This window comes from Bactrocera oleae, chromosome 3, assembly GCF_042242935.1.
Source record: "Bactrocera oleae isolate idBacOlea1 chromosome 3, idBacOlea1, whole genome shotgun sequence".
In the NCBI taxonomy this organism is placed as follows: domain Eukaryota; kingdom Metazoa; phylum Arthropoda; class Insecta; order Diptera; family Tephritidae; genus Bactrocera; species Bactrocera oleae.
Window position 1 is genome coordinate 75269847 of NC_091537.1, and position 502654 is coordinate 75772500.

The following is a 502654-nucleotide window of genomic DNA, read 5'->3' on the forward strand; positions in this document are numbered from 1 at the left end:
TAAAACTTTTTATTATTTTTTCAAATTACAAAGTTATGTACCGTTTGACAACACCAATGACTGTGACGTTAGCCGAAGCATACAGAATATAAATTTCACATTTATTTACTGTAACAATTTGTTTGACAATGCAAAAACCCTTTATTTTAAGCGACTGAACTAAATATAACGAATACTCTAAACTAACACAATAATGCTTTTAAACCAACATCTGCTTATAAAGAGCTAACTCACAGACTAAAAATAGTCACACGTGACTTACAAACACTACGCAAAGATTATACAAATTTAAACCGATTTCTTGTAAATTGAGCATATTAACATAATTTGCTTGGTGATAAATTAAATTCTTCTAATAAAATCTAATATTATAAATTCTACTAAACAAACACGTCAGAGAATACAAAAAAATTTTTTTTTTTTTTTAAATAAATAAATCGCCTTAAAAACATGAGCCGTTCGAAAGCTGTATATTCATATAACTGCCAAAAGCCTTAACAAATATCTATCAGAAGTGAAAACTCAATTATATGGATTCATCTGAAAAACACGTAGTTCCGAAAATACTTTCAGACGAAATATTTCAATATTAGTTTTCAATACAATGTGGAGCAAATTCTGATTAAAATTCCCAACAACTTTGTTAGAGTTACCAACTCTTCGCAAAACGTTCATCACAATAACGCAAATACAAATTTGCCCAAAGTGAAAGTTTTTAAATAAAACAAAATTCCAAAAATATCAAAGTTATTTGCGCAGCGCGAATCTGTAAATCGAAATCGACGCAAATCGAGGTGATTTGTGTTACTCTTATTAAGGATTTGCTGGTTGCCGCAAATAAACAACTTTTGCACTGGCGCTACAAAAAGTCCTTGAGTTACATGTTTTCCCGCTGCATACCAAAAAACTTCGACAATTAGAACGCACACCTAACTGTGCTTTTGGACTAACCCCCGAAAAAATGTTTTGCCAAACAAATTAAATGAGCCTGAAATTGCCAAAAACAAAATCAAAACGGAAACTGGCAAAGTTTCTATATAAAATGCAAAATCGAGTGGCCAAAGTAGTGAGTAGTGAAATTAAACAAGCAACAAAAGATACTTAACATGCAGCTCAACCGAATGCTGAGCTACGAGTCGGACGTGTAGCCCAGGTTACCCGACGTCAGCTCCACACAGCGCTGCCTAATGCATACAGCTGACTGAGGTGGCATACAAACGAAAAGTTTCCTGCAATGAAATGGACGGGCTAAAACTCAATTAAAGTTTGGCCGCAAAAATAAATGCAATGATAAGCGGCCAGATGGAGGGCAGAAGGCAAAAGCAGAAGGATAACGGAAAATAGTGCTGTATTAATGCCTCAATTCACACTAAGCGCTTACATATGTGCCTGTGGGGTCATGTTGAGCACTCTGCGCTGAATCAAAAACGCAAAACTCAATGGTAAACAACAACAACATTTTAAATGCAACAACCATGCAGAGTAAGCATTATATTGTAAAAATAATTGCCTGGTAAATTTTGGTAGCTTTATACAACACATATTTCTTGCTTGCTGCCAACATATAGGCATTCGTCTATAAGCCGAAAAGTTCATGCCCCAGCAATTGTTTGGTGGTTGCAAGTGAAGTTCAACACACAGTTGGGTGCCTGCCCATTCAATTGAATTTCGGTTTACATTTAACTTTTATGAAGTCGATGAGCGATTAGGAATTTCGATTGCTTCAAATGAACTAACGGTGCAACTCCGGTGTATGCCAATAAACTATTTTTCTGCTTGCTTCCTGGATTAATAGGTTATGTTCAGTAGTTTGCTTCTTTGAGTGTACTTTCGGCTTAAGCTTCAATAAATTTATTTCAATTAAGTTTTACAAGCAATTTTCGCACTAAAAATTTTGTTTGTACATAAAAATATTGACAAAAAAGGAAGATATATACATATAAGCTCATTGAACCAACAACCGAAAAGATTATCGCTCAAATCCGACGTTAACATTATACTATATCTCAAGATTTGCGATATAAAACTTAGAATATAGGTCACAAAACAAAAGACGGCAATGTCTCGGATAATACGACAGATTTACGATTATGAGGTTTTAGAAAACTCATCGGGAACTCTCAATATTTGTCCTCAGAACTCCAATCGCGCCACTATCGCAAAAAAGAAATAAATAACATCTTATAGTACAATCTCGTAGACTGCTACTGCCAAAATTTCAGCCGAGTCACACTCGTAGTTTCGTTTTGAAGGTTTGTAGAAAAGAGCGTGTCTGCGGAGTTTAGAAAAATGGAAACTAGCAATATCGTTTGGTGATTCGATTTTTAAACGATATACGGCAACTCTTCGCATTCGATAGCAAGATTCACTATGGTCGCACGTCGGTTTCTGATCAGACATTCAGGTGCCTGGAAGAGGGCTACCACGGTGGTTAACATGATAAAAATTTACAATTTCGTATTCGTATACCATCGATTGAAGGTGCGCGAGATAACTGAAATGGTAGGCATTTCAAAAGATCATCCTGGTCACCATATCTTGCATGAAATATTAAGTATGAGAAACTTATCGGCGCGATGAATGCCAAGTTTTTTCACTGCAGACAACAAATATTTACAACCGCAAGACCACTTCACAGAAACGGTTGACGCTGTTTAAGCGCAATTCCAATTCAATTTATCGTGATCGCCGACGAAACATGTGCCCACTGATAAACACCCGAGATCAAGCAGTGGACCTCCAGGCGTACCTGCTCGGAAGAAGGCGAAGACTGTCTGCCCGCCAGAAAATTGAAGGTCGCCGTTTTCTGGAATTCACAAGATGGTCGAACTTCTGCCCCATCCCTCTACAGACATGTAGACGCGACTTCATGTTTCCAAACTTAATACATTAAGTTTGGTCGTAGGACAGATTTTTGAGTCAAATGAAGAGTTTATCGCTGCCACAAGAACCTACTTTACAGGCCTCGAGAAAAAATATATATCTCAGACGGATTGAAGAAGTTGGAGCAGTGTATAAAGCCTTTGTTGAGAAAAATTCGCAATTTTTCCAAAATTGTAGTTTTTCTTTTATAGGCTAAATATTTATCGGACCATCCTCGTGTAAAGAAAAGATTATGAACGCCAATCACCAAAACAAAAATATTAATAACCCATCTATGAGTATGCTCAAAAGATACTGTACAGAAAAACAAAAGTGTGTGGCTTATTTTGTGAATCGCAAACTAATTGAACCGCAGTATGAATTTAAGGCTGAGAAATTGCAATCAAACCGTACACTAATTAATGGATTTTAAAAGTGCTTTATTTGAATAATTTTACAAAACTTATACTTCGGTGTAAGAAAATATTGAACAAAACTGTCAGCTTTATTAATTAATTATGATGAATTTCATATCATTAAATAGATAATCAATGCGCCAAACTTGCTAAAGAGGTAATTTTGTTTCAGGCGACTGATTGTGAAATAATGTTTAACATCAAATAAGCAGGTGAACTTACTTATTGGAGTGTAGGTTACCGTTTATAGTCAAAATCAGTAAGTAGTAGACAATTTCCTCTCTCTTTTAACTTAAATATTGAAACTAACTAGATCTTCATTTCCATGGAAAACCATTGAGAAGTACAGCCCTTTTTTACCTAAAAACCTTTATCAGAAGGGTGGAGGAATATTTACTTGTATAACATCAGATAAGATGGCTGACGTGAGAAAAGTAATGAGGACGCGCTCCATACTTGAGTATTTAACAGAAGTAAGAAATGCTAATTTCAGTCGTAGCCGAAAATTATATAGTCTAGCTATCAGGTATTATCACAATGGGACTCCTAAAGACCTAGGTGGGTCGAAAGACAGCCACTTTACCTTTTATCAGGTGCATTAAAATATTCACTATAAGAAATATAAGATATGTGACTAATTTAATGTTGATCCGGCTAATGGTTAGATATAGAAACTATATATATACATATATATATTATAGATAGATATATTGGTCAGGAATAAGGTTTTTGATAACTAATTTCGATTTTTTGAGCCTCCATGAAATGTAAATATTTCACAAAAGAAAATTTTTAAAACGGAATTAATTAAGCTGTGTATGCGATTGATAGAGACAGGTCTGAACCGATATTATTATTTTTTTTTGCACCAACAATGCTTTGCTAAATAAAACACCAAAATGCCTCACATAGCGACAGAAGAACGAGAAAACATTTTACTTGCATTAGATATATAGCGCGTATAGTTTGGTAGTCACACTGTCACAATTTTAAATTCCATAAGATTGTCTCACTTTATAGTATATCAAGCAAACACCAATGAAGTTATTGGAATAAAACATTGCACAGGCAATTCATTTAAGGTATGTTAACCTAAGTCTAAAAATCAAAATCGGACCATAGCTTTCCCAGCCTCTTGGAATATGTGTATACCAGAAACCATTTTTAAATCTCATATGCCTCCCTATATTTTTTTCTTATTCAAATTTTTCCTCCTACCTGGAATTTATTGGCACATGCATATGTAATCATATAATATATTATATCAGGAGTATATTTATTTATTTGTATGTATCAATGCTTTATTAATCCTTTGCCAACGCTTCCATATGGCTAATAGACAATCATTCACAACATTAATTTGCGGTATAAAATTTCACAGATTTTGAAATATTACCATACAAACTAGCACTTAACTCATAATTTTTTAACTCACTGACTCCAATTTATGCGTTTAGTGAACTATAAGAGCTTACGCTATTACAATAACCATTAGTATACCGCTATTCCGAAGAGGCATTCATAGTTCATATTAAAATAACATACATACATACAAACGAGTATCATAAATACACACGCACAACGGCAAACGTTTGATTCGGCGAACAGAAGGTCTAACTGGAAGTCACTTAAAAATCATTTATCATATTTATTGGCTGCTGCCTTCAACATCATCGCACCAAAACACTTCATTTTATAGCCGCGTATTTGCACAGGCGGAAATTTAGTTAGTAGCATTTGTGGCTGTATGTGTACGTTTGTGTATGTGTTATTTTTTGTGTGTGCTTTAGGTGTTTTTGGATTAACTGCTGAAGTATGTATGCATAGAAATCTATAAATTTACTTTTCAACCTTTTAGGATAATTGCCTGCTGACGTGTTTGTGTATATTAGTGGATCCAACACACAGACACGCAAACTGTGCCGTTGTTCTGAACATATTGAGTTATATATTGTTTATACATTGCATATGCTAGTGTTATGCAGAATACTACAGAACATGTGCTCGAAACTTTATTTAAATATATTCTTAATCTCTAGTACAATTTTCTCTGAAATATGCTCACTGATAATTCTATGAAAGCTAAATTCTTAAGACGATGGCAATATACTTGTATTCATGGTATTCCTGAAATCTTACCAAGGTGAAATGTTAGGAATATTTTCAGATGTATTATATTCAAATTTACAATATTTCGTACAATAAGTATTATATCAAATGTAAGAGCTGCACAAGACCGTTCAGCTCCCTCAAGTGCTACTGGAAATAATAGATTTTAGAAGCACACCTTAGGTCTTGAAATACAACCCACACAGGTTGTACTAAGAAATTAATTTTGGGTAATGTATAGCCAAAATACTTTTACTTTTAGAAAAGAAGTTATGAAGTAGAATGATAGAGATTATCACAAGAAGCTTAGTCCTGAAAACTCACCTCGATGCATCCTGCATTGCTTGAAGGACGATGATATACTAGAACCTTTGTGAATGTCCAGTCTTCAGCCAGTTAAGTCGGAATATCTTCCACCGCCTTTAATGTCCCAATTTCTAACAACTTGGCCAGCTATCTTATCCACCGAGTTGCTAAATGGTGCTTAATTTGGTCGCACTTGGAAGTACAATAGATCTAACGATAGCTTAAGTGAGAACAGGCTTTCTTCCGAATACTCTCTCTTCAACCAAGCTACCAACCAATTATTTCTAAACTGATATGAATAGAATTAACCAAAATTGCAACATTTGTATTGTTCTTTTAGGAAGCCGACTAAAATATTCGTAATAAAAACTCAACAAACCTAAATTATTGTTTTCATAAATTTTGGACCATTCCCGTGATTACTTTTCCCTCAGTGAGATAGATTTTGAGCTAGGTTATTGTATCAGTAGTTAGCCGTGAAGACTGGTATGCAAATAATAACTTTTCAAATCTCGGTGGAGATCTTACTAGAAAATTCGTATTGATTATTTAATTCAACTGTAGAAATAAAAAAATAAGAACCTACCTCTCCTTTATTTTTACCGGAGTAAACAGCTGGAATCTAGTACAACAGACAACCTTACTTCGGGCGCCAGCGAAGCCGATTAGCCTCAACCTACCTTTTTCTATCAGCTACTGGTTGGGCTCGTGTTCGTTCCTCCGTTATCTCCGTTATCTGAAATCATTTATCACATATTATAATATTTTGTGAACCATCCATTGACAATTTAACCACTAAAATGAAGCAGAAGTGAACTACCTCGCCTAACTCAATTACTGAGTGTCGAAATGTTGGACTGAAGAATCTTACTCAGCGGATTAGGGTTCTATAACACCTCTGGTGCCAAAAGTGATTGTCGAAAAGAAATGTATTCGCCAAAACTTCTTTACTTCCGAGTCAGCTGCCAATTGTTTAACCAAAAAATAGTTCAAACAAAAAGCGTTTATTCCAATAGTCTAAGTTTCAAAGAGTTCACCCGGATACAAAGTCAAGTCATTTCGTTGTGGCTGAAAAATAATTTGCTGGCTTTGTATCTGTAATATAAGAGATAAGTGTATTTTAACCATTATCTAATATAGAAATAATAAATTATCACAATTAATTATGTCTTACAATAATTCATAACTAAAGAGCCCTTATCACCTTAACAAGTGTATTGCAGAAAAGTAGAGTAAAGTAAAGAGTACGGCCATAACAGTACCCTATGTCATGCAAGAAGGATATTGCGGTAAGCTTCCGGAGTTTCCGGCAACCCATTTATGACAGCGGCATGACAAGCCAATTTGTTTGCGTTGCTATTTGCCAACTTGAAATATGTGGCATGCCGCGCGGTAACCTATATCATTCGGCACACACACACGCATAGACCCACATAGACTTAGCCGTATTAAGATAATCTAAGGCATTCACACCAAAGAAAGCTATGAAAAGTGCCTCAATTGCAATTTGTGTGTGAAAAGTATATTGTTCTACATCTACCCTTACAAGCCTTCACCTCTACATACACACACACACACATATTACATGTATGTACATAGTAACATGCAAAGGCACTTCATGTTGTAATCTGGCTGAAGAAAGCTTGTGTAAGTTGAACTGTTTCAAGAGGTTAATAATTGTGGTCGAGTGCTGTGCAAGTTGAAGTGTTTTCTGCCGTTACATTATATATGTATGTATGTATGCCGTTACATTATATATGTATGTGTGTGGGTTTATTGTCCTTAGCAATTGAGGTGATAAGTTAAGTAAATACTCTAATGAGTATGGCAGTTAAGGTGAAACGTTTATAATAGCTAAGTGGATTAGGAGTATTTTTGGCATTGGATAAAGGTGAAAATTTGTTCTTGTTGCCATGAGCACAATTAATGATACTGAAGGCTGATAATAAGATAATTGAAATAACATGTGAGATTGTGGTGAGAGATATGCAGATAAGTCACATTTCTTCTTCTAATTAAGTGATAGAAGTATAATATGTAATGGTTTGTAAAGAATCGGAACCGGAACCCGGAGCAACTCTTGTGCCGCATTAACAGGGCTATGCTTTAAGCATTTGGGGACCCCGCGGTATGAGACACTGGAATAGGTATCGATAATGAGGCCACAGAGTCTGTTAAAAAAACCAGAGCAAGTAGCCTAGTAAATGAATCTAACCTAAAAAACTAAGAAAATAAATAACAATTAATATATAGGTAAATATATATAGGTAAATAATGGAAATATCTGAAAACAAAAGCAAGTAATAAACGGATAAGTTCGGGTGAAACAAAACCTTTTTTTTTCTCTTGCAACTTTCAAGGATCAGAGCCGGTGAAACACTTTCAGAACAGACGGACGGACAGACAAATACGCGGCTTTCCACTCGTCTCTTCATCAAGAACATTTCTATATACAATACAACCGTTAGGTAAACAAAACTGTTTTACTTTGTAGCAACATGTTGCATAAGTATAATTAAGGAAGTTTTAATTTTTATACTTTTGCCACTTGTTGCTACAGTCTGTGTAAGCTGTAACCTGAGTAAAAATTGAGATATCTTGATAAACTTTCTGAATATGTTTCTCGGCACCGTTAGACGGGTGGTATTACACATTAGCTTAATCGGACCACTTCCACGCCAACAAAACGACATTAATCGCCATATCTGGAATATCTGGGGATCGACTAAACAGAATTTAACCAGAATCTCTAAGTAATATTATTTTGATATTTGCATGTTACAAAGTTCGAAAATGGGCGAAATCGGCCATAACCACACCTACTTCCCATATAACAAAATTTTAAACTCCGTCTGATTCTTTAATTTTCCAGTTACATATCAAGCACCGATGAATATAATGAAATAAACTTTGCACAAATAGTGTCCTTGAAAATTCTCCAAATCGAAGTAAAACTATTCAAGCTCCTAGATACCGAATATATGTTTAAACGTTTCATCGAAAATATCGCGCAGTCTGCGAGATATATTATAGAAATTCAGAGAGAACCCTTTTCTGCTAACAGTATGCCTGTGTAAATCAAATCAATAATCCTGTAGTCCACATATACCTAATAGAAAAATGTTCGATCTTCCGGCTGACTTTATAACCCATATATCGGCCAATATAGGTATAAGTTATCTTTATTAAAATGTGTGAGCGTGATTTTCTCTTAACAGTGGTAAGTAAGTAGTAACACATCATTAAATAATATCGGGTGAAAACCGACACTAGCCCCCATATAACTTATATCAGAATTTTCAAACCTCGGGTTGACTTTACTCCTTATGTTATATATTGCTGATGGTATGTGAGGTAACTGAATGAAACTTAGAGGCCATCTTACTTGTAATACCTTGAACAGGGTATATTAAGTTTACCACGAAGTTTGTAACACCCAGAACGATTGGTCGGAGATTCTATAAAACCCACATAAAATATATATAAATGATCAGCATGATGAGCTGAACTCAGTTTTTAAGCTATCGAACTGACCTGTCCTTTTTTCACTAAGAAGCTGCTCATTTTTAAGAACGGCCGATATCGGACCACTATAACAGATAGCTGCCATATAAACTGAACAATCGGAATCAAGTACTTGTATGGGAAACTCTTTCATTTGACGAGGTATCTTCACGAAATTAGGCACGAGTTATTATTTAAGGTAACAATGAATTTTTGAAAAAAATTGTTTAGATCAGATCACTATATCATAAAGCTGTCATATAAATTGAACGATTGGAATCAAGTTCTTGGAAGCAGCTTTTGTATTTGTGAAGGGTATTCTAGATTTGGTGCAACCAAAGTTAACGTTTTTTCTGGTTTATTTTTCAAGTTTTACACAGAGTGTGATATTTTTTAAAATAGACCAATTGCACACTTTTTCTTTTATTGAAATGGCTGTAACTTTAACATCTATGTATAAAATTCGATTATATAAGGGACACCCTTTCTTTTATGTATATAAATTATCCAAATTGCTTTAAAATAATTTATTATATCATAATGCGCAGTTTTGTAATTTAAAATTTTGAATAACATTCCAATGGCCTCCTTAAATCACTGGAAAATTCAATCAATTTCCTGCGTTAAATCAAAGCACTGCAGAGCAGCAAACAAATCAAACGCGCAACGAGCGCGACATATGTTGCAAGTGGCCGCCATACATTACAACTCACACCATTTGGCAAAAAAGCAACGGTAAAGGTGAAGTTTGAATGCGTTTATCGTTCATTTTAACATTTTTGTCTTCTTCATTACCTCCGTTGCTGGTATTAACTTTTCCCAACGGCAACATTTGCTAGGTACTTTAGATTAACATCTTTATTTCTTATAGGTTCACACACACATCAACACATATAAGTGCATATTTATAAATAAATGCGTTTGTGTGTGTGTTTGTTCGGAGCGTCATGGCAATGCCAACGTCGTCACAGTTTCATAGCACACAGCAGAACATATGTTGCGTATACGCCCCGGCAAACTAACGAATGTTGAACCAAGGGTACAAGCGCACCTGCTCATAAAACATACCGCGGCAAACATGCATATGCATATGTGAGTGTTTGTTATTGTATTACATACAAACATTCGTCGAATGCGCGCGGCCTGCTTCGCATATTTTATAGTCTCCAGTTGGCAGATTGAATTTTCACGAGTGGCGGCAGGCGGCGAGTGTTGAATGTATTTAAGCTAAAAAGCTATTGAAACTTTGCCCATTAAGCGGCGAAAAAGCAACAAAATGTAAACAAAAAGTTGAAAAAGTGGAAAAAGTGGAAAATGTACAAAAAATGAAACAACAACAAGCACGTTAAATTGCTGAAATGTGCGTTCACGCTGAAAGGCGTTGCAGAAGCGTGTGTTTTTGTTTTTCGTTTTAAAATCGCCTACGAGAAGCGTCAATATTTGGCCTGTAGTACGGTGATTTGTGAATAGTGAGGTAAAAATTTACTAAACGATGGCAACAAAAACCTAAATTAAATTTAAATATTTATAGGGGCGTAGTGTACTGATTTCAACTTTCCACTTCCGAACGGTTGATTAGGTGCATGAGAAGTGCTTTTATGTCACAACAAGAAAACCGTAAGCCTTGGGTGGCGCCTTCACAAAAACAAAAGATTCCTTACAAAAACTTGATTTTGATTTGATTTTTCAGTTTATGTGGCAGTTATATGCTATAGTGATACGATCTAAACAATTTTTTCAGAGATTGCATTATTACCTTCATCCATTCCAATTATCGTGCTGTTCTGCGACAGCTGGTTACTGCGGTCTATGAGCGCCACGATCAGGTATCGTTTCGCAATTTCAATCGCCTTCGTGCAAATGAGGTTACGAGTAGCGAAGTGTGCCCATCCGTTTTTCATCTAAGAGAAGAAGTTCTTCTCTTTATCTATGTTTATTCTCACAACACTTTCTTGGTCCAAATCTTCGTTTACTGTGGCCCCGTTCTCTGTAAAGCTGTCTGGGCAGTAGTACTACAACCACCGCAATCTGCTTCCGTTGTAGTGGAGGTGTGGTCGCAGGCGACACAGCCTGAAATATTGCTGTGTTCGCCGATGGTAGCAAGCTCGTCTCCAACCGACATTTCGACCGATATTTCAGTGATTTGTGATTCGGTGGTCTTTACCATGTCATGACTCAGTTAGACCAGATGCAGCTTGAAATCATGGCATTGGAGTAGCTATCCCTAATGCCCAGTCGATACCCGCGTAGAGTATACAGCTAACAGAAATTTTTGCCGACCATACTACTATATAAGTACCGACTATATAAGTACATACTTGTAATTATTAATGATGTTTTGAATAAGCTTAACTTCGGGTAATCTATAGCTGAGAGTTTTATAGTGTTTTTACGCTACCATATGCCTTTAACAAGTTGTTATATACATAATTATGGTATATACCCATAAAGATTTAAGAATTATTTCAATCTGTTGCATTTTAACGAAATCTTTTTTATCCTTGTTCCTTTCAACAAACTCCACACGCAGACAAACATGCCAAGCTAACACTTCCTAAGTAAGTAAATTATACTCAAGCACAAAGCTAAGCATGTAATACAAAAAAAACCAGGCGTGCCCCTAGCAACGTGCTACAAAGAGTGTATACGTACAATGCCTGACGGCCAGTTTAATTCCATTTATTTACTCTTATACAAAATTTACGCTAAATTCATTTAATTATTATCACTTTGCTTGAGCAACTTACTTCATTAAATCTGAGCGCAAAACATTGTTGTAGCAGTTAACGCAAATGCCAATGAAAACAAAGGAGTCGGGCAAATGCGGCAATGCGCAAATATATATGTGTGCGAATAGGTGTGTGAGTGTGGCGTACACACATATTTTCAAAGCAAATGCTCGAGGTTGAAAAAGTAAAGTAAAGCATGTGTGTATGTATCTATGTATGTGTCATTTGGATGTATGTGTCATTTTATGTTTGTGTCTGTGTTTTCTTTACTGTGTGTGTGTCTGTAAAAAAAAAAGCCAGAAAATAACTGCAGCAAGTTGAAGTGTGCATAAAAGCGAGTTTACGTGTGCATGTGAGCAATTGTATATGTGTGTGTGTGTGTGCATGCATGTCGGTATGGTTGGAGTATGTTTGGGCAACGCGCTGACATTGTAAGCGGAATGTGTTCTGACTTTTGTTGCATGCAACAATTACATGGCATGACGTAAATTTAATTACAGCATCAGTGTTGTCACAACTGCCGCAACGCTGACGCTACCCGCTGTAAAGTGTGAAAAGGTGGTGCGCATGAAAGGGTCCATATGACAAGTTAACGTTGTATTCATAAAAAAAATAACATAAAACGTAATATTTTCATAAAAATAAAAAAACTAAGTGTGAGTCAATCGCACTGCAACCGCGGTGGCATAAACACTCCGACAAATTTTCGCCATCTTTACAAGCTATTCCCTTGAATTTACACACCTTTTTGCGCGGTTTTGGTTTCTTGTGTGCTTTTTCTCCTTTTTGCTATTGAAAATTGAATTAGATTCTATGCAATTTTTTACACTTAACTCACTCACCATTGTCGGCAACTCGTGTTGGCCTCGGCTGCTGTCCCCAGCTTTTAGTGGCACACGCTATAAATACTTTGTAGCAACATGCGCACACACGCTGCGGTATGTTAAGCGTTCTACAAGTACTTTGTTGTCTTCCTTCCAAATTCACTTAGATAAATCCTTTGGAAATTGTTGGCAGTCCTCCCCACCACTCACGTAAATGACCAGTGTTGTGAACGTGTTTTCCGGCACGTGGCGCGCGCATTTAAAGTGTTTTCCTTCCCCTAGTTTGCTGCATGCCACTCGCAATTGTCAGTTGTTAACAATGTTGCAGAGGCATGCACGGCGCTGAGAGGGTTCAATATATAATTGAGTCGATATTATTGCATGATTTTACACTACGCTAATTGCGTGCATTCAAACGTAACTGTCTCAGCACTGCTGGCCAAAAAGATAAGCTTAGTTTGTCGTTTTTATACTCTTGCAACATGTTGCTACAAAGTATAATAGTTTTGTTCACCTAACGGTTGGTATGTATCACTTCAAATTAATCGATTTAAATATAGTTTTATAAATATAAATGATCAGGATGATGTGATGAATTGACTGCTGTCTGTCCGCCTGTCCGTCTGTCCGTCTATCTGTCCGTTCGTCCGTCACTGCAAGCGATAACTTGAGCAGCAATTAAGATATCTTGATGAAGCTGTTTCTTGGAAAAAAAGTAAGGACAGGTTCGTAGATGTTTGTCATCGGACCACTGCCACGCCGCAAATTAAAATATAGAACGCGAATTTGGCGCAACAAATCACATTAAGAAGGAACACCTGCGTTTTTTAAACCTTTAAAAAGTGATCTATATCAACTCAATATATATTAAATATAGGCTCTTTGGTGGAGTTGAAAATATTAAAAATAAAAACAAACCAAAATATAGCTATAAAATTAAGTCTTCGTTAAAGGCCTTCCATTTAGATCAAGAAGATACCAACTTTGAATGTAATTTCTTCGCTGCTAAATTCTTTCGAAACAATTTTTTAGTTCAGTTATACCCATAATCTTTTTTTACTTGTTTCACTCTATATTTTACTTCGCCTGAGCTAAAATTATATTAAAATCATATTGAAGTGAGGTATACATACATGATGAAAACTTAACCGAGGAGGCTAAGATCAATATATTAAGAGTTAATGTGGAAAAAGTCAACCAGAGAATCTGAATTGATTATATTAGGGATATGAAGTTTGGACCAAGGTCTACACCAAATCCTTATATATTCCGCATAAATTGTAGGAAAACTTTTCAACTTAATTTCAATGAAATATCACACATTTTTACCAACCAACGGTTTAAAGTCAGCTGGAAAGTCGGAAATCGCTATACAGGGTATATTGGGGGCAGAGAAAAGTCTGAGTTTTTTTGCATTAACCTTCGGCATTGTCCAGGCTAAATCAATAGTTCAAATACGGACCAACATATTCGGCATAAAGTTTGTTAGAATAACGAAAATCATTATATGCAGTATAATATAATATCACATATTTTCGGCATTAAACTGAGTATGTCAAATAAATTGAACCTTTTCGATACATTTGTGCCAACACCTGAAGGAACTTAGCCGAGTTTGATCGTTGTACGTGGTTACAACCGAACATAGTCTTTCCTAACTTGTTTAAAACTTGTTTAAACCGAATTATAATATTATATATGAATATTTTTGAATTAAAAATGGCAAAATTCTTTCAATTGAAAAATTTTGAGCAGTTTATTTATCGGCGAGCGAATATTTGGCCTTACAAAAGGCTCTTATTTATCAACATAAAAGCAGTTGGGTTCTTAATGGAAAAAACAGAAATATAAACTCATAACGAGGGTGCATAGGAACTCATAACCAAGCGCCCAGAGTTTCTGGAGAGTCACTATCGATGTGTGACACATAGGAAAACCTTTCTGATTCTCAATAGTGGCTTGTCCACCGCGCTTTGCTGCCTCACCGCGATTCAACCACGAACATTTTTGCTTACGTTAAATATATAGGTTCAAAAGCGCTTTCGTGTCTTTGACATACAAATACTGTGAGGGAATCGACGAAATTTTAATTGCCATATATCAGAAAAACAATTGATAAATTTTCACTAGTTTTAATAGAAATGGAAATAATCAATTTCTTTCTACTATTTTCAAAAGAGGCTGTAAGTATTACTCCATTTACATATATTTGAACACAAAGCTTCAACCAAAATTGCTTTTGTACTAATTTGTATTAACTTCGAGTTTGATTTAAACACTTCTTTTTATTTATGTGGCTTTTAAACTATCTTGATCTATGAATGTACTATTTTATCTATCTATCCTAATTCGCGCAGTACCCACTTCTTTATATTATATAATTTTTGATCAGCTGCCCCTACTGCTACCTTGTGGTTTCCAATCAAGCGGCATCCTTGTGATGCTTTTCGTGGTTTCTCGTAGAGTATGCCCTATCAGTCTAATTTTCTATGCTTTATTTGCGTCAGCATGGATTCCTTTTTTGTTATTCTCCATAAATTCCTTGTGATTATTTAACTCCCATGACTGTCAATCCCACCATAGCAAGCCAGCTCGACTAGGTTATTGACCTGTTCTTGCATATCGAACAGTTTGTGTGATAAGATACAAATATTACCCGTAAAGACTAAATCTTAGAGTTGTCGTGTGAAATTCCGTGCGATGCTGGTTTTCTTCTTTAGGGTGAGCGTACTCATGGCTTCATCTAGAAAGACCATCGGTCATTAAGATACAAAACTGTAATTTGGTATAGTAGGAATGGACACTTTTGGGCTAAAAATTTTTTAAAAGTTGGCGCGCTCCACAAACATGCTGAGAAAAAGTCCTCCTAAGGCTGCTATATATACTTTGGGTATGAGTAAAATCAAATAGCAACCGAGCCCACTGCCTATATAACGCGATAACTCACTGAATAAATGCGCCACAAGCATTCAATTTCACAACTAAAGTAATAGGGAAGCGCTTTATAGCAGTAGGTATAAAAATGTATCAATGGGTGTGGCACCGCCCACCTATCACATCAAGCCGTGTCCTGTCCTTCCCGAAACTAATGAAAACGACGTACAATATTGAGTTCAACGGCATGTAAAACATGGTATCATTCCCAATAATAATCATTAGCAAAATTTCATTCTTTTTTAAAGTAGTATTAGTTATAAGACTCCAAACATATCCACGACAGCTATATACAAAGTGCAAAAAAATAAGTGAAATATTTCACAAAATAATTGTACATTTACCTCAATTTTTAAATTAACTACAAAATCGAACTTAACCTCAATTTGCTTTAAGTACTCTCTTTCAGTGGCTTCTGAATATACACAAAAAGAAATGCTGCAAAAAATAATGCTCACCCAGGCGTATACGCAACTTCCGCAGTCGAATAGCTTCTTGGCTCATCAGCAGCCATACTCTGCGTACTTATTACCGTAAAAATGCCATAAATTAAAAATAATTTCAATATTTATCCGCCTTATTGTATGTGGCGAGTCGAGCACTTTCATAACTTGGCTACTTTAGCGGCCAATTAGTTTCAACTGCCAGCGCAGTGGCACAGCCGTTGTTGCAGTCAGCAATTGGCCAATTTCTTGTAGTCGCCAACGATTGCATACGTCGAGTGCTCGGCTCGCTCGCTTGATTACGACTTTTTTGTTGGCGCATAAATAATGCAAATACGAAATGAGTGGAAGCAGCGAAATTGCGCTTAATCAAATGGAATTCAAAATCAATTTAGTGGTGGCGCAGAAAATGTGATTTATACAATTCTTTGCATTCTTCTGCATAATTCTTCCAATTCCGCAAAAATGCAGTAAGCACTGGAGCAATTTAGACTGTAAACGAAGCGCGGAAATTTTTGTATGCTTCTTTCTGTGCTCGAATTTTGCATAGAATCGCTGTTTTTCATGTCAATACTTATTACGTTTACTCGAATTTTATAATTGGACACCGAAATATTGGCAGAGTCATTCGTTCTCTGTTGCAAAAATGTAATGAAGCTAAATCAGTTGGTATGTGAGGAAGCATTTTGATTTGCCGGGGACTTTTTTGCTTCCAAATAATAAAGTTGTTGATGTTTGTCTTCTGTACATATTTGGCAGTTGCCATTTGTTCCTGCGAAAAATGTTAAAAACTTACCAAACAGAATTTTCGTATTGTTAAGTTTTTACATATTATATTCTTAAAATTTAAACGTTCTTTATATAAAAAAAATTACACATAAAATTGGCTTTGCCTTTTTGAATAAAAATAATCCAACATTTGCTAAGCGATTGAAGACATACCTACATAAGTATATTTTTAGGTGAAGATAAAACATTAATTTTTTAATCCAAAATAACTCTCCCCCATAAGTCGTTAAAGATGTTACATCAAAAGACAAATCGTAGCGGTTGGATCTGAAAACAATGTGTCTTTGCTAACATGCTGAGATGTCCAAACATCAACTAAACATTCACATTAGTTCCATATATTGCACAAATTTTCCGTTTAAATCGTGTTTGCTTATTTTTCAAATTTGATATTCAAAAGTGAATTGCAGCAACACATACGCTCAAATTATGGCTTTCAAAAAACCCTATAATCGATTTTTAAATTTGCGTCGAATTCATTAGTATCCAAAATCATATTGATATAATAAGCTATAATATAATATAATATATATAACGAGTGTTCCAAGTAGAGGTACATTTTTTAATAGCCTTTATTTGACAGATCGCGCATGAGTTGGGTCAAGCTGTCATATTATTTTTATTCAATATTGTTTGGCATTTCGTCATGAGAAGAACTTACGAACTTTATTCCAAATCTCTATTCTAAAAAAAAAATCTAAAATTCACGTTTTGTAATATATGAAGTTCAACAGTACAAATAGTTTTATGTGAGCAACTTCCGAGACGTCGTCCAAAAACCTTCGACCGATCGTTGCGATTATTTCCCTGTATACCATAGAGCCTTACATTTGCATATAATATGTTTTACAGTCTCCTCTTCTTCTACCTCCTGACAGCTTCGATAATAGTCATTGTGTGGTGCAGCTAGTCTGCTGACATATCTACCAATTAAACAGTGACCTGTTCGCACCCATACTAGAGTTGTTATGTCATTTCTCTTGAATTTTAATACTCGTAGTCAGCTTGTGCAGCCCATCTTCTATGCATGCCACGTTTGCCTGCTTGTTGAGCAAGTCAGAGATTGACTGCACCAAGACTCAGCTATGTTTATAATATTTTTGTCGATTAATTATCTACAAGTACTTTTTATCAGGGTCTGATTGTAGGGTCGTGCCTGCTCTGGTTAGTTCATCTGCTTCACAGTTCAAGAAATATGATTTTTGATCCACCAATAGATCATGCCATTCTTTCACTATCTTTCAAGAGACCCTAATAGAATTAGAGATTCGCTTAACTATCTGTATATATAAATGAATTTCTCGCTGTGAACACACTTTATGTCAAAACAAGAGGGCTTTCTTTAATTGCTCTGATCTCCGCTTGGAAGACACTGCTGTGATCAGGTAGTCGGAAGGCGTTTCTGGTATCTAATTTTGCTTAAAGGACACCAACTCCCACTCGATTATCTGGTTTGGATCCATTCGCATAGATACTCTACTCTACTATTTCTGTGTCCCTGTTCACCGCAGCCCAACCCCACTCTTCTCTGGGAGGGAAAGCAACATTGGGGACCGTTAAAAATAATACAGAGAATCTCGTGACCGTCTTCGATACATTTTGTAAAGGTCGTCTGAAATTTATTATATTTCCGGAATTTATAAACTTTTTTATTATACAGTATTGGTAAATTATTCGCTTTGAATATCACACAGTAAATAATGGTTAAAAGAAACTTCGTGTCGATTGCTAGAAGAAATATAGTTTTGTATAAATGCCTTCAATTTTCGCAAAATAACAATCGACTACTCAGCTAAACCTGGCAACAATTGTTCGATCCTTTTCGAGTCAATTAGTATATTTTAATACATAGAAGTCATATGACTCTAACATCATATTAATTTTAGGTTTCTGTAACAAATCTGTAACATTTTTTAATAACTTCAACATGTCATAAGTTTGTTTCATTATTTTATATTAATACTATCTTAACTTTTTTAGTTGTTGACTAACCGTTTAATTTTCTTCTTGTGTTTACCAGTATACTTTTTTCAAAGGTTATACCACATTGTATTATATATAGACCCACTCGCAAAACTTTTTAACACCTCACAGAGGTAATCAATACTTTGGTGGTGTGCAAAAAACTAGTCGTCACACTATAATACATACATACTTATGTTTATATTAATATTCCTTTGCGAAGTCGTGAAGTTTCCTGCTTTGTCTGCCGCCAACTCGCCAGCAATTATTTGCATTGATCGGTTTAGTCTTTTTCGACTATCAGCACGGATAAAAAATACCAACTCGCCTGTTTGAATTACTCTATATAACGCTCCTTTTATTTTAGTATTTCGTCTTTTTTTCTTGCGCTTATGAAGAATGAATTATTTGCGAAATTATTACAAAATTGGATGGCTGCCAAGTGGTCAAGGCAAGGGCAAATAATATTAAGTGGTGTAGAAGCAGCACTGCAAATATTGACGTATACGTAAATTTAGACATACATAAATATATTGTCTGCCGGTTGATATTCTCATTATACTAAGCTGCTTTTTCATAATGATTGCAAAATATAATATTTTTCCTTCCGACTATAACATATTCATACTTTTTAAATGTTCGTTTGGAGTATTAAATCTTCCTCAGTTCAAAATCAATTTTTAGTGTATTCGATCGAGCAGGAGAGCTTTCTAGGTGACAACATTCTATGGCATTCAAATAAATTATAGAAAGTAAATTCTTAAGTCTTACACAAGGCTTTTAGAGCATCATTTGAGGAGACGACCGCAAAAAAATGTGAACGCTCTAGGCTATTTTTTTTTAATTTTTTGTTATTTGGAGTCGCATGCATAGAGCCAATTTCACATTAGAAAGATTTACTAAGTAAGTCTTCCCGGCAGAGTTACGTTTAGCTCTTAATCTTATCTAAGTTCCCTAGCATAATAATGTACTTTTTCAATTAATAAACAAAAGTAAACAGAACCTTTTCCTTGAGTTAATTTTGCTGTCAAATCTTTCGTTATGCACGTACATACAAGTACGTATGTATGCTGCAACAATAGCGATTTCATTATACTCATCATGTCGAATCAAATGTAATCGAATTATAGATTCGAAAGTTGTTATCTATACTTCATGGGTTAAAAGCCTTTGGCTTTAAAACTTTGCGTTACATTCAATATAGCCAACCGATGCAGTAACGCACAATAATAGTATTTATTGATAGTGTTACCATATCCGATGTAGTTTATGAAAATAGTTCGCTTATGGCCGACTGCTTTGTGTTCGAGTGCTGTCGTTGAAAAAACCATTTAGTGGATTACCGAAATTTCGGTCTTTCCGCCTTATCAATCGCTGGAAATTCTAAAAACCTCAAGATATACTCAAATTTTACCAGGCATTAGATGAACAGATTTGCAGAAGCAGAGTAAAATTTAAAGTTGTCATGCGGGATTTTATTACATGCGAGTGTATATTAATGTTTCGGGAGCATATTAATGATATAATTGACGTGTTCGATTTGTAAGTGTTAGAGTGTACCGTATCAAAACAACTGTAGCAGTTCACAAAAACTGGCAGTCCTTGGCAGCATCCTCATGATCAGTATTTTGGTAAAAAGATTTAAAAAAAATTTCTTTCCTATAGTAGTTCAAACAAAACGAATATTTTTTTTCGCTTGGTACTCAGAAAAATAGGTTCTTAGACACCTCCTCTCTGCTCCTAGGCTCTCGCAGATACAATATTTTACGATTTTTATAATTAATATAATATTTACTTTATATTTATTTCCGATTTTGTTTAATTGTAACCAACAAAAGACAAATGGGATATTTTTCTAATGGCCTAACAAACCTGTGTGTAATTTTGAGGTACATCGGAGGCGAAACCTAAGCGGAAGTATAGGCAATGCCACTTTAATCATGTTTCTTTTATCAACTCTATACCTTTGTTGTTCTTTTCGCAGGTAAAATTTTGAACAAAAGAGCACCGCTCGAAGATAACGAGCAGTGAAATGAATGAAAAGGTTAAGGGGTTAAGTGGGTTTCAAAAGATTTAAAAGAAGGAAATTTCTGCTATATTTTTTTTTAATACATAGAAAAATATATTCAACATATTAAAGCTACATATTTCAACAGTATTTAACAGTATACAGAAATTTGTATTTAAAAATTACGACTTAGTCGTTGCTACCTCATTACCCTTGACCCCTCAAAAAAAATGCTATTGCTATGAACACCATAACTCATTATTTGTTGATTTAAAATACAAAGCCAAATATACTTCGTTTGGTATATGAATAAGTCTTGTAATTGGACGAAAGAAAAATAAAAAATTTTAATTTTAATGGTTGACCGACCTTCAACAAAAAAAACACAATATTTGTTAAAAATTTCGCCATGTATTGGTTGGAAAAAATTAGTTGTAATAAACCAAGCCTTCGTTCAATGATTAGATAACGTTATTTCCACGATGTATGCAAAATTGTAATAAAATAATTAAATTTTAATTAATCGCATAACTTTTCGCGAAATCGCGTCCACCAATTTAAAAAAAATTAAGTTTTGAGATAAACTTGTTTAACTGCGAAGCGCTGCACTAACGTGGGCTGATTGGATGAACCTCCGAAGGGTCTATTTCTTAGAATTTTACTCAGATGAATATAACATGAAATTTTGAGAGAATTTTTATTTATTTATATTTTACTATTTAATAAGACAAAAAAATCAATTATATTAATCAATAGTCGCCGCTCCAATGCATAGAAAATTCTTCAAACAACAGTAAATATTTAAAATAATTAATACTTATTTTAGGTAATGCATCAAGACATTATAAAGACTTAAATTAAAGTTTCTCCTAGAAGTTTAAGATAAAACATAAACTAACTAACCCATTTTAGCAACAAAAAGGAGCTATTCCGCTAACTTTCACTGCAACTACTAACTAACTATATTAACTGAATAAAGAAATCCACCGAGTAACCGAAGCTCACTTAGAACATCCTTAATTGCACACTTTCACTAAACCAGTGTTGTCTTAGGTAACTCATACGCCATGGCCTGCTGCCAGGTGTGTTGCTGTGCCAGTATGCCGCGAAAACAAATTAGTGTCGTTGCAACGACACTTCCTCTGCAAAGCAGTCACCAGCACAAGCAGGCGTCTTAAATTAACTTAATTTATATTATAAACACGCTAAATATACAAATCGTCAGCGAAGCAGTGTAAATTATAGTGAATAAAATTGCTGGAGACTCAACACAAACGAGCGAGCTATAGGCGCGCGTAAGTCAACAACTGTAGCAGTGGCACTTTGAAGGGTGTTGCATGCAACAAAATCACAGTGTGTTGTGTAGTGATGTGTCGTTGCCTTGTTAGCGCAGACTGAGACTTAGAAGTGCTAGCGCAAGCAAGAGATTGTTGCCACGAAGAAGAATATGCACTTCTTCGCTTTTGTTGCTGGCAATTTGTTTAGTTTACATTTTATATATTGCACTTGCAACTTTCAATTGCTTTTGTTTTAATACACTTGTCTTACCCCGCTCTCGGTTGTGTTTCGCTATCGTTCGACTTGTTTCTCTGCAGTTCAGGTCAAAGTGCATGATATTATCGTGCTTTGCCAGCACGGTTGCATGAGCACTACACATATACTATACACTCACTCACACCTTTGTAGAGTCACACGTATAGAAGAGGTGTAGTCGTGACCAGCTGGCAAGTTTTCGGATTCGCGTGTCACGCGCTGTTGCCACGCATTCCGCGTATTACTTAAATCCCTTCGAAAATAGGAAAAGTTTTTCGGCAAGCGTACCAAGTTTTTTCCAAAGTGTTTGCAGTGGAACGCTGATTTTGTCTTACTTTTCTCATGCTTGTTATTGTTATTGCAATTTGTTGTTGTCAGCTCGCATTTTGAGATTACTTGCGCAAAGAAATTAACGTGACCCGCATTTGAAGGGCGAAAAGCAGCTATGGCAGTGTTGCATCTTACAATGTACGTTTTTCAGCACTGCTGCTGCCTCTCATTACCCCCGTGCGTCTGACTTTGCTATCAGCAACACTTTCTTTCGCTCTTTTGTTTTTTTTTTCTTCACCCTGCCTTAGAGCCTACAACGCGGCAACTTCTTGGAAATTAACTTTTAAACAAGCTTGGCGCCTGCTAGTATGCAACGAAGTGTAACGCATTCATGGCACGCAGCCGCCAAAGTCAAGTGACAGTTACCCGTTGCACATTAAACTGCACTTAACCGTTTGCCGGCGAGCCATATGTTGCTAAAAGCTATTTGCTCTTTTCGGTTTCGGTTTCGGTATCGGTGTTGTAGAGCGTCACCTAGTGCCTGCAGCAGCTTTTGTGTTGCCGTGCATAACTTTGGGCGCATATGAGTGATGCACTCTCTGTGCTATGTTTGTGTTTTTAAACACGTTATGTTGCCATTCCGTGCAATTGGTATTGGAGCTCACGTTCGTGAAGATGTGTTGCGAATTGAGTGGCAGCGATTCTGCACGACCACAGATTTGGAATTTACTCTGGTTCTAGCATAGCTAGCGGTTAAATTATAAAATTATTATTTAATATTTTTTTTCTTTTTTTTTCAATTTCGTATTCGAAGTCTTTTAAATATACCGCGGAGGGTATGCAGGATTCGTATTATTCGAAAAAGTTACACCTCCTGCGTGAACTCGCTTTACGTACTAAGCCCTTAACTCCAACACTTTGCTTGCATTCGTCCCACAGAACTGCCGCTAGGTTATGATGCCCAGCTTAGCTATTCAGCCAAAAGCGACTTATCCTGCACTAGTTTCGATTCAATTATCAGCCGCACTATGTTATCCAATGTCACTCGATTCATTGTCAATTTCTTCTAATTTTCATACCTCGGACAGCAAAAAAATGTGCAACGCGTTCTCTCCGTTACTGCCGATGTTAGAGTGATGTCTTCAAGCTAATTGTAATTAGCACCACCGTTCAAGCTCAAGTTTTCTTGCCAAAGGTAATATTTTGATCCTTGAAGCCGTATAATTGCGGCGGTGTTTAAATTGGTCAAGTTCCTCTGTCACTACAGTAATGGCAATATCATCCGCGTAACCGATGATCTACACCTTCTTCGGGAGTGGGAGATAAAGCAGCCCGTCGTAGAGTACATTCCACAACAGTAGGCCAAGCATACCGGATATTTTCTTTGATCATTATCAGTGTCGTAACTCTGATAAGTTAGGTAGCTGGATCTAATCTTTACCAAATAAGCTGGTGTTTCCTTTCATTCCATAGCGCTTATTATATGAGGCCAGTATGCAGAGTTAAATGCATTTTAGACACCAACTACTATTACTTTTTCTACTGCGCAGTATTTATTTTATTGTACCATACATGCAGCTCGTTCCTTCTATTGCCTTCTTTGCGATATTGACGAGCTTCTTATTTGCATCATGGTTTGACGTCTTCTGCTTTAGCATAAACAAACCTCTTTGCCTTTGCTTGAAATACCTTCCCGTCGGTAACTTTTGTGGCGTCCATTTCAGCAGGTTCCTGTCATTTTCTTAAAATCAGCGAAGAGAACTGTGCTTTCATAGTTTCAAGTGTCAGATTTACAATATAATAGCCTGATGGTAACTGTACAATTTGGAGATCGAGTCGCCGGAAAACATCTAGTGTGAAGGAATTAGGTTGTTGATGGGTTAGCAACTGACACCGACATAAGTTCTAACTCTTTTAAGGTTTATCATTCCAAATGTACCTGGGAGCACCGGTTAAAATTATTAGGGGGGTATTTTAGTGTAGAATTTCAAACAAATTTTCGATTTTTTTTTCATATTTTCAAAGCCTAACTATTTAAGAACATATCTATATATAGACATTTTACTGACCCGACCTCCAAACTGGTTCGGCTGCGTCAAATAGAACAAAACTCTTTACGCTAAACGTTAAATGCGTTTTTCTCAGAAACTACTTTTTCAATACAATATCCACAATTTGTCGAGTTCTACTGGACCGATTCACTTATATTATATTCAGAGAATCTTCTCTATAGACCTCTTTACCCAAATTTCAATTTTGACTATTTTTAAAAACTACGAGAAAACAAAAAAAATTTAAAAAAAAGGTTTTTTTTAAGTCACCATTTTGTGAAAAAAAAATTGTAATTATCGATAGTTTATACAATTGCGACATCATTGCAGATTGATAATCTTTTTTTTCATTTCAGACGAGTAGGAGAGTTGAAATCATGAGTATGCTCTTGTGCCAATTTTTAGAGACCCCCCACTTCATCAGCTGCCAGTTTTTAAATAAAATTTTTATTTTTTTACTCTTATAACATTAATAAATAACTGATAAAAGACTCGATTCATATCTCTAGACTAGAATACCCCTTTAATATTCTTGACTATACTTTGTACAATATATTGACTGTTGGACACCATGTGATTAAAATTGTGATTTATTAGTCAATACCGTTCGTTAACCACTATTTTACACTGAAAAATTTGTATAGGTAGTTCACTGACAATAGTGGGCAACATTATTCGAGCCGAGCTGAGTTTTAAATATATCATCTAGTATATCCGTGGTACACTGCACTTCAATGAATACCGAAAACGTAGAGATTATATGTACAAGTATAAGCATCTAAATTATTAAAATCTAGTGTCTCCTCTGAAAACAGAGATTTTCAGAACATCTTTTAATCGTATTTTTCACAAATATTTACATTAACATAAGAAATAATTTAAATAGTTTTGAGTATAAGAAGCATTAATTGAAGAACCTAAAAACCGGACACATGAAACTTCAGCTCGTTGGTATGTTTCTAGAAGACAATCGAAGAAGTTCATGAAGCTTAAGGTTTACCTTTTTTCCAGTTAAATCACCAATCCTCAGTCATGCACTCATTTAGCACCAAGAGTATATTTGAAATAAAGGAGCGCAGAGTATATATTTTTATAACAATTATATTTTTTCAGAAGAAAGTTCAAAATGCCACAAAGCAAAAAATTCAGAAAGGATATGCCATAAAAAATTGTGTTCGTCAAGTAGTTCTCCATTTAACATATTTGGACTCTAGTTCATTATTATATCTGATAACTGTATTTTGTATGAGAGCAATACTGTTTGTGCTTTGCTCACCTAATATAAAGTATAATATAAAGCGATAATAACCTCGCTTATATGCTTGGATATATAAGTACAGATGGTTGCTGGCAGAATGCTTCAAATCTTTTCTGTAAACAAAAGTGTCTCCAAGTTGACACATCAGTTCATTATTTCTAATCCGCACATGATAATTATAAGAACAATCAGGCGAAGCAAACTATGATCATTATACCTTAAAAGTGGGTTTTGAACTTTTATCTTTTGCTATATATGTTTCACATGAATTTGATAACTATGTTTCATGTGTGAATATTTAAAAAAAATTCTTGTATAGAGAATATTGTATTGCACTTCGGCAGCAAAGGCTCGTGTCGCTCAAGGTAGTGGCACAAGTGGTATTTGGTAATTTTCGATCGATTTTCGAAATCGATTGTTTTGTTCACCATTAATTTTCTGAAAAATTGTTATGGGAATTTTTAAGGAACCTTACATAAGTATAATTTTTGTTATTAACTCAACTATAAACTAGCAGCTAAAGTAACTTTTTGGTGTGACGGAAAGACAATAACTCATTTAAACTCTATAAAAGTATTTAAAATATGTAAGAGTGCCCACTGCGGAAGAAAATATAGTGTCAACTCAATTAAATTTTGTTACAAAATATCAAAATAATTTCAGCATTATTTGAAATTTTTTAATAGCAAAGAAAGTTTGCTAGGTCTCGGCAGAGACAACTTTCATTCACAGTTAATTTATAACTGACCGTACTTGTGCTTTAGTACAACAAGGAATTTTCTTGGCTAACGTTACGCAAATTAATTCCCATTACATAAAATGTTCACTCAAGTTTTGTTTATTTAATTAATTACTTGATTATTATAATTCTTATCTCTATCATTACATCTTAAAACAAGAGTAACTCTTGAATCAAATCATCTTTTATTAGTACTTAATCAAGCGTGTGTATCGCTTACAAGAGCACTCAAATTAATATCTCATTGACCGCAGATTTTGTAAATAATCTGCAATATATGCACAAGAGTCTTAAGCTACATATGTATGTGTATATAAATATATATGTGTATACGTTTGCAAAGCCAAAGTGTGATAATTGCTTTGTCGAATTCTCAGCATGTCAATTTTACTAAGAAAATATTTACACCACAAAATGTTGGAAAATAAATATGTGTGTTTATATGCTTAACCACATATGTAGATATGTGTGCGTAAATAAAATAATAATCAATATACATAAATTATTTTCAGTTTTATGTACATTTAATGCAAGTATAATTGCTGTTTTTCTGCCACGCAGACACATAAGATAGCAATATGGGGAAGTCCAGACACATGCATGAGAGGCAGAAGCGCTCAACGATTCATTAATTCACTATATTTTATTTGATTATTATACAGAAATATCATTTGTTGTGCATAAAAACATAACAATTGACACAAAGTATATACGTATGATATTCTGATCTTAACTGGATGAAAAAGATCCCATATGCTGTGACGGCTGAATCGAGAACTTTATTAGAAGCAGAAATACACTTAGGGAAGTTTATAGTCGAGGAAAGCAAATTTACTTCATTTAAAAAGAAAAATATCAAAAACCCAGAAGAATAAATAATATAAAACAGCTTCAGCTACCCTGAAGCTAAAATACCGTCGATAGGTGCATTCCTTAACGCAAAAAAAACTATTAAACTCTGTAGCAACACGTTGCAAGAGTACAAAAAAAGGATGAAAAGTTTCTTGTCTTAATTTTGATCGGTTTGTATGGCAGCTATGGTATATGCTATAGTGTTCTGATGTGAAAAAATTGTGCGGAAATTGTAGCATTGCCATGGATAATAAATAGGTAGATGGGAGTGCAGCCTCGGGCTCAGTTATCGCGAGATACACAAATTTTGATCATTATAATCTTACTATCTCGTTTCATCATTGCGTACAAACTCTTTGGTGCCTTCTTTGAAACTGCTTATGTATATCCGTTATGCTTTTTGTAGACAGCTATAGGTTTGCTACCTGATGAATTCAAAGCGTTCTACGTCGGGTTTGTGATAGAGCTGGATACTCGCAGAGGAAGTGTAGAATCGTTTCCTTACTCCCTTCTAGCTTGCAGGTGCGGTAAATATTGTTTTAGGAGATTCCCGCATGTTATTCAAATTGTAGCAGTAAGTCGGTGTATACTTTTTCTGAACCTATTTAATAATTCCTTAGTTCTTGTTTTTTCATATTTGGGCCATATTGAACTCCCCCTTGATCATTACTAGCGCGCATGGTATTATCTCTGAATCAGGTTCGCCTATAGATGCTACTGACTTGGTCAACTTGTCCGCTTTTTTGTTGCCAAAAATTTTCCAGTCACCGAGAACCCACATTATGGACAAGTAAAGTTATTTTTGTCTTTGGCGACGACAAGCCCCAATAGAACTACACAGGCCTTCTCTATGCCTAGTACTTCTGCTTGAAAGATGCTAAGTTTTGTAAACAGATGGACGACGAGAAGTTTCAAGATCCTTGGAGTATACCCTCGTCCCAGGTCCGCAGTTCATTTAAGACCCATCGGTACAGATTGAAATAGTATGCCCCACCTCAACTAAATCTCATCTCCATTCACGTCTAGAGGGTATCCTCTTCTGGTAGCAACGAGAAATCCAACCATGGTAAGATATAGCGAGGTTTATTTAAATTTCTTTAGAGCTAGTTCCGGGTATCATTATGTCAGTTATGGACCAACTAACTTTTCCTTAATTCTTCTAGCAGAACAAGCTGCTTCTTTCGGAATGAAAACGTCGATAGAAGCGCATGAGTCGGATATAACTTAATAGCTCCGGTAATAGCTGCATAGGTTGCTCTCTGTATTTCATTTAATTATCTGATATTATATTGTTTCTTTAATACTGGCCACTAAACCGGCGCTCCATTTGTCAGAATTGGTGTAATGACGGCCGTATACAACCGAGGAACTATATTCGATTTAAAGCCGCAGCTCCTGCCAAGTATTCTCTTACAAGTGTAGTAGGCTATATAAACTACTTTAATTCGTTTTTTTATTTCAATATTTATTTTCCAGTTCAATTTGGTATAGATCTCCAAGCCCCAGATATTTAGCTGTGGGAGTCAGGAAAATTGTTGTACCGTTGAGTGTAGGGAAACTGGAATGGAGGTACTTTGGTTTTACTGGTAAATGCCTAGAACAATTATCCATGCCACATTTCGTGAAGATAATTTTTCAAATTAAGTGTTTTCTATGCAATAACTTGGTTTTGAACGGTCAGTTTGTGTGTCAAAGTGGCACGTGCAGTCAGTAACCTCAACAATCGACTATTATATAATATTATACTTGTAAATTGAAAATCTAAAAATATCGACAAAATATACCAAGAATGAAACTCATTATTGAAATCTTATAAAGGATGGAATATTTACCATAATACGATAAATCCATGTTTTCCGTTTCCAACCGCAAAAAAAATAATTACCTTGGCTTTATACTAGACACTATTGCCCAAACAAGGTGTTTGCGCCTATTTTCAAATACAACTGAGCATAAGAAAAAATTAAATTTGATAGTTTTAATCATATACATACAATAGCTGCTGAAATTACTTTTAGAGATTATTCACTTCCAAAAGCCGTGAGAGTGCTAACCGCTAGTTGTAAAGGATTTTAAAACACCCATTGAGATGTAGAATATTTGAAAAATGTTTGCTCAGATAATGTTTATAATACAACTGTAACCTTTCCTTCTTGGACTTGCCCACATAATGTATTGCATCATACTTATACATAGAAAATATTTGTCTTTAAAATTTATAACATAACAAGCGCCTACAAGTAAATATATCTCACTTCATTCTCTCGTGTGCTTGTGGTTGGCACTTTGACATGTTTGCACCAGTAAGCACAGTGCTATTGTGTTGCCACATGCCCGTAAATACAAACATTGTTGCAAATAAATTTTTGCCAAAATGCTTTCAAGAGTGTTATTTAGAACACACACACATACATATATACAAACAAATATTTGAACTACTAGTGATGGCGTGGCTGCAAGAAAACTGTTGCCTGAAACATGTATGTGTGTGTGCATTTCCACTCTCCAACTCGCATTGACCACACTTGAGCTTATTTGCATGTGTCAATGGTAATTTTCTCTTTTATAGGATATAAAACAAAGTGACAAGCGGTTGCTCTGCTGCGGCTCAATAGATATACCAAATATTATAAATTTTCTTTTCGCTCATCACTGCTGCCAGGCCAATTGTCTTGGGCACAATGCCACAAACGTGTGTTTGTGCATGTATGAATGCCATGTGTGTGTTAGTTTATTTAAAGCTTGCATGCATGCGGCAATAGCGTTAGTTGTCAACTGTCACCAGCAAACACCAGCCAACTGTAAGAGTCAGGCAGTGAGCATGTAAGAGCATAAGTGGATAATATACGATTATGTAGCATACTTTTGGGCACTCGGCTGGCCAATTGAATCGACAGCTACAACTCTTCAGTGACACAACGGAACATATCAATGTGTGCGTTTGTGAACGAAATTGTGTATGAATGTATGTGTATGTCACTTCCTTGTAAGAAATAATGAAAGATACTAGCCTGGAAACAGCTATTTCAAAATACCCGGATTTTAAAGTTCCAAACACGCCTAAGCCTTCATAAGTGCTTTACAATAATTTCGGCTTGGAAAACTGAATTGTAATTATTTAGTTTGAAGCAACCTTCTGTGTATAAATAGCTACAGAAGAAGTCTGCTCTTGTTCGTATTTCACCCTCCGATTGCGCCGTTAGCACTGTCGATCACAGTATCAGTAGTCTATTTTTGTCTAGAATAAAATTATTGTGGTAACCTCTCTCGAATCTCTTTTGCTCAATCACATTGTCAAACTAGCATCAGTTCAGTAAAAAGTTCGAGTATAACTAGTCTGAATCTAATGACCTAAAACCTTGAGCTGGCTGGCTTTAAGCATGCATCAAACTTTAATTGTGTTGTCCAAATATCGAGAATAATCTTCAGAGTCTTTGTTGAAGTTGTATTTATTGCACCCATAATTCCCAGAAAGTAGGTGTAATTGCGCCTGTTCGAAGGGTTTAATGTGGAACTTTTTAAGTTCCAAGTGTAGTCGTAGACCCAAATTTGTAGCAATGTCTTCTACAGGAGATCCAAAGTAAGTCGATTTTTTTTTTGCATATTTCTAATGTTGACATCACAAGTAACATGAACTATAAGGCATTTAAGTCGACTCGCGAAGGGATTGTTGCATTATAGGTATATATCTAAGTAATGAAATAAAAACAAGAAAAATTGTTAACTTTGGTTGAACCCAACAGATATCTGAAGATATCTCGTCAAATACAAAAGTTCAGTTTATATGATTCGATATCTCAAAAACTAAGGGACTAGTTTGCATATTTACAGTCAGATGGGTATAGCTGAATCATCTCAGCACATCATGCTCATTATTTATATACATATATGTTATAGTGTCTTCGACGTTTCGTTCGGGGTGTCACAAACTTCGTGGCAAACGAAACATACCCTTTTCACGGTACAAAAATGTAAATAAGTATAGTTTTATTTTTCAATTCATCGTGGAAAATAGTCCCGTAATTTGAGCGCGAAGATAGACGATTCCTATAAAAGCCATTGGGCAGCTGGTGGTGAACAAATAAATATTTCATTTAATCCCCTGAGTTGCTAGAAAAGCATAATGGGTTGCCACTTGAATATACCATTAGCTTAATAGGGGTCGCCTACGGCCTGGCACTTCTGCGGCCGCATTCTTACAAGTTTCCAACTTTTACGATGTCATAGAAATTGTCCGCTTGAAGACCCGCGAGAATATTTTAACCCTTTAACCTCCACTTTTCACTGATTTCCATTATAGTTGTATTGAGAAGGGTGCAAATAGAAAATATTTGAAAAAGAGTTAGTGAATTAAAATCTACTGTGGGGATCTGGAAGTAAAATCTTTGTCTAAAGTCGCATGATGGGTATTCTATGAATAATAACAAAAATCATCAAAATAAACTTGGGTTTTACGTAATATATTTTGGTTATACGAATAAAGGCAAATATATATGGGGAAGGATATTACAAATCGAAAATGTTTGCTTTTTAAGCAATTATCAGAATTTGACAATTCTGATTTATAGGTTTTTCATAATTTTCCTGTAACAAACACTAAAAAATGTCTTCGAGAAGCTGTAAGCGAGACGCTTCCAGGTTTTGCTATATTTGCGGTGAGTTTATTGAAATGAAATGAGAAATCTATGATTTAAGTAAAAATTTAAAGATAGGCGAAGCATATCAAGCTTACCTCCATCCACCTGTTTAAATTCAGGACAGAAAATGGGTTCCACATGTGTCATGTAGTCTTGCAGATATACTACAAGTATATGTGGTGAGTTTATTCCCTCTTTTTTTATAATATTTATTAACTATTTTGATAACATTAATTATATTATAGTGTTACGCCTTACTGTTGGCTGGTACCGAGGTAAAAAAAGAGAAATGAAATTTGCAGTGCCAAGAATTTGGAGGGAACAAGATGATCATCTTTCAAATCTTTGAAGAATTTTTGTCAAAGCTTTCAAAGGCGAAAATAAGAGATAGTAAATAAAAAAAAATACTGATTTTGATATTTTCCCAGAGTTACTTAGCAAAGAGGAGAAAAAAACCTGAAACAGTTTTCAGGCACAAGTGCATGGTTTCCTTGGAAACGACAGAGCTGACAATTATGATGAGCTGATCACTGACATGATTACGAATTTTATACATCATCTGATGTAAAATGTCTCTAAACACATATATTATGGTGGTGCGAAAAAAAATTTTTTTTTTTTTTGCTTAGTCTGAGGGTAAAATCTGTAGATTATAAACAAGGAAAATTTTTGGACAAAAAAAAATTTTTTTAAAACTTAGTTTTAAACTAAATTTTCGAGTTAAAATTTTTATTTCGATAAGTATTCTAGAAGCTGTGGAGAGTCCTCTTGCTGGCCAATTAAAGGTTATCAACTTAAAAAAATTGTTTGTGGTCATTATTTGAGTTTCAAAAAAAGTCTTAAATGACCACATGATTTCCTTAAGCGTTACAATAAATTTTAAGTCAAAAACCGTCACATTCGGTAATTTTTATATAAATGTAAAGAGCTTAAAATAAAAAATATTTTTTTGTCCAAAAAAAATTTTAAATAACTGGAAATTTCGCTCCACCCTAATATAGATTTGTCTGAAGAGCTTATTCGGAACAAATAGGAAAACGCTTCCATCAAGATATAATAGAATTTGGGAGACGTTACACAGGCCAGTAAACAATATTGTAGACTATAAGAGACAATTCTACGGAATATGACAGGAAAAGTAAAATTGTTCATTTTCAAATATTTGAAACTTATTTTAAAATGTCCATTGTAAATAATAATTAATTCTAAATGCATGATTGGTATCTTTTAATAAATTATTTAAATCTAAAATTTTTGTGTATTTTTATTAAGCTGAGTTTTTCCATTTTTATACATAATAGCAAGGGTACAACTTTTTGTATTCTTGTTTAGAGGTATAAAAGCAACAAAAATAAGGTTTGTATAATGCGTGTGCAAAAATGAATACCGGTTACCTAAGCTCTTTATTTTCTGTGTACATTTTTTTTTGGAAAATTATTGATCGGAAAAAAGAGATAAAACGGAGATATATAAACCAAAGCCAAATAACTTAAGGTAAGTAAAAAACTAAAAGACATCACTATTTTGAAAGAAATAGGTAGACCAAGTGGCCATGGGAGAGTTAAAATAAAAAATCTAAAGAAACAATATTATATATTATTTAAATATATTAAATAAGTATTCGCAATACCGCGAATATGAGTTAATAAAATTGTTAATTATAGCATTATGTATAATAATGTAATATCATCTTAAATATGATGAACAACTAAAAGTTTTATTAAGAAAAATTTGAGATTAATTTCAATTTTAAATTAATTATTCAAGTTCAAAGGCACTTGAATAAGTAGAACCATGATAACCCGAGTCAACAAAAAACAAATTGTTTAGACATCTTAAAGTTCTTACAGGGCTCTTCAACAAACGCATCTAGTTTACTTGCACTCACAGTCGCTAAGTGTATTTCAATTGTAGTCGTCGAAATTCCTTAAGATCTATCATGTCAACCGAAATAGCCAATTGTACTTAAAAAGGGTTGAGTAGCCTGCCACCTTCCTTATTTCTCTTCCTTCTCTTACACTGACTAAACTTATTGAAACTGACATATGTGATGTAGTAGTATGCATATGATCCCACTTGTATCCCGTCTATTGGTTTCTTGTATTGTTGTTGTAGATATTAAAATACTTGTTTCCGTCCGTTCACTTAGTGTTGTTACTTTTGTTACGGCAGTCTTGTTGCTGTCAAATTTGCGGCTTTCAGTTGACAAACTGAAGTACCATATCTCTAAGAATTATACAGCTAACTTAACCACTTTGTTATAATAAATTATTTCAAGAACATGCTCAAGCTTTTACAAGTATTTATTTAGATAACAATGCGAATATTTTATTTGCAATTTAATAGTTTTTGGTGAGCGAAAAGAATTATTTATGCTGCTGAGGGCTTATACAATTAGTGGATTCAGTGTGGTAGTATAACATGAATAAATGACAAATATAATGAATATAGTTGCATAATGAGTTTTCAGTATTGATAGTTGTCTCTTTCCCCAAGTTCAGGCAGCCTGAATGACTTTAAAAGTCTTGCCCGAGATGTGGTAATCAAGAAATGTGAAACCTTTTACTTACTATGGGTAATGAAGAAAGATCTCAATACTTTAATATAGTTTGAGGTGGGTTCAGTGAAGAATTTAGCAACTCTTCTCTAACAGGAAAGATTAAGAAGATAAAGTGACTAAATAGGCTTTAATCTTAATCGATCTTCAATCAACAACAGGTTACATGTAATCACTAAGAGTTCTGATAATAGTACAAACAAAGCAAAGACAGTTATTTCTTAATAGAATTAGAGTAAGACTACTTAATTGCATCTGAAATACCAAAATCCTAGGCATGGTTGGCATTCAGTGTCCTTAGTATCACTGTCGCTGAGTTAATGGAGATTGAAAGAGGTACAACGAGATATAAACGACTTTCAATCGGTGCAACCTAACGTATCTATAACTAGTCCCAAATGCTGCTTGAAAGCTTAAAAAATAAGAAATTTTTGCATCGAATTGTGTCTGGTGAAAAATGAATCCATTACAACAGCCCTAAACGCCAAATATTATATCAGATGGGCATGATGTATTATGAGCTTCTAAAACCGGGTGAGACCATTAATAGGGAAAGCAACCAACAAAAACTCATCAAATTGTAGCGAGCGATTGCCTTAAGACGCCCGGAACTCGAGACTAGACATGAGGCATTAATTTTCCATTACGACAACATTCGGTCTCATGTTGCAATACCGATTAAAAATTTTGGAAGTATCCCTCACCTGCTATATAACCCATACTTTGCACCTTCTGACTATCATTGGTTTCTGTCGAGGGTAGATCAAAAATTGCCTGTATTCATTCTTTTTTGAAATAAAATCCACAAGTTAGCTCCAAGTTGATTCGTGAGATAAAGCCTTTTGGAAGATATAAAAGTTTTATTCGAGCTACAACTACTACTACACCGTTTTCTTTCGGAGTCCAAATGATAGTATTTAGACCGAGTCCATAAGGTTGAAAGGCACAACAGTCTGTTGGCAAAGATTCAACGTCTATATTTTGGTATCAATTATCCATCGAAATTATTCCATATTTTCATCGAGATCTTGGTAATTTGAACTTAAAGAAGACAAAAGTGTAATTTTAACAGGAAAATATTGCTCTTTTATAATACAAAACCAGGAAATCGAAGACAAAATTGAATGAATTCGTCTTTCAACCTTACAATTATCTGATCTGAACATCTTCTTATTCTTGAGATTCGTTAGAATGCTCGCTGGAAAAAATTTGACCACAGATGATGAGATATTCGCCAGGACTTACTTTGGAGCAAAATAAACTCCTTATGCAATGACGGTGTAAAGGAGAAAGCTCGATAAAATAATTGTGTCGCCCCCGAAGAGAACTGCGGCGAATTATAACAACTAATTTTGCTAAAGAAATATATTTTTCTTTCAAAGGATACGAACTTTTTTAGAGCAATCGAAACTGAGCTTTTTAATTGAAACTAGAGGCTAATAATATTCATATATCATAACGCTTATATCTTGCTCGATTCATTTAGAATTGGATCTGCCTACTTCCATAGCAAAACCTATACGTATTCCACAATATTAATAACGAGTAATTATTAAATTTGTTTTTGCCATAATTACGTTACACTTATTTACTAACTCCCTATAATGAAAACTTATAAGTAGGCCTTAGACCTGAGGCCTATACACCCTCAACGTAATGCAAGCACGCTATATAAAGAAATATGTTAATTTTTGCAATTCATTTATGCGAGTATTTACCCGTCTTTATAGAAATGAGGCAAGGCAAACGCTACAAATCTCCATTCACAACACAAAGCTCTTTTAAAAGAATTCTCGAAGTAAACATGGTGGACTACAAAAGCAAAGCTTTGGAGTCAAATCCGCTTTTCACGCTTTTGCAAAACAAATATAAACACGCAAAAGAGAAGAGAAGGGAAAATGTAACAACAAAAAGAGAGGCAAAGGAAAGCCTGACCTACTACCCGCTTTTACTAGTAAATCTTCGTTTAAGTTATTTTGCATAACAAAAGGATTTGAAAACTTTGATTTGCATTGCAAACATTGCAAAAGTATGGTAAAAGTCGCCGACTTGAACACAACAGCTACAAAAGTAATAATAATGCGAATGAAAATCGGAAAAGCAACTGGCGATTTAACGGGAAGAAAGCTCTTGCAAATAGTTTGCAACAAAGTGGAATACATTTGAAGGGACAAAGCGCAAGAAAATCAAAAACAAAGCAATGGAAATATAATATTAATATTCTACACACAAACACACACAGTACGTATTGTGTGCAAGGTAGAAAATAATAACACTCGTAATAATAATAATAATATAATTTACGTTTGAGTGCAACTAGTTTGCATTTCTTTATAAGGCTGAAAGGCGGTTAGGTGAAAAATTGCAACAGAGAAAGTAACATTGAAATAATTTCATAAATAAGCTGCTAAACTGTGCGAGTGTGCTTGGTGTGAGTGAAAGCTGCAAAGAAATGGAGTGCAAAGGAGTCTTAGCTCATGTGCTAGCGCTGGAGCATTCCCTCAGACTTGAATATGGTTCAATATTGCTAAAGTAGCCTAGTTCCAAAAACAATATATAACACAGAGCTGTATAACTATAGCCCGAAAAGCAGCATTTCAGTTATTCGACGAAGTTTTTTAATAATAAAAAAACCGACTGTTAAGAAATTTTTGGTATCAACAAGCAAATACATTATTTACTATATATATATATATATTTATGTATAAGGTTGTCCGTTATTTCTCTTGGTGATTTTTTTTTCACACAATCGTTTTTGCTCTAAAAAAATATCTAACATGCAAATGCTCTTTATTTTCAATTTAAGCCCTGTCTAAATCATTTTCTTTTCCCATGCATTTTTGAACTTCAACATTAGCTTTTTTAACTCTAAAGCAAATCAATCAACAACCTTGAAAATATAATATATAATTACAAAATTTTCCGCTCTATGAAACAAAACTGAACGATTTTTTCATTATAACATTTATTTAAAAGTTATAGGTAATTAAAATTATGCATCTAATATACAGCATTCATATAGTACACCATGTCGTATGAGCAACACAGAATTTATAATACACTTGTATGCATGCTCAGGTCATTTGATAGATAACTTTTAAAGAAAAGTTTTTATGGAAGAATGTAATAATATCTTTTTGTAGAGCAACTAATTTTGTATATAAAAAAAAATAAAAAGCAGATCAATAGAAACAAATAGAATAGAGAAGAGTTTCTAAACTTAATAGACATCAACAAATAGTCAGGTGTTATTATACCTATTATAGTTCTGTTTACCTAACGATTGTTCGTATCACCTAACACTAATCTAGATAGCTACAAAGTTATAAATATATTATATACAATATATATAAATGATCGAGACGAGTAGAAATTCTAGTGACTGTCTGTCCGTCTGCTCGTGCAATCTTGGGTAACTTGGGTAAAAATTTAAATATCTTGATAAAACTTGGTACATATGTTCCTTGGCGGCCAAAGCGGGTTTGTATTGCAGATGGGCGGAATCGGATTACGCCACGGATTACGCCACGCCTGCAAAACGTCATTAACCGTAAACATATAAAGTGCCATAAAATAAAATGTGATCAAGTGACAGCGACAGTTCCACTTAAACTGTCCGCATAACCCGAGTATAAAAAAATTGATTTCACACTATTCTCACACTCAATCCATATCTCAATTAGTGTGTGGTTTTAGCAGCTATTTGCTTATGACGCTAACAGTTTGTCGAGCGATTTTTACGATGGAAAAAAGTTAAATAACGAGTTTGCTTGATTTTGCAAATTTTCGAAAAAGTTGAAGACACAGTACTTAAAAATTGTCGCGTTAGCAGCAAAGAGATAGTTGAGGATCTCAACATAACTTATTAGTCTACTCAACACACTTTGGTTAATGTTTTGGATATGAAGTGTTTCAATGCTAGACTCATACCAAAAAATCTGAGTCTTTTGCAAAAACGGCGTCAGGTAAAGGACATAAAAGATATGCTTGGCAACATAGCTGAGGATCCTACATTCATCAAATGCATTACTACTGATGACTAAACGTGGGTTTATGAGTATAAAGTCGAAACTGTGCAACAATTTAGCGAATGACGCTCTAAAAATTAGTGAGACGAAATAGAAAACACTCGGTCAAAATCGTTAAAAAATCAAGGTGATGCTCATCGTCTGCTTTGATAAGCATGGTGTGGTTCACCATGAATTTATTCTTTAGGGTCAAAAGGTCAATAACGAGTTATAATTGACCGTTTTGAGGGTTCTACGTGGAGCAATTCGTCGTAAACGGCTGAACTTGAGTCATCGCTCAGCTATCATATTCGCCAGATTTACCAACAAACTAAAAGCAGTTTATTGATTAAATGGCAATTAAGTGTGTGCTTATAATAAGTATCATATATTACAGAATACTTTTACAGTACTAAATTTCCATGGAAACAGCTATTTCAATATAAGAACAATTTGCTCTCTCCACTTAATAGTATCATAGGTTAACTGGCCCATATGTATCCAAAAAAAACGATGTTAGTAAGAAGTTCTTTATGTTATTCTCGTTATATTCGTGGCCAAGTAAGATTAAGTGCACTAGTGGATACAAATATTAGCCCAAAAGTAGGCAATGCCACGCCTTTTCCTAATAAACGTATTTCATGCAGGTGCAGCGAAAATTAAGGTGTTCTGCTTTAAATTTATTGTTACTAAAGACACTTTTACCGTTACCCCCGCTTGAAGTATACACATGTAAGACTCCTGTCTGGATATGTGCAATGATTCATACTCACTACTGATACGAAGCAACAACACATTTGCACACTTTACATGAATTATTATGATAATTTTTGGTCGACAGCTTTTCGTGTTTCTTCTGGTTTGCCACATTTTTGTTTAACAAATAATGTTCGCTACTTCTTGTGCTGCTGCCAGTGGCGCTACCGTTGCCATTGCCGCTGCCTGATAATGCTAATAGTTAGTAATAATAATACGCAGTGGCAATATGTTGCCGACCGCACACGCTCCCCACCGCCAACTAGTTATCTTCACATCAGATTGCACTCATAAATATGTAGGAGCAGCAAAGTAACAGCGATACATACATATATATAAGTGTATGTGTATGTGTGTGTGTATGTGTGTGTGTGGCTTGGCGCGCTGCCATCTTGTCCGCCCATCAATTATGCGCTCTTCCCGGTTTCTTCCATCCGGCCATATCGTCTCGACCCATATTTGCAGAGCCGCATGTACACACACATACTTATGCATGTATTTAAATGCACGACGTGTGTTTGCATGTGTGTGCGTGTGTATTGAATACTTGCTGGTTTATGCTTCGTTTTCCACTTGCTCGGCTCTTTTGTTGCATTTCTGGTTGCTACTGTTGTTGCTGTTTGTTTGTGTTCTGTCGCATTTTTTTGCAATTTTACGCCCCTCTGCGCTGCAACTCATCCGAGAACGCGCACAAAAGTATACTTGAATGTTTTGCCAGCTCTACCAATATTACGTACATTGCCATCAGTGGCAACACTGCCGCAGTTCAACTGGTTTTTCTGCTCGTTTTCACGCTCGACACTTGTAAGCCGCAAAGTGTGAAATTTATGCATCCACATTTCCGCTTTTCCATTTGCAGCGAGCAAAACTTTACGTTGACGACGACGGCGTCTGCCTCTTGCACCATGCACCATGCAGCGCCGCCCAGCGCCACGCCTCCCCATTGCATGGCATTGCAATGCAATCGTTCGCTGTAGTGGGCTTTTATTAGTTTTTATTGCCTCATTTTTTATTCAGCAGCGGCCGTAATCAGTGTGGTGACTCTTTTTGTGCTGTCGGCATAAAATATGCAGCAGAAAATGCGAATACTGTTAAAAAGTCAATCAGCAGGAAACTCATAATTTATCACACATTTAAATATTTATTAGTAGATATTAAATCAATTTAAATTATTAGGTTGTTTATCACAAACCACTGGCTATTTAATCATTATATGTTTGACATCCTAGGATATAGAGGGGCAAGGTGAAAACTTTTAGAGTGAAGATGTATATTCAGCACAACTAGAGGAAATTAACTTCTACAAAGTGGAATAAGAGACGAACACCCAAATAACTGTATCAGTGATGGCATTTACCTAAAAAAGTCCCTAAAGCCTAAGAAAGCAAAGTAAGCCAAATTTATATTTTAAGCAGAATTATATCCAGAGCACAAAAATAAAATATCGCCATTCTTTAATGTTTCTAAAAATCAAATAATTTGGTATATTTCAGGATAAAAATAATTATATGACGCCGAATTTTTAGCTACATGTTCCAATATATTCAAATTGAGAATATATACTATATTATTCAGATGTTTGCTGGCTGTTTGGTCTTCTCGCCGGTCGTCTTCCTATTAGTGCCGGCCAACGGTAAGTATCTCAGCTGGATGCTATTTAGATTGTCACTACTAAATAGCTCTCAACTTTTTCTATGACTTACCATATGTCGACGGTGATGTTGATGTATTTTGCAGATAATTTCGAAACCTATTCATCAAGAAAAAAAGTGTAATTTGTCCGTTATTTTAAAAAAGTAAATTTCGAAATTTTATGAGTAATTTCCGTAATCAGTATATATTTTTGTCTCTTCTCTTTGGAACATCTTACATCATCTCAACCCTTAAAGCAGCATCTACTAAATACTGACAGGCACCATGTCAATAGGATCCAAATAATTGCTCTGCTCTGAAAGTATCTACTGAGTACTAATATGTGGTGTGGTAACAGGTGCGAAGAGAGTGTTTGTCCAAGTTTAAAAGCTTACTATTAACTGCCGAGATTCTATCGCTATTAGAGCAGCAGATTTTATGTAGGGTAGAAAATGCACCAATTGTAACTAGCGTTAGTTTTAAAATTATATTAGGGCTAGTAAAAAAAATCTTTTATTTTTGCATTAAATTGAAGGTTTCACTAGAATAGTTATATATGTATATCCCATTTTGATGAAATATGCACCGTTTGTTTTTTTTTGATAATTTGTTGGCATTTGAAGATCATTTCATAACGCCACTTTGATAGTAACCCTCGTCCTTATTGGTACCAGATCCAAGTTGGATGCATAAGATTATTCGAACCAATCTCCCGGAGCTTCTGGCTAGTGCCGATGTAGTATGTGGTCTGACATTGTCCTCTTTTTGACCGAAACTGACCACATCTGTGCGATTGTTTACTCCAGACGTTATCAAAACTCTTCTGACCGTCAGTCTTGGCTTAGCCACCCGTGTAAACCCGACTCACCTACTCGTAAGTGACTCACTTTGCATCACCAGTAACCATTTGTTTCGGAAGTGGATCGATTTTGTTCCGAAGCAGCAGAGATCCGCAGATAAAACTTTTGTTCATGAGGATATTTACGTTAACTTATAACACCCATACAACGGTCTTCTTTTTATACCCTCAATATGGTATATTAAGTTTGCCACGAATTTTGTAACATCAAGAAGGAAGCGTCGGAGGTCCAATAAAATATATAAATAAAATATCAGCATGATGAGCTGAGTTGATTTAGACATGTCCGCCTGTCCGTCCGTCTGTATGTATGCAAACTAGTCTCTCAGTTTTTAAGCTATCGATCTGAAATTTTGCACCTGTCCTTTTCTCACCAAGAAGCTGCTCATTTTTCGCAGCGGCCAATATTGGACCACCATATAGCTGCCATATAAACTCAACAATCGGAAGCAAGTACATGTAAGCAGCCTTTGTATTTGTGAAGGGTATTATAGATTCGGTGCAACCGAAATTAACGTTTTTTCTTGTTATATCCAACGTTATTTAAAATTTACCCAGCGGGATTTTGCGCCAGTTTAGCTTCTAGGCAATCGAAATAGTGGTTTCATGACGATGGGATCGACATTTTCCTTTATTTTATCGATATTTTCGATAATTTATCTTCCAGAACTTGTTGCATCTTTGACATCAAAATTTTCAGAACGAAATCGACAAAACTGTAAAATATGGCGTATCTTTCTTTAACAAACCTGAACAGGGCGGTACAATTGTATAAGATTGTGAAAGCACGTAATGTATGGTCGGTTTATAAAATCAATTAGGTGCGCTTGTTAGGACAAGAGGTGCATATCTCCAAACCTGAAAGTATGCAATTTTTTCTATGTCGATCATAAAGAAGTATGTATGTATATGGTGTTTATACTATACTGGAAGTCATATTGAGGAAGTGCTATCTTGTGCATCTTGCCAACATAACCGACATACACGTCATTTTTACATCAAACCAGAAGCAGCATTTTCTACTGAAAATTTACAGCAATAAAAAGATACATTCATCGTCTTTTCTCACCTAACTTCATGCAAATCGGATGACAGATTTTAATAACATATAATAATAAATAAAAGTGAAAAGGATCGTACTTAAGTTTAATTGTGTTTTACAATGGCACCTATATTAAATAAATAATAACTTGCAAAGATAATATTGTATATTGTGTATTGTTTATTCTATATTCAAAAAGTTCGGTTAATGTAAATCAAATTTTTTATTCTCCTTTTGTAACTGAAATGTTGATAATTACAACACTGACCATGATTTAGAAAATGTGTTTGTTTATAAATTGCATTAAGCCAACTTATGTAACTAATGAAAATACTGGCAATATTCAAAGGCACAAAAACCACTCATATGACATCATTGTTGTTGTATCTAAAAATAAACATCAATTTACACTTTAATAATAATTTGTATAAATTTAAATACATTCTATATTTCTGACATCTGGATACCTCAATTACCAGCATATATAAATGATAATTGTGGCTTTTACCTCTTAATTTGCCAAAAAGCCTCGACACAGATAAATATTTGCTCAAATTAAAATTGATTATTTACTTAAATAAATATTTTAGCAAAACCATTATTACTCGCATTATCGCATAACAGCAGCGAGTGCAGGCGAATGGTGAAAGTGCTGAAAAAACACACGCACACAAATGTACATACGTAGAGATTTGCAAATATATGCAACACAATGTGGCATAGAATCGAAATAGTTGAAAGTAAAATAATTTATCTCTACAATGGCGCCAAATTAAGGTTGAAACTAAAGTATGTAATAATAACAACAACAACAAACAATTATTATTAACAATTAAAACTGTTATTACAATGTTTATTTGTGAAAACAAATTTGTGAACAAACACATGACACAGGCACACATATAATACATACTTACATATATATGTGTAATATTTGGTGTCACTGAATGTAAAATAACACAAATTCGTATGTAAACCACCGAATGAAAGTTAGATTTTGTGATTTTTGTTAGTTTAATCAAACTTAAATCTGTGAAATGCCTTAAAATCTGATAGTCATATATATCTTAATTACGTCAGATAGTAAGGGTGATTTATATGAAATTGATATAATGAGTAATAATCGAATACAACCTGCTGAAAAAATAACTAGCCATTAGCTACTTCACAACTAGTTCTGACAGCGTAACTTGATTATCTTTCCATTGTTCCAATTTTCCGAACAAGCGTTGGAAAGCTACTGTTCTTGTTCGTCTTTTTCAGTATATGCCATTCAGTTGAAGCGTAAACAACAATATATGTCTCGCTCAAATGTGCTGAACTTTATGCCTAAAAAAGGGTTTTTTTGCGTGGAGGTCTTCTTCATTACTTGAATATGAAGAAAGCCTCAAACGAAAATCATTACATTTTGGTGGAAATTTATGGTTAACATGCTCTAGCTAACTCTACAGGTGATTTTGGCTTTAGAGACTAAAAACGTCCAAGGGCCCAAACAATTACAGGGTGAGGAAGTGAAAGCATTATTCGATGCAGATTGTTGCCAAACACAAAAAAGAGCTCGCAGATTCTTTGGGAGCCAATCAAGCAGCAATTTTAAGATGTTTGAAATCATACTGGTATATCCAAAGGCAAAGAAATTGGATGCTACATGCACTATAGCCCAGAAACGTTGCCAGATGATTTTGCATATCAGAAATGCGGCTTGAAAACCCAAATATGTTTTGCATGAGCTTGTGTCTGGTGATGAAAAATGGTTACATTACGATAACCCTAAATGCAAAAAAATATATATGAAACCTAACCAACCAACCAAATATACGGCAATGCCAAATATCCAAGATGCCAAATTAATGCTCTGTACTTTTTTAGTATCAGAAAGGCGTGCTGTATTATGAGAAAACCGGGTTAAACAATTAATGAAGAACGCAATCGACAACAACTTATCACATGAAAAAATGCGACTGTCGGAAATCGTCCGGAATTCGTGACTCGTGACATGACAATAATATTCCATAATGACAGCGATCGGTTTCATGCAAGACTGGTCAAAAATCATTAAGAAAATAGCGGCTGAGAAGTTTTGCCGCACCCGCCTTATAGCCTATACCTTACTTCTTCTGACCATTATTTGTTTTGGTCTATGCAAAACTCCCTCACAGGAATACGGTTCACATCATAACAGTGTATCAAAAATTAGCTTGATTCATTCATGGCCGTAAAGATGTGGGACGGTTGTAGGTTCAGAGGGGCAATCTTTTGAATAGTACTATGGTATTGTACATGTTTCTAAGCACGAATATAGTTATAGACCCAATACTTCACAAGTAACGGGATACAAATTGGATTTTGCTCAAATCCTCTATGTACAATATATAATTTGAAAAAATACTGATTTGATTACAATCAAACAATTGATAAAAATCCGTTGCTTTTCTGGGTATTAATTTCGAAACATATATACTTACACTAGTAGTAGTTCTAAGTTAAAAAAAAAAAAATGTGCTAGTAGGTAGCACCGGAGCCAAGGCGAAAAGAACTATACTAGCAAAACAGCTGAATCGGATAAGTAGTAAAAGGGATTTTCCAGAAGTTAAACATTGCACAATAAATCGATAAATAAATAAAATTCGTTCAACTTAAGTGCACAGTAAGTCATAAGCTGTCGTCAATGTCATTAAACCATCGAAGACAATGCTTAGAAGCAATCGTAGGAGACTTTTTGGCAGTACTTCTTCTAACTGAGATATTTCTAACTCTCATCTAATATACATAGATCAATAGCGACTCTCTCGTCTGAAATGACTGCACAAAACAATTTGGTTCATAACTATATAACTATTTGAAATTTTTTCTGGAAATATCTAAGAGTAGAGATCCTTAAATAAAAAATATTTGCACAAGGGATCCAATGGCAAAAAGTTAGGTATGAAATTTAAATTAGAATTGTAAGTCGTCCTAGATTCTCATAAATGCAGTCCCATATCATTCAATTTGTGATTGAAAATGTATATAATGGTATTATCTATCTCTTCTTTACTTTTTTATGAAATACGAGTTTTTCCAATTCCGAACTTATCCTACTGAATATAAGAAATCAAGTCTAGCTCTTCTGTACAGAAATCATCGACTTTTTGGCCATTAGCACAGCCTTCGCCTCCTTTGCATTGCGCTTTATCAGCGTTAAACACTGCTATAAACAGAGTAAATCCAACATTTCATGCAGAATTTCAAATATCTCGCGGGATATGCCAATAAATGGTCTTGAATTTTGTCACGTTATCGTCACCATATTCATACTCATTAAATCAACCTTGCCGGAGGCCATCGAAAGAGAAGAGACGTATTCAAGCGTTCTTTAATTTTATAGCGCAATATTCCATTATTCCATCATAAGATTTCTTTAAATATTGAACTTATTTTAACAATTCATACGAATAAAAACATTTAAACATATCTTTGACAGATATCTTTCCTAAAACTGTACATGTTGCAATATTTCATGTATATTGAAATTTCAAAGATATGGCAACCTTTTATCGAATTTAGTTTTATTTGCAAACTTTCTTAGACCTCCTTAGTTTCATACACTTTCTATATTTTATTAGAATCTTTGTCAATACACTAACACTGGTAAACAAAATTAAACTTTTTCTTTTGTTTTATGAAGTTTCTAAACTGTTTCTTACCAACTTAACGACGCTGCTTTCAAAGTTTCTTTCTAACAGCTCTAGTTTTAATGACACAGATACTTCTTGAAATATCGTTGCTCGGCTTACTTGAATTAATTTTTAAGGAAAAAGGTTACTAATTTCATAATAAATCGCTATATCTACATTGAGAAGAACTTCTTAAAATAGTAAATTTTTGTTTAGGTCAACAAGGAGGATATACTAAATGCCCCTATTTCATGTGATTATGGGATGGCAAAGCGAAGACAAAATACTGGACTAAAAAAGTTTGACCTTTGAGAGTGAATTTAGTGTCGGGTAGTATGAATGTGATGAATGCCCCTCTGGTATCCAGAGACCGTATTATATAACCCACTCTTCATATAAAGTTAGGTCTGATAAAACAGTTGTTTGAAAGCTATAAACAAGAATGGGAAATATTTTAAATACAATATATCAGTAAAATATTTCCGAAATTTAGCACAGAAAATCTGCATGGGCTGAATTTATTTAAGTTCTAAAAAGTTTCTTAGGACATATAAGGCTCCAGACAACATTCAACACATTCAGCAATTCATGTTGCGCTTCCATGGGCATCAAGATGCACTTCCTCTTCAGCCATTTAGATCGCTACCCAGAAAATTTAGGCGACTTAAACGAAGAACAAGGAGAACACTTTCTCAAGATACTCGCGATATGGAAGAGCAATACCAGGGTCATTGGAATGCAAATATGATGGCTGATTACTGCTGGAGCACTCAAAACAAGTCATGCAAGAAAAGCATATAAAGGAAAGTATTTTTCATGTTAAGTAAGAGCAATATATTTTTATAATCTAATGAAATTTCGTACACGTTTTCCTTGGCAAAACAATGAGAAGAAGTTTTTAGGTGGGCGTTCGGTTTGGTGTTTCATAATGGATAGACTTACTTCGGAATAACGTTTGTAAATCATACCAATTTATTAGAAAAAAATAATGGTCGGTTCGCGCTCTTCGTCCAATATTCGGCCAACACAATCACCCAGGAGAGTCAGTAAATCGAGTAATCATGGATCGGTTTCGCATCACGTTTACTCTAGTGAATAATGCGCATCCTCAGAGATGCCGGAAAGTGCGCACCGCAAAGACGCTATTGCTGCTGTGGAGCAGAGTATTGAAGAAGACCCGAATGAGTCCATCCGGCATCGCGCACTTCACTATGCTACAGCCAATGAATACAAAGCTAAGATTAATGACTTTTAAGTGCCTGAATTGAATGATGTTGATGTGGACGATCTTTTGTTCCAACTAGACTTTGCTACACCCAGCGAAACAATCAATTTATTGAAGGTAACTTTTGGTGAGCTTATTTTCCCGCATCGTGAGCCTGTGGCGTGGCTTAAAAGATCGTGTGAGTTCACACCGCTGGTCCATTTTTTGTGGAGTTATGTGAAAGCGCTTGTCTACGTAGATAATGCCGAGAGACTGGCGCCTTGGTTCTTTTTAAAAACCGCATGTAAACAAAAACACCATTTATATATTTATATATCTATTTGTTTCTTGTTTTATGATATATGTAATTGAGTGAATTTTAGTGAACTCTGATATGGTCATGTCCAAGAAGTTTGAGGCATTCAAAACACATAATTGGTGAGTTTACCGAAAAGTCTTTATATCACCAAATATAAAAAACAATACTCATATTAATTATATTTTTTAAAAGAAAGTGCATTTTTTCAGCAAACAATTCAATAATATACCTAATGCTAGTTAATTGCAGATGTTAATATAATCCACCTGCTGCAATTCTAAAATGCATTAGAAGTAAATAGAGCATATTAATAATCTACATAAGATGCAACAAATAAATTATGCTAATATTAAACGCCTATACGCCCGATAAATATAGATAAAAGCCAGCCAACTTCTGCTCTGTTAAGCTCATCAACGCCAACTTTAAAAAACACGAGTCTATGAATGCAACTTTTCAAGCAAAAACTGCATTTTGTAACAGGATATGCGCGTATAAATAAAATCTGTTAACATTTAGCACTAATTGCATATTTATGTACAAGATGGTAACAACAACTATTTAGTACGGCACTGTAAATAAAGGCTTAAAAAAGATGCAAAATAATGCCACTAACGCACACACACACATGCGTTCACATGAGAAAAGTGATACTGCTGCAGGAATAGTCGAATAAAATGCTGCTACCACAAATTAAAAAAGTTTCCGCTCGAAGTGTAAATGTGTGGCAACATTGATAATTGTGTGACAGCAAAAAATACTATATAGTTGTATATACTCGTATGTCTCTTGGTATGAACTTACATAGGTGTAGTTAAAATGTTAGAAGGAGAAAGAGTATTTTGTGCATCCTTGAATATCGTTCACATTGAAAACAAGCTAAATGGATTTAACTTTTTTTCAAATTGTTTAATTTCTTATCCATTTTCCGATAACTCTTTCATAAAATCATACTTACAAAGTAGGCTACGTATTGTATATAACCACCATATATATTAGATATGGATACATAAAGCTACATGCTGAAATCATATGAATTATGTAAAAAAAAGTAAAATGTCATCTGAAATTATGTTCTTTCTACTATAAATTCAAGTTTTAAAATAAAAAATATTTCGTTTTATAAATATATTCGGGCGTAGTTCACTTTGTAGATATGTACTTTTTGTAGCACAAAGTATATATAAATAGCATTATAATATTTAGCCTCCCTTTACAAAAGCTTGAGGATCTGCGCACATACATATATATTTGAAAATATTCCTACACACAACGCAACGAAGCATATTTAGCATTGCTAAAGACCTTTTCGAAAAAATTCACACAGCAAGTAGATGTTCTTAACAAGGGCTCTGTAGGCGGCTGCACAGTGCTTTGATTTGGCAATACTTGCTTTCTGAGTAAGTAAAATTTTGGCAAGCTCAAAATGTATTTTAATAGTTGTGTGGGCTCTAAGTGTACCAAGAAAGGCTTGTAGCCACATTGCTTTATTACTAAGCAATTTTATCTCTTTGTGTGAACTAAGCGGCTGCATATTGGATTAAGCCCTTCTATGTTTTTCTAAACGGTAAATAGGAAAACCTAGAATTTATGTTCCTATTGAAATCAAGCGCAGCTGTTTTATTACGCAACTAATTTGCACGAACTTGGCTTCTTTAATGGAATCTCACGAGAGATAATGAGTCAGAAAGCATAGTCTGAATTAATAATAACGGTACTGAAGAATAATACTGCTGCTTCAATTAGTACACTATCGATTGAACTATTACAGATTAGAGCAAATATATACTTGTATTACAGGTCAACCACTCTACTAGACTCCTTATTGTCTCTCTCTATCCCTTCGTTCAGCCAAGTAAGGTCGAGGTACTAGGGATAAAGAAGGCTTTCAGAGTACAGAGTCAGCCTGATTGCATTAAATGTGCTTATAAGTGAAGTAATTACCAAACTGACAACCTTAGCGACGCCTGGGAATAGATTTCGTATCGTAAAGCAGTGCAAAACGAGGTTAGATAACTTTACGGAGTCAATGGCATGATCTCACGTTTAGGTTATCGGACACAGAAGGAATGAGAGAGTGGATAAATGGACACAAAAAGTTGTATCTCATGACGAGTCTGAAGCAGAAATACTCGGATGCTCACTAGGACAAAAAGTTAGATAAGTATATATGGATGCATGCAAGCTAGCTAAGTGTCTTTAGGACCGGTTTGGTTTATCAAAAATAGAAGGTTTATAGAGGACACAATCACTGGCCTACAGAAATAGATGAAGCATGGATTGGACACGCTTATAACAGAAAAGGTCGCAGCTGATTGAAAAATGACAGTGACGAAATGGTGAAGCACTGTCCCCGTATGGCGCTAATTGGGTCTTTTGTAGCATTCCAGTATCACGGTAAGCAACCAAACAATAAAGAATAGAAAGTGGTCCAAACGCTAAATTTGGAACATTGCTGAAATATGTACGTAAATTAGAACACCACCATGGCGGGATAAGTGCTTAGTCTATAAAAGAATAAATAATGTTCGGAAAAATGTATACTTTCTTCTTTTAACACACACTTGTCCCAACGATGCCCGATTTCCTTTAATCCGTCCGAAAAAAACGTTTCTGCACATAGGTCTGTAAAATAGAAAAAAGGGTAAGAGTAGGGCATAATCTGGAAAAAATAGTGGATAAGACAGCAGTTCGTAGCCTGATTGGGCCACACTAGCGGTGGCGGCGATAGAGGGTTGAGAGGTAGAATGCTAGAAAAGCACTTTACTCTTCGCTAACTACGGCGATTTTTTCAGAAAACAGTAGCCACCACCTCGTTGGTCATTATCATAGTCTTTGGCTCCTTCGGATTTCGCTTAACCACGGCTTAATATTGCTGCGAAGTCGTCTAACGGTTGCGCTTGTGATCCGGAGCGAACCCAATCAGACATAATCTGAACTTGCGTTCCGATCGGCTGTATATTTACACAAGATTATGAACATTTCTCATATTATCGTCACCATATTGACACTCGTTAAACCAATTTTGACGTTTGCCAACGAAGAAGAGTCCCTGTATACAGCATTCAAGCGTTCTTTAATTTTACAGCGCGATATTCCATCCAAAATCCGATCGCTTGACGGTTGCCGTCTACAAATTGTTATGAAGTAGGAAGATTAAACACTTATACTTGTAGGAAATGAAGTGGGCTGGGATATCAGCCCAAACATCGGTGGAAGACGAGGCTGTTACTATCGGCGTGACCAGCGATTTTTTAAACTGTATCGCCAGCGGCCACACCTCTATTGCAAAGGTAGTAGGTTGTGATGGTTATAGTACTACAGGGAAGTAATCTCTAAAGCGAACGACTGCCACAGTCCATGAAAACTCGGACCAAGAAAACGCTGTAAGCATTAACGAAGAAAGAAAGAAAAACTTCAGCGCTCTTTTGAGCAGGTGGCCATTGGTTCCAACACTGTCAACAAGAGAGTTCCCCGGAAGAAGGCAAGCAAGGAGGGACTGAAGACAAAACCGTGATACTAGGCGGCGATCCGGATATGTAACCGCCTGGAGGGCAAGTCCAAGACAAAGGAAGAGGTGGTGAAACGGTTGGCTTGGGGTAAAAATAAGATGAAAAATGGCCGTACACATTTCACCAAATGCAACTCGTGAGGGCCTTAGATACAGCAGTTGCGAATTGCATTGAGAAGCATATTGCTGGAAAGAGGCAGCGTCAGCACGACACATAGCTAACCTCTCCAAAAGCAACAGCGACAGCCAGTGAGATTGTGAGGCGGCATCGGATCGTAGCGCTCATCAATCGCTGTGACCCGCTGGGAGAAGTTTCACAGGAGCGGTGGAAAATAGTGGGGATAAAACTATTAAAAGCCCTCTTCGAGTGACAGATCGAGAAAACTGCAGGAAACGTCAAAATTCGCTTCAAGCGCAATCATCCTAAAGGACGACTGTTCCTCATGTACTACGTAACGGCGCTTCATCTGGTATCGCTAAGCACCAAAACTGTCTTTAAACTGCCCAACCAGACAATCCAACATGTTCCAAGAGATTTTCGAAAATTCTTCGAAACGTGCCACTGTGCACACATAACACTCGGTGGCACATACTTCATTGCGTTTGCATGTAAATTTTCGCATGAGTTGCATAAATAATAAACAGGGACACGTGTTTAGCTGCAACAACTACAATCACATACTACACATGCTTTTGAATGAAAAAACGCACAGCGATATATGCAGCGGCGCGTGCAACAAACTACAAGTCAGCTCAAAACTACACCAACGCTCTGTAACAACAAAAGCAGCCTGTTTTACAACAAGGTGTTGCATATCAGTCGACCTAACTCGACTAACTGCCTCAATATTGCCGCCACCATTGGATGCACACTTACTAAAACTAACGCCACCTGCTGGCTACATGCGGCATGTGCCACCTTGTCACTGCTGCTATTATTGTGCTGATGACTGACTCGTTTCCTGCCATGACTTACGGCCACAGCGACGCTGGCTGAGTGACTGGTCCATCACTAAGGCTGAAAAACAATAATAATGCACAGCCAGCAAAGGCTACAATTTGAAGGTGTCACCAACAGGCGAGGCTACTGCCATAATACACTCACAGTCATCATGTTGCACGTACAACGTTGTTGTTTTGCTGCATGGTTGCATGGTTATAGAAAAAAATTTGCTTAAAAAAAACTGCTTGTTGTCGCTAAATAAGAAAAGGTGGAGCGAGTGACGTCGGGTCCCCTAGTCGCCCACACGCTCGGCATATGTTCTACCTGCTGTTGCTTTTTTGCGTTTCGGTTTTATTTGTCAACATCGCAAAGGCAACATTTGCCTATTTTGCTCATAATTTTCTTTGAGCATTTTCATTTTTACATATTAAGTTATTCAGTGCAGAAACGCTGCTTTTCTACTCCACACTTTGCCGCCTTTCTACCGGCATACTAATAAACCCTTATGTAGATATGCATTTGAATGAGTATGCGCTTCAATGCATTGTTGTTGTGCGGTTGTGCGATGGAAAAAACTGAAAGCGTGTGGTAGAAATTTTTAAAATGCATACATAATTATAAGCAAGTACGCGCATTTTTAATTAAGTTTACTGGGCCAGTTGGATCCGCCCGTGCACACATTAGTATGTAGGTAACAGCACCGGTACACGTTTTAGCATATACAGCGCCGCCTGAGTGCCCAGAGGCTAACAACTTGAACGCTAGTTCTAAGCAGCAGCAGCAGCCACATAGGCAACCATGTACGATGCCCATACATTCATACAACCATACATATATGGTATATAGTATATATTTGTGTATATGTACCCATGAAATGCAACTAATATTACAATAACTGCCATATAACAAAGAAAGGCACGAAGTGCATGCATACAAGGTAGTTCTGAAGTGAATGTCTCAATAAAAAATAAACTGCTAAGTTTGCTATAACATTTTAAGATGTTTTGATATTAACTCGTCAAGCAATGTAATTATATTCAAAACTCATTTAAGATTTGAGCATTGCTCTTTTTCCAAAAGCTTTTTAAACGAAAATAACAACAATTCTATCCAATTGAAAAATTTGCAAAAAGTTGGCGAAAATTGGGCCTTTCGGCTGGAATTTATTCGAGCCAGCCGCGGCGGTCACTTTGCCGAAATAATTTTCAAGATATCTTATATATATAATAAAGCTAAGTTCTTGGCCAAAATATTTAATTATATGTGTTTTATTTCTTCTCGAAACCACGTTTCTAAAAAAACAGCATTAGAAAAAACACATATTAGGGTCGCCAGTGGTCGACCAATAGACAATGCGATTTATTAGCAATGTTAATAGAATTTTAATTTCATTGAACAATTTGAACCAAATTTTAAACAAAATAATATGTTCTGTTTCTGATTTGGCTTAATTCTTCCTTGAATGAACAATTGAATAAAATCGAACAATTTGAATTTGTCGTCATATGTGGCCACATAATAATAATAAATAATTAGTATAAAATAATGATGAATTGTCTAAATGAAATATCGATTAAGTCTCGAATTGATGCTTCATTTTGAAATATTTTCTACAAAGAAATTATATTATTATTTCCTATTTCGTTGTTGTTGTTGATATTGTCGATTCAACCAACTACATAAAATTGAGCTCGGAAAATTAAAAAAAAAAAAATAACTATCGCACAATGCACTTGAAATGAATCTAAAAATTTCAAACTCACAAAAATAAAACGAATGGTGTCAAAGGTTATTTCCACTTCAATGTGTTTTCTTCAACAAACTATACTTGAAATTTAATATGCGTTAAAAATAAGTAACAGAATTCAAAAAAACTGGCAACCAAAAATCTGGCGTAAACGATACACAAGTATCCGATATATGTATTTGCAACTTATACAGAACAGCGACAAAATGTACTTCTGTATACGACTGTGTTAAGTATGACGCGCAAAGGAGAAATAACATCGAATGGAAACGCGCCACCGCGCTCGTTGCTGTTGTAGTCGCTAAATTGGCGCCAACGCATTTTTAATTGTGTTCCCGTTGAAGCACATGCGAAAAAATAACTTTTTTGCACTTCTTCACGTCTTCTAATTTCCAATGGCAATACTGTCAAAAAGGGAACACAAACTTTTTTGTTAGCGTCATTATATATATATAATAGATTATGTGAGGCCTCCGACGCTTTTGGGTATTACAAACGTCATCAAACAACATAGCGTTTTGAATATTTAACAAGTTGGTACGCAAGTAGCTCATTTGTCAATGCTACTAAATGTGCTTTTACAATTTTTTTTTACAAATTTTTTAATTATGAATGGCTTAACATAGACCTTTTTTAATTGATTTTCATAACGTAACACTTAAATAAACCATAACTGTTTATAGAAAACATGGTATTATTACAATACCATTTCGAACATTCCAAATTAGCCAGATCTATACAGATAGCCATAACGTCAAGTATTTTCCATGCAAGATATTTATACACAAAAGGATATCAATTAATTATTGACTAATTTATTATTATTTACAGGTGTCTAAATATTGTTTTAAATTTTTTATAAAACATTATGAGTAAATATAATGTTTTGTAACACAACTTGGAATTAACTTGTATTCGTCCACGCATAATTTTTAACTTTACCAGAAAATCTAAGCAAGCCTTCACGGCATAAACCTGAAATTTATTCAAAATCCAAGGCGAAACATAGGACATGAAGCAGAATATTTGTGTCATAAGAAAAAGAGATAACAAAAATCTATACAATTATTTTATATATCATTAGGCTAGATCGTACTGCTGATAACACAGAAACCATGTGAACAGCTGTGAACACTGGTCATTTGTGATTTCCAAAGTTCCTAGATATGGGCTATCAGACCATTATAGATCGACGACGTTAAGACGGCTAATAGCAATCTCAGCCACTTCGCCAAGTTCGTCAAAAGTATAACTGCCAAGATGTTTCAATCTCAGTTTGGCAACAGCTGAAAAAAGTGTCTGGATGATTCCACCTCTTCTTCCTCCGTACAACTCTGGTAACTTGCTTCCGACGAGATATGTATATAACCTCATGGCGATGGAGTCTATTGGGCAGTGCCCAGTCAGATCACCTACCATGGCATTGAGTTGAACCTTGCTAAGAGCAAATAGTTCAGAGGAACTCTTGCATTCCTCTTTGGGTCAAAAAGATCATTTGAATTTATCAAATCATAAGGATCCATCGACATCAATGTGTGAAGTGATTCATGGTTGAACCTGAACTGGGGTTTCCTACACAAGCCAAAAAACATACAACCGGTTAGTAATTGTTAAATTATTATTTCACATTGAAATGAGAGATGGTGCACCCTGTACTATAAATAGTTTCTTTAACACCAACTTTTATTTTGCCTGTATAATACCACAATTTCTGCTGCTCGTCTAAGCAAGTCGCAATAAAAAATTACGAAAAATTAAAATAATTTAATACACTAAAGCGAAGAAACCATATTTTAAATGCGCATAACCTTACAGTTACTTATGTACATACCATATAAGCACACATAGAAAGGTACACATAAATATTTATATGAATGGAAAAACATACCTAACATATATATTTACCTGCATATGAATACTCAAATCAACATATTATGCAATTTCATATTCAACTAAGATTTCGCACGCCTGACATAATTTCGCGAAAACTAAACAAGATTTATTCCAACTCCTCTTTCGACAGACAACTCTTCACATAGTGAGGTGGGTGCTTACAAGCCATATATATATATGCATATGTACCATATAGAGGAGCACATAAATATTTATTTACAGTTTGCACTTAGTTTGCAAATTTTGCAATTTTTATTTGAAGTCATTTTCGTAATGAATGTGTCACCGAATACAAATGTGGTGGAAGCGGCTCAAGCGTTACAATTTTCTGATGTGAATATTACGAAATGCAGAAGAGGACCACATTACATATACATATGTACATGTATTTATGAGTATGCATTAACCATACAGAATAGTGCGAGAAGATAATATAAAAGTTGCCAATTAAAATTTACAGGTCAGAGACTTGATCAGAACGATTCAACGGTATTTTTAATACAATAATTTGGAAAATGTTTCATTGTATAAATTGCCTTATGTTTTCCAAATACCTCTTAACCCCGAATGATATTTGCTTTTAAAGTAGTTGTTATTTTAGTCTAATTTGTCCAGGGTAAAAATAAGATATCCTAATGAAACTTGGATCACAGAACAGCTGAGTGTACCTGGTTTCTGGGTGTGGCTCGGGCCATCAATTGACCATAATTAATGAATTATGAAATCTAACACAAAACAAAAAAACGTTAACTGCGGCTGCACCGATCTCTAATCGCGTTCACAGGTACATTTTGTATAGGATAATAGGGTATACCAAATTGTTGTCTTGATTTTGATCGACCAGAACATTATGTTAAGCGATTGTAGCGATAACTTGTTTAAAAATCTGTGAAAAATTCATCCATGAGTGATCTAATATCAGCGGTTTCGGCAACTTCTTGGGAAGAGAAGGGCTTGGGCAAAATTTCAGATAGTTGTCTCAAAAACCGAGGGACTAGTTCGCATATATACAAACGGACAGACAGACAGACATGGCTCATCAACACTTATAATTATTATGTATATGTTTTATAGAGTCTCCGATGTTTCCTTCTATGCGTTACAAACCTCCTGAAGAACTGAATATACGTACGGGTATACCTAAAACCTCAGTTGGCATGAAAATAAGTGAAACTAAGCAAAACTAATAAAAATGCGTTAACTCATCTGAAAACAAATACGCGATCTTGGAATTCTTACGAGCATTTACAAGATACATCGGAGCAGTAAGGAGAACCTGGAGATGAATGTAGTTCAACAGTTTGCTTAATGTTTCTTTTGGGGTGCACTATTTATTATTATATATATAATATATATATATATAAATTTTTTTGTAACAGCATTTCCAAAGACGGAGTAGCGTGCAAGAGTTCATTGAATGTTTTCGTCTAAAAATTCGATACAAAGCACCGTGAGCATATCGGAAAGCTCAACTTCCGCCATATGTTCTTTATATTTTAAAACAATAGTCGATCTCAGAAGGACCAAATATCTTTCGGCACAAATAAAAGTGAGTTATTGTTCAGCACTCAACATGCGGCAATATCAAGTTTAACATTTCTAACTTGGTATAGAAACATCTTTCAGGGAGTTTTTCGCTGTATCACACTCCATTATTTCTGATTGAGTCGATCAAAAATGTTCCTATTTCCTTTAAATGAGCAAGCAAGGTTTATCGAATTGATAAAATTATGTATATACGTTCTTGGAATTTCTATATTTTTTCAAATTTATAACATCGTATCGAAACTGTTGGTATCTTCTCCGAGCATTACTGTTCACTGCCGAACTTTTAAACTCCTTGCGTTTATAGCATCATCAAGTAACAAGTTGAAATACTAAATTGGTTTCTTCACCCAGTCAGCATCCTCTGTATATATTTGCCAGTCAACGTCTTGGACATCAAATGTTTTTATCTATTTTATGGTATTTTTCATTCGTAAAACTCTCTACATCTTAAGCGTTCTTCACAGCGACATTTTCTAATAATTCTAATTAATTTTCTTCAACTGCTAAAACTGTTGCTGTTGGTAATACACTGACGATAGTCCATTTCATCAGGATCGAAACATAGTTGCTTATTCCCTTGGTACTTGGCACTTGGCACAAGCGCCGCAAATTTTCGTGGAACTAGCCTATGTAGTTAATGGGCGATGTTTATAACTTTTACTTATACTTTATCTTTGTATCGTTTCTTAGATGAAAGTCTTACTATGAAAAAGAGTTTAAGAGCTTGGAAAGATGTCGACCATCTCATACCCATATTTTCGCCCAAATTAAAAACAAAAAGCCAACTGCACGATTTACGTCTACAGTTTTGAACAGTTAAAGGGTTATTTTATCGAAATGTGATTTTTATTAAATTCTATGGGAATCTTGCAAAGGAAATATCTATAAATACTTAAATCCTACAAAAACTTTTTGGAAAGTTGGCAAGTAAAATGAAAATTAAAAAACAATGCAATCAGGTATACATAGTACCCGATCTAGTAAAAGAGATTAAGTAGATTTTACGCCCAATCTCTGCAAGGATATAATTGCTATTAAGGGATATTCTACAAAATATGAATTTTAAAATTATTTATAAATATTATATAACTCCTTGCATTGTGTAAAACCTTTTTTGAATTCACTTTCACTATATAAATCCGATCAAAACAGCCTAAGCTGTTATGTCAGAATATAGTGCGTATATATAATTGACTAATAAATTTTTTTAGATACTTGATAAAGTACCTTTTTATATTTTAGTATGCCTTAAAACCGAATAATCAGGTGTCGTAAGTTCAGCTACATATCTCCCACAGAAGATGGATTTTTAGAAATCACTTGTTTGCTAGGATAAATGAATGGAAACTGTTCTTTTTGATAAAAATTAAAGCCATAACCGGTTGTCTGAAATAAGTAGTAATTTAAACGATCCGGTTAAGTATAATTTGAAGAAGAACCTTTTTTTTTGCACGGACTCTGAGATCAAACTCACTTCCTGTGTGGTGTGCATCTACACCCACTATACCATGAACATTAGAAGTCCACATACCAAATGCAGTTGAAGAAGTTGAAAAGCCTTCTAGTCTTAATCTCTAGTATTATCTCTGGCTTAACGGGTGCCTAAATAAGCAGAATTATTAAATTTGGAGTGGGCATAAGGCGCTCTCCAGGCTCCGTTGTAGTTATTGTGTGGTATGTTTTGCATGCCGGAGTTAATACAGGCTCAACATTTTTATAAACGAAAGATGGAGAAAACTTTACTGTGAATGAATGAGAACTACAGCCAAAGGTTTCCCTTTGTTGCATATTTAATACCCATCGTCCGAATGCTTAATGATTCCAGCTAGCCTTAGTAACGAGTCATGCATCTTGTTAACTATCACTTTATTGAAACGATTTTTGAAGAAAAAATCTTTAAACGTGAGCCTGTAATTTCGCCACCAAGATCATGTGATTTGACACTGTTGGTTTACTGTTTGTGTGGATAAGGCAAGTCAGTACTCTATGTGATGTTGGTACGGTATGCTGATCAACCAGCTACAACTGACCAGTTGGAAAGCAATATTCGATCACCACGGGAAAGAGGGGTTTAATTTTTTGCATATTAAATAAAGTAAAAGTTCTACAACTCTATAAAAGGCACCCTCTACTTGTACTCCAACACTTTGCATAGTATAGTTGTATATCAGAGATACACCTTATGAGACAGAGGTTATTTGAATTGTTAGCCAGCACTTCTACAAACAATATTATGAAAGTTTAACTAAAAAGCGAACTAAAGCCGCAGCTGCGCCGTTTCGTAGAAGCTAAAAGTATGGTGGAACTCCGCTGCTATAAGCAGCTTGTTTCTGTGTATTGAGCCTAAAGGATAATACTATGTTTGTGTGTGTGGACAATGCCGCGTTATATGGCATAGAGAAAATATAGATGAAGTGGCAGAACTCTAGTTGAGGAAATTTCAGACACACACACTCGCATATATGAACACATGCATAGATTAAAGTTGAGAAAACGGCCAACACTCACTTTGTTAGCGAACTCGACAATAGAAAAACAAGAAGTCGTCAAACAAGGCTATAATATTGCCGTTGGCGGCGCGGCGCAAATTCTGTGCACACCATTGTTGCAGCGCCACAGTTGAGCACACACACGACAGTGCAGATATGTATATATATACACAAATACATCCTCCATACTCATACACACATATTTGTCGGTCATATGCGCCTGTATGTGGCGAATACAATGCGCCGCATAGGAAAAATTCTCCTGAAAGCAATTTACAAAAGTTTTTCCATCAAAATCCGCTGTCAGGATAAATATCCTGAAAATAGCCGGGCGAATGTTAAGGCGGCGGCAGCAGCAGCAGCACGAACAACAACAACAACAACTACAATTGCAACAATCATCAGCTAAGGCAGCTAAAGCTCTGGAAATATGATTTATGAATGCCTGCCTGCAAGTATCCACCTGCATACACACACACACCTACTTACTTATACATATAATTGTACATGTATAGAGGAACACTCCATTTTGAGTACGACCATTGCAACTCATAAGCGCCACACACCAACGCATCCTTCGCCTGCACTGCTGTCGTCACTTGAGCGGCCTGGCTTCTATTGGTCCACTTGCCATTTTGGTGTGTACAAATTTCGTAAAAAATATAAATAAAAGACTTTGAAAAATGTTAAATAGCGCAAATGGCTGGTGCTCCTTAAAGTATGCCACATCCTCAACTTCATTTTATTTGCTCAACTCTCCACCCGCTAGAATTTGCGGTATGATGGAGCGCTCCGCACCACCTTGTCTCGTGGTGTTTGGCCGATTCCTTCATTTATCGTCATTGTTGCCATATTTTTTTTTCATAATTTCACCTTAATAGCGTAAACCATATTTTCTCCGTTAACTATGCCACAAAGCATCGACGCTTCAACATTTACCATCACCACCATGCCGCTCCATCCAAACTTAGTGAAATTATTTTTCTTCTTCTTATGTGTGTGTAAATCACTTCAAGTATTTTAAATTGCGCACATTTAACAAGCAACAATAAAAAAGCATAACAACAACAAAATGCGCTGTTCAAACACAAGACAATAAAGACAATGTGATATATGTTGAGGTAATAAATTGCTGGGTCATGGCGGACAAAACGGTGTACTTGTGGACAACAGCAGCGATCGTATGAGCCGTCACTTCGTGTATGTGTGTGTGTTGGAACGCGCAATAGGTGGTATCGGCAGTGATTGAATGGAAAACTAGGAGAGAAATATTTCACTTGTAGGAGAAAAAATAAATCAGTTGAATGGATCGCGGTATGGTCGTATTTATTTATCATTAGACGTATTAACATTTCAGAGTATACCTGTAATTGGATCGGAAAACAAATTATGTTCAAAATCGTTCTCAATTCTGTTTTTATTCTGAAATCTTGGTCAATGACACCATTTTATTGATTAAAACAAGACAAAAAACTTAAGTTCGGTTGCACCGAGGCTATCTCGATACATGTAAGACGATGTGCTTTTCCCGTAGATCTGTGCTTCTCTTTCCTTATGTAATAGGACACCATAATTTAGAGCAAGGTTTTAACTATGTTGATTTGGGATCCTAAGCTTAGTTTTAGACTTACAGATTATAATAGTTTTGTTTACCTAACGCTTCTTTGTATCATCAAAGGGGTTATATATATAAAAATGATCAGGATGACGAGACGAGTTGAAATCCGGATGTCTGTCTGTCCGTCCATCTGTCCAACTGCTTGTGCAAGCTGTAACTTGAGTAAAAATTACGATATCGTAATGAAACTTAGTACACATGTCTCTTGGCAAAAAAACATGAGCTTGTAGATGGGCGTTATTGGAACACTGCCAAGACCACATTAAACTAAAACCTATGAAGTGTCACTACTAAGTACTAAATAATATATAAAACCGTAATTTAACACAGGTGCAGTAGCAAAAGGCACCTATGAACTAAAAATTAAAAAAAAATAGGCGTGACATCGCCCTTGAAGAGCGCCATAAAAATTACCATATCTCCTAAACCAATTAGGATACAAAAACCAAATTAGCTCAGAGCAAATCCCGCTACCAACACTGTAAAAATGGATGAAGCCAGGTGATAACCCCGCTCACTACCCAAATAACGGTACTGCTAAAAACTACTAACAGTGCAATAAACGAATAAACAAATACGCCTAAGACATTAGATTTTACACCCGAGATGGTAGGAAAGGAATTTGTATGACCCGTGGTCGAATTAAGACGACGGGCGTGGCACAGTCCTCATTTAGGTGAAAACTCATATCTCAGAACCTACTCTACCGCAATCGACCAAATTTGGTACGTGCTATTATCTTGACATTCTTATGTTTCAAAACGAAAAAAATCAAAACTTTTTTACTTAAATATGATTCTTACACATTCCAGTATACAAATCAAGCGGATATAATATGTGGACCCCAGTTCCAACAACGAAAATTTTATCGAAAATCTCGCTTTGTACCTAATACAAAGATTTTCGAACTTCCGGTTTACTTTATAAAGCATATATCGACGACATAACAATCTATCTTTGTGCCTAAAATGGAAAAAATGGAGTAAAAACTTCCCCTAGCCTATATAACTATATAACTATATAACTGGCAACTTGGTTGAGGTTCTCCACATCAACTCAATATATTAAATTTAGCCTCTTCGGTTGAGTTTATATCAAATCCCATTTAACGATGATTATAATATATATTTTCCGTTGTCGCGATTAAAATATATTAATAAAACTTAGTAAGTACATGATTTTCAATATAAGTTAATGAGAAACCAAATTGCTATCCGTTCACGATTTCGTCACTTTTAGGTAAAAGGTTTTACCAACACCTATAAGTATTTCTTCGGTTTTGATCCTTGCAAAATGCAAGAGTAAAAAGTGTTCGGTTACACGCAAACTTAGCCTTTCTATACTTGTTATACTTGTGCGATATTCAGTAGGGTTAGTTTTTTATTAGTTCAGTAAGTATATGAAGTAGTGTGACTCCATAACCATCTCCAGTGCGATAGTTGAACTCGAAGCGTATGCCTCGAGTAACACATACACCTCCAAATTTTGAAGTTTGATTAACTGTTGCTCGACCATAGTGAGAAATACCTTGAATCTAATGGCATTGTAGTGTCAATAACTACAAATATGATGATAACGGCGTACATCCATCTTCAATTTTATATAATTTTCCTGCTAGATTTCTACACACCACCAATGCACTAGTCCTTAAATTTTAACATCCACGTTCTCTTTCAACGCCGTATTGAGCTCTTTTTTAAATTTGTAAAATATTGTTTGGGTTGGTTAAGTTTGAAAAGATTGTTTCGAAGAAAGTGTATTCGCTAATAACTATGCTTATACAAGTAACTCCCTCAAGTCATCCGTCAATAGTAGCAACTTAAGTTACATTATGGTAAAAGGCTTATAATGAAGAATAAAGATGAAGTAGCGAGTGATGTCTACATAGACATCTAAATTGAGCTTACTCTGTGTAATCACATTTATCGGGCTTTAAAATTGAAATTTCCAGAAAAATTATTATATGGTTATGGTTATACTTCGACATAGGCAGAAACAAATTTGCCACGAGTTTTCCAAAAACAATTGTTTTTAATAAAAGAACCAGTGATTTGACAAATAATAAATGTAAGTCTTACCTGTTTATTCTTGATATTGAAATTATAGATAAGAATATCTTATGGTGGTGACGATTATTTTAACCTAAAAATACTAAGCGATGATTTACGGCAAGCACTGACATTTGAGCTTAATGTTATAAACGGCCTCACAACGCAACAATTTGTTTCCAAAGTAACCATCCCTACATTGATATTGTTTTTTATTTCTTTTTTTTGAATTTTCGGTGCTTTAAACATTGTCAAATAATATTGGCTTTGAAAGTTCGGATGAAGAAGAAGTGCAAAACTAGAGTTTTCAAGCCTTAGGGGTTTATCTATTATATAGATAGTTCTATAAAACAGTATAGATAGTTCTATAAAACGTTGTGAGCCAAAATATGTGAAAATCATTCCCAATGATAAAGTTCTGCTTTCACTTTCGCAGTAGTTATTCGTTTTTATAGGGAGCAACTTGCGAATTTAGTTCGTCCTACCTGCCTTAACGGCTCATACCTCTACAAAAATCACACGATAACAGTAATTTAGCCTACAGAAAAGTTGTTACCATCGATTGACCAAAAAGGTGAAGTGACAGAGCCATATTTTTTCTCCTATTTTAACTGAAACATCGAAAAAATGGAGCTCAATGATCACATTGTTGCTACAATACCTTTTTATACCTTTAGGAAACGCCGTTACTTCGCTTAGGAAAGGAAGATTCGATCGTCAAATTCTACTCAAAGCGTAAATTACTCAGTATTATACGAAAACCCTCAATCATCACATGTTGCAGTTTACTGGATTTAAGATTGAATTCCTAATGCCATGTCAACTACTGCATTATGCTGCCCAAAAGCCAATATCAACTGATGAGCCCTACTTTATGCAAACACGTGCTTAGGTAAACTGAAAATGCAACACTTTGAACGAACTTAAACTTTGGTATTTGTTGCAGAGATAATACGAGCACTTAGATGCCACATGACGGACACATTACGATTGACGCTGGTTGCAACAATTTGAGGCAGCACCACATGGAGTGCACCAAAACAACTACGAGTATCTCCGGTCGCATTTGCAATTTGCAACGAATCCGAACGAAAACCAGCCTATGAATGCAATTTGCCATCGACGCATATACTTAAAAGCCAGGGGTCAGCCAAGGTGGCAGATTGCCATTAACCGCATCGTCGCACATTAACACTTGCCAAATGAGTTGACTTGTAGGAGTGCACTATTCTTTGGACTTAAATAGACACATTGGTCGCTTGCAAGTACATTTGAAACTGTGGCAGTGGAAATAAAGAGTGTTCGTGCACCTTGTCTACACAGCAGCTACACTATGAACGTGAGCTACACAACAACACGGCACACCGACAGAGTAGCAGGTTAAGGTAAACAGTGAAATATGCAATTCTTAGTTGGAAAAGTGTTGCAACCAGTTGAACAGTGCAGCTCATCACTCAGCTAAATGTCTGCAATTTGCTTTTGCCAAAGAGAGACGAGGGCTTCTAGTACTACGAAATCTATGTCTGTAAATAACAGACTTCGAATCTTGATAAACGTCCCAGCACCTGCTTACTCAATGCGCCATACATCCGTATGCAAATCTATCACCTAAAAGTGAGTGAATGGTAGTTGCAATGAGTGATTATCTCACAAAAGACGCGTTCTCCCTCAGCTAAATAGAAGGATGTGTGTATTCAATTAGAAGTTAATCCATATTTGTAAACATCAGTTTTAAGCTCTCGAGACCTTTAAACGGCGTTAGATTTTTCCATTTTCTACAACAATTATTAATTTCTCAACGTATGGTTAGGAGTATAAGTTATTTTATAATGTAATATACATCGAAAAGAACTTTCCAGATGGCAACCACTACATATTCAACCTAAATAAAGAAGAAAGAGTTATTCAGTCAATATAAATGTTAAATTTGGTCCAATATCTGGGTGAATATCTCTTTTACAACGATATATAGATATTAGAATAACACGCTCTTCCAATTTCATTGACATAACTGACACATTGGCCGATATATGGTATGTGATATAAGGTCAATTGGAGGTATATGGGGGCTAAAGGATATATTGATCTGATTCAACCATTCATTTTTGACACAAAAGTATATTATTATCAAAGACACGTTTTCCTCAAATTTCAATTATATATTATGTCTCACAAATTTACCGGTATTTTAGGCTAAAAGTCAGACATAGGTTCTGGGGTCCACATTCCCGATATCTGGGGGCTTGAATATTTATGGTCCGATTTTGACAATATTTATACCTGAGATGGCAACCCTAAAGGAAGGATCCGTGCAAAATTGTATCCCGATATTTTCATTTTTGATTGTTTTTTATACTGAAAACCGAAAAAATCAGATAGAATTTAAGGTTGTGCTATATGGGTAGTAGGCGTGGTTACTATCCGACTTCACCCATTTTCACACTGTTACATGGGAATGTCAGAGTAATCTTACTTATCAAATTCGTTTTGAAATTTTTGCTGTAGGTTCGGAAATATTTGATTTCATCTATACCTGATATACCTGCTCCAATAAAGCTTTCCTGTGCCATCCTCGGTGTAAAATTTAATGTCTCGGACAAATTTAGTGATTGGTTTATCGCACTTTTAGTAGTTTTTAACCAAACCGTTACAAGGGAAGTGGGCGGAGTTATCATCCGATCCGGAGTTGTTATCCTCTACAGTCCAGTACAGGTTTACGTCTTAATTTAGTGCTGAGTTATGGCACTTTATAAGTTTTCGATTATTGCTGTTTTATGGTGCTAAGGAACCTGTAACAAAGTTTTATCAAGATATCTTAATTTTTCTCAAGTTACAGCTTGCACAGACAGACGGACAGACAGTCACCCGAATTTCAACTCCTCTCGTCATCCTGATCACTTATATATACGCAATCCTATATCTATCTCGATTAGTTGCAAGATTATAAAAAGTGGAGAGAGCGAAGATCACATAAAATTATGAATCCACTTAAAAGGTCTCATCACTTAACAGAAGATTAGAAATATTTGAAATAAAGAAAGTATATAAAAGCTATAACATTATTATGTTGATCAATGTACGAAAAAACTAAACTATAATACCCTTCACATAAACAAAATCAAGAACTTTAATTTGAACGGCTAGTTTGTATGACAGCTCTTTCATTTCTTCTGAGATTATACGTGATTTCGTGAAGATAGCTCGTCAAATAAAAAATTTTGCATACAAGGACATGATTTAAATCGTTCTATTTGTATGACCTCCGTAAGCTTTAGTGGTTCCGGAAATGAGAAGCTTCTTGTAAAGAAAAGAACGTGTGCAAAGATTCGGTATCTCAACAACCGACGGACTAGTTTGCGTATATACGGACGCTTGGACAGACTCAGCTCATCATGCTGAACATTTATTAATATATATACTTTATGGAGTATTCGACGTTTCTTTGTGATAAATCCTCATCGTCATGATTTCTACTTTTGTTGTCATCCAAGAAATAAAACAATGACGTAGTATTGTTTGGATGAATGTCATTATCCTATGAACAAAAAACAAAACGGCAAAATATTAATCGAAAATATAATATATAAAGTCTTAATTTAAAGTTATATTTAGCATAGTTGGAATGATTCGATCCCGCACCGCTTTCTTCGTTAAGTTGTTGAAGACACTTTTAAAATACCACTCTCATAGGAACCCTTGTTCCTATTGACAAAAGACTGGAACAGTTGATTTTCATAAGCTTCGCTTGAAACAAATTTTTCATCAATAAAATCATTCGCCATAGACAGGAACAGGTAATAATCGCTTGGTTAAAGATACGCACCATAAGCTGGATGCATAAAGACATACAAATTAAGCTCCCAGAGGTTCTGGCGAGCTAACATCAATGTGTGTAGCCTGGCGTTGTTCTGACGGAACACAATTTCTTCAGATGGTCAAATTGTTGGCTATACAGGTTTGAATTAAGAGTTTCGGTGTGTAAAACTTCCTATCAAAACTTCCTTGTGGGGGGTTCCACCTTTGTAAGATAAAGCTGAGACACATCCGATCAGATGAACTGGTATAAAAATAAACCGGTTTTGTTATGAGTCGTGAGCAAAGCCAACTTCAGTAGATTGCTGGTTTCACAAAAAAAAAAGGAAGCATGGTCATGCTTACCTAAACGAACCTCTCTTTTGTAACACGTTATCTTAAGCACATATATTTCTGTTATTATTTTAACAGTTTGTTTTCTATATTTTATGTGAATAATAATAGCTTTGTAAATCGTTCTGCTAAGCTCAAACTTTATGTTGAAATGAAAGTCCGCCTCTTCAACTTTTTTAGTTAACCAAATGCTTAGTATGCACCCCTCTAAAAACTTTTCGTTGCTTCTACGGCATACAATGTACTTATATACGTATGTAAGTATTATGCTGTCCTAACCTGAAAATATATATGCATATGTATTCCCCAACTTCTAACACGTACTCCCACTAATCACAACGTTTATCATCATGCAACGCATGACATCATCTTCGCCAACTAGGTGGCACGTGTTGCCGATTTTATCCCGAGCTGACCTATAAGCGCAAGGCCCAAACCACATTCCCCAGAGCGACAGAGCTTTTGATTGTTGTGGCAACTTTTTCATTACGCTGTACTCTTACAGCTTACCGCCCTAATGTTAATTTCGCAAAATGTTATTACTTACAACAAAGCCGAGTGCAAAGTGGCAGAGATGAAGCGGGTGCGTAGCATATGAATTTGCTACTTAACACAGAAACAACTGTCACTGGAACATTATGTCTTCGTGCCGTGCGCCTCCTAGCCTCCTTGACATGTACTCATCAACACTGAGCACACTGAGTAGTTTCGATTATAGGAAAACTTTTCTGCTAATTTTATTGACCAATATAATCATTTGTTAACTTATTGGTCATGTAATCAGTGGAATAGGATAGAACCACGTAATGTCATACGAAAATGAAAATAAAGCGAATGCAGACAGAATGTCAAATAAACTGCTTCTTCGTGAGTTTTGTGGCGCTCATCATCGTTCCGTTTTGCCTGATTTGCTCTGCTTTTGACTGCTGTTGATCAAATCCTCATCAATGACCAACTGATGATTGGCCCCAAAGACTATGCCACAAAGTGATATTATCTTAACAACATTCAAATGGTATTGTGCTTTGCAGACACTGGTTGCCTCTGCTGGAGAAATAGAAAATCTTACTTTATTTATTTATTTTTTTATTTGTGTATTACTATGTATGTATTTGTGGCCGACTAACAAGAAATCGAGAATGCAATCAAATAAAATAATTAAATGTCAAAACAAATCTTGTTGTAACCAACTGAAGAGCATAGGTACTTACATGCACACACTTGTGAGCAAACATATGGAAGCACCGCAATTGAATTTCGTTGATATCTCTTAATAAACTAATACTTTTGCACACACAGAAATTTATAGTACATATATACAGGGTGCGTCTTCTTTTGCATCGATTCGAAAACATTGAGCAATTTCAAGAAAAAAAATGTGGAAAACGGTTGGCCTCAAGGGCCATCCCTGCAACTTCCCGCTAATTTCATACGCTTACGTTCAAATTTCGCTTTTTTCACTGCTTTTGAGCTCTTCGAAATTTTTCGTTTTCAATATCTCGCAAGTAAATCAACCGATTTTGACCCGGTTTGCGGCAAACGATGTGTTTTTTCAAGGTTTAGAACTGATTAGTTTTTGGTGTCGATCGGTCAAGTCGTTTGGAAGAATTATTTTTGAGATTTCTCAAAATCTACTGGTCCGATTGGGTCCAAACTCACACGAAATTCAAGTGCAATGAAACCCTTTGGAATGCCGTTTAGTTTATTTAAATCGGTTGAGCCGTTTAAAAGTTATAAGAGGGTCACATACATCCACACACACACACATACAAACAGACATACGGACATCATCGTAGAAATGTTCGGGGAAGCTTCCTCGACCCTCAAAACGTCGAGATCTGTTGAGAACTCGAGTTTTGCAAAATGGGGTGAAACCAATATCTTCCCGATTTTTAGAAAATTTTCAATTTTCTTAGCGGGAAGTTAAAAATAAAAAACAACCGCTATTTCTATAGTATTTCAGCGCTATTTCAGTTCTGTCAGCTCTTAGAGTCCCGGGTGAAGAACAATGGTTTTGGCGCGAAAGCTTGCAATTGCTATTTACCCACAAAAACGTCAACTCTGGAAATCTTGTTTGGTTAGGTTGATCGACGAATCGAACTTGGACTATTATATGCAGTCCTCTGTGAAGCCATAAAATATAGAATGCCTGTATCCGATCTCATAAGTCGGAAAAGCACCACTTTGACTGCCTGGGAATCTAACTCACTGTCATTGTAATCACTTTTTAATCATAGACTCCCAGGATTCTTCTCTGTTCTAGAAACAGAATAGTTTAGTTTTTCGCAGTGAGACACCGCACTCATCTTATAGAAAGTAGTAATAGGCAAGACCTATTTCAGCTATTATCGGGCAGAACCACTAAACCAATTCATCCATTGAAAACGAATTTCAGCGGCATTTTTCTAGGCAACAAAATTTATTTAAAAGTTGGTTTGTCGTAAACTCGAAGCTGAACACTCAATTTATGCAATAGCGTTTCATTATTGTCGAACACATTGCGGGAAAGATAACCCACCCTGTATATCCTATATGCATAAACATTTGACCACTTTTATTCTTGCTTTTGTATTTTTGTTTAATTTGTTTCCAAATTGCATGTAGAAAATTCATTTCCATGACAAGAGTGAACTGCCTTCATCTCTTCGGACGTAAACGTACCTGACATCGCATTTTACCAGGCAGTCAGACACAGTCACAGTCATTTGTTTGCTGACTGTCTACGTGACTTTTGTGATATTTTGCATGTAACTGAATATTTTAGAAGGTTTAATTGATGAGGTAAAAATTGCAGGACAATCTTATATACATATGTAACATACAAATACAAAGAAAATATTTTTTTGGACGAAATAGCATGTCAGCTGCCCCTATATTTAGTTTAGTCGTTGCAATGCTTTCAAACAATTATTTTGCATTTTGAGAGAAATAAAGTTAGCGATGTTGATTTTGTGTGTTCAAGTTATGTCCTTTTACAGACAGCTTAGCTTGTTTTGACGAATTATTAAATTATGAAACTTAGTAAAGATCGGTTCTTCCTTAGCAATAGTTTTACAACGAGCACTCAAGCATAATCTTTTTTGAAGGAATCGAAACTTTAACTCGATGAACATTGAGTATTTTTAAGCCTAGGTTATATAAACCCCGCTCGTTCCCATCGTGCTAGAGTTTGGGTAACGGTGCCTTTCCTTACAAGCTCATCAGTTTTACAGTTTCCGATCATTCCGCTGTGGCCAGGTTGGCTGATACTGCCAGTGCGGTAATGAACTCCATGTTTAGTTTTGAGCTCACTGTCGGCGCCTCTTCAACAGCGACTCCGCCTCAACCACACATCCCTCGGAGATATGTGCGCGCAGAAGATGCCATTAGGAGTAGGTTCGGCAACGAAATAGTCCATGTTATCAGGGATACAGTAGAAGTGAGAGAGGAATTTGAAATTTCCATCTCTGGAACTCTTTATGAGTCCGGTTTCCCAGAGTATGATAGCAACCGCTGCACTTGCCGGCAATGTCCACGGGTGCTATTTGTAGAATGGCATTAAATGTCATCATTGGTGTTGTACATAGTGCACCACTAATACCAATAAGAGCCGCTCGTTTAACACGTTTTAGCCGTTTAGCCAGTGTAGCTTTTCCGCGTGCCCTCCTCCAGACACTTAAACCATAGTACAGTATTGTTTTAACCACGATTTCGTGAAGCCAAGCACAACTTTTGGTGAGGATACCGCCGCTTCCCAAAAGCCCCTTAACATCAATATAAGGCAGCCTGTGCCTTCCTCACTTTCTTCTCTACATTGGGTTTCCATGATTGCTCGCTCGCAGAACTATTCAAGGCTCAAAAATATTATTTTATTTCCTTTGCGATGATGCGGGTGCTTTTTAAAGCCCAAATGATGGAGGTAAATAGAGTTTTTACGGCTCTCCATTCCGTATCTGTCTTTTAGTGGTGTCTAAGTGATAACTTTTTTACTTACCTAGTAAGTCACACCTTGTCGATCACAGAAAAGGATAACCCCACCTTTCTGGTAAAGAGAACAGCCATCACCTTCGGAGCAGGTTCGTCGGTAAATTGACTATTGCGATTATTCCTTGTTCCTCTGAAATGGTCTCACGATATGATCTTTTGTATGGAGTGAGCAAATTCATTGCGCCTAATATTTCATTATAGTCCATGCGGTCTTTTGATATGTCTACTTTCGGCGGTCTGGCAATACGAAATTGTGAAGTGTCACTTTTCCTCTGAGGTAAACGATTTCGCGCCTGAGCGACATTAATTTAAACCAAGTTTCAATCGCAATCGAAAAGAGAGGATAACTTAGCTATTTTATCCGACCGTTTCTGAGATTAATTGCAAAAAATATAAGTTCGTTCAAAACTTCCTTAGACGTGCATTATGCAGCAACTACCATTGTCACTTAAAAAATATCTCACTAATGAAATCAGCCTGCTGATGTTATTTTTCAATGTAAAGAAAACTTTTTTGTCTGATTTTACACAAATTGGCAACAATGGCGGTAACGCTGGTCACAACATTCCTGACACCATCATATACAAGTATTGTTCAAAATCTTTGTTTTTGGTGTTGTCAATAATAATCCTCTTAGATACCAAGCAGCAGGTTACACAGTTCATGCGCTGACCACACCGGCAATTTGAGGTGTCATGGTGCAAAAAACGTGACTCGAATACACTTTTAAACCGATTATTTGGTTCAAAAAGAAAAATCTACCAAAAAAAAAATATGTTCTAACTATGTTATTGTCTACAGAATGTAATAGTTTTTTTCACATAACGGTTGTTTGTATCACCCAAAAATAATCGAGATGCATATGGAGCTATATATATAATATATAAGCAACCAGGATGACGGGACGCGTTGAAATCCGGGTTTCTGTCTATCCGTTCGTTTTCCTAGCAAAACACTGAGGACGAGTTTGTAGGTGGGCATAATCGGACCACTATCACGCCCAAAAACGCCATTAAACGAAAACTTATAAAAAAAACTTAAACTTAAACGTGGGACCGTCCACATTTCGGTGATAACCCATACTTCAGGACCTACTCGACCGATATCAACCAAATTCGCTATATATAATATTATCTTGACATTCCTATATTTCATTGCGAAAACGGACCACAACCTCGCCTACTTCCCATGTAACACAACAAGTTCCATATTCTTTGAATTTCCAGTATGAATGTATCCACACCAATGAATGTATCGGAATAAAACTTTGCACGAATATTGCCTTTGCGGTACGCCACCTTACTACCAAAATTGTCCAAATCGAACTAAAACTAAACCCCAGATACCGAATATAAATAACCGACCCCAGTTCCTATAGCGAACATTTAATCGAAAATATCGGTCAATCGGTGAGATAAATTTTAGAAATTCGTAGAGAATTATTTTCTCAAAATAATATGCCTGTATGTCAAAAATGGGTTGCATTGGGTCAATAATTCCTTTTGCCCACATATACCTAATAGAAAGATTTTAAAGATATAAATAAGTAAGATACCTTAACAAAATTGACTAAACGTATAATATTGGATATATAATATTACCCAAACTACCATATACTACATACCATATATTGAATTTCGTTGTTCTAACAAATCTTATGCATCTGAAGGTATTTTCTTGGCTTTAACCCTTGCAAGTTGCAAGAGTATGAAAAGTTTGGTTACACCCAAACTTATCCGTTCCTTACATGTTTTGAAATACAGTTATATAATCCTTTTTTTTATGGCAGTAAGCAAATTGTAATTCATTTACGAGTACAATGAATGGAGAAATATATAGTTGATTTGTCTCAGATATACCTATGTCTTATTGAAAATTTTTCATCGAAAAATCATCTCTAAAATTAGTTTCCGCAGTTGTGGCCAAAAGTGCAACTTAGTGAATTCGAATTTACACAAAGCAAAGTCTAAAACGGTAAATAAATCTGTTATAGGGAGGTAATAACGAATTTCCCCTGTATTTTTGTGGCATGATGAAATTGCTCATACAATTTTTGGTCCTTCAGAACTTGTAGTATACACTGCATTACAAATAGAAGGAGAAACTGGACGTAATCTCAACAGATGTCAACTACATTGTCACATTTAGCAATATTTCGCAACCTGTTACCATTGAACCTCTGACACGTGCATTTAATAACAGTTAGAGTGCATTTCTTAAATTACAGTTCGCTATTCCACATAGCGAGCACCAAATTCAGTTCAGTTAGCGCATGGCAGCGAGTCACTTTGTGATAAGACTAGTATGGGTGCCAAGCCATAGCGGAATCGTAGGTAACGAGTTGGCAAGAAAGGGTACCCTAGCCCCGCTATCAGTAGAATGTAAACGGATCGGTGCTCCTCTCCTTTCGTGTGTTCTACTACTGTATAGCTGGGTTTCGGCGATCACGCCGTAAGATTGAGAATCTTACTGGACGCCAGCTGCAAAAGCTGATGAAGTCGAAGTCCCGCGTTTGCGAGATCAACGCTGAAACACTTTGGAGTTCACACACTTTCACATGTCTTACCGAACTGGTGGAAATAGAAATTAAACGCCTGAGTAAATTTTTATTTGCCACAGGAGTTCTATATTTATGGCAACCCAAAAGTTCCGCCTATAGTAGTCAAAGTGTTATCTTTGGATCAGCGATCAAACCTAACCTATGATCACTAACTGTAATCCCGTAAATATATATCTGCACTTCCAAATCGTCAATCATCTGCGAATATGATAACAGGATTATAGTCTTATTAGCGGCTGCTGAGTGGTTTTTGCCTTGCCTGCTGGTGCAAAACATTGCTGGAAGATCCAATGCTTTCTATCGAAGAGAGTATTGCTTAACTCCTTTACCACACCTTCTAAAATATTCTGCTGATACACTTTTGACCGCTTTCAACTACTTTTACACAGAAGTGCAGTTTCGAATAAGTGTTCTCATTGATATGGTTGATATATCCATTCCTCTTAAGATATGCGAATGCGTTCGCAAACAATTTTTATGGATGAAGTGGTTCAAATAACGCGAGGACAACCACATCTCTTTCTGGCGAAAGCAAACACTGAATTCATTTTTATATATTTATGAGTAGATATACAAGTATGTACATTTTTCTTCGTTGTATGCATTATAAACTTTATAACAGAGTTTAAGACTAAATATTTCACCATGTTTTTGTATAGTAAAAAGATACTGAAAAATTAACACTCAATTGACAATCTTGCATTCTAAAGTTGTTTAGAAGATATCAAAAAATAATCACCCATCAATTCTTCCTCGACTCAGCTTTTGAGATAAATTTTAGAGCTCTTTGGTACTCACTTTTATAGGCTTCAGGATAACTAATTAGTATCGATACTAATCTTCGTTGGTAAATTAAGGTTCTAATTACTAATTACTAAGAGACTAATTTTAAGGGCTTGGTAATAATTTCTAATCGAAATCAAAAGCCGCCTCTCAATTTGCCGTTCTAATCGTGCATTATAGGTATTAGAGTATACGGTTTTAATTAAGAGACTTAAAATAAATTAATTTTGGGTGCATAAAATAATGTTATCTACTTCAATTGCCAGTCAACCAATTTCAGCTAATCGTTAAATAGTTAACTGTGCATAAGTTACTTATATAATATATACCACAAATGTCACTTATTGCTTCATATTGCCTGTAGGCGCTTAAGGCAGCTTCCAACTGTACATAATCCTACTTTGTTGTTGCAGTTTATTAAATATTTGCTTTCAGCAGTCGTTGACTTACCAATTACACTCCTCCATGTGCGATGGAGTCAATAGTGGAACTCACTGAGCATATATGTGTTTGAATGCTTTTGTGCTGGTTTGAAAATCAATTGCTAAAAATATGTATTGATAAGCTGCTTTGTCACAGGATTAACCACCACAAGCTACGCTCAGCCCCCGGACCGAGCCACCACTCGAACTAACACCATTAATCGCTCACTTTTCGCTCTTTAATGCTTGTTACACACAGCACTCGCTTTGCTGGCCAAGAGCTACGAATACAAAAATAAACATTGGTGAATTTAAGAAAAGAAAAAATGACATTTTTGGAACCAAAAACTAAAGTACAGAGACCTTGCTACGAAGTTAAGAGATTAAAATTGTGGTTGCCAACGATGCACGACGAGCCGTGAAGGTGGCAATGGACAACGTGGTCTCTGACAACACACACATATGCTCATATGAAGACACAAAAACAAAAAACAAAAAAAAAAAAAAACAGCATCAGGAATGAAGTGAATATGGATTGGCCAGAGTTCGACAGTTGGGATCCTTGTTTACCTTGTGTTGTTTACACTGCTACTGAGGAAACAAAAACGATGCAAACAAGAAAATCAAAGCAAAATAAAGTTCTAACAAGCAATACACCGGACAATAAAGGACAAAAAGCATTTTAGGTAAATAAATGGCTTCATTACCAAACGTACGGGCAAAATGGACGTGTTGCACGACTCTGTATCTAAACATTTCGTCGACTTTAAACCATATGAAAGAAATAACTCCCAAAGAGCAACGACAAAAAAATATGTCACTTTAATCTGGCTGATACTCGGGCATTACAGCTGCAGTGTGCCATCTTACGTCACTGCTGGCTCGTAGCGCGTGTAGCAGGATGTATAACTCAATGTTACAGAGAGTATAGAGAACAACAACAAGCATATCATGTAACCTACAAAAACAACCGACAAAAATCCTAGAAAAATTACTTTTTCCACATTTTTTAGGACCTCGTTTGCTTCTACGTTTTTTTTTTTCATTCTAAGCCCTTAAACGCTTTTTTCACATTTCCTTTACTAATAAAAGTAGCAATTGCAGAGTATGATCTTTTTTAGTTACTTTCATCGACGTTTTTTGGCCATATAATTTTTGAAGCAACCGACCTATTTCATGTGATTCCCGCTCTTTGTTACATATGTAACTTTGTTTCATCTTTGTTACATATGAGCATGGAATGCTTTGATTTCTGTTGCGTATGCCATTTTTTTTTCTGTCCCTTACTTTTCACTTTCTTTCACCATATATGTAACACATGTCTTTTAGGCGGTTATCAATCCTTCTTGCAAAATATATGTGGCTTTAACCGCGCACTACAAGTTGCCGAACGTCATATAATAGAGGAAGGTAAGTAAAGCAGCTAGCAGATCGTCAACCCGATTATTACAATCGAAAGCATACAAAGTTGTATTCGTGGTTCGAGAGTGAAAAAGGCACCCGGTTACAGGAAGTACTCCCATAGCGAGTCCTTCCCTTTTTATTCGCTTTATTAAACCATATTAATTTTTAGATGTACTTACTAGATTCTTCTTTGGTGTTTATAGATACTTAGAAGTTGGGTTATAAAAGTTAGACATTGCCCCAGATTCAGCTCTCATTAAGATCTCGAGAGTACTCTAAAAATGCGAAATGTGTTCAGAAGCATCATTTTCTGTGATGGCTGCCTTGCCCAGCGCTATTTGTCAGCAGCAGTAGATAAACGACTACCGACTGTTTATTTATATATTTTTCTAAATTTTCTTAATAATATTTCTGTCATATTCCATCTAGCTGACATCAATTATTCATTGTGATTAAAATAAGGTCAGATACTTACGTTTTCCTTTAAAAGTATTTTTCTAAAAGCCTTAACAAGTTCTTGAAAAGCCTAAACAGTAATTTTCTTAAATGCCTATTATCAAACACTGCTAGTTTCGTTGATCTCTGATAATTAACTAGAGATGTAAAAAACAATATTTTCCATGTTTTCGACTTCTCCAGCAACCCAAACTACCCCAAGCTTTTAATTAGTGAAACCTTTCATGCGATTTTTCTTAACTCGTTTCCCAAACAATTTCAGATATGGTCTTCGTCACTTAGTCTGAATTGGCCACGGGTTGATTTAGAAAGGCGAAGAGAATATGGGCGCCTATGAAAATGTTCACTTTCGCTGATTGCTTCACACAACTTTTACGGTGCATATGTATATAAGCCCATCACTGCTATGCGTGCGTTGTTTTAGGCGCTTTGCTTCTGAGCATTTCCTTCACTTTGCGTATTTGAAATAGAAATTGTAATTGTTTCGAACTCCCCACATTTTGAGAATGGCAAGAAACAGCGAATTGAAAGACAGAAAGAACTTTGACGTGCATAAATAGCATAGGATATGAAAGATTCTTAAATCAACACCTAGATAGAGGATTCTTCTCATCAAAAGATATTCAAGCTGAAGGCTCAGTTGAATTGGAAATGAAAGACCTAAAAAACTAAAACTATACTAATTTTTGCCATTAAAAATTATAATTAATTTCAGTTTAAGTTGTAGAAAGGTTTATACCTAAAGAAGTAACGATTTCAACACTTGAAGTTTTTGGAATTTCCAAGCATCAAATAAGAAACGTGTTGTTCATTTTTGAACTCATTGCATTGTTGGTAAAGGGAAATGCTCTTCGACATATGCTCTGTGGATCTACCTAACAATTATTTATGTTGCAATGAAAAAATCTTTCATTTCTTTGACAATAACAACAACTTCTCCGTACCAAAAGCTCCATGAACAAGGTGCAACTAGCCTCAAATATTACACTCTCTTCTAAAGGATTTAGTGACAATTCTTGCAACAGAAAATTGCCAGTTACAAGTAAGTTCCTTCAAGGCCAGTTTTCTCTTCCCTGAAATAAAAAAAATTAGTGCTCAGTAAAAGAAACGTTTTGAAACTAGAAGTATCCTAAAGTTCTCAAATGGACTATTTAAAACGCTGCAAGGTATTTAAATACAGGTTGTACTTTTATGAAGAGGTGCTCGGATCATTATGAAGAAACTGGAATCATAGATGACAAACCAGGAAGAGGGAGGAATCACGTGATATTTAAAAGTGAGGACAAAGCTATTGTTCTCCTTTTTGAGCAGAAAACTCACTTACCGCTCAAGTTAAAAAAATTTTGTTAAAAACGGAATTAGATCCATCTCTAAATACAATACGGGTCAGACTTCGGAGATCTGACATCAAACACAGCAGTATTAGAATCAAACACCTACTTTACAAAAGACACGTTGAAAAAAGGTCACATTAGGCGCAGAGAAACAGCAACCGTGATTGGATATATTTAGAGATGAACCAACCTTTGCTTTGTTCAACCCCTTGAGACGTGTTTAGCTAAGATAAGGACAAACATTGATACAAAGAGGTGTTAGACCCCTCAAAAGGTATATGTTTATGGATGCTTCTATGCTAATGAATTTAAAGTTTTGACGTGCTTCACAGAAAACCTAAGCGCCGTTAGAACAATAAAATTGAATTGAAGTCAGCTAAAATACTTTAAGGCAAAAATAACCAAGATTCGAAACTGCCAGAAGACAATGATTCGAAACATAAGAGCAGACGCTGTACTCAATGGAAACAAGAAAGCTATATTATTACTTTAGATTGTTCATCACAGTCACTAGACGTCAATCCGGAGTGTTTGAGCTTTAATGAAAGCCAAATGTCAAGAAAACATTTAACTTCAACAAAAGATTTCGTTCGGCTACTCAAACATATCAGGTGTTTGCTTCCTGTGAAATATGCGGAAATTTTAATTGCAAGTTGCAATCAAAGATGTCAGGCTATAATAGAGAACACGGGAATAGGAGCAAAACATGAATAAATAACAGCTATAACATAACAATGTATTTTCCATAATGACAACATTTTGTCAATAAACACTACTTACGCTTTGCAATACTTTATTTTTTGAACGCACTGTAACTAAACATCTCTCATGCTCATTTTTAATCACTTCCTACCGAACTAAATAAGGTTTCTATCATCAAGTTTAGTAACGACTTCTACGTAAGATTTTTTAATAATTGTATCGTATAGTATTGTTAAATTAGCCAAAAATAGCACAAAGCTATGGATAACTAAAATTTTGAAAACCCAAACCAGCCACTTTTACTTTTGAGGTATTTAATACAACAAGTCACAGAGTGGTGCACATGTATTGTTACACAAAAAGACAATAGTAAAGCCCCACAATTGGCAGATGCAAAAGCTTACTATATTCCATATAGAATTTTATGCAATTTTATTCTACTTTTGTTGCAGTTTCGAAAAGGTAATAAAATATACCAGCTCCTGGGATTAATCAATGGTTGCTTTGATGCATGTAAGTTCCATAGGTATATCATTTACTTGCAACTCGTCGACATATGCTTGTTACTCATACTTTTAGTTATTTACTTGAAAGCAAAAGCAAAATCGTGAAGATTCATATAGGGTGTTTCTAGAGGTATATAATTTCATATAGAGATATTTGTTACAAAAGTTGTTAGAGAAAACACTAGTGTTTGATATTTCTGTTTAGTATAGTCAGGCAAACAACTATGTAAAAACTTAGATCGCCCCAGTGATTAATTTATTTCCGTACCAGCGTTGGCATTATGGCTAAAATTTCGTTAAATGTCATAACACCCTCCAATTGGTAAAATAACAGTATTGAGCGTTTACAAATTTCTCTGTGATTTGTTGAGCAAAAGCTTTTACATCTAACACCCACTCTTTTATATACTTATACATGTATTTGAACACTATACATTTAAAAACACATTAGATTTTTAAAAAATGTCATATGGTTACGTACATATAATATAAGCAGTGTTTAAAAAGTGTTGTGAGTTTTGGTTTTTTTTAACAAATTTCTTTTAATTCAATCATATTCTAAACAGCAATAAAATACATCATTCTCCAAATTTCTCTTTATTGGTGTAAAGATATTCTCAATTCTCATCTCATGACTGACTTCAGCTTAGGAAGCTGTGAAAAATCGTAAGCCGTTTAGTACCATCTCGGGTGAAAAATTGTATGTTTCTTGAGGATTTAGTTATAGATTTATCGCACTTTCAGTAGTTTTTAACAAAACCGGTATAGGAGAGATGTACATTAAACTTCATGGAGGGCCACGCCCACTTTTAAAAAGTTTTTTCAACCATAAATGCCCCTTGCTAATGTTCTAACAAGGAGTATGCTCACAAAAAGTAATATAGGCATATTTATATATACAGATAGCAAAGCGGATTTGAAACCACTAAAGTCTCATAGGGTTTCGTCAAATTTTGTGAAAGAATGCCTTGATTTCTTAGTGGATCTAACATCCTATTTCACAATAAACCTGCAATGGGATCAAGGATATAGTGATATCTCTGGTAACTGAAAAGGAGAGGAACTAGCCAGAAGCGACACATTCCAGAAAAGAGGGAACTTATATGCCTCTGGCTACTTGCAGATAGCTAATCGACAAATAAGTTATAAACATGGCTGAGTCTAGGAGGAATCAATACCTGACTTGCTCAACAAGCAGGCAAATGTAGCAAGAATGAAATATGGGCCACACATGCAGATTTTTAAAATTTAAAAGGATTGATATAAAAACTCTAGTAGGAGTCTAACATGTCACTGTCTGATTGGCAGACTTGCCAGTAGACTAGGCACGACATATAACGACTATTGTAGAAGCTGTCAGGAGGTAGAAAGAGGGGATTATAAAACATATTCTACAAGTATGCAAATGTAAGACAAGGAAAAGAATCGCAACTATTAGTCCAGGCTTTCTTGACGACGTCTCAGAGGTTACGCAGATGAAACTTTTCGTACTGATGAACTTTAATATAAGCACGGAGCAGATTTTAGTCCCGGTGGTATCACAATGGGCCTCCTCATTCCACCTATCTACCTACCTAGTAGGATTTTTAATTGATTTAAATTATTCTATTATTCAAAATTGGCCAAAATTGATAGTACGACAAACCATTTGCCACTCGCACACAAATTTAACCTGAAATAGATTGGATATGTCAAAAAAGAATGTTTACACTTTCAGCTCACAGTTCTCGGTTTGTTTTATTTGTTGCACATTAATCGTATTATAATCGCCCTCTCAACTTAGCACTCCGTAATTTTGCATACTCCCACACTTTGACCTTTCGCAACACTCATTGCACTGAATTGCAAAGTTTTGCCAACACGAAATGAGCGCACGAGCTACAATATTTAGAAATAATTGACAAAAACAAAGTTTTAATAGTGGTTCTCCCCTATTGCCCATTTAATGTGAGCCCCCTTCTGCTCGCCACTCGCCGTTTTGACAGATGCGCGGGGAAACCGCAACTGCGGCAGCTGGCAGCGGTTTGCCTTACATCTAGGTTGGTTAAGTTGCCGGTTTGTTTGGTTGTTTAGTTGGCTGAATGTTGAATGGTTTGTTGCCTGCCAGGTTGTTAGCGATTTAATGGTTTGTCAATAAATTTAGAGCAAAACGTAAAAGTTCTGATGAAAAATCACGGCACACCGCGAGACTTTGCCATTGTTTCTCTTATTTATATTTTGTATTGTGAATTTAGTTGGCGGTTTTTCACCGTAGGCGCAACTTGTGGGCCTTCAGTGGTGGAACATTGTGATCGCAGAATTACCAAACAGCAACAAATCTGTGATTAATTGGTTGTAATAAATTCGAATTGCACGCAACGAATTTTTGTTTTTGAAGCGTTCGCGGTCAACAAAGGCGTAGAGCAAATAAGGAAAGTAAGGTAAAATAAAGTTTAGAGGAATTTTAGTTAAAATAAAATATATGATATGTCGAGCGTCGCATATGGCTGACTACCACTCAATGGTAATGCGTTCGTATATAACTCAAAAAACTAAAATTTAAAACAAGGAATGCGCACTAACTTTTTATATTCTTGCAATTTGCAATTCAATGAAAGTCCGCTAAATACTTCCAGTTGCAATTTTTCTACGATATCTTCTTTTGTTCTTGATAAATGTATTGTAAAGAAAAAGAGACTGACGGAATTTAACGTTTTGTTATATAGAAGGTAGGCTTGAGTGTAGTCCGACTTCGATTTTTACACAGTGTCCTAAAATGGTACATAGAGAGTATATTTCTCTGATTTATATAGCTTTCGCACTTCGGACCTTTCAAAAGGCAGGGTTACGCCTACTTTTCTAGCTATAAATGTGGTTTTCCTTCCATCTTCTGCTTAAATCCTCTGTGCCGATTTCAAGTTTTCTAGCTGGTTATAGCGATTTGACCCGTCTGCAACACCATCCTCCTCAGATTAAAAAGGAACATGTGTACCAGATTTTTTGTATACGAGTATATCTAATTTTGTACGCAAGCTATCTTTTGCACGGGAAGATGTATAGGCAGACATCTGGAATTTAATATCGTCATCCTGATCATAAAGTTTGTAACACCGGAGACCCTATAAATTATATATATAAATGACATGCTGACTCGATTTAGCCATATTCTTCTGTCTGTTCTTCAGTCGGTCTGTATATACGCGAACTAGTCCCTCAGTTTTTGCTCAGTTTTGTCGAAACCGTCGATATCGGACCACTATAACATATAGCTGCCATACAAACTGATCGATCAAAATTCAAATTTCCTATACAAAACTTTTTTAGTTGACAAGAAATCTTCACAAAATTTGAGATGGATTATTTTCCAAGGCAACAGTACAACATCCGAAGAAATTGAGAGATAGAAAATGTATAGGCTGAATAAACAACTTTCGCATGATTCTAATGCAACAATTTTTGATTCTCACATATTACAGATATTATTTGTGATAAGTTCTGTTTCAATATATTCACAAATGTGGGAGTTATCTATTGCTAAGTAAAAATTCTGTGGTAATATTGGTAGTGGAAGCAGTGGCTGCAATCCGATAGTTCTCACATTCAAAATAAGCAGATCATCAAGTACCAAAGTTGAAATTGATCGAGTAGTTTGTGATATATAAAATTTCAACCATAAACTGAACGATGGATACAATGTAATATATTATATACTTGTATTGAAACATTAATTTCTGAAAAATTTAATAAATATTTTTGTTTCAGATCGCTCTCTTCCATTCCATACCTCAACTACAAATAACTGCTAATGTGTAATAAAACTATCTTAAAACATCATGTCATTAATTAATTTTTGACAGTTAGCAAAAATCGTTCAAATAAACTAATTTAAAACTATTTTTAGCAGCGCCACTGTCATTGCCTAATTTGGTCATAAATGGAAACAATTTTTTTTGTTCGCGGATTTTGGTAGATTTAGCTGCAAATTTGTCGCTGACTTTTCTCTCGTATTGCACATAAATCAGTTTGACACCACTTCTTGTGCTTTCAGTGCTGATTAATTGCGAATAATTTTATTTGTCAGATTTACGGCAATTTTTGGTTGAATAGTTGAGCACAAAAGTAGCGGAGGGCAATAACATTGAATTCGTAATTATTTGTCGGCAAAAAATTAAACTGAACTTTTTAACCGTTATTAGTTTTAAATTATAAAACATATTTAGTATGACAAATCTTCTTTTTACTATGAATTAACACTTTGTATAAAAAGTTCTTATTACTCAACCGACATTACCTATTTTCGGAAAAAATTGCGTTTAATTTACATATCTTACAGAATGCACGTTTAACCACAACGATATGAAAATTAAATAAAGTAGTGTTACAACTTCTTGTTCCTAGAGCGAAGAGACATGGGTACATCCATATGTTACTTATATAATATATTGATATATCGCTTTAAGTGAGTGTGGCCTCGCCATATATTAGGTTTACTTTACATATCTTATAAACTACTCACGAAAAGCGAACCAAACTTAATGAAAACACTACATTTCTGGTTACCGTTAAATCAAATATATTAATTATTATATAATAGATATTTTTATTAATGAAATTAATTGGCATATTTTCTTATAAATAATCACCGAAAATTATTAGGAGATACTATGCATAAAACACACTTACTTGCAGCTACTTAAAATACTCCACTTTTCTTCGGTGAACATGTCGCGAGATCAGGCCAAAAGTGGGTTCTTATAAAGCTTAATTAAAAGCAAAAGACGCTTCTGTAAACACTCAGTAACATAAATTTATAGATGTATACTTCCATAGCCCATAAATGGTTCGCTTATAAAGCCGCCCTGGCAAATTGTCATCAAGCAAGAAAGTTTTTTGGGAATTTGTCAAGGTTTTTACTTTTCAATTTGCCGGCAACAATGCCTCTTTAGTTTGCTGTGTAAAAATGGCGCCTTCGAATTTGTTTAAGTTCCGCTTTTACGCAGGACTCGTCGTTCATTTCAACAAGTTAGGCATGAACTTATCATATAATTTTTGAGTAGGTTGTTTCGTCAAAATATGTTGACTATCATTGCGATTTGGTGTTGTATCAACTTTGAAGGAACGTAATCCATTTTTTTGCGTACTTTCTATACATATAATGGTGACATTTGAATTTTAATGGATCACTGTATCTTTTAAGTATTAATGTCGGTGGATTTTCAAGTTTTTGCGCAAAACCAACTCGCGAACGTGTGTCTTCATTGCATTTACACTAATCATATTTCTGTGAAAATTATGATGCAATAGTGCGGAAAAAATAATAAGCTTTCTGCATAGATGTGAATTTTACATTTACCGTAAAAAAATTTCAAGCTACGCGAATTTTCGTGCGCATACTTTCAGTAATGTCTTGTTACGTCAAATATTTCATTCTCTTAATTCCATAACGCGTGTCAATATTTGCTCATAATACAGATACATTTGAAAAACGTTGATAGATGCGATCGAATGATTTTTATCTACTGTGGCCATTTTTAAAATATTTGGAGTGTTTTTGAAGACAACGTCTATCAAGTGGCCATTTTAATACTCGCGCAACATGTTGCTACAGATCATAATGCTTTGAAACACTTAAAACAAAACGAGATAGATATGGAGTTACATATACATATATAAATGATCAGAATGACGAGACAATTTGAAATCCGCACTTTCTGTCCGTCCATGTAAGCAACAACTTAAGTAAAACATTTACATATAGTGTTGAACCTATATCCTTGGCATGGGGTTATGATAAAAACTAATTTCACACCCGAGATGGTACATCCGATTTTTTTTATACCACAACTTGTAAGACAATGAATATGTCAGAATACTATGCATAAATAGTGCATTTAAGATATGTCACCTCATGAATAAAATTTGTCAAAATCGGACAACAACTATCCAAGCCTCAGTCGGCCAATATATGTGATATTTTAATGAAGTTAAGTGCTCACGTTTTCTTAAAAATTAGAATACGCTTTTTACTTTGCTTTTAAAATGAACTTGAAAAAGAAGTCAAGGAGTCAAATCTGGAGGTTTGGGTAGAAAAAAGGTATCGTTTTTTTTCGATATTAGACGTTCCATTAACTTTTACCACAGAAACTGATTAGTCTTAGTCGCAAAATGGCCCGTCTTGGAAGAATCAGTAACCGACGAAAAATTTTTCACGCAGAGACAGACATCCAGAACCAAAAACCAGCCATAGAAATCGATTTTCATCGACTCGATGTTCGATAAAAATTCAACCAAATTATGGTTTTGGTGCAAACGTGGATCCAAACGATCACTTTTTGGTCATACCTATAATGATAATTTTCACAGCCCTTCAACCAGTTAAATGAGCCAAATCGTCAATCTTTAATACAGGGCCTTCCATTTCGGCGGCTTTTTTCGTTGCACAATTATACATAATTGGAATTGTACTGAGGTTTGTTTAACTACCTCAATTGGTTAGTAACATTAACTCATAAAGTTATTTTGTTTATTTCTCTAAGATATGTTAGCAATTTTTGATATTTGCAAAACATCAACTGATCCCCATCTGCAAACACCTTATCGAAATACAAATAAAATAATAATAATATATATATATTTAATTTTTTTTTTTTATAAAAATTAAACTAGAAAATATCTAGACTTACAGTTTTGAAAATGTCCTGTTTTAGTCAATAAAACACTCGGTTTCGTGTCAAAAGTTATTTGCATGCTCTCAGAAATAACGATAGTGCTAGTGAATGGAAAGGTGAAACATCTACGAAAAATTTATTTTCCCAAAATGAACTCAGTGATTTAATACATTATCAAGTTATTAATGATAACGCATTTGTCAAAACGTTGGACTTGAAAGAATATTGTTTTAGTTACATTTGTAGAAAATTTCCGAAAATTAATATAGAAACGAAGGAAAGGTGGATTATTTGTTACAGAAATTGCTGAAAGATAGAGATTTCGTTAAAGTTATGACAGTTTCGGAAAGTGAATGTTGGAAAATTCGAGTTCGGAAATAGTCGAAAATCTCCCAGCGAACCAGAAAGCAAAATATGCTCACAAACTTTTAGACTATAGTAGCAAACATGAGTATTAAGTTAGATTGTCTCCGCTGTCATCTAGATCAATTTCTGATAATACAAGAAATTATAGTGAGGAACAACGAGAACGATTTCACCAGGATCTGAAAGTGATTCAGGAAGAGTACCTAAGTTAGTGTGATCGTCACAGGACGCAGATTACTGCTGCTCCTACTATAAAATTAGGTTTTGGACATTTTTCTCTATTTTCACTTCGATGTGTACCTATTTTTCAAAACATAATTGTTATGCCACGTGTTATTCATCCAGTATTACTTAATTTCATTTCGGTTGTAGTTGTCGTAAACACTCTTCTACATTACTCCTAACATAACTAACTACTTGCTCACTTAACATCGTGCTGCACAGCACACCTTCATTACTTTTATTAGCTTCAAACGTCCAATAAATTCATGCATTCAATTTCCCATAAATTTCCAATAAATAAACGCTGCAACTTATTGCTTTCCAAACTAAATCGTTTGAAAATAATTTCCGTAACAATTTGTGAATTTGCTGAATTATGTGCACAACTTAGCACATCCTTGTGGACGCACAAACACACAAGCCTCTGTACTTTTGGTGAAATAAAACAAGATAGCTCTTTGCAAGAGTAATGTGTCTAAATACAAGCTGTGGTTGTCTAAGCAGTTGGCAGCTGATTTTCATACGCAGAAATCGGCAACTTGACAAATGAAGCGTATAAATTCGCTTAAACAGAAACAACAAGTTTACAAACAAAACGCTAAACACGCTCTACGAAATATAACGGTATAAAAAACGGCAGATAGAAGATCTAAAACTCTGTGCAGCACTTAAACCAAAGCTAAATTGAGTCCGACCAAAAAGCGGAACTGAGCCAAGTGCTGTCGCCGCTCGTCGTCGTCGCTCGCTGCTCGTTCTTGTTGGGCATTTTTGTTGAAAGTGTTGGTTGATGGCACTGCTAACACCACAAGCACCGCAACAAAGTCACAACGTTACCACAACACCACACCGCCACTTGTACAGCGCTCCATAATCCATGCGCTCCATCATGCCTGCCATTGTACCTCGTACCACGGGCCACTTGCCGCAGTTCAAAGCTTTTGTTGGTTCTGTTGCAGCATTCTGCTCATGCGGTGTCACAGGTGGTAAAGTTTTGTCAACTATTTCATTCCCTGGCCCGCTTTTACTTTGCGCTGCATATACTTTGCGTCGTGGTTGCGCTTCTATTTTACATCCTTTTGCACGACACGCGCAACATCTGTTTTGTTGCATGTAACTGCTCGCAGTCGTAGCGAATCGATGAATTCTATGCCATCGATTCGATGGTTGGTGTAATTTTCAATCGTCTATCAAAACGTTTTCGGACGAGCATTATTGTGCTGCGGTCGCATGTCCGCATGTTTTACAGACTAACAACCCCATCGGCACTTACTCACTGCCTTACTTACCGTTACACTTGGGCGCGCGTACTACACATTCACAGAAAGGATAATAGTTTTTGGTTTTGAATTTTATGGATTTCGATTCGAAAGTTGATTGTTACATGGCGAGTCGTTTTTGTTTCCGTTTGCATACATTGCTGTAGCACTTGCGAGTGCTTTTTTCGTAGGTTTTCTAACGAAAATATTTTCATGCCACATTTCTGTGCGGTTAGTCGGAGTAAAAGTATTGCCTGTGAATCCAGAAAAAGTCTTTTGTATGTGCAGGTTTTTGTTAACCAGTGCTCATCCGATTTCGTTTGAATCTTTTATGCTCTTCTTTTGAATATCACATAACCACACATTCGAGTGAAAGTTAAGTTAGTTTTCATTGGTAAACTCACCGATGATGATACCACCGCGTCAAAGAGAAGAGTGGTGGAACTGTTGTTTTAGTTCTAAACAAAATAAATCATACATATGCAGTGATAAGTAAGTGGGTATTGCTACTCCACAAGATCAAGATTTCAACGCAGTTTTCTACTGATATTAAACGAAAAAAAGTTTATCACATAGGAACTCTACTTGCCTCGTAACATACAGTGCGTACGTACAGTGCGTTCTGAAGTGAATATGACGGACTTGTGATCGGCATCCGCGCTAACAAAAGAATTACAATGCGCTTTGGCAGATATTTGGAAACTTATTTTTATACCCTGAACAGGTTATATTGAGCTTGCCACTAAGTTTGTAACACACAGAAGAAAACGTCGGAGGCCCTATAAAATATACAGTTACTGCCAATAAAATAGTGTCAAAATTATATTCACAGCTATTTGAAGAAAAAGGTGTTACCACATGTCCTGGGAGGAAGCAACTATTATTTAAATATAATAAAATTTAATTTAAACATTTCAAAAGTAAAAATAACTTAATATAAAGAATTATCAGCAGTCAATTGTCAAAGGAACTGTCAGGAACTTCAATTCAACACTCGTAAATTGTAGACTTTTATAACTAAAAAATGCGCATACCATAGGTTAGAATTTTGTTGGAAAATCTTTATTTGATTGATTTTTTCATAGATTCCACTACATCTTCATCAAACTGAATTCAGTATTGAATACCGCGGCTCTTGGACTTTTTCCTATAATTCCTCCTTATTTTATATATAATATGATTTAAGTCCCAAGATTGCGCCGGTCAAGTTATAATATCGATTCCTCTATCATCTAGCCAAGTCTTGAACACACCCGAGCTAAGCTTCGGGTCATTGTCATGCTGAAACTGCCAAACTAAAGGTAGGTTCCATTGAGCATAGTAAGCATTACAAGTATTTCTTCTAAAATTCTAAGACAGTAATAATGATCTATTATTTCCCGAGTCTAAAACAGCTGTCCGACTCAGTACCACGACAACCTCCTCATATCATGATATTACGAGAGAACATTCACTGATATTACCACCTTCGTGTTTAAAAGTTTTGTCGTGTGCCGGGAATTCATTTCAGCATTCTTCGGGCGTCGAACTTAAACATTTCCTTCGCTACATATATAGTGATCCGAACTGAATAATTTCTTCAAATAATGCATTATTGCCTTAAATAATAATCCATGTCAAATTTTGGTGAAGACAACTCGTCAAATGAAAAATTTTCCATCCAAGCGCTATTTGGCTATATAAGCAATTTGTTGTCCACGAACTGTATAAATTATACTTGTTCAATCAATATTTACCACACATCAACAATATATTCAATTATCTATTTTTCGAAATTTTCTAAAATCGGACCAATTATTTGAAAAATAAAGCTTTAATGTTTTGTGTATATCCGACTTTGACGTCTTATAGCATCTGTCATATAAGCTAGACCGGTAAATGTTATACACCATTATAATATAAGTAGTAAGAGGAAAACGTGGATAGCACCCATTGTTATATGTTATGATATTTTTCATTACCTCAATTTCGAAATTCAGAGGCAATCGATTTTGGAAGCTAACTATGAAAAACGATGAAATTAGTTTTTTACTTGGGACTCAATCACTCGAAAAAATTTGCTTTGGTTCAATATCCTGCTAAGTGTTTTACAGTGTAAGTTGTACTCATGTCGGTACATGAATGAGAAGTAAACCTCCGTAATGAACCGACATGTTTTAGCAGAAAAAAACTTTATCTATATCAGCTCTTATTGAAGGCAATATTTGTTACAGAAAAGCTATCTCCACAAAACATTTGGAAACTATTTATAATGAAATAGTCAATGAAATTACAGACGAACTGAAGTTTATAAACCTATAACAGGTAAAATTTTAAAACTTGAAGACAAAGGAATATTTATAAATCAAGTTTATATGGCCTTCAAAGATATTAAGTCTACATTTAATTTTGCCTTTCAGGATATATTTATCCTAAAAGAGTATAACAAACAAAATATTAAAAATTCTGTAATTAGGCGAACAAATAATTGTTTAAGATCCATTCATTATGCGGCATATTTATTAGATCCAAGAACGCAAGGCATTGAATTAGAAGACGAACACGAAGTAGATGCCATGAAGTTTATACACGACGTGAGCCAATCGCTCGGTATTAACGTTGGTGTTGATTTAGCCAATTATAGAGCTAAACAGGGTTTATCGAGAAGACCATTTATATGGAAGAATGTCGCAGAAATGAACCCAGTAATTTGGGAGAGGACAGGTCCAAATTGCTGACTAGGGTTGCAGTACATATTCTCACTGCTCCCTGTACTTCAGCAATCACTTAACGATCTTTTAGCACGCATATACATAGTCACAAATAAAATAGATTGACTAAAGACAGGGCAGCAAAAATAGCTTTTACCATTGTATAATTGGAACCTGTTACACAAACATAAAGATGATGATAATGATGACGAGCCGTTATCTACACCCAGGCAATTGTCAAGCCCCCAATAAATGAAGAACGACCTTTCACATCTTGTGAAAATACACATGAAATAGAATTTTGCCCTAATAATAATATATTTAATGATCATCTATTTACCAACTTGTGCTATAAGAATTTTACTATTCATTTTTAACGCAATGTTAAGAATTGGTTACTCTCCACCATCTTGGAAGATTCCTACAATTGTTATGATTCCAAAGCCGGAAAAAGACGCTAGTCAAATTAGATCATATAGACCTATTAGCTTGCTAACAATATTACAATATCAAAAGTGCTCCAAAAAATTCTTCTCCAAAGTTTTTCCATGGGAAAAAACCTGGGTATATTCCCATTGGGTTTTTTCCCACTGTCCATTTCTATTCCCAATGCTTATAAAAATCACCCATCTTAATGTACACATACCAATTCGATAGCTGTTAAACTATAAAATACGGTTCATGCCCTAGCTATAAATTTTTCAGTTGGTGTCATTCACCACTACAGTGGCTTCACAACGACATTTAGTATGAGGATTTAAACGAAAAATGTAGTCAAACAAGTTTTGTCAGTATTTGCTGTAGGCATCAAATGATATTTAAACACACGCACACACAGCCAAATACACATACATACATACGTGCATCATCTGTCAATTAAATAGTGCGGAAACAACAACAAGGCAAGCAGTGGCAGCAATATTTAGTTGCTACTAACCAGTTTAGATGGCCAGGCAACATTTGCTGTATGTGTGTCTGTATTCTAGCGCTAATCCAATGTAGCCGCTACCTTGCCGCCTCGGAGGTGGGTGTTAGTATGACACATTGTGCCGCCGATCGGCCCACTGTGAAGTGACTGCGCCTGTCGCTGCTATTTCTGTGATAAATTATAGAATTGTAAGACAACCGAAACGTGTAGTATGCGTTGATTTATCGAACGGATTGGACGACGGCTGAGAAAAGGCAAAAGAAAATTCGCCGAAAGCATAGATACATATGTACGTGTTTGTGTGTGTGTGTGTTATACAATTGAACAGCATAAATAGGTGAAGTTCACAGTGGACATAAGCAAAAACATGCAGAATTAATTAAAAATGCTGTAAATAGTGTAACAACAACAACCACCTGGAAGCAACATAGCCGAAATTAGTTCAAAGTCAATTTGTGGTTTGTGCGCGTGTGCTGGTGCAACGGAAAATTTGTGCGTCGCGAAACCTGATTGATGAATTGCAAGTGAAAAGTGTAGACTTTTTAAAAGCATATACATACTTGTATGTTATATATAATTTACAACAGATGTACTAATACTATTCATATATACCTATATATATATATATATATATATTGTGTATATATTTTGAACATCTGTGTCTAATTGGAAAGCAGAAAATGCGAAATAAACCAATTTTTTTTTTGCTGTGATGAATTCTATTAGTGCACACAAATATGTATATAAGAATATACTCATACTTTGCCTGGCCAGAAATTACATTTAAAATATTTTTAAATAATTAAATAATTTGATCTAATATTCTAGCAAGTAGTGTTGTAATTTTTCAAATAATAATTAATATTCTTGCGCTTGTAAAATAATGTGCACCGAATAAACCGAAATTTCCATATTTGAATTACTTGATTTGGTGGCGTTGCCAGCTTAAAAGTGGTCAGAACATTATAACAAATTTAAAATGAAATAAGGTGCTCATAAATTTAAAGCAATATAAAATTTTTTAATATTATATTTCGAGAAAATGTTAAAGACATTGTTAAGATAAAAAGTGATTTTTGTGAATACAGAGGACTTTATAAAAATATGAAACTTTATATAAAATTTTAATGCTGAATCGTTATGTGTTGTTATAATTAGTGATTACAAAGATTCATACAAAATGCTGATTTATTCTTTTCAATTTTTATTTTTTTTTATATAATAAAATGTTTACACATACCTATACAGCTGTGTTCAGAATAATAGGAGCGCCTGTACCAAATATAGTTCGCAAGTAAACTTTTTTAAAAAGAAAATCTTCAAACCTGTAGCTGCAAACATGAAACATCTAGCTTAAATATAAAACGTTCCAAGAAGTTGATTTTTAGCTTCCGTTGTATAACTCGGCAAGTAGTTTTTCTCGATATAGTGGAAATAATTTTTCGTAATTTTTACATGACTACATTTTGCATGGTGCCGAACACCATAAATTTGCACACTGGCTAACTTAAGGGGTTAAGTCAGAGACATGAAAAAATAACAACTAAAAAAAATTTCTTTTTGCCAGTAAATTATTTTATTATATAGGTATATTGACTTCACAGAATTTGGAAAAAAAATTATAATTTTAAAAGTAATGGTTTTTTCTGTTGAACCAGTTTTAGCCGAAGCTCCTTGTAGTGACCATCACCAAACCTTCGAGATTTATTTAAAATGAAGAGGACGAAACAAATTTTTGTTTTATTATTTGATAATCTAGTGTCTGATCGAAACTTTTTCTTTATAAATTAACAAAATGGCCGCCTGAGAACAATATTGTTTCAGACTTTCGCGATGAAAGCAAAAGTTAATTGTTTATAACAAAAAGTCGAAATAAAAAAAATATATATACAAATTTCACATATTTCAATTTTATTGAATCTACAGTGCAGTTTTAGGGCTACAGTGGTTACCAGTTTTTGTTTTGAAAAAAAGTTTGAAGTTGTACACTCAATTTACGTAAAGTAATACGTATTATTTAATTACTTACACCGAGTCATCTATTGTTAGGCCATAGAATAGTATTTCAGCCGTTGGAGCAGATTCCAAAATATATATTTCGTGTTATATACATAACATAGCAATCTATATACCTTCTCGTATGTTGTCGTTAGCGCGCTTATCAGCCATTTTCACACCTGCAGTATCGGTTTTTTCGGCATACCGACTAAAATTAGGTCCACAATGTAGTCTCAGTGTACTCATTATGATCAATAATGATTTCGTGTATTCATTCAATATACCAGTATCTTTGTACATATGTAGCAATTTTTACGATAAACAAATAGTTTTTATCACTTTTGGGCATATTTTCTACACTATCTGGTTGAAGCTCTCATTATTATTCTGATCGAATCCACCTACATTTCTTGAAGTAAATCATCGTCTCTGAGATCTTCATAATTGGCTAGATTGGCTTCTAATAGCACAAACAGTCACCGACATTCCTCCCTTCCGTACTTATTTTAAGAATATTTCAAATATATTCAAGTTCATTTTTTAATTACTACAAAATATCGAGATTGACAATCCTGCGTTGCAAGAGATTTCTCTCTCACTCTCAGCTCACTCGTTTCTATGGGAAAAATCCAATTTTTGCGGATATTCTACCGTACGGTCTGTTGAGGCGGACGGTAGAAGCGATGGTGCCTTTTCATTTCCATTGCGCTCTCATAAGATAGGTCGTATTAGCTGATTCGGGACACGGTTTTGCGTCGGTAACTATTTGTGCCTTGAGAGAGATCCTGGAAAGGCGTTATAAAACTTTAATGCGTATGCATATACTCTTTTCTAACGGTAGTTGCGGTATTTTATTATGTCAAAAGGCCCCGATAGACAAACAGCTCAGTACCATCTGGGACAACGGTTTGATTAGTTTCAGCAGAGCTCTCGTTAAGGGCGAAATCTCGCAATTAATGTAATACTTCGCCCTGATGTTATTAATCACGGTATGTCTTTTTATAATTCATATCTATATACCTATACATTTGTATAAATGACAAGTGACATAATCAAGCACTCACACGAAATGATAATATAATGTTTTTTCTCTCTCTTAATTCTTTTTATGTTTGTAGTTACTAGGATTGGTTGAAAAACATTTTTTCCTTATTTTGTCTTACAATTTATCTTACAAACGCATATGGCCTCCATATATTTTGAACTATTCAATCCAATTCAATCTATTTTCGACATACAGGCATACTATTGTCAGGAAAGGATTCTTTCCGAATTTCTATATTATATCTCAGAGATTGTGGAAATGTTGTAATGAGAATCCCCATTTAAATTTCATAAAGTAAGAAAATAAAAACAGTAATTGTTTTGCACCGGATCTATTAGGTTTTATATAATAATTAGTGTTTTACTAGTTGTATATTGTTCTATATTTAATTAGCGAATTAGCGAGCAATTGAACTTCACACAAATATGCATATATATAAATAGATATGGATACATATATATAGGTATGTACATATCTATGTTGGATAATAATGTTGAATAAAAAAGATTATCTAGAAAGCTACTATATGGTATATCATTTATGATGTTTTACTTTAGCTAACTGCTATTATATTGATCGCAACTGTATGTATGTATATGTGAAAAATGTATAGGTATTTTATAATTTATTATATTGTAAATAATGTAAATTTTAATCAAAGAAATAAAAAGTGCGAACGTAATTGAAAAACAAAAAAATAAAATTACAAAAAAAAAACTTCAAAATCAAACACAAAAAGAGAGCGAAAACTCACTCAAAAAGTAAAAGTTCTCAAACAACAAACCAAAATACAGCACAACGACCACCAACGAAAATGAGTCAATCGTGTCTGCCAGTCAATGCCAAAATGTCGAAGGCGAAGAAAGTGTTGGATGAAGCGCGTGAAACGCAGAATCGTGAGCTCGATTTGGTTGACAAGGGCATTAGCTCCTTCGAGGAGCTACCGGGATTGTGTAAGTGCAAAACAAAAGAAGTGAATAACAATTGTACACAAACTACTAATAACAAAATGTTCGCAATGAATGTGATAAAATATCACGTATTGGCTTTCAAACTGTGGGAAACAATTGACTAAGCAATGACCCAAAGAATATTGTTTGGAATTTGTGTAAATAATGATTTCTAGTGATTTTATGATTAATTCAAAATATTGTAATATAATTTATGTGCCGTTATGTTATATATATAAAAATATCGTGTGATATTTAGCATACTCATACGGTTAGTGCTAACTTCAATATGCTTATGAGATCATCACGACAGCTGTGTGATATAGTAGGCGTTTCCATTGCGCTCAACTAAAGTAGTATGCAAAGGCAAATTTTAACCGTGCTAATAGGAGTCGAAGCAATATTTTGAAATATTAGAGTATCAAATTTACATGAATGCCCATATAAATTGCACAATATTATACCCGCTGTGTCATAAAAATAAAATTGTTTGTTCAAGAGTGCACATCAAATATCTCTATATACATTAAGGGTTGTTACTTGTTGCTTTTCACATGGCACTTTACGCAGAGGTGATATTTTTAGGTTGAGAAAATCATACAACATTTTGAGCATAATAAAGAATTTAAAAAATAATATAATTAAGAAATATTCTGAAAATTAGAATTTTCTAAAATTTTGCCAATTTACTGCAAGAAACTGACTAAAAAAAAATGGCTGTAAACCTTATTAATAAGTTATATGCTATGTAGGTTGTGTTACTTCGGCATCCTTTTACGAAACAAAAGCATCGTCCATAATGTCAAAAAAGCTTTTTTAATTTTTCTCAAGGTTTCTTGTTTATATTTTAATGACTTTTTGTGAATCAGAAGCCATTTTTATGAGATAACACTAAAAAAAAATATAGTTTTATTGATTGCAATCATGATTTAACTATATAAGGTTATGTCGATAGCTCACAAACAACAATTTGTCAAAATGGTTTTAATTTACAATGTTAAAATCAGCCATTTCGTTTTGTTTTTATGATTTAAAAATAAATCGAAATTAAGAGAGTAATAACTGAATACGAACAATGGTTGAAATCTTTTAAAAAATTATTTTTGAATCATAAAACCAAAAAACAAACGGCTGATTTTGACATTTGGAGTTAAAAGCATTTGACGCGTTTTTGTTGTAGGGCTATCAACACAATCTCATACAGTTTACTCGTGGTTTAACGTAATTCAACCACTATAGCGCTGAAATATGATATTCTTTCAATGTTTAACAAAATAACGAAAGCTAAAGTTAAGATTTTTAAACTTTCCAAATTAAATTGTATATACAATAAGTAAGGAAGGGCTTAGTTCGGGTGTAACCGAATATTTAATATTCTTGCAACTGGCAATGATCAAAGCAGGGCAAATACAATCAGGTGTTGGCAAAACTAAATTAGTTTTAAAACTATAATTTACTTTCAGCGGAAATTATATTAAAAGCATACTCTAATCAAATATACTTAACATAAACTTAACCGGAGAGGCAAAATTTAATAATTGATGTGCAATGTAAAACGTCAACCTGAGGATCGCAATTAACGAGATTAGGGATATGAGATTAAGGTTAAGGTCTAGACCAACTCTATTCTTGTTCAGCACTAAATCATTAAAATAATAAGGTTTGTTGGAATAACGGAAATTATTATATGTAGTACTATATAGTTTACATATTTTCAGCATTAAACTAAAGCATGTAAAATATTATACGTTTAGTTAATTTTGCTAAGATATCTTACATATTGACCGATATATGTGGTATAAAGTCAGCCGGTAGTTCGAAAAATTTCCTATTAGGTATATGATGACTAAGGGAATTCTTGATCCGATTTAATCCAATTTGGATACACAGGAACACTATTGAGCGATATTTTCGATAAACAGTCCACAATAAAGACTGGGGTCCACGTATTCGGTATTTCGAGGCTGGAATAATTTGGTTTGGAAATTAAAATTGTGTTGTGTTATATAGGAAGTAGGCGTGGTTGTGGTTCGATTTAGCCCATTTTCGCACTGTAAAATAAAAATATCAGAACAATGTTCCCTATCGAATTTAACTAAAATCAGTCGTTAGGTGCCGAGATATGAGATTTCACCTAAATGTGGGCAGTGCCACACCTAAAATCCAATTTTCACAGCGGCTTTAAGAAAGCCCGCCTGTGACACACCGGGTGTAAGATTTTATGCCTCTGCCGCATTTATTTAAAGATTAATCGCACTCTGTGGTAAGTAGTTAAAAAAAAACCGTTATATGGGGAGTGGGCGGGGTTATCATCCGATTTCATGCATTTTCATATTGTCGGTAGGGGTGCTAAAAATAGTATCCCTTTGTGAATTTGGTTATTATAGCTTTAGCTGTTTAGGAGATATGTACAATAAAACTGTTAAAGAGCGGACCACGCAAAAAAATTTTAACTGCAGATGCCCCTCTCTAATGCCAAACAACAGTCTCGTATCTTATTGTGGAGCTTAGTGAAGCTTGGCTATTAATTTGTTTTCGATTAATATCGTTTTATGGCATATTATGACAATGGTCCGAATACACCCATCTATAATACCAACTGCCAATTTTTACTCAAGTTACAGCTTGAACAGATGGATAGACGGAAGGACAGACAGTCCCCCGGATTTCAACTCGTCTCTTCATCCTGATCATTTATATATACATACATCTAACTCGATTAATTTAGGTGATATAACACAAATAACCGTTAGGGGAACAAATCTATTATCCTCACAAAACTTACGAAATTACCTTTCTTATTCAAAAAATAAATAATCTTGTTTTAAAATATTATCTATGTGTATTCTAAACTTAGTAATCCCTTAAACAATTACACATATTACTTATGCAATTGAAATCAGAAGTATAAGTTGAATTATATTATATAATATAATTATAATGGTAAGAAATTATTATGATAACAAGGCATACATATGTGTGTTCTTCCTCAACGTGGTATACATAAAACAAAATTTATTGTGAATTTTTTTTATTTTTACTACGTCCACTACGCTGTTGTAGTATATACTTGTGTACTTGTATACATATATACATAAGTAAATACAACTGATCAGCATTAACTCTAATTGATGATATCTGTCTACCTGAATAGATGCATTAATAATAGTTATAGCGCCATTCTTAGTACTTTTTAGTATGATCAAGAATTTTGTCTCCTTGACAACACTGGCTAGATTTCAGAATGAATTAAGTAATTAACATACATATCATTGTTTATGTCTGTACATACTTGTATGTATGTATAGTATCGAGCGCATAATGAAATGTACTTGTAGATATGGACATGTATCGCTTCGTGTGTACCATAAATATATTTTCTAAGAGTATAATTTGAGATACACTCGCATGAGTATCATTTGAGTGTTATTGACGGAAGCAGCCGCTCTCTGTTGACATTAGCTATGTAAATATTAGCTCTGCACATTGGAGTAGTTTGAAAGCCAGTGTATTTTCAATCTTTGTTTACCTTTGTTATTAATTTGATTAAGGGGAATGCTTCAAGGAAAACCACCACATATCTCAACATTTAAAATAAGTGAGATATTCGATTTGGTTGGGATTACTTCATTTATTCGTAATACTCTATCGATAAGTAGAAAAAATGCATAAATACCTATCTCATGCACTTTGGTCATTACTGCCGGCATTTTACTCTTTTAAAGCCAAGTGCATTAATGATTGCCTGTGTATTAATGGGCACATTTGCCTGTAACAGCCGCTTTTTTTGGAATTTAAAAGAAAAAGTAATGCATTAATTGTTTTAATATTTTAACGGTATATTTATATATTGTATATTTTAAGAATACACAGTAAATTTTTTGAAGGAAAAATTTAAATATTTTTCAATTTACACGCGGCCTCCTACTGCGCCAAAATAAAGGTCCTGCTGCAGTGAATCCGGCCTTCTCAGTGGATGAAACTTAAAAAACATTCTCGATTAGAAGATAGACGTCCGTCCGGTCGATAAAAAATGTCAAATGTCGTTTTGCAAAAAGTTAAATTTTACCCAAATTCTTTATCGTTTTTTGCCTAAAAAAACTTGATTTTTGATTAAATCATAATCCGCATTCAGGTGGGTCGGTCTTCGCCACAGCCGCCCACATGTTTAAGCTTTATTTCTCAATTAAGGCCAGAAACATATATAGGTATATTAAATACTGTTGTAGTACGTAGGACTAGTGATCTATACACTTGTCACCTTATAAAATCGAGGTGCTAGATGTGTTTATGAAGAGCACTTTCGTAATTAGAATATGCACCATAAAATGGTCTTATTTGTAATGCATAAAATAACCCACAACTACACGATATGTTTGAAAAAAATGTTGTGCAAAAATTTGGCATGGTTTACAAATTAGTATGAAGTCAGATGACCGATAAATTTTTGAAAAACAATTTTCATGTCAGAAATACAGCTCCTTCTTTATATACATTTTTTAAGAATCAGAGTAAAATACAACTGAAATCACTATCTCTAAATATCCGAAAGCTGCAGCAAATGTGTCATGCAATAAATATTATATAATATAATATAATATTTCTACACATCAGTTATGTAATTTGTTTATTTTCCTCTAATTTCAGTCAACATGTCCTACATTACGCGTCTCACACTAAGCCACAACAAGATCACCATGATCAGTCCGGGTATTGCCAACCTCCTCAACTTGGAGATATTGAATTTATCTAATAACGGTTTACGCGAGCTACCCGTATCGCTATCGTCAATGCCGAAATTGCGCATACTAAATGTTTCGCTGAATCGTCTCGACAGCCTGCCACGCGGTTTTGGCGCTTTCCCCGTGCTAGAGGTATTGGACCTCTCTTACAACAATCTCAATGAAAATGTGCTGCCGGGTAATTTCTTTATGATCGAAACACTTCGTGCACTCTACTTGGGTGACAACGATTTCGAGCACATTCCCAGGGAGTTGGGCAATTTGAAGAACCTGCAAATACTCGGCTTACGCGACAATGATCTGCTCGATTTGCCGCGTGAAATTGGCGAACTGACGCGTCTGCGCGAATTGCATATTCAAAATAATCGTCTGCAGGTGCTGCCACCCGAAGTGGGTAATCTCGATTTGTTGGGCAGCAAGTCGGTGATGAAGATGGAGGAGAATCCGTGGGTGGTGCCCATACAGGAGCAATACCTGCTCGGCATTAGTCACGTCATCGAATACATAAAAACGGAAACATACAAAATGTGAGTGGAATTCGGCGCTACGCTATATTGAGATAACAATTAATAATATAAAATTTTTTTTTGCAGTCTCTATAATCGGCACATAAAGAGCGATCGTGGCCCACCACCACCAAAGGCCGATAAGAGCAAGAAGGCGTCACGTGTACGCGCCTAAGCTGACTCAGTCGAGTTATCGCTGCAAAAATTTCGAATTTGCCAGACCGTTGTGCCTTTATGTGGAAAACAGAATGTTTAAAACTAATGTTTTTCAAGTGTATTAACCATAAATGTTTTATAATTATATTATATTTTCTGCCTGTACCAATGTGCATTCGCATATATGTATACTGATATAATTTTGTACTAATAATCTTAAGTAAATGTTAAATTATTTCAAAACCGTTAAGCATAGTCTTTTAAAAATTATAATTTTTTAAATAAAAGTCAGGTTCAAAGTAAGCAGAGACATGGGTTTCGTCAAGCAAAAAACGCCCTATTTTAAATAATATTATGTTCATATAAAAAATGAAAGATTTTACTCAAACTTTTTATTATTCGGAAGATACATACTTAATAAAGATTTTGTAAAATTTTCAAAGGAAAATATTCAAAACTCGGTCATTAGAACGTCATTTCCGGCAGTCCCTCGGAAAAAAGAAGCACCTTTGACAGCAGAACTTCTAACAGGATCATAAAAAGAAAAAAATACATGTATGAACGGAAAAAAAACAAATAAAGTGAAAATTGTATTTTTGGCAGACGTTAAAAAAAACGCAAATTGTAGTGAACATTTCTCGACTTTGTTTTTGTTTTAAATATTGTAATTGACAGAAGATAATTGTAATTAAATTCAAGAACTTGTTAAGTATAGCTTGAAGACCTGTATAAAATTTCATTAAGATCGGTGGAGTCGTTCGCGAGAAATCTTGACAACAGACTTTGGAAACACAGTTTCGAAAAAAACGCTTTTACAGTTTTAAGTGACTATAGAGCTGACCTCGCGCGCGCAACGGTTCAAAGCAGTAGCTCCAAAACTATTACTGTTATTATTTAGGACGATATTCTAGAGATAACTTTGTTGTTGCCCTTACATGTAAATATTTTGGCGAGAATGCTTAAAATATATGAACAGTATAATCCAGAATACAAGAGGATATTCGACGAACTTGACAAAGTTTCATAAATTTTTACCATCTTCTTTTCAAATTCGAAAAGTTTCCGAATGTGTGGCAAGGTTTTCGGTCAAGGCTCGGGGAATCGATTGCCAGGAATTATCCGTCAATAGTATTTTCAAGCTTTCTGATTATTGTAGCGTTTTTCAAACCCGAGGTCATGAAGGCTCTACTCCGATAATAGGGTGGAGATACTAGCCTTGAGATCATTAACCGTGTGCGCTGCAGGCTATTTAAGGAATGTCCAACCCACTATCAACGACATGCAGCTACTTCCTACTAAGACTCTGGTGGTGTCCGGATACAACGAAATCGCAAGTAACTTCATAGTTGATGAACTGACAAGAAAAGCCATATTAGCCCGCTCTCAGTAGATACGGAGCGGTTTGAGCTACACTGTGCTTTACTACTTCAGGTCCAAAGTACAAGTAAATAGCCAGAGATCTAGCGAGCTCTTCAACCTCAGCAGAGTTAGCCTAACTTTAATTTGGTTCTAACTCGTTAGAGTCCTATCGGTGTCAACATGGTAAGGTTACGTCGGATGACAGCTGTAGAACCTATTTTGAATTAGATGAGGTAGCAACAACTAAAAACTTCATTCTTACCGCTGCGTCATCAAAGTTCAAAAATCTCGGAACTCACTACTTCAAACATGCTGGTGAGTTAGTGTGTTTAGAAATTAAAAGCTTAGCAGAATTCTGATGCGTTCAAGACGCTTCGTCGATTCATGCGATCTAATTACAAGAGTTTGATTTCTGCCTTCAGATAGCAGTGCGATCCCCGTCTTGAATATGAGCCACAGAACGTAATCTGATCAAAATGGGTTGACTCTCTGATCGAACTGAAATACTTCTAACACTATTATGTATAAAGAATAAGCAGGCTGCGACAGCGTATGTAACCAAATACAGAGGTTTAGCGAAATTTATAGTGAAAAGCATTCTTACGATTGACAACTGTTTCAAAAATTTAAGTCTTGATGGGAATCAAACTAAAAAGGTTTACAGTTTCAGGATTTCTGTCGGGTAAATTTTAGAGAATAATGGTCAACTCTTTGAATTTTTAATTCAATTAAATGGTTCAAGTAAATTTAGTATGGCAATGTTATTATTAAGAAAACCTTGTATGCAATCAGAATTACTTTCAACGAGGTTAAATGGTAACCACAATAATAACCATTTTCAAGAAAACACATCATATTCATATTTTTCAATATTTATTTTTATAAAATAGTAGTTTTTATTGTTATCCATTTCATGTTTACGACAAGCTTTTGTTTTGTAATAATTTTGTCTTGATCTTTGTATGTACTCTAATTAATTAGTTTTTACATTGTAATTCTTCAATAGCTTAAACAAATATTACTTTAACTTGCTTTGTATTTAATACTAGTTTTGCTTTAAATTAATAGTATATTTCTTGTTGTTGCTATTTGAGAAATGAAAAACTAATATGTACCATAGTTAAATGTGCTTGCTTTTGTATTTGTAGTTTTCTTTTTATACATTTTTATCAACTCCTAACACACACATTCTCGTATTACTGCTTGTATGTATGTATGTAAGTATGTTTGCTTGTATGAATTGTTGCCAATAAATTGAAGTTTTGACTTTTACCTATGTATATCTTTGCGTACGCTTACACTTAATGAGAGTTATTATAAGTTGGTTCTATTTTATTTTTTTTTTTGTTCAATATTATTTTATTTAATAAGTTTCTTTAATTCGCACTTAGCGGCTAATATGCACTTACTTAGCTTTTATACGCATTAATATTTATTTGCATAATTATTTATATTCAAATATCGCTTTTGCTTTATTTATAGTAAACCTAATATATTTAGAGTTCAATATTTACAGTTGTTAGAATATTTTTGCATATATTTTTTTAAATTTATTTTTTCGCGTTTTGATTTTTTTCTTATTCTTTAATACTTTGTAACTTTAAGTTTCATATTTTTATACACTTCTTAAGAATTTCTTCACGCGTTTTGTATTTGTTTGTTTACTTTCGGTGCTAACCTTACTTTATTTGCTTTTTACATTTTTCTTTGAGCAGAGTAGTTCAATACATCCAGACAATCATTCATTCGTGTAGCAAAAATTTTACAGTTTATAATACTAGAAAGTTAGATGATACAAAAATGTTAAAAAACATGAGGAGAATGTGGAAGATTTTCAAAAACAAAATGAAGGGAAATAAAATTTTATAATATTAAAAAATAATATTTAAAGTAATTAAGTTTTTTTTTGAGTATGTGTAAAATAAAAACTAAAAAAATGTATAGTGACGAAATTTACTTAACGAAACACGATTTCATTAAAAAGTTAACAAAAACAAATTTCATTTAATGAAATAAGTTTGAGTTGAATTTAAGTTCAAAAGTATCAGATATATAATTATAAGTTTACGAATTTTTTTTTAAATTTTTAAATACTAAGAAGTATGCTATATATTAATCCAAATCCTACCAAGTCCCTCAGTTGTTAAACCTTAACAAACAATAATAAAATTTTAGTAAATTTTAAAAGTGTGAAACATTCTGAAAATTTAAATATTTCGTTTGTTTTTCACCTCTGTGACTTCTGAACATTACTTTAAAACAATTTTTATTGATTGAGTTTAAAAACTTGGCTGTAAATTATTTATGAAATATTTACATATTATGGGTTGATTATTCCGTCCGTTCATTATTACAGAAGCCGTAACTATTATTTTCTTAAACAGAAGCCAGAAAAAGCATTTCACGGACTTTTCTTTAGAATTGCAGTCTAAGAAACTCATTGAGGTCACTGTATGAGTATAAACCAAAAAAAAAAAAAAACATATATTTTCTTCAGGGTGGCATTCTATATTTCTCAACATAGTATAATGTTAGCACAATTCGATGATATATCTATGCCCCAATTACAGTTTTCAATACCGCCCACTTGAGTTGAATTTTTGCAATCGATAACAAATCAAGTTAGAACTAGATTCAGTCAGGTTGAGTTGTTAATACCTAGTAGTTAGTATTACCATTTACAACCCTTTGTTAGTACAGTTGTCGACACAATCAAACAGTTAATCATTATTAGCAGTTGTCAAAGAGTATGCTGACTGTAGTTTTTGAGAAAGTAGTACTAAAGAATCGAAAGCCAAATAAATTTGCTAAATTAATTTATAACAAATTTTCGTCAACAATATTGAAAATACAAATACATAGGAAACACAGCACTTCAACACCTTTGAAATTTGAAACACCAATTTAGAAATTTGCAGTAAGGTTTGTATGACAGTTTAATGTTAAATAAGGAGATGCGATAAAGGCAGACGATTTCAACAAACAAGGAACTGCTGTGGCTCTTAAATTATGGCTAAATACAAGTTTATTATCAGAAGATTTTTGAAACTTCGTGCCGACGTCGACATCACATTGGAACAGAATTGGTAGTTTGGTAGGTAGTTAGAAGGAATCCATTCTCTTTTAGTCGAGAGAAAATTAAGTTACTTAGACAATTTCAAATATTAGAGTTCAAGAAACGAACGGCAAAATTTCCATAATAATAAATTTCCTAAATAAAGTTTTTCGTTGAAGATGTCACAAAATGATGTTTTCCTTATCAAACACATTTAAAAGTAACGAGTCTTATGTCGGAAACAGTCACCGACGCAAAACCGTAGACCGAATTAGCTGATACGATCTATCTTATGAGAGCGCGATGTAAATGAACACACACCACCGCTTCTACCGATCGCAGCATCCGCAAAAATTGGGGTTTTTTTTTTACATAGAAACGAGTTGCTCTCACAAATTGACAGGGTTGACAGTCTCGATATTTTGTAGTAATTAAGAAAAAACACTTGAATATACAATATTTGAAATATTCCTAAACTATCTCAAAATCACAATCGAATACATTTATATATAAATAGGTAGACTATTTTTAATGGTTGAATTTTAGTTTTGAGCTTTTAAATTATGAAAAATTCTAACTGAAAAGCTAAATGTGTACAAAATCATGTATAGAAAATGAGCATTGGCAACATGGGTGAAACGAAAACATAAGGGAACAACTGATTTCTACGTTGCCACTACGGACATAACTTTTGACAAATTTTGTTTAATACCGGCGGTAAGTATGGAAGAGCGGAACGTCGGTGACTGTTTCCAACATTAAACTATATTTCCAAAATTTTGAGCCAATACCAAACATGCCTAAATAGTTATGTATGTATAAGCACTATGATAACACTGATTTTACGAAGGCACCTCCGCCGGATTCAGTTCGAACAGAAATACAAATGAAACGGTTTTGGTCACAACTAAGTTTTTTCAGTATCTAAATTGTCTAAGCAATATGTAACTAATGGTTAGAAAGTCGTGCAACTGACCCAAGATAACTGCTGAAACTTTGTCAAGTTTATAGAATTATCTGTTTTGGTATATGAAAAAAGTTGTCCAGAGTTGGCTTAAAATCTCTAAAATTCCTGCATTTGCCTGAGTAAAGAATTTAGGAATGAAAAATACAAATAATGACTAAAGTGTTTGGGGTCCATGTATCAAAAGTTTTATATATATTTATGACATGCTTTTAGGCCTGGGCTAATACCAATGAAATAAAAAAATTCGGTTTCATATATAACCTGCAAAATATAATATATAATAAAGTAGAAAAGATACCAAGCTGTAAAACACAAATAGAAATAAAATAGTTCAGTCAAATTAGACAGGAAACAAGAGTGAAGTTACATATTTATATACAGAATTACAACAAGTTTACAGTTAGTAAATATGTTCAAAGGTCAAAAAAAATTTTTTTTTTAGATTTTCAATGAAACTTTAATTTGTATCAAAAACTACCTTGGCGAAAAGTTTAAGACCATAAAATTAGCTGTAAAAGTGTATGAATACTTAGCTCCTAAGTGCTCCCGTTTCTGAGATACGAAGATGAAAAAAATTATTAAATTGGGTCTGTCCGCAAATTAAACCATGCTTCCATAAAGAATCAAATACAAAGTTGAATTTAATTTTTCTAAGCTGTAAATGTGTGTGTTTGTAGTGCAGAAAATTATTTTTCACAAATAATAAAAAATAAAAAAATATTATACATAATTTCTGGTTAAAAAACATATATATATACGTGTAGATTTTTAGTTAGTTTACTACAATTTTAATATGTCTTTTTTCAACACGGCGGTAAGCACTCGAGTACAATTAAGCATTGTCACTTATAAAGTAAATTGTAAAAAAATCCAAAAGAACACTTATAAATTTATAAAATAAAAGCATATTTATTTACTACAATATCGGACAGTGATAAGCTACATAATTTTCAAAATAAGCTAACACAATATGAAATATTTATTATAAAATACGAAATACAAAAACAAAGTTCTCCATAACTTCGCTGTTAGGTGGGTTTGAATACATTCATAAAATTTCAAATTATTTGCAAAGGGTAATACATTATTGAATTTTATTACAATTTCATATATAGCTCTTTGGAGCTCTTTAAATTTTCATATGTTTATAGCTAAAAAATACTAAAAGCACTTTTTTAATCATCAAAACTGGATTTACATAATAGCACTTACAATGCAAATGCGCCCACTTATCCTTCCTATTGACACTTAACTAATGCAAAGGGATAAGGCTAAAAAATCTATGAGGTAAACATAAACACACATATTTATACTTTTTTAGCATACAAACATAAATGAGTAAAAAGTTTACAATTTTGTTCGCAGTTCAGAAATTTTACTTTATAAAATAGATAAGTAAGGTATTTATATACAAATCGTTTGATTGCATAAATTATCTTAATTCTTGATGTAGAGTCGTACTTACTTGTAAAAACTTATTTATAAATAAATTTAAATTATATGTTAAATTTTTTTTTATAAAAATTATGAACGCATTAAAGCAAACATCTGTGGTATTTATGACTTTATATGCTTTAAAAAATATTTTTTTTTTATACATATACATATGTATATTATATAACATAAGGTAACCATTTAAAAGTAAACTAAAATATATTTAAAATAATGAGGCATTCACGAAGAAAATTTTAAGAAACAAGCTTATTTTAATTATGTCTATACAATGCAGCAATGTAGCGAATTCTATTGTATATCTTCGAATAATCAGAGCATGGAAGTGCCAGGGCAGCAGCCAAGATACGTATCAATAAAAAAGTATTGTAGATTTTTTGAAAATTTCTGATACTTTTTCTCATATACATATGTACATTTTAAAACTGTTTTTATAAAATATTTCATAAACTATTGAAATTGTCTCAAAAAATATTTTAAATTAATTTTCATGCTTACTATATATAGTTTTGTTTCTGTAGTGCTAGTAGCAGCTAGTCATCGGAAAACTTGCAGATATTAGCAAGAAAATATAAAAATGTTGTTATTTGAAATCACATCATATCAACGTTTGAAAATTAAACCTGCCAGCAGATATTTCACTGGCAGAAACTAGCAGCTCTCTCTCTGCTTTTTACGTTCTCTACTTGTGCTCTCTTTTGCTAGTTTCTTAGGTTATGCTTTTCCAGCAAATACTTGACTGGCTAGTGAAGTGATGGTTAGCACTAAAGAAACAAACCTGTTAAACATATATAAATTATTTTCATAATGCAAGATGTTTTTGAAGTATAATAAGATTGCTTCTAGTTTCGATTTCAATAAACTTCAAACTTAAGATTCCAATATCCATATAAGTTTTTGTAACAACTAGATTCTGGAAAAATTTAAAGAAAATCTTTCGAGCATTATTAATATTACAACAAACATCAATCAGTTTGCGCTCAATTTTCCTAAAAAAAAATGCTTTGAAAAACAATAGTTTTTCTCGCTTTCCCTCAGCATATAATTCAATAACAAATATTGAGGCATTATTATAAAAAGTATATATCTTGTATTTTTAATAAATTATAAGTAAATAATTTTTACCACATAATTAATAAATTTATTATAAAAGCTTTGTCAATATTCATTGTAGCACTTTTTTAAAATAATTTTTAAAAAATCTGAAAGGCTTTTGATAATTCATTGTAGCACTCTTTTCAAATATTTTTTTTATAAATAGTCTGGAAAACCTTTTTTAAAATTTATCCTAGCACTACATTTTGTAATACGTTTTTATGAAAAGTTTTATTTATTTAAATTTTTGAAATATTTAAATTTTTCATATTTTTGCAAATAGATAAAAATTCAATTGCTCTTGCATATAAGTTTAAAAATATAAATAGATAATTCTTCAATGAATTTTAAACCTAATAAAATAATGGAATTTTAAAGTAAACTCTAATCTTTAGAAATTTTTAAAATCTTTCAATTTACGATTTCGTGATTTAAGATATTGACAACACACTTTTATATAAATATATGAAAATTAAAAATTTGCAACTAAACAGTTTTGAATATTAAAATTTGATTCTTTAAAATATTTTACATTTATTAATTTTTGTAATAAAAACGATTATACATATATAAAATTACTTTCCTCTCTCTCTCTCTCTCTCTCTCCAACAAACTGTAGACCAAGGCTGCTTGCCCACATAGCGCCAATTTTCAAAAACAACAAAATTTAGTCATGTAAAAATAATGCATTCGAGTTAAATATTTCCACTCACTTTACGCTTTTCATAATGGCTTGCTACCAAAATCCTTTTTCAACATGAAAATATAAAAAATTCTAACTTTTTTGCTTTAATTATGCGTAATACGGCCACACAATCAAACACAACTACAATAAAAATTTGCAATTCATATACAACGGAGCTCACACCGAAGGTCCATAAAAGAGAAGATCACCACCACTCTAATGTTAAAATAAAATAATTGTTGTGCGACAGTCACGTTTCAGCAAGTCACGACTACCCGAAACTCAAATACAAATATTAAAATAATTTTCAGGAAAACCATGTATGTACACATATATTATATACGAGAAATGGTAAATTGTATATAAGCATTTACCCTAACTCTTCCCTTATACCTTATGAAATAAAAAATCGAGCTTCTTCTTTGAACTTATTATCGCTGCTTATGGTAAAATGGTTTCAGAAATAGTTTTCGTTCCCATGACAGTCGGGTCAACGTAACCGGAACGGACAAGGATTTTTATACGGCCAAGGACTGTCAACTCGGCGGAGTTCTGCCGCTACAACAACAACAACTTAAATAGTTTCAGGTAGTTTATGAGCAGCTTTACGAAAAGTGTACGTACAATTTGTAATCGAATTGAATTTATGGTAATACTACTACCCAATTTACATCGGTTATAGTTTCGTGTATATTGGGAGCATCTCCACAAAAAGTGTGCATGTAATTTTTGTTCAAACTAACCGCTGTATACGGTAGCTGCTTTCGGTATTTTATCGGTGAATCCACTATGAGCACGATATATATTATTTTATTTTAATGCTGAAAGTTAGTGGGAGAGGAATGATCGCTTACAGATACACAAGAATTTCGGCTGAAGCGCTGACTGTTCAAGATTATAATAGCACGAAAAAAATTGAAAAAGTAATAGCTATGTATCATGTTTAACAATCAGAATTTCAAAAAGGTTTAAATAATTCTTCAACTAAATAAATTTAGATCATCAATGAACATTATAAATGTTAATTTGCTTATAAAAAAATTATAAAAGACATTTTTCTTTTGCTAACCAGTGGCGCAATCTTGTGCTCTATGAACCTTGTTCCATGCCCTGCATTAGTAGTAGTATTGAACTTTACGTAACTATTTCTTTTATCAGTAATGTGTAATTAAATTTATGTCTACATTTTTTTTTTTATCAATATGCTTTATAGTCTTTTTGACGTGCTTGCGTTTGGTTTCTAGGCATTTCTTTCGACATTCACATTGCTTAATATGTTTCTTAACAGCTTACTTGTAATATTCTGCACAAAATATCAATTTTTTGTTTTTTTTTTTTTTAATTTACATTTTAAATTGTATTAACTATATATTTCAGTATTATGCCTTTTTCTTTTATCGCAATTTATTCAACTTCGAAATTCACATTTTACATATGTTTACACACTTTTTCACTATTTACTTTAGTTTTCTTACTTTTAATTAATTATTTTATATATTTTTTAATTTTTTGATTATTTTTATGTACTTTTTTGTGTATTTTGTATATCAATTAATTTAAAAAATATATATATATATATGTATTTTATTTACTTTTTGTTAATTTCTTTGTTGCCTTTGCATTTTTTTTTTTTGTTTTTGTTTGTTTTTTATTTAATCTTATATTTTTATATTTTGTGTTTACTTTATATAATAATAATTAGCGTAAAAAGTACATTTACATTTAATTTGAGTTCATTTGATTTTTGTGTTGTTTCTGCAGTGGTTTTTGTTGCTGTTGATTTTCGCTGTTGCTGCTGCTGCTGCTCTGCTGACTGCCGTTGCTGCTGTCAAACTTTGCTGTTGGGTGGGCGTGTGGTCGCCTCATACGCCCCCCGTCCCAGCGCGGCATAGGCATCCGCATACAGTTCAGGATTATGCAGCGATGGCGGCCGATTATAATTTGCTGGTTGCGGAGCGACGGCTGTGCATGTGTGTTGATGAGGAGAAAAAAGTAAAAAATATAGCATATTTATTAATAAATTTATTTGGTTGAAAATTTTAATCAAGCATTTTGTCAACTTAAATTTATAAAATATATAATTTCACATACATACATACATACATTGCTGTTAGTATAATAAATTGGTTGCTTCAAATGAATTGCTGGCACGCACGAAAGTTTTGTTATATCTTGCAGTGTTGCATTTTCAATGTTTTAGAATTAATTATTGTATTATGACACACCTTATTTAGTTGCCGAGAAAATAATATATATATCTGACTTAAAATAATGTTTAAAATTTCAGTATGATTTAGAGTAATAGAAAGGAGTTTTAATAAATAACCCCTACAGCGTGAATACATTTTTGTCTACCTATAATATATATATATATATAATCTTTGTACTACAAGTAAATATTTCAAAATTTTTTTTCCTTGTTTGATTTACTCACAAATATAACATAAGTTTTTCAAGCTTTCATAACTATTTTCCTGTAAACAAATGGCCTGAACTCAGCCTACATACTAAGTAAACCTAAGCCACAAACCGATTTAGAAACAGTTTTTAAAACAAATTCAGATAAAAACCCAAAACTCCTTATATCCGTTTTCAATAGATCAGTTTTCATAATTTTTTTTTAACCAATTCTAAACTGACTGAAATATGGGTGACAAGAAGCCCGGTTCAGGACTGCTATGCCAACAAAATTTTTAAGAGCGCTTACATGTGTATTTAAAGAGATCTAATAACAATAATAAAGCTTTCTGTGAAACACAGGCTTATAAGTTGAGGGAACGACAAGAGAGAATAGTTGAGATTAAATATTTATATACATATGTATGGTTAATATTTTAATTAATTGTTAGCATATGTAATGCTAATATTTAATTGTGAATTTTTACGACTTAAAACTTGATTTCCGACAAAACTACGCGGCCTATAAAAAAGTTAAATGTTAAAAGTTGTAAGTAATAAAAATATCTACAGCTTTTATAAATCCATGAAATTTAGGTTAAACTAACCCTTTTATGCCCCATATGGACTGCGATTTTTTTAATTTAAAATATTTACTTTTTTACCTTACTTTCACTTGATATCGGCAAATAAATCTAATTTTCAATAGAAAATTCTAACAGTCATCTGTTTTTGTATTTTAAAGTCGGCGAGCTTTTTCTTCGTTGAGCTTTCTACTTTCTGACGGTATAAAAAATACTATAGTAAGTTTCACAAAACGCAAAAAAACGACCTAACTAAACCCCAGCGAAGGTGAAACCACTACTACCTATTATGATATTTTTTTTGCTTTCAAAATTCATCGACCCTAGTCGAAAGAAATTCACAATGTGAGCAGTCAGAAAGTCTTTTAAAAGTGTGTTTTTCTAAAACTATTTTGAATTTGCTGTTGCTGTTTTAACCTTGAAACATAAAACTTAAAACACTTTAACAGAACAATTTAAAGATAAATCACTTTTATTCATTTTTACTTCGTTTTTGGTGTTGGCAGTAATCAAGGAAGAAGCAGGTAAGTTTTTCATATAATATATAATATTTTATGAATATGTAATTAAAAATTTTCTAATCATTTTGTTTTTTTTTTAAGAAATAATTTGTCTGCTGGCTCGAAATTTATCTAAAAATTATAACTGTCAATTAGTTAAAAACGAGAGAATGGAACGATCTGCAAATAACTGTATCTAGCAGTAACTTATGGCATAATTTCTTCGAGAATACTGAGAAAATAGTCGATAATATAATCAATGATTACTTTGAAAACAAAATTTCTTTCCTACAAAATTTTTACACTTTTAATCCTTGCCAATTATCAAATGTCACTTAACAGGGCAGGACAAACAATAAAACGTATCCACAGTCATTCGTTAAATCATAAGTAATAGGGAGTATGATAAATACATATATAATATGTACAAGTATATATATAAACTGATATCCATGCAATAAGTTGGTTAGTTGTGTTAGTACTTTTACTTTTTAATAAAAAAATTTCCAAAAATGTTAAGTGTTAATAAATCTCTAAATCTCTAAAAAATCAATAATCCATTTATTATTTTTTCATAGATGTATACAAAACCAAACGCTGGTACATGCTGAAACAAAACAACAACATTCAATAAAAAAGTACAAACAAACGACAACAACAAAATATTTGTTTGCAAAAAACTACACATTTCAATTTGTATTCTGCAGTGGCAGACTCAAATACAACAACGAAAAGAAAAAAAATTAACAAAAACAACAAAAAATTTAAATCGCTCATACGATTATTGAAGTTAATAAAAAGTGGCACAAATGCTAAAGAAGTGAAAGAGTTAATGAAAGTAGTTTGTAAGGGCTTTGGAAAAGTGTGTCATACCAATTTGGTGAGAGTGAGAACGTGGAAAAATATCTATATAGAGCACTTGTTGTGGTGTGGAGATCTGTGGGTACACGTATATAGATTCAGTAAACGACCTTGCGGGTTTTTTTTGCGACGGCCTGCTGTGCGCGCTGCGGCGACTCTTTGGAAGAGCGCCTGCCAGCGGCTGCCGAAGAGGTGTGTGCTGCTGGATTACGGGATTTATTTCGTTTGGCGGCCGGTGCTGTGTTTGATGATAAGCAATTTTTTTGTTTGTTTGGTATAGTGTTGAAAGAAAGAAAATTAAATTATTTAAATAAAATCAGGTAAATAAAGAAATAAAAAAAAAAAAGAAATTTAAGATATACTTGAATTTGTGCGCAAAAAATCAAAGGACATTTAAAACGCGCGCACGCAAAAACAATAAAAACGAATTAACAGAAAAGTATGCAAAAACTTGCACATTAACTAAAACTACGCGCGCCGCTTTTTTGGCGCGCTAGAGCGTTTTGCCTTTTGTGCCGCTGGCGGCGGAAACACACCTTTCGGCGGCGCATAATATGCTTGTGAGAGTGTTGCCTGCACTTGTTGTTGTTGCTGCAATTGTTGCGCTTGTACCGCGCCGGTTGGCGGCAGTGGCAGCGGCATTTGCTGACGTGCTATCACACCAGCGCTGGGTCCTCCACCAACGCCGCCGCCACTACCACCGCTAACTAACAGCGCGCCATTGGGCGCACCACTAACTCCAACACCACCACCACTACTAACGCCAGTGGCAACACCACCAACTACAAGACCAGGTGGCGGCACATCTGCATACCCGCCATGTGTTGTGCTGCGTGTACCGCTCGTGGGGCGTGTTGACGGCCGCGAGCCACGTCCATTAGCTGGCGCACGCCCACTTGCTGCTGCAGCTGTTGCGCCACTTGCCGCTGTACGCCCTGCAGCGTGATGGTGATTATGTTGTGGGCCGCCGGTAGGAAGCGGCACCACGGAATGACCACCCTGATGACGGTCCCAATGATGTGGATGCGCGCTGCGATGATGACTGCTGGCCGCAGCGCCGCCGCGTGGTTCGTGTGCAGGCGGTGGTATGCTGCGTGGCCCAGCACCACGCCCTTGATGATTACGCTGCTGTGAATTGAAGATTTTAATCAGTGACATAAGTAAAAAAATTAAAATATCACAAACTCACCATACGGCGTAGCGTATTCATAGGCGCTCGTAACGTTTCGCTAATGCGGCGCGCGCGTCGCTTCTTCGGATTCGAGCTGGGCGTGTGCACGGCGCAGCACTTAATGAAAATGCCCATCACAATTATAAAGCCTACGCCCATTATAACTACATAGTACCAATACTCGGTGACCCACTGTGCCACAGTCAGCAAAGTTTCGCGATTCAGCAATAAATTCTTCAGTCGCACTAGCGGTCCATCTGCGTCAACGGCGCGACATTTAAGAAATACATCACAATAGCCCTGGAAGTTGTCGCACGGTGAGCCAGGCCGCAGGTTAATGCCGCCCTCCGGTAGTCCAAATTGACGCGCAAATTCACTAGTGCTGCGACAAGTGGCAGTATCATTGCCATTCTGGCAGGCGAGTTCGCACAAGCGACGCTTGTCGACATGCGGCACCGCTTGCGAAGTGAGGAAACACTCGGTCATATTCCATAACAGACAAATGCTGCCAGAGCATTCACCGCGTATGCAGAGCGCAGTGCCGTTATTGCATTTTGTTTTATCATCACGCGGCTTTGGCTCCGGACACTCAGCAGTGGTGCCGTTGCATGTGCTCGACCAGGAACATTCCGTCTCCTCTTTGCATTTCTGGTGGTTGTTCGATGGCACAAACTGGCATGAGTTCGACAGACAGCAAGGACCCTGTGAAGGCGAGCATTCCGTTTTGGCGCGGCGCGTGCAACCCTTTGCGGAACTGTTCATCGACAGGTCGTATTCGCTGATGATGCGTGGATAGCAACAAATGTCCTTGCATTCCTCCTCGTTGAAACCACAATCGCACTCTTCGCCCGATTCGACGATCTTGTTGCCACAGAAAGCGCCCTCCGATACCTTGAAGCAGTCACGTTTCGTATTGCCGACCAAAACATCGAGTACATTGGAGATATTACGTATGGAACACGGTGAAAATTTGGAATTATTCGGCCTATCGCCAGAGGTCGCGCTAGCAAACATAATAAAGTTTCCAGTGAGACCACCAGGACGACACTCCAGCGGGTAGTCGTGCTGCAAATATATGAATAATTTTAAAAAATTGAGGTTTGAAAAAGAGCAAAAAAAAAACAATAAAAAATATATGTGACTGCAACTCACCGGTGATCCAAAATTGTGTCCGATCTCGTGCGCCAGCGTCAGTTGCGACACCTTCGGCGGCACACGACTATTATAGTTAACGAATGTTATGATACCCGTATTTAACGAGCGTTTTGTGCTTTGATATTGCCCACCGACCGTTTCGGTGTAAGTCTTGAATTTCTCACAAATGCCACCCGAAGCACCAGAAGCGCTGGCTACCCAAGCTAGGCCCAGCGTGCCGCCGGTAAAGTCTCTGCGCAAGCGTATTTTCACAATTATTGCTTATTCATTAAATATCGTACAGTGCTACTCACCTATAAGTGAACACATAGGCTAAACAAAAGTCTGAGTGATCCTCCAGCGAATGCAAATTCAAAAAGTTCGACACATCCATGTGCTCATTGCAAAAGGCATTGTGCGGACCATTGTATGAATTGCGACAAGCGGAGTCGTCATCGATTTTTATGCGTTGCACCTGTAAGTTGGGACCGGAAAAGTCAATAATTAATTATATTTAATTTTTTGGTTGGTGAATTTTTTTTTTAATTAACCTCAAATCGTATGTTGCGGTGCTCGCTACGTCCATCGAATTTCGTATTGCGATATATATAATTAACGGCAGTTACATGATGTGCGATTAATGAAGTGATCTCCTCACGCGTTTTTACGTCAACCTCATATTTGCGGCCACGATCATGCTGTAAGTTCAAGAAAATTCATATCGTCTTAGTGAAATCAATAATTTAGCTTTTATATATTAAAAAAACGAAAAAAGATTAAATTCAAAGAAAATAATTTTTATACAAAAACTATATTTTGATTGTTTAGGTTCTATGGCAGCTATATGCTATAATCGGAGGAGTCCCATATACAGACAGACGGACATGGCAAAATCAACTCAGCTCATAATGCTGATCATTTATGTATACATTTTATAAAGTCTCCGACACCTTCTGGTGAGTGTTACAAACTTCGTGGCAAACTCAATATACCCTGTTCAGAGTATAAAAAATCGAGGTCAAAAGTTTTGTGAGATTGCAAAATAATAGAAGCCCTTGCAAAGCCAGTAAATAAATAAGATGCAATACTTAGGTTATGGTCTTAGTTAAAACATGTATAATTTTCTTTTTATTTCGGATGAACCTGTAAGAAGTTCTGCTGTCAACGCGAAGGCATCTTTTTCCGAGGTGAGTTTTGAATATTTTAATTTGAAAATTTCACAAAATCTTTGTAAAATATATATCTTTAAATTATTAAAAAATTTGAATAAAATATTTCATTATTTATACGAAAAAAAAAAATTATTAAAAATATACCGTTTTTTGCTCGAGGAAACTCATGTAATCTCTTAATACGACGAGAAAATTATGAGCATCTTAGTTAGACGCAACCGAATCCATAAAGAGTTGGTTCCAAAAAATTAGTTCAGATACATTTTTAGCTTTTTATTTTACATATATGGGATGCTCACTGAAACTAACTGGTCGCATGTACTTCTTAAGGTTACTTCTCAGTGTGCGCTAACTAATATAAAACAAATTTAGAAACAATGGTCTGAAGTACAAGTATAAAGGAGAGGTAGATACATCATATTTTGTATGTAACAGTTGGGAATTAGCGAGGCGACCACTTCCTTGGTTTTAAATCCACATTCTCAAAAACAAAAACAAAAAAGAAAAGGTGTACCAAAATCAATATGGGGATGTTTTTCCATAGATAAATTTTAGTTTCTGTATAAAAAAAATGTTAAAGCCGAAGCATTAGCTACTTAGTCTAAAAACTTTTAAATCACATCGTTTTGAGGTTGCATTTTCCATAAAGCCAACTCTGCGCTGCCACCAAAATTTTTAAGCGTTCTCACATGCAAAGTCATGCAAGAAACGGCCTCTGCCATCATTCCTATATTAATACATGTCCATACATACTTTTGTATATACATATACATATTATACAAGTATATCCCTTTAAAACACAGTTAAATCATTCCGCAAACACAACGATTTTTTCTCTTTGCGCCACTTCTTTTACCCGCGTAGAGCTGTGCCATCTATATACTGTCAATCGCATGAGCTGAACAAATTTATGCAAAATCTGGCGTTGTCAAAAATAGTGTAGTAAACAAGCGAATATTTTGCAGTCAGCACAACAGGGATAAACATCTACAAAAACAAGGGTTTTAGACAAGAGAGGAAACAAACAATTTCTAGCTAAGAGGACCAAAAATGATAAAAGGATGAGAGTGTAAAATGTTTAACATAGTATCGTGTAAATGTAAGCAGTATTTATTGAGAACTAATTCAGAACTGGTACAATGACTACTTAGTTTTAAAGAAAGTATTTCTCAGAAGCATCGGTTCTCTCTTATAAAGCTGAAGGAGCGTCAAAGCATAAAAGCACACTGAGTATAGAAGAGTACACAGTTTTCAATATTGGTGTAGGCTCCAGGCCCTGGCACAGTACAATCTTAAAATATTTGTAACAGAAGTTACTATTCTTTACACAATATCAAAACTCCCGGTGCTACGATGAAAGCTCTAATAGTAATCCAGAAGCCGTTTTCGCCAGCTTGTTCATTCTATATTTATCGGTTACCAAAAAAACAAAGGAGAAGAAGAAAAGTGAGTGAAAAGAGCGTTCCGATCACCTATTGTACAGTTATTTTATAGCGGAGTAAAAGCTTTTCGAAAGTTATAAGACCGTTACGTTAGGGCCGTAAACTATATATATAAGTTACATTATAAGTAAATTCATCAAAAAACTTCCGAGTTTGAAAATAATATACGGTAAAACTTGATATATTTATCAAGTTACATATATGGAAAGATCACTGTAGTTTTGAGAAACTACGATATAAGTATATATGTTAAGGTACTTATTAATATTAAGTCAATTATATTCAATCCATAGAATAATTATTTAATATGTACATTTTGGAACAACAGTTTCTCATACGACATGTGAAATATTACATATGAACTAGTAACGATAGTTAAGCGGAAGTAGTGGATTTCCTAAAGGGTTGCGCCACCATAAATATGCACACACTTGGTGTCACTTATGCAAAGTAAGTATTTACGTCTATTTTATACTTACATCAGCAATTCCTTCGCGTATATGTCGCCAAATCAACGGATCCGTTTGTATGTACAGTGAACAGGTATTCTTGTTCTCGTTCGGATTAGCGGCGGTAGCGCGGCGCACACGTTCATGCACCTTCGCATGCCATTCGTCACGATCCATGCTTTGCGGCGTATACTTGCGCCCTGTTTCCGGGTCATAAAATGCGCCAGAGTAGCCGCTACCGCTGCCGCTTGGCAGGCCATAAATATCATCGGATTGTGCCTTCGGCGAAAATGGCCGCCACGCGTCACCGTCATCATCGAAGCGAAAATTTGCAGCTTTGGAGTATTTTTGATAAGGATATTTGAAGTCATCCTCGCCAATGCTGCTGCTGGCGGCATCCTTGGCTGTCCTTGAGTTACCGCTCGCTGTTAGTAATGACGACGTCGTTGAGGCTGCTGCTGTGGGACTTGAGTATTTTTTCGGTGGACGCTGTTGCGAGTTTATTCCGCCTGTTGCTGTTGCTGTTGCTGTTGATGATGCGGCAGTAGGCTTTTTATGCTTCTTGTTTGTCGGTTGTGCAGCATTATCTCCAACTTGTTCTGCTGCATCTTGCGTCTGTGTCATTCGCGCGCTATTCGGTTTGATTAATTTGTGCTGTTGCTTTTGCTGTCTAACATCGTCCTTCGACATCGGTTCCGGCAACTCTTCGACGGCAGAATTTTGTATGCTCTCCATCCATTGGGAAACTTCCTCGGTAATGCCACAACCACCAACATGCCCTGTTGATTACGAAATGAGAAAAGAAACAAGAAAAGAGAATGCATATTAGAACAGATGCGTTAGCTAGAATCAAGTGTGGAGAAATGGAAACAAAAATATTGCAAGCAAAGCGTTAAATTTTTACGAGCAGAATGAGATAAAGTTAACGTAAGTATACTCAGATGAGATTTAAATAGATAGGTTTATACACTCGTGCTAGTTCTCTAGCTTTCCAAGCCAACCGTTTAAAACTCAAAGGCAGCGTGACTTTCATTTTCCGATTTGTACTACCTTATTACTAAGATTCTATGCAGTGTTCTCTATTAAGCAATACCATTTTGAGAAATCTTAAGCTTCCCCTGCGATATCTGAAAATCATAGCCTCGTAGTGATTAGTCTTTCTTCATCAATCGATGTTGGACTTATTGGTTCGAAAGTGGGGTTATTTAGTCCAAATAAATCGAGATCAGCGTTCGAGAATTTATGTCAGATCTAGCTAATTTAAACCATATAACGCAATAATGATATAATGCAAGTCAATGTGTACAAAGAAGGGCTTTTGCGATTTCTCGCAGCTGTTTCATAAGAATATCAGATTTCGGAAGAGTGAAAAAGGTTACAATATTTCAGTATGGGATAAGTAGTTCAATAGATCACTTAAATCAAAAATCATTAAATTGTTTTATAAAAATTATTTGTTTCACAACAATTCTAGACTTTAGTGCAGAAGGAGTTTGAAACTCAAAACGGTAACTTCAACTGAATTCACAAATCAATAACAATAATAAAGATCATTAAGGAATTAAGGTATAATCGTTCTCATGTCTACGAAATCGGAACGGACCTGTAACAGATCTGAAATTCAGATTTTTACCAAGTACAGTCAAATCAGAACTATTTTGCAAAATTATTTCGGAAAAGTTTTTTGTCGCTATAAGAACGACTAAGGCATAATTTTCTATGAGAGTGAAGCAAATATACGATACTGAGAGTAGGTACCTGTCCGATTTGTACAACATATTATAGAAGATCAAACTCCCAAAACCAGAGTCCACATTTAAGAGCTGGATCTTTAGATAACCAAGGCTTGTTTTAGACCTCCTCTGCATATACCTCGATACCCATCATCGGGAAAAAGTCGAGTTTGAAATTAAAATTTGCAAAATTTCAGAACTCATGGCGTTTATTTTCAAATTGATAACACTCTTTGCTTTTGTTCAGCACTATGTAATATCGATTACTGAGTTTTTACGAAAAAATGCGTTATTTAGTAGAAAATGTTGGAAAAGAGTTTTATAAAAACGAAACATACCTTCTGCTCAACGCAAAACGAGACTTTATCCATAACTCGACAAGGACATGACATATGGCCATACTTTTTTTTGCTTAGGTTGGCAGGACTGTTATATGTTTACATGTCAAATTTGAGCGCGATCTGTCACATAGTTTTTTTTTTAAGGCACTATAAACAAGTCAACCTCGAGTGTGTTTTTCGAATTTTACTATGGAAATTAACGTTGAGCAAAAAGTGTTTGTTTGAAATTTTGTTATTCCAATGGAATAAATGCGACGGACGCAATGAAAATGTTGCAGAAGGCATATGGGGAGTCTTGCCTATCACGTGCACGTATTTTTGATTGGTATAAGTCGTTCAAGGACGGCCGTACATCGCTGGAGAGCTTGCCCCATGATCGTCGTCCAGCAACGTCAATAAACGAAGAAAACGTCGAAAAAGTAAAGAAAATTGTGTTGGAAAATCGTCGTGTGACTAAAAGAGAGATAGCTCATAGCATTATTCACGATGTTTTGGGCGTGTGTCTGCTCGACTTGTTCCAAAATCCAGCTCATACGTCTTGTCTTGTACGCGATTATTTGACCAAACACAACGTAAATATTGTTCCGCAAGTGAACATGTGTGACTTTTTTCTTTTCCCTAAACTCAAATTGCCGCTTCGTGGAAAGCATTTTCAGTCGATTGAAGTCATAAAAGAGAATTCGAAGAAGGAACTGAAAGCCATACCTAAAGCGGCCTACCAGAAGTGTTAGGAAGATTGGAAAAAAAGGTGGCATATGTGTATCGCCTCTAATGGTGACTATTTTGAAGGGGATAAAATAAATATTGAAGAATAATTAACCGTTTTTGTTGTTTGAGCCAGTCTCGTTTATATTTGAGCAGAAGGTATATCATACTATTTTTTTTTTTAATTTATGATTATAAAATGAATTGCAGTGGTTCTGTAGTAGTTTTCAATGAAATTTTTAAAAGCAGGGTCGTTATGGTATGGCGTGGCGTTTTTTTTTTATATTTGTAAATTTTTTCCTCTTCAGGTATATCACCACTTTATAGACAATTAAACGAAATGATATGACACGATCAATTTTTTATAAGATTAATAGTGTTATTCATAATTGAAAATGCAATAAATACCAATGAGTATGCAGTTTTACCGCAGCATTTAAATAACAAAATAAAAGAAAACCGTAAGCCGAAAGCTAAAAATCAGTATTCCCTCAATGGAGAGGGGCCACCATACACAGAAGTAAAAACCATTAAATACCACACATAGAAGTAAAACACATGGCAGCCGACCGAAAAACCTTCACCACTACATTTGCATGGATTAATATGTGTGTAAATACTTAATTAAGCATTTCATTAAACAACACCGTTAAGTTGGCTGGTTGGCAAGCTGCCGAGCTGGTGCTTCTTATGATTTTTAATGTACGACAATTATCCTTTCCAAACCGGAAGAACAACAACATGATACACTCTGCTATGCACCAGCACATGTGCATATACATATATAAACACTGGAGGGATTTTTTGGGTTTGTATATGTTTGTGTGTGTGAGGTGAGCAGGTGTATTGTAGTTAATGATAGCGCGCCGAATCTAGGCAGTAAACAAATAAGAGAAAAGAAAATTGCAAAAATGAGGAAAAATAGGTGAAAATAAAAGAAATTATGACAAGCCAACTGGAAGAAATAAAAATTAAGAGAAACAACCAACGAAATTCCCCCGGCAAATAAATAATCAAGGCGAAAGTGCTGAGCCGCATTGAAGTGAGCGGCTGAAGCTGCGCTGCACGGGCGATATTTATGGGCAAGGAGTGTTCTACAGCCAGCAGAAATTGCGCTAACACACATATAGTATATATATACATATATATATAGATATATATATATTTATATATAATACATACTTTAGTCTACATGTATTTGTTTTGAAGCTTGAATGTGTGTGAACTATATAAAAATGTGTAAATAAATGAAATTAAACCAAAAATGGGGAAAAGTCAGTGCCTTGCTGCTGCAGATATACACTATGCTAAACTATAAACATACATACATACGCAATAATATTTCCCACGTATATATGTGCCGTTGATAGGAAATAAGTTTTGACGCCGCTTTTATTTCATTTCAGCACTACGGCATTTCAGTGTGTCTTGGTTGACTGCCATTCAAAAAAACTACCAAACACACACATACACACTCCCACACACAAACAAACGAGCAAACAAGTGTTTAAAGGTAGGTTATGCGCGCGAAATACCCGTTGGTAATTGCAGCGGAAATGCGTCGACGGATTGTAGTTGCATGCATGAGAAAGGAAAATAACATTGCCAACTGTGGGTGGGTTTAATGTGGCATATTTGCATGCTCATGTGTGTGTGTGTGTTTGAATAATACATATAAATATGTATGTGTCGATATACATCGCTACAGCTTTTATTTTTGTCCAGAATGTATACAAACTTATATGTATCTATACATATACACATGCCTACATACTTAAACACATGCTCACATATCTGCCGCTTTTTGTGGGCTGATGTAATTTTTACATTACATATATGTACATATGTCCAAGTCTCCACGCATATGCGAGCAGTACACAGACGTACCTCTATACATACATATATATATAAATTTACAATGGGTACATATTTATTTGTTAATTAAAAATTTCACTCATTTCTTTCCAAAGGCTGTGTGGCAATGCCGAATTCTTTCATGAAATACACTATAATGTTTACAGCGGTGGTCAGAATAATAGGCGCAACTGACAGTAAAATTTATTCAATAGTTATAATATCGTAGCTAACAAATTTTACCTTCATTCTATGAATCGGAATCTCACAAATAGTAGATGTTTTGCTTAAAGATAGAAGAAAGATGGAACTGTGAGATATAGGAAATTTTAGAAATTAAATATGAGTCGTCTTGGATTCACCATTTCAGTTTTCGCTATTTTTGAGCGATGCTCTATTGTCAAAAGTTCTGCATATGAAAGCAATAACAAAGTGTCTTATACGCGCTAACTTCAATACTACCAAGTTTTGTTCTACTAATTTTAGACCAGTTTTACTATAAATGTAAATTAGCTTAAATGTTCACTAACTAAAATGAAAATACAACAGTTTTTATTGATATTAGAATATTTAACAATATTTATGAGCTTAGTACTTGAAGAAAGAGAGATGAATGCTACTCGAAATCAAAGTGTTACCAAAATCTTATACTTAGCACGCAAAGAAGCATTTTAGCACAAAATTGCCTGGATAAATCATATAGTTTGTTTGACTAGGTACTCTCTAATGCTTGTTGGATCGAAAGCAGCACAGGAAATGAAATTTTTCTTTAAACAAACACTTTATTTTTGGTTAATATTTTCGTGAGGAAAGCAGTGTATGCCTAAGGAACAGAGTATAATAATTACATTATGGTGATCGATTAAGTCTCTTATGATATTATTTAAATTCTTTACTATTTTGATCTAAAATATTTAACAATACCCAAATAGCCAAGTAATTAACCCAAAAGCATAAATCGGATGTTATTTTGTGTTAAAAGAAATTTTTGGGAGATATATGTATGTAGGTATTGGGGAATATCTCATTTTATTTTTAGGGTTGGTTCACACCTATTAATGTGACCGCAACTGTATGGAGGTATGCGCTTTGGCATGCATGTACTCGCATTTAATGTCGGCTTGAACGCAACAATGACGATTTTCTTTTCAAGCAACTTTTTGAGTATTCTTATAAAAATTTATATGATATATATATATATAGGTAACCATGCAAGTATACATGGGAGTACACCGCCATATACCACACATGCCATCATTGTATGCTATCACTAGCGCATTTCGGTGCCAACAACCACATGATCGTGTAAAAAGTGGGACAATACGCATCCGTATAAATAAATGCATAGCTGGCATTTTTTCACTTCGATTAAATGGTTGCATTTAAGGTGAATTTGCGGTTTCATTTTGCGCTTCGCATTCAGCTATTGTGTGCCGCGAAAGGGATTTGCTGGCGTGTATGCTATGTTAACGGGTGGAATTCGTTGAATGTTAAAGAATTTGAGATTTAAGTACAAAATCTGCAATGTTTTGTGAGCAGCATTTTCATTTCTACAGTTCTTCTGGGTGTGATAAAAGAGCGTCAACAAATAGCGAGCAACTACATGGCACGGTGCCGTTTGAAGGGGTCATAAGTTTTCATTACTATTCATTGAACTTTTTTTTGCAAGTGAGTTGAATTGGTTCGTAAAACACAAAGCCTTCATATAACGATGAGTTTATACTCGAATGTGAATTTATTATAGTTATACTCTTGCAACATAGGACTGTAACTCGGCACACGTGATCGCAGTAGCAAGAAGCACATGTGGGCTATAATATTCAAAAAAAAAAGGGCGTGGGCCCGTCCTCTAAAAGGTTTAATGTACATTAGGGTGGAACGAAAAAATTTTTTTTTGCTTAGCCTGAGGGTCAAATTTGTAGAATATAAAAATAGAAAAGTTTTGTAAAAACAATTTTTTTTAACATCTAGAGGCACTCACTTTTAAAGTAAACCTTCGAGTTTAAATTTTTATTTCGTAAAAAATTTTTGATAAGTGTTCTACAAGCTGTGGAGAGTCCTTTTGCTGGCCAATTAAAGGTTATCAACTTAATAAAATCTTTCGTGGTCATTATTGAGTTTTAAAAAAAAGTCTTAAATGACAACATGCTTAAAATAAATTTTGAGTCGAAAACCGTCAAATTCGGTAATTTTTATATAAATAAGAAAAGTTTAAAAAAAAAATTTTAACTCGAAATTTATTTTAAAAGTGATGTTACAAAAAATTTAATTAATTTTTTTTTTTCCAAAAAATTTTAAAAGTGATGTTCAAAAATTTTTTTTTCTCAAAAAATTTTTTTTTTTTTATAATCTACAAATTTTACCCTCAGACTAAGCAAAAACAATTTTTTTTCGCTGCATCCTAATGTACTATCTCCCAAACCATTCAAGATATAATAACCAAATTCTTACCTTACCGACACTGTAAAAATGGATGAAATCTGATGATAACCCCGCCCACTCTCCATTCAACGGTACTGTTAAAAACTACTAAAAGCGCGAGCCGCGGTCAAAATTTGACGATGGGCGTTGTAGGTAAGAACGGTTAAAAACAAGTTGAAAAATATCAGCTGTAATGATTTGCCTCACACGCTTTATAACCCATAACTTGTTCATTCTGACTACGCCTTCAATAACATAGGGTTCACATCAGAACAGAGTATCAAAAATTGGCTCTATATATTCTTTGCCGCCAAGCCGGCGCAGCTCTTTTGGGATGGAATGCACAAATTGGCATAAAGATAAAAAAATGTTATAGCTGCAGTAGACCGTGGTAGCAAATGTGAAGAAGTTTCATGCAGATTCTACTTAAATTAAGAATTTACGCATTAAGCGTAGTGAAGTTATTAGAGAGAGCTCTCGTATTTGTAGATACTGAGGACTCCTGCGGATCTATGCTGATAAAGCCTTAAATATATGAGTGATAATTTGTGATTTTACTCGCGGAAAGTGCGGAATGTGGTGGTCTGTGCTCAGGAAGCGAAAAAAATTGTTGAAGCTTGCTAATGAGCTCAGTCAGTTCCGGTAACATAGATCTTATTATCGCGAGCGAAGTGCTTCATTTCTTTCATATTTTTTTTCCTCTTTAGGTAATATTATACATTTTATTTACCAAAGATAATCATCTTTGAATCAAAATTCAGTTTTATATTGAAGCAACAGTCGTTGCTAAAGTAGACAGACTAAACGTAAACGTAAGGAGGAGGGGAAGAATATGCCAACATTGCACTCTCAACACAAATCGAATGTGACGCGTGCATTGAGTAAGATGCATCCCTACAAATTGGAAATCATTGAGACAAAAGTGGCAAATTTAATGCGGCAACTAGCAAAAACCAGGCGACAAGTGAGTTCAGTGTAAGTACATATACAGGAGTTTGAAGTTGAGCAAATGTTAGCCAAGGGTGGAAACATCATAGCCTTTGCAACGTTGCAACTTCGAGCGCAGATAAGACAAGTAAGTTAAGGGACGGCAATGTGAGGATGTGTTATTATTGAAAGGGCGATGAGGACTACATATATGCAGCTGTGGAGACGCCAAAGACGTGACTCAGCGACTGCAACATCCACACAACAATGAAGAAGCCAAAAAGTAAACGCGTAAAAGTGAAAAAAGTCAACTTGCCAGCTCCTAAAAGCAGACTATAAAACCGTAAAGATAACAATTGTGCGCTTCGGCTTTTGTGAAAGGGAATAAAGTGCTTGAAGTAAAATCGAAAATAGAGAAATATTATAAAGAAAATGCATATAATGAAATAAAAGGGGAGTAGCTGGAGTCAACAAAACAAAGCAATAACGAATCGATAAGCGCGCAGTTAAATGCTATTGTCAAAGCTTGGGAGGAAGGAAGTGCAGCGCTCGCGAGGCGGTTGACAACGAAAGCGCGCACTAAAACAGGTCATTGGTACAGAGTGAATATATAAAATGAAGAAGAAAGAAATAACGCATCAAAATAAGCAAATAAATAAAAAAATAAGTTCAAAAAAAGTATTTGCGCCAAAAAGTAGACTACGAAAAACAACAAAGGCGGCATACACAAGTCCCAGCACACAAAACGGATTGCACAAGTCGCTACGCAATCGAGACGGGAGGAAGACATATACAATCAAGAGGCAAAAAGTTAGACGCTCTAGCGGAGCGCTCAATTTATGCACTCGAGAGCAATGTCGTTAGAACACAATCGGAGTTGTAGTGGTGTGGCCTCTTGTGACCACAAAATTTTTGCGGTATTTGCTTTGTTGTTGTTTTGATTTTTTCTAACTCGTCCGATCACCAGCTGCATTGTTGCATACTTTGCAATACGAAACAAATTGTGCTTCAATGCGTTTGAAATTCAAATTAAAGAGTCTATGGAATCACGGCATAGCTTTACTAGACACGGCAGAAAGGATGAAGCAGTAAAACTAAGAAATGGCGGAGATAAAATGAGGCAGCTATAAACAAGTTTACCTAAAATCCATAATAATGGCTCAGGCTTAAGAAAAATATATTTCCAAATAAAAGTGACTTACGGTCAAATGGAACCACAGAGCTCTGGCAGCCATAGCATCTCAAAAATAAATCAAAAAAGTTGTGAGCAAGTGAAGAAGATAGTGTGAGAAAATGTTCGAACTTTAATTATACTTTTTCTTATTTGTTTAGAATGGTTCTTTTTTCTAATGCTTATTTAAGCCTTTTTCGATAAATAGCCTGGTTTCTAACGTAGGCTAGGTATTGTAAACGAAATCATCTAACAGGAAGCCTAGCGAATGAGCTGTGGCAACCGCGTTGGGCAATAGGTGAGTCGACAACCGAATGATGCGGGTACACATTGCATGCGAGCAAGTACGATGAAGCAGAAGCTATTTAGAATGCTTTTGTACGAGCACAATAAAAAAAGTCTCAACCGAAGAATAATGAACTGGGACTTGTAGTTCATAGGAATTCAAACTTTTCAATAGTAGAAGAGAGTACCTGAAGACCCTACAACGCTGGAAGAACTCAAAACTGTACCAAAAAAGGGCTTATCCTTTAAGAATCGGTAAATTTTTAAGTGTGTGTGTTACTCCAAGCCCAATCAATACTTTGAATGTATTTGTTGACACAAATGCCAAGACTCTTCACTATTTGAACACAATTGGTACATTATGAATTCAACATCTCTAGATATGGTGTACAAAAAATCTTATTTGTTCCAATGTTCCATATTAACTATTTAACTCTTTAACTCAATATACATGAGCTTGAGGGTCCAACTCCTAGGGTGCATGGGTAAAAAATATTGTCAGAAGATTCTTTTATAAGTCTTTCAACACTCTCTACCTCAAAAGTCAACCAAATCACCGAAACTTTGTCCATATAAATGAGGTGAGTATGAGTATATTTGCATAAACGTGCATTTTTAACTTAAAAAAACTACTCAATGCATAATAAACCCCGACAATTGCACACGTTTTTGAATCAGACGCAAAACATTTATGAAGTGGTAGCTACCTTGCTCTTCTTCGCTCCTACTACTTATATAAAAGCATAAGGTTTAGGATATACTATTTTTTACAGTTAAAAAATATCGGTAGTTTTCCAAAAGTGCATACAAAACATCCATTTGCAGCAAGCTTATTTGTTACCGCATACAACTCGCGCCTCCACGCAATCGCTTCATTTTCGTTATTCTTGCTGTGTCTGTCGCTCTTCTATCAATGCCGCCAAACGTTGCCAACTCGTATATTTTGCAGTCAGTATTTTTTCTAGCCACTTTTCTCCGCCTTCCCCAACATTTATTGTTTTCTTACTTTTTTTACACTCGCTTTTATGCGTGTTCTTTTATTTTGTGCGCAAACAATTCGCTTAATCCGTAAGGCAACATTAATATTTGCACAAGAAACAAACGAAAAATGCAAAATGCAACAGTTCATACACCAGCACCTGCCACCAGTCCACACCATGCACATCGTGCTGGCCATCACTCTGCCAGCGCTGAGGCAGGAAGCAGTGTAAAGGATGTGCATGAGAAGTGCTGCTGCAAATAGAATTTATACGCTCTTCAATGGCCAGCGTGCTACCTGAGCGCGCCTGAAGCACTACAACACTGCAGTTTGCCGTCGAGGAGAAATGAGATTGGTGTACGCTTATCCGCGCAGGTGGGTGAGTCCAGCATTCGCTGGCTGTAACAATGTAAATAACTCGCTGCCAAGTCTTCGCCAATCACTTTTACACATACATAGACCTACACACACACACACACGAAATAAAGAAATTCACGAAAGTAAATTTTTACGTTATTTACGAAAAAGTTTGCATATGTATGTATGCGTAAGTGCGAGTGTAACGGTAACTAACGCTGCAAAAGTAAACTATGCACAAAAGTTAAAAGCTACTTGGTATGTGAATAGCAGAAAAATGCCAAGAATTTAGTAGCTTTGCTTCAGTTTTTAGCTGAAAGAATAAAATTTTAAGTGCTGAAATATTTGTAAAAATGTAAATATGTATGTAATTTTGTACAGTTAAGCATAAAATTGGATTTGATGTCGAATGAAACATGAGAGCTACATATATTTATTCATGCGGATTGCAAGATGGTATGGACCTTTTTTTATGGGTCTAGTTTCAGAGAAATAACATAGCAGTAACTGACTGCTCTCTGCGAAAGTAGAGATTCGCGGATATCCAGTAGAAGCGGTGGTGACTGATCATTTACATTGCGCTCTCATAAGATCGTATCAGCTGATTCGGTCCACGGTTTGGCGTCGGTGACTGTTTGTGCCTTAAGAAATGAATCGGAGTTGATGAAAATGTTGCTCTTCTTATACAAGATTTGATATATTTAATGTAACACCACTTTCGAGTTTGGCTTGCTTTCTATTTTACTTTGTCTTTATGTCAGCCGTTAAATGGAGAATCGATTTCTTGAGGAACTTTATAATATCCTGCCACGGTAAACCCATTTGAAAAACTTTACCTATTGAGATTTTCTCACTTTCATATTGAGTGTTGCTCACTTGAGTTTGGGAACCAAGGCAGACTCACTTTGACCAACAACAACCTAATTAAGATGAAAAGGTTTCAGAAAGCATCATTAGCTTTTATTAGCTGTCTTATTGCAATATTGGTATAAAATGTAAAGTATTTAATAAATCTTAAAATATGTTAGACATTTTTTTTTTCAATATGATCAAGAATTTATATATATATCGTTAATTTTCTTTGTTGTTTGTAGATCTAATTTCAAATTTGTATACCCTGAACACCCAGAAGGAAACGTCGGATATGCTTAACGAATGAATATAAATGATCAGCGTGACGAGCTGAGTAAATTTAATCATTTCCGCCTATCTGTCCATTCGTCTATATAGACGCAAACTAGTGCCTCAGTTTTTGAGATATCGTTCTGAATCGTCGATATCGGCACACAATAACTTATAGCTGCCATACCAAGTTCTTGTATGGAAAACATTTTTAATTGACAAGATATCTTCACGAATATTAGCATACATATATTATTATTCAATGCAGCGCTACAATCTCTGAATAAATTGTTCAGATCGGACGACTTTAGCATACAACTGCTGATCGATCAAAATCATGAAACAGATTTTTTTAGCCAGCCGTAGATAAAGTCTTCTCCTTGTTTCTTTAAACTATGGCTTTTCAGAAACTATATCGAGAAAAAAGAGGTCAGTGCATCCCAAAAATAGTCTCTACTTAACATCAGTTTTCACAGTTTTTTATTTTTTGAGTTTTGAGTTGGAGCAATTTGTATGTAAATCCCTAAAGATCTGAAGAAAAGAAAGATCCAATATAGAAGTAGAAGTAATAATAGAAACGACAGATATCAAATAATTTGTTTTGAACTTGAGTTGACAAGATCGAATATCGGAATATTAAGATTTCAGTTCAGTGTGGTTTGAGCGGTGGTGTAAAGTTTTAGGGAGTGTTTCTCTATGGAAGTCGGAAATGTGGGACTTGTGATCCAAAGTTGTACTTTTAATCAAAAGATTAACGATTCACTATTTTAGTAATAGCCTATTGGGGAACAAAAGCAATTATGTAGCTGTAATAAGACTCTTCAACTTGATGGATGCATCGCAGTTGGGAAAATTCGAATAAAGCTGCAAAGGAAAACGTGGATACCCAAGCTATCAAATAGTACTGTTTGTCACTAAATGTCAAAAATTAGCTCTAACAAAAACTAAAAATGAGAAGTCAAAAAAAAGCATGAAATTATAGCGATCGCTAATGACTAACCAATAAAATAAGGTTATCAGACCAAACCCTAAGCCGGTTATCATAAAATTACTTTATATTCAGGACTAATATCGCAGAGCTGGCTGGGTTGTTTCATTGACTTTTGGGCTTACGTAACCAGATCAAACTCGTAAAATAACTTGTGTTATTTGCGGATTATGATTCTTTCCCCGGTATCATTGCGCAAAAATATTTGGGGTACAGTAGCTTTTACTATTACAACAACAACAACACCAAGATGTGGTTGAGGGTTATACTAATATTTTAACCAACAAATCAACCTACCCCAAGCTGGGTGAAATTGCTGACAGCTGAATCTACGATATGAGGCAAAACTAAAACAACAAAAGACGTGGCTTTAAATACATTTCTGAAAAGTTTAATGCTTTCCGCGAAATTCCCTCAACTCATATATATATATATATTTACAGCTCTGTAAATTCGCTATTGAATTTCGTGCTCCAGTTTTGTGCGATTATGATGCCTACAGATGCAACCCTACATTGCATACATTTTTCGCAGCCCGCATTTGGCTTTGAGCAAAGAAGTTCGCGAACACCAAATTCAATTGGGAAGAATTTCGCAGGAAAGAGGAACACACATATAGAGATCAATAAAAAGAGAGTGGGGAAAAAAAGGTGGTATGAAGAGCTCATAATGTTGGTGTAAACATGTTGTTGGTGGCAAGGATGCCCTCCTTTATGTATATAGAATGCAGCTGTTGCATATTCCAGAGGCGACAGAGATTTAACTTTTTATTTTATTTTCGTATTTTTTATTTTCTTCTTTTTTATTTCGCTTCATTGTTGTACTTTCTGGTTGTGGCAAAATGCAGGGTTGCGTCGGTTTAAATTCACTTACATGTGTGTGCTTGTTGGTTTCTGTGAGCTAAAAGGAAATTTTTTAAAAGCTGGAAAGCGTTGCGTGTGAGGTGAGTCGTATATTTTCTGTTTACACCAGCTTTTAATTTCGTAAAATGTAATAATCTCGTGTTATTGGAGCCATTGTGGCTAAGATGAGGATGAAAGTGGCTTTTGAGTTTAGCGGGCGGCTATTTCAAATTATTATTAGGGATGATCTCTCACATTATGCATGGAATAACATTTGTTTTAAATAATGTACACCCTTTAATTAAAGCTATATGTATGCATATCTTCATACATCCAAAGGACTTATCCCTAGAGAGCATAAAAAACTCTGACTGATATTTTCAACTGACTGTCACTATAGTATATAGCTGTCATACAAACTAACCGATCAAAATCAAGTTCTTGTAAGGAATATTTTGTATTTGTGAAAGATAATATAGCTTTGGTGAAACCGAAGTTAACGTTTTTTCTTTGTTTTATCTATCTCTCACCATAAGTTTCAACCACAACATGGGCGTTCTACAAGCCCAATACCTATTTGGCGACTAATTTATACCGGCTCTTTGAAATATTAATAAAGTGGAAATATTTTCTACAAAAGCTACTACTAATGACTAATAGAAGCTATGCAACATTTCTATATATAATATTCCTTATATGATATAGATATACCTACATACCATATATGGTATATTCAGTGTAGAAATGCATTGTTGTTGGTATTTTCCGTTTCGGAACTTTTCAATTATGAGCAGCTATTATTTCCACCAACCTACCTCACTAATAGAAAAGTAAGCGATGGTCGAAAGCTTATTATCTTCTATGCACATGCATACATACATACATACATACATATCATATATTAATTCTACAATCTTCCTTTTTCGAACTTTCGTTCGACGCAAATTGAATTCTGCGCCAGTCATTCTGATTTTAACTATTCGCACACTTCCCCGCATAATTACACACAATCACACACATACACAAAAATAGCAACGATAAGTTATGCTTATACAAATGTATCCACGTGACATCCCGCTCTCCACACCAGGCAAGCCACTGATTTCGCCACTAATTACGCATTCAATATGCGTGCCATGAAGCGTTGCGTGCCGGCAACATAATCATCAGGCAGTTTGTAATCGCCCGCTTCCTTTCTACGCTACTTACATACTTATGTACTTATACTTATGTGCGTCTGCATCTACTTAAGCTGATATGCCGCGCTGGACGTTGTCAGTTAGTCAGCCGATAAATATTTTCGCTGCGGGTGGATGACATTTCCAGTCTCCAGACGTCAGCGTCAGGCTAATTTGAAATATATATTTTTGTAAGGGCGAGTGTGTGTCCGTGTGGAAGTTCGCATGAGTGCGCATGCGCGTGTGTATACTTTGTTAAGCAAATGGCTTTTAGATGACGGCATCGAAAAAAAAATCATTATATACGCCGCGCACGTATAACTTTATGTACGCACAAACATATATCAGTTAATGCTGATAATTCTGATGGTTAGCTGCAATTTAGTCCGTTCTGCGACACGTGAGCATTCGTTCAATTTTGTTTTAATTTAATAAAGATTCCGAGTTCTACGAATGATCTGTATAAACACTTATTGCATGCTTAACATTTTCGCCTAGAAGGTTGCTGAAGTGATAACCGCTACAATATATTTTATAGGTTCCGCAAATGACTCCATTGGTAGGTAAAGAGTATAAAAGAAAATATTTAAGATCGAAAATTAGCATAAATACCAGGCAGGCTGAAAATTCGCAACGTTGTAAAAAATATTTTTTTTTGTGTCAAAATTCGACATAAAAAGTCGCTGATACAATCTTAGTGACGCATTATCCGAGAAGCGATAGCAACAATTTATCTGGTATACGTAAAACTCTTTCACTTTTTCGCCGCGTTAAACTCATTTTTCTTTTCTCTTTTTATACCCTGAAGCAAACTTCGGAGACCCTATAAAGTACGTATATACAATTAAAATTATCTGAAATTTTACGTACGTCCTTTTCGCACCAAGGAGCTGCTCATTTGTCGAAACCGCCGATATCAGACAACTATAGCATATAGCTGCCATACTAACTGAACGATCGGAATCAAGTGTTTCTATGGGAAACTTTTCCATCTGACAAGTTATCTTAACGAAATTTGGCAAGGAATTATTATCTAGAGCAATAATTTAATTTTCTGGCAGCAAATCGTTTGATAATATTATGGCGAAATCGGAAGTGGATTGTTATACTTAAAAATAATCCGAAAGTTTTGCTTGTTTTGTATTTTAAGCACAAAAATTTAGGTAAATTTAGTCCAATATATATATATATCTGTTCTTGTTTAAAAATTTTCAAATAGCACCAAAATCCAAGGAATATTATATTCAATATTAATATTTAAAAAATTTAGTAAGTGTGAAATTAAGGCAGCAACAAACAAATACCTAAAAATTTACTCCTTCGCTTTTCGTAATTTTGGATATAAAAAAACGAATTAACGACAGACGACTAAAATGGTACGAAAAGGCCCACAAAAACTGCGTTTAAAGGTTTCATCTTTAATCTGAAGTGAGAAGTAATTTGCGGTCAACAAACAAAAATACACATATGCTTGCAATGCAACCATGCAGCACGCAGACATACAACTGTAAGCCAGCACAGCACTCGGCTAAATATTGTGGCAGCATAGCGAGTATGGACACAAAAACCAGCTTAGATTTTGGAGAGGTAAACCATAAAAATCAAAATCGCATTCGAAAATGTGCTGTAGGCGAGCGGGAGGTGCCGCAGATGGATTGACTAAAAAGCAATCGAATGAATTTGCTGCTACTGGTTGCCAGCGGCTGGAGGAAAAAATATTAAACCGCAAGATAGGCAGGTAGGCAGCATTTGCGCACACACTGTGAGCAGATGCGAGCTATGCAAATTGTGGGGTGAGGGTCGCAAAACAGGGAGCTAGTACAGTAGTAAAAGTGTTGCATGCATAAAAGAGTGGTTAGCGGTGAGCACTCGGCAAATTGCATTTTTGAGAGTTTCGACAACGAAACGAAGGCTCATAACAGAAATAAAAGCAACAAGATGGCGACAAAGTCATGCCACATACAAACATACATACTCGTATGTGTTTATTAATGGAATGAGTTTGGACTGATTAGAATTTTGTTGCTATGAAAATGGCGCTACTTAAACCGGAAATTCTCGACGGCTGTCGGCAGAGCTGAGACACAATAAGGCAAGTGGATTATTGTATTGTATGAACATAACTTACAGGTAGGACTCTATAATTTATGTAAGTAAGTATTTATGTATATACTATCTATGTATATATGTGATAGCGGTGTATATATAGATCAGTTATACAGATCTTGGTTTGGCTGCAAAACAAGTTAAACATTGTGGTTAATGAAGAATGTTGGCTTACTCTTGATTTGTCCCTCGCACAGAGAGTAATTTCTGTATGTATGTATGTATGTATCGAGGTTTTATGTATATAAGCGTCCACTTGCTGTATATACTCAAAAATGCCTGTGTCAAATTGCAATTGTGAATTTCTGACACTTTTTTGAGAGCATTACTGCTTCTTCTGCACTCATTTTAAATCTAGCATGGAGTCGAAGTGATCACTTGAGCATAATTCTTTTAAGACTTGCAGGCTTCGGGTAAATAGCAATCTGCTATCGCACAGTTGGTGTAGGACTTTCAAAAACTCATTGGCTGCTTCATTCCCTTCATAATTACAGTTAAGTCATACGTGTATTTCCGAACAACAAGAATAATCGACTGACCGCTTGACCAAAATAGTAACTTTGTACCATATGATTTGCAAAGCAAAGGAAAAGTCAGCTATACCAAAAATATTCAAATTAAAGCTGTTTGTGCATATGTGTGTGACATTGCAAAAATCGCACTGAAATATAGCTTGTGAGTTGACTCATCGGTATGGGTGTGCACATGGACACATATGTATAGCACACTTACGTACAATGAACCATATTGTCATTGGTTCGGTCGTTTCTTGTTGCTTTCACTTTGTGTCAATAATTTCACACAGTGTCAATAATTGTTGATGGAGTTGATTGTAAGTATGTACAGGACAGAGAAATAAGAATATTTGAGTATGAGTTTCAGTCAAACTTACAACTACAATACCCTTCACAAATAAAACAAGAAAAAACGTTCACTTCGTTTGCATCTAAGCTATAATACCCCTCACAAATGCAAAAGGTTCCTTAGAAGAACTTGATTCCTATCGTTCAGTTTGTATGGCAGCTATATGCTACACTGGTCAGCTAGCGGCCATTCCAACAAATGAGCAGCTTCTTGTTGAGAAAAGGTGAAGTGCTAAATTTCAGATCGATATCTCAAAAACTGCGGGCCTAGATCGTATATATACAGACAGACAGACAGATAGACGGACATGGCTAAACCAACTCAGCTCGTCACGGGGTCAATTATATATATACTTTATAGGCTCTCCGTAACGTTTCCTTCTGGGTGTTACAAACTTCGTGGCAAACTTAATATATCCTGTTCAGGGTATAAAAAAAAAGTTTTCTATACAGTATTTTATATCTGTTATTGATCGTATGGCAGCTCTCTGCTATACTGGTCCGATATCGGGAGTTCCGACAAATGAGCAGCTTCTTATGAAGAAAACGATGTGTACAAAATTTCAGAACGATATCTCAAAAACTGATGGACTAGTTCCCGTAGCATACAAGTCACTGCCTTCATTACAATAACATGGTGCTTCTTGATATCTCATCTAGCATCTACGCAGAGACGTCTGCAGCTACTTATAAAGAAACAAATCGAACTCAACTCTAAGCAGCTTCCACGGTTTTTTCAGATACTATCCCTACAGACATTTGCTTGAAGCGGAAATGCTATTCAGGAACAACAAGTGATTATACCTGCAATACTTCAACGATCAAAATCATGTGACCATCCATATTTCGGACGCAACAACAACTAATAAAGTATTACATACTTTTTGACTCTCTTCTAATGAAAGGTACTCTCCAATAGCAGATGTTGAGCTCGACTTGTCTCGAGAAACCAGAGAGACCTTTCCGTAATCGACTTATTCAGACTTGATTCTGATATGCCCAATACGAGTATGTATCTAACACCACTTTTCATAAAGTTCTGGCATCCGGCGATAAACCTATGTTCATCTTAGCTTCTTTATTCCAAAGTATTCTGCTAACCCTTATTAATATACCTTGAATCGGTCAGTTTCCCAAAATATATGAATACTTTCCAGAGCATAATCATTTTCGAAATTCGATTAAATCATAACCGGTAAAAATTTGAAGTTTTGACGGACTTTTTTATTTGGGATCCAGCATTTTATAATATAGGTACAACTACAAATCTGAAGTGTAACGGCTGATTACAATGTGAATATATTTGTACGAGAAGGCCTTATTAGCTACCTGAACATATGATATCTGAAAGGGAAAAACCAAGTACGTAATTCGCATATGATAGAACGATTATAACAATAGCCGGTTCCAGTTCTATATTAAAGAACAAAATCCATATCAGAACAGATCATATTACTAGAACGGATCCAATTTTTCGAACCAGCAAAAAAAGTAATTTTTTTCAGCTAATGTTGTCAAAAATATACCAACCAGCTCTGGGAATGGTCAATAGAATAGGACTCGAGGTTCGACTTGTACAAAATTTTTTTAAAAATTTGTTGAAATACTAATGGAGGTAAATTATTTCATGGGCTCATTGCAAACGAGGTGTTTTGTGGGAGAACCTTCTATATAAATAGTAGGTACTAAAAATGAAATATTTTTGAGGCGTGTGTAATCCAGTAGAATTATTAGAAAGGGCGGTCTTGAAATACACCACAAAATAATATATCCAATTAAATCAAACTGAGTGAAATTAGTTATTAGAAGTAAGCAAGCGGAATTTGCGCGGATCGAAGCCGTTGAAACACTTTTTGGTATTGACAAAACTTTATATTAAACAAGTAAGGAAGCGCTAAGTTTGACTGTAACCGAACCGAATATACCAACATCCGAGATTCGGCTTGTCTCGTTATCCCGATCAATCATATATATGTACATATATAACTCTATATTTATCTCGATTTATTTTAGTTGTTACAAGCAACCGTTAGAAGAACAAAACTTGTATTATTCCCTGTTGCAACATGTTGCGAGATTATAAATATCAGCTTATTGTTATTAAACAGATCTGGCAACTACCCGCCATCCAAATTCAAATATCTACAACTATCAATGTCACATGGATTAAATTCCATCACACAGACGTTGTGTCTGCGGCAGCGCTGAGTGCAACGCCAAATGCATGTTAATGCGTTTTAGTTGAAAAACAACAACAACACAACAACAAAGGATGAGTGTCGCAATGCCATTTAATATGCCGACGAATGTTTATTAAAATTTAAAATCTCATTTGAATTTCACACCTGTTCGGATGGCGCAGCAACCATTGAAGGCACGGCTAATGTTGCACAGCCGCAGCTGCATCCGTATGTCATCAGCACAGTCACTGCTATTGTCGGCACCTAAAACGGTGATGTATGCGCTGTTTTAATGCCACCGAAAGTACAGCTGCATAAAAATAAATGGCAAACAATGTGCAAATGTGCGTTCACACACATTTTAATTACGCGCACACGAATTCGCCGCCACACGAGTTTTGTGTTCAAAGCGCAAAATTTGGATTCTACAAAAAACAATTCTCTCTTTCACTCATATTTGAATGGATCAGAGTTGAGCTGTTAGTGAGGTATGAGTATGTCATATAAATGGTGAATGGTTTGAGAATTTTAAATGAAAGAAACATATCTTGCTTGAGAGTTATGACGAGCACATTAAATATGGATTTTTTCACAGATATATGCGTTCATCTGCTCTGACAACCCTTAATCAGCAACTTCCGATACCGCAAAACTTTACCATTTGCCATAATTATTGATATATGATACGATAACTGATCTCTCATGCAATCGTTTTATTATTATGTTATCTATGCAGTTATGTACGTTAGATAGATTCGTCAGTCCACCGGCCGCGCTGACAATCGACCAAAACACAATGAATTGTTGATTCTGAGGCGTAATGGACACGAATTTTTAGGTTGACAAATGACATTGGTTGACACCTGGATTTCAATCCTTAAACCATTCGAGAGGGCTCTGAGTGAACTACAGGTTTGTTGAAAAGTGAGTAGTGCCCACCAAGAAATCGGACTGCTAACTGGAATTTTTTTTTCTCAAGTTGGTAAATCTGTCGTGAGAACACATGCAAAGTTACAAGTCATTTTGTCAATAAATTCTTTGTTTACAAGCCATTTGAAATTGACATGTCAGAAAACTTTTTTAATATAGAAAAAATTTAATATCGCGCAATCAAGTGCAGTGCATAGTGAGAAAAGAAAATCATTTTTCATGAAGACAATGCACCTGTTTACATAGGTGTTTTAACATTGTCAGATTTCCACGAATTAGAGTACGAATCGCTTGAGGATCCACTGTATTCAACAGATTTGGCTCCCAGCGACTACTACCTCTTCAGAAACCTGAAACAATTCCTTCATGGAACGCGTTTTTCGTTGAATGAAGAAGCTATTACGGCCGTAGATGGGTATTTTGCAGAGCTTCAGGAAATTCATTATAGGAATGGCATAAAATTATTGGAGGATCATTGGAATATTGAATTATTGGTGTATTGAAGTTAAGGTGGATTATATTGAATAAAAATATGTATTTCGTACCAAAAATAGTATTTTTTCACTTCGAGCGCAGAAACTTTTCAACCAACCTGTATATGGCATGGGCCGAAGCTAGAGAGTGAAAAAACACAACATTCAGCTCAAAAAGTTATAGAGACTACATTTTCCGCTCGTATGGAGTAGGTTTCATTAACTATCCAAAAAGGGAATGCCCATCAAAAGCGACTATTATATGGTTTGAGCACGAAATCTTAAACTACTATCGTCCACAGATATTTAATCTGCCTGGTGTCATGGTTGATATATCTTTTGTACAATAATTTCCTTAAATATAGTTGAAGACTCTCTAAACTTTCAGTAGGTACATATTTTGGTTATGATTTCTTCAATTTAACTTTGATTATTCGTTGTGAATTCAGACTCTACTCTCTAGATACACATCCTCTATTTTTCTTTTTATTTAACGGGGAGAAAGCTTGCTAACTTCATCAGATATACCTACATTTGTGTCTTAAACATATATAGGTACAGGCCAAATCTGGCGAATTTGGTGGTTGGATCAGATTAGAATTACCCTTTTAACATTATTAATTGACTGAAAAGGTAAAATTTTTTCAGTTCATATTTTCGTTCTTTCAAACCAATAAAAAATCGTACAAAAATTATTCAAAGAGAAGGCGCGAAAGGAATTTTGCATACTTAATACACATAAAAGGGAATTTTATATGATAGTTCTCTCTTTATTTGTCTTTACTAACTCTTTATTTCTTTTAGGTCATGGATTGAGCGGTAAATCCTGTGACTCTGAGCTATGTTATAGAATTCTAGCTCGCCCCGACAGTTGAGAAGCTTTTCATCCTCACTTTCCCAGGCTTAAATTTCTAAACCTTGAAAATTGTCCTCAGGGTTCTTGAAAGTCTAATTGATTAGTTTTAAAGGCCTTAATTATGTTTGGCACAACCTTGATATTGTGGAAGAGATTGCCTTAGATGCTTAAAGAAATGTGGAGTATTGTCCCAAGGTTTTTACCGCATACGTTATCACCATCACCACCTTATTTAATGTCCTAAGCTGCAGTGACTACGATATTTTATTCAAATGCTTGGGAGTTGCTAAAAACTGAAGTGAGATATTTTCATCGCAAAGTTCGTAATTAAATATATATCTTATGCTAATAATAAACTGCTTGACATATTGTCAAATTTTGATTAAAAAATACATATTTAAAAAATTAATATTTATGGCTATACTGTAGGCCGAAAATTCATGCATGTACTATTAGGATATACTACACATCGTATATTAGGGTGAGTCAAAAATCCGAATGTTGCTTTTTCGCTTGGCACTCTGAAAAGTTGGTTGGTGGACACCTCTAATAAAGCCTCCAAGTATGAACTCTTAATTGTAACGGGGAGGTCCTCCGCCTTACAGGAGTCTATTTTGTTCTTATTATCAGATAGAAAAATTCATATCTAGATTTCAAGAACTTGGAAATATATTTCGTTTTGTGGAGTTTGTATGAATTTGAATGAATGATTTTTTTTTTAATTTTCTGCTCTATAAAGGAAAGAGAATAACAACACAATACGGATATTAAATGGAACGCTTATGAAAACATTTATTTTAGGTATATTTATACCCTGTATTTAACCCTGTTAACTTTGCCACTTTGTTTATAAGACCTAGAGGAAAACGTCGGAGACACCAAAAAATTTATATGTATGATCAGCGTGACGAGCTGAGTCGCTTTAGACATGTCTGTCTGACTGTATATACGGAAACTTTTCCCTTAGAAGAATCGCTTTCCTTTTACCAGACCACTGCAGTGTCTTCCAAGCGAAGCTTACAGCAATTAAAGAAAGTCTTTTAGTTTTGACAAAAAGACAAAGAGTGTACTCACAACAAGAAATATATTTATGTATACAGCTAAGTGACTTTGAAATAACTAAAGTCACTTAGGGTTTCAGCAAAGATAGTGGAAAAATGCATTGATCTCTAACATTCAATTTCACGATAAACCTGCAGTCGGTTCCAGAGCATACTAGTATTCCTGGTAACTGTGAACCAAATGAAATAGCCAATTGCAATTAGACTCCGAAAAAGAGTGGACGTATATGCCTCTGGCTATTTGTAAATATTTAATCGACAAACAAGTTATAAATATAGCTGAGAATCAATACCTGGAGATTTCACAATGGGCCTCATAAAGCCCCAGGTGCTTCGTCAGACATCCACTTTACCTAGCTACCTATTGTCAAAACCAAAAGTACAAATGAATGGTTATATTTAGTCTTCTCGTAATTGAACAAATCCTTAAATGGTAATAATAACTGTAACTACTCCGCTGTCAATTTCGTTGAGTAGCATATTGAAAAAGGAAGGAAATAGAGGAATTATATCGACAGATTTCTATATGCGACCATCCTGAATAAATGCTGTTAAGGCAGAATTTTCTTAAGGGACTTAAAGCCACAAATTTGAATATTGCTGTATTTATGAAAACACTATTATGTACGCATATATACATACATACATATGTGTACATATATGCATATGCAAATTTATTAATGGCTGAGCATAAACATAACCAGGTGTTGTGAACGAAAACACACGAGCTTGACCAACTGATTAGACAACATACAAACAGCCATACACGTATATACACACTCTTTTATACATACATACATACATAAACCTTCATTTAGTTATATGAATGGAGGAAAATTGTGAAGTGTGAGGCGCCGTCATTACGCAGAGAATTAGTTTACCCTAATGGAGTAGGGACACGGTGGATCGAGGAGTTCATTTTCTACCGACAATACAGCAATAGTGTGTGTGTGTGTGTTGCATGCAACTATGAGGTATTGATTTGCATTCAGGCTGGGAGTGTGCGGTAACAACAGCAACTGCCGACGGCCGACAGCAGGCACCGCGTATAACCACAAATGTATGCAGCTCAATGAGCTTTGGGAGTCTCACCTGCTCCGTACAAAGCAAAAGCACTGCAAGCATCACAGAAATACATACACACCTATATATGTATTTGTGTGCGTGTGCATACTGCAATCAGCCGCCTAAGGGCTTGTCTTTAATGCTCACCAAAACCTCTAACAAACCACCTGTGCCTCAATCAACGTGTCCGACTTCATGCAAATTTTCACATCGCCAAGCCCGTTCGTCGGTATGAGTGTGTGAGTGTATGTGTGGTGCGGCGGACCTCACAATCACCATACTGCATGCACTTCAACATGTGGGTGTGTAATGTTGTTGTTGTGGATTTTAATGGCATATTCGAGTAATACAATATTATTGCGGCAATAATGGTATTTTGGTAAGTATCGCCAATGTTGGCCTGAGGCTATATTGAAACGTTATTGTTGTTGCTATATTTGTACTTGTTTTTGTTATATCTTCCTCGTTGTTGTCCGTAATTGTTGTTGGTCAGTGTGAGATAAATTTTAATGGGTAATCTAAGCAAGAGCAGCCATTAAAAGGGAGTTGATATGCCCGATGAAGGTCAATGACTTGCCTACACTGTGCGAAATAATCACGAGACACGGAAACTTACTCTCAATTTTGCTGTACTGATAATCAATTTTTAGTGCCAGTGCATCTACAGTTTGACTAACGACTTTTTAATACTCTTAAATTGTTTATAAATCGCAAACACTTTAAATATTAGCGATTTGCACTAGCAACAATTTTAGTCGGCCGAAGCAACAATTACAAGTATCTCGCGTTATTTATACATTGCGGTCTTACATTAGTTCTGATGCAGTATAAACTCCGAACAAAACGCTTCCTGGAATATCAAAGTCATGGTAAGGAACTGATCCTGCATAAATCTTTCAGGTAGCCAGGACTCTAACCTTTTCTCGGCTTGAAGAAGTCAATACACCTAGAGTCCCTAATACATATTTGGGAGCTTACAAGACTCACAAACAATTTTCAGGAGTTCTTAAGTCAGTGTAGTTGCCGACTTTTTGTTCGAAGAATACTATTTAGTACTTACGGCAACATTCTGCGGATGAATAGTAAATTATTTGATATTCACATCTTTGCTAGATGCAAGACGAGCTTATATATTTTATCGGATAAGTAGAGAAACCTAATAGTATAAAGAAGTCTCTTGATGTGTTTGATTCATCTATAATATCATTGATATGTAATCTTTCATATAAGAAGTCCACTCGATATTTTTATAGTGTCCATCAGGATATACCTATAATAGCCTATCGTCACATAAAATTTTATTTGAACTATTGAATAATTGATATTAAACTTGCTTGCCTTCTTCAAAATCTGGTCGTTTTGACCAGCCTAACAATAAGCTAGTGACGACACAGTTGGCGTTCAAAACTTCATTCTGAGAGAGTTATATCGTTCCAAAAGATATTTTGAAAGTCTCTGTTAACTCTTTGCTGTAAAGAAGTTCCTTTGTTGAGTTCATTTTTTTAAGATTAGCAATCCTACAGACATTAACAGTGGTGGAAAAACGATAAACCAAAACTGGAAAACTCGGTATATCGATAAGGTAGCCCATTCAAAAACGGTGTACATTTAGGATTTTCCAGGATCAGAATTTTATCAATATCAAAAAAGTCGGAGCACAAATTCAGGAGTTGATCTACCAAGAAAAAGTGTCCCATAAAATATATTTTGTTAGAAATCGACTAAAGACTTCGTGAAGATACTTTACAGACCTTTCTTCGTGAATTTTACATGGAAAAAACAACAAAGTGAGCAAATTTTTGAATTTGATGCCGAATCCAACTCGGATTGTTAAGCTGGGCGCGCAAACCGAATCGATACAACCTTTTTTATGTTGGTGTGTAGTTTGATCTCCATACGTCAATTAGTGTGTCTTTGGCAAATGTTAGTTTACGACGCGAAAAGTTTGTCTTACGATTTTTACAATGAAAAAAATATTGAATAAAGAGTTTACTTGAAATTTTTTGTTTCCAATGGAATCACGGCTACGGAATCGAAAATTTTGCAGAAGTGCTTGGTGGAGTCTACTTTATCACGAACACCAGTATTTGAATGGCACAAAGCTCTCAGTGAAGGTCGAGAAAGAAAACTTGCCTCATTCGAGACGACCATTCAGCTTTGTTAATGACGATAACATCAGAAAAGTTAAAGAAACAGTGCTTGAAAATAGTTGTGTTAGCATCAAAGAGATAGCAGATGGTCTTAACATCTATTGTGGATCGACTCAACACGATTTGGTTAATGTTTCGGATATGAAGCGTCTTAATGTGAGACTCGTACCACAAGACCTGCGCCGTATAGTAGAGGTCGCAAAAAGAAGCTTGACAACGTTACTCAGGACCTTAGATGCACCAAACGTAACATTACTGTTGACGGAACGTGGGTTTATGAACAGGACATCCAAACTGTCCAACAAAGGCCATGTTGTTGTTGTTGTAACGATTATACAGACTCTGTTTTGGTGCAGGACGAGCCGACGCTTATAACAAGTGTTGGATTAGGCGTTGGCGTACTTGCTTTGGCTCTGGAGCCTATTTTGAATTCGATAGAAAAGATTTGTGTTAGAATACGCGAAAATGTGTTTGTTTTTTGTCAAACAAGCCAAATTTGTTTAGCTGTAAGTCTGCGGATACCTTAAAGTAGCCTTCTGTAATGCTACCAAGTTGTGTACTACAAATTTTAGAAATGTTTTGCTGTTGTGAATAGCGCAAGCACAGAATTAATATATGGATATGTTTTTTGCTGGTCTAAGGAACTTAACCTTAAATAAATTATAATTGTTAATAGAAAACTGAAGGCATGAACGCTTTTTGAAACCAGTGGGTTACTAAAATGTTATTTAGTGCAAGAAACGCATCTCTCCAACAAAAACAGAAGCGCAACACATATGCGCTTGCGTCAGAAGACATGTTGGCACAAGACTGCTGCGCTATTGCTACAGTTTGTTTGGACAACTGCTGTAGTTTGTTCGATTCGCTACTCTCTAACGCTTGGCGATTAAAATACAGTTACATATTCAAGTAGTTGTCAAGCAGACATTAGTTGTATCATATTCACGCGAATAACAATAAGGTTGACCAAATATAGGAAAGTTTTACCAATTCCATTGAAAGGATAATGTCAATCGGACCTGTCCGGTGGAACAATCAACTGGTCCGCAATGTTGAAATATTATTTCTAATACTAAAACTGGATACCTTATTACGATATGATAACTGTAAATAACCAGGTACAATCCGTCCGTTATTCAGTGTTCTTAACAACTGATTAAATCAAAATTTATGATCTTGCTTCATTAAGCTTTATCATTGCCTTGCTTTAGTTGATTGCTTTTGAAAAGTGCTTTTCATATTTTTCTCATCTGTAATCCTTTCTACAAACGGTTGCCTCATCTCTTCAGTGTAGAAATCGTGCAATTTTCCTATCGATTTCGCAATACAAATGCATATTATTTACGTATTTTCACAACAAACACATACAGACATATATATAATATTGTTGACTGTCGTTGTGCAATGCGTTTGCCTGCCGCTCTGGCGATAACAAAGCAAAGTGAAGCGACAAATAAGGATAATAGCAGGATATGCTAAATTGAAATTTCTTTCCAGTCCGACCCAACGGCATCATTGAGCAATGCACACGAACTAAACCAATACTAAACAACAACAAGTGCAGCAAATTAATATGAAAATGTAAATATTTGCAGATACACAGGCACATATAGAATCTATGTAAGAATATGCTACAAGTTGGCTGCAGGAATTAAGTTGAAACGTAATATTTCGGTTTGCCTATTTCACTTCTATGTAACGGTACTCGTAAAATGTTCGATTCCAGTATTAGAAGAGTGTCTGAATTTGTATTTATTATAGCAAACAAACAACTAGATCTTCGTGCTTCGTGTGCTTGTATTGTGTAAGAAGGTGTACAAAATTCCATATACAAGTAAAATATATATGAATGTATGTTTGTATGCATGAAAATCATATTTTGTACTACTCAATATGCATTTAGAGCAGCTATTAATTTAGTTTTGTTTTTCGTATTTTGAAACCTGTTGGCTATGCATTGGCTTCCGCTTTATGGTCGATTGAAATCTACAGATATTGAACAAAAATTTTAAATTTTACATGGTACAGTAAGGGAAGGTTGATTCCAGCGAATTCCAGATTTCAATCTTCTGTTAGCCTCTTGATTTGACTACAACTTTTTTGGACCTTAGATATTTCGATGTCCAAATTTTACATTTTACAATTTACAGAAAAACGTTCAGCTTTTGGATGTCAGAGGCAGTATAGAAGTGCGGACTCAACATTGGAGTTTAATATTTTTATTTTGGTGCACAGCGTAATGACCGAGGAGATATATGGTAGACCGCATTGAGGGCGTCGAAAGTTTGAATTGGACTTTTTTATACGGTTAGTGATGTCTTACTTTGATCCGCTGTTCGCAGATATAACACTACCCAAGAAACAAGTATGGTAACCCGATAACTCAATTTAAATCTGAATATTTAAGTTTAAGTCGAGACCAATAATCTAAACAAACTATTATCAATCTTGAAACTATGAATCAGGCAAAGCCACTTACAATTAGAATATTTATTATCGACTAACAAGAGTTCGAAGTTAGCAATTAGAGTTAGCGGCTTCATCTCTAAATGACAAGCATTGGACTATGAAAATATTGATGCCAGGTCACTAGACCCACAAGTATTTCTTATAAATTTTATGTTCTCAAAACCAACGAATTCGGGAAACTACTGCGTTTTTTATGGTAATAAATAGATTTCAAAATTAGGTATGTTTTAACTAAAATATATTTACTTTTATATATAATTGATTAATTGATAAAAAATAAGTTTGAGGTCTTTAAGTTTAAAATAAATATAAAAGCTTCCCGAAGAGTAAAACAGGGTTGTCGGTGTATTCGTAAAATGATGAAATGTTTGTCTTACATAACAGAGCTGTTCCCAATTTTTTATTGGAATATTCGTACTATTCATACCATACATTAGGGCACAATAGACCCTAGGTCGCAGTGCATACCTCATTTTCAAATCTATCATACATTGAGTCGGTTTAGTTTAAAATCGTTTATGAAGATAAGTCGATAATAATACTTTTGTTTGAGACTGCTTTCAATATTGAACAAGATATAATATAATGATATGATATTAGTTCTTCAAAAACTCATTTTATAAAGTATAAATACAGTAGATATCTTTGAAACTTTCTGCCCAAAATTAATAGAACTAAAGACTTCGTCGTCGTTACTTCTTTGAAGTCTGAAATGGCTTACATTACCTATTTATTTATTTGTCATAAATTGCATTTAACCAATTTTAATTTACCGGATATTAAAATATTCTAGTCGGGTATCCAAATATCCCTCAATGTTGCTTTCCAAAAACATTTGGGATTGAAAAAAAGTAAACTATTGATTAAATTTCGTTTTGTCCCAACTACGCGTTGAAGCCGGGGCGAAAACTCACTTTTGTGTACTGGCTGCCATTGCATAATAGGATTCCTACGGCGAAGTCCCTCAGAGCGTTACTGTTGCATATATACCAATATAAAAACCTGTGTATGGGTATAGCTTTCTAATTATGCATTCATGTTGTTTGTACATTTCGATTTTTGAATTAAGAAAAGTCCACCACAATTCAACAATTTCATATTGGGTTATACACGAGCCGCAACAACTATTTGCATAAATACACGCATACAAACATACATATAAATATCTGGTAATGTATTTTTACACAAACCTTTGGATGTTTCGAAGACATTAAAGTACCTTGCAGGGAAAATACTAGTTGCGACTTAGCAGAAAAGTCCACAAAGTATTAAATTTTCTCGAAGTTTTGGAAAGTTGATTTCAAAAATTAACAAATATAATTTTTTTCTTAGAGCATAATCTGAACTAGGGAGTTATGTGCCTGTTTTGCACTAATGTAAAACTAGTATATTTCTGATAGAAATCCGAGATATAATCCAATGCTTGTATGAAAAAAAACAGACGACAGAAATGGGTAGTTACTAGTCGGAGTAATAACTACTTCATTTTCCTACAGGGTGCGTATGCATGTTTGGTGTGTATGTGGCTACTACACTTTTCCCACATTTGCTAGGTGGATTGATAACAAACAGGCAACAAAACAAGCAAATAAATTTGTGTGTTTTCCATTTGTGGATATTTCGTAATTTGCAATTTAATTACTATTTTTTGTTTGGAATGTGAAGGCATACCTAGTACATATATCGTAGCATAGTTAAGCAAAAGCATGTGCACTCGTCAGCATGTTGAATTTGCCTGTGGGCATTTGGAAATGCCACGAATTAGGGAATTTATTGTTATTCTTATTAATTTTTCCATTATGCAAATTTTTGTACAGTTTGAAATAAAAATTTAGCATTTTTAGTTTTTGTAATAGAAAGTTTTAACGAAATAAAAACAGGCATAGTTTTGAATCAGTTATATTCTAAAATTAAAAATTTAACGGCGTTTCACTTTGAAATAAATTTGATTAATAAATGCACAGCTCATTCTCCCGATATGTTTGCTTCACAATATACCTTGTGGGTTCCCAGATCGTGTTTAAGCAATCCAATTCTAAGTGAGGAATACTGGCTCACAATTGACGCGTCTCATGCCCAAATTATCGTCAGTGGTAGACGTCGAAGGACGACCGGAACGAGGCATGTCTTCGACGATTTCTCGACCATATTTAAAGGCTTTGTAATAGATTCACCATAAGCCTTTTCTAACATTCGCAATGATTCCGCACACGAAATTTGGTTTGAAACACAAAATTTTATGCAAATTCTTTGTTCAGTATTTTTTCTGTAAAAATTGCAAAACACTACTGAGGTCGACTGATTTCAACAGCTGCTGCAAACAAACTGGTTGACAGATCGCGCTCATTTTCTGTCATGGTAATAAAGGACAGTGCTACCAACATAACAAAATATAAGTGCTGAAAAAAAATATTCAGCGCGGGCAGTTTAAATGACAATTTCCGGAAATCTGGTCACAACGTACATACATCAGACCAAGGAGTGTCACCTTATTATTTTACATATATTTTTTGTTGCTACAACAACAACTGAAAATGCAATGATCTGTTCAATACCAAGGTATTCCGAGTAAATATTATGCAAAAGCGCTCATAAGGAATACCGTTCTTAAAATCCAACGAAGAATCAATTTTAAGCTGCCATGACAACACGAACGAAATAAAAAAACATTTTTTTTTTGAGTTTTTCTATGTTGCTTTTTCACATTTTACTATATGTGTGACACGATAAACATAAAGTGTCGCAATTATGTATTGTAAATCCATAATTCATAAATGAGAAATAAAACCGTCTCTCTCTTTATAGACATAGTTTCTGTAGGTCTCTCATCATATGCCTGATAATATACAGCCCAAATAAGTAGAAGTTTTCATGAATTGCGAGAGAGTGAGAATAAAAAGCGCAGTGAAACAAGAACAAATCTAGATTATTATATAAATCAATTTTAAAACGAAACTGGCCAATGGTTTGCGTCTAATGCAAAACGTTTTGCCACTTCTTTCTAGTCACATTGTTTGATATAAACAACCTTCAAGTCAAAATAAGGTTACTTAGTAAGGAAAAAAGATCTTTTATAAAGATATTTATCTTGCACATTACAAGATTATAGAGTTCTTTTGAACTATAATATACCATATGTCAAATTTTGTGAAGATAGCTTGTAAAAAAAAAATTTCTCTAATGCAAGGACTTGGCAGTTATCCATTCAAGGAATTAATTTAGATCGATTTTGCATGGCAGTTATGTGTAGGTATCCTTTAGTGGTCCGATATTAGTGGCCACACGAATGAGCAGTTTCTTGGGAAGCAAAGCAGGTGTGCAAAATTTTAGACCGATATCTCTAAGCCTGAGGGACTAGTTCGCATGTATACAGACAGAGAGATGGACATGACTAAATCGACTCAGCTCGTCACGCTAATCATTTATACATATATTTTATAGGGTCCCCAAATGGATGTTGCAAACTTGGTGGCAAACTTAATATACGCTTTTGAGAGAATAAAAGGAAAAATTAAGTAAAATCCCGCACAGCATCTCAAATATCATTAGGCACAGTCTTTTTTTTCCCGCTATATGCTGTCAACGAGTTCTAACCGTAAGATTAATTTTTTATTCTCGGATTGGAGATAGGCCCTGCACCTCCGTAAATATATAGAAATAATGCGTTGATGATCAAATGCTAATAAAGTCACCACCGAATTGAAAGTATCAAGAGAAGAAGGGATTAGCTCTACATGGCGTTTTGATTCTAATGGTTGACGCAACACATCAAAATCGTATATGCAAAAAGTAATTATAATTATTAGTAGTATAATTTGTAATTTTCAGATAGGTTTTTGAAAAGGTAGATAATATAGATATAACCTCAATAAGCAGTAGCTCCATAAGTTCTACTTTTTATGGATTGAGGAGCGAATAGAAGCTAATGAATGACGGCAGAAATAAATATTCTCAGTTGTCAAGAATACTGTGACTCGAGAAATATTTCACTTTGACTTGATAAGTTAGAAATATAGTTTTCTCTCGTTAGCAATTACTTTTTGAGAGATACATGACAGAATAAAACCTGCGATTTAATACCACTTTACTTTAGACAGATCAGCTGATGAAAGTGGTATAACGGTTTGCAAATAATGAATACTACAAACTTTTTTATTTGAAAAGGGTCTAAAAATACTTTTATATGCCAAACACGTCGAAGTTAATCCTGACCTTTCAAATATATGTTCATACTTTTACGAAATTTTCGCAACTGAAATATATACATTCAAAAGATATCATACTTGACCTCAACACACTGGGGACCAAGTGGTTAGGGAAGCGTTGCGAACAAATTACCCAGTTCTTTTCAATACTGAAATTATGCAAATGAATCACTAAATGTGCGCACAAATAGCGAACGCAGGTGAAGCAACCAAACTGCATGTGGCAGCACATACACACAAACGAACGAACACTCATCCATAGAGAGCCAATTATATATGCACACTAACGCTACTAAAAGTCGTAAGCGGTTGCCGCTGACTAACGCTGTCCTCAGGGGACATTGGCAGCAATTAAAGTATGCATAACTCACTGTTTGCGGGGAAAAGTCAATGACAAATTTCCATATAACGGGAAACGATAATGCATGTGCGCGTATATGTGGCATGCGCGATATTGTGCAGTTATGAGTGCGATTACTTATGCAGAAATTATGAAAGGGCGGTGACTTCAATTTCAATGGGGCGCAAAATGTGCTCTTTTAATGTGTCTGTATGTATGTATGAATGTGAGTGTGTATGGGAATAGTGCACATATACATGCATTTATTCGCGCATTATTTTCGTTTTAGCTCTAGATTTGCATTTTTGCTAGATATTTGTTTCTTATTGGTGCTTGTAATGTTGTCACTGAGTCGTGATTATTAATGGGAGCTAAGCGAAGTGTTTTTTTGACGGTTATATTAGATTCTAGCGAATAACCTTAGGGTTATTTGCTCAAATATAAATTTGTTAGTGGGTCTGTTACTACGTTATGCGTTTGTTTTTTAATTTGAATTTTTTTAAGAAAAGCATGTACAATAGTATCATACAAAGTATTGACCATCTGAAGCTATAACATTTCCCTTCTTGGCGGCCACAAATGAATCAAGACCAATTTTCAGTACTCTCTTCTGATGTAGAACGTATTCCATTGAGCGACTTCCCAATATTCTGCGAGCTCTTCTTTGTCAGCAATCTTCTACGAGTTCTTAATTTTTCCTCATTTTCCGATTTTTTTTGGCCGCCTAAGACGTTTTTCGTCTTGCTCGCTATAATCATCGCTTTTAAATCGTGTAAACCCCTTTCGACATATTTGCTGAGATAGAGCATGCTAACTTACACCAAAATGCGTTGACTATCGGCTGAGGTGATCGAAGGTGATGAAGAACATCTCCCGCGCAAAAACACTTTTTCAGGCACAAAGTTCGACATATTTACGCTTCAAAGGAGTGGCGTGTAATGAAAAGGACGCAAGTGGGCAGTAGGATTCCCACTCATGTAGGGAATATTGGAACAATAGAATAATAATTAAGTTACGCCATTTGCCGAACCGCACGCAGTTATCGAAGAATATGGATAATTTAAGGCAGACTATCTAGAATACTGAAGGATGTTGAGCAAATAATAAAGAAATTGAAAAACTTAATCATGCATAAACAAGCCTGGATGGTTTAGTGACTCTAGGACAACATATTCGGTACTAAGAGCGAGCGGAGAACGAAGCAATTCGTAAATCTGAAGTACAATATATTTTAAAAATTTTATGCGAGCGATATCCAAAACATGAAGAAATAATCCACTTTCTGTAGCGTTAACTCAGGTATCTCTCTTATAGAGGCATGACAACTTTATAGATATATCATACTTGGTGTGCATTGAGCTAAGTATAAAACTCGGATGTAGAAACAAATGTTCGCATACGTTTTAGTGACTTCATTGTTATTGTCTATTTCAATTTTTTTTTTTTATTATGAACATACATATTTCTAATATTTTAAATGTTATAAGCTTTTTCCGTTTTCCAAGATACTTGATCAAGTTTTACCTTCTTTAGGGTTGTGAGTTTAGTTCTACAAATATCTCGCAAAGTAAAGGTCTGACAAGTTTCATGCCAATTACCAATAATTTATAGATTTTTATAAGATTTTTTATCGGATAAACCATTGCAAAGACAAATATGCCGGCAACAGATTCCGACTTATAAGAAAATGTCAATAAATAGATAAAGCGAAAAATGCAAATATTGCAGCAACACGACATGAAGGTTTTGGAGAGGATGACGCTTTCAAGAAATTCAATAATTTGTCCAACGAAATAGAGACAATGTAAGCATGAGCGAAGGTATACATGAGCCTTCGAAAAAGCATTAAATGAAGCACACGATTGTATGGGGATCAGTATTTTCTCGACTTTCGAACACGATGGTTACTTTCCTCGCCTCTAAAAAAGTGTAAAGGTCAGGAAAATATTTGCAGAAACTTACATTGACTTAATCTAAAGAAATTTCTTTTTTATTATGTCGGAACTAAGTTTGAATGCATTACGTGCTCACATCACTACATCTCCAAATATTAAGCAAACCAAATTATATTAAGTGGATTAAATTTTCAAAAAGGCCAAGGTTTCCAAGCGTAAGCATTACATAAATATTGAAAAGCCTCCATTGTCAATATTTAGCCACGAATCATTTCGCTGTTAATTCTACTAATTAATATATAATATATGTCTGAGTGGAACGTTAATGTAGATCACACATCTGGAAGTTTACGATGAAAACTATTTACTTCAAAATCAGCAAAAAAAAAACTGTTTAATGCCAACTAAAAGCACTTTCACTAAATGCTTTAGAATACTACGAGTACCAGTAGAGAGCATCATCTAATTTCCTATCAATAATAACACAATTTTCGCTTTCTTCCGCCCGCCCGCTGAATGCATTACGCTGTTGCATAATGACATTTAAGTGCACAACACACGGATATGCATATGTACATGCTTACGTGGGAGTAAGAAAAACGGCTTTTAGCTGCGCTACATTAAAGAAACAAGGGGAAAAATGTCGTTATGCGTCAGCAAGGACAAGCGCATTAAAATCGAGCCAAATGCCATCAAAGTGACGCCTGCATGATCGCATCCATACAACCACCAACGCCAACGCACCCACATAAGCAAATGCATAAGTACGCACACCCACACATATTTGTATGAACAAATAGTGATCCGGAGAGGGGCGGACGTATCGCTAGTGGACCCTTTTCTCGTTTAAAGTGAGCAACAAACAATTTCTTTATGTGGCAACACTCTGTTTACTATGCATTGTTATTGCCCAAGTGTCGCTGACAGCAACAAATAACGTACAAACGCAACAACACCAACAAACAAAGCGGCGTAAATAACAAATAGTGCGTCTTTCAACCCCGACATTAACCGCAACAAAATTCCGCATGAAATAGTAAGAGGGTTGTATGAGTAATAAAAAATGCGTGGGCGCTGTGATAAAGAAAGTGAGATGAGGGGAAATAAGAGGAGCATAACGGAGGGATATTATGTATGGCATGGCACACTAAATGCATTTCGTTGTCCATTCATTGCCCAGTCTTTTCGTCTTTTTCTGTATTTTTTTTTTTGCTTTTTGAGATGTCAGTTCGCTGGGGCGTATACGTAATATTTATTTTTGCAGCTCTGGAAGGGTGTGAATGTGCGTGGAGAGAGGAGAAACGTTTATTTGTACGAACTGGAGAATTTATTATGAAACTTCAGATTTAAACTTTTATTTGTTAGTAACACTATTGCTTGCATACGCGTTCGCCTTCTGCTTGAGTTGGGTTGAAGTGAGTGACAGCTCAGCGCGCAAGCTAAGTTGGTTGTCAAAGACGAAATATGACAAGTTCAAAGCGCGGGCGAAAGCATTAAATCGTTCAGAAGTAATGTAAATGTAATTTATTATATGAGAAAACATTTAAAAATATGAAACTATTCGAAGTAGCAAAAAATATTATTAAAAATAATATTAATAAAATAAAATAAAATACAATAAAACAAAATAAAAACAAAGCACAAGAATATTATGAAATGGAATGAACCAAAATCAAATACAAAATAAAACAAAAAAAAAACCTTGACTTTGGTTGTTCAGAAGCTGTAATATCTTTCACAAAAGATACCAATTTTCATGATGAAAAAATTTTGTCCTTTGGAAATTTGGTTTTCAAATTTTTCCCATTCACAGGGGCCCTTTCTAATGCAATTCGTTGTACGAAATAACAGCCTTGTATATTATTATCGAAACATTCGAATTACAACTCGTCATCCTGATCATTCATATATATAAATCGGGTTTTCCAATAGGGATAATAATATACTAATAATATATTTCTAAGTTTAGGCCATATTTAATATGTCATAATCTGTAAATTTTTTTAAATTGTATTCAGTAATGTTTACAATTTCATCGTGGCAAAATATAAGCGAGGACAACGTTTAAAAATTATTAAATTTTACTATCAAAATAATCGCTCTCCAATTGCAATTTTTCGTGCGCTTTTGCCATTTTTGGCGTAATCCTTCATCTGAGCGATGCGGTAAATAAACAACACTACCCAATTTGGTGCAAAAAAAAATCCACAAATTATTCATGAACAACTATTACATTCACCTAAATTGACTGTTTGATGTGGTTTTGGATCTAGTGGAATCATCGGTCCGTACTCCTTTCGAAATGAAGCTGGTGACGCCGTTACTATCAATGGAGAGCGGTATAGATCAATAGTAACCAAATTTTTATGACCGCAATTGAAAGAAGTTGATCTTGAGAACATCAGCTTCCAACAACAAGTTGACAACATTTGATTACACACAGCAAGTGCAAATACCGAATTATTGCGAGAAAAGGTTGGCGATTCGACATTTTCAAGAAATTGTAACAATGGATGTCGCCAAGAAGTTGTGATTTAACACCATTAGACTACTTCTTGTGGGAATATTTGAAGTCATTGATCTTTACTAATAAACCAGACTCTCTCTTTAAGCTTTAAAAGTCAATATTGCACGTGCTATTCATGACATACGACTTGGTTTAGTGGAAAAAGTACTCGAAAATTGGGTTCATCGAATTTGTTCCTGCAAAAGAAGTCGTGGAGGCCATTCGAATAGTGTTGTATTCAGAACTTAATTGTATCGATTGTACATCACATTAAATAAAAAACACTTGAATTTCCTTAACAATTAGTGTATTTTGCTTTTTTAAATCATATCACTTTTATTGGAAGACCCTGTATAATTATCCATTAGGTGAACAAAACTATTATGCTATGTATCAACATTTTGCGAAACTATAAAAGTTATAAAAAAAACTTAAATTGATTCAATTGTAATTGTAATGTAATGTTAGTATAAATTTCACAAATCGCACAAATAAAGTCACATTTGCACAATTGCGTAGTGTGCATGAGACCTTCCTTGAGAAGTATAGTATGAGCGCTCCATTTTTTGTGGCGCCACGCAAACATTGCGTACTCGTGAAGCTTTGACGCCAATACGACTATAAGTACGCACTCAGGAAGTGGCTGCATTTCAACGCTGTTGCAGTTGTTGTCGTCAATTTTTTTTTTTACGCTGACACCCTTCTCTCTTGCTAATGTGTTGTTTAAACAACGCACCGGAAAATAAAAGGGTGCGAAAAGTGTGTACTTGGTAGAGAACTTTGAAGGACCCAAAGGACTGGCCAGCTATACATACATATACACACATACAAACCCTAATGTCGATTGGGGTTAAGTAAGTCACATATTAGCATGAACAAGTATTATATTTGCAAGCATAACTGTTCGCTAACGCTATAAACATTCATTTGTGTGTGTGTGTGTGAGTGTGGATTTCTTTACAAGCTCGTAGCTTTACCCTCGCTTGACATTTTAATGCGCGTGCACTTTTGTGTGCAGCATTTATGTATAATAGCAACGAAAAAGCAGCAAAGTAAGTGTAAATTTAATTATGCAAAAAGCGAAAATCGATAAAATAGCGTATAGCCGCGTTGGCGATAAAATAAGCGGCGACTACCATTAAATTCATTGGGTAACAGCTATTAAAATGAGTATCTTAAATGGTGCGACTATGAAGTCAAATTATGCGTTAGCACGGCGCGTATATTTTTCGAGGTTATGATTAAATTCTTTGAAAAGAAACTTTTATTAATATTTACGGTAAATCAAATTGTATAAAGGAACGAGGCATTTAACCGCGAGGGTCGCTGCTGCCGTTGTGTGGGCTTTAAGTGCACTTTCAACACATCAATATCAGATGTTTATTCAATAATACTGATACGTTTTTAATAGATAATTAATAATTTTACACCAATTTCAATACAATTTGAAGTTTATTTAATAATATCGATAAGTTTGTAAGCGTTTGTATCGACAGTTAATATTTTCACACCTCTTACAATAGACATTTTGATTTGGGAAAGTTTTCATTATTGGTTTAGTTAAGTTACGTTCTATGGCCGATAGCGTGTCGTATAAAATCGTTTATGTAACCAGAAAACTTTTGAAATTTGCTAATGGATATTCCCGACAATAAATTTATACACCTAGCGTTGCCGCCAGCTTTGACCCATCTGTAAAAAGGTTCACTGCCTCTCTCACTTAGCGGTTATTTACCATCCAAACTACATATATTATATAGATTATGATTAAAAAAATCGGAGTGGACGAGGATTCCGGATTGCCCAGGCCCTTGTTCCATTTGGCAAATAACTGGGACAATCGACTTTTACAGGCTTCTCTTTACGCGAATTTTTCACAGGTAGGAACAGGTAGTAATCACTTGCTGCAACTTCCAAACTAAAAGTTGGATGCATAAGAATATCCTTACCAAGCTACTAGAGGTGCATGTCAAAATTCAAGAATAAGACACAACAACCCAAAAGCGCATCTTTTATGAAGAATATCGTGGAAACATTATTCCCTAAACATCATCCGATTACCTATGGTAAACCACGAACCGAAGTTGTAGAGCCACCGCTACTAGTTAGTGAAGAAGAATTATTGGCCATAGCGGGAAAAATTAAAATCAGCAAGGCGCCTGGTATAGACGGCATACCAAATAGAGCCTTAAAGGAAGCCATAAGTTTAAAACCAAATGTGTTCGTAAAAATGTACAATGCATGCTTAAAAGAAGAAATGTTCCCCGACCCATGGAAAGTTCAGCGATTGGTTCTACTACCTAAACCAAATCAGCCTCCGGAGGAAGCCTCCTCATATCGACCTCTGTGCATGCTTGACACGATTGGCAAAGTGTTCGAAAGCATAGTAAGAAACCGCTTGGAGTTAGCAATCCAGAAAGCCGGCGGATTATCAGAAAGACAATACGGCTTTATAAAAAAGAGGTCCACTATTGACGCACTAAACGATGTCGTTGGCACCGCGAAATGCGCAGTAAGTGGAAAAAGATGGAAAGGCGGGACTAAAAAATACTGCGCCCTGATCACCCTGGATGTGAAGAATGCCTTCAACTCAGCAAAATGGGCAAACATAATCAAAGCTCTGCATGAGATACGCGCTCCTCAATATCTGGTAAACATTATTACAAGTTATTTTGAAAACAGGCAACTAATATTTGACACTGATGAAGGCACCAAGACCTACACTATTACGAGTGGAGTACCGCAAGGCTCGGTTTTAGGCCCCCTTCTATGGAACGTGATGTATGATGGGGTGCTAAGAATAAACCAACAAGAAGCCGTTAAATTAGTCGCATACGCTGATGATCTTATAGTGGTAGCAGTGTCTAAACATCTTGATGACCTCCGGAGCAAATGCAATGAATGCGTCAATAGTCTGCGGCAATGGTTCTCCTCAAGGAGTTTAGTTCTGGCAGAGCACAAGACAGAAGTCCTGCTAATAAGTACTAGGAAAGTGGAGGAACGAATATCTCTCACCATAGGGGAGTGTGAGATTCAATCACAGCCACAACTAAAGTATCTGGGAGTAATAATAGACTCTAAGCTTAAATTTAAGGAGCACTTAGAATACACCTCTGGTAAAGCAAGCAAAATCCTCAACGCCTTATCAAGAATGATGGCAAATAAAGGCTGCGTGCGTTCCAGCCGGCGATTTTTACTCGCAAAGGTAATGAGATCGGTTGTATTATATGCGGCTCCAATATGGATCCAGGCGCTAAACGTTAAAGCATATGCCAAACTAATAAACTCAGTGCACCGGCTGTCGGCACTTAGAGTAATCAGTGCTTTCCGAACGATATCCAGCGAGGCTGCGGAAGTAATAGCCAGTATGATGCCCATTGACATCCAGGGTGACGAATTCGCGCGAGTATACGAGTTACCAGAGTCGTCTTTAGAAGCCAAAAGAGCAGAGAGAGTCAAAAGCTTATCAATATGGCAGCAGCGGTGGCAAACCTCACTCAAAGGACGGTGGACCCACAGACTTATACCGGACATCCACCCGTGGATAGACAGACGACATGGGGACCTGGATTTCCACCTTACCCAAATATTAAGCGGACATGGGTGCTTTAGAAGCTACCTGTACAGATTCCATCATGATGTTAGTCCGAACTGTCCGATGTGTACAGAGTGCATAGAAGACTCTGAGCATGTATTCTTTTATTGCCCTCGCTTTTCGAGTACAAGGGAAAAACTTAAAACTTCACTCGGTGGTAGTTTTATGGTGGAAAACTTGACGACACTTATGTGTCAGTCCAGTGAGAATTGGAAAGCTGTCAGCGAAGCGGCAGCTTCAATCATGACAAAACTAAGACATATGGAACAGATTAGGCGTTCGTCAGTCCGTACTATAGAGGAGACTTAAATGTCTTATCACTCCCACGAAGTAATACTTAATCAGGTGGTTCCGTGGGAGAGTCTTGAGTTGGGAGTAGGTTAGGTTTAGCGGATTAAAGTTCCGCACTTCGGCTTTCGATGCTTCCCCCTACTTAAAAAAAAAAAAACAAAAAAAAAAAAAAAAAAAAGCTACTAGAGCTTCTGGCGAGTCACTATCGCCGTGTGTGGCTTAGCGTTGTACTGATGGAACCCAATTCCTCTCCCATTAATCAAAGCTGACCGCTTCTTATCGATTGCTTACTTCAGGCGGTCCAATTGTTGACAGTACAGTTACGAGAGTTTGGTTGTAGGTAGCAGTTGATTCCCTGCCAATCCCCTATTACATAGGAAATTCCTGACAGTTAATCTTACCTCGGCCACCGGTTGCGTCGGCGCACCCCAATTCGGCCATTACCGCTTTCGCGTGACGTTGTAAGTGACCCACTTTTCATCACCAGTATTTATCGCTTCAGAAATTAATGGATTTGGTTGCGATTCAACAGCGATTTGCAGCCCAAAATTTGGTCCGTGCGGTTCTTTACCGTTAACTTGTATGACATTCATACATCGTACTTCTTTTTTGTATCCAACCTTATTTAAATGGTTACAAACTGTTTTTTGTGCTCCTGGATAATCGAAACAGTTCTTTTATGACAGTTGGACTCAAAAATTTCTATTTATTGATACTTTCGACAATTGGTCTTTCAGTTTGTGGTGCATCTTTGACATCAAAATTACTGGCACGGTATCGATGAACCAAAAATTTTCTGTATCAGAACCATAAACACTATTCACATTTTTAGCCGCATGTCCTGCCTTTGGCCGTTATCGAGGAAAAATTTTAAAATATGGCGTGTTTTCTCTTTGCTGGTGTTCATCTTTGATGTGTGGCTAAACAATAATGAGTCAAGCTATCATCCTATTGTCATATAACTTATCCGATCCCTTTTTTCAAGGCGAGATACAGAACACAAAAGGCATATAATGAAAAAATAATGGTTAAACATTTTTACAAGACCTTATATGTTCAATAAAAAAAACATTGTTTTACTTAGGTCAATATAAATGTAAACTCTGATAAGCATGTGAATACTATTCAATATGATATTGACAAAATCTATAGTTTAAATTCCTACCCTGCGCCATTATTCCTCCTTCATCTCACTCATATACACAAATTATTGTGTTTATTTCCAGTATATTGTGTTTACACAGCACTCGATTACTACCGAGTAGTTTGTGTTGTATAAAAACAACAACAACAATATAAGTGAATGTAACATAAACAAAACGGCTCCTACCTTCACGCACGTCCTTGTAAGCATCGTCAACATGTGACTCCTTGTAAATAATGGAATGGAAGCCAGTATTCCGATTGTCATCAGTTTGTCCGTTTTTATGATTTCCGCCGGACGTTGGAGATGCTTTCAATGTTCTCTCAGACGTTGTCGTCATACTCGCCGTTGTTGTGGTGGTTGTTGTTTCTGGCGCTGGCGCTGGCGATGTTGTTCTTGTTGCGCTCGTCGTCGACGTCGTTAATGTTGTTCCAAAATATTGCTCTGCGACGCGTCGCTGCGCCAATGGCATTTGTGCGCCATTCGCAGCTGCTGCTGTTGCATTTGTTGTTGGGAAATATCGTTTGGCATGTTCGACATAATAGGCATCACGTTCTGTTATTATTTTACCCTCGAATACCCCGTCCAGTATGGAACCAAATACATAACTATTACGATCCCCTATCACTTCGCCCTCGTAGATGTGATCAGTAGACACATCTAGGGGGAGATTGTTGCTATCATAAAACTGAGAGTAAAAGAGATGGAAATTAATTGTAGTAATAGAATTTTGCGTAAATTTTTTTTAAGATATAAAAATAAAAAAATTACGAAAACTGATTTTCGAAATTTATACGCACCTCTAATTTATCACTAAATGTATTTAAATCACGCTTTAGCCTAAGATGGAAGTGTCTTCCGTGTGCTGAAAATTTTAAATCTACATGATGATCTTTGGTCACGGATCGTCTCGCTCTACTGTGACTAGTTCGGATGTGTTCATGATCATAGTTGAGTACTTCAAAGTGCGATATGTATTCGTTGAGTCGACGATGATCTGAAAATGGAGGAAAATATATTCGTCAAATATTACTGCTTTAATATAATTATATAAGGAATATCATTATTATATTATATTTTCAATAACCTTTAAGTTGGATATTCTGAAAGATCATAATAAATAAAGCTAATACGCAGTATTAATGTATTCTAAAACTTAAGTTTAAAATATATAAATATGATTTTTTTTATTGATTAATTCAACACTTTGAAAACTTTAGGTATTCTTCTCATTCTAGCAGTTAGGACTATATAAAGGTACATTTATTTCCAAAAGACTTTACATTCGTATACATAACCCAAAATTTTTGTTTAATACTGAACTGAACTTTCTCTCCCATCATCCCAGACAACATTTTCCAGTTTTTAATGACTGACCAATTTTCATGCAGTTTTTGTTTTTTTTATAACATAAATACTCTCGGAGATTTCTTGAAAGCGATTGCTCTGCGGCAGGTCTATCTTTAACTATTAGATAGTACAGGTTGTCAAGTAGGTTGGTATCTAGTATATAGTATGTCCACTGAAACTTCTAAATTATTGAAGCAAAAGCAAGATGTTGTTCGACTGGGTTCAAAGCTTTACCTCTTGATATAACTCACACAAATTACCGATTGACAGTATATAGGTACAAAACAACCAAAAGGATGGATTGACGAAAAAAAAAAAGTTTACATACGTAATATTGACATTGAGATTTTGTTAAAAAGTTGTATCACTCTTTGACTTAATAATTATAAGTTTCAGTAAGCCAATAGGGCTCAGAATAACCGTTGAACCATTTTCGAGTTATACTAAGAGGTCGCCGGGTGCATTTTGTTCAAATTGACAAAATTTATTTGGAAATAAAATTGTATGCAAATGTGTGTGCAGCCAGGCTTTTAGCAGCAGAATTTTTCACACCATATTATAATCTTAATTTTTGCGATGAATAAATCCAATTATAAATATTGTTTAGTGCTTAAAAACTTTTTAAATCTCGACCCTCAACCGACAGATGAGCGAAAGTTGCACAACCCTTCGGATTAATAATAACACAAATTTGCCCGGAATGACAAAAAAAAAATAGGCTCCTGAGCCAAAAAAGCATGTCAACGCTATATCCAAATTTTACATGCACTTGTCATAAGTCTCGGCAGAGATTGACTTCAGAAACAGATAAAAAGAATGGAAGTAAATAAAAGGATCATTACCGTGGTGAAAATGTATGAATTTTCTAACCTCAAAAACGGTCTTTTACGTCTGATATTTACATGATGTTAACTGATCACTTCTTATTCAATCACGTGCCATGTTAAATTCACCATATTTATATACACTCACTAGATGGCTAAATATACATCTAATCACATACATACAGTGGCGAGCAAAACCGTTCGGATGTGCGCCACTTTTGCATTCTAGGTGCTGTAAAATTTTTTACGACAGCTCAAATATTATCAAATTTTCACGATAGGTTTATGTATTTATTGTACAATAAAATAATATTTGAAATAAATTTTCCATAGCTCCTCCATATTGCTCGGCGCTGTTCGGTATTTGCACAATCTTCTCTTTACAATAGCCCACAAATTTTCAATCGGGTTAAGGTCTGGACTTTGTGCTGACCATTGGACGGCTTGAAATCGTTGACATTGGAGCCGGTGAGTAACAATTTTGGCGGTGTGTTTCGGATCGTTATTTTGTTGAAAAACTAATCTCTTCCTCTGGATAAGCACACTTGTCTATAAAATCCGATAAATTTGACTGTAAAATATTCAAATAGTCTTCTTTTTTCATAATTGCAGCGATTTTGACTAACGGATCAATGTTCCACCAAGTGAAGCACCCCCATACCATGAGACTGCCGCCACCATATTTTACAGTCTGTCGCAAATGATGTCGTTAAAGGTTTTCATGTGGGCGACGCCAGTAATATTGCTTGCCATCCGATTGGAAACGATTGATTATCGATTCATCCGACCGAATAACCTTTTTCCAGTCTTCCACGGCCCAGTTTTTATGTTCCTTACAAAACTTTAGTCGCGCCTTAATATTCTTATCAGATAAAGCAGGTTTCTTCTGTTTAACGGCGACCACAAAACCTATCCTTTGAAGAGCTCTCCGAGCGCTCCATTCGCTGACAGTTTTATTTATGGCGATTGCAGTCTGCTTTGGTGTTCTATTATCCGCAGTAGTGAGTCTTCTGACTATTTGCCTAGCATCTGCGTTTGTTAACAATCGTGGGCGTCTTTCCACGTTCGGAGAACCAACTACTTTGCACCGTTTTCTTATAGCCACAACACTGCTCAAAGCTAATTTTAACTGACCAGCAATTTTACGGATTGAAAGGCCACTTTTTGTCAAAGAAACAACCTTTGCTTCAACGTCGGATGAAACTTTTCGCATTTTGTATGAAAACACTGATTGCATAATAACGTGTGTTTATGCAACTGATAATCAACTAAAACTGAAAGCTAACTCACGCTAAGTAGTTGCACGTTTAAAATATGAATTCGGCGCAAGTAACAGTTATGTTTTACGGCATCAAAGCATATTAGTTTCATATTTAATAAAACGAGCAAAACTGTACTAAATGAGTTTGTTTTAGATTTATTAGGGCTATCCTTTCACTTTAGTTATTGAAATTATATTAGTACTAGAATTTAGTTGTAGATTAAACAAAGAACTAACACTTCAAATTTGCTAACGTTTGAGCTCACAGTTAAAATGTTAGAGCACTGAAAGTGCAGAAGTGGCGAACATCCGAACGGTTTTGCACCCCAGTGTATAACTCACTCACTATATTTTTACATTTTAGCACAGAGGAACTTTTAATAACTAAAGTTACTGAACATGAACCCACTACATATCTATTTATATGCGTCTGATTCCTTTATTTACCACATCTTAGCCACCACATTGAAACTCACCACATTTAATACACCACACCGAAACTCACCATATGTAAAGTCAGCAGAAATAAGTTTAATTTCTTAAAATCTTAAATTCACTTTAACAAGTTTCTCGCAGATGAATTCACCACTTGTGGTATGTTTGAGAACAACGATTGATTTTTAATTTGTATTAAATTTTATATGCATTATTATTTATTAGTTTAACTCAGCAGAAAGTTTCAACCGATGGTAATATTATGACATAACTTACAGTATTATGATTTAGCAATTTATGTGTCATTGCTTTGTGCATGATTCCATAACTAATGAGTATATATTACCAAATCACGCAAAGTTTTTAAGGGGTCGTTCGATAATTACGATTAACGCAAAAGAAAAACACGTAAAGATATGAAACAAAGTTGGAATGAAGCAAAAAAATAACGAAAAAAGTCTGAAAATATTATGACCTAAGCGATTTTCGAGTGTGTGACAATGCAATTTTCGGCTAAAAAAGAGAAGGAGAGAGAAGAGAAGACGTTTTAGAGGCACCAAGTATAATCCATATGCATACATATATGTATATATGTACTTAGGAAACCACAAGAAATATTGGGTTAATGGGAAATAAGTGAATCTTGCAACTGCAACACACATAACTACTTATTCTAGTGCTGGTCGGTATTAACTTGCACTTACCGACACACATGTACATACATGCAGACATATGTATGCACTTATATACATATATATTCACATATCCACACTCATCTGGAGACAAGCTGCTGATCGCTCAAACATTTTACCAACTCTTACAACGAGTTAGTTACTTAGTTGGTGTTTGTAAGTTGCCACATGCCACATGTTGCCACCGCAATACAATTTTGCTGCCCCCACCACACATTTAAGAGCACAAACACACGCATGCTCGAGCGCGCCAAAGTGCCTAATCTAAAGTGCCTGGCTGTGGTTCAACAAGATTGCTGTTGTTGCACACATTTTTGCTATTATTGTTGTAGACAATTGCAGGCGTTTCACTTATGCCCAAAGTTGTTGCTAGCTTCATATGCTGCCACCACCACCACATGCGCTACCAAGCGCCGCAAATGCCACTGCTGTGTTGGCCGTGCAACATATTTGATTTTGTTGTATTACCACATTTGTTGTTGCCAAAGCTGCCCATTTGTCCATTAGCTGCCAGCAACATTTGTCGATTGCACATTATTGTTTCGCTTACGTCAGTGTCTGTGCGTGTGTGTGTTTGTGCCGCAGCTGATTGCCACACTTTTGGGGCGCCACTTAACAAGTTTTCGTTGCTGGTGTGATTGTTGTTGTTGTTGCGCTTGGTTGCCCACTCGCTTGCTGGGCAATTTTCCGTGCCACTGCCGCAGTTGCAATCAGTTTTGCTGCAGTTGATTTCAATTTTACAACACGTTTTGGCAGTGCTTGACTTTATTCCCGCCGTCATTGTTGTTTTTGTCTTATTGCTTTCGCTACCACCACCACTAACGTCAATAAATATGTTATTGCCGCTGATTTGGGGCACTTGCTTGTGGCTTGTGCCAGCATACAGGTTTTCATGCGCCATCGCCTCTCCCACTGCCACATTTCATGCACTTGCCACACCTTCTTGCCTCGGCGACTAGAAGCATGTTTACCACGTTTTCTCATCTACTCTCTATCTACACTGCGGCTTCTAATTGAGTTTGACCACATTTGGTGCTTAAAACCCGCTTTTCGCCTCACTTATAAGTAAGTGCTCACTTTGTGGCAGCAATGGGAGTAACAACAACAATAAAGAGCTTAAAGCACACACTGTCAAAACAACAAAGATAGGCATCTACATAAGCGTAGCTTTGTTCCAGACCACTTTCAATGTTGGAATTTTTTCTGGGTCTTATTTTATCTTGTTGTTCCATCTGTCCTTCTATGGAGTCAGCTACTTTTTCTTCGGAGCAAATGCTTTTCTGGAGCGCAAATAACAACAGCGGTGGAAAACTTTTATTATTTACATATTTAATGAGTTTTGTTGCTATTGATAATTATCATTTGCGAAAGCAAAAGCGATCAGCTGTGCTCATGTCGCGATAGGAATTTGAAAACTTGAAAAAAAGCGAAAGAAGTTACCTTATTAACTCAGAAGATGACATTAATTGACAGTATTAGAAAAGTTTCAGTTTAGCAACCACCTGAGGTAAGAGGAATTGAAAAATATTCCGTTTAAATTTTTTTCACTTTTCAAATCAACCTTGTGCAAATGAGAATAAGACAGAGAGCCATTGAAAGCGCGATATTGAAAAGTATGAATCAAGACAGACATCAAAAATGAAAGAAATAGATGTTACGACGTAGTGGTTTAAGAGAAGTGTTAAACTACCGACTGCTACGATATAGTCGTGGACACAGCGATTAATAAAGACGAACAATGAAAAAATAGCGAGTCGTACTTATTGTCGAAAGTAAAGTAAGAATATATGCCTGCGTAGGTAGAGCTTAACACACACAGAGAAAGAGAGAAATTCTTGCGAAAACGTCAGTCAACGTGCAGAAAGCTTCAAGAGTATGAAGGCAGACATCAGTGGACAAAAATCTATGCAAAAATTTTCAAACACCGCAAAACTGTTATTCCAAGGGTTCAAACTGTTCACCATCCAACTATTATAATGTTTGGTGGAGTGTCTGCTGTAAAGGCGTTACACCTTTTCACTACTGTGAAAAAGCGATTTAAACAGGGGCAAAAGTGTACCAGCAGGATGTTTTAGAAAGCGTGGTAAGACATTTAAGTAATACTCTCTTCGATGGAGAGCATTGTATCTTCCAGCAAGATTCTGCTTCAGCACACAAAGCTTAAACCAGCAGTGGCTTAAAAGCAATATTCCTGGTTTAATAGCTGCTGATAATTGGCCGTATGAAAATCCACATTTGAATCCATTGGACTACAGTTTGTGATCAGAGTTGGAGAGCATGGCATGTCGTATACGCCACAGCAATCTTTGGTTCAAGCAACGTCGTCAATATTACTAGAAACTGTGTGTACTAATACTAATCAATGATCGAGTCGTTTGAACGCTTGTGTGAAAGCAAAACAAAACCATTTCGAATAAAATTGTGTAGCTCGTGTATGCATATGCATATTATTCAATAAAATTAACTTTAAAAGAAAATGTATTATAGCTCCATTTTTTTAACGGCCTGAACTAGCAACAGAGCTTATGGCAGGACCAAGTACTAACTACAGGTTTTTCTAGCAGACTACAGCCGTAAGCAGATTCTGAATAAGCTACGATCAACAAATTTTCCAAATCGGTAATACTCCAAAAATGGTTTCTTGTGAGGTTTTGTTTGAGTAATGAAGAAGAAACAATGCGAACAAGAATGACATATTCTCAATCCACACTGTTGAATTCCAAATGTACTTCAAGACTTGTATATCATTATAATTGAGCTCTATTTCAAACCAACGTGAAGAATAAGAGACCTGTATTTGAACTTTTTCGTAACTGTTGACTTGAAACTTACCGTTCGATACGCACAAAATGCATTTATCGAGTATAAAGTTTAATTTACAAAATGATTCGCCCTCTATAACCAGACAGAACTCTAATGGAAATCCTTCTCCCTATTGCCAAAAAACTGAGCAGTCAATTTTCACAAGCTTCTCTTGAGGGGAATTATTTACCAGCAAAATGTCTTGCTTCATACAAGAAACAGTGGTGATCACTTGATGCCAGGTCTAAACTATAGAGTGGATTCATAAGAGCCTCTCAAACAAATAATAAAACTTTCCTGACTTTTTTTACTTTTACTTGGCCACCGTTTGCGTCGGTTTTAGTAACAGCGATTAACAAAGGGAAATGCGATCCACGGAGCATGTTTTTGTATCCAGTCTTATTTAACAGGACGGTCTGACTCGTCAATTTCCATTTATTTATGGATATTATCTACAACTGGCCTTCCATAGAGTACTGTATCTTTAATATCCAAATTACGCGAACGGCATCGGCAAACCTAAATTACGCGTGACGGTTACAGTATCACAGTAATTTTTTCCCTAGATTAGATTCCAGTCGATAGCGCTCCAACTGATTGCGTCTGGATCTCGTCTCAGAACATGCCCGCGTCAGCCTGATTTTATTTTGATAATTTCGGCCCACAAACTGTTTGGTTTGTGCGTGACCATAAGTCCGTGACAGAGACGGGCCAAAGAATGCGGTAAATATTGCGAAGGCAACGGTTTGGAAAACTGGTAACTTTTAGATGTATGAGGCTAGGAGGTTCCATATTTCACAGTCATATGAAAGTGTGTGGACTTAACATTGTTGTTGAATATTTTTATTTTTTAAAAAGGAGGAAATTCAATATAAGCTTTATTTATTATTTTTAAGGCATCTTAAAAAATCTTTACAAAGCTACTGTCCCTAATTTTATTTGAAACTTGTTTTTAGTTAATTTTACTTTTTTGTTTCTATTTGTTTATCTTAAATTATAACTAATCATGATTGTAATGTTTGAGCTATAAAAATGTTAATGTATATCGTCAGTAAAAATATCTATATATTGATTTGGAGCGGTCATTATGTATGGCAGCTATTTGCTATAGTCATTCAATGTCAGCGATTCCGACAAATCAGTAGCTTCTTGAGGAGAAAAGGACGTGTGCAAAATTTCAGGTCGATATCTCAACTACTGAGGGACTAGTTCGCGTTTGACTCCAAATATTTTGTGCACATTAACCCATAACCTTGCCGAAAGTTACACATAGAATTATTTTCCACTCAACAAGCCGCTTATTGCGTTTCCTTGCATCTCATGTGGAATGAGAAATGAAGAAAAACAAATGATGATGTGCTGAGTAACACATAATTTAAACAAATTAGTATTAACATAACTCCCAGCAAGGGTCAAAAACTCACACCTACAAGCGCATGCATACACAAAACATAACAGCTTAACAACTTTACGGGAATAATAATGGCGACACACATCACGATTATAGCCCGAGCATACCCGAACCCAAGCTAATTTACATACTCAGGTGGATATGTTAGTCCAGCATATCCCAGCAGCACACACAACTACAAGGTAGAATTTAAGAAAAAATAATCCCCACACAAAAGAAAGAGGTTGGATGGGTCGCGTGGGACTATAAATTAGGCGTACACACCTGTCACAATAAGAACATGTCACTACACAGGTATGTGGCAATCCCTTAGGGTGTTGTTTTTCGGTGTTTAACTTTGCGATTAATATTCTCGCTCTGAAAGCTACAAGATAATAAAGACCGTCTGTGTGCAAGAAGATTTTTTTAAGCAAATTTGTGGGACTTGTTTGCGGTTTAAGCCAATTGTATGTAAGCTATTATTTTGTAAAATGGACTATGGCATAACCTGAACAAGACGTTGATACCGTTTACTAACAAAATTCAAACTCGGGAGAATTAATTTTGATTGTATATTTTCCGTCTACACATAGCAAAATATCTGAAAATTGATGTTGTTAAAAAATTGAGTTCGCAATTAGTTATTCACAGGTATTCCGATTTTTCCAATGTTTAAGGACCACCGTTTCCTCCAATTTTCGATATATTTTGGACTGTAGGCCTTTGTACTGATAATATCTTTTGGTGTAGAATTTTTTTTCTAGAATTCATGCACAGAGTAAGCTAGAATCACTAAGGTAGTGGAGAACCTTTTTAAGCACCTTCACAGATCGCGTGTAAATTTAATTTATTCTTCAAAAATTTTACTGTGAATATTTAAAATATGTATAAATATATCTTTGAAATAACTGATATAGTAAATTTTTGTTGGAGAAATTTTAATTTTGGAAACAATGACACAACCCGTGTAGATCTTTATTTCAATTTTGACAGAAAATTTGCCTCGTTTGTCGTTTAAAGCCGGAGTTTTGGGGCAGTCGAATGGACTTTATAAATTGAGTATCAAATTTTTTTTCCAATTCTATTCCAATTATTTTCGACCAGCATATATATAAATTACTCTTAGCTGTATCCGCCGCTAGGGTGTCGCTGCTTATACTTGTAATGTCGCGGTCTCAAGCTGCCTCTGGGTTGGCTGCGTCATGACTTTGCAGGTAGGCGTCATCCAGCAAAGGCGGGTGTATTTCCCATATTTATTCCTTTATAGTGAGCTACTTCATATACAAAAGGAGATCAAAGGTGTATTGGCCCAAAGCAGCATATTTTAAGTATAAGCCTTTGCTATTGGAAAAGCCGCGGAGCTAGCCTCTAATGAATCAGCGGGCAACGCCAGAGTTAACATCTATATAGTCATCCAAGCAGCAATCAAGACAATAAACTTGATTCACATATCGACCAGAAGTGTCTTGGGAATCAAGGCAGCAGTCTCGGCAGGGATAAGCAATTTCACTTCTTTCGGGTGGCAATCCATGCATTGTCTATACGACGATCTGTGCAGGAGCTTGGCAACGAAGATAAAAACGATTTGTTTAAAACAGCACTAATTATGTTGAAATAGTTCACGGGATTAATTTCTACTTCGTTGATCTCTTTACATGCTCTTGATAGCAAATGCGATAATTATAGCTCTCATGGCATAAGCATGCAATTATACTTATGTACTTTTCGATGAAGATTCGAAATCCTACAATATCTTTATATAGTTCAATAATCCTTCACTTATTCTTCTAATTTCACTAAGAGTGGTCCGCTTGTAAAAGTACAGATTCATTAAGTTCTTCTGAGGGACCTAGTGTTTTGGTTAGATATTTCATAAAGGAGTTAATTATAGGTGAAGAGGGATTCAAAAGGATAATCTTAGGGCGCTTGACTCAAATATGGAAACACTTTTATTATAAGAATCACATATGAATTTATTTTCGAGAATGTACCTTACACTTCTCAAACAAGCACACTGCAGTACTTTAAGTACATTTTCATTACTTTAGTTGTATTTGAGTAAATCATAATTTTACGCGTAGAAAAATGTGATTACGCAAATGCACTTTTTATGAGTGTGTGCTGATAAATAAAATAAGTGAAATAGCGATGCGGCAAAGGAAGAAAAACGAAGCTTCGAAGGCAAAACTTCGACTTGAAAATGACTATACGAGTTGAGTGTGTGTGTGTGTGTGTGAATATAAGTGTGCAGACACTTTCACTGATTACATAATGACAAAAGGTGCGCGGAGTGGCAGGAAGTGCGTCGGTAAAGTTAGAAAGTAATAATGAGCCCTCAACGCCTGCAGCTCCCCCTTTCTTTGCACTGCCGACAGTGTGCCGAAGGTGAGCGCAAAAGTAATAACAACAAAAGTCGATGCCAAAAGATGACGAGGAATCTGAAAAGGATGTAACAAAGCAACATGCCAAGGATGCATACAGAGCTCTACAAGCAGTGTGGCAGCGCGCCAAAGAGAGGCGAAGATGCTAGAGACAAGACAACTCAACTGGTGCGTTAAGATATATATGCGCGTGGTTGAATGGCGGATATGTGTTCATGCGAAAATGCCTTAGTATAAGTGCATGCGAGTGGTTGTATGTGGCACGCATGAGTTCTAAACAAATTGCAAGCATGTTGCAAGGATATTTTCTTCACGCAACTTGTCTGTATGTGTGTGCGTTGTTATGACGCAAAATCACAAAATATTCTTGAGTAAATGTAAAACGCAAATTGTTAGTGGCACAAAATTGTATATAAATATAGCAGCATACAAAAATACATACACACATATATAAACAAGCAACTACATCTGTGGCAGAAATTTTCGAGTTTATTTGAAATTTCCACAGCCTTTTAGTTGATTTGCTGCCAGGCAGTCAGACGAAAGCGCTGAAAAGGCGTCTGCATAAAAATAAATATCCACAATAATATACTTAGCATACATCATCGCCAGTGTAGCAGCAGCGCAAGCAATAGAGCGGAAAATATTTAAAGAAATATTCGCAAGAATATATGCAAACGTTGAAGCATTTCCGCTTGCGTATATGCAAAATTTGATAAATCAAAACTAAAATGCTTCGAAATGCACGAAATTGTAAAGCTTAAGTGATGATTGCTATGGCAAGTGGAGCACAAGGCTTAACAAAAAGTATAAATATTAAAAGGAAAATGCTATTTGTTAGACGCAGTGAATGCCGCATATGTGTAACGGGAAATCAAAGTAAATTTGAGTGGCGGTACGTGATATTTGTCAAAAAGAGTATTTTTTGGATTTTTGTATTTATTTTGAGAATGCAAAGCATTCAATTACCTTAACTGCTGAATGGAAATTAAGCCTGAAACACATGAAAGACTGGAGATATTATCAAAGAAAATTAAAGGTGAAAGAAGAGAGAATCCTTTATGCAAACCCGTTAAGCTGGAAAGCTCGTATTATTTCTATGAGAAAATGATATCAGAATTGAAACCATATTTAGTAGTAAGACCAAACATTCAAGTCACAGGCGGACAATTGTCTCGTAAGTTTTAGCATCCTGAGTGCTAATTGCAAGTTTAAAATTTTGAAAAAAAAAATAAAAATAAAAAATACAATAGATAAAACGAACTTGTGTTAGTGCCTTATTGAAACACTATTATGTGATATAAAAACAAGAAAAAATGTTAACTTCCTTTCACAAATAAAAAGTATACAATACCATACAAGAACTTCATTTTGATCGTTCAGTTTGAACGCCAGCTATATCGTACAGTAGTCCGATCTGGAAAATTTATTCGAATATTGTAGCGTTGTCTTGACCAATAATACATGCCCACTGTGACGATATCTTGTCAACTGAAAAAGTTTTTCATACAAGAACATAATTTTACAGGGTCTCCGATGTTTCCTTCAGATAGTTACAAACTTCGTGGCAAACTGAATCTATCTTATTGAGGGTATAAAGAGTATGATTTTGACTACGTAAGTCGATGTTACCATTCGTAAAAGCTATTCGTACAGGTCATATGAGCGATAGAGGCGGTTGTTACGCACGAAAACTTGAAAATATCGAGAAAACGCGTAAGTATAATCTTAAAATGCATAGAGAGTAAAACTTTTAAGATATTAAAGAAATCGTGAGATATAACGTTAATGAATAATTAGGTACGCGAAATCTCTGTGTAAAGTGTATCCCGCACGATATCACAATTGACGCAGTTGCCTGCGTCACAAATTAATAAAAAACGATGGTGCAAGTACAAGAATTGGTTCCATATCCACCGTATTCCGCGAATCTGTTCTTACCGTATTGTTTTGGTAGAAATTCCACATTTTCGCTGAGCTTTTTTGGGTTCAATATAAGATCGTTTCCGAACTTTATCAGAACTGGTTTCGGAAGATTTTTGAACTTCTATGGAACTTTCGGAATCGCTACGTGAACGTTTTTGGTTCTTTTCGGACTTTTTTTTTTGTTAACATTTTTTTGACGATTTCAAGATCCGTCCGGAACTTTTTGATAATTGCACAGGTGTTTGCGCGACTTTAGTGTTTATATCGGAATTTTGCAAAATTATTTAGGCTTCCAGCTTAATTTTAGAGTAGTTCATGAACTTTCTTGAAAATTTTAGCACCCATTTTCGGTTAAATTAGGGTTCTTTAAAAAATTTATTTTCTGACGTGAAGATAAATACTGTTTATGGGTTGCCAATTCGCGAACAAGCAAACATATCTCAGATTAAAAGGAAAACATAAATGTTTAAGATTGAGATGTCAAGACACTTAGCGGTTGCTTTTGCAAATTATGGTATTTGTTGATATTACAAATTGAAGGTACGTAATCAAGACAAAATCCGTCAGTTCAGCCAGCTAATATAATAACAGCGTTGGCAAAATTAAAGCACCTCCGTTGAACTTTTTTTGAAACTAATCTTTTTCCAAAAAAAAGCAAGCTTAGATAAAAACTTTTCGCATAAATAATTAGGTTATATATTCACCTATAGATAATTATATATACCTATATATAATATTTGTTAATATTTTCTGCTAGTTTTGAAATTTTACCGAAAATGGTTCATTGTATTCAAACATTCAATTGACAAAACTTAAAGACATCAATGACGATTCAATTCGCTATGGATGCCTATTCTATAATATCAAACTGATCGAAACTCCTCACTGACTTAATATTAATCTATATCGAGAGCATGTGTAGAATGTATTCCGGTTGTGTTTACTAAATAATTAGTCTATATCGTGATCGAAAACAAATGCTTTCTTCAGATCTTTTGCTATATTTCCGGCATCGATTTCCACCATTAAAGTTAGCAGCGAAAAAGTTTAACTATTTTATAAATATGATATCTGCTTCCATGCCATTCATCAGGTACTTCAAACTAATTAGCACGGGATGAAATTTAGTTCTCCTAAGTAAGGATTTTGAAGTTTAAATTTTTTCTATACTTATATGAAATTTTTATAAGATATGTTGTACAGTAAGAATGAATGAGAATATGCTATGGAGCTTCCGCCAAGTCTTCATCAAAGAACTTCAAACCCAATCAGCTTCATTACCACTTTGACTATCTTTTCTGTAAGTTTTTGCAACAAGCCGATTTTGAATATTAACGATGAAGCTCATAAACTCAATTACTTCTGCATGTTCTTCAAATATTCTACGAAAATCTCGCTTAAGTATACCTAAATAAAAACTGTAGTAAAATACGCTTATGCGACAAAAATTTTATTATTTCGCAATCTTGTGGAGATTAGAAAGTATTTCACACAAAATATACATTTTTAAAGTGCAATCTTTGCGTGTGTGATCGCTACGGAATAAATCCTTCACCCTGCTGCTAACAAAATTTACATACAATTGCAATTTTTCGCATAAATTGAAAAATAAAAAAGAATGAATGAGGCAATGTATCGCATCATGGATGTACACATATTGTATGTAAACAAGGACACTTGTGGCCGAGTAAAAAAAACAAAGAATGAGCAGGTGTACAAAACAAAATACGCGTATATATACAATGGCCATGCGTGAGTATAAAAAAATGAGAATAAATATGCAAAATGGTGCAGGAAACTCACATGATACACTGTGGGTCACATAATTGGAGACAAGTGGAAGCAAAAAATATCACTTAAACTTATTTCGCCCTTATTAAAATAGTAAACTGATCCAGTGAAAACTCCAATGTATCATAGGTTATCGCGCTAATTTCAACATTTTTATGCGTTTACTTTTCAATGAAATAGAAATGTTGTGAAATTTCGTTGAGGTTGGCATATTGCTTTTAATTTTTACTCTTCCAATTGGAAACCTAACTAATATGCTCACTACTGTATTACCGCCTTCATTTCGTAGTTATGCTCTAAAAACTCATATTTTTATAAGTTTTCCATTTTTCTTAATTATATGTCCATACTGTATATGCAACGCCATTTCATTGTTATGTTCTAAAACCAAAACGTTTTACATTGTCTCTAATTCTATGCTTACCACTGTATATGCACTATAACTTATTTTTTCGCTCTTAAAAGCTCGTAAATGTTTCTATGTTGACTTGTACCTATTTTGTTTTCTGCTTATAAATGAAATAATGCACACACGGAAAATGCATTTATGTGCGCAAAACAAGCATAAATTGTTTAGCATACTTGCGGGCGTTGAAGCGTAGCACGACTAAGAAAAAACGTTGGCTGCATTTAATAAATGCACACAAATGGCAAAGCAAGTACATAATTGTAATTCACCATTGAGAAAAATGTGCTCAGGGTAAGCACTCGTGAATGCATATTTATATGTGTGTATGTATGCGTTACAGTAGGTTTTTGCTATTCGCATATGTGCATAACTTATTAGGTGGATGCATTATTAAGCCAACAGATTTCAAATGTGCAGAATGGAATTTATGTGACATAGTTTTTCAATTATGTGTAAATTTTTATAAAATTTAAAATACTATTTTGATCTTAGTTTCTATTTAAATCTAGGTATACCTTTACTTTTATCATAACTATTATCATTAAACATTTGCTATTATAAAAATGATTATAAGTACTATCCTTACCACAATTTTTGTCAAAATTATTCTTGTTAAAATAAACATTAACAGTAACAGTAACAGTTTCAATACCATTTTATTTGCATTGTAATTTCCAGTCATATTATAATTATCTGTTGCTATTATCATTATCACAACCGTTATCGTTTTCATAATCGTAGTCAATACCATCATTGTTATTATTAAAATTAACATTATCAGTACCAGTAGCAGCACTATTATCTTTAATACTACCGTGGTAATTATCATTATTATTATTATTACAAATATCATTATTACTGTCATAACCATTAACATAACCCAATCATGACCATTACAACTATCATTATATTGTATCTATAACTATATTGTACGGTTTGCAGTTAGCCAAGAGATGGCGTAACATGATTATTATTCCATTGTCCTAATATTCAAAACTTGCGTTGAAAATCTACTTCCTTTGTGTTATAATGAAAAATGGATCCTATAAAATAACTCTAAAACCAACAAGTGAGAAAGGGCTAAGTTCGGGTGTAACCGTACATTTCATACTCTTGCGACTTACAAGGATTAAAGCCGCGGAATTCCTTCAATTAATTAATTTTATAAGTATATAACTCATATATAGGTTTTTGTTAGAATAACAAAAAATCATTATATGTGGTATATCAGGGTTTGGGTAATTCGTAGATGAATATCACATATTGACGGCATTAAACTAAAGTATGCCCAATATTAACCGTTCAGTTAATTTTGTTAAGTTATCTTACATATTGACCGTAATATACGGTATAAAGCCAATCGAATGTTTGAAATATTATATTTGGTATATGAGAGATAGGGATAGATTGAAATGTTTTTATCCATTTTTGCCATTACCACAGAAAGAGATGATCTTTGAGCTTATTAAGGTAGTTCACATACCATCACAAATATATGCGGGATAAAGTCAACCGGATGTTTTAAAATCCCGATATTAGTTATATGTAGGCTACCGAAAGTTTTCACCCAATTTAATCCATTTTATGCACAATGAAACATTGCTATAAGAAAAACACACCCTTTTATCAAATTTCATTAAGACTTTCATATTGACCGATATTTGTGGTATAAAATCAGCCGGAAGTTCGAACATTTTTCTATTAAGTATATGGGGGCTAAGAGAATACTGATCCTATTTAACCCATTTTTGGCACACGGACATACTTATATCAGATAAAGATTATCTCTGAACTTCTATAATATGTCTCACAGATTGACTGATATTTCCGATAAAAAGTTCGCAATAGGAACTGGGGTTCATATACTCGGTACCTGGGGGCTTGAACAGTTTTGGTTCGATTTGGATAATTGTTGGTCGTAAGCTGGCACACTTCAAAGTCAGTATTCGTGCAAAGTTCTATATCCATATATTAACTCGTGCTTAATTTGTACACTGAAAAGTGAAAGAATCAGATGGATTTTAGAATTGTGTTATATGAGAAGTAGGTGTGGTTGTAGTCCGATTTCGCCCATTTTCACAGTGCGACATAAGAATGTGAGAATAATGTCACCTACCGTAGTTTGATTGAAATCGATAGAGCTGGTCCCGAGATATGGGCTTTTCCTTTGTACCAAATTATAGTTTTATAGCTTAATAAAATGCTTATTTATGGCACCTTAAATTTTTTCGTTTAATGGCGTTTTGTAGGCGTGGCAGTGGTCTGAACTCGTTCTTTCGTTTTTTCCAAGGAACACGTATACCAAGTTTCATTGCGATATCTCAATTTTCACTCAAGTTATAGCTTCAAAGCCCTATATCTTTCTCGTTCAGTTTTTAGAGATACAAACAACTGTTAGGTAAAGAAAACTATTATACTATGAAGCAACATGTTGCAAGAGTATAAAAATCATATGTGTAACCTGACCATGACGCCAAGGAGCACTTCTAACACTCTGTATTTGTTAGGATCAGAAGGACGTGGGCTTCTTAAACCGGATGAAACCATTAATGCGAAACGCCACCGACAATACCTCAAGAAGTTGAAGCTAACGATTGCCGAAAAATGCCCGGAGTTTGCGACAAGACACGAGACAATAATTTTCCATCGTGACCACGATCGGTATTATGTAGCAATACCACTTAAAAACTATTTGGAAAACAACGGTTGGTAAGTACTGCATCACCGCCTTATAGCGCAGATCTTACACATACTGACTACCATTTGTTCCGGTCGATGCAGAACACCCTCATTTAACTGGAATACGGTTCACATCAGAACTTTGTGTCACAATTTAGTTTTGATTTATTGTTGGCACCCAAGCCAGCGCAGTTCTTTCAGGATGGAATAAACAAATTACCAGAAAGATGAAAACATGTTATAGCATTAGATGGGCAAAAAATGTTTTTCTGAAATTAAAGTTCAAATACAAAACAAGAAAGCACTTCTTCGTACAATTATTGCGTAGATCATTATCTCTTCTCTTATTTACCTACTTCGAAGTAATTTAATTTGCTTGTTTTCGCTAAACTTTCTTAAAGTTGACATCTAAATGTAAATACAAAAACAAATTTTCAACCATGCCCATAAAGAACAGAATAAATTGGCTATGTAAAAAATAAAGCAAATAACAAAAGTTGGCACAATCGCTGGCGCATATTTTATGAAAACAGACACATGCTGCGGCAATCTCGTCCACACATATGCAACTAGAATAAGAAGATAGCTTTTATTTTTTGTGCGGCTGATGCAAATCGGCAAGAAAAATTGTCGGCGACAGCGACGGCAGCAGGCGGCGGCACAAAGTAACTAATTTGCCTTAGCACTTGCTGCATGGCGATGAGGAAAGCGAGAGCTCCTCGTAAGCAGACAAATTGCAAGTGATGGCCGCAGTCACTAGCAATACATACAAGTGCGAGTTTATATATACGAGCAAGTGTGTATAGCCAGTAGAACTTTGAAAAATACGGCTTAGGAAGTGAGCTTTTGCTTATAAATATTAAACGAGGTCAAGTCGACGTTGCTGGAATAAAAAGTTTTGTTATGTTTTTAGCAAGCGATATCATGTGTCAGCCACGCTATATGGAGAACGAATTTTTAAAATTACAGCGTCCTACAGGCAATGCCTAGAAATCTACGTATTCGCAAATATGTGTGCATTAATCCGACATCATTTGTATGTAAGAAGCAATGATTACCCTTGTTCCCAGTAGAAACTACAATGCAGAAATTAAAAATGACAGAATTCTATGCGTAGCAGTATACAATTTCAATTCTTATTCACTGCTTGTTCAATAGATTAAGTGAAATGTTTTTAATTTAGATTTTTTCTGAAAAACAATTTAAATTTTCTTTTTATTTACTTATAACAATCAGATGTCATAGGTCCTTTAAACACCAAAGCATAATTTCTTGAAAGGAATAATACCCGATGTGATAATATCAGGGCATGACAGCTGATATACTTAGACCTTTCAAAAGTTAAATAGAGTCGAGGAAATATATATTTACCCTCTAAGGTTAACTATCCTCCATAGTTTTATCACCTCATTATTAAAGAGTGGTGAAGTGGAGAATATCGAGTATTAACCACGCCTACCTATGTTAAAATTTGGGATGATTATTAGTCTATCAAATGAATCAGTTGAAAAATCCGAATTACTATTTCAGATTTAATTTTTTTAATTTGACACCTATACTATCATAATAAGGTCACTCTACTAATTTGATAATGTTTAAACATGTGGCCACACTCCTTAAAAACATATTTTCGACTTTGCTCCAGTTCCATACTCATTTAATAATTTTCGGGTATATTTTCGAAAAGTTTTTACGAAACAAAAAAAAATTCAAGGTGCCTCGGAGACACACTTAAAAAGTTGCCAGCTATAAATTTGAAAAAGTAAAGAGCTTTGGCTATCCTAGAAGCAGCATAAATGGCACCAACAATAAAAGCTTCGAAATCAAGCGCAGAATAACTCTTGCCAACAGGCAGACACCTTCCACGACGAACAAAATATTATGCTCTATAAGTATTTTATCATTTCGGTCCTATTGAATATATGGCACAGAAACAGGGACGGTGACGAAACGAGAAGAGAAAGCACTTGGACCGCAAGGTCTTTGGAGCCGTTCGCGTAAGCGATGAATACCGAAGAAGCACACAAAAATCTAACGAGTTCACTAATTAGGCCAAGTTATACACAGGGAAGACAATGCTTTAGTGAAAAGTTCCATTGATTCGAGATATTTTGGTGGACAACGGAAGCAAAGGCATCAGATTTACAACTGGTGTAAGCTCGCAGGTGATAAGGGCAACTGGCGAAGGGTTGTGTTATCGGCCCAGGCTGACCCACGCTTATAGTGCCAAAGAAGAAGAAAAAGAAGTAGATCAAAATTATAAATATGAGTTCGGACTATTGTGGCGTATTGTATTCTATGTAAGTGTGACGGAATTTTGTTGTGTAACGCAATTTCGTTGCAATCGGCATACCTAAAGAAGTTGTGCTTAATAAACTTCAAATATAAAAAAAACCCAAAAATTCTAAAATGAAACCAAGAAAATTTGTTTATAACTGAAAATAAATTTCCTACACGGTCGCCTACATTTTATCTGCTTGATTTGCTGCCGTTGCCCCAGTTAAGTAACAACGCCAAAACATATGGCCGTGGCAAGAAAATGAATAAAGCACATGTCTGTAGAGAAAGGCAGACAAACACGCAAGTAAAGGGAGCTAACTGTGTATATACACACACACACACGCGCATGTAAATAAACAAGCCGCGCCAGAGCTAGGTAAACACAAAAACAAATATAATATATAAGTATAAGTACTTAAGTAGTAGAGTAATGAGCATAAGGTGGTTGCTAGCAGCCACAACGAGCACACACGAGACCGCTAGAAAGCGAAAATGAGAGCAGAAGGAGGCAAGGAGTGGAGCATAACGAGTGACGGAAATGGTGGCAATGGATGAGCGAAAAAAAAAAAATAATAGTAACCGAGCAATGTGCGGTGATTACTGGCAACAGCAGACACAGCAGCGAGGCGACAACAGCTGCTGCTCCCGCCGTCATTTGATGTTGGCTTAAGAATTTGCCTAAGCTTCCGCCGGCGACGCGTAGCACCCACAAAATAAAACGCAGACATACCCACAACCACACGTGCGCATATGTAATTTGCACACACATGTACAGCTAAGTAGCCGGATTTGCCAGCGTGTGTTACAACGCAACTGATTAGCGAAAAATCCTTGACACTCGCTCATTGGCAGCTAAGACGGCTAAATCAGCTTTATATATACTTAAAATATATATATATACTTATGTATTTATACTTTATTGAACGCTGTCGCGTGTATCTTTGTTTAGCGTGACCCGCCAACGCGCAAGAGCGGCGCTTATATATTCCCCCCTCCCCCTAACGAAATATTCAGCTGCCATTTAACGCGTATTTATGTGACCCGTATTTGTAACATTGCATAGTTATAGCTCATTATTTGTACGTGATTGCTTCTGTTTTTAATCGCTAACATACTTTTAGGCGCTCAAGCACTACTGTAACGCGTCCGCAGTTGTGCCGGTGACAGCGTAATCAAGTAGATAAATGTGACTGACACTTTGGATATGAATTGACGCTCGAGTGTTTAAGATAGCCATTCTGACGCAAATTAAATAAATGCGATAGTTGCAATTAATTGACGAAGTTTCGAAGGATTCTAATGCCTGTTGGAAAATGTTGAAACAACTTTGCAAGTGAGACTCATAAAATATGTCGAGACCAAAAATTGGTAACCAAATTTGCGATTGTATGAGATAAAATAAAATTAATATAATGTTAAATAAAATGAATATATTGTTCAATTCATAAATTTTGTTCGATATTCATCGAAGGAGCCGAATTTCTAATTTTCTTCTAAAAGTCGTCTAAAAACTTAACATTGGTTATGGCAGAGCCTCTGGAACTTTCCCTACCACAGTTTCTTAAAGAATCTCTTACTAGAAAATGTGAAGGCCGCCTGTACACTTAGAACACCAAAAAACTAACTGTTATGATGGGAATTAAATCTAACTAGAATCTTCATCCTTTACATAACAATAAAGCGTACCCCAAATATAACTTTTTTATGGTAAATAGACTGATGATAATGAATAGAGGCACATAAGCAGTCTTGAAAATCAATATAAGACAAATGGGAAGACAAATACTAATAAACATTCAAGGAGAATTATTCCTTATAATACTTTTAAGCCTATGCATTGGCATATTTATGAGGAAATCTAAATGCCGCTGAATTATAAGGAAACAAATGGTATGAAACAAAACAAAATTAATAACCTATGAGCTAACTTGTCATACTAAGCAAAGGTTTCAACATAGAAAGAATTTACAGTGCGTTCCAAAAATAACATTTTCGTCTACCAAAATGCAGGTAGCGTTTATTGGAACAATGTTATAATTATAGAAAATACATTGTTTTGTTATTCAAAAGTTGCTCCAATTTTGCGCTACGTTGTCTATTATAGCCTGACATCTTTGAAGGCAACTTGCAACCAAATTTTTCGTATATTCCACAGGAAGCGACCTCTCGGTATGTTTGAGTAGCCGAAGTAAACATTTTGTTGATATACGCACCAGTGATCGCAATTGAACATTTGCTATTAATTTGCAAAAAAGAATAAAATCAGTTTGCCGCAAATTGATCGCGCAAAGGAAAAACGTCAGCTTTTGAACGCACTGTATTTGTAAAAAGTGAATAATACTCGTACTTCTTTTGGCATACAAGCCAGTAAGTCATGGAATCATACATTTTTGGTAAATTAAGAAGATTCAAGGCTTTAAGGTTTGAGACCGGAAAACTGCATATCTTTTTGTTCATCTTAAATCTATATATCTCATACGGAACCTATTGACTAAGCCATTAAATGCTTCGTATATTTATTAATTTGTCGGATGAGAAAAAAAAAATAAACTCGTATAAAAATATATTATTTGTTGCTAATTTCATATTTTCGATACTTGACTTAAACCACCATGTTGGCAGAATCGCGAACAAAAGCGATTTTAGGTGAAGCAACATATGTATATGCAATGGAAAATTAAAACAGTTAGTGATGCGACTACTTAATATCTCACTAAAAAGGTGAAACAATCTATTAACTTCATAAGCATAGCATATGCGACATATTTGCACATTTTCTGTGCTGAAATAGGTCTGCGATCTCAGTTTCCAAACGGTAAATTTCCTAGACATATTTCCAGACTATTGTCATAATCAAGTAGCATTGACTGTCTACCCAGAACTCCAGATCTGTTCTAATACTACTTGTACTTATATATCAATCTTCCAGACTGCCATAATACTCTTAAAAGGTGAATTTCCTAAAGCAACTCGACGTATAACTAAATATGAAAACGAAACCGGCCCACCGGTTTGCATTCAACGGAAAATGTTTTATTAGTTTTTTTCAGCCACGTTGTTTGATTTAACTAATCTTACGTCGAATTAAGATAACTTAATAGGAAAAAAGGATTTATATAAAGTTTTTTCTCTTGATGCTGATCGGACTGTCTATAGGGAAGCTATTTGCTTTAGTGGTACGATCTAAACAACATGTTCGGAGATTGCACCGTTGCCTTGGGCAGTAATGCATGCAAAATTTCGTGCAGATGTCTCATCAAATACAAAAGTTTCCCTTACAAAGACTAGGTTTGGAACGTTCAGTTTATATGATATATATGTATATGCAATAGTAGTGTGATATCGAAAAAATGAGAGCAACTTCTTGGGGGAAAAAGCACATGCGCAAAATTATCGATCGATATCTCAAAAACTGAGGGTTTAGTTCTCGTCAATACAGACAGATGGCTGGACAGACAGGCGGACAACCGTTATCAAGCTGATCACTTATACATATACTAAATATAGTCTACGACGATTTCTTCTGTGTTAAAAACTTATTGGCAAAGTTTAAATTTCTTGTTGAGGGTCCATATAAATATTTAGGCTTAAATTGTGTAAAAATATATTAAATATAAAATACGGTTATTTGTTTAGTTCCCTTTTGGTTACCTTTTAGTTTTCACAGCTATTCAATGCTTACATAACGTCTTTAGGTTGACGCACTCTCTAGCTGAACAAAATAAATTGTTTATAATTTCGTGTTTTTATTTTTATTATTGGTTTTTTGTTTAGACGCGCTTAAATCCTTAAGCCTTTTAATATCAATAACACTATCATTGCAGTCGTTAAAGTTATGACTCATAACCATTAACACGTAATTCATTTAAATGAAATGTTATGGAAAAGAAACCTGCTGTGAGAGAATGAAAATGTGAGAGAGGCAAAACAATTGCGAAGGCAAATGAAGGATAGAACAAAATAATAAAGCACCTTTTTCGATGATACGTAGTAAATTTATGGCAAAATAACCCAACAAACAACAATAAAAAGCAAGTATGAAATATCTAAGCATAATATTGAAAAGAACCGAAAGGATATGCGTGAATTTCAAACAAAAACTTTTATGGTGCTTCAAACCTTTTTAGGGCGAAAAGAAATTACGAGCAAACTGTTTGTTTGTAATATAATTTTTTTTATTGTGTGATATACTAGAAACACTTCACTTGTTGCTGATATGAAAAGTGGGTAAAAAATTTTCATTTGTATAACTTATTCACTTTCAGGTTGCTTCTTCATTTAAAAATTATTTTTAACAAGTGTAATGTTGAATTAAGGGGTTATGCCAGTTAAGGATTCTAACGCTATCGCGCATACTTAAGTTAAAAATGTACATACCTTCTTAACTAGTTGTAAGTAGATTAAGATTCTGTTTTTATAATATCAGATAGCAAGAGTGCCTAGAACATTTCTTTAAAAATGTATTTCACAAGATTGGCGCGGAAGTTGCCACTTAGTATCAAAATGTCAATATAGAAAAATTTTATACACTCAAATATATTTTTTATAAAGACTGCAAGTAATAAAATTGATTAATTTTTACTCACTGTCAGAATAAATTGTCAAAGTTAGGTCTATTTTGAGTGCTTGCATTTGGTCTAACCCCTTAAGCATGTGTAATTATGAGTAACTTCCTAGCTGCTTGTTAACTCAAAAAATAGTTTCCAACTAGGGTGATGTAAGGACGCACGACCTGACCGATGTTCAAACTTTTCTATTCTGGTGTTATTTCCGCCTGTACTATAAATTCAAATTATGATACTGCCAACTATATTTAGATATGTATAAGTGTATATACATACATATATAAATGTGTGTGGTGTTTTCTGTTGTAACGAAATGTTTAACGGCAACTTATTGTTGCATGCATTTAATTTCTCCAGTGTACTTGTGTTTTCGGCTTGTCGATTATAGACTTGTTGCACCCGCTTCTTACTTTCATTTCTAATTTTGCGTACTTTGCTTTTGCGGTCGTTCCTTGTTAGCAAGAAACTTCTGTAGAATTCAAATAGTTGTTTTATATTATTTAAGTGTATCTTATAGTTTTTGTTGCGCCACTGACCCGCATAACCCACTTAACCCAAATATTATGCATATTAAGCAGCGAACCGCATCAAGCATGGCCGAAGAGAAGTGGCCAGCGTTGCCATTTACATAGTTTGAATCAAGTGAAAGTGTTTGTAGATGTGTGTATAGTTTGTAGCAGTGACTCACTCGTAATGGCAGATGATAAATGTGATAGTGTGTGTGTTGGCAGTAACTGTAAAATGCCGCTACTTGAATGCAGGCATATATTTTTGACAGCACATAGAAATATTCATTTCACTTTGTGACATACTTTTCGATTATGAAATTCGCACAATCAAAGATGACAGCGCCGATTGTGACAAAAGGAAAATGCAAAAACAATAAAATAATATAATTTGATTGAATCGCCACTTGCAAGTACTGTACAAATTGCGCTGTCATTCGCCAGATCTTTGAAGAAATCGAAATTAGCTTTCATTTCATTGTGAATGATTTTGCCATTTAGGTGAAATTGTTCAATTATATAATATTGCACGCAAAAACAAAAGACATAACTGGCGTGAAAATCATATTTGCTACAAACATAAATCATTTAGATATGACAGTTCAGGAAATTTCATCTAAAAAGTCAGCACGAAACAAAGAAATTGTGTGATTTAATGAAAAATAATGAAAATTTAAATTTCATACAAAATAATTGCTATTTCGCAGCCAGGGCAGCAACACAATGCTAAAAGACTACAACACGTAAACTAATAAAAGTTTTCACAACAAAAACTAAACAATCTAAACTATGCTAAACAAAAGGTGATATAGATTAATTTATTTGAACGGAAATTTGATTTTTTTTCACTGTAAGTCATTGATTGCGCAATACGTTCGAGTAGCGCATTTTTTCTGCTATTACATTCATGGACAATGCCGAGAAGCACTGCAGCAGTGGAAGACTGGCTTTTTATAGCGCCGCCGAAAATCGCCTGTCACTCGAAAAATATTTATTTTTTTCTTCAAAAATTTTACTGTGTATTCGTAAACTCACATCATATTTCACTATTAAAACTTGATATTCTTTTTTCAATTCCCTAGATGTTAAAAGCTTGGCAAACCATCTTCCTAGTATTTTTGGTCTTTTGATCCGTTTCATTTGAAAATGTCGAAATTTGTACCAGATAAAGTGGTTTTGCGGGGAGTTCTTCTTCATTACTTTAACACGAAGAAAAGTGCTACCGAAAGCCATCGTATTTAACTGGACGTTTATGGTGACCATGCTTTAGCCGAACGAACGTGCCAAAAGTGGTTTGCACGGTTCAAAAGTGGCAATTTCGACTTAGACGACGGAGAACGACCCGGACAGCCAAAAGAATTTCAAGACGAAGAATTGGAGACATTGCTTGACGCAGATGCATGCCAGACGCAAGAGGAACTTGCAAAAGTTTTAGGAGTTAATCAAGCAACCGTTTCCAGACGATTAAAATCATTAGGATTCATCCAGAAGCTTGGAAATTGGGTGCCTTATGAATTAAAGCCAAGAGACGTCGAACGTCGATTCTGCATGTCGGAAATGTTGCTTCAGCGCCACCAAAAGAAGTAATTTTTGCATCGGATTGTCAGTGGCGATGAAAAATGGATTCATTATGACAATTGATTCGCTTGAAAAAGGCCATCGAATCAATAATTTTTCATCATGACAACGCTCGGCCACATCTTGCAAGGCCAGTTAAAAACTATTTGGAAAACTATGGGTGGGAAGTTCTACCTCACCCGCCTTATAGCCCAGACATAGCACCTTCCGATTACCACTTGTTCAGATCAATGCAGAATGCCCTCACCGGAGTACGATTCACTTCAGAACAGGGTATCAGAAATTGGCTCGATTCTTTCTTGACCTCCAAGCCGGAGAAGTTCTTTTGGGATGGGATCCACAAACTGCCAGAAAGATGGGCAAACATCGTAGCTTCCGATGGGCAATACTTTGAACATTAAATGTATAACAATTTTTTTACAATAAAGTCTTAACTTTCGAAAAAAATCTGCACGAATTAATGCATACGTCCAATAACATTATCAATTTTTTTACTAACTTTACTTTTACTTTAAATATTCGCTTCTAAAAAAGGTGGTAACCCTTCCCAGAAATATTTTCAACTACAAGCCTTCTTAAGTATTTATAGATTTTCTGAAACAAATTTCGTTTGTAAATTTTTTTAAACAAATGGCAACCTTTCTCAGAAAATATTTGCCTCAGACTACAAGCAAAATTTCCTACTTTTTGTGTATTTTTCTATTTTAAACTTTTTTTATTTCTCACTAAACGAGTGTTACAATAAGTAAATCAAAACACAGATCAATACTCAAAACGATACAGCCCTGACTGTGTTGACGCTCTGCGTATTGTAAACGTGACGGAATTTTGTTGCGTAACACAATTTCGTTGCAGTTGATCGTTTTTACTATCATGAATGGAAACGTATTTTTTTTGTTTTTTAAGAAGATATTGTCATTTATATATGTGTTGTATATATATGTATGTACATACATATGTGTTATATAATATATACATATATATTAAATTACATATGAACGTATGTGTATATGTACAGTGTCTACCAATAAGGATGACGTAATTTTTAGAGCTCTTGGCGGCCATGTTTATTTAGGATTTATATCAACTTTTGTCAGTGTTTCAATAGGGTTTGTCATTTCATCATGTCACGCTTTACTTTGGTATCACGCTTGGAAATTGTCCAAGATTATTACGCAAAAAGTTCACAAATTCACCTTCATCGAAAAATCATCTTTCAGCCAATACTGGCTTAATGGCTTCGTCAACAAACAATACCTTCACTATTAGGATGAGTCAAATCTTCACGTGGGGCAGCAAACGCAAATGTATCCCAAAATAACTGTTTTGTATTGCGAATTGTAGCATGGCGGCAACAACGGACCCTTTTTCTTTCGAAATGAGGCAGGAAATGCCGTTACCAGCAATAGCGCCCGTTATAATTTTATGTTGACCGAATTTGACAAAATCGGCGCGGACATATCTCTTGATCCAACAAGACATTGCGCCGCCTCATGTTCCGCGTCAAAGCAAAGACACGTTACATGCAAAGTTTGGCGACTTTATAATTTCGAGAAATGACCCTCTAAATTATTTTCTTTGGAGATATGTTAAAAATAAAGATTTACGGCTATCAAAAAACAACGCTCGAGGAGCTCGAAGACAACATGCAATGCACTATAGTCGAAATTCCAGCCGAAATTATGCAAACGGAGCCGTGTTGGTCATTTGGCCGATATTTTGTTCAAATCAAAAATTACATAAAATTATCTGCATAAGAAAAAAAAGCAGAACCGATTTGGACCAAATTTGAGTGTATTATTTCATCAAGTTGTTCTTGTTGGTAGATCCGGTATGTATAAAAAGTATCTAAACTGCCTAACTATTGCTTTCAAGCAATTATTTTTCGTTACTGATGAAACACACTGATCAGCATAACCACTTCCGGAATGTTGTGAGGCATGCAAATGTGTGTGTGTGTGCATATATAGTTGCTCTCATCTGTATTTGTCAGCAAATTACCGCAGACCACAGCAGACAATTAGCAAACAGATAGACAGGGGAAAAAGTGACGAAGCTGAAAACACAAAATTGTTAAATTGCAACAACAAATACAAACGAGGCATATGCATACATAAATACATACAAACACATTTTAGAAAACTATCTACAAAAATAGAATTTATTTGTGGCAAGAGCAAATGCCGAAGTACAAGGACTGCAGCTATAACACCACAGCTAGCCCGGCGACGTTTATTAGATTTGAGTACAACAAAAACAAAAACAAAAATGTGTCTGCCCACAACAAACGACAGTAAATTAAGTGCATATCTGTGTGATTTGAGGCGAAAATTGAATATTTGCACAAAATTCGTGCAACAAACATATGGCATTGCTTACCACTTCGTGTGGTGCAGTTGAATGCTCGTAAATTTTGCTGAAACTTTGCACTTAATGTAATAACAATTAGAATGCAATTTGAGCAATGATATTTTTCCGAAAACAAATATTTACAGTTTCAGTTGAGTGAACGGCAGAAATTTTAACGAGTTGAAGGCAGTTGCACTTAAAATTTCCTATAAAATTTGCCATACACGATGCGATGCTGCAAGTTGGCGGTAGTGTGAGTGTGTTGCAAGTAATTTTTGGCTCGAAAAACTATGAGCACAAACTTAAATCGGTATTTACACGTGCTGTGTGTGTTTATGTATATATATATATATATATATATATTTGGACGCGCTGAGTATAATCAACGACCTCTTACGTACAGTACATGCAACGCTGAGCGCGCGGTGCTTACAACAAAGTCAGACGCACACTGACCTAGTTTCCGTTTTAGTTTCAGTTGCAGTTTTCAACATTGACGCTCCTGAGTGGATATGTATAGTAGCGCACAAGTGCTCTTCGATACAACATATACATACCACACGCGTGCTCTTGCGCTTGTTGCAAGTGACAGTGGCAGTGTCAGCAGACAAGGCAAACAGCAGCGGCAACTTAGCGCAGGGTAAAAACAGAACGGAAAAACACAAGCCGAAAACAACAACAATTAACACGAAAGTACTATAGATTATGCACGTAAATGCACCACCAAACTACTTTGGCCTGATCCACTTGCGCACCGCCCTCTCCCATACCGCGGCGAGTTTGTAACGTGTTGCATTTATATTTCGCTTTTTCACAGACTTGCACACATGTGCCTTTTTGGTTTACGCTTTGCTGTGTTGTTTGTTGTTTTTTCTACCGTTCCACTTCTTTTGTTGTTGTTATTTTTTTCCATGCAGTTGCGTTTCGGCATGTTTCAAGCTGAGTGGCACGAATGTCAGCTGCTGCTACGTAGATATTGAATTTTTGTAGCACGCTTTTAGGCGTATTTAGGCGCACTTTTATCATGTCGTCACGTTTTTGCTTGTATGTGCGTGTTTCTGTGTGTGCGTGTTCTACCCCGAAAAGACTAAGTTCTATGCTAGCTCTTCCGGCCAAACACAAAAATAAAACAGCAACAAAAGTAAGAACAGAAAAAGCCAAATGTTGCGCCTTTAACTTTGCTTAAGTAGACGTCTAAAGAGCTTGTGTGGATTTGTGTGAGATTTAAATACAAACTTTTCCTTGGTTTCCTGTCTTAAGGAGAATGTCTAAGTGGCTAAGAATTGATTAGTGGTTTCAAAGAACAGATGCGGTAAACGCAAGAAAGTACTGCTAACCTGTCTATATAGTAGTCGACTTTAGACTTTAAACCGAAAGTTTTGGGGAGAGACATATAATACTATGCAAATAATTATAAAATAATCTAAATAACTTTAAACATAATAACCTTAGTGTATATATGTTTGAGCTAAAGTTGCAAAAAAGTAAGAACAGAAAACAAAATTCTGATTCGAAAGAAAATTTTTTTTGCGAGAAAGAAAAAGTATACATTTTTTTTATATTTTTCTTCTTTATTAAACCCTTTTTTTTCTCCAGAAGCTCGTCACGAAATCATAAATTTTCAGCTCACAGAGAGCTGAATAAAAAAAATTCCTGTGTGGACTTTTTGCGTATTAGATAATGCGTATTAGATAATGCCTTTACAGCACGACTTCAATATCTTTGCTCGCACAAGGCAACGTTTTCAACAATTATGGCTTGATTAGTATATTAAAGTTGAAAGTAAATGCCTTCGTTTCATTTCTATAAAACACACAAAATTACGAGCAGAAAATAACATTTATCTGCACGATCCGATTGACATAATTAATGATATTAGACCTATGACATAGACAAAATTAATATTTATATAAGGGATTCAATGCGAGAAAATCTGCGGGTAAAGCTGGTAGTCGAATATATTCATATATTAAAATAGATAGGATTGATAATACTTCATACATATACATACGATTTTAGCACAATTTTTTCAAAATATACTGATAATTAAATTTTTTCGAAATATACTGATAATTAAAAATGTTACGTTAGTTGGAACTTTATCTCAAAATATTTCAAAAATGTATTCAATTTCTTAATATTGCGCTATTGATTAAATTTTTGTGCTAATGGTAACCCGCGAAAAAACGAGACAATCAAACATAATATTTAGGTTATTGCTTTTTATAGTTATGTCTCCGAACAAAGTATAAAGTATTTTTCTTCGCGAAGAGAAATGAAAATATTACCGATTTTTGTAAATTATTTTCAAAATAATTACCAAAATGATTGCATTTTGTAATATTGTGCTTATTCCAAAGAGCTTTAGTAAGAATTTTTTTCAAAATATCGAAACAACAAAATACGTGCTTCATAGAAAAAGTTTTGAAGTTTATCGGTAACACCCTACTTAATCCTGATCTCAAAACACAACATGGATCCGAAGTGGTTAGAATTATTTCCGAAAACAAATCAAACAACGAAATGGGCTCAATAAAAACTGTAGGAAACAATCATTAAAACTCTTTTTAAAAATCACCTTAATCTCTCTGAAAATAGCAAAAGTCGCTGAGGCCAGGTCTTGAATTGGTCGATGGTGAGCTGCGAGACTAGCCCTTTCATATACTCAATTATTCATGAATGAATGATATACTCAACACGTTCAGTATCTCTATATCATCTTTTTGTGTTTCCTTCCATAAAAACACCTTTTGCACGTCTACTAGGCTTATTGCGTTTAGTGCTCATAAGGCCAGTCAGTATAAGATTTAGAAAAAGGCACAGAGCCGGAAAACATTCTTTAAAGCATTTTTTGGTTTCAACAGCATTTTTTTTTATCAAAACTTAATGTTTTATTAACATTAATTTTTATGGTTTACCAATATACCAAATCTTCCGTTACTCACGAACTAATCCTTCTTCTACTGCCTTCGTTGGAATTTATACACTTGTCGTTTGAAGACTAGGTCTAAATATAACTCTAGTGAAACCTTCCCATAGAAACGATAACTTTCAGCCTTCCTGATTTATGGAAAAGCTTAAACACCAAGTATCTTCATGGGCCTTCGTGCTTATCAATGCAATTATAGGAGCTAGAAGAAGGATTATATATGTTGGTACAATCTTTACAGAGGACAAGCCAGAATTTATTTACGAAACTAGGAATAAGCTTTTAAGTAGCAATATAGTAGCTGATAACAAGTTGCAAATTTAAGATTTTTAACTAATTAATTACAATATATCTAGATGTTTTATAATGAAACGGATCTACATAATCAGAACGGTAGTAACTTTATCCAAAATAAGGAAATTTCATATTGATCGGGTATCCAATTTGACCCACTTTAGCAACGACGCCAATTTCTTAATATTTAACTTAATTATTGGCAATTTCTTGTTCTATTTAAAACTTAAGTGAAAATCAAAACAAAAAATCTAAAAAAAAAAAACCAGCTTAATAAATTTAGCTTTATTCGTATTAAATTTTAGTCTAAATAAAATGCCTAAAAGTTAGAACTAAATGTGAGTTGAACTATATCATAATTTAGCAAATGTAATTGAAAATACAGTCAATTCATTAAACTCGAAGAAAAGGAAAGTAAAGCAGAGAGCTTAAGGTTGAGATGAAAATATTCCGCGATTATTGCCAATAACAAATGGTAAGTAAGTAATGAGCAAATGACCAGATGAGGAAGACAAGCGGACAATTTACTGAATGAGTTGCAAAGAAATTAGTTAAGAAATACATAAATAAATGAAAGCACAAATTAAGATAGAAGTGTTTAAAGGAAGTAAAGGAATTAGCGATGAGCAACAGTTAGCTAATTAGCTTTCGCAAATAATGAGACACTTATGTTTGCTAATTAACGGTTATGAATTATGAATGAGTGGCACAAATTTCAAAACTGGGTTGGACTAATTGCTATGTAAACAAATCTAAAGATGCAAATGGGTATGAAAATGTCAACAATTTTAGGGATGAAAATATTTTACCTGATCTAAGCAAAATAAAATATTTCTCTTTACTTTCGATTTCTTACTACTGCTGCAAAGTTGTGTGTTCTTTATTAATTTTGAATACTAGAGATTTTAGACTGGCATAAGGGTATTTAATTACTAATTTATTTATTGTAAACTGGTATCTCATTTTTCTCAAACCATAGCCAATAGCCGAATGGTTAAATTGAAAACATATCCTTTCCTTATCGATCAATCCATTTCCACTATCTGCTTCTTTTACAGTTCCCAATCTTGAAAAGATAAATAAATAAGGCTCTCAACGAGAATCAATGAGTTAGTTATAACTTTTTAATTTAACGCTAGTCTCGTTTCATTCTCTGGAGCATAGCACAGTGGCGTTGTGTTAAATTTAGATAAGAAGTAAAGGTTGTCCAAACCATCTTTAAGCAACTTGGAACTAAAAATAATATTGAGAAAGATCTAAATGGCCTCAATTACCTATTTAGGATAACTATATTTCATAGAGAGATCTCACACTAAAGCAGACTCTTTTCTAGCTTAAAACTGACCTGGGTCATCCCAGATCCTTATTTTGACCACAATATTTATCGCGAACCAAAAAGAAAAAAATTATATTAACAATAAACTGGGTACGGGAATTTTGACTTTGAGTTTCCATCCTTACTGAAATTTTGTTTTTAGAAAGGAAACGTATAAAATTATCCCCACAGCAACCTCTAAGCTGTCATTAAAGAAGTAGTGGTTCTAATGTTTCGAAGTGCAGCTTCCTTCAGAGAGGTGTGGATTAACTCCGATAACAGAGCTGCAATACTGGTCTGGAGCTTACTGACGCTGCGCTCAAGACCTGTCAAATAATGTTTGACACCTTTATTATTATCATCAAGCTTCTTTGATATCCGACTAGTTTGGGTGCCGGGTCCCAGCAGAATCGCTAGAAACTGCAAAGCCGAAGAGCTTGCTAGAGAGGGTACCCTTAACCCTATTTTATCCGTGTGGCAACTAGTCGGCACTCCGCTGTCTTCGTGCGATTTAGCGTTGGATCTATGGACCGTGAGCTTGGCCAGCGGGGGTCAAAAACCAAAACTTGTGCGGCTGGGGGATTATGTTGGCCCAACGTGGAACACAAGAGATCTCTTGAACTACTTAGTAAGATTCATATCGTCATCATGAGGTTACATACTATCTTATCGAACGCAAATTGCCAAAGCTGCATGGAAGAAAGGGAGTTGGAATCATCTTGTTACTCTCTTATCAACTGTTCAGCTATTGCCGATTCGGCGAAAGTGGCCAAGTTGCTGGCATTGATATTAGCCGTCTAAACAAATTTGTGTTAGCCTCAAAGCGCTTAGTCTATCTAACGTATAATGTTCTGGTTATCTGTATCTAGGAGTTCTGGAAATCACAAAAGATCAGCGTTCACAGCTGTCCAACTGGGATCCTTCGCCATCTTTGGTACCAGGATCAGCGATCTAACCTAACGTAACCTAGTTTTTTAACGTTTTGATGCTTACAGGTAACGTTTTCCAAATTATTATTAATAATATTAAATGATTTTTGAATATAAAGTAGATAAAAATCACCAAACATATACATATTTATATTTTCTATACTTAAATATAAAAATCCACTGCGGCCTTTATGGATCAACTCGCAAATAGATCGTTCACTTGGAAACAGTGAATGTTAAAGTTGAGAAGCGTCACTACAAACACTATTATTGAATTTGTGCCCACAATTTTTGCCTAAATTATGCTAATATTTTCCCGAAAGTTTAATTTCTGTTTACTTGTTTGTAGTGCGGTAGAATTTCCGTGGTTAAAAATTTGACGCAACATTATTATTGTTATGGTTTCGGTTTCAGTTTTGCCATATTTTACAAATTAATTAAATAAATCAAATTAGAGAATTTACTTTTTAATGATTGAGGAGGGTATGGATTACAAAAGACTGAATAATCAACGAAGTGGAATTTAACAAATATTACTTGTAGTGAGGAAGCAGATCTACATTTATATATAAATACATGATACAAAATTTGGGGCAATCATTAACTAGAGATTAGAGGTGCGATCAATCACTATACAAGACCTGTGGACGATTACAGAGACTTACAAATATCCAAGTCAATTTATGCCAAAAAATTGGCATAAAATCAAATCAAAAATTTAAAGGCCAATATGTCACAATATGCGTCCTTTTGATGACTCATTATTTCGGGCACCGACATTATAATAATTTTCTTCACAACCAATTATAAAACTGGTTTAGATAAAGTTTTCTTCCAACAGCAGCATAATACTTGATACAATCAACTCGAAAACCCGTTACATAAGAAGTGAATTTTCCAGACCAACTTAAGAGTAATATGATCAAGTAGCCAGATACTGCTTCTTACCAAAAAAGAAGCATTGCTCCAGAGAACCTATAGTTTCAGTAGTCCCAATAACTATTTTTCACAAGTTTAAGTGATACACCTAAGCACCAACCCCAATGATAGATTTGGTTCAGTTTGACAGACTGAGGCTTTAGGAAAATTGTGCTTTCTGTTACAGCGAATAATGGCTTCTATTCAATTTCCTAGTAAACAGATTGCTATAATCTCAAAGCTTTCTTAACATACTTATAAAACAGTGACATTAAAGCTCATAAATGGCTTCCTGAGCCAGGCATAGGATGTGATATAGAGCAAAATAATAATAGAAATTTTTTAATCATTTGGTAAAGATTTTCAAATCAAGAGTGTCGCTGCCTTGAGGACATGAAATTACACCAATAACCTTAGTTTTAGACGGAAATTTAATCGAAAGTTTGCTCTTTATAAATTATTTCTTAATAAAAGCCGATTATATAAACATACACAGTAGTGAGTACAGAATTATTAGTATTTTTATTTTATTTTAAATTTTATTTCTTAATAATAAAATTATTATTATATTTGTCATGAAGCCGGAAACTCAGTCATTAAGATTTAACTATACTTATTGATTTCGATTACTTGTGAGGGTAGTAAAAGGAAGAAAACCCGCCAATGAAATAAAATATGAAAAATAACTGAGGTCTACATGTTCCTCAGTTATCTATAAATGCGTATAGTTATACCTTGAACAGGGTATGTAAAATGTGCCACGATGCTTGCAACACGCAAAAGGAAATGTTGGGGACTCTAAAAAGTATAAACATACTGAAAAACTTATCAACGTGACGAGCTGAGTCGATTCAACCATGTTTGTCTGTCCAACTGTACATATAAAAGCGAACTAGTCGCTCAGTTTTTGAAGTATGCACACGTTCTTTTCTCATCAAAAGTTTCTCATTAGTCGGAACCGCCGATATCGGATCGCTATAGCATTTAGCAGCCATATAAACTGACCGATCAAACTCAAGTTCTTTTATGGAGGTATCTTCATTTAGAATAGATTATTATCTAAGGCATCTCCTATCTGCAATCTCCGAACATAGCATTTAGCTGTCATTTAAACTGACCGATCAAAACCAAGATAAATATCCTTTATATCATTTTATACTACAAAAAATGCAACTGTGAAGGGTATTCTCTTGTAGTTTCGATATACGTTTTTGCTTAACTACTCATAGTAAGTCCGTATCATCTGAAAAAGAAAATTCTAAAAGTTAAATATAGAAACCATCCCCGGCTTGAATAAATATTCAGCGTTAATAATAAATGAACATTACAAAGTACTTTGCACATTTACCAATTAATTGCCCACATCAATTCTAATATTATTAGTCAACCAAGAAATTATCGAACTATTGTTTTATGTAAATTTCAAACACAAAACATAAAATACCACACTATTTACGATGATTAGTGAAACAATTAAAATAACTCAACCATGCGAAGCGGTCTGAAATGGAAACATTTTATTTATGCATTTATGCAACTGCCAATGAATTTCTACTCGTTAGTTTCACATATGATTACACATTTATTTGCGCATAAATTGCTCGGAATATTGGTTTTGGCCATTATCGTATGAAATATGTATGTATGTAGGCATGTTGGTGTGTACAAAACTCGGTGCAACTCTGTGTGCAATATTAGCTAGTCATATGAGCTGTCAACCCAATTACACACTAATCAAGTCGACGCAATATGAGTGATATTATACATGCTGTTGTTGTTGTTATTACAATAGTATTATTGCTGTTGTTGTTGTTATTACAATAGTATTATTGCTGTTGTTGTTATTATTTCCATGTAAGTTAGTGCAAATTTGCACAGATGTCAACAATGTGTTGCCAGCATTAGAAATTTGTTATTATAAGCATTATGAAAAATTGTTGAGTTGTGTGTGCAGGGGTAAGGTGCGATGTGGCAGCGTTTTATAAATTATGCAAATAAAATAAGCCACTTCTATTTACTTGGTCAATATCAATAATTTTATTTATTAATTAAGGCCAAAACAATCGAATTAATCGATATATGCAGTAAGCTTTTGTGGCGAAACAATTTGAAAAGTAGCATAGTGAAACGATACAGTTCCACATTGGCTTTGTAGGGCAATAAATCAAGTGATGCGTTGATTGCTGTGCTAGTTTATTTTATTTCAATTTTCAAAATTTTGAAAGTTTGCGCTTTGAAAGCAAAGCCTGCAGAAGATAGTTATAGAACTCTCTTAACCCCTTAGAACAAAGACCTTATACTTATACATATTCAGAATAAACGGGCAAATTTTTTATAAAATTTTACGTGAACAAAGATTGGTATGAGTACATTTCTGTTCTTGAAGAAAAATAAAAAATGTTGATTTTGTGCCATTGCCCAGTTGTGTGACTTGTCCTTTAAATGAGGTCTATGTCTATGCTAATTTTCGGCTGTGCTTTGACTAATTAGGGTTTGTTACCATTGGTCACAGTGCGTTTTCATATGTGGGTCTGTTTTGCCTTTAAAATGATATCTCTCCCAAAACTGGATTTCTTTTAGATACATCCATAACACTAAAAATCTTAACGAAAAAAAAACTTTATTGTGGTAGCAGTTTGTCAAATACCTCTTACAGGTGTAAATTTATAATATTAAAAAATTTATTATTCATAATAATAAAACTGTAAATTAGACTCAATATATACATTTATAATAGCTGCCTTCGATTCGTCATTTCTTTGCTCGCCTCTCTTGTGTCAAAAAAATAATGAATGCAGACAACAATAAAGATATAGAGTTGAAATCGCACACGAGAGTATGCGGCTAACTCATTAAAGTGGTATAACCGTTAACATCAAGTTTTGTTTTTCATATATTAGATCAGTATTACTATTGTAAATGTATTGGCTCAAATTATTTTGATCGGTCATTTTGAATGGCAGTTATATGGTATAGAGGTAGTTCGATATTGGCGGTTGCGGCAAATGAGAAGCTTCTTGCGAAGAAAAGGATGTGTGCTAAATTTCAGATCGATATCTTACATATATATATATATACATATATATATATATCGATATCTGAAATAGTTTCAAAGTTACAGCCTTCTAAACACATTTACCCGATCAAATTAGCTGTCATGTTATTTTTGTACAGTATAGTTTGGCATTTTATCATGAAAAGACGCTTGACGCTTGAACAACGTTTACAAATCGTTCAACTTTATTACGAAAATTCACGTTCGGTAAAGAATGTGCTTCGCTCAACTTATGGTCAACCTATTCGGCCTACTGAGCGTACTATTCGCCAACACCATCACCCATCTTGAGACCCAGCATTCATTATTGGATAATATTCGCGCCGAGCACGCAGTGAAGAAAATATATCGGCCGTAGCTAAGAAAGTACACGAAAACTCTGGAGAGGCGATTCGGCGCCGTTGGCAGCAACACAAAATACAGCTTGTGCAAGAACTGAAACCGTTCAAGCTTCCCAAGCGACATCGCTTTGCTCTATGGGCTCTTGAAAAGTTCCAAGAAGATCCGACATTTTCGAGCCAAATTTTGTTCAGCGATGACGCCTATTTCTGGCTCAATAAGTATGTAAACAAGCAAAATTGCCGCATTTGGGACGAAAAGCAACCTGAAGAGATTCAAGAGCTGTCATTTTATCCAAAATCGGGTGGGCCGGTTGAGTCATCGGTCCATATTTCTTTAAAAATGATGTCGGTTAGAACGTAACCGTCTTTGATGAAAATATTTGATGCCTTAAATTGAAGTTCGTGATCTCGGCGACATTTGGTTTCAACAAGACAGCGCCACTTCGCACACATCTGATGTGGTGTGTGCGATCAATGGATTGATGGGGAGAATACTTCGGTGAGCAAATAATTTAAGTTTTTGGGGCGGTCGATTGGCCACCAAGATCGTGTGATATCACACCGTTAGACTTTTTTCTTAACATCGGAAATTGGACTCACAATAGATGGACCATCTGAGACGTAGCCGCGGCCAACATTTGAAAGAGATAATCTTCAAAAAATAAATGACAAAGAATGTTCTTTCGAATGATAATAAACAATGATATGCCAAAAACGACCATGACCAACGAACGAGAATGTATTTTTAGGTTCCATCTATGGGAAAGGCTTAAATCGCTGCAAAAAAATATTTTATTTCTTACTTAAAAATTTTTACTGTGTCTTCTTAAAGCAGTTATAAATTTACACTTACAATTTTAAAATAATTTATGGAGTAATTATTCTTTTTTTATTTCCCAAAATCGCCTTTTTTGGGCTGTCAACCTAGGTATGAACCTTCAAGGCGTTTGGAATCGGCGCATGATTAGTTTCTATGCAAATTCTTATGGTAAAATGTATTATGGTTTCGGTTAATCAAACCTTATCGGGTACTTTTCTAACGTATAGTGATAAATATTTATATATATAAACATTTCTCTAACAACTCGTACGTAAATCCTTAGAAATACCAACAGCTATAATAAGCGAGATGCTAGCAGTGTTGCTAAATACCTACAACGAAATGTTTACTGAGTTGAGCATTCTTTTGACACCCGCTTAAATATTATATCTAAAGTACCAACCAAATAAACACAATGCTATGAGGTCTGGTATATATCGAATAAATACACATAACCGCAGCTGGTTATTTTATGACGTATTCATTTCGTTGACCTGTGCCGAAGAGATTCTCATGGTGTAAATACCTCAAATTTCACTCGAAAGACTTACCATCTAAGAAGAAAAATTTTTTGCTTTTGTTTTTTTTTACTTATTTTATAAAACTTCAGGCATTTCGTTTTTGGTCTTAGCCTCTTATGGCAATAGTATTTTATTATTGGAATAAATAATATTCCATTTGATGAAAATTTATAAGCTGTCATGGTTCATAACACAATTGAAAATCGCCAATTTACCTGTAAGTAGAAAAAATTATGTAAATTAGTTGCGCTAGTTGTCCAAAGTAAATGAAATAATTATTAGATTATATTTACAGAATGTGCTGTTTTTAAGCGATATGTCAGCAATAAATAACTCTAAAAATTAAAAAAAAAACTAATCGCTTTTTATATTATTTGTGATATTTCCATATATAATATTATATTATGGTCATATATAGCAAATGCGTACTACTACTGCTGACTACTTTTGAAACTATTAACGACCTTTATAAGTTCCTTTCGGGTTTCCATTACTCTATACAAGTACGAGTAGAAGATATTTAGCAGTACATCGTAGACTTTGGTACGAGTGTTTGGATTGAGTTCAACACCGGTTTAGAAGTTGTTAGGTTTTAAATAACTTAATAGAAAATAAAAATATGAGTGGATAGCTTTTGGAGAAGCTTTTTGACATCAGACGCACACCGTTTGACTGTTTCCAAAATTATCCAGTTATACATTTAAATCAAGCAGCTACTTATACTTACATACTATACAATGAAGTTCCATGTATCTTGACGTAATTTCTGTTCTGTAAATATGATATTCCTGCTTACTAAAGGTTCAGCGACATGCGTGTTGAGTCAACACAAAGAAACGCCTCATTTCAAAGTAAATCCGTTTCGGTTAAAAGTAATTATGGACTACATTTATGCTGAATTGCGCCTACCGAAACATATCTAACCAACTGAATCGATTTAAGAAGGTCAAAACAAACCACCAAAAATTTGTTTGTATCAAAATAATTTAATGCAAATCGTATTCGAATGCATTTCAACAGGGAATAATGCTAATTAAAAATATACTTATAAATTAAAGCCTACTTTAAAACAAGAAGCCTATTATATAATAAGCTCAAGGTTTATACATATCATATACGCAGCGTACCTATTTGTACTATCATACACAAACGTCATAAATTGTGTATGCACAAACGAATCTGAATATGCACAAAATTTGTAAGGCAACAAAGTAATATTGGCTTCGAATGCGATTGGGAATTAAATGTACATATGTACGTAAAATTGCATTGAACACTACTGACCGAATTGCCAGCATTTCAACAAGTTGGCTTCCTTTCGACAGCCACACAAAAGCAACAAAGCACTGGGCAACTGGGAAATTAATTTTCCAAATGGTTGGGTTGATACAACTGGTTTTCAAAAATATGTCACTACCAATATGAATTCGTATACACGGTACAAGTAGTAAAAGTAATAATGAAAGAACTGATTTTAATCAAATGGCTTTTTAAAGTAAGTATTGAACCTATAGAAATTATTATATAGGAAAATACACGATAAAATTAAAAGTATGAGTTGAAAAATGAGAGAAATAAATTGTACGGATATCTCATACTTAATATATATAATCTTTTTGGAGTAAGTTTCGCGATGGTGCTGCTGTAAAGTTTCCAAAAGACGATCTGCAATTTCGTTGGTGAAACCGTTGGAATACTTGTACAATAGAAACTAGAGCTTTAATAAGAGATGTACATTGCTCGAAGGAACATCTACATCACGAATTCATTGGTAAATGAAAAATATAAAGCAAATATTAGAAATACTAAACTAAATATCATAAGATATTAGAAAACTTTTTTTCAAATAAAGCACAGGGAAAGGAATAAAATGCCAAAAATTTAAATTTTTTTAGTATAAAAGTTTTACGCTATTTCGTATTGGATCTGACTTTTTAACTCTTTAAGAACTTTTGGGTCAAATTTTTAACAGCTTTTCCAGCCTAGTCGACTGCGGTCGTTGGTGGTGTTTTAGAACGGATTGACTTAACCTACTCTCACACAAAGTATGACAGTTTGACGGCGGACAGATCCATTTGTATACCCTAAACGGGTTAAGTTTGACACGAAGTTTGTAACATTCAGGGGGAAACGTCAGAGACCCTATAAAGTATATATAAATGACTAGCATGACACGCCACAACAACAACAACGGACAGACGAGCATGGCTAAATTGACATAGCGGTTATTTGATGAGGGCTATATATCGAAGATTTAACACTGTTTGCATTGGTAAGTAAAAAAGATCTACCTGTTCGTCTGAATATACGTAAACTCTGAGTCTCTGAGTATTTAAGATATCGATCTGAAATTTTGCACACCCTAGTAATTTTTCGGAACCGTCGATATCGGACCACTAAAGCATATAGCTAGTTTACGATCAAAATCAAGTCCTCTACTTTTTAAGCTATTGCCTAGCTTCTATGGCAGGGTTTAAGCGAAGGGGTATGAATCAAGAAATTCCGTAACGGAATTAAACCTAACACGATCACAAAGTATGTGCAAAATTTTTGCATACTTTTAGGCCTATTTTCGCATATTTCAAGCGGAACAAATCAATTGAAGTGCAGGGTAATTCAAAAATAATAATATTTGAGATAAAAATTTTTTATTGGTAAATAAAATTATGGAATTTAATAAAAATAAATTATTCAATATTCGGAGTCATAACATTAGTAACATTATTTTTATTTTGGTAAATAGCTACCCCACCTTTTGGAACAGTATCTTGACTTGAACAATACAATTAAAATTATGTATATCTATCGAATTATCAATAGTTATAAATTTCCACTTATCTTGGCTGGCGATTTCAACATCAACTTCGCTGATCAGAGCGGTTGACAACTTGGAAAAATTAAATTTTAAAATGAATAGTGATCCACAAGAATTCACAAAAAAATATGGGACCACCATTGACGCGGTATATTATTATTTAGAGGATATCAAGTCTCAAACTTATGTTTCTTATTTCATTTACCATAAGCCAATAGTTTCAGTGATAAAAATTCCTGTGTAACCTACATGTATTGTAAGATAATAAACATATTTTAAACACTATTAACTTCTAATTTATTTAATAAAAAAAAGCAGTATTTTTAGTTATGGGTCACCATGCTCAAAAAGTGTAAACTGAATTACTATCAAAGAAAAAAAATACTGCATAAAAAAAGGTAAATAATTATTACTGCATAAATTAATAAAAAAATGATATGCAATAGCTTTACCGCGGCAGTACCCGTGTGCCACACGTATTTTTTTTTATCTGTGGAGAGCTTCAGCGCAACCGAAATTAATGCTTTTTTTCGGACACCAAAAATTGGTCCCATATTCGTGCGCTGTTTGGCGTGTGGCACCACCGAGGCGAGGACAATCGAAAATATATGCTCACGTCAACGACAGTACCGTTGGTTCCATGTTCGTTTTTGAAAAGTATGGAGCAATAACATCTTTGGCACCACACTAAACTGTACAATTTTTTCGAGTCTAAATATCAGAAACTAAATACATATTTGACAGTTCAGGTACATGTTGAATAGTTTACTTAACAGCTACTACCTTAGGAAATTCCTATAATTAGTCTGTATATGAAACAATGATCTACAAAAAAACAAACAATTCTCAACTAAAATCGGCCAAAAATCTCTCCCCGGCAAAAATCTGCAAATTGTTGTTCTTGCAAGCCTTTGACAAAATGTAGCGGCACCGAAAATGCTGAGTAAGAAAGTGTGATATTTTCAGATCAACTCGATTGAAAGGTTCCAATTGCTGCCGGCATGACTTGAAGCGATGCAATATATTGGACCAATCAATAGTTGGATTTAGTTATTAAAAATATTGTTAAAATTGAGTAGCTAGGGAAACAATTATTTCAGCTTCAAATGTATTTCAGTATTTTCTTAACTATTTGATCGTACCTTAGAAGCTGGTACTAAGTAATTTCGTAAGAATAACAATGCAAATATTTTCTATATCATGGTAGTATTGATAGAATAAAGCTTATACCAATTATAAATAAGCAAATCTCTTACAAAACCAACAATATCTCCTCTATCACTGCAATCTGCAAATTAAGGGATCCATTCAGTGACCTGCATTTGTATGCATTCGAGCATTCACAGCAAAGGAAATGCCAAAGGGTAGATATGTTGCTATAATTTTTCTTCCATCAGCAGTTGGAGTTTAAAGAGAGCACAAAATGCAAGGGTGGAATAGAAAATATTAAAGAATGCAGAATACTGAGCGTTTCACCGCCTGTTGCCACGTCGTAGTTAATGAGAAAATGAAAGAAAAGCAAAGTTATAGCATGCAAACTGGAGAAAGGAAATTCATGTTTGATGCGACTGTCTGAATGCAAGAAAAACTAAAACTTGTGCTACTGGCAATACACTGGGAAATATTGTATTTTGAAATTTTTATTTATCTTATATATTTGTTTTTGTGTTGCGGAGAAAATTTGGGAAAGGCTAGTGACAAAGATCGTGTTTAAGTTTCTGGATAATATCTAATCTAGTAAATGTATACGAAATCAATCAGAGGGAATCAATCGTAGGAGACGAAGCAGTCGCCATCATGACTAGCTAGCACTTTTCTGCTAATACAAGAACTCTTTTGAATATTTAAAGTTTCTAATAGCTACCAGTTCGACCTGGATTCAAATCGCAATAAAATTATATTTACATAAAAATAAATTAATTCAGTATTCAATAGCTTGATAGTATTCAGATAAATTATGAAAAATATTATATTAAAGATATTTGTATACATATTTCGATCTATAGATTCCTCAAATATCGCACTTTTTATTTTATCAATTAGTTTAAATATATAAAAAAAAATTGTAATATTGTATAATTGTAAACCTTCTATTCTAATAAAATAAATTAGCCCAGAAATATTTTCAACTTTCTTATGACCGGACTTTAAGCAGAAGTTGCTGTTATTACGGTAGCATTAGACGTACGGCTCCGAAGTACTTTCAAAGTTAATGGTGTGTCTGACCTCACTGGTAATAATATCAAGCTACTATATAATTAGACTCGTTTGGGTGACTGGTCCCAGCAGAATCGCTGGTAACTGCAAAGCCGATGAGCTAGCAAGAGGACGCACCCTTGCCCAACTCACATCGGAGTGGCACCGAGATGGATCTCCGATGTTATCTTGCGTTCTAGCACTGAACAAATGGACATCGCGTGCTCTTAGCAGACCTTAGTTGACGGCCAACTTCTATACGACTGCAATATCCTTTTGGACTGGTGTAGAACGCAGAATATATACTGAACTACTTGCCCTTAGAAAAGTATATATTTTCGAATTCTTAGGCAGTTCTCCGACGCTAGTTTTAAAAGTTGTATCAAAGAAGTTGAGGTAGAAACATTCAAGCACTCCTCCATTATTAATGTTTTGCCAGACTGAGGATGAAACATATCGGCAGTCTTACCTTTGGCGAATCAGGAGACATAGCCGAAGCTGACATTAGACGCCTTTACAAATTTGTGATAGGCTGAATGCGCTTTGTCATTTTACGGGGATATTATACAGCGAACCGATATAGAACGTAACTGTTCAAGTGAGATCCCTGTTAGAATCGATATCTTAATCTAACCTAACTGACCTAACCACCGATTCTATACAGAATGACGGTACTTACTGGCAATCAACGTGCTCTTGCAATCTTCAGTAGAGTTTACAGTTATACAAGAATACAAAAATCGGGTTTCTATACCCCTAAGTACCACATTTTCTTATTATCTATACTCAGAAAAATTAGCCGGTGTTGTTGAAAATTACAGTTATATGAAAAGTCATCCAAGCTTACAATTTAGTTCAAAAGAGGCACACTATACGAAGGGGCTGTGGCTAGTTTAAGCGTATTAGTACCGTATATATTTAAGCTGTAACGCAAGCTTTAGAATTTGTTGAATCCTGTCAGAACGATTTGAATATTCGAAGTAGACTTCAAAGTTTAATATTTTGAAAGAATATTTTTAAGGGTATAATTTATATTTTAGCAACCCTTAGACAAGTTAAACGAGTTCTGCTTTCATTAAGTAAAAGAATAGCACCTATTATACTCTAAGCTTTGTTACATACAGAACTAATCTGAAGTGTGAATATTGTTTATAAATTAGTTTTCCACTCGTAAACTTTAAACTAGAAGAAGCTTAAAATTCCAAACCAGTAAATGAAGACATCAGGTTAAAAGAAAACAAAACAAAAATTTAATTAGTTAAACCTTGAACACTATTTATCCCTTAACAGTTTTCTTTCGGTTAAATGAAAAGTCTAAATTTTTATCTAATTGACTTTTAAATTAATCAGAATTGTAAAATACGAAGCCGCATCAAATTGTTTTTTAAGTTCCATTATATGAATGCCCAAAAGGTGAGTAATAGGTCAATACTAAGCAATATTCAAATTTTTTGATGGTAAGGGAAAAAAGTTATACAAAAAATCCTAATATATAATTGTTTTTAAGATATGCTTTTTAATTGGCTAGCCTGACAAGTTGTGCACGATCTTGTCCACGATATACCATTTTATATACTAGAGTATCAGGTAGCCAAGGTACAATATGTTAAATTTGAAACGGATATGGCAATGTCTACTCAAGTGTAATGCAACAGCGGAGATTCAATCTTTTGGCTCATCATTTGAACAATTTATTATAAATAATATTTTAAAATCTTTCAGGCTAAAATATAATTAATTTCTTAAGTTATTAATATTTCTTAATTTTTACGATATTGTTAATTTTAATATTTTATTATTATTTATATACTGAAATAACTAAATTTCTAACAGTGTTATTCGAAACATACTTTTTTGTAAGACCTACTACTCTGCACTAACTTCATTTCATTAGCAAACTTGTCATATCGATTTCCCTTCAACAGTGTTCCGCTTTCATAAGCAAAGTCTCACACACACACACACACACATAAAGACGATTGATAGCACCCACACATACAAACCAATGAACACACGCACACTTGAAAAGACTAGGCAAAAAAACTGCTTGCCAGTCTCATCTAGAAGAGTGGAAAATGGAAAACGCACAGACGGCAGCATCATCAACAGGAAGATGTGAAGAAAACATACGGAATGAAAATAGAAAGTAAATGACACACGCATACAAATCGGCATCTACACAGGCACACAGATACACACACAGAAGTGAGTTAGCACATATAAAAGCGAATACACACGCCACGCCGACGACAACTGCAATCGTTCGTCTGCAAGGCTGCCCTACGGGGCGTATGCGTGACATTTGTCAACTGCGAGCTGAGAGCTGCGCAATGGGAAAAAAAGCAATGATATAAATGCAGAAAGATGCTGGCTGAAAGAAATGGAAAGCCCCAAAGGGAGTCGTCGAGTGAAAAGGCAGAAAATACACGAGAATTGTAAACGCAAAAGAAATGAAAGAATGTGCAAGATTGGCGAAATGGTGGAGACAATGCGGTGTGTAGCATTCGGCATAAATGAGTTCAGTGGAGTAGAAAAAAGGTGCGTAAAAGAAATACAAGTGAAAATTAAAAGCACAGCACTTGAAAACTTGTGTGGCCCGTAGGTATATGTATGTATATAACATATGAGGAAGGGGAAGATACAAAATCGCTTACAAATTTTAAATTTGCCTTGCATTTAAATATGTTGCAGCACACATTTGTGGTGCGTGGTTACCAGAGTTTACGGAATGGGTGTATGAGTTCAGATTACTTTCATAATTAACCGCAAAACTGTTGACTGCAACTTCAAATAAGTATGCACTTACTTTGTGTGTATGTATTTGTGTGGTCAGATTTACGCACATTTACATTGAAGGCGAGGCAACATTGCAAATATCATATCACTATGTAAATTTTTATTTATTTATGGAAAAGCTAGTCTAAAGCACTGAAAGTAGGACTAATTTGTATAATTTTTCTAGGTATGAGGAAAAAGCAATCGAATCAATTGCATGGCGGCTACTGGGCCGACGGTAACCCTAGAAATAAGTGCTACATGAAAAAAAAAACCAAACGAGATATTTATCTATGTAAGATTTTCTAGCGAAGTCTTAGCTTTATAAAAGTTGTTGCGAATTGACAACCTGGTAAAAAGATTTATTTTTTATCGAAAAAACCCAAAAAAAGAGGAAAACTTCGGCTTACCGAAGCTATAATCTTCTCTTCACAAGTGTATTTCTTAAAACATAAATATGTATAAAAAAGATTTACCTTGATTTAGGTCGGTCAGTTTGAATAGCAACTGATAGCAGTTGTCTTGGACAATAATCCATGAAAATTTTCATGAAGATATATTGACAAACAAAAAATTTTTCCTTAGAAGGATATGACTTTAATCGTTCAGTTTGTATGACAGTTATATGCTTTAGAAGTCCAATCTGAACGACTTTTTTTCGGTTATTGTGCTATTGCCTTGGACAATAATTCATGTCAAATCTCGTAAAGATAACTTGTCAAAAAAACAAGAAAAAATATAATACTAATACCCTTCACAAATACAAAGGTTTCTTACATGAACTTGGTTCCGATCTAGCAAGCACTTTATATCGATCGTTTTATATGGCAGCTATATGCTATACTAATCCAATCAAAACAATTTCTTGGGAGATTACATTATTACTTAGAAAATAACTTATGCCAAATATTATGAAGACATTGCGTCAAATAAAAAAGTTTCCCATATAAGCATTTTGTTGTGATTCAGTTTGTATGGCAGCTATATGTTACAGTGGTCCAACATCGGCAGTTCCGATGGACGTGTAAAAAATTTTAGATCAATATCTCAAAAATTGAGAGACTAGTTCGCGTATATACAGACGGATAGACAGACAGACAGACGGACATGGCTAAATAGCCCCAGCTCGCCACGATGATCATTTCTATATACAAATATTTATATTTTATGGAGATCCCTACGTTTCCTTCTGAGTATTACAAATTTTATGTTGGGTATACCACGAATTAGTGTTGTAATGTTTTAATTAAAATTGATAAAATGTTAAAATTTATAAAGGACCGTACACAGAACAATATGGCATTTATTAAAGCCTCCTTATAAAACCTTTAATTTGCTGCAACACTGCGTATTTTCTATTACATTCACATACGTACACATTAGCAGCTATTTATTTAAGACCCCGCAAATCTGTTTTGTATAGAGCCTATTCAGCCTAAAATAATTGTATGTGTTTGTAAATGCCATAATAAAATGCATCAAATAGCTGCTAATACACAAAATACCATCGTATACGCCTAGAAGTATGCAGCTTGCAGCGAAGTAGCATCAAAGTGCTTGTGTATTTGTTAAAGCAGTAGCCGCATTAGTTGCTGTAAAAGCATACTAGCACCCGGTGGCGGCAATGCACTAATTAAAATCCGCACTTCCCGTCGATTTTATAATTAAATGTGATTTATTAGATTTTCGAAAAAAAAAAATGCCACAGGGGGTCAGACAGTATAAGTGGTGGCGCAATATACAAATGTATGCATGCAATTATGAAATGGTTTATGCATGTAAGAGTGCATATGTATGAATGTATGTACTTGTATGTATGTATGTACTCATACCACGTAACCGCTGATTAAGCGGCCGGGCGCCACAAATCAGAGTATTTTCCAGTTCAATTGGCTTGCAGCGATTTGTGTTTATATGTCTATGTATATGTGTATGAGTCCGTGTGATGTGTGCCACATACTGAAATAGAGCTTAAACTGTTAGCCAGGCATTTGTATTTGTGAGTTTCCCTTAATGTGATATGCGTAGAATTGAGTATGAAGTGCAAATGCTTACACTAAAAGTGCATTTTGGTAATGAATGTTAAATATGAGTATGGCAGTACTCTAAATGAGTATTTTGATTAAAGTCTGAGTACAATTTGAATATGCACCGCAATTTATGACGGAAATGTGAGTACCAGTATCAGTATATTTATGAGTATTAAAACGAGTACAAGTACAAGTATGAGTATAATCTTGAGTAAGACAAAAGCATTCGAATATGAATATTAATCAGTTTTCATAAATATAGTTACTATTTATGTTTGAGTGTGTGTATGAGTACAAGCATAAGCATAAGTATAATCATGAGTGAATACAAGTATGAATACGTTAAAAAAATAACGGGAATTTTCGTTTTTAGAAAATATATTTATTCAATCGTCTACAATAATGTTGTCGCCTTCAAAATAGTCCCTTTTAGATATTATGTACTTATGCCAGCGCTTCTTCCAACCATCGAAAAACTTCTCAAACTCAATCTTTAAGGTAGCCTTTAGCTCTTTCAGTGATGCGCTGCGCTTTTACTGTCAACATGCCATGTCTGGTGTATATGGAGACTGTGGCATCATTACAGTTTTATTTTTGGATAAGAATTTACAAACAAGCAATGAAGCGTGAGCAGGTGCATTATCGTGGTGCAAAAGCCATAAATTGTTTTTCCACAAATCCGAGCGTTTTTTGGGGTTGCTTCACGGAAACAATGTAGGACTCCTTATTAAGCGTTTGACTTTGAGGCAAAAATGCATGATGAACTCTGCCATTAGAACACAGTGGGCATAACCTTCACGTTCGAGCGCACTTTTCGAACCTTTTTCGGTTTTGACGAGCCAGGATGCTTGAGACGATTGACCTTTAGTTCGAACGTCATATCCGTCATCTGTCAAAACACGTTTCAGTAATTCTGCATCGTCGTTGACTTCATTTAGTGATTCCTGAGCAACTTCGATTCGCCACTGTTTTTGTTTAAAATTCAGCAATTTTGGAATAAAACATTCAAAAACATTTCATCGCATGAGCCAATCGATGTGCCAACATCAACAGCGATTTTCTGTTTGTGAATCGACGATCATTCATAACCATTGCTTTCACTTCTTCCAAGTTTTCAACAGCTGTAGATGTGCTTGGGCGTCCGGGGCACTAGTTAGTATCGCTGACACGATATGTGTCAGAAAATATTTTTTGAGCTTCACCGAAATGTGTGCTCTTTATTCTTAAGACTAAGTTGTTACACAGACCTTAGTGCTATTTATACAATACTAAAATGTGTGTGTACCTATTGCTAGTTGATAGTCGTTTACAATATCATATAACAACTGTATGTACAAGTGGGATAGTTTATTTCTATTGTTCCAATCGTTTTCCATGATAATGCATTTTGTTACGATGTGTTCTTATCTGCTGGTGATAAATGTTTTTTTTATTTGCTGTTGATAGTTATGGGTAAGTTTAATATAAATATATATCACGAATATATTTTTTTATTGAAGGTAATCTCATAATGCCACTCTCTTAGAAACCTTCATCCCTATTGGCAAAAACCTGGGACAGCTGATTTTCACAAGCTCCTCTTAAGTTGAATTTTTCACCAAAGGATCGTTCGTCATAGACAGAAAAATTACTTGTTGAAAGGTTCAAGCTATGAGGTAGATGCATAAGAACATCACAACCAAGTTCCCGGAGCTTCTGGCGGGACTGCATTGATGTGTGTGGCCAGGAGTTCTTCTGAAGGAACACAATTCCTCTCCTATTAGCCAAAGTTGGCCACTTTTAGGCGATTGCTTACATCAGACAGCTCTAATTGTTGACAGTATAGGTCCAATTAGGAGTTTGACCGTAGGGGAGGAGCTTTGAGTAAAAGATTTCAGCCAATCCCACCAAACACATAACAAACATTTTCTGAAAGTCAATCAAGACTCGACGATTTCAACGAATATCGATAATTTTCGACCACTGGGCTTTAAGATCGTAGTGCATTTTTCACATTAAAATTACCGGAACGGAATCGACGAAACCAAAACTGCGCTTACAGGACTCTGACATTATCAGGACCATAAACAATATTCAGATTTTCAGCCATTTGGCTTATGATTCCGCCTTTATCGAAGAGAAACTGTAAAATATGGAGTATGTGCTCTTTGTTGGTGTCCTTTTTTTCTGCGTGTACAAACAGTATTCAATCAAGCAATCACAAAACTGTCTGAGAATAGATTCTAGTACAAAGTCGTATATTTCCAACGTCATATTGCGGAACCTAAGTGCACTTATACAACGAGAGAGGCAGGTTACTAAATCCGTCAATTGGAAATATAATTGATTTCATTTTACTTCACCTAATATATGAATATGTGTATGAATGCGTATTTTATATGCGATTAAGAGTATGTATATTCATATGAATACCAGCATGCAGAAAAATGAGTATGTGTAAGAACATGTATGTGTATAAATAAAAATATGAATATTATTTTTAGTACCACTAAAATGAGTTCCGTCAAAATCTACAAAGAAAACACTATTTAAACATGCGTACATTGCTGAACAGGCTAAAATTCAACTAATAACAAGTAAAATTCATTTGAATATGAATACTTATAAGTACTCATTGGATACTCATTAATCGGATTTAAAGTTTAAAATTTCACAACTAATACATCACTTGTGCTAATTTCATACCGCAACAGTTGCACAACAACCAACAACAAATACTAAAGCAAACTCATCGGTGCTTCCACCAACAAAACAACATTATTTGCCTGCCACTACTGCTCGCAGCATTTTTCTGCTTTATCAGCGGCAAATTACATGCGGGAGTTAGAACAAAAGCCGACTTCAGTACAACAACAAAACTGACAGTAAATACGAGCACACTAAAAACAATAACAAGCGCTGCATGCAAATCAACATGAGTTCATGAAAGTACCGCTAGCAGACTGGCAAATAACTCATCACGTAATCAGTCAGCTAACCAACCAACGAGCCAAGTAACGCAGTCATGACATCAATGTTCTTCCGATTAACCCACTGACTGAGCGGAAGTCGCATTGTTGCACCACAGCATTTTCAACTGCACATACGCGCTGCTGGGCAACAACAACAAAAACAGCAAATGTATAGAAAAACAAAGCAGCATGGCAGCACAGCATGCACGTTGCGCACTGAAAACCGCAAAACCCCATTAAATCACGCACACAAAATGCACATTTGATGGTGTCACGCGGCCGCCAGTAGGTGGCGCGCACGTGCGCATCAATGCTTTTGAAAATTGCATTTGTACGGCACCCACACGCACAGTTATGCAAGCAGGCATACGCGTAGGGAAGCTAATGCAACGTCAAATCGTACTTACATTTGCCAGGTACCTATTTATTCGTGCACCCCCGCCCACTTACCACTTAGCCGAAGCCCGAGAACTTTCTCCATTACGAATATTTCCTTTGCGTGGTACTTGCAGGTAACCCCCGTCCAATAGAGTCCTTTCAACCACCAAACCTTTGCTGGCATTAACTGCCTAACTAAGCATGCGAGTCTAAGCTCCCGGCCTTCATCACTCACTCTCCAGCTGCGTTCTGGTTTTTACTTACCTAAGCTAACATGAAATGACTTTCAGCTGGGTTCGAGTTGATTGAACTCTTGAGATTTCGAAATTTATTGCTACCAGCTGTGGCCCGCGTGCAAGTTTGTGTATCCTTCGCGGATTATCTTCAACGATAAGTAGTTGGTGTGGAAGTTATTGCAAGCCATGTGGGTGGTGAACTGATTGCAAATGTCTGCATTCAGTTGGGAAAGTCACAAAGTAGCTGGGAAAATTACTTAAATATTCTAGTGAAAAATATCTTGGAATTTGTAAAAATGTGTCGGAGTCAGAGTAAAATAAAAATACTGTTATATTCAACTGCCGGTAGGTTTAAGCCGCATGTTGCAAGATGTGGCTGCAGTTTTGTAGAATATTATATTTAGTTTTTGCAAGTGAGTTTTTTTGGGAAGACTTCAAACTTTCTAAAATACATAACTTTGTTGAGAATTACAGTATCAAATATTTGTACGAAAAAAATCGGAAAACACCACCGCTCGCAATTAATGTTGATAATTGTAGAAATAATTTAATATAAATTTAACGCCCAACTAACGAGTAGCAGTAGAGTGTGTGGTCTCATGCAGTTTCAGCAGAGTTTAAAAATCAAAACAAGTGGCAATCGATCAAACATTGCGTAAGAAATTTTTTTTAGCACTTTTGCTTGACTTTACTGATAATGTAGTATGAAAAACTTATTTCTTACTGAATATTGGCAAGAAAAATAATGAATTTACGGAATGCCATATCCACATTATTTTCGATTGATTATTTGGAATAATTTTCGAAGAGAATTGCAAAAAACAAGCACATTTTGATTTAAAAACATCGCCTTAAACCTATGCTTTAGCGATGTTGTGACCGAAATTTCCGATCTATTGACTGGTATGTAAGTTGCAGCATTTCTACGCTTTACTCTAACATGAATACTATATCGAATGGTCACATTCAAGTTAGATGGCTGTTGTAATTCGATCACTTTCTAGACTTTGACCACAAGTTTAAAATGATTGCCCCTCGGAAAAGTGTAAGTAATGGTTTTAAGGACTGAATATAGTTACAATACAGACACGAGTCACATTGTCTGTCATAAACAGTTTGAGTTATCTCTTTATGTGTGCTTGTGAGAATTTGGTAATTAGATTAAACAATTAGTTCTTCATATGTATTAATTTAGGAATTGAACTATAGTACTGTTCGCTTTAAGGAAAAATGTATAACTTACAAACATATAAAATTCCTATAAGTATTCAGAAATAAGAAACCCACACAACGAATCCATCTACCCACAAAAATAATTTTCACCATAAACAAATTTACTTTACGACGCCATGAAAGGTTACTTTCCCATGTATTAGAAATAGGTGACTAGAGCAAAACACATATACCTATATACAATATCTTGAAAGTTAAATTAGCTTTAGGAAGCTTTATTGATTCCCTCGCAGGTTCCAAAAATAATCAGAGTCAACTAATTTCGGTTAATGTTTTGGGTATGAAGCAAAAGTACAGACTTCTAGCATGGATGTGACTGACGTTTTGGCCACGCACGAAAAGAAAAATATCGCTTAGCACTGTATTTTGTATATTTGGCTACCTGAGATTGTTTTCGGTTTTCGAAACTGAAAAATTCTCTTTGGGAAACGTGCCATGAGTCCATTGAGCCAATATATAAAAATTGCCACACAAGCTTTAGGCGTCGTAAACACACACTAATTGACATATGTACGGTGGTTGACTCATCAAATCGATGTTTTGAGTGCTCAAAAATTCAGTTGTTTCAGTCGATGTGTGAGAGTTCGCATTGTCGTGGTGAAGAGTGATCCGACTTCGGCGGTTGGCTTTCCTTATTTCTTGAAAAACAACTGGCAAACAAATGGTTGTGTACTACACAGAATTGACTGTTCGGTGTTCTTCTAGTGACATTGTTGCGAAATGTTCAGTTTTTCCAAAAAAACAGGCAACCATTTGCTTGGATCTTCTTGAACACTCGTACAGTCGACTGCTATTTACTTTCGGGCTAGTAAGCGAAAATACACGATTAGTCACCTGTAACGATGTCAAAGACGTTTTTCGAAGCACCGCTACCGTATGTTTTTAACATTTCTATCGATCTAGCGACACAAGCGTTTGACAATTTGGGTGGGATCCAATGTGAACAAAATTTTTTGCAATCAAATATTTATTCAGTATTGAGTGTACGCTGGTCCTACTAATACCTATAGTTGTCTCAGTCTCACGATAGGTCACATGACAATCTTGCAAAATCAGTTTGCGCACAGCGTCAATAGTTTTCGGAACAACAACTGATTTTGCCCGACCTTCTCGAAATTCGTCTTGAAATGATCTACGAACTCCTGAATTTTCGCAATTTAATTCCATTTTATGTCCGAGATTAATATTTTCAGTTACTGTAAACAACACAAACAGCGCTCTTACGTCAAAACGTTCTGGGTATGTATAATATCAAAAATATTAAACTTTACGATATAGTTGTGAGCTGCCAGAATGCAACACTAGAGTTGCCAAAGCTCGAAATATAAAAGGCAACCCACGTACATGAAAAATATCAAATTAAATCCAAATTTCTTAAACACTATAATGAGATAAACGAGAAACCCTAAACGAGTTTATGGCGTACTGTTAAAGCTAATAATGTGTGATTATGCTTGAACTCATTCATTTCATACCCAGAACAGGGTTATGAAGTTTGACAGTTTGCACGAGTTTGTAGCACCAAGAAAGAAAGGTCGGAGGACCTATAAAATGCATATATATTGCAAAGTAGTATAAGTAGATTTAGCCATGGCCGTCTGTCTGCTTTTCTGTATGTACTAGTCCCCCCGTTGTTGAGATATCGATCTGAATTTTTTAATTGCTTTTTTTCTCTCCGGAGCACTATAGCATACCGCTGCCATACAAAGAAATTTTCAGGTCGGACCACTCTAGTATGTGTATAGCTGCCATACAAATTACCGATCGAAACTAAGTACTTGTCTGGAAACTTTTTATTTATGAAGGGCAATATAGCTTCGGCTCAACTGAATTAAACCAATTTTTTAGTTCTCTCTCCTTTTTATTATTTTATCGTATTCATAATCACTCCACTCAATGTCGCGTATAAACGGCTGCGAGTTAAGGGTAGACGAAGTTTATTATAAATACAACAAATTTTCGTATTACTCGAATAAACGTGCTCGTTGAAGTCACAAGTGCACGAAAAGGATAAAATTAAAATCGGAGTTTAATAAACACCAAAACAGGATATATTCAAACTCCTAATCTCGAGTTTTTGATCTAATCTTGATATCATATAAAATTAAATTCTGTCTTTAATGTTTTTTCTCCTTTGAAATTTTTTTTTCTATAATCAATCTACAATCATATAAATTACTGATCGTTAACATTTGGAATAAAAAAGGCAAACTAAACTCTATGTTTCTTAAACGCTACAATGAGATAAACACAAAATCCTTAACTCGAGTTTATGATTCGATGTGAATATCTTATAATTTTGGTTCAGCAAGAATTAATTCTTTATATTCATATACACTACACTCAATGACTCAAATACGAGTATAAGGCTGGGAGTGAAGCCCATGTCTAAACTTTAATTGAATGAAAAAAATCTTCTTAAAAAAGAAAACAGATAAATTGCATGCTCGTATTTTAAATCTTCATGCTATTTTCATACTGTCAAACCACTACCACATATAACTCAAACGTCAGCTTATCGAAGCTACTTTGCTACAACCAATAACTTTTGTTGGTCTATTTCATACCAAACTACCAACTGCAACCAATTACACTCAAGGAGATGCAATAAAAAACCCAAACTACTAGTAGCACAAATTGAAGAATTGAGAGGCGTTTGCCGCCTGAGCAGATAGCTGACCTTCTGGATTTCACTTCATTTGTCAACTGCTAGAAGCAATCAGCAATCATTGACGGTTAACCAGCTAACGCCCAAGTCGAACACTAGCGTTGCCACCGCACAGCTTAGAGTGACCGCAAATTGCCACTTCACCTGCATGGTTGGTGGAGCTGCTGAAGTACAGGGCGTACTACAATAATAGCAGTTGTTGTAGTTGGATTTTTTGTTTTGCCAGCAAGCTTTGTATAGGGCAGCAAAAAAAAAGAAGAGATTTTCTGGAAATTGGAATTTCCTAGCAATTTCACAGTTTCAGCTTTCTCATCTCACCTGTAATTTGCTAGACTTTTTTTTCACTTTCTCTCATTTTATACGTTATTTCGCAATCATCAGTTTTTCGCCTCAACTTATTTCCGAGTGAACTTCTTTGACGGCTCAATTTGACTTTTTGCAACAAGCAGCAATTGACTGACTCCAGCGTCTGCATGTGTTTGAGCGTGTGTGTCTGCATTTTTTTTTATGCTTCAATAATCTACAAGTTTGCTGCTATCCACTTCCCTCCTCGAGCAGCTTTCATTATGCGCGCTTGTTTACCCACACGCCCCCCAGCCGTGTTGAAACTTTTTCCATTACTTGTTGTTTGCTTTTGTTGCAGGCCGCAGTCGTAGCGATTCTCTTTGAAAGTTGGACTTCTGCTACACTATTTCTACTTCATTTGCGAATGCAGCCACATATGTCACCATAGCCGTTATGTTAGAATGTTGCCGCTGGTGTATGCAACAACCTTGCAAACTGTTGACTGCATACTTTACGTATCTGTGGCATATGTCACTATATGCGTGCGTGTGTGTGTTTCAACAGTTTGTGGCAAATAAAAGTTTTCTGCGTTTCGTTACGGCCACACTCGATTGAACTTTGCCAATTTCTTAAGAAACTTGCACTACCGTCTCTGCCACATATGTATACGAGACCAAAGGCTTGCTGGCAGCAACAAAATAATAAGTGTAAAAGCAACAATATACCATGCAATAATAACAGCAATGCATGCAGCAACAGCTGAGTTAGCAGTGACTTCTAGTGTCCGCATTGTGTTCGAAGCATAATAATTTATTTTCTTATTATTTGCAGCTTCTGTGTGGCGCAGTGACATTTCGTTGTTGTTTGTGTTGTGCTGCCACAAACTAAAGTTTAGCATGTTGCGACAGCAATAACATGCTTTCTTTGTCTCAGTTCGATCGTTAATCTCTGCTTTCTCAGCGAGACTCAGCAATTCAAAGTAGTTCAAAGACAACTGAGTGCGGCAGTGTATATGGCGTATGCGTGATTTTCTTTGAGGAGCCTTTTCCAATGTGCGTAAAAGTGACACAACCCAAAATTACATACATTTACCAAACAATTATTTTATTATTGATAAAAAACACAACACAATTAAAAAGTTTTCTATACAGAAGCTTGATTTTTATCGGTCATTTGTAGAATAGCTATATGCTATAGTGCTATGGCAGCACAACTTCAGATAGATATCTCAAAACTGAGGGTTCACTTATAAACAGGCGAACAGACAGACGGACATACATATATACTTTATAGGGTCTGCGAAGTTTCCTTCTAAGTGTTACAGACTTCTTCAAAAACTTTATACACCCTGTTCAGTGTATAATAATAACAAAAAAAACAAATAAGGAAGTTTTAAGTTCGGGTGTAATATTTTATACTCTCGCAACTTGCAAGGATCAAAGTCCGGGAAATTACTTCAGGTGTTGACAAAATTTTATATGAAAGGAAGTATTGATCGGATTCAACCCATTTTGTACACAAAGACATACTATTATCGAGAGTTTCATTTATTTATTTTATTATATGAATTTCAATTATATATCTTACACATTGACCGATATTTTCTAAATGAGTCGCCACTAACTCGATTAGATTTCTTGCTTGAGCTACCTACAGAGGTGAGCGGATTGTTAAGTAGGTGCTGCTTAGAAAAGTACCGACCGGCCTAACGGTATCTCTGAAAACTCTTCAACGAAGTTTTGAGCAAAATCTCGTTTGAAAGCAAGAACTGAGGCGTAAGGCAGAAGCAACTGACCATGTCAAAACGGATGACATAGCGAAACAAGCCCAAGTTGCTTAACCCAACTTAATGCCATTATTACGATTTACAACTCAACTTTATTTCAGTTGAAATTATGGAATTCGATATTACAATTCAACATACTACTTAAGCCGTCACAAAAAGTTAGTTGAATTCTTGTCGTATTTCAGTGATTTTTTTATACCCTGAACAGGGTATATTAAGTTTGCCACGATGTTTGTAACACCCAGAAGGAAACGTCGGAGACCCTATAGAATATATATATAAATGATCAGCATGATGAGCTGAGTTGATTTAGCCATGTCCGTCTGTCTGTATATATACAAACTAGTCCCTCAGTTTTTAAGCTATCGATCTGAAACTTTGCACCTGTCCTATTCTCACAAAGCTGCTCATTTGTCGGAACGACCGATATCGGACCACTATAGCATATAGCTGCCATACAAACTGAACAATCGGAATCAAGTGTTTGTATGGGAAATTCTTTCATTTGTCGAGGTATCTTCACGAAATTTGGTACGGATTATTATTTAAGGCAATAATCTAATCGCCGAAGAAATTGTATAGATCGGATGACTATGACATGTAGCTGCCATATTAACAGAACGACCGGAGTAAAGTGCTTGCATGGAAAATTTTTTTATTTGACGAGGTATCTTCACGAAATTGGACACGAGTTCTTGCTTAAGGCAACAAGTTATTCTCCACGGAAATTGGTCAGATCAGATCACTATATCATATAGCAGCCATACAAATTGAACGTTCGGAATCAAGTTCTCTTCAGTTACTGGTGTTTTTTTCCACAAATACGGTGTTCATAACATTTAAAAGCAGGTTTTGTAGCAATCATAGATATAGAAATCTACGCCACCACAAAATTAAAAGGGAGAGTTTGTGGTAATATTCATTCATCTCAGCAAATCAGTTTTTGGTCCCAACATTTTTGTCATCGATATATAAATCAAAACAATGCCCAATTTAATCATTTTTCACATTTTCGCAAGCAATTACGGATTCGAGTTGTATTGCGTGATCTAGTGCTCGAGTGCACGACGACAGTGGAACACCTGCTCGTTCGAATCCTAATGGGATTTGAGTAAGGATGCCATGGCCAGACACCCAGTTCAATACCAATACCGCTGCCGATACCAATAACTCTGCTTTATTTTTTGATAGATTTAAGTCTCTTATTAAATCACTGAAGACTTCAGAGTTTACGAGTCATGGTATTTTTGGTGCAGATTCCAGAACGATTTCAGAATGTATGTTATATGAAGAGCGACATTATATTATAAACACTCCAATTACCTAAAAAGCAAATAATTTCGATTTGTAATCGTCCTTTTCCATATACATTTGCTTATATAACCAGAATATATTTAGTAAAATATAATAAATGCGCAAAAAAATTTTTGTTTTGTTGACCTGTGTTATGGGTCAAACCGTAACTTTTTAGGTTGCTAACTTGGGTGAAACTTCAACTGCACTGAGTTGTAATTCGTAAGTTGTTTTAAAAAGTTAAGTTTTTTTGCTACCGATATAAACTTCGAACACATTGCATTGATCGGGTTAACAAGAAATTAATTGGAAGGAGAGATAATGGCAGCAAACTTCACCTTTAAGCTTTTTACACGTTGCAATATGTTTGATAATATCCACTTTAACATTGCCTATCGAGAAAAATCCAGCTGGTTTCAACTAAAATTTCGTTAATCATATAAAATTGCTAAGCACTTGTTTAACTTTCAGAAAAACATAGCGTTTGGATCAAAATGTTAAATGATTGCAAATAAAAAATTAAAATTTTCATAAAAATTAATCAGTTATTTATATCGCGTGCGCCACACACATGAGTACAAACAAAGCTCTGAAGCGCGCGCACTTGCTATGGATCTGATATGTTTGAATAAATAAAAAGTCGGCGACGTGAATTTTTCATAACTAACTGGATATTTAAGTACTTCGAGGGATAAATGAAATTATACACAAAAATCCAATTTAGCGCAAGCAGCAATAATTCAGCTAAAAAAGTCGAAACAATAATAAATAAATTGACAAACAGCAACTAAACTGGGCTCAAAACCTATAAATATTTAAAATTCATGTGTAAAAATTTGCGGAAAAAACGCGAAATAATACGGCGAAATAAAAGTCGAATTAAATTTACAAATAAGCAATAGTGAAAACTGCAAAAAAAAGCAACAAAAAAAATAACAAAAGATATTAAGGAAAAAGGGCAGGAAATTGTGTAAAACATTGAGCAGAAACAATATTTCAAGGACCAGTGTCGAGTGGGCACGTTAATAAAAGGGTACAAATGAAACATGTATATCAACTACAAAAACAACAAACAACAACTAACAAGCGAAAGCCAACAAATTGAACTTGCAACAAATAAAAAGTGAAGAAGGTTAAAACTGAAATAGTACAACAAATGTGCACAAACAAATGTAGATTATATGTATGTATGTGTGAATGTGTGTGTATAAAAGATTAAAAAAAACTTTACTGGGTCAAAGTGTAAAAGGAGCAAAGCTAAAGCGTACACACACGCTCGCGAGCACACAACAGCACCACTGGGACATATGTAGCGCGCACAAGCAAAACAAACGAGGGAAAACAACAACACGAACAAAGCGACAGAGAATGCAAAGCAAAGATCGTTATCGCAAAAGTGGAACAAAATCAAATGTGGCAAATGAGCACGACGCATCGCGGCGCAGTGTGTGGGCGGCTGACAACCGCGACGCAAACGACAGGCCGCGCAGAATACGCCGCCCAATGGCCTGTTGTTGTTGTTGTTATTGCTGTGCTGCTATGCATACAAATAATTCAGCAGTTAAATTGCGCACAAATAATGCGCTCCAACACGCGCGGGAGCACAACTGATACGCGCGCGCGCGCGGGCATACACACACACAGCCACGAACGTCCCTAACACACATACCAACAGATAAGATTTATAAACGCCCAAGCCTCAGGGCGCGCAACTCACACATGCACATATGTTAATCCCCCACAGTGCAGCAAGTGAAGGCGAGCGCGAGAGAAGTGCAGTTGACAGCGGCGACACAAGAGCCGCGCTTCGGTCGGATGTGCGTGCGCTGCATATCTTCGCTTCTTGCTGATGCTGATTAAGGACATTTTCCCCAGCGGACAACGAGATACGCGTACATATATGAAATGCGCGCTAACTGCAACCACCAACACGGTTAAGTCCAGAAATCACGCTTTAAAGCTTTAATTGATGAAAAAGGATTAAAATTCAGCTTACAAGCTCGCGGTTGTGCAGTGCTTAAACATAAGCATAACGCTTATGTGTGTGTAAGCATAATTTATTGGCATGTGTTTTCGGGACGTGCGCGAATGTGTGCGTGTGTGTGCGCGAATGTACGGTTGTTTGCCAAAATCCGCTGCACAAGCTGCTTATACGTTGATGAAAATGCTGCTATAATTCGACGCTGGCGATGACCGCAAAAGATTCCAGCGATAGCAACATGTGGAAGGATGCTCGTAAATGTAATAAGTCCGCTTATGTTTTGTGGCGATGTGAAAATTCCGTTTTCATTAAAAGTATGACTTTTGAACTATTTTAAGCACGCAATAAATTTGAAAATAAATATGTGAGAGAGTGGATTTTAAGCAGCTGCACAGTACAGAACAGAAAAATTTTCGACTCGATAACGTTAAAAATGAAATCTTGAAAAAGGTTTTAAAGTGACACATATTAGACAGTTGTAGAATCAATCGAATTCAAGCAAATTGTGTTTGGTCATGCTCTCGGTACTTAAAGAGCTACTATGGTAAAGTGATTGCAATAACTCTTATCTATTTTGACCTACTTAATGAGGCAAACTTGCCACTTGTATGAAAATAAATATGTATGAAAATAAATAAAATAAAATAATAAAAATATTTACATCAAAGAAGATATAATGTCGAAGGAAGAAATAGATTGTAACGCATTTTAAGTAAGTAAGCCAAAAAAAAAAATGTGGAAAACGGTTGGCCTCAAGGGCCATCCCTGCAACTTCCCGCTAATTTCATACGCTAACGTTCAAATTTCGCTTTTTTCACTGCTTTTGAGCTCTTCGAAATTTTTCGTTTTCAATATCTCGCAAGTAAATCAACCGATTTCGACCCGGTTTGCGGCAAACGATGTGTTTTTTCAAGGTTTAGAAAAAAACGATTTTTCAAAATTATTATTATTGAGATTTCTCACACGAAATTCAAGTGCAATGAAACCCTTTGGAATGCCGTTTAGTTTATTCAAATCGGTTGAGCCGTTTAAAAGTTATAAGAGGGTCACATACATCCACACACACACACATACATCCACACATACATACAGACATACGGACATCATCGTAGAAATGTTCGGGGAAGCTTCCTCGACCCTCAAAACGTCGAGATCTGTTGAGAACTCGATTTTTGCAAAATGGGGTGAAACCAATATCTTCCCGATTTTTAGAAAATTTTCAATTTTCTTAGCGGGAAGTTAAAAAAAAATTGACAAATAAACACTACAAAATACTGACAACAAACAAAAAAAAGTATTGTTGAAAAAGGTTGCCAGCTAAATAGTATTCTTAAGGTTGCCAGCTTAAAATATCTTGACTATATATAAACTATAATACCCTGTACAGGAACATTTTTTATAGCATAAAAGGTTATAAAAAATATTAATCTTAATTTTGAACAGTCAGTTTGTATGGCAGCTATATGCTATAGTGGTCCAATCTGAACAATTTATTCGGAAATTGAACCACAGTCTTGGAAAATAGTTCACGCGAAATTTCGTGAAGATATCTCGTCAAATAAAAAAGTTGTTCATACAAGAATTTGAAGTCGATCGTTCAGTTTGTTTAGCAGCTATATGATATAGCGGTTCGATTTGAACAATTTATTCGGAGATTGTAACGTTGGCTTAGAAAATAATTCGTGTCCAATTTCATGAAAACATCTTGTCAAATAAAAAAGTTTTTCATACAAGGACTTGATTTTGATCGTTAAGTGTGTTGTGACCGCTATATGCTATAGTGATCCGATATCGGTGGTTCAGACAAATTAGCAGCTTCTTGGGAAATAAAGAACGTGGGCAATGTTTCAGATCGATATTTTGAAAACTGCGGGACTATGACTAGTTCGCGTATATAGACGGATGGATAGACAGACAGACGGACATGGCTAAATGGACATTTACACATGACGGTCCAACCGTTACGAAGACATGTTCTTACTAGGTTTGCTGGCGTAGTCCAAATGTAAAACACATTTTGTTATTTAATAGTTGGCAATTCAGCTGTCATTCAGCTGTCAATCAGTTTTTTGATCGGCTGCGTAGTTTTCATTTGGCGTTCGTTGAAAAATGGAAGATCAAAAGGAATATTTTCGTCATCTTTTGCTTTTTTTATTTTCGCAAAGGGAAAAACGCATCGCAAGCTTACAAAAAGTTATATGCTGTTTATGGCGACGAAGCCATAAAAGGACGGCAGTGTCAAAATTGGTTTGCCAAATTTCGTTCTGGTGATTTTTCACTCAAAGATGAAAAACGCTCTGGTCGTCCAGTTGAAGTTGATGACGACGTAATCAAAGCAATAATCGATTCGGATCGTCACAGTACAAAACGTGAGATTGCAGAGAAGCTTCAGGTATCTCATACATGCATTGAAAATCACTTAAAACAACTTGGCTATGTTCAAAAACTCGATACATGGGTTCCTCACGAACTGAAAGAAACGCATTTAACGCAACGCATTAACAGCTGCGATTTGCTAAAGAAACGTAATGAAAATTATCCATTTTTAAAACGAATGATAACTGGGGATGAAAAATGGGTTGTTTACAACAATATCGAGCGGAAAAGATCGTGGAGCAGGCCAGGTGAACTAGTTTGTTATCAGTTTGGTGGAATTATAACAGAATTGTCTACTTTAAACTCTTACCACCCAACCGAACGATCAATTCTGTTGTCTGCATTGAACAACTAACAAAATTAAACAATGCAGTTGAAGAAAAGCGGTCCGAATTGATAAATCGAAAAGGTGTTGTATTCCATCATGCCAATGCAAGGCCACACACATCTTTGGTCACTCAGCAAAAATTATTGGAGCTTGGTTGGGATGTTTTGCCATATCCACCATATAGTCCTGACTTTGCACTATCGGATTACTTTTTGTTTCGATCTTTACAAAACTCCTTGAATGGTAAAAATTTCTATAATGATGATCATGTCAAATCGTACCTGATTCAGTTTTTAGCTAATAAAAACCAGAAGTTTTATGAACGTGGGATTATGATGCTGCCTGAATGATGGCAAAAGGTCATTGATCAAAATGTGCAATACATTACTGAACAAAGTTGTATAGTTCCATGAAAAAATTGTCTTTGATTTAAAAAAAAAATCCGCCATTATTTAGTTGCCAACCCAATAGTTTGAATTTTCAGAAAATGTTCTGATATATCAGTACACTCGCTTCATATATAAACAAACAATCGTTTTTTTGAAATAGTGAATATAACTCCTTAACCGTTAGTTCCGCTCTCCAAAGTTAGAATACAGAAGGAAGGGGAAATATGTTTGCCTTCACGTAAACTCTATAACAACACAACCAGAAGTTCTAAGGTTTAGTTCTTTTCGCACAGCTTTAGGCAAGTAACAAATAAAAGCAATATTAAATAAAAAATGTAACGTCGTATAAATTGGATAAGAGCTGAGATCTACTATATGCTTGAATTTGATATGCCTGAACCACTAAATAATCAGTTTCGACCACCAAATAATCAGCGATAATCGGGAATAATTTCTAGTTCCATTATTGAAATGTTTTTTGCTAAAAGATTTGACGAATCTGCTTGGATTATATATAAACGTATATGAATACATTACTTGTACTTAACTCTAGTACAACATTTCAACGGGGTCAGATCATTACCTGAAAGTAAAAAAAAGAAAATGAAGCAGTTATAAAAATTATTTTTTTTTATATAGTAATTTAATTATAGCTTATCAAATAATATTGTTAGCAAAACAAACAATTAAATACTTAAAAATAATATAGCACGAGTATTTCCTATTGGCAGTTCAAACTCATCTCTCTCGAGTCGACAAAGAGACAGGCGCACCAAATCTACAACGAATCGGCACATATGCTTGAGCTCATACGGTTCAATCAGGCAAAATTCAATCAGATAAATTTGCAAACATTTTACGCATACGCTTCGGAAATCCATCAGCGCCACAATCAGCATAAATATCATTTCGAGTTAACGGAAATGTGCATGCAACTTAATGGATGTCAAACTCCCCAAAAGCCCATCAAAGTCGAAAGCGTGTAGATCTAACGAAATGAAATGCAAGCGCACTGAATGACTGATGCTAGGGTGCCAAATAATTAACAGGATTATTCAACGCTTGTGGTGAGTTCTTCACTAGAAACTTTTGAGGAATGCTGCAGAGGTGGCAGCTTTTTTTTGAATAGAAATACAGGTCGCTGCGATAAAGATACAGATTGATAGTTGAAGGTTAGATTTTTCTAAAAGTTTTAAGTGCGAGGTAATCGCTGTTAAGGAAATCGAACCCAGGTACGCCGTAATGTTAGTGAAGTAACTTTATAGACTACAATAAAACTCCGAAAGTTGACAGATATGCTCACAAATCAACACGTCGAGCTATATTTCGAGACATTCCAGATTTTTTACGAGAAATTCATTGAATACCTGATGCTGTAATCCTAATATAACAGAATTATATTATTTCGTAAAACTTAAAATTTAAATTTCGTAGTACAAATATGAGAGGTCCCCTAAAAATGGGGTAGCAAAATTATTTTAGGGTGGTATAGTGTAAAGTTCAGGGAGGTTGAGGCGGAGCTGACAATAACCTCGTTCCGAAAATTTATAAAAACTATTTTCTATGAACTCGGAACTCACTCGTTCCTTTACTTTTTGACACAGCCTCGTACTCATATAATAAGGATATGCGCTGAAAAGCGCACATAGGTTTTACGTACGTGAATAAGCGTACTCGTACTTTCGCAAGCACAAAGCATAAATCACGCTCACAAAAGAATGAAAAAAAGAACGCAGCAATTGAAAGTCGAAAGCGAAAGAAAAACGCCTGAAAATGAATGAGCATGATGAAAAGTGCGAAAGCGGCAATCGGAAAAAAGGTGATGGCAGCGGAAATAAACGCAGAACCAGAGGCATTGAAAATTTTCGTAAGCGCTGCAGCACGCCATTCGAAAGGAAATATCGAGAGCGCGCTAGCAAGTGAAAATGTGCGGAGGGGCGCTGAAGCAGAAGGCACATAATATAGACGAAGAAACCGAATTGAAAGCCAAGATGGAGACGACAAACGTGACTACGCTCTGGCTTTGTGACTTTTGACTAAATTTGCTTGTGAGTAATGGCCACCGAGATGCCAGCGGAAGAACGGAACGCAAGTAAAAAAAAAAACGAATAACCGTACAGCATGTGTAGAAAGGCTTCAATTTTATTACTTCGCCTTTTTTCCGCGGCAGCAATGGAACGCAGGAAATGTGCTGCACGTTGTGAAAATTGCGAAAGTTTTGCGTCAAAGCGCCTCAAAGGTGGCGAAATTTCTATGGCGTAGGTGGTAAGCACAAAGCGCACCAAACCAAAGAAGTCGAATGCAGCCGGTGGCTGGGTATGGTGAGTTCATACCGAAACGCCTGCCTGCAAAATACTAATGACATCAATGCGTGTACATAGCTCAAATGCACAGAATTACCAACGTTGAATAGTGACTTTTCAGCGCCAATATCAAAGCGGAAACGATGTGCAAGGTGTTAAAGCGCAAAGCGAACTCGAATTTGAGCGAAAGCGAAAGTAAGTCCAATCAAAATTTGAGGCTGAAATACACACAAGCATATATTGTATATAAATATGCAATACATATATGTATATACCTGCTATGCAATACAGCCTTCTCATCGCTTCGTTCCCTTGGCTGCATTGAAATGCAATTGGGTATTTTTGAAATAATTTCCCAAATGCTACCAACTGCACAATTCTTTCTCTTTTACTTGAACGGCGTTTCCATACAACAAAAATATGCCACTGAAATGTGTTGAAAGTCGGTCATCAATTGTGTGCGCTGGCTCAGCAAAAGTCAATCGCAATTCTTCAAATTTTCGCATTATTAACGACTCCCTCAATAACATAAGTGATGTGCTCTAAAAAGTAGTGTTAAACGTGAAGGAAAAAAGTATTTTTTTCACTAATTTTACAAATGCAACAAATAAATCGGTGAAATGCAGCCAATCTAAAGTCTTTACTAATTCCATATTTAATAAGAAAAAAAAGTATTCCTTTTGGTTTATAACATGATAATAAAAAAAAATGCAGAGTACTGGGATTAAAAATTAAAACTCCACAAACCTCATCGATTGAACATCACTGTAATGTGGAATATAACTTCGAATTTTATCTTCTCAGTTTCAATTATTATTGTAACCCAAGTAGTTTTTAAAAAAAGTCCGAACTTTATTTGATTAAAATATTCCATAAATTGACCGGTATAAATGCTTTAAGGTCAGATGGAAAGTCAAAATGGATAGAAATCACTATATCGCGTAAATTAGGGTTAGGAGAAGATCTGGACTGATTGCATTAACTTTTGACATAACTCAAAAATATTCAGGGATACGGGAATTTTAGAAAAATAACTCACACTTTGACCCATATACTTGGTATAGAGAATTTTTTTAAATAAAATACTTATATATGGTATATGAGACCTGGAGTAATTCGATTAACGATTTCACATATTTTAGGCGTTAAACTGTATTGTAAATTGTATGTATATACACTGTTATGCGTTCACTTAATGTGCCTAAGACATCTCACATATTGTCCCTTATATACAGCATAAAGCTAACCGGAAGTTTTTTGTATTGGGCAAATGGGGGCTACAGGTAGAAAACCCATTTTAGGCAATTTGTCATTACGACCTATAATTAGAATAGTAATATTACTCACAGATTGACCAATTTATATAGTATAAGGCCAACCGGATATTTGAAAATCATTATAGGTACAAGGATACACTGTTATTAGAAAGACATTATCTTTAAATTTCATTATAATAATATGAAGTATAAAGTTAACCGGAAGTTCGATAGTAATTATTTTAGGTATATGGTGTCTATGGGAACCAGGGTTGCGAATTTATAATTCAAAAATTTTGGATTAAAAATTAAATTTTCATTTTTTTAATCCCGATGTTGGAACTAAAAATTAGATTATTATTTTTTAAACCAAAATGTTTGGGAATCAAAAACAAAGGTTATCCAAAAGAAATTCTTTATTTAGTTCTTAATTATATGCTTAAGATTAAAATTTCTTTTTTATTTTTCAATCCGGTAGTTGAGATTAAAAATTAAAAATAAATTCGGTTTTTGGGAATAAAAATTTTGTTTTTGTAATCTGGTAGTGGAATTAAGATTTTTTTTTTATATTTAATACATTTTTTTTTAATTAATCCCGTATTTAGGATTACAAAATATAAAAAAAATGTATTCAAATGTTAATTCAATTATTTTTTAAATATTGCATTACAATCCTGATGAGAACCAATGACCCGATTTTACCCATTTTTAGCACCAAGACACGTTATTACCAGGAAAAGACGTGATCGAAGTTTCATTGTTTATCTTAGAGATTGTACCCTTTTTTCAGTAAAAAATCAGCCATAGAAACCAGGTTTACATATTTGTTGACTGGAGGCTTGATAAATTATGATCGTATTTCGACCATTTTGAAGCGTTACATGTTATATATTAAAAGCACTACCATATTTGTAGCAAATTGGCTTCCGATAACTTTATTGGTGTTTGCTATGTATACCGTAAAATGTAGGATAAGGATGGAATTTGAAATTTTGTTATATGAAAAGCAGGCGTGGTTGTATTCTAATTTCGCCCATTTTTACACTGTAAGATACCAATATAAATATAATATTCTTCACCGAATTGGGTTGAAATTGGTCGAGAATATAGAACTTCACAAGCAGCAGGTCGGTTTGTTCAATTTTTAGTTCGTCGACTATGGAGCCCTTTCTGACCATCCTATTTTTAAAATTTAAGCCTTCTGATATATTTAATTAGTAAATTATCGGACCTTTAGGAGTTTTCAATATAACTGTTAGTGCATTGGGCGTGGTTATAATCTGTTCGATTCACTAATGCGAACACTGCCAAAGAGATATGTACATTGAACCAATTAAGGGCGGAGCCATGCCAAAATTTTAGAAAATTTCAGCCCATAGGTGCTCTACCCTGATCCAAGTGTCAAATTACAGTTTTATGTCTTAATTTGGAGCTTTGTTATAGCAACGAAAAACGACTGGAATTGGCGACTAGATGTGAGTTAAAAATTTTCTATCATGAGAACCCCCGGCAGCATGTCGGAACACCTATTTGGAAAACAGCGGCTGGGAAGTTTTGCCTCATTCGTTTCATAGCCCTTCTGACTACCAATTTTTCCGATTGTTATAGCATGCCTTTACTGAAGTATGGTTCACATCAAAAATGGGTTTCAAAAATTGACGTTCCCTTGGGATGAAATACACAAATTATCAGAAAGACGGTACAATGCTCCTTCTGCCAATTTCTGGATTCCATATTAATAGCTTGAGTTTGGCAATACTTTGAATAATACTATTTTGCAAGGTTTTCTTAAATTAACTTTAAAATAGAAGGGCATATATGTAGCTGTAGTTAATAACGAAAATCATATTTAAACAAAAGTTGATAAAAACTTATAAAGCCGAGTGTGAATGACGTTGAGCCATTTATTTTGAGAGATGAAGAAATATTAGAAGCAGAAACAAAAGTTTTAAACAATAAATAGTACAAATAGTAGACATAAAAACGAAACCATTACAGTTTTATAGTACGTGCAATAAGAAACTAAACTGCAATGGCAATATAAAAATTAATTTAAAATTTTAATTTCACAAAAAATTTGTGCGGACATAACAAAATCATAAATTCCATAAATTTTAATTTTTATTTCGATGACATGTGTTTATATAGAGCATTTCTCAGTGCAAATCTACACTGGCAATGCAATCACAAGCCAAATACTGCTGTGCGAATAACAGTTTTTATTCCGCCATATTTCATATTGCTTGCTGCCTGCTGTTGTTGTTATTATTGTGCCGTTGTTGTGCAACAGCCATTTTTATTGCTGTCGCAATCGCTACCGCCAGCGCCGTTGTTTGCTGTTACTATTGCTGTTGTGTTGTAACGACGTTGACAGCTGTTCGCTACACGACACACACACACACAGTGCACGCTGGCATGACAGGGCGTATGAGTGACGACCGAAAACATGGACTGCATAACGCCCCAGTTATGTGTGAAATTGTATTGCACATTGCTGCCGTATAAGAAAAATGTATGAATGCTGAAATTGAGGACAAGTGCCACGCACATGCGAGGTTGTGTACGTGCGATTAAGTGGGATTGTATGTGTATGTGTGTGACCTTGTTTTTCACTTTTGTATGTGCGCAATGTTAAAAAGGCCACAGATTAAAAGAAAAGTAAAATAGTGGTACAGGAAGCGCTGGTAGTCAGTGGTAAGAGTGGAAATAAAAAATAAATGAGCTGCGAAAAGGCGAAACGGTAAAAAGCCGTGTGAATAACTTAAGCGTTGACTACTGATTTGTACATATAAAGGGGCTTATGCGCAAAGTGACACTTGCAACGAAGGAATTTCAGCAAAAATAGTAGTAACAAACGGGTAGAGAACAAATACTCGTATGTACGAACAATAGCGATCGATTCACACAAAAAGTTCAAGCAAATACGATCGCCATCAATATCCTTTATAAAAGGTGATTTTAAAAGTAAGCTAATTTATAAATACCTGGTGTGTCCTAAGAATAATCAAACTTTTGGTGATAGAATAAAATAGACATTACAATATTTTTAAAAATTATTATTCATTCAAAAAAGGTTTCGTTGGACTCAATAAAACGTTTGGAACAATCAATCAGAGCATGTATAGAGTTTTTTTATGTGATTTATAGGAATGTTCATAGCACTTCGGTTACGTCTGCTTGAATGCCTAGAATATTATTATCAAATGCTGCTTTCATGTTCGATTTCAGTTTGGTAAATAGAAAATAGTCGCATGCTAATAGATCAGGCGAATACGGCGGGTGGCTGATGCGAGAAGTCCAATTTGTTCACAAAAAGTCGTACATATTTTTGGTGTTCATTTAATTCATGTATAAAAAATACTCCAAATAGTGTTTGTACTCTTATTTAAGAATAAAAATATTATATTATATAAGAGTATTTGTTTTTAATGCTGCAAATTTATCATTCTCACCAATATATAAAGCTGCATGTTGTTTGATTTAAATATGAAGGTCGGTTATTTTTGGCACCCACATTGTATGATAGGTATATCTACGCTAACAAAAATAATACTGAGTATTAATATAAAATACAACTTTTTTGAGGTTCAAACAAGAATTGAAATCGGCTCTATGGTGGCAATGAGCATCGCCATAGAAAGATATCAATCAACCGAAAAAAAGTAGTTACTTTTATACAACACTCGGTTATTTGTTTATCCGTAAACACGAAATTCCTTATATTTGGCTCGCTTTGGACGATGACTAATAAAATAATTTCGCATATTGATTTTTCTTCAGAAGTTATGCTTTTCTACATTAGCAAGTATTCTACCGTGTGCCGGTTCAGTTGGCTGTGACCTCCAAAAAATTACCTTAATTTATATAGAAAGTAACTTACTGATTATACATACATTAGAGGGGAAAGAAAATAAATAATTTTTTTGCTTAGCCTGAGGGTAAAAAATGTAGATTATAAAAAAATAAAAAATTTGAACAAAAAAGCATCTAGAGGCGGCCCACTCAGTTTTAAAGTAAATTTCGAGTTAAAATTTTTTTTGGACAAGAAAAAATTATTTTTGGTTTAAACTCTTTACATTTATATAAAAATTACCGAATGTGACGGTTTTTGACTCAAAATTTATTTTAACGCTTCAGGAAAGTATGTTGTCGTTTAAGACTTTTTTTTAAAACTCCAATAATGACAAATTTTTTTTAGTTAATAACTTTTAATTGGTCTAAAAGAGGACTCACCACAGCTTCTAGAATACTTATCAAAATTTTTTTACGAAATAACAATTTTAACTCGAAGCATTACTTTAAAACTGAGTGCGCCGCCTCTAGTAAAAAAAATTTTGTTTTGTCCAAAAATTTTCTCTTTTTATAATCTAATCTAATCGTTCAGGCTAAGCAAAAAAAAATAAAAAATTTCGCTCCACCCTAATGTATATATTGGATGTGCTCTTGTTTTTAAGATAATTGCATATCTTCTAATTTGATAAATATCGGCTTGTTGGTAATAAAAATTACATTTTTGATTACATGATTAGGGTTTTGCGTACGTTTTTTGTGCATGCAAATGTCACGTGATCTTTATTATCCTTAACGTAAATATGCGAAAAATTAGGCGAAAAGTTGTAATTAATGTTTTATTGAAAATCAAATGTGGAGACATCTAGAATCACAGTCTACAAAATGTCCTGTTTTACTCAATGAAAATTTCGCTTTCGTTTAAAAAATAATTCGCATAGACTACTCGTGAACAATAATGTCGCCAAATACCCAGATATCGGTACAGTCTACCAATGGATGTGAATAAGAAGGTGAAAGACCTACGCCAAAATAATTTTCGCAAAATTAACCCAGTGACTTAATACTTGCTCAAGTTAGGAATGAAAAAACAATTTGTCAAAGCGTGGGGTGTGGAATGATATCGTTTTGGTGATATTTGTAGAAGCTTTCCGAACTTGGTATGGAAAAGCTGAAAGATGCCATATTCGATACAGCAAAGAAATGAAAGATATAGATTTTATCAAAGTTATTACTATTCTGGTTAGTGAATCGTGAAGAATCGTTGTGTTGTTAGTCCAAAATTTCCCAGGTAACCATTAAGTACATAACAAATTATAAAGAATTTGTGCAAAATGAACTGTCAGACTCTAGGTGCGAATTTCAGTATCAACATTCAACAATTTCCGCAATCATCTGGATAAATTTTCGGATAGTTTAGGAGATTGTGGTGAGGAACAGAGAAAGAGGTTCGACCAGGATCTCAAAGTGATGAAAGAATGGCATCAAGGCTGTTGAGATAGTCGTATGTTGGCAGATTACTGTTGGTCATTGAAACGATATTGCCACCAAGAAAATTTTATTTGTATTAATATTATTATTGGAATATAACACATGTTTTCGACAATTTTCTGTGTGTTTACTTCAATGTAACCTTATTTTTTTCGAAAACGACTGGCATAATACATAAATATGTTATTTGGTTTAAAGTTTTCTGATTTTTGTCGGGTAAAATGAATATAAAGATTCAAATCTTACAAAATCATTCATAGTTTCATGTACTGTGGGCACAAATATATCCAAAATCGATCTAATATCTGGAGCAACAAAATTACTGTAGTCCAGTGTTATTTTTTCACCACTCAATAACATTGAAAGCATTTTCCCCCAAGATTTTTCTCAGTTACGGTCAGTACCCTGTGCTATGTGTTTCTTAAAACACAAAACACTGATCAAGAACTCCACCAATGAATGAAATGAATTACTTCTGAAATTTATGATTATAAATGGTTTATTTGCGCGAGGAAATCATTTTTGACGCACATTTTTACATGCACTAGATGTCGCTGTGTGTAAAATACTTACTATTTTTTTTTTTTTAATTTGGTTAGATTTTAAATTAATTTCTTTACATTGAGTGATTTTCAAACAAATTTTCTTGCATTGAGTGAACATTGAATGACAAATATTTTAATTAAATAGCCTAAGCATCAAGGAAAACACACGAAAAGCCTAATAAAATTCCCCTCTAGTACATACATACATATTCCCTTTACAGTCAGCTTGGCTACCCTTTCATTTTTGCTTACAACAGCTCAACGCCAAGAACATTTAATAAACCCTGACTTTGTCGACACTGTCGATATTTTCACAGCGACAGCAGCAGCAGCAACAGCTAAGCAATTGGCTATTGAGACTGGTGGCTAATCTAATTAGCCAACGACGCCTGGCGGCCAAAGAGCAAATATGAAAGAAAAGAAAAAATGCAGGCGAATAGAAAAGAAAGACGCACACAAAGAGAAGGGGAAATTAATGCAACGCAGCTACACAGTGCTGCTGCAAGTAATATTTTACGATATTTACCAGCTGCCAAGCCAAACAAGCATGGATCTCGTTTGTGTGTGTGTGTGTGTGTGTGTGTGTGTGTGTGTGTGAATGCGTGTGGCGGAAAAGTGGATTGGCGCACAAACCTAGCCAAAGCTGCCACCACACACACACATACATACAATTACTTTCACTGGCGTGATACGCTTACGGGCTGACACTTTCAATTTTCCAACGGGCTTGAAGAAAAGCGCACAAATAGTCAGTAAGTATTTCAAGGAAAAGCGTTTGTATGTATAAGTGAGTGATTCGCATTTTTGTATGCGAGCCAGAGTTTGCCTGCCAGTGACCGTTAAAAGCGCAGTTACAGCAATGTGGTAGCTTTAGTTATACTTGCTACTTGCTGACAGCAGCATAAAGCGTCTCTGCTGATGTGATATTGCGCCTCCACTGTCGCCGGGCGTTTGTTGCTGCAACGTAAATTGACACAATTACGTGCTGACGCCGTCGGTAATCAATATTTTCGCCTGCTCCAGTAGTGATTGCCTTTGCTTTTGCTTTTGCTTTTGCTTGGCTTTTTCGTTTTTTGTTCTTCGCTGTTGGAGCTGAGGTTTCCTCTTTTTCGGCCTTCTAGCTTACATATACATATACGTATATACGTATATATGTATATACCTATAAAGCGACGTATAACGGTAAATGGATGAGTGTGTGTTTTCGAAATTTGGCAGCTTGCTTAAATTACGTCGCCTGTGATACTAACAAAGGCTGCCAATCTGCAATGACGTAGGCAACAACAAATTGCTGATATCACTGCAGCGGCTTATAAGCATCGTTGCGTTGTTGGTTAAGTGCGGGAAGCTTATGTATGTCTCCTTGCTGTTTTTTTCTTGCTGCATCGCTTATTTGCGATTTTTTAAACTTTTTACCTTGCCGCATGCCAGGCATAATTGGTAACATGTTATTTTTTTCCATTTTCACTTTTCAAATTTGTCAGGGTTTTTTCAGGATTTTCCTTATTTAGCAATCAGTATAATATTTCCACGAAATTACAATATCTATGATGTTTTCCCGTCTTCTATTGTATTTACATAGACCTGCTTTTCAGATGAAAAATATTGTTTGCTAAGCTCGAAAATACAGGAAACTTGTCTAATTTTAGTAGCTATGTTTGAAACAATTGCATCGACATGCCATTAAGAGAGCTCTACATAGAGGATTGCAGACTAGCGAGTCTTAGTACAGACGTAGGTAAGTGCGCAATTTCAGTATCAGGTTTAAATTGGGATAGATTAAATAATTAGTTGTAACATCACAAACAACTTTAAGTTGTATCAAAAATTACTTTGGACAAAATTTGTAGATCATAAAATTATCTATAAGGAATGTGCCAATACTATTTTCCAAACACCAACCGTATCAGGCGTATGACGATTCAAAAAGTTGTAGAAAAAACACGCAAAGCACTACCTTAAATGTGACGTGGGAAGGTGTTCGTATTATAATGATCATTATATCAAAGAGTATCAACGTATTCATATAGCAGTACTGTTTAGTTGTCTATGATCAGTAGTAAGTTGCCATACATAATGCAAATTGTGGTATACTTGTGCCTAAAGACTACTGTACCTAATGGAGGTTTGGGTGGACAAAAAAAACGTTTAGTTGTTCTACCTTAGAAACCATGCAAATATAGTCCAAGAAACGAAAAAAATCAGTTAAAGTTTGCGCGCTTAATGTTCATATTAAGTGATTTTTGATTTCCCATATATATAACACAGGAATATTTTCTTTGGAAGTTTAATGCACGTGAACCAATTTTTGTATAGTGAAAATGAAATTTTATTTTTTTAGGGAATTTAACAATTGACAAAAAAAGGACCTATTTGGTTTTTTTGCAAAGACCATGCATTTAAAAGTTATTCGAGGTCATAGGTCAACCTTAAACCGAAAAAAAAAAAAATATTTTTATATATTTTTTTATTTTTTTTCACACAAAATAAAACCTCAAAATCATAAAGTATAACTCAAAAAATTTGTAACTAGTAGTGATCCTTTTTAATTATTATTTTTTCCTTTTAGCTCGTCTGTAGTGTGTGGTGGAACTGCAAAGGATAGCTCCTGTCTTTCGGTAGTCGCCATTTTTCGAGTCAGATATTCCATCCTCTCGTTTTCCTCTACAGTTTTGTGCCCAGGATGAAATGTACGCAATTTCTGCTAGCTAAACTATTGAATTTCCCTAATGCACTTCTGAGGATATGGTTTCACGCAATACCGCTTGGCTGGCGCGTTTTTTGAAATAGTTGCGTTGACCCTGGCACATCTTCATTTAGCAAAGGCCTTAAGTAAAAGCACGGTAAGCTGTACATGACACTGATACCTAATTTGGGTATGGGGTCTACAGCATCTATATCAACTACTTCCGCTATTTTCGCACTGTCGGCAAACCACTGTAGTGTGGTTTCTATGAAATGTTCTTTAAAAATGGAGTCATCCCAATTTCTTTTGCAGCTCAGGATAGTTCGTTCACTTGATAATGTCGTCCATTGGAAATAATACTAATGATATATTCTTGCTGGCTTCAACTGTCGAGCTGTGATTACATTTCTCACGTCATAAGATCATATACAAAGTGTATCGAAACCTCGTTATCTCAAGACTTTTGTTTGAAGTATTTTCTTTGTGTAATAAATATTTTGCAGTGTCTTAAAGCGAAGATTCTTTGTGCTAAGAGAATATCAATTAAATCTCAATCGCGAAGAGACCAGTTTTTGGTTCTTATTGATACCAGATGGAGTGCCATCAATTAGTTTATGAAGAGTATTCCTTCTTTACGATGATAGCGCTTAATGCGAATCGAAACATGTCCTGTGGTTTCACTAACGATACCTCTTCCAGTGTCTCAGAAGATGGGTTCCATGAAGCATTGACATTCTGCAGGCGTGTGCCGCCACCAACTGCGACCAGTGAGTATTCCAATCATATTACGACATTCCCTTCTATCGACTGCCAGTAGGAACTTGGTGTATTTCTGATCTTGCAGTTTGACACCCCTGCAGAACGTTTAAACCTTCCTTGCCATGCTCCTGTTCACCACGTCGTATAAACAATAAAAACAAAACAATTTTTAGCTGAATTGTTAGGAGTGTTTAGTTCCAATTTTCAACAATGTACATCTCTTTGCCTTTAGCTTTATGTATCTGTCTAACTTTCAACTACATTTATTAATGCTAGCCTTCACTAAAACTACTTTTGTTTGCTTTGACAAGGTATTCGAAAGTGAAGGCTTATAGCAGTAAATATGAGGTCCGAGCAACTTTTAATTTTTCGCACGTTATATACGCATCTCATTTTCAGTATAACTTAGTATATGCTGCCCCCTCTTTGTTTCACACACACAACCACGACTTGTTCTCGTACGCCTTATAAATCCAATTACAACTTTTAAAGTAGCTTGAAGGCCACAACTAGAAAATAAAAAACCGAAATAAAAAGCAGCAACATGAGCAACCTACTCTCGACACTGGAACCATTGCAGAAGGGATTTTGTGGCACATCAAGCCGAACCTGAATCCCGCCAAGCTAAACAAAACGTACGAGTGGTTGGTTTAATGCGGTCAAATGCGTTTGTATGAAGGTGTATAAGTTGCTGAAGAACTAAGTATAACAACCATCAGCTCCTCTCTTCGTTTTGTGGTCCATGTTTGTGTTTGTCACTTTGTGACTCAAAGTTTATTATATTTAGCTTATTATTACTTTGACTTTGACGCTTACCATATACTGTATGTTATTTTTCTTTCCGCTTCGCACTGTACGCAGCAAAACCAGCAGCAGCTGACATTAATTAAAATCTAATTTGTGGTTGTTATTAGTCGAGTTTTACTGCAAGCGTACAGCTGTTGCGGTCAATGGTAGCGCAGCGGGTGAAGTGGTTCTTCAAATGGCCACTTGAGTGGACATAAGGACCAACACAAACAGAGCTGTGTGAGCTAGGTGCAAAAAATTAGATAAAAAGAGAGTATGTCTAAGCAGATTAGTAGATATACGAGGCGTGTTTAAATAATAAAGGAATATTCGTTTTTAGAAAAAATAATTTATTCATTCGTTTACAATAATATTTTCGCTTTCAAAATAGTTCCCATTCGATATTATGTACTTATGCCAGCACTTCTTAAAGGCGTCGAAACACTTCTCAATCAGTTCGAAAGAATAAATCAATATTTTTAAGTTGACTTACTTTAAAAAACGCACATTCATAAAAATGTACAGATCAGTTGGCCTCACACATGTCAAGCTGATCTTGAACACATTTTTTTAAAAAATTTAATACCAAATGATCAACTTTCTGAATACATTCCAGAAAAATTTTGTCGACAAATTAACCGAGTAAGGTTTTCCATACTTGCCTTCTTATATATTCTTCTACCCTAACAAGAGTCACCACACTTGTATATTATCACTACGAAAAGGGGTAAGATGATTTCTGAACCGAAGTTTTTCTGTCTCGAAAAAGGTCAGCTAAATTAAATCTTGCTTTCAAACTTATTGAACCGTTTTACAAACGTCAATTCAACGACTATTGACCAATTATAAAAATACATAAATAATTTTTTTACGCCTCAACAACTACCACTTGATCATTAGATTCCATTAAATAAAAAAAGTCTTACATTAAAAAAAAATAAAGGAAAATACTCGTATGTTCTTCGTGTTACATTATAAATTTTTCCCTTGTTTTTTTTTACATAAAAACTCGGAGTTCCATTTCAATATTACACGCGTTCGTCTTGTTTGTCTTTATGTGAACATGTTGTCAACGGTATTTGCAAGCTGTATTAAGCACGCCTGCACACAGGGAAACTCTAATAGTGCCGCTCACAATTGCATTTGTGCCTTCGGTAGATTTTCTCCCCGCAAATTTTTTATGCACGTGCATTTCGTATTCACAAATAGCATAAAAGTAAAATTATGTGGCAAGTATAATTGGGTTATGTGCGTAAAATGAGTAATGCCAGAGGAGGTCGGTGGAAAATTGAGAAAGCAAAAACACTTACATTAAAATCTTAAATAAATATAAAATAATGCAGGTGTGTTACAATATAGTAACAGTTAAGTAGGTCATGGTTGCGATGAAATTGAATTTTGTATTTATGAGCTTTTCGCTCTTCCTCGCTGTTTCTTTATTAACTGGTATTTATATTCGGTTTATTTTCAAAATAAATTAAATATATTAAATTCTTCTAAGTTAGATAAATATACTAAAAGTAGTCGTAATAGCAAAAGGATTCTTAATTAAAAAAAAGGAGGGAGAAAAATTCAGCGGAAGTTATAATACCAGACAGTCATGAGCCTGAGATTGAAACATCTTGGATGTCATATCTTCAGTCAAATAGGTAAATTGGCTGAAATCGGTATTTGTCGCCTCAACAGATTTTTAATTTGCTCAACGAACTTCGATTAACAAAGGTCTCTTAAGGAGTTTTTGGTATCACAAAGAATCTGTATTTCAAAAGTGGGCCGCGGATGTCGTTTGCCAGTAACGAAACCTATCCTAATCTTGACGAGTCGTCATATAGATACAGAAGTTCTTACTTCTTGAGCATCACTAATAAAAACCCCCACAAACAGAGTGAAACGATCGGTTGAACTTCTAAATCTATATTTTTGTGGTCAAGTTTAAAGTGGATAGATTTTCGTCAAAATATAAATAAATATCTAATTTTACAAAGTAAGAAATAGAATGTACCACAAACCATATTGACAGATTTGCGCTTAATCTAAGCGTTATATTGTAAATTTTAAAGGCTTCTGAACTTGAACCATTTGGCTTTCACGCTCTACCTTAAACTTTCACGATAAACCGAACGTAGTTGAAAATTTGTTATCTAAATTATGTTACAAATTTTTAATTAATATAATTATTTTAAATTTCAAATGGTTTGATTTGTTAAACAATATTATTTAAAAAGCAGATTTATTTTTTAATTCACACATATTTTACATATTTATACCAATAATTGGTTACATATTTATAAATGTGTCAACCACATTCCAAAATAATTTAATAATAAGTATTCAAACACATTTAAATTCTTCACAAATTATTTTAAAATATCTTTTTATTTCAAAACATTTTTATATTTGGTATATGTGATAAAATATTATCAAAAAGGGTGTATTAAAATACGCATACGTAGGTATTCATACTAAAGTTATTTTTCTGTCAGCATTTTGTTATATTTTTGGTTAATTTTTCCGCATTTTGAAATATCGCTTTAAAAAATCGATCGATTGCAACGATATTGTGTTATTCAACGAAATTTGGTCACTTTCCCAATACAAAGGGTGCTGCTGTAGAGTATGTTTAACCGATTTGTATAATTTTGTTTGGGTAGTTGAGTGGAGTACCCAAACGAATTTTTTAGCTAAAAGGATTTACGAATTAAAAATCATTATTTTATTGCTCGTAGTTGAAACTATTGCTTGATATAAGTTGCCTCAATTTTATAATTTATTAAATTAGTTAAATTAATATTATATATATCTTCTTCTATTTATAATTATGCTAACAAAAAAGTGTGTGCTGGCATTGACATGTGTGGATAAAATTTATACCGTCAGAAATGAGAAGAAGTGCTTAACGTTGTTTTTTCGCATGTGGGTCAATACAGGTAAAAATGCGTTGAGTCAAATTAAGCGACTACAAAAACTACAAGCGCGGTGGCGCGTTTTCATTGGTCGATGTTATTTATTCTTTGCGCGTCATACTTAACACAGTCGTATACAGAAGTACATTCCGTCGCTGTTCTGTATAACATAATTTGCAATTACATATATATATCGGATAATTGTGTATCGTCTACGGAGGATTTGTGGTTGCGATTTTTTTTCCACTTTTAATTCTGTTTGGACTTGTCGTGTCGCAACACTGAATTGTGTTGCAATTTCATTTTTTAACGCACATTAAATTTGAAGTATTGTTTGTGAAAAAAAAACACATTGAAGTGGAAAAAACCTTTGATATCATTGGTTTTATTTTGGTGAGTTAGAATTTTTTAGACTAATTTCAAGGGCATTGTGTGAAAACTTTATGTACAATAGTTGGTTGCATCGACAATATCAGCAACAACAACGAAATAGGAAGTGATTGAATTTTTTCCCGTTTTCTTTGCATGTCATTGGTGTGTTGCAACTTTTAACGAAAATTTAATTGGCAACGTTTATTTTATTTTGATAAGTTATAAATTTTTAGTTGATGTCAAGTGCATTATTTGATACTTAAACATTGTTAATAAATTGTATTTTCTATTGGTCACTGGCGAACCTAGTAATATATAAAAAATATGTAAAAATAAGCAAGAAATTGGCTTCAGCGGATAATTTTAAAAAGCATTCTGCCTGCCATTATCAAAAAAAATAAACCTAATACAAATCAGATCAGCCTCTCAACACACTTACTGAACTCTTATTTTTACAACAAACTTTCAAATTGACGCTATATGCGAATCCTACAAGTATAATGATCGAATTCAGTCATTAATGGAGATAAGCGTAATGCAGGGTAATTGAATATTCGAAAATCTGCATAAATTTTTTTCACATTTTTTTGCATACATATCGAATGCACTACTTTCTAACGGCTTATTTTTCGCAGACTTAGAAGCCTCTCAAACTTATATACAGAAAACTCAAATATTATATAATATATGCTGAAAGTTGTCTCATTGTCAAAAAAGCTATTTATTTTGACGCTAAAAAGTACGTAAAAATTTCAAAAACTTTAAAGCTCCTTCAACTTGTCAAATAGGTCTGCACCCAGAAAATCAGACTCTGTCACAAATATATATATTTTTGCTATTGCTTTGTTTTGCACTGCATTCCAAGCAAATGTTGGTGCCAAATAAATATGAAACCACTGCAACATGCCACAACGCCTGCAGCGGTGCACAGCTGAGACATCCCCAATACCACAGGATCATGTGCGCCCAACACCACGCCGCCACCCTAACAACATGTTATTGTCATTAAAGTCGAGCATAGAAAATGTGCGAGCGGCAACAACAAAATTAAAGTGCGGCTTCAAGTGGTGCGTGTAGAAGAGAGGTACAAGAGAGCAGTGTGAGCATGCCACTTGTTTGTAAATATATGTATGTAGGTACTTATATAAGTTGCACGCAACCAAATGCCAACCAACCAACTAACTAAAACAGCAACCAATTCAGTCGAACTGAGCTTGTTGTTAGAGTACCAGTTTCTGGTTTGCTTTCCTCAAAAATAAAGGGTGTTATTTTGTATATATTTTTTTGTTCGAGTGGGTCTTAAGATAGGATAGTCTTCTTCTCTATTGATGCAGTTTTCCATTCATTTTTCATTGTCGGAGCAGACTTATCAACCGAGACCATTGCTTCGACGCAACCAACTACAAAAGATAGCGAAACGCATTTAAACAATACCTAGGTAGTAGGTTAACTGGTAGGTCCATTTATTGATACGATTAGGTTACCAAAATGTTTTCCAAACAAATGATAGCTATATGCTAAAGTGATCCGATATCGGCGTATACAAAAATTAGTAGCTTATTATGGAGAAAAGGACGTGTGCAAAATTACAGACTGATGTCTCAAAACCTAAGGCTCTAGTTCGAGTATGTACAGACAGGCAGATGGGCATGGCTAAATCGACTTAGCTCATAAAGTCTGACGTTTCCTTCTGTGTATTACAAAATTCGTGACAAACTTATTATATTATACCCTCTTGACCAACAAGTTCTTCGGCTTAAAAACTATACTACACTACTACTAATTTTACTGAAAGCAAGAAAGGGTCTCTTCAGAATAGTTTGTCTGCTAAAATGACCCTTTAATCATAAATGTGCCGAGGCTTATTTGACAGTAAAAATGTAATAGATTTAAGTTTGTCGCATGAAACGTTAGTTTTGGAAAATTTCCACCAGTTTTGAACTCTGTTCCGATGAGAGTTTACACATGGTAATTTTCCAAATTATGCCGAGCACAAATGGCAACCATTTATTTTGACAGCTGTTTTGGCAGCTATCCCTCTAGGAAACTCCATACGTCCGAAGGACACCATTTTCCTACCCAGCTCCAAGAATATATGTACCTGTAAAAGGGGTTGAATTTGTTGTTGATGTGCCTTGTAGTTGAAAAACTTTGCCTATGCATTTCAAACAAAAAGCAACGGGTTTCTAAAACACACCACATACAGTTAAATATCACAGAATTGCATGTGTAGGCAAATGAGCGCCTCGACCGAGCAACAGACAGATAGACGAGCAAACTTACTGGTAGGCAGATGGCGCCCGCATGTATGCATTGTGTGTATTATTGTCAGCAACAATAAAAGCTGAATATATATTTAATAGCTTAAGTTGAACTGAGTTGAGTTTGAGCCGAGCTGCGTTGCGTCGTGCAGCAGTAGCACAATAAGCGATCACGATTTCTGCCAAAAACTTTGCGGGCGACGCCTTTGAGGCCTGTGAGGCAAAGGATGCCTGCTCCACCAGTCAGCCTGAATGTAGGCAACAGCTTATGAAGTGGCATATGACGATGAATGTGGAGCCCGTTGAAGCGTCGAAGTTGAATGAAACTAAACTCAATTTGAACTCTGCCACGAAACTCAATTTAGCAGAGTCGTATTATTTTTCTTCGACCGTCAACTTATTTATTATCACTGAGGGATACGAAGCAGCAAGTGTTTGCCTACTTTTTCGATTCATATTTATTTGTATTATGGTTTAGACTTTTTGTTTGCGGAATAGTTTGAAAGCAACAATACGACAGCTGCCGAAAACAATAAAGATAATGATAATAATAATAATAATAAACACTAAAAGAACTATAAATGTGTATAGGAAAAGTTGACGATAAACGACAACCGAAAATGGTTAATACCGAATAAGACGCTATGTTTGTTATTGTCGTGAGAAACTGACAGTGAGTTAATGAGGTAACAAATAATCAAATTTTACACAAAAAGGGTCGTATTTTTTGTCTGGAAACAAGCAACCATATTGACTACTTATATATTATTATTAAAATATTGTTAAAAATTATTTTTATTATGAGAATTTCAAGAGAATTAGTAAAGCGCAGGCGTAGGTCATGTCTGGATCATTTTGAAGTTTAGCGGAACTTCAGGTACCACAATTCGATTAAATATTTAGAAGTTATTAAAGTTGAGCACTAATTTTGCAATATCAAGATATTTATCTACATCGCTGATAAACAGAAGCCACGGTAATGGGCAAGTGTACACTCTCGCGGATCCCTAGCGGAGGTACAGAAATATCAACAATTTTACTGTATTTTTCCAAATGAATCTTTCTGAGGAGATATCGGTGAAAGTTTTCTGCTTTTATATATGCTTGGTCGAGTTTCTGATTTCAATTGTTGTATGCGGTTTGAGTTTGTCGAAGACCATGAACTTCTAATATTTTTAAATATAAACGATTGGATGGATTTTTTCAATTACCAATAACTATTTGCTATTTGAAAAAAAAAAATTTTTGGTCCTCAAAAATGGCCGATGATATAGCTCTTTATAAAATTAATTGTTCGTCTTAAACAGAAAAGGAAATGTTTCGCACGAACGGATGTAACGATTTTGAAATATTCCTGGTTATACCTTATTGATTTTAATCCCCAATGATGTTGCATATTTTATGGGGGCATACCCGATTTTGTTCTTTGGTCTGCTCTATTTTTGAAAATTATCGGAAAATAAGTTACTTTACGGAAGTCGTAAGTACACACACAAGAAAGCGCTGAAACCAACAAATATGAGAAGTCAAAAAAACAAAAACAAAAATTAGTTCTACATGCAAGATGAACATATTTAAAGGTAATAGAATAAGTAAGAAATAAAATAAATAGAAAACTCTAGAAAAGAATGAGCGACGACGCAGTATATCCCCAAAGCATTCTCGATTTAAATATATCCGAACGTCGAACCGGTAGGAGTTGATACGCCAGCTTTGCATAATCTTATTTAAGCGCACAGAATGGTGGGGTTTGACATTTGCTGCGAAGTACTTTGCTGAATATACAATACTACATAGACGTACGCGTACTTACGTATGTAAAATCCGTTATAAGTAAACTATTTGGATACATTGTTGAAGAGCTCTCAGCACATGCTCATAAGCATGATGGCTGAGTAGTTTATGATATGCAGTAAATAGGTAAGTAAATACGGAGAAAAGCTGGCTGATACACATGCACACGGAATTTTTTCATAACTGAAACTAGCACAGAACCTACCAGAATTATTAGATTCTTTATTTTTTATAATTGTCATAAAAAAACATTACCACTTTCCGATGTGAAGATATTTTACGCTATAAAATCACTAACGCGCCCAAAAGTAGGCTACTTTAAATTAAAGCGGTACTAGTTATTGGTATTAAATTGGGGCCATATAGGTAAGCTTGTCTGTAAACTTTAGAATATCAACCCAACCCTGTATTGCGCCTCCCTTGACGAATTTTTTTTTTTTCATCTTCTTTATTCCAAACAAAGAAGTTGCAAGTGTCCGCTCTCGTCGAGTTGTTGCAAAGTCACAGTGACACCCAAGTTTCCACTAGCAATGACAGTTGCAACAAAAGAAGGAAAATAAAGGTAACTGCAAACAGCAACAACCGTTAGTGTCATACTATGTTGCTATTTATAAAAGTAGGTTAATAATGTAAGAAGTTTTCTTATAGTAAACAATGTAATGAGAATGCTTTCCAACTACCTTTCTACTACTATCCACGTACTACTTACGTATATGCATGTAAGAAAATAAAATGGAAATAAAATTCGAAAATAACGGAAGCGAAATAAGTGAAAAAATCACATTAGTGTTGTAATGAGATATAGATGGTATGCATTTAGTTTAAAATAGCAAATGAGCAGCAAACAACAAAAAAAAACTACAAGAGAGATTGAGTTCTTCAGTTTTGTATACTGAATTATAAATAAGATGGCAGGACTTTTGCTCGTTGTTATTGTGCACTTAGAAAAATAAGATTTTTACGGCTTTTAATTATATGGCAATTAGCTAATGAAATGTCTAGAAGAATTTCATTAAAATTTTCTTATAATTTTTAAGCAAACTTGTTCATTTAATTTTATTAAAGTATCACACATTTTGTAAGGTGAAGAGTCGGAAATTATTGCACAGGCTATATTGGGGGCAGAGAAAGGAATGGGCTGATTGAGTTAATTTTAAGATTGCTGGGGTAAACGTGAGAACATATTTTCAAGTAATTTTATAGATATACTTTATAACTAGTACATTGAACTATATGTTCGGCATAAGGTTTGATAAAATAACAAAAATCAGTATATGTAGTATTTGGAAGTTGGGGTAATTCGTAGACTAAATTCACATATTTTCGGCATTAAACTGTAGTATACGTAACATTATACGTTCAGTTAATTTTGCTAAGATATCTTCCATATTGACCGATGTATGGTATGTATCCAAGAACCGTTAGCTCATTCATTTTTATGATCGAATATATCGAAACACATCGAACGTTTAGTTCAATTGAGATGAATCTCTCCTACTTGCAGCTGTTCTAAAGCAAACCTTTATTTTACCAAACGGTAGGGAGTGGTAAACCCTGTTTAAGATTTAGACATTAAGTTATCGGGAAATACATAGCATGCAAAACACAAGTTGGGTATGTACGATAAGCATTGGAAACTCTAACAAGCTTCAGATGCATCACGAGTAAACCGACTGACCTGTTCAGATAGTGTCAATTTATTGACAGTTAATGGGGTTTGAAGTTCAAGAGCAATCAGTGAGATAGGTCACAGGAATCACTTTCAACGTCTAAATTCTAGATATTGTAATTATCAGCCAGACGTAACTTTATTGCTAGAGAATCGTTGGTAATCACTTGATATGAACTTATACGGAGTTGGATGTTCCTTTCATAAAAAACTAATTATGTAAGAAGAAATTTTAAAAAGATATTACATATTACCGACAGTTTTGCTTTCCTGATAATTTTTACCTTACATATATGTGCCGAATTCAGATCTGGTGCCAAAAATCTGCCATCAAGAAAGCATCAAGAAGGAGCATATTGAGGTGAATTCAGTGAGGCAAATCATTCGGGTTCTATAACAAAATCGTCTAGAAAACATTACATGATGAAACATCCATATACAAAAGGGTGGGCCGAAAATCCGTTTTTTTAGAATTTTCATTATTAATACCGAAAATATTTTTCTTTGTTAATACCGACAAAGAAAAATATTTTCAAGAAAAAAAAATTTTCGGTCGACATCTTGCCAAATCCAGTTAAAGTTAAAAGTTTTTGGAAAATTTTTTTCTTTTTTACAAAAAATAAAAAAAACATGGGTAATAAAAAAATCTGTGTGTGAACGCAGCCTTACTAAACTATATAAGCAGTACGACGTATCTCCTCTCGCAAAATATTAGTTACCTTTCCTGTATATTTTTACTCTCGGAAATCTTTCATCGTACTTACCATAGTTTGCCACATTTTTTCGACTGAACCGGTACACATTTACTATTTCAGTAAAACAATTAATTTACTTTAATGGCAATGAGCCACGCTTGCCATCTAATTGCCGCCATCTGAAGTGGTTATACAACATTTAATTATTTTCTGGAATTCGCACACATTTGCGTTTTGATTAAATACTTCTAATGGCCAAATACTTAAGGGTCTGCACACATGCTTGTTGTTTTACATTAAGTGTATAGGGTAGCTTCATTTTATATAGATGGAACCTTTCGATGGGAACACCCACTGGTTGCGCATTTGAATGCGGTTTGTACGCACATTTATGTATATCTACATACATATACGAGTATATATTTATGTGTAGGCAAATTAAGAAACTGCCGTTAACTGTACGGTATGCAAGTAAGAACCAAAAGTGGTTATTCTGGACATGGAGCAATCATTTGCTGTCTAAAACAATGCTAAGCCGGATTCGAAGAACCTACTCTCTTTGGAATAAATACACTCTGCCAACGATATTGCATACTTGACTGCTTATGTGCTGTGTATTCTTACGATCCATTATTACAAAACAACGAAAGGCTTTTGTAATTTTGTACATTTGTTAAGGCGGTGGAGGGGTATAAAAGTCTGACAATAAGACAATGCTGCTCTCCATCTCACTTATTTTTTCTCTTCTTTTTGTCGACCGTGCACCCTCTCGTATTGTTGAATTACAATACATAGGTACTTTAAAGCTTTAACCTCGCACGCACTGCCTCAACCATTCACCGGCGCACACACCGACTATTTCTATGCTTATGAGTACAGCAGCTAATAGGCAGTTAGTCAAGTTAGCCGGGTTTGTGTCGCCTATACGAAAATTGAACCCTTTGACTGACTGTCTGACTGCCGCTTACCGACATGCACAACAACGCAGGGCGCAGTGATATCTGTAGCAAACAACAGGTATTGTGTGGCAGTATAATGGGCCTCCCTGTGCATACAAAGACCGTATCGCTGCAAGCTAGAAAATCATGGCACACGCAAAAAGGAGTTAATTAAGCAGAACTTTGTGTACTTCTCATTCATCTGGCATAAATAAGTTGTTGCAATACAATAGAACAAAGGAAATGTAGTTACTTGATTAAAGACATATAAGTTCAAAAACAACAACAAAAGTACACAAAAAATATTTAATTAAGGAAAGACTAAAATTCGTAGAAAAATTTGGAATTTCAGTTATGTAAAAATAAAAGATGCAAGGAAAGCTAAGTTTGGGATTCGAAAAAGCTATTCATAACACAATCGAACTAATCAACTCAAATGAGATATTTATATTTGATATAGACTTAACGAAATGCGTTAAATTTAATATAATGGCAAGGTTAAGAAAAGATTAGCCATAAAATAGGATTTCAGTCATATTCAGTGGACAGCCAGATGGATGGTATCGCATTACTATAATACTGTCTGATATCTACTCTTAAAGGTAACCGGAAGTTCTAAACTCATTATATTTAGTATACGAGGTATAGGAGAAGTATTGAACCGATTTTATCTATATAGAACAGCCGACACAACTTCAATACGATATCCTTAAAATTTACCGATATATTCGGTATGAAGTCAGCCATAGGCACAACATATTCGGTACCTGTAGACGCTTGAAAATTTATGGTCCGATTTCGGTCATTTTTGTAAATATATATACTTTTCCTGGACCTATGTAACAAGTCCATAGTTTTTGTCCTGTCATAATTTAGTCAAGTATAGCTATCCTGCATTTTGCTGTGGATTTTCATCTATTTGTTTGAATTGCGTATTGAGCTCCCGCTAGAACGTTCCTAGCGGACAAGGTATTGTCTCTTCGTCGGTTTCGTCTAGAAAGGCTCCGGGAACCCAAAATTAAGGGAAAGTCGAGTTGACCTGCCAGTGAGCTTAAAGCTTTCCTCGCTTTGTTTGCTACGCTGGAGCTGACAGCAAGGCTTGTTGTTGTAGCGACAGAGTTCTGGCGAGTTGACAGTCCTTGGCCGCATAAAAATCCGGGTCCGTTCCGGTTACGTAGACCCGACTGTATTGGGTACGGCTTGTAGTGCCACCTGGCTATCTGTGTAAATGACAGCTTTCAGTATTTTCCCGTAGTTGTTCTTAGAACTCCACAGGCCTTGGCTATGCCTGGTACTTCCGCTTGGAAGATGCTGGCTGAGTTTGGTAGACCCTCGCAGTATACCCCCGTCCATACACCATAGTCCATTTTGAACCCGTCGGTATAGATTGTAGTGGTATTCCTCTCCCCAACTAAATCTCTTCTACGTTCACGTCTAGAGAGTATTCTCACCATGTATCATGAAAGGTTAGAAGAAATATTTTCACTAAGTCCTGCTGATATAACTTTAGTAGTTGGTGATATATGTTTGTACGTATTTTTAAAATCTTAGAGGCGGGTCCACGTCTACTCTTCAAGAAAATTTTAAACTGCATATGCCCCACACACAAATCCTCTAATCCAAATCCATGTTTTATGTCTAATTCATGATTTACTTGTTGACTTTATATTATTTCGTTAACAGCCTTTTGTGGGCGTGGCATTGGTTTGAGTAGCTTTCCAAGTAGCTATAGCAGTAGGGTGGGTTTTCGTAATTAAGTATAACATACGACAACATACGGTGGATTTACAAAAAGGACAATAAAAAACGTTTACTTCAGTTGTAAGGAATCTATAATACCCTTCACATATAAAAATGTTTACCATACAAAAATTTGATTTTGTTCGCACAGTTTGTGTGGCAGCTATATGCTATAGTGGTCCGATCTGAACAATTTGTTCAGAAATTGCACCATTGTCTTGGACAATCACCCATACCATAAATCATCAAATAAAAAAATATCATAAAACTAAGCGACTGGCGTATATACAGACAAACACATGAACATGATTAAATCGACTCAGCTGGTTTCGCTGATAATTTATATTAAATAAATGTATATTTTATAAGAGCTTTGAAGTTTCCTTCTGGTTTTAACAACGTCGTAGCAACAGAGGGTATAAAAAAATAAAATAATTAAAACAGCTTGCCAGAATTCATTGCGCTCCACAGTTAACCTTAGGCATGTTGTCGATTAATTTGAAATGTACAAAAGTACCATATATTGTGACAGACTTTCATGTGTATGTATGTATAAAAAAACACATATGCAATTGCAGGGCGTTTGCTGATAATTTTCTTTGTTGAACTTGTTAACAAACTGATTACGGCAAACATACATACATGTTTGTATATTCAAGCCAGAGTGTTGTAGTTGTTTTAGCAAATGAAAAATTATGCAAACAAATGCCGACTTGTATGATGTGATTAATCTCACTGGTGGTGCGCAATTCATTAATCTTAATGCAATCACTCGCACAAAGGTCACGACAAGGAAACGTGAACAATGCAAATTGAAATAAAAGCAAACACCGATGACGCCTACGAATGTTGCAGCAGAAACGGAAGTGATAGAAGAAGAAATTAATTCTCACACTTTCAATTAACGGTGACATGTGTCAGCTGGTAAATCTGTGCTAACTGTAAATTGCACTACGATTTACAATAGCCATATACATACTTGTAAATGCAGATATGAAACTATAAATCTTAAGAGCGTATCTGCTCAATTGGCAAAATTATATAAATATAGCACGGAGTGACTTTCACATCTACTATATTTATCGGATCTGGCCTTTTTTCCGTGCTCAGACCTCAAAAGAATGCTCGCTAGAATAAAATTTAGCGATTGGGAAACGGCAAGCCGGAGGCATATTTTGAAGCAAACGTACCTATGTAAGATGAATATAGGTATGCGCAAAATATGTTTTTGTAATTTTTTCAAAAGAAAAAAACAGTAATTTAATTCTGAGTATGTAGTTTTTATTATTGAAATTTTGTTTTTGATGCCGCACATAAAGTGGACAACACATTATTCATAGTACCGTTAGTATAAATAATAGTGCACATCGCGTCGCTTCATAGAAATAGGTACATACATATACGTTTTTGACTGTTGTGCCGCCAACATCTCTACTATCGGACTCATAAACACAACTAAGGAGAGAGTAAGCAAAATTTCTTTTCAACTAAAAATGCCTCGTCGAACCGAACTTTCGTCTGAGGACCAGATCAAGATTGAGACTATGAACAAAGATGGTTTAAAAATTGGTGTAATTGTGTAATATTTAGTGATGAGAAAAAATTAAATTTCGATGACCCAGATGGCCATCAAAAATATTGGAGAGATCCACGACAGACTCGGCAAACTAGCTATAAGCGCAACCATGGCGGTGGAGCTCTAATGGTGTGGGCTGCTTTTAGCGCTAAAGGGTAGTCTCCCATTTGCTTTGCTCCAAATTGTATGAATGCACAACTATACGTGAAATTGCTGGACAGTGAGCTGATCACGTTTGCTGAGGAATATAATGGCGACAACTAGATACTCCAGCAGGATAACGCGCCTATCCACGTCGCCAGATATACAAAAGCCTTTTTTGAGTCGCGTAATATTCTCTTACTTTTGTGGCAGGCATTAAATCCTGATCTGGGTCTAATAGAGTATTTATGTGGCATACTTTCTGCAAAATTTTTTAGCTCAACACAGCAATATGTAAGCTGCTATAAAATCAGAGAGTTAAAACAAGCCATTGCACAGCAAGCAACTATTTTTAACAATTAAATCGAACTCTTCCAAACAAATTTCTTTTTAGACCAAAGCAAAAATTTTTTGAAAAAAAAAATTAGTACGATGAAACCCATTGGAAAAGGAAGATTAAATACCAGAAATTATAGGAAAAATAATTTACGGGTGATCTGTGATCAGCAAGAAGAAGGAAAGCGGGTTGTTTTAATTTTACGTAATAGGACGGTTGATCTCTATTTCCGGAAAAGCTATGAGTGCTATGGAAAACAGTTATATGACAATGTTGTGGGTAATAAAAAAAATATACAACTTTTGTGTTAACATTTGTTTCACATAACCTCAAATTTTATGTGAAAAATTCAAATAACGAAGTCTTTCGTGTTATTATTTTTATCTTTAAAACAAAAAAATGTCTTTCACGACATTTGTGGTAAACTAATATCTTTATGCCCCAAACACAGTGTAATTTATTTTATTTAAATTATTTGTTTTTTAGGCTTATTTTGACTTACTATAGAGAAAAATACTCTAATTTTCAAAATTCTCACGACAAAATATTGGTCGACGTTTTCTTAGCAGAAGTCTCTATTTTTTAAAGGTGTAAAAAAATATGCAATACCAATGAAATTTTCTCAGTTACTGCATAGTAAAAGATGTACAAAAAGCAGGTTTGAATCGTTTATTTCACCTTTTATCATTTTCTAAAGCTTCAGCACGGCTCTCTTTATATAACGATATGAACTTAGAGGCCTGGCTAAAATATATTTCATATATAAAAGACACAAACCAGAAAAGTCTGATATCTGGGTTGATTCGTTTTTTAGACAAAATTTAATATATAATATATACCATATATGTATATGTAATATTATAATATTTTTATACTTAAGAAGCATTATACCTACAACAGTAATAGATCCCCAGGCACATAGTCGCTAGCCTTGTGTTATTTCTTACCTGTAAAAAATAAAAATAGATTAATTAGTATGGGGTTGAAAAATCTTTTACTACATAACTTAAAATATTAGAATACAACCTGAAGTTGTTCCAGCTCACATTAAATGGTAGTGAAACTGCAACAAAAATGTGTAATGCAATTAATTCTTATAAATTTTTCTTCACGGTAAATTTTCCTACATGTGATTACCTTTTAAAGTTTTTTTATTTAAAATCATGCGCATATTTTACCGTATACACCCACAAACCACATTGTTACAAGGTTACGACCCATTTCAAAATTTTAAGTCCAAACAACTTACAAGTTATAAAAGCACTACAAGCTAGGCTCCTAACTAAGGTTTACAGTTGAAAGTGCTTTTTGAGGAAGGTTGCCATCTGTTAAAATGTTTTTCAAATAATTAAATCTGTATGACAAATTATTTTTTGCTAATTGGGTATCAAAACTAAACCAAAAAACAAAAAAAAAGTAAGTGGGTTGCCATCTTTAAAAACATTTGTAAACAATTAAATTTTTAAAGATTATAAAGAATAGCAATATATTTGGAAACCTAATCAGTCCTAATACATGTATACGTTAAATATATTTTGCCTAGAGTTACCACCTGTTTGAAAACTTTAATGAAGAAACTAAACCTTTGATTTACTCAGAAATATTTTTTTTTAGAATTAGCTATTTATGTATTTCAAAGAAATCAATTATTGGTAATTGATTTATTGATAGTGGATTCAAAATTTTTAATTTTCATAAAGTTACTTTCATAAATAGCACTACTTTCACTGTATTTAATTTTTTCAGATATTAGAAATTTAGGAAGGTGGCAACCGTGCATATATGTATGCATATGTTTTGTAGTCACATTTTATTACTAACTTTCAGCATAGCCTCCTCCCTCTCATTGTTTCTTTATATTAAGTTTAGGTGGTAACCCTGCAAAATAATGTTGTTTAAGGAGCTATAACCACTTTAGAACTTTCAGAAATATATTATAGTATAACGAATACGCATATATTTGAGAGTATATATCTTTTTGCGGAATCTTACTCACCGCCAGACATCTTTTATCCGAGGTACTCCTTGAAGATCGGTTACTGGATCAAAGGGATCCAAACTGTTCTCTTAAAAAAGTTGACAAAATAACGTGTTCTTCTGACATGCAAGTGAATATTACCCCTTAAATAAACTTGTGATATATTTTCCTATGCAATATAGTGTTTAGTGAAACCATTTTCACTTTAAGGACTTTAAAATTCCTAAGACTGTCACTGTATACATGTTTAAATATGGCATAAAAACCGCAAACAAGCATATTTGAGTGTATAAACTTGTTTTTAATGGCGGCTTGTGGCATTTTCATGCCCTTTCGGTTATTAACATCTGCCACACAATATGAAACGCACTCATTTTTCGTTATTTTCACACTCAATTTACAAATTTAAAAATGCAAATAGCCCTCATACACACGTAAGCATTTTCTCGAAGAAGAGAGGCATTCAGACTGCAATAACGGTATATAAAAGCAAATAAATAAATTATAATAACAACAAAGCATTTATGATACGCAAAGAAAGGTCAGTGAAAAGTGGAAAATGCACAAATTGTTTGCCTCATAAAAGGTGAGAGTTGACGTGAGGAGCAAAGTGAAAGGAGGGAGGCTGTTGATACAGCCTAACGACATGGCAGACCTAAACGACGAGCTGGATGATGGCTACACTACTGACAAACAACACAGCATAGGCAGAGAGGCATATTAAACCACTAACATTCACTTTAAAGCATACTTATAGGGGTTGCTGTGAAGCAAATGGAAGCGGTTGGTCGCCAGCAAAGTATGTAGCCACTCAAGCGTTTAAACGTTAACGGTGTCATTCGCACAGCGCCGTTGGGTACTATTTAAGTATTCGAGATGATCAGAGAAGATATAAGACCAATCGTACTGGGTTGGAACAGAAATTGTGCTTACGATTACGAAATGCATGCCAGTGTGAGCGCACAAGCGTTTATTGGACGACTCGTGATTCGTTTGAACACATGATGAGTTTCGGAATTTGCAGATATATAGTATAGAAATTAAAAATAACTGTGCAAAGCTTAAATTATACTTGGATAATTTAGTAGTTTCGGAGGATATTATATCAGAGATGAAGAGAATTGGTAAATGAAAAATATAGTTATCTAAGATATGTCGGACCTTTCTAGTACTTGTAAACGATCATTACGAAACTGCCGTAATCTTTTATCATTCTGGAATGCTATATTTTCTACGAAACACTTGAAAATAAATCGCACAAGGACAGCATTCAAATGGGGTTACAATTGATAACTCTACTGATGTACTCTGAGCGCAAAATATCGAAGTCAAAAACATTTTCTTGACTGTGATTTCCGATGTGGTATGCTTTCTGTAAAAAAAACTGATTTTTGATTATTTTATAAATCACATATTTAAGCCATACAACATTGATTTTTGAAGTTAGTTTGCAATATTTCCAAGCTTTGTTCACGTATGAACGGGCAATGAAGTGCTTTCTAGAGATGGGAAACTGTTTGTATGCAAAAATTTTCATTTTAAAAAAGCTGTCCTCATATTACCTTCTATATGCTCGTAATAACGTTTTATTTTTCCTAAAAAAGTATTCATTCACTCTTCCCTAGGTGCTGCCTTAAAACCAGAAATAAGTACAACATTTTCTCCCCTTCTCAAAATATAATAGTGAGAGTTGTAAAGCGGATGTTTATTTATCGCCTTGAGATGGTGCCAAATACCCCTAAGTTAATTTTTATTTGTTGTTTTGCTGCTTTGCTTAAAACAAATCAGGCCTTTTGGTTATAGAAAATATATTAATGTAAGTAAGGTTACATTGGGTTGAATGGCTGATACAGATGAAAAACTAATTGAATATCAGCTATCGGCAAAGCGCCTTGGACCTGCCACCAATCTGCTTAGGTGCTTTATTTCTATTTCCGCTATTTCACCTATATGTCTATAAGTATAAGAATCGAGGTGTTTCAGCCTTGATCTGACAAAGGCGAGACCTTCGAGGAGGAAGTGTTTAGATGAGCTTATCTCATATTCTCAGCTGATGCAACTAATATCCGGTAAAATGTTAAATCTTACCCGATAAATGCCGATCGGAAAATGTCCACTTACAACTCCTATAACCATTAAAAGGTGTACTTTGCTGAGAGTGGAAAGCTCAGTAGACCTCTTGAGGTTTACCGTGGACCAAAAGGTCCGCGTGGCTGCAAAGCTGCTAGTGGTTAACCAATGCTTGCGGCACTGGTCGGAGGTCCAACGATACAGTAGTGAGCTGCAAAAAATCAACGGAGCTTCTATACGTTTCTATTCCGCATTTAGTGAGACTGAAGTATCCTACTAGCAAGTCCATCAGCCTTGCAGTTTCCTCTAATTTTGCTGCGGCCAGGCATCCAAACCAGTACAGTAAAGTATGTTTTCAAACAATTGTATATTAGAAAAGAAAACCTGTGTCTCTATATTTGGTGGAAATTATCATTTAGTAATAGAGACCATTTACATTTCAGTTCAAAGAATACAGAAAGGATCGAGTCAGCAACCTGGAACAAATATAAAATAACCCTTGACTTACTATCACTTACGCGGTGTAAACCTACCTTCAGTATTTTCTAACTTTGAACTATATAAAATGTATGTATGTATGTAATTTCAAGCAAGGTACATACATAAATTATTACTTTTGTTAAATTTTGGACAATCATAGAAAGTCACACAGCCTTGAATAAAAACTTAAAGAAAACTGAAATAAATTTAAAGGAACAATGTTCGGTATTTAAGGCCACTATAATTATTGATTGTATTCTATGATTTTTTTTAACGTGTGTTATCCATATTCTGTGCCTTTGATTCGTATGATTTAAGGTAAAGATATTTTATAGAAATCGAATTAAATTCATTAGCTATATATATATAAATATATAATATATATAATTATTTTCCGAAAAAGTTGGATTAGATCAAATACACAGAGAATCTAGATAAACCATAAAATGAAGTCTTTTTACTAAAGATTATATTTCTGAGCTCAGAAATTCAGTACCGGTTAGATTTTTTTTAGAGGATAAAAAGAATTGAAAGTGTTATAAAAACGTTTCAATAAAATATGTGTGACTGTCAGGTATTCAACTGAAAGCTTGGCGCCACATAGTGCTGCTCATTCATATGCATTATTGCCTGTGCAAAAAAAAATCAGCCTTTGAGTGGTAGCACTTTTACACGTACAAAAACAAGCATATTTATGCTTATAAAAGCCACAAAAAATTTGACTGATAATAGCACTTTGGCATCAAGACACATAACACACCAAAACACACCTCTTTAAAGGGCAATATTTCAGCAAAAGCTACAGAAAAATCAGCCGATAAGTGTTGTGCGAGATGATTCGTAAATGCTTCTATATACTTATTTATCCATCTGTCAAAATACTCGGCTCACATCTTTATATTTGTAAAAGCGTTCACACCCATTTTAGCTGTCATTTCTGTACTTAATAATGCGTGTGAGGCAACACACTCTCGCCCCTATACACTCACACGCATACCACCCCAATTTCATACGCCCAAATACACAAATGGCACTCTATTTTAGTTGGTAAACGCAATGTTGCGCTGAAAACGGTTGACCTTCTACACCGCCACTTTTAAGAGATGCGTGCACACCCAACATACATAGACACTGGGCGGTTGAGTGGAAGGTGTATCCTTTGTTTAGCAGCATCAAGATATCGGAAATTACGCGGCGTAGAATGTCAAACGGACAGAACTGTGTACTGCCGCGGCATTACAGTGTAATAAAAATTTCAAGAATAGTAGATATCTTTCTCAAATTCATTTCATCGTAGTCATGTAGGTGGCGCTTACGGAACGAGGACTCCGTACAAAAAAAAATGTTAAAAGATTTCCTAACCTTGACCACGCCTTTCAGGCATTCTCCACCGAACTAATTTTGAAATAAAAATTATTTAGCGATAAATTCCAAAAAAATTGTGTAGCACAACAAAATACCGCCACACTCACTTAAAACAATAAAATATAAAGGAAAAATATATAATATTTATCACTACAAAGTATGCAAATTTAAAAGAATGCTTGCAACTAAAAATATTTTTCGAAAAGTGTTGCCACTTGTGAAAAATATTTTATATAAAACAATACATACTTAAACAAATGAAATGCAGCCAAGTGTCTGTCAATATAAATAGCGTAAAGAAGTTTCATAATGCAAGGGTTGTTATCTGTTTCAACTTTTTATACAAAAAAAAGAATAAAAAAATTCAAATTTACAATATTGGAAACTAATATGTAAAACATAAGGCTTCTCACACAGTGGTTGCCACGCAAAGCAAAATATTTTTGAATCGAATGGCCACCTGTTTGAAAAAGTTAATAATTCAATAAAATGAGCAAAAAATATAAAATAAATAAAATAAGAGATTTCTCATACAGAGGATGCCACACAGAAGGAAATACTTTTGAAAAGAGTTGCCATCTGTTTGAAAAATCAAACTTACTTAAACGAATAAAATAATTGCAAGGTTTAATTTATATTTAAATAACAGAGCAAACGATACTGTTAAGCCTAAAATATTTTCATCTTACAAAAGATGTTCAATTCAATGAGAAAAAATCATTCACACAGCAGCATATGAAGAAATCTACTTCGTCAAGATGAAGACTCTTTTTCTTAAATAATATTTGCTGTTTTTGGTTCGCCAAGCATTACTCTCCAGCGAATCGAACAAACTATACCAGTTGATCAAACAAATGGGCAGCACTTGTGGTGCAACCCTGCGCTAACATGTCTTCTGACGCATGCGCAATATTGTAGTGTTATGATTCATTCTTAGTGGAGAAAACTTTTTTTTCACGTTGAAAAATGTTCATTTAAGCCTTTATTTTTGTATTCTATAAATTACTATAATTGATTTTAAGTCTTGAGTTTTAAAAATACTAAAACAAAAAGGAATTTGTATTTTCATTTGTTATTTTAACCATTCACAATAATAAAAGTAAGCTAAAATATTCAAAACAAAACTTGGTAGCACTGAAGATGACGGCTATACTACTTAAATGGGGTATCCGCAAACTCTCTTGCACGAATTCATCTCGATAACTTTGTCGTTGCTATTACAAACTGTTGACAATGAAGTTCAGTGAGAGCTTTAACTTATATTTAAACAAGATATCATCAGCTACAGTATAAATAATTCACAGGTTCCTCTACCAAGTTAATTATGCCCTCAGGTATTTTCAGAATTAATCTTCTCAAGAAAAATGTTTCAAGAACGACTCAAATAGGAATTAGACTGATGTGTAGTGTCAGAAAATATTTCTCAATTTATATTGAGAAATTCGAGTTGACAATGTTTGGCCGGGTAAAATATCGTGTCTGTTCCGATTGCATAGATCCGACTATCGATGGAACTGCTTCTTACAATATCACCGTGGATACTGCTAGCGCTGAACAGTTGGTTTGAAGTGTACTACTTTCAGATCAACTGGTAAAGTTTTACCAATTTTGAACCAAAAATTTATTAACTAATTTCAAATTTGACTATTGGGCTATTTTCAACCCCAACTTGATAATATAGATTTGTAGACGTTTCCGTAGACACAATAACTGCACCCACTTTCGCAACTACAGGAATCTACGCCAACTATGCGAACACTCACGCTAACATGTTCCTATTCCATATAACTATCAATAAACATAAAATATATGTAGTATATACATACTGTGATATGAGTGCTGCCGCGGGCGTGTTTAACGGCAATAAAATAATTTTGTTTGTCTATATTTTTCGATATTAAGACACTTGCGTGACTTTAAAGGCGTATGTTGCTGTTGTTATTGACATAGCCACAATTTTCGAATGCTTTCCACTTGAAGCACTTTGTTTTTGTTATTCACAAATTTACATTGTCATCACTCACTATATTCTACACTTTGTTGCCATCACCTTTTCGTTTAATATATATTCGGTTGCTCAAATCGTCACTGGTGTTGCTCTTTCTATTGTATTTGTTGCTGCAACTCATTGTTATGCGCCCATCAACACGTTTAGGCGAAAGGACAAACATTTCGAATTAACTAAGCGTGAGATTTGATTATAAACTGCAAATTTGGCTGGCTCAACGCAGTTAACAGGCGCCTGATAGCGATGCGGCAACGAAGTATACGCACACACTCACAAGACGGAACAATGAACAAGAAGCCATTGAACTAAGCCGCTAGGGTTTCCTACATGATATGGAAACATGTGCTTGCTCATTTGTATGAAATCTTCCGAAACAACACCACTCAACGAGAAAAGCGCTATGTAAGTGCTTTCCTTTTGAGTTTGTAGTTTATCTTCACTGAATTTGTATTACTAATATTGTTGTTGTGTTTAAGGCGAAGAAAGCCTTTCGACACATTTTAATTTGAATTAAGAAGGTTGTAAATGAGTGAGCTTACATGAAAAGATATATATTACTTTGTTGATGACATATCTATTCAACAGCTGTTTACATACATATTTTAAAAACAATGATGTTTGGTTAGAGTATGGATTACATAAAATTTTATTGAATCCGTATTCCCGAAATTCCCGTTCTTACCCAAAATAACGGATTTCCGCAATCCAATAGAATTGAAGCTAAATTCGGTCCAGAATATTGTCTTCCCCACCAGAGAGGAGTGGGAAAGGGACGAGGTGGACAGGAATACAGGAATTAGCATCTACACGGATGGATACAAACTGGATAATCGAGTGGGAGGTGCTGTCTTTTGCGCAACATTAGGCACCAAAATCGCCTTCCGTTTACCAGACCACTGCAGTGTCTTCCAGGCGGAGATCACAGCTATCACAGAAAGCTTTGAAATCACTCAAGTCTCCAATGGTATTATCCAAGATAGTAAAATAATGTTAGACCTATTAGAGGATTTGACATCACATTTCACGATAAACCTGCAAGGGTTCCAGGACATAGTGATATCCCGAAGCAGATGAACTAGCCACAACAGGTACCACTTTGCAACTAACTCCTGAAAAAGAGGGAATTTTTAAGCCTCTGGCAACTTGCAAACACTTAATCAGCGAACGTATCGGAAGTTGCACATATAAAACTATTTGTACTGATGAGCTTCATCAGAAGAGCAGGTTGGTTCAGAGGGGAGACGATAGAGTGAGGAAACATTACTCCCGGTGGTATCACAATGGGCCTCCTATAGGCCTAGGTGCATCGTTAGACAGCCACTCTACCTACCTACCTACCTATACCAATTTGGAACAAAGTCTAAATTTAATGTCTGAAAATGTAAACAACACTAAATCCTCTTTCGAGCTTTATAAATAATAGAAAATAACAATAAAACAACAATTTCATTCATTTTAAAAGCGTTTTAAATACAAATTTTTTATTCACTTAAAGCTGCATTGCAACACAAAACGAAAACAAACGCAAAAAGCTAAAGGCATACACAAACAAATAAGCGAAAGTCACGGGCGCGAAGGGGTCAGATGGTCGTCACTTATTTATATGTTTTTTTGGAAATTTGTCATTCGCAAAGCGAACACTTTGCATATCAAACGAAATTTAATGATAAATTCATGAAATTGTAATTGAAGAACTGTCCAAAAGCAAAGCACATGTACACACGCATACATATATATATCGAAATATATTTACAAATAGATAGCTGACAGTGAAAAGGACAAGGGTGTGACAGTAAATTTTGAACGAAGCTTGCAAGCGTTTATTTTTATTATTTTTGCATATTTAATATTCAAACTTCACGCACACTGCATTATTTGAAGTACAATTTAAGATAATAAGCTTTTACGCAGTTAAATGTATTATTTTATTTTTGAAAAGAAAGTCACAAGGAATACTTGACAAAATTAAAGGCAGAAACTGATTTTCCAAAGACATTATTAAGTTAGTTTTATGTAAAAGAGCTGTAGAGAACAAATTTATATGCTTTTAATATGATAACAAAACTTACCGCACAGGTATCAAAAGTAGAGATAACGGTTAAAAATATTAACCTTTAATGAAATATTGAAAAAGATGTCTATTTGGAACATTATCGATTAGAAATTTTGCACACATCCTAAGAAACTGCTCATTTGTCGCAACCAATATCGAACCACTATAGCATAAAGCCGCCACACAAACTGAACAATCAGTATCAAGTGCTTATTGGAAAACTTTTTCAGTTAACGATATCTTCAATAAATAAGGCATGGATTATTGTCCAAAGAAACGTTGCAATCGCTGAACAATTTGTTCAGATCAAGTGTTTTGTGAGTAGTCTTTTGTATTTGTAATATGATACCCAGCTTCGGTGCAACAGAAGTTAACTCACGGAGTCATTCGGAAACAATGTGAATTAAATGCGTTTATGAAATTGCAAAAAATACTTTTAAGCATAAAAAAGAAAACCACCAAATACAAAGAGTTCAAGGTGAAGCATTCGGAGATCGTACACTACTAATAAATACCTGATACTTTAGGGATTGTACTTCAGCAAATACGAAATTAAATTGGTACTTCAGCTTGCTCTATGCGTATATCAAAATATAATGATTTTCAAACCAACGGTCCGTTGACTAACAAATGTTGAATTTGTTGGCAACATTTTTTATCATAAAATTTACAGACAACCGGAAAAATGTTCAGAAAGAGAGTAATACATTTTCCATTATTGTTCGTGTGGTGTTCGCTGAAGCGTTAGCTTTTATGTGATACAAATACAAAAAGATTATATTTATTTGGTTTAAATGAAAACGAATCCTCTTAAATTTTTTTTAAACAAAATAAATGTTTAGAAGGTAAGTCTAAAGTAAAACTACTTTTGCTGTAAATCCTTTTCTCAATTTAATAGAAAGAATGAATAAATTTACTGCCGACAATTTCGTATGCATACACAAATATTAATTTCTCTAAATTGTCCAAAGAAAAATGTTTATGGAAATATCTAAAAATACATTCAAAGTTAACGCAAATTGCGGTTTGGCGTAAACTCTAACCTAAAACACAACATATGCTTTAACCATATAAATATATACAATAATTTAATATTATATATGGATAGATATAAGTAGGGATTTGTGTGCAAACCACTAGCTTTTAGTATATAAGCCGCAAAAGCTGGTAATTAAAATGTGAATAAAAGTAGATTTTCCAATAGCAAATATCAATAGCAAATAAATACCATAAAAGCTTAATGGCGCTCGACAAAAAACAAATTGATGCAAAAAATATATGGACGAGAGAGTAAGACTGTTTATGTAATTAAAGCTGAGTACTAAATCCTCAGTGTTTTTGAAGCAGTCAGCATGAAATATTGGTTGGGGGCTCACGCAATTAACGACAATTATTATGCAAATGTGAAAAGCCATTAAAGCCCGCAGCCAAATAGACCAACAAGCAGTCAAAACAGCGCGACCCGATAAGTACATAATCTACCAAACACAATTTTAATTGTGGCAAAATGGCGATATATTTTTCTACATAGCGTATTATTAGCTCGACATACTTGAGCCAAGTTACAGCATTAATTTCTTGAACTCGTCTGGAAAATATATCTACAAAGTAGGCTTACAATAACGCAATAACCTCTTTATATGACTCAAATTTCTTTCCTTGAAGTGACTTACTCAAGTTTGGAACCAAAAAATAATAATTCACGGGGTCAAGCCCGGAGATTACGGTGGGCGAAGCACCAGTTCGTAGCTAGTTTCGTCAATTTGATTGAACCGACGGCGAAAGAGTGAGACGATGTGTTGTCAAGGGAAAACAACATTTTTTTCTTCACCAAATGAGACCAGTTTTTCTGCTATACGACTGGCATAGTTATGCCCTGTAGCCATTTTTTCTTTCTCCAGGTAGTCGATCTATACCTTATAAATGCCAAAAAACGGCGGCTATCATATTTCCAGCCGACAGCACAGTCCTCGCCTTCTTAGAAAAAAGTTCACCAGTTTTTGCTGAGCCTCTAGTATGGACCCGCGTTTTATCGACGGTCACTAAACGACGCATAAACTCTCTCGGACTGCACCGAAAGAGCGTCACCCACTGCTGAGAATCGCCTCACGGTAACGCTTTTTGTCTGAAGTGAGCACCCATCGCGCCGACAGCTTTCTTATTCTCATATCATACAGGATATGAACCAAGCAGGTTTTTGAGATGTGTAAAAGTCACCGTATACCGCTTAAATATACAATCTGAAAAATTAAGGAAGAAGGACTATACGTTGGTAAATTTCTCTTCCGGTAGGCCCGCCATTGGGCGACTAAGTAGTTAGCAGACCGCACTCGTACTTACATACTTTCATACAAACATGCTATACCGTGTAATAAAGCAAACAAGTTAAGATTTATGCAGACACAAATGGCAGACAGACATTTTCAAAGACCTGCAGCGGAGCAGAGCGTTAATGGCTAGAGGAAGGTACAACGCCACCTTTATAGCCAGAAGCCACCTGACTCAGCAACAACCAAAATGGTTTATTCATATCCACTTTTGCGCTTTATGCCCCATAATCTAATTTCGTGTCTTTTTTCACTACATCTACTTGCACACTCACACACACACATACGTAATTCCTTGTCGTTTATCAGCGGTGAGCTTGCAGAAATAAAATTTGTCAACATGACCATAATGTCAGTAATTACTTGGAACCAACAAATGAAAGCGAAATACATCAATAGAAGTACAAGAAAAAAGGTGATGCTGGGATGGAAAAAATATAATACCGTTATAATAATGCTTAGCAAAAAATCAGCGTTTCTCCGACTTGCCTGAGGTGCAGACGACTGACTACAGGATTTCGCTATTTAACTGTCATGACGACAACGCGGTAGATTGAAGCCGCATAAGCTTTACAGATATTCACACGACAAGTTCAAGGTGGCACCAAACGCTATGCAGATGGCTGACATGCAGATAACAATGAAAACTGGTCAAGCAAAATATTTTGTAATACAAAAACAGAACAACAGCAATAAAAGCTTGTCAACAAATTTGACAGACAAACAATTTAGCAGCTATAAAGCTTATGTGAGCAGAGAAAAACTAAACAAAAAATGTATTAACAAAAGGAAGAGAATGACAGTGAAAGTAATTAAAATGCTATAAAATTTAAGGCAAAACATAAAAAAAATAAGGTTAAGTTAATAAATAGTTTTATTGTATGGAGGTAACGTGCAAAGTTTTTCTATTTATGTTTTGAGTCCTGATGCTTTTTGACAAACGTTGGACTTGCAAATGTTGATTAATTTTTATTAAGTGATGGTTTCGTCTCTTTAATTAGATATAAGATAAAAGAAGAAAAAACTTTAAGTTCAGTTACACCGAAGCTATAACAACTTTCACAAATACAAAAGGATCCTTACAAGCACTTTATTCCGATCATACAGTTTGTATGGCAGCTATATGCTATAGCGGTTCGATATCGGTTTCACCAAATGAGCAGCTTCCGAGGGAGAATAGGACGTATGCAAAATTTCAGATCGATATTTCAAAAACTGAAGAACTAGCAAATATACAGACAGACGGACATGGCTAAATCGACTCAGCTCATCATGCTGATCATTTGTGTATATATTTTATAGAGTCTCCGATGTTTTCTTCTGGGTTTTACAAACTTTGCAATAAACTTAATATACCTTATTCAGGGTATAAAAATGTATATACATTCTTACAGCAATCAATTTCCGGAAAAGGATATCATCACAGGAGGTGAGAACATACCAGTAATTTTACAAATAAGCTGGGTGAAATATGAAACTCGGAGGGAAACTAAAAAGAAAATACAATTTTATATTTGGAAATGAAAAAAAGTATTAGTTCAACGGCTACGTTAGCAAAATTGCCGTGTTTGAAATGCGAACAATTATGAAGAGACTCACTAGGCCCACTCGCATCCTGAATAGGTTATATATAACTAGTTTTGTTTGCTTGACGGCATTGTTGGGCGATACTTTTATTAACCGAAGATGTTACCAATGATGCCGTTAACAATTGTCTAAGTTCTGAAGGTAAATGGCATGTATCAACAAAACGTGACACGGCGCCATACAGCGGATCGCCTAATTTATAGGAACCTTTGCTGAAAAAATCATATCACTTAGCCACGTAGGTAAAAAGATTGGTAAAAAATTGTAGACAAAATATGTTCTTTTTTTACCAACCCATTATTTGCAATATGACCAAGAATCTCACAAGACCACACAGTATGTCAAAATTGGTAAAGTATAAATATGTTTTAAAAACTGGTCATCAGTTATGCTTTGATGTAGATCCATTTCGAATTCATTCATATAGGATTATATTTGTAAAATCGAAAGAAGTTAGCTTTTAAGATCGTAACAAACTTAATAAAAGCAGAGAGAGAATAACACGAATGAAGAATACTTTCATACGTACCATTGGATAAAAATTTTACCGAACTTCCAAAAAAAAAACCAACATTTTCACGCATTTTAATACAAATCTAGCGCCTTTAAAATAGGCTTCTGAGTGGAAACAAGCATACTAACGCTTAAGCCAATTTTCCATACACTTGTTACGAGCCTCAACTGGGATGTCATTCAGTGCCTTCAGTTATTTATGGTTTTTTCGGTTTCGGCATATTTTTGGAGCGCCATTCGCTTGATTATTGGACAGTTTCAAAGTCATATTCATAAGCCCACATCTTGTCACCAGTAGTGATGCATGTAGGGTCCTCAGCTTCATTGTCAAGCAACTCTTTTCCGAACTCTACTCGACATCGTTTTTACAAAAAATTCAGGTCTTTTGGTAAGAGATTAGCATTGATAGCGTTTTATACACAAAACATGTTGCGGCAATCCATCCAAAATGTGTTGAGTCGAGATATTGAGGTCATCTGGTAACTCTTTGCTGCCAACACTACGATTTTCAAGCACTGATTCTTTAACTTTTTCAATACCTATTACCGTCATTAACGACGATGAGTGAGGCAAGTGCTGTGGCACTCAACTATTTGTGTTCGTGGTAATGTAGACCCCACTCTACTGCAACGTTTTTAACGATTCCGTAGCCGTGATTCCATTCGAAACACAAAATTTCAAGTAATTTCATAGTTCAAATTTTCGTTTCATGGTAAAAGCCAAATAAACTTTTCGCACACGAGCATAAAAAGGTTGTACTAGTCTACGAAATAATTTTTTATTGATTCCTACCCTTTATATCAAATTCAGCTGGATTTCAATAAAATTTCTGATTAGTATTAAATAGTGAATTTGTATGTATGTATATTCATTAATATTTAATTAAAAACTAAGATTGAAACATAGCATAAACTCGAGACGAGATAGCTTCAATACTCAATGAAAATGAACTAACATACAAGGGTTATAAATTGCTCTAAAAACAACAAGAATGAAGAAACTAATCATTTCCGTTGCAAGTGCGCCGAACTCTGCGAAAAAATGTTGAAGCAAAATGAAAACAAAAGTGCTGAATAAATATAGAAATCGCAACTAAAAACGCAAAGACAAAGCAAAATACCAAAGCCAAAGAAAAGAAATTGAAATTGAAAAACCATTAACGCGAGAACAAGAAACAAAACAATTACACTAAAACGGATGTTGTTGCGATGAACACAACAGCAACGGTGATTATTGAAAAAGAAGTGCCAGCGACTGCCATAATCAACGGCAACGCCAACACCACAGCATAGACCAAACATTAACACCAGCAATTTTTCAACACCGACAACAACAGCAACGCGGCAAAATAATCAAACGAATTGTATGCAAAATACACACACACACATACATGCATGATTTGCGCGAATGTGTCTGTTTGTGTGTGAGTTGTTATATGTTTGTTTGTGTTTTTCGCCGCTTTGATGTTTTCCCGAATAACGCTGACGCAGCGGTGGCGAATTTTCACGCATCTGCGCTTCCATGCACACACGCTTATTTGTGTGTTTGTATGTATGCGTTTGTTGGGATGTTGCTTTTCATTATGTTAATTGCTTTTGGCAAGAGTTGCCACACATGTGATTCCCTTAACCCGCTTCTAATGTAATGGACATATGCGGCCAGTAGGAAATTGTTACCAGTTACCAGACCATTTTTGAACTAGAGCCCTTTGGAGGTGCTAATGTAAAACCATTAGAGTTGTACTTCCTTTCTACGGAGCAGAATCGCCAAATGAAGTCCATTGTTTCGACTGTTCCTTTATCTTCGCTGTGTAGCAGTGAACCCATGCTTCATTGTTGGCCGCAAATCGACGCAAAAACTCCTTCAGACTGCGCTCAAATAACACACTGCGCAGAAGTGGCCAGATTGTACCGATATATTTTCATGTCTAATATTTTGCAAAGGGTTATATATCCACGTAATCTAGGCGGTGAGGCTAGGTACTTATCGGACCGCTCTGGTATATACAGAATATACTTGCATAATACATAGGTATAATGACGGATAAATGTGTGGAAACTGTTTTTTGATTAAATGACGCGATACAACTCTTCATTGGATGTTATCATTGTGAAAGGTTAGCATGCGTAAAATTTTCTATTGTTTACCATAAATTCTGCATGAAAAGTAAAATATCTAAAATGGGTATCAATCAATAAATCTTAATAGCAAAAACCTGAGAGATCAGAATATAGATATGAATTTATATACAGGGTCCGCCAACGGATTAGTATGTTTTTCAAATGGGTAGTACTCGGCGTCTGGGCCCCTCAGAGTGGTGGGGTTGGTCTCATTGTGTTCACAACGAAGGGGAGTTTTTTTCAGGTCAGTACTCAAGACGGTTTGGACCATGCAGCAACGTGTTTTCGCCGTAAGTCGTTTCTTGGTTAACGGATCGATCGTCCAGACTCAGCGTGACTTCCGTCGGCATTTTAACATTCCCCACCGCGGAACTATCCCCAATCGGAATTTAATAATGGTGTGGGTGAACAATTTTAACGAAACGGGAAGTGTTATGAAAAGAAGAACGGGAGGAAATCTAACTGCACGAACTCCGGAGAATATTGACAGAGTCAGGGTCGCTGCCCTCCAGAGCCCTAACCGTTCTGTCCGACTTCGTGCGTCCAATCTTAATTTGTCTCAGACAACTGTCCGTCGAATTTTGAAGGAGGACTTCAAATTCCATCCATACAAGTTGGTGATAACCCAGCAATTGTTAGAAGGGGACTACGACCAGCGTAAGTTGTCACTCTTTTCACGAGTGATGAAGCGCATTTCCACCTGAATGGATTCGTCAACAGACAAAATTTCAGATACTGGGGGCAGAAAATCCAAGAGAACTTCATGAAAAGCCTCTGTACAACCCTCGTGTTACAGTGTGGTGTGCCGTCGGGAAGAATACAGTCATTGGACCTCATTTCTTTGAAGAAAGATGGCCGCCATATGCTCGACGTGAACTTCAGAACGTGACTTTATCATAAAAATCCCCCTTCTTGGGAACATTTTAAGACCAGAAATAAAAATATATCTGCAAAAATGATCGAGTTATGTTTTTTTGAAATCAATACTAATCCGTTGGCGGACCCTGTATATACATATAATGAAGGTAGTTAATATCTTCATTCGACCATTCTGAATTATATCTAGGTATGCATGTAATCATACCTTATATGTAGAAATCTCATAATAGACGAGCAAAACCATGGTTGAAGGGTGAAGAGATTGAACCCATCCTGGTATTCTTAAAGCATACTCACATAACTGTACTGTAGAAAGTTAGAATGAGAAGTAATATAGGGGCAGTAAAGGGCAAAAGACCAATAGTGTACAATATGAATGAAACTACAAAGCTATAGGTATCATATCAGTAATATACAGTTTGACTCAACGCCATATAACGAGCGGTAAAAAACCACGGAAAAGAACGATCCTAAAAGCTAAGATATATATGTAACTAAACAAGGTAGTGTAAGTTTTAAAGACTCAATAGTAGTAGTCAAATCTTTTTTCATGAGCGGTACACAAAGCATAAAGACCTGTGCTGGAGATCTTCAGAAGAAGCACAATAAAACTAGTCATCAGTGAACGAAAAACACTCAACTTACGCAAAAATTTGAAACAGATAATTGATGGAAAATAAAGAAATTTAACTTGTTTAAGCAGAAATAATGATACATATAATATTTTTACTCGATCTTTAACATGAATCATGACTGACTAAAATTTGCGACTGACTATGGATTACATCCCTCTCAACAAAATATTGGAAAGCAATTAATTTCATCTCTGAGTAAGCTAATGGTAAACATTGGATTTGCTCTACAGGGATATCGGTTATCGCTAATCATAGAGCAAAGTACAGTCTATTTAATAATAAACCCAAACAAAACATTAAATATAATCTATAATTATTTGGTTATGTTACTAGGAACCGTTTGACATATATCTAATCTGCCGTCTTCTCGAACCTTCTTTGTCTTTGTTTCAAATTGAGCTTTGTTACCTGTTAAAAAGAGGTAACTTAACCAGCTTTTGAAAAAAATACCTTTTGGAGAATTAATCACTGAAAAATATTTTTTCATTTTGAATTTAGATAAAGAAGTGACGGCGCGTATATTTAATATTAAAGCTTCATTCAACATTACCACGTATGTGTGACTTGAGCTTGTAAATGGGGTGAAATCAGAAGATCAAAAACGCAATTTGATTTTTTTTTTTGTAACATAAGACGTTGATGAAATATTTGTTGCTGAAACTGAATGTCTTGAGTGGATGTGTGAAATTTCCGCTATCTTGTTGACCGCTAATACCTTTCTAACGCAGTTACAACCTAAAAGCTTAATTTAATCGTGAAATGCAGTTTAATGTATATTAAATGGATTTTTCATTATTCAGATGCGACAATTTAATGACTATTTTCTGTGTAACAACGCGTCACTATTTTGGCACATTGTTTTGAGGATTTGATTTATATCTACATATAATATGTCTAACTAAATTAATCGATCAATAAATCTCAAAGTTATTCAATCGTTATAGAGCGACATAAACGATTGCGCATATCTGAAGACTACTCTTTACTTAGTTGAAGACAATTAGAAACGGCAAAAAACGAAAGTGGATTCTAATGAAGAGTTGAATAATTTTTAACTCTGATACAACAGCAACAGAAATATAATGAAATAACATAGAGTAGAAATATAACGGTAATCGGCGATTGCTCATTCGAATGACTGATGAAATTTTAGAGAAAAAATTACAAAATCACAAACACGATAGAGAAACGCATAAGACGATTATGAAAGAGAAACTGAGAAGTAGTGTCAATTGTGAGAAATAAGTGAAAGTGAGCATTGGATGGGTGACAACCGTTTTCAGTTTAATGTGACATTTTTTGCTTGCCAACATGGTACTGTTAATTACCAAATAAACTATATAAATGTGTATTTTAATTAATTTAAGATATTTTATTAGGTTTGTTTTTTTATTTTATTTAATTTATTTATACTGTGAACAAGGTAAATTAATATTGCCAAAAAGTTTGTAACAACCAGCAGGAAACTTCGGAGGCCCTATAAAATATATGTATAAATATAAATATAATACGTTAACAAAAAAGTTTATGTTCCTTTTTTGACTGTGCTGCCGTTGACATATATGGCCAAAATTTATACCGTTGGAAAGAAGAAAACGTGCAGCAACGTTATTTTTTCATGTTTGCATGTACATCAACGGGAACACAGGTAAAAATGCCGACTACAAGCGCGGTGGCGCGATTTCATTGGTCGATGTTATTTCTTCTTTGCGCGTCACACTTAACACAGTCGTATACAGAAGTACATTCTATCGCTATAACATAAGTTGCAGTTACATATATATATCGAATAATCCACTTTTAATTGTGTTTGGACCTTTCGTGTTGCAACACTGAATTCTGTTACAATTGCATTTTTAACGCATATTAAATTTCGGGTATTGTTGGTGAAAAAAAAACTGTGATATCATTCGTTTTATTTTGGTAAGTTAGAAATTTTTAGATTAATTTCAAGTGCATTGTGTGAGAGTTAATTTTTTCCAAGCTCAATTTTATGTAATTGGCCGAATCGACAATATCAACAACAACAACGAAACAAGAAGTGACTGAAATTTTTCTCATTTTCTTTGCATACAACTTTTAACGAAAATTGCATTAACAACGTTCATTTTGGTGTGTAAAGAATGTTTAGGTAAATTTTAAGCGCTTTTTTTGATCGAGAGATTCTTCGCGTATTTTGACGATATCGCATTAATTCCGTTATTATTGGTGAGTATTTTCTATTGGTCGAAATCCAACTACTGGCGACCTTAGTATGATGATTAGCTTAATAAGCTTAATCGATTTAGCAATGTCAATCAGTCGGTCTGTCTGTCTGTCTATTTATCTCTATATATACGATTACTTTTTATTAAAATTAAAATATCGATCTGAAATTACGCACCTGTCCTTTTCTCCTTAAGAAACTGCTCATTTTTTGGAACGGCTGATATCGGACCAATATAGGATATAGCTGCCATACAAACTGAACGAACAAAATCAAATGCTTGTATGGAAAACTCTTTCATTTGACAAGGTATATTTACGAAATTTGGCATGGATTATTATATAAGGCAATTATTCAATTTTCGAAGAAATTGTATAGATCGGATGAATATAGCATATAGCTGCTATATAAATAACCTTAAAAAAAATATTTCTGCAGAATTAATATTTTGGCATAAATGGACTTATATTCGTTGCCACTGCACTTTAGAGCCTATCTAAATAAATGTACATCCTTCAGAGTACTCATTAAATGCATTGATCCTTCCCAAATGCTAATAATAATAACAATAAAAAGGCAGATAGAGACGCACGTGTAATAAAATGCCAGCACAAATTCCAAAAAAGACAATAATAATAAATAAAACTGCCGACTAAGTGAAGAAATGCTCAACTGACAGTCAGGCCAAGTTGGCAACGCAGCGCAAACACACAATTTTACTTCGGATCTACACACTTCACGAGTGTGAGAAAGTGTTCTACAAAAACACAAGCACTACCAAGAGTCATGTCTGAGACTTCTGATATTTGCTTAGGCGAAATGCTCGGCTGTCGGAATTTCGAGTTATATTTACATACATATACATAAAACATACATACATATATATATATTATATATGACAGTTATATAGCTTATATGCAATTACAGTTATTTACGCAAATATACGCCCAAAAACGACGCAGCGAAGCGCGTGAACGAAACAACAGTCGGCAGTGGTTGATAGAAGGATCCCACCTGATTTCGACACTTCTCGAGCGAAATTGAAAGCACAAAGCAAAAGATGCGCTGATAAGTTCCAGTACATACACACAGGAGTATGTACATACATATGTGCGAAATTTCATTATTATGAAGGTTTCTATTTAAATTGCCACTCAACGCCCGGTTGCACCTGCAGCACGCACAATAAGCACACATACACACACATACACGTACATATTCGGCATTCAAATTTCATCTAAATGAGACATTAAGCATTTAGCATGAGCGCAAATATGCCAATTAGATTGTGTGGATAAGCATACAAGCACGCCTGGCACACAAATACGCACACACGACACACAAATCCACACTCATGGCACACACACATAGACATGTGGCACATACTTTTGTATATTTAATAAAGCTGAGCTGCAAATGTGCTTTTTCGCCAGCTTTTCCCATCCACTCAAAGGGTTGAACAACGCATGCGTTGTTGCTTGAGTACTGTATGTTTGTGTGTACGTGCGTTACATTCGGTTGCACAAGCAGCGCAGCGGTATTCATTTTCGAATTAGACCCGTTATTAAATTTGCAATTTTTAATTAAACTGGCGGCAATTACTTAGTAGTGTGGCGCGGGATAATGCGCAGTCGCTGTCGATAAGTGTGGGAGTAAAGCGCCACAAGTTGTTGTGTTATTTCGAGCACACATAGTTGCCACCTGTCTAAAATAGACTTGAATTAAATGTGTACATAATGCAGTTTATATATAAAAAACAATTGCCTAATACAGTTAAAAACATTTAGAGACAAATTTAATTAAAACAGAGTTGCAACCTATCGATTTAAAATTTAACTTATTATGGAAACTAAATGTTTGCATTTGCAAAATGTACTAAGAAATAATTATAAGATCAAAACAGAGTTGCCACCTGTCAAAAAATAAAATTAATTTTAAAATGTAAACAAACTATTTAGTAATATTTGCGAAATATATTTAGGAAGTATGACAAAACCATATCACCCAGAGTTGCCACGTTTTTGAACAAACACATTAAAGTTATTACTGTCTGCCACATCAAATACTACAGTAAAAGGTATTTGAAAGAGCTTTAAGTTTTGGCGCAAAGTTATAATGCATATCAGACCATTTAACTTCTGCAGATAAGGATTGCCATATTCCTAAGTCTGTAAAATATAGAGTTTACCAGCATTATAGCACTGTACTGAAAATTTACTTTTTTCGGGGTATTTTACCATATCCTAGGTATTGAGTAATATGTAAGCAAAAAAGCATTTTTCCGTTTTTTGAAGTTAGTCTTCAAAGTCCACATATTTGCTTTCGAAATTGAGCTTATTAAAAACATCAGTATTAATTATAGTTCGTAAGTTACAAACGTCACAAAAATATTACACGATTTCCAATAGTATTAAGTTCCCTCTACAGGACTATCAGTAAGTACCAGTATTTTCTTGTCTTTTTTCTTTTTGTTTGGAGCAACGAATCGCTGTTATTTGTAATGATTAATTGCAACTATTTAATTGTAAGCTTTAAATAATTCTTGTTTAGAGAAGGATCAATTTTCCGACAAGAGCAGCTATATTGATATGGTAGATCCGGTTCTATGTTACTAAAAAAGTAAATTTATGTACTTAAATAAAAAAAAAATCAGAGGTTTTTCCACCTCGCACCCAAAGTTCGAAAAATTTGTTTAGTGACCGAAAATTTAAATTTTTTTATATTAAATTTCGAAAGTGGAAAAAGAGACCTCCAAGGAATTAACAGAAGCTGGGCTAGGAATCAAGTATTTTTCATAGAATTCCACTTTGACTTAAGTAGCGGGAAACTGATAGATTCAGCTTATCATAATAAGCATGGCGAGGTTTACATTACAGAATCATAACTTTAGGTATAAGACTTCTGAGAGCTAATGGTTACTTATCTAGTATTCAAAAATTACCTTTTAGAGAGTTGAGAATACAGTTTTTTAAATTGAATTTGAAGATTGAAAGCGAAGTATATTTAACCGTGAAATTTCATTGGACCGCAATACCAGAAAAGAGTTTGACAATAGATCAACCGAATTTTTTTTTGTTTGGAAATCGTAATAGAGACTTAAAGCTTTCGATAAGGTCATAGTTTATTTATAATTAAAGAAATATGTACACATAGAAAACATTTAATCAACAATTCGAAGTTCGCAAAACAATATTAAATCCGGTACAAATTAAAGCGACACAAATTAAACTATTCATATGTCCCTAGTTTTCTAATGCTGAATACCAAACGGAAACCAAATTTTTATTACACTTTAGCATATATACTTATATAAGATCAAGTGTACAAATACTAAACCAACAAACATTTACATATTTATAGAGGAGATCTCCACAAAATGCGAGAGCTTACATGGGAATTTGTGGTATATGTTTTGTGCACACAATGGTCTATACCACAGGTGTATCATTTATACAACACATAAATAAGAGAACACACTGTGCAACAGGAGAACTGAGGAGTATAAAATGGAGCAATCCAGAGGATGCTGGCTAAAAGCAAAGGGCAGGTAGCGGCAGCAAAGCTGAGCTATTCAGCGCTATCGTCGACCAAGTTAAGCTTAGAGCATTGATGCCAACATGCAAGTGTGCGAGCATTCAGGCATTCACTCATTCATTCATTTATGCACATACACATTCATTCATTTGGCGATGGGTCTTACGTACGAATGGTTGGGCCAACATGCAGACGTAACCCTCACTCATAAACAAACACATACACACACACACACAGGGAAATGCATGAACTCACTGAGGCTCAAACATATCGGTATCCTTACGTGAGGATATAAAATATTTGTGCACAATTTTAATGTATAGCAAAAGTGTCTGTGTGTGTGTTTGTCCAGGTAGTTGGCTATGTCCGTTATTTCAGATTGGCACAATACTATACAATACATAGACATAAATAAATAAAGCAAATCACTTGTTTATAGGTATGTATGTGTGTGTGAGTATCCTGGCAGTAACTTCGAAATTAATATACGTTCCGAATTCATAGAAGCATGCCATTTTTTATTAGAATTGAAATGGAATAACATTGCCAGTCTCCATTTACACAGGCACAGTGGCGTAGTCAGCGGAAGTAAACCCGATTAGGTTGCGAAAATGTGTTTACTTAATAATGTTGTGGTTCTAATGTCTTAAACGAACTGCTAGTTCGAGCGCTTGGTCTATTCAGTATCACTAAATGTCATATTTGAAGAGTTGTGCTACGACGTGTCAACTAAACCTCTCAGCACCTTTACTAAAGATCTCAACAAACTTTTACCAATAAACGGACAAAAGTCGAAAATATAGTGCAGCTCAGTAACAAGTTAATAGCTTAGAACGTTCAATATTTGGAAAGGTGGAGTCTCGCAACCGGCAACCCGTACAAATATACTAGAGTTGTCATAGTTCTCGACCAGTTTCCAGGCTTCATTATTGGGACATTATGTACAGGAAAAAATACTGTTTTTAGTACGAAATATATTTGTTTATTCAATATAATCTCCTTTAACTTTAATACACTTATTCCAGTCATCCTCCAATAAGTTTATGCCATCCCTATGACTTTCCGGAAGCTTTGATAAATACGGCTGTAATAGCTCTTCATTCGACGAAAAACGCATTCCACGAAGGAACTGTTTCAGGGTCCTGAAAAGGTAGTAGTCGCTGGGAGCCAAATTTGATGTATACGGTGGATGCTCAAGCAATTCGTACTTTAATTCGTTAAATTTCGTCGTTGTTAGAACACCTTTGTGAGCAAGTGCATTGTCTTGATATAAAATTACTTTTTTGTGCTGCAAACCAGATCTTTTCTAACGAATTTCATCCTGTCAATCTACAAGTAAAAGGCTGCAATAATATTTAGAGTTGATTGTTTTACCTTTCTGCAGATAATTAATCAACAAAATTCCTTTTGCATCCCAGATAACTGATGCCATAACCTTCTTTGCTGAACGTTGTGACTTCACCAGCATGAAAAATTACTAATTTCATAAGAGAAATAATATTTTTCAATAAATTTTCGGAAAGTATATAGATTTTAAATAACGAAAAAAACCACAAAGCCACGACGGCAGCTTCTCAAAACGATTTATAGAAAACTCTCCAATATCAACACAGCAACTTAGTAATCATATTTCCCACATTTTCTAGGTAACATAACCCTTTCCTCTCATATCCCCGCTTCCTGTATGCTGCCTACGCCACTGCATAGCTGCAGCACAAAAATCCGTAGAGGGATGTAAAAATATAATGATGTGTGTAATAGCTTTTTGTGAACTTGCAACGAATGGCGTAATAGTCAACTTAGGGTGCAAAAATAGTTAAAAATAGCAATGCATAGCAATTAGATATTTTAAATTATATACAAATGCACACACATTTGTAGAGTTATTTCTATTCAATGACCATTTTTATTCACTTTTATAGTATCATGGATATTTCTATGTCACCCACATAGGGACAAAAAGCTTTATAACTATCATTAAATCAAATAATCAGCAAATTTCTAACACTTCAGTCAATGTTTGAAGTGACAAAGCTGTGCTTAGGAGGCTGAGAAAACTTTGTTCTTTAAACAAAAGGTTATATTCAAGAATAAATTACTTTCATTTATGTAATAACTTTATAGACGTTGAGTGATTTCTAGTATAATGTGACTATAGTGAAGTTTGTCTACGCCTACTGCTATGGAAATATAACTAACTCCTGGTACTGAGTATAAAACTCAGCTTGAAATTGAAGAGTAGTCGAAACCTAGAGGCAGAGTTATTTGAGAGCTATACACTTCTAAGGTTATAAGACACCCTATTTCAATTATCTGAAGCTTCATTATACCCTAGACAGGATACAATAAGTTTGCCACTATGTTTGTAACATACAGAAGGAAAGGTCAGAGACTGTCTAAAATATATATATGGTATACATATATGGTCAGCTTGATGAGCTGAGTCAATTTAGCCATGTGAGTTCATCTGCGCAATTGTCTTTATATACGCGAACTAGTCCCTCAGTTTTCGGGATAACGATTTGGAACTTTACACACATCCAGTTCTTGTATGGAAATTAGATCGGACCCCTATAACATATAGCTGCTATACAAACAGACAAAATTCAAGTTCTTATATGGAATCTTTCGTATTTGTGTTTTCATTTGAGATTAAGGTCGTTGAGATATTAATTTTGTAGTTAAAATAGGATCACATGTTGATAGAAAGAATTTTTCAAATTACTAGAATGACATGGATACTTGAGATTATCTCCTGTCTATATTATTACTTGGCACGAATGTATGAGCTTTCTTACACCAAGCTATACGAAGCACTTACTATATCCTATATCATCCGCCAATCAGCTTACTGAAGCGCCAAAAGCATTTACTCTCCTTTGTACATCCGTTGAAAGCCTATAGCGGGTTGGCATGCTTCAAAGCCACTCACTGGCTAGCCGGTTTTAAACTCATTACTGCTATCGCGAAGCATGCCGCTTTGACTGCTTTTACTATTTATCGCAGTGCTCTCGCTCCCACTGACACATGCCTACAATAGGTTACTTATACGACCTGTTGGACTGCATTACACGCCAATAGCACAGCTTTAGCTTTAACGAGCAAATATCAAAATATAAACATTCAACAGTGATGCACTGATAGCGTAAATGTTTACTGTCTTTTTGTTGTTGTTACACTCGTTTTTGTTGCAGCAGCAAGAGATGCATAGAATGTTGAATGCGATTTAGTTTAAATGCTGAAAGAGTGTGTGAAAAATCAAACTACGGCGAAATTCACAGCACTGCAACTCCTACGTTGCTTTGGGTACACATACACATCGACAACAGCAACAACAACAACAACAACAACTGTCAATTGCTGCAACCTTTTTAATACAACTCGTAAAAGGCATGATGGCCGCGCGCCGAATTAGAAGGTTTTAAGCAAATGTGCTTACGTGGCAGATAGCATTGCTGAAAAGGAGCTGACCCGAGTCGTATGTATGAGTGTGTGCGGCAAATGTGTGAAGCGTAATGCTTAACATTGCAGCAACAAAATTTTTGTGTGCAGAAATGTGTGGTGTGTTGCTTTTCATTGTATGTACGCTGTGTTTTTTTGCCTTTGTTTGTTGTTGTCTGTGTTTTTGTGGTGTTTATGAAGTTCGTTCGTACTTTCGTAGTTTTGTTGTTGCTTTTTGTGGGCACTTTAAATATCGTGCTTAATTGTTTTAATGGAAAAAGTTTAAAACTACACAAGCAACTGTGTAGGGAATCAGAAGGCTGCGTTCCGGAGTCGACAGGCTGCAAACCCCTATATGGCGACTCATTTTCTTTTAAGGCGACTGTCAAAATTTGAAATACGTGTGGCACTTGCTCACTCTAGGCACAACTGCAACCAAGTTTCTGCGTCCGTATGCGAATCACGGAGCCTCTGGTATAACTCCAGAAGCCAAGAAGCAGTCTAAACTGTGGGCCTCTTCTCGCGAATCCGCTCGAAACACGGTGAAGTCTATGGTTTCAGACGGAAAGTTGACGGTCACATCTTTCTGACATTCATAGCGTTTGAACCGGGGGTTGGGCAAAATGGTCAAAGGACTTTATTAAACCAAATTATTCTCTCGTGAGACAGTATTTTGAGTCGAAGTGGTTAAAAAAGTTGGAGTTTCGCTAGGTCAAACTTTTTCGAGCTAAAAAAGCATATATTGAGAATTAAATCGCCATTTTTTCTAAACTTTCTTTTTTCTCTTGTATGCTAAGCACTGGTCGCTTCGAGCTCACTTTATTTTGTGACAGTTGAAAATTAAGTTACTACCTGGGGGTTGCCATTTCCGCTACGATATTTTCTGACAGAAAAAGGCCACAACATATATTTTTATTATATATTTTATTTATATAGATTATTCCAGATCAACATATAATTAATAAAACATTTTCAACCATCCAATAATATTGAAGCCCGACGTACCTATGTTAAAGTCAAATTTTCATATACATAACTACAAGTACTTTACCGCCCATCAAGTCTAGACACAGAATATACCCGAAGTTGTATATAAAAAAATACAGCTACATATATATACAACACATGCCGCAGCAATCTCCTCTGCCACAGAGTTAATTTGATATTTTTAAAACCATTTACCAACCAACCCACATGCACTCTCATATACTATAGGTATATATGTATATGGAATGCATAACATTCGACAATGTTTTGCGGTCTTTATATGCGTGTATAGCACAAGCAAAATGTAAATGGCTTAAATCATTTATTAACTTAATTATAAACTACATTGTTCTACTTGCGGTCGAAACGAGACTAATTGTGCAACATTTATTGACCGCCTACATATACATATATACATATGCACATACACATATACTGTATGCTATGCAAATAGCCATTACTTATTTAAAGGGAGAGTATGAATCTATAAACGCTGTCTTTAATACATTTATGCGTAAGTTGATTGTAGTTTTTGAGCTTTTCGCTACGAGCAGTAAAATTATATGCTATTCAATGATTTCAGTTTTTTAATAGAGAGCAAATACATATGCATAAGTACAGATCTTTTATAACCAAATCGAATGACTTTAATAATAGCTTATTTCAATAAGTATGCGAAGTATGGTACTTTCACCTCAGTGACACGACCCCCAGGCTTAATTTTAAAGCGGTTTGTATCATCAAATTTGACACGGACTGGTTCATTTAAACTAAGCACGCATACCAAATCGATCAAAAACATTTCCTAGATGGGTACAACCTTTTTTATGTTCATGTGAAGTTTGATCATCTTACACAAACTAATTTTGCAAGTGCTTGTTTACGACAGCAACAGTTTGTCTGACAATTTTTACAATGGAAAAAAATTTACCGACAAATTTGTTTCAAATTTTATGTTTCAAAGTTGTTGAAAATTTTGCAAAAGTTTCTTTCGGAGTCTACTTTATCACGAACAAAAACATTTGAGTGGCACAAAGCATTTAGCTAATGACGCTCCACAAATGTGGCAAAACCGGAAAATAAATCGCTGAAGACCCTAAAAAGCACCTCAGAGACTTATAACAAGTGTATGGAAAATTGCACTTTTATATGGATCAAAGCTGAGCAAAATTCTTTTCGAATTTCAATAATATATCTGACAGGTTGAGCAACATTTTCGTTAAAAGCTTCGCAATAGGAACTGGGGTGCACATATTCGGTATCTGGTGGCTTGAAGATCCGGCTTGGACAATTTTGAACGAAATTTGTCGAGTAATGAAAACCATGGAAGGTTATTAAGCATCGAGATCTAAAACCAAAAAGATATTTTACAGAGCTTGAGATATCTTCTAATAGTTCTAAATTAACAGTGAGTCCTTATCATTACACCAAATCAGTGAATATAGCAAGTTCTTTTGTTATGCTGTGTGATATAAGATAAATAAGATATTAAGTAGCTGTAGATCATATTAGTTTAGTTATAAAGTCATAGCTTCACTGAGAAATACAGTGTCATTTTAAACTTTATTTGCCTTACTATGTCAAGTTGAGTAAGCCAACAGCGACCAATCTTTAACAGATTGACAAATTTTTAGTCAAAAAATTTATGGTAATTTGAACATCTTAACTTCCCTCCAAACCTCTGCAGTAATAATAAATCATAATCCCGCACCTTTTTTTTTAAATTTCTTTAAGTTCAATTATATTAAATGTGTTTCGTAGAGAAATCCAATTTCTTATTAAATGCGAGTTTATTTTATCGAAAAGTACTGAAAAATCTTAGCAATCTGATATATGCTCTAGGGGTTTCGAAAATGTTTGAGCTCGTTAATTCATAGACTGTGTATGAATTGACTCCTTCTTTACTTTATTCCGATGATTTTTTTTACTTATTAGAAACACATACTTGTGCACACGATTTTATTTTCTTGTTAATTCGGGTGTTATGAAAGTCCCGTAAGTAATTAGAATTAAATGATGCGTTCACGGTTTAATGATGCGCAGTTAAGACAAATGTTCCCATTTCCGTGCGATACATATGTATGTACATACGCATATATGTTATATAGCATATAATGGAAGATATGTATACATCATACACTGTAGATAGTTTATGTGCAAACAAGGAAGAATTTCAAAGGCAAACTTTTACAGAGCGTATTCTACGAAATATATAGATAATTCATCGAGAGCAATACGGAATGTACATTCATTAATATTTAAAGGAGGATGATCAGTATACCTATATCAGTAATCATCTGTTTTTTTTTTCTTCTGGAGGCATAAAAAGGTATAAAAAGATATTTATCTTTATTTTGATCGGTCAGCTTGAATCGCAGCTATATGCTATAGTGGTTGTAACAAATAAGCAGCTTCTTGGGAAGAAAAGTACGTTTGAAAAGTTTCAGATCAATTTCTCAAAAACTGAGGGACTAGTTCGCATATAGTATATATACTGAAAGACAGACGGCCATGACTAAATCGGCTCAGCTCGTCACGCTGATCATTTATGTAAATATTTTATAGAGCCTCCGATGTTCCTTCGGGGTATTACAAATTTCGTGGCAAACTTAATCTGCACCCCCTGTTCAGGGGATAATATCATAGGAAATTTTTCTTTCCTGAATATTTTTAGAGCACAACAAGTAAGGAAGAGCTATGTGAACAGGTGTAAACGAACACTTTATACTCTTGTATTTTATAATTTTGGCAAATTTTATATTAGAAAATGTTGCGAAAGAATTATACATCCATTATTCAATGAAATTGTGAACAAATTACAATCAAATTTGGTATCTTCTTCACTTATACTGAGGGCCATAAACTTAGACTTAGTTTTATTGCTATATTTAACTACTGTATATTAAAAACACATTCAAATGAGATATATGTATGTGATATTAACTCGACCGAAAAGGCTAGATTTATATATTGAGTTAATGTGGAAAACGTCAAAAAGAGCATCGGAATTCAATTAAGGTAATGAGGTTTATACCCAGGTATATGGTGTATTCTAATTCAGTGTTAAACCACCAAATTGTTAAGAAAATTTGTGCATTTAGTTTCATTAAAATATCACATTTTGTCTAAACTGAACGGTTTAAAGTCAGGTGGGAAAAAAAAGCGGAAATAATTATATATGCCATATTAGTGGCAGAGAAGGGGACGGGCCATTGTATTAATTTGGATATTGCTTAGGCTAAATATATAATATAACTCACACACTGGACTTGTTAGAAAAACGAAAATCATTATATGCAGTATTTGGGAGTAGTGTTGACCCGAGTTTATTTATTTTTGCCAATACCACATACTATTAACATACCACAGACTAATAAAATGCTCCCAGGGTTTCATTTAGGTACCTCACATACCATTACCAATCATATGGGGTAAAGTCAGCCAGATGTGCGAATTAGTTATATGGGACTAGGTCAAGTTTTCACCCAATTTTATCTATTTTAGGCATAAAGATGCAATGTTATGAGTACAACATGCTCTCTCATTTTCATTGAGATAACTCACATATTGGCCGATATATGCGGTATAAAGTCACCCCGAAGTTCAAAAATTTTTATATTAGGTATATGGAGGATAAGAGAAATATTGACAAGATTCCACCCATTTTTAACAAACAGACTTACTATCAACATAAAAGCATTCTTCCCGAATTGCAATTATGTATGTACACATTGACTAATATTTTCGTTAAAAAGTCAACTATAGGCACTGAGGTCCACATATTCGGTACATTGAGCATGGAACAGTTTTGGTTTGATTTGAACAATTTTTGATCATTAGGTGGCATACTTTAAAGGCATTATTCGTGCAAAGTTTTATGCCGTTATATTAATTACGTCTCAATTTGTGTACCAGAAAGTGAAGGAATCAGATGGAATTTAAAATTGTGTTATATGGAAAGTAGGCGTGGTTGTAGTACAATTTTGGTTGTAACATAAGAATGTGCCAAGACTGCCATGTACTAAATTTGGTTGAATTCGGTCAAATAGATCCGAAAATATGGGTTACCACCTAAAGGTGTGTGGTACCACGCCCGTTGTTCAATGTTTGCATTAGCTTCTATAAAGATTCAACGTACCATACTATTTGTAAAATTTAAATTCTCTTTCTTGTTTATTCTGGTGAGTTATCTCACTTTTAGTAGTTTTCATCAAAACCGCTATATGGAGGCAGTGTTATCACCCGACTTCACCCATTTTCACACTGCCGGTAGGGGTGCTAAAAAGATTTGAGTGAATTTGGTTATTATATCTTTAGTGGTTTTAAAGATATGCACATTAGGCCTATTATAGGGCAGGGTCGCGCCGATTTTTTAAATTTTTTTAAACAGAAGATGACCCTCCCTAATCGATTCATTGTACCAAATAACAGTCTTGTATCTTATTATGGAATTTAGTTATGGAAATTTATTGGTCTTCGATAAATGGCGTTTTGTGGGCAAAGCAGTGGTCCGATTCCGCCCATTTGCAATACCAGCTTCCTTTGGGTGCTAAGGAATATGTGTAGTTTTATCAAAATATCGCAATTTTTACTCAAGTTATCGCATGCATAAACGGTATTTTCAAGTTAATCAATTGAGCCATTTAATCGAAATTTTTCTCATCGACATTGCAAACAGCGTTTCGAGAAAAACGCGATTAAAGTTTTAAAAGCGGCTCTTATCTCCGAAAGTATTCCCAAATTTTCGGTTAATATTCATAAATATATGTTTATACGATATACATATGTGCAAAAAAAAACAAATAATAACTAACAAATGGATATAATTGAATAGTAAGTGTTGAAAGCCAAAAGGGCAGAAAAGCCTAGTATGCAGGTCCATATTTTCCTTCTTGAGTTTTTAAAAGACAATGGATTCGGAATTGACTACTATTTAAATTTACTCTTACAAAGAGTTTTTTTTATATATATCTTTTGTAGGTCATATAATAGTCCAGTAATTAGACAGAAAAAAGTTTGATAATTTTATATCACAAATATAATTTTTTGATCTACAATTTTCGTCTAAATTATTTTATGATAAAACTTACTCTTTCGCTAAGAAACCCAAATTTTTTTTGATCTTTGACTTCAAGTATTTTTTCCCACATATCTAAACAATATAATTTTATTTAATTTAATAAATAATTTTTTAAACTTATTTGCTAAATTTCAGCTTATTGTATATTTATGTAACCCTGAATGACTATTTTTACCGAATTAATGCGTAATTAATTCTCATATCGGAAAGGCAATTACTTAGTTAAATTATTGGTAAAAGCAGCACTAACCGAAAGTTAGTAATTAATAATGGTCCTCATTGAAATTACAAGTCATACCTAAATGAATTTCACATATTTGCAGACTTTAAAAAGCTCGAATAAGCATATCGACGGGTATTGTAATTATATGTTAATTGTAAAATAATTTAACAATTAACACTACTAATTTTTGCGCAATAAATTAGCTGCAACAAATGCGCGATTTTCCAGCCTATTTGTGCAACATTTAACTCACCATTTATCACAAACTGACAGTCATACATGCTGGTACTCGCATTAAATCACCAGCACCTTTAGCTCATTAAAAAACTCCTTCAATAGTGCACTGAAGCGCATATTAAATACTGGAATAATTACATTACCTGCAACGAGAGAAAGAGATAGAGAGTGTGTGAGAAAGGTGGTATGATAAATTTATTGCTGCACTGTTCATATAACCAACGTTGGTAAAAATTTAAAAAAAAAAAACAAGAAAAAGTTTCGGTTGTGTTGAAGCTCTAATACCCTTCACAAATAAAAACATTTTCCATAAAAAAAAACTTTACTTTGATCGGTGAGTTTGTGATATAGTAGTCCGATCTGGACAATTTGTTCGGAGAATGTAACGTTGCCTTAGGTAATTATCCATGACAAATTTCGTAAATATATATAGTTAAATAAAAAGAAATTCTATACAAGGAACTGAATTTGATTATTCAGTTTATATGGCAGCTATATGCTATAGTTGTCCAAAATCGTCGATTCCGACAAAGCAGCTACTTTTTAGGGTTAAAAAAAACTTATGCAAAATTAAAGATCAATATCTCAAAAACTGAGGGGCGAGTAAACGCATATATACAGACGGTCAGATGAAAAGACAGACAGGCATGGCTAAATCGACTCAGCTTGTGACGCTGATCAATTAGATATACATTTAATAGGGTCTCCAACGTTTCCAAACTATGTGGTCAACTTAATATTCCCTATGCAGGGTGCAACTATGTATGTGTGTGTGCAAAATAATGAATTAAACAAATTACACAGCGTCGTCATAAAAACTTGTTGAACCCGGCGTTAGGTGGTACAAAACGGGCCGCCCGGTTCGACATGACAAATTATAAGCTTATGCATTTTTCATTTGGTAACTAGTTAATTGGAAAATTAAAAGCAACGCCAGCAACAACAACAGAACTACAATATGGCGGTCACAACAACAAAGCTGGCAGAAATAATGTGCAAATTAAATGGGTTCATTGACTTGCAACGGCGCGAGGCAACAGCGATGGCAGCTCAGCACAAAATGCGCACACTAATGGCCGCAAATATCACCCACCGACTGCGCGTGTTGCACGGCGCTCAGCGGCCAATCAGCTTGCCACCATCCACCGCTACTATTACTCACCATGCACCGGACACCACGAACGCCAACGCGCAACTACTTCAGCTTTTATAAGGGCCTGTCCAACAAGTGGCTAGTGATAGTGGAAGCAAAAACAACAACAATACATTAGTATAGCATGTTGTTGGGAGTAATGGATGCCATAGCGACGGGCACCCACCGGTTGGCGGCAGAACAGCCAGCTTAGTGTGAGTAGCATAGTCGCCAAAGCCAATTTTAAAGTCGCTGCCAAACAGACTGTCTTAGGAGCGAAGGGGTGCGCGCGAAGTAAAGAGTTCGAAATCGATGGGAAAGGGCAGCTGTTTAGAAAGTGATGTGGTGAGTATGGGTTGATTGTGTTCGACTGACTTCGCTAGTTTGGCGCGCTTGTTGCGCTCTTCTTATTGTCGCTGTGCTTGTGCGCTTGCTTGTTTTAGTTGTTTTTGTCGGATATGCCACTACTCGCCCAAGGGTAATTGACCTCATAAAGAAATCGGTATAGAATGGAGCGACTTGCTGCAACGCCAACTTTAAAGCGTTACTGTTTGTTTTTGCATTTTTATTGCATTTGTCACATTTTCCATGTAAGCCAAAGTCCACCGTATAAACATAAGCCCGCACCGCTCGCTTCCACGCCTATCACTAACTGTAAAAGCTAGTGCCAGGAAAAGTTTTCTGTTTTGGGCGCTAAGCCAACAGGCAGGCAGACGTTAGTGACAGCTGCAAGAAATATGGCACGACTTATGAACATATAGTTGTTGCTACACAAACACACTGCCCGTCAGAAGTATGTATACACCGCGATAAGCACAAAACACACTCATACTGAGATAAGCACCCATACACATGGAATCATTGAAAATTCCCAACGATTTTGCATACTCGTACAATTGCAAGCAGAAATTCCTAACCACATTTCCCCACATTCGAATGACACACATGCGAGTAATCTTATGCACACATATGCATGTATTTACTAAGCCCTTCCTTGCTTAACAAGGATTAACTGTTTACTCGCCACAAAGATCCCACTCCGCCCACTCGTGCACCTCGCCGTTATTTTTCGCGCATGTCAAGCTCTATTTGCTTTATCGTTGTTATTGCTGTTGTCACATTCATGCTTTTCCTATCCTTCAATAGTATTCGCTTTCAAAACAAAGCATATGACAAAGACAAGCACAGCGTTTCCGGTTTAGAAGGGAAGTTGTCAACATTATTTGATAAGTTTTAAGGACGAACATTTTCGCTGTTTGATATTGTGCTATTTACTGTGCAAATAAATCTAAAGTAGCTTTCGACTAATAGCTAACAACAATAAGTCACAGCGATTGTAGATATTATATAATAAGCCTTGGCTGGGAGATATCAACAAGAATCACTCAATAGAGGTTACGAAAATACTTTCAAAAATCAAAAATACACTTATGTAAGTTGGGAGTTGAGTTATAAGACCAAGCGCTATCAGTACAAAGAGGAGCGAGCTTTCGGTAACGTAACATCTTGGGTTAAGCTTAGAAATTTCAATAAAGGGTCTGCTACGAACCGTAGTCTGCAGACCAGAAAAAAATTTAACTGCGGCACATACGAATATTTGTATGAAAATCCGCACATAATTATTCTTCAGAAAGTGGTTTTTCTTTTGTTCAAACTTTATTTTCTGGTGCAACTCAAAAATGTGTCAGATCTTTAAGATAGGATACTTCTGTTACGCTTAACTCCAGATATTTTGCTGGCAAAATCGAAGCGGTATCTTCGGAGGTGTTTATTTTTGACCTCGGCTGCTCTTCTGATAGTTGTCCCATTACACCGTGCACTAAATCTTTATCAACTGTAGGAGACATTGGGTGTCAGTCATGCAAAACTGTGTTTACTGTAATATTGGCGTATCGCGATCTACGTCGTAACCACTTAAGAGAAGTTCTAGAATAACTTAGAAACTCTTTATCAGAAAACTTAAATTTTGTTAACTGACACAAGCAATTTAAACAAATAAGTTGCTTATATAAAGTACATAGCTCATATTTTTATGACCAAGAAAAATTGTAGTCTTACTTCATTATACTAAACCACAGTTATAACAAATTAGAAAAATAAAAGACATACGGTTACAAATTGAGTTTTGACGGACCCTGTTCATGCGCTGAGTGCTGGAGGCACTTGCGCCTTTACTAATTAATAGAACTATTATTTAGCTTCAAGAAAACTATTTATATGATAAGATTCAACGTACTCTTTCATTTTGACTTATGAATGGAACTGTCATGGAAACGCCTCGTTGTAAAAAATGTGGGTATGAGAAAATAGAATCCATACACTACGTAAAACCAAGCTTAGTCTAACACGGTAAGACTGTAGATACTACATGAGTTACAAAAAGAAAATTAAATATAAACTAAAGTAATAAAGTGCGTGGTGCTTGAAAAGTTAACTTATAGACTAAGTTAGGTCGGTTAGTCACACTCCAGCAAACTCGTTATTGGTGATGACGAAAATTCTTCGAAAATAAATTAAGCATTAATATATCGACGAAATCGATTGGGCGGCTTATCTTAATACCAGATAGTGCCCCTGAATGACACAAAAATGGTACAACCATGGTTCATAGTAATTTTAAAATGATTACTCAGAACGATACAGGGTATATGGAGACACGCCTTACGGAGCATAAGAAGCTGATAACCCAAAACCAAGCCAAAATATCCCCACAACCGAGCAAGCACTGCCAGTTACGCACTTCTCGTAGAATGTTCTAGCGCTCTCGTCATTCTCTCCTTTCTTGCCAGCGTCTTAATTTTATTTCCACATGACCAAACCAGCACAAAGTCTCAAGAAATAGATTGAGAAATTCGAGATTAAGCAATGCTTAATTAGTATACTTCTGTAGTAAAGCTTTATCTGTCTGATTCACATCGAGCAAATCGGAACTACTACTGCTTAACCTCTTACAAACAGCACTACAAAGCTCTGAAATCATGAAAAGTGGCAGAATTCTCGACTGTAGCTTTGCCCAATATTAAGCTTGAGCTTTGAACCAGCCATGAGGGAGTTTAGTCAGCGGACTACCACTCTGTTCACAGAAAGAGCAAACGAAAGTTCTGAAACTTTCTGTTCTGAAGTGCAGCAAGTTCAATAAACGATTATCATTCATGGAGCTTTTTTCCCTACTAGATAACAAAATAACACGTTTCAGTGGATTGCTGGCAAAGCTATTCAAAATAACTTTAAACTAACTCGATATTTATCTACAACTCGCCAATGATACATTCACGAAGGCTAGAACTTATTATTTGAGTCTCCAGGCAATAAAAAATGTATTCCGCAAAGAAGATGGAGAAAGACTCGCTACGGCTGCAAAGTTCTAGTCTGCACCAAGCAAAGCTTTTATTGGGAATGTAATCTGCAAGCGTTCAAACAATTAATCAGCCTCTTGATGAGGAACTGATGAAAATCTACAAAAGCCACCATAGAGTCGGCAGACATTTGCACATTGTGACTGCAATCTCATCAAAATACTATCGCTTCTGCGACATGGAGCCAGAAACACTGGAATATCTGCTTCTAGAATCATAGCACCCACTTAAAGAAGAATTACTATAAAGTGTCGACTCCTTAAATCCTAGAATCTCAGGCCTTAAGCAGAATTATGGGATTTGTTAGTGGTGGATTTGAATTAGATACTGGCAGAGGGGTGGGAATTGAGCACGGATGGCATTTGGTCAATCAGGGCAACTTTACTTCTACTAATAGTGCAATATTTATAACCTGAACCCTTTGAGAAAAACTTACTCCATAATTTTTAATTAAATCTTATTGGAACAAGATGTATATCGAGGCATAAACTTGTATGGTGATAGGGAAAACGAATGTCAGCCAACTAAGTACATTTACTTATACTTGTATCTATCTGTATATTATCGAAATACAGACTCAACGCCATAACGGAGCAAATGAATACACAAATTCGTAAGTACCTATATAAGAGTGAACACACACATCTCCTCTCATATATTTGCTTCTGTGGATCCATATATTTCTGTGCGACTGGACATGCAGACACATAACCATTAACGAAATTGCGCACTGAATTCACACAATCACAAAAACGATGCAACAGCAAATATAAAAACATATATAACTATATACTGTGTAATATTGAAATGAAGAGAAATGTGGAGGACTCCAAACTCGGCAGAGGAGTTCAGAGGCCAAAAGTATGGAAATGAAAGAAATGAAATGCAAAGAATGGCGAAGGCAGAGGATGCAAAAACGATCATACATTAAATTGCACGAGTCTATACATGTAGATGTGTGTGTAAGCACGACACGAATTTGCGTATGCTGTGTTGAGTGCTCAGAGCAAAACGGCAATGAAAGTCAAGTGGGCCATTCGAAGAGCAGTGCAATGCAATTCTGCGCAGGGTGAAGGGCGGAGGGTACTTTAAAGATTGAATAAAGCGTTTGTAAGCATATGTAAGTGCAAGTTTGGTATGCAATTTAAAGTGTACTCTCATATATGGTATACCATATTTGTGGACCTAGCAGTAAAATTAACTAATTTTCATGGTAGAATATTTTTTTAAAAATAAGATTTTACACATTTGTTTATTTAAGAAAGAATGACAATAAAAATTTAAAAAACGAAATTTAAAAAAAAAAAATGTTTGAAATTTTTCTTAAATTTTTTTTTGATTTTGATGAAGATAAAAATTTTGAAGGTTTTTGTTTTCCAAGTGGGTACCTTAATATTTATTCTACTGTATCTCTGCGTTCGTTTTCTGAAATCTCCGAACTTAAGTTTAAATTTAAAGGATTTCGAAAATGCGTGGGCTATGGGGTAGAAACGGGAGCTTGCTAAGTATCTTAGAATGCCCCTTATTACAGAGGACTAGTAGCGATGGTTCCCTCAGTCTATGAGCTGACTTCGCAGCCAGTTGCTTTCAGAACTAGTCTGTGGGCAGTAAATGTAAAATAACGTTTAGTGCCTGACCTGGCCTTGCTGCTAGAGCTCCACTGATGTATATTTGTACTGTTGCTCTTTACATGCTTTCCATACGCCATATCGCGTATTTCTTTTTCAATATTGGGCACCATGACAATATACCGTATGTCATAATCGGCCTTACAACTGCTGTGTGGAGCCAATGAGTTACACGATGCGTTAGTCCGCATTTGGACCCCACCATGTTTTTACAGGTGTAAAGTGCTGTAGCTGCTTTCTTTACCCTAACCTAGTCTAAGTTTGGTTTCCACAAAAGCTTCTTGTCTAAAAGTAGCTTGGTTTCTCTTATATGCATAGCCTAGTACCAGAAGAAGAACCTAGAATTCTGTGTGTCCTAGTGCACAATAGCTAATATGTCTTGCTAGCATTTAAGTTTAGTCCGCCAATACCGGCCATCGATCTATGTCGTTTATTACTGTTTACATAAGGTTAGCAAGGGTATTTGGGAAGTTACCTCTAACGAACATCGCCACATCTTCAGAGGATTCTCAGTTAAAATTTCGAAAAGCGACCATGCGGTGTGGAATCCTTATTTCTATCGTTTAAAACCGATAGCTGGTGTTGTTACCCTTTTTGCTATAATGAATATCTGATCTAACATTACGGAGAGCTCTGCATCCGAGAGATCGTATGACAATGAAGATTTAATTTAGCAATGTGATTCGATTTATGTCTGTTTCGAAGTGTTGTTCTTATAATTGAAAAGCGATTTAAAAGCCTAAAAAGCGCTTCGAGCTATATTACGTTCGAGCCGATTTAAGTAATTATAACTGAACACTAGTATCTGAATGTCTATAAAACGGCACAGCCTGTAATATCTAACCGTCTAACAGAGGCCACCATTAGACCAGAAACAGCTCAATTTATTACAGGGAACACGAGTAAATACACACAGTTTCCATAAAAGCAATCAAATGAGCATACAAGAGCATGCAATTGGTCAGACGAAGCTTAGGCGGTGGGCCAAGAGACGAAATTGCGCTATGAATTGAAGCCACTGTCCACATGACCTGTGCGTTAGTGTGTATGTGTCCGCCTGTGTGAACGCAATGGCAAAATGTACTGAATAAACATTTGTACAAATAACCGGCATTCGAGAGCCGCTCTCCGGCAAAAACACAGCTGATGCCCACAGGCGGAACGAGTATTAAGTGCGAGAAGAAGGGGCGGAAGAAGCAGCTAGAGCAACTGCAATTGCTGCGGTGCAACAGCAAATGCAATGTCTACAACATGTTGGTTCGCTGGACATGCAGCTACATGGCAAATTAATGTGCACACACACACACACACACACACAGTTTTCCTATATTAGTGAGCCGGCTGTACAAATACGCAAAAGTCTTTTAATTACGCGCCATTAAAGCAGCAGCGTCGTCCCCGCAATCACCAATTCAACATTTCAAAGAAGACGAGGGTAGCAGCGGCGTTGCCAGAGAAAAGTATGCGAAGTTATGAACAAGTGGAGTGCCACAAAAGTTACTACGTGGCAAGAGTATGATTCTGAATAGCAGACTCATATGCAAATGCACACGGACTTGAGAAGGGGCTTGGCTTTACTGCACGAAAATTGTCTCTACCACAGTTGTGGATTTTCCGTTCGTTATCAGCAACTAATTAACTGTCCGAAATTTTTCGTGTAATTTAAATTTGCGTTTCTCTTAGATCATTGAAAGACATTCACTTTGTGAGTACGAAACATCTATGAGATATACGAAAAAACGTTAACTTCGGTTGCACCGAAGCTATAATACCCTGCACAAATACAAAGGCTCTTTACAAGAACTTGATTCCGATCGTTAAATTTGTATGGCAGCTATATGCTATAGTAATCTGATCTGAACAATTTTTACGGATATTACATTGTTGATTTAGATAATAACTCATGCCTAATTTCGTGAAGATATCTCGTCCAATGAAAAAGTTTCCCATACAAGTACTTGATTCCGATTGTTCAGTTTGTATGGCAGTTGAGCTGCCGATTCCGACAAATGAGCTGCTTCTTAGTGAGAAAAAGAAATTTGCAAAATTTCAGATCGATAGCTTAAAAAGTGAGGGACTAGTTTGTAAATATACATGCAGACGGACAGACAGACAAACGGACATGGCTAAATAAACTCAGCTCATCATGCTGATCATTTATGTATATATTTCATAGCGTCTCAAACGTTTCCTTCTGGGTGTTACAAACTTACCTGTTCAGGGTATAAAAAGGAAAGCAGACTAGTACTTAAATTCCACTTTCAGTTAATGTCTTCATTTCATCTTAATAAACCAGATAGGTCCTACTTTCTTACTAGAGATATATGAAAGTCTATGGAAATTTCGGTAAGTTTTACACAATCTCAGTTTTGAAGGTACTCTTATGATGAACACCAGTTCCAGCAGCCTTAAAAGGTTTCTTTCATGCAAAATTAAATACGATTCTGGAAAAAATGTTTAACATAAATAACTTTCACCTTCACATAGGACTAGTCGAGACAGTGGACTTCGCCGAGCGAACTTGCTCAAATGAACATGAAGACAGTTGAATTGTTCGGAAAAATTTTAACTAATTTTTAGTACTCGCAAGGGGTGATCTACATCGATTACCTACGGGAGAGCTATAGTGTCTGAGAGTTATAATATGGCAAATTATTTGGTCATTTGACTTCATTTTAATACGCCACCTCCGCTGTCCTCATGGCCAAACTGATTTAGTTAAGTTACGGACTACATCCAACGTATTAGCAAGATTTTGCGTGCGACTTCTTTTTGTTTCCAAACGTGGAAAAGTCACTCGCCGGCCAGAAACTTTAGCCTAATAAGGAGGTTATCATTGCCACCGGGTCTTACTTTGCAGATGGGATTAAGAAATTGAAGCATCGCTAGGTTAAGCGAATCAAGCTAAGAAAATACTATTATGTTGAGAAATAAATCGGAACTTTTACAAAATTTTCCTTTTTCTCTTGTTGGCTATGATTTATCGGAAAGCCTTCGCAAATGAGGACTCCAACGAATTATGAAGAAAACTTATCAAACAATTTTTAAATGGCCAGAACTATTTTATGGACGATATTTGCATCACGTAAATATTGCCAGATCCGAAACGCTGCAGGTACTGGAAGGCAGGTTCTGAGGAAAAATGAGGTGGCTTTCGAGAAGCCGGCCATAACTCCCTACTAACATATCTCATATACATCGGCAAATACAAATACTTATTTTTTTATACAAAGAGATATGAGCTTGCGCCTTTAAGGTAAGGTTGCAAAAGCTTCTTAGTACTTAGATTATATTAATAAAACAGTTAATCATAGTTGGCTCCGTTGCAAGATTAGAACAAAGGTTGTTCACTTCTAAAACATTATTTGACGATTTAGATCGATTCGGAAATGGCATATCCACATATCAAGTTATTGTTCAGAAATCAAAACTGACGTCAGAAAATAGATATTAAATCTGTTAATTTATATTGTATATACCTAGAAAATTTACGGAACAGGTGGCAGTCCCTTTTTTTTATCAGCATATAACAATTTCTGAGATTAATATTCGCAGAAAGTCACTTTCTTAAAGAACTTCATGTAAATATTTCATACCCAAATTTATTCTAGAACCGATCTTTGCAGGATTTTTGTTTTTTAGAAAATATTCTGAACTAAACAGAGTAGCTGTTTATAGTAACACACTATGAATGTGAGTTCATAGATATTTTATTTCGACTGGCTGGAACATATAAATAGCCTGGGAACAACTAACGGACAAAAAGTAATAATTTGGGAGATGATTTTGGAAATATAACCTTTGGTTTTCATAAACAATATTTCATGAGTTTCTAGGACTTCAAAACAATTATAAACAAATGGCGTGTGCTTCATAAGTCATAACTAAGAAGAATTTTTTCAATGGCATTCACCCTGAGTTCAGTTATATATATTATATATTATATATATACCTTCTGCTCAAATATAAACGAGACTGGCTCAAACAACAAAAACGGTTAATTATTCTTCAATATTTATTTTATCCCCTTCAAAATAGTCACCATTAGAGGCGATACACATATGCCACCTTTTTTTCCAATCTTCCTAACACTTCTGGTAGGCCGCTTTAGGTATGGCTTTCAGTTCCTTCTTCGAATTTTCTTTTATGACTTCAATCGACTGAAAATGCTTTCCCCGAAGCGGCAATTTGCGTTTAGGGAAAAGAAAAAAGTCGGGTGAATACGGTGCTTGCGGAACAATATTTACGTTGTTTTTGGTCAAATAATCGCGTACAAGACGAGACGTATGAGCTGGATTTTGGAACAAGTCGAGCAGACACACGTCTCATGTCCAAAACATCGCGAATATTGCTATGAGCGGATCCATTTGATATGTTGAGCTCACTAGCTATCTCTCTTTCAGTCACACGACGATTTTCCAACACAATTTTCTTTACTTTTTCGACGTTTTCTTCGTTTATTGACGTTGCTGGACGACGATCATGGGGCAAGTTCTCCAGCGATGTACGGCCGTCCTTGAACGACTTATACCAATCAAAAATACGTGCACGTGATAGGCAAGACTCCCCATATGCCTTCTGCGACATTTTCATTGCGTCCGTCGCATTTATTCCATTGGAATAACAAAATTTCAAACAAACACTTTTTGCTCAACGTTAATTTCCATAGTAAAATTCGAAAAACTCACTCGAGGTTGACTTGTTTATAGTGCCTTAAAAAAAAAACTATGTGACAGATCGCGCTCAAATTACGACACGTAAACATATAACAGTCCTGCCAACCTAAGCAAAAAAAAGTATGGCCATATGTCATGTCCTTGTCGAGTTATGGATAAAGTCTCGTTTTGCGTTGAGCAGAAGGTATATACTCAAGATTAAATTTGATTTTTCAGTTTTGAAACCACAAAAAAGTTACAGGCACAAAAGATACGTTAGAACCATTCTACAATGTGATGGCGCATTCACGCTTCATATCCAAAACATCAACCAAAATAGTTGAGTCGATCCACAAGAGATTTTGAAATCATCTGCTAAATCTCTGATAACAACACAATAATTTTCAAGCACTGTTTCTTTAAATATTGTCATTAACAGCGGTGGACTGCGTGATAAAGTAAACTCCTCAAAACATTACTGCTGCATTTTTAAATATTGCGCAGTGGTAATCAATGGGAACACAAATTTTAAGTAAACTCGTTAATTAACTTTTGCCATAGTAAAAATCGCCTGAAAAACTTAAACTTCACACAAACATGGTTGAACTAATATAGAAAATAAATGTATTGGGTTTGATCTTGAGGTATATTCAAAGAGTGCTTGAGTGCTACTATTATATCATAATATATAATGAGACACCCGTTATTATTTCATCACATTCTTTTTTCGCTACTATTACGCACGAAATGTATGTGCAACAACATAAATTGTACGGAATTACCCCCGCCTAGCAGCAGTAGTTGGCAGCAGCTGTAAGCACGATTTGTTGTGGCGCTGTCATAAAATGTACATGTAAACTGCAGCGGCAGCTTGACAACAACAACAACAGCACAAGCAAATTAAAAAAGGCATTACTGTTACAATAATAATAATAAATGACGGAGAATGTGATTGCTAACAATGGCACTTAAAGCCAGGATACACCACGAGCTAAGGGAAGTGGAGAAACTTATAATTTTTTACACTAATAAAAATTCTTCCGAACGTGACCGAGCACTATGCAGTGCTGACGAAGACAGCGTTAAGTGATAAAATTACAAATGCGCAGAGTTGTATGGTGGTTGTATCATAAAAATAATGGTAGCTTAAAAAGGCACTGACAAAACAGTAGCCAAAGCAGAAAATTGGTTCGATAAGAAGTATATTTTGACTCAAATAAGATAAGAACTTAATTTTGACTCAAAATATTAATACCTCAGTCATCTCATAATGTATTCGCTTTCCATAATACAATACAAGCATAATATTTTTATTTGATAAGCTATATATTGTATCGGCACTTCGCCAGTAAACCTTTGGTTTGAGGTCTTACAGAGATATTCCCAGAGCGTTCGCTGGCGCTTACGACAATTGTCCAAGAAACTTCAGCATTTTTCCACTTGAGATAACTGTTTTAAAGTTGGTCCCTGTAGACTAACTGCGGCTTCTTAAAACCGTATAACTATGAGTATAGTATACTCAAAATTATAAATTCCGGCTGAAAACCAGTAACACATGAGTTCTAATAAACCCTCTAATGTATGATGCAGACTTGCTAAATGAACCTGTAACCTGTCAGTTCTACTTCTCTTGTCTAACGCATCAAAATTTTATTCAAGGAGCTTAACTAAAATGTTTCGAGAATTATTTTACTAAATTATTGCAATCTTTAAACAATACCACGAATACTGGAGCGAGAAGTGATCCATTGCCAGCTTGCGTTTGAGCACTGAACCTATGAGCCTCACGTGCGCATAGCTTCTGTGCGACTGCGAGATCATTTTGGCCTAGAGTAGAATGCGGGAGATATGTTGAACTAATTGCCGGTAGCAAAGTTCATCTGTCGAAGTCGTCAAAGATGTGTGAAAGATTGTGAAGTGGTAACATATATACATACTCCTCCAGCTCCCAGCTTTTGCAAGACTGAGGTTGAAATATCTAGGCAGCTTTAGCTTCGGCAAACCAGCAGACATAGCCGAAACTGATATAAGCCGTCTGAACAAATTTGCTTAAAAAGCTTTGTCGATTTGTGAGGTTCTTATGATCAATGTTATAGTAATTTTAGCTAACACAACGTTAGGATCAACTCTTATTTAACCGTTTCTTAGACAAAATTTTGCACAACAGAAAAAAGTATTAACCAAGGCAGATGTATGCTAAAAAAAACTTCCTTTGGTTAACTGTATATGATCATATTAGGAAAAAAAGTTAGTTCATTTAAGATAATGACGAGTTTCCGATGAATAAGAAAACATTAAGTAGATACATACATTGCTAAATAAACATTTAAAATATGCCGTACAATCACTTTTGGCATCCACTGTATTTCCATATATACTCGTACAATAAATACACTTTTATGGGCAAATTATTACAGGGTAATGAATACGCAATAAAGCCTTGCAACTCTGTAAAATAACTCACGGTCATGTTGGCATAAGTGCACACGCCAACACAATCACTATAAAAAAAGTGCACACACCAACACAACCACTATGAAATGTGAAATGGGGAAAATATTTAAAAGTTCAAAAAATACTAAAAAAGAATGTTTTAAGGCTACAAAGCTATCGTGTTTGACATGTGTCGAAGCAATAACATAGAAAATAATATAGAAAATAGCAAAGAATGGGATGAAGGAGGGACTCGATGTAAGAGCCACTAAAACGTATGTAAGTTTGAGATTTTCTCAGAGAGCGCTGACATTACATAGTGGCGCCATCACTCTCAAATTACGTCGTCGTCGTTGTCCACTGAAGGACATTCACTGAAATGGCGTGAGTCATTACGAATACACATTCTCTCATACTTATAGGTATATGTATATGTATTTATTTAGAGATCCATCTGTATAAACATCAAATGCATATAAAACGAAAGAAAAATGGTTTGCTTCCTTTTATATTTTGACTCGCATGTCTTCACTGGCGAACTCTTACTTTTGTTTAAGCATCAAATGGTCTCTGACCTCGTAGCCGCAAACAACAAGTCAACTGTGCAGTTGCCATCGATGCAGTCGAGTCAGACGCAGCGGGAGCCATTATATGTTGACATCAATACTATATATACAGGGTTGCTAATAAGGCATTTAAAAAATTATTGAATTAACATTTGAATAAATTTTTTTTTTTTTTTTTTGTAATCTCAAATACGGAATTCAAAATAAAAAAAAATTTAATCCAGCATACCGGATTAAAAAATATATATAAAATTAATATCACATACCGGATAAAAAAATTAAAACAAAAATTTATAAATCCAAAAACCCTAAAAATAAATTTTTAATCCCAGCTACCGGATTAAAAAAATTACAAAGAAAAATTTCAATCTTAAGCATATAAATTAAAAAAAGATTTTTCTTTAGAATTAACATTTTTTCATGTTCATTCAAATCAAAAGGTAATATTTTCAATTTTTAATCCTAAACATTAAATTCAAATCTAATTTTTTATCGCAACAGCGGGAAAAAAATAAAAATTAAAATTTTAATCCCAAATTTTTTAATTAAAAATTTCGCAACCCTGTATACACATATGTATATATCTACATATATTTATGTACATACATATAAAGAAACATAGAAATATTTTTGCGGACGGGGCTACGATTCGCACTGAAAAATCGCTAAAGTAAAATAATGCATGCCAATATGTATTATACAAGTATATGTAGAGAAGCAGCTCAGAGATACATATGTACATATATAAACAGAGAATAGATAATTAAAGAAGAGGGCAAATATTGCAGCCTGAGAAATTTTATTTTGATAAATCACTTTACTTAAATCAATTTCGCAATCTTTTATGTTTTCAAATCATTAATTTATGAATAACTTGTAGAAAGATATACCAAAAAAAGCTGCCTATCTTAACACATTCCTTAAGATCATCTTGTGCAATATATATATGAAAACTTTCATCATTGGAATCTCATTTTTCACACAGTGATATAATTCGTGTTATACGTTGCATCCTAGATCGAATAGATTTCGAAGGAGGATATGAATATTAATCTACCATAATCTGAAACTTTATAAGAAAACCAATTATTATACATCTCACTTAGCCGACTGGACGAATAGTATGCTTAGTTTTAATCTGCTCAAGCACATGCCATTCGCATTCACGATGTACCATTCGGTCAATACAGAAGCATTTATAATGCTTATAACGTACGATAATGTTGACAGAAAGATTGTTTGGCAAAAAACATGGTCGGCCCAAAATCTGCAACAAACCTCCTGCTTTGAGTCGTATGTAGAAATTGCAACGTTAACAAACTGTAGTTATGATAATCGATCAAGAGTAAGGACATTGGTTGTCGTTCTTTTTTTAATCACAAAATTTGTAGAACATTGGAGAGATATCTATTGACCACTCAATTAACTAGTTTGGTTAACAACAACAACTCTCAACTGTGGCTCAACGAAAAAACACTAAATTTAAAATTAAGCGAAAATATATCTATGATGACTTATTTGCATTGTTAGGTTAGGTTAGGTTATACTGGCTGTCACTTATGTCCTTATACAGACTTACAAGTCCTTTGTAAAGCCAGATGGAGGTTCATTTTAATATGAGCTGAAGTTTCAATTCTGATGCTTCATCCTGTCCCTTGAATTGTGAAGCTCCTAAATAACCCTACACTTTCTACATGTGCCATCATTAATAATGCCGACACATATTATTTTCGAAATCGGGAGGGTAAATAGCATGCGTGTGTCCTTCCGCTCTCTTGCACATGATATTGTCAAGCCTTCATGTCCTTTAGGCAGTCCATATCACCCTGATCCGTCTGTTAGCCTTTTCGGTAATTGCATTGTGTATCGTTTTTAGCGGATTCGATAGCCAAGCGAATGGCACTTTTTGCAATTTCATCAGCTATGCGGTTAACCGGAGCCCTTGTGGTCTGGAGCCCGGCAGCCACCATATCTACTGCCTCCCTGCTTCTAAAAACATATATCGGTTCACTACAACACGTAGCCGTCACAAAAACTGATTCCAAATCAAGTCCTTGAATGGGAAACTTTTTTATTTATATGTTTACGAAATTTGGCAGGAATTATTGTGCAAAGCAATGTTATAATCTTCAAACATATTGTTCAGATCGGACCACTAAGCATTTTGCTGCCATACAAGCTGACCGATTAAAATCACGTTCTTTTATCAAAATTTTTATTTGTGAAGGGTATACTATCTTCGGTACAACTAAAGTTAACGTTATGTCTTGTTTTCTTTTCGTCTTATTAATAATTATAAATAATGATTTCCTGTTTGTTAAGCGAATTAAAGCTGCTGAGCTTTTGAACGAAATGCATGTCAATTTTGATCAAATGGTCTTCCCGCTGAGTCCATATTTATTATGCTCCACTTATATAGACCAATTTATACATTTCCGAAAATTTCCAAAAAATGTTAAATGAAATCAATTGTAAGCGCCCGCTGTGTCATTGCCTCTTGCACGCAGCGGGTACTATTTTTAGGTTAGGAATACTTCATATCCGCGCCGTGCCACGCCAAATACTAGATTGAATACTTATTTAACAGGAGCTACTAGTGGTTGTTGCTGTCACTGGTGTATTTGAAGGGGTGATAAATGCAAAACAAGGAAGCATTTTAAAATTGAGGCCAGCTTGATAGGTTTAATACACCTGCATTTAGTCGCTACTAGATTTAGGTGTAATTTTGTATTATTAAAGCGTACAAGCAGCTACGGAAATGTCACTTCAGCTACCATGAAAATTATAGTGTTTCTTTAAATATCAGCGTTTTACCATGCCTTGCTGGCAGCGGTTGGTTAAAAAATGGTAATTGCATTAATTGATGACAGCAAATTACAGTCACGACTCCGAGGCAGGCAAGCCGAGTAGAAATTATTGTTGCTTTCGCTTTGTCGTGTTGTCGTTAACAACAGGCGCTGACAGTTAAACAGACAAAGATAGAGAAAGACAAATGGACAGGCGTACAGACGCAGAGTTGGACAGACGAATGCGAAGTACTTAGTTAGGGCCAGCTCAAAGAACATATTAAAATGTCAACGACACTTGTGTGTGACAACAACTTTCATGTTGCACATGTGACACATGTGGAAGGGGCACAACATGAGCAACTTATGGTAAAGGCGTCGGACATGTTGTCGCTCCGCTGGTTCGTCAAATGCATACATTAGGAATGATACGTACGAATATTCATAAGTAGGTATATGGTATTATGGTTGTGGTACATGTGGCATTCTATGACAACTCGAATGGAATCGTTGACAATATAATTTACTTCAACAAACTTGAGAGACGTGATGTGATGGAATTGAGTTCACTGAATCGTCTTAGTGAACTTCTTTAAAAAATCGCAAGACTATAACAGATTTTGTGGTCTAAGAAGCAGGAGACAATGCTTAACTAATTTCTAATGAACTTCAACTGAATCCATTCTTTCTTAATTTAACTTCACTTTAAACTTTGACATTTTTAGTTCAAGCCGCTTATAAGAGCGTAGATATGTATGTATATACCTATTCTACCCAAATGAAAGCAAAGTTGCAACGTGTAAACAAATACTTTAGGTGCTACATTACTAAACTACTACCACCTAAAGACTAATGAGCCAAGATCCATCTGCGAGAAAAATTATCATTTACAAAAGAATTCTCCCGATGGACGCAGGCAAACTGCAGAATATATTTCTGATATATCAAATTCACGAAAAAAAACTGTCTGAACCAAGTGGATTGAGTATCGAATTACCACCCGAAGACCTAAATTTTTTTTAGACCTAAATACTGATCCAAGATCTGCAATATAATTTCTATAGATGAACAAAGGCAACCCTTGAGTATATATCCGACAAAAATATGTCTACAATTCGGATAACCTCAAGACGCTTTTCAGAAATAGGAGAAGTATCTCTGTTCATTTCTGTAGACAAACCTGTTAGTATATTTTAGACAAAAGAAAACCTAAAATCTGGAAAAAGTTTTATCTTCGCTCTTCTCGACTACATAAAATGAAGACTCGGATTATGAAATCTTGACATGTCATGCTATTGTTTTGTTAATAACATAACTAATTCCGAAATAAACACAGGTGATAATATGTGGTAACCAACTGAATAATATTAATAATACCAAACCATTTCAGTAATATAGAATATGCTGTGAGAGAAATGTTCTGCCTCAACAAAGAATGACTCACAATTCCATACATATGTAAATACATATATGTACGTATCATAGTTATGTTTGGTATCTCTTTCACGCATCAATCCAAGTGGAATGTGTTGGCACATGTTGCATGTGCGAGAAATGCACTCACGCTTTGGTAGTTTCAGACACAACCAAATCAGCAGTAATGTTAACGAACAAGAAAATAGTCATATTAGTTATTGTAGTAATATTAGTGAACAGTAGACATGTCTCTACAAAATGCCATCCTCTCTTTATGCATTGGGAATTAATAGAATAACCATAAGCTACTGGCGACAATGCCAAATATGACTCAAGCCATAATATCAATTACTAAATCAAAGTTGTAAGAACTTGTGATAAATATATGAATAGTACCACAAAATACTACAAAACTTATGTAAAGATCTTTCAGAGAAACAAGAACAATTTTGTGGCGATACAGAAGCTAAGTAACATCGGTTAAACCAAGCGAATATATCATGCACCAATTGTTAGCCTCTCGAAGTTCGTGTTGATGAGTCAGTGGTCTAAACGATCAACTAGTTACCCGTTCCCACGACAATATGTAAGACAATGTAGAAACCATGAAACGGTCATATTGATGGACTTTTGAATCTCACCTAAACTATGCTTAGAACTTTTATTTTGTTATACAGTAGATTAGTATAGGTAAAAAGGCTGATTTTTCGTTAAGCCCCTAATAATTTAACTTAGACAGCTAGAGACACCTGTCCATTGTGATGCCCAGAACTCGTAGGTATGGAACCTGCCACAAGTTTATTGAGGCGGCTAATAGCAAATCCAGCCAATTCGCCGGGTTTGTAAAAAGTATGGCAACCGAGATGCTTCTATTTTAGGCTGGCGAAAGCTGAACAGTGGACGAGAAAGTGTATAGATGTTTAGACTTCATCTTCCACCTTGCAACTTTGATAAGTTACGTCCTAAAAAATCTTTAGCTTCACCTCGTGAGTGTCAATGAAACATTGTACAGTTAGGGCAGCTTTGATTGCGGCGATGTGAATCTTCCTAAGAGCTAGAAGTTCAATGGATTTTTTACGTTCCAATCTGAGCCAGAAGCCTTTTGCAACCCCACAAGGGCTGGTTGCTTACCTACGATTACTGAGCTCGCGTCAGGTCAATCGACAGCAGACTTATGGCGCATTTCCATATATCAATACTTAAAACTGCAAAGACAATTAATGTAAAAAACGAGAGAGTACTAACCACTTCAGTAAACTGCCAACTAAGCCAATCTGAATCCGCTTGTTTCATTATGTAACATTTTTCAGTGCACCAAGCGCTAAATTTCCCGTAAAAACTTGATGCTTAAATCCACTGCAATATTTTAGCAATGTAGAACCGCAAGCATCTTTTAAAAGACAACTGCAATTTTCGGGTTCCCAACTGACTAGTATTGCACACAATAAGCAATTATTTGAACTGTCATGCAACAATCTTGTAATCCCACGCCAACACACACCCCGTCACACAATCAAACGCCAAACTCCTTACATGCCAGTCTATAATGGTATTTGCTATAATACAAAAGAATAATTAAATCTGCCAGAAATTTACTACTTAAATCATTGAACATACATTCTTTTGCGGGCGCCATTCTCATCTTCAGCTATGGCTTAAAAGCGTTCGAGAGTTTTATTTACGACTCTAAAGCTGAAGACGTGAAAGCCGAAATCCCTTCGCCCAAGAGCATAAACTAGTCAAGAGGATTTTAGTTTAAAACGAAAAATTTATATATTAAAAGTATAGCAACCGACCCACGCTTGCATTCGTACGTTCATCTCCACTGGCTCGTCATTCCTCGCCACCAAAGAGTTCTCTATCCGTCTGTCAGTTTGTCGGATTTTTCAATGTAGTTTATCTTTGGTTAGCTGCGTGGCGGGAATAAGCAAAACGAAAGCTATAAAGAAATCGGCACGAAGTAGCAGTGTAAATAAAACTGCAAGCAGTCCCCAAAATCTCATAGCTGATGTCATTGTTTTCTGCTATCAAAGAGGGAACGCTTTAATACTTGTACATAGTAGCGACCACATTGCATCAGAGCACAAAGTATGAAACGGCGAATAACGAAGAAATGCGAAGAATATAAAAAAGGAAAACTATCGGCATTCCGTAAAACAGTCGAACCGTCCAGCTGGGCTGACTGCTTTACTGCTTGCATTCAAACTGCAACAAGTAAAGAGTGATCCTTATAGTGGTTTAACAAGTATAATATGTTTTTACAAACCTTTTTCAGGGGAAACTTTTATAGTAAATATATATCATATTTCCGCGAACCAAAACGAATCTAGGACACAGCCCGGTCCCGGTTGGCTGAAAAATATTTTCGGACCAAATAAGGTAACAACCATTGCTGTTACACAGGAGTATTTTGCAAAAAAATATGTGAGAAGTGCAGTTTCGACTACGAGATCTGACAGAAGACTTAATTCCGGTACCACGGGGAGCCCTTGAAGTTCACTCCAACCTGCGCATGCGGCACGATTGTAGTTCACTACCGCTTCGAAATTGTTGTATCTCAGAAACTGACAGTTTGTGACAAATTTTGGAACGGCACTAGATCTTTGTCATTTGAAAATATTGGAGGACTGGCAATTATGGTCAATGGCAATTGTGAGATAGCCATATCCAGGTAAAATCATGGACTTGGAGGAACGTATGATGCTTCAAAGTGACGTGCCATATCCCACCGCCAGCTTTCCGATGGGCAAATTCGAAAAAACTGTTATTAAACGTCCCAGCGTTATCAAACGCTCACGTCAGCTATTTAACGCTTTGAGGCATTACTTTATGTCATACCTTGAAAATTGGATGTTTCGCTTAAGACTCATTAAGGATTTAGGCTCTTATGATAAATACCAAGCCAACTATTTGCGAAGTATTGTATGTATCTAGCAAAACTGGTTTTCTTCAGTACGAGATCAACTCCAGCAGCCAGAACAATGAAATAGTCCACAAAATGTAGTATTTCGAATATGAAATACTGATGAACTACCCTGTAAAAACTGGTTTTATCAGAGACCAAGCATACAGACAGACAGGCAGTGCAACTAAAGTTGATGCCACAAGCACTTCTGTCTACAGCCGACTGCATCTGTCGTCCACACGAATTAACGGTACGTTTGTAATATGCGTGCATCACTGATATCGAGAAGAAAATAAAGAAAAATTTTGTATATACAATAACATGGCGGCACATCCGGTAAAGACAACGGATATGAATATCCCTTGAAGCTATCAGACAGTGCAAATGAGCGTATAGTTATTGAGATGAAAATTGCAAAATGAATAGAGCAACGCGAAGCCAACTACAATAACATAGCCAGGAACAAAGCAAACGAAAAAAGAGAAAAACAATAAAACAAACCATAGAGGGGAAAAAAACAGCGAAAAACAAAGACTAGAAATACAAAGTAGGATATGATTGGACAACGTAACAGCACGAAACAAAAGCGTAAAAAAGTTTACAATAACAGCATAATATGTGTATAAAAGTATCGACTCAGCAAAGACTTTTTACACTCTCCTACGTTTTGGTAGTTGTACAATGTTACGTATACGCCATGCCGTACAAACGGTAAATGGCCGCCGCAAAGCAACAAAAAAGTTACAGTTATATAAAAAACTCATTCAAATGGCAGTTATTGCGCAGTTTTTGTGTTCCCTCTTTTATGACGGAAAAAAGAATTTACTGCGTTTCATTTGCGGTCGAAGTTGTTGGGCGTTGATGGGCCCGCGTAGTGATATGGGACATATACTCAAATGGTAATTATTGTTGTACTTTTTATGTATTTTGAAAACGCACGCTTTAAAATTGCAATCATTTATTTTAAAGTAATAATAATTAAGCAGTTTACTCTGAACTAAAACCAATTTTTATATATCGTTGTATTTCTCATTTCATTTCTCTGAAAAGTTCGGTATTAATAGCCATTATTGCTGATAACATTATTGGCTTGTGAGCAATCGGCGCGAAAACTGGCGAGACATATACTAAAAATACTAAATCTGAACTCCTGAACAACTTTTATTCGGCGGCTCGTATTAAAAGGGTGCTGTGCACACTGATTTTAATGGTGTTTCACCTACAAGAAGAATGGTTATTATGAGAAAATGGCAGTTCTATTCGAGCAAGTGACTTGTTTTCTAAATCTAAAAGTTGGTTAAATATTTATTATGTAGATCCGTCCTATCCGTCCAAAGTTGTACATTGAAACTCCCTTTTTTATGTCGGATTGCTGCTAAGGATAGATGGTAGAGACACTGGTAGTTACCACTTCAATTAGAGAGATGATTTTACCCGATTGATTGATGTCGGAAATTCTAGATTTTGAGACTAAGAATTTATCCGATCGTCCAATTTATTACTAGCTTTAAGATCACAACCTCTAAAACTACACTGGGCAAGAAGAGCTAAAAAGAAAAGTGCTAAGATGCAAGAGAGATACAGGGAGGAGAGAGAGGAGACGAAGGGTGAGAGAGATAGAGAGAGAGAGAGAGTAATAGTGACAGAAGGGGAAGAGGAAAAGAGAAAAGGAAAGGAGAGAAGAAAATACAAATCGAAAAAAAGTGAGGAAAAGAGATGACGGAGAGATAGAAGAGAGAGTGAGAGATAGATGTAGAGCAACAAGGAAGAATAATTAACAAAGAGAGGGATTAAAAGAAAGAGGTGAAAGATACAGAGATATAAAAAGAACGCAGAAACAATTTTAATTTACCATTTTGTTTTAAAGAGTGAACTACCGCAAATAGATATTTCGGTGGGTTTTTAACATTGTGAAGAAACATTAGACTAGATTTTTGACGTGTGTCAGTGTAAGGAAACCAGGGTTCACTCACACTAAATTTATATTTTTTAACACATATTTTAACAGCTTTGGAATTCCTAGAAGTGGTATGAGTATTTCGGTGAAGAATTTAAAAAAATTGCCAAGGCCATGTTGTTTGAGACATGACATGAAACAAAGAAGTATCATGCAAAAGATTTTGAGTAATAAATTAAAGCAATCAAAGCAAGTGGAATACCAGTGATTATTAAATAATGAGCTGCTCCTCAATAGTTTCATTAAATACGGTTATTGTTGAAGGCATTCCTGCCTTCCAGTTACGGAAATTCGATTTGCAATATTACAAATAAAATGGTGAAGCTCTTATATATAAAATATTCAATCACATAAAAGTTTTTAGTTCCCATTTCAGTTACACACACACATCTCATGTGGCCATGAACTTTCCGCCAAAGCCACAAGCAAAATTTACGAAACCCTAACTTTATTGCTATTTGTTTACAAATTGAGCAATGAGAAATCGATTTTCAAGACTAACTTCCGGTGATCGCTTTTGTACTGCCTTTTTTTTGAAAATAGTACGGAGACAACTCGGCATAGCTAGCAGACGTCTGCCGACTGCGCGAGTATCCAACATGTCAACGGCCAAACAAATCGCAATAAAAACACAGTTACTTTGTTATAACAAACATAACAAAACCGGAAGATGGAACGGTAGTGTGGCAATATAAAAACGGTCAGAGAAGATGGACGCTGAGGCAGACAGCAATGAGCATGTAAATGAGAACAGATGACGCATAGCAAAAGCCACGCTGTAGATTAAGCGGAGGCTGTGGATATTCGAAATTCATAAGCTCAAAATGAAAGCCAGAAACTGTGGTAAGCAAATATGAAGTATTGAGAAACCGGCACGCAGACGAAAGTTAACGCGGTCGCATTACGGCTCACACATTGCGGACGACTGATGGCACTGCTAAAATACCCGCTGGCCATTCTTAAGTATCCCAACTGGCGTTACAGCAAATAGTGAAGCTTTACCGGGTAAAGATGGGTTGCGAAAAACACACAATTGCAACCGCAGTGCAAATACAAGTGGCACAACTGAAAGAGTGCGACGCGGCGGCCCAAAGTGGCAATGCAATGGATATATAGCACGCGGCCGTGCCAACATATTGTACGAACCATAGAGCGATACACAGAAAAAATGCAAGGGATGCAATAAAAGTGCGCCATGAGACCACCAAGCCACCGAGGTAAGGACATAGCGGCAAACGAGGCGGCGCAGTTATGGTAGCTGTATGCATGTCACGCGACTGCCATAGGCGGCTCAACATACTGGCGGATATGTGCAGAGCGCGGTGAGGAGGCAAGGTGCAGCGTGCTTATTATAAATTGCATTGGTTTTTACGGGCGCGCGCGCGCTCTTACATATTTTCCGGGTTTGGCGATGACGTGACGGGTTCGCGACGGCGAACGAAAACGAAGAAAACAAAAAACTTGCTGTGAACGAGTAAATAGTAAAAGTTTTGCTAACGCTAACTGAACTGGCACGCTAGCGGGCAAAACTGGAATGGCGGCAAATAAATGTACACGAGAGTGCATAGAAATGAAAAACTGAACGAGCCGAGAAAATGCGAAAATGTGAAAATGTGAAGAGGCGAAAATGGGTAATACGTTCAAAAAAGGCCACCCAGCTGATGCGCAGCACTTGAGCGGCGGCATGGGCATGGTGCTGGTGTAATAGTTGGCCAACTTGTGCGTTAAGGCGGTGAGAGGAGAGCGACGGCCAACCGCCCAGCGGGCTGAAGTGTTGCGCGCCGCGCTGTTGACGTTAAAAAGGTCTTTATCCTTTTGCCAATTGTGCATTTGTATGCGACGTTGCACTCGAAAATCACCCACACAAACACATACCAGTATGTGTATATCGGTTTGTGGCAACCTCAACGCGTCTGTCTGAGTGCCTGCATTTAGATTTATTATTATTTTTATACTCTTGCAACATGTTGCTACAGAGTTTTGTTCACCTAACGGTTATTTGTATCACCTTAAACTAATCGAGTTAGATATAGGGTTATATAAAAATTTTTTTTAAAAGTGGGCGTGGCCCCGCCTTCTTATAGATTTAATGTACATATATCCTAACCGCGCTTTAGTAACGAAATTCACACAGGGCAAATATTTCCAGCACCCCTATCGACAGTGTGAAACCGGGTAACCAACTTTTTATGGCCGCAATTCTAAGAAGTTGATCTTGACAACATCTGTTTCCAAAAAGACTGGGCTACGTGCCACACAGTGTGTTCGATAATTTCAAGAAATTCTGACATTGAATGGCTCCAAGAAGTTGTGATTTAGATCATCATTAGACTACTTCTTGTGGGGTTATTTGAAGTAATTGATCTTTCCCAATAAACCAGAATCTCTTCAAGCTTTATAAGTCAATATGGAACGTGCTATTCATGACATACGACTTGATTTAGTGGAAAAAGTACTTGAAAATTGGGTTCATCGAATTCGTTGATGTGGGGTAAAATATGGTTTTACACCTAGCTAAGTCTATGACCTATAATATAATATCAGAAGGTGTTTCCCCTTAAATGTTCGGTTACACCCGAACTTAGCGCTTCCTTACTTGTTTCATTTGGATTTTGCTTTCACACCAACATTAAGTTTCTCATATTTTCACATTTACTTTTGCTTTTCACATTTTTCTGCAGCGCTATCCAACTATTTTTCATCCCACAAAATTTTCTTTAATTTTCATTTTATTTTCTTTGAACGAGTTGCGGTTGCTGTGGGAGCATGTAGATGGTACAATGTGCCCGCATTTATTTTTCTCATTCATTTCTGCTGTTTGAATTTATTTCTATTTTTTTAGTTTTGCAGTCGAATTTTGTATTTGCGTTTTTTGTTGTTGGTTTTTATATTTTTACTGCTTTCATTGCGCTAAAGCGCTGTGAGCGCACTTCATTCATACATTCACTCCTCCGTTCATTCATTCATTCGACAAAACTTACCTCTTTCAATTCCGGAAATGTCTTTTGCGTAGCCTGAAATTAAATAAGAAGAAAAAAAAAGAATTAGGTAAATTACTGTTTTAGTTGTGCGCTTCGGGAGTTGGGGTCTTGCGCAGATTTCCGCAACACCTCCCGCAATCATTAATTATAAAAAATACCACTATATTATCTAATAGAGAAATGAGAGAAATCGCGCGGGCTGAGGCGGAAATTACTCTTAAATTAATTAAATCTGTGTGGGTAAAGTTTGCAATACACTTGAAATGAATTATGACCCGCCAAGCGGTGGCGTGGACTTAAATAAACTTTTGCAGAGTTGATTTGACTGTACATCTATTATATATACTTAAATATACGAGTATCTATGAGCGCTGGTAGAGGGTTCATTTGACTATGCGGCGCTTTAAAACCTTGCCGAACTTAAAGTTAGACAGTCAACAGAAGCACTTTTCGCTGATAAGGAGTATTAGCGCCGTCTTCAAAATATTTGTCTGCCAATTCTGGTTATTCAAAAGGTTAGGTATTTTAAAGATTGAGTATCAACTAAGAATGAGAGCAAAGTATGTATTTGCCTAGCCACTTTGAACAGATGCACATATTTCGCCGTCGTCGAAAGCTCCAGAGTTTCAGAATCATTTTCGAGCTGTTGTTGTTGTAGCGTTTATCCAATCTTTGGTTTGGATCGGCAAGTTTTAGTTTAAGTTTGTCATCACTGGAGCAACAATCAGGGCCCGGAGAAATTCGTCTGCTTTAATCTCGACGTTGTTAAACATTTCTAGGCAGTTTGTTGACCCTGCACTTTGAAAATTTTATTAGTTCCTTACTTACAGAAATCTTCGATATCTACATATACGTATAAATTGTACTTAACAAATCTATAGCAGTGTGAAGAAAAGTTATTACGCAATGAATATATAGCAAAGTCATATTTTTCTTAGTTACTTTAAGCTCACAAACAGATTTACCGTCAGGCTAATTAACTAATTCTCCGAAAAGTAAAGACCTCTCAATTTGTTTTATACTCCAATTATGCGACTTTTTTATATAATACATCATGATTTCTATTTCAATGCATCATTTCTCTACTCACTGTGATTGAATTCTGCTCTCTTGTCAAAACAACTTACAAATAAAAGCAACAACATACATACATAGTCAGAATTAAATTCAATACTCTCATTGTATGTTATTCATTTTCAGCCTTCCGATGAGCTTAAGTCTTTCTATGCCTTCGAAGTTCTTGACCGCATGTAAATTCATTAATAATGTCAAAAAAGAAGTGGAAACTCTTTTTCATTTCAGAATTAAGGAGAATTCAAGGTATTTCTGCTTCTTTTCGTGAGCGTCAACAAAACATGAATCTACTGCTACATATCAAAGACCAATGAACAGTCGAAACAGTGGACTTCAGTGGTCAACGAGCTTCGAAGAATGCGAAGACTGTGCTATCGGCCGCAACGATGAGGTCCACCGTTTTCTGGGATTCACAAGGTTATATACATACATCGACTACATGGAAAAGAAGACAATGATTACAGGTATACATACTATACCGAACTATTAGGCTTATTCGACGCCGAATCCCAAAAAAACCCAGCGATTTGAACCATGAACTGTTGCCACATTTAATATATACTCCGGATTTGGAACATGCTATTTTTTTTTTGTATCTTAACTTGAAAATGGCAACTTTTCAGGTAAGTATGGTAAAAGAAGTTGGGGCAACTCTGGGTCAAATGTATCAAATTGAAAAGAGAGTCATAAATCGCCACTTTTCGCAGCATTTTTTTTTTAATTGATAATATTGTGCAAATAAACAGCGATGCTTCAGAGAAAAGTTTGCGGGGAAACCAAGTAAAAGTTAATAACGTATATGAGGCAAGAATAAGTGAAGAAGTGGCGCAGAGTGACTACTCCAAAATGAATTCCTATGTTGAAGAACATTGTTCTCACTCGTCTATCACCCTTCCAGTTCACTGGAAATTGTTCTATATTTTTGCAGTTATAGCTTCAACTGTGGCGATAATTATCAAGTTACAAATTTCGGATTATAATCATACGCACATGTTTTCTTATATCAACTCATATTCTCAGAAATCGCTACAGACGTACAGCCCACCTGATAAACTGTGAAAGCAAATAGCTCAGTGGAAATTTTCAAACCTGTTTTGTTTTCTAGCTGACTCGAGCAGCAGCAAGCAAATCACGCATATCAACTGCAGCGATAAGTGTGTAAAAACTAAGCATACTGCGGGAAAAGCAGTGAAAATGCAAAATCAAAGAAGACAAAGCCAACTATAACTGGTCGAGGGAGCTGCAATGTATACGCTTGGCTTAGACCATAATTGTTTTGATTTGCTTTGACTACTCTTCTAATCACGTCTCACTGATATTGTTGTGTTCTTTTTTTTTTGTTTTCTTGTTGTTGCTGTTGCTATACTGTGGTTGTTATGCGAGCAACTCGCTATCTATTACAGTTTTTCCTTTCATACTGTCCACCTGCCAGTCAGTCAGTCAGTCAGCCAACTGCCTACTACCAGCGCCACAACCTCCTCTGCGCCGTATCGTTCCCACCATAGGCTCAGCGCTGCCAACGTTTAAGCCTGCTGCGCATTTATGCATTCACTGACGTTTTCAATTCGTTTGATTTTCATGCTTCAATCCATCCCTCGAAGTGTTTTGCACTCCAAGCTATTTGTTTGCCTTAACGGCGCGGCTTGCAGCACATAAACAGTTGCTAAATTAATTTTTCACTTCCGTTTTGCATATATGCAATGTGCAACGGCATTGTGGCAGGTTGCAGGTGAGGTTGATATACATATGTACGCAAGTATATACATATGTATACATATATGGAAGTATGTAGATGATTGCATATGCATAAGTTGCTTGCCTCCCTGGCAGTCGCGCTTGGCCGCATATACTCGTATGTATAACATACACACATACACTCTTACACACTTGCAAAACAAAAAGCCTGTGTAATCATATGTAAATAGGAAAATCCATTTATTTGTAACGAGCAAAAAACTTGCGCAAAATGTTTGCAACTGCAACATCTAACGGCGCTTCAGAGCGCCCTAAACACATTTGCATATATTCATTTTTCATTAAACGATCTGCCAAACGTACAAATTACTATTCAAATGACTTTGAAGTGATTTTCCGGTATCACATTAGCTTTCTTATATTGCTTTTGTTATTGTTGTTTTTTGTTTTCATGCCGCTTTGCTTCGCTGCACTAAATGTCTGACACTCTGCTATATGGGTGATTCACTGAATTTTGCGCTCATTAAATCTAAAGTGTCTGCTGTCTAAGCAAATTTGATAAGCCAACCGACGACACAACACGTTCGGATGTGAGAGACGTTGCAATGTGACTTATGTAGTTGTTGGTTTCGTATGCCACACGTTTTCAAAAATCTGTTTGGTTTTATTATGTATTTTTACTTTATTACGATTAATAATTAATATTTACGAGTAATAAGTTATAATAATATATACATACATATATGTACATTAAGGCGGGCCAAAAACAGATTTATTTTTTTAACCTTAAGTTCCGTGAAAATATCATCCGAAATGACGAAAAAACAAAAACGTAAACTTCGGTTGCACCGAAGCTATAATACCCTACACAATTACCATAGATTCCATAAAATAACTTTATTTTGATCGATCAGTTTGTATGGTAGCTATATGCTAAATAGTCCAATCTGAACAATTTTTCCAGAGGTTTTACCTTTGTACTAAACAACAATATATGCCAAATTATGTGAAGATATATTGTCAAGTGAATAAGTTTTCTATACAAAAACAAAAACAAGTTAGCAGCTTCTTGGGAAAAAATGAACTTGTGCAAAATTTCAGATTAAAAACTCAAAAACTAATGGATTAGTTCGCGTATAAAGACAGACGAACATGGCTTATAAACTTCGTGGCAAACTTAATATAGCCTGGTATACAAATTCTGCTAAAATTTGAGATCTACAAAAAATGTTCATGATGATTTTTTGCTAAGTCGACTCGACTAAGTTTTTAGAGGTCAAAGTCCAACCTTAAATCGTAAAAGTTAAATTTTGCAATTTCACAAAATAATGCCTTATAAGCATTAAGCATCCGAAGAAAATAAGAAACTATTTCTGTGATATTTAATCAAAAATCACAATGCGCTACCTGTTAGTAATAGTATTAAGATCAAAAACTTTACCAAATTTTTTTTCATCAGTTGATGGATTTAAACGGTATCTAAGAAAAATAAATGTATGCTTTATTTTAGGCTCACCCTAATATACATATATGTATGTATGTAGATATGTAGGTATTTATGCATATTTGTGTGAAACTGTAATTCAGCGATACTGGCATTACTTCTCTGCCAATACCACATATCCTCATTTTGAGATTGAGATAAGGAACATAAGTATAGCGATGAGTCATCATCGAAGTTAATCATTTCATTAGAATTTGACTATATACATATATGTAAGTATATAGACATACAGTAATGCATACTTAAGTACTTATGAATGTTATTGAATAAACCGCCGAAATTTGGTAAGTTCGAAGAACTTATAGGTACGTTCGCTCTTCTGTGTGCATGCCAAAGGTATAAAATATTTGCAAAGCACTAACACAATTTCGAATATTTCGTAGAATTTATAGGGGGGTTTATTAAAATACCTGAAAACTTCCCGATATTTTTTATGATAATTTAGTTAACCACAAGAATGAAGGATGTTTAAGACTTACCTATGCGCCTATCCTTTTGGAGAGAGGTGAGAGTCATATTCTTACCGAAGGCAAGCAAAGGAAATCCCTTTATTCGCAAGAATATAGACCAATAAGTCTAAACTCATTCTTTCTGTACTCAAAACTCAAAAAGATTTTAGATGGCTATATTGGAGACAAGCTTCAATCGGCAAACTTATCTAAAGAACAGCAGGCCTCTACGAAAGGTTGATCCACTCGAAAACTTTATATGTAGAGAAAGCTCTAGAACATAAGGAATATGCTTGAGGCGTCTTCCTTGACATAAGCGGAGCATTTAATAATGTCTCCAATGGCGCAATCGTTTATATTCTGAAAGCAACCATGATAAAGCCCACCATCAGAACATGGATAAAAGCTCTACTGAGCCGCAGGAAGGTTAATGCAGAATTGAACGAAGCGACATTGCTCAGATGAGCGCGCATAGAGATTATACTGTCGCCACTCCTATGGTCACTTGTAACAAATGAGCTTCTGAAATATTTGAAGGGAGAAATATCTTTATCTGGGAAAGAAGCTTGCGTATCACACTAAAAGACGGTGGATGGCGCAGGAGCAGGCGACCCATCAGTGAAACTTTCAAATTATTATGTACGTATGTGTAATAAGTGTGAAAAAATTACTTCAATAAAAATCCAACATTCGACAGATGATTAGTGACGACCACTCTGTGGGGGGTGTATTTTAAAATCGTGGTAGGTGTGAAATCGCGGTATGGCTTGTCGAAGATACAACTAATTGTTTGACAAGAGAACAAAGAGCAAAAAGGTATTGAATCGAAAACGTATATGATCACAGTATCCCCGCCTTTAAAGTTTAAGAACAAGAGAAGACAGATGATCTTCCAAAGCCTCCGTAAGTTTTCGAAGATTTAAAATAGATATAAGAATATATTTTTTTCAGAAAACAAGTTTTTGTGTGAACTAGGGAATATGGAAACGCATATTATTTCACTTAGATTGAACAATATACAAAAGAAATTGCAGAATTCTCCAATTAACATTTTAAAAATGTAACCAACGATCTCTTAATATATAAGTGAATTGTTTGTCTTGTTTTTGTTCCTTATATTTTTATACCCTAAACAAGGTCTATTTAGTTTGTCACGAAGTTTGTAACACTCAGATGGAAACGTCGGAGACCCTATAAAATGTATACATAAATGATCAGCATGATGAGCTGAGCCGATTTAGCCATGTCCGTCTGCTGATATACAACTATACAAACTAGTCCCTCAGTCAATCAAGTGCTTGTATGAGAAACCCTATCATTTGACGAGGCATCGTCACGAAATTAGATCGGAATAAAGTTACTGTAAGGAACCTTTGTATCTGTGAAGGGTATCATAGTTTCGATGCAACCGAAAATAACGTGTTTTCTTGTTTCGTTTAAAGTTTAAAATATTATTTAAATTTAATTACTAAAAGCTAAATAATTACTTAAAGTGCACATATGCATTTTTTTTTAATTGATTAGGTTGTCCAATTAAGCGGTTTCCTGTTGTTCAATTAAACGAGTATCGGTTAATTGATAAACCGGTTAATTGAAACAAAATTTGTTCAAATTGTGAAGTGCAATATCCGGGAGATAATGTACTTTATGTCCAACACAAGAATAATAGGCAGAAATTTAAGAAGTTAGTTCATAAAAGAGGCGAACTTTAAAATAGTACAATAATTGCAATAAAGCCTTCTACGAGTACTTCTTCATTCGTCGATGTCGAGAACTAACTTGATATAACTAGATCTAAAACGGTTGTCATTTACCTTTATTCATACAAGTAACTACAAAAATCTGTATGATTTGAGTAAGAAATGTTTTCCGCTCTTAAGGTTTCAGATTATTTACTACACGAGTCAAACTTGAAGACCAAAGTGCGAGAATTTTTTGCAGATTTTGTTAGAGTAATATTATTTGTACCGCTGCTGAAATATGCACACGAAAAAACCCGTTTACGCTTTAAATACTTAAACACACAACGTATGAATAGTCATAAAAGTAATTATAGTTTGCAGCGCACAACAAAAGCGCATTTATCATTATTATAGCTTTTGCAACAAATATCTTGTTAGTTAATTATCGCATCAACAATTTCCATAATGTGATATACAAATTTGCACAGCGAACTAAAAGTACACAGCAAGAGTGAGAGAGCAAAAGAGAGGCACGAGTATAGCCGCGCGATGAGTAATCCAAGTCAATTAAGAAACTGTGTCGACTAAATTCAAGCGGCGATAAGTAAAAGTGAGCCGATGTGAAATGGAAAAACACAAAAGTAAGTAAGCAAAAAAAGTAAAAGTGAAAATTTACAGTGATGCGTTAAAAAAGGAGACAAAAACACGTCGGCCCATAATAGTAATGAATTAAATAATGCAACTCGCTGCGTGAGATTTTCGTGGAGTAGTTTTATTTGTTGTACACATTGTTAAATGCCTTATATCAGTTAAGCGTGTTTTAAGAGCTTTAGCAGACTTAACTAGATCGACTTAATGGCAGGCGGCTTGTAAGCGCGTGCCACAAGCCGCGCACAACATGTCAGGGTACACGTATGTACTTACTTACATATGTATATACTTGGCATGTACTTATGTAAGCCGGCTTAGATAACCAACACTATTTGTAGTAGGGAAAATTGGCAACAGGCTAAAATATGTAGAAAATGTTTAAAAACAAATGTAAATTATAGCATATTATGTAACTAGTAAAATGTGTAAGACTAACGATAAACCAAATAATAAAAGAAAAATATAATATTTGGTCTTTAACTGCATACATATGTACATATGTATATGTATAAACAATTTTGGAGATCTTGACTAGTTAGTTAAAAAGAGTTAACTTTTTAAGTACGGCGAGACGAAGTGTCGATATCTCAAAAACTGAGGGACTAGTTCGCGTATATACAGACGGATAGACGAACGGACAGACAGACGGACATGGCTAAATCAACTCAGCTCGTCACGGTGATCATTTATATATATACTTTATATGGTCTCCGACGTTTTCTTCTGGGTGTTACAAACTTCGTGGCAAAATTGATATACCCTGTTCAGGGTATAATAAAAAGAAAATAAATATTCTATCAAAAATCTAAAAATTTAGCATAACTTTGATCCAATCGATTCAGCAACGCACTGTTATAATGTTGACTTATTCGAGAAAATCGATATTTATAATTCCATATAAATCCCAAAAAACATATCGTCTAAATCGTTGACGACCAACTGTTGTGTTTTCAAAAGCTTTGGTCTGGTGGAAAGCCAAGAACCCTTAGCGAACTGCCGATTGAAATTATGTAGGGGTGTAGGTAATGTTTCATAAATTTTCACTTCTATTACTAGTAGTATGTATATCGATGGCCTAAATGTATTGCCAAGTGTTTGTTTGCCAAAAATCTATATCATTTGAAAAAAAAATAATAATAATTTTCTTCTCCCTTAGTGTCCACAAATGCTGTCTGAACAGAACATACCTATTGTCATAGGATTTGAAACGGTTAGCAAATAGTAGATATTTAAGAAAAAAAAAAACAGCTTTCGTTTCTATTTTAAATACCATATAACATATTCTTGCTGATATCAGAAATAAATTTTTGAAAACAGTAAGCGCGATCCGAGATTTATCTTATTTATACTTTAAACTACTATATTTGCGTACTCTCATACCAACGAACTTATCCACATAAGAAAATTTTGCAGCTTATACTAGAGCAAGGGTACCGCTCTAATCCCCAAACTCACTCTCATTTTTTAATCCCATTGACCTTACCTATAGCAAGACTATGTTCAGATGAGGACTCTTTTTGTCTTCCAAACCGGTTTTTGTTGGCGTGGAGACCGTACCGCTCGGTTGGCACACTTAGTGTTCTTGCTCGTAACAGTTCGGCATTTCTTTTCATTTTGAAATTATATTGCTATAACGCTCGATTTCAAATAAATATTTAGAATTTGTCGAAAAATTTTAATTTTATTTATTATATATTTATTCTATGTTATATGGAAATATGCATAATATTATTCGATATTTCAGTAAAGGAGGAATAACGATATTGGCTAATCAAAAATATTTTTGTGCACGGCGTACATAACGTGTGCAAGAATTTGAGAATGTGATATGAAAGGGAATGCAGAAAATATTGGACTCATGTCGCTCATGTGAATGCAATGAACAATATAAAAAGAGAATTTCGAGATATTGAGCGACAAAAGTTTTAATATGTAAACCCAACCAATCTGGTCTACACACTTTCTACATGATTTTGCATCTAGCGAAACATCAAAACAGCACGAAGACACGTCGCACGATTAGCAAGCAATTACAGAAGGCTTCGTCATATACTCTTTTTTATTTTTATTTCAAGTATTTTTTTATTACCTTACCCCCCTTATGTAACCGCGGTCACTCGTAGTAAAATTGCTGACTCTGCTCATTGCGAAATGCTGCCGTGTTTGTATACTAGTATAATTCTCGATCTGGTTTCTGCTGCAGCCAGCTGCTTTGTCGTGTTTATGTTATAATTTCGTAATCTATTGTCTCGCACACCTGTCCGGCAGCTTTGCGCCGTCTGACAATCCAATAAAAGTAGCCACTGCGGCTACCCACCCTCCTCGCGATTTATTTAGGTGAGTTTTTCTCGCAACGGCAATTTGTTATTCTTACCTGCATTTTTGCATTTGTTGTACTTTTATTTCTGTTTTGTCTGCAATGCAAACATGTTGCGAGCGCACAATTCGCAAAGCTGGTGATTTAGCTGTCCCATAGCTATTTGTTTATTTATTTATCTAAATACACGCGTGTGCCTGTGTGTGTGTACTCGCGTCGCTAATGCAAACGTTTATCGTGTTATTTACAGCACAGTAATGTTTACATTAAAACAACAACAATATGAAGTGTATATTGTATGAAGCAACACGAATAACAGTAAAAATTAAGAAAATAAATAACCTTCATACACATTCGCTCACATAACCCCACTCTTTTACACACTTACACACACACACACACATATGCACGTTAAGCGGTTGAGTAACCGGTTTTATGCATTATTTATTTACTTATTTGGCTGTGCTAATTCATTACGCTCATATACTTGTATGTATGTATATCGTATGTTCTAGCTTTGTTTCCATGAGAAAATCTGCGTTTCGTGTTTCGCGTGCGCCGCTGCTGAGAAAATATTCACACGATCGGCCAACACCCGCTTTGCACTAAACTGTAAACATTGATCTGGTTTCTAGTTGCAAATTGTTGCTAATTAAAGTACCTAGTATACTTTAAATACTACAATGATTTCTCTCGTTTGTGATTAGTGTAATTAAATTGTGATCGTGTGGGCATTTAACGATTTGTTTTTAGCGCAGAATGTGTAAACTGAGGCAACGGATGCTCTGCGGAGTCAATTACAAGCGTAATGATATGATTCATCAGCAGTTGTTTTAACGTGACACCTCTAGTGTTGGAAAAAATAATTAAGAAGGGATGTGTTATATACTTGTATACTTGTAGATATTCAAATTGAATGCAATGAAATATGTACATATGTATGTCTAAAATTATAGCGCTTTCTTATACTTAAGTATTCTTATAGCATTTAAACAGACGAAAGATTGTAACGATATATTTTTATCCATAACAAGATTGAGAGCCGCGGCCAGTAAGTAAAAATGGTAGTAGATGACATGGCAGTGTCATATGTAGTAATTTCTATTACTAAAAATTTAATTCTGGCAGTTTCAGTCGATATTTTTAAAGAGCGGTTATGAGCATCATATGATCGTGGCAAGTTGTGAAATTAACGAAACTTATATAAAACAAGTAAGTGCCGTTTCAGACAGGGACTCAAAAGAGTCTCAAACCAGTTTATTGTGGGCGAGGGGACGACGAGGAAAGACGAAGGGACCGTGCCACTCGTGTTCGGGTGGCACGCTTTGTGTTCTTGTTCGTAACAGCTCGCTGCTACCCTTTTCAGCATTCCTTTTCACTTTCAAATCCTTTGAATGGTTGCAAGAGCGCTCGGTTTCAAATGAATTCGATCGCAAATTTGAGTTCTGTTATCTATTTTTGTATGTAATATGCAAATATGTATGCATAGAATAATAGAAATATTATGACAAATTGTAAATAAGGAGAAAATTAAGATATAGATTATGGAGTAAAGAAATTATGAATTTTTAATACGCAGTAAAGAAATTATGAGTTTTTAATACTTAAAGATTAGGAAATTGCTATTATAAATTTGGCCTTGAAAATATTAGTTGCGGATATTCAATACATTCTTGTGGATTAGGGAATTCCCGTCTTTAGTATTTTTTTGAAACTATTTAGCGGGTAGGTACTTGTATTATGCATATTGTTCTACCATATTCATGGTAATTCATTGCAAGCAAAATGTGTGACCATCATCTCAACATACAAATGAAATACGCAGCACGCAGTGTTGCGCGGTGTTGCGCAGTCGAACCGCACAAATATTTACGAACATTTTGTGAAAAGGAATGCAGAAAAACTAGACTCGAGTTGCTGGACTCTTTTTGACCGTGTGAATGCCCAGAGCGACACCAAAAGAAAATTTGAAAAAGATCAGACTCTTTTGCATCCCTGTCTGAAACGGTACTAACGCAGCGCTAAGTTCGGGTGTAACCGAACATTTCATACTCTTGCAACTTGCAAGAATCAAAGCCAGGGAAATACCTTCAGGTGTTGGCAAAACTGTATATTAAAAAATGTAACGAAAAGTTACATTTATTGTTCATTGTCCGACGAAAAGATGAATGGATTACAAAAAATTTTTATATAATATTAACTTATTTTGAAGGCCGTAGACTCACTTAGTTTTGTTACTATAAAAGTACCTGTCAGCGAAAATTATACTAAAATCATTGGGAGCATAGAAATGGAAGAGCTGATTGCATTAATTTTTTACATTGCTCAGCTATACTTGAGAACTTATTTTGAAGCTATTTTATAAATACTATATAAATATAAACATATACATATATGTATGTAGTACAGTCAGCCCAATGCTTCCAAATCCTAAAGTAAATCAGTTATATGGGGGCGAAGACAAGTTTTCGCCCGATTTTATTCATTTTAGGCATTAAGATACACACTGTTATTAGAAAAACACGCTCTCTCACTTTCATTAAAATAACTAGGACATTGGACCATATATTCTATAGGGTATAAAGGCAACTGAAAGTTCGAAAATCTTTATATTATGCATATGTGGACTAAGGGAAGGATTGACCCGATTTAACCATTTTTGACATAAAAGTATATTATTATTAAAGAAACATTTTCCTCGAGTTTCAATCATATATCTAACATATTGACCGATATTTTCGGCAAAAGTCAGCCATACACACTGAGGTCCACATATTCGGTATTTTTTTTTAATTTTTGGGCACACTGGGGCCACTTGCTACTTATACTACTTGCTAGTTATAGCATTTATTGGTTTTCGATTTATGCGTTTGGTGGGCGTGGCAGTGGTCCGTCTCGTCTACGAACTCGTCCTCAATTTATTGTCAAGGAACACGTGTACCAAATTTCATTAGGGTATTTCAATTTTTTCTCTAGTTACAGGCAGACGGACATTCAGTAACTCGCATTTCCACTCGTCTCGTCATCCTGATCATTTATACTTATATACATAACCCTATATATAACTCGGTTATTAGATGATAAAAACAATCGTAAGGTGAGCAACTTCAGTTGCAACGAAGCTATGACACCTTTCACATCTAAAAAAAATCCAAGCCAAGCGTTTCTCCGGTGAAACGAACAAACTATACCAGATGCTTTGGCAGCATTGAAGATAGAAGTTATAGCAATTTAATGTAGTATCCGCATACTCCTTGTACTACTTGCTTGAATTTAACTCGAGAACAAAAGCGAGCAGAAAAATTACAAGGCGAAGACAGCTTTTGATTAGTCAGCTTGTATGACAGTTTTACGCTAAAGTAGTCTAATATCGGTTCGGTTCCGACAAATGGGCAGCTTCTTGAGGAAAAAAGGTTATGTGGAAAATTTAAGTGCTTAGTATATTTCAAAAACTAAAGGACTAGTTTGCGTATATACCGACAGACGGAGAGACATACGGTATGGCTAAATCGACTTAACTTGTCACACTGATTATTTATTGTATATACATACTAACATATACAATATATTTTACAGGGTCTCCGACTTCTCCTTTTGGATAGTACACAAATATACTTAATTGCATATCCTGTTCAGTTTACAGTTGTTTGCAATTTATATTGAGTTTACTTCGCCTTAACCACCTCGGGACACCATTGTCAACTGCGGGCTACCAGATTGGTGTCGATGTGGTATTTGGTATATTTCACTAAAATTTTTCATTTAGTTAACTATTTCAGCCTGTTATGCTTTTATAGTAAATTTTAATATATGTACATATGTATTTAATTAAATTGACAAATGAATGTTTACATAAGATACAGAATTTTCGAAAGTTTTGGTTGAATACTCATCAATTAATATTATAATTCATTTATCCTATCAGCTTTATTGTTTCACAAATTTCAACAGCTTTTCAAAAAATATTATCAACTGTAAGCTCGCTTGAAAACATAAAACAAAAAATTGGTTGATTCTGTTAACAAATTTGTAAATTAATATTTTCGAAAAGGTGGCAATCTCCTAACTTTTTTGTTTTAAGCCATACATTATTATATTTTTACACCGGAATATCAAGAAACAGATATTGAAAACGCTTTTGCTTTAACTACGGTGAATCACTGTATACTGATAGCGTTGTGGAATATTGTTCTGTAATTGAATTTCGCTGCAATTGCGTAATTGTTTCGCAGAACCGTGCCTCTAAAATCGTTTCACTTCACAAGTAATGTTTCTAGCGAAGTTGTAAGTGACGGTTCACACACGACTCGTTTGTCGCTCAAAGCGGTTTTTTGAGGGCGAGTGGACGACGATAGGATAGACGAAGGAACCGCACCGCTCGTATTCGGGTGGCCCGTTTTGTGTTTTTCTTTGTAACAATTCTTTGCTACGCAATTCAGCACTCGTTTTCATTTTAAAATTCTTCCCATAGTTGCCATTGCGGTCGGTTCCTAATGAATACTATATTTACAAAATGTTTGGAAAATTATTTGCAATTAAATTTGTAAAAATGTATGCAAATATGCAAAATATATTATAAATGTTTTACAAGATATGAATAAGGACAAAAATTAGTTAATCAAAAATCCACCGCGTAACAGAATTTGAGAATGTGATATGAAAAGTAATGCAAACAATTATCTGACACAAGTGGTCGGACTCATGTCGCACGTGTGAATGCAATCGGCAACACCAAAAGAGAATATCCCGATGATGAGCGACAAAAGTCTTCATGTGTAAACCCAGTGTATGTAACGAGATAAGAAATATTGAGAGGGTAGCCAACTTTCCTGTCGTTGTTAAATATGTTTATCATATTTGTTTTTATGAACATATGTATGTATATGAAAGATTATTTCTATTGTAAATAACAATAAATGTGTATTTGTATGAATATTTATACATAACTATATGGTACCATAAAACAATTGTATGTGATAATCTCTCTTTACGAGGTGTGTTCAAAGCAATAGGTGAATTTTAAATTTTTTTGAAAAGTACTAATTTACGAACGTATTCATCAATATCTATCTTGTCCACTTCAAAGTAATTATCATGGGATATAATACACTTGTACCAATGCTTTTTCCAATCCTCGAAGCATTTGTGAAATGCGCTTTTCGGTATGGCCATCAGATCTTTTTTTGATTCTGACTTGATCTTCTCAATTGTGGCAACACTCTTTGCTTTTATTGGTTTCTTCACTTTTGGGAATAGGAAAAAGTCGCAGGGAGCGAAATCTGGTGGTTGAGGCATTATTACGTTTTTGTTTTGAGCAAAATATGCCAACATCCTCTGCAGTTTGCCTAATAGTGATTTGACGATTTTCAACTTTTTTCACTGTTTCGATGTTTTCTTCGCTTGGTGACGTGGTCGCACCTCCAGGATGCTTATCGTCATCAACATCTTCTCTACTGTAAGGCGCTTGAACCACTTATAAACACTTTTTTGAGACAAAGTAGACTCACCGAATGCCACAGTCAACATTTCAAGTGCTTTGGAGCACTTACTCAATTTTTTACATAAAATTTAATGCATATTCTTTGATCCATTTCTTTCAAAAGTCAAAAATCGAAGAGCAAACAAAAACGTGACTAACATTTTCTGTTGTCAAAACCAAACTAATGCAAGCACATGATAAACATATGTGTCCGATTATTACAAAAACAAAATATCGATAATCGAATGTACACAGCCTGCGAAAAGTCAAATTTCACATTTTCCTTTGAACACACCTCGTATATACTACACATGTAGGTACATATATAGGTATTTATACAAATATACATAATATATAAATATATGTGTGTATGTACTTATATTTGCATTACACCGGAAATACGAAACCATAATATCTCCTGATATTTCGCATATTGGTATCGTGTATGAACATATTATATTATATATGTATAAGGAGTATGTGCAGATTGGTGTGCTCTGACCCTACATTACATTAAATGACTCTGGAATGTAGCTGAACTTATATACACATGTACATATGTATATGCATTTGTAAGTACGCATTCGCTTCTACTCTTGATATTATTATAATGCTCTTCTCATATAAATACACACATATGTTTATACATACACATATACATACACAAGTAAGTATTTATGTATGTATGTATGTATGTATATAAATATCTTTTTCTGTACACTCATGCTAATTTATTTGCAGAAATCAGTAAATTCTCAGTAGTTATTAGCACGTTACTGCCATTTAATACAATTATTTCTCAGTATAATAAATATAGTAATTGCAGAACTTCGTATAGAATAATGAAAGTAATTGAAATGTTATTAGATTTTTACCGTTGACATAGAAATTTGCTTTTTATAGCTTAAATTAAATGTATTGGAAAATTACAACACAAATTGAACTTAATTGAATCGAAGCAAATACAACTTTACTAAAGAAATAAACGACTTAAAGCAAAATAAAATATAAATATGTGTATATGTATATATATATTGTTGTATACATATGAGTATATACATTTGTTCATAAGTATATAAGAATAATATTTTTACTAACCCTAACCGCAGATTTCAAAGAGAGAAGCTTGAATTTTTTTACATGCAAAATAGTGTAGTTTTTAAAAAAAAATCTAAACCCTCTTAAAAAATATAAAACCATTTGTAGTTGTTATAAATACACATACATACATAGAGATATGTAGATATTATACCAGTATATAGTATACTTATTAACTACATATAATTGCACAAGGCTCCATCTACTTTGCATAACATAATAACCTTGAAAGTATACCTAGTTATACACTTATAAATACTTATGTACTACACTAATATAATTATGTATATGCACACAAAAATGATTTTAATATCAATTCAAGACAAGAAATTGTAAGTAATTACAAGGCAATGCCAAATCCAACCAACCAAATCTTGCTAATGTAGTAACTGCTTTATCATAAAAATGAACTCACTAATTACAGCAACACTGTACGAAATCTGTAGTTGTTAGTAATTAAAATAATAATCGCTAATATTCATGTAAAAGCTATGTAAATACGTTTCTTATATGCATATGTATGTATATTAGGGTGGGTCAAGAAAAAACCTTAAATTTTGTGAAGAAATATGATGATGATTTTGATCGTACAGTTTATAAGACAGTATTTAGTTTTCCAATCTGTGCAATTTCCAAAATTGTAATAGTTGTTCAATTTTCTTCATTTTCACTGTCATTGTTAAGAATATATTTGAAAAGAGTTCTGCAAAATTAGGAGGAGGAGATATGTGATATAGTTTTCCGATCTGGCCGTTTCCGACAAATGATCAATAAAATCTCAAAATGCATCTATGTTTTATATATTAATTCGGATATATCTGACGAAGCAATTTTTATGATCCCGAAAAAAAACTTCGCTTAAAAAAAGGTTGGGTTAAAACTAGTTTTACTTTTAGACCCATATTCTTTTAGGAAAAGATGTTCAGAATGATCCATAGAACATTTCCTGAATTTTTTAGAAAAAAAATCGAGCTAATGTATATATATATACTTTATGGGGTCCCTGACGTTTCCTTTTGGGGTTTACAAATATCGTGGCGAACCTAATATATCCTGTTCAAGGTATAAAAAGAACAAAAGGCTTAAAAAAAAGGTATTTTCTTCGAGCAAGCAAATAGCTGCATCATTATTGCAACCCTGTTGTTCTTCTGCAGAGACTCAGCTGATATTTGAGAAGTGGAAATCTAAAAATGAATTTGGTTTGGAAAAAACATTTATATGAATATATTATGCACTAGAATATGCACTTAAAACACAATACATGATATTCATTAATTATAATTTTTCTATCGCACATTTCGCCGATGCTGATTTTGTCAGTTTTGCGCTCATGAAATGTCAAAATTTGATTTGCTCGAACGAAATTTGTCTCTTTCAAATAGTGCAACATTCTTACGTCTAATATGATGCTTTGCAATATTGTCGCAGTGATTGAGACTTCAACATCCCTATTACTTTGTAAAATCATGTAAATAATTGTAATCTTTATCATTTAAAAATCATACCAGAACTTTTTTCTAGATCGTTAAATTCTCTAATGTAGTAAGTTTTCCTTTTCACTATACAATATTATATTTTGTTCAATAAATAACTAAAATAATTAGATAATCTTACTGTGTTATTTATATTGGAATCAAAAATCACAATGCGCCACTTGTCAATACTAATATTAAGAGCTTGGACTTTATTAGAATGTTTTTTCTTCATTTCGGACGAAATTTTTACTTTAATCAAAGAAAACAAGGAAGGTCTAGGTGTAACCGAACATTTTATACTCTTGCAACTTTCAAGGATCAACGCCGGCTAAATACCTTCAGGTGTGGCAAACTCTATTTTTAGAATGTTGCGAAAAAATTCAAAATTCATTATTCAACAAAATCCTGAATGGATTTCAATCAAATTTGGTATCAAATTAGCAAGTTTCCTTCGCGTCAGCTCAAATTATATTAAAAACACCTTCAAATGAGATAAAACTATGTATGTATGTGATATTAAATATATTGAGTTGATGTGGAAAACGTCAACCAGAGGATGGGAATTCATTAATTTTAAGTTGTGTTATATGGAAAGTTGGCGTGGTTGCAGTCCGATTTCTCCCATTTCTGCACTGTTACATAGGCATGTTAGGATTATGTTACTTAAAATGGTCAAGCAGGATTCCGAGATAAGAGTTTTCACCCAAAGGTGGGCAATGCCACGCCTATTGTCCAATATTGGTTTTTTTTTTATTTTTGAAAGAGAAAGCTGGAAAGATTCGAAAAAACTCTCTGATAACATGGGCATAGTTCGGCGACTACTCTGTCTGTGTCGACTGGCGTAGTATCGTCCTCTCCGTGGACGATCGTGGATATAACATATAAGCCACATGTATGTATTTAAATTGAATACTTAATTGATTAAATACAATATGTATGTCTGTTTTATTTGTTTTGGTCCTATTTATGTGCATTAACGCTGTTGATTTTCATGTCCACAGTAAATTGTCGAACGTGTGTAATTACTAATGCATTTGTGTGGTAATTACCTACAGTGCACGACATACCAGCAACAAACACGTGTTATTATACTCTTGCAACATGTTGCTATAGAGTATAAGAATTTAGTTCACCTAACGGTTGTTTGTATCACCTAAAACTAATCGAGATAGATATCGAATTATAAATATATAAATGTTCAGTATAACGAGACGAGTTGAATTCCAAGTGATTGTGTCTACGTCTGTCCTCGCCAGCGATAGCTTGAGTAAAAATTGAGATATATTGATGAAACTTGGTGCACATTTTCCTTGGCACACAGGGAGATTGGTATTGCAGATGGGCGGAATCTGAAACGCCATTAATCATAACTAGGCCGCAAATCAAGGGCCTCAGCCTCCATATACCTAACATAAATATATTCGAGACTCCGGTTCACTTTATACCGCAGCTATCTGTCAATATGTAAGACTTCTTAAAGAAATTCAGAAATAATCTTTTTTTAATAACGGTGTATTCTCTTTCCTTAGTTTGATATAAAGTTTTGTCAAAGCCTGAAAGTGTTCCTCCGCCTTTGTTCCTTGCAAGTTGCCAGAGTATGAAATGTTCGGTTACAACCGAACTTAGCACTTCCTTACTTGTTTTCTAATTAAAATTTACAACATCTAACATATACACACCTTCCTAGAAACATGTAATAGACAGTTATAAATATTGTCTAAGTAATGCGTTAGAGCGTACGTTACTTACGAATTACAATTACATTATTACGAATATAAACGAGAAGAAGGCAGTAGATTTTCTTTAAATTCAATTCAATTAAACGGAAATACCGTTACATGCTTCAACTTTTTTCTCTTTTTCTCTTAAATTGTTTGACAATATATTTAGATAAAAACCATTCAACAGTCACGGCGAATATTTTTCTGTAGAGCCACAGAACTTTTTTGATTTTCAAAAAAGGACCAGCGAAATTAATGAAATGGTTGTGTTTTATATGGTCAGATATTTTATATCATTTGGTGTTCAAATTGAATTTCTAACATATGGCCACCTTGAGAACATATTATGACGACCATAACGCCGGTCAGCATAGCTGTCAAACTAGTCGTCAAAATGTGACAGCTATCCCGCTATAAAATTAAATATCACTAAAAACAACCGTATAGGAACAATACACCATTCTAGTATTTGAATTATAAATATTCTTTGAATAAAAAACTATTTTTAGAAGTTTAATAACAGAAAATTACGATAATTTATGTACCAAATGTTAGTTTAATGACCCCAAACACTATAAAAAATATGTCAGAACCAAAGTGGCCATAATCAAGTGGTGAAAATTCGATGACCGTGGCTAAGTATAATTTTTTATGTTCAAAAAAAAACTAAAATGTTAATAAATAATGGATGCTAAAAGCAATGTGTGCATAGTTGTAATTGGATAATCTACAAAAGGGAAGCAAACTCATAAGCCATGGCGTATATTTACTACATTTCCATATACGTGTAAATTAATTTTGTACAATATTTATGAAAAAATTACTCCACACAAAAGCTATTTAAGCACGTAAACCCCAGTAAGCATTTTATTTTCGTCTTGCTCAACATTATAAGATTTAAAAATATCAAACGAAATATTAACACGAGCTTCTTAAATATATTTCTTAGTAATTAATCAAAAAACAATTTAAGGGGAAAAATCGATTTTTTTTTTTGAGTTACCGCCATTTTGTCAAAAAATTTTATTTTGCTTATTCCTTCGATTAATTACTAGATTTAACATTACTTTAACGAAATCTGTTTGGTTTTTTAAATTCAGATGATCCACTTCAGAGATGAAGTGGTCACCGCAAAACGTCTTTTTTAAGAGGAGCTCCCGGAGATCAGCTGTAGCTCTATTTCAAATAAATATTTTTACTAGTGCTAAGGCTTAAAATATAATAAAAAAATACCATAACATGTGTATAAAATTTTGGATCAATAAATTTAAAAATTTTTTCAAAAAAACTTCTGGAAAATTCACTTTTATTCGTTATTTTCATTTTTATTTTTATTGACCCTGAGAAAAATGTTGACTGGATCATAAATAAATATGTCTGTATGTATTAATGAATATTTGTATGTGTATAATTGAGCATGTGGACAACTCCGTCCTATTTGTGAATCCCATAAATACATGGTACAACAACTGTAGCGAACAAATGCAATTTCATTAATTGCCCAATTTCTATAATCGCACACTCATCGTTCGACTCCACTGAGCAGTGAGTGAGCGGCCGGCGAAACGAGTCATCGAACAACTATGGCGCGTGCATGCGTAATAAGCGCATGAGCACACACACACTAGCTAACACATATACCTATACATATGCATGACCAAATACACATATTTATATGTACTATATCGCTACTGCGCCAAAAAACGCTGAAGCAATGCATTTTTTGGGCGCAAAACGCGTTGCATTAAGCGCATTTTATGACTAATTTATGTGGGAATAACATTTACTCGCGCGCATGTGTGTATGTGTGTTGCATGACGCGAAATGTTGCATGTGATGTATATTCATTTCATCTTTGTACGCACACAGTTGTCGCGCTGCAGTTGTTGTGGCTCTGGCTCTAGTCGAATGCGCTCATGCGCGGGTAGCCGCCAAGCTGGCCATAATGTTTGCAGCTGTTGTGTGTGGCCGATGTTATCAGAATAATGTTGCATTTGTTTTTTTTACTTTCGGGTTTTGCTTAATTTTTCCTTTTCTATTTGCAACGGCCATAAGCAGCATTTTCCCGACCTCACCGCAACACGCACGCACTGGCACATAATTAAAATTGCAATCGCCGGCGTTCGGTGGTGATGTCGATAGCACAACCTCCCGACCGGCTATGTTTGGTGGAGTTGTTCAGTCCAACAGTCAATCATTTCAATTTTCCAACAATTGCAGTATGTGAATGTTCGCAGCGAGTGGGTTGTATGTCGCCATGTTTGCGCGCGGCTTTTTAATTGAAAGTGGTATGGGGCGCGCTGGTTGAAGCACGGTTTGCTGATTGCATTTCGGCGCATCGTAAACAGCAACAACAATAATCACAATGTTGGTCAATAAAACCGAAATATGTAGGTTTGTTTCCAACGGTTAATAATGAAGAGTTCTGCGCAACGCATAATTTTTTTATGACCACAGCATAATAAGGATGCACACAGATGCTTTCATAACATTATATGGATACAATTTTTAAGAGTGTGTATATGCAAAGTTTTACTGCAGGTAGACTCTTGTTCGATAGCTTCAAAATGCATTTATTATAGAGGTAATGGAAATTTGGCTTTTAAAAGTGAAAATTTTTAGTCTTTGTCTATTTTACTACGAAATCCAATAAACCAGTGAAATTGACGTAAGGAAATTGAGACATGTAAAACTCAATGAAAAAATATGGAGAAAATTTTAAATTCATTATAATTGAGAAAAAAAAAATTGAAGAGACAGCGTGAAAATTAACACAACTTTTCGACAATAAATATTTTAAGTTATTAATTTATGCGAAAATATACCTACGCATAGCTCTAATTATTATTTGAAAATATTGACAACATCATGAATAGCAGAGTTGGAATGACACTTTATATATATATTGAAAATAAATATTTCATGTTTCATCAGCTGCCATAGCAGAAAATTTTAATGGGAGAAGTTATTTCTATAAACTATATACATATTTGATAATGCTTTAGTTGATGTCGATTGTTCTCTAGTTGAAATGATTATAAAAACTTATTTCTGCAAGATTAACTGTGAACACCCAACTCGATAACTCAATTAACCACTAATCTTGCTTACTGTTCCGAAAATTTGTTTGTTACAAACGGATTCTAAGTGCTAAGAATTTCTCAGCTCTCCTAAAAACAGATGTTACGAAGATAATAAAGAAGAAGAGAGGTTTCTTGTGGTATAAAAGTCAGTTTGTATGACAACTATATGCTATCGTGGTCTGATTTGAACAATATGTTCAATATGTTAATCCAGCCAAATTTCGTAAGGATATCTTGTCAAATGAAAAAATTTTCCATACAAGAACTTTATTTTGATCGGTCAGTTTGTATGGCAGCTACATATACTTGTATGCTATATCAGATAGATATCGACGGTTCCCAAACATAAGTAGTTTCTTGGAGAGAAAAGAACGTGTGCGAAATTTCAGATCCATATCTGAAAAAAAATGTTCGCATATATACAGACAGTCATGGCCAATCGACTCAGCTCTGATCCAATTTGACACGGACTGGCACTGGACACAAAATTTGTTCCCAGACTTGTAGTACGTTTTTTATGTTTGTGGTAGGTTTAATCTCCATATGTCAATAAGTGTCTGCTTGGCAGCTTTTTTTAACGATACGAAATGTTTTTTTGAAGATTTTTATCATTAAAAACAAATTAACAGCGAGTTTGCTTGAAATTTTGTGCTTCCAATGGAACGACGGCTTCATAATCGTTGAAAATGTTGCAGAAGTGTTTTGGGAAATCCACTACTTTTTAAGAAGACAAGTATTTGAAGAGCACAAAGCATTCAGTAAAGATTGTGGAGTCATCAAAAACTTGCCTCATGCGAGTCGTCCATACTCCTTTGTTAAAAACAATAAAGTCAATAAAGTTAAAGAAACAGTGCATGAAATTCATCGTGAGTTCGTCTCAACATCCAGCTATATAGCGTGTCAATGCTAGACTCGTACCAAAAGACCTAAATCGTGAGCAAAAACGACGTCAAGTCGCAAAAGAGATGCTTGACAGCGTTGCTGAGAATCCTCAAACGCGTTAATACTGGTGATAAGATGTCGTTTTATAAAAATGATGTCGAAACAGACCAACAGTCTAGCGCTATTCGTTTCAAAAATGAGCCGAAACCGACAAAAAAAAAATTCGCTGAAGGCACTGAAGACCATTCCAGCAGAGGCTTGTAACAGATGTTTGGAAAATTGGGTTAAGCGTTGGCATGCTTGTATTGGCTCAGGAAAATATTTTGAAAGTGATAATAAAGATTTGTATTGAAATACGTGAAAATATATGTATGAAGTTTCTTTCTGGTTGTTACAAACTGCGTGAATATTAAGTATTCCTTGTTCTGGGTATAAATATATGACGTATGCTATAAAAATACAATGCTAGCATTGCCATCATCATAGATGAATTTAATAATACGATAATAAATTTCACTTTTTTATTATCCGTTTATGTATAAAAGCACACACATTAAAATTATTCAGTATATGTGGATAGATAAAAACTTTGACTTGTTAGAGCTGGGTGCAAATGATTGAAGAGTGCATTAGCAAAGATACAATTTATCGATATGAGTATCAAGCCCATCTGAATCCCAAGAACATACTGACTAATATCTTTCGGACGACTGTGGGTGTTTGGGACGACTTTCTCCGGGCAACGACACTTTTTTCAACATAAAGTGATCTTTTACATTATTAAATTCAAGTCACACTTTGAAAACTCACCTCAAATTCTCTAGAATCTACCAAAAGTACATAAATAATGCATTTCCAGTTACTTTATACTTATAAATGTCAACTTTCTTTTGGAAGTTAAAATCTGGCAACTTACCAATAATATTATTAACTACAGAAAATTAAACATTAAACTGAACAGTAAAGAAAGTAAAACCACTCGTTGAACAAATTTTTAAAGAAAACTTGTTTATATATTGTACATACATACATGCTCTCCTATACTCACATGTGTATGTATACTTGCAATGCCCATAAATTACGACGAGCTTTTAAATTACAGTGGATATTGTCAATGAAGCATGTCACTATTATTTACGTGAAACAGACATACTTATATATGTATCATATATCTATTACAATTGAAGTGAACTGTAAGATCTAAGAATCAAATCGAAGTAATATGTACTTACACCGCGTTCACATACGAAGACTTTTGTTGCTCTAACTAGTAATTTAATGGCGAGAGTGACGAGGAAAATCAAAGAAATTGAGTCGCTCGTGTTCAGGCAACACGCTTTGTGTTCTTGTTCTTAACAAGTCGCTGCTACTTATTTTTGCAGCTCTTTTCATTTTTAAATGCTTTCATTGGTTGCAATTGCAATAGGTTTCAAATGGATATTTAAAATATACTACATATGTATTAGGAAATTTAAATTTTATCATCTATTTTTGATATAAATAATATGCAAGAGTGTAAAAAAATATGCGTAATCTAATAGAAATATTTTAGAAAAGTGTAAATAAGCATAAAAATTAGCAAATAAAAAAAATATTTTTGTGTTTCATTTAAATCAAGGGTACAAGAATTTGAGAATGTGATATGAAAGGAATGCAGAAAATTTTCCGACTCAAGTTGTCACACTCGTGTCGCCCATATGAATGCAATTGGCAACACCAAAAGAAAATTTCACGATAATTAACAACAAAAGTTGGCATGTGTAAACGCGGTCTTAGATACAAGTAGATGCATGTCGAATAGAAAATATATTATTACTTTATGCGAGTACATACAGTAGTAGTTATTATGTCTGTACTCTCAAGCTACTCTTTTGTTTGCGTCTACGCATTTTGGTCATATTCATTGAACATTTTTTTATTTTAATGTTTGCGTACTTTTTTACAACTTTTATGTGAGCACAATAAATATGCGTTATGTTTCTTCAGTTTTATTGAAGCTTTTGTGTGTTTGCTTTCATTTAAGCATTTGAAATCATTTTAGTTTTGTTTTTGGTTTTCATTACTGGGTGCATTAGGGGAAACAACGCGTGACCCAAAATGTTAACGAAGCTGAAAAAATTTTATTTTCATAAGTGAAATTTCGCAACATTTCTACATACACAATAACAAAATTTATTGTTTACGAAAATTATTGTTGTATTCGTGAATGTTAATTTTTACTGTTATGAATTGTGTAACTGATGTTGATATATTTTGTGTATTTTGAAATATTATATATTTTTGCTTTATAAATTTTTAAAAATATGATTTTGTACATACTCATTCACATTTTCGTCGATTTATATAATTCGTGAACAGAGTCGCTTAAGTGTGCCTAAAGCTCTTAACGATTGGGAGAGAAAGAATTTTTTTACAGACTATATCTTATACATATTCGGCTATGAGTAATAAGAATGAAATGTTTCCAATACTAAATTTTACTTTCAAGAACCACATGTTTTGCAGCTCTACATTTACCACAATACACAAAAACTTGGATCATGGCGTATCGAAGAAAAAAATGGCATAAACATAATAAACTGGTATAATTAAATAGAAAAAGTATTACCAGGTATTTTAGCAGTTTAATGTGCTAGCCTAATACCCTTTCGAATTGCTTTTAATGAGATCGCTTTATTGTTGCTTCCATAGGCCAGTTTTTTTAGAAAAGAACAGAAATCAAATATAGCGAGAACTGATGAAATTGAAGATGCTTAGAGACCGAATATAAAGAGGTTATATTATTTCAATGAGCTATCCACGCACTTGAAATTAACTCAAAAATAAAATTTAAAAAGTGAAACATCGCAAAAATAAGTGGTATAAATTCAATAGGCTGGCATAATTTAAAAAATATGTAAAAGCAAGCGTTTATACCACTTCAGCGAGCTATCCGCATACATGAACATCTGTATTCAACTGTACAACTTTAGTGTTCATTTCCGAGTACAATTATTTGATAAAGGAGAAAAACACAAACTTATAAAACATACATACTTTTAGTTAACCATTTGAGGTATCATTGTATAAACTCCGACTTTTAATTCTTTTCATAAAATTTGTGGTTTTTGAACACAAAGCTAATTTCGATGGAAGTTTTTAATGAATTCCTTCGCTCTTGGATAATGAAGTTCTGCCAATATTTGTGGTTTTATAGCAGAAACTTGATACTTTTAAAAATATCTTATCGTCAAATATACTCGATACTTTTCAGTCTTAATTATTACCATGTACCATACATCAAAGCATAATGTTTTCTCAGATATCACACCAGCGTTTAAAATGCTCTTTTCAAGTCAGATGCTCAACACATGTACTCATGATTTTGTACATACTCTCATTTCTCCCGCGGCAACATTGTGACACAAAGATTGCTGTTGTTTCAAATTAAAGACGGTTTTATTGGCACAAAGTGCTAACCATATGTTAGTGGTATCAATATTCAGCACAAAGCCAAAGAGGATATACATAAGTATGTATGCACATATGTAGAATTGTATTTTCTTAGAGTGGAACGGGCGGTAGCATTATTCATCGAATTCGAGAATAAAGACACATTTATTGCGCTTGTTTCTGCTACATATGTATGTATCTACATTTATGTTTTTGTTTTCTGTTGTCGGAGGGGCAATCTTACATAGATACTGGTTAAGCATTTCTTCGCAGGGCCAGCTTAGCCTATTTGCTGATGTCAATTACTCGCTATTCGCGCTTCTAGTTTCACTACTTCTCTGTCGTTCGACTCTTCTCAGCTCTTGGAGTACCACAGCAGCTCTTGGAGTACAACAGCTGTCTTCTTTTCCACAATACACCCTACTCTCCTCAATTGCAGCATATACGGCTCTATATTATCTGGAGTTATTCGGTCTGCCACTTCTTTCCCCAAGTTCTGTCTCTGTTTTAAAAATTTTGGGCAATGAAAAAACATGTGCTTTGCATTTTCGCTACTGCTACCACAAAAGGAGCAGGCGACTCCATCGTCATGACCGTACTTCTGCAGATACTCTCGAAAACATCCAGGCCGCGTTAAGAACTGAGTCATGTAGAAGTCAGTTTCGTCGTGCTTTCGTTCCACCCACGCTTGCACATTACTAATTAATCGGTGCGTCCATCTTCTCTTGACTGACGTGTCCCAGCGATTGTACAATATATATATATACTTATATATATTCTAGGTAAAAATGTATAACCTTTGGAATGCAATATTTTATAAGAGAGTGAGTGAGATAGTGTTTACAATTACTATGAAAGTTTGACTGTAAATTTCGTTTATCGGTACATGTTCGAAGATATGCTGGAAGTATAAAATCCGAGTGCTTTCAATGTTCCTAGCTCCGAAGCTGAAATCTAAACAAGGGAGTTAGCATTCAAATTCAAGTTCAACAAGAAAATACGAAACTCAAAACTATCTTTCTTCTTCCCTAAAAAGGAACTACTTTCAACTTTTGAACTCCAAATTTAAAAATAATCTTTAGTCGTTATTAGTTAGAGAGAGAAAGAGTGTGCAAAATTTCAGATCGATATCTCAAAACCTAAGAAAATATCTCGCGTATAGACGGGCATAGCTAAATCGCCACAACTCGTAACGCTGATTATTATAAGTATATATAAATATATTTACGATATACTTCACAGTGTCTCCGACGTTTCTTTCAGTGTGTTACAAATTTAGTGGCAACTGACGTGATCGACGTCTACCGCCACAATGACAGCTCTCACTCACGCAGCTTACCGAACAAATAATTACAAAAGGTTACAAAATGCAAAATAAAATATAATAATATTTTGTATAGTCCAATTAAATGTCATTTCTTACGCCACAGTTTATTGTGTCAGCGTTTTTCAAGGTTCAAAGAGGTCGCAGCGCAAGTTTTTGGGTTTTTAGCGCTTGCGCAAGTTTCAAGCATCTTTTAAATTACTTTACACACAGTTTTAAAAAATATAAATAATTTTTAAATATACATATAAATATATGAAACTAATAGAGACAGCAATGAGTGCGCTTAGTTCATTACTATCATTTTTCTGGTTGGGTCAGCGTTACAAATATAGACAAAGACAAAGTTTAAAAGTATGGAAAAATAGTTTTTTGATAGTGACAGCTGTTCGGTGTTATACTTCTCAACGAATAGCGAAATCAACCTAAATTCTCAATGGCTCCCACATTGGTTGCATAACACCAAGCAATATACCGCAAGTATTTAGAAGAACATGTACGAGCAAACGTTTGGAGAAGAAGGAGGTAATAAATATTTCATAATATTTAAATTACTTTAATAATATAGTATATATATATAATATAAGTACATATGTATTATACCATAAATGATGTTCTATGCCACAAAATACATATTTTTAAATATAACCGTTAAAAAGTAGGGAATGGAAACATTTGAGTCACAACATCGTCATATTCATTTATTTAGGTGCGTTCAACTGCAGGTCCACATGACTCCTTTGTCTAAGTTTGTTGTCAGCCTTTTACTGTCTGTCCTCTCACAAATGAACGAGTCTGTCTGGTTGATAGTTTCAACAAATAAATATTGAAATAAGTGCGTGTGTGTGTAATTCAGTATACGTTATTATTATTAAAGTAAATATTTTGCAGTGTGTGCGCCGACAGAGTTTTTGTGTTCATAATTTTGATTTACTAAAAGTCTCGTGTTTGTTGTTTCACTCTGTTTTATCATAGCCACCGAATCTTTTACTTGTGTCGCGATGCATAACTACGCAATTGGTCACAAAGTCTTAATTCTCACTATGTTAGATATTTAATATCATGCTTTGTTTGTTTTTTTAATAAATTATAATGTGTTTTTTAACCTTTTTGCGCTTTTCGTCTGTCTTTTCTTAATGCTGGTTGGTAAGTAATTTTCCTTTGGTTTTCCGAAACTGTGTGCGGTGTTATCTTTGTGTCTGGGTACACAACTTTTGTTTTGACTTGCATTCTTCTGCATCTACACACTTTTTCATTGATTTCTTTTCACAAATTATGAATGAGCAGCAATAGTAGCTTCTCAATGGTAGAAAAAAATAATAATTATGACGAAAATATGCGTAGAGAGTATAGGCAATGCTTTATTTCAATGTTATTAGCCTTTCGATTCTCAACTTATTGCTCGCTAGTTTGAGCTTTGCTTTTTTGTTACAAATTCGCATTTGAAAGCAAGAAGATAGTTTATCAGTTGAATACAATACAAGTGAGTATGTATTTAAATAGCCAATTAAAGAAGCATAAACTCTTTCTCTCGCTCTCTTTAAATGAAATACTGCATTGACGGCAGTTGTGCGTTTGATTTGCCACTCTCTTAGGTTTGACAAATCCAAGACAGCTATAATATCAAATTTGCTATAGTATGGAATTTATTCAAAAGCTATATGAATAATAGTGCATGTTTTTGCATAATTATAGCGAGGTTCCATATACGGTTATTTAATGTGTTATGTAAAAGCTTTGGCTAAAATGCAAAATAAGCAACTAGAAAGCTTCTATAAATATCTTATCAATTTCTAATTATATTTTAGTAGTAATCTTATTTATTTTGATTTTTTTACTCAAAGACAACAAAAATTTGATTTCTTTTAAAAGCAATTAGCTTATTATTGCATTGCTGCTTCAGCAAATAACTAAACTTTTGACTACTCAAACCCTGCGCTACCCCACTGCCTTATGCGTTAGAGCGAATTGCGTAGCAGACTATGTACTCCAACTCCGTCATTGTGTGTCGAATTCAATTTAATGAAATTGCATGCTATGAGCATTGTTGCTCAGCTGGAATTTCGGTATATCAATTTCTCATTCACTGACAGCGCAAAGTCAGCCAACTGCACCCCACCACCCCCCCGTCACATGCGTAGACAACACGTACATATATGAAAATGCGTTTGCGAGGACAACGACTTTTTTCGGAATGCTTATTTTGGAAATTCCATTGCAAACCAACGAACCATGTTCAATTTTTAGAATTGCTTTTATAGGATACACACACGTATACCTACATATGTATGTATGTATATAAATATCTAACATTAATTTTTTTGCATCTTTCTATTATTTTCGCATTTCTTTGGTTTACGGTAGGGAGAGAACACTGTGTGCGTTGCTGATAAAAACATTTGCTTCAACAATGAGTCATTTGTTTAGTCAACAGAGGTGCCGTGAAGGGTATACGTGTACACATACCACATATGCGCATACCTTTGTACATATATTCGTATTTATTTGAAGCTTGTGCGTTATTTTCTATTGTCCCAACACTGACAACAGTAGATAACAAATGTTGCATGTTGCAGCAAATGTGGCGCGACGTATTATAACAGCACAGCAACAAGAACGGCGAGAGAAAACTGTCCCCATGTATATGTACGGGCACATCGATGACTGCGGCGGCCATAATAACGGAGGCAAGACAGCAAAATGCTTTTGATATTGGCGTCTATGACAGTTTTGTGGATGTTGTCCTAGCCACCGTGATGCTGAAGGGTGACAAGATCTGACACTGGTGGGTGAATGAACTGTAATCGGACTGTGAAAAAAAAATTTAATTACGTAATTGAATGAATTTTGAGATGAACAGATTCGATCAACTTGTTGGATCTACATACTTCGACGACAGATAACAAGGGTAAATAAAGTTTGCTACCTTGCGGTTCGCTCTACTAGAGTTATTACCTATTGTAATATCAAGCAGTTTTAGTTCGACAACAATTCTAATTTCACGATCAATCAGAAAGACTATTGTTCTATTCAACTTAGGGTCAATTGAAATGAGTTGGTGTTGTTAAATATGATGTTAATACTGATAAAGCACATAAAGAACTTTGCAGGAACGCAAAAAGGTGCATTCTTCCGTTTCTTTCTCTTTTTAGTATATCTTCTTTCAAGACTTACAATCTCTTAAGTAACAAACATCAATATATTATAATTCATCTTTATTATATCTATTATCTCCCAAGAGTATTGGGTTCAGATCAATCAATGGTGGGGACGTAGGGTGGATATCCGATGATGCACCTAGCCCTAGTGAGCCCATTGTGAAACCACCGGAACAAAAATCATCTCACACCATCCTGTCCACCCAGACTGAGCCAAGTCTATAAGAAGGATGTTAGTTTCACTAATAGATCAAGATATTCGCTTACTAGCTTCAATGAAACCCGTAAAGACTTTAGTGATTTCAAAGCCGCTTAGGCATTTGTGAATATAAATATATTTCTTGTTTTGAGCAAACTCTTTGTCAGAACCGGCAGGCTGTAATCTCTGCTTGGAAGACACTGCGGCGATCTGGTATTGGAAGGCGATTCTGGTATCTAATATTGTTGATGGATCCGTCCGTGACGTGGACCACCCGCAAACTAGTCATACAGTGAAAATTTGAAGTCGCGAATTGTCGATATCGGACCACTAAAACATAAATATAGCTGCCATAGAAACTGGCGGACCAAAATCAAGTTATTCTATGGAAAACTTTATTATTTGAGGAGATATCTTTACGAAATTCGACATTATTATCTAAGGCAACGCTACAAACTCTGTTTATAATGTTCAGATCGAACCGCTATAACGTTTTTACGTTAATTACGAAATTAACATTTTTTCTTGTCCTTCAACATATATTGTTTGATCATTAAATAGGTTTTCTATGCCTGTAGAGAATATAGTCTCGTGGCAGAGATAGTAGACATGACGGCAAATTTTTTCAAATGATTTTTTTCGCAATACACATGAAGAAGTTTACTTCAAAAAAGTGAACCTGCCGCAAGGTTTATGTATATATTAAGCCGTTGTAATCTTAATGATCGTAACTGCCGGAACGGTGTTGTCATGCGTTTTGCTATCAAGTGAATCAACCGGATCTACGGCTTAAAGAATTCATTACGATAGCCATTTTCGCAACAAAATCGTTTCTCCATATTTCCGTTCCAATGGTTATGGTTCGACAAAGAACTTACTACTGCACCATGAGTTAATGTTTCAACCACTGTCAGTGTCCATCTCGGCAACGGAATTCTTTTGCTGCTGTCATTATTGCTGATAGTCGGTGTGCTGAATGCTCATTCATTGCCTTTACAATGTTGGTTGTTGGCTGTTTGCTGTCGGCTGTCAGGGACAGGAAATGTGGCAATGACTGCACTTGTCACGTACAGCGAATAATGCTCAAAAGATGCGCACTCATCCGCTAGCATGTTGCACGCAACAGCAACATTAATGGTAACGCCGCTGTGCTATGTAGAACGATGGAAATCGTAGAAGTACGCAATATGTGTATGTATGTGTGTTAGTTTATGTTGTAACGGTACAAACGTATGTGTATTATATGTGTGAGGGTTACGTGTTCGCGGGGGAGCCTTGATTCCTGATGGGTTGTTGCACGAGTGTCGCGTATTTCGCTGATTGATTTGTTTCAATGTTGGTGAGTGTGTTTGTAGAAATGCTTGTATGTATATATACATATGTACGAGTACATAGAAATCTTTTATTTACTGTTTGTACGCTTGATTAAATTAAATTTATTTTACTTTATTTTTATTTATTTGCTCGCAGATACCATGCAGTGGCCGGCAAAGAGTGGCGGGTGCAAAACACATTGAAGGCAGAAAATGGTATGATAGGGAGAAAGAATCTGTTAGACGATTAGCGAATGTATGTACGTGGGTTTGTTTACACGCACCAAACTCGAGTATGTACTTTTGAAGTTCCGCTTTGGCGAGTTTGTCAGCGGAAATTGGCGAAACAAAAGTTATCGCCATTCCCATGGCTTTCAAAATATCTGCTCAGCAATCGAGGTCATAGGGCATGACGACACGCAATCATATTCGCACACAAAATCGTGGCAATTGGATATTGACGCTGCAGAAAGCAGGAAGAGTTAGATTATTAATCAGTTAATCATATATCTGACATTAGCACTGTTCCCTTGTGAGCGATGGCAAAAGAACACTCGCTAAAAAGTAATAATGGTTAGCTCAACCTATTGCAATAATAAACCGACATGAAACATTGAATTGAGCACAGAAACTCAAAGTTTTGATATTAAATTGTTGTTTCAAAACTTTTAAACCGTAAGCGTAAAGAGTACATATCCTTTCCTAATTTGATTCTTATATGAGTATATGACCCTTAGCGAATGGTATCCGCTCTTATCACTAACAGCAAATTTCAAGTTATGTGTGATTTAATTAAAGCACTTCAACCTTCAAGAGCAACATATAAAAAAAAGAACCAACAAAAAACCATACATTTTTTGAGGTTAACAAAAACAAGCTTCAAGATTTCAATAACCTTAAAAAATGTTTAATTACTTTATACTTTATATTTTTATACCCTAAACAGAAGGAAATGTCGGAGATCCTATAAAATGTATATCAAAATGATCAGCGTGCCATAGTGAGCCGATTTAACCAGGTCCGTCATTCTGTCTAAGTGTCTGTATACACGCGAACTAGCCTCTTAGAGCCTATATCGGACTACTATAGCATATAGCTGCCATACAAACTGAACGATCGGAATCAAGTGCTTGCATGGAAAACTATTTCATTTGACGAGATATCCTCTCGAGAGAGAGCAAAAGTTTTAGTCTAGGGCAAAAATTTGATCTCCAAAGAAATGGTTCAGATCAGATCACTTAGCATGCAGGTGTCTTACAAACTGAACAATCAGAATCAAGTTCTTGTAAGGAATCTTTTATATTTGTGAAGGGTATTATAGCTTCAGTGCAACCGCAGTTATGTTTTTTCTTGTTTTCTTACAATCAATTCTATATTTAATAATTTGTGAAATCTGAATGAATCATGGTTGCAGAATGAAGAAGTGAGCAATTTTATATTTTTAGAGCATGGAACTATAATAAATTCCCCCTCTACAGATTATATTAATTTTCTTTCCTTCTTTTCAAAATGAAAAAAATGAATTTGGTGTTTTGATAAAACTTTGTTTCCTGGTGCTACCTTTCATAAATAAAAAAATGTCCATACATGTACTCGATTTTGATCGGTCGGTATATATGACAGCTTGTATACCGTTGTCTTGGTCAATAATCCATACGATATTTCATGGAAATGTCTTGTCAAATAAAAAAGTTTTCCTTACAAGTACTTAATTTTGATGGGTCAATTTATATGGTAGCTATACAAGTAGTAGTCTGATATCGGCGGTTCCGACAAATGAGCAGCTTCTTGGTGAGAAAAGGAAGTGCGGAAAATTTCAGATCAATATCTTCAAAACCAAGGGACTGGCTCGCATATATGTACATACATATGTATATAGACAGCCTCAGCTTGGCACGCTGATCCTCTATATACATTTGTATGTATACACATATTTTACATATTTAAGGGTAACCGTTATTAAAGGGGTTATTAAAGGGTCTCCGAAGTTTTCTTTTAGGTGTTACAAACTTCGTGGCAAACTTAATATACCCTATTTAGGGTATAAAAACGTTACTTTATTGTTAGGCCTACAATCTTTCAGTCCTTTTAGTATTTACATACATACATATTTTTGAATTTTTTTCTACAGAATTTTCTTACTGGTAGCTTAAATTATAACGAAACATCCATACGCCACCAATGTCAAGAACACAGGCAGACACACATACATATGCTGACTATTATATAAATTTTTGAAAATTTAGTTTTCTAAAAGTTTATGGCCAATGATCAACAGAAAATAAATCACAGGAAACCATGGCTATCTCGTACACTCCAGTGAGCAGATATAGCCCAACAACTGACAAATTATGCACATTACGAGCTATAACTATACACACACATACATATACATACGCAAAAACATGTACACACAAATGTTTGTTGATATTCCGCGAACTGTCAAAGCGTCGGACAGGTTGCTTATTTGAATGCTTGGCTGATTGCCTGCTCACTTGGCCGGCAACAAGCTCATTTGCACTGCCGACAACCAAACGGCAAGCAGAACAACAACAAAGCGACAACAGCAAACAATACAGCCGAGGTCAATGTCTCGATCTTGTGGTGCTCTCGGAAGAGCTACGAACACTTCTATGTAAGCTGGTATGAGTAATGTAAATAAATGTATGTATGTACATATGTATGAGTGTAAATATGTATGCTTAGTCGGGCTTGTAGTCGAGCTTGTAAATTAGTTGTATTTGTTGTGTGCTTGCATGCTTTATGAGCATTATCTACTTTGAAACCTCATATGTACATATGTGGGTATGTGCGATGCGCCATACAATTTGAGCCAAGAGGCATTTGGCCGTAAAGTGATAGGTTAAACAGTTGGCCCATCACAACGTTTCACAACCGGTTATGTGAAATTTTTGGTTTTACGCAAAATTCTGGCAGGTACACACACGCATACCTGTACGCATGTTGATTCCAATATATGCATATGTATAGAAGTAAAACAACTGTAAAGTGTTGACCTCGGCAGCAATTAAGTAAGGCTTGAATTTAATTTATTGAGGCATCGCGTATGTTTGATGATTTGAGACTTCCCAAGGTGCCAAAGAGAGTTAGTGGCTTAAGAAATCTAACGGGAAGACTAATAAGTGTGCAATTTTCAATATGCATACAGACATATAATATAAGCATTTTTGCAAGTTACAAAATATTTCTGAGGCCTCTCGTCGAAGGCAATCTACAACTATTAGACCAGGGTAGATAATTTTTGAAAGCAAATCTAATATCATAGTAGGTTGAAAGCTATTAGAAACAAAATATAAGATAAAAAAATTAAAGATATTATATTTTAAGTGCGATCTAAGGTCGGGAAGAAAAAGAAGTTGGTTGAATTTTTAAGGGATTATTCTAGTGTAGAATTTAAAATCATTTCATTTTTTTTCATCTGTTCAAAATTTAACTTTTTAAGAATATGTCTACGAGAAGAATATGGGTCTAATCGAACAAAAGACTTTACGCGAAACTTTTTGTCAGGCCAGAATTTTTCAATACGATAGCCACGATTTATCGAATTCTACTGGACCGATTTACTTGAAATTTTCAGAGAATCTTAACACCTTACAGCAAACTTTTTTTGCTGTTACCAGCACAAATCAGATGATTAACGCAGTAATGTGAACCTATTTCGGAATTAAATCGGTTCTATTCAGCTATTCATACAACAGTTCGTATTTGTATTTCGGTATTGAGTTCTCAATTGCGGTTCGTTTGGGATTTTTATTTGGATGTTTATTGCAACAAGTAAAAACATAAGTATTTTTGGAAGACATTGTCAAACAAGTTCGTTTCATCTAATCTTGACATAATTTTTTATATTTCTATCGAAATTTCAACAATTTCGCCATTGTTAATAAATTTTTAGGTTTTGACTAATCTTCAGCACGACTGCATATCATCCAACCCCGACTTTAAACTCAAAGTGAGCTTTTTTAGAACCAGAAAATTAGTCGAAATGAACCATTAAACAGTTTTAAAAACTAGTTCGATTATGGATTCGAAGTAAATTTTACTGAAAAAATTCTTTAATTAATTTATCGTTAAGTTTAATAGAAAATAGTGGCTTTTCGGTTCGATAATAGGCCATCTTTCTCAAAGAAATGACAGAACTTTCAACACTGTTTACAAATATAACAATTGTCAATCTTAATGCCGCTATAACCTTACTGGAAAGATCTTCAGTCATTTCGAAAAAAACTTAAATCAATAAACCAGAAGCCTAAGGATTTTTTAGTTTTCTTCCATGTTATTTGTGCATAGCCCTCCGAAAGCGCCAACATAATTCCCCGGACAGGTTTTGAACATGGACGACTTAAAATGCAAAACGGAATAAACCACAGTTAATTTCACTTCTTTCACTGCACACCTTAGTCAAATACAATTTTCCTTATAACAAATTTACTCTCAGAAATAAATTTTGAAAATTGTTTATTTACATATTTCTCAACATTTAGAATCAAATCCAAGATATCATATAGTTGATATAATTTAAAATACTTGTAATTGAGGCAGTCTGTGTTATGAGTAATTTTTATTTGTGGTTTGAAGACATTCATTTATTTTAATGAAGGTTAGAAATTTAAAATAAAACAAATTACACAATTTTATACGATTTTTCTTGCTTTAAAGATTTCAATCGTCATAATTACAAAATTATCGCTTTCTACAGCAAGCAAATGCGCGCTTTATACATTGCTGCCATCGATGACTCACAGTTAATTTGACATATATTTTATACAAGCACATTTTTCATTTTTAAATATTTTTTTCTCATTTTATTCGCTTTATCTCTTCTTGTGCCTAGAGTGTAGAAAGTGGTGTGGTTATTGTATGCATTGCTGGAAATCCATCTATTGATCGGAAAGACTACAATAAAGCTACTTCCAAGCAACTGCGCCAACGCCACTTCGCATCTCCTTCAGCCTACAGACAGCTGAGCGTTCTTAACCTGTTTGTAGTGTTGCCAATAATTGTGCCAAACTGCCTACACATACATACATACACTCACGTACACACAAGTGCAAGTAATCTCACACTGTTCTTCAGATAAAGAAACAACACTCAAGTTAACCCACAAAAAAAAACAGATTCTTCTTGCTTTCCTTCCTTAACGAAATGCCTTTGTTTTCAAATTCACACTTCGGGGGGGTATACAAACACACGTCACTTATGCCTGAATCTGTATGTGCGCACGAATGTGAGACCGAGTCATCTGTGTGTGGTTTCTCTTGTTCAATGTACGGTTAGCACGTTTCTTGGTCTTTCCATGTTTCGTAAGCCTTCTCTTCTGGGGGAGATATTCTTATTTTATTTTCATTTTCGTTTATTCCCATTTCGTATGATTCATGTTATTCTTGCCGTAGACTGCGCTTGCTAACAACAAAAAATTAGTATATCGTTCTCAAACAGCCGGTTACACCTTCGAAACCGGTTTGTTGTTAAAATTTGGGATACTATTTATTATTAGTTTTTTGTGCTTTTTGGAAGACCAGTTTTTCGTTTACTTTTATTTATTTGCAGAGATAACAGTACGAAATATAATTTGAAATATTTGGAAAACTGTGATAAGTCAGTTTTAGTTATACAATATCAGTAATTGGTATTTTTACTAAGCAGAAAAAGTGTCGAAAAGAACAAGCAAATGATAACAATATATTAGACTGACAAATGTATGTAGATGCCCTAGTAAAGATAGTGTGATGAAATTTTAGCCATGTGAAAAATCGAGAATTGTACTCGAATAATGCGCAGTAAAAATAAACACATTTTTGATTGTCCAAAATCAACTTAAAGATTGTTAAGGGGCACGTGTAGAGTGCCAGCCTAAAATTACAGCGATTTTCGGACAAAAAACACCTCAACATTTTAGAAAATTGTGGCACTTAGAAAAAGTTGAATTTACCCGAGCGGTTACATTTTATAAGGCTGTAACTCAAAAACTCTTTGAGATATGGATAAAAATTTGGTGTGTTATTTTTAAAGATATAACCTATCGATTTATTAAAGTTTTGGGAACTAAATTGTTGATAGGGCCTTATATATAAATAAAAACAGCTCTTGAAAAAAAATTAAAAAATTTAAGTATTTGGCGAAAACACACAAAATAAATATATTTTCTACAAGCGCTCAGTTAGCGGAAGTTAGAAAAACTAACATTAGATATATGGGAGATAGGCGTAGTATTGACCCGATTTCACCTATTTTTGGCAATACAAGATACTATTAACAGAAGAAAATGCTTCCTGAGTTTTATTAAGGTACCTCACATATCAGCGCCAATATATATGGAGTAATGTCAACCGGATATTTGAAAATTCTGATATAAGTTATATAGAAACTAGGACAAGTTTTTATCTGATTCATTTTAGACAGAAATATGTACCATTAATATAAAAACACAGCCACTTAATTTTATTAAGATAGCTCACATATTGGCCGATTTATGCGGTATAAAGTAAACCGGAAGTTCGAAAATATTTTGATTAGGTATATAGGGGTTCAGGGAAATATTGACCCCCTAGTTATGACAATTTTGACATTTTTTAGACGGTATTTGTCATAGTCACTATTTGTTCAAAGTTTTATCTCGCTATTTTCATTGGTTCTTGATGTGTATACTTAAAATTGAAAAAATCAGATGAAATTTAAAATTTTGTTATATGAAAAGTAGGCGTAGTTGTGGTCCGATTGCGCCCGTTTTTACACCGTACCATTGATATGTACTAAATTTGGTGAAAATTGGTCGAGCAGTACCGGATAATTTAGACATTGGATCCTATACAGCTTCCTTGTTCTAGATGTAAAATTTAAACTCTCTGACGAATTTAGTTATTGATTTATCGCACTTTTAGTAGTTCTTAACAAAACCGTTACATGGGGAGTGGGCTGAGTTAACATCCAATTTCACTTACCTTCAACTGTCGCAACAAAGGTCAAAAAGATTTGACCTACGCAAATTTACATGAAATAGCTTGAATGGTTTGGGAGATATACTTAAGTATTAAATATTTTAGGGAGCGGGACCAGGCCCACTTTTTAAATATTTTCAAACTGCAAATAAATTCCTTCCTAAATATTATATGATTATTTGTACCGAATTAGTTTTATATTTTAATTTGGTGCTTAGTTATGGCAATTTATAGGATTTCGATTAATGGCGTTTTGTGGGCGTGGCAGTGGTCCGATTACACCCAAATACGATACCGAACTTCTTATGGTGTCAAGGAACACGTGTTCTAAGTTTCATCAAGATATCATAATTTTTATTCAAGTTACAGGTAGCACGGACGGACAGACAGACAGTCACCCGGACTTCAATTGGTCTCGTCAGCCTGATCATTTATATATGAGTATATAACCCTATATCTATCTCGATTAGTTTTTGGTGAACAAACAACCGTTAGGCGAACAAAACTATTATACTCTGCAGCAACATGTTGCAAGAGTATACAAATTAATATTAAGGCCTTTTAATTTCTTTCCTTTCCGAAGTCTTCACTTATTATATATACTTATATATATTTATATTTAATATATACTTTAAAGTACATATCTTTGCCACAAAATACTTTTATTATGTTAAATATACTTTTTGTCACTATTTTTCAAACTACGTTTCAAATTGTGCGTCATTTAAGTATAAATACAGGCTTAGTTGTTAATTGATATTATAAATAAAATACACAACTAAATGAGTACAGAAGAGTGGAAAAAATCTTATGCAAACACAATTACCATGAAATTATACTTGTTTTAACAGTATACTTGTTGAGTATTTGTAAGATAAGAGCTGTACTATTCATATGCTTTATATTATTCATGCCGGATATTATAAAAATATGTTATTATCAAGAAAAAAAAGAAGTTCAAATACAATTCACTAGTTGTGAATATATAATCACATAACTAGTTGAGTTTATTTTTATAGAATTATACTTTTTCCAAACCACAACAGCAGAATGGGTTGACTGGACACTTTCTCAAGCCATGTTTGTAAGCACTTTCATATATTTTCTATAGCAAATATTGCGTGATATTTAGCTGGACTTCTCTTCTTCTATTCATTTATCATAATACCTCTTCCTCAAAATAACAGTCCAAACGTTTTTTTGATATGCTTTTAGATCAGATTAATTTGAATAACATTTTACAGCATCAATAGTAAGCCCAGCTTATTAAGTTGGTCTCTGGTCTCCAAACAATTTGGGAAAATGCTGGCGAAATGGAAAATGCTGGCGAAATAAAATAATGGTTTCGTTTCCGTTACATAAATTGGAATATTGTAGAAAGTAGCTGTAATAGAAGAATCGCTTTCCCGTAAACTAATCAAGTTAAGTTGGAATTTTTTTTATTAATATTTTTGCTTAACTCTGATTACTAATGAATATTATCAATAACAACGTCTAATGTATATAATGTGTCATCTGTTGCTCACATTTATCTCATATATGTACTTTCACATCCAGAAAATAATTTTTTTTTTAATTTTAGAGATTATACTCTTAGCTAGAAAACTTCATTCTTTGTGACGCCGAAAAAGATTTCCTAAATAAACCAATAATAAATAAAACCAATTACTACTAATCATATCTAGCTTTCAAAGGCAAACTTCATGTATAAATTTCAAAGCTGTCGGGCAATTGGTTCGTGAGATATAGCATTTGAGTCCATCCAACTTGCAAGGATCACAAAGCCGGCTAAATACCTTGGGAAAACTTCATTTGCAACGAAGCTATGATACCTTTCACAGATAAAAAAATATTCCCTACAAGAACTTGATTTTAGCTGCTTTCGATTCGCCAAACGTTACTCTCCGGTGAATCGAACAAACTATACCAGTTGATCAAACAAACGGACAACACTATGTGTGCGCCATAGTTTTATGATTGCCGACGCAAACGGTTGAATCTGAGCAAGGATTTGCCATTTGCTTGGTGGAATTGACCGGGAATCATCTACAACAAGCTGCTCCCAATTTCTTAATTTGGTTATGTGCTGTCAACAATTGGACCAAAAATGGTCAACTTTGATTTATTCTATCAGAACAATGCCAAGGTACATACATCAATATGTTTGACTAGCCAGAGCTTAGTTAAGATGTTTTCTTGCATCCACTGATTCCGTCTGTTCCTGCCTATGCCGAAACATTTTGCTCGAAAAAACTACATCTCAAAAGAAGGAACGGTGCATATTCACCTAAATCCGATAATTCTAACAATACTAAGTAAAACTTTTAATTTAATGCAAAAATAATGGACTTTTTTTCTTTTTTTTTCACGAGAAGAAAGCATCGAAAGCCTGAACCCATGTCAGTGTGCTCTACATTCTTAATCGTATCAAATACGATTTAAAACAGCCATGTCTGTGACAATTTGGGTTAAGTAAAAATCTACCTCGCCATGGGTTGGGGATCAGTTTGAGTGTCCAACGTCCGTTTCGACTAACGCATGGTCTTGGCCAGCACTTCACCGTGTCTGCTCGAGCGTTTTCGCATAACGATACTGTACGAAGCGCCGCGCATACTGTGAGTGCACAAGTGGCGTAAATGGAAAAAAAGGCAGTGCTTTCTTCCATACTTCAGCGCAATATAGACGGACTTCAAAACTCCAGCGAGAAGTCTTCTACTATTTTGCTTTGGTCACGGGTATTAAGTATCAATCGGGTTAAAGTCGGAAATCGATCGGAATCAAGTGCTTGCATGGAAAACTCTTTCATTTGAAGAGGTATCTTCACGAAATTAGGCTGGAGTTATTACCTAAGGTAACAATGTATTCTTCGAAGAAATTGTTCAGATCAGATCACTATATCGCATAGCTGCCAAACAAATTTAACGTTTTATCTTGTTTTAAAGAAGAAAAAGGGGCAGTTGCATTACAACAATTCACCGTGTGACAAAAAAATAAAAAATTTAATAAAACTGAATTTTTTTAAAGTTTGTTTTAACAAACGAAAATCGCCAAGCTCAGAAAAACGCGTCTAGCCTTAGCGGCTAAAACAGATAAAGTGAGCTATGAATACAGCTGAGAATTTTATCGTACTTCAGGGACATATACGTACATATATCGACATAATAAAAATAATATTTTGACATTTGGACTCTCTAAACCCACGAAATTTAAAAATTCCCGTTATTTTTTGATATATGTATATGTAGTAAGATTTGACGCTTGAATTAATATTAATTATTCAGTACTCTAAACAACTAAAAGAAAATTATACGAACATTAAAAATGTGCTTAAATGCTATATAATAGCTTAGTACAAGTATATATATATATATATATACCTAACACTCATACATATATACCTATACTAAGATAAAATACGCTGAAATACAAATACTAGGCGTTTGCAAAATACGATTCCAACTTACCATTTACGATGATAATGAAAATGATCGACACGAAAATCAGGTTTAATCCACATTTTGATGACATTATTGTTTCACAACAGCAACAACAGAAAAGTATTTGAGCGTTAATACTAAATTGCAGTTCATCAACACGTTTTACCGCGACGCGTTAGAGAACACAGCAAAAACACCGCGACACACTTTACTTCGTCTCCAAAGTTTAAATTGAATGATAGACGCGCTATGCGCCGTTGATTACCGAAATCCGTTACAAACGTTAGTACGTAAATTGTTGTGCCAAGCGCATTTGCTGGTAAACACCAACAGTTAAGCGACGCTCAACCGACTGCACTATACAATGCGTTTCAAGCGTTCTTTATATGTACAGGCATGTGTAATGCCGAACGCCTGAATGTGTGCTATGCGGTTTCAAGGCTAAAGTGCACACCGTTGTGCCAGTGAAATTGCCAAATTTCCACAACAAACACGGCGGCGACGACGCACCGAAAATTCCCGCAGCCACACAAACACAGAATACAGCGAGACGCGGCAGGCGACTAGGCAGCTAACCTTAAACAGTTGCGCGTGCTGTGCGGTGGAAAATCATGAAATCGGGATTGTAGTGTGGCGTTTGCCGGCAGCCGTTCGGTCGCGGTTGACGTGGGTTTTTTCGCTAAATATGCCTTTCGCTTGGTTGGCAGTGTGCAGCAACTAAATTTTCGCGGCGTACTTTAACAATTGTTGTTGTTATTGTTATTATTGTTAGACAAATCGGCGGGTATTTCCATAAAAGGCATGCGAGTATTCGATTTCGTTCTTATGCGTGTTTACGTATTTAGATGGCGCAGATGAGGTGGTGGACTCACATCGGTTTAACTGCATTAAAATTTGCCGAGAGCTTATGATTTCAATTTATTTTTATTTTTTTTTATTTTGTGCGCCTGTATAGCTGCTAGTTTTGGCCGGAAAGCCAAAGTGAAAACAAAGGATTTTCCGCAACGTATCAACCTGATCAACCGTCGCAGCCACAAGCCACTATAGCGCTCCACGTGTAACAACCTTCACTGCCGTGCATTCGCTTTGCGCTTCGCGTTGTGCACACACACACGTCGTTTTTCTCGTCACTTTTTATTTTGGCTTTGCATTTGACACTTTTTTTTATTCGCTGCCAATTATTTTTTACACATTTCGCTTTGACTTCACTCAATGCAAGGCAATGCGATTTGTGTGCTTTTAACGGGGTTCCCACTTCGCATTTACGTATTTTCCATTGAAGATTGCTTTTATTTAGATATTTTTCCGACGTATTTCGTATTTTTCACCGCTGATTGGCGCAGTCTTTGGCTGGCTTTTCCTGCGCTTTTCTACGGTTTGCACTATTTGTTCGGTGAAATTTACAATTTGCATTTGATTTTCAATATTTTATTTGCAAATCCTTTTTATTCTCGCTCTTTACCGTAACATTTGTAGGGTTGTTGTTGTTATTTACAAGCATACTCGTGTGTAGTTTGGGTTGTTTTGTTGTGTAGACGTGCTATTGTTTTCGTCCTGAAATGAAAATGTGAAAAAATCGGTACTATTATTATAGAAAATTTAATTGTAAGTAACTTTTAATTAAATTAAGTTTACTATAGTTTTTCTATTTTTATGCATTACATATATCGCTTTTATAACATGAGGTTATACATGGTAAAAATAAAGCGCATATATACGCGTTAGCGCCAAATCATAGATAAGTCAAAAATATGGCTAGAGCAATCTGAATATATGAGCTATCAACTGAGGAGCATAGAACACGGAAATTATAAAAACCCGAATCATATTTTACAGTTATTCTGATACCCAAAAAATAAGTAAATACGAATTCACAAAAAGTTTCGGTTGCAATTCGAAGCTCCGGACGGTATTATTGCGATTTTTATGTTTAGTTATTAAAGTTTCTTGTGTTTTGATATACATATGCCGGAACCTAATTATGATACCTATTGCCTACACATAAATTTAATGTCTAAATATTGTATTCGAGTATCAAAATTTTTGATTAAGACCACTGACATTAGAGTATGTGTGTTAACCGGATAGTTAAAAAATTTTATTTTCTTAAAATGCCTTAATTCAAACCAACTTATAAGTTATGATTATAAGCGAAGCCATTACAACTGTAATGGGTTTGGTGTCAATTCGACTATAAATGCGTTCGCTAAAGCAAAAATGTGAAATACGTTGACGATAATGTCAAAACAAGTATCCAACGCAATAAAATGTAATGATAAAAATGACAGTTGGATGCCAAAAATAACACTAGTTTACAGTCATTTTGCGACTGTGATGTTAGAGGCTGTCTTTTGCTTGGATTTTTTGGATTGTTACAACCGAAAATGATTGTAAACATTTTCGAACACGTAGAAGTTTTTCTGTTGTTGTAGTGTTGTGGGGGTGTAGCGGTCAAATCACCAGCATTCCACCAGAAATCTTTCTTTTACCCAAATCTTCAGTTAAAATTCTCCAAATAGTAGCTTCACTCTCGTAGTAAAATTTGCATCGATACCAATAATTGCACAGACTTTTTTAACCAATGTAGCACGATAACAAGCTTCTGGACGATGTAACCTTGGGTCGTCATTTAAATCCTCACGACCATTCTTATATAATGTAAACCACGTACAAATTTGAGTATGACTAATACAACCAGAACTATAAAAATTTTTCATCAATTTTTATAGTTTTATTTGCTCTTTGTAAAAATTAAACAATTGCACTCTTGTTCATTCATCGAAGTGGCTGTAACTGTGACATCTGTCGTCCGATTTATATAAAAATAAGTGCGTTTGGAATGGATATTTTTAATGCGAGAATTTTACAATAATTACAATTGTTTTTAAGGTAGAAATTTAGATTTAGTGAAAATTTGACGGTTGCAGTCAGCAACGATAAAATGGAGAATTTATGATCCAACTCAAATTTGTAAACTTTTAAAATTTTCAACTTCTCAAACATCTGCTTATTTGCCATTTTCTAGCGGTCTTTGAAAGTAATGTTGGTTTCTTCTCTGTGTGGAGAATTTTCCTCGATTGTGATGGATCTACAGTATACGATTAACGCCTATCAAAAACCACTTGAAGCTGGCATCGCATTGTGACCAACAATAATTCTATTATATTTTGTCCTCAAGGGCTTCTCAACCTACACGAGCACCATATTTTAATGCATAAGTTTGCTTTAAACATCGCAAGGTTGTAATTTGACAGCTGTCAAAATGTATATATATGGTATATAAAATTGAAAAGTTTTAATATACTAGTACCGGTTCGGCAACAGACAGCTGCAGATCATTGGCAAAATGGGTCTTTAGAATTTATTACACCAATACTACATTATGCAGATAATATAAAACACTAGGTCCCTGAAAAAATCAACACTTATTTTTATACGAGATAATAAAAGAAACATTCATGCTTTGTAAGAAGCAACTGTCAACCATCTTTCTTTATTGCAGGAAGCAAAAAACTTCGAGGTGTCAACAATATCAAATTCCCAATATTGAAGAGACGAAATCAGTTCAATTACAAATGGAACCAGGGAAAGTAATGCAGTGAAATATTCAAACAACCGCAGCCAAATTCACTTAGAAGAGAAAATAATAAGCAAAACAAATAAAATGGAGCAAATATAAGAATAATCCTTTAGTACAACAACAAATATTTTTACACTTAAAATGCTCACAATTTTCAGTACTTTCAGGAAAATTTAATCCAATCCTTATATAGAGCTAGTTGACACATGGAGACTTTTGCTGCGACAACTCGTCGTTAGACTGTCTTCACACAAGGACTCTCTTGCCGCCCAAACCGTCTGTTTGTAGGCGAGGGAACGACGGGAAACGACAATAGACCGTGCTGTTTGTACTCGCATGACAAACTTGTTGTTCTTGTTCGTAACAGTTCGCTGTCACGTAATTCGGTATTGCTTTTACCTATCAAGTTCCTTCCATGGTGGCAATTGGGCTTATTTTCAAATGAATATTTACAATATGTTCGGAAATTTTAATTTTATCTTCTATTTTTCGTATGTAATAGAAATATTTAAGGAAATGGCAAATATGTATAAAAAAAAAGTATGAAGCCCATAAGATTTACATTACAGAAAGTTACCCAACTCGAGCTACTCATGTGAAGGGAATGGGCAGCACAAAGTGAGAACTTTCCTAACAATGAACAACAGAAGTTTACACTTCTGAACTCAGGCATACACGTCCCTCGAAACTTAACTAATCAAGCTAAATACATACAAACAATGGCCATGCATTTTCTCTCTATGCACACATTCATATCCTTTGTGCGCTCCCTGTGCAACGCTCTTCATCATTATTATCTGTTATCCTTTGTCACAAACGGAGTCTAATTTGCCTTGGTGGTATTCCCGAGGTGTAGCATATTGTGATAAATCGCGCTCTGAGCAACACAATGAGAGTAAAGTACAATAAGAAAACTCACTCACTCGTTGTTGCGAATTAGTGCGCAGCGCAAAATAAGAATTGCTGAAGGGAGACATCCATAGCAGCGATCATAACATAGTTATCTTTTTTTTATATATAAAAGCAAAAGCAACAGCATCAATGTTTTGAATGTTGGAAAATGTGGTTATGAAGGAATAAACGCAAAAGAAGGCGATGAATAAAGTATAAAACCTGTGAAGTTGGAAATGAAGTTGGCGATTTTTTCAAAGAGCTCGTAATTACAAATGAGTGGTTTTAAATTTTGATTGGCGCTTGAAAATGTCGTAATCAAATAAAGGCAAGCATGTATGTACATTTAGATAAAGATAAATTTATTAATATAGTAACTCTTTAATAGATCTGTGAGCTTGAAGATACTCAAAATAGATGGCATAAAACAACGAAATCACTATATGGACAACTAAATAATTTAGTGAAAAGCCGTATTTTTAAGATTTATTAATTTTAAGTAAGTTAGAAAAAGATTTTTCCTTACTATGTGTGACAAGTACAAGAAAAAACGTTAAATTCGGTTGCACCGAAGCTATAATACCTTTCACAAATAAAAAAGTTTCCATACAAGAACTTGATTTTAGTCGTTGAGCTTGTTGAACAGGTATGTACTATTGTAACGGTGTTCGCGAGAAATCGTCTACCTATAACTCACTCTTGAGTTCGATCACTGGATTGTTAAATAAAAGTCCCAATTTAATGGCTATACACCTATCTTTATTTCTAATTCCAACAACTTAACGCTTTACTACTAATTATACGAGCTTACAACTTCTTGCTTATATCTTTATTGCTCGTAACACTCTAACTAGAACCGTGTGTGCTACACAATCTGGATGCCCTTATATAGTACATGTTTAACAAAACTTCGCCTCTAGAACAGTCTGGCAACTACGAATTCGGTATCTAGTTACTTCTGGCAATTTATCGTCGATTCGATTTTTTTCTATCGTTCGTGTTCGTCACACTATAGTGATCCGATATTGGTGGTTCCGACAAATGAGCAGCTGCTAGGGGAGAAAAGACCGTATGCAACATTTCAGATAGATATCTTAACTAAACTGATGGACTAGTTCGCATATATACAGACAGACGGATATGACTAAATTGACTCAGCTCATCATCCTTATCATTTATATATTGTACATACAGAGCTCATCATGCTGATCATTTATATAGGTACATATATATTTTATAGGGTCTTCCTTCCGGGTGGCAACCTTAATATACCCTGTTCGGGGTATAAAAACCGAAGAAGGGGCCTTTTAGAATAAGACAAAGACGGAATTGGGCGCGAGTGCATCGCCCATTTTTGGGCGATAATTACAAAGAATTAACCATCACAATTTTCAAGCCTCATATTAACCTTACTAAATGTATTATTATTTATTATTATGATTTATTATTATTCATTTAAAAACAGAGCTGAAATATATAAATTTGTATCAGATTGGTACAAGTAATCAAGGCCTCATAATGTTTTAAAAATAACAAATATAGCAGATTAAATTATTTGAAAAAGATGCCTTGCAATATTTTAAAAACAGTCGACGCTCACAAATTAAAACCTTCAGTTATCAGAATTGACAGAAATTAGAATCAGAGTTTGCAATACATTAAACGTTCTGAAGTTAGAATGAAAAATTCTAATGTTTGATATATTTTGTTTGTTTCTTCCTATCGATAATTGGCTATTATTTTGTATGTGCAAATCGAAAAGGGGATTTCCCAATTTATTTATGTTATTCGGTATTCGTTGTTTTTGCATGTAGGGCACCAATTTTAAATAATGTTTCTAACACTTAGCATGAGGCAAAAAAAGAAACATCGCACATCGCTGAATATCCAAAAATGAATACAATTCTTTAAAAGTGGTTTTTATACTAACGCATATCGATTTAATTTTAGCTGACAAAATATATTTAATGTAATTGGAGTGACTCTTTATGTTTTGTTTTGCTGCATCTATTTTTGATTCAATTGAAAAAGAACATAAATATGATGAGTACTGGATTGTTACCTTTTGTTTTCTTCTTTTTAATAATGGGAATAAATATAAAAAGAATTAAATTTATTTAATTTTTTTGGTTGTATACAAATAAAAACAAAAAAAAATTCTAGAAATTAGAATCACTTAAAAACAAAGCGCTTCTAATTTGTGAGCGTCGACTATATATGTATGTATTTATGTATATTTAACATAAACTGATAACCAAATTATTCTGTTGTTGTTTCTAATTACTTTCAATGGGCTGTATTTACGAGTAGATGGTTATATACAACTTTAATATGAATATCCACATCATTTCCTATTTATATTAATTTCAGCTGTGAAAACTTCATATAAGTACATACATACACATATATAAATATATATATATATATATATTAATACTACACATTCTAATATTTGGTTATCTTGAATGCTACTGCACAAACGTTGAGCAACAAAACATCTGGCTTAATCAACAAGAACCCTCCATTCATTACTACTACTCAGTTAGTGGTGAGGCTAATCAACTTACTGTCGAAGGGTTGCCAAATAAAAGCGAATAAATTGTAAAATAAAGTATGAGTATTCATAACAAATATTTTATTTTCCATTTTCCAATCTAATTCACAACAAAACAACACCAAAATATATAACATTGAGTAGCTATCTTTTTCATTCGCAGATAAATAGTAAAGAGCAAGAGGCAGCAAGAGAGGAATAGAGGTAAAGATACCGACAGAGAGAGAGAGAAGCACACAGTAGCTGATAGCGCCAATGTGAGTTTGCATCTGTTGTCAATGACAGCTAATATTTACCAAATACAGACGGAGCTGCAGCAAAAGCCAAGCAGCGCTGCAACAAACAAATGTAACAAAGTTTGATTACAAATAATTTGTGTATGAAGTCGAATTTAACCACACATTAATATAAATAACTTAAATTTTGGTTGTTTAAAATGATTTTGTTTCTTTATTAAACAGCAGTAACTACTGCGTTACCAACGTCAAAGTTACAGCTGGCAGCGCTGCCGGCAGAGCAGATTGCAGTACAAATGTGCATTGCTGCAGGGTTAACAGTCTCTGTTATCGCAATGGCTACGTTGCAGAGCATAACAATGCACAAATACAGCACCTAACGACTGTTGGCTGCGGCCGAAGTCGTTACGACAAATGTACATGCAGACATATTTACATACAAACATATGTAAACATCTTTTTGCCCAATCTAAAATAAAATATTCCAAAGGCAAATGATTGCTTAGTAAGAAATAAACAGAGGTTTTCAGCGAATTTACAAAGGAAGTCAATAAAAGGTTACATGCAGACAGTTTGTTTAAAATTTTAGAACTTTTAATAGGTGCAGATCACTGTGAAAGTGTTTCTCTTTTAAATAATTGCCTCAAACATTGTTGTGCCAATTATTGTTAATGCCGTCGCTCTTGCGTGTTGTTGTTTTTTTATTTATTTATTTTTACTTATTTATTTTAATGGCAATTGCGTATTTATGCGCATGTCTCAGCGTTATATTTGAAGGCCCCCCTGCCCCCCAAACAGCTGAATAGTGGAAAGAGTAAAACTAAGAAAACAAATTGGTATAAGCTGAGAAAACGTTGGACACTTCGTGTTGTTTATTACCTAAATCTAAACAGGATATTTTCGTGCGTTTTTTTTTATTTTTTTTTTTTGATTTTGTTTTATTATACAAATTTTTTAACGCAACATTATTTATTTGGTTTTAGAAGAATTTTTATTCACTATTATAAACTCAATTTGCGTTTACACTTTTTAATGCAATTTTCGGCACTTTAACTGCTTTGAGTTGCGTACGTTTTCACACTTATTTGCTGCACTTTCGACACAAATACATTTTTTAAATACTTGTCAGAATTTTCTGTTGAGAAAATGTATATTTTTCATCAGAATCCTGCTTGGTACACTCATTTAATTATACACAAAAAATGTTGCTCCAGCTGGTGCCAACTAATGCATGTGATTGGTGAAGCTGCTGTATCCAAAACACACAAAACTCACACACGTTGTGCCAACCAGGTATTTTATTTTCAAAACTTTTGTCTGGCGACAATTCACATATATTCATTGGCTCGAAAGAGAAATCTCATATAGAAATTCGTCGAAATGAATCCTAATGAAAATCAACACGAAAAAAATGTTTGGACGCACGCACACAAACCGTCGCGACCAACGAGAGACCCAAGCAGACAGACATACATATGTACATACGTATATATGTGCATTTATCCAACTATGTACGTCCGCTACAGCTCTTGTTCTTCACTAATGCACATGCTTATATCCATATATTTTTTTTTAATTTATTCTTATTGTTATTATTGGTTATATTTGGCTTTGACGCCGCTACACACATACACTGGCGTTCACTGTTTACCCACCGTTTACCACCGACGACGTCGTCCTCGTCTTCGTCTACGTCCCCGTTAAAACACGGCAAAACCTTTCTTTAGCACAAAACCGCACACTTTGCGCACTTAACACAAGCGAACGCTTTCAATTTTCCGAAACAACTGAGATTTTCTTGCCTCTGCTCAGATCAGCGCCAGTTAAGAACGACACCGATGCACTTCGGTTCACTTGACCACCGTCCCACTGCCCGCTTACGTTTTCAAACAACAATATTTTGCACACTTGTGGATACACTCTTCTTCCTGGAAAGCGGCAACAGCTCCAGCATGAGATATTTATGTATTTTTCTCGTAACAGTAGCAGTGGTGTAAGTGAGAAAGCTAGTGTTGCACGCTGGAATTACATGAACGTATAACGTGTGTGTTGTGTCGTGTTGTCGCATTTGCGTCTTCTTATGCTTGTGGAAAAGTATCTACGAGATACACAAATTAACACTTTATGGACTATGTTTATTGTATACGAATAAGCATTTTAATAAATGAGTTAATTTAATTGTAATTATTGTACATTGTTTAATTACATTTTTTTTTTAGTTTTTTTTAGAAAATGAAAAATGTATTTTCGGGCTAATATATTAATAAAAAATATTAATATATGTAAATACAGGCATATACATATATATGTACATATATTCTCCGTGCAAGTACTCTTCTTTGTTTACTACATCTGGATGATTTGAAATTTTTAGATTAACCTTTTGGAAAAAATCCATCATTCGTACAAATGTATGTATGTCAGTCGACAGTCGTGCAAAAGGGAATCGACTAATTGATTGGGATTTGAAGACAGACGCAGCTAGGAAAGTGCCAGTCCTAAGCAAAACAAATATCGTAAAAAGACTGTCTTTCGCAAAGCAACTCAGTCTTTCCAAATTCATGCAGGATAATGTCCCCAAGCATGCATCAAAGCTTGTTAAGAAATGTTTTCAGAAATAGATAATTTGAAAAAATCTAGGGTTTCTTAGCTTAAAGCGCAATTTCCATTTCCTAACAAAATATTAAATTTTTTTAAATTAATTAATTGAAATTTTAAATAAAATCGTTATATATTTTATAATGAAGTCTAATCGTATATATACATACATCCATATGTATATGTTAAAGAAGAATTTAAAATATATTACTACAGCTCTGTAGGAAATATGCAAAGACAACAGATGCAACAAGTATGTTTCTATTATTTTTGGCAACACTGTACCATATACACATATCTTTTATCGAGTACGGCATCACAACGGTAATTTTTGCTATTTTCACTTTCATTAAAATTCATTCTTTGGATTTGCGGCGAATTTTGAAATTTTAGAAAGAGCCTTGGATCTTTTAGTGAGAAATTTACTTTAGAACGATACGGTTTTCGAACATAATGATGTATGTAAATTTAATTCTAGTTAACATTAAGGAAATTATATTTAAATTCCTGACTGCAATTTATTGTAATAATAATGTCAAAAGGGAAAAATTGAACCAAGCTTTTCGAAAAACAATCAACGAGTTGCAAAAGACGGCGAATTATCCTACAGCGCTATTAGGTTAGTCTGGTAGGCTAATGAGTCACGCATAGACCAGTTTTGGTTCTTAGCGATATCAGTTGCAGTGCCGTTACGTAGTCCATGAGGAGTAGTCATACTTTATATGAAACCAACGACAAAGTTATCCAGTCCATTTAATGCGTTAGATCTCTTAGCGTTAGATGACTAAAGCGGTTTGATCTCTTTTTATTCTATCTCTGTTTAGTCTTGTCTATTTGAAAATTTTATTATTCCCAAGTATCTGAGATTTTCAATCTCAAACATCTTAGATTAAAATTATTATAAAATTTTTTTAATTTATAAATTGGAGTAACAAATAAAAAGTCAATTTTTCAAATTGAAAGCTGCAATAAAGGTATAAAACAGGAAAGATTTTCATATTTATAACTGAAACACTATAATGAAAAGCAATTAAATATAAGTAAGATAAATATAGCTAAACAATATTGATATTTTTTTAAAAATAAGTTTTTCATTTCAAAAGATAACTAAAATGGTAGAATACAAGTACGCAATAGCAAAAAAATGTGAATTCGAAAAAAAAATATTTTTTACAAACTTTTTAATTGTAAGCTTAAAGTTGAAACAAATTTTATTTTTTAATATTCAATTCGGTATTTGGGATTAAAATTTTTTATTATTCAATTCGGTATTTGGGATTAAAATTTTTTATTATTCAATTCGGTATTTGGGATTAAAATTTTTTATTATTCAATTCGGTATTTGGGATTAAAATTTTTTTTCCAATTCGGTATTTGGGATTAAAATCTTATTTTTTCAATTGGGAGCTTGAGGCATTGGGACTTAAAAATCTAAAAATAATTTTTAAGGTCATGGGCATTTCGAAAAAAAAAATTATTGTATTTCAAATGTTAATTCAATTATATTCTGAATGCAACCAAATCTTTTAGGCCCTCTCTTCCAACAACTGCAAATTTAACGCCATAATATGGAGAATGCATAAATAAAACGCAATTTTTTTTTTATTATGTTCGCAATTCATACATATTAATAAACAACTTTATTCAATTTGATTTCTCATTACATTCAGGAATATATTATGGATTCATACGGCCGATTCATTCACAATTTACTCATATTTATTTCTTTTTGTTTTGTTTTGTGTACAAATCTTTCACATGTATTTCGCTGAAGAATTTTTATTTATTTATTAACTCACATTCTACTTCCACCGTATTTAATGTATATGTATGTATTTTTTAATGTAGTATTGTCTCGTAAATAAAAATAATGATTATACTCAGAAACAAATTGTAAATATTAATGAAAATAAAAAGAAAATTATTAGAAGATATCCATGTGCAAGTTTCTAGAAGCAAAATTAAAAGTGGTAGTTGCCTGGTAGTAGTACAAAATATTAAGAAACACTGACAGTAGTTCAAAAAACTTTTTTTGGTGTTTTTTGGAAATATAATACGAGCAAATTAGATAGATATACATATAGTAATTGAAAATAATTTTTTTTTTGTGTTTTTGCAATTTGCTTTAAACTTCAATCAATTTAAAGTGGTATTTTGTAATTTGTATGTTTAGTGCAGCATTTTTTGTTTTTGTTTAAATTTGTATGTGGTAATTTTAGAATAGATTATTTATGTTTTCAATTGTTTCTTTTTTTTTTTGTTTTAGATAAATGTTTGTCTCATTTTTTGTTTTTGCTTTAGTTTCTCTGTATGTTGTTGTATGTTTTTTTTTTTTGTATTTTGTTTAGTGTATTTCGGCATACATTCAAACGATCTATTCAACGTTACACTTGCATGTTGCATACGCATTCACTACACATTTGTTAATAGGAAAAAATTCTATCTCTTAATGCCCCAGGTATTGTTGCTTGGTACCGGCACACGACGCTGGCCGGCTTCGCGCTGCATAACCTCCATAATGCTAGTGGCTGGCAACCAGGACTAAACAGGTGAAAGTTTAAAATAAAAAGTGGAAATAATAAATATTAATCATCATACTCACCCTGTCTTTGTAAGCATTAGCTACCACATTGCGATTTGGTTCTGCATCGTAGGCAACCGATTCGACGCCGAACATTTCGCACATTTCATGCACCAGCTGTCGCTTCTCTCGATTCATTGTTGGGAACGAGTGACTACGTGATTTCTGCTTGCTTTCCTTGGCCAACTTCACCAACGTGGTTAGAGCATCATGTATGGACTTGACCAAAGCTGGATCACGTTTAGCAAAATTGCGTATAAAATCTGAATATTTGGTTTGTAATTTCTGCGGCACATCGGGGTTACGGATTTGCAGGCCAATAGCTAGGCGACGATTGCGTTCGAGCAAACGACACTCTTCATTGCAATCCAGGCTGTGTTTGCAAATATAGAACAAGAAAGAAAATACATAATTAAGATATTGTACAATAATAAAATATTGGTGCATTGGAACGGGCTATTTATGTCACTACACCCTGAGCAAGATATATTAAGTTTGTCACGATGTTTGTAACACCCCAAAAGGAAACATCGGCAACCCTATAAAGTATATATATAAACGATCAACAGGACGGGCTGAGTCGATTTATCAGGCCAGTCTGTCCGTTCGTCAGTCCATCTGTATATACGTGAACTAGTCTCTCAGTTTTTGAGATAACGATCTGAAATTTTGTACACGTTCTTTTCTCACCAAGAAGTTACTTATTTATTGGCATCGCCAATATAAGACTACTATAGCATATAGTTGTCATACAAGCTGACCGCTCATATCCAAGTCCTTATATGAAAAACTTTTTAGTTTGGCAAGGTATCTCCACGAAATTTTGTACAGATTATTATCCACGGCATTGCTACAACAACGCTCTGAACATATTGTTTATACCGAACTACTGTAGCATATAGCTGACAGATTAAGAAAAGGATAAGGACCCTTTTTTGTTATAAATTTTACATCTGTGAAGGGTATTAAAGCTTCAGTATAACCGAAATTAACGTGTTTTCTTCTTTTACCCAAACGTTAATGAGTAGTTGTCAAAAACAAAATTATCGGTATCTTTCCGGGTTATGTAGTTGTTGTTGTAACGGTTACCCAATCCCCGCTAGGGTGGTAAGTTTCAGTTTGTTTGTCGTCCAGGTAGGCCCAGGAAACGAAAGAACCAAGTTGCGTAAGGGCCACTCTCGTGGCAACTCGAGCTCTTCGTCTGCGATGGCTGGTGGTTTGACTCCAAGTACGCCATTCAGTGAGAGGGAGTTGGTGATGGCTCCACTGTGAATGGCGGTCAGTGCATGTCTAAAGTTCGTTGCGTCCGAAGTCTGGTCGGTGTACTGTCCAATATCGTCGACGTAATCAAGAATCGACATCTTGCTGTTTCTAGGAGGCGGTTCCGCTTCAAGCAGTCGACTGCAGGGGTGGTTTCTACGAAAACATACCAGGAGAAACTGCTTGGAGAGGAGCTCGTTATGTTCCTTAACCGGAAGCATACGGACCACAAGTGTTTTTTTATATTTAGGACCGTACTTTTACACAGTTAAACTTTAAAGTTAAACAAATTTGTTGCATCATTTTGTTAAAAGTTTCCAAAAAAAATATAAAAAAATTTGCAGAAGTAAGAAGGAAAAGCGGGAGTAGGTCGTCAATTTTCCTGCATTTAAAAATTTGACCTTGCGAATCCACGGATGGTTATTCACATTGAGTGAACTGACGCAACAAAAGCCATTTTGTGTGTTTTCGATTGTCTTCTAGTAGCATGGCGTGATTAACCTTTTCAAAAATTTTCAGGAAGGTGTGGGAAAGGTTCTTTTTTCTCCCTTTTCAGTTAATCTTAACTATTTATATACATATAAATCAATAGCCTCAAATACTTCAAATCACCCCTAATAAAGCTTTCTTTCACTTACGTTTTATTTGTCTTATTGATTTTAACGGGAGCGAGTATTTCGCTCAGTTCCATGTAATTGCCGCGCTGCATTTCGGCCATTGACGAAGCCAGTTGGGCAGTGGCAATGCGACTAAATTCACGTGCCAAATCGTGGCATAAACGCATCTGCTTACGATTGCCGCATTCGCATTGGACTTCAACCTAAAACAAAAAAACATTAAAGGGGGAAATGTTATGTAAATGCAATATTGCTCTTGACAGCCCACACTTACCATTTCCTTGCATGGTGTATCCGGGCAGTCACCATCGTGGCATGGCGACATGCACTTGTGGCCACAGGTGGCACGCAACTTGGTGCAATGTTGTTTACATACCTCACCGGCAGTCTGGCATGCACCCTCATGGCATGTTTTGATACACTTGTGGCGACCACATGGCAACGCCTTGCCACATGCCAAGCCACAACTGAAACTCTCCTGTGAGCACGGTATGGTCTTGCGTTGCTCATGCTGACCAAAGCACCATTTGGTGGTGAATATCATACACGGTGGGCAATTGGCAGCTGAGTGACAGTTGTGCTGTGGTGGATGTTGACAAGGATGCGCGCGTGAGCATGGGCGCTTGCAGGCTGGCTTCTTGGTGCCGCAAGGCACTGGCGGATAGATAACTTCGGCACCACATTCACAGTACAGCTCCTCGAAGGAGCTACGATAGCAATGCGGACAGTTGCCGCGGTGGCAGGGCTGGTCGCATTTATGTTTGCCGCACGACAATGTATAGTTACAAGGCATTGGGCAGATGTGATCGATGTCGATACAGCACTCCTGGTTACATTTGTGCTTACCACACGAGCGTTTCTTTACGCAGCGCTTCTTGCAACGTGCATCATCGGCGCGTGTCGATAGCTGACGACACTTGATTAGCTGATCCATGTGACCGCAGCGGCATTTAACGGCGGTTTGCTTGTTGCATGGTGGACAATTACCCAGATGACATTTGCTCGTGCAGTGATGAGGATGTGCAGGCTTGCCGCAGCGTAAAGTTTTGCCGCAGATGCCCTCACAAACTGGTATTGCGTCCAAACAGGACTTTCGCTGTCCAGTGACTATGGGCATTTTACCGCAAGGACACGAGGTGACCACTTCGGGGCTGAGCTTGCATGTGCGACACTCGCCGGGATGACAGCAGTCCTTGCACTTGTGATTGCCACAAGCCAAATCCTTGCCACATTGCTTGCCGCAAGTGTAGATGTGTTTATCATGTGAGTCGCGTGTACACGCAACTTGACGCTCCTGTTTGGTGCAGTGGCACTGTTGATCTACCTTCTCAGCGCATGGAGCGCACTTGCCATCGTGACACTTAGCCGGGCATTTGTGCACCTCACAGTTCAATAGTTTATCGCAAATGGATTCGCACTCAATGGGTTCTTTGAGACAACACTGCATAGTTTTGGTTGTCTTGCCGCAGCCGCACTCACGCTTCACAAAAGCCTGACACGCAGGACATGGCCCGGGATGGCAGAGTAGCGTACAAGCGTGTGAACAACCTTCAATGCGTCCACAGGTCTTTCCACATGTGTGAGCGATATCATGACGAGTATATGGTGGATTTTTCACCTTGCCACAGAAACAGTAATAGTCACGTGGCACATCCTTGACTACATTCTGACAGGCAGGGCAACGCCAGCCATCATCCGATTTTGATGATGAAGCCCACTTAATGATGCACTGCAAATGGAGTATGTGATAACAATTGTTGCATGACCACACGCCATGGTGAGCTTTGATTGGCTCAACGCAAACCAAACACTCCAAACGTCTTGTTTCAATGTCGCGTATGAGTTTTTCACGCTGCGATAGTTTCTCATTCTCTGGGTAGACTTTCTTCGGTGAAGACTTCTGAAAGATCGAAAAAATTTAGTTAAACAAAAAAAGAAAGGTCGAGAAATTTTTTTTTTAACAAAATAGCTAAAAATTGTAAATTATGATTTAAAATATATGATTATATGAAATTCTGTTAGTAGTTAATTAAAAAATGCTTACCTTTTCTGGTGATGGTAGTGGGCTATCTTTGCCATTATCTGTTGAGTATTTCTCTTCCACACGAAAACCATTTATGCGATCGCGATTACGATTCCAATCATCGCGACGCTTATTGCTGCGATGGTAGTCAACAGAACGTCGTCCGTTCTGATAACGACGCGCATCTCTATCGCGTTCACGCTCACGCTCAGCGCGAGCCGAAGGTTTTTCCGACTTGTCCATGATGTCATTGTTGTGCTTATTGCCACCAACACCACCGCTGCCATTACCATTGCGTTCATGGTTGTGTGGTGAACCGGAATAATCATTACGATTACGCGAATAACCACTTGATGACGAACCTCTTGTGCCACCGGCGCCGGATGATTGTGGCTTATTTGTCGTGCCGGTATAACGCGAGACTGCGCCACCACCGCTTGAGGATAATGTGCCAGTTAAATTAGGATTAAACATGTTGGGATGAGCTGTTACGTGACCGCCATTACTTTGGCTTTTATTGCCATAAATTCCTTGACTAAGATCACTTTTTGTGCCAACATTTTCCTGTCGTTGTGCTACCTTTGAAGTAATGGATGCTGCGGTATCAACGTTTACTTCGTTCGTATTGTTATTTGTTGTAGTTATGGAAACGTTGTTGTCAGCACCACTGCTATCACCAGCAACAGCGGCAATTGCGCCGCTATTAACACCATTCAGTATTTTATTATCATTATTTGCTATGCCTTGAACTTTCTGCTCGCCGATTTGTATATTATTTTGATCAACCTTAGTGTTGTTACTATCTGTTTCATAATCGTTTTGCTTGTTATGTTCTCGATTTTCTTCGTTCAAACTGAGATTATTGAATCGTGGTACAAATTCAGGTGCTGAAGCTTGCAAGTTCGAAGCACTAAAATCGAAACCAGTGGCAAAAGGATTCATATAATAGCTGCCGCCATTGCCAAAGGGTGTGTAAATATTGTCAAAATATCCCACATTTGTATTTGTATCATTGTATGTGGCATTTTGACCGCTGCCTGAATATAGGCTACTAAAGTTGTTGTAGGGCGAAAACAGGCTGTTGGAATAAAGCTGCAATAAAATATAATTTTTTTTAGAATCACGATGGAAATAAAATATAACAAATTTATTACAAAGCCGTTCAAAGACTAAAATTGAAGTCACATTGTATTTAATCAAATTCACTTTACTTAGGCGCAAATAAGGGGTGACTCATACCAACTTTTAGAATTTTATATATGTTTATAAGTTTCGAATGATATTTTTATACTCACGAAAATTAAATTCTTGCTTTAGTTAAGAATTTTTGACTATTTTTTATACAAACAACAGTGATTGTATTCGCTATGCATGCATTCAATGAATAACTGCGCTATGTACAATACACAAATATTTACTCACATTAGCTTGTTGTGGCATGTGATCCGAAAGCTCCTTATCCCCACCAGAATCATTACTTGCTTTACGATTCATTGCATCCACCAAATTGAAATAATCATTATTGGCCCTAACTTGACCGTGAATACCACCGCCTCCATTAACTTGTGGGACAGCTACATTTGTTGCACCACCTACTGCACCATCATTTTCATTGCCTTTAGCTTGATTTAAAATTTCACCACCACGCCCCTCTCCAGAAAGACCAAAACCATTGTTGTTACCCAAAAAATTGTGCTGCATGATGAACTGGGTAAAATTAACATAATTATTATTTGTTCCTTCTGAAGCTTCACTGACATTTGCAATGTTGTTATTGTTTCTATTCATAGTTGTAGAGTTTTGAAATTGTTTGCTGTTTTGCTGCGTATTTGGCTGTGTTTGGTGTTGTTGGTCAGTACCATTTGTTATTAAAGCAGTTAAACCACTTCCAAATCCTCCTTGCCAAATTTGAGATATAGGCGGCTGTGGATTTGCCGACATATCCAAATATTCAATCACCAAAACCACGTTTTTTACAACAGGCTTATACTGCCTGCCTTGGTTTGTAAGATTTACAAAAACAAAACGACACTAGACGCTTTTTCTTGAGTACTTTCAAGTTTGCTTTTTCTAATTTAGCCTGGACCCCTCTTGTAACGTCTTGTTGTACTTCTAATGCTTCGTCACTTTCACGTCTGCTTTTGATTTCTTCTCTTGCGTAGTTTCTCTATCTGCGCGTATAGTACGAATGCCAATACCTAAATTACTTATCTATACGGTTCCCCGTCGCCGCCTACTATTCCCAAAGATCCGTATATTCAGTACACGCGGCGTTTGCTGTTATCCCTCCGGCCAAAATTGGCCACAAAACCCGCTTGTGTGCTCAGTATCAGGTACTTTTTACATGAATTCTGCCCTCACTGGCGAAAAGAATTTCCAAAAAATTAAAAGGAACTAAAAAATTCCACGTCGTATCACGCACGCAAAACCTTGGTTGTCGTCTGCAATTAGAAGATCAAAATTCCACCTAAAATGTTAGTTTAAACTTGCACTGCACGTAAGTCGAATGTCGATAGTCCAATAAATTTACATATTCCGATGTTTAAATGTAATTAAACTATGAAATTTTCGCACGTAATTACCGAATCTTTGATGCTCTGCTGACAATTTCACAAATCAGGTAAATGGAAATTTCGCAATGGACTTCGAAGATTAACTTCGAAAATGCCAGACGAAACGAAAAAGAAACAAGAATATGGCCGATAATAGGGTTGCAAGGATTGATTCCTTAACATTCCCAATGCTTTGGTGATAACCGGACTGAGTCAAAATTTTTAAATGGAAATATAAGAAATCTGGATTATAATTTGTAAATAAGGTATCACTTCACAAGCGTTGAATGGTAGTAGAAATGATTTTTCTCTAATAAACTCACATGCAACTATTGATCACCCTGTGCTAAAATACTGAGTGAATTTAAATTTATCGATAGAGCTGAATGAAATCGGAACAATTCGTAAGGGATGAAATAAAATTCGCGCTTTTATTTTTGATAAGTACAAAAATTCTTGTTTTATGTATAAACAAGTAATTTTCAAAATAAAAAAGATTAATAATTAATATATTATGTGCTTTGATGTTCGGTCTTTATTACATCGGCAATATTAAAGCAAAGTTCCAATATGAGATCTTTGATATCTGCCTAATTTGTAACTATTCACAGCAGTGGCAAACGAATTAAGACCATGATTACAAATCTTGGGGCTGAAATGTTATTTCCTCCTAATATTTACTTAGCAACCTTCCAAATCTATAATTCGGGAATGAAACACATTGCGTTGATGCTGGAGTTTGCTTCATTCGTCGATATACTTGAAATATTCTCTCGGTAATTGTTTATTTATTTCACTTTCTGAAATTCGAGCATGATTAGGTGCCCGAGAAGAAAACCAGGACACGCGGACGATATAGGATGCGGACCCCTTGATCAATCAATTAATTTATATACATCCTTTATAGGTTGTTGCAGAGCAACGGGCCTTCCTGAGAACTCCAGGCCCGGGAGAAATTTTCTCCGAGACCTCTCTCGTTCACTGGGTTGGAGTTTGTTTCATTTGCCGGAGTTGTTGAGGTTGAGGATTATACATATGTATATGTAGTTAAGAGGTCAATGGGGTTAGAATACTTGATTCGCACGTACGTAATATGAACACTTTAGATGCTAGAACATATGACGCGTTACGGCTAGTTTTAATACCCCGAATGTGTATGGTTGTTTGTAAAATCTTAAACTAATCGAGATAGATATAGATTTATGTATATATAAATGATCATAATAAGAAAATTATTTGAATTCCGGGTCACTGTATGTCTGTCCATCTGTCCGCGTAAGCGATAACTTGAGTTAAACTTGAGATATTTTGATAAAACTAGGTAAATGTGTTCCTTGGCATTCAAGAGAGTTTGGTATTGCTTATAGGCGGAGTTGGACCTTCGCCACGCCCACAAAATACTATTAATTGGAAACAAATTAACATACACTCAATACATCGAAGTATGGAGGAGCATTTATAGTTTCATAGATTTTAAAAAGTGAATCAGATCCCGTAACTAATAGGTTTGAAGTACTAGTATGTCTGTATGTGAAAAATGGGTTGAATCGGGTTAGTACTTCCCATAGCCCCAATATACCTAATGAAACCTTGGGAGCATTTTATTAGTCTGTGGCATGTTAATAGTATGTAGTATTGCCATAGATAAAATAGGGTCAATACTACCCCAACTGCCAATTAACTGCATATATTGATTTTCGATTTTCTAACAGGTTTTATGCCAAATATGCCTCCAATATACCCCATATAATGACTTTCGTATTTCCACCTTTAAACTGTTCAGGTTGGTCGAAATGTGATATTTTAATGAAATTTATCGACAAGTTTTCTTTACAATTTGGTGGTTTGGCACTGAATTAGAATATACCATATACCTTGGTCTTAACCTTATTTCCCTTATACAATGAATTCAGATCTTCTGGTTGACGATTTCCACATCAACTCAATATATATTATATTAAATTTAGCCTTTTCGGTCGAGTTAATATCATACATATAACTCATTTGAAGGTGTGTTTAATATAATTTTAGCTGACGCGAAGGAAAATATATAAAACTAGGTCTAAGTTTATGACCTTCAATATAAGTCAAGAAGATACCAAATTTGATTAATTTTATTCAGGATTTCATCGAATAATGAATGTTAAATTCTTTCGCTACATTTTTTAATATAAAGAAAGGAATTTCTCGGGCTTTGTTTCTTGCAAGTTGCAAGAGTATAAAATGTTACAACCGAACTTTGCACTTCCTTACTTGTTTCTATAACGATTATTAACTATTTTGTAAACATTAATTAGTTTAAAATATGTTACGTTTTATTGTAGGCTGGAACCATGGTGAAAAAAGAACAATGAAGTTTGCAGTGCCGAGAATTCGGAAAGAATCAGGTGAACATCTTTCAAATATTTGAGGAATTTTTTCCAAAGCTTTCAGAGGCGAAAATGTGGAATCTTTGTAGCTCCTCAAATAAAATAAATTGTGGATTGTGATATTTTCCTGAAGTTACTCAGCAGTGAGGAGAAAAATGGCTACAGCGGTTTTAATTATCCGACAGGTTATTCAGATGCTTTAGGCGATATCTAACTAGATGCTCATATTCGATTTTAGAGTCAGCAAGTTTTTCAGCGTAATTTGCACAATTTCTTCATAATTTGCGGCTGAAGTCTTAGCTAGGAAATTTTCGAGCATCAACACAAAGTTTCTCAAAAGTTCACTTTCAAAAACAGTCATAACTTTGATAAAATCTGTATCTCTTATTAATTGCCGTATTTGAGGACTATCTTTTCCATAATAAGCATCGGAAATTTTCTAGAAATGTAATTATAACAATATCTCTTCATGTGCAACGCTTTGACAAATTGCTTTATCCCTCCTAATTTGATCACGTATTAAATAACTCAGTGTATTGTGAGAAGAAAACTTTGGCGTAGAAGTTTATCCTTCCATTCATTTCCACTAGTAGACTGTACCGATTTCTAGAAGTTTGGCGACATAAATGTTTAGCGAGGGCATGCCAATGACTTTTAAAATCAAAAGGGAACTTTTTATTCAGTAAAACATGAAATTTTGTAGACTGCAACTCTAGATTATCTCCATTTTGAATTTTATTAAAACCTTCCTCATAATTTTTCGCATATTTTCCTTAAGAAACCTGTGAGGTGGATCACATGATTTTTGTATGCCCGAGAAAAGTTCGCAGAATACTAATAATGACTGGAGAAATACATTTTATTGTTAACAAGCCGATAATCATAAAAACAAGAGCACATTCAATACTTTCATGAATAAATTCGTAATCGGGAAATTTGAAAACATCAAAATTTGCTAAGATACCCAGGACAATAAAAGTTTTTTTTTGTATGTTAAAGCTGTGTTACCTTTCGAGTGATTTTTGATAGAAATAAAACAAAATGTGTTGCTGCTGGTATGGTGATCCATTTACTTCTAAATTGTAGTTTATTTACTTACATTTCGCTTCACTTTAATGTTTGTATGTATGTGTATATTATATATATATATTTATGCATTTAGGTATACATTATTATTATCACATCTTATATACGTCTAAAATATTTATGTTCCTAGTGCATGTATATGTAAGTGTATATATATCTATGTATGCATGTATATTGTATGTATAATACATAAAATATGTATTTGTCATTGGTGATTTTATTTGGCTACATATACAGTTAGTTTTGTGCATGGTATGACTTAAATTTAACATGCAATGAGTTTTGGGTTTCATAATAATACTGAGTGCACTTCTAATTGCCGCATGACATTAACGGTAAATATGAATTGCAATTTTAAGTACATAAATATATATTTTTTTTTTTCTCTCTCTTGTGCATCGTTTTTTTTAATTCTCTTGTGCATCGGGTTTTCGCACTTATGTAACTATGCCAAATAATTTTTGATGGCCACCTTGTTCAACTGGCTGGAATCTAATGTTTGGAACGTTCTATGGAAGCGTGCTTAAGAATCAATTACTTGTTTGTTTATATTCAGCGTAAATTCAGCAAATCTGGCTTAATTCCTGAAGGTTTTATTCTGCTGTCAGTAAACGCATTCATTTAGTAAAACTCAAATCTTTTGTAACAATTATAAAATATTTTATTTGAGACGCCTTCTATTGCTTCTGCATCAAAACGAGCTGAAGATCGTAAATCTTTTTACTCGTTTATTTACAATAAAATGTATTTTCTCTGATGAAACTATCGGGTTTTCCTATAGGGATGATATGATTTCTAATAGTCTGGTGGAATCATCGGTCCGTACATCTGTCGAAATGAAGCTGGTGGCACCGTTAATATCAATGGAGAGCGGTAGTGATCGATGATAACCAACTTTTTAAGGCTGCAATTGAAAGAAGTTGATCTTGACAACATCTATTTCCAACAAGATGAGCCTACGTGCCACACAGCACGTGCAACAACCGAATTATTGCGAGAAAAGCTTGAGATTCGATAATTTCAAGAAATTGTGACATTGAATGGCCCCAAAAAATTGAGATTTAAAACCATTGGACTACTTATTGTGCAGGCATTTGAAGTCATTGGTCTTTAGCAATAAATCAGACACTCTTCAAGCTTTGGAAGTCAATATTGAACGTGCTATTCATGACATACGACTTGATTAAAGGAAAATAATACTTAAAAAAAAATATATATCACTCTTATTGGAAAACCCTTTACATACATATTCCTAACGCCTCGCTCTACTACGCTTCAAATATTCTATACTCTTGACTATCTACATACATGCATAAGATCTTCATGTTTTTTTCTTTTTGTTGTAATACAATCTAGTCTAAAATTTCTGGTTTACTCCATAAAGCTTTTGCGCGGCAGCTGTACTGCACATTGTATTTAAAAGTTCTCATTTTTCTCAAATTTCCATCTACAAAATATTTCACTTTCAAATATTATAGCTATGTACTATGTAGAACATCTTTATGCCTGCAATGTGTTGAAGATTTAATAGATACATTCGCCCAGTAAATCGCAATCACCCTTTTCCAGTGGCTTCAACCATAACGGGTTATAATTGGGACATAGTTTGCTATGCATGGGGATTTTGATTGCCACTGGTGTCACTGGTGCTCCCTCCCAATTATAGCCCTCGAAGCGATAACCATCCGATTTGTTGCACTGCATGCTGAGTGGTTCCTGGATGTACATGGTATAAAGTTGGTCCACACGTGGTTCGGTCCATTTGATGCTGCGATAATTCTTCGAACGTGCTCCACTTAGTTTTATGCCGCGTTGATGTTCTTTCCTAAAGTACATACATATATAATATAAGTCAAATATTGAAAACGTTTCTGAGTAAGGCACTCAGTGGTTTAAATATTAGGTCTAGTAATCGAATGGTTAGCTCATCTACAATGTGCTGCTTCCCTACGTCTATAATCTAACTTCGGAACTGTGCTGTCAGCAATTGGAGCGTCTGAAGTAAGCAGTCACCCACAAGTGGCCAGCTTAGGATAATAGGAGAGAAATTGTTTTATCAGGATAACGTCAGGCAACACACATCCATGCGGACTCGCCAGAAGCTCCGAGAGCTTGGTTAAGATATACTTATGCATCCACCTTATAGTCAGAACCTGGCATATACGAACCCGCTAAAATTGAGTTGTGTCAGGTATTCTTGGAATTCGAATTTCGTATAAGTTTAAAGGAAAAAGTGAGAGGTTTTTGGATCCTAAAGTTCGTTAGATATTGCCAGTTTCTATCATATTATTTTTAATAATGACCATCAAAAAGACTTCAGAAAGTACAAATTGGGAACAAGCATTTGGTATGTTCAAGCCTTTAATCGAAAAGGAGAATTTGTCAATTGGTTCAATGATCTCGGTAAAAATTGATTTATCCCAAGGATGATAAAATCACAACGTAGCTTTTCAAGATCTCCTTTTGCGGCTTTGTAAAGAAGTGTCTTTTGATCTCCGAAGCCAAATTCCAGAACTAAGATTGGCCAGAATGGAATCTCTGGTCAAATTGTTTAAAAGATTCGACAATGATAGTAGAATAACGTCGAAATTTTTGATAAGTAGACCGAAGAAGGGTTCATGAACGGGTCGTAGTGAAATTGCTTTTCCCATTTTTAACCTATCGGAGGGTTATTAGACCTAATGAGCGGTTACAAAGTATAAATACCTCAAAACAAAATGTTTATAAATACCGACATTCTCCCCCAATTAAGCGATACTCACGTCATATATTAACTGTCATTCTTCTTAAACCGTTTTACTTACTTTTTCATATAAATAAAATAATTTTCCAACGTGTCTTCAGAGACAGAACTCTTGCAAACCTCCAACTTGGTAGCCGGATAATAATGAATATAATTCACACACATCTCGTCGCTGATTGAAAAACCGCCCAGTGTTGTATTTTCATAGCCCAGAGTATTATAATAGCAAGTTGTGACCAAAGCGTCACCCTACAAAACATATGCCGAAAATTTAGACAGTTTAAAAATTAGAAATATCAGCATCCTACCGGTAGCACATGAGGTTTATAATGCAGGTTGCGCATTTCTTGAAAATGATGCGAGAAATAGTCATCGCGATTAACTTCGCGCAGCTCCTCGTTGTCGCGAAAATGTCGTGTCAGAATACGAACGCCACGAAGATGTGTATGCAGTTGAGAACCAAATATGATAATGCCACTGGACGGGAGGGCCTATACAAAGTGGTGATACAGTTATAAAAGTAACAATGATTCTTAAATAATTTCTAAAATTGTGACCGATAATAAGAACTCACCACTTCAGTGCATTCGGCGATGCAATAACCACTTAACGGGAAGCCCACTTGACCAGGTGGAATAGCCATCTTATCGGTGTATTCTAAGCCCAATTCTATTACGCCCGCATCGAACTGTCTTAGCTTCGATGCCAACTTTATTCTCATGCCAGAGCTATCAAGGCGACCTATTATATACAAATTAAATATAGTATTATTTGGTAGCTGGAACTATTATTTAAATTACAAAGTCACGTTCCAATGCATTTACCTGCTTTCAATTCAGGATTGTTAAAATGCACTTCTAGCCGCACGAATGGATTATAGTCCTTGCCGCCAACTGGTAAGCCAGTTTCAGGTGGATACGTGAACGTGCTAGCGCCCATAGCCCACAGAGATATGACTTTGGAGCACACTTTAGCTTCTACCGGCATTTTCACACAGTCTCCATTGTACAACGGAATTTCTACTTGTGGTTCGGTTTCGCAGTGAAAAACTTCCAAATGATGCACCAAATCGGGAGAGGTAATGATGGGCTCGAATTGTACTATATGCTGTTTCGTCGCAAATGACTCGTCCAGTTTTTGTATGTGACACCAGTATGTTGTCTCCTTTGTTGGTATTGTCACATTTTCGAGTGTGACCTGAATGGTTTTCAAATTGCTAAAGGAAAATGCAAATGAAGCAACATTATATCTATTATCGTTTAAGTGGGCAAGAAATATTTACGTTTCGGGAATGAGAATTTTGTCTGCGCGAAGTAACTGCATCATCTTAATGCCGGATTCATGTGAGGAAACATTGGGAAAGGGAAACTGATAATCTTCCAGTGCCAAACGACTTTCACCCCTGGCCCACATAATGTACATTGTGCCCTCCTGTAATTGTAATATGATAAATTGATTTAACAATACTTTATATTTGCAGATCGGCATAGTAAGCTTCGATATTGGATTGAGGCAAAGTTTGTCCAGCCATTTTTCAAATCGAAACAGTTAACGCCGTCTGCGAATGATATGCACTTTGAGTATCAAATTCGAAAATAGTTAAATTCTAAATGGATTAATTTCTAATTGATAATACCTAAGCTATATTGGTGAAACAGCTGTATATTTGATATATTGGGTTGGCAACTAAGTAATTGTGGATTTTTTAAAAAAAATCAAAGACAATTTTTTCATAGAACTAAATAACTTTATTCTGTAATGTATTGCCCATTTTGATCAATGACCTTTTGCCATCTATCAGGCAGCATCATAATCCCACGTTCATAAAACTTCTGGGTTTTATTAGCAAAAAACTGAATTAGGTACGATTTGACATCATCATCATTATTGAAATTTTTACCATTCAAGGAATGTTCCTTTTGATCCTCCATTTTTCAACGAACGCCAAGCGATAACTACGCAATCGATCAAAAAACTTTTTTTACTGATTGAAAGCTGAATTGCCGGCTATTAAATAACAAAATATGTTTTACGTTTGGACTACGCCAGTAAACCTAAAAATTCAACTGAAGGCATCTATGAGTGAAATCCGCAATTACTTAGTTGCCAACTCAATATATTATGCAGAGAGATAGCTTTTTTAAGATATATGGAAGATCTAATTCTTAACTGTTTAAATAACAGCAAGTCCAAAACAGCAAAATTAAAGGACTGACTTTAATAAACTATGATATGTTGGCGCCTTTCGTTTTTAAACCCTCGCAATATGTTGCTATAGATTATAATAGGTTTATTCAACAAACGGTTGTTTGTATCACTTAAGGTTGGTTTGGAAAAATCAACTTGTTTTTTTTTTTGGAAAGTACTACATATTAAGAATACACTGTAAAATTTTTTGAATGCAAATCTAAATTTTGACGAAGTTATAACACCTACGCGTTGCTATTACATAACATATTTAATCTATTGTTGAAACTTTAAACACGTTTTTCTCGAAACAACGTTCTTACGGTCAACCCGGGTGATAAAAAATTTTCTATTCAACCGATTGGTCTAAAATTTTAATGTTTTATTTCACTCATCATTAGCTCCCGCAGGAAGTAGGATCTTTTTGAGCGCTTATTTTCCATTTTACAGCCCAATTGCTACTTAAAAAACTTTTTTTCCAAATCAACAATTTTTTTAATTTCAACGAAATTGTTTAATTCTAGTTCCAACCAGAATGCCAAGCTCACATATTAATAATCTTTTTGATTCTTCTATTTCAGATGTCCACAAGCAACCAAATCATCAGAATGAGCCACCTACATTTTTGAGACGCTCACTCAAGTCACAACAAATTTCGAAAAAAAGATAAAAATAATATTTAGTGCACTTTGAGATACTATTAATAATATATTACAAAATGAAACATGAATTTTATATTTTACAAATAAAATATTCCCAAAACAGCAAAAACAAGAATGCAAGTTACCAGACTACTGCATTAAAACTAATCGAAATAGATATGTATATTAATGATCAGACGACCTGAAATCAGGATAAATATCTGTCCATTCGTCTACCCGACTGTGCATCGATAATTTAAGTAAAAATTGAGATACATTGATGAAATTTGGTACACATGGCATTGTCACCATACGAAAGTTGGTATGACAAATGGGAAGAAACGGACCTCTGCCAACACAACTATACTTAATTTGGTGCAGCGAATCGTAGTAGGAAGTGGATTCCGTGAAAATGTTTACCAAGTGAACGTTGCTCAGCCTCTTAATAAGTTTAGTGTAAAATCGTATGATAACCTCGCCCATTTCTCAATATAACGGTTATGTTGAAAACTACTAAAAATGCGATAACTCACTGAATAAAGTCAGAAACATTAAATGCCGCAACCAACATGACACTGAACGATATCATAGGAGCCGATGCCAAAATTGGGCAGTTGGCGTGGTACCGCCCACTTATAGGTGAAATCCTATATACCAGGACCTACTCGACTCTACTTCAACTAAATTTGGGGCGTCACATTATTTCCAAATTCGTTTGTAATATTATAAAAATGGGCGAATTCGGACAACTCTACTCCATACTCTCTTCCCATATGTCACAATTTTATATACCTTATGGTTCTTTTACTTTAAATTATGGTAAATAAATCGAGATCCATTGTCGAAATAGTACAAATAATGCTTTAAATGTGCGCCATATCACGTGTAAAACTGTCGAAGCCAGGTAATGTTTCACCGAATATATCAGTAAAACTCTCAGATATGTTACTGAATTTCGGAGAGAATCTTATCGATATAATGGTGTGTTTTTGTGTATAAAATGGGTAAAGTCGGGTTAATCCCCTAGCCCCCATATATCTAATATATGTAATGATTTTCAAATTTCCGGTTGACTTTTAACATATATGTATTTGATTGAAACTCAGGGAGCATCTTTTCCCGGTAATAGTATGTCTTGGTGCCAAAAGTGGTGCTCAAAACTTTCGGTTGGATTTATACCGTACATATCGGTCAATGTGTAAGATGTCTGAGCAAAATTAAGTGAATAAATATTGGATATAATATAGTTTAATAGCGAAAAAGGTAGAAATCAGTACCCAAACTACACCAACTAGCATATACCATATATAATATATAAAATATATGATTTTCGTTATTATAGCAGACTTAATGCCGAATATGTCGGTCAGTGTGTGAGTTATATTCATAAAATTGTATGGAAACGATTATACATTGAGCAATGTCAAAGGTTTTTCAAAATCAGTCTAGATATTCCCATAGATCCAGTATACGCGATACAGTGATTTCCATCCATTTTGATTTTCCCTCTGAAGGTAAAGAGTTTATGTTGGTCAATAGGTCTGATATTTGAATAAAATTAAGTGGGTTTTTTTTAACCATAATGTGGTTTAGCGCTGAATATGAATGAATTTAGTGTAGAGCTTGCTCTAAGTCTCATATCTCTAATATAATCAGAACCGATTCTACTGTAGGTCTTACTTTAATCTATACTGAACTAAAGGGGCTGGGTAGAGTTTATCGTCTGATCGAATTTGACGGACTGGTCTATTTATACTGCTCAAGCCAACCGAATAAAATTTTTTTTTTATCTTCGTGCGAAGTTTATCTCCACCAAAACCAAAATTTTCTGAATACACTGAAGTCCATCCCGGCTCAAAGCAAGTGTATGTAAAATTCCGGCTAAAATTATTCATATATTACATAAATTTCATTACAGTTTATTATACTGATTTTAGTGTAAATATTATGGACATGGAGCAAAATGTAGTAATGAAACTTAGGGAATCTATGACTTATAAAATATAAAAGATAATAAGACAACCCCTATAGGTGACTACATTATTAACTATTCGAAAAAATCTGAAGGTCATTCATCCTGAGGCTCTTAACCCCTTTTCTTACTCTGTTCTCATGAATGATATGCTGGTGGTCGCATCAACTACTATTGCAGAGAAGCAACTGTCTCACGAGGTTTACTTAACATTTCTCCAATTACGATCTTGTTTTTCGGCAAGTTAAACTTCTATCAATCCACAATTGACCCTGATATACCATATTCAAGGCCACATTCTTCTTTTCCACTCATCAAATCAACATCCCTAACACTTTTTCCATTTTATTTCGATAAAAAAAATTTGAATCACTGTGAACAAACACTCTCAACACAGCTGTATAATTATGTTATAAACTCATTAAGGTACTTAACATGAATTTGAGTAAATGAGATAAATTGCAAACATTATACAACACACACACAACTACATATAATTAGAAACATAATGTTTACAGCAGCAACACTTACATGCATCCTCAGGTCTAGCGGATCACAGGTGTCGAATTTTCGCTTAAATGCCAACGTGTATTCATCCATTTTGAAAAGTTCGCAATCTTGTTGATAGTCTTTTTGCACAAATTTACCATCTGGACTTGTATACGTGTCAGTGACAATGTTGAAAAATCCATTTTGATTCTCAAAGAAACAGATGTCAGCATCGCCCACATCGCCGCGCTTCGAAAAGCCCAAATAGAACCAGCGATGATTTTCGTTAAAGGCATTTTGTAGATGAAAAAGCACCTCCTGTTTATACCAATCCACCATCCAGCTCAGTTTTATTTCGGAGTTGTCCAGATAGACTTCATGGAGCTTGGTGTCTGATAAACCTGTAGATTTATTAAAAAAATTGTAAAAAATTTAAAATTTGTTGATACAATTTTTTTTTGGCTTAAAAGTTATTATATTGATAATATAGGTACCTCTAAGTGAATGTACGTTTTTTAATTCAATTTAATGCCACTTTTTTTTAATATAACTTAATGGAAATCATTTTTGTCGCGGAAAACTTCATCACAATTTCATTAAATTGACTGGAGTAAGAGGAATGTTGTGAACCTGAAATAACCCAGAAGCTACCACAAACTTGTATGCAGATATATGAATGAATGACAGAATAATGTATACTTCCACTCAGAAAAATATATTGTTTGGTTGATATCTGCCCTCACAAGTTGTTCTTCCAGACAGTCAATGAATTGAAAGCTACAGTTTAAACATAAATTATTGAAAAGCGAGGGGAAGTCTTCATTCTTAAGACTTTTAGCAATTAGGCTTAAATACTGTTCCCAATATACTTTGGAATAAAGCCTCTAAATTCCTTAAATCCAAATCTGTCTATCTTCTGAAATTTCAGAATATCTTAAGATCACCCTACTGCTGACATTATTACTTTTTAAGAAATTGTTGTAGGTATCCACCTACCGGGAACCACCATATCCCAATACAAAAGAGACAGATCCGAGTCAACTCACACTTTCGCGGCTATAAGCAGCCTATATTCGGACGACGAATACTGTTGATGTTCGGTTTTACCTTAGTTTGAGTAGTAAGAGCGAGAAAAAATGTGAGATATATACCATAATTGAAATTCCGAGAGGATCCTTTTTTGATCATAGTATGTTTGAATGTCAAAAACGGATTGATTTTGAAGGTGTTTTTAAGATAATTTTAGCTGACGCGAACTAAAATATATACAACTTTGGCAGCAGCACTAAATTAAAGGCAAAATTTTTACAACTTTTAATTAAGCTAGTAATGAAGTGCTAGCCTGGTAGGTGTAGGCAAATTTTGGTTTAAAAAATGTTGCGAAGGAAGTCAACATTTATTGTTCGAATTAAATCGTGAATGGATTGCAATCAAATTTGTATCTTTTTAATTTACATATATTATAGGCCATAGACTAAATTAGTTTTATAATATAAATTAAACAAATAACCCATATCTCATTCGAAGAGGTTAAATTTTGCACATTACAAGTACTACATATTATTTACAGACGTTCTGTGTTTGATTAAGGTAACTAAACGTTTGAAAATCCTGATGTTAATTATATGGGATCTGGAACAAGTTTTTAACCGATTTTATCCTTTTCTTATTCCGGTATCTGAAGGCTTGTATAGTTTTAGTCTGCTTTGGTCATAAGGTGGCACACCTTAAAAGCACTATTCGTGCAGAGTTATATCCGAATACATCTATTGGTTCTTGATTTGTATACTAGAAAGTGAAAGAATCAAATGAAATTTAAAATTGCCTTATATGGGAAGTAGGCGTGGTTTATGTCTGACTTCGTTAATTTTTACACCGTAATGTAGGCATGTCAGAATAATCTTACCTACCGAATTTGGTTGAAAGCGGTCGAAGAGGTTCCGGGATATGTGTTTTCACCCAAAGAGATGTGCCACTCCCATCGTCCAAATTTGATACCGGCTCCTATAAAGCCGTCTCGTAAAATTTTATATTTCTGGCGCATTTGTTTATAGATTTATCGTACTTTTAGTAACTTATAACAAAACCGTTACATGGGGAGTAGGCGGGGTTATAAATCGAATTTACCCGTTTTCACCGAGTGGGTAGGATGCCAAAAGATTTGGTCTGAGCAAACTTGTTATTAAAGTTTAAATAGTTTGGGCGATATGTACATTAAACTTATTAGTGGGCGGGGCCACGCTCGCTTTTAAAAACTTTTTTCAACCATAAGTGCCCTTCCCTAAAGCAAATCGTTGTACTAGCCTTGTATCTTATTTTGGAGCTTAGTTGTGGCTATTTTTTGATTAAGAGCGTTTTGTGGGCATGGCAGTGGGCCGATTCCGCCCATACTAGGGTACATTCCTTGGGTTTCTTCGAATATATGTACCAAGTTTAATCAACATATCTCAATGTTTACTCAAGTTATCGTTTGCACGGATGGACAGACGGTCGTACGGTCACTCAAAATTCCATTCGGAATACCACTCTAGTCATTCTGATCATTTATACATACATACCTAATTATCTATCCCAACTACGGTTAGGTGAACAAAACTAGTATACTCTATAGCAACATGTTGCGAGTAGCATATACATATATGAAATCAGATTTTGTGCCATTTATATGTTCATAGCTGTATATTTACAAGCTAATAAATTCCTTATTACAATTTAATTATAAAACAGGTAAATTTAAAATCTCCAAAATGCATGTAACTACATACATATCTCTCAGCTGAGTTCATACAAAATGGAAAAATGTTATTGTACTCTACACAAGTATGTATCTAATAGTAATACCTATATATATAGATACATAAGAAGTACATAAGTATGTGGTATTGAAAAGCATATGATGTTTAATCAATCTGGAGCTGTAAACACATACACACATATTACAACACATTCCGAGCAATCCATCAAAAACTTGTGCAAAAGCAAGCCATTAATGAACGCGAATATTTCTGTGCGCACGTACATACATAAGCCAGAACGGAAATTTTATGCATGAAGGAAGATGGTATGTATATTGACACCACACTCATTCTTATGCCACACACACACACACACTTCCAATACCCATTAATATATAATTTTGCTTAAATACCATATTAATCGGTGTGAAACGTGTAATGATCTCAAGCACAAAGTAATGACAAGTCGTATTAGCGTGTATGGAAATGTATTCCTTTGAACAGCCATTCACAGTCCCAGCTATGTAAGGCGGAGGCGGAACCGCCGACAATTGCTTTGCTGTTTCGGAGTATGCACTACTTGCGCCGGTGACGTTGACGTTGCTGATGATGATGAAGTCGTTTGGAATGCGATGCGATGCTATGTGATGCCAAGAAATTTCTTCGTCCTTTATTACGGCATTGATGTTTTCATCAAACCCCACCCTTATCAATGAGCATTTGCCCGCTTGATACCCACACTCCACACTATGTTGCCGTCATTTGCCAGTCATGTTGCCGGTGCAGCGAAGAGGCACAAATATGGAGAGCGGTGTGGAGAGCGATTTAAGGTCAAACTCAAGAACACGTAATGCTGGTGGATAAAATTGTTGAACATTTCTCATAAACGTTGGATCAAGTGACATGTTGGCATTTTATGAATTCTTGATGTTATTTCCGCCTTTCTCTTTTATTATTGAATGTTCTTCGTTATCTTCTGGTGTCTTATTGTGCTGTAAAATGCTGTGTTTCATTTATGAAAGGGATAATTTGTAAGGGCGTGCTGATGTTTATTAAGCACACTCTTAAATTCATAACAAATTCCGTCTTATATTAATGGCTTGTAATTATAATGGAATTACTTTTTACATATAAATATAATTTATATATAGTTATATTCATTTTATTAATGAGCAAGAATAAGAAGTGTCAGAAATTGCTTCAAAAGAAACTCAATTTGCTCAACTTTTTTTTTCCACTTTACAGCATTAGGAAGTTGTTGCCGAATTAGAGAGAAAAGAACGATGAAAAGGTTGAGTATGGAACCGGAATTTTTTTTTCAAAATTATGCAAATCTAAGATAGAAAAAAAAGCAATAATATATGAGCGGATTTTAATTATGCTCTGCTCAGCCATAAGCAGTTGCGATGTTGCCAGGTTCTTTGGGCTTAGAGTAGATCGAAAGAAGTCCTTTTGGGGTTCCTAAGCGGTCATTGTTCAATAGCATCGATGTGGTCAGTATAAAAATTTTGCGTCAATGGTCGAAGTAATCTGAAAGGTAGACTTATTTTTGGACAGTCCAGTATTCGTAAGTCTAAAGTTGGAACATCTTGGATCTCATGCTTTTAGTTTCAGTTGACCTAACTGCAATCTGAATTTGTAGTCTCAGCAGATGTGTTTGTTGTTCAAGTATGAGGGTTTGTATCCATCTGTAGGAGCTTGTGAACCAGTCTTAATATCTAACTTAAATCGTAACTCAGTGATAATAAAACAAAATGTAATTACTTGAAAGCTAGAATGTAGACCTTTAAATGCAGATGCTGTTAACGCAAATCAAGAAAATAAGAAACATGACAACTCAAAACTTATTGACGCATATTCGCTGCAGCTACAACAACAAAAACTAAATAAGAAGATCAGGATAATCGAAATAATAATAATAGTCACGGTGTAATTGTGATTAGATGCTAACAGTAATTTGACCACTCTCTTTCAGCAATTACAATGTTTTCATTAGAATTAGTTGTAGTATGAAAATATACAAAAGTTATTTTTACAAGTATAAATAACTGGCGCTGAAATTGTGGCTGTGTACATTCGATTATTGAAATTTTTGTTTTTGTTATTGTATAATCGAACACATATGTATGTTTATCATTTACTTGCATTAGGAGCCAATTTTGATTATTAACTTGTTTTTGACAACAAAAAAGGTTAGTCACGTTCCAATTCCAAGTCCCTGGAAATGTTGACTGTGGCATTAGGCTAGTCTACTTTGTCTCAAAAAAATGTTTATAAGTGGTACAAACGCTTTACAGTAGGCCGGGAAGATGTTAATGATGATGAGCATCCTGGAGGAGCGATCACGTCCACAAGCGAAGAAAACATCGAAACAGTGAAAAAAAACGTTCTTGAAAATCGTCGAATCACTATTCGGGAAGTTGCAGAGGATGTTGGCATATTAATCGGCTCATGTTATTCAATTTTATCGAATGTTTTGGGCATGAAACGTGCGGCAGCGAAATTTGTTCCGAAATTGCAAAAATTTAAGTAATGTAGCATTAGCATCGCTCAGGAGTTGTTGAACGACGTCAACAACGATCCGGGTTTGCTGAAACGGGTCATAACTGGCTCCCTGCGATTTTTTCCTATTCGCAAAACAGAAGAAACCAATGAAAGCAAAGCGCTTTACCACAGCGGATGAGATCAAGTCAGAATCAAAGCAAGAGCTGATGGCCATACCGAAAAGCGCATTTCAGAAGTGCTTCGAGGGTTGGAAAAAGCGTAGGCAAAGGGTATTATATTCGATTTGAATGGGACAAAATAGATATTGATGAATAAGTAAGTACTTTTCAAATAAATTCAAAATTCTCCTTTTCCTTTGAACACATCTCGTATATATGGGAGTAAAGTCAAGCCGAACGTTTCAAAATCCTAAATATCAGTTAAGGCTAAGGCAAGTTTTCGCCCGATTTTATCCAATTTAGGCACAAAGATACACTGCTAACATAAAAACACGCTCTTTCAATTTAATTAAAATAACTCTTACATTGGCCGATATATGTGGTATAAAGTCAACGGTAAGTTCGAAAACCTCAATAATACATATATAGGTTCTCGATTGAAACCATTTTTTACAAGAATTTATTATAATCAAAGTAACATTTTCCCCGACTTTCAATAACATATCTCATATATTGACCGATATTTTCGGTAAAAAGTCAGCCAAGCGCACTTGGCTCCACATATTCCTGTGGGTGCTTGAACAGTTATGGTCCATTTTGACAATTTTTAGACTTGAAATGGCATATCTAAAAAACACTTTTAGTGCAACGTTTTATTCGAATATATTGATTGGTGCTTGATTTCTGTACTTGAAAGTTAAAGAGTGTTGTGGAATTTAAAATTGAGCTGTATAGGAAGTAGGCGTAGTTATAGTTCGATCGCGTACATTTTGGCAACGTAACATAGGACCGTCAGGATAAGTTATGCACCAAATTTGGTTTAAATTGGTCGAGTAGGTTCGGAGATTGTGGTTTCACCTAATTGTAGGCGATGCCACGCCTATCGTCGAATTTTGACTTTGACTCCTGTGAGACCTTTGTTTATAATTCTGGGTGTAAAATTTAATGTATCTGACGTATTAGTTATTGAATTATCGTACTTTAAGAGTTGAAAAAGTGGGGAGAGTTTATACAATATAGGCAGGTGTTTTTATAGGATTTGTCCAGAGCAATTTTAGTTATTGTATCTTTAGTGGTTAGGAGATATGTACATTAAACCTATTAGAGGGCGGGATCCCACCCATTTTCTTTAAATTTTGAGCCCACACGTGCCTCTTGCTACTGCATTCCCCTGTACCAAATTATAGTTCTACAATATATCTTAATTTAACACTTAGCTATGACATTTTATAAGTTTTCGATTGATTACTGGCGTTTTGTGTGCATGGCAGTGATCCCTTTACAGCCATCTACGAACTTCTGCTTTAGTTTTTGCCAAAAACCCGTGTACAAAGTTACGATATTTAAATTTTCACTCAAGCTACAGCTTGTACAGACAGACGGGCGGACGGATGGAGAAACAGAAATCAACTCGTCTCGTTTGGTGAACAAAACTATTATACTCTATAGCAAGATGTTGCCAGAGTGCTCAGAGTAATGAGCGTGTATAACCCCTTAAAAAAACTATTTTATTCAACGATGGCAGGCTATGCTAAAGGGACCATGTCACGATAGATTTTGCTACGATTAGTAATTGTGTTAAGAGGTGACTCGGTGAAGGCAATCGAACATCTTGAAGCCGATATTACACTGTTTTGTGCAGTTCTGCAAATAGACCAAAATTATTCAAACGCTAATTTGGTTAGTTAAGCACCTGGTGGGAATGTCTAGCAGGCTAATCCTTGCAATCCACTCAAAACAAAACCAACAATCACCAAGAGCTTGGAATACTGGTGGCAGTGGGTAAAAGAAGCTCTAGTGGACATAAGTTGGTATTGCAAATGGACAAAATTCAATCAAAACCGCCGTGCAAAATTAGTAACGGCTTTCAAAAAAATTAAGCTACAACTGAAATTTAGTATAAAGGATCACCGTACGGCAAAGTTGAATGTTAATAGATGTAAAAACTGAAAAATCAGCCTTAAATTTTTATATTGCAGCTTGAAAATGGATGAAATCGGACTGCAACAGCGCCTGCTTCCCATCTATCACAATTTTAAAATCCACATAATTATTTTGCTTTCCTTCAATATATAAAAATCATGCAACAGTGTTAATATCGATATAAAACTTTGTACAATTAGTGGCCTTGGGGTATGGCACATTTCGTCGGAAAATGGTCGAAATCGAACCATATATTTTTAAGCCTCCAGGTATCGCTTTTGAAATAGTCACTGCCCATGGTTGACTTTATACCGAAAATATTGTTTAATCTTTAAAATACCTTAATGAAATGCGGAGGGCATTTTCCCTGACATTAATGTGCTTTGCTGCCAAAAATCGATGAAATCGATTCAGTACTTTCTCTAATTCATATGCGTAAATTAGAAATTCAATATAAATATCAATAATCAATATATAAGACCACTTAGCAAAATGAAAATAAATTTTTCTTAGATATGCTGTAATTTGGTGGCGAATTGCCTCAGCTTCCATATGCCGTGGATTATATGCCGAAAGTATCAATGTTAGTTATTTGTATAAAATTGAGTGGAATTATGTTTTGAGCATACTTTGGATTAATGCCAAAGGAAGAAACATTCAACTTAGACCCTTCCTTAGAACCAATATACCGAATATAGTGATTTTTGACATTCTGTTTGATTTATACATATTTCAGATTTGCGCCACTCTGTTTGACCTTCATATACCTAATATATTGCTCTTACTTGTTTAATATAACGTTTTACCAACACCTGAATATTTTTCCTTGTCTTGAGTACCGGAAATTGTGAGAGTATAAAATGTGCTTATTTGTTGAACATTGCTTTTTGATTTAGTTTTTTGAAAGGAAATCATTTTACGAAGTACCCTTAAGTCATAATAAACTATAGTATTAAATTTTAAATAAAAATTTTCCTTTGCGGCGAATTAGCGAAAGGGGCTTTAATTATTCCGCTTTAACCTGCCACTACAATTCAATAAAAATCAGGAAAAACGTTATCTTTGGTTGCACTGAAGCTGTAATATCCCTTACAACTATAAGGTACATATATCACCAAATAAATACGATGTTGTTTTACTTTTTTACTCCCGATCAATATCGAGCATTTTCTAAGATTTAAGAACTAGGTGTAGTCTTATATGTTATATACATTACATACATTTTTATTACATATTTACAAATATATATTCATGGCTCATGAAGTTCTGTGTAACTGTGCAATTCGCGGTTTATGTTTTAACTTTTACTTTCATCACAAATACTCACATACAGACAAACACATACACACACACACATAAACGTTTGCTTAAAGAATTCTTTACAAGGTCTGAAATGTCGGTATGTGTTTGTGGCAATCACCGCATCGATTTCCGCAGAACTACACACATTTCGAATCATTCGTGCACAAGAATGCTCAAATGCATACAATATGCATGCACCTGCTAAAGCACTCATACGCCGTGTTGATCATATGTAAGTTAATTTTTACTTTTATTGCAGCTTCTTTGCACTTTCATGAATTATGCACAATATTTTCTGTGTTATTTTATTTTTTAGAGTTTTCCGCACAGCAACCACGATCGCGGCATCAATAAATATTTTGTTTTTTACACAATTAGTTATTGATCCGTAGAACGTGCATCATTTTATTTTAATTAAAAAAATATTCATTGCTGTTGCAGTGATGTTATACTTCGTTAAAAACTATTGTAAGTATGAGTAAGAATATGAGAAGGAGTGGAGTACAAGCGTAAAACTTGTACCTGTCAAAGCATATTGCATGTATTTGTTTGTGCCAATCTGCTTGTGTATGTCAAAATAAGTTTTGCTCGAACTTTTTAAGTGTCACAACCAACTTTAATGAAAACGAAGTTTCTTTACTGCTTACTGATGCAGAATGCGCTGCATGATAAACAAAATTTGTTGTGTTTGTGCTATACGCTACGAGGGTCAATGAAATATGAAAGAAATTTTTACATTTCTTGAGCGTATTCGAAGAACTTGGAATTTCTTTATGAAATTGACAAAGACTGATCAAGAGCTTTACTTTTTAGGGCTATGTCCACTTGCAAGTAAAAAAAATGCATTTTTTGTGAACCAAAAAAATTTATTATTAGATTGTTACAAAAAAAAGTTAATAAGGAGTAGTAAATTTTAAATTTTTGACAAAATGGCGGCTTTTCAAAAAAATCGTTTTTATAAAAAAAATTACTCTTCAGAGCTGCTTAAAAATAGAAATTATTTTTAAAAAATTGTATTTCTTCTATTACTACCTGACAAATATATCTATATATAGTAGGTGGTGCAAAAGATTAGAAAAATTTTCCTTACCGTCTCCGAAAACAGCACTTCGAAAAAGGTGAGGATATTAAGTTAAAAAACTCTTACAAATACGCTCATATCTCCGAAACTAGTTGTCGGCTCAACTTTTTTAATTTTATATAGAATAACTTTAACTATACTTACAATTTTTATATATGCAAATAAAAAATCAATTTTTTGAAATTCACAAATAAATATGTATAGCCCCTTAAAACTGGAATTTACGCAGAAAAAAATTTCAACGCTGATTACTAATTTACTAGCGCATAATATTGCTGTATATCTTTAAACAAGCTAACACTCTAAAGCCATTAACGAAACGTGTTGTCCATATCGTTCATTAATATTTGGGTATGCGAAAACTCTATGTAAGGTGGGATCTCAATTATTTATAAATATTAAAACAGATAGTCCGAATTGTTTTCGCCTCTACCGTCAATTCTTTATCAGAACTATTAAAAATAAATGTACAGATTTTCCATTCGAATTGCTGTTAAATTATCGCAAGTATTTGTCTTTTTTTGTGAGTTATTTATTTAATTTTGTTTTAATATAATTATATTTACTATGTGGTCTAGTAAAAAGAAATCCATTATTAGGACATGCAATTGAAAGTTTCATTTAGCAGTGTTAATATTATTCGACTGAGATTTTGTTCGAAAATTTGTTGTTGTCTGAAGGTACTTTAATAATGCCACCACGATGGAAACCTTCAACTTCACTGTGTGCGCCCTGGCGTTGTCTTGATCGAACACTATTCCTCTCCTATTAGCCATTTTGGGCGATTGCTTACTTTACACAGTATAATTGTTGACATTACAGATTTGATTAAGGAGTTTTGCCGAAGGAGAGAAGCTCATGGTAAAGGATTCCCTGCCAGTCCCACCAAGCGCTAAAAATTCCTGAGAGACAATCCTTGGCCACCGTTTGCACCGGCTCACCGCAATACGACCACGACCATTTCGCTTGACCTTGTTGTAAATGATCGCCTTTTCATCATCAGTAACCATCAGCTTCCGAAATTAATCGATTTTGTTGCGATTCAACAGCGGTTCGGAATTTGGTCAATGAGGTTGGTTTTGCTTAACTCGGCTGCCACCCATACATTGAGCTTATTTTATATCCAGTCGTATTTAAATAGTTCCAAATGGTTTGGTGTGTAACGGTTAGCTCCAGTACAGTCAAAACAATGCTGATTTTATCGACATTTCCGTCAATTGGTCTTCCGGAGCATGTTACATCTTTCACATCAAACTTTTCGGAAAGGAATCAACGAAACCAAAATCGCGCATAATTGAGTCGTACAATATCGGACTATAAACACTATTCACATTTGCAGTCACTTTTTCTCCCTTTATCGAAGAAAAATGTAAAATATTGCATATTTTTTCTTAGCTGGTGTCCATCTTTAGACATGTGTTCAAACAATACCGAGTCAAGTTTAATTATGTTTGGGTCTTTTAGTAGGAAATCTTATTATCTTTCTAACGCCAATTGCGTAACCCAATCGCACTGATACAACGCGAGATACACATTACTAAAACCATCTATTGGAAAATGAATGGATTTCTTCTTACTTTACCTAATAGTTAACAAATATTTTAGTGATAATGATATAACGCGGAAACATTAACTTTCATAACGGTACAGCAAAGTGTATATAAAAAATACTCGTTGCATGTAAAGTAGACAGATTTTTATATTATGTGCAATGATGAAGAGGAGTGAATAGAATCATGAATTCTATGAAATTGATAGGAGCAGTTTAGCTGGAGTCTCCAAGAAATACTGCCAAGTTATATTTCTTATACGAGTATAGAGATTGCAAAAACCTTTAGAAAAAACATGCGTGCATTGTCTTATATGTATTTGGTAAAGGCTTAGAATCAGACTATTGTCAGGTCCACAAAACCAAATAGAGTATTTATTCAAAAATAGATTAACTGCCACAGCTCTGTAAGCAACTAAGCTAAAAATCTTCAAAATCGGCATAGTGAGAAAAATAGTATATATAAATTATTAACCAAAAACTATCATGTTGTAAATTTTACAGACATTCCCCACAGAGCGCCCTTTTGAATTCAATGAAGCGTTAACAACTAAACTTCAAGAATGCTCAAATTTGGTCTATATTGATAGCAAATATAAGTATAACCGTCCTTTTGGTTAATTTGAGATATCTGATTCTCGACTTCGCTCAAATTTATCTCTTCCTTAATTGTATTGTATAATTTTGGAAATACATACACATATACATTTTAAATCATTTTTGGGTTACAATCCTTGATAGAATAATTTACATCCTGTGCTTTGAACGATCTAAGCGTATTAATATCTTCTTGTGTTTAATGCACCCTCGTGTACCAAAAAGTAAAATATTATAATTACTTATTCAAATTGCATAGTCTTTTATCCAGTTCGTATAAGTTTAGTGTTGGTGTTTAAGCATATAATCTCTAAGTTAGAGCAGTATTTAACGAAACTAATATTTTACGTGGAAAATACAAAATATACAAGTACATACATATATATACGTATCCATATTAATCCATACTAAAATTACTCTAGTTACTATAATATTAATAAATATAATAATTCATGCTATATAATATTATATTAAGTATGTTTGTTACGCTTTCACGCCGAAACTACGTACATGAAACTTTGTACACATATGTCTTATGATATTGGAAAGGACATACAATATTTATTATTAAAAACAAATTTCATATATTTTTTATGAATTGTGAAAAAATTATTTTATCTATTTATGTAGAATAAATTTGAAAATTGAAAAAAATTATTTTGGCAGATATGATTGTTTGTCGAAAAATTTCAACATGTAGCAAAACAAAAATGCTTAAAAGCGTAAATCAGAGAAACTGGGTTTTCTGTACATTATATATTTATTATTTGTTTTGGTTAATAATATTTGGTATTTATTTAAGGGATTTAATGCGAGGGGAGCCGCGGAAAAAGCTAGTATGTATATAACTGTAAAATATAATATTTAGTTGAAGAGGAACTATTTATTTTCATGATTAAATGATAGATATTATCTTCAATCGTTCAATAAATTTTGGCTGAGATCTTGAGGATCTGAGACCTATTTGTTTACTTAACAGGTCAATTGTGCTCTCAAGAAAAACTGCAAAATCGAAGCTGTGAGCTCTTGATAACTATATCACTAAAATTGGCGCCAAATCATGTCTGTCTAATATCATGTCAAAATAGACCCTAATTGAACAATTAAAGGAATTTTGGCAATTTACTCCTTACCCTTACTGTTCTTTATTTTGCATATAAAACAGTAATAAAGTAATTGCTTTAATAGTAATTAATATGGCGCTATGCAACCTTTTATGCTTCAATCCATACATGCTCTATACCAATTTACAGTTTTGTTAGGTTAGGTTTTCTATTAACGGCATTTTTCGGGAGTGGCAATATATCGTACATTAATAACTGTAACTTATAACTTGTAAATTGAGTACGTTTGAATAACAAAAGCAACTTTATTGCCTCCTCAGCTAATTTACCTATGCGATCCTAAGCCCCTATTAAAAATATATTTGCTATAAAAATAAATAAAATTGTACATATTTTTGATCGATAAGCCTCTCAAACCTTCTTTACCGTTAACTTAAACTCAAATCCTTTAAAGAATAACAAATGCTAGAATAATAACCAACTAGAATTAACTACTAAGTGGACAACCCTTTACGGCCATAAACACTTTTAGTGTGTCTTCTTTGACAATTAGCAAGTTTGCAGAGAAATATGTTAAATTTTGTTTAATGAACAAACATAGCTAGGTTCTGACCTTAACCAAACAACCACTTGGAAATGTGAGAGCTTGCATACAAAAGTATATACTTGTACAGTTAATAGCCAAAAAAGGAACTGAGTCGAATCAGTGGAGTTAGATTACATGTATTACTTTCTACATCACCTTAATGGTACTAGTCTTTGCATCTACATATCAAATTTTAAAATTTTTTACCAAAATGAATGTTTAATATTATGTATACATGCTCTTATGTATATGTGCATGTAGTATATTGTGTTGCACGTATATTCATATACATATACAAGTGCCATACAATTTTTTCACAAAATTTAACTTAAATGAATTTATGGCATGTTATTTAACTGCTCGAAATAATCCAATTGCTATTTCATGCATGAAAATATTTTCATTTAAATTTTTTCCACGCGCTATGACTAATTTTTGTAAATACAATAGACTGTGTGGTCTGGGTGTTGTCTCTTGCACTTCGATATAGTATATATACATATGTACAAGTCCTACATATACTTGTATTTGTACATATGTATGTAAAAATATTGCTCGAAAAAATATTCGACGTTGCACAATGTGGCGTAGCTCTACATTTTTATATTTTTACAAGTGTGTGAACTTAATGTATTCGTACATTATCTACATACATATGTAAATACACTCAGAGAAAACAGTTCAGGGATATATTATTGCATTTTTTACGTTATATCCATAATATAAATATTTCGCTTTAACCTCAATAAAAAAGAAAAAATTGGACAATTTTAAAAAGAGAAAAAAAAAACACAGGCGATACCTACTCTCTGCATTTGTTTTATTGGCGTCGTAAAAACTTTTAATAAACGTTTGTGAATAGAAAAATAATTTTTGCACAGTGCAGTAAAAACTCGTATTAATGGACTTAAGCCCACATGCATCGAGAAAGAAACTTAGCGTTTCACATATATTGTTCCAGTCGTTAACTACCATGTGATACGGTTCTTTAAAATAACACCGTTGATTTCTTGTAAAAGATCAGAAACTACCTTTTAGGTACCGTACGAAATTGTTGTCTTACTTTGAGTCTGGTATTTCCTACCATTAAATCACTGTGCATCAAGTCTGTAGAAAGAATGGATAAGAGTTTAGTTATATGTATATATAGATGAAGAAATTTTGAACAAGAACATCATATTCTGTATAAGGACAAAGCAGCAACTACAATATTTATAAAGTCTGTTATGAGACCAGAGATATACAAATCTCTGTTGCTTCGACTGATTTCGATTCTCTGCAAATCTGCATAGTTATCAGACGGTATGAGATCCAAGATGTTGCAACCAGGCAAATAATGCATTTAAAAATAATTGAATTAACATTTGAATTCCGGTAAACGGGATTAAAATATATACAAAAAAAATTTTTAATACCTCATACCGGATTAGAAAAAAGAAAATGTTTAATTCCAAAAAACCCAACTACCGGCTTGAAAAATAAAAAAGAAAAGGTTCAATCTTGAGCATTATTAATAATTTAAAAAATATTTTGTTTTAGAATTAACATTTTTTCCAGTTCATTCAAGTCAAAAACTAATATTTTCAGTTTTAAATTTCTAATCTCAACATCGGGATTAAAAAAATAAAGTTTATTTCCATTCCCAAATTTTTGAACTTAAAAATTCGCATCCCTGATTGCAGCCTTATTTTTGCGAAAACTAGACAGTCCACACGAACGTTTGGAAATAATTTTACTCCGTCTTCTTCCAAACAATTTCGAAAGTTGGCATCTGAGTAGAATTTTAGCATTAGCAAACTTTAAACTTTATTATAAGTTTTACAGTCAATGCGAGCGCTTTCTATGGTCCACTGTGAGATTTTCGTTGGGTTCAAAGTAATGAAATGTAGATTCGTCGGAAAAAATTAAACCTTAGTTAAATGTAAAACAAATTTCGTATTTTTGCGCCATTTTGGCATTCAGGATTTACTTTTTAGTATCACTTTCTCAATTCGAGTGTATTTTGGTAATTGTCTTCGATATTATTTGTCATTTATACGGAAAAAGTTTTATTAAAAGTTGCATTTATACTTCCAGTATGGTGAATGCGATCTGTGTAATGACTACGATTGTGATAACACGAAGGCGAACTTTCGCAATCAAATCACTCAAAAATATCGTCCATTTCGAAGTCAATACGTGCAGCATTTAACTGTTTGCGAAATAATGGTAAAGTAATATATGTAGTCACCTGATAAAGTAATCTGAATTAGAATACCAGGAGTTTGAGAGATTGTGACTTTTTAAAATGGAATTCAAAATAAACTTAATTTTTACCGTTACTTTTTCTCTGAATGTGCACAAATATTTAAGCACTTACATACACTCGTATGCATGCAAATATGAAATATATAATATTATTTCACGTTTACCAATCGATTTAAAAATATTTAATGCAATCAAAGGCACGTGTGAGTAAAGCTCAAACGTGTGTAAGTAAATAAAAAATAATTAATAGCATTGACAATTTTCACGAATTTCGCGAATTTAATTTTGCACGAGTGTGTGTGTGGCTCATCGCTTTAATCACATATAAATATTTGAGTAAGGATTATGTCGTTAAAGTGGATATACACGTACATATTTACCTATGTGAGTGCTTGATTCGGTTCACACAAGCTCGAAACGATGTACATACATATAAGTAGGTGTAAGTGTTAGTGATATGTTTATATAACAATGTGAATACATATGTAAGAGTGTTTTTGTTATATAATATTTGTGCGTGTATATAAGATTTCGACTTTAACAAATCACTTTCAGGCGCACACAAATCTACATACTAACTGTCATCCGTTCTATTGCATAATGCACGGTACATAATAAATGTCGAACATAAATGTTAATAACGGTAGTGCAGTAGCAAAACAAAAACAAACGCCGTCATTCGTTAAAGCCAAAGCAATTAAAAATGAAATTGACCATTGCAAACGTGATGAAACGCGAAAGACGCGTTATAAATTCACAGCGCGGCACAGTGGTCTGACATTACAGTCGAAGTGATTAGCGTACGAGAGTGACGAAAGTCGTGAAATGGTAAACGAATTCGCATTCTTTCTCAATAATAAACTTCTAACTAAAGTTTTTCCCGAACTGAGTAGGTTTACAGTTACAAATGAGTAGAAAGTATAGGAACTAATTGGCTTGTCAAAAATGTTGGACCTCCCGATAGTATTCGCGCATATTTTATTTAATTTAAATTTAAGAAAATCGTAGTAATATGAATTTACTCGTATTTTTTATATCGTTCTCATGTTTAGGTATTTCAGCAGACACGTTTTTTAACAAACCGAAATGTCAATTTGCGCTCTGAATCAATAATCAAACTTTCAAATTCGTTTTAACTGTAAGACTGCGTTCACACACGGACTCTTTTGTCGCCCAAACCGGTTTTTGCAATTGCAAAAGAGAATTTGCTGATAATGAACGAGAAAAGAGTTCGTGTGTAAATCCAGTGAAATGTAGTAGTAGAGCATTAATCAGAATTGAAAAGAGAACGAGGCGATGTTATTGAAATAAAAGTGACTTCGAAGGCCGATACATTCAATGTTTTAATATAATAAATACTTATAGGAGGCTGCAAAATGTGAGTAAATATTATACTCCTATATTTGAGTATATTTACAATATTACAAGCACCTCTCTATAAAGAAATATTTCTACAATATTCTGCCCTAGCAAAGCACAGCTATGTTTGTGACATCGAACGACTACTAATCGACCAATACATATAGCGACGATGAACTGACAAAAGCCATAGATGGTCTTTCTTATACTCTGAACAGGGTATATTAATGCCACTATAGGATATATAGATCGATCAAACTCAAGTCTCTAAAAGGAAAACATATTTAATTTGACAAGGTAAATTATATCCCAAGGTAACGGCACATTCTCAAAATATATTGTTCAAATCAGATATCTATAGCTTATAGCTGCAAGCAAACTTATGGATCAAAATCAAGATAAAGGTCTTTTTATACCTTTCTGTGCTATAAGAATTGCACCTGTGAAGGGTATGATAGCTTCGCTGCGCTAAACTTAACGTTTTTATTTGTTGCTGTAAAATCTTGTCAAATCTCCACATTGAGAATTTAAGTTTGTTTTAAGTGCCATTGTCGTTATCTACATCAACTACCATATGGTCAGTTCCTTAAGGATTAGAAATATACCGAGCAAGAGATCAACAACTATCCTGAAGTACTTTGCCAAATCCATCTTCGAAGAGATATTCAATGAATGTAAAAATGTAACGACATTCACCATCAATTTATAAAGTGCCTTTAAAATTGATGGAACTTACAATTGTGAAGTCTATGAAAACAGTTACAGTTAGTTGCAGTAATATCTAAAACTGCAGCGAAACTAAAATCAAGTCTTGGGACAAACTGACCGATCAAAATCAAGTTCTTCTATATGCAACTTTTTGATTTGTGAAGACTATTATAGCTTCGGTGCAACCGAAATTTACGTATATTTTTGTTTTTGAATATTTTTGGGACATATTTTAAATTGATTGCCTTTGACCAAATATTAGTCGCAGTCCTTTTTAAAGCCCTAACATCAATGATGAGACCGGTTGGAGTTTACACTAGCCGAGAATACGAATGATGAAGACTTGATTTGCTTGACCAAAAGGCATCAACGCAAAGCTGAAATTCTAAAAGCTTGACGAAGTCTACGAAACTAATGTATGGTCAAGGAATCTCTTGATTGCTTTAATCTGAGTATCAAACCACCAAACACATTTCGGGTATGAATAAGTATCTCAAAAGAAAAAATCAGCCGCTTGTAATTAGCATGAAACTGGTATTTATTTGCATGTAGTCACATAAAAGTTCTTGAACCTTACAGTTTGTTTTATAAATAATTAAGCCACTGAAATGACAACTGTGCCACTACGTGACCATTCGTTTAATCAATTTATATTAAGCGCATATAAAGCAGCAAATACTAGTGGCGCTTAGACTCAGGTGGTGACACAAGATCACATACATACATGTATACTCGTATGAAACAAATACACCCACTATTTATTTTCACAGGAAATGGCGAGTCTGCGACCACTGTGCACGCTACCCCCGGGCACAAACCATCTGCTATACCTACATGCACATGTATACATACATATACTCGTTTATTCATACAGCGATGGACGTGCAAACAAACAGGAGCAAATAAAAATACTTTAAGCATACAAGAGAAAGCGAACGTAACATCGTTAATGGCCACAGTTATAGGAGCAAAATCAGAATGTACGCGGATACACATATGTATGTACTATATGTTGGTAATGGAAGGAAGGCAAGGAAACGCTAAAAAAACGGTTACAACGTAACAAAACGTAGCAACAAAAGCAATTAACTTGTTTACTTTAGTAGAGAGAAGAGAGAAGTCTCATTTATTTAACTTAGTTAATTGCTTCATCATGAAGAACCTGGCACAGTTCGTTGACAGCGCCGCAAGCGTAACGGTGTTTATGGGTGAGCACACGCCTACACACACACACACCTATACACACCTATAAATATATGTATATATGCAATATGCATAAGTCCACACCTACATACATACAGACATTTCATATTGAATGCTCCAAGCAGCAATTTTAATTGTGCCGAAGTGCGAGCTAAACGCAATTTTCCGCGCCCCGTTACCCAATAGCAATGTGGTCAGTGGAAATTGTTAAAAGACGTTGAGGTAAATTTGAAAAATTACAATCTGTTTTTCGCTGCATACATACACCCGCGCACAGAGAGAGAGTGAGAGTGAAGTCAAAAAGAAAGGATTATATAATTATGTTTGTTGGTAGGTTTGTAAGGAGAAACTTATATATGGTATATGTCTGCAAGCAGCTACGTGGGCGGTCCGATAAGTGCTTAGCTCAAAGAAAAATTTTAATCCTTAGCAGTGTTCTTTTTTAACTCTATACATTTGATTGAAAGATGCTTTCACATTTTTGTTCTGTATAAAGATTCTATTTATTGGTGGCCTACGAATTAGGCGAAGTGGTGGCGATAACCTCCTTAATCGACTGAAATTTCCTCTCGACCTTGCCGACGGCAAAGATGTGAGCTGATGCGATGTGTGTGTGGGTTTGATCGCTAAGTGAGATCTTATCCAGAAACTCAGCTTTAAATCGCCCCAATAATTCGGCTTAGTAGCGCCCAGTGATCCTTTTGTGTTTTTACGGGTAGTCAACGTAGATCACACCTTGTGCATAGCAGAAAACATGATGGTCGCCATTAATTTCGCTTTTCCGGTCGATAGGATAGGTTCTTCGGGATAGGTTCGCTGATGAAATTTACTGTTTCGACTATTCCTTGGTCTCTTGTGAGCACCAGTAGAACTCCATATTTTGACGTTTACGAAACGCCAAACAATTTTATATTTAATGCAGTAAAGAACCCACTAAGTCTTTTAAGATGCCTATGGTCTCAGCTATCTCGCGTCACTTCAATTGGCGGTTTCCAATATGAGATCGTGAACTTTTGTTATGTTGTCTTCGGTGTTAGTCGCTTTCGGTGTGTCTCGGCGTAGCTAATCAAAAACCGGCATGTGACCACATTGTTGTCACTGTATACAGCAACCAGCGCTATTTGATTTCACTGTGCGAACCCTCTTCCAAAAACAAGTATCGAATCACTGACCAATATGGTTTTTATTCCGTTTTTTTCAGCTTCCCCACGCGGGTAAAACGTAACTACAAGTCCGTTTCGTTTGAAATTAGTAGTCGTCTTCGAAAATGTATGTCTCTTGCTATATTGACGGACGCCAACGAGCGGTAAGGCTACGCACTTATCTGATCGCCCTTTTACATATTATATTTGTATGAAAGAGCTCAAGGACTTTGTGGCTGCCATAATTTGCATACACAGACAATCCAAAAAAAAGTTGTAAAATTGAATAAAACAAATTTCTACTACACACAGCCAAACATGTTATAAATAAATAAAGCTACAAGCATATTTCAAATATAATAAATCGCTTATTGAGTGATTGAACTTACGATTAGCTGTTGTGAAGAACGGCAGCGGCAGAGCAGAGAGCAGGCAAAAGACGAAGCAAGCCATGCGCGATATGTAGGACGTGGTGCCGAGTCTGGAGGACGTCCAACTGCTGGGAGCGCTTGATAGCGTGCCTTTTACAGCCATTTTATTAACAAATATGATAGTATGAGAGTAGTTGCTGGCTGCTGTACCGTTATGCGGTATCCCTATATATGTAAGTATATGTGTATGCGCGAGTTGTAACCTTTGGTTATGCCAGCAAAGGGTGTAGCCCGTGTCGGAAGCACATTGAGCAATTGATTGGTCCTTCTTCAGAAGTACTTCCCGTCGCACGGTTTCCAAGAACTAAGAAAAACAATGAAAAGACGCAGACTTAGTTATAAACGCATTGAAAAGCAAACAATTAATAATTCAAATGGTTTTGCTACAGCGGGAAGAAAAAGTTTACAATTATTTGTTAGTTAAAGTTTTTGGTATTCTCTTTCTTTGTGTCAATAAAATATTACACAAAAGTCTAAGCTGTGTGTGTGTGACAGCTGAAGTAAAATGCTACAGACTGTAAAGTTGTTTGTGTTGGTGTGCACATCCGCCAGCTTCAGTTTGCGTCCCCTCAAGGGCATTTGGAAAGTTGAATATGCCGTCCTTCACTTTCGGTGTTCGCAAGTGATGTGTTAATTCGTGAGCAACTAACACCAAAAGGAAACTACAAACCGTGAAATCGTTAACAACGAATTCGTCAAACGACCCCACACGTGGGTGTGATTATGCCTTTAAAGCGAGAACCTTTTCGTTTGCTTTTAACCATCAACAGTGTGTGAAATTAAAGCAAATTATTGCTATACCAAATACAAATTTTCAATGTTTCGTGCCAAATAGATGTTAAATCGAAATATTTTGCATATACGGTACAGAAATAAGATTAGAATCAAGAATGACAGCGACTAGATTGTGATACGCAACGTCAAAAAAAATTCAATATTCGTTATTCGACTCATCATGAATGGATATTGTAATCACGTGGTTTTATATCTAAGATATTTCTAAATATGTATTAAAATCATTGCAACTAACACTAATTAATCTCTATATTCATGATATAAGTACTGTTTCAAGGTTAATATCGTTATGCATATTCATATATATTATATAATATATCGATCTGAAACTTTACACACGTCTTTTTTTCCTCAAGAAATTGCTCGTATATCGGAAATGTCGATATCGGACCACTATAGGATATAGCTGCAAACCGAACAAAGTTTATGTATAGAAAAATGTTTTATTTCACAAGTTATCTTCGAAATTTTGGTATAGATTATTGGCCAAGGCAGCGTTACATTTTCCGAAAAAATTGTTCAGATCAGAACACTGTATCATATAGCTGCTATTCAAATCGACCGATCAAAGTCAAAATCCTTGAAAAACCTGTTTGTCTAAATTTATCCAATAGGTTTAATGTACATATCTCCTAAACTGCTAAATCTATAATAGTCTAATTCACCCTTGACGAATATTTTTAGAGCCCCTATCGGCGGTGTGAAAATGAGTGAATACAGATTAAAACCCCGCTCATTTCCCATAAAACGGTTTTGTTAAAAACTACTAAAAGTGAGATATAACTATAAATAACTGCGTCAGAGACAAGAAACTTTACACCCGAGATGGTATGAGAACGCCTTATAGGAGTAGGTGTCGAAATTGGACGATTGGCATGTTATTACCCACAGTTAGAAACCCGGCACCTACTCGACGAATTTTAATCAAATTCGGTAGGTAATGTTACCTTTTATCGATGTATTCTTACATCGCAGTGGGAAAATGGACGAAATCAGACAAAAACCACGCCTACTTCCCTTATAACACAATTTTAAATTCCATCTGATTTTTACAGTTTCCAGTCTGCAAATCAAGCACCAAATTTGTCAAAATTGGACTACACCTGTTCTAGCCTCCAGATACCGAATAACTGGACCCCAGTTCCTACTACGAAATATATTATTGGAATTCGGAGTAAATTTTTTTCTGATAAAAGTATGCCTGTATGGTTAAAATGGGTTGAATCGGTTGAATACTTTCTATAGCCCCATATACCTAATGAATATATATTATATTATACTCCGTATATCGGCCAATATATCAGTTATCTTAATGAAATTGAGATACCGTATTTTTCCAATAACAACGTATCTTTGTTCATAAAATGGGTAAAGTGAGGTAAAAACTTGCTCTAGCCTGGCATGTTAATAGTATATTGTATTGGCAAAAATAGGTAAAATCGGTTCAATATTACCCCTATCACTCATATACCCAATATAAAGTATATATCGGTCAAAATGTACCATATCTTAACAAAATTAACTGAACGTATAATATTGGATATACTTTAGTTTAATACAGAAAATATCTAAAATTGGTTTACGAATTACCCCAAATCCCATATATAGTACTACTTGTATAATGATTTTTCTAACAAACCTTTTGTCGGATATGTCGTCCAGTGTATGAGTTATACATTTATAAAATTGTTTAAAAATATGTTCTCGAGTATACCTGAGCAATTTCAAAAGTTGTTGCAATCAGCCTAGACAATTTGTGCCCCCAATTTACCCTATACAGTGATTTCCGACTTTTCATCTATCTTTAAACCGTTTAAGTTGGTCAAAATGTGTGATAATGACATTAAGTGGACAAGTTATCTTAAAAATTATGTGTTTAGCGCTTAATATCAATAGAATTGGTTTGGTTCTTGGTCAAAACTTCCTATCCCTAAATTAAGGAATTTCGATCCTCTGGTTAACGATTTGCATATCAACTCAATATATTAAATTTAGTATCTTCGGTTGAATGTATGTCACATATATCTTATTTGAATATGACTTTAATATAATTTTTGCTGACGGAATATACTTAAAACTAATTTAGTTTAGTAGACCTGTAATCAGGGTTGCGAATGTTTGAATTAAGACTTTTGGTATTAGAAATTAAATTTTAATTTCTATTATATTTTATTTTAATTCGCAACTTGTTGCTACAAAATATAAGAGTTTTGTTCACCTAACGGTTGTTTGTATCACCTAAAACTAATCGAGTTATATATAGGGTTACGTATATATAAATGATCAGGATGAAGAGACGAGTTGAAATCCGGGTGACTTTCTGTCCGTCCGTCCGTGCAAGCTGTAACTTGAGTAAAAATTGAGATATCTTCATGAAACTTGGTACACATGTTTCTTGGTACTGTAAGACGGTTGATATTGCTTATTTAGATTAGTAAATGAAATGTAGTAGAAATTAAATGTTTATTTTTTTATTCAAGATGTTGTAAATAAAAAGAAAATTATAATTTTTTAATCAAAGATGTTTGGGAATAAAAATTGAAAATATTGCATTTTAAATTGAATGAACGCGGAAATATGTTAATTCTTAAGAAAATTATTTTTTTAATTCTGAGTTATATGCTTATCCTTTTTCCTTTTTAATTTTTTATCAGGTTTTTGTGATTATAATTTCTTTGTTTAATCCAGTATGCGGGATTAAAAATTTAATTAAAATGTTAATTCAATTATTTTTAATGTATTATTTGCAACCCTGTTTATAATATAAAATAGTGTGATACAAAATTTGTATCATTAACGATTTCGTCGAACAGTGAATGTTGAATTTTTTCGCACCATTTTTATGCTCTTGCGCCCACAAAACGCCCGTAATGGAAAACTTTTAAAATGCTGTAACTAAGCCATAAATTAAGACGCAGAACTCAGATTTGGCACAACGAATCTAAATAAGGAGGGGCACCTGTGGTTTGAAAATCTTGAAAAAGTGTGCGCGGGCCCGCCCTTAATAAGTTTAATGTACTATATATCTTCCGAAAGAATAAAGCTAATCACCCAAATTTCCACACGACCAATTTTTTTCAAGCTTTCTAACGACAAAATGGAAATACGTGCAATCGGATTATAACCCCGCCTACTCTCTATAAAACCGTTTTTTTTTTAAACGATTAAAAGTGTGATAGATCAATAACTAAATGCGTCAGAGACATTAAATTTTACATAAAGGATGGCACAAGACGGCTTCGTGGGTCAAAATCGGGCGGTGGGCGTGGCTTCGCCCACTTTTAGGTGAAATCACAAATTTTGGGATCTGCTCGACCGACTTCAATCAAATTCATTACATAATATTCTTACAATGTTCCCATGTTACAGAGCGAAAATAGAGGAAACTGGATTGCAACGACGCCTACTAACCGTATAACACAATTTTAGATTCCATCTGACTTTTTCTCATACCAGTATACAAATCAAGCACCAATAAATATATCGGTATTAAACCTTGCACGAATAGTGCCTCGGAAATGTGCCACCTTATGACTAAAAATTGTTTAAATCGAACCAAATCGAAGTTTTTAATATACAGTTTTTTAACTCCTTAAGGTATTACAAGTAGCAAGAGAATAAAATGTTTGATTACACCGAAATTAGCCCTTCATGACTTGTTAACACTTGAGGTATTTCCAAGGCTTTGAACCTTGCAAAATGCAAAAGTATAAAATGTCGGTTCCACTCGAACTTGGCGCTTCCTTACTTGTTATATACGTATATTACTCAATTTCTATTTCTATTAGTTCTAAGTGCTACACACAACCGTTAGGTTAAATTGTATTGTTTATTAATTTTTGATAGTAATTTGTCATTTGAGCCATACCCAATAGTAAAACTGGTCGAAATGTGGAAAAAAAATAGGTGGTAGCCTTGAAAATAAGAAAATATATGATTGAAATAGTTTAATATACTACTCGAAAAAAGTCTTAATTTCGATGTAATAACATATACCATAGATATACCATACTCTCTTTCTTGTGTTGTCTTGTTCATATTTAATGTTTCAAAACCGAAATGTCATTCAAAACAATTTAATTACGATATGACATATTTAAATGTTTTAATTTTTACACTTAAAGTCAGTCAGGATACATTTCTTTGAAATTGTTTACAGTTCTATTTAATATTTTATAATTATAATTTGAAACGGTATTTCTTTTGCGACGCAACATAAAAAATGCAGTATGAATATGTATAATATAATATAAAACAATTACTCAGAATAATGTAATTATATGACTATAAAACTAGAAATATGTTTTAATATATGTATTCATGTAGAAAGGAGTAATTGTTTGTTATAAATAGTGTTGTCACGGGTAGGAAGTACATTTATGTGGTTGGTACTTAATACATAGTATAGTATAGGATTGCATGATTTCGAGAGATGACTTTTCTTTTTATATATTATCTTTAAGTATTATTATATGGAGCAATAATATAAATTAAATTCTCTCAAATCATCATGATAACATAAGACGGAAAAGGTACATTGCCTATTAAGACTCGACAGACTAAAAACAGGCATTCCGAACTCAACCGTAGGCTTTTTATGTGCTTGAGATATACGGCTTATATAACTACACTCAAAGTATACATTCGCATGAGACAACATCTTTCACTACTATTAAAAATTTAATTTTTAAATTTATTTAAGATTATAATAAAAGACTTTCACACTTTGAGCTGCTTTAAAAGCTAGAACGGTATTTTCAGCTCCCTATTAAGGCATTTTCTTTGAACTAAAGAAAAGCCGATTATTTTTCCATTATACTTGGGATTTATTGTTGCCTGTCATTAATAGTTTTCATAATTTTTTGAGGCTCAATTATACCCTAAACAGGGTATGTTAAGTTGTCACGAAGTACCAAGAAAGAAAGGGCGAGTGTGACGTGTTGAGTTGATTTAACCACGTCCGTCTGTCTGGACAGACGCGAACTAGCTACTCATTGGTCGAAACCGCCGATATTGGACCACTTTAGCATATACTCGTACATAGCTGCCATAAAAACAAAGTTTCTGTATGAAGACCTTTTTTATTTGATAAGATATCTTCTCGAAATTTTACGCAGAATATTGCTCATGGCAACAAATTTTTCTAGATCAGATCACTATATTTGAGTAAGTTGATGAAAATAGGTATTTGTTATTTACAGGCGTTAGGCCTTGAATTAATTTAGCGCTAGAAGTACAATGAAACTACACAAGTTCTTAAGTACCGAATATGTCGACGCAAGTCTCTATTGCGAACGTTTTATCAAAAATATCAGTCAATATGTAAGATATATTATGGAAATTCGGAGAGATTCCTTTTCTGATACTATTATGGCTGTGTATCAAAACTGGGTTGATTCAGATCAATTATTCCCATAGTGCCCATATACCTAATAGAAAAATTTTCGAACTTCCGGCTGACTTTATACCTCATGTACCGGCCAATACGTAAGTCATCTTAATTAAATTGAGTGAGCAAATTTTTCTCTTAACAGTGAATCTGTGTGCTTTAAATAGATAATATCGGGTGAAAACCTGCACTAGGCTCCATATACCTGATAACAAGATTTTCAAACATCCTGTTGACTTTACTCCTTATATTAATGTATATTGCTGAGGGTATTTGAGGTACCTTATTCTAGTGTAGAATTTCAAAAAAATCCATTTTTTAGACATTTTACTGACTTGGCTCCAAACTGGCTCGGCTGGCTCTAATCGTATAAAAGACTATACGCGAAACTTTTTCTCAGACCAGAATTTTTCAATACGATACCCACGATTTCTCGAGTTCTACTGGACCGATTTACCTGAAATCCGTTTCCAACAAATCTTATTATATTAATAGTTTAGCACTGAACATGAATGGAGTTGGTCTAGACCTTGGTCTTAATCTCATATGCTTAATATCCTCAATTGCTATCTTCTGGTTGAAGTTTTGCACATCAAATATTAAATTTAGCTTCTCCGGTTCAGTTTATGTTAAGTATATCTCATTTGAGTATGATTTTAATATAATTTTCGCTGACGGCAAGTTGTATTGTTATAAAACTAATTGAGTCTATGACCTATAATTTAACTTAATAAAATACCAAATTTGTTCGTAATTCATTCACGATTTCGTCGAATAATGTATATAGAATTCTTTCGCAACATTTTTTAATATAGAGTTTTGCCAACAATTGAAGTTATTTCCCCTGCTTTGGTCATTGCAAGTTGCAAGATTATAAAATGTTCGGTTACACCCGAACTTAGCCCTTCCTTCCTTACTTAATGAATCAGTGAATATTTTAAAGCTCAATAATGAAAATTGCAAATAAATTGGTTGCCGTTTTTTTGCTCTTTTGTCATGTAAAAAATTAAATATTTTTACAAGATGTAAAGGAGCATTCATATAATATTGCCTTATACTGAGGCAACATGTTCATGGAGAAGAGAAAACGCTATAAGGTCTTAATATGCTGTATGAGCGGCCTAGAAAAGGTATGAACCAATTTTGGTTACTTTTAAATTAGAGTTGCCACATAAAGGGAAATCTAGTTTCTTTAATTTTGGTTTTAATGTCCTCTCACGATATATAATATTTTTTTGGAATATTTATTAAAACTTGCAGTAGAGTGCAAAAATATAAAAACTCATCGCAAATATTACTACACCATATTGGAAGTTTTACATACCAAAAGAGGCGAGAGAAAGAAAACTTACAAAAAAATAACCTTCATCTTAATGTTATGTTGTTAAGGGGCACACCTAGCGCAAAATTTTGACAAAATAAATTTTTCAATTTTTGCATATTTCGACGGTCTATACTTTTAAAAATATTGTACTAAAATTTTAAATGAATATTGCAAATATTTTTTAAGTTACAATTTTCTAAAGTGTAGCCACTCAGTTCATCAGTTTATCTTTAAATGCATTTTGGCAGGCCAAAAACGACCAAATTCAACTTTGTTTAAAACACCATTTTATCAATTTTTTTCAACCAAAGATCATGGTACGAACAGTATCTTTTAGTAAGAATTTTCTTTTAGACTTTATTGAGGAAAAAAAACTTAATATTTTTTTTTATATTTAATATAAATTTTTTTCTTTAAAAATTTTACTGTGTATCCTTTATATTCAATGTATAAATGTATATATAAAATTATTTTAAACGTTTATTTTTAATTCCTAAAAATCACCTTTTTTATGTGTGCCACTTAAAGAGGCGTTCAACATCGTTAGCTAAAAACTATGTGTAACGCTAGTCTATTATTTCAGAAGCTCTTTAAAGCTATTTAATATGTTACAAATGTACAACACATATATATATATATAAGTCTATTTGAAAAATTCACCAAGTTGCTACCATTTACATTAAAAATACATTGCGCCTCAATTAATTGCTATTTTGCTTATTTATTATAGGAATTTTCCCACAAACAAACGCAACGAACCATGAAGATGCAACCAAACTTTTACGCAAAATATTTTACAACTGAAATTCAGAATCAGCAAAACCACCGGAATGAAGTTCATTTGCAGCTTTGATATTTCTAAATTAATTTCATTTAATTTCGCATCGACACAAAATGCATGCCGAAAGCTTTACAAGCTGTAAAGTTTGCTGTGATTTGGAATATACTACAACTTTTAAGGCAATTCAAATAAACAACAACTACCAGCATGCCACATGATTATCACTTAGCACGTTCTCATATATATATTTTTATTTTATTTGTCTACTTTTTATATTTTTATAGGCATTGTGGATCTCGTTGAAATCCGTCATCACGCAAACTCATTGAAATTCCATGCGGCGAAATAAAATTAAGTCTGCTTTGCCAGTCAATATCTTAAATCATTGTTGCATGTACGAATTAAATTACGACTAAGAGAGCAGAGCTTACAACATATTTATCAAAGTCAAGTCGCCGAAACACTCTATTGAATTACGGGCATTGTAGCATCTTGAGTTCTTAAACATTTCAGCACATGCCTTCGTTGTAAGCAACATACACACGCATGCATACATACTTTTATATAGTCGATAGCAGTATCTCTTAATAGACAATGGATTGTGTTGGCGTGTGTGGGTATTCTATCGACCAGAAATGCAAAGACCGTGTATTAACCATTTACATGCATTCAGACATATATGTATGTACATATATAAATGATGAAGTAATAGGCTGTGGTTCCTCCGGGAGAGCAGAATAAAGTGAGTTCATTTGTATTGAAATAAACACCATATAAAACGCATTTGTTGTTGTCTGTGAGCAAAAACACAATAATCGTTAATACTTGTAATTTCGGCTTAGTTTGTGTTCATATTTGTTGCGTGCATGCTCATCTAGTATGGTCGCTCAATCTCTCTGTAATCTCTATCAAGCAACCTTGTCGGAAATTAACATACATTGGAAAGATATAAAACGGGGCTAGCTAATAATAATGGTAAAATGTTAGCTAAATAGCTATTAGCTATAGTATAGAGTTAGAATAGCTTAATTTCATAGAGATGGTAGAGCGATTGTCGATTTTTTCAGTTTTTTTTTTATTGGTACGTTTCTTTTTAAAAATTTTAAAATTTTTTTGGGAAAATTATGTACAGAAGTATTACTCAAAGTATTAACCATCTGAAGCTATAAGATTTTCCCATCGTACTGTCAATTTGTGGATTCTATCCCAAAGGAACTGTGCTGGCTTTGCTGCCAAGTATGAGTCAATTCAATTTTTGATACCCCGTTCTTATGTGCACCGTATTCCAGTGAGGGCGTTCTGCTTCAATCAGACCAATTGGTAGTCAAAAGGGGCAAGGTCTGGGCTATAAGGCGAGGGAGGCAATACTTCCCGTCTGCTGTTTTTCACATGGTTTTTAACCAGTCTTGCAACATGAGGCGTTGGCATTCGTATTTTGTGTCGTTTCGGCAATCGCTCGCTTTAAATTGAAGAGTTGTTGTCGGTGGTGGTCCACATTAATAGTTTTACCTGATTTTAGAAGCTCATAATGCAGCACGCGCTTCTGATTGCACCAAATACAAAGCATTTCGTCAAGCCAGAGAAGTGGATGTTCGGCTTTGCCGTTGAATTGCCTGATTGACCAGGTTTCACATATGATTTTTTGCGTTTAGGGTTATCGTAATGGATGAAAAAACGATTTCTTTTTATAGCATTCGAGCAGCATTTCTGACATGTAAAATCGTCTTTTGACGTCTCTTGGCTTCAACTTGTACCCGATTTTCTTGCTATTGAATGCTGCCGACAGTTTTGTATTCTCTGCTTCAGTGACACCCAAATATTTTGCGAGTTCTTCTTATATTTGGCAAAAATCTTCATGCAGTTATGCTTTCAGTTCCTCATTTTCAAACTTCCGAACCAAAGTACAGCTCCTCCAGCTCTTCACTCCCATGTACATACATACTTGTATATCGGGCGGTAGTCAAATATTTGAAGAGTTGTGAATGTTTGTTGTCACTCTATGATAGCCGCAATGTCACCAGTTATGTTTGTTGAATTAATACCTATAATTTTATTTAAATCGAAATACATAACATATCGATGAGCACTGAAGCTACAAACATTTATTTTTTTTTCGTCATTCTTTCTCCTACCTATAATTATTCTTTTCTAAATTAGTTTTTATTTCGAGATATGTACACAAACTAGTTTAAGTATATAATATGGTTAAGCTGTTATATAATTGTCACGCCGCACCTTAAAATGAATTGGACAGTGATAGAGTACTGCATGCACTCAAACACAACCACATTATTATTATTCAAGTGAAGCAACAACCGTAAAATGTCAACCGCTAATCAAACTAATGAGTTCTAAGGAAATATTTCTGAGGTTAAGCTGTAAAATGCTTGACTTAAAGCTATTATATCTCAGACCTACTGTGCAATATTAAGCAAATATAATTAGATTATCATATATTATATAGGTGAGTGTATGGAAGATATATTACAAGTAATGAGCTTGCAACAAAAACTCTCGCCTGAAATAATAGATATGGCCGTCAATATAATTTTGCAAATTATTGTTAAACTCAAACGCGCCGTTACACAGATATTGCAAGCTGTTAAAATTTGAGTGATGTAAGAAAGGCAATAACAGTTAGACTACATATATATATATAAAGTATATCCAAATTTTTTATCCAACATTCATTAAGTATATATTCACATGTATTAAGTTTTCAAGTCACGAGTTAAATCGTTTAATAAAGCGTGTTTTAGTGTAATGGAATTTCTTATGTTTTAAAATCCTACTTATTTATTTCTGAAATTCGCCTTCTTAACCCCTATGCCGTTCACTATTTAATCGACTACTTTGTTGACTTTTACATAATTCGAATGAAGCTGATTTTATCTGTTCATGATGTAAAATACTAATATTGGACAAATACAAATAAATATTTTTTAACTAAAATAATAAGTTGGTATGAAACTTTAATAATTATAGTTTTCTCTAATAGAATATCTATAAAAGTTTTTTGTTTTACTAGCTCCTATTACTAAACAGAACTAAATAATATAATGAACTCACGTTAAAAATTTTTTGTGTTTAGTAGAAACAGTATAAGTTTTAAACTCAATTTTTCTTAAATTACCCGCCAGATCTCACTTTCGACCGCAAATTATTGAAGTTTCCATTATCCACAACAATCTCTCTTTTCAGAATACCTCAGAGGTGTTCTATAGGATAACGGACAGGAGATCGTGGACGCCAAGAAAGAATTTTATACACGTTGTCATGCAGTCCTTTAGTAATAACTTTGACCCTATGTTTAGAGTGGTTGTCTTGTTGGAGTAAAACGTTCGCCTTTCGCAGCTTAAACTTATTTTTACATTCGCTCAATCCCCTTGAATGAAATTCGATGTTGCCTAGCAAATGATAACCGAAGTTTTTTGTGCACTGATTCAGCCATGGCTTTTTTGCTTTTGCTTTAAGCCTGCAGATCTAATAGTATTCCGTATTCTAGCATTTGGACTACATTTTCATATTTTAAACTCTTCATATCCCTCAAAATAGAATGCTGAATACTTGGAGTAGATTTATTCAGCTGCCTTTATTATTGCTTGGTAGATCAGCCATGTTTTTGCGTATGTTGACCACTGCTCTCACTGACACATACACTTATGAAACAATTTCTTGACAACTTTTGCCTTTCTGTAAAAGTTGACGGATTTGCCGTTTTACATTTCCTGGCAAAAAACTTTCCAGTTTAAACAGTAAAATGAAGCAACATTTTTTTTTATTGTGAATAAAAATAAAATTTCACGACTCACACTTTCGTATTTTAATAGCTAAAGAATGTAGCGTCTGTAATATTGATAAAAACTTGTCACTTTGTTCTACCAAGTGTTCAAAATGTACTTAATACAATCAATTGCTCAAATAAGTAGTTAAAATTACCAGCAGCAACTACTAAAATAAATATTGATCCCGTTAGAAAACACTTAAATCATTATTGTTACATATCTAGTTTCTTGTATAACATTGACAGTTATGTTCTTTTAAAAACATGTGAACACTTGTTTGAGTAAGTGTATGTTACTTAAGGCACAAAATGCTAAATTCAAGAGCATCGAAACTATTGTATAATAACCTTCACAGCTGCATTTCTTATCGCAGCGTATAGAAGGGTATAAAAAGATCTTTAACCAAAGTTTAATCGATGTATAGTAGCTGCATGCTATAGTAGTCCGATCTGAAAAAATTCTTTGAAGATTGTACTGCTGTCTTGGGATATAATCCAAGCTGAATTCCGTGCAAATATCCCATCAAATACAAAAGTTTTTCGTACAAAGACTGGATTTTGATCGGGTCAGTTTAAATGGCAGCTATATGTTATAGTAATCCGATATTGCCGGTTCCGACATATGAACAGCTTTTTGAAAAGGAAAGGACGTATGAAAAATTTTAGATCGATAACTCAAGCACTAACGGACTAGTTCACTTATGTACAGACGGATGGACATACTATATTTTGTAGAGCCTCCAATGTTTTCTTCTGGGTGTTACAAACTTCGTGGCAAACTTAATATGCCCTGTTCAGGGTATGAAAATATTATGTTAGAAACTACATTTCGCATGATAATGATTTTGATTTCGCATGATAATGATTAATAAAAGCTGTTATACAAGTACAATTGAGGGATAACAATTTCAGACAGATGGCGCCACTAGAAGCCGCGTTGTTTAAAAAGTCATGGAACTTTGGAATTGTACTTGTATTTTAAGCATTATGCGGAATGATAAATATGCATCTAAAATATTTCCAAGTTATTAAAATATAGTCTCAAAAGCTTTCATTTTTTCATTAGATAATATCTTCAAGAAATAGTGGCTGTATATATGACATATTTTCTTATTGACTCGAAAAATAAGTAAAATAGATAAAATCTTGGCCGTCTAATCGGCTACCCATGTGAACGAACACTTGAGTGTTAATTGAGATTCTTTGATGAAACTTGATACACTTGTTCCTTGTCTTTCCAAGGAGGTTTAATCGGATTGTCGCTACGTCCACAAAACGTAATGTGCTTTGATTCAGTCGTCAATTAAGTTAGAGAGTGCGGACTTGTCATAAGGAGTTACATGCATTATTATACAACTTCTTAAAAGCTGGTATAGCCTAGAACTGTATCTAAGATATCTCATAAACTATTAGAGCTTCCTGCAATGTCAAAGTGTTGAAACTGGGTAAAAAGCATACTTTTTTGTAATTTTGACCGCGTGAAGCTCCTTACTTGTTATACATAAATGTTATCAATACCATTGAGTAGAGTGACCTTAATTTTAAAAAGTGTTAAAACGAAAAGACTTGCGTGGAATATTATATTTTAGACGATTTAAAAATACAAAATAAGTCTCGAAAATCAATTGCTCATGTTCAATGAAAAATTCTAAATAATATAAAAAGTAAATATTTCCTTTATTCCTGCTAACCCAGATAGTCTTAATTGTCTCAAGTGAAAAAAATAGGCATGTACACTTTCTTTTAATTACTTCCATTTCTTAATTAGTTATTTTTACTAAATAAGAAATAAACAACAAATAACAACACAATTGAAATTGATCAAAAAGTAAACTGTGTTTATATTAAAATATTTTTCATTGAATATGGTGCGTGTTTGATGCATGCTTTCATACTATGCATGTAATAATTAAATTATAAAACTTCTTATTATTAGCTGCAAAGTTAAACAATGGAAAATATTCGTTGCGATATGTCCTGTCTTCCTCATAAAATAGCAATTTATTTCACTTTCACTTGACCAGCTGGGTAAACCAAATTTCAATTATAAAATTTACGAAATTTTGCGCATGGTATTAGAATAAAGTATTTAAATATATGTAAATGTAGATGCGCGATAGCCATTACAATTTTGGCATTGCTGCATTAACCACACCGCCAATTGAGATGTGCCACATGCAGGGAATTGCTTGACAGAACTCAATGAAATAACGATTTCGAAAGCGTGCCAGGCTCTGCGGTGTGGTGCAGTGTGCTGTGGTGCGGTGTGGTTTAGCAATTTTAAGCCAATGACCGCTGAACAATACATTACTGTCAATCTATTATCACTTTTAATTGCATAGCTTAAGCACATACAGTTCTGAGGATTTAGCTTATGCTTTAACAGTAGCGAACATGGCGGTTGGGGCGTATGAGTGATTTATAGTGCGATTACAGCTGGTGTGAAACAAAAGGAGTGGCAGTTTCAAATGTCTTCCGTTGTTATTGAATTTGATTTTCTTTAAGTAATCGACCGTGTGTATGTAGCAAGTTTCATCTATCTATCTCAATTTATACTTAAGTTATCGCTTGCACAGAAAAAAGTTACAAACATACAAACATACATACATATGTATACACTTTTATGCGGTATCTTGATTTTCATTCTATAAATAGTTTCAGCAGCTAGACCCATAAAATAGTTAAAATAACATAACATAAACAATTCCTCAAGTGAGACCGATGAGCCAATTAACTTAATTTAATAAAGGTCTACAATTTGGTGAAACTATACGATATATTCCTACGCTTTTAGTAAGCCATATACACATGTGTATATCGTTATAATTGAATAAGCATTCGGCCGGAAAGGTTCACGTTGTGTCCATTTCGTGAAAATGTGTGAGTAAGCCGCGGATACTTAAGTGTTAAAAGCTCCTGTTAACGAAATTTAATTAAGTTGTGGTCGTGATAAACTTAGTCTCACTTGTTTCCGCATTGGGATTTTGGCAACGGAAGTTAGCACATCGCTATGAACTAGGACGAACTGTTCAACAGCTGGGAAAAATTTTCTAGAACCAAGTTGGGGATGTGATATTAGCAGCCAAAAATTTGATTTCTTAAACAATTTAAGGAGTTCTGCACAGCTTACGAACTATGACTTACAAACTATGAATTGGCATAGTTTAACCAGTTTTAGTTTTAAGAATAAGAAGGAAGGAATAGGAAGTACTTAATGTAATTAATAGTAATTTATATAAAATTCTATAGTGAAGTTACATATGTTGTTTACATTTAAATTAATTAATTAATTAAAAACAAGAAAAAACGTTAACTATAATACTCTATAATACAAATAAAATAGTTTCCTTACAGTGCCCCGATATCGCTGGTTCCAATAAATGAGCAGCATTTTAGGGAGAAAAAGGTGTGTGTCTGGGTGTTCAAACTTCGCGACTTAATTACCCTGTTCAGGGTATAATAATTACAGAAGACCGAATTGCTTTCAAAAACATTGAAAATACAGAGCGTATGAGTTCATCTACTCTTGCACAAACTGAACAAGTAGTGGGTTGGTAGACTGGTTGATAACTTTTTGAGTAAGTAATTTTTACTATGAAAAACTTTTTTACTGTAAATTTTGAAAAAAACAGCTTTCCGTTATGGTCGCGAAACCATAAAAAACGATGATAGAAAAAGGAAAAGAAGTTGTATTAGGATAAACTGATATTAGCTATTGATTAACACAAGAGAGATCTATGATTCAAAACCCACTCTCTGCTAGAGATACCGAACTTTTCAAGTTTTTGCAAAAAGTACTTAAGTGAAGGTAGGCAAAGAAATACATTGTATGTAAACAAAATATAAATATTAGTAACCTTACTTACGAGATGTGATTCTCGGTAATTTCTTAATTTTTTCAAGGCAATAGTAGTACGAGAAAACAGACCTTAGGGCCAAGAAAAATGCATTTTGAAAGAATGACTTCCAATGGTTAAATTGAGCAAACAGGCACAACGCCGTCAGTTATAATATTTTGCGTAAAAGTCTTTGATTTTCCAAAAGTTTACTCAGCAAGCCTTTTTAACATCAAAGTACTTAATCTATACTATGTTTAAAACAAAATATTACTATATTACCGCCCTAGATGCCACATATTTTATACAATTGTCATTTGTTTATACTTTGTATATGTTTCTCGTTTTCTTTGGTGTGGCACACTGAAGTTATCCCTAAATGGAAATTCCTATAAATTTTAATTCTTTTATTAACGTTTGAGTAATTTCTTCTTAACAGAAATACACTCCTTTTACATTTTTTGTTTGATATTGCTCAAAATCTTTAAACGAACAAAGGTAAAGTCGTTGTTCGCTAGTTATAGAAACATTGTTCATGCGAGTCATCTGTCCACCTCTGTTTATGACGATACCATTGAAAACTTAAAAAGACAGTGCTTTAAAATTATCGTGTTGGCACCAGAGAGATATCAAAGGATCTCAATATCTTTTGTAATTCAACTTAACATATAGATTGATATTAGTTATACGGGAGCTAGGGCAAGTTTTCAACCAATTTTTTACATTAGTATTAGAGAAAAAGGCTGTTTAAATTTCAATAAGGTAACTTACATATTGAACTATATATGAGGTAAAAAGTCAGCCGAAAACTCGAAAATTTGTCTATTAGGTATATAGGGACTAAGGGAATTATTGATCCGATTCAATCCATTTTCATAGAGTCATATTATTATGAGGAAAGGATTCTCTCCAAATTATCCTCTCCAATAATATATCTCACAGATTGACCGATATTTTTGATAAAAAGGAACTGGAGTCCACGTATTCAGTAGTATTATTTTTGGTCACAAGAGCTTAAAGGGTTGACTAAATGTGGGCGGTACCACGCCCATACTCAAATTTTGACAGCGGCGCCTATAAAGCCTTCTCTTATCATATCGGGTGTGAAATTATATGCCGCTGACGTATTTATTTATAGATTTATCGCACTTTTTGTATTTTTTAACAAAACCGTTATATGAAGAAGATCATCCGATTTCACCCATTTTCACACTCTTGGTAGGGGTGCTAAAAAGATTTGTCGTGAGTAAATTTGGTTGATATATCTTTAGCGGTTTAGTAGATATGTACATTAAATCTATTAGAGGGTGTTAAGCCCACTTTTATGAAATTTTTCAAACTGCAGATGCCCCTCCCTAATGCAATTTCTTATACCAAATAACAGTCTTCTATCTTATTGTGAGACTAGGTTATGGCAATTTATTGTTTTTCAATTAATGGCGTTTTGTGGGCGTGGCAGTGGTCCGATTACGCCCATCTGCAATACCAACCATTTTACGGTACCAAGAAACATTTGTACCTAGTTTCATAAAGATATCTCAATTTTTGCTCAAGTTACAGATTGCACAGTCAGACGGACGGACGGACAAACGAACAGATAGTCACCCAGATTTCAACTCCTTTCTTCATTCTGATTATTTATATATATTACCCATATAACCCTATATCTAACTTGATTAATTTTGGTTGATACAAACAAGCGTTAGGTGAACAAAACTATTATACTCTGTAGCAACATGTTGCAAGTGTAAAAAAAGGCATTGAAGACCATCCTAGCCGAGGCTTACAACAAGTCTATGGAAAATTGGATTAAACTGTGGAATGCTTGTATTGGCCTAGAAGTCCAGTTTTAAGGCTATAATAAAGATTTGTAATGAAATCAAAAAGTGGTTTTTGTCAGTCCGGGTCAAATTTGATCTGATGACATACTAGATTAAAAATAGTTCAGTATATTGGCAGTGAATGGGCTAAGTGTAGTTAGCGTGCTAGGGCTGATTTTTTGAGGGTTAGTTACTATCATTTTCTATATAGTGATCACTTCAATCCATATTGCCAACATTATTAGACTCAAAATACGAATAGGGTTCGTGGTTAAATATTAAGCTAATTCAGGCTAGAAAATTGTTCATTGCGGGTATATCTGCAGAGTTTCTTTTCCATGCTCAATGCTACTGTTTCGTTGGAAAAGTAGCAATTCTAATGCAACAATTTATTGCATTGCCTTTGTAGAATCGAAAGGCAATAGTGTCCCAGGGGCATTCTTGTGTGCTTTCATTCGAAATCCAATTGCGATGTGCGACATTTTTATAACGCCAAATTGAGTTTGAAGCTTCAACAATGTATTACAAAGCCAAGCTAAGTTGGTTTTGCCTTTAATATATCCTCTTGTGTAATAATAAGATATATGTATGTAGCACATTTTTGTGGAGCAGCAGGATTTACATATTCTTCAATTATGCATGTCTCGCGCTATTTTTACTACAGTAATTGGCTCAATGTGACAGTATCGTATAGCAATCGAGCACTTTCAAGCTACATTATGCATTGTAACAACAAAGCATTGTTGTTTGGTGCAACATGGCGTATGAGTGACATTTTTGTTTGTGAATAATCCACAGCACACAAGCAGTGGAAACGGCAACCAAACTGCTTTATAAGCATGTATTTGCTAATAAATTCACTTCAGAGAAGAGTCGTCAATAAATCAATGTACCGTTACAAAAGAAATAAATATTGACAGTTATGTGCCCGTTAATAAAAATATTGACGAAAAGTCCCACACAGCTCACAGATCGAATTCTAAAAAATATGTATTACATATATTTGTATAAGATTCGCTCGGAGAAAGCACAGTTGCGGCACACTGTTCCTCGTGCATTGGCATAGCTATAGCTATTGGCCAACAGCCAGACAAGCAGACAAGCAGACGCGCAGAATCGTTTGTCAGGTTGAACATCAAAAATTGCGCAAATAAGTAAGTTGTCACTTGTTTGTGCTTATGTCCTAAAATCTACACGCTCGTAAACACACACCCACTCAACCACACACATACAGATGCGGCTATAGCTGCTTGCGTTGTTATTGTTTATTTGTAGATATGTGCGCATTTGTATGAGTGTGACTGCGAGTATTTGCCAGTTCGTTGCCATTCCGGCTAACTGTGTGCACACGAGCACTTACTATATGTATATATTTCATTATTTATTAACATATCAAATATGTATGTTTGTATGTGTATGTGTGGGTGTAAGCAAACAGACAATGTTGGCATTTACATATTTACCTATGCACCCACATATAAGTAAGCGAGCGTGTGAGTATAATAGCAGCTGGTATGCTGTCCTCAGTATTGAAGTTTTATGTTTTCATTTGTATCTTTCATTTTAAGCGTAACCGCGCACACACACACACGCCCAACACACTCAAGCGGTAGCAAACAAACAAAGTTCGTTGTAAGCATACAGCGAGCGGATTGTTGCTATTTGTTTGACCGTTTAGTAACTTCCACCTCACTGCCACTATACAGTTGATATTGTTTTTTAATAATTTTTTACTTTGTTCTTTGCTTCTGCTAACTAACTACAAACACACTTTTACACAGCCGTACCGTTACAGCCGAAAACTTAATCAGGATATCCGTTGGTGCGTGTGTTTATTTTGCGCTTAGCACTTTCCGCTTCCTGCTTTGCCTATTCAAATTTTTAATTCGCCTGTAATGCGGCGTGTTTGTAGTTATTATTGTTTATATTATGCTTTAATTCCGTTTCGCTCTCGTTCTACAACATCACAATTTATTGTGACACACCAAAGTCATAACAGTCGCGTGGCGTGTGTTGCAGCAATCGCCGATCCGTTTGTTCTCGTCGCGTTGACGGCTAAGGAATACTGGTGTTAGCGCAAGTCGGTCTCGTTTTTATATCCGGCACATTGTTGTGGAATTCCATACGAGTCGAGCCGAGCTATACGCGACTGTGTGGCAGTGTTCGCATTGCGCCACAAATGTCTGCTGCTACTTTCCCTTTTTTCCGTACGCTTTTCTGCTTTTCTATGTAAATGGCAAGTATGTGGCTGCACATACAATTGCGTATTGTGAAAATGGAATTAAATGTGCTATATGTGTAATAGGATAGTGTTGTAAGTAAATATACAAATATTCAAAAACTGATGACAAATAATAAAAACAAGCAAAAACGTTAATGTCGGTTGCCGGAGACTATAATAATTAAAATTAAAAAATAATCCATAAACAATTGTTTTTGATCATTCAGTTTGTATGGCAGCTATATGCTATAGTGGCCCGATCTCAATAATATATTGGGAGATTATATCGTTGCCTTGGATATTACTCTGTAACAAATTTCGTGTAGATATCTTGTCAAATAAAAAAGTTTTTCATACAAGGCTTGATTTTGATCGTTCAGTTTGTATTACAGCTATATATTATAGTGGTCTTATATCGACGGTTCCGGTAAAAGAGTAGCTTCTTGTAGAGAAAAAGACGTGTGCAAAATTTTATATAAGTATCTCAAGTTTACAACTAACCTAGTACGAGTATATATAGACGGACATTACTAAATCGACTAAGTTCGTCACGTTGATCATTTATATACATATTTTATAGGGTTTCTTCTGTGTGTTACACGATTCGTGTTAAACTCATATAAAAAAATTCAATTCTAAAAATAGTGTGTTTTATAGAAGTAGAGAATATCACAAAGGGATAGCTGTCAACTAGCTGTCAAAGTCAGCACATATTTTTGACATTTTTGTCTCGTATACTTTCACAAACCACTTTGCATTTGTTATGCAGAAACTCTCGGAAATATTGTGTTATTTCCAAAATAAAATTATTGTGAGGCATGTATTATTGGTCAATTCTTTTTCAAAACTGAGTACGAAGCTAAAGTTATGGTTAATGGGCATTACAGGCAAATAATTTTAGGCATTTTGACTCCTTCAGCTTATACAATCCATCATACTGTAACCATCACTTCAATGAGCGAACTTATGTAGAATCATATCGAGAAATAGGTCTGTCAATTGACCACCTATGTTATGGCATTTAACTCGATCATTTTACTTTTGTTGAGATTACGATAAATCTGCTACAATTGATTAGTCGGAAACCAATATTCGCCGCCGGATCAAAGATAGTAAGTTTGGCTTCTGAGCTTTTTGTCGAAATAAAAGTTCTAGTGCTCTAATAAAACACCTTTTACTCATGACATTACATAGAAATCAGAATTTTTCCAAAAAAAAAAAAGATGCGTACTGAATCTGATAGAAGATGATATATTATGGTCTAATGCAGTTTTGAAACATTTTACTTTTATTTTGAAGGAGTCAAAAATGCTTTACTATTGGCAAATAGAAACCATGTGCTCCATTAATTTTAAGAATGCGATATGGTCTGCAGCAATATCTAATACTTCAAGGCAGCCATTAATTCATTTACCTGCACACTCTTACCCACTAAAATCCGGATTTAGGAAACATGCTAGCACTGTTTCGAAATAATTTTGAAGTAGCAACACACTTTAAGTTTAAACTTTTTAAGCTACATTTGAAGATTTTGTATAGTGAGAAAAGTGTTTACTACACTCTTAAAATAATTGTAAAATTTAAATTTGTTTAAGTAAAGTTTGATGTTTTTGAAAGCCATGTATTACTACTATTATAAAAGCATATTACGTTTGCTTATACTTCAATCAGTCAGACATCTTTTAGTTAATCCAAATAACCTCGGGCTTATGTAAGCACTCGGAAACAACGTTATTGAAAATAAACAAATTACAATGACGTCACTTTAGGATTTACTCCTTACGTGTATTGTTTACCAAGAGTGCTAAGCTTGTGAGTGGTTAAGCTTTCAAGCGCGCATGTTTATTCTTAAGTTTCAACATCGAACAGTAGATATTGTGTTGCAATATTGGTTTTGGTTTAAGGCTCACGCGGAAAAAAATTTAAATGGAAACTCAGTAAACCCTTTAAAATAAGATAAACGGAGAGAGTACTAGGAGATGAGGTAGTGAGGTAAGGCGTCTTGAATGTCTTATGATTCTGCCAAGTGCCTTGCTTATAACCAGCCAGGTAGACGAAAGATAAGTTGAGGTGAATTTTTGAACACATCGCTCTGCTAGGTTTGACGAATGATAGCAAACAATATTTTGAACTGTATTGGTGAACTGTCAAATAGGCCACATGCAACTAAAAACAGCAAACTTGTGTTAAGCTCCTCTAAGATTGATTAATATTAGGTCTAGTAAAAATGCTTTCGTTACACTTCCAATAGATGACTTAAGTAATCTGTAACGCGTCGTATAGGTGCGATGGGTTACGCAATATTGTATTAGAAAAATAAGATTTCGTATTTTTTAGACAGTTTGGTGATTGCTTTAAACAGTATTGTTTGAACAGTCGTCAAAGATGGAGTCCAAAAGTAAGTACTCAGAAGTAGTCAGCTGTGGCCAATAAGATAAGAATTGTGTTCCATCAGGACAGCGCCTTTTATTATCACACACATCGATTGTGACTCGTCAGAAGCTCCCGGAGCTTGGTTGCGATGTTTTTTTTCACCACTTTATAGTTTGGTAATGGCATCAAGTGGTTACTACCTGTTCCTATTTCTGACGAATGATTTTGATGGTAAGAAATTCGCCTCTAGAGTAGATTATGAAAACATTTGGCAAATCTTTTCGAAAATATTAGCAAACCCATTTTTTATTTTCTTTTTCACACCTTATGTAATGTTTGCTTATATTTTTAATTGAACTGTATTCTATTTTTTCAACAGATAGCAAATCCTTTTTTAATATATTATACTATTAATGAAATTTCATGTATTTTGCATTTTTTTTTTGAGTTATTCTTTTGTCCTAGTTATTACATGTATGTTGGGTTCTTAAATATGTTTTGAACATCTCAAAGTAGGTAGTAAGTAATCGTTAAAAGAAAAGTACATTTGTAAACTTGGCTCTAAGTTATCATACTTATCCGTGAAGAAATTCTAGGCTATTTATCTATAGAGCCATCTATTCATACGACCGAATTGTACAATAAACTAAAAAAAAATTTTAATTTACACTAATGCATTGAAGTGCAAAACATTTCAATTTCATATTTTAAACTACTGATTGAATTCCGGACAGTGTTAAATTCCAAGTTAAATGTTTAAGAGAATTTCTTGCGCAACTTTCTTTCTTCAATGCAAAATATAATGCATATCGCTAACGACATTGTGATGAATGCAAGCAGGTGGAGCGTAAGTTTTGCTTAACTTTCACTGCGTACTTTAAGTAAGAAGTGTTGGTAAGTTGTCCAACTAGTCTCTTGCCAGCCTTTTGAGGGCTTCAAATCGCCTTGCTAATAGAGAAATATATTATGAAATTCACAGAGCTTCAGTGTGAGATATTTATTTAGGTGTGAGTAAGGGTTTCTTGCATAACTTTCGCAACTGTGTTGAAATGCATTTTGAGTTATAAATTTTGTGCTGCTTATTTTTCGCAACAAGGTCTAATATAATATATACATATATATTAAAGGAATATTATAATTTGTAAGCAACAATATATTTAACTATTGCGCATTAGCTTTTAGTTGCATATTTAATGTTGTCGTAGCAATATATTATATAAAGCAAAAAATAAAATATTATTGTTATGAATGAGGAGTTACGAAATTTTGTTCCAACCATAAGCCTTTATGGTAATGCTGCTAATTGAATGGCATAATAGCAACAACAATCGCTAGACAAACGTACTTAAATATATAAAGATATGAATTCAATTGCATTTTGTTTATTTGTATGTATGTATTTGATATATGATAGCTGTCTAAGCTTGCTAAATGAGTGACTCTCATTAGTCATGGTTAGTTGTGGTTTCAAATTAGAATTGTGTTTTGGTATTGATTTTCTTCTTTGTTTAATAAGTGAGGCAGAAAATACTAGAATGGAGAGAGAAATAACTGACCACGCACTTTATAAAAATAAATAAAAAGCAAGGAAGAGCCAAGTTGGGCTGTGACCGAAAATTTTATACTCTCACAATTTACAAAATTTAAAGGCGGGAAAATTCTTTAAGGTGTTGGCAAAACTATCTATTCAAAAATGTTGCGAAAGAATTTATGGTATTTTAGGTAATTTATTTACTATAGGTCATTAAATCACTTAGCTTTATTATTGTAGCTAAATCAAATTAATTAACTCAAATGGAATTTGTGTGAAATAAACTCAATCAAAGAGGCTAAATATAATATATTGGGTATACTTTGAAGAGGCGACCAGAGAAACTAAAAAGATTATTTTAGGGAAAAGGGCTTAGATCCTGATAATTTCGTTCATATTTAGTGCTAAACCACACTATTTTTAAGAAAATTATATATACGCCATACTCGGTATCTCGGAAGTCTGTTAGAATTACGAGAATTATTTTATAAAAGCTGGTGTAATTCCTTGACCGATTTCATACATTTTCGAAATTAAACTTTAGTGTAGCCGTTATCTTATGTATTAAATTTTGCTCAGTTATCTTACATATTGACCGATATATACGATATAAAGTCAACTGAATGTTCAAAAATTTAAGTATAGGGGGCTAGGGAGAGTATTCACCTGATTTTACTTATTTTTGGTAAAATGACACATTATAATTGATATAAGACTGGAATCACATAATTCATATCTGGGCGCTTTAAAAGTTATAATCCGTAATCAGTTATGTGTGAGATGGCAAGCCTTGAGAGCACTATTTCTGAGTATTTTAATTCCAATAACTTCTTTGATTATTGATTTATAAGCTGTAAAGTGAAAGACTCAGAGGGAATCTAAAATTTTAGGATATGGGAAATAGGCGTGGCTGAAGCTCGATTTAACAGTGTATAATGTAAAAGTATCAGGATAATCTTATAACCCAATTATAAATTGGTCGAGTAGTTCCAGAAATACTGAATTTCACTTTAAGCTGGGCGGCGTGACATTGTCCAATTTTTACACTGGCTCCACTAAAGTCCTTCCACCTTGGATTAGAAATTCAATGCTTCTGACGAATTTATTTAGAAATATCAAAAATTAATATTTAGAAATATTCGTCATGTAAGTAGTAGAGTTTTATTAAAATTATACTCACTTTAATCTGAGTGGTGTGGTAAATAAACAAAACTGTCGATTCTGGTGCGAAGAAAATCCACCAATTATGCACGAACAACCATTAAATTTACCTAAATTGACCGTTTGGTGTGGTTTTTGGTCTGATGGAAGCATCGGTCCGTACTTCTTTCGAAATGATATAATTTGATTCCAAAAATCAACGATACAGTTGGGATTGGTGAAAACGGTTAAGAATAAGCCTATCTCCCCACATAGGCCATTTTGTGAGAATTGGTTTTGAATGAAAAAATATCGAAATCTGATAATACGTTGTTCTAACGACCTTATACCCAATATATCTATTTCCACACTTTTTGTGGACATAGTATAATATGTGTTAGTGCGTTAGTGGTTTGATATCCAGGAGGATAGAAATTGGTTAAGTCGTTCTCCTTTCCTTTACACATCCAACATTATGATCCTAGGCCATTTGCTCCAGCATGTAAAGGGCAAAATATTTCATAATATTTCTTTGCTAATAACACTATGTACATATATTTCTTAACCTTGCTCTATAAACTTGCATATACTTAAAATCCCCTAAAATACTTTCCACAAAGTGGTGGTTTTAGTCAGTGCATTGTAGTAGTGAATAAATCACGTGCTGTTTCCACATAATTCAGACGTCTTATGACACCGCTTGTTCATAGCGGAAAAGCATCTGATAGGCAACAATGGAGGTGTTCACGTGACGGAAAAACATCGTACGGAAAGTGAAAACATCTCATGATTTTGTTAAAATAGAAGTAACAGTTATTTGATCCGCTTCAAAGAGGGGTCTATTTTAGGCACTATTTGCGTAAACATAGGCAATTTCCATTTTATGAACTCATGTGACCTTACTTAGAATATGCTTTCAGACATAAAATCGGTAAATCTGGCTTCATTCTTCTTTCTTTCATCTTCTTCAATTGCAAATTACTGCTGGTCCTTCAAAAGAGATTGTAAATTTGAAAATTAGAAAAGGTATTATCATTTCTTTTATTTGACATATAAGATATGTTTTCGTAATTTTTCTCTCAGTTTACTATGATGTATCCTTATTTTTCAAAAAAAAAAATTATATGATAAATATCTTGTTTCATGTTTTCTGATTTTTGAAACGTAAAATAAAAATATGATTTAAAACTAAGCGAAAGCAAATCTTACAAAATCACTGATGGTTTCATGAATTGTGAGCACAAATTTGTCAAAAAACGATTTTATATCTAAGGCAACAAAATCACTGTAGACCTGTGCAGTTACTATAAATAAATCGATATGGTATGGAAATAGCTCAGCGTCGTTTGTTCAAAAGTAATACGTGCAACGAAGACTGCTGAATGTCGATTAGTGCTCTTCATTAATGTAAATTGCTAACGTATTCGGTAAAGAGTTAAAAGATTATGTTGGTTAAAGTACAATGTTTGAAAAACTTCATAATCTGAGAAGTTTTCCTGGTAGAAACGATGGAATAAGTTGCATGTTTCACCAATTAAAAAAATCACTCTTGTTAATATTTTAGGTGAGTTAAGCCGTAATAAGATTTTCATAATCTTGGCGATAGCTTTGTTAGTTTACAATAAAATAATAATGTAACTGACTAGAGTGAGAAAAGGTTGAGTTATCATTATTTGCTTGCAGTTCGGCGATAGTTATTTTACCTCCGAAAAATGTTTTTGAAATCTTGATTTATTAACTTTTAAAAAAGTAAGTAAAGAAGCGTTTATTTTGTTGAAATAAACATTATATGAAAAGCAGATAAACCTGAAATTTACTTTAAAGGAAATAGATATCGGTTAAGTAATTACGCGGGTTCTGATTCCAGATCATTTTAGCCAAATGCAACACGTTGACTTATTCGGTATACATTATAAAAAGATATAAATCCGCAAATATGTGGTAGGAATAACACTCTTACTGAGTTTTATCCTTATTGTCTCAGAAATCTAATAGCATGATCGCGAAGTTGTTTTATTACTACTTGAGTGTAACGTAAAGATATGGAACTACCTATTTGGTAAATATTTTTTTTGTAACATCAGCCGTCATTTGTGTTGATCTAATCGTTTTCACTTATATAGGAATTGTATGTGCTTTTGGACCGTTTTGACATAGACAGGGCGTATGCGGATACTAAAATTACATTTGAATTAGTCAAGCAGACTATAATATATGAAACTTCAATTAAAGATAGTGGATGCGATGAAGGTGTTTTCGGTGCCTTTTTTGAAGCTGACCTAGTTAGCTTTGTTAAAGTTAACGAAGTTGCGTTTGATCACAGAAATAAAGTCTCATGCGGGGGTTAGCATGTGTCGCCAGTCTACATTATTTATCAGACCATCTCTAGCCATTTTAACATAAGGCGAGCTATTATTGTATACAAGTATATAGAATCGTTTATCTGTTAGCCAGCTATAAAAGTTCACTGTGCGTTAAGTCGTCCAGTACCAAACGACTTTTACCATGAAACAACGTACCTATAATCGGTTGTTTGGCAACATGTAATTGTACATATATATTGAATATTTCGCTCGCAATCATATTATTTACGTATTACCTTGAAACCGGCACAAATACGAATGCCTGAGAGGCTGTTTAACTTGATGTCTGTGACCGCATTTTTATTAATTATTATTAAATCTGCTATAGTAAGTCCTTTATCGTACTCGAGAATCCGTTGCAGTTAATTTGAAGAATTTTTGTATGTCTCGGTAGACTGGTTATGACCCTAGGTATGAGCGAGTGGATACAGGTGGTGGTTGTGGAACTATGGTCTTATTTAGCAACTCCTTCAAAGATTGTTGCGGAGCGGACTTTTGCAGCAAGTGACAACAAATGGCACAATCCACTCACGTGTGTAGCGCAGGTTGTAACAACTCGGGAAATAACATCTAAAGTAGGAATTTCATCTAACTGGTGTGATGTTTTGGCGGATTGTTGTTTAACACAGGGAACAGACGGTGCAAGAAACCAGGAGTTGCTGAGAGGTTCTTCTGTTATGTTAGAGGCTATTTCAATCGTTATACTCTGAACAGGTTATATATACTTGTATATAATTTTGCCACAAAGTTTGTAATACCCAGAACGAAATGTTGGAGATCCTATAGAATGTATATACGAGTATAAATGATCAGCATGACGAGCGCAGTCGATTTAACCATGTCCGTCTGTCTGTCTTTATGTACGCGACAGTTTTTGAGACATCGATCCAAAAAGCTGCTCATTTGTCGGTACCACTATAGCATATAACTGTAATACAAACTGAACGATCGGAGTCAAGTTTTTGTATGGAAACTTCTTTATTTGTGAAGGGTATTCTAGCTTCGGTACAATCGCATTTAACTTTTTTTTTGTTTTTACTGTAGGTAATCAAAAATAATTTTATTGATTGCTTGGATATTTTCACCCACAATAATATCTTTTGAACGTATACTGAGTTCATTGCGTTCTATGCTTATTACTTGTGCGGTATTTTACAATCTAAAAACGAACGCTTCTCCAGATAACACTTATAAACCCACGTTTTGGTATCATTTGCTTTTTCTACCTCAAAAAGAATATGTTTTAGCATCGAAAACCTGCCATTTTTATTTTTTATTTTTGAGTCGTTATAGTTATTTTGTATGAACATTTTGCAAAATTACAATAATAACGCTGTTGACTCATATTTCAGCAAAGAATCATAAAAAAGACTAAGCTCAAATCGTGAATTGTAAGTGAATTTAAACTCATATATGTATACATAACTACTATATATACAAAATCAAATGTTTTCTACAAAATCCATACTTTAAATATCCAACACTTTTGCTCTATTTACCCCCACAATGAATTTCGCCTTATATATTTAGTTGACTAATAGTCAACAACTAGAATGCATTAAAAGTACTCGTATTTAATTTAAACAATATTTTCAGCACAATTGCAATTGTTTTTGCACTCATCGCTAAAGAATTTCGCAACTCAATTCAATTTTGAACTAGGACGCTACTAGGCATTTCATCCTTTAACCTTTTGCAAACAATTTTTAATTTCATTCCATTGTGTGCGGAGACACCCAGATACACACACACACACATATATATACATTATTCTGCCTCTAATATTTGTTGTTTCAGCAAATAGAAAGCAAACTTTTTCCATCTCTAGAGACATGCCGCATGATATTTGCTCACGTACACCCATCAATGCACACATGCACACCTACCAACATACATACACAAACACACGCACGAGGACATACCTTAGTTGGCATGTTTATGCGATTCAATTCGAACTTGAAAATCTGTCGAAGATAAAATGAACGATTGTCTGCAATTCGCTTCCATTTGCAATAGCAACAAAAACCACATTCTATGAACGAGGTAAAAGATGTAACCTGCTATACGAGGTTCATTGATTGCATGATTGCGTAAATGAATTACTGCTTTGCTAAATGAAATTGCTGCAAATACTCTGAAGAGCCAGCAGTTTGGGGGGGCGATAAGCCAAGCGAAAGCAGTTCAAATAGAAATTAATCTTTCTAAATGGAAATTCGTGTGTGAAATTTGAATATAAAACCATTGAGGAAGCGGTGCTAAGTTCGGTTGGAACTATGGCGTGTATATTTTCGGATATACTCTACTATAAATGTGAAGAGAGTAATAAATGACTTATTTAATGTTTTCAGATGAGTTTTCTTTCCCCAATTCTATTAAAGGTTCTAGTACTAGGCATTGCTGAGCACAGGGAAGCACTATTAAACAGGGACGAAAGTCTAGTACAAGGTATTGTCCTAGATGGGTGGAAAAAATATTTGACCTTTGGTGAGATCTTGCCACAAACAAAAGGTTTCTATCCATATATACATTTTCTTTGAAGGTGAAGTACGAAGCATTTCAGGAACCTGCAAAGAATTACTGAACAGGAAGAATGTTAAGCGATATCGTCTACTGGCTCTATCTCTTCAAATAATAAACAGTAAGCAAGGCGAATTCACTCAAGCGGGTTTTTGATGGGTTTCGGGACTAATCTCCACAACCGAGATAATGGGGATTTCATTTGTGTATTTGAAACATTAATCCTGTTTGATAAATAATGTTATTTATGTTTCGGGGCTCATCGCTCCGGCGGTTATAAGGAAAATCCCACTTGGATAATGGAAACACTGGTTTTTTTTTAGGCTAGAACTAGTGAAAATTAATCAAGATTCTCACTCACTTTGAGTTTATCACAAATCTGTTAACCAAAAATATGACATCTAAAATGTATCAATATTAGCCTAGCGAAAGCAGGTCGGTAGAGGTAATGGTTTTCGAGATATTAAAAGCTCGTCAAAATATAATTTCGAGATAGTACTATAAAGACAGCAAGAAAGGTAGTGACTTGTCTAATGTTGGAGCAGTGATTTGAGGATTAGAGAGCCATTATTTCCCAGAAGTGCGAAATAAGTACGGTATTGGTATTCTAAGTGTCATCAAAAGTCAGAGCAATTGTCAGATTAGCAAGAAAAAGATCGGAAAAGTGCATATCGTTTTCATAAGAGAGCACCAGCATATCTGCTAGTCTGTCACCTACCAGTGCCGTTTTGTTGTTCTTAGACCGCAAGAGAGAACTTTCACCAGAAACAACGTTAACGACGATAAAGACGTAATCACTCAAGCTGTGGCCTAATGTAAAACAAAAGGCAAAACAACCAACAAAAACGCTTCCAAAAGGTTAAAATTTAGTTGCCTGTTTGATAGCGATAAGTACTTAGTCTTGAAAAGAAACAGGAAAATTTTAGAAAAATGGCGATATACTCCTCAACTCCCTCCCTGTAGCTCGAAAGCTCTTAACCTGTCTGAGAAAGACGTTTTCTATATGTCTGCAAAGTAGGCCTATGAATTGATGATATATTTTTGTCCAACTCAAATCTGGAGAATACGGTGAATCAGAAAGTAGCTTGTGGCCTACTTTGACCAGTGGAGGTAGCGGAGATGTAAGCCGGTGCCTTGTCATGGCGGAAGAGCATGAGGCCGTGTTTTTTGCAATTTGGTGTCAATTGGCATAAAATTCACACCGTGTGAATTCCACTAAAAGGTGACTCTTTTTGACTGACTGTACAGTGTTTGTCTTCTTTTGAAACATATTCACCCCGTGAACACCACTGTTTTAAATGTTCCTTGGTCTCTGGTGTGAACCAGTGAATCTTTGCTTCGTCAGTACGTCGCAGAAACCTACTGTGAAACAAACACTACTGCGTGTTTGTCCCACGGTTCTAATAACCCCATTGAGATAATTTCTAATATGCACAAAATTCATATCCATTCCTTTCATAGAAGGTTATTTCGTGCACTTTCAATCGGCGGTCTGTTAATACGGTATCGTGGACTTTTGTCACGTTGTCCTTCATGGGAGCCGTTTTCAGGCAACTACGCGTGGCTTATCAACCAACGTACGACCCCTTCGACATTTGTTAAATACATGTTTGATGATCGCCATCGAAGGAGAAGAGTTATATTTTACAAAACGCAAGTCTTCTTCTTTTCCTAAAACGACCGATATTGCTATTTTTCGCGGTCAAAGGAAGCATTCGACTGAAGTAAATTTCTCTTACGTCATCGGGCGGTGAGAGTAAGTAAGAGAACCTGCTTTTTACATTGTACTGTGAGCGTGACAGAATTCTGTTGCGTAATACAATTTCAAAGAATGTAGTTGATCGTTTTTATTACCCGGCTCGAGTGTACTATACGAGTATGTACTATATGAAAAGATTAGTTCCATAGTAAATAGCTGACGCAACTTGTGAAAAGATGGAGAAGTTGGTCAATAAACAACGAAAACATTTAATATTCATATGCTAAAAGCGTCATTACGGCGTACAGACGGTTAATTTGTTGTAAATTTTTATACTTAACATAGTCTGGCATTTTATGTGATATACTCGTACGTATGTAACATCACATCATGTGGGCATATTGGACAGTGCTAAGTTAGAACGCCTACCATGGCGGCAAGGCGAACCTTGTTAAGAGCAAGTAGTTCAGAGAACCTCTTCCGTTACACTATGGCCCTGAAGGATCACGCAGCCGCACAAGTTTTGGTTTCTGAAAAGCGCACGCTAACCTCAAGGGGGTTCATATATTCAACGCAAGAACGCAAAAAGACACCTAAGTACCGACTTGATGTCAATCTGATAAAGGTGATTAAGGTAAGGGTGCCCTCTCTAATGAGCTCATCGGCTATGCACTTTTTAGCGATTCCGTTGTGACCCGATACCCAAACAAGTTGGATAAGAAATTAGCTTGATGATATTGATAAAGATGTTAAATACTCCTTGACAAATTTTGAGCGCACTGACAGCGAGCTCAAGGTCAGTATTGGAGCTTTGCTATCAGTGTAATTGCACACCTCTCTGAAGTTAGCATTACTTAAGAGCAGTACAACTACTGCTACTTTGATGGCTCTAAGTTATCAGGAATGCAATCGAAGTAGCGAAGGATTTCAGAATATGCCTGTTTGGAAACCCTCAATTACCCAGCTTCCCTGAGTCTTACAGCAACCTTCGCTTCAATACCAACGATGATCGCTCTTTGAATACGTTCCAGCTGCTTAGCGAGTGTGATTTTTACGAGCGCTCTCCACCCGATAACAACTCCATAAAACGCGATTTAGCTTAACTAATGTTTCATAGAGCTCGAAAAACACTTATTACCCCACTGCTTCCCAATTGCTACTAAAAAGCTGTATACTGCAATCCATGCCTTCCTCAATTTCTCTTCAATGTTTGGCCGCCACCAAAGCTTCCTGTTAAGGATAGGTCCTAAGATCCTATCCACAGGCTGAAGACTAGAGTCTCCAAAAGGGGGAAGAGAAATACCTGGGATCTCATTCCTTGTAAATAAATGTAGCTAATTTTTATTTAGATTTATGGTTTTACCACTTCTATCTGCCCACATAGTTACCACAATTAGTTACCCCTACTCTTAATTAAGATCATAGACTGTGTTTGGAAATTTTACGCTTATCTAAAGAGCTACGGCATCCGCGTAAGTAATCTCTCGACGGCCCCTTTCTTCCAGCTCGGAGTGGGGCGCATCTACAATATATACTTTCCAATGAGCACGCGTACTACCCCACTCCGCCACCATAATTATGTCTCATAGGAGACTGTGGATGATGTGTTTGAGTTTTATTCTAAACAATCCTCAAAACATTATTCAAATCAATTCACCCTTTAAATGCTTTTACTTAGTACACTGCGACAGTGACGCTAAATTACTGCCTTGTATTCGATCGTTTTTTCTACCAAGCCTAAAGAGACTTTAGTTCTAAAATATAAATAAATACATTTACTGTTGAGCTAAACCCAAACAGTCTTGTCAAAACAATGGTCAATAAGTAATCATGTTACTATTGCCTTTCAAAAAGAATTCACATAATGCATACCGTCGTGCATAAAATTCGATTTTTTCACTTCGTTACTTTCGTGTTTTGTTACGAAGAAATCGTGCCACGGAAGCACGTGACGGAAACTTTTTGAATGCAGTTGGACAAATCATCTAATTTTCCACTTTTATGAGATCTTTTTTTCATGATATTGCGGTGTGCTTTTTCGCAGAAGGTTTTCATTGAAGCTAGAATGACCAGTTTTGTATGGTATTTGTAAAAGACCAGAGTCAATAATTTTGAATCAGAACTTCAATTTCATAGTAATTATTCTTATATTTAAGAAAATTTTTTTTATAATTTTATCAATAGTTTTAAAAGTATTATATATATCAAATTCTTTTTATTTGCTATAACCACCCAAGCGATCTCCAATAGCAGTCTGTCGTTTCCTTGTTTCTCATGTTCATTTTCCTTTGGTCCGTAAAATGCAAAATGTTCTTCCACTCTTACCATCAGCCACTACCGCATTGAATAATCTGCGAATTTGAAGACTCAACATCACTTTAGATTTTGACTTTCTGTGAGTTTTTACGAATCCCCAGCTGAGTGTTCAGCTACTAAGTGAACGGCAGTACCCATCACAGCTTAAGTGGCGATGTCAGCCATTTGGTTTATGCGAACATCAACCAACTATGTTAGATTTTTTTAATCTGATCTCTAGTCTCTGTTGGTTGGAGTTGGAGCTACGGTAGTATCTGATCTCTTCGGTTAGATCGGTTGGGTTGTTTATTACTTCGAAAATTTAAAGCTTAGAGCATAATCACGAACCGTAGGCACTATATTTCAAGTTAATATTAAATAAATGTGTATAGCAAGCCTTTGCTCTAGGGGGTCTACTGGAAGTCAAATCATGTGGACAAATGCTGCTTAAGACCCCAGTCGACTCTCAAACCATATACATATGTATGTAGGGTGAGCCAAGCTGCCACGCATCTAATTTTCGCAACTGACTCAATAACTTCATACCCAGCAGAAAAACGTTACAGTAAGCTTTCTGTCGGATCTTTCATAATAAGTTCTTGATACGTTTTCAACCTGAATTTCTTCGATCAAGTACTTACCGCTTCTAATTGCATCATAATCTTAAGCAAAGTACTGATAAATCTATCTCATACTCACTTGGTTTTGCCAGAGCGATAGCTAATGTCTAGCTCTACCACGATTCGACATCCTTTGGATGCTATGAAATTGAAATAAAAGATGTTTTCTAAAGACTTATTAATATTTACTATATGATTTATTATTATATAAGGTATTTAAGTCTTATATTAGAGTGTTAATTCTAAGGAAGTACTTTGGATTACAAAAGTGAGACGCTATATATACTAGTATTTTCCTATATCAGGGTGAATTCTTACAACTACTTTAAAATACATCACAAATGATTGAATAATATTAAATAAAAAACTATACACGAGTATAACAGTAAATTATAGTAATTAAACTAACTGTCTACGGCGTAATTAAAACGGTCGCAGCGTACTCATTAACGGCTGTTGTGCAGGCGGAAATGGTAAAAGCGGCTGTTGTGCGACCACATTGTGGCCACCGGATGTGGTACCGTTACTCGGCAGAGTGACAGCGCCTGTTGCAGATGCAGCGGACAACATGCGCATGCCAGCCGACAGGGCTGTGGACAAATTTGGTATGTGTGACGATACCGTTGCGATGCTGGCCGAGGCAGTCGTCACACCGGTCGCTGCAATGCCACTCACTATTGGCGGCGCTGGAATGCTGAGACGTGACACAATTGGTGTTAATGACGCGGCCGCTGGAGTGGGTAATGTCATTGCGGACGCTGATGAAGTCACATTTGATACACTACTCGGCGCGGACGCAACCGGATACGATAATTGTAGCGGACGATATTGACATTTCTTGGCATGCGTACGCATATTGCTAGACTGTGTAAAGGCCTGATTACAGTTCAGATGCGGGCAGACGTATGGCTTGCAGCCGGTATGATAGTTGAGATGCGTCTTGAGGTGATGCTTCTTGGTGAATGCTTTCGGGCAAATGGGACAATTAAATGGTTTGATACCTGAACGATCGAAAAAAAATTTAACAATTAATATATCGTGTATTGGCGAGTATATCGAGTGAGAGGCTTAAGCTCTTGGTGTCTACTCACCTGAGTGCAATCGATGGTGCAGCGTCATGTTGCTGCGATCGGCGAATGATTTCCCGCACACCGAGCACTGATACGGCTTCTCTCCACTGTGGGTGCGCATGTGCTGTTTGAGTAGCATTTTCCGTGAGAACCGTTTGCCGCACTCCGCGCACTTGTGCGGCTTGACGCCGGTGTGTATGCGTACGTGCATGTTGAATGCTACACGCTGGTTAAACGATTTGGGGCAGTAGGGGCATTCGTACTCCTTTTTATTACGATGGATCTTCATGTGACTGCTAAGGTAGCCTTTGTCGTTGAATGTTTTACCGCATTCCGGACATTCGGCGGCGAACTCCTTCGTACCGCGGTGCACAGACAGGTGATACTTGTAATTGCGAAGCTGTGAAAAACCTTTGCCGCAATCAGTGCACTCATAGCGTGGCGATTTGTGTGTCTTTTCGTGAGCCTAGAATTAAAATTGAGACGAAAAATTTGTAATTAATGAAATGAAGTCTAAATTAATGAAGCTTGATGGCAAATTCTATTTTTGTAAGATATAAATTTATTTATTATTAAAATTTCCCCTTGGGAATATCTCGAACCGAAATGTAATGATCCATTTATGGTAACCAAATCAAGATGTAATCCGACTTTGTCAACACAAATCTTTGCCAAAATATCCTTCGGCAATGTGAAGGATAGGGTTCTTGGGGTTAGCATAAGACTAAATATCCAAATGCTAAGATCCTCTAAAACCAAACAGAATACTTTATGGAATATGGAAAGGACACAGTGGTATGTTGTTTTAAATATTTACAGTAATAGTAGATACCACTACTAAAGACAAAGGATATCGGTTCAATATCTACATACATACATCATTTCTATCTTATCACTAGTGTGTACTGCACGAGTTTTCCTATAGTATCACTCAAAGGTATTACACTTTGATAAACATCGTGCCCTGAAAAGATAGTCTATGAAATACTTTCATCATAAAAGACAAAACTACAACAAAAATGGTCAAAGATCAGGGAAATAAAATAGGTATAGGAGCCGAGAGAATATACCGATGAACTTAAGGTATTATAACGCCACCCACATCTCATATAATTGAAAATTACTAAAAGTGCGATAACTCACTGAAGAAACACGTCTGAAGCACTAAATTTACAGGTAGGGCAGTAATACTTGTACATAGACGTGACACTGCCAAGTTTAAGATGAAATCACATGTTTTCGATTACCGATTTTTACTAAATTTAGTACATGTTTTTACTTTGTCACAATAGGCGAAATTGGAACCAAATATCATAATTTAAAATTTCATCCGAATTTCGCACTTGACAACATATATATACATACTTCAATAACCGATGAAGATATTGGAATAAAACTTTATACAAATTTTGTCCACCTCTTTTCAAACAATGGTCGAAATCGAACACTAACTTTTTAAGCGCCCATATGCTGAATATATGGTCCTCAGTACCTATGCTGCCCTTTACTGAAAATATCGGTCAATCTGTGAGCAACATAAAGTAAAAGCAGAGAGTACTTTTCCTGTTAATAACATTGTGCTCTTGTATAAAAAATATCTTTCATATACCTTGTTCCAGCTGAGCAAGTGTGATCCGGACTGTGTGCGCAAACAGAATCGATAAATATTTTTATACTCTCGCAACCTGTTGCTACAGAGTATAATAGTTTTGTTCACCTAACGGTTGTTTGTATCACCTAAAACTAATCGAGGTAGATATAGGGTTATATATATATATAAATGATCAGGATGAAGAGACGAGTTGAAATCCGGGTGACTGTCTGTCCGTCCGTGCAAGCTGTAACTTAAGTAAAAATTGAGATATCTTTATCAAACTCGGTAGACATGTTTCTTGGTACCGTGAGACGGTTGGTATTGCAGATGGGCGTAATCGGACCACTGTCACGCCCACAAAACGACATTAATCAAAAACAAATAATTTGCCATAACTAAGCTCCGCAATAAGATACAAGACTGTTATTTGGTACACAGGATCACATTAGGGAGGGGCATCTGCAGTTAAAACTTTTTTTAAAAAGTGGGCGTGGTCACGCCTCTAATAGGTTTAATGTGCATATCTCCTAAACCGCATATGCTATAATAACAAAATTCACTAGAAGCAAATGTTTTTAGCACTTCTATTGACGGTGTGAAAATAGTCGAAATCGGGTGGCAACTCCGCCCACTCCCCATATAACGGTACTGTTAAAAACTACTAAAAGCGCGATAAATCAAGCACTAAACACGCCAGAGACATTAAATTTTATCTCTGAGATGGTATAAGATGACTTTATAGGAACCGCGTTCAAAATTAGACAGTGGGCGTGGCACAGCCCACTTTTAGGTGAAAACCCATATCTTGAGATCTGCTCAACCGCTTTCAACCAAATTCGGTGCATAACGTTCTTTTCATGTTTCTATGTCATAGTGCGAAAATGGGCGAAATCGGACTACAATCACGCTTACTTCCCATGTAACACCATTTTCAATTCCATCTGATTCTTTCACTTTCCACTATGCAAATCAGGTAACAATGATTATATCGGGGTAAAACTTTGCGTGAATAATGCAATTAAAGTATGCCACCTTGCGGCCAAAAATTGTCTAAATCGAACCAAAACTGTTCAAAAAACTAACCCTAAGTACTAAATATGTGGACCCCAGTGCCTATAGTTGACCTTCTACCGAAAATATCAGTCAATCCACAAAGAAATCTCAAACGAGTATAACATTTGACTTTGCGAGAGTATAAAATGTTCGGTTACATCCGAACTTAGCCCTTCCTTACTTGTTTTATCTAATTCGTCGTCCACCTCTGTTTATAACGAAAACATCGAAAAAGTTAAAGAAATAGTGCTTGAAAATCGTCGTGTTGGCACCAGAGGAGCTCAACATCTCTTATGGATCGACTCAATACATTTTGGTCAATGTTTTGGGTATGAAGCGTGTAAATGCTTGACGTGTATCGAAATACCTGAAATTCTTTCTACAGCGACATCAAGTAGAGTTCGTAAAAGAGATACTTGACAAGCTAGCTGAGGACCCTACATTCAAAAAAGCATCATTACTGTTGACGATACGTGCGTTTATGAATATGAATACGTGTTCAAAACTGGTCAGCAATCTAGCGAATGGCGTTCCAGAAAAGCGAAAATCGTTGAAGACATTGAAGACCATCCCAGCCGAGGCTTATCACAAGTGTATGAAAATTGGTTTAATTATTGTCATGCTTCTAAGGCAATAATAAAGATTTGTACTAAATTAGGTATGAATGTTTTTTGTTTGTTAGTCCGGGTCATATTTGATCAGATAAAGTTTTTGAAACCAAAGGTTGACCTTATACAATAAAAATGTAAGACATCTCAGCAAAATTAAGTGAACATATTATATTGGATATACTATAGTTTGATGGCGAAAATGTGTAAAATCGGTCCACGAATTACACCACCTGCCAAATAGGATATTAATCCATTCACAGCCTCGTCCAAAAAAGAATTTTGAAGCTACTACCCGCGATTGATCATTGCAAACTGATAGAGTATAAAATGTTAGGTTACAGCTGAACTTAGCTCTTGCTTACTTGTTTTAATATTATAGGCTGCAATATTAGTTATACTAGGTAGAAAAAGTCTCCGCTCACGGGGTACAAAATTTTTTAAACCAAAACAAAAGTTTGTCTAATTAAGAGATTAAAAAAATATTTTTTTTGTGTTATTAAATCATATATTTTGTTTAAAAAAATTTACTTTTTTTTCAAATAACTCAAGAAACAAAAGCCACAGAGTTCATTGTAATTTTAAAAACAATAACCTTACACGGAAAAATGCTCCGTTCATCAAACAGAGTACAATAATATCAAGTAAATATAAAAAGTTTAATAGCTCGTGGGGTAGCCTCGAAATTTTAGAACATCTATTAGACGTTTAGCCACGGAATGTACTAATTTCCTCAGTCGACATTTTACTTTATTCATCCAATATAACGGTCTTGAGCATTTCTTTGCTGGTAATCGTATGTGTACGAATTCTACGCTTCAATAGAGCCCATAAATGCTCAATTGGATTGAGGTCAGGTGATTGTGGAGGTGAATGTAGCTGTTTTGGAGCATTCTAAAGAAGCCAAAGGCGAAAAGTTCCGCTGTATGCTTAGGGTCATTGTCCTGTTGGAAACAAAACACGTTTGGCAATCCTAATTTGTCAGCACTTTGCTTCATTTGTCGTTTTAAAATACTTAGATAAACAAATTTATTCATTATATTTTCACAACAAACGAACTTCACGCCCACCATGCTTTACGGTTGAAGTAAGATGTCGTGCTTCAAAAACCGTACCAGTTTTTCGCCACACCATCTGTCTTCCTTTTATTCCAAATATACAATATTTGGGGTCATCTGACCATAAAACCGATTGCCAGAGAGATATAGGCTTGGTTATATGTTCATTTGCGAATGCAATGCGCTTTGGAAATGAATGCGGAAATGAATGGCTTTTTGCGTGCCACTCGCCCATGATAATCAGCGCTTTTTAATATTTTTCTTGCCGTGTCGCTCCATATTGATTTTACTTTTCTGTATTAGTAGAATTCAAAAAATGCCGTTAACTGTGCAAACGCACATAGGAATTCCATGAAATTTGGCGACTGTAATGCTATAAGCATGCGCATCTGATATTCTGAAAAGAACTTCAAAAACCCATATATTTTATTAATATTTTTATTGAAATACATTCCACGAATTGGTGTGGGAAGACTTTTTCAACCTAGTGTATATAACTTTATAATAAAGTTATAATTGTTCAAGAAACTTTCTAAAATATATCAAATAAATTAAATTTATTATTAACAAAAAAAATATTTGCATATTTTTAACCTGGGAGAAAACTACAATAAATATTGGCATGAAGTGATCCGTTCAGTTTTACCAGCTGTGCGAATAAAACATAGATTTTTTACATTCCCTCCGCTCATCAGCCTTTGAACCAGCAACCGTTTTCACCTCTTCTTTTTCCTCTCAACTATGTTAAGTGTTAACAATGTGCATTAACAGATCGCACCAATAACAGCGCTACCTGTTCTGACCCACCCCTCGCTCACAACAACCAACCACAAGAACTACGTCTCGGCTACCGTTTAGTGTTCTTCGACAGTTCAACACAGCACCTAACTGTCTATGCGATGCCACCAAACGGAGCGTGAAATCGGAACCTGTTTTTCTCCATCTTCTTCATTTATGCTGCTCACCATATTTTTAATATGTTAATCGCCAGCTAAGTGCTTTAATATGAGCTTGTGCAGGTAACAAACAACAACATTTGTTGGTCATTTGCATGCAACCTACTCGCATACATACAGACAGACACTTGCAAGCAGCTTGAGCGGCACCATATGAGTCGAAGTTGACTCCACCCATGATGGTGCTTATACACATGTGCATATGCATTAGTGTATGTGTGAGAGTACATGCTTAACCGGTTTCTGCTTTAAGCTCCACCCAATTGAGTTGGTGGACTATGTGGTTACGAATGCGACAATACAAACAAACATACATATGTATGTACTTATGTAAGGTATATTTTATATGCTTTAACGCTATTTAAAATCTAGATACGAGCATATTGTTAATGAAAATTAAGAACGCGGTAAAAGACCTTAGCGCAGTTTATATCCAAAAAAACTACTGTTATAAAATGGAAATGCTCCGGAATATTTAAATATTTTAATTTCTCACCTTTGAACTTGAGAGTTAAGGGGTGACATACCTTGCGATGATATACATACATATGTACATACATATACATATGTATTTTCATATCACGATTATGCTGTGTAAAATAAAGTGTAAAATGGGTAGTTCACATTAGGTCTTTTCACTAAGTGTTATTTAGGCAGTACTAGCTATTTTTAAAAGTCAATATCGCATAAAAAATCCAAATCTATTTATTAAATTGTGAAGTCCAAAAATATTGAAAATATTATATTTCATCACAAAAGCCATTCGATTTTTCTTCTGAGGTAAAGAACCAAAGGTTATAATATCAATTTTCTCTCACGCGTTGTTGGCATGGAGATCAGGGGGTTTTCAGTAGCTGATGTCAAAAAATTCGGAATGCTAGATATACTAACTTATCAAGTTTAACCCGTACTGTCAAAAAACAACAACTACATTCGTGTTTTAAACAAATCTTTATTATCGTCTTCAAAATACGCTTCTGAGCTTATATAAGAATGCCAATGCTTGATCCAATTTTCCATACATTTGTTAAAAGCCTTGGTTTGTGCAACAAAATTTTTTTTTTCGGTTTCGGCTTATTTTTGGAGACCCTGTAAACCCGTGTCTCATCGCAAGTAATGATACGGTTGATGAATGTAGAGTACCCAGCTACGTTGGCAAGTATCTCTGTTGCGATCTCTACTCGACGTCGTTCTGGCATAATATATATGGCTTATGATACGAGCTTAATACGTTTCATATCCAAACCGTTAAACAAAATGTACTAAGTCGATCGATAAGAGATGTTGAGATCCTTATTATGTTCTTATGCCAACACTATGCACTTTTCCTTTAACCTCATTAACAGAGGTGGCACATAAATACTGGTGTTCGAGGTAAACTAGTTTCCTCAATACAGTTCTGCTACATTTTCAATGGTTCCGTAGCCGTGATTCAATTGGAAGTACAAAAATTTAAAATTCCCAGACAGACTTTTCGCGTCGTAAACAAACAGCTGCCAATCACACACTAATTAACACATGAAGATCAAACTTAACCTAAGTATAAAAGTTGTACTAATATTTTTTATCGCTTTGGGTTTTAAATGGGCCAATCCGGGTCAAATTTGATCAAAGCGAAATCAAAATTACAAAACCACAAATACAATTTTCAGCTATTCTTTGTTATAAATGCGAATTATTTGTTTTATATATATAATGTTTCACTCAAATTCGTGATATTTTATTATGAATTGGTTTTATTATAGCGTTTTTTATTTATATATTATTTGTTATATGAAGCTTAAAAAATTTTAGTTATTTATCTATGTACTGATTTAGTATTTATTTATGATATGAATATACATATTTAGGGTTGTACAAGTATATGCGTGCTATAGGTCCACTGAGAAACCGAGCACCTAAAAACCATATCCAAATGCCAAATATGCAAAAGGTATTTATAAAATGCCGATTTAAAATTTTTCAACAATGGCATTATTGGCAAATGTTATACAAAATGTCAATTTGCCTTACCGAATATGTACTTAATCTATTAACCACTGAGATAGCGCTAGAAATCGTCAAGAAAGCATTTGAAAGTTCGGTTGACAAACGATAACCTGGTTGACAGCAAGTGTCTTGATATTTAATTATTGTTTCTTGTGTAAAATGCCATATTTTAGTTTTAATAAATTATTAAAAAAAAAAAGTTTCTAATATGTATTAAAAAACAGTATACGAGCTACCTTGTATATATTTATGTACATTGTATTGTTCTACCGTTGTCTTCAATAATAATAGAAAAGTTTTCCTTCCTAGAACTAGATTTTGATCGGTCAGTTTATATGATAGCTATATGCTATAGTGGTCCGATAACGGTGGTTCCGATAAATGAGAAGCTTTTTAGGGAAAAAAGACAGGGCTTAAAAACGCATGCTGTTGCAATCATTTCTAGTAGAGGGCATCATACATAATACATCCAAAAGAGGGTGTTACGGACGAAAAGTCAAAAGCGTCCACAAAATGATTTTCGCTAACTGTAAAATGAGATTGATCAAAAACTCAGAAACTTTAAAGGACTATATTGAACAGTTATAAAATATTCCTACACATCTTTCTTAAAATGATAACAAAAATTCTAGCCTCCTACTATCTGCTCACGGCAACAATAACAATGTATACCAATGGAGGCATATTTAGTGAATTCTAGCCTCTGACAAATACCCGAAGACAGTTTCATACGAAACCCGGTAAGATCAATTAAACACTTATTCTAAGACGATCTTTATACATCGAATAAATTCTAGAGAACGTGGCTCCCTCTTCAGTCCGTTCCCCGTCGCTACTTTCGAATAAAATGATTGTAAAATTGTATGTTATTACAATGTTAATAATAACCAAATCAGAGTAAGTTGCCACATCCAAGGTAGATTTAGTTATTGTGAGTACGTAGAATTTTACAAAAAATATATACTTATCAAATAAATTTTTAATAGATTCCCTTTGAAAAATGTCGACTTTAGGACTTTCCCTCGGATGCAACTTTTTCGAAAAACAAGCTTGATTGAATGAAGACATATCTGTAACTCTGTGGTCTGCACATGCATTATGTATACTAAGTCGATTACAGGTTCGAAATCAGTTCAAAACGAAGTTAATTGTATAATAAATTATATAATTAGCAGTAGGCTAGGATCGAGTTTTTTGCAATCCGTAAAATCTGGGATTATAGGAATGCTTAATACTAACTGATTTTCAGTCGGTAATTTCAAATCTATGAACTTAAAAACTTTCTTTAAATAAACTAGTTTTAAAGCTATCGGAAGTATGTTTGAAGTTTGTCAAACCTCGAAAACTTTTATTTGATTTGACTTTGATTTGATTTTTCGGAGAAAAGTAATTACCCATTTTGAAGCTATATACATTTAGTCATAAATAATCCTACCAAAATATAAACAATCTCGGACCAACCATTGTGAAAAGCTCCCAGCCTATTTGAAAAATACATCGACCTAGAGGATTGAAAACATATTTTCTAAAAGAAATTATTACACTCACCTGTAACGTTTGCGAGCAACCGAAAACTTTATCGCAGATACAGCATTTATAGCTTATTTCTTCGGCGTTCGAAGCCGTCAGAGAAGAGGGACTACTTGCGCAGAGTTTTGTTGTTTTCGAGTTTAAATTGAAATTCGCTACTGTGGTCAAAGCGATCGTCGATGACTTCAATAGTAATTCAGTGGATGACTTCGTTTTCAAATAATTGGCGCTGTACGAAGAATGACAAGAAGCCGAGGTGGACGATGCAGGGGAGGAAGGTACCGACGGCAAGGTTGACTTGTAGAGTGAGTGTTGTTTATAGAATTCCAAACAATCTGTACAGCCCGCGCGTGGACAAATATTCTTAGATGCCGTAGGCGACAGTGGTATGCTAGAGGGACTCGTTAAAGTCGGCAAGCGCGAGTTGACGGATTGAGTAGAGTGCGTTGAGTTAGAGTTAATGATATACGGTGCAAAGTAACGTTGTTTCTGGAAAGGTGCTGGAGTGGGTACATTAAAGCTGGACAAAGCGTATGGAGCGAACATATGCGGAAAGAATTGTGCATAAAATTTTGTGGCATTTGCAGCGGCGGCAGCGGCCAAGAAGTCTGAGTGAAAGCTCTGATAAGTTGGTGTAGGATAGGCGGGTTGACGTGGCATCTCGATGGTGGATTTTCGCTCAGCCACTGCTGAAGATTTGGAGAGATCGAGTATATCGGTGGCCATTGGTGTTGGGTTACATTGCGCTGATAAGTTCGACTTGGCGTTGACGAAGGAAGTTTTGCCTGGGTTACTATTTTTGTTGCGTGCATCATCGCCAAGTATGCGACTGATGCTGAAGTCGGTGACATGTGCTGGTTGTGGCGTTTGCTCTTCACCCGATTCAGAGCCATTACTGCTGGTTGTCGATTTGGCGGGATACACTTCATAGTTTTGTAGTCGTTGCAACATGGTATGCTTAAAGCCCATTCTAATATCGTTCATCACCACACAAAGCGCGCACTAGATTTATATATAACTTGTTTCACCAATATATGAGAGCAATAGTTGATAATTCAATTTGTTTTCAAAATATTTATTATTTTCACCGTTTGTTCCAACTGTTATTTATTTGTACGTTAGAGTTCACAAATCACGTGTAAGCTGGCGCACGCGCGTTTCAACCGCATTGAACTGTCACGTTGCACGTCAGAATACGTTATGTTGCATTGCCGTTAACCGTTGTCTGATATCAACTCACAAAACTCTATAACAACAACAACACAATGATATAACGATACAACCTTACAGACCAATCGTAAGCCAATGAACACTTGAACGCGTCAACAAAGTCTCTCAGCCACACACTTGCTGCTGTAACTTGTTGGCTCAGACGACTGACGATCATCAAGCGCCACAGCCACGATCAAGCCGAAAAACGGCTTAGCGGGTAAAAACGAATCAAAAGTAAAACCGACAGTAAAAGGAGCACTAACAACAACAGCGACGATAATGTCCATAAAATGCGTCAACAGCGCTAACGTTAAATGTTGTCAACACAACACTAAAACGCTACTACCAACCGCATGTTCAACCCTTCCGCCCAGCATCACCTTCATCCACTTACGCTGCTTTGGTGTGTTTACGTACGTTCGGCCTGAGCGTAAACAAAGTGTTGGCAATTTGTTAAACGTCGATCCGCTGTCGTGCTGAGCTTCATATGCACACACGCTTGTGCTCCAGCTTGTAAATACTCTCTCTCTCTCTCTCTACTTCTCTTTAATAGGTTTTGACTGCGCACAGCGGCTCGGTTTGAGCCATTGTTTTTATTACCGCCGCCAACGTTGCATGCTGAATACGTTTTAGGGGGGCCCAGGCAGTGGGTATAATGGGACTGGGTGTAGAAAATTTCATTTCATATTTCATTTAACTTGAATATTTTGGATCGTTGCTTTAACTTACCACTATATAAATTCTAAAATCTGATCATATCTGTTCTATGTATATAGTTCTCTTATGTATGTTGTTATAATTCGAAACTTTAGGAACAAATCAAGTACATTTAGGTTATGTTTGCTTAGGTTACCCTGGTAGGCTGGAGGAGTCAGGTATAGACTATTTTTCGTGCTTAGCGACACCAGATAGAGTTTTGTTACCGTTATGTAATTCATGAGGATTAGCCATCCTTTAGGTAGCCAGCGCTTGACGCGAGTTTCGACAGGTTCTGTAGTCTCACAAAATGTACCTCTTCCAATGTCTTATATCGTGGGCCCCCAAATACATGACACGCTGTTTTTCCAACGGAGGACAAGTGCACAGGATATGCTTCATTGCTGTTTTGGTGCCTTGCTCATGATATTCCCTGCAGTCTTCTCGATCTGACAGCCCCATTTTGTAGGCATGCGCCACCACCAGACCGTGACTAGTGAGTACTCCAATCATGTTCCTTTAGTCTCTTCTATCAAGTGCAAGTAGGAACTTCGCGTTATTCTGATCTACTACCGCTTGACTCATGATGATTGCAGTTTTCCACCCCAGCCGATCATTCCATCACATTTACATCTTCCTTGTCATGCTCGTGTCCGGTCATGAGTGAAGTAACTTTAAATTTTAAAAATTTAGTAAACAGGTTATCGTTCCTAGTACAGAGATTTCAGGTTTTTAATATTTTAATAATGAAGCCGCATAGAGGGCGATTTTCTATTAGTAAAAAGACTCTCCCTACGCTACATCAGAATCAACATTTTGAAACTAGATGCAAATTATTGGAAGATCAATGTGCCTTTGCTCGTTATATACCGAAAATTCCTTTTAGTCACAAGAACTGAGTTCTTGTCTTGTCAAATCTATTAAATATAGGCCAAGACTTAGGCTTTGATTGACCAAAGCCTGATATAATGCCAATCTGTCGAGTCCTTAAACCATTAGGATCTTCTTACATGCAAAAATCATCAATAGTAATATTCAACACGAGGTAACCAGTAACCAACTTTATAGAGTAACCCAACACTGAAATTTAGCTAAAAAATATAATCTGAGATCTTGTCAAGCTAACATTCGAACCGGCGATCCCTTGCGGTTGACGCAATGCACTTGAATATATCGGCTTGCAAGAACTTGTGAGGATTTCGGCGGTTGAGACTTCTCAAATATTTGGACGATAGTGGTTACTTGTAGGCAATATTCAATCTTATTTATAGGTTTCACCAAATGTTTTCAAGATAATATCACACGTTTATCCACTGTACCTCTTTTGCTCCAACAAATCTCTCTCTTCGCTATCATAACGAGATCTCTTAGACCTTACATTGCAACTCCACAACTCAAATGAATGCGATCGTGTGTCGGCTGTAACAGTTTGTTACAGACTTTATGCCGCTCAACGCCCAACGCATTCCACTAATGTTTGGCTTACTTTTGCGAGCTGCGGCAATTACATACATACATACAAATGCTTAGATATAAAATACTAGACAAATAATTTTTGTTTAAGTCATACGAAATGGAATGTTGGGACTTTACTTGCGGTCGGTAGTTGACAGCGCAAATGTCATCGTTCGCATCCTTCATGCGTTTATGGCCAGCGCTTGGCCGTCCTGAAAGTTTGTACCTAGTAGACATACATACGTATTCTACTAGTACTAATTGTCGTTGTTGATACTTGCGCTCATATGAATTTTTGAGATTGTGTTACGCAGATCTGCAGCAGCCAACGCCCGTAATTAATTGCCACAATAAAATGTGCGCTTCATTAAAATTAAAATATTTTTGCTATTCGCTTGGTTGATGTTTAGATACTCTGTACAATGCAGTGTCTCTTTGTTAGCAACACATATGAGTATTTTTTAGCAGTGAACTTTGCCATGACAAATTTATTCCAGTTACTTTTGGCAGTACCTAAAAAATGTTGATAGACACTACGTTTTTGAATTATCTAGATGCAATTATAAAGTTGTGGCTATTCACCCAAACCTCGTTTAATATGTAACCATTATTATTAGCTATTTAACAAATAAAAGTACGCGAAATGATGTGAGTTTAACCTACGACTGAGATCATCAACAGATAATGCTGATTCTCGGAGTGTGATTTTGGAAACCATCAGAATTTACTAGTCTAAAATTGTAAGACTTCAAAAACGATAGTGGACCTTTGTTGACCTTTAATACATTGATTAAAGATCTGAAAAGCCAACAAAGTGAATAGACAACAATAAAACACCTAAGGGGCACACCTTGTGTGAAATTTCTATAAAATCGGTTGTTTTTTCACATTTCTATTGGTTGCGCCTTTAAAAATATCATACCAAATTTTTAAATCGATATATCAAATAGTTTTTAAATTCGAGACTTACAGCATGTACTCGCTCGGTTAAGTCAGTTCAACTACATTTTGCAAATTTGCTTGAGTGATTACTCGAAGATAAATGGACCGATCACTATCAAATATTTTCTACATGTGCTCTCCATACAATGACCCACCAGTTTTTTCATCTGATCAATGGCGGACTAAAAGCCACCAAAATTGTAGGTAGAATTAACTTTTTTTCAAACGCTAGCATTTTGTTAATTTTTAATTTTTTTTCGACCGTAGTGTTAGTTAATGTTTCAATGCTTAGTTAGGGCTAGGTTATGTTCGATGGCTGATCCTCTAGATAGGATACGCACTAGGACTACCACGTGTAGCCCTTTGCCATAAAAATAGAGCTTCTGTATTCGATCTTATAAGTAGGCAAAGGGCCTTGAGGCCAATATAAATTTGCTTAGAAGTTTATTTCCTACTAGCTCAGTAAGCGCTAATCTCGCAAACACGCGACTATCACGAAGGAAGGTTGAGATGTTTCCACCTCGTCTTCATCTATACAGTAGTAGAACGCATGAGGGAGCAGCACCGACTCGTTCTCACTCTACTGACAGCGGGGCTAATGTGTTTTTTCTTGCCAGCTCGTCAGTTTTGCAGTTACTTGCGATTCCGCCATAGTCTTATCACAATGTGACTCGGTGCCATTGATAACGAGGTTGGGTATTCACTACTCAGCCTTGAACGCACGGTTAGATAATTCAATCCTAGTTTCCTCGCCCGGCTACCAGAGTCGATAGTAACTTTTCTAAAGGATGCTGCACAGTAAATCTACCGCTATCTTAATGGCACCAACCCCGGCTTGAAAAACGCTGCAGTAGATCAAGGCTTAACTATGAAAAAGTGCGTATTAAAAGCGTGGAATAATATTAAATAAAACAATCTTATGACCTACGTCAACTAATGAGGTAAAAATATTATATTATGTAATTGAATATCGAATAAGCAAATTGTGGAATGTGTTTTCAAACAAACGGTGAACGCACTCTTGATCTGGATCACTTATAATTATTGAACGTTCGAGGTTTACGACAATTTCGTCCAACCTTATATAAGGAGAAACATGGACATAAATATCGAGTCTGGATTACCTAGAAGAATCTCTTATCAACTTGGCTAAATATAGTTTAATATGTAATATTGAAGTATGACCTTAAAGGCCTTTTTTAATTTGAGGTTTGAGTTGCCGCTAACTATTAATACGGGTGGACAATTGGAGCAGTATGATAGACTAAGCTAAGTCCGTTTAAACTGATATAGCTGCAATGACAAGGAAGATTAAGTTAAGAGAGTTAATACTCATGAAATGATATAATACAAGTAGTTCTTGTGTATTGCTTCTTATACATGCAACCCGGTAGACCCTAGATCACACTTTTAATAACATTTTGCTTCCTCAAATCAAAGCTCAAAGATGATTGAAATTACTTATGGTAGAATGATGCTTTGGAAAACCATATATTCCTAAGTCTCCACTTTCTTTGATAATGCGATTTGGTGTACTCTCTATAGGCTATAGCGCATCCTTAATTTATTTGGTTTTATCAAGAACCTCAATTTTTACTTACTTCGTCTCGAACTTTCTTACTCACTTACTATTCAGCTATACTTTAAGTAAAGGCAGCGCGGATGGTGTTTGTTGAATCTTTTTTACAAAGTAATAATTGTTGACATACAAATAAATTACGCACTTAATAATTCTTAATCTTAAGCACAATCTTGTCGAACAGACAGGCTTCGGGTAAGGCTTTTACAAACTAGAACTTCTTACAGGAGTACATATGTAATAGCTGATGAAAATAATGTTATTGTTACGCTAGTCGACAGCTTGTTAAACTTGTCGGAGCAAGTTTAGTATAATGCGGACCATTTAGCAAGATACAAGTAGCGACCCTTGCGAATATTCTTGCAGAAATACCTCATTACCAGTTCGCTAAATAATTGATTGTTCGGCTTTCAACAACTTGGTTATAACTCAGAGGCGTTTTATGGGTTTTGTTGGTGAATTTCATACACCGCAAGTAGCGCGATCAGCTGGTTCGCCAAGTTAGTGGAGCTTATCTGTAAACTGCTTTGCATTTATTGATATTTAAAATGTGGGAAAATGAATCTCATCTGGTTCTTTGTCTTGAGGCGAGCAGAATTTCTTGGAAGTCCAAGTACCACAACTAAACACATTCAACGGCCAAGTTCGGCTTAAAATTTTAATTACTCTTACTAAATCATCTCCAAATTGAGCATGACTAATGTTTATTAACTGCTAATGGTGTGTTTTACAAAGTTACGTGCTTAATGTCAGTGCGATTGATGACGGTGGCAAATGCGCGGCTCCAGCGCAAGCGCGTGAAGCAAGCAACCAGCGAGCCTATCGACCATCCAACCACATAAGTAAAACTAACCAGCTACTAAATCCACTGCCTAAAAGTATTGACTCGCTCTCTTAGCGCTGACCGCGATCCAGTTCACGCTCCTTCTTTGTAAACGCTCCTTCGCCGCTCGCTCACCTCGTCGTCTGTGGCTGCTGTTTTGTTTGTTCACTAAATTCTCGTTGACATTTTGACAAATTTCCGAACTACTAACTCAACTTAACCAGCCGCCGCATGTCGCCGCCAACCGTTCACATGCTTACGTGCGCGCTATCGTAATCTGATACGATCTTTACAGTTTGTTCTACTGAATCGATAACCTTTTGGTTTGGTGCGAGCTTCGCCAATGCACAGTTTCATAACGCAACGTCGCGTTTTCGATTTTTTTATCCTCCCCATACTTGGCTCTCTTCTGCACCGCTCACGGTTTTACTGCCTATTTGTCGACTCTGCTTCGGCTCTGCGGCGCGTAATGTTTTATATTTCCATTCACACTATTAATTTTCTGGCTTTTGTTTCTGTTTTTGTCCCGGTGCTCGCGTATTTGGCTTCGGTGGGGGTAATCAGCCAAGACAGACCCAAAGGTGGTCAGCATTTATCATTAGCACTTCATTCGGGTGCGCATGCACATGTGTTTGTGTTTCTGTTGTTTTTCGGGTCGCGCTTTTAGCTGCGATGCTAAGTCATCGTGCGACGTTGGTGTCTGTGTGTGTGTTGAGACCGAACTTTAATGTCATGTGTTATCGGTTCTGATCAGCAGGCGCTTCTCCATATGAGCCACTTGTTGTTATTGCTTCTCACTGCGCGGCTGAACGCCAAATGCGGAAAGCTTTTGTTGTGTGCGTAATGTTGGGTGCTTGAAAGCGGAGAAGTTTTGCAAAGCGTACGCCATAATTTTCAAATTATCCAACATTTATTTAAATGATATATAGAAGATTTAATTACTATTTTAATGATTAATATGTGTGAGGGTGATTTCTGAGAAATTCGACTTTCTTCTGCCAGCTGCCTGAAATTAAGGGGATAAATCGCCAACAGGGGATAAATCGGAAAAGTGCTCGTGTAACGTTATCCTTGTACAATTCTTCCTTACTTAAAAAATACTTCTGGCTTTCTAAATAATGAATTCGTTTCTGGCTTGTATGATGTACTACTACAAGTATTACTTACGGATCCAAAAAGGGTTAGATCGCGAGTAACAGCCCATGGCCGGATGAAATCCGGGTCGATTCCGGTTTGTAGAGTCGTCTGTTGTGCTTGTATGATGCCGACTTGAATGTGTTTGATATAGTACAAGTACTTCATTAAATTTCTTAAAAGTTTAATAACTTAATTATATGAATCGATTGACTCCTTATAATGGAGAAATACGCCGTCGCCTTTTTACCATTATACTACCAAATCGAAGAATGTATTTCTGGCGATTTTCAGTTTAACACTTTGATCCGTTTTTTAAAATATAGCTGAAAAGTTTATTAAATTTTTAGACTTTTGATGTCTTGGGATTGCCCAGAAGTAATAATATATGCTGAATTTTCAATATATTGGGAGTCATCAACTCAACTACATTGTAGAAATCTAGCGACATATTCTTTTCTTGAGAGCAATTGTCTTGTAAAAAGTTCACATTTATATTACATCTATCTAAATAAATACAATTAAAATGGTTTTAAATTGAACTCATTCCATACAAATTTCGAGTGTTTATGAAATTGTTGTGTTAAACTGTTAATTGTTTTACAGTACGTTGACTTAAATACAAGTATTATTTACCAGAAATCTACTCACAAAGTTAAAGGTCAATAGACAGTAAGTATGCTTGACAAACCGCAATTGTATTAAAATCAAAAGATAGACATTTTGTCGGAATGATTTCCAAAACATGTAAAAATATTGCTAAATCAACCGCAAATGGACTCACACTTTTAAAAAACACAGGTTGTACAGTGTTCCCTGCGTAATTGGACTAATATTTAGTTTTATTCAATTAACTATAAAAATATCTAGCCGAATGCTCTTTATTTCTATTTTTCTTCTGTTTACTTAATTAACACTCCTGTACTGTAATTAATACATATGTAACTTAATTAATGTAATTAAATACATAAACTCTTATTTGGTATGTATTGGAAACTATTAAAGTTATTATACAAAAATTAATATTAAAACGCATCTTAAAATAATTTTGACTTTAAATGGAAAATTTAAGCAAAATTAGGAAATATTGTATATGTATCTATAATTGTATTAAAACTATTAGACAGCCACTTAAATTTAAATTGATAAATTTTCAACTGACTGTTCTCAATTTATCATAAATTAGCTTAATTAATAGTGTTTACCTATTAATGATCTTACTGTATATGGTACGAAAATAAATCAATTACTCTATGTAAAAGTTCCTTTGCAGCAATTTGAAGTACTTTCATTCAGAGGGGAAGCGAAATGAAGATAAATTTTGAATAAAAATGACTAACAAAATCTTCAAAGTAGAAAATAAATTCCACCAATTTTTTTATAAGTTTAAAATTATTATGTATTTTAAAATTAACATTAATAATGGGAATACCGAGTATCAGCGAAACTTCCACGAGTCATACGAACAGGGGTTTTAAAAACTGATCATAACTCCTTTTGCAGTCGACTAGCAAAAATAATATTACTATGTCTAAATTAGAAGCACTTTACATAATTACAATAGGAATTATATATGTGGATGACTCTTTCTATTTTGCAAAGATATCTTTGGTTGTTGCTCCGGATTTCAGTATGAGTAATTTCGATTTTATTATTCTTTTTTGCAGCATCTATATTACAGTCAAAATTCGAAGGCCTTGACCTATGGTAAATCTCTGAAATTGCAATCAATTGAAGCACTAAATACAATTCCTTTGTAAAGCGAAGCAGAAGGGTTGGACCTAATGTACTTTATTGTGAGTCACATATGCTTAAGAAATGTTGTAAATAGAGTTTAACAATAGTCATCGACAGTGGACTCCTCCAAAAACCAGAAGATTATAGCAGTTTCCAACGCCCTATATCATACAAAGATCCCACAGAATATAATGGGCATTACCAACAGCTCTTTTGGAGCTGTATAACGTTTTCGATGCCTTCTTTTCTTTTTCTTCAATATTGTTTTCCTTACTTTATAAAGTCTTTAAGCTAATTTTATTGTAGCATACCAAATCAATTATTCAAAGTTGTTATCCATCATCGTTTAGAAAGTACTGCTCTAAAATGTTTAAACTAAATTTAGTGTGTCTAATAACTTACTTGTTTGAACACGGTATAGTTAATGGCTAAATTAACTAGCTGTGTGAAATCCCCAAAAGTATTCTCGAAAACAAATTCTGTAGAATTTAGTTACCTTTTTATACTCTGCACCAATTTTGTAATATCCAGAAAGAAGCGTCAGAAATCCTATAAAGTATTTATAAATTACCAGCTGAGCTGAGTTGATTAAACTTTACGTTTGCCTGTACATCGACCTAAAATTTTTCAAACGGCGTTTTATATCCAAAAAGCTACTAACTTGTTAGCGCCAATATCGGATCCCTATAAGATATAGCTACTATACAACTCATCGTTCAAACTCAAATCCCTGTGTGAAAAACTTTTTTATTCGACAAGAAATCTTAGCTTAATTTGGCATAGATTATTGTACAAGACAAAAAGGCTGGACAATGTTTCCACATCTCCTTTCTTCATATAACTTTGACGACTAGCGTCCGACAAGGGTTTGCGTTTTACCGCATGAATTCCTATTGGACAGTGTCCAGTAAGAACTCCTACGATTGCGGCAAAATGGACTTTGCTCAGGGCAGATAGTTCGGTAGATCTCTTACGTTCTACTCTGGACCAGAAGGATATAGTAATTGCATAGGAGTTGGTCATCCCCTCCAATCTTCCATTCTAGCTTTGACCCATCTTCTCCAGCGACTTCTCTCCATCCACGTATACCTCGTCGCTATGTGAGCAGAAAAAAAGCCACCACGTTGGCCTCTGCGACGCAGTGATCCAAGTTTTCAGGAATATAGTTGAATGAGGAGCGAATTTCGGCGTGCCCTTGTTCGGACCCTTCATATACCTAGCATCCGTGAGCTTTAGAGTACACTTCGCAGTAATACATTAGCCGGAAATGTGCAAGGGTGTTATGTTTAAAATGGCATTAAATGCTATTGTTGGTGTAGCTCGTAGTGCACCGTCGTCTAGAACTCTCCATTTGGAGATCAAGGAGCAATTCTCTAGAGGCTAGTGTATTGTCAAGAATTTCCGTCTCGCTAGCAGTCACAGAAGTGGGGAAGTTTCCCTATTACAAACAAAAATGTTTTCACCGCATATAAAATCAAAAAGTGACTTACATCTAACATTTGTGTCCGAGCTTCCCTAGGCAGTGTTCCCATAAGTGACATCCGAGCCTACTATAACTACGGCTCTTTTTCGTTTGGCCTCTGAAAGAGCTTTCCTCAGTAGGTGCAGAGGTGGCTCCTTTCTTACCAACAAACAGGTTCTGGTTTTACCTGTATTACTTGCTGTCAGGAGCTCTTTGTCCTTATCCCAGAGATGCCACTGCTGCATAGCCATGGCTGTTGGATAAGGACAACGTCGGTTTCGTCCCTTCCTAGACAAAGCAAGAGATCGGCGAAGGCTGAAGGATTTGAAGGATCTTCATCCTCCCAACTCTTCTCCCGCACTGCTATTTTCGACAACGAAGACTGATTCATCACCATCAATCTCCAGCCTAGTCACCCTCCAGTCTTGGGTGGGAAGAGAAGCATTGCAATTACGCAATATCTCTTCTATTTCAAGCAGGGTCAAGTCATTTTATGAAAAGTTTTGTTGTTACTTAATTAAATGGAAAACAATTAACCAAATAATACTGTACAATATTTATGTAAATATGTGAGACGAAAGAAAACTCAATATTCTCAAAGTATGCGATTTGGTAGACGTCATGTCCATTTCGGTTCCGACAAAGCAAAAAAATATTGATGGATTTCCATGTTCCATGTACGTGTTCATAGCCTAATAAACTAATCGATGGTATTCAAGAGTCTCATATTACACGCTACGAGTAAAATTTATCTAAAACCCACTCTATATATATTATATAGTATATACGTTTATGGTCGATAAAGTCGGCGAATGTACAAATTTAAATACAAATTAACTTGAACACCTCAAAAGTAACAAAATTTGATGAAAAGGTGTCAATACTTATCTAAAACATACCTTTTCCCCTCTTGCCACGATTTCTCCTGCCACCACACGAACGAAATGAATGAAGATCGCCTAGTTGGGATTTCAGAAGACGGCAATACTAAACGTAGCCACACACACGGTTTGCGCTCAATAACTCAAATTAAATCTTGTTTGAGGTTATTTTATAGCCAACACCAACACTACAATATACAACAATAACAACATGTGAATATAAACATATATAGTACTCGTGTATGGTATGTGCCATGCTTTCATCGGAAATCTAAAGCAACAATAGACATTCATCAATAGAAAACAAGCTGTTGAAAGCAATAAAATAGGAGAAGTCCGAAGATGTAGAAGTAGAGGAAAAAACACCGTTGTTAACCGGCACAAAGTGGCTGTGCGCATTAGACGCTGCTAGCCGTGGGTAAACGCATTCGGTAAAATTAATTATGTTAATTAAAACACATTTAGAATGAAATAAAAATAAATTTTTCAATTTAAAATCGATCGCATCGCATGGCACATTTTGGACATTCGAGAGCACATTTCATTGGAAACGCTTACCGGTTGCGCTTGCTCACTGCTCGCCACTCGCTGCTGATCGTTGGCTGAGCTCCGTGTTCCTCAACGTTTGAGCTATGAAATTGGTTTATTGCGGTTTTGCTGTTAACTGGCTATGTTTCGTATTTGGATTTATTATCGCCACATGCATAAGTATGTATGTTTAGAAAACAACATTTTAGTAAATTTACTATGCACATATACTTGTAAATATATGTATGTAGATCGCATTAAATAAATACGGTTATAACGAAAATCTCTGAAATAAAATCGCCGCCACTTTTGCATTGAAATGCGTGCGGTCTGATTTCGACTGTTCCCGATTGATGGCTGTCTGCGTTTCTGCTTGAAATCAAAATTCGAAATGTGTGCATGCCGCTCTTTTATAAGGCTATCTAAAATAATGAAAGCTTTGTTAGGTGATAGTTCTTGTGATGCTTTCGTGAAACCTACAATATATACGTACAAACTACATGGCTTGCAAAGACCAATCAACGATTTTTTCTCTAGAGTAAACATTCGTTGTAACGGTCACCCAACATTTCGATAAGGATCCGATAGTGTGGAGCTTGGAGGCCTTCGAAATAAGCTTTTGTTTCTATCTTGGCCTCGTCAATTTAGTAAAATCTTTTTCCTACTAGTCAGTTTTTGAGTCAGCGAAAGAGGCAACAGAATGGTGTTCATAGTAGTCAGTTCGTAATTCTTCCATTTATAGTATTAAAGGCTAAGTAATCTGATGAATTGAAATATTTTATTCGTCAAGTAAAAGCGTTTGGCTTTGATTTCGACCTCGGTAATATTGTTTATTGATTATTTTGCCATGTTTGCGGTAGTCGATGAAAATAACTTGATGTGAATCTCCAAAAAATACAGACAAAATATAGTTTATGGGCTTTAATATAAGTCAAGAAGGTACCAAATTTGATTGTAAGCAATTCACAATTTCATCGAATAATTGGATGTTTAATTCTTTCGCGATATTTTTAAAAATAAAATTTCAACAGCATCTGTAGGAATTTCCCAGGCTTTGTTCCTTGCAAGTTGCAAGAGTATAAAATGTTCGTTTACACCCGAAATTAGCCCCATCGTACGATTAAAATAAATATATTAGACCCTGTCCCGACAACGACTGAACGATAGAGAGTATGTTAAGCCTACATGTGAAATATGCTTGGCCAATTATGCTATGAACTGTGAAAATATGAGAGATGGGTTAAGCTTTCTGCTGATGGGGCCGATTGTACGATTCTAGCTCGGCTAACAAGAACTTTCGCAGCGTCCATAAAATATTGTTTCTTATTCGTTTGAAAAAATCTTTGCGAATCATTGTATAAAACTAACTGTTATGAAATCAGGTTTCAATATCTTATAAAGAGCCTTAATACAAGCCCATGGCTTACTAAGAATAAACAAAAATCCTGATCATATATTTCTTCAGCCAATTATTAAATGCAAATAAACATACCTTATCTAATGAAATCTTGAATTAAAACAAGAAAAAACATTAATTTAATAAAAGTACGAAAAGGGAAGAGCAGAAGTAACTCATAACAATTTGAAATCAAAGAGACCATGAAATGAAATTTTTTCGCTTGAATGCAGTAATCAGCAAAATTTGTGTTGCCAACACGAAAGAAATATAATTAATAAGCAACGGCCTTTTTCTTACAAACTTTCATACCTACATATTTACAAGTCTACGCAGCGATTTTGCAAAAAATAAAATAAAAATTAAATTAAAGACAACAAGAGTGTCATGAAATCACATAATTGGATTATGCAAATGGTTTGTTAAAGTTGAAAAGCGCCGAAGCGCAAACACGATACTGTTCTCCGTCACTTAAATTGACAAATTGGATACCGTAAAATGATATACCCAGATTTATGTATATACTAGAAAACCGGAACAGCACATGCCGCATTTTAAATAAACTTCTTTAGCTTCTTGTCGTTCGTTAAAGAAACTTTTAATCAGCTTCTAACGGTATTGTATAATGTATATAAGTATATATCTACACGGTTGTATGTTTACTTCCTTGATAGCAATTTAAGGCAACTCAATGCTTCCAGTTGACTTTATACTGTACATACATATATATTGGTAGATATATATGACAGATCGTAGTGCAAAAATGAAGTAAGCATCGTTTACCACCACTCATTAGGGTGTAGCGAAAAAAAAAATTATTTTTTGCTTAGCCTGAGGGTAAAATTTGTAGATTATTACTTTTAAAGTAAATTTCGAGTTAAAATTTTTATTTCGTAAAAAATTTTTGATAAGCCAATTAAAAGTTATCAACTTAAAAAAATTGTTTGTGGTCATTCTTGGAGTTTTTAAAAAAAGTCTTAAACGACAACATGCTTTCTTTAAGCGTTACAATAAATTTTGAGTCAAAAACCGTCAAATTCAGCGGTAAAAAACATTATTTTTTGCTTAGCCTGAGGGTAAAATTTGTAGATTATTACTTTTAAAGTAAATTTCGAGTTAAAATTTTTATTTCGTAAAAAATTTTTGATAAGCCACTTAAAAGTTATCAACTTAAAAAAATTGTTTGTGGTCATTCTTGGAGTTTTTAAAAAAAGTCTTAAATGACAACATGCTTTCTTTAAGCGTTACAATAAATTTTGAGTCAAAAACCGTCAAATTCAGCGGTAATTTTTATATAAATGTAAAGAGCTAAAGCCAAACAAATTTTTTTTGTCCAAAAAAAAGTTTTAACCCGAAATATACTTTAATAGTGCCTCTAGATATTAAAAAAAAATTTTTTTCGCTCCACCCATACTTATAGTTTGTTTGGATTTAAAAAGGCAGTTCAAAGTCAGTATAATGATTTTTGGTTTTGGATAGTATGAGACAGTTACAACAATTAAACACTGAGAAAAAGTCAGAGGTATTGGCCCCAAACATTTGTTTACCTAGTTTGTTTGAATAAAATAATAATAAATTTTGAATTAAGGATAAAAAGGAAATATATATCGATATCGAAGATGAGGGCAATCAGTTGCAAACTTTGTTAAATAACAACTCAAATAACACATTTTGTAATAAAGCTTTGAGTTCACCAGGATATTCATCAATCATTAGGTATAATATTTACATTAATATAACTATATATTATTCGTATAAGTTGCGAAGAGATGATGTATCAATATTCCAAACATGCGTTTTAAACCTATTGTCCCTTGGCGCCTTTTCAGTATATGTCATTCATTTGAAATGTAAAGAACAATATTTTTTTTCAGTCAAACATGTCATTATGCATGAAAAAGTGTTTTGTGTTTTTTCATTACTTTAATATGTTGAAAATATCAGCCTGAAGCCGAGTTGTTGTTTTTTAGCTGAGCGTAAATAGTTTGCAGGATTTAAAACTGGTGATTTTCGATTGGAAAACGAAGAACGTTTTACGCGGCCAAAAAAGTTTAACAATGCGGAACTGGAAGTAGATAGATTAAAAGTTGAGGAATGCACTGCGAGCTGTGCGGTATTCTGCTCCGAAGTATTACTCGATGAAGATTACTGCCAAACACAAGAAAACCTCGAAGAATTTTTGCATTTTCAAAACATTTAAAAGTAGCCGGATGCATTTAAAACCGAGAAAATTGGGTGTCATATGAAGTAATTTTTGAATTAGATTGTGACTGTTGATGAATAAAGGATTCATTTTGATAACCTTAAAAGCAAAAAACTTGACCAACCAGCCAAATCAACGACAAAGTCGAATATCCTTGACGCCAATGTAATGCTCTATAATTGGTGGCATTAGAAGTATGTGCTGTATTATGAACTAAAAAGAAGAAACGCTACCGACAACAACTTACCAAATTGAAGCGAGCGATTGCCGGAAACCGCCTGGAATTTGCAACTAGACACGAGATACTAATTTTCCATCATGACAACGCTCAGCCTCATGTTGCAGAACTGGTTAAAACTTATTTGAAAAACAGATGCTAAGAAGTTTTGCCTTACCTACCTAGACTTTGTACTTCTGATTAACATTTGTTCCGGTCGATGCAGAACGCCCTCACTGGAACACGGTTGACATCAGAACAGGGTATCAAAAATTGGCTAGATTCATTCTTGACCGACATGCCGGCGCGGTTCTTTTGAAATAGAATGCACAAATTTCCAGATAGATAGGAAAATGTTATAGCTTCAGATGGTCAAGACTTTGAATAAAACTACTTTGACTTTGAATATTACTACTGTGCATGTATACCTTAAGTAAAAGTACGAATCTAGAAAAAACGCACGAATATAGTCTTAGACCCAATATAATATAGACGTTGCTTGAAACTATGGACTTAAAGAAGAATTTATCTACCAAGAAAAGAAACGCAAAACTTATGAGCATGATGACAGTCTCTGTAAAGTGTTAGTGTTGTTTGTTCGATTCGCTACTCTCCAACCTTTGGCGACTATATAGACACTCATAGTAGTAGTCGACAGAGTTTATCTGGGTCTATTTGATAATATTATCAAGTAAAACGAAAAAAATTTTCTTTTCTTCTACATAATATCTCCTTGAAAGGGATATATAACTCTTCATTATTTCTCTAAAACCATCTCCCAAAGTGGTTTAGGGATTGTATGGACGTCCGTAGAGATTTTTAAAAAACGTGCAAGTTCCGAAGGATTGGTATTGCCACAATTACTGTTAATCGCTTTATCATTGCCAACCTTCTTATCAAGGATCTCAATTTCGGCTATATAGTAACATACCATACGAATCTTTAAAACTTATTAATATTAATGAGTAACTTTTAATGAAGTACACATTTTTCTAAAAATAATAATAAAATAATCAACATTAAACGCATTGAGTACCTTTTCCCCTATTGATTAAGCCGAATTTAAGCGCTTCATCTGGCAGTCATGCTTTAATTGCAAACGCTGAACTTACCGAACCAAAGAGCTTAATACGAAGCTATAAAACTGATTTTTAATGTACGATTTCTCTAAAAAAAAAAGAATCATACAAATTCATTCCACTGTTTTTATACTAAAATTTACATATTTGTGGCTTCACGTTCGGTTGTTAATTGATTAACACCGCGAATAAACTTGCTTTAAATTCATACACACTTACATACAGCTGTTCTCGAATACTTACGCGTTCCACGCCGCGACATTAAATCCATGTGGGAGTCGTGGCACTCAAGTGCAAAAGTGCACATAAAATCGCGTAATGAAAGCGCGAACACAGCGAACGCCACAAATGATTGCCGATCAGTCCATAGGTGCAACGATCCATCGATCGATTTAATGGAGCACTCTTGGCCATTGTTCACAGCAGTCGACGACAATATAACGGCGTGTTAATATGTTGGCATTCGAAACACTTCGACGTTGAAACATTTTAATGAATCAGTGGAATTTTACGCTCGCGCAGTGCACTCGAACTCCCCATACGACGTGCCGAAGTGCCAGCGGCAGCATTCGTACGCCACTTCCCGTGGGGATGTGAGCAATTAACGAAATTCACTGACTATTTACAATATTTATGCAGTCGTCAATACAAAGTACGAAGGCACACAAACCTCTCAACAGCTTAGGAATAACTACGAAGATATACCTACATACATAACATATAACTAAATGATCGATGAAAGCATTACTACCAAGCCAGTGGAGACGTGTCTTGACAGCGCGCGGTGCTGTTCATTTGCTCAAGTGCTATATTGTCACTTTTTATCAACATCATAATGTAACTTAATCACTGGAGATCAATTTAGCGCAGCCCCAAAGTAGACGACCGGCGTTGACGCCGATCGTGTTCGAGTGTTGGCTAATGATGGGCTTGTTTATAGCACGCTCGCATTTGTATGAGGGTATGCCTAGCTGCCGTCGGCAAAGCTGTGAAATGGCTCGTGACTCGCCGCCAGTGATTGTTATTGGCATTTTTATGTTGGCGACAAGAAGGTAACTTGTTTTAGATGACGTTGCGGTAGTGAAAAGCTGCTGGAATTGCTATTTCGATTTGTTTCAGTAATTGTTTGCCACAAGAACCGGCACAGTGTAGCTAAGAGCTTAAAATGCGCACGTAATCTCATTTCACAGTAGACGAAGTCATCGATGAGCCGCCTGCCCCCATGAACAGTGTGGTTTAGATAACGGAAGCGGCTAGTACTGTCCTCACTTCAGCAAGATCCAAAACTATTTCGGCAATGTCGTATGTCGTCACAACAAGAATAACAAGCGAATATTATTCGGTATTCAGGATAGTGGATGTTATTCAAGATCCCAAATCTCCGAGCGTTTTTCTAAACTGAAAAAATTTCTAAAAACAAACACATCATCAATCAGGCATCGTAAAGCTTAAAATTGGCATTAGAGAAATCTCCAAGAATGCTAGGCATTTTTCGGTACTAATTCGCAGAGTGTAATGGACACCCTTTCCATCTTGGTAGGGTTCGGGGCAAGTCTAAAACCTCTGGCGTACTTTGGGCACGGCATCCGGTGGTTGGCGACCAGGGGTTGCGACCCATACGCACATTAAATGCATACAAGAAGCTAGCTTTAATTTACAATTATTCAGATTCATAGACCGATGCCCAGGAAGCAAGAAATCCAGACTCATCAATCTGATTATTGTAAATAACCCCCCCTCTCCACATCATCATCGGAAATCCAGTCACTTATTTAGGAAACGTTATTTTCGATCTCAAATGTTATATTGTATACATACATTACGAAACTCAAGGCTTTAGACAAAATTATACGCGAGTTTAAGTCCGAAATTTATAGAATACAACATAAGATCTCATCACTTTGTGTTGAGCTCGGCTTATGGCCAGATAATGATTACATAATATTTTTTTCTACATACCCTAAATACTTTTATACAAAAATTGAAATCATTCCTGAATTAAAATTTATTTAAAACTTTTTTAATTTTGTTTAATTATTATTTTTATTTAGCATTGAAACTCGGATAGTGGCAACTACTTTCTTACATTTTGCTTTCTGTTCTACAGCATCGTTTAGCCAGAACTTCGTTCAATACTATGTCGCAAAATTTTTTAATGTGTGAGTTGCGAGACCTTTACTTTTATGGACCTTGATTGAATGAGAACATAACAGCTGCGAACTAGTAGGTAGACAAGAGTATCTACTACAAGGTGATTTGTGTACGCCCTGATCCAATCAAAATTTAATAAAAATAAATAATGTCTATTTTTGACATTTTATTATCGCGAGTGAGTAAAATCAGCCTTGCTTATCGAAAGCTTTCAACTGTCTTGCTAATTAAAAAAGAATGAGATTTTATTTCAACTGTCAAAAAGTAAAATTTGGAGTAAACCGTAACAATAAGTCGTAACAGAGCTTTTAACAAAATATTTCTTTAAAAATTTTCGACTAACACAACCCACTGTGCAACGCTTCCAACGGCGGCGTCACACATTGCAATTTGTGGTTTCACTCCTAGCTTTATGACAAGTGCTGCGTGTTGCGTCTAGTGAACGCTTCCTTCACAACCTGGGCTACTCGCCGCTTTCATGTGTCTGTGTTCGGTGACATGTTCTCTGTCAATTAGTTGACATTTGTAACTGTTTGTACGGCCGTTTGCGCCTTTTAATTGACAGTATTTATGAACACGTATGCAATTTTGAGATCGAAAATGAAACGTGCTCGATCGCCGACTGGCAATGGATGATCCGTAATTGCCGCACCTGCGGCTGAGCCTGCACTACTCAATGAGCAATATCGGTACTAGCAGAGCAAAAGTACAGAGGCATTCGCTCGTCTTCGTCTTCGCTCATTGTTCTGTGGCATTTTGTCATTTCTCAATTTTTAATTGACATTTGGCATTTTTGTTGCGTTTTCATGTGACCGCCAGACAGGCGTTAGAGTTAAGCTTCTCTAGTGGTTGTACTATGTATTTTCAGTCAAGGTTCAGTCAGTGTACTCCGCGGTACCTATTCACTACTTCGTATCTATTATTAAATTTGTATGTGTGTTTGCAGATCCGTCAATGTTTGTGGAATGCAATTATTTTGATCAAAATTGTTGACAATTTTTTAGCGCTCACAACAAATGAAGACTTTATAACAATCAGTTAGTATCTATCTATGCATATGTATACTTGTATGTGGGTTTTCCACTCGTTCTTTATGCTTTGCACATTTTTGTGTGTCCGTCGGGTTATTTAATTAAATTAACTTTAATGGCTTATGCATTATTTTATAGCTTTTTATGAAACTTTGTAGAGGACTTTGTATTTCCTTTGCGTGTGTGTGTAAATGAATGTGTTTGTATTGTGTGCTTTTAAATCTCTTGCTATTTATGACTGGCCGGTTAGATTAGCTTAGCCCGGTCGTGCAAGTTCCATTTGTGACACATTTTATTTTATTATTATACTCTCGCAACCTGTTGCTACAGAGTATAATAGTTTTGTTCACCTAACGGTTGTTTGTATCACCTAAAACTAATCGAGTTAGATATAGGGTTATATATATATAAATGATCAGGATGAAGAGACGAGTTGAAATCCGGGTGACTGTCTGTCCGTCCGTCCGTCCGTGCAAGCTCTAACTTGAGTAAAAATTGAGATATCTTTATGAAACTTGGTAGACATGTTTCTTGGTACCGTGAGACGGTCGGTATTGCAGATGGGCGTAATCGGACCACCGCCACGCCCACAAAACGCCATTAATCAAAAACAAATAACTTCCCATAACTAAGCTCCGCAATAAGATACAAGACTGTTATTTGGTACACAGGATAACATTAGAGAGGGGCATCTGCAGTTAAAACTTTTTTTAAAAAGTGCATATCTTGAGATCTGCTCAATCGATTTCAACCAAATTCGGTGCATAACGTTCTTTTCATGTTTCTATATCATAGTGCGAAAATGGGCGAAATCGGACTACAACCACGCTTACTTCCCATGTAACACCATTTTCAATTCCATCTGATTCTTTCACTTTCCACTATGCAAATCAGGTAACAATGATTATATCGGGGTAAAACTTTGCGTGAATAATACGTTTAAAATATGCCACCTTGCGGCCAAAAATTGTCTAAATCGAACCAAAACTGTTCAAACCCCTAAGTACTATATATGTGGACCCCAGTGCCTATAGTTGACCTTCTACCGAAAATATCAGTCAATCCACAAAGAAATCTCAAACGAGTATACCATTTGACTTTGCGAGAGTATAAAATGTTCGGTTACATCCGAACTTAGCCCTTCCTTACTTGTTTTTATTTAGTTTTTGAGTATTTTTTTAGCGGATTTATATTCAGTTATACTGTTTCGCTTTTTGATATTTTCCCATTTATTCGTTTATAATTTATAATGTGTATTTACAATAGTTATACACTTTACGTATACCAAAAAGCCTTCTCTCTCTACCCCTTTCTCTTTGTAATGACACTAAAGCCGTCATTTAGTTTGTTTAGTTTAAAGTCAAACCATTAGTTACTTATTAAATATGTAAATGTACGGTATAGTAAAAATAAATTTATTTATTATATCCAATAGTAGATGGAGTTAGTAATCTGTAACTCGTGTGGTATAAGTGCGATCGGTTTATATACATATACATATATATATATACATACATATGTCTCATACATACAATATGTTTCATAGATTTCGTACGTGGGTCACTTACGACAACGTCAAGGGTAAACGGCCGCCGTGACCAAACCAGGATTGACGATCAGGAAGGTTTTGCTATGTGTTTGGTGGAATTGGCAAGGAATCAGCTACTATGAGCTGCTCTCCTACGACCGTCTGAAGAAAGCAGTCGCCCAGAAGTGGCCAGCATTGGCCAATAGGAGAGGAACTGACAAAACAGGACAACTTCAGCGCATACACATCGATATTGAGTCGGCAGAAGTTTCGGGACTTGGGTTGGAAAAATCGACTGTCGCAGTCTTTTTTTTTTAATAAAGCGAGGGTGGTATTATGGTATTACCTTCACCATGGCAACAAGATGATGCTTTTCCGAACACAAAGCAGCCCTCGCGCTATTTAATCAAAAATTCGTACTGCACTAATAACCTCAAAAGATAAGCATGTAATAAGATTACTAAGAGTTGAGCAAAACAGCAAACAAATGTTCTAATCGAAGGTACAAATTGCCAACGGAAAAACGAAAGCCATCAAATCATTGGATTTATGTTAAAATATAATATTTAGACACAGCATAATCACATAGCAAAAGTAGACAGTCAGGAATATAGGGAAACAATAGCATTTTTGACTTTATACCGCATATTTTAGTCAATGTGTTGTCCTAAGCACAATGTCGCTGAGAGCCAATCTTCACACATAGTTCTCATATACCCAATTTAGTGATTTAGGTAGTTCAGGTTGACTTTGCGCGATACATCTCGGCTTGGGAGTATCTTAGAAAAATTGAGTAAGATATCTCAGTCTATAGCATAAGTTAATATAATACTAAAAATGTGAAGAATCAGGTCAAAGCTTATTTGACAACTGCAGACTACCAACTAACTTTCTACAATTTAGTATTTATGTCTCTTCAGCTTTTAATAAATAGAAAATGTGTAAAGAGCCCAGAAAGTAACGAAAATTAGCGCTATATATCTCATGACCAAAGATAAATCTTTTGGTGGCAAATCTTTTCACTTAAAACAATCGTTAAATTATGAACATAACCCACTTGTCAAGTCGGTTCGTGTCTTTAGGCCAGCATACGAGTACATAAATTAATTAACATTTCGACGCTACCGTTTGATTGGGGGCGTAGGTTGGTAGGTGTACAATGTGTGGGTCTAATTCACATCTGTTTGTTAAACGTGCGCTGGAAATCACCTCATGAGACAATAGTTCCATTCATAGCCTTGATTGTTGCCAATCTACGAACGGTGGCGTGATCAATTAGCGCTTCTGAAAGTTATTTTCGTTAAATTTCTTAATTTTCGGTTATAAATCATATAATATAAAAATATGCACATCACTGACGGAACTACAGTTGAATAGCGTGTTGATTTTATTGCCTTTCAAATGTTTAGTATAAATATTTGGGATTTCAATTGTAGGATGCCATCGTAACCAGAGATATCCACAGAATGCGATGCAATAATTGTAATGAATTCTGGGTCACCGATCCACTTAGTTAACGACAAATGAAGGAGAACTCATAGTATTTTTAAGAGAGATAGTGAGGGCTATCTATCTAAACTAGTAGTCTAGTTTGGTATAAAAAAGAGTTTTTGAAAAAGTAAACGCGGATAGAGTTCATTAAAGCGATACTTACCAACTTAACCTCGCTCATTCACCTCATTGCGCGTAGTAGCTATCTGTGGCTAGTTTCCTTCGCGTTAAGTTTCGCTAGAGGCCACCAAAATAATTATTTTGAAGAATATAAGGTCTTCCCGGTCCTTTTTATGAAAGTTGGTCACTAATTCAATTATTGTCCTATTTTAAAGGCAATAATATAGATTTTTAGGCCGAATTTTGAAATTTTGTTTAACACTTCGGATAAACTTTGCGTCAAAAGATCCAAAATGTTTTTATATTAGTATTTCCTAGACATCCGGTTATTCACGGCTGTCGGATGTTTGCAAATGTCCAGATTACGCAATTATCCATGAAAGTAGCAAATGTGCTTTTGTTTTTATGATTATTGTATATCTTATATTTTGATCCATAATCGGCTTTTTAACAATAAAATTAATTTTTTCAGTTTTTCCACCGAAGAATGGTATTAAAGTAGATGGCATCGTCATATGATGTATATATACATATTTACAATACAATATCATTTTACATAATAAATAACGAAACATTTAAAAACATAAATTCGATTTTACGAGTTTTGGCAGAATTGCTTAAAACAGCAGCAACCCTAGAACGATCGTTTTCGACTTTAAGCATAATCAAAAGTTATCTTAGGAACTCGATGAGACAAGAGAGTCTTAATGGTATTGCTTCCTTGAAAATTTACAAATATATAAATTTATATAGCATTGAAAGTTTAATAAAACGGATAGCACTTTGTGCTCATCGTATGATTGACCTCCGATAAATCTCGGATATTTTCTATTTATTAGTTGTAATTATATTTATATTATTGGTATATACTATTTAAATGAAATTATTCAGTTGTACATGTTTTACCTTGAGGATATGTGCTTATTAAATGTAATCCAAAAATAAATGAAAATAAATGTCCGGGGATTCGATAACTTTCCCTCCGAGTACTCGCCGCTGGGTTAAACTCTAATGATATCAAAGGAAGATGCTGAAAAACTATGTGCAGTGAGTGTCTCGTAAGCTCCATGCTTACATATTTTTTGTATTATACTGTTCTACTATAGACGACTTGGTAAGTAAATGGTAAATTTTACGATCGCTCTCTATGTTGAAAACGTTTTCTAAGCCTAAGATTTACATAAAGGAGTTAGTTTGAATTCGGGGTGAACACTTTGTTGGGAACATTCTATTTCAGGGCTATCAATACAAAATATGTATTATACCAGATATAAATCCGTATCCGACTACATAAAGGCGTCTAGTTTAGAACAGTTTCAATTTAGTTATCTTTAACATTTTATTATCTTTAATCATCAATTTCATATAGAAATGTTTTAAGTATACTGGTCATCGACCTATAGTTTGGCTTTATAACGGTGTAACTTAAGTTATTGTTTTAGCGTGTTTCATACAATAGAGCTACTATTTTTCGCTCATATAAAGTTGATAAGCTTACGAGTTGGGATGGCGAAAAATTTTTGCAAGTATTCAAAACTATATCGCGTTTAATGCATATACAAGTATATATACTCTTACACACCATAATTACTTGTAATAAGCCCAGGGACAAAATACAATAAATATGAGTAGACGACTTCCTATAACACAACATATCCATAGAAACCTAGAAAAAAAGGCCAAAGGCTATAACAAAAAAATTGACTTCAATAAAACAAGTACCTGGTTAGCTTCTGTGTAGCGGCACAGTGATGCTGTGCAGCAAACCACGCGCATGCGCGTTCCCATACCGATAATCGTATGCTATTTTCAGCCGACAGGTGTGTACAAGACAAGACGTACCTGTCTCTGGTGCTACACACCGTCGCAGTGAACTCTTTCAACATTTAGCACGTTGACCGGTCGCTTCGTAAGCATTTTTTATGTATTTTAATATAAGTTTTACGCAGAAGCGATTACAAATATTTAAAGTGTTTTATGTCTTTTGTAAGGTACTCGCAATAACAGATACCCACACTCGTGTGTGTGTGAGTTAATGTATATGTGTGTGACCAGTAATAGCTGGCCGTACGGTGGTGCAGTGAAGGTGCTACCATTAAAAATGTTAAACTCCGTTTGTGTATAAAAAATTGTTGTAAAGAAACGTTGGAAAAATTCATTCAACTATTTGAAACTTTTTTTGTTGCTTCATAAACGGTCCGTAATCTTGTGAGATGAAGAAAAATTGTTGCAATTGTTTTAAGGTAAACTTCTAGCATTTTTATGTCAATCATACTGAATAGGGTAAGGGTTGCCATTTGTTTTAAATTTAATTTTTAAATAAATATGAAAAATGTAAAAATCCTTCTAAGTTTTCTGTGAAGTTGGTTTTTATAATAATAAAACATTGGTTATTTCGTGATCTTTTAAAATTTCAATTCCTTTATTTATGAATACATTAAAATGTTTTAAAGTATTTTTTGTTTTTTAATTGAGAGAAGAATCCAATTTATCTCGTTGACAAAAAATAGTCTCAACTCAAATAAAAAATATCGAATAAACATTATAATAATTACCTCTTTTTAAGCCATTTAAAACAATGCTCTTATATCCAGGTTTTTAGAATGCAGGTTGCGCCAACTTAAATAAATAAATACTTCAAGAACAGAACATACATTTGTATTTTATATTTGAGATATTTGTATTTAATATAGCTCTTATAATATATTTGGATTATTTCTTGAATTCAACTTCCACCAATGTGCCTCTAATTTGTTTTCCACAAAATCAAATCTTTTCGCTTCTAGTTTTTTTTGGTAGGTACTCGGAAGGTATACCAGTACATTCGGCAAAAATGTTTGCGAAATGTTTATTTTATCAATGGATTGCTAAGACATATTTTCAGTTGAAAGTCATTGAAGTCAATAAAAAGTCATTGAAGTCAATTCTGCAGATCTGTTTATATATATTTTTTTATTTATGTACATATATTTTTTTCCATCGTTTTGAGACTTGTAACCGTCTTTTGGGAGCTGCATTTTCGAACATATTAATAAGTCAATATTTAACGATATCAATTTCCAACGACTGTTTAGAGCTGATTTCATTCCATTGCCATTTCATAATGAACAGACTTCCTCTAGAACAACGTTTGCAAATTGTGAAAATTTAGAGCTGCGTTATGTCCTATATTCGGGTGACATAATCGCCTAGCAGAGTCGATAATTCGAGCAAGCATGGATCTGTTTCGCACCATGTTTACTTATGTTCTATTGTTCAGTCGTTGTAGAGACCGCTAAAGCAAATATGCCCTGTACGAACTTATTTATGATTATCAACGCTGTTTGGTATTATGAATGGAAAGTTTTGCGAAAGAATCTTGGTTTACGGGCTTACAAAATTCAATGCGTGCAAGAATTGAAGTCGAACACCCAACAAGGGTGTCGCACGTTCGGTAAATGGGCCCAAAACGAGATGGCCACCGATACCAATTTTCACAAGAAATTTTTTTCAGCGCAACAAAATATACAAAATTGTCGGTAATCCGCAATCTATTGTTGGTATGACGTTAAATACTCAAATAGTCACTGTTTGGTGTTATCTATGGGCAGAGGGAATCATTGGTCCATATTTCATCAAAAATGAAGCCGGCCAAAATGTTACAGTCAATGCAGAACGCTATAGAGCCATCATTAATGGCTTTCTGGTGCCTGAATTGGAAGATGTTGATGTGGATGACGGCATTATATGTCATACAGATATCGAAACAATCAATTTATTGAAGAAAAAGTTTGATGAGCGCATTATCTCTCGCGGTGGACCTATGGCGTGTCCTCCAAAAATGTGCGATTTTACACCGCTGGACAATTTTTTTTTTTGTTATGTTAAGTCGCTTGACTACGCAGATAACGCCGAGACGATTGACGTCTTGAAAGTTAATATTCGACATATTTGACGGTATTGCTGACATTCAGCCTCAATTGGTGTAAAAAAGTGATCGAAAATTGGACCTCTCGGCTCTAGTTTATTCGAGCCACCCGCTGCCGAACCCATTTTCAAAACATAATCCCTTATCTTTATAATGAAGCTGAAGTTTTGGTCATAACATTAAATTATATGCGTTTTATTTGTTCTTAAAAACTACATGACCCTTCATGAATTGAATTATTCAAGTTGGTAGTCCAATACGTTTTATGTAATATCAGTAAAGATGAGAATGTTTTAGAGAGTACTTACAGTGCAAGCCTCACTACCAAGTTGTCTTTCTTGAACAGGGTAGCTGAACCCCAACCTTCCAATCCTTTATAGGATGCATTAACTTCTTCAGAAATCTTAATCCTGGAAAACTGAATATTCATGATTTACATTCATGGTGCAAACTGTAACAGATGAAAGTAAATTGATGTTTTATTTTTAAATAATCCACAAACCAACCAGTTCAAATATCATATGATTAAGTATCCATTCACATTGGCAACCCTCCATTCTACATCATAGTAAAAAGTATGCACATTTTCACAATTCCCAGTCGCAATGTACAAGCGTACCGACCGCAACGGCTATTCGTCACAAGCGGTCCATGTGGCACATCCATAATGCGCGCTTGTGCGGCTGATTAGCGGCTGTGGCACCCGTTCGTCTCGAACAACATCACTATCAACCAAGCATAGAGCCCACCTAGCATATCATAGTATCCACTGGATGACAGCGGTCACTATCAGCAAGCATTCAACAGCCACCAACATGAGCTTACCCCTTCCCGGTTTTTATGATACAATTGTTGTTTTAGTCATAATTGCCATGATTTGTGTTAATTACCCGTTTGGTTGCAATCCTGCGTTAAGACTCTTCAAATTAATACAAAAAAGTCTCTATGTATATATGCGAGGCACTCGTTTGTATTTTATAATAATTGTCATTAAAGTAATTACTCGCTATTTTGTTTGTAAACGCATTTTTATGAGCGAACCATTCAACCTATTCGAGGTTTATTAAATGAAAATCTTTTTCGCTCTGCTCGCCTACCACTTCCACTTCTCTTCAACTACTTATGAATGATAGATAGTTTTATTGCTTTTTCTTCTTCGCTCTCCGCTCTATAGCGATTTTAATCTTTATGCTTACAGATTAGCCATATTTAGTGATAATTTACTTATTTTTCCTTAGTGCCTGGTATAATGCCGTGAAAAGGTCGTAAAAATATTACATGCCACCGAAAATGAATCAATCTGGTTTGCGAGTATTTTGAGTTCTCACAGTGAGATCTCTGAGTGTGGCATAACGATTATGACACATTATCAATGACAGCAAAGGATATCCGCTGGTAAGAAGTTTTTCATGTTTTCAACTTTTAAATGCGGTTGATAAGATTTAGGATTTAATAACTAAAACTCTCATGGAATTTTGTTCTCACAGCATCTCCAAATTTAGGACGTATGAGCACTTGTTTGTTTGAAATTAATTACTGCTAAATACGAAAGTACTTATTTCTGTCTTCTTCAACCTGTCATAATTTTATGAATCATCAACAACAATAATTATTTTATTGACCAAAATATCTGTGAGGATTTTAAAACCACAGCTTAACTTATGAGAGAGTATAAATATACGAGTAAAATTTATAAAAAGAACAATAAGGCCGGATTAAGGGTGCCCAGAATTAAGCATCCGGGATCCTCTGAGTATATAATTGTAGGTATTTCATATTTCGCTTAATTATAGAGAGTGTTCGTGCATGTAACTATGTAGTAAGTCTAACAGAATAGAATCACAAATTTTGAACTTAACTTAACATAAATTGTAAGCATTTTAAAACTTAGAGACTGTAATTACTGTTGCGAAGTACTCCTTTTGGATCAGTGTTTATCAGCGCAAATAGTTCCAAGCAATAAACTCGACCAGTCATAAATACAGTTATTTTACTACAAGTTGGCAATTTGTCATCGAAATGAAGTATATGTGACATAGGTGGGATTCCAGATTAGGGCAGCATATTCGGGTTTTGATTACATCAAAGAATTGAAGAGCGACATAAAAAATCTAAAAAAAGTCACAAAGGGTGACTTCAAAGATGGAATGTTTTAATATTAAGTTCAAGTTTTGTATATAATCCTCTTGCAACATGTTGCTAGAGAGTATAATAGTTTTGTTCACGCTGTGTACCATAACTAAGTACTAAATTAAGATATAAAAATGTAATTTGGTGCCTTTGCACGAATAATGCCTTTATGTGTTACCATCAGGTCTACAAATTGTCAAGCCATAACAAGCCCCAGATACCGTGTGGACTCCCGACCCTATAGCTGACTTTTTATCGCAAATATCGGTAAATCTGTGATATACACTCGTATAATTAAAATTAGGAGATAACTCTTTCCTGATAATATGTCTAAGTCTGTAAGTCAAAAATTCCTTTTTCTGTTAATAATATGCATTAATGCTAAAAATAGATAAAATCGGCTCAATACAACCCCAGTCTACCCATGGCTTTATATCGTATAAATATACCCATTAGTAAGTTAAATTAACAAAATTAACTGAACGTATAATATTGGATATATATACTCTCGTTTAATGGCAAAAATATGTGAAATTGGTTCACGAATTACTTGTCATGTACTATATATAATAATTTTCTTTGTTTTAACAAGCCTTATGCAACGTAAATTCTTTCGAATTTGAATTAAAATTATTTTGCGCGCTCTGATTTTGTGATAGTAGCGGACTCTATGAATCGATCAAATAACTAGTTCGCACATGCAACTTTTCGTATTAATTTCCTCAAGCAAGTGACAGTAAACTAAGCTCAGAAATCCTTAGTATTTGTACTAAAATAATAATATGTGCAGGGGATGATCTGTAACACAATTAAATTATAAAAACTTATGTTGATACCCATAGCCCTTCCTTACTTTAAGATTTGTCACTTGATCACTATTTCATAATTTCCGTTCATGAAAACTAGTGTGACCAATTTATACACGGAGAGCATTTCACTTAAAAAATACTTGTATTCTATTACTATTCCAGCATGTCCAATAATATGTACAATATATTATTTGAAACTATATAAAAGTTATTAAAGGAAAAAGTACAGATAGCCTTAGATAGTCATTCACAATTGTTCGAAGAGATATAAAATCTTAAAAAAAAATAAGCGGATTCAAGACAGTCAACCAAACGAAAAATTTCTTGTAATTTGTTAACTCTAAATACTGAATGAAATTAAGTCCTTTCCCACTAAGTATTTGCAAGAGGTCTATGTATGCCTCTGCTAACATTAGCAAATACCGCATAATATTTAATGATCCAGAATTTAAGTGTTAGATTGTATTTGGACGACGTATGCAATTACAATATATAATTTTGGTTTAGTATAGAAATTATTATATGTTCAATCCACACAATTCATAATTCTAACTTTTGCGATATACGACGACAACGCATAAAGATACGATCTTGCGAGACTTATTAAGTGACGATGACTTTACTTTTCCAAATCAGCAATTATATTGTTATTGGCTGGTGGCAATTAAAATAATTATATTCTATACTACATTTATTATTATTACTTTTTTAATAGTACAAAACAAAAAAAAAAACAAGTGGAAAGTTGGTATATAGGTATAACATTATACGATTTCCATAAACTATGGCACATGTGCCGTTACTCTTTTAAGTGCTATCTGAAGTCCTTTCATTCGGATCAATTAAAGGCGTCGCTGAAACTCATTGCTCGCGAAGTGTTGTGTGAAAGGAATATTTGAAATTTGACGTCTAAAATTCAAACGAACTAAGTGAACTTTCCTGATACACAAACGGACGTAATTATAATAATCATAGTTGTAGTTGAAAACTATATATTTCTCCATATATTATATTTCCTCTGAAAGGAAAATAATTAAAATGCATTTGGACAAAATTCACAGTTTCCAGTTATAGAAAGTACTTCAATTAGTATGTGGCAAGAATAAGCACTTATTTTACTACTTAAAATATGTGGTGATCTAGACCTGATATGCACTTATGCTAAACTATGAATGTAGTGACCATTTTAGGATTGTACCAATCTATCTCAAGCTCTTAAAAAGAAGATACACCATTATTTATAAAATGAAAAAGTCTATAGAGAGCATGTATGTCAATTCCGACAGGGGCCACAAGCTGTTCGCTCAGAGCAGTTATACATTTTTAAATAATTATTAAAATTTTAACGCGTTTTTCTCAAAAACATTTTTTTACGGCAACGACTCGCTCAGTTCTTCATAGATTGATTCGAATTTTGTATACAATTTTTCAAACAAGATTATCTTTGTTAAGATAAGGTTCATTCAAAAATAATTTTTACTTATTTGCTTTAGAGAATTTCCGATGGGGAGTTTAAACTTCCTGCGTTTACCTACGGTTCAAAGCTTATAAGTCTTTTTGCAACATGTATAGAGTAAACTTTAATGTCCCAGCTTCCTTATGGAAGTAGTTTTGAAATCTACTTCTAAAGTTATTCATTTTATTTATACACATAAACATTTTTTAATATTAAAAACCTGTACCAGCTTCTCGATGGAAACGCTAGCAGTTTAAGATTTCGTCCCATATGAAAATCTGTAACCTTTCAGAAATCGGCAAATTGGTTACTTGTTGAGATTGGGAATTTAGTGTGGGTCGAGCCAGAGGTAGATAATCGTTTGTTTTATTACTAGAGAAATACTTAGGAAGTATTTTATATCACATATATAATATTTTTTAACATTTTCAATGCAAACTTTTAATAAAATGTCTAATTTTTCCTTAAATAGCTTCTTTAAACTTTTATGTAATAAAGATTTTACTAAAAATTGTTCCAGAGTCAAAATTGTAGGAGAATATGTTTCATATAAAGGTTTACGAAGTTCGCAAGCTTAAAGTGATCCATCTGCACATAAGCCATTTTAATTTAAGCCTCTGAAATTAAATTTTTTAAGCATTCAGTTAGATTTGTAATAAATTTCTTAAAACATAATTAAAATTGTTTTAATTTTTCTCGTAAATAGTGGATTAAGGAATTACCTAAAGCAAAATATACCGTGCTTGTGTAGATTTTGTTTCCTGTACTCTTATTTAGAGCTATTCAGAGGGAGCTGCGGTAATGACCGTATTTTGCAAAATTAGTAAGCTAAAAATTAGGCAGCCCTCTCAAAAGTTTTACAGATTGATCGGGGCTACTGTGTGCTGTTAGGTAAGCTCATACATACCTATACCGCTTTGGCACTTGATACGAAAAAACACTTCTAATTGCAACATGAAATATAACGTGGTTTTATAATTTATGACACACTCAGCTTTACTGCATACACAATATGTATGCAAATAATATTTTTATATCTAATAAACTCACCAAAACGCTTAATTACATTTAATAAGATTTCATGTTTAACACGTCTCCATAAACGAGAGCAAAACTCGCTTTTGCTTGGCGCAACTTCTACTTGGCACTAAGTAATTACCGTCATAAAACCAACGAAATTATTTATGAACACACTTTAAGTGGCTGATGAATAATGAAAAAAAAGTTTACTTAAAAGATTGCATTAAATAAATCACATTAAAAATAAAGCAAAGGTTAAATCACCTTTCAAAAAGTTCAAATCGCACAAAATGCAACTTGTAAAAAATTGCGGTTTGACTTGACACTCGCGCGCACTTACTCATTGTATCGCGGAAAACGCTTTGATCACTGCCGAAAGTGCACGACGACGCAGGAAAACAAAAACAAATTAAGCTAACGATAATATAATATAAACAAATCTACATGTTCTTGCATACACATTATGTATGTATACACATATATATCTGTCTGTGAGTATGTGTGTATGCAAAAAGAGTTAATTAAAAATAATTAATTCTCACATGCTTAGAGCTAAGTGAAGTAGAAATCATAAAAGTGCCTTTTATTTCACCTTTTTTTGTTCTTTCTTTTTTTTTAATAGCGCAAATGTAAAATTTTCGGTAAAATTACCGAAACAGCAGCCGCAAAGCGGCAAAAGCGATTAAAAAGTTTCATTTAGATAAGTCAAACAAACCAAAACCACAAAACAAAAACACACCAAAAAAGTGACGAAAAAATTTTAACATTCACAAATTTACCACAAAACCAACGGATAACAAATCAGTAACAATAACAACAACAAACAAAACAGAAACAGCTACTTAATAATAAATGTTGGGAGCTGTTGTTGCGAGCAAGTGCATGCACTTGTGCGTTTCTTCCGCCTGCAGGTCACCATACCAGCCCCATCCACATCCCGGTTAGCGGCCAATTAAACGAATTAAAATGTATTTAAAGCTCACTGAAATCACTTTAGTCGGGAAGGCAAATGGTTATGTGTACACACATAGGTATACAGTATCTTTCACATACGAATATGAATCTACCATATATGTATCTATATATGGTACGTATGTATTATATTCGAATATGTCCATTTGTATATTATATTATATATTGTATATGGATTAGTAAATACAATTATGATCTCACTTCCAATCAGCTGTTGCATTCGAACCATTGACTCAGCTCTGTGACTTTTATTTTGGTTTTTTTTGTAGAATAGGAAATGGCACTATAACTATGTATACTAACATACTGTATGTATGAATAAGAACAGCTAGTTATACATGTAAGCAGTAAGTATTGAAAATAGCTCATTCGATTTTAGGCAATTATTTTACACTCTGAAGAGAATACCACTGTACAACACTCGGCAAAAACGAGACTCCAAATTAACATATAAACAGGAAAAGACGTTAACTTCGGTAGCACCGAAGCTATAATATCCTTCACAAATACAAAAGGTTTCTCAAAAGAACTTGATTAGGATCTTTAAGCTTGTATGGCAGCTATATGATATGGTGATCTGATCTGAACAGTTTCTTCGGAGAATACTTTATTGCCTTAAACAATAACTCTAGCTTAATTTCGTGAAGATACCTCGTCAAATACAGAAGTTTACCATGTAAGCACTTTATTCCGATCGTTCAGTTTATATGGCAGTTAGCTATGGTGGTCCGATATCGGCCATTGGTATATATACAGACAGATATGGCTAAATCAATTCAGCTCATCATGCTGATCATATATGTATATATTTTATAGCGTCTCCAACGTTTTCTTCTGGGTGTTACAAAATTCGTGTCAAACTTAATATACACTGTTGAGGGTATAACAAAGCGGATTATTGTCATGCCACAGAAAATAAATGGTATTTATCAAAGGTCATGGTTTAAGAAAGGTTTTGCATTAAGTCTCTCATACGATGACTCCTGCAAATCGCAAACTTTTGGGAAAGGTTTATTGAAAAGAGGTGAACAAATTAAGCCGCTCACATTGTAGTCCCGGTATCGATGAACGTGAAAGTATGGTATTAAAGTAAGCTTTTGGAGAAGGAAGCAGAAAGTCTCTTGCAAGTTAACTACCAGAGAAAGCTACCAGAGATTTCTGTTGAGACTTTGAGTTAGATATATTTTGGTATAGATTTCGCATCTGCCACTACAAGTAGAACTGAGTAATATAACTCTGTAAATATGTAAAATAAACAATTAAGGAAGAGCTAAGTAACTAAGTGTGTAACCGATTCTTTTATACTCTTGCAACTTGCAAGGATCAAAGCCCGGTAAATTCTGTCAGGTCTGGGAAAATTTTATATTAAAAAATGTTGCGAAAGATAATTAATTATCTTACTGACTTATTTTGAAGGCCGTTAATTTAGTTATTATTATATTGCTGTATTTTACTTCGCGTCAGCTAAAACTATATTAACAACCCCTTCAAATGAGATATATCAGATATCAACTGGATCGAAGAGGCAATATTTATATATTGCGTTGATGTGGAAAACGTCAACCAGAGGATCGGAATTCATTACATTTCGCATATGAGGTTTATACCAAGGTAAAGACCGATTCTCTTCTAACTCAGCATTTAGCGATCTCTTTTTTTTAGAAAACTTGTCTATTTAATTTTATTAAAACATCACATTTTGAAAAACCTGGACGGTTTAAAGTCAGTTGGTAAGACGGAAATTATTATATTGGGGGCAGAAACAGAGACGAGCTGATTTCATTAATTTGGAAATTGTTCAGGTATACTTTAGAACATATTTTCAAGCAACTGTTTAAATATGTAACTCACACATTGAACGACATATTCGGCAGTAGTTGGGGGTAGTATCGACGCGATTTTAGCTAGTTTTGCCAATACCACATACTACTAACATGCCACATACTAATAAAATGCTCACTGGGTTTCACTAAGGTAGCCCACATAACATCACCAATTATGTGGAATACTGTCAGTAGTATGATTGAAAATTCTGATATTAGTTATATAGAGGTCAGGTCAAGTTTTCCCCGATTTTATCAATTTTGGCACTAAGTTACACTGTTATTAGTAAAACGCGCTCTCTCGATTCAATACATTTTTGACATTCAGACATACTATTATCAGAAAAGAGGCTCCTTAATGAATTTTAATAATAATAAATTTAAATAACTCACACATTGTCAAAGTAAACTGTATGCACTAAGGTCCGCATATTCGGTATCTGGGGGCTTGAACAGTTTTGTTTCGATTTGAACAATTTTTGGCCATTAGGTGCCACACTTCAAAAGCACTATTCGTGCAAAGTTTTATTCCGTTATATTAATTGGTGTTTTATTTGTATAGTAGAATGTCAAAGAATCAGATGGAATTCAAAATTGTATTATATGGAAAGTAGTTTGATTTTCCCCATTTTCGCACTGTAACATAGGAATGTCAGAAGAATGCTTTTCACCGAATGTGGTTGATATCAGTCAAGTAGTTACCGGAAAGTGTGATTTCACCTTAAAGTGGGCGGTGAAAGCCCATTGTCCAATTTTTTTATCAGCTCCAATTAACCTTAATTGTGCCATCCTATGTGCAAAATTTAAAGTCCCTGAAGTGTCCGTTTAATGAGTTATCGCACTTTTGGTAGTTTTAATCGAATAACTATTATATGGCGGAGCCACGCCCACTTTTTACAAAATTTGTAAACAGAAGATGTCAATGCGATTCGTTGTACCGAATAACAGTCTTGTATCTTATTGTGTAGCTTAGTTGTAGCACTTTATACGTTTTCGATTAATGATCTACAATACCAACCGTCTTATGGTGCCAAGAAATACTTGTATGTTTGCCAAGCCTCATGAAGATATCTCAATTTTTACTGATCATTTATGTTTATATATATATATATAGATACTAAAATATTATACTCTGTAGCAACATGTTGCAAGAGTATAAAAATACAAAATTAATTGACATTTGTAACTTTGGCTTTATTACTTAAAAAAATTTATGACATTTGGTGTTTTCAGCTTCAAGCATATGAAGTAAAAATTTGAGCATAACGGATTCCAATCACTTGATCAAGAGATTGATGTGGAAAATCAAAAAATCACTAATGCGCTCACCGTTCACGGCAAACTTAAGCTAATCTTTAGTTTTAACAATGTATGAACCAAAAATAACTTCGACATGCAATCTAAACCAGACTATAAATTGCTCTGAAAGGAATCTGATTAATCTGCTGGGACTTCGAGCGAGCTTAGCCAGCGTTGATCAGAAACCAGCACATGTGCGGTTGTTAAATCCTACTGAACGTTTCACCAATATCAACTAGTTTACCAAACCTCACACCTTTTGGCGTGTTATTCAGCATGTTATTAAATTTATGCAGGACAAAGGAAAATAGTTTTAATTTCCATATATGTTATATACTTGTAGATACATATTCTCGTACATGTATTTATGTGTATATATACACTTGTGTGCGTACATATTTATTATATATGTTATATATATTTATTTCAAAATATAACGGGTGCTTTTTAGACGTGTAGTTTTCAATGTGCCAATACTTATTTTGGAGTTGACCATCTTGACAGCTGTTACTTGATTTATACTCAGTTTGGTTTTCATGACGAACAGACTTACTCCGGAACAACGTTAGCAAATTGTGCGTCCAATATTCGGTCGACATAATCGCCCAGCAAATGTAATTCGAGAAGACGCTGTTGCTGCTGTGTGAGCAACGAGTTCAAGCAAGCCCTTATTTTTATAATGAAGCTAAATTCTTGTTCATTATATTAAATTTTATGCGTTTTATTTCTGTTTGAAAACCGCATGTCTAAAAAAATACCCTTTAGGTAGGATATCTAAAAATATTTTACACATACTTACGGAGAAAAAAAATATACATAAATAAACGGAAAGAAAAATTTAAAAAAAGACAGCAAATAGAAAACGAATGGTTTACAATTTTACGAGTGTAACTGCTTCTTCACTTTACGTTATATTTTATGACTCGCTGCCACTGGCACAACTTTTGCTACGGCATCTGAACTTTGCCGAGGTTTTTATGTATGATACTTTTCCGGACTAATGTTTTTGTTTTTGTTGTTGGTTGTAGATTTTCGGTGCTGAATTCCACGAAAAATGGCGATCAACTGTTGTATCCCATTAGTTGGCAAATTAAAATACACGGCCACGGCAGCAAATACACCAGCTTCCAGCAACCGCAGCGCCACAAACAAATACATTTGCTTTCAGCGCACCTGGTTGTTGTTGTTGTTGTACTTGTAGCCTTGTTAGTTTGAAGCGCGCGTGTGTACGCTTTGCTTATGTATGCGCGGTGCCACCGATGCTGCAAACGGCTAACGCACAAGCCAAATCACCGCCTGAAGGCGAACAATTGTGAAATGGCGATGGCCCCTTTGGTGCCACTGAAGCCGGTGTTGTGGGGGGCTGTTAATTACACTTGTTGCGGCGATTTCACCAAAACTAAAAGCAACAAACTGAACTGAAACCCAAAGAAAAACAACAATAAAAACCAAAATGGAAGCAACAACAACAACACATGAACAGTAACTGAACAACAGTAAATAAAATTAGGTTTACATTATCTGACATGGATATCTCCGAAAAAAACATTTGAGCGCTGAAATTTTCAACGCCGCAGCAGCAACAAGCCTAGCCGCCGAGTCCACCTCTGTAGCTCTGGGTGTTATGCTCGAATGGCGGTTTATGTGTGGTTTATGTAAATGTACTTTTTTGTCGTTTATTTTCTAGTTTGTTGTTCAAGCGAGGTGCTGCCCTCCGTCGGCCATTATTGCGGACCGAAGAGCTAGCAAGTCTTTTGCGTGTATACATTTGCCATTTATGTATTTTGGCAACGCCTATTTCACTCCGTTTCACCCGTTAGCAGCATCTTCACAATTACATATATGTATGTAAAGTTTTCTTTGCTGGAGATCTTGGAATTCGCGATCGTTGTACGGTACGGTTTTGTCAGAAATTTGTTCGGTCGCTTCCGTTGATGAGCATTTGTTGTTGTTGCTGTGGCTGGCTGCTGTATGACTTTTGGCTACCACCTCAATGAATTGTTATTTTAACCGTTTTCGCTTGAACGTTGTGATGTAGAGCAACTGAAGAATTGTTGAGATCTGCGTGGCTGAAAGTCAGCAAAGGTTGGACATGGTTGTGAAAGCATTTTTTGCACACATGTATTTTGCTCATGTTTTAGATGGAGGCCAATGCGCTATAGGCTTTCTATAATATCATTTTGAGATATGCAAATTTCGCTTGTCGTTTAGATATGACCTCTTTTGAAACTTTTTTGTAGACAAGTTTAAGCAATATTTACCGCACTAGCGAACTTATCATCTAACGATCTTTTACAATATTGTGAAAAGCATGGTTTCTTGAAAATGTCAGAAAAGAAGCTAATAATTCACAGCTGGCATAATAGGTAGTCAATCGTTGTTTTAGCTGTAAGAAAAAAATATTAAGTCAAATTGTTGATTCTAAATTGAATAGTATATATTAACATAATACCAGCAGGCTGCAAAACTTATGTATTAGAGTATTTATCCAATTCAATAAATAATTTCAAATACGGTGAAATGAAGGTGGTCAAGTACAGGGTTGCAAATAGTGCATTAAAAAAATATTTGACGTAACATCTGTATGGAATTTTTTTTTATTTAGTAATGCCGAAAATGTTAATTACAATTATTTATTTTAAAATATTTAACTCCAAATACCGGATTAAAAAATAAAACATATTTTTATTCCGAATACCAGATTAAAAAAAAATTTAATCCCAAATAATGGAAAAATTAATTTTATTTCAAGCTTAAAACTAAAAATTATAAAAGGAATTTTCTTTTAAATTTACACCACTTTGCATTTGCGTATTTTGTGTTCTACCTTTTTAGTTATCTTTTGAAAAGGAAAGCTCTTTTGTTTATACCTAATTACTTTTCATTATAGTGTTTCAGTTACAAATATATAATCATTATTTTATCCCTTTTTATTCCAGCTTTTAACTTGAAATTTTAAGGGGGTATTCTAGTCTATAGACATAAATTTTACGTATCTTTTAAAGTGTTGTAAAAAAGTCAATCAATATTTTTACCATCGATTTTTTTATCAGTTATTTATTAATGTTACAAAAGTGCAAAGAAAAATTAAAAAAAAAAGTTAAAAATTTAAAAAAACTGGCAGCTGATGAAGTGGGTCTAAAAAAATTGGCACATGACCATGATTTCAACTCTCCTGAATGAGTCATCTGTAATGAAAAAAAGATGATCAATCTGCAATGATGACGCAATTGAACTAGCGATAAGTAAATTTTTTTTTTTTACCAAATGGAGACTGCTTGAAAAAAAAAAACGATTTTTTACCATATTTTTTATTTTTACGTATTTTTGAAAAATAGTAAAAATTGAAATTGCTGTTTGAGGCTAGTTCATACTGTAGAGAAAAAATATTCACTGAAAGTTTCAAGTAAATCGGTTCAGTAGAACTCGAAAAATCGTATTTAAAAAGTCTGGTCTGAGAAAAACGCATTTAAAGTTTCGCGTAAGTTGAACTAAAAAAATATTTAAAAAAATATAGCTTTTGGAAATTCTACACTAGAATATCCCCTTAATTTTTTTATTTGTTACTCCAATCTTTCAATTAAAAAAATATTTTCTCCATTTCTAATACAAGATGTTTAGATTAAAAATTGATAATTTCCAAAATTTTTGAGTTAAGGAATTCGCAACCCTGGTCGAGATATTTAACATATTAACAATAACCCAGTGTCATTTTGCAAATATCGTTCGTAAATACTTTGGTACAGAAAACCTCTGCGCAAAGTTAATATACCGCGAGCTCACGTCGACCAACAATAAAAACTAATTAATAGTTCATAGCAGTGTTTGGCATGGTTCCATCATTGCACTCCAGAGCTCAATCGGCGGTCAACGAAATAAAATTCACATCAATAAAAGCATCCAAAGCGTGGAAAACACAATTATCACTTATGGCGTACATGTGTATATTTTGGGATATAATTCTCATTTTTAAAATGGCAAATCCATATTGTTTTTGTTGCTGGTGCGGAGGAAAATATTCCTAAAATACCTTTGACTATTGCTGCCGGTTGGATAAAAATACCAGGTTTATTCGGGTTACGCAGACTGTTGTGTGTGTGGTCTCATTAGAACATCTAAAGAATCAAAGCGCGAAATCCCATTTTCAATTGAAATTCTTCAAATATTTACTCGTATTTAATCCCTCAGCCCGAATTCTCGTAGTAAAATTTGCATTATATTCACGAAAATTTTCCACCAATTCAGCACGAATACTAGCTGGGCGGACTTTGATCGTCATTTAGATCGTCACGACTATGACTTTAAATCGTGTAAGCCACGTATACAAGGTGCGTTCCAAAGTAAACAGTAAAAAAGTAGCAAAGTAAACTCTAGTGGCGCCATCTATATGTCGACTAGTGCGTTAGAATCTGCTATCCTTTATTATATATATTTCATCTATTGGAAGTGAAGTTATTGCGTTTTAAGTGTCAGTATGTTTTTGTCATCGGTGCAAAAATGAGCTTCGAACAAAGAGCCAACATTAAATTTTGTTTTAAAATTGGTAAAACTTTTACCGAAACATTTCAATTGCTGAAACAAGTTTAAGGCGATGATTGCCTATCCCGTAGCAGAGTGCACGAGGGGTTTCAACGTTTTCAAAGTGATCGTGAGGACATAAATGACGATGAACATGTGGGCCAACTAAAATCCGTGATCACCGAAAATTAGATCGAAACTGTGCGTGAATTTATAAAAAATCAGCCGAAATCATCATTGAAATTCATGGAAATAGAATTGAACATCTCTAAAACACCGATTTATCGCATTTTAACCGAACATTTTGGCTTACAAAAGGTGTGTTTACGGTTTGTTCCGCACAAATTGACTGACGACCAAGAATTGCTCAGAATTCAAATTGATTATTTGACCAAAAATCACATTTTAACAATCAACCACTTCCCGTATTCACCTGATATGGTACCGTGCGACTTCTACCTTATCGGAAAAATGCATTTTCCGATGAAAGGAAAGCGTTATGCAGACGTGGAGGCCATTCAAAAGGCTTGCATCGGCATACTGGCGTCCATAAAGGGCAACGAGCTAAAACACTCGTTCGACATGCTTTTGGACCGTGCAAAAAGGATATACCGGAACGATATCGCAGAAACCAAAATTGCACGTGATTGAAACCTACAGTATTAGATCCATAAAAACCATTCACATTTTCAGGCACCTGATTTGCGTTTTCGCCTTGAAGGAAAACTTTAGAATTTGGCGTATTTTTTCAATGCTGGTTTTCATATTTGACGGATTTAAGTAACCACAAAAATATTTGAAGAGTTTTTTAGTATGAAATCTTGTCTTTCGAATGCTATATTGCATAACCCAATCGCACTTATACAAGGAAGATAACTAAAGCCACGTATTGCAAGAATAATGGAATTTGCTAGACCTAATATATTATATATACGTATATCATAAATAGTTTGTCCACGATTTCATACAAAATTATATATACATATGTTATAAGATATATACAACAAAATTAACGGTATTTTTTAAAACAAGTTACACTGCGTTAATTATCTAGAGATTACAGTCATAAACGCAAAATTTTTTAAATTAACAATTCCATTGCATGGCTTATGAAATATGAGCAGTTCATTCTAGAATGAGTAGAGCCGCAACAGTCATTAGCTATATTCTATAACATCATGTTTTAAAATAAGTTTAATTTATTACCGAATCATCGCTTTTACAAATTTTGGACCAGACCATTGTGTGGGCATACGTTGACGGAAATTTAGTTAATTCCACCAGTGTGACAAAACTAAGAAAGCACTTTTCCTTTCGAAAGAAATTTAGAAACAAAAAAGATCTATTTAATATATAAAATATTTAAAATCTGTACTTAAAATTCTAACCTTCGTAAAATATGAGCGGTTAAGAAACTATTTAATAAACATTTCTAACTTCACATCTTTTGTATTATAGATCGTTCAATAGCGACAATACAAGTTAATATTTATTGTTGTTTAATAGTTTGAATCTTGCCTTTCATATTTCGTACACTTATCAGCGCAACACTGCACAGTTTACTTCGCTTTCTATAGAACCGCAATTGCGTGTACATACGTACATGTATACAAGTATATTCCGTTTAATCCTATGTACATATCTATGTTTCAGATGTGCTGAATTGGAACTATTTTCCACGCTTTTTGCAAATACGATATTTCTGTTTCGACAGCACACATATACAATATCTTAAAGGTTTGTGGGAATATATTAGGATAGCTATCGAAATGACAGAACGGTCACCGCACTCCTATGCTGTCAAAATAAAGCTGTTTGATAACAAAACCACAACGAATTTGAGCACTGATAAGTAGTTTTGTGGATTTATACGCGCATTATGTGTGAATATCTATGCGATATGTTAAAAATTAAATTTTCGAATAGTATAAAAGAGCTCAATTCGTACCTCATGCCATCAGTTACGCACTGAACTACAGTTGTGAACGCTTAGTGCAATCTAAGAACTACTAAATTTTACTTCAATTCCAAAAGGTACTATCTAAATAGCAATTTAAAATGGCTGACAAGAACAATCTATTGCTGCTCTTCGATCGTCCCACCGAACCCATTTTTATGGAGAAGGGAAAAGGGGCGGTGTTCGATGTGCCCGATAAGTTCCTTACGGAACGCTACCGTCCCATCAGTAATGAGGTGCAGAGTCGTTTTGGTGAAAAGGCCGAGCAACGCATTCCGGTTAGAGATATTTCTATACCGGATCTACGCTTACCCATGTCACTGGCACGTGATGCGCAATTTTCTCTCTTTATTCCGGCTCATCGTCGCATTGCGGGTCGTTTGATTGATATTTTCATGGGTGTGCGTTCCATAGACGATCTGCAGAGTGTAGCTGTGTTTGCACGTGATCGTGTGAATCCATACTTGTTCAATTATGCACTATCTGTGGCGCTACTACATCGTCCAGACACCAAGGGACTGGATTTACCGTCTTTCGCGCAGAACTTCCCCGACAAGTTTGTCGATTCTCGTGTATTCCGTCAAGTGCGCGAAGAAGCCACTGTGGTGCCTGACGGTTCGCGTATGCCAATCATCATACCACGCGATTACACCGCCTCTGATTTGGAACCTGAGCATCGGCTGTGGTACTTCCGCGAGGATCTCGGCATCAATCTTCATCATTGGCATTGGCATTTGGTATATCCAAATGAAGCTGGTGATCGTGCTATTGTGAATAAGGATCGTCGTGGTGAACTCTTCTACTACATGCATCAACAAGTTGTTGCCCGTTATAATTTAGAACGATTCAGTAATAATCTGGCACGCGTTGTACGCTTTAACAATTTGCGTGAACCCATAGCTGAAGGCTATTTCCCTAAAATGGATTCGTTAGTATCGAGCCGCCCATGGCCGCCACGTTTTGAGAATACGAAATTATCTGATCTCAAACGTGAGTTGGATCAAATTAATTTAGATGTGAGTGATATGGAGCGCTGGAGTGATCGCATTTTCGAAGCTATATCACAAGGATTTGCCATCGATGTAAGTATACACTATGAGTATAACGGTTTAAAGGCTTTCCACCTATACAATGTAATCTAATACAATTTCAGGAAAGTAGCAATCGTGTGCCATTAGATAATGAAGGTGGTATCGACATTTTAGGTAACATCATAGAATCATCGAGTATTTCACCAAATCGTAGCTTGTATGGTGACTTCCATAACATGGGTCATGTGTTCATTTCCTACGCACACGATCCCGATCATCGTCATTTGGAGTCCTTTGGCGTTATCGGTGATTCAGCCACTGCTATGCGCGATCCGGCTTTTTACAGATGGCATGCATATATCGATGATATTTTCCAGGAACATAAGATCCGTTTACCCCCATATACACTGCCAGAACTCAACTATGATGGTGTTACTGTAACTGGTATACAAGTAAGTCCTGAAGGTGGACAACCGAATGTGCTGCAAACCTTCTGGCAGCAATCAGATGTTGATCTCTCACGCGGCATGGACTTTGTGCCACGCGGCAATGTATTCGCACGTTTTACTCATCTCCAACATACGCCTTTCACCTACACCATTAATGTCAACAATGATAGCGGTGCCCAACGTTTCGGTACAGTGCGCATCTTTCTGGGCCCCAAAACAGATGAGCGTAGACAAGGAATGCTGTTCAAGGATCAACGTTTACTTATGACTGAATTGGACAAATTCATTGTGGCATGTGAGTATTGCGTTGCTTACGAGTAGATAGTGAGACTTTATAACTCTTATCCAACCAACAGTAAACCCTGGCCAAAACACTATTCGCCGCCGCTCCACCGAGTCCAGTGTCACCATACCCTTCGATCGTACCTTCCGTAATGTGGATGTAAATCGCCCAGCCGCCGGTAGTGCTGAAGAACTCGAGTTCAACTTCTGCGGCTGCGGTTGGCCAAATCACATGCTTATTCCAAAAGGTTTGCCTGAAGGTTTGCAGTGTGAGCTGTTTGTTATGGTATCCAACTACGACCAGGATAGGGTAAGCCTACAATAATTACTATGAAAAACCGTTTATATCAAATTAGTATTGTATTAAAATAAAATACTAATTGTCATAGGTCGAGCAACAATTGGTGGGCTCTTGCAGTGATGCCGCTTCATATTGTGGCGTGCGCGATCGTTTATATCCGGATCGTCGCCCCATGGGCTATCCATTCGATCGTCTCTCTCGTACTGGTGCTGACCGTCTAGTCAATTTCCTGACTCCCAACATGAGCATCGTAGATGTGGTAGTACGTCACGATAACCGCGTTGTGCCACGTGCTTAGACTATTTTCTAAAACAATTCTGACATTATTTGATACCATATGACTTTTGACAATATTACAAAATTTTTATATTAAATTACTTTAAAGAAATTATAACATGTTTTTCATTCCAATACGAAGTGTTAAAGGTATTTATTATCCATTTGTTCTTAGCAATCCAACGTCAGGCTTAGCCTATATCTGAAGATATTGGTATGTTCTGCATTCCGTACTTTAATGGCTACATAGCTATGGTATACTCGATACCATTCGTTAGGATCTCTACATTGGGGAATTCCGACCCTGTGCTTCTTTATAATTCCTTCCAAATATTTAACCACGTTTCTGTTACCTTGATAACACTTTACAAACTACAAATAGTTGTCAGATGGAGATTTTCATCAAATTGGAAATTCCCCCGAAAATATTGTAATTTTAGATATTACTATCGACGAGTCTCTAGCAATTATAATTCTGTAGATAATAAATTTCCTATGACATTAAATATTTGGTAAAAAGTGTTAGGTCAATATATTAAAATCGAAAATGAAATAAAAATGCTTAGCGCAGTCGAATTCCTAGGCACTTGCTTAATACAGTGTGTCCGCCCTAGTAAATGCTGAACCCATATATGATACATATAGGATTTGCAGTCTATTTTTAAAGTGAAAATTTAACTAAATTCTTTGGGATCCTTGAATGGGAAAATGTATTACTTTCTGGAAATTATTAGTCGTCATCAGTTCTCAAAAGTACTAAGTTAGAAATACTCAAAACAAATAGTAAAATAAATTGAAAATCAATCAAAATCCTCTCAGCGCGTGAAATATAGGGTGAGTGTAGTTATTAATTGTTAAATTTGTTGCAATAATTGTAGCCAAGAGACGTTGAAAGACGATTTGGCATGCCAGAAATGCTGACTTGGATTGTGACTGGTGATAAAAAATAGATCCATTACGACAACCCAAGGTAAAGCTCTGTATTTGGATCAGATGGGCGTGCTATATTATAAGCTCCTTAAACCTTGTGAAAACATTAATATGCCCATAGCCCAGCCTTTGACTCTTCTGACTACCATTTGTTCCGGTCGATGCAGAGCCCTCTCACTGGCAAATAACAAAAATTAACTTAATTCATACTTGGCTGCTAATTCGACGCAGTTCTTTTGCGATGGAATCAACAAATTGCTAGGTGGATAAAAAAAAAGTTCAGATGGACAACACTTTGAGTAATACAATTGCACATGCTTTTTTAAATAAACGATCAAATTACAAATATATATAGCATATAGGAACAATATGAAAAATATTATTATGTATGCGCTATAAGGAAAAAATATTATACATATGCGGTCTTAGGAGCATACTACTTGTACTTCGTAATATTATATTAACACGCTCTATGGTATACAAACAAATAATATTGATTACTCTTATGGCACAAACTCCATTTGTCTTACGAAAGGCATTGCTGAAGTTTTTGTGGAATTCGGTAGCAAAAGTTTACCTGACAGGCATTTATCACAACATAAAAGCGCATTATCCTTGACATTGTGTCAAGGATAAATGTAGTCAACACCTAGTAATGCTTTACAATTTATCGCATTTTATATCTACAGTATAATTAAAAATGACGTGCATATAATTTTCTTACTATACGTAAAAAAGTATGAAGATA

The 502654-nt window shown here is 35.0% G+C and overlaps 6 protein-coding genes across 17 annotated transcripts; 2 read left to right on the forward strand and 4 right to left on the reverse strand.

The window, feature by feature from the left end:
- Positions 1–92599: 92599 nt before the first annotated feature.
- Positions 92600–102090, forward strand: ics (ras suppressor protein 1). Of its 2 annotated transcripts, XM_070106904.1 has the most exons (4): positions 92600–92732; positions 96148–96439; positions 101084–101705; positions 101772–102090. In XM_070106904.1, exons 2-4 carry the CDS (start codon positions 96301–96303, stop codon positions 101857–101859), a joined length of 849 nt encoding a protein of 282 aa, XP_069963005.1. In that variant the 5' UTR covers positions 92600–92732; positions 96148–96300; the 3' UTR covers positions 101860–102090. The 2 variants fall into 2 exon arrangements, with proteins under 2 accessions (XP_069963005.1, XP_036232468.1); XM_036376575.2 differs by lacking the exon at positions 92600–92732 and having other exon boundaries at positions 96145–96439.
- A 1965-nt stretch (positions 102091–104055) lies between these two features.
- Positions 104056–368890, reverse strand: kuz (zinc-dependent metalloprotease kuz). Of its 8 annotated transcripts, none has more exons than XR_011395471.1 (14): positions 368683–368887; positions 367907–368195; positions 359794–361320; positions 316835–316867; positions 163996–164192; positions 163382–163883; positions 120194–120942; positions 117652–117798; positions 117415–117575; positions 117119–117353; positions 115985–117031; positions 115332–115923; positions 114808–115033; positions 104056–112415 (listed from the first exon to the last, which is right to left on the reverse strand). XR_011395471.1 is itself a non-coding variant. In XM_036376570.2 (12 exons), exons 2-12 carry the CDS (start codon positions 359855–359857, stop codon positions 112388–112390), a joined length of 3477 nt encoding a protein of 1158 aa, XP_036232463.2. In that variant the 5' UTR covers positions 359858–361320; positions 367907–368889; the 3' UTR covers positions 104056–112387. The 8 variants fall into 8 exon arrangements, 3 of the variants coding, with proteins under 3 accessions (XP_036232463.2, XP_036232462.2, XP_069963004.1); XR_004979371.2 differs by having other exon boundaries at positions 367907–368414; XR_004979373.2 differs by having other exon boundaries at positions 115332–115920; positions 367907–368889.
- A 2356-nt stretch (positions 368891–371246) lies between these two features.
- stc (nuclear transcription factor, X-box binding stc) lies at positions 371247–378792 on the reverse strand. Of its 2 annotated transcripts, none has more exons than XM_036376568.2 (7): positions 378689–378792; positions 377529–378547; positions 376128–377198; positions 374358–375980; positions 374105–374286; positions 372228–372579; positions 371247–372166 (listed from the first exon to the last, which is right to left on the reverse strand). In XM_036376568.2, exons 2-7 carry the CDS (start codon positions 378045–378047, stop codon positions 372065–372067), a joined length of 3849 nt encoding a protein of 1282 aa, XP_036232461.2. In that variant the 5' UTR covers positions 378048–378547; positions 378689–378792; the 3' UTR covers positions 371247–372064. The 2 variants fall into 2 exon arrangements, with proteins under 2 accessions (XP_036232461.2, XP_036232460.2); XM_036376567.2 differs by having other exon boundaries at positions 374358–375983.
- Positions 378793–382073: 3281 nt separating this feature from the next.
- Positions 382074–430512, reverse strand: Tbh (Tyramine beta hydroxylase). Of its 3 annotated transcripts, none has more exons than XM_036376564.2 (9): positions 429928–430512; positions 410694–411039; positions 390188–390546; positions 386139–386287; positions 385681–386072; positions 385431–385597; positions 385165–385347; positions 384918–385105; positions 382074–383938 (listed from the first exon to the last, which is right to left on the reverse strand). In XM_036376564.2, exons 2-9 carry the CDS (start codon positions 410836–410838, stop codon positions 383638–383640), a joined length of 1884 nt encoding a protein of 627 aa, XP_036232457.1. In that variant the 5' UTR covers positions 410839–411039; positions 429928–430512; the 3' UTR covers positions 382074–383637. The 3 variants fall into 3 exon arrangements, with proteins under 3 accessions (XP_036232457.1, XP_036232458.1, XP_069963006.1); XM_036376565.2 differs by lacking the exon at positions 429928–430512 and adding an exon at positions 411143–411199; XM_070106905.1 differs by lacking the exon at positions 429928–430512 and having other exon boundaries at positions 410694–411134.
- Positions 430513–445644: 15132 nt separating this feature from the next.
- On the reverse strand, positions 445645–456254 carry LOC106623319 (uncharacterized). The gene is made up of 3 exons (XM_014242782.3): positions 455100–456254; positions 446315–446759; positions 445645–446224 (listed from the first exon to the last, which is right to left on the reverse strand). The coding sequence occupies exons 1-3, from the start codon at positions 456063–456065 to the stop codon at positions 445647–445649; spliced, it is 1989 nt and encodes a 662-aa protein (XP_014098257.3). The 5' UTR covers positions 456066–456254; the 3' UTR covers positions 445645–445646.
- Positions 456255–498619: 42365 nt separating this feature from the next.
- LOC106625310 (phenoloxidase 2) lies at positions 498620–501094 on the forward strand. Its single transcript, XM_014245134.3, has 4 exons — positions 498620–499719; positions 499791–500412; positions 500474–500709; positions 500789–501094. The coding sequence occupies exons 1-4, from the start codon at positions 498739–498741 to the stop codon at positions 500996–500998; spliced, it is 2049 nt and encodes a 682-aa protein (XP_014100609.2). The 5' UTR covers positions 498620–498738; the 3' UTR covers positions 500999–501094.
- Positions 501095–502654: the final 1560 nt, after the last annotated feature.

What these genes read in the sequence shown, in the direction of transcription:
- ics (XM_070106904.1), top strand. Translation starts at nt 96,301, where the DNA reads ATGAGTCAATCGTGTCTGCCAGTCAATGCCAAAATGTCGAAGGCGAAG. An exon ending in CGAGGAGCTACCGGGATTGT is followed by an intron (nt 96,440 to 101,083) that starts GTAAGTGCAAAA and finishes CTCTAATTTCAG; the next exon opens with TCAACATGTCCTACATTACG. An exon ending in AAAACGGAAACATACAAAAT is followed by an intron (nt 101,706 to 101,771) that starts GTGAGTGGAATT and finishes TTTTTTTTGCAG; the next exon opens with TCTCTATAATCGGCACATAA.
- kuz (XM_036376569.2), bottom strand. Translation starts at nt 359,857, where the DNA reads ATGTCATCAAAATGTGGATTAAACCTGATTTTCGTGTCGATCATTTTC. An exon ending in TTTCATTATCATCGTAAATG is followed by an intron (nt 316,868 to 359,793) that starts GTAAGTTGGAAT and finishes ATTTAATTTCAG; the next exon opens with GCTACGCAAAAGACATTTCC. An exon ending in TGAATACGCTACGCCGTATG is followed by an intron (nt 115,924 to 115,984) that starts GTGAGTTTGTGA and finishes TTCAATTCACAG; the next exon opens with CAGCGTAATCATCAAGGGCG.
- stc (XM_036376567.2), bottom strand. Translation starts at nt 378,047, where the DNA reads ATGTCGGCAAATCCACAGCCGCCTATATCTCAAATTTGGCAAGGAGGA. An exon ending in CACTACCATCACCAGAAAAG is followed by an intron (nt 375,984 to 376,127) that starts GTAAGCATTTTT and finishes TCGATCTTTCAG; the next exon opens with AAGTCTTCACCGAAGAAAGT. An exon ending in ATACACCATGCAAGGAAATG is followed by an intron (nt 374,287 to 374,357) that starts GTAAGTGTGGGC and finishes TTTTTGTTTTAG; the next exon opens with GTTGAAGTCCAATGCGAATG.
- Tbh (XM_036376564.2), bottom strand. Translation starts at nt 410,838, where the DNA reads ATGGCTGTAAAAGGCACGCTATCAAGCGCTCCCAGCAGTTGGACGTCC. An exon ending in AAAATTCTCATTCCCGAAAC is followed by an intron (nt 386,073 to 386,138) that starts GTAAATATTTCT and finishes ATTTTCCTTTAG; the next exon opens with CAATTTGAAAACCATTCAGG. An exon ending in TCGCCGAATGCACTGAAGTG is followed by an intron (nt 385,348 to 385,430) that starts GTGAGTTCTTAT and finishes CACTTTGTATAG; the next exon opens with GCCCTCCCGTCCAGTGGCAT.
- LOC106623319 (XM_014242782.3), bottom strand. Translation starts at nt 456,065, where the DNA reads ATGAACGATATTAGAATGGGCTTTAAGCATACCATGTTGCAACGACTA. An exon ending in GTTGCTCGCAAACGTTACAG is followed by an intron (nt 446,760 to 455,099) that starts GTGAGTGTAATA and finishes TTTTAATTCTAG; the next exon opens with GCTCACGAAAAGACACACAA. An exon ending in GCACCATCGATTGCACTCAG is followed by an intron (nt 446,225 to 446,314) that starts GTGAGTAGACAC and finishes TCGATCGTTCAG; the next exon opens with GTATCAAACCATTTAATTGT.
- LOC106625310 (XM_014245134.3), top strand. Translation starts at nt 498,739, where the DNA reads ATGGCTGACAAGAACAATCTATTGCTGCTCTTCGATCGTCCCACCGAA. An exon ending in CACAAGGATTTGCCATCGAT is followed by an intron (nt 499,720 to 499,790) that starts GTAAGTATACAC and finishes ATACAATTTCAG; the next exon opens with GAAAGTAGCAATCGTGTGCC. An exon ending in CCAACTACGACCAGGATAGG is followed by an intron (nt 500,710 to 500,788) that starts GTAAGCCTACAA and finishes TAATTGTCATAG; the next exon opens with GTCGAGCAACAATTGGTGGG.